This window comes from Eulemur rufifrons, chromosome 7, assembly GCF_041146395.1.
Source record: "Eulemur rufifrons isolate Redbay chromosome 7, OSU_ERuf_1, whole genome shotgun sequence".
Lineage (NCBI taxonomy): Eukaryota > Metazoa > Chordata > Mammalia > Primates > Lemuridae > Eulemur > Eulemur rufifrons.
In genome coordinates this window covers 114,849,890-115,358,457 of record NC_090989.1, presented here as the reverse complement: position 1 = coordinate 115,358,457, position 508,568 = coordinate 114,849,890, and the positions used below count along the sequence as shown (strand labels likewise).

The following is a 508,568-nucleotide window of genomic DNA, read 5'->3' as shown; positions in this document are numbered from 1 at the left end:
ACATACAGAACAGACCCTGCAACGAAGTGTCGGGTCCACAATGTCGGTGGTGCCAAGTGTATCCAACAGCTAACAGCACAGGCCTGAGGGACAGGCCTGGTGCCACTGACCAACTGAGCAGCCTTGGCCCGTTCCCTACCCTCTGCAAAGCAGTTTCCAGCATGAAATGGGGAAGATCACGACATCTGACTGGCAGGGTTGGTGTGTGGAACACAGAGTCACACAGCTCAAGACCTCGAGCGTACGAGTGGGTGCTCAGGGAGCGCCAGGCCTCGTTTTCAGGCCTGTCCACGCTTCCCTCTGAAAGGAGAGCGCTGCTTCCTTCTGCCTCAGCTACAGAGACCCAGTTTTAACAGGCCAGGGCACCGGGACGCCCGGTTCTCCTCTTGGCTCTGGCCCTGACTTCTCTCTAGTATCTTCGGTCAGCACTGGGATACTCATGCCAGGGTGCAGGTGGAAGGCCACCAGGGGTGCAAAGTACTGTGGAAATCTCCCCTATGCAGAGAAACCCTGCTTTCCTTAGAGCTGCTGGCTCAGCGGAGCAAAAGTGACTTTGTGGGACTCTGTGCTGGTTGAACTGGCCTTACCTGTGATATTGAGAGCCGTGCTGTCCCCCAGCAGGAGGGCCGAGGCCCTGGTGGCCAGCAGGGCACAGAATGGGGGCAAGCTGTGACAGTGGCCTCATGCCAGGAGGAAATTTCTTACTGTGCTGAACAAAAACTATCTCAGGCAGGCCCTCCTCACCTCTCAGTTTCTTCCTCTGTCCTCCTTCCAAGCTTCTGGCCCTGGACCTGCCTCTTTAAGCCAGCCCCACCTGGTTCCAGAGCAATCCCAGATTGGGGCAGAAAGGGCTTTGAAGGTTTCCACTGCAGCACAGCTTCAAGAGTGGATTCCACCCAGGCTAGGGGTGCCAGATTTAGAAAATAAAACATAGGACACCCAGTTAAATCTGAGTTTCACAGAAACAACAAATAATTTATTAGCATAAGTATGTTTCATGCAGCAGTTATGTATTTTTATCTGACAACCCTCCTCTGTCTATATTCAAAGCACAGTCCCTGGGCAAGAGGGGCTCTTACAGTTCTGAAGGGCAGAAGGTGCCGGCAGGGGAGCCGCTGTTCTAGAAGTGGGGATGGGGCTGAGGCAGGGGGCATTAGTATGCATTTTATGAGCACTCTCCTACATAATCCTCACAACAGTCCTGACACTGAGGGAGATTCTGCTGCCCAAAGAGGCTGGGTGAACTTCCCAAGGGGGAGGCTGTGGCCCCAGAACCATCCAACTTGGCAGGCTTAAAAGAACTTGAAAGCAGCCTAGTGAGAGCCTCAGTGCCTCGGTGGGACCTCAACTCCCACCGGGGAGCAAGGAGCAGAGTCCCGGGATGTGGTCAGACCCACCGACCAGCCTCCAAATGGAGGGGCCCAGAGGGGAGCCTGGAGCTCCAGGAACAGGGTCGCTGGGTGAGGAAACAGGGGCCATCATGGGCAGGCCCGGGGAGGTCTGACCTGCAGCCCACCTCGAAGACACCACGTCGGACACCGGACAACCCAGGAGTGTGCTCCTCTGAGGTCCAAATGGCTCAGCAGGAAGTGTGGAGGGCTGCCATGGTAACGAATCGGCAGCCAGGGGCCCAGCCAGAGCCTGGGAGACAGGTGCATCACGGTGGTGGCGGCACCAGGCCAGGGGCCCTGAGGTCAACCCCGCGTGTACCCTGAGGCTACACAGTACTTCCAAGGGCACTGTGCCAGGATGGGGCCCGAGTTGAGTCACCCCTGCCCTCCCGGGGCCCGCCCCACCCTCACCGCCCCACACTCTGCTCAGCTCCGTCCTTAGTGCGTGTGCCAGGCAGGCCACTTGCCCCTGCGCCTCCAGGCCCAGGTCTCAGGCTGCCTGGACTCCCACAGCATCACACTTGCTTCCAACCCTCATTCACTGACAGCCGTCTGCACAGCCCGCGGATCCCACAGCCCACAGGTGTCCTCTAAGGCAGCCCAGACGGTACAGGGGCCAAGGCCCAGGCCTCAGCCTCCCTCCTCTCGCCAGGACTGGGCTCGGACACCCAAAACTCAAAGGCCCGTAAGTTCAGGCAGCCACAGGGAATCCAGAATGAACCTCTCTAAGCAGAGTCGTCTCGGGGGAACCTTCCAGGAAGTTGTCAGGTACCAGGCAGATACTCCACCCCCAAGACATCCCTGCTTCACCCAAGGCTGGGAACCAGCCAGAGTGGCCTTTCTTACCTCTCCCTATTTAAGTGCAAACCTGGGGACAGAGGGTCTCTTCTTGAGCCTCCACAAATCAACTTTCCAGCTGTGAGTTCGCATTGTAGCTTAGGAAAGAAAGAGAAACACGGTAGCAGTTCTCCAAGTGAGGCCCCGGAGCCACCGCCACCTCAGCAGCACCTGGGAACTTGATAAAACGGGAAATGTTCGGGCCCCAGCACAGACCTACTGAGTCTGCGACTCTGGGGTGGGGCTGAGCCATCTGTGCAGCACGGCCTCCACGGGACTCCGACAGCGAGGTCCGGAAGGGTCGCCAGGTGCCACAGGCTCCGCCAGTGCTCCGCCCGACGGCTGCTGGAGCGGGTGCAGAGGCAATTCCCGGAAGCACCAGGTCAGTCTGCCCGGCTCTGCTGACCGGCTGTGGGCATTAGCGTTGGGGGAAGGCCCAGAGCTCAGTGGCCCGGAGCCATCGGAGATAAAAAATTAAAGTTCCCAAAATATTATTGTTGGGAGTACTCAGGAAGGCTCTAGTGTGGTGCCTTATACACAAATATTGTGAATCACAATAACTGTGTTTATCTTCTTTTTCCTTCAGCAAATAAGGAAACATCTGTGGGGGTGCTGATATTTATTTATTTTTGAATGAGCATCGTAATAGTGGAAATATCTCGTACGTGATTATAGAAGCCTGGGGCTAAAGCACTGCCCCTGGGGAGGAGCGAGGAGTTAATTGGTAAATAATGCAGATGTTCCCTCTTCTAATCAAGAAGCCTGGACCTGTAAGGCCTTGTTTTGAAGTGACATCACTCCAGGCGTCTTGCTCCTCTACCAAAGGCCAGGGCTGGTCAGCGTGAGCAGAAGGCAGTCCTGGCAGAGGGGCTGGTCCAACAATACCAAACTACACGGCCTTTTCTGTGCCTCCGTGTCCCCTGTTTCTCTGCCTCATGGAGGAGCTGAGAAGCCTGGTGTGGCTCTGGACTGAGGCCTCTTGTCTGGAGCCGGCCCCTTGGGAAGAGTCCACAGGTGCAGATCCCTGCTGCGGCCGCCATAAGCCTCTTCCCCAAACCACATTGACTCATGCGCTTAATGCAAGAGAAAAGAAGGTGCTCCATGTCCCGTGTTGATGGAGCACGGAAAGGAGGGACAGCCCTGTTAAGAAGCTAATTAGCAAGAGCCTGACCCCAAAGCAGGGTTGTGTCCCCTGACTCTACGTTCTTGAGAAAGAGGCTGGCTGTGGCTGGCATTTGGAGTAAGCACTGGTTTTAAAAATTGGCTTAGGAGAAACAAAAACATAAATCCACACAGAGGCTTGTACACAAAGGTTTACAGCAGCTCCATTTCTAATAGCCAAAAAGTGGAAACAGCCCAAATGTCCATCAACAGGTGAATGGAAACAGACTATGGGATGCTACTCTGCAGCATAAAGGACCAGATGGCAGATACACGCAGTCGCAGGGGTGAATCCCAAGGTCATTTTGCTCAGTGACATAAGCCGGTCAAAACAGAGTATGTACTGTGTGATTTTTGTGCACAACATTCTAGAAAGTGACCAAAAACAAATCAATGGTTGTCTCAGGGAGAGGGCACAAGAGCTGGGAGGGGTGACCAGGGCACAAGGGAATCGGGAGTGGGGGTGACAGATATGCTCGCGTGTTGGTTGTGGTGGTGGTTTTCACAGGGTTCGGGACATACTTCCCCAAAATATGGCACCTTGGCGTATTGAATATTTTAAGCTGAAGGAATTCAGGAAAGGGTCACACTTACCTTCCCCACACCCTTTTCCCCTTGAGCAGTCATAAGGGCCATCTGAGAGGTGCGCCCCATGCCTGGAGGAAAGGAACATCCTTATCTCCGAAGACACAGGGTCACAGAGAAGAATCCGAGCAGACAGGCCTTGCTAAATTCCCCGCAGTTTATTGCCATTACGTCATACCTTTGTCCAGCTATGTCTCTCCATGGCTGTCCACGCTTCATCAAACTTCACACAAAAATACGCAAGGTTAACTGTTTCTTCAGGTCTTCATTTCCTTATGAAGACGCCTGTGTCATGTAAAACTTAAGTTACATAAATCTCTATGCTTTCCTCTTGTTAATCTGTCTTTGTTATGGGGCCTCAGCCATAAACCCAGGGTAGGTGAAGAAAAGACATTTTTCCCTCTACAGTTTCATGAGTGGCTCAGATGCCAAAACTTATCAAATTGTACACTCACATATGTACAGTTTATTATATGTCAGTACCTCAATAAAGCTTATAAATATATGGATTGACAATTCTCTTTCTTAGAGAAACTGGTCACATTTTTGCTAGAGTCTTCTCTTCTTCCTGACTGTGTTGGAATCATACAGATTTTTGTGGCGAGCTGTGGACACTAAGAGGGAGATAAAGGCTATTCCGGGGTGAATGATGCACGCGTTTGTGTGTTTGTGAGCATGCGGGGCAGGGAATGAAGAAATGTACCTTCTTTGTATCATCATTAATATTAGTATCAACAACTTGAACATTTGTGATCTGCCAGGCTGAGCATTTTACAAATATGATCTTATTTAATGCTCACCCAAGCTTTTGAGTGGATATCATTGGACCCATTTACAGAAAAGGAAACTGAGTCCTAGGAACATGAAGTAGCAGGCAGACCTAGGATTTGAGATGGGTTTGTAGCACTATACTCTAACATGTTAAACTGTGGCCATTTGGGGCTGATATTATTACAAGTGAATTTTATTTCACATATTTTTATTTTAATGTATTTTTAAAATTTTGTACAATGAACATGTACTATTATTACTAGAAATATTTTTAAGTCTTTATAATTATTATAACCACTTACAAAGTGGTTATATTGTTACAAACAATACTTTAAAAACTCTTCTCCCATGAAGGTAATCCACACTGCTTGTTGAACCTATCAAGTGCCATGTGCTTCATCTTTCATTTTAATCTTTTTTTTTCTTTTCTTTTTTTTTTTTTTTTTTGAGACAGAGTCTCACTCTGTTGCCCAGGCTAGAGTGAGTGCCGTGGCGTCAGCCTAGCTCACAGCAACCTCAAACTCCTGAGCTCAAGCGATCCTCCTGCCTCAGCCTCCCGAGTAGCTGGGACTACAGGCATGCACCACCATGCCCGGCTAATTTTTTCTATATATATATTTTAGTTGGCCAGATAATTTCTTTCTATTTTTAGTAGAGACGGGGGTCTTGCTCTTGCTCAGGCTGGTCTCCAACTCCTGACCTCGAGTGATCCACCCGCCTCGGCCTCCCAGAGTGCTAGGATTACAGGCATGAGCCACCTCGCCTGGCCCATTTTAGTCTTTAATTGAGAACAAGAAGCTGGGGCTCGGAGTAGGTGAGTTACGTGCCCAAACTGACCGCGCTAAGGAGAGGGAGGGGCAGGATTGGAACTCAGAGCACTTCGCTGTGGAACAACTCACCTTTTTCACGACGCCAAATCCCACCACACCCTACCGATTGCTTCACAGCCGCCTGAACTTCTCGGAGTCCCCTTCCAGGGTCAGCCCTCCCTGCACGTATTTAGCATAGCCGAAGGCACTGTGTCCATCTGTCATTGTTCTGTCCTTCTCCACTTCAGACTGTTTCAGGAATATTTTCCATGTTACTGTTGGAAGATTTTCCACTTCTCATTGGTTCTTTAAGGGGCCATGCGATATCTCGTGCAGCTGGTGTGTTATAACCACCAATCTACAATTGGTCTGCAGTGAGCTAAAAAAGCACCTGGTACCTTACATTTCTCTCCAAAAATAACAGAGAGAGCACTGGAAGAGGTAGCAACGCCCTTAGGATTAGAGGCAGGTTATTCACATTCCAAAACATGACGGGGAAAGACTCAGAAAAATTAACTCTTTTGTCCTCAAGAAGGCAGGCAGCAGGGTTTGGGGAAAAGCTCAAAAGTATTTCTCCATGTTGATGCTTGCCGAGCACTTGCCATAGTTCACTTCTACTTTTCAACAAAATCGCCCATTTTTCTTTCACACTGTAAAACAGAGAACACCCACCTAATCTCTTCCTTGGGGGAGAGCACTGATTCATTATCTTGCCACATGCAATTTTTGGCCATTTCTGAGTTAGGGAAGCGTGAACACTGATATGATCTTACAGGACGCGGATCAGCAAACTACAGCCCACGGGCCAAGTGTGGCTCGTCACCTGTTTTTGTACAGTCCACAGTCTAAGAATGGTTTTTACATTTAAAAAATTGTGGTAAAACACAAAAACATGACATTTACCATCGTAACAGTTTTTAAGCATATGGTTCAGCAGTTTTAAGTACATTCACATTGTTGTGTAACCAACTTACAGAGTTTTTTCGTTTGGCAAAACGGAAACTGTCTATACCCGTTAAACAACAACGTCCCATTTCCTCCTCCTCCCAGCCCCTGGCAACCACGGTTCCACCTTCTGTCTGGATGAATTTGACTACTTCAAGTACCTCATATAAGTGGAATCATACAGTATTTTTGTCTTTCCGTGGCTGTTTTATTTCACTTAGCATATTTTTAAGGTTCATTCATCTTGCAGCATGTGTCAAAACTCCCTTCCATTATAAGGCTGAATAATATTCCATTGTATGTCTATACCACATTTGTTTATCCACTCAGCTGTTGATAGATACTTGGGTTTACACCTTTGGCTATTGTGAATTATATTGCTATGAACAGGGGTGTACAAATATCTCTTTGAGGTCCTATTTTCAATTCTTTTGGACATATACCGAGAATGGAATTGCTGGATCGTATGGTCATTCTATTTTTAATTTTTTGAGGAACCACCATACTATTTTCCATAGTGACAGTGCCATCTTACATTGCCACCAAAAGTGCATAACTGTTCCAATTTTTCCACATCCTCATAAACACATTTTCTTTTCCTTTTATAGTAGCCATCCTACATATTTTAAGTGGTTGAAAAAAATCAAAAGAAAAATAACATCTTACAACATGTGAAAATTATAAGACATTTGAATTCCAGTGTCTGTGAATAAAGTTTTCTTGGAACACATCCAAGTTCATTCATTTACATATTGTCTACAGTTGTTGCTTTCATACTATGGTGGTTTCAACAGAGACCATATGGCCTGCAGGCCTGAAATATTTACTATCTGGCCCTTTACAGAAAATGTTTGCCAACCCTGCTCTAGGGCCTGCAGCTTCCATGACAGTGGGTCCAGTTGGGCTACACTTGAAAGCCACATAGTAACACAGAGTGGTCACACATCTTTGGAGTCTATGCAATCTGTGTGCCTCCCATCTGCCTCCTGGGCCCTCAGCTAGCTGCTCACTCAGTGAAGCCCCCAGCTCTGCACCATCAACTCATCTGAGCCTCCATCAGGACATGGGCTGTGTGCCCTTGTCACCATCCATGATGTCAGAACCCACCAAGGCACTGCACCGCCATCACCTCCAGACTCAGATGAAGCACTTGCTTCGGGACCTGTGATCTGCTTCCCCAGTGGCTGCCCTGAGAGCCAGGTGGCACAACCTGGAAGTGCAGGGGACTTAAAATTAATCCATGAAAGACAGGAATCAGGAGGCAGGGGCAGATGAATTGTTTTCTCTTCTTCCTGCTGTTCCAAAGTACAGTGGTTGCATTTAGCTTGGGCATAAACATACTCGTGAGTGTGGCCAGTGCAGGAAGTCACCACTTCGCATTTGCTCTTCGTCCTTCTGAACATTTCCCTCACACTTGCTGCCCTGGGCTTGTTAGTTCCAACTTGCTTTCTAGGGAATCCAAGCTATGACACCCATGAAAGTTTTTTGTTGATATATTAATTTCCCCAATGATTCACAAACTTTTGCTGTCATACAACCTCAAAGGCATGACTCTGTGCATATGAAACATGTATTTAATGAAATAGGAACGGTAAATGTGTTTATTGGTATATTTTAGGTTTTCTTAAAATGTACCATATCATTGACTTTGTAGGAAAAAAGCAGCAACAAACACATGACACATGTTAGTATTTGGTCACAGGCAATGCAGCAAAAAATACTTTCAAAAATTAATTTAGGACACATATGTCAAGGCTTTTGTTAATTACTTAGAATATAAATGTCCTATCTCTACTACATAAGAGCTTCTAGAAATCAATATAAAAACCAAAATAGGAAAAAAGTCAAGAAAAATAAGCAAAGAATATGTGCAGCAGGTTTACAAAAAGGGAAATACAGCTTTTTACATATAGGGAAATACTCAAACTCACATGTAATTCTTAAAAATTAAAACTACAAGATACTATTTTTCTCCCATCAGTTTTGCAAAAATAGAAAGTCTTGTACAATGTGAGCTAGGGTAGAGAGAAATAGGTATTTTTAGAAATTGTGTTAGAGATATCTCCTACAGAGAGCAATTTAGCAATATCAACCAAATTACAAATGTATATCACTACTGACTAAGCAGATCCATTCAGACATGTATCCTATGGATATACAGATAGATGTGTACAAAAATCATGTGTATAAGGTTATTCTCTGTAGCCCTGTTTGAAATGGCAAAAGACTGTAAACTTCCTAAATATCCAATAGGACTGGTTAATGAGTTGTTATATCTATACAAGAGTACAAAAGAATGAGAAAGACTTGTATGCACTAATATGAAACTAACTGTGAGATTTAATGCAAAGTTAAAAAATGGCAGAGTACAGAACAGAGGGTTCATTGTGCTACCATTTGTGTAAAAGTGTGGATTCCTTACACATAGAATATCTTTGGAAGGAAATACAAGAAAAGAATTAACATTGGTTTGAGGTAATTGGGGGATGAGGGATGAACTCACTTTTCACTCTATTCCTTTTTGTATCTTTGAATTTTGAAATGTCTGATTATATTACCTATTATTCAAAAAATTAAAAGTTTTTAAAAGATTAAAGTAGAAAACAAACTTCACACATAGAGCAATATGGTAGACTGGATATCCTAAAAACCCCTGACTATAAAACACCTAAAGTATTTTTTTAATATTTTTAAATGCATGTAAACTGACATGAAATTAAGAGAAATCTTCAGAAGCCAAAATTAGAGAGAAAGTACAAAACTAGGAAAGTCAACTAAAGCTAATGATATTGACATCAGGGCATGAGGAAAGCCCTGGAGATGAAGAGCTTAGTTTTCAAGGCTCAAGGAGGCGGAGGTGCAGAAATATTGCCCAGGGCCTAAGTAAGAAGGGAGCTGGCACACAGGTCTCAAACGCAGCTGGGGCCTTAAAGGTGACACCCAAAGAGAGGTAACAAGAAAATTTGCCAACCCCGGATGGCCTTGACTCTGGCTAGAAGGGACAAAAAGGCTTCTCTGAGAAGCCTGAACTCTCCCAACTCATTCTAAAAAGTCAATACCACCTTGATACCAGAACAGACAAAAGGCAACAGAAAAAAGGCCAATTTTGTTTAAGGACATACATGAAAAATCCTAACTAGAATATCAGCAAACCAAATCTAGCATTGAATGCAAAGTATCATGTGACCCGACCAAGTTGGATTTATCTCAGACCAGGTTAGTTTCCTATTAGAAAATCTCCAACTAATTCATCACAACCCGTTACAGATTCCTTTGTTCCTTCTCCATTCCCACTGCTTCACTTGACCAGCCTAAAATAAACAAAAAAAGAAAATCTATTCCCGCAATGGATCACACGAACAGATTAAAGAAGAAAAGTAATACCACAACAGAGAGAAAAAAAACATTAAATAATGATTAAACAAAGCTACTAGAAAACTAGGAACCAGATAAAGGATATTTTATTGCCATACAATACTATGGCAAATGTCATTCTTGATGGTGAAACATTGGAAGCTTAAAAAACGGAACAATATAAGAATGCCTGCAGCTATCATAACTCAGCATTGTACTAGAGGTCCTAGCTAGCACAAATAAAGGCATAAGATATAAAAGATGGAAAGACTGGAAAGGAAGAAGCCATTAAATCAGCTGATAGTTGTAAAAGTAGCAGATAAAAGATGAAATCCCTTTTTGTCAGCCTCAAACAAATTAGAGCTGGGAAAGCACAAAGACCTTAACGCCACAGGTTCCCCACCGCTGACCAAAGACTCTACAGCCAAATTAACAGAATTAATAAGAAATTTGATCAAGATTGTTGGACATAACATCACATGCAAACATTAATTATGTTTCTATATACTAGCAACAGTGAAAAAAAAACTTATTTTTTTTCTTTTACAAAATACCATATACAACAGCAATAAAACAGTTAATGTACCCAGGAAGAAGTTTAACAAAAGATTGGCCGAGCACGGTGGCTCACGCCTGTAATCCTAGCACTCTGGGATGCCGAGGCGGGCAGATTGTTTGAGCTCAGGAGTTCAAGACCAGCCTGAGCAAGAGCAAGATCCCGTCTCTACTAAAAATACAAAGAAATTATATGGACAACTAAAAATATAGAGAAAAAAAATTAGCCGGGCATGGTGGTACATGCCTGTAGTCCCAGCTACTCGGGAGGCTGAGGCAGGAGGATTGCTTGAGCCCAGGAGTTTGAGGTTGCTGTGAGCTAGGCTGACGCCACAGCACTTTAGCCCGGGCAACAGAGTGAGACTCTGTCTCAAAAAAAAAAAAAAAAAAAAAAGGAAGTTTAACAAAAGATGCGTAAGACATTTATGGAAAAAATTGTGAAAAGTGATTGAAAGAGGGGAAACTTTCAGTTGGGTCTTAAAGAATGAATAGGAGTTTTCCAGGTAGAGAGACATTCCACAGCAGCAGGACTAGATTTACAAAGCCAGAAGGCATAAGAGAACATCATGAGGAAATGCAAGTACTTTAACTCTCTGCTCTCACAGATGTTTCCATGCCACATTTTTATTTTTGACATTAGGCTGAAGGCAAGATGGTCTGGTCTTTCTTTTTTTCAAGCCACTCTGCCAGCACAAACAGTATAAACTAAAATTGAATCTCTGAAATAAATGAGATTCTGGTTCAAGCACGAGGCAGTTAAGTAACCATGACCAGGGTGGACTCATTCATTGTCAAGGTGGTGAAGTGGCCCAGCCAGTCAGACCGCAGGATGTGTCCTTGTGCACCTTCTTACAAAGCACATAGGGTAAGTTTGGGAAGGCCTTTGCGGAGCCCAAGGAAAATGTTGTGGTTATTCTGAGTAAACTTGAACATGGCTTTGAGGGAAAAAATAAATGTTTAATTGTGAGATCTTTCTAAATTTTTGGTACTTTATATCTAACCACATTACAGTTACAAAAAGAAGGTATCGATTTTTCTTTCCCATCAAATCTTTAACCAGTTGGATTAATTAACAAAATGAGTAATCTGGAATCCAGCCTTCCCTCCACACCCCCTTCTATTCTGTAATAGAAAAACTGAAAGCGAGAGGGGAGGGGACATATTTCTAGAAGTTAGGTGCCCTGAGAAAAGTGACTGGCCAGTATGGTGTAGAACCTGCACTATCGATCAGTCCATGTGTAACTGAACTGCAATGACATCAGGGTGGCAAGTCTGAGCCAAAGACCTGCAGCAAGAATCCCTTTAATCTTAAAAAGTATCTTCCAATATTGTTAGAAAGTCATATTACTATTACCCAAATTCTCCAATAATTGCTTTTCTTTGATCAGTCTTTTTCATATACACTGTGTTTGGTTGAAGGGTGTAGGTGTTTTAATTACATTATTACATTGACCCAATAAAACAGGCAGACATAAGCTGACATTGTTTTAACTTTTAGTTGTTTTGGTCTCTCAGCAAGAATCGGCAAAGCATCTCAAAAGAGTCTACTAATCTCTCAAACATGACAATTGGGATAAGGATGGCAGGAATCCCTCCACCAACACTTGTTCTCAGAGGATGGGGGTCTTGCGGTTCACTGACTGTTTTTTAAGTAACCTGAGTTTTGGAGGACTTTCTTTTGCTTTCACTTTTGATTTTGTAGCAAGGAAGGAGCAGGCAACTGAGAACGTGGGTTTGGAGTCAGACAGACCTTGTTGGAAGCCAGATTCTACCCTTTTCAGTTTTAGCAGTTCCCTGTTCCCCTGCTTCCTCATCCAAATAGATGTACCAAAGTGCCATTATTCCTTTTTTTTTTCTTTTTCTTTTTTTGAGACAGGGTCTTGCTATGTTGCCCAGGCTGCATTCAAACTCCTGGGCTCAACTGATCCTCCTCCCTCAGCCTTCAATGTGCCATAATTTCTTAACCACATAGTTTCCATTTCTTTATATCTATGAATAACACCACATCAAATATCTTTGTATGAAAATTTTGGTCCCCTGTGGCAGACGTTGTCGGCCGCTTATCCAAAAGCCATTCGCCCTCCCTCCCCTGGAATTCTACCCAGTGTTATTGGGGCAGCCTGGTGCCTGCAGAGCCCCTCACGGCAGCCCCACTGCTCTCACTTCAGGACATGTCTAGGGGGCAAACGGAAGTGTTTCAGACACTTCTGGGAAAGGCAATTCTTACAGAAGTTCTGTTTTGCCCCTGTTTCCTTCTTTTTTTCCTTCTTTTCTGTGTGGCCACTGTCATATGAGGACAGGATGCCGGAGCTGCAACATGCAACAGCTGATTGTGTCTCCACGAGGAGAGACAACACTGTCCTCCCCCGCAACTGTGGATGGCAGGGTGGGAGGAGAAAGATCCTGGGTCCTTCGTTATACCATGGAGACACAAACCACTTCCATGATTTGTTACTATCAAACTTAACACATGAGCAATAAACATCTAATTATTGCAGTCACGTTAATCGAGTTTTCTGTCATTGGCCGCTGAAAGCATGCCAGCTCCTACACCTAAATTTAAATTACATTCTAGACTAGGATCCCAGGTGTGGAGTTTCTAGCTCTGGATTAATGATATATACTGACAAATCTCACTCCAGAAATGCTTCCCTGTACAGCCCCATCCGCATATAGGAGACCGCCTTCTCACCACAGCCTCCGCAGTATTGAATCACTGCTGATTTGGTAAGCAAAATTTACTGTCTCAAAATCAGTGCCTGTTCATCTGCATTTGGTGAAGCGCAGTGTGACTGGACTTGTTCTAAGAGAGCCTCCTGGCATCCCGCCCAGGAACTGTGGGGATGTGGGGGGTGTGGGGGGTGACCGGAATCAGGCTTCGAGAAGCAGCGACAGCGTGGTGGCAGGATCAACAGTGGAGTCACACTGGAGGGACCAAGAACTCTTCCACGTGAGGTGAGAATGCGAAGGCAAGGGTGTCAAGCCGGCCAGAGATCACAGACTAGGGCAGGTCCCACTAGAGCGGCTCCCATGAATGCACCAAAGGCTGTGCCTTCTCAGCCAGATTGTGTGCCTCTGCCGTGTGCTTCCGCCCAGGGATTGTCCTAAAGATACTACTTAGCCCCTGAGAGTTTTTCTTGATAAAACTCAAAACACAGAAAAATGGAGGAGGCCCAAATGATCTAATATCTGCCACTATAAACTGCTCAAATTTTAAAGAGCCAAAATTAAATGTGGGAATTAAGTTTCCTTACATTCGAACTCAAAAATGGTACATATATATATGTGTGTGTATATATATGTATTATATATATGTGTTTCCTGTCTCTCACCAGTTCTTATCTGTACTTGCTAATTTGGGACCTTAGTCCCCTGAAAGTTTCTTGGAAATATTTTTGGGTGTTCCACATGTACTCAGAGAGTTGCAATGTTGTTTCTGCTTTCCTTGTCATCTGCTGGCCCCTGTCCCAACTCTGGTTGGTCACCACCACCCCTGTCAGGCACTGTCAGTGCCACTGAGCCACCTCTTCCTCCTAAGGACTGCTGCAGGGGGACATGAGGCCTTGGGATGCCAGGTGCCTGCAGTGAGGCTGGCTGGGAGCTTGGCTGGGGCACCATGCTCCCTCGTTCCCCACTGTCCACACTTCCACGGCAAATCAACCACAGAGCCATGCTTCTTAGAGCCCTTCTCCCTTCCACAAGTCAGTCTGGCTCCTCTGCCCCTTAGGAAGACTTCCTGGTCTTCTATGTCCCGTCAACTTCAGGTAAGAGCAAAAGAGCTACAGTCCCTGGCACCTTGGATAATCAAATCAAAGTTTAAAACCTTGTGACACACTATCACTTTGATCTAAATGATCCACATTCTCAGCCTTCAAAACAAACTCATACACCTGCTGGCTAGACTATGTAGACAGGTCTTTATCCTGATATATCATAAAATTGAATGGAAGCATTACCAAACTATAGACATTTTGGTTGGGATGTCAGCTCATTTAGTTAACAAGGGAAAAATAAAACTACTTGCGGGAACACAAAACACTGACAACTACAGAATCTAAAAAGTAACAAAAAGTTTACCTATTTTCAGATACGTGAGCTAATCTGATAGGAAATGCTTTCTGATGCTTGCAACCAACCACAAGGTTCCAATTAATAAACCTGGCTGTTCAAACTTAAATTTTACTTAACCAGCTGATACTCTACCTCAAGAAATTATTAATTTTACTTGATAATAGATCTATTTTCAGTATATAACTACTTAATTATTTATGGAAATATCTCTATTTTGGAAATAAAATAATTTCATGCATTAAAATGCCAGGAAGAGTTAGAAATATGTAGAATAGTGAGGACTGGATGAAACACGGAGAGTTCAAAAATGAGAATGTCATCTTCTCCATTGTGGTATCTTAGGCTTATGAAAAAGAAAGCTGTGGGAGTGAAATAAAATTTCTAAGACTAACTTTTGTACTCAGTTAATTTTTTCTGGACCTTAAGCTGGATTTTGGCTCAGCGAAAGCATCAGCTGTTTGTCTCTGCCATCCCACTCAGAGCCCACATGGTGCGCGCCTCTCCTCTCATGCTCAGCGAGCCTTCCTGTGCATTTAGACTTTCTGATCAGAAAACGTGCATTTTCTCATCTGCTGGGCTTTGCACCACTGCCACAAGGACATTTGCAACATGAGAACCTCAGTGTACAAGGGTGGTGATTACAAGTCCACAGTCAGATTCTATTCTTGAATTTTCCTCTTCTCCACCCAGGAAAGGAGACTTGGGAGGATCACTGGTATGGGTACAATTGTGGACCTTGCAGCTGGGCTCCCAAACTCAATGAGCTGTGAGCCTGTCAGCTTTCTCCATGGTGTGTGGTCCACCTTCACTTCACAAGACGGGGGAGAGATAAAAAAAAAAACACTTTGGTTTTCTTAATGCAATATTGGTGTTTTTCTTTAGGAAATTATGTCCTAGACCTTTATCATAAGCACACGGAAAGTCCAGGAGATTGTACAAAGCATCCCTGTACTTCACGGTCACATCAGTCTTTCAGCCCAGAGTCCACAGTGGTTTGGGAACGTCTCCCTTCTCTCTTGAACTCATCTTGCCCAGACTCCCCAGGAACACGGTTCTCAAATGGAGGCCCCCGGGGCTCCACAGCTGAGAGCCATCCAGATCCTGGGCCCCTCCGCAGCATCCATTCTGTCTGCACAATCACTCCGTTCCCCTCCTGATGGGGTGAGAGGAGGGCTCCAGTCCTGGAGATGAGGCATCTACAAAGCACCTAGGCCTTCACGGCCTTAAAAATGAGCTTCTCTTAGCGGTTTACTGTGTGCATTAAGCTTAAGAAGTATTATTATGCTAAAAAGTGGGGGGCCCTGCATTGCATTACTAAGCCTCTATCTGTTAACTCAACTTCAGTACGCTGCAGACCCCAGGAGAGGAGAATTGCTGGGACTGGAGGAGGATGAAAGGAAGAAAAAATTCTGTCCTACTACTAAGTAGAAAAATTGAATATTCAAATTAATTTAAGTTAATTAATTTGAATAAGAAAAAAGTTGTCAACTTCAGCAAGAAGACTTTGATGTTATAATTTTGCCGTGTTTATCAGCAACCACTAAAAGAGGTGCCTGATATCTTGCAACAGATAGCAGAGTCTGGTAAGAAGATTCAACTTTAAGAAAGGCAATGAATTTCATTCATTCTGGCTCTTCTGGTATGCTGCTCTTGCTCTGTGATCTTTAACGTGGCAGATTTTTAGATATTTTTTTCTTTCAAATACGGGACACAGAGAAGTTGACCATGAGAACGAAAAAGATGGCGAGATAATTTTTTTAAAGCGGGGACATTGGATTTGGGGAGGAGCAGAAAGGACTTCCAAACGCTAAGTGTATGAGTCAGGATTCTCTAGAGAAACAATCAACAGGATGTGTGTACAGATAGTTGGATTTCTCTGAAGAAACTGGATCACAGGACTGTGGAGGCTTGGCTAAGTCCAGAGTCTGATGTGGCAGGCCAGCAGGCTGGACACCCAGGGAAGGGTGGTAGTTTGAGTCCAAAGGCAGTCTGCTGGCAGAATTCCTCCTTTCTGGGAAGTCAGTCTGTGTTCTAGTAAGGGCTGCAGCTATTTGGATGAGACCCACTCACGTTATGGAGGGCAATCTGCTTTACTCAAAATCCACTGATTTAAATGTTAATCTCACTAAAACACACACACACACACACACACACACACCTTTGCAGAAACATACAGAATAATATTTGAACAAATATCTGGGCACTATGGCCCAGCCAGGTTGACACATAAAATTAACCATCACACTAGGCAAGCCGTGGTGGCTCCGAGTTCCCAGGAGTGGCTCCTCGGGGACGCTGGGAGGAAGCATGCAGTCATGGTCCCCCAGGGCCACCTCTGGTGTTGATGGACTTTCCGCTTGGGGTGTGGAGGGGGAGCCAGTGACTTGTGCAGCAATCAGAAAGACCAGGCACCAGAGAAACTTCGAGCCAGAGACTTTGGAATTCGCAGGTCAGCGGTCCCGAGACTGGAACATGCGTCGGAATCACCTAGAGAGCACAGAACAGATGGCTGGGTCCCACCCCGGAGCCTCAGAGTTACAGTCCAAGATTCCGCATCGCTATCAGCTTCCCAGCTGCCCCTCAGGCTGCTGGTCTGGGGGCCACAATTTGAGAGCCGCTAACCCAGGCCTTGCTATTCAAGGTACTGCCCGCAGACCGGCAGCAGCATCATTACCCAGGCGCCCCCTACAAATGCAGGGTCCCAGGTCCCTCTCTAGACCTGCTACACAGAATCTCATGTTGACAGGATGCCCATGTAATTTGTGTGCACATTAAAATTTCAGAAACATGAATCGCCAACCTCCCTCATTTTGCAGATAAGGAAAATTAGATCAGGGTGGTTGAGCACCTGGCTTGGGGAAGGGGAGAGCTGCTTCCTGACTCCTGGTCTCCACATCTTACAGCCCTGTGCCCTTCCACCCCAGCTGTGCGTTAGTCCACTTGGAGAACCAACGCTGACGCCCAGGCCCCAGAGTCCCATGTCACTGGTCTGGGGTAAGGCCCCGGGCCAAGGGCCTTCTTTTAAGACTCCTAGCTGGTCTACCGAAGCACTGACACAGCCCACATTTAAGACTTATGTTTGTAGCATCATCCCATTCACCCTGTTGAAAAACTGTCTGAGACTTGCTTTCAAATGTCCTTCTTCATAGAATCTCTTGTTGGAAACTATTCCCTGGTCCTTTTAGTTACAGTGTTCATTTGGGATTTTTTTCTGGTGAGAACCTGTTTCAAAAACACCTGCAAATGGTTTGCAAGGCCAGTCCTCACTGAGCCCACGACATCTAGGGCCTGTGAATTTCAGACACGCTCAACCCCAGGAAAGCCTCCTCCGCCCTCTAAGCACCCCCCAGAAGGAACCCCTCCTTACCTGTCTGACGCAAGGGTGTCACTATTTCCTCACTGCAGGTTCTGCTTCTACTTTGCAATGGAGACCCAGTCAGGACTGAAGGACAACTACAGGAAGAGCCAAAAGGAGAGGGGAGCGTCCTCAGAACTCTGGGGCGGCTGCCTGTCTAAGGGTCCACATCCTCCCCCTTTTTCTCCTGTCAGCGCCAGGAGAAACAGACACACAAGTGGAGGGAGAGTTATTTGAGGCCAAAGTCAAGTAAGTTAGCAACGGTCTGGTCCCAGCTGCTGCCGGTGCTGTGCTCTGTCAGACAGCTCCTTGCTCCAACTCCTGAGCCTGTTTGAGCCACTAGAGACAGGAGGGGCTGAAAGCTTTGGCTTTGACATGCTCTGTTAAAGCCTAATGACCAGAGATTACCAGAATTTCTTTGACTGCCGGTCAAAGATGTTAAGACGTTAGATTTGCCAGCCTTGCTGCAACAGGAGATAACGCCCCCAGCGAAGGCGGTGAGGAGGTCGGGCAGAGGGAGCTGGGAGGGGCTTTGCCCAGGCTGGGACCTGCCCAGGGAGGAGGGAGGAGGGAGGTGGGTGGCGGCACTCCTAGACTGCAAGCTGTGCAGAAGCACAGGCAACTTGGTAATGGAGGCGGGAGCACTAGATTTGGCTGTCCCTGGGAAGGGCGGCAGTCCTTCAGCTCCATCAGAAGAGGGGGATGTTTAGTCACTTCTGTGCTTGGAGAATGGCCTCTTCTGTCTTCTTCCACATGTGCTGTTGGGAGGCGGGGAGGCTGTCTGAGCATTGTTTATACACAGTTTGGAAACCATGGTCTGGCGGCCAGCAGGGCTGGTTTTCACTTTTTCAGTTCAAAACCCAGTGTTCTTTTTGAGAACGCAAAGTGATTGAGTCCTCGTTTCTTGCCTCTATAATCCCTGTCCTCATCAGAACAGTTACTATGAGTTTCAGAGATGGGTGAACAACACAAATCCTAAATAAAACACCAATCAAAAATGTGATCCCTAATCACCGCATACTTTTTAAATTTTGGAATTGTTTGCGCATGTCTGAGGATGCGTCAGTTAAGGGGTTCATATTTCTGTAAACCCCCATTCTGCTGTGGGTGACAGAAATCTGAGCCGTTTTCCTTAAGTAAGAGAGCCCAGAGGAGGGCGGCCCAGACCGATTCAGGGACTCCGTGATGCTGCCAGAGACCCTGGCTCCTTCCACCATCTGCTCAGCCGTCCATGGGGTGTTTGACAAAACATCTCATGATGAGTGCAGGCAGCTTCACCTTCAGTGCAATGACCATATTCCAAGCAAGAAGAAATGGGAGAACACAGACGAAAAGCTCAAGCCACCCAGGTCTGCCTCTTTTCAAAGAGCTTATGTCTCCTTGACCAAAGCCTTGCCACATGGAAACCCACAGGCAAGGAAGGCTGGGGAATGTTGTTTTCCTAGCCTGGCTCATGGGCCCACGTGCCAAAATTGAGTTCTGTCAGCAGGGTAGAGTGAAGAACGGATATCGGGGAGGTCACCAGCAGTTCAGCCATGCGCCCCCTAGGACCCTGGGAACCTTCCCTTATTGATAAAGAAGGTCCTAAGTGTGATAGTTATGTATCGGCAGTAGAACAAGTTACTCAACAACGTAATGGCTTTATCTAACAAACGCTTATTATCTCACACAATTTCTGAGAATCAGGATTCTGGGAGTGGCTTAGCTGGTTGGTTCTGGCTCTGGGTTGCTCACAGGCAACTGCAGTGACTTGAAGGCTTGACCAGGTCCTAAGCTGTCTTACCCACATGGCTGCTGGCTGGAGGCCTCTGTTCCTCACCACCTGGGCCTTTCCCGGGGCTGCTTGAGTGTCCTCAGGACCTGGGGGCGGGCTCCGCCCAGAGCACGTGAGCTGCAAGGGAGAACAAGGAGGATGTTGCCACATCTCCTTGACCTAATCTCACACTATCCCTTCCACCATGTTCTATTTGTTAGAAGCGAGTCCCTAAGTCCAGCCCACCCTCAAGGAAAAGGGAATTAAGCTCCATCTTGGAAAGGAAGAGTGGATATATTTGGGGGTACATTTTTAAACCACTGCATCAGGAGCAGACCCCCACCCCACCCTGAGCTAGTCAGCCCCTCCCACTGCATTATCCTCCTTTGTATCTCTTCTTCCTATTCCCATTTCCCCTTTCTTTCTCCTGTTCCTTTTTTTTTATCTCTTCCTGGTCTTCCTCTTCTGGCATATGGTTCCTGTATACCTAATAGCAAAACAGCCTCCCTCTGCCAAAAGTGAAACTCATCTCAAAGGCCTCCTAAGAGCTCTGGTGCTGCATGAGCAGGGAGCGAAGGCTCCGGGGGTGGGGTGGAGGGGGACGCTGATGCTGGTTCTGAGGGCCTGATCGGGTCCCTAAGCACCAGAAAGGCTGTCGCTTCTCTACGTAAATTAAAAACCAAAACAACACTACACTGCAAAATACAGATAATGAAGCCCACAAAGTTCTGACTTCTCCCAAAACTATTTTGGTAGGTTTTCCTTTATTTTCTTGTTTGCTTGAAATACAAAATAGCAAATTCTATCTCTACATGTGTTGTTGTTTTGTCTCCTTGCTTTGCAGGAGTCCTAAACACATGCTTAGCCTCTTGGGCAGTTCATCCCTGGTGAGTCATATCTAAAATTGTAACAACTGTGAAATGACAGTTCCAGGCTGCCCCTGATTTACAAATGCTCAGTGCACGAGAAATCCGTATAGTGCTGACAAACTGGCAACCATCTCACCACTGCACTGGCCATCCCTGTCACCCCAGCAGCTGACAGTTGCTGTGGTCCAGGTTACTAGTTATCTCCAGTATCTGTCTTTCCCTCCTTCTGTAACAGAAGCCTCCATTTTTAGCTGGGCACCTGTCTGCGTGGAATAAAGACTACATTTCCCAGCTTCCTTTGCAGTTAGGTATGATCACGTCCCTAAGTCTGGCCAATGGCATGTAAGCAGAAGTGTCACAGGTGGTTCCTGGAAAATGTCCTTAAAGGGAGAGCATGTGCCTGTCTTTGTCCAGTCCTTCTTTCTTCTATCTGAAATAGGGACAAAGTGGCTGGAGTTCAGCCTCTATCTGGGGCCATGAGGTGGAGGTCACACACTGAGAGCTTGTTTGGAGGTTCTAGCAGGGGAGCGCAGCTACTCGTATACTCTTAATGGAAGAATGGTCCTCCTCTATCAGGGAAGATCGTCCTCTTAGACCAAGTGTGCAGCTTTGAGAGCGGTGAGGGAGGAAGGGGACACCCGCTTAGCCAGCCAGATCAGCCAAATCAACCCTGGTGATCAATGGAGTGACAGATGTCGCAGCCAGATGGCCCTCACATCAGGAAGTCACACAGTGTGGGTAGAAGGTTAATAAAGTAAAAGTGGCTTGGGTTCTTCATGATCTTGGAGCTTCTGCAGCAGCTCCGGACTGCTCACTCCTGATCTTTATTTACATGAAAGGGACGTGAACTCCTACGTTGTTTTAGCCAGTGTAAATGGGTTTCTGTCACTAGCAGCTAAAGATAATCCTAGTGATACAGTTCCTTTAAGAACCTGCCCACTGTGCACACAGGGGACTCCCCAGCTCACCTCTGACAGTCCACCTAGTTTCTGACCCTCCCTCTGTCCCTGTCCTCCTGGGCTCTGACATTCCTTTCCGCTCTGCTCCCGAAGCATCTATCTGCTCAGAGTCCCGGTCAGTGGCCTACAGGCTCCCTCTTAACCTGCTCTAGACCTCCCCTCCCTCATTCCCTCCTCTGGTTTTGTCTTGGGAAGGCTGGACTAGTCATGTTGTAGAAAATATGGACCCTTTGAGGACAGCCATAAGGTCCAGCAGAGAGAGGAAGGGAAAAGGCAGAAAAAACCAAGGGGCACAGGCTGGCTCATGGGGCAATGCTCACTGCAAGGTCATGTGTGTCCAAATTCAGGAGCCCTCCTTGCCCTCCTCGACCTTCCTGTCTTCTTCTCTGTGAGCCAAAAATTCTTCCCATCAGAGCCATTTGGGTTTAAACGTACACTTAGAAAACTACAGCCAGCCCTGCAGGAATTAAGGGGCTATTTTCCATTTGCAGTATACTGTAAATTTGTTTAATCTGACTTCTTTTCTTATTCATTTTTTTTTCATTAAACAAGTATTCATTAAGAGCCTATTCTATATCCTAAGAGAGATATAGTAAATAGATAATTTATTATGTGCCAAGTACAGAGGTCAGAAGCCCACACGGGTCTCACTTGGCCTAACATCAAGGTGTAGGCAGGGCTGTTCTTTTATGGAGGCTTGGGGAGAATCCGTTTTTACACTTTTTCTCTCTTCTAGAAGTTTCCAGCATTCCTTGGCTCATGTCCCCCTTCCTTCATCTTTAAAGCCTACAGGAGCATGTAGACTCCTTCTCACTGCATCTCTCGGTCCTTTCTTCTCATCTCTCATTTCTGCCTGACCACAGCCTGGAAGGTTCTCAACTTCATGTTCTCAGACTCTTGTGATTGGACTGCCCCCTCCTCCAGGTCTGTAACTTTAATCAGCTGCAAAGTTGCTTTTACCTGTAAGGTCACATATTCACGTTTCCAGGCGTAGGGCATGAATATTTGGGGGGACTTTATTCTGCCCACTATATCCTCCTAATCCTTAATTTACACACCCCAAAGCCACTGCCTGCAGTAGGTTTCTTAAAATCTATTTCCTCTCCCATACACTTCTTGGAAAGCTTCAGCTGTTTTGTACCTTTCTCCTCAATATCCCCCAGAAAAGTTCCTTCACAGGCCCAGCCCCTGAGCCTCTCCCTTTATCCTGATGCCCCTTCCTCCTGGGACTGGGGAGGAAAAAACAATAGCCACAAAAGGAAACCCTTCTAGCAGGCAGGAGCAGCAGGGCAGGGATGGGTTTGTAATCTGGGTTCTGTGAGAAATCGCGGTAGGGGCTGGGGCTGGTCCACAGCGGACCTAAGACTCGGGGGGAACAGGCTGGGCATCTCCACTTTGGGGGCCTCTGTCCCCCGATGACCCACCGATGAGCGGGGACACCGGTCCTCCTTCCCCAACTTCTGTCCCCTGCCAGACCTCCTCCCCTCGCAGCTCCATTGGTGTTAGGTTGGGATAAGGAGGAAGGGGAACTGATGTTTTGGGGATTGGGTTCTAATGAGAAATAGATGATGTTAGGAGATGCTTTGTCTATAGGAGGAACAAACTGACCGGAAGGGGGGCTTCCAAGAAGGAACAGGTGATGCGTCAAGGGGTCCCCAAGGACTGACCAGATATTTGGTCTACGATAAGGGGTCTCCAAGGACGACCAACCAGATAGAGGTAGAAAGGCCACAAAGTGGAGCTAAGGCCAAGGTCACAAATGAGGGTCTCTGGAGCATGCGTACAAGTAAGGTGAGAGTAGCCTCAACTGACCTGCTCTCATTAACGTAGTAAAAACCCACCAGCGCCAGGACAGTTTACAAATACCATGGCAACCCCTGGAAATTGCCTTACAAGGTTAAAAATGGGGAGAGTTCCCAGTTCCAGGAATTCTCCACCTTTTCCCAAGAAAAACCATGAATATTCCACCCCACTTAACATATAATTAGGAAATCAGTATAAAAGGGAAAATCTTGTTAAACTCAGGGTCTCCTCCAGTCGCCCGGGTTGACCATTCCCTCTCTGGAACGAACTATACTTTAATAAACTTTGGCGCTTTGCTTGCTTGCATCTGCTTGGTCTGCTCATTTGCTCCTTGATTCGGTAACCGGGAGCCAGTCTTCGGTACTGGGAACCAAGAACCAGGGAACACGCGCCTGACATCTGGTCCCCACACCTGACATTGGCCGGGGCAGGCTTCACCCGCAGCGAAGACACCAGGATTTCTCATTTTCCCCAAGTCCGAGCCCGAGATGCGACGAGCCCTGGAGCGGTGTTTCTGCAGCCGCCTCGGCCCCCGCTCCTCTCCCTCCCGCGCCCGGGCCTGCGGCGGCCACTGTCCCTCCAGCCTCCGCCCCTCGCCGCCGTCTCCATGGCGCGGACGCGACGCGGGAAGGCGGCCGGGCGAGGGCCGCAAGGACCGGAGCGCGAGTGAGTGCGGACGCCGCGCGGGTGGGGAGCGCGCCGGACGCGGTTGCTCCGGCAGCCCGGACTGCGGGGCCGGGGGTCAAACGCTCCAGACCCGGCTGGGGCTGGGGCTCCCCGGGGATTGTGCGTGCTCGCGCGTGCCCCTTCCCTCCCGAGGCACACACCCCACCCGCGCACCCACCCGCTCATCCCCAGGGCCGCGGGGCCGGTGCGCCGCAGCTGGGCTTTCCCCAGGCTGGGCGGGCAGCGAGGATTCTCTAGGGAGTGTATTGAAATGGTTCCAGGCATCCGGAGCCTTGGAGAAGGGAGCGGAAAGCACCCCTCCTTGCTGGCCCTCTTCTTGTCTCCTGAGACTTCGAGGTGGCGCCTGCAGCTGTCCAACCTGAGCACGCAAGAAACTCGGCACGGGTCTCTTCTCCCCCTACCCCTAGGGACAGAGCGCAGGGTCCGCCCGCCCCTTCTCTCACCCCTTCAGCCACCGCTGTCCCACCTCCAAGAACCTGGGCAGCGAGAGCCCCTTTCAGATGAGTAAAACTTAGCACAGGGTAGAGCACATATGCCTCAGACCTTCAATAACTATTCGTTAATGATTCGATCAGTCAATGCTGGCTTTGAAGAGCCTAGATATTTGCTGACCTGGGCCACAACACTTACTGTATACAGAAATGGCACAACGAAATGCTTTTGATAAAATATTAAGTGAAAAACTCAAGATTCAAAAGTGTCTTAATAGAGCATTTACAGACGCTGTGAGGGTGTAGTTTGTGCATCTGTAAATACTCAGAAAAGGCAGGTGAGAAATACCGCAACTTGTAAACAGTAATACTGTATACCTGCGGTCCCCATGTCCCAGGCTGGTCCCCATGTGCCAGGCCGTGGACTGGAACCGGACTCTGGCCTGTTAGGAACCAGGCGGCACAGCAGGAGGTGAGCTGCAGGGGAGCAAGTGAAGTTTCATCTGTATTTACAGAGACTCCCCATCTCACATCGCTGCATAAGCTGCGCCCCCTGTCCCATCAGCAGCGGCATTAGGTTCTCATAGCAGCGCAGACCCGTGCACCTCATGAGAATCTCATGCCTGATGAGCTGAGGCGGTGATGATACCGCTGGGGAGCGGCTGCAAAAACAGATTATCATTACCAGAGAGGTTTGACTGCACGATTAATGTAATGCGCTTGAATCGGCTCAAACCCCGCCCACCCCGCCAAATTTGTGGAAAAATTGTCTTCCATGAAAACGGTCCCTGGTACCAAAGAGGCTGGGGACTGCTGCTGTATACTGTCTTAGTCAGCTGGGCTGCCATAACAAAATACTATAGACTGGGTGGTTTAAAGAACACAAATGTATTTCTCCCAGTTCCAGAGGCTGGAAGTCTGAGGTCAAGGTGCCAGCAAGGTAGGTTTCATGCTGAGGCCTCTCCTCTTGGCTTATGGGGGTTCACCGTGTGGCTGTGTGCTCTGTGGCCCTCTTTGTGCCTGAGACAGTCTTGGGAGGCAGGAGTCCCGATCTGCTCTCACCTGGAGCAAGCCCCGTCTTTCTGTACCTGGGCCTCCCTTTTGTCACACGTGAAATGAAAGTTTTACCAAGCCCAAGAGGGCAAACAGGCTCCAGGTAGCTGCCAAGTCTGGTTGCTCTGTTGCAGCTGCCTAGAGCACGGCCTGGAGTAGAGTTCGGAGGTGACATCCGGATGAAGGCCATGAGTGGGAGAGTGGCGGGGTGAACAGTCATCCTGGTTTGCCCAGTACTTTTCAAGTTTTAGAACTCAAAGTCTTTGATTAGACGATCTGTAAAGTCCTAGTCAGAGCTACAATACTGTGATTGTCCCTTACTACAGTACCTGACTGTCTCTACATTCTGCCGGGTTCGTTCCCCCTTTCCAGGTTGTGTTTCACTCATGGTGGGCTCATCAGCAGTAAAATACTAATACAAGTGTCTAATTTGAAATTGTGAATGACCTCCAGCTAATAAGTCACATGGCACCTAACAGATGTTGCTGGCTTTCTCTTGTCAATTTAAAATCTCCCATAGTGCCCTGTAAATCTGTGGCAGTGCCTCTCTGTACAGTGTACAGTTTGGGGACCATGGTTCTAAGGCATAAAGCATTGCTACAGATAAAGAGAGGTAATAAATAAAAACAAAAGAGTAGACCTCCCAGGAAGATTTATCAGGTCCAAATTTATAGGCACCTAATAACATAGCTTCAAAATATAAAAAACAAAAATTGGCAGAATCGATAGCAGAAGTAGTCATTCCCATCCATATACCTGTCTCAATAACTGATAGAATGGACACATAAAAACTTTAGCGAAGATAAATGTAACGGGAAATCACTGGAGAGGTTTAAGCAGAAGAGTCTCACGATCTGATTTATATTTCAAAAACGTCACTCTGGTTACTGGGAGGGAAACGGACCTAAGTGGGGCCAGGCGGTTGCTGCAGTCAGGCAGGTAGGAAAGCACTGGAGGTGGTTGCACAGCCAGGTTCCTTTTGAGGTTTGCTTTCCTTGACAGCCCTGTCTCTTCCCAGTGTCTTTCGGATGCTCTACCAGGCCTGGATCCAACAAGAAGAGCCCCTTTAGATGTAAGACAATAAGCACATTTTTGGACAGCCTCTAGCCGGAAACTTTCCTATGTGGGAAAACGCCAATAACGCCCATAAACCTTTGTCTCTGTGAATCCAGGTTGGAGACCCCATCATTCCCTTAAGTCATAACATGGAGGGACCTTTCTGGACTGGATAATTTAAAGGAAAAAATCAGTCCCGATTGGGTGGCTTCCTGTGCCCAGAAGAATAATAATAACAACATCAATAGTAATAATCAAGTTTATTGAGCACTTCCACTCTGTGTCAGGCATTGTGCTAAGTGCTTTATAAACTTATCTCACTCAATCCTTATAACAACCATAATCCATTTCACAGAGGTTTGAAAAGTCTTCATAATTTACCTAAGACCACCCAGTGAGTTAAGTGGTAGCAACAAGACTAAAATCCAGACCTGCTCGCCTCCAAAGTCCACGTTCTTAACCACTATGATATACTGCCTGGCAAGAATTGTGTCTATGAAGAGAATTATACTGTTTTTAGATCAGCATGCTCTTGATAATATTTAGTACCCAGTATTAATGTTAATTACATTCCTCTGTAACTGAGTTTCATGGATACTACTACCATTTTAAAGAATCTAAAAAAAAGAACATGGTCCCACGGAAATGGAAACTGACAGTTCATTTCAACTGTCTCTATCTTGACTCACTAGTCACATTTTAAGATAAATGAAGTCTTTAGATGTTCCAAGAAGGTCATGCAAAAATATTTGTCCATTTTTAGTTGGCGAGGTGTGTTCTGCTCCTTAAAAAGACATCTGTGTGTTGGGTTTCAGGGCCAGTTGCTGATTTCCGAATCCAAGTGAGATCTAACACTATAAAACAATGTCAAGAGTAAAGGAAGGAAAACGAAAAATTAAAGGGGCGCCCCTGCCCATTGTTCCGATTCTTCAAAAATTCCTGAAAACGTATGAGAAGCATTGTGCGCAGTCTCAGACGTCCGTGTGTCCAGCCATCAAAAGGGACTTGAAAAGCAGCATTGACAGTGACCGGGTTCTCAAGAAGGTGAGTGTATGGTCTAGTTTCCTTATTCTCTGAAATGAACTGGCCAGGGTTTACTCCCAAGGAGCATGGTTCCTCAGTGCCCTCAAGCCCAAAGCTGGCTGTGTCACTCTCTCTGCATTCCTGACCAAACGGAATCCAAAGCCACCCATGGCCTGCTTGCACTTCTACCTTCCTGCTCCTCCCTCCCAGCTGTCCCTTCCACCCCTTCCAGCCCACCTGCCTGTTCTCACACCACTTCCCCGGAAAGGACTCCCCCATGGCCCCCGGCTCCCCTTCTATGCCACATCTGGAAGGCCCAACTCGAAGGTCACCTTTTTGGTCACCATTGCAGGACCTCCCCTCCCAGCACTCCTGCCACCCACCTGACCTCTTCAAGTGACTGTCTCTCTCCCTAGGCGATGGGTGTGTCCCTGTCATCAGGCCAGACCTCCCCTTGCCCACGCCTGCCATCCTGAGGCCTGGCTCACTTGGAGTGAGGTCAGCACACACAGAACTCTGACTCCAAAAGCACTAGGTTTCAGAAAAAATTCTGATGTCATTTCTTTCTAAGATTAAATCCAGGGCTTGGGTGTGAGGGGAAAAGAGGAGAGGAGAGGTCAGCACTGAAACAAAATGGGCAACTTTCGAAAAGGGGGCACCTCAGAGACTAGAAGGGAGAGCCTAGCACCCCAAAGACAGACAAGCCAGCCTCACAACTTTTCTACACCAGCCCAGAAGGCATGATCAAATACCCACCGATTTCCTAAAATGCTGAGTGCTGAAACAAGGCACCAAACTAAATGAAATTATTAGATAGAGGTGGGCGCATTAAAAAAAAAGACAGACCATTATTCTAAGATGACTTTGGCCCAAATACCTCTCACCATATTTTTCCTGAATGTGTTTTGGAGGTGGGAAGGTTACATTGCACCTCTCGCCAAAAGAACCTCCTGAAGTTCCTCTCTCATCTTCCCTCTGTCCTCTGAACTTCCTGCCCCTCTCCCTCCCCTGAGCCTCTCCCCACCCCACTCTGCCCTGCTCCCTCCGCCCTCCCAGTTCTCTCTGATCCCTTCTTCCTAGTTTCTTCCCTAGGATCCACCACAAGTCTCCTTGATCATCCCAATGGACGATATTCCCAGAGCTGCCAGCCTTTTTGTAGTAAAATAGTTACTAATTAACTGTTTTCTACTGCAGTTCTTATAATTAGCCCCCACTTCTTAATCATAAGGGTTAATCATAAATCTTGTTCACATTAGTCACTTCAGCAATGTTTTCCAAACTTTTAAAAAATTACAATCACCATTAGACATACAATTAACATCCTGACCCCATATGTAAGTACCAGCGCACCAGGGCAACCATACGGGCTGTTTATGGTGGGCGGGTTGCTTAGGTGGGGTCTCCATTTTGATTTTGAATGTCACTAAAATAAAAGTCTCATGAGACAATCATTATTATCCTTACTCCATGAGATGCGCTCAGATAATTTCCCTTCTTTTCTATCTCATTAAAGGAGAAAAAAGAAAAAGCTGGTGGCAACCCTCTAAATTGATTTCCTGACCCAATTTACCTGCTAGAAAAGTCTGTGCCCTATAGGACTTTTCACGGAGCTTTGCACATGGCAGGAACTTCCTAAGTTTGTATTGAATTACCACCCCAGTGCACACCAAATCAGATGTTAATAATTATTTTAAATGTTGTCTAATGACAATATTCCTTTTCCACATCTTCAGACGCATGGACTACTTTTTATGATATCCAAGATGACGTAGTTTTTTTCTTATACTCCAGTTTACATTTGTAAGACCTGATGACTCCCCACCAACCACCCTACCAGTTTCCTTGGAACCTTTGCTCATGACAATTCGAGACGAGTTTTACACGCTGGGGAAAGAGATCTGCATCTGGGGCCTTCAACTGAGCAACCCAGAGATTGCCAGACTCGTGAGTCATGGTTTTAAAAATATTCCCTCAAACCTTAAAATTGAATGTAAGCATATTACATCATGTGCTGTGGCTAGAGTTCATTTGGTTGCCAACTGATATGCTGCAGGGCTTTATTTGTTTTTAAAAAACTGTATTTTCAATGAAATAGCTCAAACATGAAAATGGAGAAAATATTAGAACTGACATCTATGGACCCACCACCCAGATGTAATACACTTTTCTTAAGAAATAAAATTTGCAGATATTTACAAATACAATAACTAAAGCTTTGTTTAACTTCTTTTCCCACATCTACTTTCCAGAGGTACCATTAGCCTAAAGTTGATGTGTATAACTCCATGCATATTTTATACTTTTATTACATATGCATGTATGTGTTTATTTGCATAAATGGAATTGCACTGTGTGTATGATTTTATGACTTACTTTTTTACTCATGTTATGTTGTCAAGATTTCTCCATGTACATTAATTTTGACTGCTATCATATCACAGGTAACCTTCATTTTTGAAAGATAGTTTTGCCAGATATGCAATTGTATTTTATTTTTTTAAATTGAACTTCCATTACTGCTAATGAGAGATCCTATCAAGGACTCTGCTTCTGGAAAGGGTAAATCAGATAATTCAGACCAACTCTTTCACTGAAAACAAGATAAGCTAACACACACACACACACACACACACATACACACTTCTTAGGTAAATAACGGATCCAGGATGAGAGATCAACAATGATACCCAGGGAGAAGAACATCACAGGGATAATTATCTGTGAGGGCATTTGAGTTTTAAAACAGCAGTTGAGAATCTGAAAAGCTACACTGTGCTTTTGACAATCTTGTCAATGCTGGGAGACACTACCTTTCTGGGGAAGCCCTAATGAACTCGCTCTTGCTTTGGGTTGAGACTATGCAGGGCTACAGTCTAGGAACAAAGCTAAGCCACAGGTAGACAGGTCCTTAAGGGACTATAGATTAGCTTCTGATCAAGTCCTGAAACTAGATTGAGGGATCCTGGATTGCTGGTGCCCTCATGGGTACAGAAGCATATGAAAATACTCCCTGGAAGATAATTATGACATCTTAGGCCTCAAATTATGCCTATAAACAATTCTGTAAAGATAAAGTCCAACATGCCACAAAAAAGTTACTTGAAGAGGCAAGACAACATGAACAAAAACTATGCAGACTGTAGAAACAATAGACTATATAAACAGGCCCACAGGGACTCAGATATAAGATTCTAAGTTATCAGACATTTATTTCTAAAGATCTATGTTTAAAATGTTCAAGGAAATATAAGACAAAAATCAAGATTTTTGGCAAAAAAAAACTTATAAACTAAAAATAAAAAATGGGTTTAACAGCGTTTTTAACAAAAGAAAGAAAAGTCAGAAGAGAAGGTGAGAGATGTAGCAAATAACTGAGATAATCCACATACGTGTAATTGGAGCCGCAGGGGGAGAGAAGAGTGAGAATGGGGCAAAAGCAACACTTGAAAAGATAATAGCTAAGAAATTTCTCAAACTAGTGAAAGACATAAGCTACAGATGCAAGTATTAACTATCAATCCCAAACATGTAGGAACATAATAGTAACACTATGAAAGACCAAAGACAAAGAGAAAACCTTTAAAATTAGTCAAGGGGCAAAAATAAAACTGTTATCTGACTTTTCAACAGAAACAAAGGAAGCCAGTAACTAATTGAATATGTTTAAAACGCTGAAGGGAAAATGCTTACTAAGAGTTCTATACCCCACAAAAATATTTTTCAAAAATGAAAGTGAAATAAAGACATTGTCAGACCGACAGAAACTAGTAGAATTTGTCACCAGTGGAGCTTCCCTAAAAGAAATACTACAGCATATTCTTCAAACATATTTACAAATAAAACAGCTATTGCGTTGTTTCACTTCTTTCCTGCATCTACTTCCCAGAGGTACCATTAGCCTAAAGTTGATGTGTATCAACCCCATGCATATGTTATACTTCTATTACATATGCATGTATGTGTTTATTCTTCAGAGAAAAATGATCCCAGATAAAAGGTCAAAGATGCAGGAAGAATCAAACAGCCATGAAAATGGTTTTCTTACAGAAGTTGAAAAACTGATAGTAAATTTTACATGGAGATGTAAATGGCCAAGAATAAGTAAGACAATGTTGAACAAGAAGAAGATAGTGGGAGAATTTGCTCTAACAGGTATCAAAACTTCTTATAAAGCTATAGAAATTAAGATCGTGTAAATATTGCTACAAGGATAGATAAGTAAACCAATGGGAAAGAATAGAAAGTCTAGAACAGACCCATACTTATATGGACATTTAGTTCTTTTTTTTTTTTTTTTGAGACAGAGTCTCGCTCTGTTGCCCAGGCTAGAGTGCCATGGCATCAGCCTAGCTCACAGCAACCTCAAACTCCTGGGCTCAAGCAATCCTTCTGCCTCAGCCTCCCGAGTAGCTGGGACCACAGGCATGTGCCACCATGCCCAGCTCATTTTTCTATATATATTTTTAGCTGTCCATAAGATTTCTTTCTATTTTTAGTAGAGATGGGGGTCTCGCTCTTGCTCAGGCTGGTGTTGAACTCCTGAGCTCAAACAATCCGCCCACCTCAGCCTCCCAGAGTGCTAGGATTACAGGCGTAAGCCACCGCGACTGGCCTAGTTCTTGATGAAGATGACAATATTTGGCATTGAGGAATAGATGGTCGTTTAATCAATGATGGTGAGACAATGTGATTTAAGTATGAGGGATGAAGAAGCTTGATTCCTACTTCACATCATACTCCCAAATCAATGCCAGGTGGATTACAGATTTTTTAAAGCAAAACAGTGCAGTTTCTAGAAGATAATATAAGAAAATATCATCATGATTTTGAGGGTGTAGAAATACTTTAACAGGACACAAAAAGCAGCAACCATAAAAGAAAAGATTAAGTTGGAATCCATTAAAACTAATAACCTTTGTTCATCAAGAATCACCATTAAGGCCGGGCGCGGTGGCTCACGCCTGTAATCCTAGCACTCTGGGAGGCCGAGGTGGGCGGATCGTTTGAGCTCAGGAGTTCGAGACCAGCCTGAGCAAGAGCGAGACCCCACCTCTACTAAAAATAGAAAGAAATTATATGGACAGCTAAAAATATATATATAGAAAAAATTAGCCGGGCATGGTGGCGCATGCCTGTAGTCCCAGCTACTCGGGAGGCTGAGACAGGAGGATCGCTTGAGCTCAGGAGTTTGAGGTTGCTGTGAGCTAGGCTGACACCACGGCACTCACTCTAGCCTGGGCAACAGAGTGAGACTCTGTCTCAAAAAAAAAAAAAAAAAAAGAATCACCATTAAGAGGGTAAAAAGGCAAGCCACAGATCTAGAAAAGATATTTGCTACATATATAATCAAAAAACGTTCTTGGGCACCACATATAAATAACTCCAACACATCATTAAGAAAAAGACAAATAATCCAATAGAAGTATGGTCAAAACTTGAATAGACACTTCACAAAAGAAGACATCAAATAGCCTATAAAAATATTAAGAGGTGCTCAACCTAGTTAGGAATCAGGGGAATCCAAAATAAAAAAAAATGAAAAAATACCACTCTACAACCAATAGAACAGTGAAAATAAATGCATATTACCAATTGCAAATGAAGATTTGGAGCAACTGAGATTTTCATACACTGCTGTGGGAGTGTGTATCGGTACAATCACTTTGGAAAACCATACTGTATTACCTACTGATTACAAAGTCTGTGATCCAGCAATTCCACTCTATAGGTATATATCCAACATAAACGTACCTACATAGGCACCAGGAGACATATGCAAATATGTTCACAGAAGCCAAGAACTGCAAGCAACTCAAATTTCCATCCACAGTAGAATGAACAAATAAATGGTGCTGTATTCATATAGCAGAACACTATGTAGCAATGAAAATGAGCTGACTGCAGCTATACAAAAGTAAAATATGATGACTCACACAAACACAGTCTTGTACAAACGAAGAGAGGCACAAAAGAATGCATATTGTATGCTTGAATTTATGTAAAATTCACCAAATAGGTAAAATTATAATGTTTGGTTATCATAAAATTATGTTTTAGGGAGGAAAGAGGGAGTAGAGACTGGGAGACGTCATTAGTGGCCATTTTCCTAGTCTCTTGCTTTTTTCTCTTTTTGAGGATAATCTCATGTTTTATTTCTTTGAATGTATTGAAGTTATTTCATATTCTGTGTCTAATAGTTTCAATAATCTGAATTCTTTGGGGATCTGATATTGTTATCTCTTGCTTCTACTTGCTCTTACTCATGGTTACATTCCTGTGTGTGTTTTTGTGATTTCTTTTTACCATGAACTCTTATTTCCAGAAAAAAATCCTTGTGGCAATTCCTCTCTTCTGAAGACAGCTTCCTCCAGACCCAGAGAGTATTTGCATTTGCGTCTGCCATGCACTCAGGGTGCCACCATCCCAGGGTTACACCAAATCCTTGAGCTAGGTTTCTTCGAACCATCCCAGTGCTATTAATTCAGGGTGCAAAGCTGTATTCAGACTAGTTTGTGAGTTCTCAGGGGATATATTTTTTCCCTGTAATTATCAGTTTGAGAAAGGCAATTTTCCCTGGGATTCATTAGGGGAAAGGAGAGTTGGGTTTATTTCTAGTTCATCCTTACTCGAAGGGCATAACGCTGTGGCCCACTTTGTGTTTTGGGCCACAACTTCATGCAGAACTTTCTACTGAACTCCTCACCTTCAGTGGCCATGGTTTTACCTCCTATTCCCTGGATTCCATGATCCATAAAAACCAACACTCATTTCCACTGCTTCAGTGATGCTTTCCAAGGGAAAGCTGGCGTCAGTGCTCTGCGCACCCTACCAGGCTCCCATTCTCCCTCATCCATTGACCACTGGGTATTCCTCACCAACCCACTAGCCAATTACAACATTTTTTAAAAGTATTTTTAAAATTCTTAGAAGAAAGCGTGGAGAAAAAGCTTCTTGTCATTGGGTTTGGCAATGATTTCTTGGCTATGACGCTAAAAGCACAGGCAATAAAAGAAAAAATAGGTGAATTGGACTACATCAAAATGGAAAACTTCTATGCACCAAAGGACATAATTATCAGCGAAAAGGCAACCCATGGAATGAGAGAAAATAATTGTAAATCATATATCTAATAAGGGATTAACATCCAGAATATATAAAAAACTGCTATACCTCAACAACAACAACAAAAAAAAAAAACAAGCAACTTAATTTAAAGTGGACAAAGAACTTGAATAGACATTCTTCAAAAAAGATATACAAATGGCCAATAAGTACATGAAAAGATGTTCAACGTCACTGATCACTAAGGAAATGCGAATCAAAAGCACAGTGACATATCGCCTCACACCCATTAGGAGGGCTACTACCAAGAAACAGAAAATAACAAGTGTTGGTGAGGATGTGGAAAAATTGGAAGGCTTGTGCACTGTTGGTGGCACTGTAAAGTAGTGCAGCCACTATGGAAAACTGTGTGACGGTTCCTCAAAAAATTAAAAATAGAATGACCATATGATCCAGCAATTCCACTTTTGAGTATATGCCCAAAAGAATTGAAAGCAGGGTCTCAAAGAGATATTTGCACACCCACGTTCATAGCAGCATTATTCACAATGACTGAAGGGTGGAAGCAATGCAAGTGCCCATCCACAGATGAGCAGATAAATAAAATGTGGTGTATACAATGGAATATCATCCAGCATTAAAAAGGAAGGAAATTCTGACACATGCTACAACATGGATGAACCTTGAGGACACTATGCTAAGTGAATAAGCCAGACACAAAAGAACAAATATGGCATGATTCCCCTTCTATGAGGTACCTATCATCATCAGTTTCATAGAGACAGAAAGCAGAATGGTGGTTGCCAAGGTCTGGCAGGGGGTACTGAGGAGCTATTGTTCAATGAGTATACAGTTGCAGTTTTACAAGATGGAAAAAAAGAGTTCTGGAGATGGGTGGCTGGTTAGGATTGCACAAAAATGTGAATGCTTAATGCCACTGAACTGTACATTCAAAACTGGTTACGATGGTAAATGTTATGTGTATTTTACCATAGCTTAAAAATAAATTTAAAAAGGATATTTTAAATATGTAGCCAGCATTTTTAGTTGCTTTTATTCAGAGGGTCAATCAGGGTACCCAGTCCACCCAAGCGGGAAATAGAATGCTGTCCACTCATGTTAAAAGTGATCCTTTGCAGTTCCTTAAAATGCCACCCTCGTGCTGAGCCCGGGGCTGCTGAGGAACTCTATCCTGCATGGCCGTGGTCCTGCCCACAGCAGTGCCGATGCCCAAGAGTGACGGCACAAACTCTGGGTGGGAGCTTCAGGACCCGGTCAAGGGTCTGTTCGGCCCAGATGAATGTTAACACAGGCCTCGACATGCCGCATGGGCTCCTCTGTCAGGAACACGGCTCGAGAAACCCAATCCAGCACTCAAACTAGGCGTCTGTCATTAAAGACGTCTTAGCACCAGCTCTGTAGTTAAGGTTGCAAGTGCCTTTTTAATCTCGGCCAAGATATAATTTGGAATCCTACATCTGACCAACGTGTCATTACCTCAAAAAAAACCCTAAATCCTCCAACTCCACCAAAGCCTCCCCTGGGCTTAAACTCTGAACTGAAGGAATCCTCAGGCTCTGGAGGTTTTAATTGCTAAAAGGTGGCCTTCACGACATTGTCATGATTGGTATTTTTACATATCCTCTCCTCTCAGGTAGGGATTTAAGTGTCATCGGTATCCTTTGTTACCACAAGGAATGACCTTGCCATGACCCTGCATTCAGGACACTGTGGGAACATGCGATGGTGCCAGTCCGGATGCTTCCATGTGAGAAGCACCTGGTTACTGAATTTGCACAGTCCCGTTCTAAGCAGACCTCCAAATCCTAATATTCATGGCTATGAATGACAGCTAATTTTTTATTTAGTTATAAGAAGATTGGCATATCTGCACCTCTCTACTAAAAATAACACAACCGTAGGAGGATAAATTTGTTGATTAGAACATCAACAACTGTCTTAGCTCAGGCTGCCATATCAAAGTACCACAGACTTGGTGGCTTCAACAACAGAAATTTATCTTCTCACAGTTCTGGAGGCTGGAAGTCCACATCAAGGTGGAGGCTGGGTTGATTTCTTCTGAGGACTCTTTCCTTGGCTTGTAGATGGCTGTCTTCTCCCTATGTCTCCACATAGTCTTCCCTCTCTGTCCATCTGTGTCCAAATTTCCTCTTCTGATAAGAGAACAAGTCATATTGGGTAAAGCTTTTACCCTAATGACCTCACTTAACTTAATTACCTCTTTAGTTACCTCATCTCCAAATACAGCCACACGCTGAGGTACTGGGGGTTAGGAATTCAACATAGGATTTGGGAGGACGCGCAATTCAGCCCATACCAACATCTAAGATAATATCCTCCAATATAACTTATCTCATCATAAAGTTTGGTGTTTCCCATATCGTTCTTCAAGGAATTTTTGTTTTAAAGGGAAATTATTTTATTTTCGTGCCACCTTTTCCTTAGGTAATTATTAGCAGAAAGTTAATTGAAGTAATTAATACAATTGACTTGGTAAATGAGGTAATTAACACAATTGACTTGTGAGCAACATAGTAAAGCAAAAGGCTTGTTTGTCATCGTCATGTAAGTGTCCTTACACCTTGCATTCTAGGCTTTGTTTCTGGAACTGAAGGGGCGCGCCACCTGCCCATTCACCACCTTAGAAATCGTTGATTGCAAGATGGATCTGTGGTCCCTAGGGCGCCTTGGGAAGGCTCTGCAGTTCAGCAGTTTGCATTCTCTTGTCCTGGACTACTGCAAGTAAGGCTGGAATGTGGAGTCCCCGTGGGGCTCTTACTGCCACTAGGGAAGCAAAGGCAGGGAGGGCCACGTCTGGGTTCCTCGTACCTCATAAGGCATGGCTGAAAGAGAATCCTCTTACACCTCCTTAGAGTTAATGTTTCTGCGTAAGTGTGAGGGTTCCCCAAAAGACTCTCTTTTCTTTCATTTATTGCTTCAACAAATATTGGTTTACGCAGGACACCATGCTCATTGCTAGGGAAGATATGAACGTATGCAAGGGAGAAAGTCTAAAAGTCACAAAAGATGTCCATGTCCATTGTTATGGTAGTTCAGCTAAGGGCACCCACAGTTTCCTAGGCGGTGGGCCAGTGTTCACTAGGAGAGGAGGTGGGGGGAAGGTGGGGTGGGGGCAGAGCAGGTCCCTCAGGGGCAGGGATGCCCAGCATGTTTGGGGAGGGTCCAGGAGGAGAATTATAATGATAACACCAGCTAAAGGTTATTGAGGGTGTTATTTACTGTGTGCCAAGCACACTGCATGGATTATTCATTCTCCAACAACCATATGAGAGATGTACCTTTTCTATTCCCAGACTACAGATGAGCTAAGACTTATTCAAGGCCATTCAGCTCTTGGGGATGGACCCTTGATGTGAACCCAGGTTGTCTGAATCACAGCCCACCTCCGATCCATGGCACTAGATTTCCTGGGGTCTATAATTTACCATCCACAAATAATTTCAAACAGCTTGTACAATCTGGAGAAAGTCACAGAACCTTTTTGATCTATAATGAAAATATCTCTCCACCTTAGAAGGGTATGATTCTGTGACTCTTCCCGTGCAGTCAGATGGGAAGAACCTTATACCCAAAATGCCAGTGGGCTGTGAGGAGGGCAAGAGACTCATGCTGGAGAAGTGATACCACAGGGGCGCCAAGACCCCTTAAAGAACTAGGATCCTGTCAAGCCCCGGTGGTAACAGTGGACAAGTTCATTAGCAAAAGCTGAGCAGAGGAAGGTCTCTGCGGAGGTTCTCCAGGGGTCTGAATGCTGGGTGGGGCCGTGGGCAGGGCAGCAGAAGGCGAGGTGCTCAGGACCCTGTGCAGTGACTGCAGGACCTGCTTGGGAGTCGCCCCAGCTTCCCGCACTCTGCTGGGAAGAGCCCACTGCTAAGAGACCCCTGTAGACCCCATATCCTTGGAGGGACACCCAGAGACTTGCGCTGGTGGGAAGAGGAGAGAAGGAATTCCATGTTCAGGAAACAGCTTGTTTTAATTGTCCTTTGAAATAGTGCTGCTGATGCGAAGACGCCTAGTGTCGTCAGGGTTGCATCGCTGGGAATCACCACCGGAGCCCTCAGCCCTGGTAGAGTTGCAGGTGACCGGACCTGGGAATTGCAGGTCCTTCCTTCCCCTGGCAGTGTGAGGCCCACCAGGCAGGACGCCCTCCTCTCTCCTCTGCATCCCCACAGCCACCTCGGTAGCTGGCACATTGTGGGCCCTCAACAGTACTTGTTAATGAATTAATAAATTTAGAAGTTATTTCTGTTTAGACTACCCACCTCATCTTAAAGTTCAAGCCTTGACATTCCAAATTCCTTGAAGATGTTGCTTTACTTCGCCAAACCTCAGTTTCCTGACCCATAAAATGTTACCATCACCTTCCCCCGGAGGCTGCTGAGGATGCATGTGGGTTCACTTTGCAAAGCAGAGACGGCAGTACAGGAAGAGGGAACAGCATAGGGCCGTGAAGGGAGGGACGAGAGGTGGAACTTTCCTGACCCTGTTCTGGACACACTGTAAAAGGCCCCTCCTTACAGCAGTCTTCCCAGGCTCCTCCCATCTCTGCCCCCTGGGCCATCTCGCCTCTCCCCAGAGTGGCCAGCTTTGGCCTTCAGAGCTTGTTCTCGCTCTGCTCCCTTGAATGGGCGGCTCCAGCATCTTCTGCTCCCTTTACCAGGAGGCAGACTTCGGGTCTCCTTCCCTCCACACCCAGGCTGCCCCCGAAGTCCAACCCAGCCTACCCCCACAGCCCGCTCTGGCCCTGGAAGTTCAAATTAAGGATCAGCAGAAATGCCTCTAACTACCCCAGGGAGGGCATCAAAATTAATAATCTAGTGCGTGACATAGGTTTTAAAAGTCACTAATTTATTCCTGTTGTGAACATTGTCAGAATTAAAACGGAGTCATTTGTGTTTAAAAAAAAAACAACAAAAAACCTGACCAGTAGAGCTGGGGAAGGCCAAGTGGGGAGGGAGGGTTCTCATGCATAAATGCCTGGGAAAAACAACTATCACAAAAGACTGCAAAAGCCACAATCTTGCACAAAGGCCATTACAAATGCTTCTGTGAGGACATCCGCCCACCAATTGCCTATTCAGCCTTAGACTGGCGCCACCCTTGTTATTGATCCCTGTAGCCAAGGATAATTATTTCAAAACAATTATGTAACCTCCTCATTTTTCCTTTAAAAACCCTTGTCTTCCTTTACCTCCCTGAGCACCCACACAGTTTACTATGGCCGTGTATTCCCATTGTGATGCTGATCCCCAAATAAGTACCATTTGCTTTCAGAGAGCCCCTCTCTCTGTTTAGGTTGACACCTTCCTTTCTTTTTAGATTTGGAAATGAAGAAATTGAGAGCATTTTCGCAGGCCTGGAGAACAACCGAAGGCTTCAAGGCCTCAGTCTGCGTTACTGTGGTCTGCGGCCCCAGAGTGGGCCCCGGCTGGCCTCGGTCATCAGCCAGAGCGCCATTTGGTGAGATGAGTCCCCCGGCCGCCCCCTGCGCACCCTGGCACCGTTCTGTCTTGAGTTATACAACCCACTATGATTTTAATCATCTTTTTCTCCCCTCTAGTTGTTGTTTTTTTTTTTTTTTTTTTTGGGACAGAGTCTCGCTCTGTTGCCCGGGCTAGAGTGAGTGCCGTGGCGTCAGCCTAGCTCACAGCAACCTCAAACTCCTGGGCTTAAGCGATCCTCCTGCCTCAGCCTCCCGAGTAGCTGGGACTACAGGCATGTGCCACCATGCCCGGCTAATTTTTTCTATATATATTTTTGGTTGTCCATATAATTTCTTTCTATTTTTAGTAGAGACAGGGTCTCACTCTTGCTCAGGCTGGTCTCGAACTCCTGACCTTGAGCAATCCACCCGCCTCAGCCTCCCAGAGTGCTAGGATTACAGGCATGAGCCACCACGCCCGGCCGCCTCTAGTTGTTTTTGTTTGCTTTTGCTTTTTCTTTTTTTTTTTTTTTTTTTTTTGAGACAGAGTCTCACTCTGTTGCCCAGGCTAGAGTGAGTGCCGTGGCGTCAGCCTAGCTCACAGCAACCTCAAACTCCTGAGCTCAAGCAATCCTCCTGTCTCAGCCTCCCGAGTAGCTGGGACTACAGGCATGCGCCACCATGCCCGGCTAATTTTTTCTATATATATATTTTTAGCTGTCCATATAATTTCTTTCTATTTTTAGTAGAGATGGGGTCTCGCTCTTGCTCAGGCTGGTCTCGAACTCCTGAGCTCAAACGATCCGCCCACCTCGGCCTCCCAGAGTGCTAGGATTACAGGCGTGAGCCACCGCGCCCGGCCTGTTTGCTTTTTCTTAATGCTAAGAGAAAGATCCTTTAGTCAAGTTTGAGAATCAAGGATGTCATGCTGAAAGACATGTCATGTTTTTGGCCAGCTGACATGGTCACTAAGTCTATTTTTTATGGTATAGCCTATTAATTAATTATTATGATTATTTATTTATTATTTCATCACAAGGTATATCATTTCATTAGATGAAGACCTCAAATCCAAACCTGAGGAAGTGGAACTAACATCACATAAGCAATGTATTTTACCCCCTTCCCCAGTGAGCTGCACCTTGATGGCAATTACTTGCAATGTTCCGGAGCTCTGGCTCTCCTCAAACCCCTGGCAGAGCATGCAGAGATGCAGGGGAAAGGCCAGCAGGCCACAGCCTCACCAGACACCCAAAAGGCCCCTCAGCTGCTCCCAGGTGAGTGCTGGGGAACTTGGCACCAAGCTCCTGCTGGGGCCACCTGAAAGGAGGAAACTGGCTTTGTGATTAAAAGCGACCTTCTCAGCAGTCAGCTGGGATTCTTTTCCTGAGTATGTGCCAGAGACAAAATGATGGTCCCCATAGATGCCTTTGTCCTCATCTTCAGAACCTGTGCATATGTCACTTCACGTGGCAAAAGAGCCTTTACAGATGAGATTAAGTTAAGGATCTTGGGATAGGGAGATCGTCCTGGATTATCCTGGTGGGTCCAATGTAATCACAGGGATCTTAATAAGAGGGAGGTGGGAGAGTCAGAGAGGACACGTGACAGTGGAAGCAGAGGGTGGGGTGATGTGAAGAAGTGGCAAGGAGCCAGGGAGTGCAGGAGGCCTCTAGCAGCTGGAAAAGGCAGGCGAACTAATTTCCCCCAGAGCCTCCAAAGGAACGCAGCTCTGCTGACACCTTGACTTTGGCCTGTAAGACCATTTCAGGCCTTGCACCTCCAGAACTGTAAGATAATAAACCTGCATTGTTTTAGGGCACTAAGTTTGTGGTCACTTGTTACAGCTGTAGGAAACTAGCACAGCATGTTAATCAGACTCTTTAGGTTAAAAGTGAAAGCAACCCAAACAGGATTAAAGAACAAGATTGTTTTATTGGCTCACATGAGTGAGATGTCCGTGGGTACGACTGTCTTCAGAGATGGCCGAATTCAGTGGCTCACACCATGTCATTGGGAGACCCAGGGCTTGTTGCTCTTGGCTCTACTTCTCTTCAGAGGGGCAGCCTTCTTCCTCCCCAGTCAACCGGGCCTCCTCCAAGCAGGAAAAGGCAGTTGGTGTGCCTGTCAGCAGTCCCAGGGCCGTATACTCAGGAATCAGCCAGAAAGCGTGAGCTCCTTTCCTCCAGTGACTATGGAACAAATCCCACAGGAAGGTTCTCATTGGCCCTCCTTGGGTCACAGACCTACCCTTGGCCCAGTCTCTGTGGCCCAGGCCATGGTGAACCATGACTGGCCGGAAATGATCACACACCTGTCCTGTGGGGCAGCTGGGATGCTGGGACAGCAGCCCTGCCAGCATCCCATAATTCACAGGGGGCTGTGGCAGCCCCCCAAAGAGCAGACAGAGGGAAGGACAAATGCAGGACAGACAAGAATAACAGCTGCTTACTCCCCTATAAATGGCATTTTGTGGCTGACATTTGACTTCAGCTGAGAGTCCTATACTGGGCAGGGGTCAGGGGTATATAGGAGAGGGAGATTGAATCTGGCAACCCTATTCCTCCATTCCCAACTTGTGTGAGCAACATTTCTCAGCACTGAAACTATAACAGTGAAAAATAGAAATGAATTGGCGCGGAACTCTGCCTCATGCTAGTAGTAATATTCTGCAATGAATACATGAATTAATTATAAAAACAAATGAATAAAGCAGCACCATCCATCCCACTGAGCAATGTATTCATTATAATTTTATTTTTATATTTAATTAGGATTTATCAGTATGTGTAAAATACATTGTATGAGCAATTATATATTCCTAACTGCAGAAGATAATATATAATAACTGCAGAAGAAATATTAATACTTTAGAGCCCTATGATACCAAGAAATTTTTAAATTTAAATAGTTGTATATGTAGCCTCTTTATTACAGAGAAGTATCACAGTATGATCTATAAAAGACTCTCACATATAAAACTCTACAGAGTAAGTAAATGGAAATACAAGTAGAAGCACAAGAAGAAAAGGGAATAATGTAAAATTTTCAATTGCTAAAGAAAAGTTTGCTCGTGTTTTTGTTGTTTGGGGTGTTCTAATGAATGATGATGAGTATCAAATTGCTAGGAGTTTAGATTCCATTCAATCCACTTAAGAGAGTGATATAACAGATTTTATTTTTAAATGTCAATATTTGCCATTCTCTTTTGAGGAGAAATCTCATCCTTTGAAACTTTAAAACTTACGATGAAAAATGTAGATGCCAACCTAACAATGTGCAAGATAGCACACGAGCTTTTCCGTATTCCTCTAGGATGTACTAACAGCAAAAATCTTTTGAGAACACTGCTTCGTAAGACCCAAGTGTTTGGTTTTCTCTCCTGTTCTGTGAGCTACACCCAGGCCTCCCTGTAACTTCTCCTTCCTGCCGGAGTCAGGCACAGGGGCTTTCTGTTGCTGACAAACAAAGGGTCCAATGGCCTCATCACCCAATGACAAGTTTGTTTTCTTAATTACTTGCTGTAATGTATAAATGCCATCTTAATGATGCTCCTTCCTTCATCGTGTGTGTGTGTGTGTGTGTGTGTGTCCATGTGTGTGTGCCCTAATATGCGCCAAATACTCGTCTAGGTGCTTGGGATATTTTAGTCCATAAAACAGACAAAGCTCTCAGCTCTTGCAGAGGGGCTGGGCACTCAGTGTGCGTGTGCACATGGGGTGGAGGGGGCGCAGGGGGATCAGAGCATTTTTTAAAGTTGTAATAAATATAGTCATGCTATAGTTTGTTAGAAGGTGATAATTGCCATGGAAAAAGAAAAATCAAAGCGAGGTGAGTGAATGTGGGAACCTGGAGAAGGAAGATGGATGGGATGTGATTGTAAGTAGACGGTTGAGCACAGACATCCTTGAACAGGTGGCATCTGGGTACAGACACAGAAGGTGAGGGAGTGAGCCCCGCCGATAAGTGAGGAAGAACATTCCAGGCAGAAGGAACTGCCTGTCCCAAGAGAGGGAACCGCCTGTCCCAAGGCCCTAAGGCCTGCTCAGGAGCAGCAGGAGGGTGCCTGCCTGTGCAGAGGGTAAGGCCAGACCGTGAGGGGCCTGTTAGCTAGTGAGGAGCAGAGGAGTGACTGATGGGCCTCAGGTTTGAGAAGAGCCCCCCAGTCATCGTGGCAAACAGCCCTGCGTGGGGTGAGGGTGGAGGGAGACCTGCTGGGAGGCTGTTGTCATCCAGGCAAGAGGTGTCTACCCAGGTGAGACTGGGTGGTAGCAAGGAGGTGTGAGAAGTGGTCAGATGCTGCACTATTCTGTCTCCTACACATTGGGTGTAGGGTGCAAGAGAAAGGAAGAGTCCAGAATGACTCCAGAGTGATAATATCCTAATATATTGCTTTACACATGCCAAAAGGTATTCTTGCCTGCTCACTGATCTTAGGGATTGGAGCCACTTTTACAGAGGGCCACGTATGTCTGTAAAGAAGAATTAACAGGAGGCCTGGTGGGATGGTTCTTGGGCCCTACTTGATTGTGTGTTCACCTCAAGTCTTCAGGAGAGAAACACGAAAACACAGGCCTGAACTGGAGTGAATAAGATCTTGAGTGGGTCAGATAATTCTCCCTTGTGAGAAGTATCTCTGCCCGAAGTGTATATAAAATAAAAACAATAGCCAGGATCAAAGTATGTCAAAAACCCATTCATTTGACTTTGAATAGGCTGGTTTTTTTTTTTTTAATGTTTTTTTTTTTTTTTTCAACAAGCTGGAGAGAGAAGAAGTTCAACTTTTAACCAGATTACAAAATCATCTGAAGCTGTAACAGTGAAAACTACTTCAGGGAAGAAAAAGAGAAAAAAAGGTATTTTTGTGTGTTGTTTCAACTATTCGTTCCACTTCCTTCATCTTCTAAATGACTTTTCTCCTTTCTTGGGCTGTGTATTCTCACTGCTAATTAATTGCCCCAAACAGAGACAAAAACTCAAGTGGAGAAAAAAGAAAACTCAATGTCTCGTGACCTCGTGTAAACCAAGCGTAGAACAGCTTTGCTATGGCCACCAGAGGAATTCGTCTTTGGCACGTTCAGCATTCCAAAAAAAGATGGTGGGGCCTAGGCTAGTTTGGGAGTATTATATCTGCAACAAACAACCAGCAGGACCTGATACATTCAGCTCGGAGCTTCCTTCCTATGATTGTTACTTAGACTCAGAAACTGAGTCATTCAGAAGGAATTTTAAGAAATCACTAACTCCATAACCGCTGAGCAGGGTTACGCTAAGTAAGAAGCTGTCCGAGTGTTAAAGGTTCGCAGCTAAGTGTTAGGGACCGGAAGTCTATTCTGACACTCCCACTCATGCCTGGCTCCCAGCACCCTGCTCTGCAAAATGAGGACGCGGTGCTCACAAGGCTCCTAAATCCCACGCCAGCGTCACTACTCAGAAATTCTAAAGAGACAGCACAAGATTATCACTGGGTGTGTCACCAGCAGTTTTTGGAAAGCTCCTCATGGAAGCTAAACTAAATTTGTGTTGCTCTGTTTTAGTCCATTTCATGTTGTTTTATACCATTAGTTTGGGGAAAGGCAACTGGCCCTTACAGTCAAGCTTGGCACCCTTGGCTTTCTCTTCTTCAGTTTTAATCTGTTCCTGTGTGGTCTTTTTTCTGTCCTGGAATTATCCTTGTATCTCCTCTATGAAATCTCACTGAATTAAAAAATTACAAATTTGGCTGGGCACAGTGGTTCACACCTGTAATCCTAGCACTCTGGGAGGCTGAAGCGGGAGGATCGCTTGAGCCTAGGAGTTTGAGGTTGCAGTGAGCTATGATGAGGCCACAGCACTCTAGCTGGGGCAACAGAGTGAGATTCTGTCTGAAAAGGAAAGAAAGAAAGAAAGAAAGAAAGAAAGAAAGAAAGAAAGAAAGAAAGAAAGAAAGAGAGAGAGAGAAAGAAAGAAAATTACAAATTCTTATTTTTTTTTTATTTTTATTTATTTTTTTTTTTTGTTGAGACAGAGTCTCACTTTGTTGCCCAGGCTAGAGTGAGTGCCGTGGCGTCAGCTTAGCTCACAGCAACCTCAGACTCCTCGGCTTAAGCGATCCTACTGCCTCAGCCTCCCGAGTAGCTGGGACTACAGGCATGCGCCACTATGCCCGGCTAATTTTTTCTATATAGATTTTTAGTTGTCCATATAATGTCTTTCTATTTTTAGTAGAGACGGGGTCTCGCTCAGGCTGGTCTCGAACTCCTGACCTTGAGCAATCCACCCGCCTCGGCCTCCCAGAGTGCTAGGATTACAGGCGTGAGCCACCGCGCCCGGCCTGAAAATTACAAATTCTTATGATCTAAAATGCCAAATGAAAATTCAAAGTGAGAAAATTTATCATACCCTGTCTCTGTTGTCAATGTAAATATTGTCTTTCCACTGGATAGTGCTGGTAGATTTTAGAAAACCTACTAAAAGGAAAAAAAGAGAGAAAAGAACCATGCTAGGTTCTCATTTGTTTTAGGTGGTGTCTTAATCAGCTTGGGCTGCTATCTAACAGAATACAACAGACAGGGTAGCTTAAGTAGCAAACATTTATTTCTCACAGCTCTGGAGGCTGATTCGAGTGGAGTGCCAAGACTAAGGCCCTGGACGATTGAATGTCTGGTGAGGGCCTGCTTCATAGACAGCCACCTTTTATCAGTGTTCTCCCATGGCAGAGGGAGGGCTAGAGAGCTCCCTGGTGGCTCCTTTATAGGAGCACAAATTCCATCCACGAGGGATACTCCCTCATGACCTCATCAGCTCCCAAAGGCCCCACTTCCTAATACTGTCACGTTGGGGTTTAGGATTTCAACATATGAATTTTAGGGGGACACAAACATTCAGTCTATAACAGACAGTTACCATTTGGGGATATTTTCAACCAAAAATCCTTTCAGAGGAATTGGCTGGGGTTCCTATGAGGATAAAGATGATCACCACTCTGAGGACAGGTGGCCCTACAGAGGACCGACCCTGCACTGGCTAGATGACACCTGAGGGCAGAGCAGTGCTGGGTCACCAATTCTAACTCTTCATCCAGACGTAAGAGAAAGTGGTGAAAGAACAAAGATGGAGTGTCTGACTGCGTCACACTGCAAGTTAACTCGGCGTTGCAGAAAGACCAAAAGGAAAACTTTATTTGGGAGCTTCAGTGCTTCTGAAGGCTGGACACAGGCCCTGATCACTTCTATTTGTTAAGCCTTCCTGATTTATTTTTTAAAAAAACTAATTAATGGCAAATGTTAAAATAAATTGCACAATATCTGAAGTCTTTACATTTAACAAGATAACCCTTCTAACACATAAAAGCGCAGCGAATCCAAGCATGACATCATTAGGCCATGACACCAGGGTCTGACTGTGAGGCCCTCTGTGAATGTGACTCTTCCTATGTGCCACCCCCACCCAGGCCCTCACTCTTCATCTATGTAGGCCCTGCAGGTGTTAAACCCACTTAGAAGGCGCATGGTTCGAGAGAAAAGTCAAAAAAAGAGCAATATGACAACTCATCCTTCAGCTTTTAAATAATAGTTATGTTGAGGCCCAAGTTACACCAATGCCTTTCAGCTACTCAAACCTGGCACAAAGGCACCAGACTTTCTTCTTTTGACCTTTGTGAGCCATACGGACCCTCCTGCCATGCCCCCTGGGGAGTCCAGTGCCTTACAGTTTTCCAGGGAAAAGGTTAGAGGCCGTGAAGAACCGCAGGTGGCCTGTGGCCATTCTTTCAGTCGGCATTGATGGGGTAAAATTTCCTCAAGGCCTGTTCTGGGCTGGTGTGTGCGGGCTGTAGCCGAATAGCCCCAGTCCCTGCCCCAAAGACTTACCTTCTGGTCACTGCAGCTGCCTCAACAGAAAATGGTCATCGAGGGCCAGTTCTGTGTGGGGCACAAGGTGTATTCTTGCCTTCAAGTGTTGTATTAGTCTGTTCTGGCTGCCGTAAAGCAAAGTAGCATAGGCTGGGTGGCTTACACAACAGAAATTCACTGCCTCACAGTTCCGGAGGCTGGAAGTCATGATCAAGGTGTTGGCAGGGTTGGTTCCTCCAGAGGGCTGTGAGGAAGAGTCTGGTCATGCCTCTCTAATACCTTCTGGTGGTTTGCAGGCCATCTTTGGTGTTCCTTGGCTTGTAGATGCATCACCCCAAACTTTGCCTTTGTGTTCACATGGCATTCTCCCCGTGTGTGTCTCTGTGTCCATATTTCTCCTTTTTATAAGGACACCAGTCATATTGGATTGGGAGCCCACCCTATTCTGGGATGACCGCATCTTGACTAACTACATCTACAACAACCTCACTTCCACATAAGCTCACATTCTGGCTACTGGGGTTAGGACTTCAACATACGAATTTTCCGAAGGGGGCACAGTTGAACCCATGACAAGGAGCCTCTGAATGTAATTTAGAGATGGGCTGCACACCTGTGAAACAAACAACCACACAAGGTAGCACCTGCAAGGACCAAACGTGGACACTGGGTTCAGAGAAGGGCATTCTCCCCCAGGGTGGAACTGGGGAGAAGGCTTTGTGAACGATCCGATCTGGCATGGAGAGAAAGGAAGGACTTAGGTGAGGAAGATAGACGTTAACTAGGCAAGCCATGAACCCGCAGGTTCGCATAGAACAAGAGGATGTGGGGAGGGTGGCCCTGGCAAGACGGAAAGAGGACTTTGCATGTCAGGCCAAGAGTCTAGACTGAACCCAGTCGACAATGGGAGCCATGAAGGTCTTTTGTCTCCCAAGGAATCCTTTGCCTCAAACAATAGAAACAACTTTGCATCTAATACATATTTATTGCATAGTTTCCTGTCATGCTTTCCAGAATTCACAAAGGAAATTAAAAACCAGCTTCCCACATTGGACAATTGCTTTTGCAGTCATTAAGGTGTTTGTTTGGGGAGTGAGTTTGGTCTTGGTAGAAGAGTTCTATTTGTTTAAAAATAAAGGGTCAGATTGAGCTGATTTACATCAACCTCCTGGGTGAGCAGTCCAGATGGTTTCCATCTGGTCCTAATTGGAAACAGCCAAACTATTTTTATGCACGTCCCTTTGTGGACAGGAGGCTTTTGGCCTGCTGCTTGGAAAGTTGTCCCCACAATGCCATATGAGTCAAATGCCCATTCAGAAGCCTGACACCCCCTTATTACTCCTCTCATTTGGAGTAATAATTACAAGACCTTGACAGCTTTACATTGAGCAACCATTGTGAAGTTGAGAGAAGCAGAAAGTATTCCATTTCTATGCCTGGACATGTTTGTTCAAACCAGTCTAGCCCAGAGCACTGCTGAACATGCAGAATCATGAGACCAGGGGTTCTCAAACCCGAGCAGCTTCAGGGGCACCATGGGAGCTTGTTAGAAGACAAATCACTGGGCACACCCCCCCCCACCCCAGGTCCTGGACAGTAGGTCTGAGGTAAGGCTAAAAACTGTGCATTTCTTTCAAGTTCCCAGCGGCTGATGCTGCTGGTCCAGGAATCATACTTTGAGAACCATTATTTTACACTTTAAAAAAATCACACTGGCTGGTCTCGATTTATTTTGCTCATTGAAGAAAATCAGAGGGCATGTTGAGGCTCCTAGATGCCTCTTCTCTGCCCTGGAAACCACAGAACAAACAGGACCCAGACCCATTTCTGGTTGGGCTTCTCTGTCTCCTCGGTGCTCAGCTGGGCCCACTCTGAACCCCAGGGCTCTCTGAACCCTGGGGATCTAGGAACTGGGGAACGCTTGGCCTGGAGCTCCATCAGCCCTCAAGTGCATGATGTCGGCTTGGCCTAGTCACAAACCTGTGAGGTCCAGAAAGAACCGGAAGATGGCAGAAGACCAAAAGCCACTGAAAGGTCATCAGGAGTGGCCATCTGCAGATCAGATGGTTTCCCTGAGCCCAATTTAGCCAGTCCTGCCTGCTGCCTCAGGCCCCAAAAGTTCCCAAAAGACCCAGTGAGGACTCAGGGGTACCCTATCACCTGGGCCTGTTCCACTCCCACTCCAAACCCCATATTATAATTTCCAGGGCTGTTTCACTTCTGGAGGATTTTGGACAGGGAGGGCAAGTACGTGACTTAGGCATGTACAGGGGCAAAATCCAACCATAAAATGGTCCATCCACAAGCTTGCGCTGGGTCAGACCTTTACAACAGTATCATGCCACCCAAGTGGTAAATACACTTCCCCAAATAAGGCTTTGTTGCTTATATCTTAGCCATAGTCCACAGAAATGCCAGCAGCAGTAAGGAATGCAAGGGCCAAGTTCAAAAGTCAAGATGTAATCTTCAAAACGGCTTTATTAATTCCAAAACAGGAAGTCACCAGTTAAAATCCTGAAATTATTTTATTGGGGTTTCATCCTGGGGTAATGGCTAAACAATGGAAATCTTTATAGAAGGGTTCCAAGGTCCAAGGTGTGAATCATCCAACATTAAGTACATTTTGCTTAAGTCCTATAATCGAGCAAACAGACTTTATGTTCTGTTTATAAAACTGCAAATTACACAGGAAATTACACATGTTCCTTGTCAATGGAAAGATGCTATTTTTAACAAGCTTAAAAAAAAAATTCAACCACAAAGAGAAGGTCCTACCAGGGCCTGGCATCCACAGATGAACATGTGAGTAGTGGTCAAGCAGAACACTCTGATGTCCACCAGAATGTAGGAGGCCCACCTGCTCCAGTGGTCCCAGGAAGGGGCAGAGAGGGAGAGAGGTGAGAACCTCTCTGGGGGAATGTTGTTTCCATGAAAATTTACACTTGACCTTTTGGAAAGAGAGCTCTCTCTGGAAGGAATGAGAAGAGGTTCGTCAGCTGGGTAAGAGAAGGCTCAGGGGAGGAAGGTGCCTGGCGTGTTAGGCAAATGGGAAGTCTGATGTTCACCACAGAGCAGTAGGCGGGAAAGTGGCTGGAGATGTGGCTCAAGAGGCCAGCGGACCCACGCGGCCAAAAGCCATCAATGCTAAGTTAGGGAGTTAGACTTTCTCCTCTGTACACAGGGTGAGCCTTGATGGTTTTGAAGCAGGACAGTGACACAGTGAGAGCTGGGTTTTTCAAAAGTATCTTGGGCAGCTTTGCAGAATATGCTTTAGAGAAAGAAACATCTGGACAATGTGAGACTAGGAGGGTTTTGGTTTTTTTTTAGTTTAAATTCATTTTATTTTTGGACAACCTACATGCCATGTTTTTTCTTAAAAAACAATGTCTCTGCTCCAAATACATCACAGTCAAAATAAGTGAAGAGCTCAAGATGACACTAGTCCTATTTGTCTTAAGTCTGGGTGTATGTGGATGACAAGCAGTAGCAGTTATCATGGTGGGTAATAGGTCCAAAGTAACTGCTGACTTTGTTAACAGCTTTCCATTTCTAAGCCACCCTTAAGGAAAATCACATATGGGGTCGCACCATCCTCTTGGTAGTCCAGTAGGGCAGCCACACCACCCGGATTGTGTTTTCACCAATAAAGAATGGGTAGGTTTTGAAATTAACAAGGATGTGGTTGATGTGTTCTACAGCCCCTGTCATTAAAGGTTTTACTCTTTCTGGTCTCTGTTACTCAAATTTGCCTTTGATTGATTTCATGTGTTCTTTGACATGCTCCTTGTAGGCTTCTTTTGTGTTGCTGATTTCCTGCAAGGGATGGTTCATGACAATATCAACACCAGTGATTACTGCGCTTTGGTACCTTCGCCCTGGGGGCCCTCAGCAGTGGCATTTCCACCAGTGAGCGGGTTATCAATGTTACCCTCTGTCCAACAGACCATCTTCCCCTCCACCCCCAGACACAGCCCATTTGCAATCTCCCAGATCATGTAAATGTCGCAGAACATTTTGTCATGGCTGATGAGACATGATAGATAGATAGATAGATAGGTCCCGATAGATAATCATGATGGCAGCCGCAGGGAGCCGGCACAGGAGCCTAGAGTGGTGCTGGGGGTGGGGGCGGAGAGCATGGAGCAGGGAGCCGGTGGCAAAGCAGGATTCTTTTACTCTAGTTCAAGTAAGAGAAGATGAAGTGGAGACCTGAGGCTGCGGTGATGGAAAGATAGAGTATAAATATATTTAGGAGGGAGAATTGACAGGATCTAGCAGCCAGATCAATGGGAGTGGTAGGAAAGATTCTGAAGTCAGGGACACCTGAGGAAGTTTGGTAATCAACTAGAGAGAAAACAGAAGGAAGTACAGGGTTGGTGGGTCCATACTGGATCTGTGGAGTGGTTTCCAGGCAAGGCTTGCCGGCGTCAGAAATATATGTCTGCTCATCGGGGAGGCAGTGGTGGAAGGGAGGACGCCTTGCACATGGACGCACTCCGTCAGGTTCCTCCTAGTCTGGTGTTGCAGGACTTGTGAAATCCAGAGGTGACGCTGGGAAGCAAGCCACTAATACTGTGTACTAAGTGCCACTTACACTGTTATTTCACAGTGCTTCCCAGTCAGTCCTCACAGTGCTTCTAGGAGATAGGTATTATGATCTTTCTTTTACCAACAAGGAAATTTGGGTTCAGGGAAGTTAAGTGACCGTCCAAGGAGTTGCACAGCACTTTCCAGAGGGAGGTTTTAAACCTGGGGATTTTATGAATTTTACTACATCACCCTGCCTCTTAGGCACATCTAGGCATAGCCATGTCACTGCTAAGTTCTCTGAGACAGAGAGTAAATTAAAGTGGTTATTGTTGGTGAGCATGTTTTTGTTTTAGTAAACATTTGTAAAGAAATGTAAGATTAGGTAAAAAATGGGTTGAGGTGAATACAGCTGGAGTGGGTCAGGTACTACCAGGGCCTGAGCACATACTCAGCCTTATACCAAGGAATTTGTTCTCAACCTAGAGAGAAGAATTTAGTTCTGCTTGAACTTTGGTTAAAGTCCTGGAGCAGAAAAGCCCTGTGCTGAGCAGCGTCAGCCTTCCTGCCTTCCAACAGGGGCTTTAGGACTCGCTAGAGGGCCACACTCTGGAGAGTTGTTTACACGGGCATTTTCCAAACTGGATATTTTTCATGGGCAAAGATGAAATTGTCACCTCTCTTACCATCAGCTGGAGGGAGATTTGGGGTGTTTTTCCCGAGGGTGTGCAAGTTGTACCAGGCCAATCACAGGCCCGGAAGCACCCTTCCTCGCCAAGGACCATTTGAGCCACGCTGGCTCAGCTAGGGGTGTAGATTGGCTGAGAAGGTTTCTTTCTTTGCAACGCTGAGCAGCAGTAAAGGAATTTAGCCTTTGGCCTTCAGCCTTGCCCCCGTTGGCCACTGCTGCTTTCTGGCATGCCAGAAGGGGGCAAAAAGAAATCAGTGCCACATGTGATCAGTATCCACATCATTAATCATTCTGGGCAGTCAACTCAACTTTCCAAAGGCATTTATGTCTGTGGAGAGATTTTATAAATAGAAAAATTATATTCCATTCATGTTCATGAGTCATGGCATTATTAGCGACACTGTACTTGGAAAAACAATGAACAGTGAGATAACAGTTTCTACAATACAATTGCACTTTGCACTCTACTAGTCATTGATTCATTAATTCATTCATTTAACAAACAATTATTAAATACCCACCACGTGCCAGATGCTGTTCTAGTGTGAATAGTATAACACTGTTTCATCATTCATGACAGCTGACATTTGCTATCACTCCCATGCCCTGGGTGTAAGGACAAACGGGATTGAGAAAAGTTAGGCTTATCCCCAGTAAAACCAAAGGCTGGGCCAGTTTTCATCCCTTCACCTGTGTTCTGAAGGAAATAAATCCTGTCTATCTCATCCAACAATCCAGTAGATTAGATTCATATCCAAAAAAACCAATGGAACACTTTTTTTTTTTTTAAAGCATACTTTTTCCTTTTTTTCAACTGTTAACCTAGCATGGCCCAATGTCCAAATTTACCTTCTGTCCCTAAAAAGTCAGTTTTCTTTTAAGGATTGGAAACTTTATACATGATTGTCATTGACTCTTCTTTCTTCCTTGCTCTTCCTACACACTGGTTGACATTCCCTTAACATCAGCTTCATAAGGGCAGGATTTTTGTCCCTTTTGTTCTCTCTTGGAGCCCCAGTGCCCCGACCAGTGCCCGACACATCATAGGAGTTCAAAAATATTTGTTGAATGCTGAATGAATTCAAGTCTTGTCTAGCCCTGGGGTTAGGCTCTCAAGTCATCACGTTAGTGTATAATTAGTTAAATTTAGTTAAATGGGCCTTTAAAATCCCTTAAATTGTCCACACAATGCAATGTATGGACATATTATCTCTAAGCTTCACACAGTTTCTTCCCCAGCTTTGGAACAGATCACCTGCTCTTTCTTCAGCTGGGGACCGAACGAAGTGGCTGGCTAGTGTTCAGGGTGTGCATTTAACTATAAACATTTGGAAGCTCCAGAAAGTGATTTGGCTTTGGGGCTGGAGCTCGAGATCTCCCATCTCACATTTACGGAGTGGATGAGCCCGCATTATGGCCACAGCGATTTCTCTTCCTCCATCCCCTTCCTGTTTTTCTCTTTGCCAAACTCCTACGCTCAAACTGGTGTACATTAAATGTGTACGTGATGCTGCTGCACGGCAGCGACAATGGACTTTATAAAAGCTGCGTAGACTGACAAGGGTGAACCAGACCCCAGGACCCCTGACCTCAGTCATGAAGTCTACGAAGGCAAGACGGTCCTTTCTCCTTCAAACTCTAGAGCTCACTTTTCAGGCTCCTTTAAAGGACTGAATCCCCTTATACAGCCTGTCGCCTCCCCAAGATCAGCAGACAACTCGTTCATCTTCTACCAAGAAATTTCTAAGAGACATCAGTTTTCCTTTTTAGTAAAAGTAAAGGCGACAGTCTAAATCTTAGATGGAATTTCCTTTCATGCAGAGCAATGTTGGGCTTCCTGTTGTAAAGAACAAAGAATGTACTGAGCACAAAACGAGGATTTTTAAATCACTTAGGCAGTATGTCCTTGACTACGTTGCAGAATGCATCTGCTCACACAAGTCCAATAAACACCGTCTTAAAAAAATAAAATCAGCTTAGCTGGTGATAAACAGGGGAATGCTTCTCTAAAAATAACAGAGTTCTCTGATTCTCTTGTAGGAATCAAGAAGAAAAGTGAAAGTTTGACTGAAGCTGGTCCTTGGTTGGTGAAGTTGCACTTGGCAGATAACGGCATAGATGGAAAAGGAAGAGGAGAAAATGACTTGTTGGAATTCACTCAAATTTTAACACGGTGAGTAGCAGATTAAGAGGTTTTATTTATTCACCGTCCAAAAGTAAGTGTTTGAATTAAATCATGGGGACAATGATGTAATCACAGCTCTTTAGCAGTTTCCAGTGAGGTTTTTCAGCCTTGAGAGGGAAGCAGTGATTCACCTTAGTCTTGGTACCTGACGTGGGAAACAGTTGTGTGTGAACCCGTAACGGGGTCTCAAAGACCGCACTAGAAGCCACATTTTAAGAAGTCTGCAACTGAGGAAAGACAGGCGGTATGACCTCCAGATTCTTCTTCCCTAAAGTCAGGACATAATGTAAAATATAAGCGAGGTGACCTGAGGAAGAAAGGCAGCCTACTGGGGAGTAAACACTGTCCCGTGTTTGATTACAAAGTTGTCCCAACCTCCTCAGGCAGAAAGATGCAGCTGTTCTCGAAAACATCTGGAAAGTAGAATATTTCCTTGCCATGTTTATCCTGACAACCTTAGGCATCTCCCTGTCCAGCTCTACTGAATCTATATCCCCAGTGGGCCAAGCCACAAGTCAGGGTTTGCAGCTACTGTAGGAAAAACTTTCTGGGTGGAGATGGCTCCAGACTATACCGTCTCAGGCAGTCGGTAGTGACAGCACCCCGTGACAATCAAGAGTAACAGAACACAGCCAGGGCTTGCAGCTGGAGGATGGATGGCTGTTTATTATTCTAGAAGAAAAAGATCCCCTCTTTAATGTACATTACTTCCTTATTCAGGAAGGATGGGAAGATTTCCAACTTGGATAGTTTTGCTGCTTTTTCTATAACAATTTTATTAATAAACTTCATTTTATTACCTTTTAATACATTGCTAAATGTAATATATTGCTGATATATTCTCCTTTTAGTATATTGCTAACATTTTGTTAAGGAGTTTTGCATCTACATTCATGAAGTATATTAGTCTACCCTTTTCTTGTAATGTCTTTGTCTGGTATTAGGATCAGGGAATTCTGGCCTTACAGAATGAGTTTGCTAGGAAGTGTTACCTCTTCTACTTTGTGAAATAATTTGTGTAGCATTGGCATTATTTCATCCTCAAATATTCAGTAGATATATCAGTGATAAGATCGGAACCTGGAGCTTTATGGAAAGATTTGTAACTACAAATTTGTTTTCTTTAATTGATATAGGGATATTCTGGATATTTTATCTTGGATAAAGCTTTAGTAGTTTGTGTCTTTTAAGGAATTTGTTTCAACTAAGTTGTCAGATTTATAGGCATAAAGTTATTCATAATATTTCCTTATGATCCTTTTATATCAGATCTATAGTGATGTCTCCTTTTTCACTCCTGATATTGATAATTTGTTATTGATAATTTCCAGACCAGCCTGAGCAAGAGCAAGACCCATCTCTACTAAAAGTAAAAAAATTAGCTGGGTGTCGTGGCATGCACCTGTAGTCCCAGCTACTCGGGAGGCTGAGGCAGGAGGATTACTTGAGCCCAGGACTTTGAGGTTGCAGTGAGCTACAAAGATGCCATGGCACTCTACCCAGGGCAACAGAGCAAGACTGTCTCAAAAAAAAATATATATATATATATATATATTAGCATAATATATATGTCTTCATCCTTTTATTTTTAGCCTGTGTTTTTATATTCAAATTGGGTTTCTTGTAGACAGCATATAGTTGAGACCTCTATTTTATCCATTTGACAAACCTGTCTTTTAATTGTTTAGACCATAACATGCAATGTGATTATCAGTGTGGTTGGGTTTTTAATTTACTACCTTGCCATTTTTTTCTATTGTTATTATCTGGTTTTTGTTCCTTTTTAAAGTAGTCTTCTGCCTGTTTTTGGATTGAGTAATGTTTATAATTTCATTTTTATCTCCTTTATTGACTCATTACCTATATCTCTGTCTTTTTATTTTAGTGGATGCCCTAGTGTTTACAGCATTCATTTTTAACTTATTATAGTCTACCTTCAAATAATATTACACTACTTCATTTATGGTATAAAAATCTTATAAGTAGTATACTTTCATTTCCTTCCCTTTCTTTGTGCTTTTGTTGTAATATATTTAACTTTTACAAATGTTATAAATCCCATAATACATTATTATATTTGTTTTAAGCAGTTATTTTTTAATAAGGTGGTAGTATTTTATATTTATTCACATATTTCCCATTTCTAGCATTCTTCCTTCTTTTGGATATATTCACATTTCTGTCTGGTATCATATCCTTCTGTCTGAAAGACTTACTTTTTACGTTTCTTATAGTCCTGATCTGCTAGCAATAAATTCTCCAAGCTTTTGTATATCTAACAAGTCTGTTTTGCCTTCATTTTTAAAGATTTTTTTTGCTAGGTATAGATTTCTTGGTTGAAAGTTAATACTTTTAAGAAGTTGCTCCACTGTCTTCTTGGGTTGCTTCTGAGGAGACATCATTTTATGTCTGTTCTTTTGTATATAATTTGTCTTTTTTTTTCTCTGACTGCTTTTAAAACTTTCTTTTTATCACTGGTTTTCAGCAATTTAATTAGGACCTGCCTTAGTATGATTTTCTTCTTGTTTCTTCTGATTGGGGTTTGTTGAACTTCCTGAATCTACGCATTTACAGTTTTTATCAAATTTAGAAAATTTTGACCACGATTTTTCAGGTATTTTTCTATCACTCCTGATCACTCCTGTCTTTTTCTTTCTGAAATTCTAATTACATGTATGTTAGGCTGCTTGATTTTGTTCCACAGGTAAATAATTCATTTTTTTCAGTCCATTTTTCCCCTGCATTTCATTTTGAATAGTTTCTATTGCTATGTCTTCACATTCACTAATCTTTTCTCCTGCAATGCTGTTAATTCCATCCAATATTTTTTATCTCAGACATTGTACTTTTTAATCTCTACAAGTTCAACTTGAGCCTCTTTTATAGCTTCCATTTCAGTCTTCATACTTTCCCCACTTTCTTGAATATAGAGAGTATACTTAAAATAAATCTTTTAATGACTGTGACTACTAATTCTATTATAAGTGTCATTTTTGGGTGTTTTCATTGATTAATTTTTCTTCTGGGTCAAATTTTCCTGCTTCAGTAATTTTTTTATTGGAGGCTAGACACGATGAATTTATGTTGCTGGGTGATGAATTTTTTTAAACTCCTTTTTTATTCTTTTTAATATTTGGAGGCTTTTTTCTCTGATGCAGTTAAGTTCCTTGGCAAGAGTTGGAGTCCTTTGAGGTTTGCTTTAAAGTTTTGTTAGAACATATCCAGAAGAGCTTTTATTCTAGGATGAATTCAGTCCCACTACTGAGGTAATACCCTTTTTAGGACTCTACTTGATGCCCTCTGTATTAGGAGGTTTTTATGCTCCGGGTGGTGGCAATTTTAACTGTTTCCAGCCCTGCATGAACTTCAGAGATTGTTCTACCTGCTCCCGTCCTGTGATTCTTCCCTAGCCTTAGTAACTTCCTCAAAAGTGTATGTTGAGTAGCACTCAACCAAAGATTTGGGGTAAACCCTCTGCAGAAAGCACAGAGCTCTCTCTTTCTGTAAAGGCCTCTCCTCTCCAATATTCTATCGTATAAATTCGAGCTGTCTCTACCCAAACTCTTCAGAACACACTGAACATGATAGCAGAACTGGCTACATAGTTTGTGGGCACCCAGTGCAAAATGGAAACTCCGTGAACCCAACAGAATCTGATTGCCCGCCTCCTCCCAATGCTGCACTCTGGAAACTCTCTTCGGTTAGTAAGCTGGCACACTCACAGGGCTCACTTGGTATGTTCCCCCTTTTCAGGGATCATCGTTCTATGCTGCCTGTTTTCCAATGTCTGAAAACCACTGTTCAATATATTTTCTCTGTTTTCTTAAACTGGTTTTGGGGGGAGGGTAAATCCAGTCCCTGTTACTCCATCATGGCCAAAAGCAGAAGTCCTGCTTCATTTTATAGAGCAACTATTATGCAATAGATGCTAAGAATATAGTTTTATTACTCCTCACATCAACCCTAAGTCATAAATGTTATTTTTCATACTTTACAGACGAGTAAACTAAGGTTCAAAGAGAGTAAATCAGTTGCCCAGAATGTCAAAGTTGTAACTGTAAAGTTGAGTTTCAAACTTGGGTCCTACTGGCTCAAAGTCTAAGCCCGTTTCCTTGTTTGAAGCACCCCCGCCCTCACAGATCCCTGGAGTATGCCCTGTTCCCCTCTCCACTGAACTCACCTGCTTCACCCTGACTCTTCCTGCACCACTTTTGGCTCTCACCCATGATGACTACAACCTACCTCTGCTGACCACTTTTTAGCCACTGTCCTTGATTTTGCATTTCCTTTCAACTATTCTTACTTTAGTGACCTAACCAACTTGAACTCGTAATGACAGCTTAATGCAAATTTAACATCCATAGTTTTTGAACCATTTAACTATTCTGTGTCTTTTCAGCCTCACCTCATCTCATGGGCAGTTGGTGACTTTCTGATGTGACTTGTGCAGTGAGTTGCATGCTCACCTCAAGCACAGCTACTCCTCTCCATTTCCACCTTCACAGATGCATCGCTCATTCTCCCTCCGCACTCCTCTGCAGTGCCTACAGCTGTGCCCTGGAAGTGGAAACACTGTCTTTGCAGCCCCAACCCACCCTGTCAGATCCGCTTCTGAGCCAGCTGTAGAGAGAGTTGGTGGCCGATCAAACAGACTCCAGGAGTATTTCAAGGAACACCTTTGTGGCTCATCACCTTTTATCATTTGGGTCCTAAATATCTAGGAAAGAGGAGCTCAGTGGATGCAAGGGGAGTTAGGGGAATAATTGTCTGGGAGCCTGTTAGCATAGTCAGCTCATGGGACTTGCTTAATTGAATATGCTTGGAATGGCTTATGTATATACATTTATGTTGGGGTAACATTTGGTGATGGAGAATATGAGACACAAATCACTTGCCTACCTGCTGGCTCTAGTCACCCTTGTGATACCGACCAGGTTCATTCTGCCCATGAGCAGTAAACCAATCACTGTGACAATGGGCTTTGCAAAAGAAAAAAGATTTATTCACAGGACAGCCCAGCAAGGAGGAGGAAGAACAGCTCTCAAATCCGCCTCCCCAAAGATAAAGTTTAGGGATATTTACGGGTTAGAGAAATGGGTGGTCTAAGCGTGGGAAAAGGTGATTGGCAGTGGGGAAAAATGAAGTAATCGGTGATCTGTACAGGCATGGTTGGGGCTCCCGGCTCTTCATAGGATGCAAGTTCATGAAATGGTGGTGTTAGCATGATCTGAGGGTGGGGGGTTTGGCCCTCTGATGTCCAGCACTGGCACAGGCCCAGTTGGAGGGCCAGTGGTCCCAACCAATTTGAACTGGACAGTTCCTGAAAAACAACTTAAGTGACCATTACCACGGTGACATACAGAATTGTCATTTTTAAGGAAGCAATGGGAGGTTAAATTATAGTGTTTAACAGCATGGCTTTTAGCTACATGGGAAAAAAAATAACAAAAGCCAAGTGACCAAAAGCAAACAGAGCAGGTTAAGTTTGGCAGACCTAACCAGATTAGCCCCTCGGTTTCACCTGGTACCACCCGGGTCTATCCCCACCTTCAGGTTAACTAGTCTGGGGACAAGGGATGCCAGGCCTTTGTTTGTGATGAGGCCTGCCCCCAGCTTTGCTGCATTAGTCTCCAGCCAGTGCCAGTGGCTTCCTTGAGCTTAACGGAGGAGCCAAATGGCCCGACTGCTTGCCCTGGTCGTGAACCAGGCCTCGCTCTGGTCAGGACTCATGAAGCCGCGGTCCATGGGCTGGCAGAGCAGAGCGACGACTGCAGGCTGGCCCTTCGTCAGATGCTTTCGGCTCTGAACACACGCATCACGATGGCAGAACTGGCTACATAGTTTGTGGGCACCCAGTGCAAAATGGAAACTCATGAGCCCTTATCCAAATATCATGGATAATTTCAAGATGACAGTAGCGGAGCGCTAGGCCAAGCGAGGGGACCTTCAGGGGGTGGGGCTCTGTGACAGGGCGCATGAACACGCTGTCCATGTGCACCAGTGCGGGGGATTCCTTTCCCCTGTGGTTTCTGTTCTGACATGAACTATTTAAATCATTTTGTTTTCTTTTTTCTAAAGTGTAAGAATTAAGAACTACTGGAAGGCAACGTATATTTTCTTGGTATATTTGAATCAAGCAGTTTGCCTGGCCTCACGGCCCTGCCCCGTGATTTACTAGCAGTTTAATCCTAGGAAAGTTAAATAGCTTCCCTTTACCTCAGTTTCCTCATTTGTAAAGATGGAGATAATAATAGCGTCTAACTCAAGTGATTGTTATAGGGTTAAATGTATGTAAGGAGCTAACTATAGGGCCCAGGGCACCAACTATGAATAGCACCTTTGTACAATTAGAAAAAGAGCCCCTCCAGACGGATGAATCATAAAGATACCACCTCTGAGCCAGAGGGGGTTCCCTTTTGAGGTCCGTGCTTCAGGGCCCAGAGCTGGGCTGGATTTCAGCCCCACTCACCCCCTTGGAAGGCACCTTTCTGCAGGGCACAAGTGCTTACTCATGTCGGTGGCCTTGGTCACAGCTGGTACAGAGTGAACGCTCCATCAAACCTTAGCTCCTGTGAGGCGCATGATGCAGTGGCTAAATCCATGGCCTCTGGAGTTGATATAGATGCAGAATTGTTGAATTATGAAGTTTGTCTTCCACACTCCCTGCCTTCCGTGTGTGGACCCCCTGTTCCCCTCTCACCCATCTTGTCCATACAAATTAGACACAGCCAGGCAGTTAAGGAAGCCAAAGCTGGTCAAGTCCTGACCAGACAGACTTTCCCTGGGAGCAAGACCTTCAAGAGGGAGAGTCTGGCAGGGCCATCCAGCCCCAGCCTTGAATTCTGGCTGCTGAATCAGTGGAAAGTATGTACAGCAAGGCAGAGAGTGATGTCATATTCAATGCTGACCCCAGCTGAAGTTTCATATCCCCAGCACATGGTAAGAGCTCAAAACTGTTTTATTGATTGATTGATTGAGACAGGGTTCAGTAGCCGGATCATAGTTCACTTGGAATCTCAAACTCCTGGGCTCAAGTGATCCTCTTAGCTCACCCTCTCAAGTAGCTGGAACTACAGGTGTGCACCACTGTGCCTGGTTAATTTTTTAAATTTTTTACAGAGATGGGCTCTTGCTATGTTGCTCAGGCTGGTTTCTAACTCCTGTCCTCAAGTGATCCTCCTGCCTCGGCCTCACCAAGTGCTGAGACTATAGACATGAGCCACCACACCCAGCCTCAAATTGTTTTATTGATAATCATATGATAGTTTGTTTCAGAGCAGAGTCCATGTGTTAAATGCTCTTAATCCTTCCAGTGCTGGCCAGACACGGTGGCTCACACCTGTAATCCTAGCACTCTGGGAGGCCGAGGCAAGAGGATCGTTTGAGCTCAGGAGTTCAAGACCAGCCCGAGCAAGAGCAAGACCCCGTCTCTACTAAAAATAGAAAGAAATTAGCTGGACAACTAAAAATATATAGAAAAAAATAGCCAGGCATAGTGGCACATGCCTGCAGTTCCAGCTACTTGGGAGGCTGAGGCAGGAGGATTGCTTGAGCCCAGGAGTTTGAGGTTGCTGTAAGCTAGGCTGATGCCATGGTACTCTAGCTCAGGCAACAGAGTGAGGCTCTGTCTCAAAAAAAAATAAATAAATAAATCCTTGCAGTGCTAAGCACATAATATGCATTTAATAAGTATGCACTCAATACGCATCATTGGTATTGTGTTTGCAAGATGCTTTCATATAAACCATTATTCTGATTTCACCACAAACTTGTGAAACAGGCAGAATAGCCCTTTTCAGGCCAGTTTTACAGATGAGAAAGGTGAGACCTTTCTCACATGGCCTGCCCATGACTACATGATTTGACAAAGGGTCAAATCCGACCGGAAGCCGAGGCCTTCACCCAGATTTCCCGTCCACTCCTTATGCCAGAGATTCACAAAGACCAGTCAGAAGGCCAGTGCCAGGCCTACACTTTAAAGAATTTTCAACAGTCCTCAAAGAAAATAGAAAAATAAAGACAATGCAGTTTATTTTTCATAAAGCTAAACTTATCTGATTTAAAGAGCTATCCTTTATTTTCAGACTATACCCTTCCCCATTTTATGTAAAGATATTTCTTCTTTTATAGTGTTGCTAGGTGAGAGTTGTTATTTATTTGATGTACTAAAAGTTGCCAAAGCTTTGCCAGTCCCTCCAAATTTTTGGACATTTTGCTGGTGTGTAAAATCTAAGCAACTTGGAAGTCCTGCACAATATCACACCATGTCTTTTGAATAAGTAAATGAATGGTGGATTTAAGGCAACTAAAAATCCTCATTCTACCAATTTACCTAAGAGAAGCATCCAAACTAGAGAGACTAAATTGGGAAAAAGTGGCTTCAGGATGTCTTCGGTCTCAAATTGGGTCAGTGTATCATCTTGGGGTTGGGGTGGGAGGGTGATGGAGAGAATCTAAAAAGAAAGATCATTCTCTAAAATAACTGTACAGAGTTTCTTTGCTTGGCACAATGCCATTTTTTTTTTTTTTTGTCATTTTCTTTAAGCAGTGTGATCAAATATTCTGCCCACTTAAGGGAAATTGACCTTGGAAACAATGTCCTGGGAGAAATGGCTGCTGCTGACATACTTGAAGCACTGAGAGCCAGAAAGACAGGTAGAGTGCTTTCGGTTTATGTGTTTCTCTCTGCCGACACCCACTCATTGCCAAACACTGTAATACAACTTGATCCACTTTTTTCATTTAAATAACTGGCCCGGACTATGTGATGACCAGGAACACAGTCACAGTCTGTCCACCATTGTGTCAACTGGTCCAGTGATTTGCAGAGTTCAAGAAATTTCATGATATCACATGCAGCCTTCAAACTAAGTAATGAACGCTTTAAAAGTGAAATTTTCTCTATTGCTCTTTTCCTCTCTCTCTCGTCTCCCACCCTCACCTATTCTCCAAGAAACTCTTCTCCCATACTCTATTCTCCCCCCGGCCCAACCTGCAAGGATTTCTCCAGATATCAGTTGGGAAACTCCAGTAACAGCCCCTGTAAGGTTATGATGTGCTCTCTGGATCATCAAAGAATGGTTAAATTGTGATTGGCATAGGGAGAACATTCTGATCCTGCAACTCCTTGAAGAGGAGAGAATCACATTTGAAATGAATTGGTTCAGGTTGGTCACCCCTGGTCTCCATCACCAATATGCACGACCAGAATTAATGATGGCTACTCTCACAGCTGATAGAGGGGAGGCGAAGAAATGTCATTTTCAATGAAGCTCAACAAACCACTTCATAAACAGATTTGAAAATACAAATTCAATGTTGTGAAAAGTGGGGAGCACTCTTGGTATGTTACCAGGCACGTCAAGAAGAGAGAATTAAGTAGCACAAGCATCCAGTCTTTATATTTCCCTAGTGAAATGCTCTAAGAGATGTGACATGATCATATACTGCATTTCTCTTTTAATGCTGGCAGGGTTTTTGAGAGAAGAATTATAATGATATCACTATCTATCATATTGCCATTTTTTCAAACTAAAACTATAGCATTTTTTAACAGCCAATCGAGTGATTCCAAGATTTTTAAATTATCCCTTTGTTTTAGAGAATTAGAACATCTACTTCCTATTCCATCAGAGTTAAATTCAAATTCAACAGAATTATCCTGCTAAATTTAATTCAAATTTAGTTTCGATTTAAGCTCAATAAACTGAAGGCAGGTTAATGCTTTCATTTTGTTTTTCCTGGCACTGCAGTAATTTTTTCATTATACACTGCAGACAGAGACATTACGAGACTGCAGGCAGCTTTCTGACCACTGCTGTAGTGAATGTTAATGATGTTCGGTCTCAAAGGACTTGATGGAAAATGATTATCACTGAGTGTGTATTTGGAGCTGGAAAACATCACGCTTGCTTAGTAAATGTTTTAATTTGCATAAATGAGAAGATAATTGTGAAATACCCACCTAGAAATACAAGTACTCATTTTAAAAGCATTAAAAAGTAATTTATAGTTCAAGAAATTATTTTGTCAAATATAATAGTACATATCATGAGTAGCCTTAATGCATCCAGAGCACTTAAATCAGATTGTTCATTTGAACGCCAAGGAAGAATTGTCAAAACAAGGTTCACTGGTTGGATTCTGTAGGGAAAATCTCTTGCCACTTAGCCCTAATGGCATCATTTTAAACATTAAAAGCAGTTAGTAGTATCACTGATTATAGAACTAATGATCTTCTATTAATTGCTTCTTTGTTCTTACCACTTGCATGTTAACAAGATAATTTCTAATTCTAATTCTAATTCTAATTTGTTCATGAAATCCAAACGAACAGCCTGAGGTCACTTATTTGCCTACCAAGAAGTTCTTAATGACCTACCATTGATGATGGAATACTCACCATGAAACCTTGCTCAGAAACATCAGCAACCTCATTAAAAAAAAGATAACAAAAAGACAAGCTGTTGTGCACATCTTGCAGGGTTGTTTTTCCACTAAAAAGGAAACAGAATACTTCAGGACCATTTCATTTATTCATTCTTTACTTATTTCTTTCCGTATACTCTATCATCCAGGTAAAAGATATGACAATGAGAATGGAAAAGAAATGACAAGTATGGGAAGGTATTTCAGAGGTAAAGTAATTGTTGTGATCCCTCACATCAAGGAGACATAGAGAAGGGTATCAGGTGAAAGTTGCCCAGCTAGGAAGAATGTGGGGAATGCTTCCCTTAGACGCCGGAGACCCAGTCCGTCCAATGGAGCTGTGAAATATCCTACCCATTTATGAGTATGTTCTTCCCCCATGCAGGTAAACTACCAATCTTAAAAATCACAGTCACTCCCCAGATCTCTTCAGACACCTTCAGATCTATTTGGGAAAATAGCAAGAAATCTGGTATTACCCGTAAAAAGAAGAAAAAGGTATGTTCTTGGGTGTCTGTGTCGGTGAGTAGTGGCCACCAGGGGGAGCTGTATGGAGCCTGGGCACTCAGGCTGGGGTAGACCTTGCCGTCAGCTGCAGGTGCATGAGGACTTAGGTTCCAGGTCACATTCCCCCAAACTATCGTTCGATTCTGATGGATGATGATTGTACCAAGAGACAAGCAGTAAGAGAACAGCACAGTTGTCAGTGCAGACCCTACCTCCCTTCAACTCCCAGCCCCACCCAAATCCTAGTTGCTGCTGGCCTACTCTATATGAAGCCTGTGCTACTTCTTAGGAGGGAATGCTTTACCTCTGTTTATTCTATATTGTATGAAGCTGAACTTCCCCCCACCTTTTTTCTTTTTTCAATGTACTATTTCCTGTTCTTTATTTCACAGGCTAAAAACTGAATATGGATGCCATGGACACCATCTATTTCCACAGCCAAGCAGCACACCTGTAAAAATATTGCTTGTTCTGGAATGATATTTTTTACTGTAAACAAGCCCCTTTCATGTTTTAAAATTTGATAAGACTATTTTATGAAGGTTCAGAGTAGCATTAATCCTATCACACTTGTCATTTTCTAAAATGTGGGTTTTACAAGTAGGCCTTAGTAAAAAGAGGTGCAGTTCTTCTCTGGGGCTTCTCTCCTGCATGTGAAATTTATAATTTGAAGGAAGTCATATTCTTTATATAAAAAGGGAAGAAAGTCTGCACTCGAATGTTTATAGCAGCACAATTCACAATTGCAAAGATGTGGAAACAACCCAAGTGCCCATCAATCCATGAGTGGATTGATAAAATGTGGTGTATGTGTACCATGGAGTACTACTAGCCATAAAAAAAATGGTGAACTAATACCTCCTGTATTATCCTGGGTGGAGCTGGAGCCCATTCTTCTAAGGGAAGTATCACAAAAATGGAAAAACAAACACCACATGTACTAATTAATTGGTACTAATTGATCAACACTAATGCTCACATACAGGAAGTAACATTCAATAGGGTGTCAGGCAGGTGGGAGAGGGGAGAAGGGGGTGGGTAAATCCACACCTAATGGATGCGATGCACGCTGTCTGGGGGATGGGCCTGCTTGTAGGGCACTGCAAAGGCAATTTACGTAACCAAACCGTTTGTACCCCATAATGCTCTGAAATAAAAAAAAATTAAAAATTAAAAATTAAAAAAGAAAGTATTTTCTTTCATAAATAAACCTAGAGTTAGGAACAATAAGAAAGTTTGGAAATAATAACGTCCTAAAAGATAACAAGATAACATTCCTAAAAGCAAGGATTTTCCCCAAATGAAGAAACTTCTTATCACTCTGCCACACTGTGAAGATGCCAGACAACCCCATGGGAGGTGGAAGAGGTGTATGTATGGATGACAAGTTGGACGAGTGGAGTTTTATATGCCTTGATGGTGTGGTGCAGGGACGAAGAGCATGCCAGGGAGTTAGATGAACTAGAATTCTCTGTGGAGCACCTGCTGCTGTCCAAGCAGGTAACCTTGGGCAAATCAGTTCACGTTATACACCTCAGTTTTCCCTTATGTAAAATATAGTTACGAATAGCACCTATTTCATGTGGTGAGGATTGAATGAGACAGCACATGTCAAGGTCAAGCATTTTGGAACAATGCCACATTCATAGTATGCACTTAAAAATACATATAAGTGGCTGTTGTTACTATCGTGGATGTTAGAATTGAGTGGCTTCAGTTATTTCACCTATGACAGCTACTCAAGAAAAATAGAAAAGAAAAAAAAAGACAACTCAAGACCTATTCATTTTGATGTAAAAACAAAAAATTTCATTCATTCTATGTACAAATTTAACAAGTGCTGGGCAAGTTCATGGAACCAAACTAGCTGTGGAGGTAGGTATGGGGTATTGTAAATTATCTCTACTCTCGAGGATGTTAGGATCTAGCTAAGAAGACAAGAGCCTCATACATTAAAAGTGAACAACAATACAAGAGTCAGAATAATATAAGTCATTAGGCAGGATAAGAAAGGCTATAGAGTAATGAGATCAATTTAACAAATTAACCAGAATTTCTATATCTAATTTACAAGACTTCATGAGAAATTGTTCCTGCTTTAACAACAACAAAAAAAGGCCTTTTTGAAATTTGAAATTTGCCACTCATAGCCACTGGGTGGGAGTATAAAATCAACGTGCCTCTTTAAGAGGTCTTTTGGCAATGTCTATTCAAATGAAAAAATGCATAGCCTTTGACCTAGCCATTCTGTAATACTTTTAGAAATTTGTTTACTCTCAGATGTGCAAGGAAGTATGTATGAGGAACTTCAGCACTGTTTATTTTACATTGGAAATAGCTAAATGTCTCTCAAAGAGTTCCCAGAGAAATAAATCCCAGTAAATGTATGTGATGGAATACTATTCAGCCATAAAAAGAATAATGTGGATATGTAAGTGCTCATGTGGAAAGGTTTCCAACTGATACTATTTTAAAAAGCAGGCCAGAGAATAGTATATCTGAAAATTTTGTATTAAAAATGAGTTGATATAGTATGATTCAGAAATTTCACATGTGGGTGTATATCCTAAAGAACTGAAAGCAGGACCATGAAGAAATATTTGTACACCATGTTCATAGCAGCATTATTCACAATAACCCAAAGGTGGAAGCAGCCCAAATGTCTTTGACAGATGAATGGATAAACAAAATGTGGTATATACAGAACACGGAATGTTATGCAGCCTTGAAAAGGAAGGAAATTCTGACACATGCTACAACACGGATGAACCTTGAGGACATTATGCTAAGTGAAATAAACCAGTCAAAAAAAGACAAATACTTGTATGCTTCCACTTATGTGAAATACTTAGAGTAGTCAAAATCATAGAGACAGAAAATAGAATGTTGGTTACCAGGACTCAGGGGAGGGGGAAATGGGAGTTGTTGTTTAGTGGATACAGAGTGTTGTGTTTGCAAAACGAAAAAGTTCTGAAGATTGGTTGCACAACAGTGTGAATACATGTAACACTACTGAACTATACACTTAAAAATGGTTAAGGGGGTAAGTTTAATGTGTATTTTACCACAATTTAAAATTTTTTAAAGGAATTAATGTACTGTGTGACTGCTTGTACAAATATAGGAATTTCTGGAGAGTCTATTTGCAGTACTTGAGTTTTTTAATTGTATACCTGTCTTGCTATTTTAATGTTTTCATCATTTACAAGCTGTCAATTTTTAAAAACTTAAAATTGTTTGATAAATTATGATGAACTTGTTAAACATCAGGAACAGTACTCTTTGGTCGCTACATGACCTGGTGCAAGAGTAGAAGAAGAGTAGAAGAAACACAATAAACTCGATGATTTCCTGGAAGGACAAAAATATGTGGTAGCAAAGAATGATCAGTGAGGACACAAAGATGAGTACATTTTTCCTAAGGACAGAGGGGAATCCAGCTGAAGCAGGTATGGTAAATTCTGTCCAATTTCCGAGATGTTAAAATGTGAAAAAAAGAAGGCCGGGCACAGTAGCTCACACTTGTAATCTTAGCACTCTGGGAGGCCAAGGCTGGAGGATCGCTTGAGGTCAGGAGTTCGAGACCAGCCTGGAGCAAGAGCGAGACCCAGCCTCTACCAAAAATACAAAAAATTAGCCGGGCATGGTGGTGCATGCCTGTAGTCCCAGCTACTCAGGAGGCTGAGGCAGGAGGATTGCTTGAGCCCAGGAGTTTGAGGTTGCTGTGAACTACGCTGACACCATGGCACTCTAGCCCAGGCAACAGAGCAAGACTTTGTCTTTAAAAAAAAAAAAAAAAAAGTGAAAAAAAGACAGCCCAGGGTGTGTTTGGATGACTGTGCAGACCAATCTGGCAAGGGTCCTAGAGAAGAGAGCCAGGGATGGTTGAGGGCATATTGTGGCAGGGCTTAAATGACCAATTGGGACATTTAGATTTTGTTCTGATGATATTGTGGAGCTGAGGAACATTTTGAGTAGGAGAGTGCCAGGTGGAAAAGTAGATGTAGGAAAATGAACCAGGCACGTTAGATTGAGTGCCAGTTAGATTGGGGAGGAAAGGCAGGAAAGAAGCCAGGACACAATCCAGTGGTAGGGGGATGAGGTTCAGATTCCACAATGGGAATGGAAAGTTGAGTTAATTCTAGAAACTTCTAAAGAAAGAATGAACAGATAATTATACCTGAAGGGTGAGGAAAGGGGAAGAGTCAACAGTGACTGGTTTCAGACCAGAACAATTATACCTAGGAGAGAATTATACTTCAAGCAGAGAAAGGGAACTCTTGAAGGGAAGCTAAATTTTGCAAGAAAGGTCATGAACTCCTTTTTCGCCTGCTGAGTTGGAAGCAACAATGAGCCATTCAAGCAGACATGACTGATATCTAGCAGAAAAAACTCCAGCAGAATTCGGAAGAGAGTTGTAAAAGCATGCACACAGTGTTATACACATCCACACCTATGATTCAAGAAGATCCAATATAAAGCAATTTTAGACAGATTGATCAAAATGGATCCTGAAAACTCTACTTTCTTAGGACAGTCTTAAGTTTTCTAAAGAAAGCATCATGAGATTTAGGCATGGGTTTTTCAATTGTATTTTTCATCTATTCTGAAATATTCTACATATCTCTTTTTGTTTACCTCTGAAATTGATCTATGTCATACAATTGATGATTGATGTCTTATATTGAATGAAATATGGTAGTTTGGGGGATTTAAGGAATTCTCCAAAGACAGCCAAATGAACTGAAGGGTTCCATCTGATCAAAGAAGACTAGCAAATGCCCACACACAATTATTTCCAAGAAAGAAGATGAGCCATAGCTCTTGTCTGACAAGTGTGATGGAGAGTGGACTTGCTTAGAAGGGCATTCCCAGGAGGATGTAGCATATACATTTTGGGCTGGCTTTGATCTCTAGCTTCTAGGAACAGTTTTCTTGCCTTGTCTTTATAATTTCAAACATTTGTCCCTTTGGGGAAACCAAGACAGTTTAATAGGCAAATTTCACCAGGTTTGGGCTTTTTTCTGCTAATACAATAAAGGAGTTCAGAATATGCCACCGTGGCAGAAAGGTTATTTTAAGCTGAAGGCATTTGAGAATTAACAGATGCAGGATGAGTTGTTTTATTTTGTTTTTCTGAACTCTCTTGTCTTCCTAAAAGTGGTGCCTCCAAAAGAATTCAACTACCATAAATTCCCACCCAGCAGTTTCAAAACCAGGGAAGATTGACTCCCATTACCAAAGACAAGATGTCAGCACTGGGACAATAAATCACCTAAATAGACATGTCACAAAACTGTCACATTTCCATCTATTCTCCTAAAAGCCTATTTACCTTTTCTAAATGTTATTTCCCATAAGTGCCCTTTCTCCCACTCCCTTACCCTTATTCAGACAGTATGTGAGCAGCAAATTCTAATTGCCTCTTTGAGTCAAACTTTTCTATGAACTCTGACTACTTCGGTGAATTAAAATGTCTTTTCTCTTGCTAATCTGTTGGTTTAATTTGCAATCCCCCAAGGACTGAACATAAGAGGGCAGCAGAAAAGTTTTCCTCCCTGACAACAGGCAAATTTATTTTAGTAAAGATGAATGGCATAAAAGAAGGGGGAAATGGGTGAGAACCAAATAAACAACAAAAATGTCCACTTGCACCGAGAGACACGTTTTTCTTAAAGGACTAAAATATTTTGCTGAAGGAAAATCCCAAAATGAAAGCAACTATACCTTCAACATACTGAGCATAAGGAATGGGGACTGCGCAGCTGAGGAAATGGGTCCCAAAATTTAGAGCTTGAGTCTGGGTTTGTTCACACACCCCTGAGGTAGAACAGGAGCTGAGCAAGCATGAGGCAGGCAGATATTTGTTTTATTGCCTTCTTCTCCAAGGCCCTCTATAGTTGCTACCCTTTGGGTGCTTATGATTTGAGACAAACCCACTTGGGGGTGAACCAAAGGGAGCAAATCACAGGAGTCCACTCGAGTTGGCCCAGGCCATGTCTGCATGCCCCACAGCAACCTGAATTTCCTGCCTTTGTTCTTGCTCCCTCTTCTCCCCAGTGCATGCTTGCTTGTTGCACTGAACTCTCACACATGGAGTCCTTCCTATTCTCTTTGTCATCTGAAAAAGTCCTCCTGATATGCAGTGTGTCAAAATTGTACTCCTTATCCACCTTCCCACTTCCCACCCCATGCTCCTTCCTCACTTCTGTTCACAAATTTCACCATGGTAAAGACGGCTCTGTCTCCGGATTTCACACCTCAGCACAGGCATGTACATTCCTCAAGCTGAACCATCCTTCTGCCTTTCGGCACCTTCATCTGAGTTTCCTTCCTTTTCTCTTTCAAACTTCCCAGTTCTCACCAACTGGGTGCATTTTATTCCCATCTGGTCCCAGCCTTACTTCTCTATTAGAGATCTAGTATTTGCAGCCATCTCTAGTCAGATATGCAGTTTTTTAATATGTACAGAACATGCGTTTTGTGTGGTTCCTCTGGTTTGTGTTTGGCTCATAAAGTTGGTGTGGCCAGATTCATGTCTGCACCACCATCAGTCGTCCGCTGTGGCCACAGCTCAGAGAGGTTTGCTCTCTTCACTCTTTTCCTGCCCATGATTCAAACTTCTGCTCTCCGCTTTCCCTCACTACATCTGTCCTCAGGATATCTCTGTACCCTCAAAGCACTTAACACACCATTCAACAAACAGCACATGTTTCCATCTAACCAAATGTGACACTGTGTCCATATTTATGTTTCTATACATTTATGCATTTGTTTCCCCTGCCAGACTCCTTGAGTCTGGTTAGCTTCCACGCAGGCACAAGGCTTGAGATCTGGAGATGAGGGGATGGTGAGAGGCTCTGACTCCCCAACCTGACACAGCAGGTGTCCACCACTAGGTGGTGGTGGGAATCAAGCATTCCTTAGGCTCTCTGTGCTTCTGCTTCCTTATCTTTCAACATAGATGTCCAGTCGGCTTTGCTTGTGAAAACATAGATTATGACCCTGGGCTATCAGTAGAAGAACCCCTGTAATAGGAGTGTGATCTTTGTTACTTCCTTTCTGTGGACCTCATTACTCCTACATATAAAAAGAGGAGGTTAAACTAGCTTTAAGTGTGGTCCCCAGGGTTCCTGGGATCCCTTTCAGGGATGAAAGTGGCCAAACTATTTGCATAACAGTATTCAGAACTATTTCTCTTTTCACTCTCATTCTCTTGTCAATGTACACTAGAGTTTTCCAGAAACTACAGCATAAGTGATGTCACTCCTCTAATGACTCTAAAGGGATTATTACTGTTATTTTTAAATGAGTACATTTTCATTTTTTTTTCCAATTTCTTAAAAAGGAAACATCGATATATCTCATATGTCTCCTAAACAAAAGGTCTTTAAGGTCCTAATAATTCATAAGTGTAAAGGAGTCCTGAGACCAAATAGTTTGAGAAGCACTGAACCAGATTTCTAGATCTTCAAGGGCATTCATTTACTCACAACAAATAACTGGGCCTCCTAGGCCAGGCATTTTTTAGATACCAAAGATAAGGTGGCGATATGAACATGGTCCCTGTTCTGATAGTTTTACATTCTGGGAGGAAAGAGACAAATGAATAAATTAACAAGATAATTTTTCAGAATGGCAAGTTTAATAAAGGCATAAAGGAGGACACGTGTGCACACTCTGTACGCCTGTTCAGACGTGAGTAACACTCTACTCTGCAGCGGCCACATTTAAGCCCAGAGGCCCCAAAGCCCCTAGCCCTTCCGGCTGCCCCAGTGCGGGGACTGCCGGGTCTCAGTCCCCGCCCCCTTGGCGCTGGCGTAGGGTGACGTCACTTAACCGCGTCAGCCAATCGCGGGCGCACCGGGTCCAGGCACGGAGGTGGCACGCGGCCTGCGGGCGGCGCTGTGGCCCGTCGGGCGGCCCCACAGAGCCGCCATAGCCACCCGCCTCCCCCGACCCAGCGTCTCCGCCGCTGGCCCCGCGCCGCCGCCATGGCCGACGTGGAAGACGGCGAGGAGCCCTGCACCCTGGCCTCTCACTCCGGGAGCTCAGGCTCTAAGTCAGGAGGCGACAAAATGTTCTCTCTCAAGAAGTGGAACGCGGTGGCCATGTGGAGCTGGGACGTGGAGTGCGATACGTGCGCCATCTGCAGGGTCCAGGTGATGGGTAAGCGTTGCACGCCAGGCCGGGGCCGAGCTGCGGCCTCCGCGGGGCTGGCTCCAGGGGCGTGAGTGACGGGCGGGCGCGCCCGAAACCTCGGAGAGCCCCTGCCTGGGGGGGTGGGCGGGGGTCGCCATGCCTGGGCGTGGGCGACGTGGGGCCACGCCAGTGCTACGGCTGGTCTGAGGGCTGCGGCCGCCGCCTGGGCCGTGGGGTAGTTCAGCTGGCGCCCAGCGCCTCGTAGCTGGTGTTCTAGGGATAGAAACGGGCAATGAACGAAGGAATTAAGGTAATTTCAGATATTGATGGGTGTGACCAAGAGAATAAAACTGGGTGATTTGATAGAAGCTGGGAGGAGCCACTTCGGTTTTTGTAGCCAGTCCACTCTAAAAGCATACCGCAAAGGCGTCAGGGTAAAGGCCGTCATTCAGCAGTGCACTTAATGGTTTTGGCCAAAACGCTAAAGTGATGCGCAGGAGTCATCTTCCACAAAAAAAAAAAAAAAAAAAACGATACCCTCAGGTCTGCTCGAGAGGCGCCGGGGAGAGGAGGGTTCACCGCCATTGCATTTCCGTATTAGCTACTGCTGCTGTTCGGCTGGCTTTTAAATCTCGATTGATCTAAGACGGGTCAAATGGCACCAGCTTGGCTTGAAGGGTCTATAGTGTGGTTCAAGAATATTTAAGTTTCATGGGAATTGAATAACGTAAGCCCTGTATTAAGAAACATAACACTTCATCTCCATTTTGCCCCCCTCCCCATCATAGGATGACATTTCCTGGAGAAGATACTGCCCTGCTCTGAGTCATGTGTTTGTAGAGAACCCTCTTTTACAAATATGTCTTCTCTTTATAATATTTTGAATTAAAATATAGGACCGAATGAAACATTTTAGAACAGCTTAATTTCGTTATGTTTTATATGGTTCTGTTTTAAGATCTCAGACCTCTTTGAAAAAGAGGTGTTATTTAAATACAAATTAGGGGCCGGGCGCGGTGGCTCACGCCTGTAATCCTAGCACTCTGGGAGGCCGAGGTGGGCGGATCGTTTGAGCTCAGGAGTTCGAGACCAGCCTGAGCAAGAGCGAGACCCCATCTCTACTAAAAATAGAAAGAAATTATATGGACAGCTAAAAATATATATAGAAAAAATTAGCCGGGCATAGTGGCGCATGCCTGTAGTCCCAGCTACTCGGGAGGCTGAGACAGGAGGATCGCTTGAGCTCAGGAGTTTGAGGTTGCTGTGAGCTAGGCTGACGCCACGGCACTCACTCTAGCCTGGGCAACAGAGAGAGACTCTGTCTCAAAAAAAAAAATAAATAAATAAATAAATAAATACAAATTAGGTTTTTTAATAGGGCATTTTAAATTACATTGAGAGCATCTTAAATTGAGTTGTTCCTTGAAGGAAATTGAAGAAAACTGAGCTTTCTGTAGTTTGAAAACTTTGTGATTTGTCCTGAAAAATGAGAGAATTGGAGAACATAAAAATAATTGCTTCTTTCTTAGGAGATGAGACTTTAAAACTACCAGAATCAACAGATTTTGCAGTTTATGCTCTCTTTCTTTTTTCCATAAGGGCTTGTTTCAAAGAGGATTTACAACAACGAGATTCAATTTTTTTTCTTTTGAAACACCTTGATTTTAGACATGCTCCACTTATTTTACATATTAGGTTTTAAAAGTATCTAATTTATTTGCCTGCAGTACAGCTCCCCTACAGCCCTACCCCTTCCTTAAGAACTAGAATCATAATTTTCCATTTGGGAGGCATTTTCAACTGATCCAAGAGTACTGATCTTTTTATTCTTTTGCAAGACAAGCTTTGCTAAAAAATTTATCCCCTAAATTTCCTTCAATATAAAGGAAAATAAACTTCCTTTTAGTTCCTTCTTAGTTTAAAAAGAATGTTCCCAAAGGACATTATTAAAGAATTTCTCTCTTAAAAAATCTATTTTCTCCCCAAAGAAAAAAAATTTAGTAAGAAGTGCAGAACCTAAAATAATGACTGAAAAATTGCAACAAATAAACTTTACTGAGATATTTAAAAGTAGGTCAAAGTATGTGCTATAAATGACACCTTAACTTTCTAATTATAGTAAGTATTCTGCTACTACAGATTAATGTTACACATTTACAACAGCTGTACTTTGGGTTCAGGAAAAGTATTCTGGACTAGACCTTTGTATTTTATTTATAAGGTTTTAAAACTCACATAGTGGTCAAGTGACGGCAGAAGGATATTTGCTTTTCAGACTTCCCAGTCCTTATATTAATATTATACTTCTTAGAAATATGCTGTTTTAGATGCTAGGAATGTCATTAAAATAATTTTTTTTTTATCTGAAATTTTAGGATAATTTGTATTTGGCTCTGTTTGATAATGAATCTAAATCAAAGCTGTGAGTATAATTCAGAGACTTCTAGATTCTGCAGTATGAACCCACTTAGTTCCTATTCCTTAATATTTGGAATTTATGTTACACACTTGAATGATTTATTATACTTTTTGCTCCAAGATTTGCCTATCAGTCCATTCCAATGTGGGTAATACTCTTGGTTTCCACTCTCCTCCTTTCATTCTGAAAGGAGCACATGGCACAGGAGCCGTTGAGGAAGAAAAGAGGTTTGCTAGTATAGCCGAGTTTTAGCCAGCATGACTGTATGTTAGTTATACAGCCTGCATGGCTGTATGTTAACTTGGACATTTCACATAACCTTTTGGAGCCTTAATTTTCTAATTTGTAAAAGAGGCAGTTAGGATCACCAACCCCTAACATTCTAAAGATTCTGTGATTGCACAGAGCTAGTGCCAGGTACGGGTAGCATGTCTTCACTGTTACATCACAATCCTTAGGATATGTATTAGATTATTAAGTGTGAAATGTCCGATTTCCTTAAGAACTAAGTTTGACAGTTGATGTCTCTGACATTTCCCTTTGACACTTCTTGTTTTATTTTTATTGTGAAAGTACATCCTCATGCTTTCAAACGCATGGTTGGGCTTGTGATTATCTTTCAGGTTTTTTAGAGCAATTTTTGTGAAACCATGAATAAGTCACAAATTCACATTATTTTCAAACATGAGTTCCATCATGGAACCAGTGTGGCACAGACAGCTCAAAATACCAACGAACTGTTTAGGAAGGTTGTGGCTAATGAATGCACAGTATGTCAATGGTTTGAGAAGTTCCGCTCTGGTGATTTTAATCTTGAAAATGAGCCATGTCAGTGACCTGAGACCAAGGTGGATAATGATGAGTTGAAAGCTGTAGTGGAAGTGAATCCATCTCAACCTACACGTGAATTTAGCAGCAATGTCTGATGTTGCTATTCCAACAATATTGGACCATTTGAAACAAATGGGCAAGGTAGAGAAGCTGGATAGATGGGTACCGCATGAATTAAATGAGCATCAGAACAAAAATCGTCTGGAAGCTTGCCTTTCTTTGCTGTCGTGAGATAAAGGTGAAACATTTCCACACTATATTGTTAAAAAATGTATTCTTTTTGACAATCACAAGCCTTTGGCACAGTGGTTTGATAAAGATGAAGTGCTGAAAAGAAACACAGTCCAAAACTGAATAATCAGCAAAAAAAGCTAATGGTGTCTGGTGGTCCATCACTGGTATTATCCACTACAGCTTCATGAAACCTGATCAGGCAGTTACAGCAGATGTCTACTGCAGTCAGTTGGACAAAATGATGAGGATGCTTGGGGTTAAGCAGCCAGGATTGGTCAATAGAAACACACCAATCCTCTTGCAAGACAATGCTCAACTACTTTTCACACAAACAACACTGGACTTGGAAACTCTCTGTCATCCACCATATTCACCAGACTTTGCACCAACGGACTACCACTCCTAAGCTTTGGACCACTTCTTGCAAGAAAAAAATATTCAATTCTTGACAAGCTGTGGAAAACGTGTTTCGAGATTTCATCGCCACTCGTTCTCCAGGCTTCTTCGCTGCTGGCATAAACAAGCTACTGTTAAGATAGCAAAAATGTGTCAATAATTTAGGTGCATACTTTGATTAATTTTACTGCTTCTTGTTTGAGATACAGTAAGCTTAACTTTTGATGGAAAATCGAACATTTCCTACTTAATGACCTAATAGTTGTTTGCTTGTCTACCTCCCCATTTGCTGGTGAACTAGTTGGGATCCAGCCTTGGTCATTTTGGTGTCCCCAGTGCATAACTCCATGCACAGAGTAGATACTCAGTAATTGTGGAATTGAAGAAAGCCACAGGAGACAGTGGTTGTTTTAAATCCACACTGAAGAGACCAGAGCAGTGGTGTTTTTTTAAAGGTAAGAGCATGGGGAGAGGAGCAAACAAATGCCTGAGCATAATCCAGTGTAAGAAGAGAAGCAGGCAGGCTTCAACTCCACCATGTTTCTATTTTTACAGAATTATTTTTCTTCTATTAATGTTAAAGGCTGTTTTTGTTTTTTTTTTTTCCTGTTGGTTAGAATTTCCTTTTACCTAACCCTGACTTGTCTTCCAGCTAGTGAATGAATCCATTTTTGGTCCCTAAAATATTCTATATCACCTCCTTCATCAAGCTAACAGAACTACAGATTGAATTTTGAAAACTTCTCATATACCCTTTAGGTTCCCATTCTTAGTATTTACACCCAAGTAATTTATTAAAATACTTTGCCATTGTTGAGTAGATGCTTTGGGCTCAGACTTACCTGTAAAGGGAGGATTTTCTTAAAAAGGAAAAAAACCTAATATTTTGGGGTACCTAGTATTTATTTTATCTATAAATTCTCACAAGTATGTATCATCCTCACTTAATATATAAATACCTCATGATAGTATTCTTTTTTTTTTTTTTTTAAACAAATGAGGGAATTGAGGTTCATAATTGGTCCAAGGCCATGGAACTAGTAAATGCCAGTGAAGTGAGTCTTGACTGTAGCTCTCCTTGGCTCCAGAGCCCTGCTTTCCCTTCTATTAATACATCTCTCTGCCTTTCACCAGTCTTGTTGGGATAACTGTCAGTAGTGACCTATTGGGACCATACAAAATTGTTTATTTTAAAGGAACTGTCAAGTGTCTTAGGGAAGAAAGAAAGTAAGAGGTTACTTTGTATGAGTTGCTGAAGGAAAACTTCTTTGTCAGTAAGTATGAGTGACTCAAGAAAACTTGTTTATGAAAGAATCAGAAATTTTTTCAATTTAATTTTTGTATAGGCTATACAGTCACATAATTAAAAAAATTTAAGAAGGTATATGGCAAAAACTTGCCTTCCCATTCCAACTCTGCCCAGTAAACTTTATTATTGGTTTCTTGGGTATTCTAGATTTTCTTTATGTGTATATAAACAAATACCAATATATGTGCATGATATATTTAAAAGAGTGTCTTGAAAATAAACTGCCTCTGAGCATGCCCAGTGATCTCACAGTAACTTCCAATGTAGTGGAGGATGGCATGTTTTTCTCCGGTGGTTTTCTCTGCTGGCACTGTCAAGGCATCTTTTCATCAGAGCTTGTAAAAATAGAGTGTTTGTTAACCCTTGTGAAATTGCTCCTGGTCATAAGTAAATCAGTAGAATGCCTTGTATTTTATTCATCTTTAAATAGTTAATGTTCAGATGAGAAATTAATTGTGTGAATCTTTTATCTCCATCTCTAACCCTTAAGGGCTTTTATTTGACTTTGAAGTGTCTGAATTTTAAAAATTGCATTCTGAGCATCAGAATGAGAATTGCTATTTGTTTACTTTTAGATGCCTGTCTTAGATGTCAAGCTGAAAACAAACAAGAGGATTGTGTTGGTATGTTGTAATTTTGTTCTCTTGCTTTTTCAACTGAAGGTTTTCTCTCAGTGGGGTTGTTTGAATTTGCAGTTAAGATTGACTTTATCAATACACAAAAATAAACTGTAAAGCAATGATCCATTATTAATATAAAATGTGTTGTTTCTCAAACAGCTTTAATGGAATGAATCTGTAAGACGTTTTATAGCTGTAATCAAAATGAACTGGATATATATTACAGACATGGTCATAATAAATATTTTGGTAATCAGAAAAGTAATTATCTTCTGTTAAGAAAATTATAAAATGAGGAATTTGTCAAAACATTATTTGACAAAACATTTGGCTGTGTTATAGGTCAGTTTTGGTTCTAATAAAGCATTTCAGTTTTCAATACTCTTATGATACACCATTTAACTTTTCAATTAAGGTAGGAAAAACTCTAAGTCTCAAGTCTTTTTGGAATGTGGTTTGTGTATTGAAATAAATTAAATTTTCTTTATAGTCTTAGACTAAAAAGTTGTCTTAGACTAAATATTTTAAGCAATTTAAGGTTTTTATGTCCTAGTTCTTGAGGTGATCACTTCTAGATTGCTATATAAAAGTTTTTATAGATTTTTCTAAAATAAAAAATTAACTTTTTACTTGTTTTTGCATGGTTTCTATGCAGCTTCTTGATGATTTATGCAGTTTTGATCAAATCCCGTTTCTTCCTCCTGAAACACTTAGAATTTTTTCCCATTGCCTCCCATATTCTATAGCCAATTTTCAAAGGAAGTATTTTTTCTCCCCCCCCCCACCCCTTATTTCTTTCATTTAATCTTGTCAAGCAAGGAGCAAATGAAGCCCAAGTTTGAGATTGTATTCCAGATTGTGGGTGATTTCCCTTGGTTTAAAATTTTTCTTTCATGCTTCTTGTTGAAAAAATACTAATTTGGGTTTTGTGAGGGGCAGGCCACTTTGATCACAAAGAGACCTTTCTCTGGCCAGTCACTCTGAAAATTTCATTGTCACATGAGGAATTGCACTGCTCATTTGTGATTTAACACAACTTACCACTTCTGGAAAACAGCTCGGTAGGTGTACAACTGGTAATGTTTAGAAGCATGTCATATGTTTATAATAGCCTACTATGAACTGAGAACATTTAAAACTCATTGTATCTTGATAAATTAAAATCAGGAGGACATTTTTCAATAAAATAAAGCCCAGAGATCTCTAAGGTCAGTGCATGACTGACAAGGTCTGGGATCTACGGAAGGTTCAAGTCCTTTAGCCTCCACACTTCAAGAAGACAGCATGTGGTGCTATGTGGGAACCAAGGGTCATCACATCACCCACATGTTGTAGAACAGGGATGGAAAGTCCCCTAAACAGTGACTTATCTCATATCTTAAATGTAACTTACACATTTATTAATAAGTTTCTTGGTCTTTGTAGATAGTAAAAAATTACTTTGGCCAACTAACCATATTTTTTCAAGATTATGAATCTTTTTTTTTTTTTTTTTTTTTTAGTATATTTTTTAATTTTCTTTGTAAAGACAAGGTCTCACTCTGTCGCCCAGGCTGGAGTACAGTGGCACGTTCATAGCTCACTGCAACCTCAAACTCCTGGGCTCAAGCAAGCCTCCCACCGCATCCTCCAGAGTAGCTGGGACTATAGGCTTGCGCCATTACATGCAGCTCCATGAGTATTATTATTAATATAAAATAAGCTAAAATTTTTAGTTTAGTAATTTAAATTGAAATATGTAACATCAACTCTTCTTTTTCTTTCAGTGGTCTGGGGAGAATGTAATCATTCCTTCCACAACTGCTGCATGTCCCTGTGGGTGAAACAGAACAATCGCTGCCCTCTCTGCCAGCAGGACTGGGTGGTCCAAAGAATCGGCAAATGAGAGCGGTAGAAGGCTTGCTTAGTGCAGTTGTGCGGAGCGCTGGTGGATCTTGTTACCAAGTGCCCTACAAAAGCTCGAACACTCCGGGGGATTAATTCTTCGAATAAGGAGCCAATGGATCTGTGGTCCTTTGAGACTCATCAGGGGCATGGTTTAGCATTTTGACAGTTTTCTTTTCAGGAATTCTCCACAATTAAGAAGATAATTTATTAAAGATGGTCTTTCCTACCTCTGTGGTGTGTGTCACACACACTGCTTAGAAGTGCTATAAAAAAGGAGAGAGCTCCAAATTGAGTGACTTTTATTATTTTCCTGTTGATATACAATGAGTTGTGGAAGCAGTTCCTTTCAGAGAACTTGTTGCATGCTTGTGGTTGATCAGTTAAAAAGTCAGCGTATTATAGTGGCAAATAAAGTGCAGTTTAAAACCCAACTCTTATCCTTAATTTGTTCCTAACACTTATTTGTGGCAGGGAAGAGGGGTAATCTATGAAAGCTTTATTTGATAGGAGGATTTTAAGTTTGGGCCAGTGAACAGGGTAAATAAAATTTAACTTTTGGGTGTATGGAATGTTGATTGTCTTTTATCATTCTCGATCATTGACTCATCAAGAAAACCTAGATCTGCAGTTACCTCACTGTTCAATTATTGAGTGGTAAATGACAGAATTATTTTCTGGTTCTGGTCAGGTGATGTTGTAATTTAACTGTTTTAGGTGTAATGTTGAAGAAGAAAAGTTTACCAGTGTAGCATTGGACCAAAAGTTTATTTTATCACACAATGTTTTCATAAATGGTTTATTCTCTTTACCTTATTTGAATTGTCATTATTATAATTTTATGGTCAACCTTAAACTTAATGTTCATAAATTAATTCGTCAAGTAAATGCTTTCATTTAATTTGAAAAAATCCATATACTCTTTCATTTGGCAATAATAAAATTTAAGGTTTATTACCTGGAAACACAGAAATGCAAGAAAATACTTTTAAGTTTTGTCAAACTCATTCACATTCAGGGTAGGTTATTTTATAACAAATTATGACTACAAGTTCATTTTGAGTTCTTACGTAATAGAGGCCACTGATAAGAATTTAAAAGATAAAAACCTTAAAATCTTAACTATTCACATGTGATTAAATTTGCCATTCTGGATCCTTCTAAATCTAAAGGATATGGATACATAAAAGAATGTTAAAGGTAACAATTAAAATTCTGTATACTTTCTTATTGGCTACTTTTTATTTATCAGATTTCTCTGGAAATGTTTGCTCTATTGTATGTTTTTTTCATAGTTGTCTTTGTAGGTGCTAAGAAGATTAATTATACAAATATGTTTGGCCATTTGAATGTGTTTATCATTGTGCAATAAACTGTGTTAGTAGCTCTTTGACCTTTTTAAAAGGTTGTGTCCATAAGATGTGAACCAAATATTTGACTTTGTAGTGAAGAGGGAAGTAGTAAGAGTGTCGGGTTACTGTCAGTATGAAGGCAGGTAAATGCAGTGTGGAGAATGGTGGTAATAATTAGATTTTCCACACAGCAAAACAACAGTCCCACCACCTAACAAAGCTCTGTTTATGTTCTACATCAGCATCTGAGGGTAGAAGAGGAGGAGGGACTGGGACAAAGCAGCACTGATCCTACTCATCGTGGGGTGATTGATAGCAACTCATCTACATAGCCGTCTGAAAGTTTAGTACATGCTGTTTCATCAGAAAGGACGTACTGTGACATTTAATTATGGGTTCCAACACAAAAGTTAAGCATTGAAGAGGTTTTTCTTTCCATTTGATTAAATGATGTTTATTTTACTAGTGTATTGGAAACAAACGGTAGTCATCTCTAGCTATTTTTTTTCCATCTATGCAAATTGTATTCCTGTATTACAGCTGACATCTAATTCAGTAAATCTTACCCTGTCAGTCCCATTGCTTCCTTTTTATAGAGAATATTGTGTCCCCTTTACAATGAAATAAAATTCATAAGTATATTTCCTACACACGTAATTCAAATATACATAATTATATAAAATAGAAATGAAAGGCATTTATAATTCAATTGTATTTCACTATGTAAATACTTGCCCAGAAAACAATGAAGCAGGCCGATATGTGTGTGTGTGTGTGCAAGCAATCATGACATGGACAGCAATCATGTAGACTGATGTAGTGACTCAGAAACGGGCATTTTGATAGATAAGACTTTTTTCCTCCAAAATGATGGATTGTGCTGAACAAGAGTGTACAATTTTCACTTACACATTAATTCCATATTCAGAAACTTCAGTGAATTTTAAAACCATGCAAAAAAATACTTCCTGTTTATATATAAAAAGTTGGGTTCTAAACTCAGATCATTGTAAACAGATTTTTCTACTCCATGAATGGACTAAAAAAGTCATGCAGGATGCTGATCTATCTTTCATCACGTGGGACTGTCCCATACATGTCAAGACATCTAACTAACTGCCCCCCCACCCATTAAAAGCAAGTGTTGCCATCAATCTTGGTGCCATTTCAAAACTCACATTTCCAAAACATCCCCTTTAGAGGTAGTACTGGCTTTGGAGCACTGGTCTAAGTGCCTGTATGAGCACTTAACTGTGTATCCTTAGATGCCACAGTCTCCCAGAAACATACTAAAATGACCCATACATAAAATAACTTCTTTAAAAGGCATAAGAGGCCGGGCGCGGTGGCTCACGCCTGTAATCCTAGCACTCTGGGAGGCCGAGGTGGGCGGATCGTTTGAGCTCAGGAGTTCGAGACCAGCCTGAGCAAGAGCGAGACCCCATCTCTACTAAAAATAGAAAGAAATTATATGGACAGCTAAAAATATATATAGAAAAAATTAGCCGGGCATGGTGGTGCATGCCTGTAGTCCCAGCTACTCGGGAGGCTGAGACAGTAGGATCGCTTGAGCTCAGGCGTTTGAGGTTGCTGTGAGCTAGGCTGAAGCCACGGCACTCACTCTAGCCTGGGCAACAGAGTGAGACTCTGTCTCAAAAAAAAAAAAATAAAAATAAAAAAAAAATAAAAGGCATAAGAGTTCAGATTTCTGAATGACTGCTATCTTAAAAAGAGTACATAGAGCCAAACCTTGCTGATCAGTGTGTATGTATTCTAGAGGTGTGAACAACTCTTGAATTAGTGCTTAATACCTAAAACACGCATGGAGTTTGTGAATACTCACTTGGTAAAGGCTTTTAGACCTAAAGAATAAGCTCAAAATTGTTTTAACCAAAGCTAGTGTAGGAGCCTTTAGGATCAGAAAAAAAAATTTGTTCGTGTTCTTTTAAAGTTGAATAGACAAAAAAAGTAACTAGGCCAGGCACAGGGGCTTACACCTGTAATTCTAGCACTTTGGGAGGCCAAGGTGGGAGGATTTCTTAAAGCCAGGAGTTCTAGACCAGCAAGAGCTAGATCCCTGTCTCTACAAACAATAGAAACATTAGCCAGGTGTGGTGGCACACACCTGTAGTCCCAGCTACTCAAGAGGCTGAGGCAGGAGAATAGCTTGAGCCCAGTAATCTGAAGTTGCAGTGAGCTGTAATGATGCCACTGCACTCTAGCACAGGCAACAAAGCAAGACCCTGTCTCAAAATAATAATAATAATAATTACTAAATAAATAGAAAAGAAAAGTAACTGTAAGAAGAACAAAGCACTTTGTTATTTTTAAAGATATTGTCAAGGATCCAGGCTCAGTGGCCTGTAGTCCTAGCTACTCAGGAGACTGAGGAGGATCACTTGAACCTAGGAGTTCAAGGTTGTAGTGTGTTATGATTGCACCTGTGAATAGCTACTGCACTCCAGCCTGGGCAACATCGAGACACCATCTCTAAAAAGATAAATAAGAAATAAGTTGTTGCCAAGGGCAAATCTGGGTAAGGAACATTTTATGCTCTGAAATGAAAATTAGGAAATTTCAGTGTTAGTAAACCCTTGTTTAAAAAAAAATTTAAAGAATAAAGTATTACCGATACGGATATAAGGAAAATTGAATGAGAGTACAAATATATTTAAAAATTTTTATAGTGAACATTTGAATGATAAAATAATGAAAAATGTTTGCATGGGAATTCTTTTTTTGCCATCTTTCTATCCTTCCACTTCTGCCACGGTTAGGTTTTGTTCAACAAAATAAGTCTTACAGGGGAAGTATTTTCTCTATATTTTGATACTCTTACTTAGTGGCTATAGAGCCAGGATACCTAGATTGGAATCCCAGCCCCACCATTTACTTGCATGATTTTAGGCAAAGTACTTCACTTCTTTATACCTTAGTTTCCTCAAGTACAATGTAGATAATAATAATATCATCCATCTCCTTAGATTGTTTTGAGGATTGAGGACTAAATGGATAAACTCAGAACTGTGTCTGGCACATGGTAAGTGCTACTGTTGGTGTTTCATTTTAGTCACTTTTAGAAGCTCCTTTAAGAGAAGCGTTAATTTAAAAATAATATGTTTTCAGTTATGGGGCAAAGCACTCCTAACTGTTCTCAATAAAAAATTTATAAGAAAAAGTTCATTGTTGTCGACTTGTTTATATTACTTGTAGCACTGTGAGTTTTTGTGAAGAATAGTACTGAGGCCTTAATGACTTCCCTGTTATATTTTGCCAATAATTCAGTCAACATGATTTCCAGATTTTATATTAAGAAAAGGTTTTTTAAATGTTGAGCTCTCATTTTAATTTTAGGTTTTCCATCACGATAAAAATATTTCATTGGAATCTTACAAATATGAATATAGGAGTATTTTTTTTACCACTTGATTGATTTGGGGGATATTAAGATGCTTTAGAAAATTGACCTTTTTCTACAACCCTCAATTTTCATTTTCATAGTCTTTCAGAGCTGGAGTAAGCTTTCTCTTGTCTATACACTTGGTGAACCTGAGTCAGTGGTTAGAACAGAATCTGCTTTTCCTAGGTTGGCTGCAAGGAAGCACTTTTCCTGGGTGAGTGCAGCTACAGGATAACATAGTAGTGAGGCTGCAATTTTAGAGTCAGCCCAGCTTGGAATCTTGGCTCTATTGTTTACTAGCTGTGTGATTTTGCACAAAATCCTTAACTTCTCTGTGCCTATTTCCTCAACTAAAATAAGAATAACAATGTTATCTACCTCACAGAATTCTTATGAAGAGTAAATAAATTAATACATTTTAACTGCTAGAATAGTGCCTGAAACATAGTAAGCACTCAATAAATGTTAGCCATTATTGTAGATCGCTATTGACACTGCCAGTTTCTTTGCCTTAATTACAGAATGGCCTTACAGAAAGGAATATTGTTTGCAGTGATTCTTCTTGTGAGAATTATAATGTCTGTGTGTAGCCACAGCCTGTGAAAAATAGCTAACAAGAATTTTTAGATAGTGGTTTTTAACCTTTTTTTTTAAACCACCCCAATACATTCCCACAGTGGTTCCCAGAGAAGTATGTGTGTGTGCATGTGTGTGTGTAACAAACAGGGTAGGGAGGAGAGTTAGAAAAAACTGCCCAGATGAAAATCTTGGTTAAAAACTCTTGAAACTGGCCGGACACTGTGGCTCACACCTGTAATTCTAGCACTTTGGGAGGATCGCTTGAGGTCAAGACCAGCCTGAGCAAGACTGAGACCTTGTCTCTACTAAAAACAGAAAAATTATCTGGGTGTGGTGGTGCACGGGAGGCTGAGGTAGGAGGATCGCTTGAGCCCAGGAGTTTGAATTTGCAGTGAGCTATGAGGATGCCACTGCACTCTAGCCTGGATGACAGAGTGAGACCCTGTCTCAAAAAAAAAAAAAAAAAAAAAAAAAAACCTCTTGAAACTTTCTCAACATAGGTGAAATGTTCTATGCCGTTTGCATTTTATCCTAACCTCTAAGGAGATGCCTGCCAACTATGTACATTTATCGGGACTTAAACTCTTTAGTGGTGATTCTTATTTTATACCTTCATGGTAGGTTAACCTCTGCCATCCTAACTCTAGCTCTGCTTTTTCTACTCTTACAGAAATTATGTATGTTTAATATTATATGTTTATGTAATAGTAAAAATTTATTATTTATTACATGCCTACTGTATATGAGGCTTTGCCATAATGCTAGAAAGAATTTTAATAAAAATAACTCTTTTATCTTCAGAGACTGTAGGATCTGTTAGGAAATGTTAGTTAGCTTTACAACAGAATTGTAAAGTACTGAAGCTTCTGAGAAGACACAGTGCTCTGGGAAATGCCACATTCACCTGCAGCATATGCAGTATTTGACTACGAGGACCATGTCTTGTGTGGACTACGAAAACCTGTTTCTATTTTACCTGACAATATGTGGTAAGTGGTATGTATGTGCCCTCTATGTAGGACAAGCGGGGGTTGGGGGGCGTCTGCCCACTGACAAAAAGATCTTACTGAGGAAGAAAATGACGATCAATTCTTTCTTAAAGGGTATAGATCTGTGCTGTCCAGTAATGTAGCCACTAGTCACACGTGGCTATTTAAAAATACATCTCAATTAATTAAAATTAAATTTGAAATTTAGTCCCTTGGTTCTACTGGCCACATTTCAAGTGCTCAATAGTCACGTGTGGTAGTGGCTCCCATATTGCATATTACAGAATGGAACATTTCCATTATTGATCCAAAATTATAGGAAACACCTCAATTTGCTATAAAAAGGATTGTTGACATAGTTTCCTATTCCTTAAGTTTTATAAGAATTTCTTGAATATTCAAAATGACTTACTATTGGAAACTATAAATTTATGTGGCTGCTTTTGTGTCTGTGATAGATTTATTGTAATGGTTCTCAACCAGGGGTGACTTTGCTTCACAGAGGACATTTGACATTCATGGTTGTCACAACTGGGGGTGGAGATGCCACTAGGATCTGGTGGGTAGAGGCCAGGGATGCAGCTAAATATCTACTCTGCACAGGACAGCCCCCACAACAAAGAATTATCAGGCCCCAAAATGTCAATAGTAGTGAGGTTGAAAAACCCTAATTAATAGTAATTTATAAACATATTTTTGAAAAGTTAGAATTCCCTATAGAAACTCGCTAAAATATGGTCAATAATAATCAAACTTGTGTACCACTTACTATGCGTCAAGTTCTCTTCTAAGGGTTTTTCGTATATCAACTCATTTAATCCTCACAAAAACCCTTTTCCATTATTAATATTATCAACTTTTTACAGCTAAGGAAATGTAGGCACTGGGAGGTTAAGTAACCTGCTGCTATGGACTGAATTGTGTCTTCCAACATTCACATGTTGAAGCACGAACCTCTGATGTGATTATATTTGGGGGTAGCTGGCGGCCTTATAAAGGAGGATGAGCGAGATCTCGTGCTCGCACCCAAGAAAGCCACGTGAGGGCACAGTGAGAAGGCTGCCACCTGCAGCCCCAGGAGAGAGTCCTCGCCAGCCACCGACCCTTTTCCGGCACCTTGATCTTAGACTTGCCAGCCTCGGAACTGTAGGAAAATAAATTTCCGATGTTTAAGTCACCCAGTCTAAGGCATTTTGTTTGGCAATCTGAGCTGACTGCTACCCGCCTACGGTTCCAAACCCAGTGCAAGGAAAGCAGGCTGTGAACACAGGCAGTCTGGCCTTAGACTCCCTGTCCTTCACCACTGCCTTATACTATGCAATAGAACAGTATGTTCTCTGAACATAGTTTCCTCCAAAATTGCTTTTCCAAAATTTGTCCGCATTTTCAGCTTTTAGTTCTGCAAAGCTACACACAAACTTCTTCATTTATGGAGCTATTTTAGAGCTGTATATTCCGTGTTTTCCACTACTGACCAAACCATTTCATCGTGCTTTATACCATTTTATTGTGCTCTAGTGTATACTGTCATATCTCATCTAAATGCAGACATTCATACACTGAACGGGAGTTTTTGTGTTTGTTTTAAAAAAATAAGAGCATATGAAGAGAACATTGGTAAAAAAAATAGCATATTAAAATGTTTGGTACATTTTCCATAAATGCTAAAACAATACTGGAGCAGGTTATTACTAGCACTTATCAATGGTTTTTAATTTGGTTCCTAGAGGAGATAATGTAGTGACAATGTTAAGCCCTTCTGCTAATGCAAAAGTATAATTATGTCTCAATATTTGGGGTTCCTTGAAAAGTCAATTATATTCTTGATAAAGCCAAGCTCAATAAAGAGATAATGGCGCATCGTGTAAACAGTTAATTTCGTGATTGCCATGGTATATTAAACACTAGAGAATCAGCTGGCAATACACTTGGCAGCAATATCGGAAAGCCTGACTGCACTGGCTTAAACAGATAGGGGTCTTGTGTCTCACACACTAAGAAGCGCACGGGTGAAGGCCAGGGCTGGTACAGCGGCCAGCGGTGCCATCAGGAACCAGGCTGCCTGCTGTCTACCGTCTCCTGTCTGCTCTTGACTTCATCAGCGTGAAGGCTCATCCTCGTGTCCTCTCCCTCATGGTCTCAAGATGACCGCTGTCCTTTCAGGCAGGCCTCAGATTCATGTTCTTGGGGAAAAATGAAAATCAAAAGGACCTTTCTTTCTTTAGCAAGACTTCGACTCGTACCTGGGGAGGGCTGCCCTCTCCAGTGTCTTCAGTCTGTAGCTCACTGGCCAGAATTACTTCGTTGTTGGCCACTTCTAGATGCAAAGGAAAAGCAGAGATGAAGGTTTTGGCTCTTCAGCTCTCACAGTAGAGGAAGAAAAGGGGAAGAGTCATTGGGAAGGAGTGATGAACAATCAACCTACATCATCTGCCACAATTAGTGTTAGCAATTAACACTTGCTAATATTTGGGTAGTTGCTGCTACAAGTACTTTCTTTTCACAGACTCTTAGAATTGAAAAGGACCTTAGACATTATTTTATCTCTAAAATGACATCTTTGTGTTTATATTTTTAATATGCCAACTTATAAAGCCAATTTTTTAAATGGGCCTTTAGCCCATTATGACACAAATTTAGCTATTTCTTGAATAAAAGTAAATGTCTCAAAATATAACTCCATGTAGAACAAATATGACGTTACATAGTCTGTAACACCACTTTTAGATAGTTTCCCAAACTAATTTTCTGCAGAGGTTCTAGAGTAACTATTCTTTGTATTTTGAAACTTTGAACTAAAATAGCTTATGGAGCTTTTTACAAATAAAATAGTTGTTTCTACAATTGTCCTGAGACTTGTAAACTGTTTGGAAAGATCTAAGTCTAATGCTTTTACCTAGCAATCTTATTTCTACCTCTGCTCCCTCAATGCCTGAACAACAGTTAGCTTCTCTATTAAAGAACATGGTCAGTCAACAGAACACTGCCTGCTAGGGCCATAGCCTCAGCAAACTATATTAAAGAGCTGGATATTGGGCAGAAAAAAAGAAAAGATACTTCACAGAAACAGACATACAAATAGACAGTTAGTACATGAAAAGGTGCCCAACATTACCCATCAGAAAATCAAGTTAAAATCACAATGAACTATCACTACCTACCACCCTAGAATAGCTCAAGCTAAAAAGACTGTTAACACTAAGTCTTGGGAGGATGTAGAGGAACGAGAATGCTTCCATTTATTGCCAGTGGACATCGAAAATGGAATAGCCACTCTGGAAAATAATAAGGCAATATTTCAAAAAGTTGAATATATACCTACCCTATGAGCCAGCAATTCTATTCCTAGATATATGCTCATGAGAAGTGAAAACATATGCCTACAAAAAGACTTATAAAATAACACTCAAAGCTACTTTTTTTCTCATATTTATAATAATAGCTCCAAACTGGAAACAACCCGACATCCATGAACAGAAGAATAGTATTAATAGTATATTCTTAGAACACTACTCAGCAGTAAGAAAAAAAAAAAAAAAAAAGGAACAAACCACTGATACACTGATACAGATGACAACATGGATGAATCTCAAAATTTTATGTTGTGCAAAAGAATCTGGGCAAAAAGGAGTACTGAATTGTATGATTTTGTTTTTGCATGAAGTTCAAGAACAGGCAAAATAATTTATAGGAACTGAAATCAGAAGAAGGGTTGCCTCTCAGTGGGGGTATTGACTGGGAAAGGACACAGAAAAGCTTTCAGTGGTGACGGAAATGTTCTCTATTTTGATTTGGGTGGTGGCTATGTGAGTGTATACATTTGTCTTCACTCATCAAACCGTACATTTAAGACCTGTACATTTTACTCTATGTACAATTGACCTGAATGTTTTTAAAAAGAGAGAGATGGCTATTATGCTTTAAAGGCCGGGCGCGGTGGCTCACGCCTGTAATCCTAGCACTCTGGGAGGCCGAGGCGGGTGGATCGCTCGAGGTCAAGAGTTCGAGACCAGCCTGAGCAAGAGCGAGACCCCGTCTCTACTAAAAATAGAAAGAAATTATATGGCCAACTAAAAATATATAGAGAAAAAATTAGCCGGGCATGGTGGTGCATGTCTGTAGTCCCAGCCACTCGGGAGGCTGAGGCAGTAGGATCGCTTAAGCCCAGGAGTTTGAGGTTGCTGTGAGCTAGGCTGACACCACGGCACTCACTCTAGCCAGGGCAACAAAGTGAGACTCTGTCTCAAAAAAAAAAAAAAAAAAAGACCATAACCAACACCCTTTTACATTTGCTACCAAATGGGAAAATATAAGAAAATACATTAATGGTGTTCCATTTATCTTATTGTTCAACTCTTCAAGAAAGCACTCAAATCAAAATAATTGTGTTTCTCATCTTGTTCTGGTCCCCCGTGGAGGTAATCTGAGAAAGCTCCTTGGAGTTACTTAGAAGCGCTACACTTTCAAGAAGTTTACCAAAATGCAGAAGAAGTAAGTAGTGGAAGAAGTGATTTTTTAAAGGAAAAATGTTTTATTCATCCCATCTCTCTTCGAGCACATTTTTCAGGATTTTAAATATACAAAATCTTGGAGCTGCCCCCAATTATAAGATGGAAATTTTAATGTAGCCTGAAATTCCTCTCTGAACTCAGAACTCTCACTCTTCTAACAACAAGCTTAGATCTTCTTAAGGATAAAAAATATGTGCTTGGAACCTTCCCATACCTTACGCTTCAAATAGCCCTGATGGCCCCGATGCTGAGGTGCTGGGATTCCATGGGACTGGTGGCACTGAGGCTTTGTGAGTGCATACAGACACTCTGAAAGAGCTTAGGAGTGTTGGAGTCCTCCCAACTCCACCACTCCCTGCTGTTAGGTCCTTAGGGTGGATGCAAAGTAAAAGGAGCTACTCCGAAGTCTTTGCAGCAGTCTCCACCTCAGCTCTCAAACCCACCAACTAACTAAGCAAACACCCGGATCCTCAGATCAGCCCAACAAGTGCCCAGGGAGTTACGTGTGGATTTTAGTTGACATGACTCAGTACTCAATCCTGCTTTATCAATTCCCTTTTATACATCAGAGTCATTATTTGCAATGTGATGTCAGGTATGAGGTGTTTAAATGTCTCCAGATGAATCTGGGGTTGGATTTTCTTTAGCATAGCACATGTCAAGAGTCTGGCCTGCTATTACGGTCCCTGCTACATACAGAAATAAGGCTTTCGTCTCATTTGCTATTACCAAATGACTCCAATGTTACTGTTATTTATTAAACTTGGGTGTTGGTCTTTAAAATATTTTCAACATAACTCCCCCCGGTTATGCCCAGCAATGGACATTTCACTGGAGTCTACATGCTTAACTTGTTAATTTTTTCATATAATTCCCTTATTTGCTCAACTCTCAATTATGTTTATTCTCCACTGAATGTGAAAAAAAACTTTTTAGAAGTAGATTCACTCAAATTTGTAGCAAAAACTTAATACTTCTTCATTCAAGAGTACAAATTCTTTTATATTCTACTAAAAATAACTTTGACTGTTATCCCCTTGTTTCATTCTTCATTATAACCATGAAACATTTTTTCCAGATAATTTCCACATTTTCCCCATGCATCAAATATATGGTTTGTGGAATTTACTTTGCTTTTTTTTGAGGCAGGTTCTTGCTCTGTTACCCAGGCTAGAGTGCTGTGGCGTCATCATAGCCCACTGCAATCTCAAACTCCTGGGCTCAAGGTCTACAGGCGCATGCCACCACCCCCAGCTAATTTTTCTATTTTTTGTGGAGATGGGGTCTTGCGCTTGCTTAGGCTGATCTTGAACTCCTGACCTTACGCAACCCACCTGCCTCGGCCTCCCAAAGTGCTAGGATTAAAGGCGGGAGCTACCGTGCCTGGCTTATTTTCTTTTTGTTTGCTAACATTGTATTGTTTTGTCTTCTCTGTTAGTCTCCTCTAATAAAATCTCTTACTTTCCTGGCAATTGTTTAATAGATTTTTAAAATCTCATTGTGCAAACATATGCAGTTCATTTTTTTCATTATATCTGACATAATTCATTTCCAAATTGAATCTTTATCAGGAAGTATTTTCTATGTTCTTCAAATATACCAATTACTTAATTTTCTCTCTCAGCTGCTGTGGTTCTTTGTTCAAGAATATCCTCTGTTATTGGCCGGGCGCGGTGGCTCACGCCTGTAATCCTAGCACTCTGGGAGGCCGAGGTGGGCGGATTGTTTGAGCTCAGGAGTTCGAGACCAGCTCTGAGCAAGAGCGAGACCCCACCTCTACTAAAAATAGAAAGAAATTATATGGACAGCTAAAAATATATATAGAAAAAATTAGCCGGGCATGGTGGCGCATGCCTGTAGTCCCAGCTACTCGGGAGGCTGAGACAGGAGGATCTCTTGAGCTCAGGAGTTTGAGGTTGCTGTGAGCTAGGCTGACGCCACGGCACTCACTCTAGCCTGGGCAACAGAGTGAGACTGTCTCAAAAAAAAAAAAAAAAAAAAAAAAAAAAAGAATATCCTCTGTTATGAGTATGTTGTTATCATTAAAACAATTAGAGTCTTGCTTAAGAGAGGAAGATGTTTGTGTTATGCCAGATTATGGATCTTAAGTTTCAATATTTATGAATTTAATTTATGATAGAAACAAGAAACTTTAAACAGATCTAAAGATTCTTTCCCCCCTATTAAAGCATGTGCAAGTTTTTCTATCATATGTAGCCTCAAAAGCAAAATTTCTCACCATCTGTTCTTAGTATGATGTGTAAGGAAGGTCAGGCTTCCTGTTGATACATGGATTTTTCCTTCAGATGCACACTAATTATTTCACTATCAATCAGAATAGATGCTTGGTTTTATACCATGATACCATGCAAGCCTTATAAATAGGAAACCGAGCACAAGAATCATTTGTAAACACAAACCTAGCTTTCTTCTTTGTGTGTCAGACTGCATTTTTTTGACCCCCAAGCTTCTCTGTGCCACAGGAACAGTGCAGAGTGAAAAGAGCCCTGGAATGCAATGTGAGACCCCAAGTTCCTTGTCCAAGTCTAGCACTTTTTTCCCCTAGCCTCAGTCTTCTCCATGTACAGGAAGAGCTTAGACCAGGTCAACACTAAGATTATATGCGTTATATTTAACTCTGTGATTGTTGGTAATGTTTGGAGGTAATAGGAAAATGATTGGCTTTAAACTGACATTTCCTGAAGTCCAGAAAAGGAATTGCTCCCTCCTCTATGGTCCCTTTGGATGTGCTGCCTACCTCTAGTATGGCCTTTAACCACACTGTACCATGGCTATTATGTTAAATCGAGTTACCAAACATAAAGGCCTCGCAACCAGACCCACCCGCCTTCTCTCTTGTTCTGACTGCGGAGCTGCTCTTCTCCCTGCGGCCAATCCATCACCTGTGCTTTGAACACCCCTCCTCTGCATTCTCAGGAAACTTACATGTTTTTCTTTTTTCCTTTTTTTTTTCTTTCTTTCTTTTTTTTTATTTCAGCTTATTATGGGGGGTACAAAAGTTCAGGTTACATACGTTGCCCCATGTTTTTCTTATATTTTAACCTTGCCCTCTATCCTGAATCCTTTGTCAGCTTTTAACATGCATAAGACACTACCATGGGCCGGGCGCGGTGTCTCCTGCCTGTAATCCTAATACTCTGGGAGGCCGAGGTGGGAGGATCGTCCGAGGTCAGGAGTTTGAGACCAGCCTGAGCAAGAGCAAGACCCCGTCTCTACTAAAAATAGAAAGAAATTAGCCAGACAACTAAAAATATATAGAAAAAATTAGCCGGGCATGGTGGCGCATACCTGTAGTCCCAACTACTTGGGAGCCCGAGGCAATAGGATTGCTTGAGCCCAGGAGTTTGAGGTTGCTGTGAGCTAGGCTGATGCCATGGCACTCGCCCAGGCAACAGAGTGAGACTCTGTCTCGAAAAAGAAAAAAACACTACTATGAATTTTTGTCTCCCTCCAGCTTCCCATCATATATCTCTCCTCCTCTTCACGGCCAAAGTTTTGCTGTTGCAACCTCTACTTTTTCATCCTCCTCCATTTCCGCTCCCCAACCCACTCCAGTCAGGCTTGCAATTTCATTGGGCCACCGAGCATTCTGCTGCAGAACCCCATGATTTCCATCTCACCTGATCAATTGTCATGTCTTTGTCCTCATCTTCTCAGCCTCTCAGCAGCATTCGAAGCCATTGGCCACTCTCTCCTTGGCTTTTGTGGTGTCACACTTCCCAGGCTCATCCTCCTCTCCCTGACTGATAAAGGTCGAAGATTCTCAAGGCTTAGTCCCAGTCCCTCTTCAGTCTTGCTTAGCACTCTCTCCCCTGACGATTCTTCAATGCCTACATCAATTATCACCTACACCCCGATGACTCGCAAATGTGCCTCTCCCCAAGACCTCTCCTCTGAACTCCAGACCCTTGAATCCAACTGCCCACCTAACATCCCCACTTGGATGTGTCACAGGCACCCCAAACGCTACATGTCCCAAACTGAACGTAAACCACACCTTCTTCCAGGTTTTCCGTATCTTGGTGAACTTCATCTCCTTCTTCCCGACCCTCCATAATCACCAACTCCTGTCCATTTTGCCTTCTGAATAGCTTACGACTCCTTCTGCTTATTTGCCATCTACTGCCACCATCATTGCTCATCTGGGCTGCTGCTCCCCTCTGTTTATCACGCAGCAGCCAGCGAGATCTTTGAAACACAAATATAACCATGTTATATGTCTAAACACTCTAGTTGTCTACCATCATTCTTAGGAGAGAGTGCAAATCCTTAACAGGATGGCTTGATTGACAATGGCGTGGGAGTCGTGCTGGTGACCATCCTGTTTGTTCTCAGATACTTTCCCTGACTCTGCCCTTCTCTGATCTGTATCACTAGGGTGAGGGGCTCGCCCCAGGCAGGCTCTGCAAGCTTCATTTCCCAGCCTCCTTTGCCCTCTGGCTTGTGGCCAGATTCTGCCAATGCAGAGGGATGCCAGGGCATCTCTCCCCCTCTCTCGGCCTCATGTAGGATCCCTTCTCTGGCTGTGGCTGCATCTCCTCCAATATTTCAGCTCCCACTGGACAGACTCTCCTTCTGTGGTCCCAGCTCCTACCAGACATCCCCTGTAATACTTTTCTGTGGTTACTGTATGAATTACCACAAGGTATTTTTTTAAAAACCAACAAGGACACTACAAGGAACACCGTACATTACTACAGCTGGAAAGAAATTTGGCAGCATGTACTAGCAGCTTTTAAAAAATAAATAAATAAAATAAAAACCAACAAGGTATTTTTGGTTACTTCAAATTATAAAAATATACAGTGTGGCCAGCTGTTGTTAGGAAGCTGAAGATCTCATTGCTTTACCTTCCAGTAGAGGGTTTCTACTGAGGAAAAATAGCAAAAAACATTTACTATGGAAGGATTCAAGTCAGAAGTCGAAAAATAATCTGGAGTATCTTAATGCTAACACATTAGAGTTCTGTTTCAGAACTTAAACTGCTCAAAATAATCTTCTATTTGTTTCTGAGACCATATAATATCACATTATGTTACTTCATAATTCTTGATCCTCAAATAGATGTCCTGTTGGACCATGAAGAGAATTGCACATTTTAAAGGATGGTCACATTCTTACCGGGAACCTAACTTTACTGTTTACTGTTTTCCTTGAACAGTTAACCTTAGGATATATTTTCAACATTAAAAATCTTTAAAAAGAAGCAAACCAAGCATACCTTACTGCTAACCATTAACCTAAAACTTTTTTTTATGTTCTTTGTGTTTCAAATGTTGTATGACATTAGAGCATTTTACAATGGCGAACACGCACACCATAAATAATGCTTTCAATCTGCAGTCCCCAACCCCCTGGGCCGTGGCCTGGTGCTGGTGTGTGGAAAAACTGTCTTCTATGAAACTGATCCCTGGTGCCAAAAAGGTTGGGGACCGCTGCTGTAAATGATACAAAAGGTAATGAAAGACCTAGGCAGAGGGCATTGTTTTTTTCTTTTCTCTGGGTTACAAAATTGGTCATAAAAATTGCTAAAATATTTTGGTTGCTTTCTACTATCATAAAAGTTATGATTTTTCATTCAAAATGAAATATCTCCTCTTTTCATATGACAGAGTTTAGTCTTCTTTTTATGGTAGAATATAGCAAGTCATTTAGTTGCAATAGTTTTTTGTCAGAAATCTTGCATGTCATTTAATGACTCTGATCTCCATGTCTTCCAGCTCCATGGAGCACCACAGCTTTCCAAGGTCACATGCCAACCCAGAGTAGCTGCTCTACACTGGGTGCATATTAGACACAGGAACCCATCTTCTACATCGCATAGGTCTCTCCCCACTCCAATCTGCACATTAGAAAAACATAATTTTGGACCAAATTTTGATGATTGATGGTCATCATTTAAAAGCTAATATTTTTTTTTTTTTTTTTTTGAGACAGAGTGTCGCTTTGTTGCCCTGGCTAGAGTGAGTGCCGTGGCATCAGTCTAGCTCACAGCAACCTCAAACTCCTGGGCTTAAGCGATCCTACTGCCTCAGCCTCCCGAGTAGCTGGGACTACAGGCATGCGCCACCATGCCCGGCTAATTTTTTCTATATATATTTTAGTTGTCCATATAATTTCTTTCTATTTTTAGTAGAGACGGGGTCTCGCTCTTGCTCAGGCTGGTCTCGAACTCCTGACCTTGAGCGATCCACCCGCCTCGGCCTCCCAGAGTGCTAGGATTACAGGCGTGAGCCACCGCGCCCGGCCGAAAAGCTAATATTTTTTGATCACTTCTTTGTGCCAGGCACTAATTGGCATTAGAGCTTACCCAAGGATCAGCGTTTATTATCTCTGTTTTATAGATGATGAGACTGAGGCTCAGAGAAGTTAAGTAACTTGCTGAAGGTCACACAGCTGGGACCTTCTAAAGCTGGGATTCAGAGCTCCCAAGTAGTGCTGGACTTAGTTCTCATAACTGTGGGGCCACACCTCCAATTCAAGATTTCAGGTACTTTTCCCCACTTGGCGTAGGGGATCCTGACTGTGCCCAGCACTTGGCTCCACTTCTAAGGCAAAGATTCAGTGCTGTTCTTTAATTGGACCTACAATTACTATTTCTTTGAGAAAAGCTCCAGATCCTATTGTTAGCAATCACATAAACTATCATGTTTTAAATAGACCTCTCTATATTATCAGGTGGGTAAAACTTTAAAAATAACAGTTTACTCTGTTTAAAATTGCCAGTAGACATAATATTATCACTTTATTACTTCTAAATTTTTTGTCAAATATTATTTAAGTTCTGTTCTCATAATTCTGTCAGATGATTTTTAATTAATAAGAGAATGACATTTTTACCCAGATGGTCTATGGTATTTCTTATTAGAAAACAAATGATAAAAAAACTTCCTCTATTTTGTGAATGACGAAGTTGCATAAATAAAGGCTAGTTCTGTGTTGTCTAATTAGTAGCTACATGTGACCGCTTAGCATGTGAAATGTGGCTAGCTGGAATTGTGATGTGCCCTAAATGTAAAATATAAACCAGATTCTGAAGACTTGGGACACCAGAAAGCATGTAAAAAATACCCCTTTAGCAACTTTTGTAACAATTACATGTTGAAATAATGTTTTAGATATATTGAGCTAACTAAAATAAAATTATTACAGTTAATTTCCCCTGTTTCTTTTATCATTTTAATGTGGCTACTAGAAACATTTAAATTATATGTGTGGCTTCACATATTTCTATTGGACGGCAGTAGGTTAAGTGGCTGCTCAGAGAAGAAAGAAAGTGTTAGTGTGGGTGGAAGCAAACAGTTCATAGCATGCGATTTATCAGGGAAAGCATTTTTCTCCAGTAATAAGGTGATGACAATTCTACCATTTTCTCCAAGTTCAACCCTGTTCGATGGCCACTACATTCATAAGAAGCACAGGAAAAGGCAATTCCTCATCCGAAGAAATTCTTGGACTGATTTTTAACTACTCAGAAATGTGGACCCGGGGTATCAAGAACAAGAAAGTACCAACACTTCCTGTTTCCAAGCAGATGGCATGATTCCGAGCAGTGGTCACCCGTGCAGATCGCCCGTCTCTGCGACGGAGGTGATCGTTCACAGCGCAGCAGTGCAAAGCCAAAGGGCACCCACGAGTTCATTACATAATTCTCGGTAGCGTGAGGCCACGTGTGTCTCTGTTCTGGGGGAATGGTCGGAGCCCTGACAGGCAGACCACGGCGGTCATGGCGATGTTTTGACAAAGTGTGCACTAGAGCTTGTTTGTTTGGAAAAAGACTGGCTAGCTCTTCCCTCCTCCTTTCCCTTTTCTGTTTCTCTCTCTCTCTCTCTTTTTTCCTTTTAAACACTCTGGCATAATACTGAATGACTTTGTTTTTAAGCTGCCTTAGCCTTGCTTTGTGAAGAAAAAGCCTGAGTATTCTTTCCCTGTAGGACACAAGTTGTTATTTTTGGAGCAGAGGTTCTTAGCCTGATCTCTGTCTAAATCAATTTCTGTCTTGGTGAGGTCGTGATCTGTGACAGCTCTGGGTGTCCTCCACGGAGGGAAGCTTCTTTGCTTTGTGAGGAGAGTGAGCAAAGACGTCAAGGGGCCACGCCTCAGCCTCACTGCTCTTGGTCTCAACATGAAGGCTCCTTGGCATTCGGGGATCACTCATTAGATTGTGCCTTGGAACAGTTGCGACCACATGCTGTGGGGTGGCGTGCTTTCTGTCTTTGGGGTCATGGAAAATTCTTGTCTCGTTCAGAGCCCAGACTCCAGGCTGACTCCCTTCATCTCTCTGTTTCAGGCATACGGCTTTTTCTGCTTATTTCACTTCATGGCATGTTTTGGGTTGAGAGGACCCCTTTCTCCTTTTTAAACCCAAGGTACTTCTGGTCACAGATGACTCGGAGCCAGGAAAGGCACAGCCAGAGGATTGCTGCAGGCCAGTCAGCGAGCCTCTGGCATGGCAGAGCCACTCCCGGGCCTCGGGGAGCACCTCTCGGGACCCAGAGTTCAGAGCACGCCCTCTGTCACCTGCTCTTTGTGTCAGGCTACTAGACGCAAGGAGGAAACCTCTCCAACTTCTCACAGCCCCTTTTTCTGACCTTTATTCCTAGGCATTTGTATAGCTTGAGCCTGGCAGGAAACATGTAAAATTAGAAACAGTTTAAAATACTGCTGTCAGCCACAAATAAGATGACAACTTATTATTATGCCTTTTGAACACTGGCATAGCTGAATATTCAGGGAACAGGTGTGCGTGGAGAAAGGCCCACGACGACAGGGCTGAGTGGGGGAGGTGGCCCCGGGCAGGTGTCCCATTCGCTGGTGCGGGTGGGAGCGTGACCTGGCAGGTGCCCGTTCCTGGCCGGCTATACATAGCCAGCCAAAGCTTCTTACAAGAGAAACCTCTGTCCGTACCCTCCGCCGCTCCCAGCCGCAGACTGGAAGACTCGCTGTAAATCCCCTGTTAGTGATTGAACCTGAGACAGAAAACCAGCCCGCTGGCCGCCAGACCTGACGGGCCGGCCGCAGCCCTCCATCCTTCCCTGGCTCTCCCTGGGAGCGCGCCCTGAGCTCAGCCATGGTGGACATGGGGGCCCTGGACAACCTGATCGCCAACACGGCCTACCTGCAGGCCCGGAAGGCCTCGGACAGCGACAGCAAGGAGCTGCAGCGGCGGCGCCGGAGCCTGGCACTGCCCGGGCCGCAGTGCTGCGCCGAGCTCCGCCGCGGGCTGTCCCCGCACTTCCACAGCCTGTGCGAGCAGCAGCCCATCGGCCGCCGCCTCTTCCGTGACTTCCTCGCCACGGTGCCCTCGTACCAAGAGGCTGTGGCCTTCCTGGAGGAGGTGCAGAGCTGGGAGCTCGCTGAGGAGGGGCCCACCAAGGACAGCGCGCTGCAGGCGCTGGTGGCCGCGTGTGCGCACAGCCCTGCCCCGGAGCACCCGCACCCCTTCCTCAGCCCGGCTCTGGCCACCAGGTGCCAAGCGGCCACCACCAAGGAAGAGCGAGTGGCCGTGGTGGAGCTGGCCAAGGCCGAAGTCATGGCCTTCTTGCAGGAGCAGCCCTTCAGGGATTTCCTGGCCAGCCCCTTCTATGACAAGTTTCTGCAGTGGAAACTCTTTGAGATGCAACCAGTGTCAGACAATTACTTCACTGAGTTCCGAGTGCTGGGGAAAGGTGGTTTTGGGGAGGTAAGTGTCTGAATAACCAGGCTGGGAGGTGAAATACAGAGCATAAAATGGGGTTATGTTGCCTTTTTTTTAATCTCAAGGGAGCTTACTTAGAACTAATTTCAGTGCCATGTGTGGAGAATTCCTAGTCCACTCCCTCCTCCCTTCCTTCTGGTCACCATGGCAAATAAAACAAGAGGCCTAAGAGAGACAAGCAAAACGTGGACTTGGCCAAGAATCTTTCATGGGGTTTACATCAGGAACATGCCGACGAGCCCTGGACACTTTGGAGAACGATAACAACATGTGATGGAAGAGCTCCCTTGCGCCTCAGTTGGGGTGATGGAGGTAATTTGAGAAAAATGGATATCTAAGAAAACATCCATCTTGAAGTAAAGTTGAGAACCTGTTTTGTACCACTGCTTTGCCCAGTTCTTTCTTTAAGTAATAAAAAATTTTTTAGGTAAAATTTACATAACATAAAACTAACCATTAACTGCTTAAATACGTATAATTCAGTGGCGTTTTGCACATTTGCAATGTTATGTAACCATCACCTCTGTCTAGATCCAAGACATTTCATCACCCCTGTGCCCACTAACAGTCCCTCCTTATGCCCCCTCCTCCAGCCCTGGCAACCACGAGTCTTTTTTCTGTCTGTATGGATTTGCCTCTTCTGAATGTTTCGTACACCATGACCTTTTGTGTCTAGCTTCTTTCACTCAGCATAATGTTATGGAGGTTCACTCATATTATAGGATGTATCAGTACTTCACTCCCTTTTATGGCTGTATAGTATTCTACTGTGTGGCTACACTACATTTTGTTTACTCATCTGTTGATGGACACAGGCTGTTTCCACCTTTTGGCTATTATGCATAGTGCTGCTATGAACATTTATGTACAAGTATTTGTTTAAATAATTGTTTTCATTTCTCTTGGATACATGCCAAGAGTAGAATTGCTGGGTCATATGGCGATTCTATGTTTAACTTTTCGAGAAGCCGCCAAACTCTTTTCCTCATTTTACATTCCCAGCAGCAAAGTAGGAGGATTCCAGTTTCTCCACATCCTTGCCAACATTTGTTATTTTCCCATATTTTTTTATTATGGCCAACCTAGGGGGGGTGAAGTGGTATCTCATTGTAGTCCCCGCTCTTTCTTGAGAACCCTCCTTACTTACAGCTTCTCCTTTCTCAGAAGCCTGCCCTCTTTTCACCTTGGCTGATTTCCGCCCCCTCCTCCTTTATTCTCCCCTCTCCCATCCCTCTACAGGCCCATCTACTTCTATCTCCTTCTCTCCTTCAAGGTATGTGCCGTCCAGGTGAAAAACACTGGTAAGATGTATGCCTGTAAGAAACTAGACAAGAAACGACTGAAGAAAAAAAATGGTGAGAAGATGGCTCTCTTGGAAAAGGAAATCTTGGAGAAGGTGAGCAGCCCTTTCATCGTCTCTCTGGCCTACGCCTTTGAGAGCAAGTCCCATCTCTGCCTGGTCATGAGCCTGATGAATGGCGGAGACCTCAAGTTCCACATCTACAGCGTGGGCGTGCGGGGCCTGGCCATGAGCCGCGTGGTCTTCTACGCAGCCCAGATGGCCTGCGGAGTGCTGCACCTCCATGACCTCGGCATTGTCTACCGGGACATGAAGCCTGAGAACGTGCTTCTGGACGACCTCGGCAACTGCAGGCTCTCCGACCTGGGGCTGGCCGTGCAGATCCAGGATGGCAAGCCCGTCACCCAGAGGGTGAGTGGCTCTCCACTTGCCCCAAGTGCAGGGCACAGAGTCAGAAAGGAGGGGAGAGGGCTGTTCTGTTCCTGGGGCAAACAGAGCCTTGGACTTAATTCTCCTGATTTTTCTTTTCCTAAATCTCTTATGTTGTCATCTTGCCTTAAGTGGAATAGTGTGAGAGGATTAGCCTAAATGGCTGTTTGGGGATTGCATCGCTCTCTTCTCCCAGCAGACAGGGTAGGGGAGCCTTCTTTGTGAGATGGGGGTGGTCTGTGCCTTCATGGTGAGACGGAGAGAGCTGAATCCATAGTCAGGGGCTAAGTGTGTTCCACCAATAACCACCTCCGTGGCGCTGTGTTCCAGCATCAAAAATCTTGGTTTCCTCTTCTTGAAAATGAGGGAGCTGGACCCTAAAATTCTGTGACCCTAGAAGGTAAACTTTAATAGGATAAGAAAAAGAAGGATCCCCTAACACCTAGCACATTAAAAGTAAAATATCTCCTTTCCTGTTGAGTGTAGAATGAGGGATGTTTTACATTGGATGAAGGTGAAATTTTAAATGAAAATATATAGAAGAAAACAAAGGCAACTGGTGTTTATTTGGATCCAAGCAACTTGCTGAAAATTCTTTCATTAAAAGGGGGATTATAATTGAGCAATTATGTTAAATGAACAATACAAAAATGTTTGGAATTCTAATATGTCTTTACTACTGAGTTTCTCTGCACAAAGATGGGAGATTCCCCAGGAAGACAAGGGCCCAGACCATCTTAAATGTTCTCTTAAAACTTTATTTTTGTACAGTTTTCAGCTTACAAAGCACAAAGAATGAGTCAAAGAAATGAGAAAAATCCTGGCAAGTTTGGGAAACCACTGGTGATTTTATGAGACCATAATCGAAGGGGCGTGGACAAGCTATGTAGGGCTCAGCTCATGCACAGGTGGAGTTCTGGAATGCCTTCTGGTGGGGGCCCAGGAGCTATTGAAGAGGAATGGCATGACTAGATTTGCATCTTAAAAAGACCAGTCCAGCAACAATTTGGAAGGTAGATGGGAGGCTGGGAAGCTAGTTAGGAGGTGAATGTAGTGGCCCAGGCAAGAGATGGTAGGAGTCTGTACAGGACAGTGGGATTGAAGAAGTGGGAGCAAACTGGAGCTCCTGGAAAGAAATCTGATGGGATTTGGGGGCCAGCTAGGTATGGGGGTGAGGGAAGGTGAGGAAGGTGAGGGTTTCTAGCTCCGGGGGCTAGAGGAAGAACAGAATGGTTGGAAAGCTGGCAAGCGTAATTGTAACCACATTGTCTATGAGGCTCCTGTAGAAGAGGCAGGCAGAGATGTTCACTGGGCAGACAGAGGGATTTGGAGTCATCGTGGCTTGGGAAGCAGAAGGCATAGCTGAGTCATTTGGGAAAGAGTCGGGGAAGAGGACCAGGGACAGAAACTAAAAAATACCAACATGTGGAGGATATAGAAAAAGAGGGGACCTGAAGAGGTTTAAGAAGTAGGAGAGGCAGGAGTGGTATGGTCATGGGAACTGTATCAATTAGGGATGGATTTCAGTTGCACATCATAGAAAACCCAGATAACAATGGATTAAACAGGAGAGGAATTTATTTTTCTTAGTAACAAAGTGTGGAAATAAGCAGTTGTTGGCATTAGTTCAGCAACTGCAGAATGGTGGGATCCACATCTCTATAATTTTATCCTTTTCCATATGTTGCAAGATGGCTGCTCTAGCCCCAGCCATGTTCCAGGCAGGAAAAAGAAGGAAGGGTCGGGAGTAAATGGGCATGCATGCGGTAGCTGAGTGTGCTCCCCTTTAAGGAGCTTTCCTTGATGCCCCAACCAACAGCTTCCACTTAGATCTCATTGGCTAGAACTGTTATCCGGCCACCTCCTAGCCACAGAGGGAGCTGATAAATGACATGCTTTGGGGGTGAGGAAAAGGAGGAGGTTCTAATTAGTAAGGAGGAAGAAAGTCTGGATATTGAACAGGTAACTAGCAGCCTCTGCCACGGGAGCCCAAGGAGAAGAGGATTTTAGGGAGGAGAGAGTGGGCAGCAGTGTGAGTGCTGCGAAGAGGTTATGCAGCACTGGGATGTGGCAATTAAGAAAGCACGGTGTCCTCAGTAAGAGCAACTCTCAAGGGCTGGTGAGGTCTCAACTCAGACTGTGGCAGTTGGCTTGATCTGGAGTAGGGAGTGAGGCTAGGGAAGGAGGGACGGAGGGAAGCTGGTCCCTAGAGGAGAAGCAGGGAGGAGAACGGCGTTTCTCCTCAAGGTGGGGAGGGGGGAGCAAGTTTAGATGCTGAGGCAAGAGCCAGCAGAGAAAGTGCTGGTTCTACGGGAAGGAAAGGTGAACCCTGGAGGAGAACCTGAGGACGAACTTAAGCAACACTGTCTCCCAAGTGGGCAGGAAGGAGGGACAGCTAGGGGAGCGGCAGAGTGTTTGCCTCCTTGGGACCTTTCTATGGAAACAGAATGTCATGAATTCGTGTCTGCCTATGCTCGAAAAAACTGAAACGCATTACTTCATGGTTTTGCATTTGTATTGTCCATTATGCAGAGGAGAAATGTTCCTTCTGTGTTTCCCATATGCATGCATTGTGCGAATTGTTGATATATCTCCACCTCTCTGGAGGCTTAGAGGATACACACAGCTTTGTCACTTTCCAGTCTCCCTTCTCAGCCTTCCTCTGGCTCTGTTCCTGGACCAAGAGAATTTTCTTGGACAGTTCCTCCAGAGGCTTCTGCGTGCAGCACTCCAGCTCTTTGGAACCTGCAAGAAACTTTCTGTGCCTCCCCGAAATTGTCCGCTATAACAGATGCACTTAGTGGAGACGTTTATTGCTTAGAGACCTTTGGCTCTTTTTCCTTGGCGTTCCTCTGTGCCCATGAGACCAAACTTCAGGGTTTAGACCACTTGCCCCATCCAAGGAGTTTCATGTCCCTGTCCCCAGGCCTGTCCCTGAAGTCCAGGGGACCACCAGGAATGGGGAGAAGGAGATAGAGAGCAAGATTGGAAGCCATTAAGTAAGAGAGAAGAAAGGAAAGCTCCCCTCTTCACTGCTTACCCCTCTACATAGCTAAGTAACCCCCTTAGGTTCCTATTTATTGCAGCTCCCCCATATAATTGGGCCCCCAAGTGGATTTTAAGGTCATTGTATTCACATCTCACAGAAGAAATGGAAAATGACATGTTTAGAGGCTTCTGTAACCACAAACATTCAGTTGTGATGTCAAGATAGTATATAAAAATATTACTGTGAACATTAGAGAGAAGGTGCTATGGTTTGAACGTGAACCCCACATTTCGTGTGTTGGGAATGGGTTAGATTATTGGGCTAATGGGTCATCACGGGAGTGGAACTGGTGGCTTTATTTTTTTTTAATTATGTGTGTGTGTATGTGTGCACTACTATAATCCTGGAAGGAGATGCATCAGATAGAGATAAATATTCCAATGCATAACATATTTTTGCCTGTATCTCAATAAAACGGAAGGAATCACGATCTAGTAGAAATGGGCTCCAGAGTCAGATCTGAGTTCAAATCCCAGATAAACTACTTAAGAGCCCTGTCACCTTGGGCAATCTATACAACCTCTTTGAACATCTATTTCTTCAGCAATAAAATGCAGATTTTTTTTTATTTCACAGTATTATGGGGTACAAACACTTTGGTTACATAAATTGCCTTTGCACCACTGGAGTCAAAGCTTCAAGCATGCCCATCCCCCAGACAGTGCGCACTGGACCTGTTAGGTGTGAATTTATCCATCGCCTCCTCCCCCCTCCCACCTGCCGACACCCAATGAATGTTACTTCCGTGTGTGCACATAAGTGTTGATCAATTATGGTGAGTACATGTGGTGCTTGTTTTTCCATTTTTGTGATACTTCACTTAGTAGAATGTAATGCAAGAGGTGCTAGTTCACCATTTTTTATGGCCGATTAGTACTCCATGGTATACACATACCACCTTTTATTAATCCATTCATGGATTGTTGGGCACTTGGGTTGTTTCTACATCTTTACAATTGTGAATTGTGCTGCTATAAACATTCTAGTTCAGATGTCTTTTTTATAGAATGTCTTTTTTTTCCTTTGAGTAATCCAGTACTAAGATTGCTGGATCAAATGGTAGTTCTACTTTTACTTCTTGGAGGTATCTCCATATTACTTTCCATAGAGGTTGTACTAGTTTGCAGTCCCGCCAGCAGTGCATGAGTGTTCCCATCTCTCCACATCCATGCCAACGTTTGCTGTTTTGCAACTTTTTGATAAAAGCCATTCTCACTGGAGTTAAGTGATATCTCATTGTGGTTTTGATTTGCATTCCCCTGATGATTAGAGATGTTGAGCATCTTTTCATATGTTTGTTGTCCATTAGTCTATCTTCTTTTGAAAAGTTTCTTAAGCAAAAAGAACAAATTGGGAAGCACCAATTTGCCAGACTTCAAGTTATAGTACAAGGCTATAGTAACCAAAAAAGCATGATACTGGCACAAGAACGGGAGACATAGACCAATGGCACAGGACTGAGAACCCGGATATAAAACCATCCTCTTATAGCCATCTTATCTTTGAGAAAGCACATAAAAGCATACACTGGGGAAAAGAATCCCTATTCGATAAATGGTGCTGGGAAAATTAGCTAGCCACATGTAGAAGATTGAAACAGGATCCACACCTCTCACCACTCACAAAAATCAACTCACAATGGATAACAGACTTAAACCTAAGGCATGAAACCATAATATAATAATTCTAAAAGAAAATGTTGGAAAAACTCGTATAGACATTGGCCTGAGGAAAGAATTCATGAAGAAGACCCCAAAAGCAATCACAGCAACAACAAAAATAAATAAATGGGATCTGATCAAATTAAAGAGCTTCTGCACAGCCAAGAAAACTATGATTAGAGCAAAAAGACAACCTACAGAATGGGAGAAAATATTCACATGCTACACATCCGATAAAGGGCTGATAACTAGAAACTATATAGAACTCAGGAAAATCAGCAAGAAAAAAATCAAACCCCATCAAAAAGTGGGCAAAGGAACTGGTGACTTTATAAGAACAGGAGAGAGACCTGAGCTAGCGTGTTAGCACAGCCAGCCCCCTCACCATGTGATACCTTGTGTAGCCTTGGGACTCTTCAGAGAGTCCTCACCAGCAAGGAGGCCCTCACCAGATGCAACCCCTCCACCTGGGGTTTCTCAGCCTCCATAATTGTAAGAAAAAAAATTCCTTTCCTTATAAAACACCCAGTTTTAGATATACTGTTATAAACAACAGAAAATGGACTAGAAAAGAAGGTGAGAAGGAAAAAATCACCCTGATTATGGAGTTATTAACTCCATAGTATTGACTCTGTGCTATTCCTCCAGAAAAGTTAAAGCATCGTGACTTTGGAAATTTGGCTAGTATCTTCTCATTCAGCAACTCATTGTCTTGTATAAATTGGGATTGCTTTCTGCTACATATAATAGATACCAGATGCTGGTATGAATTTGGCAGTTCAACAATTTCAAGAACAAGATCTCTGTAAAAATCTCTTGGCCTTTTCCTCCTTGTCACAAGATGGCTGTTGCAACTCCACACATTAAGCCTGCATTCCAGGAAAGAGAAAGGCAGAGAAAGGAAGAATATCCACAGACTTCTGCTTACAGCCCATTAACCAGGACCATGTCACATGTTCACCTCTAGCAGCAAAGGAACTGAAAAATAGAGTATTTCATTTTCCGGCCTCTGTTTTAGGAGATGTTAAGAGAGAAGAGGAGTAAGATTAGGTGTTGGGTGAGCTGACAGCATCTGGCATACCGGCCCCTGGGAAAAAAAAATATTAATGAGGATTAGGAAATCTGATTCAGCTTCTTTACTCATACAGATATTAAACTGGAAAATAATTGTTACAATGGTGAAGTAGACAGAATTCTAAGATGACTCTCTCCCGGCACCCTTGCCTTTGTATAATCCCCTCTCCTTGAGCATAGGCAGGGCCTGTGAATATTATGAAATATCACTCCCATGATTATGTTACATTATAGGGCAGAAGGGATTTTGAAGATGTAAATACTAGTCAGTTGACTTTGAGCTGATAAAAAGAGAAATTATCTAGGTGGGCCTGACCTAATCACAAAAGCCCTTTTAATATGGCTGTCGAGGTCAGCAGAAGTCAGAAATTTAACATACAATAGTGCACCACTACTGGCTTTGAAGATGGAGGGGACGGTGGGGCAAGGAATGTAGGTGGTCTCTAGGAGCTGAGAGCTACCTCTGACTGACAGCCAGAGAAGAAGCAGGGACCTCCTTCCTACAACCACAGTGAACTGAATTCCGCCATCAGCACATGAGTTTGGAAGAGGACTTGAGCTGCAGGTCAGCTCAGCCTCTTGATTTTAGCCTTGTGAGACCCTGACCAAAGAGCCCTGCCTTGCTGTGCCCAAGCTTCTGACCTACAGAACTTTGAGTTATGAGTGGGTGTTGTCTTATGCAGCTAAGTTTGGGGGTAATTTGTTACACAGCAGTTGAAAGCTCATACAAATAGTTAAAGGAAGGTAGCCAGAGGAAAGATTGTTTGTACGAAAGCATCAAAATTAATGGAGAAGATACCAAGGTGCTGGACATTGCTAGAGGGATAATATAATATTTTCCTTTCCCACCGGAATCAGAATAATAGAACCAGAGGCTGTAATTGAATTTAGAACTCTGGACGTGATTCTTCCACGTGGGTAGCTCTTTCCTAGGTACGAGCTGGGCCTCCCTGGAGGGATACAGGCCTTCCATGCTGCTCAGGGACTCTGGGTGAAGCACTTTGGATGTTGCTCTATAGGCAGTAGGGAGCTATTGAAGGTTTTTGCATAGGAAAGTGCTATGACCAGAGTGATGCTTTAGGAAGATGATTCTGACACTGTTTAAGATGGCTTGAAGGGGAAACAGACTGGGGTTGGGGAGAAAGGGGGACCAGCAAAGAGCTACCGTAATGAACCATATGAGATAACATGGGCCTGAGGTTGGGCCCGGGCTCTGAACAGTCTGTGTCCAGAGCTCAGCCCCCTGGCCTCATACCTGGGCTCCATCAAGACCCAGATCTTTACTTACTTCTCTTAAGTGTGGCTATCTTCAGTGGAGGGCTGGGGGGCACAGCACCCCTGCTAGAACATGGTGACTTCTGCCCCCCGGGATCTCCTGCCTGCTGGTAGCTGGGCAGTGAATCAGGGAGGCACTTCAGGGGAAGAAAGGGCAGGGTGGCTCTGCCTCAGTTTGAAAAAGACTGGGGCAAACAGCCATGGAGGGCTTAAGGGCACTGGCCTGGGAGGCCAAGAAGCTGAGTTGTTGTCCAGCTTAATCACCGATTCCCTGGGTTGCCAGGGGACAGGCCTCAAGGTGTCTTTTAATCTCTACCACTTTATGAGTCTTGAGATAGTCTTTGAATTATTTAGAGGAAAAGACTTTTAAACTCAAAAGATTAACATAGAATAAGTTACTGTGATTCACTGGACCATCAGAGTTCTCATGGGACAAAGCTATGTTGGTTACTTAAGACCTGACACAGGTGTCTGAGCAGTGTCCCCTGGGATCCCTCGCTCTGTTCCCAGCTGCACTGCTCTCCGTGCTGCCCTCCCCCTCAGTGTGTGCTCCCCACACGGCCGGGCCGCCAGTAGTAGCCCCACGCCCATCCTACCAACGGCCCAACCTCCCTGGAGAGAAAACACTTCTTTACAAATAGCTTCTTCACAATTCCCAGGACAACTCAGGTCACGTGCCCAAACACAACCAATTCCCCTGGCTGGACTAGATCACGGCCTGTCCCAGGACCCAGAGGGAGGGTCTGTCCCACCTAAATCTCATAGACTGGGAACAGAGGAATGTGTTCTCCAAAGGAAAGTCAAGATGCAAAAGACAGGGAATGGATGCCGAACAGGCAAAAAACAGCAGGTGTCTCTAAGAACTGCTGTTACCTCAATGGTTTGAAAAGTTTAGAAACTTTCTGACTCCTTAATCAAGGGATGATAGAATCTAGACCCTTTGCAAAAAGACTCTGTGAATTAGGTGCTATTTTTAGCCCCATTTTACTAATAGGGAAATTGAGACCCAGGTTAAGTTGCCTACCCAAAGTTACACTGCTAGGATGTGATATGAACCCAGGTCCTTCAGATTCAAAAGCACTTACAGTTTCGACTCCACTTTGTTGAGCTCATGCACAAGGCAGCACATGGTCTATGGTTTTTAATTCTATAAAAGGCTCTTCATTTAGTAAAACTCAGAATAAGTGCATGTGATGACATTAGCATATCTGCCCAGTCTAGTCTGATATGGACACCACCCGCAAGCCTAGTTGAACCTCTGACAGAGGAAGACTTCAGAAAATGCTCACCCCACCTACACAGGGAATGACAGTGACTAATGTTTCAGAGCCAGCCTCCCACACATAGGTACAATATAATTAAATGTGGTTCCAGCCACTGTCTACATTCACTTACAATGTAATAAGTACTTCTGCCTGTGCTCAGCTGGCATCTATAATACATGCACACAATGAAACGAATTTATATCATTTTTTAGACTCCAGGTAAATATAATAGGAATATTGGGCAGGGGGCGGGGGCAGGTGGGCAGGTGGGCGGGCAGTCATGTTGGGACTTTTCAAATTCAACGTTCTATTCGAAGTCCAGTTACCTTCAGATTTTACACAACATGAGCCTTTATTTTTTTATTTATTTTTTTTTTTTTGAGACAGAGTCTCTCTCTGTTGCCCAGGCTAGAGTGAGTGCCGTGGCGTCAGCCTAGCTCACAGCAACCTCAAACTCCTGAGCTCAAGGGATCCTCCTGTCTCAGCCTCCCGAGTAGCTGGGACTACAGGCATGCACCACCATGCCCGGCTAATTTTTTCTATATATATATTTTAGCTGTCCATATAGTTTCTTTCTATTTTTAGTAGAGATGGGGTCTCGCTCTTGCTCAGGCTGGTCTCGAACTCCTGAGCTCAAACGATCCGCCCACCTCGGCCTCCCAGAGTGCTAGGATTACAGGCGTGAGCCACCGCGCCCGGCCAACATGAGCCTTTAAAACTTGCTATTTTGTCAGGAACGGGAATGAAGTTAGAACAGTGACCCAAAGCTTGTTACATGTTTAGTTACCTCGTCCTGCCTTGAAGCCTTCGACTCAATGTTAATGATGGCTGGCAGCCCCTAGGTAGTGTCAGGATGGGGGCGGGTCACCGGGAAAACCAAGGCAGGATTAGAGAGTTGGGACTTTCAACCCACCCCCAAACCTCAAGAGGGGAGAAGGGCTGAAGGTTAGGTTGATCAACAGCAGCCAATGATTTAATCAATCATGCCCAAGTAATGAGGCCTCAATAAAAACCCAAAGGACGGGGTTCAGACACCTTCCAGATAGCCAAGCGCGTGGAGGCTTTCTGGAAGGTGAACAAGAACACATCCACATGCAGGGAGGGTGGTACACCCCACTCCACGGGGAAGGAGGCTCCTGCTAAGACCCTTCCACCCTGCCCTAAGTATCCCTTCATCTGGCTGTTTGTATCCTTTAAAGTGTCCTTTATAATAAATAGGTAAACATATGTGTTTCCCTGAGTTCTGTGAGCTGCTCTAGCAAATAAACTGAACCAAGGAGGAGGTTTTGGGAACCCCGCCTCACGGCTGGCCAGTCAGAAGCTCCAGAGGCTTGGACTTGCGACTGGCGTCTGAAGTGGGGGACAGTCTGGGGCACTGAGCCCTCAACCTGTGGGACCTGAGGCTGTCTCCAGGTAGATAGTGTCATAATTGATTTGAATTAGAAGACACCCAGCTGGTATCTGCTGCAGAATCTATTGCTTGCTTGACGTGTGGAGAAAAAGCCCCACACATGTGGCGTTAGAAGCGTGTTGTGAGAGCGTAGTGGGAGAAACTGAGTTTGTTTTCTACTCCGGAGCATTCTCACAAGACGCCGCCATGAGGAAGGCAAGACCGGGCAGGGAGAGGTGGGACTAAGACCTCAGCCAGTCCTTCGGGAGCTCTGGAGTTGGGATGGCCCTTCTGAGTTATTCCAAATTGAGGTGGGGGCCAGGCTTGTGGATCCCTACAGGAGCCAGCCTAACTGTGAGCAGCTGCCCAAAGAGGGCGGAAGCGTGGGAGGCAGTCCCCTGCTGCAGAGGGCAGTTCCCAGGGAGGGTGCAGCTGGGAGCCATGGTGCTCACCGCCCTAGCCAGGCCTAGCTACATAATTTGCAAAGCTCAGTGCAGAATGAAAACGTGGGGACCCCTATTCAAATACCAGGAAAAAGCTTTCTCCTTCCATGCTCTATTTTTCAACCAGTCATGGTAGTGTTATTTGTGAATGTCACACTCCCTCAGGCTCTGGGATACTCCGAGGGGAGAGTGGGGACCCTCACAGGCACCCAGGGCCCCACCCCATAACTGGACCTGAGGAAGCACTTGCTGACCCCACCCCTCCCTGCACCCAAGTCCAGGCTCCCACCAGCCCAGGTGGCAGCAGTGGCTGGGCAGGGGCGGGGCTGGGGGTGGGGGAGCAGACAGCCAAGAGCCCACCCCTGGGAGGCAAGGGGGTGGCGAGAGGCGGGACTATGAGCTCAGGCTCCAAGCCTCCATGGGCTCATTGGCTTTCACTTAAAAACACAAATTCAAAGATAAATTATTACAAATGTCAAGACAGTCACTGCATAGCATTTAAACCCAGCATAGAGATGCTTCTGAGCACAAGGTCCTGTTTGAGGGCACTGGAAGCTGGGCTGGTCCCAGCAGCGGGGAATGGGGGCCAAGAACCACAGTAGCCACTGCAGCTGGGGAAGAGCATTTCAGGCCATGGGAATAGCCAGGGCAAGTGGCTTTGGGGGAAATGAAAAGTAGCCAGGAAGTGGCAAGCACATAGCAAGAGGGAACGTGGTTCAAATGAAGACAGAGAGGTGGCAGTCCTGGCATTAAGGACTTTGGGTTATTGCCTAAGGGCCCTGAAAGCCTTTGAAAGGATTTAACCAAGGGGACATTTTTAGAATTTTGTTTTGAAAAGATTACCCCAGCTGAAGTGAGAACAGATTAGAGGGGATTCAGGTGGATTGTGGTCATTTGTAATCAAGGTGAGACGTAATGGGGCTTGGACCACAGAGAGGCGTTTGGAGACAGAGCAAGCACAGTGGATGAATTTGGGAGAGATTTCAGAATGAATAGGTCTCAGTGATGGTTTGGATATGGGGTTGAGGGAGAGGGGGATGTGAAGGATGATTTATTAGGTAAGATTATGTCACAGGCACAGACTTAGGCCCTAAGTACACAACAGGGAACCAGAAAGACAAATGCCTGCCTTCATGAAGCCCCAGGAGAGGCAAGAGATCGACAAGTAAATGGGCAGTGACAATACAGTGTGATCAGGGTTGCTGGACACCCAGCCCAACATGGGGCCTGAGGTCACAGGGTCAGGAAGGGCTTCCAAGAGGAAATGACAACCAAGTTGAGACTTGAAAGGCAAGCAGAAGCTGGACAGGTGAAGAGGAAGGAGAGTGGGCTAGGCAGATGGGCCATATAGCTCAGTGGGCCTCGACTGAGGGCAACTTTGCCAAATCTCCAGGGGATACTTGGCAATGTCTGGGGACATTTTTAGTTGTCATAAATAGGGAAGTGCTACTGGCATCTAGTGGGTAGAGGCCAGGGATGCTGCTAAACATCTTACAAAGCCCCCAGCGACAAAGTTACACAATGTCTATAGTGCCACAGTGGAAAAACCCTGGCATACATAAGGGCCTGGGGCACTGTCACAGAACTGAGTGGCTCTACAGTGCCTGGAGGGTGGGGTCACAAGGTGGCAGGGGTGATAAAGGATGCAAATGGAAAGTCTAGCAGATGCCAGGCTCTAGGGGGCTGGAGCAGTTAGATAAGTGCATTTGAACCCATCGCCAAGGTTGCTGGGGAGCCAATGAAGGCTTCTAAACAGGAAAGTGAAAAAATCAGCCTTGGAAGGACAATCAGGAAGAGGGTATTGGGGTAAGGGTAAAAATAGGGAGTGGGTCAGACGAGGTGGCACATACCTGTAGTCCCAGCTACTGGGGAGGCTGAGGCAGGAAGATCACTTGAGCCCAGAAGTTCAAGGCTAGCCTGAGCAACGCAGCAAGACCCCATCTCTAAAAAAGTTTTTGTTTTTTGTTTTTTTTTTTTTTAATAGAGGAGTAAAGCAGAGGGTCAGGGTCCTGGGTGGCTAGGCATTGTCTAGTGGAGTTGTGGGAGTAGAGAGAGATTAAGACAGGGGGGCCTACAGGGTGCAGCAGGAGTGGGCTGTCATGTGAAATGACATGGTCCAGGGACCAAAAGGTTGCTGCATCACCTAATTTGTTATAGACACATGTTAGAAGTTCAGAGTATCCATTTAGATCATATGCAGCTAATGAAGTACAGTCTTCTGGGTCAATGAGATAGAAAGATCTTGAGCTTTCAAATCCTGGTTCTGTCACTTACTGTGGCTGCTGTGTACAGATGCACAGGCTGACCCCTCATGTGGGGCACCAGACTACAGGACACATGGCTGACATCTCTGTGGGGGGCTGGCTGGCTCCACAGACCAAGCCATTCTGAGTGTTTTCTTCTCCCTAATTGGCACAGACATGCCATGTAGGCTGGCCATAGACCTGCACATGACCCCAGGCAAGTCAGGTCTCTTCTCTGAGCCCAGTTAATACCATCTGCTTTAGGGTTGATGAGAGGATTAAGAAACAAGGTAGATAAATGCCTCGCAGAGGGTCAGCCACTTGGTAGGCACTCAGGAAATGATTGTACTAGAAGCCCAGCACCAGACCCTCAGTCACAATCCTCACTGTTGCAATTGTTTCTGCTTCACCTGACAGGTACCATAGCCACTCAGGTGACCTTTGCTGCTGTGCTTTGTTCTCTGCAAGGCACAGGGAACCAGCAGGACCCCAAGGCCCACAGCTGAGGGGCAGCGGGCAAGGGAGCAGCTTGCCTAGAGGCTAAGCCGAGCAGGCATGCACAGTTGTCTTGCTTCCTCACAGCCATGTGGGGTTTCATTTGTGGTTTATTCTGAGCACCTTAGAGGCACGGTGAAAAGTGTGCCTCAACCTGCTGCTGGATAGATTCACAGAACATGACACCACTGAAGGGCACACTCAAGTGAAAGAACCGTAACCACTGATCTCTGACAACGTGCCAGGCTCTGTCTTTCAATCTGATGGAGTCTTAAAGGCTTCTGAGTTTCTCTTCTGTCGCTGTCCTGCCTGAGACAACCAGAACCCAGGCATGGTGACAATAGTCACTGACACCCATTGTGCTAGCAAGCCTGCCATGTGCCAGGCCGCTTTCATCTTCATCTCAGTCCTATGAGGTAAGAACTGTTGAGGCTCAGAGAAGTTGAATAACCGGCTGGGGGTGACCGGCTAATAATTAGCAGAGCTGGGATTGAAACCACAGCAAACTGACGTCATGTGGGAGCATTTCACCCCAGACTGTATCCCAGCCAAAAGCATTCTAGCAGGGACCCTTCCTTTGGAGCCCCCGTGGGGGCTCTCTGAAACGGGTGTCCTTGCAGGGGTGTCAGGGAGGGCAGGACGCCTACCCAGGCGCGCAGGAGGTGGCGGCAGATCGCGCCAGGCGGGAGCCCTCCGTGCGCGCTCACACTGGCACTCCTGAGGCTGGGCCCCCGCCGAGCACGTGGGCGGGCGGAGCCTCGGAGCTGAGTCCCCTGGGGTCCCAGGGCCGCATTCCTCCGAGGTCTGCAAAGGCCACTGCTTAAAGGCGCAGAGGAGCAGCTGGGAACGAGAACAAAGCGGCCAGGCCCCCCTCGGAGGAAGGAAGGAGCGAGCCCCAGGAAACAGCTGATAGCGCTAAGCTCAGCTTGTTTTTTTCCTCTGCTCAACAGTTCTCCTGCCACGGCAAACAAAAGATGTACATTCTGATTCCCTCTTCTGTTTGGATTGTGCTGTCGACTGGATCTGGTTTGTGATGAGCTGGGGGGAAGAGGCATCCGCGGGCGGTTTCTTGCTCCGCTTGCCAGTTTGCTGGGCCGCCGCCGGGAATCGCAGAGCTTCCCTTTCTGCTTCCTTCTCCCGCCGGCCTCTGGCCTGGCCACACGGGGGGCCCCGACAGGGGCATTTCTTTTAATGGCGGAATTTAAGTTTGCCAATTTAGTAGGCGCTGGAGGCTTAACCCATGACCTCGACAGCCCCGCACCACACACGCGCGTGCACACACATATACTTTTTCCTGAGCATATAAAACTGTTAAGACGTGAACTGTGCCCTCTGGGCCCCACTAAAAGACCCCTCCCTGTTCTTTGCACTGCGAAGGTCACAGTCTACTATTGTCCGGAGCCACACTGGTACTGCTCAGAGTGCAGAATCAAGCCAGCCTTGGCCTGCCACTTAGCTCCCACGGCCCAGGGCTGAGAGTGACAACTGCAGGGTCCAGCATCCAACAGCAAGAGCACTGCAGGGGGAATCTGACAGGTGCCGACAGGCTTGGGATCTTACTTCCACCCTAGGGTGTCCACCTTCCCAAAGTCTGGACACCTGTAGGTGACAGGTGGCCCTGATGGGACTAAGCAATCCTCTTGAAGTTACTGTACTAGATGAACTTCTTGCTGGCCCGTGGGGGTGTTGGGGGAGGAGCACAGGCACTGCCAGGCTTCCTAAACCCCGTGCTGGCTGATTCTTGATGTCCTGCAACGCTGGGTCCACTTTGTTTTGCCTGACCAGGTGTTGACTATGTGGTTCTGCCAAAGAGCACTATAAAACCAAAAGCAAAATAAAACAAACCAAAAAAAAAAAAAAGATAAACCACGTGAAAAAAAAACCTGCACTAAGAGGTCTGTTACTGCTGACATCCGGGTGGTTCCTACAGCCCTGTTGATGGCAGTTCTGGTCACATGGACTGAAAGAGACTCTTCGGATGCCATCGAGACTGAGGTGCAGGGCCCTCTGTGACTGCAGGAGTTAAACTGAGCTGTGAGAGGTCAGCGTGGCTGGACCCTGCCCCATGCTGCTTGGCGCGGTCTCCTCCCACCCCACTCTGAGGAGGCAGTTCACATGCAGAAGACAAATGGCATAAAGGGCAGGCAATTAATTTTTTCAGCTGGAGGCTGCGATGGAATGTGGGTGCTTAGAGTCTGGCGTGCGCCTCTGATTCCATTCTCCTCAGTGAACTACCTCCGCTCTTCAGGGAGGCGGTGCCCTTCAAAAGTCCATGGCGGACATTTTCTGTCTTTAGGACCAAGAGGAGAATTTAGTCCTGAAAATTATTCGGAAGGAATCTGAGGCTACCCTGCTCGCTGTCTCGCGTGTTTTCCTCTACACCAGGGGGCTACAGAGCTGTGACGATGGCGAGCCAATTCTTCACTTATTTTTGGAGGATGGGAGAAAGGTGGTCCCAGAGCATGGTTTCAGGTCTGGTCCCCACCCGGCAGAACCTCTGTTGTGTGGAGCGGCCCAGCCGGTCTGATGAACAGAGATACAGGCAGAGAATGGAGAATTCATTGGGATGAGGGGAAGGGAAGCATCTTAAGCAAGAATGGATCAAGAGCAAGAACTTAGCATTGGCACATGGGGAGAGGAAATAAGAGGACTATAAGAGGGAGAGGCAAAAGCCTGAAGGGAACCTGGGGGCGTGGGGAGCATAAGGAAAAGCCACTTCACCTCCTTCCACAGAGGCAATATAATGTAGTGGCTAAAAGTGCAGACCTGTGTATGAATCTTAGGTGAGTGACCCTGGGCAAGATTTAACCTCTCTGTGGTTCAGTTTTCTAATCTGTAAAATGGGGGACAAAATAGTCACTATCTCATAGGTTATAATGAACATTAAATGAGACATTCACATAAAGCACTTAAGAAAATATATAGCATGTAATAAGCACTCAGTAATGTTCTCCACTATGATTTCCAGTTTTGCTCCTAACATATGTTTCACAATCCATTGTTCACGACAAGGTACATTGTCCACTTTCACCCTACACCTTCTACTGAGCAACGTAGGTTTATCCGGTGTCTTCATTAGTGATTTTAATCCTTAATATCATTCACCTTTGAAAAGTGCTCTCTGGAAGGGTCCACACAAGAGCAAACTTACAATAAATGTTGCTGAGTAGAACTTAACTGATCGGCACTGTCTTAACTTCATGCACATGTTCTTTACGGTCTTTCTTCGTGCCTCTCCCACCTCAGAAGAGGTTGAACCGGAGAGAAGCAGGACCCAAGAACGTGAGGCCCAACTGAGAGTTGTGGGAGCGAAATAGCATGTCCAGGGAGAACCTCAGCTCCTTCCCCGACTCAGTTCCCTGAATGAGGGCACACAGGCTGATACCGCTCAGGAGGGGTGTTGGAGGGTCCCTCACTGGGCAAACTGACCAGACTAACAGAAGAGGTGGACAGATCATCACAGGTGGGGTCCCCGGTGAAACAACTTGGCAGGCTCACCCAACGGTGAAGCCCATCCGTTGACACGCTGGGCTCCCGCCTGACTTCTAGTCAGATTGTGCTGTTTCACTCTCAAATATGAACAAATAGCCAAAGCTCATTTGTCATTTGAAAAAAAAACCTTGAAAATGAAACAGTACCAAAATAAACAGAAGAAAGAAACTTGCAGAAAACAAGAACAATGCAGGAAGTAGAAGAAAACATTTTTTAAAACCCATAATTATATCTTTGGAGATTTTAAGGAAAGATATGGCATTTATGAAAGAAGAACAAATGCTGTAAAACAAGGAACATTCAGAGAACGACAAGGACATTTGGGAATAAAAAATACATAAATACATTTGCAGAACAACACGGCCAAATCTCAAAAATATGTTAAAATAAATCAGACACAAAAGATTCCCCACCATACAATTCCATTTATGTGAAATGCACGAACAGACAAAACTAATCTATGGTAACAAAAATCAGAAAGTGGTTGCCTGAGAAGTGGGGAGGAGAATTGATTAGAAAGGGACACAAGGGGACTCTCTGGGTGGATGGAAATGTTTTATATCTTGTTTGAGTGGTATTTATGTGGGTGAATTCAATTATCAAAATTTGTTGTACTGAATATCTAACACCTTAACACATTATTGTATATTAATTATATATTAATAAAACCATATTGGCAAAAATGAAAAGTTCAGTGGAAAGATTAAGCCTCTAGGTCTAGCCATCAATTTGCAGGAAATGCAAAGAACAGAAGAATATGTCAAATGACACCACAGGGAGGCAGTCAGCAAAATCTGACTGAGGGAAATGCCATCGTTTCATCAGTTTTTTTTTTTTTTTTTTTTTCCCAACAACTTGCCAGGGTGGAGAAAAAAAGAGAGGAGGAACATGTAAAAGGGATTTATGAAACATACCAATTAGTCACTTTGTATGAACCATATTTGACCCAAATTTAAACAAACTCATTTAAAAGTTTATAGGACAACTGGAGAAGTATAAACATCCAGATATTTGATTATATTAAATAATTGTTATTTTTTTAAATGAGATAATGGTATTGTAGTGCTTTGCTTTGTTTCATTTTGTTTTTAAGTGGCCTCTAGAGAGTCATAGTGAAAAACAAGTGATGTGATGGCTAGGACAGTCAAGGACAGGGGAGTGGCAGGAACATGGATGAGATAAGATTGGCCCTGTACTGGTGATAACATTGGGTTTATTACTCTAGTCTCTCTTCTTCTGTGTATGTTTGAAATTTCCCATAATAAAATACTTTTAAAAAAAAATAGACAAGTCAGAGAAAAAATAAAGGAAATCTTCCTCCACCCACACTCCCCCCAAAGAAATATAAAAGACAGAGGTAGAAAATAAGAGCCAAAGATAAGAGAAATAAAGGATACATTCAGGATTTCCAAAAAATGAGAAGAGACAAAATGGAAGGGAGAAAATGATCAAAGAAATAATATGAGAAAATTTCCCAGTACAGACAGCCACTGGTTTCTGGATTGAGGGGCCAGCCAGTAGCCAGCACCATGGGTGAGAAAAGCCCCACACCAAAGTACGTCATTGAGAAATTCATAACGTTGGTGGACTGGGCCACAGACCTCACCACCTTCCTACACTCCTCTACTGCTCGCCTTTCTCCCTGTCGGCAGCACAGCTAGGCTGAGTTGCAGAACTGGATGAAAGATCATACAGCGGAGTGCGGAAGCTTATTCCCTGAGCAGCTGCTCGTGGTCTGGATGACATACCTGGCAATATAGTCAAATTAGCTCTTTGGGTCATCTTTGACCAGTGGAAACGGCAGATGGGAGGGACTGGGCAGCTGGATCCCCCTCCCCCATTCTGTCCTGCGGCTCCTCCTTGGGCCTCTTCCAGAAAAGCCCCTCGTGCCTGATGAGCCAGCAGCCAGGCCGGCATCACATCCCCCCTCCTGCACTCCTTCTTGCCTCCGCATTCTATTATAAGCAAAGCCAAAAGAATTTCACAGCGAGCACCTGTGAAATACCCACTACCTAGAGTTTACCATATACATTTTAAACAGCTTTATTGAGGTATAATTTAAATACCATAAAATCCACCCATTTAAAGTGTACTGGGTTTTAGTATATTTACAGAGGTGTGAGAACATTACCCCAATCAATTGTAGAACATTTTGTTCACCCCCTAAAGAAACTCCATACCCTTTAGCAGTCACTCCCATTGCCCTGCTCTCCCAGCCCTAAGCAACCACTAATCTATTTTCTGTCTCTATGGAAGTGCCTACTTTGGACATTTTATAGGAATGGAATCATATTGTCCTTTGTGACTGGCTTCTTCTATTTAGCATAATGTTTTCAAGTTCCATGCCGTAGAATGTATCAGTGTCATCCATGTCGTAGAATGTATCAGTGCTCCATTCCTTTTTGTGGCAGAACAATATTCCCTTGTATACCATTAATATCTCACAGATTTGTTTTATCTCATGTCTATCCACCTATCCACTCTCTATGCATCTATTTAGTCCATCCTGTATCTTTTATGTATTTCCAAATAAGCTCACTCCCTCTTTCCCAACCTTCAGCATCTTCAGCTTGCTCACCTCTCAAATAAAGCTCACATCACTGCCCTGTGTGCAAAGGAGGCTGGAGATGGTGCCTTTAGTCATCTGTCCTCTACAGTAGAAAGAGGCAAGGGAAAGGGGAGACTGGGAGTGGATTTTGGCATACAGAGTTTCTCAATCTCATTTACATCTCTCCCTCCAGCCCCCTCCCACCATGGTCTCCCGCAGATCCTATATTCCAGAAATGCCAAATTCCTTACAGTTCTCTGAACACCCCACATTTTTCCTGTCTCCATCTCTTGGACATCCTCATTGCCCACATACCCTTCTAGGTATGACAGATTCTTCCCTCGTGATTCTGCTCAGCCGTGGCTCTCCGTGAATATGCCCAGCAAGCACACACCTTGGGCCCCCTTGCTTCACACTCCCGTTATGACATTTACTCTACTTTATTGAATTAACCTTCTGACCTCTCTGTCTCTACCAGTCTCCAAATCCTCAAGAGCAGGATCCAGGCCTTATATGTCTTGGTATTCCTGGAACTCACTGCAGGGCATGACTCAATAAATGTTTGCTGCATAATGAATGGAAAACATCTAGTCACCATCTTTACTTTACTGTTGTTTATTTAACAAAAGTTTTGTTGGGCATGCACCAAAGGAGACTCTGTGATGAGTGCCTGAATTTGGATACAAAGATGAGTAAGACTATACCCTGGGCCTCAGAGGCGCCTACAGGATCCTTTTGTCTGGACAAATGCAAAACTGGACAAGATGCCAGGACAACAGATGTAAACCAGGACTGTCCTGGGCACACCGGAATATGTGGTCACCCAAATTACATACCAGCTTCTCTGAAAGCAGCAGTGCCATGCTGACTCATGCCCAGCCCGTTAGACCAGAGTCACTTCCAGAATTTCCTTGTACAGGCCAATTTTCTTCCTTCATTAGTACTTGGATCATATATGTTTTTTTCGTTGTTGTCATCCATGTAGAAATCATCTACAAAATGTCATATTCCTAAATCATTACATACACAGTGCACCTAAAAAACACCTCATGGACAGCTAAATACTTTCCAAATTTTTTTTAAAGAGGTCTTGCTATGTCACCCAGGCTGGAGTGCAGTGGCTGTTCTACCACAGCACAGCTTCACACTCCTGGGCTCAAGCAATCCTCCCACCTCAATCTCCCGAGGAGCTGGGACTACAGGCACACACTGCCTTGCCTGGTTTTTCCAAACTTTTTTTATGTACTGAAATGCACAGCTGTAATCAGTGCATGACAGACATTACATATATAGATTTCTTGGTATTAACAATGAACTCTGGTATGTTGTCTTTATTGATGGGACTTTGGGTGTTTCCAGCTTGTGATGATTATGAATAACAAAACTACAAACATTTCAATATAGATTCCTTTTTCTTTCTTCTGAGTTATTTCTTTGAGGTACATACTCCAAAGTTAAACAATCTGGTTAAAGGACAAGTACCATTTGATACCTTTTATTTTCCATCGTTCTCTGTCATATTGCTCTCTTGAAAGTCTGAATCAATTTACAGAGCACATTGATCTGTTTTCCAATATGCCAATAATTTAAATTATCATTTTTATGTAATAACAGAAGCTATGGTCATTTTAGGGTGTTCTTTATTTATATTTTTAACTGCTGCAGAGGTTATTCTTTGTGTTATACTTTATCTGAAAGCAGCCATATAGTTTTTGTGAAAATATATTCTAATGTAAATATATACTTTATAATTACAAGGTATGTTGTAGGTGTTCATTAAATATTTGTTGAATAAATAAATGTACTAAAATTACACGTAGTCATAAAAAGACAAAAACTGCATGATTCCACTTATCTGAGGTACCCAGAGTAGTCAAATATGTAGAGACAGAAAGTAGGATGGTGGTTGTCAAGGGTTGGGGGGAGGGGAAATGAGAAGATGTTGTTTAATGAGTATAGAATTTCAGTTTTGCAAGATGAAAAGTTCTGGAGATTGATTGTACTTAACACTACCGAACTTACACTAACAAATGGTTAAGATGGTAAATTTTGTGTGTGTTTTACCATTCACATCGCAAGTATACTACCATAAGTATATATATACATGCATATATATTTTTAGCCCAATGATCATTTGGCATATATAGTCAGTAGAAGTGTGCTTACAATAGATAGGAATGCATGTTAAATAAAATTTCATGTGTGGAACATTCTCACTTAAAATGACAATGTTAATTTTTCAATGCAGAGCCAGACAGGCAGAGATGTGTGATATTAATATCATTACACAGCAAATAGAGTAAGAAATGTCACAGACTAGATAATACTATATGAACATTCAATATTAGTAATAAAGTGCTCAAGCTTAAAAAATGCATATTATCTGTAAATTTAAAAAAAAAGAAGCAGAGCTTAGGGGATGTTAGAGATATCCACTTGAATTTTTCATCTTAAAGATGAGATGAGGAGACTAAGAGGCTAAGTGATTTTCCCACTTCAAGGGCAGCCACATCTCTTCCTTTTATAATGACCTCAGCCAACAATTCTTTGTCTCGTTGGCCAGAATAGATCACATGGCCTCCCTGGCTGCACCAGAGGCTGCTGGGAAACCAGGGAAAGAATAGGATAGATACATTGTCACCCCAAACAAATTAGGGTTCCCTAAACAAAGAAAAACAAGGAGAATGAGTATTGAGTAGGCAACCAGCAGTTTCTGCTACACTCACCTTAGTGTCTTTATTTTGTTTTGTCTTGTTTTTTTGTTTGGGATGTCATAGGCTGGAACCAATGGTTACATGGCTCCTGAAATCCTAATGGAAAAGGTGAGTTATTCCTATCCCGTGGACTGGTTTGCGTTGGGATGCAGTATTTATGAAATGGTTGCTGGACGAACACCATTCAAAGATTACAAGGAAAAAGTCAATAAAGAGGATCTAAAGGAAAGAACTCTGAAAGAGGAGGTCAGATTCCAACATGATAACTTCACAGAGGAAGCTAAAGATATTTGCAGACTCTTCCTGGCTAAGAAACCAGAGCAACGCTTAGGAAGCAGGTAAACTACCATATAACAGAGATGGTTGCTAATGTCAGCATTGCCCACAGTGATTTGGAGATTATTTTAGATTTGTGGCAAAGTCTGGGAATTAAGTATTATTATTTTCCTTTTATTATTTGCATAGTATATGACTAAGTATTTCTGGTATTTTCAAACATGTTGAGCGCTTGATATAGAACAATATCCAAGATATATTTTATTTATTTATTTATTTATTTATTTTTTGAGATAGAGTCTCACTCTGTTGGCCAGGCTGGAGTGCCGTGGCATCAGCTTAGCTCACAGCAACCTCAAACTCCTGGGCTCAAGCAATCCTGCTGCCTCAGCCTCCTGAGTAGCTGGAACTACAGGCATGCACCACCATGCCCAGCTAATTTTTATATATATATATTTTTAGTTGTCCAGCTAATTTCTTTCTATTTTTAGTAGAGACGGGGTCTCACTCTTGCTCAGGCTGGTCTTGAACTCCTGACCTTGAGTAGTCCTCCTGCCTCAGCTCCCAGGGTCCTAGGATTACAGGTGTGAGCCACCACGTCCGGCCAACCAAGATATATTTTAAAGCAAAAAAAAAAAGGAGGTGCAAACAGCTAGCATTTAAAGAAAGAGAAAAAGAATACATAATTCAAATAGTTGTATAGAATATTTAAGGGGAGTATACAAGGATTGGTTACTTTTGATGAAGGGAAATTGGGGGCTGGTGACAGGGATGCAATTAAGGAGTTTCAATGTATACCCCTATTGTCTTTTGAATTTTGAGCCAGGTGAATCCATTATCTATTCAAAAATGATTAAAATGAAAACTTTAAAGCAGTACTGATAGTCATAGGTCTGGAACATTGTGCCCCTTTCAAATGTCTCCCATAAAATGTCATCAGTCATTCAACAGGTATTTATTGAGTACATATGATGTTACCAGCTGTTAAGTACTGTTAAAATTTGTTTTGAGGAAAACCAGGTTTTATTGCTTTTGATAGAATAACAAGATCAAGATATCCTATTGCCAAGAAAAAAATAAGTTAAAGCTGACCTGTGAAAAGACCCTTGGCAGTGGGTGACAGTGTTCTATAGGGAGAAAATTGAGAGCTTTAGATTTACAAACATAAATTCATGTCCCAGCTCTGCTATATGCTGATCTTTTTACCTCAAGCAATTGAATTACTTTCCCTGAGTCTCAATATCCTTGTATATAAAATGGAGGGAGGTTATGGGTATAATGGTTAATTTTATATGTCAACTTGGCTAGGCCACAGTACCCAAATATTTGGTCAAACATTATTCTAGATGCTTCTGTGTGGATTTTCAGATGAGATTAACATTTAAATCAGTAGACTTTGAGTAAAGTAGATTACCCTCTATAACGTGTGTAAGCTTTATCCAATCAGTTGAAAGCCTTAATAGAAAAAGACTGATCTCCCCAGAGGAAATGGGAATTCTGCCAGCAGACCACCGTTGGGCCCTCGGGTTCAAATTGCAACTCTGCCCTGGGTTTCCAGCCTGCTGGGCTACCCTGCAGACTTTGGACTTGCCAAGCCTCAGCAATTATGTGAGCCAGTTTCTTAAAATAAATTCTCTCTCTCTCTCTTTCTCACCTCTCACACATTGCCAGGGAGGAAACACTTTCCCTCTTATGTTCAGATCTTGGGGACATGCAAATTAAACTGACAAAAGACAGATTAGCAAGGGAAAAAATAGATTTGTATTCACCTACCTAGGTGGGAGTTCACAGCAAAATGTGACTAGAAGAGAGAATATATACTGTCTTAATAGAGGAAGGGGATGGGGAGAAGGACACTTAAGGGAAAACAAATGACTTCTTGGGGGCAGGGGAAAGAGAAAGGACACTTAATTTTTGTTATTAATTTTTGACCTGATTTTTAAAAAATAGCCAAACAAAATTCATCTGTTAGTAACTTTCAATTTACTTCATCTCAAAATAATTTTTTTTCACAGTGGTGCACCGGGACCCCTTCAACACCGTGTGGCTTCTGTTTCTCACTACCACCCTGACAAATACATACAGTGGGATGTTTTGAGGTTTAGATATATATGTAAAGGTAGATAAAATGTGTGTTGGGAATTAGTCAATAAATGATAGCAACAATTATTAATCTGTTCTAATGGAGATATCAGATAATATTTTGACTAAACTATGAGCTCGAATGTCTTAAATTACTTGGATTGAATTGTTAAAATCTAAAACATATATATTTAACAAATATAAAATCTACAACCATAAAGTACTATAACTGATTTTGAACATAACTCTAGGACATAGACAGCCAAATTATTCTAAATCTTCCAAGTAATTGCCATTGGAGGTTTTAGAAGAAGACTATAGAAGAGCCTTAGCTCAAAATGTTCAAGCATGCAGGCAAACTATTAATTTTTTATCTGATTTTTTAAAAATAGCCAAACAAAATTCATTTGTTAATAACTTTCAAAGCTTGACAGATAGCCAAACTAACTAGTGAGTATTTTGAAATTAGATAGAACTCTACATTATATGGAAGTCAATATGGAAAAAATTTTCCTGCATAGATTCCAACATGGTATTAGTAAGGTCAGAACAGGCTATGTTGTGATACAAAGCAAACCCCAAAATCTCAGCAGCTTAAAATTTTTTTTTTAAATTGCTTTTCATTCATACAAAATCCATTGTGGGCCCAATGGCTCTCTGGGCCATCTGTCTTCCAAGCAAAGACTCGGGGATCCAGGCTGTTTCCATCTACACTACACTGGGACTTCTGGCCACAAACGGTGGTGGCAGAAGAGAGAACATAGAGAACTTATGGAGATTTTTACTGCCTCAGCCAGGAAGTGACACACTTTACACGTCACTTCACACACACTTCTATCAACTAGAACTAGTCCTCAGGTTTGCCTAAGAGCGAAGGAGCTGGTAAGTGTAGTCTTCTGTGTGCCCAGGAAGGAGAGGCAAACAGGATACGGTGACCACGATGATCACTGCAATCTCCATCCTCTTGGACGTCGAGTTCGGGGAGTATCAGCAGGCACACGCGCAGTGGCAGTCAGTAGGGACACAAACGGTCTCTTTAGATGACGCCCCTGAAGGGAACACCACCCACTCGGATGCCACAATTCATGTTTGAAAATCCATCTCAATACTGTATAAGCAACCTTGGGTTTATAAAATGAAATATTGACAAACTTCTTCAGGAAAATGCCACCTTAAACCACTGGATCATTGCCTGAATCTGCTTCATCAAGCAAAGCCTTTCTAATAAAGCATCTGTTGTTGTGACTATTTTGAATAAGACTGTTTACAACATTAGAGAAAAGGCATATAAAAAAACAGCTGTCGGCCAAGCACGGTGACTCACGCCTATAATCCTAGCACTTTGGGAGGCCAAAGTGGGAGGATTGCTTGAGGCCAGGGGTTCGACACCAGCCTGAGCACTATATTGAGATCTTGTCTCTACAAAAAATAGAAAAATGAGCTGGAAGTGGTGGTACATACCTGTAGTCCCAGCTACCCAGGAGGCTGAGGTGGGAAGATCCCTTGAGCCCAGGAGTTTGAGGTTGCAGTGAGCTCTGATCACACTACTGCACTCTAGCACTGCTCTGAGTAAGACCTTATCTCAAAAACAAACAAACAAACAAACAAAAAACACACAAAAAGCCCAACCTTAAGTGAAAGAGAAAAGCTCCCAACATTTTTATTCCAACTCTTGGTATTTTTTTTAAAAATTTATTCAACTGAGACAGTGTTGGATTAAGGTGGTAGGCATCCTGAAAAGCCAAGGCCTAGACAGCATGTTACACAGCATTTAAAATGAGTTAAAAACCATTCTCCTTCTTCAGACGCCATTGAAGAGGATCACTGTCTTTGCCTTTATGGGTCTGGGAGTTAATTTTGCAGAGAAGCCAAAAGCTTTTCTGAGCATTTTACAGAGATCCAGACAGGGTCAACTATAATGTGTTCCAAAATAAATATATATTCTTTTAAAATAAAAGATAAAGACCACTTAAGTTTTTTATAGATTTGATTCTGATCAATCAACACAGCAGAGCAAGAGCAAATAACTATGCAAGTCTGTGACTTAAATGCTTCTCTGACACACAATTTCATGCCAGTACCCATTGTTCTTGACAGACCAAATCCTAGAGTGTGGTCTTCGTGTATGGGCAGGTGGCATCTTGGCTTCATTGGCTATTATAAGAAAATCTATCATAATCTCTGTGTGGGGTTGATAACAGAAGAGCCTCTGTTAATGCTTGGAAATATATTCCTCTCCAGCAAGCAGAAGTCTTCCTCGCAGCTGCCAGTTTGGCTATTACAATAGATGCTGCCTCCCTCAACAGCCTCTCCTATTTGTCTAAAGTGCACTGCACAAAGCTGCCAGGAGAAGAGTCAAGAGTAAAGTAATCCTCATGCTATTTTAATGACAGAACTGTGATGACACTTGCTACTGCCAAAGATCAAAGTGATAAGCTTTGTGGTAGCCCAGACACAAGAGGGAGGAATAGAGATCAGAAAGCCTGGTCTTCATTGGTAGCATCCCCAACCACAGACATTTCTTGGCACGAGGTAGAAGATATGGGTCCTGCTCTCCAGGCGCATCTAGTGGGGTTGCTGAAAAACATAAAGGAAACCTCGAAGTGGTCCATGGTTCCCTGGTCTTCCGTGATTAGTGGCAAAAGGGCTGCAGTCAGCCAACTCTGATGGACAAACCAAGAACACCTGCACCTGGCGTGCTTGAGACACATTTGAAAATTGCTTATCCTGATGACTCCCAAGGTTGCCAAGCTCCTGGGCACTCTCCATGTTAAAGCTGTTGCGAGTGAGTTTTAAGGGCCCCTTTGACACCTGGATCAGCGTGTTCCTGCCAGCGGTCATGGAAGTGATACAAGCTCCTTCCCTGTGGCACCTGGTCCTGTTTCAGCTCCTTCATTCTCTTTGAGACATACAGGTGTAGGGTTCATTCCTGATCTACCTGGATGGAATTCTAGCTCTATCCTTCTTCTGCAACATTTAAAATCCATCTGACACCTTAGAAAGGTGAATGTTTCTTTACAAATTATACCTCAATAAACCTGACTTTTTAAAAAATCTATCTTTGAAGCTTCAATCTATCTCAGTAACCCTCCCTCAAGGCTCCTAATCTACAAGATGTAAAACCACACAGAAATGGGGCAGGAGGTTCTGGGAGCTGGCAAGCCTGCATTTTCCTTTCATTCAGTGGATGGGAACGTGGTGGCTTTTGGAAGAAAGGAGACACTTTGTAGCACCTCTTGATGCAGCTCCCCATACACAGAGGGGAAAGTCCAAGAAGTTCTAGGTGGACCGTTCTGGATGGGGCTAGGCCTAAGTCACAGAACAACAACCTGATGGTGGCCGGACATCAGATGCTTCCAACTGTTTCTCTTTTCCATAATAACATTTGATTACAATTTTTCCTTTGAAACAGTCATCTATTTTCTCTGGCTTCCTCAGATGCCCAGCTACTTATAAATGCAGAAACAAGCAGAGAAGTTAAAAATATTTCGTCAGCACTCGCTCTCCAGGCTTCTTCACTGCTGGCATAAACAAGCCACGGTTTAGATGGCCAAAGTGTGTTGCTAGTTGAGGCACATGCTTGGATTAATTGTACTGCTTCTTGTTCAAGCTACAATAAACTACACTTTTGATTTGAAATCGGACATTTCACATTGAATGACCTAATACAGGCATTAGAGAGGGTTGCTGTGCTAGTTAAAAGTAATAATGTAAGTGAAGAGCTGAACGTTCTGTTAGCTGAGAATAGGCCCTAAATAAATGTTAGTTATCCTTATTTCTGTCATCAGTTGTGTCATTATTGTGTTTAGCCTTTAGTCATCCTACCGGGCAGAGTCTGTCCTAGTTATCACCCGGCACGGGAGTCTCTGAAGAGGATATGTGGGGGAAGCTCTCAATCCTTTTCCAAAAAGCTTTTTGGCATCTGGAATGAAAAACATAAAGGAGAGACTATGAACGTGATTAACGTGTGTTAAGGTTGATTTATGACAGAAATTGATTTCTTTCAAAAGGAAGACATTTCTTAATCAGACCAGGAAATCTATTCACGTTTTTAAAAAAGAAAAATTCACCTTGAATCTGATACCACAAAACAACCCCCTCTTTATTTTGTTAAAGCCTAGCTTTAAAAGGAACCAAAAGAAGTATGTTAGGCAGCCTCTAAGGTGGTTCCCAGTAGTCCCTGTCGCCTGGCATTCACACCCACGTGTAATCCCTTTGCCTTTCATGTGGGCTGCACCTATTGACTTGCTTCTAGCAAACAGAATGTGGCAGAAATAATGAGATGTCACGTCCAAGTTTAGGTTATAAAAAGACTGTGGCTTTTTTCTTGGGTGCATGAGAGCTTGGTTTCTCTCTCTCTCTCATCATTTGCCTTGGGAAAGTCACCTGCAATGTTATAAAGCCGTCCTGTGGAGAGGCTCGTGTGATGAGGCAGGAAGGCTTGACAATAACCACATGAGTAAGCTTGGAAACAGATCCCCCAACCTCAGCTGAACCTTCAGACGAGACCACAACCCTGGCCAACAGCTTTACTGCAACTCCACAAGAGACTTTGAGCCAGAGACACCCAGTTAGGCCATGACCAGATTCTTGACCCACAGAAGCTATAAGATAATAAATTGCTTGTTGTTTAAAGCCACTAAATTTGGGGGCAATTTGTTACATGGCAATAGATGACTAGTATGAGAGATTACAGAGTAACATACTTTTTTCTCTTATTCTAAAGCAGATACTGTAATAATTTCTATCATAGGGAAGAAGGGTTTGATAATAATAACCATAGTCTTGAGCACCAAATGTATGCTCATTTATACTACTGCAAACTACTAATGGTTTTTTTTTTTTTTAAAAGTCTTTAAAGAAATACCACCCAGATTATTGTGGCAGTTGGGGAGGTGGGTGTGGCTTCTAGAAATCATATCATGCTATGAATGAGGAATATGAGTGTTGTCTTTTAAAATGTGAGTGGTGGCCAGACACGGTGGCTCACGCCTGTAATCCTAGCATTCTGGGAGGCCGAGGTGGGTGGATCATTTGAGCTCAGGAGTTCGAGACCAGCCTGAGCAAGAGCGAGACTCCATCTCTACTAAAAAAACAGAAAGAAATTAGCTGGAAAACTAAAAATATATGGAAAAAATCAGCCAGGCATGGTGGCGCATGCCTGTAGTCCCAGCTACTTGGGAGGCTGAGGCAGTAGGATCGCTTAAGCCCAGGAGTTTGAGGTTGCTGTGAGCTAGGCTGATGCCACGGCACTCTAGCCCAGGCAACAGAGTGAGATTTTGTCTCAAAAAAAAAAAAAAGAAAGAAAGAAAAAGAAAGAAAGAAAAGAAAAGAAAAGAAAAGAAAAAATGAGAGTGGTGGGGAGGGGGGAGGATGTGAGGCCAGAGAAAAATGTTTTAAATAGGAAAAAAATGTGTGTGGAACAAAGATATACTTAACTTGTTCTGTGAAGAGGCAACAACTAGAAGCTGCTGCAAGCAGGTCTGGCTCCATGGAACTTTCCTGGTATTTCCACGAAACACCAAGGTAAAAGTCATGTCAAGTGTTTGACTTTAAAAATTACATGTATATGTGAAAGCTGTCTGCAAAGAAAATGCTACAGTTTACGTATAATGGAATTTGAGGTGATTTTAAAAGTTATTGTTTTTCAAAGTTATTCTTTATGTCATTGTATTGTCTTTGTCATTAAAATGTAATGTATTCTAAGAAAAGACTGCTGCACACTTTGTATTGTTAGAACATTTCCTATTTTGGTTTGGTAACTATGTCTGAGGCTGATCATCTCCTTTCTTCACAGAGACAAGTCTGATGATCCCAGGAAACACCCTTTCTTTAATACCATCAACTTTGCTCGCCTGGAAGCCGGCTTAATTGAACCCCCATTCGTGCCAGACCCTTCGGTGGTGTATGCCAAAGACATCGCTGAAATCGACGATTTCTCCGAGGTTCGAGGGGTGGAATTTGATGACAAAGATAAGACGTTCTTCCAGAGATTTGCAACAGGTGCTGTCCCCATAGCGTGGCAGGAAGAAATTATAGAAACAGGACTTTTTGAGGAACTGAATGACCCCAACAGGCACACAGGTTGTGGAGAGGGTAATTCCTCCAGGTCTGGTGTGTGTCTGTTATTATAAATTGTTTTCTCCACCAGGCAGGCAGCAGAAGTCTCGCTGACATAATCCTCAAATGTTCCTAACCCACGGAAATCGGCTGAAGGTGGGCTGATCAGTTAGGAGGGACCTTGCAACCACAGAACAGTTCAGAGAGCAGGAGAGCTGACATGTTTTCTTTTCTTTTTCTTTCTTTCTTTTTTTTCATAAAGATGAGTAAAATCTCAGTTTTCACTAAAGGCTGGCAAAAGGCACACTCAGGTTTATTTTGATAAATTAAGAGCATGAGCCCTCCACTATCACTTCCCTGGGAATTACGCAAAGTCCTAGGAACAGAGAATGGAACTTTGTGGTGTACCCAGAAAATAAGCATTTGCAATTCTTAGTAAATAATCATTTTAGGTTTTTCTTTGTTTATATCCTTTCTTCCCTTCGTCTTTTGGTATTTCTTTTACTTCTGTACTTATAAAAAGGATTTTGAAGCTGGAAATAAACATTCCTGATGTTGTCCCCTTAAAAAGGAGTGGATTGCAATATTTTATATTACAGAATAATTTTCAGTTTCACTCATAGTTTCTTTTTCATGTTTTTGAAATGATTTGCTATCATAATGTTGAAGCATTTTAGATGTAAACGTCCATGAAGTCTGTGAATTAAAGTATTTGGTAAGTTTAGTTGAGTCCTCTAAGTATTATAATATGCTACAAATTGCTTATGCTTGCAATACCATATGCCATTGGTTCCTAAACTTTGCTGAATTTTGGGATCCCCTAGGAATCTTTTAAAATACTAATGCAGGGCTCCCACTCCTAGACATTCTGATCCCCACCCTCAAGTGTGGCATACAGCTTGGGTGCTTCGAGTTTCAGAAGCTCCCCAGGTGATTCTAATGTGCAGCAAAATTTGGTAGACACCGCCATGTATTAAATACATTTAAATGTTACTATACATGGGTCCTTATTTTGGTTGCTCAAAACTTCAATCATACATTTTGGTGGTAACTATTCAAATATCCCCAAAGCATGTAATTTTAGCAATTGCAGGGTAAATGAAACTGAAGACAATCTGTATTCATCTTGTAGATTCCTCTTGTCCTTGCATACTTTAGTTCCTCACACATCTTGGGATCTAGATTTCCTGGCTACTTCAAGCCCTGAAGGAGACATTTGGGCTTAGAAATTGAGTTGAACAAATCGTAGGCCCCATTTCAAGAGGCTGCCCAGCCAGCACTGTACTGTAGAATACTTCTCAAAAGCACAGCTACAGTGAGAATGCTGTCTGCAAAAAATATTTGGGACACAAATATAAATCTGGGTGATATATTTAAAAAGAAAGGATATCTGTGTGCATAATGAAATTTCATTTGTCCCATTGGTGAAAAACCTGGCTGAAGTCATTTTAAAAGTCTTGTTCCTTGAATAAGGGATGCAAGAGTTGCAAATATACTGGCCAAGGAACTTTTAGTTAACTAGAATCCAACTAACAGAAGTACCCGCCTACAAGACAGTATTAACCATATCTGGCCGAGTGAGAAGAACCCCTCTGGGAGTTGAGGCCAGGCCTGGTGCACATGCCGCTCACTCTCTCACTCCTGGCCCATTCTCAGCATGCTCCCTGGTGCTCCAAATCCTAACCTGGAGAGCTGCACAGTCCTCACCAAAGCAGGATACAGTTATTTTGTGCCCAGTAGATTCTTTTTCCTAAGATAAGAAAGTAGATTGAAAGTTGGTAAAATCTTGGTAAAATTTCTAACAAGTCCATTTTAACAAAAAAACTGATTAACAGTGAGCAAAACTCCAGTTAACCAGAGCATTTCAATAGTAGAGTTCTCAGGATTTGGCTTCATAGGCATTAGAAATAAAAATAACATCTTGCCAGGATCCAGTGGCTCACGCCTGTAATCCTAGCACTCTGGGAGGCTAAGGCGGGAGGATCACTCAAGGTCAGGAGTTCGAGACCAGCCCGAGCAAGAGTGAGATCCCGTCTTCTTCTAAAAAATGGACAGAAATTAGCTGGACAACTAAAAATATATAGAAAAAATTAGCCGGGCATGGTGGCACATGCCTGTAGTCCCAGCTACTTGGGAGGCTGAGGCAGAAGGATTGCTTGAGCCCAGAAGTTTGAGGTTGCTGTGAGCTAGGCTGATGCCACGGCACTCTAGCCCAGGCAACAGAGCAAGACTCTGTCTCCAAAAAAAGAAAAAAAATCACCAAGTAAGTATGTATTGAAGCCTAATTACACAAAGAGCTTCCTGCTAGGTGGTGTTGGGGTCACCATAAAGAAATAAGACAGCTATGTAAGAAAGGCAGTATGGTATAGAAGTGAATGCAGACTCCTGGTGGTGTTACTATTCACATTTTAAAAGAGGAAACCAAGGCTCATAGAGGTTTTGTAACTTGTGCAAGTCCCACAGCTTTGCAGTGTTGTTGTGAAGACTGGAAGTAATGTGTATGAAGCACATAGCACGTGACTCGCATGTAGTAGGGGCATTAACCAATTGAAGACTCTGACCAGTAAGTAATGATGAGTTGAGAGGAAATGATTCTAGGTCAGGGAACAAAACGAGTAAGGGCTGAACCAGGCCACCTTAACGAAAAGTTACAGAGGAAGTGAGAGAAGGAAGAGAGCTGGGTCCCAGGAAGTGGTTGAAAAGGAAAATTTTCACGCACAATTAAAGAAAAAGCTAATTAGAAAAAGTGGGGACGTCAGGGCCAGAGGTGACACCCAGGCCTCTTTGTCATATGCCAGGTGGGGAACCACATGGGCCGAGTCAAAGTGAAGGAAGCTCATCTGGAACTTGGGCAGGGCCGGGACAGGCCGGACAGATTGGGGAGACTAAACACTGGAGATGGAGAGACATGCAGAGGGACAGGTGCAGGTTGTGGTGGGATTTAAGGAAAGACGTAAATAAGAACACAGGAAAGGAAGGAAGTGATTTTTGAAAAGAAATGATGCTTGCTTATTTTTAAAAAGTTAAAATGAGCTTATGTTTTTATAGAAAAGTTCAATAAACGTAACAAAACGTCAGGGGAAACAAAGACATATAGGAGTTAAACATTTAGACAAAGAAGAACCAGGGACAAGTCACTTTTATTCTTTCAGTTTGTCAGGGATTATTTTGAATGTTTGTTTCTCAAAGGAGTAGATAGATTCCATAATCTATCTGCAAAGCAGAAGATATAGATGATGTTTTTGTAGGATATAGTGATGATGAGTTATTGACTTTAAGATTGTAAGCCACAAAGTGTTAAAAAATTATTCTCAATTTTTGTTTTAAATATGAATTTTATTTTATTTTATTTTTTTGAGGCAGGGTCTCACTATATTGCTCAGGCTGGTCTCGAACTCCTGGCCTCAAGCAATTCTCCTGTCTCAGCTTCCCCACGTGCTAGGGTTACAGGTGTGAGCCACCACGCCCAGCCCCTGAATATGAATTTTAGTATGTTTCTCATTTAGGTGACCAGACGTGAATGTGAAATAATTCAATAATTTAAACCTTGCTCCTTAGAAATTGCTAGAGCATGTCTTTTGAAATCATGACAGTCTACCAGATCAATTTTTAAAGATCATTATATTGTATATATCATTAGGGCAGTTCAGTAATAAAACTTATGTCAATTGTTTAGACAGTAAAATGTGATGAAAACTAGTGAAAATAAATAATCCTTGCTTCTTAAATGGTTGTTTTTATAGTTATAAACCTTAAAATGGGGAAAAATGACACAAGAAATATAAGGAAAAAAGCTAAGTACAAAAAATGTTTTTTGTCTGGAAGATCTACTATATTAGCCATTTTGATTATCAAAAATAAACGGGCCGGGCGCGGTGGCTCACGCCTGTAATCCTAGCACTCTGGGAGGCCAAGGTGGGCGGATCGTTTGAGCTCAGGAGTTCGAGACCAGCCTGAGCAAGAGCGAGACCCCATCTCTACTAAAAATAGAAAGAAATTATATGGACAGCTAAAAATATACATAGAAAAAATTAGCCGGGCATGGTGGTGCATGCCTGTAGTCCCAGCTACTCGGGAGGCTGAGACAGGAGGATCGCTCGAGCTCAGGAGTTTGAGGTTGCTGTGAGCTAGGCTGATGCCACGGCACTCACTCTAGCCTGGGCAACAGAGTGAGACTCTGTCTCAAAATAAATAAATAAATAAATAAATAAACGTAAAGACTTGCAGAATTTTCTTGGGTCATCCAGGAAAAATCATTGCAATTATTTAGATTTAGTTAGTCTTTCAATATGTATTGGTGCCTGTCATGTGCCAGGCTCCATTCTGGTTTGGGGAGATATACTAGTTTTGTCTCTTTAGGATTTTCGGTTTGGAAAGTGTGTTTATTGCCACTGGGTATCAGTAAATCTTTATGTCTCTCTGGGTGGAGATGAATTTTGTACTTTCCATTTTTTCCCAAGGTTTCTGCACTGAGCATATCATTCTTTTTAAAATCAGGAAAAAGCACACTATTTAAAGCAAGGCAAGACCTGTCATAACTGGAGGCAGGTCTGGGGCACATGCGCAGGCAATAATTAGCCCCCAAGGAACCATCCCCTTCCCTGCAAGGGCATCAGCCTGGGCACTGGGAGGAAGGCCGGGCTCTACAACCAGGCCAGCGGTCTCCCTGGATAGAGCCAACAGTTGGCACCTACGGCTGGGCCAGGTCAGTGGTTCCACTATCTAGACCATGAACTGTCTAGACGGGGTGAAGTTTTTACCTAATCTCAGAAAAATGAAAGAAAGGATAATGTAACAAGCTTTTCATACACTATTCTCTTTAAAATATCTTCTTTTATGAGTACTTAAAATATCATCTTTTATTAAATAGTTCATATTTGACAAAGGTAAACACTGGAGACCCCATAACTATCTCCCCAATTTTTAAAAACATTTTACTGACCCACGAGATCTCAAAATCTGGGAACCTCTGGGCTGGATAACCTTGAATGACATTCCAATTATAGGGAAATATTTGTGCTTCATTGGAAAACCATGCATTGTCTAGAGCAGATTCTGCATACTTTTCTATCAAAAATGATAGAATAGCGAATATTTTAGACTTTGCAGATGGCAACTTTTTAGTTCTGCCTTTGTCTTGTGAAAGGAATCATAGACAATGTGTAGAGGACTAAGTGTGGCTGTGTTCCAATAAAGCTTTACAAAAACTTACAAAAGCTTCCAATAAAGCTTCAGGTGTGGGGCTGGATTTGGCCACAAGCAGTAGTTTACTGATCATAGTCATAAACTCTTATTATTAAACTGGCTGGGTTATGTGATTCTAAGGGAGATATCGTACAACTCTATACATTGTAGGTAACTAATGGGAACGTAAAATAACTCTCATCTACAGACATGCAAATGAACCCTTCTCCTCTGTCCTGTCTGCTTGGGCTGCCATAGCCAAGTACCACAAACTGAATGACTTGAACAACAGAAATTTATTTTCTCGAGATTCTGAAAGCTTGAAGTCCAAGACCAAAATGTTGTCAAGGTTGATTTCTTCTGAGGCCTTGCTCCTTGGCTTGTGGATGGCTGTCCTCTCTGTGTCTTCTCATGGTCTTCCCCAGTGTGTGTCTTAGTCTCCTCTTCTTATAAGGGAACCAGCCACATTAGTTTAGGGCCCATCCTAATGATCACATTTTAACTTAATTACCTTTTTAAAGATCCTATCTCCAAATACAGTCACATTCTGAAGTACGGGGGTTAGGACTTCAACATAAGGATTTTGGGGGATGTAATTCAGCCCAAAGCACCCCCAAGCCAGTTTTATGTCCATTTGCTGATTCGTTTCAACATTGCTTTACTCCATATAAATTTATGCTTTCTTTTGACTTCTTTGAACTTATTATAACATCTTTCCTCATTACTGAGTTAAATAAAATCGTTAATATGTGTTCATTTTTATTTCTATATGACAGTCATGATTTTATCTTTTTTTGAGGAATATCCATTAACACAACCCAGAATGTCACAATGAGATCAAGGAACCTGAGGCTTGTTTTTGAAATTCTGGTTCCAAAAGCAAAGATTCTCAGCAAGAACACTCTCTCCTTTTGTTCTCTTATGAAACACACAACAGAGAGAAGAGTCCTTAAAGAGAGTAAAGAAAGGGCTGGGGCGGTGGGGGTGGGGGCGTGTTGGCGACCCCAGAAAGCAGCTAGCGTTTCCCCAGGAGTTTGGTTGGGTTTCATGGGGCCAGCTGACTATCGTATACTTGTAAAGCATTTCGCCCCACCCTGCCTCTCCCTTCTACATTGCCAGCTGTCATGTCCATTCCTGCACCCAGTCCCTGGATGCAGCAGGAGAAGTTGTGGGGGAGAGAGAGTGGGAGGAGAAAGCCAGGAGCCAAAAGAACCAAGGAAGAAGCTTCAGCAGTTCACCACCTGCTGGTTGTGCAGTGTGCGGAGCCTCCAGGGCCACCAATGCAAACGTGCGTGTTCCAGAGGCACAGCCAAGGCGGGCACCATTTCAGAGTTCCTGTACCAGCAGCTCCCCTCTGAAGGTTGCCAGATAAAATGCAGAACGTCTATTTAAGTCAGAATTGCAAATAAACAATGAATAATATTTTTCAGGTATAAATATATTCCAAATGTTGCATCGGACATAGTAAAAAATTATCTGTAGTCCGTGAGTACAGATAATTGACTAAACACAGGATGTGGTCAGAATTAACTAAAATTCAGGAAAACTCCTAGCATACACAGTTAGTGCTCCATTTGGGTTGCTTGAGTCTGAATCAAGCATGAATCTACCAGATCTGTCCTCGGATATAGCTTCTGGATGTGTTTTTATTCTTTTTCTTTCTTTCTTTCTTTTTTATTTATTTATTTATTTATTTTTTTGAGACAGAGTCTCACTCTGTTGCCCTGAGTAGAGGGGCAGGGGTGTCAGCCTAGCTCACTGCAACCTCAAACTCCTGGCTCAAGCAATCCTCCTGCCTCAGCCTCCCGAGTAGCTGGGACTACAGGTGCATCCCACAACACCCGGCTAATTTTTCTATTTTTAGTAGAGACGGGGGTCTCACTCTTGCTCAGGCTGGTCTCGAACTCCTGAGCTCAAACGATCCACCCACCTCAGCCTCCCAGAGTGCTAGGATTACAGGCGTGAGCCACCTGTAATCCTAGGCCAGTTTCAGGATACTTTTTGCAGCAAGTCCACGTGTGTGTTCTCACCTAAAGAAAGTTGGCTGATTAGTGTTGCCAACATGACCACTACTGCCACCAGTAATAACAACACAATAAAAGTTTCCATTTAATGAGCACATACTATGTGCCAACTACTGTACATGACACTTTTTGCATATTAATTCCAATGCTTACAATCATTCTGTAAAGTAGATATTAACATCTGCATTTTATAGGTGAAGAAAAGAAAGCTCTAGAAATTAACTGACCTTCCTAAGGACATAGTAAGTGCTCAGTTAACCCAGGTCTGTCTGACAACACTTGGCAATGAGGCACTAGTTTCCCAAGGTAGGAACTTCCTCTATTCCAGTTCCTTGAGTGGAGGTAGTGGACTAAGCCCAAGGAAGAAATAATTTTTGAAAAAATATTTTATAGTCCCTAAATGGACTAGCAAGGCCAGATGAGAGTGAGGCACCCAGGGCACAATATTTAAGGTGGCACTTATTTTCAGGGTCTTCCAAGTGCAGCAGTGAGACTTGCACAAACCCGACAGTGCAAGTATCCTTAAATTTTGCACCCTGGATGTCCCATTCCACTGACCCTACTTCTGATCCTATGGATTAGGTAGCTGAGATGTAGATAGAAAAATTCTTTTGAAACTAAATTTCTTAATTTCTTTGCATCCTCAGAAACAATCGTCTGTGTTCATTCATTCAGCATTGTGAATTCAGGGCTTACCATGTGGTTATAGGAATACAACCTAAGATAAACTATTCACAACCTGAATATATCCCCTCCTGGATTGTTGGATATTTTACCTTTTACCCTTTGACTGGGTATCTCTATTAACCAATATGGATCTATAATTTGTTCTGCGTCTCTTATTATCTTTTAATTGATGCCAAGGATCAAGTAGTACAACATTCCAAGGTGTTATTTAGGAATCCAAATCCAGTTTCCCCTCTTCCTTTGCTCTTTAAAAGAATTTCTCCTAGATTTATGCTTTAGAATTCTTATTTTCAAAATGCTGTGATATTAAGACTTGTAAACCCCTTATTACATCTCCCTGAAAGTGGAAAGTTACAGCCAGGCTACAGGACACATCCAGACTGGATCCTGATGAATGCTGTTTTAACAAATGCCAGTGGAACGAGGGGCGAGGGCAGATCGGGCACATGTCATAACCAGTAAGGAGGCAGACAATGGTGAAAGAGCAGCTCAACCAGACACTCACATGCCCCAGGAGCAGCGTGCCCTCCAGGCCTGGCTGTGTTTTAGGGCTAGGCCTGCTTGGCTGTGTTTTAGGGCTGGGCCTGTACAATAGCACAGCAGACACTGTGATGCAGAGCTTTGTCCAGACATGCGGATTTTTCAACATTGTTATAACTTTGTATGTCTTCGTCAGCAACATTTGCTGTCACGGTTCCATGTTTGATCAGTTCTCTCTTTGGTCTGATGTGCAGTCTGTGGACTTTCTGGTCACTTTGTCACTCTGCCTCACCAGCCCATTTCTGGTGACTTGGTGCTTCACTGTGCCCCACTCCATTGTGTGTAGGAATGAAGAAAGGAAGAGAAAGAAATGCATCCATTCAATTTTAGAATAGGAATTTAAGGTCTAAACCATTTACTGAAATCTGGATTCTCTGAGAATTTACATAACATATTCTATCTGCTCACCTTCTCCCACCCTTTTTTTTCACAGCCATAGACTAATCAGTTCAGCTAATTAGCCTCAGATGCTACTGTAAGTTGATAGTTCTCCTTGTGCCTTGCACTGAGACACACAGAAGGAGCAGATGGCCTGCATTAGCCCTTTCACACTCCCTTCGTGGTGAGTACTGGGCCAAAGTGACCATGAAGCCCCAGTGAGAAAGGACCAATAATTCCTCATACAGTTAGAGCTTAAAATTTTGTTAAAGTTGTTATCAGTTTTTTTCCCTATTAAAAAGTAACACAAGATGAAGCAAGATTTGTCATGAATTAATTGCTGAAATTCAGTGATGAGGATGTTGTGGGGGGTGGAAACTATTGCTATTTTTTCCAGTTTTGCTTATGCTTTAATTTTTCCAAAAAAAAAGTTCAGAAAATGCAAAACATATTCATTGTACAAAATTAGTAAAAAACTAAATATGAAAAAGAAAATACCAATCACCGTCTTGAGGTAAGCACTGTTTATATTTTGGTGGATATATCTGGTGGACTGGTTATGTGTTTGGTAGATTTGGTAGATTATTTGACAATCAATCTCCCTCTCTCTTTATATATGTGTATATATACATGGATATATCTCCATCAAATTGCCACAGTTATGTATCTCCTTGGTTCTTGTTTTTTTTTTTCTTTTGTTTTGGTTGAGACAGGGTCTTGCTCTGCTCCCCAGGCTAAAGTACAGTGGCACCATCATAGCTCACAGCAACCTCAAATTCCTGGACTCAAGTGATCCTCCTGCCTCGGCCTCCTGAATAGCTGGAACTACAGGTGTGAATCACCACATCCAGCCAATTTTTCTAGTTTTTTGTAGAGATGGGGGTCTCGCTCTTGCTAAGGCTGGTCTTGAACTCCTGGCCTCAAACTATCCTCCCACCTCAGCCTCTCAGAGTGCTAGGATTATAGGAATAAGCCACCACGCCCAGCCTTATTTCCTTGGTTTTTTGACCGGATTTTTTTTTTTAGAATCTGCTTTTTCACTTAACAATATGTTATAAACATCTTACCATGTCAAAAAATCCCTTGTTAATCATTTTTCATAACTGCATTCAATTCCATAGCTGCACCATAATTTAACCAACCTTCTGTTTTGATTCCCATTTTTCCTTATTATAAATAAACCTATAGTGAACATCCTTATAGCTCTCTTGCAATCCTTTATTATTATTTATCATAGGCCTAGAGTGGAATTTAGGGGTATACATTCTTTTAAGGTTTTTGATAAATATTGCCAGATTGACCTCCAGAAAGGTTGTACTGAGTTGCACTGCATGAGCGATGGGTTGTGGCCTTTTCATAAAATAATACAAGACACAAGCAGCACTGAGAGATTGGTGGCCAGTTACCTCTTTGGCCTGATTATCACTGGGTTGCAGTGTGTCAAGGACAGATACTACTTGTCTGTCTCAGTATTTCCATTAAGAAAATGCGAAGAGAGTAATTCTAGACTTTTAAGGTCAATTTATTTATTTGTTTTTGAGAGAGGGTCTTGCTCTGATGCCCAGGCTGGAGTGCAATGGTACAGTCATAGCTCATTGTAACCTCAAACTACTGGACTCAAGCGACCTTCCTGCTTCAGCCTCCCGAGTAGCTGGGACTACAGGCATGTGCCACCAAACCCGGATAATTTTTCTATTTTTTGTAGAGATGGGGGTCATATTATGGTGCTCAGGCTGGCGTCGAACTCCTAACCTTAAGTGATCCTCCCGCCTCGGCCTCCCAAACTGCTAGGATTAAAGGCGTGAGCCATTTCACCCAGGTTAAGGTCAATTTAGATCTTATCTGATCCAACTCCCTCATTTAACAGATGAGAAAATTCTGCCCCAAGATCTCACAGCTTATTAAAAATGGAACGTTCTGGTTAAATTGTGTTACAGAAAAGCTATTGTGATGTCATAGCCTTAATGACAATTAATAGTTAACACCCATTGAGTATTTGCTCCGTGCTTTCCATGAGTTAATCATTTTCTCCCATCCTAACCCCATGGTATTGGTACTGTTATATTCCCATTTTACATTTAAGTTAAGGGGGCACTAAGAGGTGAAGTAACTGGTCCAAGGACACAAGTACTTTGAGGATCCCAGGTTCAATTCCAGGCAAACAATTTCCAAAACCCAGATTTAACCATAGATTACCAGTACATCCCTCACTTTTAATTGTAGAAGGGAAGTTTTATCTATAAATTCCTTTCAGGCCAGGGTGGTCCCCACCCAATTTTCCAGTAGCACAATGGTGACTGGAATCTTGTCCCTGCTATTTTTTGCTACCACCCAGCCCCACCTCTGTCACTGTTCACCTCTCCCTAATGGAAGGATTTTTTTTTATCTAACTTCTTTTCTTCTTTTATCTAACTTCTTCTTCACATTTTTTTTAACTTCTTTTCTGATTGGTGATGGAAACTCCTATTCTTGAAGCAAACCCTCTCCAGGGATAGCCCCGGGAGGACAATGTTTGCAATTTCCCTCTCCTTAATCTGGTCACAGTTGGATGTCCAGACCTCTAACTCTTTGGCAGCACTGGAAATGACAGACACCCACCAATTGTATATTCTGAATGGTTACTAATTGGCAGCCTTTCCTGGGGTCTTCCTGTCTGAAGAAAAGAGTTCTGGCTGCACTTGGGCTATTATTGGTTAAAACAATGAAAGTGCTCACAATGGCGGTGAGGAAAGTTACTGGGCCCGAAAATAATGTAACCTGCAAATAATACCCAGGTCTCTTTGGAGCACAAGAGGGCAGATTTTTAAAAGCTCTTTCTTTCTTGTGTCCTCAAAGGTAGCAAAACATGATGAATCACGTTGCCTGGACAAGGGTAACCCTTGCCTTAATTGCAGGGCTGGCAAGGAGGCCATGTCCGCAGCCCTCACGGCAAGGGACAGCAGGGACAATGGACCCGCTTATAATAATAAAGTCCTTCCCAGGCCCAACCTACACTTAGAATTCTGAAGGAGAATGTGGTCATTAAACAACAAGACAGCCACTGGCAGATTACAATCTTATATTTTTGCCAGAAAGGAGCACCCCACCTCATGAATCATCCAGCCACTATTCTTTGTTTGGCTTTTTCTCAGCTTGTTTCCTTAGTTCTATCAATCGCCAATTTTTTTTTTCCGCTTGAGGAAAAACCTCACTTCGAGTTAATCCCCTGTCCCTGGTGCCAAAATCTGCCAGCAACACAGCCCACATGCGGTAGGGTGTGTCTTCAGCATCAGAATGAGAAGGGAGCGGAGGTGGACATGTCCTGGGATGTCTGGGGCTGCGAGCTGGGGACAGAGAGCCAAGATACCCTGACCTTCTGCCAGGCACCCGGGTCCCGCCACATGGCTCACTTGCCATGGGGTAGTCGGCCAATTCACCCACTTCTGGTTGAAGTTGAGAAGGCAATTTCAGAAGGGACATTAAGGCTGGGCGAGGTGGTTCATGCCTGTAATCCCAGCACTTTGGGAAGCTGAGGCAGGAGGACTGCTTGAGGCCAGGAGTTTGAGACCAGCCTGAGCAACATAGAGAGACCTCATCTCTACAAAAAATTAGCCAGGTATTGTGGTGCACACCTATAGTCCCAGCTACTCAGGAGGCTGAGGCAGGAGGATCACTTGAGCCCAGGAGTTTGAGGTTGCAGTGAGCTATGATGCAGCACTGCACTCTAGCCTGGGCAACAGAGCAAGACCCTGTCTCAAAAAAAAAAAAAAAAAAAGAGAGAGACAGAGAAGGGACAGAGACGTTAAGAAAGCAGAGTAAGAGACCACCCTGGACAAACCAACTCTCTATGTGTTCTAGTGGGTTGTTCAGGCAGACCTTAATGGTTACTAATGAAACATTATTATTGCTATGGCTGTGTGCAGTGCTGGTCTTCAGCATCCCGCATGAAGGGGCATTCTGCCTGTTGTTACAGCCTGTCAATTCTGTTCCTAGCTGGGGCCCACAGCTCTCTGGCTCTGAATAGTCCCCATGCTCTCCCCTTTGTTCACTCCTTCCTCTCGGTCTTTTCCACCAACACAGAGCTTCATTTCAGTCTCTGCCATTTCCTCTCTCCTCTGTGGTTTCACTGAGATTTCTCAATGTTCTTGAACATGGGTCAGCCACTTTTGTATTTTTGAAACTCTAAAAACTTTGAGAAAGTAAAGAAGCATTTAGAAACACCTCTCAGAGATACAGGTGACCCTCACAATCCATCTGCTGCATTGAATTCAAAATACATGATGAAAATTTGACTTTCAAAGTATAGAAATTCCAGGCTGAATTTCAACAAATATGTAAACTTCTTGTATATGGTCACTGTCTGGTAAATTAACCAGGCTGAAAGGCAGTAGAGGGAAATGGAAAGCATGTGATCTCCAGAATCAGACCTGTCTGAGTTCAAATCTCAGCTCTTTTTATAGGTATGGGTCCTAGGCCAAGTTACCCAAGGTCTCCCCATCTGTAAAAAACAGAAGTGAGCCTAGCACTCTGGGAGGTCGAGGAGGGAGGATTGCTTGAGCTGAGTTGGAGACTAGCCTGAGCAAGAGTGAGATCCCTGTCTCTACCAAAAAATAAAAAAAACAGCTGGGAACAGTGGTGCATACCTGTAGTCCCAGCTACTCAGGAGGCTGAGGCAGGAGGATCACTTGAGCCCAGGAGTCTGAAGTTGCTGTGAGCTATGATGGTGCCATTGCACTCTAACTCTGTCTCAAAAAAAAAAAAAAAAAAAAAGAAGAAGCAGTGAGCCAAGTAGCCCATCTCATAGGAGTGTTGTGATGATTAACAATATTTTTATAATTACTTAGTAAGAAATCACATAAATTGCACATAGTAAGCACACAGGAAATGTTAGCTATTATTTCAGAGGGTCACACGATGCCAGGAGGATATGAATGATTTGGCTAATGAAAGTCCATCCTTTGTTCATGAGCTTTTCCCAGAAGATGGGCTCATTCTTACCCTCTTATGTTTATATTTGGTGCCAACAAATCCTGGACATCCTAGAATTTGTGTTAATAATTCTATACTTATTAACAATAAATTTTGATTTTCAAAGTTTGGCCTACCATTTTATACCCTGGCTTTAACTGGATGTGCTGAGAATCTTCCAGGCCAGTATTTCCAGGAATTTCCCTTTATTTTCCTGTGCCTCAGGCTTGGGGTGTTCTGTATAGGTCAAAAGGGAAGGTCCTGATTTCCTCTTTTACCCACAGATATAAGCCAAGTTTAAGATTTTCTCTGAGGAACCTGCACATGTGTGCACACACACATACACTTTAACACTTGCATAATGCTAAACAATTTATAAAGAAATTTCAAATGTACTCTCCTGCAATCCTTGGGATAACACTCTAAAATAAGCAGAGCAGCTATTCTTACCTTCCTTCCACAGGTACGGAACCTGACACTTAGAGGACTGAAGGGACGTGATCACTCCTCCATTCCCCAAAGATGCCAGGAATTTTCACACCTGTAATGCTGGGGCTGTGCTCACGCTTCTGCCTGCATGTCTCTCCTCTTCTTCAAAGGTCAGCTCAAGTGTCACATCTTCTGCGAAACGCCTTCCCACTCAGCCCGTGTAACTGCTCACTGCTCGGACCTCCCGCCGTGCAGGCTCCTGCTAGGACACGGCTGGGGTGCCCCGCGCTCTGGGAGAGGAACACCCAGGCTTGAGTCTAGCACTCCCTTTGCTAACAGGTGACCTCAGACAAGTCCCACCCCCACCAGGGCTCTGGGTCTTCTTGAATAAAATGAGGATAACATTTCTGCCATTTATTGGGCATCCGCATATGTCAAGTGCTCTACAAGTTTGCTCATTTATTCCTCCCCAGAGCCCTAGAAAGAAGTATTATTCATACTATGCTCGGTTTTACAGATCTCTCACGAGCAAGTTTTGACCTCAGGCTATCTGATTTTAACACATGGAAATTTCTTTCTACTAGATTATCTTCTGCCTTTTAAACTGGAATGATTCTTTTGTGATCCCTGCCACCCTGAGTTTAAGTGCCCTGAGAGGGTAAATGAGATAAGTATGTGAACAGCTTTGTGACTCAGTAGTTGGGTTGATCTTCTGTCTCCGCCCTGTCACACAGTCTTGTTGATTGTCATCCCCCAGAGTGGCCTACAAAGTGCAAACTCAGAGGAGTCCGCACTATACATCCCAGATGTCGGTCACAGATACAGGATGTTTGAGTCAACCAACTTGTGACTTTCCCCAGAAAATGCTGACCCTTTATCTTTCTAAACATACACAGACACAAGAATACACAGACAATTTTTAAACTGTGAAAAACTAGACTCCGAAAAATGCACAAAACATAAGAATGCAGCTTAAAGAATGATTATAAAGAGAAAACCCACATAACTACCTACCTGCCAGGTCAGAGAGCCCATCACCAGCACCCAGAAGCCCCCCCCCCCCCGTGCCCCTCCCAATCACGACCTCTACCCTCTTTTCTACCAAGGGCAACCGCTACCCTGGCTCTGATGGGAATCACATCTTTTCTTTATAGTTTACCACCTAACAGGCATCCCTAAACACTTAGTGTCATTGAACTTCGTATGAATGGAGTCATACAACATGCACTCTTCTGTGTCAAGCTTCAGTCACCCAACGTTAGGTTCGTGAGAGCCACCTCACCCGCGTTCTGTGTGAGGGTCGTTTGGTTTTGTCCACTGCATGAATATGCCACAATTTATCTGTTCTGTTGTTGATAGATACAGAGATTGTTCCAATTTGGGGCTTTGATGAGTAACAGTGTTTTGACGACCCCCAGTATACTCAGCCCAGGGGTCTTTGTCACTAATCTACGGGGGTCTTCTCTCTCTCTACTGTCCAGAAACAGTGCTTCCCCTATACACACACACACACAGACACACACAGCCCTCCACTCTTACCACCTTGCCCGTTGTCCAGCTTGGAATGTTAAAACATGACAGTACAAGCTGGGAACCACAAGCTATTGAGGAAATTGGAGGTCAAAGACTTTCCGGAGGCCTCCTTTCCTTTCTGCCTCAGGTCTGACTTCTGATAACAATAGCAACAACAACAACAGAAGTACTTAAAAGCATGAGAAGAATTCTTACTCATTCACTCCAGGTCTGGGGGGAAATGGGAGAGAAAGTGCTGAGCTTGTTGGTGTTGCCGGTAAGCAGGGGCCCAGGCTCTTAAAGCCAAAGCAGGGAAAGGGGCTCCCCTTGCGCACAGGGGAGGGGAGAGGAGAAGTGGCTGGCAGCACCCCTGCTGTCTGGGCTTCTGCTGCTGTGCAGGGCCCAAGCCACAGGCACTTTCCAGATAATTCGGAGAGCAGGACGGCGAGGCTGGCAGCAAAGGGGCTCTGCAGCCACAGCCGGGCCGCCGGGGACTTTCAGCTTGCTCCAGCAACCCGGCTCCAGACAGGACAGCGGGCCTGGGTGGGCGGCAGGGACGGCCTCCTCTCCTGCTGTTCCAAAAGGTGTCTGAGTGAACTCTGCCCCTGTGGAGAGGGTGCATCTGATCTCATGGGCTTCTCGCTAGGGAGCCAAAAATGGAGAGTGTGAGCCAGCCCAGCGTCTCCCTCCTCAACCCAGGGCTGCCCAAGCCTCTGACAGGAACCATCGGCTGCCATGGTGTGTTTCGTATTGCCACTGTTTCACCGCGTTGCACTTATATGTTTCCAACAACATACTGTTGGCAGGGACATAGTTGGCTCCAAGTTTCTGGAGGGCACTTTGGTAATAAGAGTCAGAAGCCCGGACGATGCCTTTCTCTTTGGCCCAGGACTTGCACTTTCGGAGCTATCCCAAGGAAATGGTCACCACAGTATTGTTTACAATGTGATAAAACTGAGACAGACAGCCACAATACGGCACTGGTTAAGTAAACCTCTTATAGGAAACCTTATTCCTTATAGGAATGTTATCAAGGAATATTTTACAGCATGGAATATTTACTCTGCAATAAGAAAGAAAAAAACCGTATTACTAAATGACATTTAGTAGCATGATTCCAAAGGGGCAAAAAGATCGAAAGAATATAGTTTCGCAGAAATATGTCTCTAGATTCATATGTAGTTATAGGATCAGTACATACTATATGTAATGTTTTTAAATCTTTATTTTTTTATTACAAGAGTAATACATGTTCATGGTAAAAACTCAAAGTGAAAACACCGCTCTGTCTTTATTACAGATCACTCCTTGGAGGTAACCACTAGGAATAGTTTGATGTACTTCCTTCCAGAGCAGTTTAAGTGCTTTGCAATTTACCAAACAAACATCTCTTAATTCTCACAATAACCTCTGTGGCATAGTATTTTTATTTTACAGATTTTTATAGCTGAAGAAACAGGCTCAAAATGGTTGAATCTGGAACTCCATCACTATTTTCTGGAATACAAAATGCATGATCAGCACAAAGAGCTATGTCAGCCTTGAGTGGTAGCTCCCAGCTACTTGAGAGGTTGAGGCCAGAGGATCAGTTGAGCCCTGATGTTCAACAGGCTGCAGTGAGCTATGATCAGGCCACTGCACTTCAGCCTGGGTGACAGAGTGAGACCTCCTCTCTAAAAAAAAAAAAAAAAAAAAAAAAAATTTTAAATAAAATTTTTTTTAAAAAGTTATGTCCTTGGCTGGCCCTAGATCACTTTGTAGAGTCAGTTCTTTGTCCCCTGGGAAATTAGATTTGGAAGAAATTTTTAGGACGATGGCCTTCAATGCCCTCGAGGTGCAGGAGGTCCCTCTGCTCTGTGGCCAGAGGTGGCCCTCCAGCTGCTTTGGGCACATGCCCAGCGACAGGGTCCCTGCTTCCTTCGTGGGGCTGAAAGCTACCCATCTGCTATTTGAATTCTCTGGCCCCAGTTCTCTTCTGAGTCCAAGTCCTATTGGTGGGTCCTGGCAAACACAGCAAACCAGAGGGCTGGAAGCAACATTCTGAGGGGGGAAGTGCAGTTATGATGAAGGAAAAAGGAGTTAGACCAGAGGTTGGATTGAGAGTCAGGGCTGAAAGCCAGTTCCAGGCCTCAAACAGAAAATGAGTCAGGTGAACAGGGGCCTGAAAAAAAAAAAAAAAAAAGGCTGTAGTGTCCTGTGCGTTAGGGCAAGGATGTGACTGGACTACATCCAGCATCTAGTCCTGCATGGAGTTGGCTAGACACTCTGCAATGATGCAAAAAATCCACTTACTCTTCCACATAAGAGCATTTCAAATATTCGCAGCCCCCATCACTACTCACCTTAATCTTCTATTCTGAACATTTGTGTAAGGATCTGATGTCCTTTAGCACCCAGTTAATATTTCTTGATATAGGGTGCATTATATCTTTTCCTTGTTTTTTTTTTTTTTTGTTGTTGTTGTTCTGTGTGTTGTTGTTGTTGTTTTGTTTTGCTTTGTTTGAGACAGGGTCTCCCTCTGTTGCCCACGCTGGAGTGCAGTGGCATCATCTTAGCTCACTGCAACTTCCAACTCCTGGGCTCAAGCGATCCTCCTGCCGCAGCCTCCCAAGTAGCTGGGAATACAAGTGTACACCACCACACCTGGATAATTTTTTCTATTTTTAGTAGAGATGGGGTCTCGCTCTTGCTCAGGCTGGTCTTGAATTCCTGAGCTCAAGCGATCCTCCCACCTCAGTCTCCCAGAGTTCTAAGATTACAGGTGTGAGCCACTGAGCCTGGTGGAATCTTTTCCTTGTTAATTTGGTTTTAATTAGGCATGTTCACTGATCACTAGAAGAAAGCTCTATTCTAAACTTTTTTCATTGGGGTGGGACACAAGTGACTTCACCTCCATTAATAAGGGACAGTCGGCACATGGGCATTTGTTGTATTATTCTTTATACATTTGTGTTGTGTTAAATATTTCATTGACCAGGTCCCAAGTCTCCTTAATGGATACAGGAGCTCAGTTTCTTCCACTTACGCACAAACTACCATGTCAGCTAATGGGAGCGTGGTAAGCTTCCATCTTCTCTAGGGCTGCACAGGAATACACTTCACACTCGAGCAGAGGGGTGGCCTCCACTTCCAAGAACAGCAAACATTCTTTAATGAAATAGCTGGTTGATCTTTAAGTCTTGCTTGGGCTCCATTGCGATTCTTCCTTATTTAGTGGAATTATGAGGAGGTTAGTTGATTATGCTAAACCATGGAGTAAAATATTTGATACAGAACCCCAAGTTTTCCTTCTTCCTCTATACACACACATAGAGGAAACACACTTCTGCCTTCTCCAATTGAGATTTGAGGTCAATAATTTGGCAAGACTGATAGAAAATTCCAAGTTATATTCCTTTTACAAATGAGAAAAAAGAGTATGACATCTAATGATGTCCAGTTTAAATATTATAGTCCCTATGTTTCTGATTTAAAGCAAAACACTCTGCAGATGGGAAATGGCCCTCAACCTAGCTATTTGGTTTCTTGAAGACCAAAAGTCCCCTAAAGAGTTACTTGATTGAATTCAAACTTTTCACCTTTGCATTCAAGATTTATGCTAGTAAAAAGAGGGGGCAGGGAGAGAGAGATGTACTAGGAATTTAATACTATTGCTGTTATAAAAACATATAACTTTCAAGTATATTCATTTATTCATTTGCTCATTCATTCGGCCCTGAATGATAAGGAGCCAACCACGTACAGATCTAGGGAAGAGCATTGCAGGGAGAGGAAGCAGCAGGGCCAAAGGCTCTAAGTGCAGTTGAGCTTGGGAATTCCTGAGAAATCAAGAGACCAGCAGAGCTAGAGCACAGTCAGGTGAGGGGAAGAGAGGCAGTCACACAAGCCTGTAGGTCCGGGGAGAGGTCCAGGCTGGAGACTTAGATTTAGAAGCCGTCAGCAAACAGATGGTATTTAAAGCCTTGAGACTGGATGTGAACACCTATTGAATATATTTAGAGCTCTGGGATATGTCCGTCTTTAGAGATTCAGGAAACAAGAGGAGGCTGAGAAGGAATGGCCAGTGGAGTAGAAGGAGAACCAAGAGAGAATGGAGTCCCAGAAGTCAGATGAAGAAAGTGCTGGAGAAAGGGAGAGAGGGATCTTGTATATCAAATGCTGCTGAAAAAGTTTAGCAACAATGAGGACAGAGAAACACCCAGTAGATTTGAGAGCATACAGGCCCTGGAGACATTAAGTGCCATTTCTATAGAGTAGAAGAAATAAAACATTGGCTGGAGTGGTTTCAAGGGAGAAGAGGAGAAAAGAAATGAAGACAAGGTCGGGCGCGGTGGCTCACGCCTGTAATCCTAGCACTCTGGGAGGCCGAGGTGGGCGGATCGTTTGAGCTCAGGAGTTCGAGACCAGCCTGAGCAAGAGCGAGACCCCATCTCTACTAAAAATAGAAAGAAATTATATGGACAGCTAAAAATATATATAGAAAAAAAAATTAGCCGGGCATGATGATGCATGCCTGTAGTCCCAGCTACTCGGGAGGCTGAGACAGGAGGATTGCTTGAGCTCAGGAGTTTGAGGTTGCTGTGAGCTAGGCTGACGCCACAGCACTCACTCTATCCTGGGCAACAGAGTGAGACTCTGTCTCAAAAAAAAAAAAAAAAAGAAATGAAGACAGATAACTGAAGAAGTTTTGCTGCAAAGGGAGCAAAGAAATGGAGAAGTAGATGGGGGTCAAGAAAAGTTTTCTTTTTTTAAGATGGGAGGAATTGCGGCATGCTTGCATACTAATGGGAATGGTCGGGAAGAGAGGAAAAAACTGGTGGTGGAGCATATACCCAATAGAAATGAGGGCTGATGTCTACTAAAGATGCACAAGAATTTTCATAGCCACTTATTTGTAATAGCCGAAAGCACAACCCAAATAACCATGGGTAGTGTTCTGGTTATCTGTTACTGTGTAACAAATAATTTCAAAATTTAGAAGCTTAAAACAACAATATGTCAGTATCAAATCTCATGATTCTGTGGGTCAGGAAACCACACTGAGCACCACAGAGACAGCTCATTTTGCTCTGTGATCTCTGGGATTTTGGCTGAGATGACTTGAATGGCTGAGGGGTGGTAGGCCATCTCTTTTTCTACCCTCGGCCTCTGCAGGTGGATAATTTGGGCTTCCTTGCAGCATGCTGCCTTCAGGGTAGTCAGACTTCTCATATATATTGATTCAGGGCTCTAAGAGGAAAGAAGCAGAAGCTACCCATTCTCTTAAAAACCATGCCTAGAATTAGCATAGGATCACATCTACCGCACTCTACTGGCCAGCCCAGTTCAAGAGGACACAGACCCCACTCTCAATGGGAGGAATGTCAAAGAATTTGCAGCCATCCTAAATATGCCAAAATTAGTATAATAATTTGATGTACACTCATATGATGATATACTTCATAGCAGTAAAAAAAGAATGAACTCCTACTACTTGCAAAGAGTGAATCTCAAAGACAATGCTAAATGAAATGTCAGACACAAAAGAATACATTCTTTAAAATTCCATTTATATGAAGCTTTGTTTGCACAATCTAGGATGACAGAGGTCAGAATGGTGGATACCCTTGAGAGGTACTGACTTGGATGGGACATGGGGGGAGCCATCAGGGGTGCCAGAAAGCTCTATATCTTGATCTGGGTGGCAATAACACAGGCATATATATGCAAAATTCATCAAACAACACACTTAAGATTAATGTTCTTCCCTGTATTTAAGGTATCAACTAAAAAAATCTAAAACATAACAAAAATGATGCAGGAAAGAGAGGAGACAGTTGCTGGGAGGGTGTGTGGGAGGGGAGAGGGGGTGGGATCCAGTGCATGGGCTGCAGGAATGCCTGGAATTGCTCTTCTGACTGCTGACATTTCTCACTGGAAACAGGTAGCTCAGGCAGAAGCTGGTAAGGAGGAGGAGAAGTGGAGGATTGAAGAGAAGAGAGGTCAGGAAAGAGCAGTCTAGAAGGGACACATCAGAGGATTTCCGGCAGTACTAAAAAAAGGCAGGATTGAAGTATTTGGTCATTAATGTAAAGTGAGGCAAGCCGGCGTGGCTCTGTGTGTCCACATTCAGCTGATTGCAGGCAGAGAAGTGAACTTCACCACAGCTGTGGTTTTGCCAGGAGATGCAGTGGAGGGAGGCAGGGCAAGGAATTGCTGGCATATGCAAGGGAGTAAAACGAGATGATGACGGCCCATGGGCAAGAAGGAGCATGGGGCCAACAAACTGCTAGAGGTGCAGTATTGGAGGAAGGGAACTGAAAATATAGCAGGTGAGGGGAGGAGGACGATTGAATGGAGGTTATGGAGGAGGTAGAGCTATTGGTAATAACAACGTCTGACCGTGGGGCCAGGTGGCTGAGTTTGTGTACTGGCACAAGCTAACTCCTCAGTCTCAGTGGCTCAGCACGTCAAGCTTTACTTCTGGTTTGCATCACAACCCAATGCTTGTTGATGGGGTGGGGCTGAGGATCTGCTCCCTGCAGTCATTTGGTGTCCTGGGCTCTTTCCATGGCTGCTCAGACTGTAGGGCTGCACTGTCTAGTACAGCAGCCACTAGTCACCTGTGGTTACTGATCACTTGAAATGTAACTTGTGCAGCTAAGAAACTGAGTGTTAAGTTTTATTTATGTTTCATTAATTAAAATTTTTGAAAATATGTTTGGAACAATTTTGGTACGTGCAACTACTTTATAAAATTAAGAGCCTGGTGCGGTGGCTCATGCCTGTAATCCTAGCACTTTGGGAGGCCGAGGTGGGAGGATGGCTTGAGGCCAGGTGTTCCAGACCAGTCTGGGCAACATAGCAAGACCCTGCCTCTAAAAAAAATTAAAAAATTAGCTGAGCATGGTAGTGCACACTGGTAGTCCCAGATACTCAAGAGGCTGAGGCAGGAGGATCCCTTGAGCCCAGGGGTTTGCGGCTGCAGTGAGCTATGATGATGCCACTGCACTCTAGACAGGGTGACAGAGTCAGACCCTGTCTCAAAAAAAGAAAATAAAATCACGTATGGGCCTCCCCCGACGGGGTAGCACTGTTCTAGGGCCTGGAACGCTCTGTGGGATCCTCTCCAGCTGACTGGCAGATAATGAAAGAGCAAGCAGAGGACTGCACAGGTGGTTTCCAGTTCCTTTGTCCAGAACACAGTCATGAAGCCACACCCACAGGGAGGAGGGGAGAGGAAACAGATTTGGTGAGCAATGAGCTGGCCTCTGGCACAGGCAGCGTGGAAGGACAAGAGCACTGGAGAGAAGCAGGCAAGGCACCGGCAGACTGTCCGTGAAATCACCATGAGTGTGAAGAGTGACAGGGAATGAAACCCTTCAAGGAATTCAAAGAAGTGACCCTAGAGTCTACAGTGGGTTCAACAGAGAGAAATATTTAGTAAAGGGTCAGAAGATGTGCTTCAAGGCTGAGAGCTTTTGAGGAGAGAGGGATTGTGGTCTTGAAGCAGCAGTCCAGAGAAGTGGCTGGTGGACACAGGTGTGGAGGGGAGAGAATAAAGGCCCTGCCTGGAAGAGTTTCTGGGGAAGTAGTTCCTTACACAGAACAGGTTTCGGTGTGGGACCTTAAGCAAGTTATTTAACCATTCTGTTTGAGATTTCTTTGCCTTAAAATAGGGATAATAGTACTTATCTGATGACGTTGTTGTATTAAATACTGAAATACAGATGCTCCTTGACTTATGATGGGGTTACATCACAGTAAACTCATCGTTAAGTTGAAAATGTCTTAAATCAAAAATGCATTTACTGGCCGGGCGCGGTGGCTCACGCCTGTAATCCTAGCTCTCTGGGAGGCCGAGGTGGGCGGATCGTTTGAGCTCAGGAGTTCGAGACCAGCCTGAGCAAGAGCGAGACCCCACCTCTACTAAAAATAGAAAGAAATTATATGGACAGCTAAAAATATATATAGAAAAAATTAGCCGGGCATGGTGGCGCATGCCTGTAGTCCCAGCTACTCGGGAGGCTGAGACAGGAGGATCACTTGAGCTCAGGAGTTTGAGGTTGCTGTGAGCTAGGCTGAAGCCACGGCACTCACTCTAGCCTGGGCAACAGAGTGAGACTCTGTCTCAAAAAAAAAAAAAAAAAAAAAAAAAAAATGCATTTACTTAACTTTACAGTGGTTGAGTTAAAAAAAAAAAAAAAAGAAGAAGAAAAAGAAAAATGCATTTACCACACCTAACCTCCTGAACATCATAGTGTTAGAACCGGTTTCCCTCCGCTCCAGGAACGGAGAGGCAGAGTCACCGAGGCTGCAAAAGGCAAAGGAGTTTATTGGTTAGCTCAAGCTAGGGTCCAAGGCCCAGAGCACCAACGCAGTGGCCTCTCTACGAACCAGGACCCTGCCCTGGGGTAAAAATTAAGCTTTTATACTTTTCAGTAGGTTACATACGCTGGGCACACCATCCCCCTCCCTCCCTTAGTTCATTTGCTCCTTCAAGAGTGGCTGGTCGTGTTGGCTCCTGATTGGTTGGCTCCAAGGTCGTGTTGGCTTCTGATTGGTTGGTTCCAACACTCGGGACCTTTTAGTTGTTATCAGGGTCATTTCGGGGAAGGGGAGGACCCGTGTTGGGGTAAACCGAAATTTAAGCCTAATCCAGGAGGTCCAGCCTGTCATGGAGTCACTCCTGCTCTTTTTCCTGTTTTACAATAGCTTAGCCTCATTCACATTAAACGTGCTCAGAATAGTTCCATTAGTTTATAGTTGGGCACAATCGTCTGGCAACAGATTATACTGCAGAATATCAGTTGTCTACCCTTGTGATCGCGTCGCTGCCTGGCAGCTGTGGCTGACTGCCTCCCCCCAGCATCTAAAGAGAGAGTCATATTGCTTTCTGCTGAATGCGTATCACTTTCACAATCATAAAGTCAAAAAATTGTAAGTTGAACCATCATAAATCAGGGACCATCTCTAACTGCAAAGTGTTTAGCGTGTAGAAATGGCCATATGAAATAATTTCCTGGCTGGGAATGGTGGCCCACGCTTGTAATCCTGGCACTCTGGGAGGCCGAGGCGAGAGGATCACTTCAGGTCAGGAGTTAGAGACCAGCCTAAGCAGACCCCGTCTCTACAAAAAACAGAAAAATCAGCTGGGTGTCCTGGCGCTCACCTGTAGTCCCAGCTACTCAGGAGGCTGAGACAGGAGGATCGCTTGAGCCCAAGAGTTGGAGGTTGCAGTGAGCTATGATGACACCACTGCATTCTACCCAGGGTGACAGAGTGATACTCTGTTTCAAAAAAAAAAAAAAAAAAGCAAGAAAGAATTTCCTAACATTGTACTACAAGTACTAGTTTCTCCTTTGTATTTTCTTCATGCATTTACTCTCCTTTATGTGTGCCCTCAATCTGGCCTTGCGCTCAGATACATGAAAGCAGTCTGTGAGCTCTGCCCTTGTTCTAGGACATGATTCGCTGGTCCATGTAATTTGTGTTGCCACTCAGAAGAAAGGGTCAGCTTTGATGTGATGTCAACTTGACTTAATCTTAGACTATAGTTTGAAAAGGAACACACATTTCTTCTATAAATAGAATTTAAATTTCATTTTCAAAAGGAAAAATTTTGTGTGAAGAGGGAAGTTCTGGGAGGAGGGTGTGGCTACTTTCCAGACTACAGTTGACGAAATTGCACAGACTTTTATCCTATTGCCTAATATGGACTCGTGTATGAATTGCAAAATGAAGAATGATATTGGGTATTTCCTCCAATAATCCATTCTTTACACCATTTCCAGAGCAGTAGAATCGACAGCTTCCACGGATGCCTGTAGTAAGATATCTAAGCAGAACTTCCTAGGCATAATAATTAAATCAGCGTTCTGTATTACAGTTTGCTTTTGAGTGGACATATCCCACACATCACTCTCCAAATCCCACACCAGAAACTGAAGAGCTCATCAGACCTTCCTCGGAAGTGTGACTGCTGCTGGTCAAAGTTCAGGCAGAAAAGAGGTAGGTGAATTCATCTGTTCCCCAGGACTAGAAAAGAACAGCAAAACCCAGCTTGTCAGTTAGAAAGCTCCATCCTGTGCATAACTTTTAAAAATCTCTTAGCTACTTGGCCTTGGAGAGGGGGAATCTGATCCTTTGCATTGGTTTTGTGAGTTTCCATCCACCACGTCTGCATGCCAAGAACTCTGCTGGGTCTGCCCTGTCAAACCTCGCCGGCTCTGCATGTCCCCATTTTAAACCTTGGAACTGAATCTAGAGTTCAAGACTTCTCCAGAACACAAAACATTTTTAACTTATTAATTTTTAAAGTTTTATTTGTGTGGCGCTTTATAGCACCTTCCTGTAGGTTCTCGGCAAACCCCAGTAAGGAAGATTTTCTTGTCCTTATTTTACAAATGAGGGAGTTGAGTCTTGCAGCGGTTGTGTCTCCCTAGGTCACACAGCTACAGGAAGGTAGCAGAGGCTGGGTCACAGGGTTCCCTGATGCCAAGCCCTGTGCTTTTGTGCAACACCCACCCTTTCTTGTGATTAAAAACTAAACCAAACCAAAATGAAATGAAATACTGCTTCCTCACCTAGCTAATTTTGTCACAGAATCACTGTGACCAGTGATTTGAGTACATGGCACCCAGCTTCTCTACCAGTGGCTCACATGTTCTCCCAGAGATATTCTCAGGGTGTAAAATTTTAGGCTTGCAAGTCTAATGGAAATTGAGGCAAACCACTCTGCATGTGGCTTTTTCACTTAATGTTTTCTAAATGATCCTTCCTTGTTAGTTATCAATAACTTAGAAGGGGTAGGCAGATTTCTGAGCCTGATCATTACAAATCAAATTCAAGAACCTGGCCATCATTCCCTCCCCTGATGCTGAAAACCCCACAGTAGTTCCTTATTACTTACAAAATCCAATCTAAATGTTTTTCTTTTCAAGGGTTAGGGGAACTGAGGTTCAATTTCTTTTCCTTTTCTTTCTTTCTTTCTTTTTTTTTTTTTTTTTTTGGAGACAGAGGCTTACTCTGTCACCATGGGTAGAGTGCAGTGTCATCATTATAGCTCACTATAACCTCAAATTCCTGGGCTCAAGTGATCCTCCTGCCTCAGCCTCCTGAGCTGGGATTACAGGCGCGCTCTACAACACTGGGCTAATTTTTCTATTTTTAGTAGAGACGGGGTCTGGCTCTTGCTCAGGCTGGTCTTGAATTCCTGAGCTCAAGTGATCCTCCCGCCTCAGCCTCCCAGAGTGCTGGGGTTACAGGCATGAGTCACCGGGCCAACCCCATCTAAATGTTTAGCCAGGAATTCAAAGGCTTCCACAACCTGGCCCTAAACCACCATTCAAAGTTTACATCCCTATAATCCTATATAAAACTCTCTGCCCTCCCCTGCTGGTTTCCCTGCCCTGTGGGTTATAAACCTTTCATAACATATAATTTTTCCCATTCTCTTTCTTTCCCTAACTTTCTATGTCCATTCAGTTTTATCTATCATTCTTTTTTTATCCTTGAACTTAAAACAACCTTTAAAACCCCCTAGACAGGCCATGCACAGTGGTTCGTGTCTGTAATCCTAGCACTTTGAAAGGCCAAGGCAGGAGGATTACTTGAGGCTAGAAGTTCTAGACCAGCCTGAGGAAGAGCGAGACCCCATCTCTACAAAAACAGAAATAATAGTTGGGTGTGGTGGCACATGCCTATGGCCCTAGCTACTCAGGAGGCTGAGGCAGGAGGATAGCTTGAGCCCAGGAGTTTGAGGTTGCCGTGAGCTATGATGACACCACTGCACTCTAGCCCGGGTGACAGAGTGAGACTCTGTCTCAAAAGTAAATAAATAAATAAAACCCCTAGAAAAAATTACTTTTCCTTTAACAAAAACCATATTCTCATGACTTCTTTAACAAAAAAAATCCTATTTTTCTTACACACTCTGTACACAGATTTGTTTCTCTAATATCTAGTAGGGTTTTTTTCACTTTCATTTTTTTTCCAAGGTGATTGTGAAACAAAGTTAATTGAGGAAGGACAACATAGGTTTACAGAGCACAAGCAAGATATAGGTTTACAGAGTAAGAGTAAGATATGTTCGCCACAGATAATGAACAGACGCCCTGTCGTAACAAGAGGACCCGGCCCATGATATTGACAGTAAATGTTTGTTAACTGAATGATTATTCCCAAATGGATTGTCAATCACTAGAGCTGTGTAACTAGTTCTTTATCTCACCTACAGAGTCTTGAAAGGGACATTATGGATGATTGATTGACTGATTTTCCCTCTGGTGTTTGATGTTTATGTTCCAGAGATTAACCCATTACCCCTGCCTCAGGGGCATGAGCTGGTGAGCTGGTTTGGCCTTTTTAGTACATTTGATGAACACTGGTGATTCTCAGGTGATTCTTTCTAAGAGCTCAGGTTGGCTGTGGCCCCCTATCCTTTGGATTGCCATAAAAAGGGACAAATCAGATCCTCTTGTACAAAGAGATATACCGTGCACCTCTCTCTCACAAATGAGATCTGTGACTGTCGTCCTGCCTATCTGTTCTCTGTTTTCCCCCGTTTCAGCCTTTCCAGGGACTGACTGACTTTGGCTTCTGTGCTTTTGTTTCCCCATGTGAAGGATTCTACTAGAATCAATAATTTCATTAGGGATTGAATAAGAAATAATTTGAATACCAAAAAAGAAAAATTCTTGTAGTTGATTGAAACACGTCAAATCTCTGACAATCCAGAAGTCCATAATGACAAAAGAAAGCCAGGGACAAATCTCATGTGTCCTCATTTGAACCAGCTCTTTACTTTCAAAGTGGATAACTGACAGGGAAGAAGTCAGCATTCATTTTGCCTTTCCAGTAGCAACTCAACTGCTGAAACCAAATGGCCCGAGTGGAGAAGGGAAAGCTCTACTTTACACTTACAGATGTATAGATTACATTTACATGTGTGCAGTTACTTCACAGTGCAAGAGTCATCTCACAGTCCCTAATGAAATTATTGATTTAGGCAAGGATTATCAATTGATATTAAAACCTCCAGGAATGAGGAACTGGTTACTCATGTGGTACCAAAGTTATAGCACTTGGGTTAGTTTCTGGTCACAAGAGATTAAAAAACATAACTATATCATGGAGGGATCAGGCTCTTCCCAACTTAACCTAGTGATCATTTATGCCATTAGCATCACTACTGGTGAGATAACTGAGCTAGTTTGTAGTATCTGATGTGATACAATATTAAGTATACAACATCACGTATATTATATTCTAGCCAAGAATGTTTAACTTGAATCTAACCAAACATTTATAACTAACCTATTTAGATGAAATATAGGGAACATGGGAACAAGCTGAGCATCAATATGGTGATGCAAACAAATGTAAAAGAAAGCACATTCTTTAGGACAATCGGCCTGGGCTCTCCACAAATCAGTGTAATAAGAAAAGGGACTGTTCTAGCCTCAAAGACAGTTTAAAAACATAATTAAATGGAATGTGTGGATCTGGATTGGTTCATGCTTTGTACAAACCAGTTATAAAGCACATTTGGGGATCAAATGGAGAAATTCGAATACATATAAAGTATTAGATAATATTAAGAAATCAATGTTAATTTTGTTAGATGTGAAAATGTTATTTTGTCGATATAGGAAGATGTTCTCATTCTCTAGAAATGCATATCGGAGTATTTAAGGCTGTATCAGGAGATTACAACAACAGAGATTTATTTCTCATTCGTTCCGTCACCATCGCGGGTCAGCTGCCACCCTCCTTGTCAGCTGCAGTCTAGTGTGTAGGCAGAAGGAGCAGCCCTGTCTGGGACACTGCTGGGCTTGTGGCAGAAGGAAAAGACAATGGAACCACACCATGACTCCTGGATCACGTGGGCTGCACTTCCACTCACGTTTTATTGGGTAAAGCAAGTCACACGGTCAAGTCTGGTATGAATGGGGTAAGGAGGTGTAATTTTCCTACAGGGTGGGCAGTAGAATTATTTAGAAATCAGTGACAAGGAGAAAACAGCATCTCAAACCCTGAGACATAACAAAATTGTTTCTCAGGGGGAAAATTATAATGTAAAATCCAGATGTTAGAAAGCAAGAACGGCTGACAATAAATGAACTTAGCTTTCAACTCTAGAAACTAGAAAAGAAATAACAAACAAACCGGAGAAGGTAGAAGGAAGGAATTAATAAAGATAAAATAGATAATATGAAATAGAAAACGAAAAACAATAGACTTAAGTTCTATGTTTTGACAAGATCAAAACATAGAAAGCCTTTGGCAAGTGTGAGCCAGAAAAAAGAAGAAAAGGAAGAAAATAGACACAATAACATTAGGAATAAAAACAGAACACAGAGATTATAAAATTTTTTAAAATGCTGTGTACAACTTTATTCCAATGAATTTGAAAATCCAGACCATGGGAAATGACTTTGTAGAAAAATGTAAAATGTCCCAAATGTACCAATGTACCACAACTGACTCAAAAAACAGAAAGCCTGAACTTACCAAGAATAATGTAAGAAATAGGTAGTCAAAGATCTACCTTCAAAAAAGAACAAGTCCACATGGCCCATGAGGTAAGGATCTACTAAGACTTCAAGCAGGAGATACCCCCATGTAATATGAAATGTGTCTCATGGGTTTGTAAAAGGTGGAGAATTTATTAGCAGCAGATTATCACTTTTCAGCTAGACATGGCATATGGCCAAGGTCTGGTCAATGAGATGAAAGAATAAGAGAGGGATATGTGCTTCTGGGAAAGGTTTTCTTATCCAGTGAGAGGAGCCAGGATGATGAGGACCCCCTGCTGCCCCCTCCCTGCTTTGGGATGTTGCCCTGTGGATCTGTTGCAGTCATCCTGGGACTCTGAGTACACACGGCCAACCCACTGAGGATGAGATGGAAAGAATCCAGATTCTCCATGATGTTGCTGAGCACTGAACTAACCCTACATGAGAAAAATATATTCCTGTTATATAAACCACTTTCATTTGGTTTTTCTGTTATTGGCAGCTGAAAGCATCCTAACTGAAATATATGAGCTCTACCAAACTTTTATGGCATAACTATACCCCAGATAAAATCAATGGTTTCAGAGCCCAGAAAAAGTTCAAGTGCTTTCCAGGTCATTTTGCATGTGTTGGTCTTACATAATCCTAATACTACAACTAGGCATTCTCATATACTATTTCTAAAAGGATTTTTTCTTTTAAATCCAATATAGTACTGCAGTCAGTCTACTGAGTGGTTTCAATGACAAAATAGAGACAGAAACTTCTGTCTAGTCTTGAAAAAAAGATGCTCCAAACAAGTTCTTATGTGAGTAAAGTACATTTTATTTTTTCTGTCAAGATAACTTAGAGACAAAACAGAATATAGCAATGTTTTTTTTCCTCCTGTTTTTTGTTTTTTTTGCCCACCAGGGGTTGAATGCCGGATTTTCTTCCTGTTTTAAACGGCAAGATCATTATGGCAATTGTTATGAGTACAATTCATAATTGTTAAGCTTTTGATCTCTTAAAAACTAAAATGGGATCCTTGACCAGACGGTTGTTAGAACGGTTCACACTTTATTGAAATATTTGCACCGGTTGTTGTCCATATCACATTGATGTTTAAGAAGCTTCTTATGGCTTATGTTATGAGGTATTAGGTGACAGTCCAATGTATTTTGCCCATCTTGTGTTCCAGTCAGCGGATACAATTCAATGTTAACAAGTTAATGAGTTGTTTTCAGTGAGATTCAGGGCAGTCAATGAATGAATAACTCAGGTATAAAATTTTCTGCTTTTTAAAAATTTAAAAATTAAGGCAAAATTAAATATGTGCCCAAAATGAAAAGAGTAACACTCTTATACTTCTGTTAGGTGAGTGGCCAAGTGATTCCACGCCAAGGAGCTGTGACATACACGGGGCTGATTCAGGTGAATCTAGTTACCGGAGGGAACAGAGAACAACCTTATTGAGGAACTGGGAGGGGAATGTAATTACCAGGGACTCGGGAACATAGCAAGGGTCAACCAGGAACAGGAAGGCAAGGCAGATACCCAGTTACTAGAAACGTGGAAACCAAGGTCAAGGCAGTGTCGGGGTGGAGTAAAACCAACCCTACCCTAAGCATTGTCCCTAGAGTTGGAGGCAGTGCTTAGCCTGGAGGCAGGAGGTTATGGGTAGTTAAGAGCGGAACCAAAGTTCCAAGAAAAGTTTATCACACCAGACATATTAACTGCTTCCTTAGAATTTCAGTTGCTGTTAGAAAAGCCTGATAAACTACTGTGATGAAAAGAAGATCCCTTTATTTCCTGGGTCTAAGAGAGGCCGACCTTGGGAAAAATTATGAAGACAACAAGCCTTGTGTTTAGTGTGTGCACGTCCCTTTTCCAACCTTCAAGTTAACTCCAGAAACCAAAACACATTCACTCTAGAAGGCTGGCTCATCCGAGAGGTCCAAGTGTCTGTAGGACATCACGTAATTAAGCCCCTTCCGCAAAGACTTGGCAAGTAAACATTTGGCTCTAACTTCCAAAGTAACTGTTTGAGGATCAGCTCTATTTGTAAATCTGGGGACCACTAAAGGAAGTTAATTCTGCTGGTACTCGCCTGTTTGAAAGAGTCCATCCTTAAAGGCCACAGGCAGCCAGTGGCTGTGTCAGCCCAGAAGCTGTGCTCTTGGGGGCTGTCCAGCGGAACACAACACAAGGCCACGATGGAGAAATGGAGACTAAAGCTTGGATTTCAGTTTCTTTTTGGCCAATGTGTTTTTGTCAGAAATAAGATCCGATCTTTCTACTGTACTGTCATTTTTATCCCTCAACATCACCCAAAGGACTTCCATTAAAATGTTTACTATGCAATAGAGTCGAATGCTGGTAAGACTCAAAGGATATTTTACTTCCTACCATTTTGTCAAGTTGGATCCCAAGGCCTGCTGTTGTCTTTTTCTACTTTTCCATTTTGTCTTCCCTTTTTCATTTCCTCTCCCACCTTCCAACTTTACTTTAGGTGTGACTGTCTCAAACCAGGGTACTGGAACAAGTACCACAGTGTGCACTAAGAAGATTCCGGCGTCCTGTTAAACACCAAAACATTTCTTCCCTGAAGAAAAGGAAATACAAATTGATTCATTCTCAGGATCCACAGATTAAGCAAGCTTTAAAAAAAAAAAAAAAAAAAGCTGTGCTTAACACCATACCGTGGTACAATCACCAGGACCTTCCTCTTTTTATGATGTCCTGGGTATGTGGCAACGTCATTGGGTTATTTCAGAATGCTTTGTAAACAGGGCAGGCACAGTCCAATACAGTTGAAACATTTCAGTTGTACTTGTTTCTCATTTTCAACATGTGTTTTCCCAAAGGCTACTTTCCCAAAGGGAGCCCGAGGAGAGGCTTAATCATCTGTTATCTCTCTTGCAGCTTCCTGCTCAGTCAGTGGGAACATCCAAAATATATGAACACTTCCTATCCCTTCCCATTTTGTATAACCCACATGCTAGAGAGATCAAGTTTTCTGATCTAACTCCACGTAGGCTTAGGTGGCACATGGGAGCATAAGTCCAACCACTAAATGCTATGATGACCCTTCTCCTCATCCTAGGTAAGGGTGATCTCCCAAGAAGTAGAATGAGTTTATCTTTCCTTAGTCATTCGAAAAAACAGAAGTCTGTTTTCAAATGCCAATGTCCAGTTACAACATCATTATAAATCTTGTATCCACAAAAGATCTTAGTGAACATATAGCCCAAGAGTTCTTAAGCTGGTGCTGTGAATATACTTGGAGGAGTCTATAACCGCCCCCAGCATATTGTGAATGATACAGTGGAAGTTGTGCCTGGGTAGGGTGTGTGGGTAGCTGTTTCTCTTCCTTTCCCAGAAACCTGAAAATATAAGGAACTAGCCTTAAAATATGGAAGTTCTTGGGAAACCAGTTTCCCTAATCTCATAATTTTATCCCCAGTCTGAGGTCCAGTTCTTGCAGCTTATTCTGAAAGAAGAGTCTGGAAATGGAGTGGAAAAGAAAGGAGTCAAGGCCTTGCACATAGTGAGCCTTGAAGAAACGTTTGTTGAATGAATCAACAAATGCGTGAATGACTCTAGGTTGAGAGGCTAGTTTTTTCCTTTTTTTTTGAGACAAGGTATCACTCTGTCACTCTGGCTAGAGTGCAGTGGCATCATAATAGCTCACTGTAACCTCAAACTCCTGGGCTCAAGTAATCTTCCTGCCTCAATCTCCTGAGTAGCTAAAACCACAGGTGTGCACTGCCACACCGGGCTAATTTTTCTTTTCTTTTCTTTTCTTTTCTTTTCTTTTTTTTTTTTGGTAGAGAGAGGATTCTGCTCTTACTCAGGCTGGTCTCCAACTCCTGAGCTCAAGTAATCCTCCCGCCTCGGCCTCCGAAAGTGCTACGATTATAGGCATGAGTCATGCACCCAGCTGAGATGCTAGTTTTTTAAGGTATTTAAATAGAAGATTGTAGGATTTCTCTCTTCTTTCCTCTTCCTAATAACATTCTAAGTCTCTGAATCATGTATTTGAGGGGGATCGACCCCACCTCTAGGTCAAGAGTAAACCCTGTTGGGCTTCCCTCAATCAGCATATCCCATCTCCCAGGCCTCTGTGATTGGTTTAGGATGAACATATACCCAAATCAGGGCAGCAGGGGGCAATGAGACAATATTTGAGAGTTTTGATCAGGCTACTAATGATGCAGAGTTTCTCTTTTCTGCTGGATTTGAACCTGAAAGCATGTAGGCCCAGAAGCTTCTGGAAACTAACCCCAAGGTAATGGAATCAACAAATGGAAGTCAAGAATTCAGAATTTGTTTGTATCATTTCGGCCCTGGATCAAAACTTTCCTGAAGCAAATAACCTGTAGAATTTTCAGCAATGTTCACTTGTAAATTTCCTTTGTTGTTTAAGTCAATTTAATTTTGCTTTCTGTTCTCTGCTATGGAAAGATCATACATACAAGCTTATGTGATTTGCAGGAAGTTGAAACACGACATGTGTTTATAGAGATTTCCTAACTCCCAAACCAACATTTAACCAAAAGACAATTTTACTCATAATATTCCTGGTAAGATAGAGTTATGTACTTGCATACAGTGCATTAGAGATAAGGAATTTGTATAAAAGTAATCAAGCTATAGTCTTACAGTGAGTTGCTTGAGACACAATAGTTAGAATCAAGGAACTTGAATTCCCACGCCCCTAGAAACATTATCAAGTCTCTTAGGAAATAATGTTCAGATATTGCCTAGACATTTAAATTTTCCCTCATGTGCCTCTTAGATTGTGACAATTTCTGCTTAAAAGGACATAGTCACCTCTCTGATGCAATTATTTTCCACTAAAAACAAAATGTCAAACTGAAAGGAAAAGGAATTGTTTAAATAATATTAAGTCAATTATTTCTTTTTATTTATTTTTCAGACAGGGATTTGCTGTGTTGCCCAGGCTGGAGTGCAGTAGCACAATCACAGCTCACTCTTGGGCTCAAGTGATCCTTTCACCTTGGTTTCTCAAAGTATTGGGATTACAGGCATGAGCCATTGCACACTGCCTAAATCAGTTATCTCTTAATAAAATCAGATAACACAATCCTGGCAACTAGGAAATTGGATTCAACTTTTGAATTACTCCAACTTTGCCCTAGGAGTTGTCTAACACACATACTAGAAACCCCTGGCTTATTTAAATAGAAGGAAATAATAGAAGGAAATAAGTCCTGATCATTATTTGTGGGGTATCTTTGTTCAAATAAAGATGGAATATGAAAAGATAGGTCTCACTCTTCTTTTAGCCCACATATCCTTATTTATAGAAAGATGCCCTAGACTTCAAGATATAGGAAGTATTTTGTTTGCCTTCATTATTCATGACCTCTGAGGGGCAACATTTTTTATTTATACAATTTCTAGAGAATCATGATTTTTCAGGTTTACAAAACTGTATTTTATTTTATTATTATTTTTTTAGGGACAGGTTCTTGCTCTGTAGCCCAGACTGGAGTGCAGTAGCCTGATCAGAGCTCACTGCAACCTTGAACTCCTGGCCCCAGGCAATCCTCCCACGTCAGCCTCCCAAAGTGCCGGATAACAGGTGTGAGCCCCTGCACCTGGCCAAAACTGTGTTTTAGATTAATTTTTTTTAAGCACATATTTTTGATGGTGAGTTTCTGAGTTAAGGAAGCAACACAATATGATAGAAAGAAGGCCTTACCAGGAGCAGAACACTCTTAGGTCTCACTTTATGTGTCTCATTAACTTTCTGTATTCAGTAAATTTCTCATTCTCTCTAGGCCTGTTTCCTAATCTATGAACAGAGAGGCTCAGATCAGCTGGTCTGGAGGGTCCCTTCCCTGGTAATCTCGGAGTCTATGAGATATGCTTATCCTACTACAACGCCAAGAACCATAACTTGAAACTATACAGCCTCTGTAGATTTTAGTCCTTGGCAGTGACAATCAGAAATAAATTGTCAAGTTTAGAATGACAATAGTTATGAAGGATTCTTGAGTAGGGAATCAAATGACTCAAATTTGGCAGGAGCATTTGAGTTTTATACAGAAACATAAAAGGCCTAGGCTAACTTTTGAGATTCAAATACTTTCAAGGTTTGTTGTAAAACAGTGATAAAGCATAAGATAGCATTCTTCAGTCTGCTGTGCCCTTGTACAAGGAAATTCTTTCTGGCCCTCTTGAGTCAGTGCTCTTCGTAAAAGAAGTAAATAGAAAGACTGTAGTGTGCATTATCTCAGCACATTACATGTCCAAGGGGCCTGATTATTTCACAGATATCTTCATGTGACATCCTTATAATTTCAAATTTGAGTTAAATTTACAGGTTGCTCTGTAACTGACATATCAAATCAAAGTAAATCAAAACTTATTGGAGACTGATGTCTTAACCCCTTCTACGACTAAAAATAGTTTTGTGTTTTAACAGACCTCTGTGGAGTTTAAAAACTGTATTTTTAGTTAGGTGGAAAAATCAATGTAAAAAACTAAATGTATGGTATATAACAATCCATGACTGTCTTGGCTTCATTTGCACTTTTTTTTAGTGAAAAGAGCATATAGTAAGTTGAATCATATGAAATTGCTATCTTCATAGGCCAAAATTGCATTTGGTTTCACCTAATACCTAGTAACTCAATGTATTTCAATGTTAGGTCTTACTCTGTTACTAAAGAAATTAAATCTTCCTTTAAGGAGAAAAACAAGTTTGCAGGTAGGAGTTGTGAGTCTCAGAGTCTGTAATGGGAGGAGCCAGTTACACTAAAGCACATTTTTTCCAACCATTTAATATAAACTGTCAAAGTAATACAACATGTACACAATTTTTAAAAAACCAGAAAGTACAAAAGGACTAAAACTGAAAAGTACATGTATCCTGCCTCCATCCCACTGGAAAAACACCTAGGACCTTCAGTCTTTTCTAGTTTTATTTCATCTGGTCACTCTCTCTTTAGCTGTAACATGTTTATAGACTTATTTTTTTATTAGTCAACTTTAAACACTATTAACTCTCAGCCACAATCAATGAGCTATTTACAACCTGTCCTCCTTTGCTCTCCATTTCATGTTTTGTTGGTCATAGTATTATTTTGTTATTCTATTGGTTACATTTACTATATTAAGAAACATAAACTCCTACTTCCAGCTCTACCATCTTTAAACAATATCTCTTAACTGTATGAAAAAGAGATGAATTTTCCTTAATTTTCTTCCTTCAACTCTCTGTCTTCTCTGTAGACCACTTGACTTTTGTCAGCTCCAGTATTACTTTTATATCGTCAGAGTTTATAACATTTACATTGTGTTCTACGACTGGTCATTCAGATGACCCTAGGTATTGAAAGTCAATAAACTGCAATTACACTATTTTAATTATGTAAATAGTATTCACTGCAGAACAAAGCACAGCAATTAGAAGAGAAACTGGAAAGAGGATGGTGGGCCACTAGAAATAGGATCCTCCAAACATCAGGGTCAAATAATCAACATCCTCAAACACTCTATTAATTGCTCCAAACAAGCAATATTACTTTTAATTTGCTTTATATTTGGAACACAGTTTTCTGCTCTTTTTAAATTGCTTTTAATTTTCCTTCTTAACAAAAGAAGCACATGCCTTCACAACATGACTAAATTTTTCCAGGATCTTAATCCTACTCTCTGTGGCATGCAATCCACTTTCTGCTTGCAGACAGACATTCTTCTCTGTTGGGAACCAGTTGCTCACTTGGCCTAGTACAGCTGTCATTCTAGGCCTGCCCTTCAGTGCACTCCTGGGTTAGTACTAGTATTTCTTGAATCCCAAGTTTTTCTCATTCTTGGGTTCCTTTTTCTTTTTACTGGCCTATCCTGAATTGGTTTTTTTCAGAAAGGCTTAGTGAGAAGTGGACTTTCTAAGTTCTGAATGTCTGCACATGTCTTTATTTTACCCTCACAGCTGATCAGCATCTTGGCTGGGTATGATGAGCCTCAGTGCTCCACTGTCTTCTGGCCCTTGTGTGTTAGTGATGGGAAGACTTGTGCTGATCAGACTTGTATTCTGTTGTAGTTGAACTGTCGTTTGTTCTCTGAAAGGTTTTAGATCCTTAGTGCTTTATGTACCTTAAAATGTCACAAGGTTATGGTTGAATACGTGTCTATTTTTATTTCTTTTGCTTAGTACTCAGTGTACTTTTTCAGTCTGAAGACTTCTGTCCTTGCCTTAACTATAGGAAATTTTCTTCTATTATTTCTCTCATTATATTCTCTCCTATATTTTCTTATCTTCTTCTGGAACTCTTAGTTGAATAGCATCCTTCCTGAATTGACCCAATATGTGTTTGGACTTCTAAAACTATTTCTTTCCCTTTGTCTTTTTGCTTTACAGTTTGAAAGATTCCACTGATCTTTCCTTTTAGCTATTATGCTGAGTTTTTAAATTTTAGCAATTATATTTTTAATTTCCAATAATTACTTCATGTCTCTGAATGCTAATATATATGTATAGGTGCGAGTGTGTGTGTGTGTGTGTGTGTGTATATATAATCAACTTCTTGTCTTATGGATACAACAGTTTCTCAAATTTTCCTAAGATCACTAATTAGAACACAAAAAAATTCTCTTAATGAATTATTTTTTTCCTATAAGGTCAGCTTTTTTTTTTTTAATAGACCTTTGAAAACTGTTAAATCTGTACCTTCTTTTATTTATTTTTCAACTATCTGAACCAGAAAAATGTGTATCAAGAAAATAGGTTATCCTTTGCCCCCAGTTTTTAAAAACATTCTATTAAAAAAACTTTATACATGAAGTAAACAAAATCTAATGAATCCTATCATTTGTCAACCTAAAAGAAAGAAGCTGAGGCAAAATCAATATACAGAGTTTATTTGGACCAAGGCTGAAGACATACTTCCAGGGAACAAAGGAGAGGCTGAAGTGTTTAAGAAAAAAGAATGAATCAGGAGAGGGGGGCAATCACAAAAGTTGTTCATCAGAAATTTTTATTGGTTTACAAAAATAACCTTGGTTAGTGATTGGCCATATATTGTTGAACTATAGGGCATATGGCATTTTACAGCTACTTGGCAGTCAGTTTGTCTAGTGCCCCACAAGCATAGCAAGTGGCTTCAAGAGGTGATTGCTTCGCTAAAAGGGGAGTGAAGTGACTGTGACTGTTATTTCATTCCAGTGCCTCTGTGGGCCTGGTAATTTAACAGGGGATGTATTCTCAGATAAAAAGTCTCTTCTCCCCCACACACCCAGCTTCAATAAACCAACATTCTGCCATTCTTGTTGCACCTATACCTCCACTCACTCCTGCAAATTTTTATAACCAAATTATTAAGTTTATTAGATTAGATTAGATTGATTATTAAATAATCTTTCACACTGAGTTGGTCATTTGAATTTATTTTTCATGAATGAAATTATCATATTAGATCATATCGTGAATTTTTTTGTAAAATACCTAACATAGCAGTTGACAGTATTTAAAATTATAATGACAACAACCCAACAACCACCATTTACAGAGGAGTTTATGTGCCAGAGACTGTGTTCATGCTTCACAAACACTGGTTCAGATGATCAATAAATGCAAGTGTTCTGCCCTTTAATTTTCAAAGGACATAGAAATGCTGTTTGTTAACAGATTATTAAAAGCATTCAGTATTAAAACCAGTTATGTGGAAAAGGACATTGCTTTGTGAAGAGGGGTATGTATTCATGACTGGGTTTCTCAGATATAATAAAATGCCAACACAATTATATCTGCTGCTTGTGGGAAGAACTAATTCTAAAGAAATCTTAATATCTATTCTCTGAGGGACAAATAATGGCTTTTCAGTGATTCAGTACCACAGTCACATCAGCTATAACATCAAGTTATAAATAAGATACGGCTGGAAGAACTCAACACTTTTTCTGTACACAAAATTCTAAAATTTAGAAATGAAACTAAGGGTTGTAGTAAACTATCTTGTTTATGCCTATAGAAGGTAGGAGATGGATTCTGCTGTCTGGAGAGCATATTCAGTAAGTGGACCACAAGTGTTTCTCTCATTCTGCCTCACTCAGCTTTGTTAAGTTTCCCCAGAGTTCTGTTATTGTCCACTGGGGAGGTAATATTGGGTGGTGGTGGAGAGATGGGTATTTGAATCCAGGTGCTGTCATTTGATAGCTTTTTGACCATGGGTGAGTTACTTAATTTCTCTAAACATCAGTTTCCTCATTTATAAAAATAGGGAAGCAGTTATCTCTCAATTAGGGTATTTGTGAAGATTAAGAAATAAATCATACTAAGCAAGCAGTAGTATAGGGCCTAGGACTTAGTTAATAAATGATCATTATTATTACTATGGGAATTATAAGTCTCCTACTGGTAGGGCTGTCAGATTTAGCAAATAAAAATACAGGATATTCAGTTAAACTTGAATTTCAGAAAGACAAAAATAATTTTTTAGAGTAGCTACATCCCAAATATTTCATGGAACATATTATACTAAAAAAATTATCCATCATCTAGCCAAAATTCAACTTTAAGTGAGCAAAGTAACTTCTCCTTTAAAAGAGAAACTTGGGGGTGAGGGGAAAGAGAGAGAAACTTAGGTCCAGGTGCCCAGGTTCACACTTGTAACCCCAGCACTTTGGGAGGCAAAGATGGGAGCATCATTTGAGCCCAGGAGTTCCAGACCAGCCTGGCAATAGCAAGACCCCATTTCCACAAAAATTAAAAAAAAAAAAAAAAATTAGCCAGGCATGGTGGTTTACACTTACAGTCCCAGCTATTTGGGAGGCTGAGGCAGGAGGATCTCTTGAGCCCAGGAGTTTGAGGTTGCAGTGAGCTATGAGGAAGCCACTGCACTCTAGCCTGGGCAACAGAGGAGACCCTGTCTCAAAAAAAAAAAAAAAAAAAAAAAAGGAGAAACTTACTTAGGTGTAGTAAAATAAACCTACAGGGAATACAACTGTGATTAACTTTGATATTTCATCTGTTCATACTTGGTAGGCCAATATTTCCCAATACACTCAGTATTTTCTCTTTCAGGTAATGCTCAAGTATCACACATATCAGAGCAGCAACTAGTTTCCGTGTTTTGAAGTAGGATGGAAAAATTTTGTGAAACTGAAATCTGTTGGATTACTATACTGAACTAGTCATGGGTGTTAAAATTGCTTACTGAATTATATTTGTATTTACATTCTCATTTGGAAAACCACAAAGCTCTAAGTATAATATGAAAGTCATACTAAAAATATACAAACTACAAATCTTTGACAGCACCAATATCTTTGAAAGACTATTTCATAACGTCTTTGTTTACTATGTTTTCTTTGTGTGTGCTAGGTAATTATTTCGCAAACTGTGCTTGTTATTGGTGCGCACACACACACACAATAAAGCAGATGGGTTTTATACTGCATTCCAGACATATCTTCCCTTTTACCCAAACTAAAAAGCCTGTTATCAACTCTACCAGTCCTTCAGCTCTCCTCTAACTTGCCGTTATGTTATTAATGAGATAAAAATAGTTAACTACTTCCATTCCTTAGTTCTATTTCAACGTTGCCTATGATCGAAAGAAATGCATTCTAGTCTGCTTGCATGGTATCTTGCTATTTCTAATATTAATTTCATGCCAAACTCTCCAAAACACTTCTACAAATCTTTCGGTGTCATTAGCTCAAAAAGTAACTGGATTTTGGTTATCATTTCCAAGGTCATAACTACAAAGTTAGCTGCCTTAAGCACACAAAAAATTACTTCATAAGAATATAGTCTACCTCTTTTCCTTTCGTGGAAGGCATAATTCATAATTTCTTGCTTTGATAATAAGCAAGGAAAAAAGATGAATTTCTTTAACCATTTACTCCCTATAAAAGCATTTGCGAGCTGTGTTTAAACTTCCAGAAGGATCATTCCAAACAATAAGGTGTGTGTTACATTTCTCCATTCATAATTTTCATATGCTAATAAAACAGAAAAGTGCTCCATTTCTTTTTTCTAAAAAACGCACCTTCTGCCCAAACGCCTATTTAAGTCTTTTTCTCCCGCCGCTCCAGTCCGAGAGCACCGTACTCTTGAGCGCCATCTCGCGTAAGAAAACGCTGACTGCACCCTCAGCTGCGCCCAAGGGCAGAGTCCACTCCAGCGGAAAAGATGAAAATCCGGTAACGTTACTTAGGCATTAACACTAAATGAAGTATTGATTTCCTGCAGATTAAGAATTGGAGTGTCTGAGTAGGAGCAGACATCTTTCGGTTCACGGGGACCCTAGGAAAGCATGTATATTGATAAATTCAACTGAATCTGGAAAAAATTATACTCCATTTCATTAACACTGGCATGTTTAGAATGAAATTTCCATTGACCCGAGATTCCCGGTTAAATACTTTAAAAGAGCCAAGTAAGGACACTCTCTGAGCAGCAGCGTGTAATTAATACCCTCCCGAGATCCTACGGCAGAGTGTCTTTTTGAAACGTCATATGGGGAGGCATGGGCAATGTATATAGCCTGATCTTTTGTACCCCCTTGATGAGCTGAAAAACAAACAAAAAATAAAAAAATAAAAAAATAAAAAAAAAAATAAAAAAAAAAAGAAACGTCATAGAGCTCAAAGGAGAACTCCTGGAAACGGTTTGGGAGGCAGTTCGGGGATGGGGTGGGTAAGTCCCCTCCTCGACGAGGATGACTCGGGCCAACTGGAGTCGTTTCCGTGCTCTCCGCGTCCGTGCCGCCGCAGGCAGCCCCTCCCCATGGCCTGGGCGCCTGGGCGCGCCCGGGAAACCCGGCCCTCCTGAGAAACGCGCGGGCCGGGACGCCCACCTTTCGCTTATTATTACGATGTGCTTGCTGTCAAGCCTTTATGACTCCTAAGCGTGTTGCTACACGTAGTTCGGGCTGCCTCCGACCAGGGCCGAGCGAACCCGAGGCTCCGGCGGGCCGGGCCGGGGCGGGGCGTCTTGGAGGCCTCGGGCTGCGCCCCAGCCGCGGGCGGGAGGCGGTAGCGGCGGCGGCGCGGGCCGAGCGGCGCGGGGATTGGCTGCGGCGGGCGGAGACGTCAGGCTCCCGCGGCCCGAGCGGCTGCCCGGCGCGGCGCGGCGCAGTCGGCTCGAGTACTCCCGGTAACGAGGAGTTGTCCTCGGCCGTCCCACCCTCCGCTGCTGTCGCCGGGCTGCGCCGCTAGCCGGGACGCGCCTCCGCGCTCCTCGCCGTCCGCACACACACCATGACGAAGAAAGAGAAGAAGTCCTTCAACCAGAGCCTGGCCGAGTGGAAGCTCTTCCTTTACAACCCGACCACCGGAGAGTTCCTGGGGCGCACTGCCAAGAGCTGGGGTGAGCGGGCGGCGGTTGGGCGCCCGGGGCCGGCCGCGGTCTTGGGGGCGTCGGGCGGGGTGGGGTGGGAAAGGAAAGGCGGGAGGCGGCTCCCCACGCCGCGGCCCCAGGAGCAGCCACGGCCTCCGCCGCCCGCAGGGCTTTGGCTCCGGACCTCCCGACTCTAACGCGGGCGGCGGAGTGCGGCCCCATTCATTTCTTGCCGGGCCGGCAGACTGGCAGCCGCTCGCTCCCGAGGCAGTGGGGCCCGCGGGCATCCCCGGCCGGACCGCGCCGGTTCCTTCCTCCCGGCCTGGAGCAAGGCGCACGTGCTGCCCGGGCCTCTAGCCCGGAGCGGCGCCGGAAGCCGGGGGGACCCCTGCCCGGAGCCGGGCCCGGAGCGTGCGGGGGCCGATCGCCCAGGCCTCCTTTGTACGGAGCGCGCCGGCCGGGGGAGGCCCTGGCGGAGGCGTCCAGCCCGCCGAGCGGTTCGGGGAAGCCAGACCCTGCCCCACGCCTGGGGAGAGGAAATTTCCACTCCCGCCGCTATCTTGTGACTCGTCCACGCTGCCACCCCGACTGGTCGGAAGAGTGCGAGTGAGTGTTAAGTGTGGGTGTGGGTTGCATGAATGTGTAGCGGTGAGTTAATCACAGAGGTACATTGTACATGAAAACGCACTTGAATTTGGACAGTAAAAGGCCCTTAAAAAGGTTGGTTCCTCCCTAATTCCTTTTTAATTACAGAGGTTTTCTTTTCAAATTTGCTTCTTTGGGGGAAAGTAAATCCTATCTGAGCAGCACAGTGTTTTTCTGTGCCTTCAAAACATGTGAGTGTTGGTTGTATGTTAGCAGCTTTTTTCTGTTCGTGAACTCTTTGTTTTAAAAGAAATATTTAAACCATATACCAGTGTAGTGCTGCTTTAGGATGCTTTTTTTGAAAAGTGTTAATGTCTTAATACGGACTAGAGCCTTGTTTTTTTTTTTTTGTCTTTATACTTAAGTAAACTAATTTTACGTTTTTAAAATCTTTTGGAAAATATTTTATTGCTGGGTCTTGACAGACCTTTTTTTCTGAGTGGGAATAAGTTTCTAGAGTTTAGAACTCTTTGGCCACGACATTTTTAAGAGAAGCATGAAGCGAGTAAATCAGCTATGACTCAGAAAATAAACTGTTGCTGCTGACTGAGATGGGCTCCTCCAGAGTGGGAGGGCGACTTGAAGTTCTATCACAAGCTGAAAGGAACTTTGGAGGTTTTTTAGCCCCACCCCCATTTTAGAGATGAGAAAAATGAGACCCAGAGAGGTTGTGATTTTTGCCTTGTGTAAAATTACATATTCCACTGAGCCAAGAAAAGAACCCAGTTCTTTAATCCTGCTCCAGCGGTTGTATTATTTTACAGATGTCTTGCCTACCCCCAAGTGCGGCCCCTTGACCGAATCCAGACTTCTCCGAATTTGTTCTGTAAAATTTGGATTCAATCAAAAGGCCGAACTCAAGGATACAGAAGGCCACATGTGGCCCCAAGGCCACAGGTTCCCCACCCCTGTGTAGATGTTGCATCCAGAGTTAAATGGAACAAAATGGTGAACAATCATAAATCTTAACTGCTTGTTTCTAGAATGTACCAACTTTTTGCTGAAGACATTTCTGAGTGGTGGAGAGGAATTAATTTTTATAGCTAGACCTACCTTCCTTTCTCCCTTTTTCAGTGCTTCCTCATTTCCTGTACTGAGTAGCTTCACCTTGTGTTAGAATGACATTTCTTACTGTAGATAATGCTCTTTAACTTTTGTATTATATGATCTTAGGTAGAGATTTTATTGGTTATATGCATTTGTATAGATAACGTGTGCAAATGAGAAAGTGTAGAGCAGTGTTTAAGGGCTGTAAAAGTAGTACAAGTAGGCCCAGTGCAGTGATCCTGTGATCACGTGATTACAGGTGATGCTTGTAATCCTAGCATTCTGGGAGGCCAAGGCTAGAGGATTGCTTGAGCTTGGGAGTTCCAGACCAGCCTGAGGAAGAGCCAGAGCCCCTCCTCTATTAAAAATACAAAAATTAGCCAGGCATGGTGGCATACGCCTGTAGTCCCAGCTACTCGGGAGGCTGAAGCAGGAGGATGGCTTGAACCCAGGAGTGTGAGGTTTCAGTGAGCCATGATGATGCCACTGCACTCTACCTGGGGTAACAGAGCAAGACTCTGTTTCAAAAAAAAAAAAGTAGTACAAGTACAGTTGGGATTAGTTTTGGAAGGCTAGAGGCAAGATCTCTTTTCAACATTGATTATAAGTATTGATCTTATCAGTGAATAATAAATCTCTATGTTTATCCTAATAATAGTAAGCCAGTGCAGAATGGCATAAAATAGGTGGAAATTATCCATAATTTTATCCCAACACAAGGGCATCCCTCTAAGAATTTGTGAGGGAGTGGTGAGAGGGGCTGAAATCCGTACTCACCTCATGAGGCTGTGTACTCTACAGCATGGCTGGGTCTGCCTAGAGAAGGGCACCTTGTTCTGATTCTCCAAAGGCAAGATCAGTTTGGAGAGCTATGTGCCTGTGAGGATATGTCTGCCAGGAGAGTTACCTTTTTTCTAATTCTCATGAAGTCACTGTATAGGCTAGCTGCTTGATCTCATCACCTCAGAAATACTATTAACATTTCATACATATCTTTCTGAAATATGTATAAAATTTGATTTCATTGTTTTATAAAAAGATCATACAGTAAGTGTTTTATAATTATCTGAGTATATTGTGAGTATCCTCTCATGTTAATAAAGATCTATATCACCATTTTTTTTCAATTAAAAAAATTTTTTTGAGAGACAGAATCTCACTATGTCCCAGGCTAGACTTGAACTCCTGGGCTCAAGCAATCCTCCCACTTCAGCCTCCTGAGTAGCTAGCTGGGACTATAGGTGGGCACTGAGCCTGCCTAATGTCACCATTTTAATAGTTGACTAGTGTTCCATTGTATAGTTAGATGTGCTGTGATTTTTTTTTTCTTCATTATTTGTATGTATTAGTCCTCCTTCCATTCTCTTCATTCGTGCATATACATTTTTGCAAACTTATTTCCTTGGGATATGTTTGTACTAGTGGAATTTCCAGGCCATTTCATATATACCTTTTACATTTTGAAAACATATTGTCATAGTGCCTTCTGGAAAGTTTCTGTAAATTTATACTCCCACCAACAGTGTATAGTGATGTCTCCTACCTTCATCCACACTGAAGCTATTCTTGCCTGTGTTATCTCTTAAAATTTACATTTGTTGGTAGCAGCTTTTTTTAAAAAGAAAAAAAGCCCTTTGTCATTTGTGAAAATGTTTTTTTCCAGTTGTCTTTTTTACTTTTTTAAATCATAAATGTAATGTAGGTGGTGGTAGAAAAAAATTGTATCTTTTTTTTTTTGACATTGTAGTGTTGCTGGATCTGCTGATATGTAGAGAAAGGTTTTCTAACTCACAAGATTTTATAAAGACTGTCGTTTAAGATGTTTTCTGGTTTTATTTTTTACATTTAAGTCTTTAGTATGTTTGTCCCATTTTGGCTGAGGTTCTTCTCCAAGGACATTAAATACATTAAGAAGCACATATATTTAAAAAGCAATTTTGCTCTTTACATTTGGGATAAAGTGAAAGTATTGCATGTTACCTCACATTGCCTTATTTGAAACAGCTATGTAAAGATTTTGAGTAACTACTTCACTGTATATTTGGCTAGTACCTTATACCTGGCTACAGCAGTTTCAAAATGCTTACATACACACAAGTTACCTCATTGGATTTTCACAACAACCTTCTACAATAGACTAGGTAGGTTATCCAAGTGTACCTAGAGCTGATTTCTCAAACTGAACAGTAAGTACACATCAGTAATAAGTAGTTGCTGTTTATGAAAACACAGGACAAAAGAAACTTAGCACCTAGTGGCTGATGTTACAAATATTAAATAACTTAAGTGCATTAAGTATAATTAGAGTCAAAGTAATAAGCTTGGAGATCATTTGCTGTTATTTAAACTATAGATAGTGGACCATTAACATTTTTAAATAATGAAATAGAATAGTAGATATATAAATTTCTTCTACCTAAGGAAAAGTGTTGTTTCAGGAAAGTTTTGTGTATTTTGTATATATAGATACCCTCATATAAAATGTATTTCGTACTGTGGTCATAAATTTAAAAATCTTGAAAGGCACCTAATTTAGCCCAACGTCCTCATTTCATAGGTGAAAAAATTGAACCTACAAATTGTCCGATTTCCAAAATTCACTCTGTGAGTGGGCCAGGAGTGGGGAACCTTTTCATGGTGGAAGGCTGCATTAATTTAGGTATAATCAAATAAGGTGGCATTCAGGAAACTTCAATTAGATTTACTTAAAAATGTACGTTATTTTGTAAAAAATCTAACTACTGTGTACTTAATAATTTCAAAAAATGAGAACTATTTGTTAATCTGAAAGTCAGCTAACCTTTTAATGACTGTTGTGTCTGCTTTTTGTTGGAAAGCATATGAATACTTGGTTGCAGCATCAAGGTCAGCAGTTTCAGTTGATCCTCTTAGATGGGTATCAGTCATTTGTGACCTTAATATGTCTTGATATGGGTTGGGTAGTAGAATGTAGATTCTCAGCAGTAAGTGGTTGAAAAGCAAGAAAGCATTTTCCGGGCATGTTGCTGAAGGCATGGATGTTCTACTTCATTTTTCCATATTTTAATTGGATCTTTTTTAGCCAATCATCTACTGAGAGCTCAATCAATGCCATCTGTAGTTCTTTAGGTGTGGCTTGGTGATATCAGCTAGGTGAGGCTGAAATGCTAATTTGAGTGTGATATCAAGATTCTCAAAGTCAGTGAACTGTTCATTGTATTCTCCAATTAATAGGTCTATAACATCTGTGTATTCTTCAAATGATTCGCATATATCATCCTGCTCATCTCCTGACCTTTGCTAACTGGGGAAAATGTTCATCTGAAATTTCCTTTTGAAGAAGAAGTGTTTTTAAAAAAGATAGATTTTTTCAAAATGCTTGGATTTTTTGCCACATATCGTGACTTAGTTTTTACCTTGCCAAGAAATACTCAGGTCATTTTGATTTGATGTGATACAATAGCACACAGAAATTCTGCATTCCTATAGAAATCCTCTTTCAATAATTCACATTATTGATTGTGTTCTTCATAAAATTTAACTATCTGTTCTCATAGAGATAAAATCTTGGCTAACACCTGTCCTTGCAATAGCCAATGCGCTTTAGAATGATATGGCAAATTTACGCTGAATACCTCAAAGGTCAACTTTAGCATGTTAACAAAACTGGCAGAAACTGAGGATGCCTTGTTGCATTTGCATGAATATTGTTAACAATGCTTATAACTTATTGCAAAGTGTCACTTAAAATTGTAGCTTTAGCAGAGATTTTGCTGATGCAAAATACAATGAAAAGAAATGACAGCATCTGGATCTGTTAATACTTTTTTTTATCTGTGCAATAGAACCTTCATGTTTTCCTGTCTTGGAAGGTACACCGTCTGTACGTACACTCACTAAATTTACCAAATTCAGTCCAACTTCATGACATTTATCTTGAAAGTCGTCAAAGATACCTATTACCCATGTTCTGTTTGCATGAGTACCCAAAGTGAGTGACTCTTTGTAGCAAAGAAAATCTGCTGTTATGACCTGAAATATTAATATAAAAACCACACCATTGAATAATATATATTTTCCTTTTGAAGTATTGTGTGAAGTTGTTCTTTTTTTTTTTTTCTTTGAAACAGAGTCTTGCTCTGTTGCCCAGGCTAGAGTGCCATGGCGTCAGCCTCGCTCACAGCAACCTCAAACTCCTGGGCTCAAGTGATCCTCCTGCCTCAGCCTCCCGAGTAGGTGGGACTATAGGTGCGTGCCACCACACCTGGCTAATTTTTTCCATATTTTAGTTGTCCAGATAATTTCTTTCTATTTTTTAGTAGAGACGGGGGTCTCGCTCTTGCTCAGGCTGGTTTTGAACTCCTGAGCTCAAACGATCCGCCCACCTAGGCCTCCCAGAGTGCTAGGATTACAGGCATGAGCCACCAGGCCCAGCCAACAATGCATTCTTTCACAATTTCTACACCACTGAATGGCCTCCCTTCAATGGGGGCCTCCCCCCCCCAGTATACAGGTTCCTTTCAAGTTGCTTCAGTGGCATTATTTCCCAGGCTTGCTGCTTAAAAGAATTGTCTTTGCTTTTGCTTTTCATCTTTTAATTTTTGCAGTGCAATCTTTTGCACCTCTCCAATTTAAAATATTTGTAGTCCTTATGAGCATTATAATATTGATGAGCATTGAATTTCTTTAATGTTATTGCAGTGTCACAAAGCAAGCAAATCATCTTATCTTTAGCAGAAACAAGATAATGTTGCAGTTCCCAATTCCTCATTAAAAATTTGTTTCCTTCATTGTTCTTTTGGTCTTCTTTGACACAATGGGCTGTTAAGCAGACAGAATTAAAAAATACTGTCGAGATGTGCAACTATTCACAAATTCCACTTCAAACAGAAACACAGTGCACTGTTGTCAAAAGCTGATAACAGACTGGTATACTTGACTGGTATACCCCTAAACTCTTGCCAGCCAGCCTTATGTGGTAGTGGTGCCAGTCAGGTGGAGGAAGTTAGAACTAAATCATTGGCCGGGTGTGGTGGCTCACGCCTGTAATCCTAGCACTCTGGGAGGCCGAGGCGGGTGGATCGCTCGAGGTCAGGAGTTCGAGACCAGCCTGAGCAAGAGTGAGACCCCCGTCTCTACTAAAAATAGAAAGAAATTATATGGACAACTAAAATATATATATACAAAAAAATTAGCCGGGCATGGTGGCTCATGCCTGTAGTCCCAGCTACTCGGGAGGCTGAGGCAGTAGGATCGCTTAAGCCCAGGAGTTTGAGGTTGCTGTGAGCTAGGCTGATGCCACGGCACTCACTCTAGCCCGGGCAACAGAGTGAGACTCTGTCTCAAAAAAAAAAAAAAAGAACTAAATCATGAGCATAGCAGCCATCAACTTAGCCTTTATGGGAGGATTATTTCGTTGAAACTTACTTGATTCTTTAGAATTTTAAATATGTTCATTTTAAAAATAAAATAAAAATATAAAAGAACAAAAATATATTAATAAAAATAAAAGGATTTGTTCTGTAATTTGAATTCAGTCAAAAGTCTGCACATAAGGACTTCAAAAGCTACATGTGGCCTTAAGTCTGCAGGTTCCCCACCCTTCAGATTCCAAGGCCAGAATTTTTTTTTTCTCCTTAAAACTATGTCATGATGTGTTGTCATTTAATAATATATACTTGTGAGCTTCTTTGCAGTTCATTTTCTGTCAATAAATACTTTATATTAAGATTAACATAAAACTCGAATTACTGATTTCCAAGTATAGTTAGAATTCTGGTCCAAAACTGTTAGCACATATATTTTGTTCATGTCCTTTTTCTTTTGTTGTAAGTCCATGAAGTGCCATTTTCTCACTCACTTTCTGGGTCATGTCTCAGTAAATGCTGTGTTTTGGAGACCAGACTGCATCCCATCTTGGGTGTCTGACTATGGGGGAGAAGGCAAGTGTGTGTATTTTCCCAGTATCACACAATTTTTTACAGTGGTGTTCTTTGTTTTGTGGAGTGTGACATTAAAGAAACTTACAAACCTTACAAAAATGTGTACCTGTTGGGAAAGTAACAGGACTTGCCTGACCCTGTGTGCCGGCTATAAGTGCAGGTCAGTGGTGGATGTGGTGGCGGTAGCCGCAGAGCAGGGCAGGTACATAGCCATCACCCAGCAGGACAGACAGCACTTCCTGGACTGTCCAGGAAGCAATCCTGTAGTGGAAGGGAGGGAAGGGGATACATTTATTTGTTATGTTACAGATACCACGGTAATTATGGTAGCATGTGCTTTAATATTAAAGAGTAACTTCTCCCCGTCCCCAAATTAATTTGATTTCTTTGAAATTGACTTTTTTTTTTTGAGACAGAGTCTCGCTTTGTTGCCCAGGCTAGAGTGAGTGCCGTAGCATCAGCCTAGCTCACAGCAACCTCAAACTCCTGGGCTTAAGCAATCCTACTGCCTCAGCCTCTCGGGTAGCTGGGAGTACAGGCATGCGCCACCATGCCCGGCTAATTTTTTATATATATATATTAGTTGGCCAGATAATTTCTTTCTATTTTTAGTAGAAACGGGGTCTCGCTCTTGCTCAGGCTGGTCTCTAACTCCTGACTTTGAGCAATCCACCCGCCTTGGCCTCCCAGAGTGCTAGGATTACAGGCGTGAGCTACCGCGCCCTGCCTGAAATTGACTTTTTATTTCTCTAGAATTAAACTAGTTGTATTAAGAGAAGTTTTAAAACTCGCATCTATATAGTAACAATTTTTCCATGATTTTATCATCATGTTTAGGGACCAGTTATTTAACAATGATTATGTAATAGAAGAAAAACACCTGTTTAACTCTGAAAGGTAAATATTATTATTTTCTAATTGTGCATTTATTATGTAGATTTTGAAGTAAAATCACCTGTAATGTTTAACCACTTAGAATAGCCACTGCTAACATTTCAAGAGTCTTTTTCCTATGTGTAAATAAGTTTTTTAAACATACAAAGAAAGTTTTTAAATATACAGTTGGATACCTGGTTCTATCACATACCATTTAGGGAGAATGTCTTTACTCCTCTGCCTTTTTCCTGGAGGTTGATGTGTTGGGGGTATCCTGGGCTCTCTTCCTTACCTGTGTGGTGACTCTCCACACCTCCTGCTTGAATTGATCTAATCCAGCAGCTATAGTTATTATCTCTGTTGGACTCCCAAATCTGCATGTCCAATCATATGGCTGCCTATCAGAAAATCTTCAGTCATGGATACCTCTTCATGTAAATCTACGTTGGTCTCAGGGCTCATGATCATGACATACAAATTCTTTATAATCTCGCTGGTTTATTTCTCTCCTGTCATCTCTCTCTGCCATTCCAGATAGTTGTTTCCCGCCCTTTCTGGGCCTGTCTTTCCCGTATTCCACTTTAGCCTGGCTACTTAGATGTCAGATAGCCTGAGCTCTGGAAAACATTTTGAACTCCTCTTTGCCTTAAGACTGGATTAAGTGCTCCTGTGTATCCCATGGCACCATTTTCTATTATAGCATTTATGACTTTATATATATTGTTCTTGCCTGTTTACTGTAAACTTCTTATTCATGTCTTATGCTCATCTTTGATTCTCTAACATCTCACCCATCCTTGCACTTAATAGGAATATAATAAAAGTTGGTTGAATGAATGAGCAGAATTATGAAATGTTCCCAGGTAGTTAATCTTCTGCAACATTGTTTATGATGTCTTCACAGTGTTTGGTATCATAGTATAATCCTTCCCCTGATGTTTGGACATTTTCCTTTTAGGGGGCCGGGGAGGCTACAGTACTGATGGATTTTCATAGAAGTTCAGTGTTCAAAAGAAGCTTAGAGGTTATTCCACTTAACTTTCTTTTTAGAGACTCAACTGGGTTTGTGATGTGCCTGGGTCCTGCATCTAGTAAAAGTAACAGAACCAGGGTTATTATTTAAGTCTTCTGCTTCCTACTTTATTGCTCTTTTTAGCTTTTACTACTTTTATGTGGACCTCATGAAATCTCTTTTTTTTTTTTTTTTTACCTGCTCTCAGATTTAATGGGGGTTTATTTAAGCGTGTCCTTCTCTCCCCTACAGGGTGCTGTTACAAATAATATTTATCTTCTTTCCTAGCATTCTCATAAAACAAATTGCACAAACTGTCCACAAATTGTAATTCTTGGTTAACATTTCTCTGATTCCAGGTCCCTGTTTGTTCCCAGTTGCTTTCTGTATATCCCACAAACCTGAGAGAGTAAGGCTTAGATGTCTTAACTTTTTTTTTTTTTTTTAATTCCCGTACAAAATACATCGCCAGGTAGGCAGCTTATTTCCCTTCCTCCATTGAAGTTCTGTCTTGCTCCGTCCTCTAGGCTCTAAACCTGGCCAAACTGTGCTGGTTCTACTTCCGTTGACATCTCTTGAATCTGTGTAACCCACACTCCCATTACTACTACTGCACTTAATTCAGGAACTAACTGTCTCTGATGTAATCACCACTTCCTCCTTCCCCACATCTTGCGAAAGCATACATTCAGAGGACACCTGGGATGCTCATTTTTCCTAGCCATCATTCATTTTCATAGCCCTTAACATTTCCACTAACCCTGTGCTCACTTTATCAGGATCTGGTAGTTCCTTTTCTTGTAAACTCTCTGATTAAAAACTTAAAGCACCAGATGAAGATCTTTGGTAATGGTTTCAAAGTTGTTCCGAGTTCACATAGATCATTGGCTTTCCACCTTTCATCCACTGCTTTAAAAAAGTGTAGTATTGTTGACTCTGGGGAAAGTGGGCTCTTAACTCCTGATGCATCTCCAGAAAGATCCAAGGAATCAGTTGGAATTGTGTGGCCTAAACCAGTGTGACCCCACTGCTCTCAGGTTATTTCTAAGGCTGTATCTTTGATCATGTTACTCTCCATACCCCAAAACTGTTTGGGTCCCCACTGCTTTCAGAAAGTTTAAGTTCTTGACAGCCTGGTGTTCCAGGCTATCATATATTGGCTTGGAGCTGAGTTTCTAGCCTATAACCTGTCGTTTGCCACCTTACACCCTCCCCATCACACTCCATGTTGTAGCCACATTGGTGTATCTGCTGCCCCTTGGTCTAGAATGACTGCGTATTCCCTCTCTCCTCTCTTCATTTTCTGCATATTCTTCCCTACTTTGCAGACCTAGCTTGGGTACCAGCTCTGCCATGAACCTTCTCTGAAATATGTAGGCAGAAATAATACCACTTATTTCCTATAAGACCTAAAACTTTGTATTCTGGATTATAGTTGTTTAGGTAATATATATATTGCTTCTACTAACTGGATGTTCTCAGAAGGCAAGGTTTATATGTGCATTTTATATCTGTACAGCATCTAGCACATAGTAAGCATTTACTTTTTTTTGATGAGCAAATTGTCATTTTATCAGTTTCAGCTTTGAAAGATTGTCTATTACTTGGACTAAAGTTGAGAATTTAGTGGGTTAATTGGTATGGCTCCACATTGTGAAAGTCTTATTTGTGGAGAAAATTGTACATAAAAGTGTAATTTTTTTTTTTTTTTTTTTTTTGAGACAGAGTCTTACTGTGTTGCCCTGGCTAGAGTGCAATGATGTCATCATAGCTCACTGCAGCCTCAAACTCCTGGGCTCAAGCAGTGTTCCTGCCTCAGCCTCCTGTAGCTGAGACTACAGGCGTGCACCACCATGCCCGGCTAATTTTTCTATATAAAGGTATAATTCTATCACTTAGCTCACTATGACTCTGCTCTACTAAATTTGTGAATCATTTTGATGTTTCCAAATAGGGCATCATAGTAACAGTGAGCCTGGGGGGCATATATTTTTCTACTCGATGCATCTTAGAAGTACACCAGTATACTGAAAAGATGACCAGACTGGGACTCAGAATATAGACCTAAATTCTAGTTCCACATTTCCATCTAAGCTTAGATAACTCAAAATCTCTTGGCCTTAGTTTCCTCTATATAAGAAAAGTTGTATGAGATAGTTTCAAATGTGACTTTGAAATTAAAAACAAAGCTTATATAAATGCTTTAGAATAGGAGGCAGCAAACTTAAAGTACCAGATAATAAATATTTTAGACTTTGCCAACCATATGGTGTCTGTTGCAATTACTTAACTCTGCTGTTATAGCTTGAAGGTAGCCATAGGCAATATGTAAACTAATGGGCCTGGCTATGTTTCAATATTTTATTTACAAAAAAGGCAGTAGCCGTGGTTTGCTTTAGAAGTTAGTGTTAGGGGTCAGTGTAGGCTGACTGAAGAAATCTGAATTGGTCTTAAGTGGGATGCGGACTCTTGACTTTGTTCTTTTTTCTTTTGACATAACAAAAGTAACATCATTGTTTGAATTTTTACAATACAGATGTGAAGGATAATAAGTCTACCGTTATCCTCAGCTTCTTCCCTGAATAACTCCTGTTAACTGTGTAATGCTTTTTTAAAATGTAGTATGTGGTATGTCCACTTGTGGATAAAGGTCTGGCAGTTTCTTGTAAAAGTAAATATACACATACCCCCTGAGCCAGCAGTTCTACTCCTAAGTGTTTACCCAAGAGAAATGAAAACATATGTTCACAAAAACACTTGTACAAGAATGTTCCTAGTAGCTCTATTCATAATAATTCCAAACTGGAAACAGTTCAGTCTTCCATCCGCAGAAGAATGGATAAACAAATTGGTATGTCTGCATAGTGAAATACTACTCAACAGTAAAAAGGAATGAACTGCAGATATACAAAACATGGATGACTCTCACAACTAAGCTGAAGGGGAAAGAAAGCTTTATCAAAGAGAGGATATACTATATGATTTTATTTTTATGAAATTCTAAAACAATTACCTATACTGGAAAAGAGTCCAGAATGGTGACTGCATTGGGGCAATGGGCATGGGGATTGACTGGGAAGGGAAGGGGCCTGAGCGAACTTTCAGGGTGATGATAATGTTCTCTGCCTTAAATGAGGCTTTGGATCATATGGTAAATGTATTTGTCAAAACCCACTTAATGGTACATTGGAAACTTGTATATTTCACTAAGTATAATTTTTCCCTCAATTTTAGTTAATATGCATGCTGAATTATTTTGCGGTAAAGTATACTGATGTTTGCAACTTGAAATGCATCTAAAAATGAGATATAGTAAAATGTTAATTGTAGAATCTAGGTAGGTTTAAGGGTGTTCACTGTTACAGTTCATTCAACTTTTCTGTGCATTTGTAAATATTCCTAATTGAATATTGGAGCAAAAAGAATGTATGAATACATTTGTGTGTTTCTCTGGACCACCTTCACCAGTTTCAGTCTTTCCTACAGATGGTTATCAGTTTTCTGATCAGTCCTTTTTTCAGTGCATTTATGTATATGTATATAAATACATATGTGGAATATGTAGGAACAAGGTAGTTTTATCTTCCTTTTACATGAGCAATAGGAAAATCGTTTGTTCCAGAACTTGATATTTTCACTTAATATGTCTTGGCTGTGTTTCCATGTTAGTATTTATAGCTTTGTGTCATTCCTTTGAATCATTGCAGAATATTCCACAGTTTGCAGGTAACACTATGGAATGTGTATATTTCTTTTTATGAATATTTAAATTGTTTATAGTTTTTCTCTTAAAAATTACTGCAGTGATTATATGCAACTATTTATCTGGAATAGATAAACTGAGAAATGGAATTGCCAATTTATAATACATGTTTATTTTTATTATTAAAAGATTGTCCTCCAAAAATGCTATACCAGTTTATACTTCCACCAGCAGTGGATAGAAGTATCTGTTTCCATACAACTTTTTGAGCACTGGATATTGTCACTCTTTAAAATTCTTTCCATTTTGATTGGATGCTAGTATCTGGTTGGTTTCATTTGCAGTTTTTCCATTAACTACTACTGAGTATATTTTTATGTTTGCTCATTTTCCTTTTTTTTTTTGAAATGCATGCAATCTTTTGCTTATGTTTTCTTTTGTGTTGTATTCTTACTGGTTAAAGGAAATTTTTGATACACCTTGAATGTTAAGCATTTATTGTACTAGCAAATACTCTTTACAATCTCTTGCTCATCTTTTTGCTTTCTTATTTTTTTCTTTCATTTTAAAAATTGTAGGCCAGGCACAGTGGCTGACGCCTATAATCCTAGCACTCTGGGAGGCCAAGGCAGGACGATTGCTTGAGCTCAGGAGTTTGAGATCAGCCTGAGCAAGAGTGACACCAGGTCTCTACAAAAAATAGAAAAAATTAGCTGGTTGTGGTGGTGCACATCTGTAGTCCTAGCTACTCAGGAGGCTGAGGCAGGAGGATCGCTTGAGCCCAGGAGTTTGAGGTTGCTGTGAGCTAGGCTGATGCCACGGCACTCTAGCCCAGGCAACAGAGCCAGACTCTGACTCAGGAAAAAAAAAAATTATAATGGTTTTAAATTAACATTATCACAAGTTTAACAACATTTTCCAGGCTTTTCTTAATCAGTTATCTCAGTTTATATAACCTGTCATTTCCTCACTGATTTGAATTGGCAACTTCTTACATGAAAAAAATTCCATTTTATGTGGATTTTTTGGGTATTATGGTTTTGTTGATCTGTATCTCCTGTGTCATTATCACACTATAGTATTTAGGTTCTATATAAGTGTAAAGTAAAATAAATGTGTAAATTTTGTGTCAGTAGTATCTGTCCAGTTTTGGTGTCGAGGTAGTATTAGCCTTATAAAAACCATTAAGATAACCTATGGGGCATACAAAAAGTATAGTTTATATGTGGAGAAATAGTCTAGTCCTTGAATATTGGGAGATTTACTAATTGAAAACATTTTATTGATCAAATTGTTTGATTTGATATTTAAATCTATTGAATGTTGTTGGGTTTTTTTGTACAGACTGGGTCTCACTATGTTGCTCAGCCTGATCTTGAACTCCTGGCCTCAAGTGATCCTCCCACCTCCCAAAGTGCTAGGGTTACAGGTATGAACCACAGGGCCTGGCCTAAATCTATTGAATGTTTTGGTGGGGCATCTTTTTTGGGTTTTTGTGGGGTGTTTTTTTGAGACAGGGTCTTCTGTTGCCTGGGCTAGAGTGCAGTGGTGTAATCATATCTCACTGCAACCTCAAACTTGTGGGTTCAAGTGATCCTCCTGCCTCAGCCTCCCAAAGTGCTAGGATTACAAGTGTGAGCCACTGCTCCTGGCCCGTGGAGTTTTTTAAATTGCATTTTTTATCTATTAATTTGTGTTTTTATCTTAAATCTCCCCTACTTTATTTGAATTTATTTTGGTCTTGAACTAAAAACCTGTCTATTTTGTTAGTGTGCATGCATTTAAGGCTGTGGATTTTACTTTGAGTTCTGCTCTGACTACATTATTGTTTTGATTTTTGAGTATTTCCATTTTGCCTTTTTAATCTTAGGGTTAAGATACCATTTTCTAGATTTTTGTCATTTCTAATGTATTTATTTTTATTTTAGATAATTTGGCCTTGACTTTTTAAGTTTTTTAATTTAATTTTGTTTTGTTTTCATTTTTTGTAATTTAAGTCATGGTCAGTTTGGGGACTATGTCCCAATTTTGTAAAAAGTATATTTTCTGGTGACTGCAAAGTTTTACGTATGTTAGATAATTGTTAGTTGTGCTTTTAAAAATACATACTGTCCTTTTCTGTTATTCTGCTCAATCTGTGGATTTCAGAGAGAGGTATGTTGAAATCTCTATCACGGTTGTGGTAAATTTTGTAATTCTGCTTTTGCTTTATATATCTGAAGCTACTTAGCATCACGAAGGGTCATGGTTGTTATGCTGAATCTTCTTGATGTGTTTTCATTTACCTTTATTAATATAAAATGTCTTCATTCCTACTCATGCTTTTTGACTTGAATTCTAGATTGTTTACAATAATAATGCCACGTCTGCATTTCTTTTTGTTGGCCAAGACCTTTATTTTCCTGTTTATTTGTAACCATTGGTGTTTTAATTTTAGGTTTTCTTTTATAAACAGCATTTAGTGCATTTTAAAACCCACTTTGAGAATATCTTTTATTATTTGACTACTTTTACATCATGCCTTCCATAGTATTGGGGTTTTAATTCCCCATTGTTATTGAATATAAACAAATTTGAAATTTCAGCCTTATATAAAATATAAACTAATACAGTGACAAGGAGATCATTGGCTGCCTAGTGAAGGACAGGTGAATTGCTGAGAGGCACAAGGAACCTTTTGGAGATGATAGAAATTTTCTCTGTCTTTGACATAGTGGAGTTTTACTCATTGGAATCATACTTGAAGTGGATGAAATTTATTGTATGCAAATTATTCCTCAGATTTAATAAGGAAAAACAATTAAAATCAACATTTACTTTGATGTTACCAGTGAGTTTTGATTGGTTTCTTTGTTCACTATTGCTTTATGTATTTTTCCTGTTTGTCTTAGATTTTTAAAGAAAATCTTAAAAAATGAAAAATATACAATTATAACTCTTTTTGAAATTTGGTCTATGAGCTTTTTTTTTCCTTTAAAAATTGAACAGATACATAATTTTTTCTTCAAAAATGGAGGGGATTAAGGCAGTGTAGCTAAAACTCAAGTCTTCCTTGACTACATCACCCATCTGCATCCCTTCCTCCCCTATTCAGAGGTTACTACTATTTATGGATTTGATTTGTAAGTGTCTGGTCCATTAACTAACACTCATGTACATATATTAATAAAATTCTGTAACTCTCTTGAGTGTTTTAAATTTAAGCATATGCTGTATATCAATCAGAGGTTGCTTTTTTCCACTTGGGGTTTTTGAGATCTATTTCATTCCTTTTTAACTGCTGTTTATAGTTTTCCATTATGTATTTCATTTCGCCTTTGCCTTGTTTGTGGACACTTAGGTTGTTAGCATTTTTTTTCCTGTTGCTTTCAATTTGTTTATTGCTTGAACAATTCTTCAGGTAGAATTTGAGGGTAGTACATTTTCTATGTCCTTGTATGTGTGGAAATGTCTTTAATTTGTTTTCTCGATTTGTTTGTTCGTTTTAGTTGACTGTCATTTTTCCCCAGTTTAGAATATATTGTTTCATTTTTGGCCAGTGAGATGTCTGATGTCAGTCATATTTCTCTGCCTTAGGTAATCTGTTTTATCTTTTAAGAAGCTATAAGGAATTTTCTCTTTATTTTTGGTGTTCTAAAATTTTACCTATTTGTGTCTAGGTATAAGATGTTTTCCCATATTTTTCAACTTTTCCAATCTAAGCACAAGACTCGTTTCTTATTTCTGTAAGCATCCTCTCACCACTCCCCTTTTCTTGTGCGATTCCAATTAGATTTGCTGATACTTCTGGTTCTGTCCCCCATATCTCAACAATTGTTCATACATTTCCTGTCTGTCTTTTTGCCCAGTTTTGTAGAATACCTTGGCTTGATCTTTCAGCTCACTGAATTTTTCTTTAGCTTGACCATTTCTCTTTAGGTCAGCCCATCTACCATGTTTTCACTTTGTTTATTAACATCTTCATTGATGTGTAATTGACATATAGTAGACTGCACATACTTAACGTGTACAACTTGAGTTTTGACAGACACATATATGTGTATATGAATACCATACTCATGAAACTATCACTCTAATGAAGATAATGAACATATTCATCACCCCCAAAATTTCCTCTTGCCCCTCTTTGTAATCCATCTCTCTTCACCTTGCCAGACACCAGACAAAAATAGATCTGCTTTTTGACATTTCATATTAAATACAGTCAAGTGTTCTGAGAAATGTGCTTGGGAGATTTTGTTGTTGTGTGAACATCACAGAGTGCACTTACACAAACCTAGATGGTATAGCCTACTGCACACCCAGGCTGTGTGGTGTAGCCTGTCACTCCTGTGCTATAAACCTGGACAGCATGGTACTGTGCTGAACACCGTAGACAATTGTAACACAATGATAAATATTTGTGTATCTAAACATAGAAAAGGTACAGTAAAAATACTATGTAAAGACTTCTAAAAAGGTACACCTGTATAGGGCACTTAACCCTGAGTGGAGCTTGCAGGACTGGAAGTTTCTCTGGGTGAGTGAGTGTGAAGGCTAGAATGTTGCCGTTATGCTCTATAGACCTGGTAACACTGATCACTTAGGCTACACTAAATTTATAAAAGAAATATTTTTCTTTCTTCAATACTAAATTAACCTCAGCTCATTGTAACTTTTATACTTAATTTTTAAACCTTTATTCTTCTGTAGTAACACTTAGCTTAAAACACAGTGTATAGCTGCACAAAAATATTTTCTTAATCTTATATCCTTATTCTGTAAGCTTTTTTCTGTTTTTAATTAATTAATTTATTTTTTTTTTACTTTTTTTTACTTTTTTTTTTACATTTTGGACTTTTTTGTTAAAAACTAAGACTCAAATACACACATAAGCCTAGGCCTACACAGAATCAGGACCATCATCATCAATATCACCGTCTTCCACCTCCGTATCTTGTCCCATTGGAAGGTCTTCCAGGGGCAATAACACACACAGAGCTGTCATCTCCTATAACAATGCCTTCTTCTGGAATACCTCCTGAAGGACCTGCCTGAGGCTGCTTTACAGTTAACTTTTTTTAATAAGTAGAAAGAATATACTCTAAAATAACAAAAATTATAGTATAGTAAATACATAAACCAGTAACATAGTTGCTTATTATCATTATCAAGTGTTATATACGATACATAAATATATAGTATCCTTTTATCTGACTGGCAGCACTGTTGGTTTGTTTACACCAGCATCACCACAAACACTTGAGTAATGCATCATGCTACAACACTTTTACAGGTAATAGGAATTTTTCAGCTCCCTTATAATATTATGGGACCACTGTTGTTATGCAGTGCATATCTGTATGTGAAATTACACGGTATGTATTGTTTTTTGGGGGGGGGTCTGATTTGTTTTACTCAGCATAATTATTTTGAGACCCATTTAGGTTTTTATGTGTATCCATAGTTCATTCTTTTTTATTGCTCATAGTAGTCCATTGTATGAATATACCTGAATTTATTTATTAATGCATTTGTTGATGTGCATTTGGGTTGTTTGCAGTTTTTAGTGACAAAGTGTCTGAACATTCGTATACCTTTCCCTGCTGTGTGAACATGTGCTTTCATTTTTCTTGGGTAAATATCTAGGAATAGATTGACTGGACCCTGTGTTGGGTGTGTATTGATAATTTTTTTTTGAATGGTCAAACTTTACCCCCCCCCCCTTTTTTTTTTTTTAAATACATTCCACCAGCAGGGTATTAGAGTTTCTGTGACACCACTTTTGGGCCATACTTGGTATGTTCATTCTTTAAAATTTCTAGCATTCTGGTGGGTATGTAGTGGTAGCTCATTGTAGTTTTGATTTACCCTTGCCTGTTGACTAATGATGAACTTTTTTTATGAGGTTATTTTTGTGATCCTTATATCTTTGGTGAAGTTTCTATTCAAATCTTTTGCCCATGTAAAAAAATGTATTTTGTTGTGAGAGTTCTTTATATATTCTAGGTGCCAGTAAGTCCTTTTGTTGGTTATGTTTTGCAAATATTTTCTCCTAGTCTTTGTTTTTTCATTTTCTTAAGTGTGTGGGTTTTCTTTAGTTTGATTCTTCTCCAGTTCAACTTATTTGTCTATTAAGTTTCTTATTTCAATAACCAGAATATGAAATCTGATTTGTAAAAATTATCCTTTTACTTTCTTACTCTATATTTTAACTATGCTTATTTTTCCTTGTTCTGTTTGCTTTTCTAACTCAGTTTTTTCCACAAGGTGTTACTTTCTTTGTTTTGGTGCTTTGCTGAATTAGTTTTATCTTGAATGTTTGATGATTATTGGTTCTGTGCTCCTCCTCTTTGTGTTTAGACTTACTTGTCACTGTATTCAGGCATGTAGGTAGCCTGTGTAGCCAAGAGCAGTGTGGGTATGGAGGCTCTCTCTGCTCCTTTAGATTCTCACCAACCCTTGCAGGACATTGCCTACTTTTCCAGCCCAAGCACCCAAGCTCCCCGTTCCCACTTCAAGCAGATGCTATTGCTAGTTGCTTGGCATGGGGGCATGTGTGGACTGTGGGGAGGAGCAAGGTTACACTCAACCCGGCTGCTCTGCCTGTGCTACTACATCTAGTCACCTAGTCTTTGACCCAGAGCTCACTCCTGCTCTCCATCTTTGGTGAACAAACTCACTTATTTCTGGGAGGCCTTCTCTGATGCCCTTTTTCTTCCTCTCCCTACTGGAGACACTTCTTTCTCTGTTTGTTTCCTTTGTCACTTGTGGTGACTGAAATCTTAAAAGGAACAGATCTTATTCACATGTAAATTTCTATTGCCTGGAGTAACACAGAATGCTAGAATGATATTATTTTTTCAGAGAATGGGAGTTTTGATTAGAAAAAATAACAGAGCTGGAGGCTCCCTGGTAAAGCAGGCCACGTAAGTTACTAGTCTGACTGTTTCTCTTACTGGTAGGTTAATATTAGGTTATTTAATCTTGTTTGGTGTTTCTATATTATAATTTTAATAAATATATAAAATGTGAGAGTATATACTTATGCATATATATCTATATATATTTTATTATAAAAATATGTGCTCATTGGTTTTTTTTTTTTTAAATTCTTTCTTTCAATGGGGAACAAATGGTTTTTTAAAGAAATAGTGCTGGGACAACCACATACAAAACAATGAAAGTGGACCTCTACCTCAAACCATATACAAAAATTAACTCAAAATGGATCAGAGACCCAAACTTAAGAGCTAAACTGTAAAATTCTTAGAAGTAAACATAGATGCAAGTCTTCATGACCTCAGATTAGGCAGTGGTGATTTATGTGACACCAAAAGCACAAGCAACTAAAGAGAAAATAGGTAAATTGGACTTTATCAAAATTAAGAACTTTTTTGCTTAAAGGACACTATCATTAAAGTGAAAAGACAACTCACAGAATGGGAGAAAGAAATTGTACATCATATGTCTAATAAGGGGCTTATATCTTTTGTATGTAAAGAACTTTTAGAATTCAGTAAACCAAAAAAAAAAAAACCCAACTTAAAAATGGGCAAAGGATCTGAATAGACAGTTCTTTAAAGATGTACAAATAGCCAGTGAGTTCTTGAAAAGATGCTCAGCATCATTCACAATTAGAGAAATGCAAATTAAACCCACAAAGAGATACCACTTCACACTGGCTGTATAAAAAGACAATATGAAGTGTTAATGAGGCTGTAGAGAAATTAGAACCCTGCTGGTGGGAGTGTAAAATGGTACAACTGTTTTGGAAGACAGTCTGGCAGTTACTTAAAAGGCTAAATCTAGAGTTACCACGTGACCTGGCAGTTCCACTCACAGGTGTTTACCCAAGAGAAATGAAAGCATATGTACACACAAAAACTTGTGCATGAATGTTCATAGCATTATTCACAATGGCCAAAAGGTCTAAACTCAAATGCACATCAACTGATGAGTGGATCAATAAAATATTATATGTCCATACAGTGGAATATTATTCAGCCATTTAAAAGGAATGGAAACATGCTACATGCTGGGCATGGTGGCTCATACCTGTAATCTCAGCAACTTGGGAGGCTGAGATGGGAGGATTGCTTAAGCCCAAGAGTTTGAGAGCTGCAGTGAGCTTTGATCACGTCACTGCACTCACTCCAGCCTGGGTGACAGAGCAAGACCCTGTCTCTAAAATTAAAAAAACAGCAACATTATGCTACATGAAAGAAGCCAGTTACAAAAGCCCACATATTATTATGTAATTCCATTTATATGAATTGACTAGAGTATAGGCATATCTATAGAGACAAGGTAAATTAGTGATTGCCAGGGGCCTGTGGGTTTGGGGAACAGGGAGGAATGGGGATGGGGATGAATATGGAGGGTTTTTTTGAGGGAGGGTTGAAAATATCCTAAAATTTATTGTGGTGGTGGTTGGAATATACTAAACGTGATTAAACTACACTTTAAATAGGTGAATGGTATGTGAATTATACCTCAATAGCATTGATTTTTAAAATTCAAATATACCAAGGATTTCTAACCTGTCAATATAATTGAGTTTTAAAAAATTATACCTGCCTCTGCTTTAAAAAATTTTAAACTAGAAACAGACTGCTAATTTATTTACCAAGTGGAAATAGTTTCTCGTCATCGGCATCCTCTGAGGATAGGCACAATCTTTCTCTTACAGTATCCAGGTACCTGAAGGTAACTAGAAAGTTCATATTAGGAGGTAATGAGACTACAGATCTAGCCATACATTCAGGGACACACATCCAGGCCTTGAGGAAGCTTAGTGACTTCTCCCTATTCCCAGATTATATGTGCTGCTGTTGTGTAATAAAGAATTTGTCTGGTCTTTGTCCCAGGTTCCTGGCACAGAGATTCTAAAGACCCTTGGAATTTCCTGAGTAATAGGAGTGTCTTTATTATGTTAATGAGGTGGCTCTAGGTGGGCCCCTAGATAGCTTCCGTATGGGAGCTGTACCCCAGAAAGAGGAACCAAGTCCCAAGATGGTTGGAACTTTGAGCCAGCGGAACCTCTGGGGAGGGAAGGAGTAGGGACTGGAAATCAAGCTTAATCGTGCAGACTGGTTTCATCAGTCATACCTATATAGGAAACTCCAGTAAAAATTCTGGACACCGAAGCTTAGTGGAGCTGCCTGGCTGGGGAACAGATGTGCTGGGAGATGTGCCCTGACTGCATGAGGAGAAGGCACAGAAGCTGCACTCCCTCCCAGACCCCGCTCTGTATATAGCCATATAATAAAACTAGAATCCTAAATAGAGTGCTTTCCTGAGTTCTGAGAGTCATCCTAGTGAATGATCAAACTCGAAGGGCAGTGGGAACTCCCAGATTGGTAGCTACTTGGTCAGAAGTGTAGGGCACCCCTGCAGGGGGGCATTCTTGTGGAGACTGTACCCTTCGCTCATGGTAGTTAGTGCCAGAATTGAACTGTACACCCAGTTGGGGTTAAAACAGTAGCTGGACAGGGCCCGTAGCAAACCGATCACTTCTTTGAGTTTGGTCTTCTTTTCTTTTTCTGCAACAGGATCGCAGTATGTGGTAGGGAAGTGATGCTGTCTGAAGGTGACATCCTGTTGTCTCTTCCTTCTGTCCTCTCGCTCCTTATTTTGGCCTCCTGGTAATTGGGGGGAAGGGTGGAATGCTAGTGTAAATTAAAATGAAATTGCTTTAACTGTTTCCCCTTTACTTGAAAAAGGGGTGGAGGATGGTTTCCTGGCTTGCAATTGAAAAATAAAAGTTACCTAGTTTTCAGCACAATCTGTTTTGGGGTTGTGGGGTCTTTTGAGAATCAGAGGAAAGTTGTGGAGCCACTCCCTAGCAGAAAAAAAAATATATTCAGAAATATATTATTATAGAAATCTTAAAAAGCCCTCTGAAGTTACTCCTTGTGGGGGCAGTGGGAATCCAAAGATTCCATATTAGGAACCCGTGCTACGGCCCCTCTGCTAAGAATAGGGTCAGGCAAACAAAAAAGTAGATTTCTTAAGACTAGGAAATAAAGCTGATGTGATTTCAACTCTGTGGAGTTAATTATTTTTCACTATTGCTATATCTGGGGATTTGTTTAATATTCTTTGATGAAATTTTAAGCATTTAAATATAAATGAGTGACTTTAACAATACATTCTAATACGTAATCCTGATGGCAGCCACTTTCTGATGTTAGAACTTTGAATATAGACATCTGAGAAAACTAACTGATTTTAGGTGTTCCCCAAATAAATCATTGGCTCAGGGTAGGTATATCTGAGTTTTTCCAAATTGTGAAGGGAAGGTTAAGCCCTGGATGTTGAAACGTGCATCTGCCAAATCTTGCTTTGTGCTTAGTGGTGGAGCAGTGAAGTTCCATTGATCAGAGGGCTTGTTTCTGGTCTTGTCCTTTTTCACTTTTGCCTGGGCCCTTCCACTTGACCAATGTTTCCTAAATTTATTCTTTGAGAACCATCTTTATGATTTCACCTTTTCTGCACATTTCCTAGTTATTATTCTTTAAATCACCTCACTTTTTAAAACTTAATGTGATTAATTACTATCTGTAGAATATAGGTTTAATGTACTAATACATTTCTATTTGCCACTTAAAGGAACATATAAATATTGGGAATTTTGTCCTACCTAAAATCACCTTTTTATGTCTTTAGAGGGCATCAAGTTCATTTTGGGAAACACTCCCCTCTGTGCTGGAATTATAAAGCATCATTTTGAACCAGAGTATAAGCTGTAGAAGCTACTTTAACTTGGAAGAACCAGAGGAACCTAGGAGGGATGAGGGTTGGGTGGGTTCGGGCTGCTGAAATATCGCTTGCTTGGGCAAATTTGTGTCTTGAATATGGAGATACTTGGCTATGTGCATGGCAAAGCTTGGGATCATAGCCTTGCAATGAACCATTGGTTTGTTTTTTAACCTGGCCAACATACATACATACACGTGTGCACATATGTGTGTATCTTCACATTTCATAAGTTTTATTTTCTTTCACAGGTTTGATCTTGCTCTTCTACCTAGTTTTTTATGGGTTCCTGGCTGCACTCTTCTCATTCACAATGTGGGTTATGCTTCAGACTCTGAACGATGAGATTCCAAAATATCGTGACCAAATTCCTAGTCCAGGTAAATAGGTTGCAGTTACCATGGCTTTTAACAAAATTGAGCTATAGTTGATTTTCACCATAAATCTGTTTTATGTAGGATATAAAATATAGTTAAACCTTGGAATTGGGTAATGTGAAGGTTTTGATTGTTGTTTAATATTTACATACTCATTTAAAGACCTTCACATTCATGTATTGGTAAATCTTGAGGTTTTTGTCAGGAATAAACAGAAATGAATATTGAGAATTCTAATGAAGCCAAGTTTGAACAGTATGGTTATAGTTATGAATGACTTTTATGAATATTGTGTAGTTTCACTTTGGCTTGTGTAATTTACTTATAAATTATATACTTCAGCTCTAGCTTGGGTTAAAGCATTGGTCTTATAAAATACATGCTTCTAGGCTAGACGAGGTGGCTCACACCTGTAATCCTAGCACTCTGGGAGGCCAAGGCAGGAGGAGGATCCCTTGAGCTCAGGAGTTCGAGACCAGCCTGAGCAAGAGTGAGACCCATCTCTACCAAAAATAAAAAAAAATTAGCTGGGCATGGTGGTGCATGCCTGTAGTCCCAGCTACTTGGGAGGCTGAGGCAGGAGGATCCCTTGAGCCCAGGAGTTTGAGGTTGCTGTGAGCTAGGCTGACACCATGGTACTCTAGTCCAGGTGACAGAGCAAGACTGTGTTTTGAAAAGAAAAGAAAAAAGTTAGCTGTCTTTATGAATAATGTTTCCATACAGTTGTAATTTAAGTGAGAAAAGTGCTAAGATTTTGATATGCTACAATTTTTCTCCATGTATTAATGGCAAATTGACAAAACCTAAAAATACTGTTTTGATAAGAAAATAAATGTAGAAAGTTCAAAGTAAAATTACATTTTTTAAAAGTAAGAAACAGAGCTCATAATTAACTGTAGATAATGAAATTTACAAGAATTTTCTAATTGGTAATGTCTGAGATGATTTTGAAGATTTGAATTCTCTTTAATTTTAGATATCTATACCTTCATAATTGGAGATCTGTTACTGAGATCTGTTTTTTAGGGATAAGAGTAACAGGGAGAGAACAGGATTTGTTTGGTACTGTTTATTTCCACCTTTCTTCTTTTATCTCTTTATAGGACTTATGGTTTTTCCAAAACCAGTAACTGCATTGGAATATACATTCAGTGCAACTGATCCAGCTTCCTATGAAGAGTACGTTAAAGAACTTAAGAAGTTTCTAAATCGTAAGTTTTCTTAGAGTAAGGTAAAAGATTTTAGTTACAGAAACTAGCATAAATTATGATTACTTTTTGAAACATCATTCTTAGAATTTCTTTTACCTTTTTTCTCTCCTGCTAAACACAGGCAACTGAGAGGACTTGCAAGTAGGTTTTATAACTACTTATGAAATATTCTAACTTATGGAAAGACATAGGAGCCTAGGCCTAATGGGCAGTAAATTGATTTTTCTGTCTGTCCTATAGTAAATACACTAAGTTCATTGAGACATAACAAAAGTATTTTAAAATACTTTTAAAACTAAAAGTATTTGTGTAATAGAGCAAATCTGTATTATTTCATGCCTCTGAGTATTTGGACATTTTACAATGTAGTATTTGTGTGGAGAATGGAAAGTGATGTTTATCATTTTAAAAAAATATGTCTGTTTCTGATTTTTAATGTATCCATTGTATTTCAGAGTTGTCAGTTTGTAATGCTCATTAATAGCCATCCCAGCCCAATCTCTTCCGTTTTGCTCAGCCAGTGGTGTGAATGGTATTAACAGTCGCATGAGTAATGATTAGATGCTCTGGCCCGCTGGTTCTTGACCACCTCTTCTCCTCCCCTGCCACACACACCGACAGCTGCTCCCTGGATCATGTAGGACTTCATTGCCAACATCAGGCTTTCCTAACACCACCTCTGTCCAGTATTATTCTGCCTCAGTTTGCTGATTATTTTACTTTATCTCAGCTCCCCACCCCCACCTTCCCTTTTTATCTAACTTGTTAATTCCGTGGTTTTTCATTTCAGTTTTACTTTTGCCAGTACTCTAAAACTCCTAGCCTCTCAATCTATTGGTCATACACTTGTGGCAGAATTCTACTCCTAGATAAAACTGTGCAGGTCCTGGATGACTCTCCTCCTCCTTTGAGCCTGCGCGGGCAGCAGGGTGCTGCTGTAGACATTCAGCAGGACGAGTTAGCGCTGTGAATACTTGATCAACTCCCTCACGTGGACCCGCCTGAGAGTTGTATGGAATTTCTCTGAAGGGATTATTTCCAGCCTCTACTCAAGCCTCTGACCCCTTACCTGTTTCCTGTAACTCACTTTTTTCACATAACCTGGTTTCTTGCTTCAAGAGACAATAGAAGTACTCAGATAGGAACTGCCCCAGTCTGTCTGTTACCAGTAGAGGAACCTACAGTGGGGCCTTTTTGTCTGTCGCATCCTCCTGCTTTGATGGGGCAGCTGCCCTTACTCCCACGTGAGGCCACTGTACCACTCCTCCTGTGGGTCTCATCCCCCCCAGAGTGTCTCAGAAACATTACGCTATTTATTCTCAGCCTCTCTCTTTATTGGATCCTTCCTGTTAACTTGCAAAAATCTTTAACTCCCTCCTGTATTAAACCAGACAACTTTTGATTTCACATTATCTACTAGCTATCTTCCTAAGTGTCTTTCCTTTGACAATTACAAATATACTAATTATTTAAATAATTTAAAGATGTTTTTGTGAAAGTATTCTGCATGGTTGAAAAATCAAATAGTAAAGAAAGGTCCCCAGTGAAAACAGTGCTCCCTGCACTGCTCCTTTCTAGCTGCAGTCCTATTAAGTGAGTCAAGTATTTTTTGAGGACCTGCTTTGTGGCACGCACTCATCTAGGTTCCAGCAATGAACAAAAGAAAAATTCCTGTCTTCCTGGGACTTAGAGTCCAGTGGTGAATTACAAGGTACTAAGTGCCTGGGAGGAAAATAAGGCAGAGAAAGGAGATGGGAAAGTTAGGAAGGGTTGCAGTTTTACAGGGTGACCTGGGAGGCCCCGCTGAGAGGGAACCCTTGAGGGAAGACCTGAAGGAGATGAGGGAGCCAGCGGGGAATGTCTAGCAGAGGAAGCAGCAGGAGCAAAGGCCATAAGGTTTGTCATATCTGATATGTTCACGGTTTATCCAGGAAGCAAGAGGGGCTGGATCAGGTGGGGATGGGGGAAGTAGAAGGAGATTGAGGTCAGGGACTTAAAGGAAGACCAGACTGTGTAGGTCCTTAGTGACCATTGCTAAGTTCTTTGGCTTTTACAGATTGTAAGCAGGGAATAAGATATTTTAACTCACATTTTTAAAGGATCACTCAGACTGCTTTTTGAAGCTAGACTAGAGGGGGGAAATGGAGAAGCTGGTTAGGAGGCTATTGCCATAATCCAGATGACGAGATGGCGGCTTGGCGAGGGAGGGAGCAGTGGAGCTTGTGAGAAATAGTCTAATTCTGGATACATTTTCAATAGGAAGTAACTTCATGCTTTTGAACTTTTCTTATGTATCTAAATATTATACTTTTCTACTGATTCTTGATTTATCACTTTTAATTATATTAATTGGTCACTTTTATACATTGTCTTCACTTGGTTCACATGCCTCAGACCTTCCCCCTTCTCAATTCAAGAGTCATTGATTACTATTTTTAGCTTCATTATCAGTTGCCTTTTTTTTTTTTTTTTTTTTTTGAGACAGAATCTTGCTCTGTCACCTGGGCTAGAGTGCAGTAGCATTAGCCTAGCTCATAGCAACCTCAAACTCCTGGGCTCAAGCGATCCTCCTGCCTCAGCCTCCTGACTAGCTGGAACTAGAGGCACACACCACCACACCCGGCTAATTTTTTCTATTTTTAGTAGAGATGAGGTCTCGCTCTTCCTCAGCCTCGTCTTGAACTGCTGATCTCAAGCAATACCCGCACCTCAGCCTCCCAGAGTGCTAGGATTATAGGCGTGAGCCACCGTGCCTGGCCCTCTTTATCACTTTTGAATCCATCTAGTTACCTCCATCTCTGCTAAAAAAAATCCTTCTCTGAAGTATCATCTGTCAACCTGGGCTGCTTTAATATTCTCCTAACTAGTTTTCCAGGTCCTTTCTTTTTCCCTCTGGACTCCAAAAGTTAACTTCTCATAACATAAATATGGTCATATCACCCTTGCTATTTCCCCTTGTTTAAAGCATTTTAGTGGATTATCCTTGCTCTTTGGCAGAACACCCACCCACACCCCCTAAATTTCTGTAACATAGCTTTCAAGGCTCTGTATGGTCTGGCTTCTGAATTCCTTTATTAGAAGTGCTTCCTCCAAGCCTCATCACCTCACACATACCCATCTGCTTTCAGCTCAATTGCATTCCCTCTAGTATAGACTGTCATTAGCACTATATATCTTCATACCTCTGCAATTATCATTTTATACTCACTTGGTATCTCTCTTCCCTACTAGACTGTAAGCTCCATGAGGGCAACTGCCTTATATCCTCACCATTGGATCTTTGGGGCAAGCACATAGAAGGCATTCAGATCATGCTATAGCCATGCCTGGTGCCAACTAATGGTGACAAAAGAGATTGATCAATAACCCAGTTTATATAATTATTGAAATGCAGTGAACTTTAGAGCACTAGATATCTGTTAAAAGGGCAAACTTACCATGCTTTCCCTAAAGTTATCTGGTAGTTGGCATTACTGTTTTTGTTTTTGAAGAACATTTCCAAAGGGTGATATATTCCTGGTTGTATTTAATACTTTTGGCTAATCTCGTACACATATCTGTTGTTTCCTTTTTAGCATATGGTTTAGAAGAGCAGAAGAATCTCACAGCATGTACTGATGGAGCACTCTTTGAACAGAAGGGGCCGGTTTATGTTGCATGTCAGTTTCCTATTTCCTTACTTGAAGAATGCAGTGGTGGGAATGATCCTGATTTTGGCTATTCTCGAGGAAACCCTTGTATTCTTGTGAAAATGAACAGAGTATGTACATATTTTACCTCTGCTGCTGCTTTTTTCTAATATCCTGTAATATCCAGCTGGCAACTATTTTTAGATCATTTTGGTTGAGTTAATGTCCTCCTTATTAAATGTTATCTCGTGGGGTAGGTTTTTTAAAAGACTAGCAGTGACGTTTATTAATCTTTGGAAAAAAGTTTATTTAGCAAAAAAATAGATTCATAGATTTATCATGGATTAGGGAATTAAAGTAAGTTAAGCTTTTCCCTTTTGGAAACACCTACATGCATTTCACCATAGATTAATGCTTCAAGGGCACGTGTTGTGGCTGTCATGGCCAAAGCATGGTTTTGTTAAGGTGCGATGCTCATCTTTGAATCCTATGTTGTAAAATAATTTAAAATTCCATGTGACTCCATAAAGTTTTAGCTTGTTTAACTTCTAAATATTTAGTAGAAAGCATAGTTTTACAGTATGTGTATATATAATCAAATAATATAATTACAAATAAAATCACATTCTGATGAGTTCAGTGGGATGTTGCAGTTGTAGTCAAAGCAGCAGCATTTTGTTATGTTTTACAGGAGTGCCAAAACTGTATAGATATTAGCAAAGTAAGAAGCTGATGTCTGCGTGACAGTAATGACGAATTAGGGTCATTGGGCAAAGGAAGGTCCTTTCCTCGTATAATAAAGTGGCCCCTAGCCCCTGTGCCTTGCTGCTCTGTGAGCATTGTCCTTCAGAGTTGTGTTCTGTTACAGTTACCCTTTTGAGACCTACAGGGTCTCCTGTGAAGAGTGAGGTCATTCCTGGTCATTTACTCAGGAAAGCGTAGTTTCTTAAACAGGTATAGACCCCTCAAGATCATGAGTTTATGTAGCACTGAAGTCATCATTAGTAAGCAAATTGCTACCATCCCTAATAAAAGTAAAATGCAGGCTTTCTAAAGTTGGCATTGCTATAATAAATAAGGAATTTAGCAATAGGGAGAACCAACTAGAACCTGAAGTGCCCAGGCTGACACCCCTCCAACCTCTCCTTCCATCTCCTTGGGTGGCCCTGGACAATGACAGTTTCCAGGTTGTCCCATAGCACTCTAGAGATCTTCTGAAACATTGCTTGACACATAGTAGTGCTCAGTAAATGATTAGTGGGATGTTTCAACCAGACTTTATTCAGAATTAAGAATTGAGGTTAACAAAGTAAGCCAAAAGTAACGTGAAACTAGATAATGTAGTTTATAAGGTAAATTAAGTTTAACAGATGCCTCTTGTAATCCCAACCTGCTAGAAGTATCCTCACAATATCTAGATTGCTGAAAATCTGTTCCCATTATAAAGCTAGGAGAGGACCACCTTCTGAGTTTATTTTCTTTCTCAGGATGGCTTCTTTGAATGATGAGGATCTGTACCATACCGATGGTCTGCTGATGGGGGCATGGCTTTGCAGGGCTGGGCAGGAGGACAGCACGAGACACACGGATGTCACTGATGAGATGTGCTCACCTAGTGTGGCAGGGGATTTAATCCCAGTGTAGTTCCAAAGTCATTGCATAGGCACAGCTAGTTATTGCTGTGGACATTATTATTAGGTTGCAGCAATACTTGTTTTTTGAGAGGAATATTTGCATTTTACTAGCATTCACATAAACTGCATATAAATTCAGAATGCCAAAAGATCCTCTCACAAAAGAGAGGGATAAATATCTCTTACCATTCATACAGAGTTAGATCAACTACATACATTATGTAGAACTAAATAGTGCCGAGTCTTAAAATAGGGTTCTTCCCCGGTGTATGCCTTTTGTGGAACACATGGGTGTGGAATATGGTGAGGCTCAGTGGAGCCTTATGGAAACATGGTAGGGAATGCGACCTAATACATTCCTGTGAAGAACAGTTAATTATTATGTTATACCCCTGTAGTTCCTATTTACATAAATGATTTGTTCACATAAATAGGTTTAAGGGTTTCTGTTTGTTTCTTGTTTTTAAGGGTAACAAAGTACAGTACTGGTTTTTGGTCAGTTCTTTGGTAATTGATTTATTTTCTAAATTGCCCCAGTACAGTTATAAGATAGCTGATTGCCATGGTTATTATATTGAGAAGTTCATTTTAACACCCCTCCCCCCCCCCAAAAAAAAATAAAGTAAAAGGGAGCTGTAACTGGGTTAATGCACAGTTAGTGCCAGTCTCGGCCTTTCCTCCCCTGGTCCCCAGCAGCAAAGGGAGGCGGTCCTACTGCGTGCATATGTGGTGTTTACATTAATCAATGTCTCTTAACCTTAGATAATTGGATTAAAGCCTCAAGGAGTGCCAAGGATAGCTTGTGTTTCAAAGGTGAGTATTAAAAAATTAATTTCCAGTAAATCTTTGGTGATTCTTAAAATACTTGAGAAGTCTAATGAGTTTAGTTGTCTTTTCCCTGTCACATTTTTAAAGTCCTTTCTAGTGCCATTCATAGGACAAAATTCCACCAAACTTTTTTGGAGTAGCCTTTCTCCTCCCTAATGATAATTCAAAAAGACCTTTTCCATGTGTGTTTGATTTTTAACACATTGCCTTTACATTCACTTATACCATATTTCATCAATTCTAAGATTCGGTTTTTTTCCTCCAGCTTAATAACACTGAAATTGGGATTAGCCTTATAATTGATGGTGTCTTAATGCTGTGTCATGATTTTCTTTCTCAATATAGTACATTACTTGGTGCGTTAACCATGAGTGCCATCTGCGATTTAATGAAATATGGTACCTTTTCCTTAAAGTAGAAGCATTATTTATCTCCCCTTCTCTACTTGATTTTCTTCCAGAGTGCTATGCAGTTTTCATCTCATAACTTTCTTTTGTTTTCTCTCCATGCTGCAAATGCAACTAAGACAAATATGTAAAAGATGGGTAAGAGTTCTGAGGAGAAATTAAATTCTAAATTTGATTTTATCGTTGTGCTAAATATTAACATTCAACTCCAATTGTATGGCAGAAGTATTTTACTTAAAATGTTACACTGAAATCACTTTTAAAGTTGTTGGAAAAATTGTAATTCTTTTTACTGCAAAAGGATTTCTTATTTGGGCAGAAACTTTTTGCTCAGTGGTTCTCAAACATGATCACGCATCACAGTCACTTGGGCTTGTTGAGTCCCATTCCCATAGTTTGTGGCTTGGTCAGTCCAGGGTGGGGCCCACGAACTGCATTTCTGACGTTTCCAGACGATGCTGATGCTGCTGGTCTGGGGCCCACACTTCCAGAACTCCTGCTTTAGAGTATCCTTACTAATTTTTTTTTAAAGAGTATTCACTATCTAGCTTAGAAATTCATGATAGTGTATCTGTGTGTACAGGAGCTTTTGCCTTTGCATTTGAACAGGATAGGTAAGCTTGGAATGGTGGGTCTATGAAGCTACTACCACCTATAAGGAAAATACACATTCAGGCCAGAAGGGCAAAAGCTTTAAACTTTTTTCCTTAGGTTTCAGTTTTGTAAGCCTTTGGCCAGTAGAAACAACTCCATATAACTCTTCCCTTAAGATTTTAAATGTATTTTTCTTCTTGTTTATCTATTATGTATCCTTTGCTTCTAGAATAGTTGGGGGAAATGTTAATGAAAAATCCAGGTCTAATGATTCAGATTTCAGTTTGCTGTCTCTTTTGCTTTGAAGAGATGTGTGTAAAGTACATAAAATAATCAAAATAGGTGGGTTTTTGTTTTGTTTGTTTATTTAGTTGCAGAATTTTTTTGTTTTTAGGAAAACACAAAATGGGAAAAAAATGTCTCTGAAACTTTGCATTTCACTCCTAGTCTGGTACAAAGTAGTAACCAGGTGGAGCCCATAAATTTTAGAGGTGTGGCCCTGTAGACTGGATGGAAGCATTTATTGCATATCATCATAATTGCTATTTTCTATTAGATTTATCTGTATCGAGTGTTTAGTTGACATATTTATCTTTTATGTAATATATGTGTCTTTTATTTTGTCTTGTATTCTTTTTTTTTTTTTTTTTTTTAAGAAACAAAGTTTCACTCTGTCACCAAGCCTGGAGTATGGGGGTTGCAATCATAGCTTACTGTAACTTTGAACTCCTGGGCTCGGTGATTCTTCTGCCTCAGCCTCCTGAGTAGCTGGGAATACAGGTGCGCACCACCACACCTGGCTGATTATTTTTCTGTAGAGCCGAGGTCTCACTGTGTTGCCCAGTCTGGTCTCAAACTCCTGGCCTCAAACGATTGATCCCCGTCGGCCTCCCAAAGTGCTTGTCCTATATTCTATGCAAGTTGGAGTCCTGAAAATGCAAACATTGATGACAGAACATGACTTTGGAGTTGGCCTATTAATTTAAAAGATGATTCTTACAAAAGATGTAATCTTCATACTTAATGTAATTTTTTTCAGTATTACATTTTTTACAAAAATGAATCAGGTTCTTTTAGGAAAATTTAAAAAAAATGCAGAAGAGAAAAAAAATAAATGCTACTTGGAAGTAACCACTGCTTAAAACATTTGGTATGTATGTTTCAAGTCTTTAGGAAGATAATTGTGTGAAAGAAACAAATACATTAATTTTTAAACTGTTTTGTTTTCAGTGGAACTTAGTGATCATTAGCAAATTCTTAGAGTTAGTTGCTCCTGGTTTCCAATGTGATGCCATTTGTATACTTAGAAAATTGTGACAAGTATGCTTCACCCTAAGTATAGCTCACTTATCACCCAGATACTCATTTCAATATTTCACCGTCTCTACATGTTTATTTTCACAGAAGGTATAAATTACAAGTTTAAGAAAAAGCTTGCCAAGATTATGGTTTAGGCACAAACCAAGAGAATAGTTAAGAGTCTGTCACACTTTGAGATAATTAAAAAAAAAAAAAAAGTCTGTCACTCCTGGGTGATCTTGAGCACATGACCTTAACTCTGCGCCTCGGTCCCCTCTGCAGTTGATCCTGCCCGTGTAAGGGTCGTTAGGCTTAAATGAGGTAAATCTAAGTTAAGTGTGGAAACTGGCAGGAAACACGCTGAGGTGCTCAGTAAACTGTAACTCAGAGAAAACCTTTTTCATTTCGGGGAATATCTCTGTTTCTGTGAATGAAGCTCAGATATTAAGGTAAAATCTGTTCAACAAAAGCAATTAATGCAGAAAAGCACTCATCAAAGTGACTTTTTCTCTAGTATAAAATGCTATTTTTTATTTTAAACTTTTTTTAAATTGAGTACAAATGTAGGGGGGTGTTTGAATAGTGATAGAAAAAAATGGCTTCTGCAGCTTCTCTTAGCATTTCTATCTCCTGCTCTTTCCACATGTTTTTAATCTGGATCACTAGAATTTGTCCATTTGGGGTCTGGGATGTCCTTACTCTGTGCTTTGTGCTGTCTTACCCGTGCCTGTTGTCTGTGTCTCTCTCACCCCCTCCACCCCACAGACACATGCTGCTTCGTGGTAGGGAAATGAAAGAAGCAGGGGTAGGACTTCTCCTTAGAGTGGATGCTTAGTTTTGCTACATTGTTTCATGGGTGCTTTCAAAAGTAGAAATTAAACAACACCAATTGGACATCAGACTGAGGTGGGGGGTGGGGGAGGGGATGGGGGTATGCCTACACAATGAGTGCATTGCGCACCGTTTGGGGAGTGGTAACACTTGAAGGTGCTGACTCGGGAAAGGGGGGGTGGGGAAAAAATATGAAACTATTGTTTTTAACTTGCACTGTTCACTTAATAATTTATCATGAATATTTCCCATATTATTTCATATCATTGTACAAGAAATAATGTATACATTATGAGGACATACTGTATCTAACAAGATATACTGTTAGCCTCTTTGATTCTGTAAAATTAAATTGAAAAAAAAAATAAAAAAAAAAGTAGAAATTAGTTTATTCAAATCTAAATTTCAGTTATTTAATAATGTTTTATTTTCACTAGTGCTTAGTAAACCCACTGATTTTAATTATTGTGGTTTGTTATCTACTCATTGTGTGTTAAAGTTATAGTCATTAGAATTCAGCCTATTTGGAGTGTGTTACATGAGAATCTTCGTAAATAGGGAGAACATTAGAGATGACTAACAGCATGAGTGAACTGGATTATAGATATTGATTAAATTTGTATATTTATGTTTATCATTTTTTATTTGTTTTAATATGAAGGGGCAGGGGGTTTTGAGGAGGGGTGCTCTGTTGCCTTGTTTTTGTTGAGACAGAGTCTCACTCTGCCACCCTGGGTAGACTGCAGTGGTGTTATTGTAGCTCACTGCAACCTCCAACTCCTGGGCTCTAAGTGATCCTTCTGCCTCAGCCTCTGGAGTAGCTGGGACTACAGGCACGAGCAGCAACACCCAGCTGGGTTTTTTTTTTTTTTTTTTTTTTTCCTTTCTTTTTAGTAAGATGGGGTCTCACTCTTGCTCGGGCTTGTCTTGAACTCCTGAGCTCAAGGGATCCTCCCACCTTGGCCACCCAGAGTGCTAGGATTATAGGTGAGAGCCACCGTGCCCAGCCTTATCAGGTTTTTAAATACATAGAATACTGGTAGACTCATAATACTTAATGATTTACATGTGTTCATAAGTTTATTCATGGGAAATATGATACTTAAATCAGCAAAGAAGGGTTTTGCTTGCAGTACCTTAAATTTTCCCTAGTAGTTTCTGTCGGTTGCATCATGATTTCCCGTCTGGTTACAGTTAATCATAGTTATTAATCACGTACAACTTTTGCACCTGCTGCCTGAGTGCTGCATTCTAGATTGGCAACTCCTGGCAGCTATTGCGTTCCAGTCTTGTCTGGAAGCACAATATTTTTATTCATTTCAGGAAAACATCAGTCCCAAACCTCCTGGTACATTCCTGCTGTCAGTGGCCAGACAGCTGGGGTTTAGTAGTTGGAAGGCAGATGAGATTTTACAAGCAGTACATGAGTGGGACTAGCTATAAATTAAAAGGGACTCTCATAAAAAAAGAGTATACGGTGTATCAGGAAATGTAAGAACAATCAGGGTAGTTTGTGTCACAGGATTTAATGATGTAACATTTACAGTTAAGATGTGCAAGGGCTGGGTGCTGTGGCTCACACCTGTAATCCTAGCACTCTGGGAGGTCAAGGAGGGAGGATCACTTGAGCTCAGGAGTTTAAGACCAGCCTGAGCAACAGCGAGATCCTGTGTCTACTAAAATAGAAAAATTAGCCAGGCACCATGGTACGCACCTTGTAGTCCCATCTACTCAGGAGGCTGAGGCAGGAGGATTGCTTGAGCCCAGAAGATTGAGGTTGCAGTGAGCTAGGATGACGCCGCTGCACTCTACCCAGGGTGACAGATTGAGACTCTGTCTCAAAAAAAAAAAAAAAAAAAAATGAGCAAGTATCTTCTAAAAAATACACTTGTAATTCATATAGTTGGAGCAGCATTATAGTTTCCCCAAACTGTTTATAATCGACACTGCTTTAATTATAAACACGTTTTTAACAACTATTTCTTGTGATTTAAAAAGGGTTTCTTTTGCTTTCAACTTTAGGATGAGAAGATAGCAACTGTAGCAACTTATCCTCCTAATGGAATTATAGATTTAAAATATTTTCCATATTATGGGAAAAAACTGCACGTAAGTATTTAGAAGTTCTTATGTGGTACTTACCTTTTAGGAAATTAGAATATTTGTGTTGAAATATCACCTGTCCTGTGTGGGTGGACATATGCCCTGTATGATTTGTACATCGTCTGTTCAGATTTTTAAAAACAAATGATGATGGTAAATTCCACTTCTGTGATTCAGACAGAACACAAAACCCAAGCAGGTAAATTAAGAGATGATTATCTTTAAAATATCATTTTCTTTTTCATTATGAAAGTGGTAGTATATACTTATTTGGAGGAAGTAGAAAAGTACTAAACAAATGAAAAAGCTCATTACCCAGAGATACAAAATTATTATGTAATTTTTTCCTTATTTTTTCTTGAAATATGTAAGTATCATTTTATAAAATTTGGATCATACTGTGTACATACTTTTTAAACTTTCTATTTTGAAATGATTTCAGGCATAAAGTGGCTAAAATAGGAATTTCTGTAGCCCCTTTACCCAAATTTCCCAAATGTTGATATTTTACCTAATTTGTCATATCATTCTCTATTTTTTAAATACATACATTTTTCCCCCTGAATCATTTGGGACTAAGTTACAAATATATTGCCTCTTTACACTAAGTACTTGAGTGTGTATTTCCTAAAAATAAGAATGTTATTAATATCTATATAAGTGCAGTGGTTGGAATATTTGTCCCCTCCCAAGCTCATGTTGAAGCTTAATCCCCAACATGGCATTTTTGGAAGGTGGAACCTTTAAGAGGTGATTGGGCTATGAGGGTTCTGTGCTCGTGAGTGGATTAATCCATTCACGGATTGATGCGTTATCACGGGAGGGGAACTGGAGGCTTTATAGAAGAGGAGAGAGACCTGAGCTAGCGTCAGCATACTCAGGCCCTCGCCAGGTGATGCCCTCGGACTCCCCCCACCAGGAGGAAGGCCCTCACCAGATGTGACCCCTCCATCTTGGACTTCTTAGCCTCCATAACTGTAAGAAATAAATTCCTTTTCTTTATAAATTACCCAGTTTCAGGTATTTTGTCATAAGCAACAGAAAACAGACTGAGACAATAACCATAGTGCAGTTAGCAAAGAGAGTTAACACCAAAACAGTACTGTTAATCCAACCTACAATCATCAGTTGTTCCAGTAATATCCTTCCTGAAAAAGAAGAAAGTGTTTTCCTGGTCAAAGCTAGCACACTGTCAACATCTCTAGCAGCCTATAATCTGGAGTCATTCCTCAGTCTGTTTCATGCCCTTGCACTCTTCAAAAATGAGTATAGGCCTTTTTTGGTTTATTTTATGTTCCTCAATGTGGGTTTGGTGTTTTTTCATGATCAAATGTAGGTGGCATGTTTTTGGCAGGAGTACCTCAGAAGAAATGTCATTCTCAGGGTGTCTCAGGAGGATGTGGTGCCAGTGGTCCTGTTGATGGTGGTGTTAACCTTGACCCTCGGTTAGGGTGGTGTCAGCCAGGTTTCCTTTGTTATCAACAAGTATCATGCACGGGGGAGGGGCAGTCCGTTAAGAGTCTGTAAATCACCTTGTTTTTACCAAAGCTTTAGCATTTGTTGATTCTTGCCTAAATCAGTTATTAGGATTGTTCCTAAATGATGGTTTTTCTAATTTCATCTTTTTCCATTTATTAGTTGGCATTCTACTCCAAGGAGGCTTTCCTTCTCCATTAATTTATTTCTATCAGTTATAGACTTGTGGATTCTTATTTAATTCTATAATTATAGAATTTGTTATAATCTTTTTTAATCATTATTTATTTTGATGCTAAAATTGTCCCAGATTTGGCCGATAGGAGACCTTCAGGCTGGCTTCTGTGTCTTTTTATCATGTTCCCGTGATTCTGGGATCACTTCTTTATATTCTGGCATCACAAAATACCCTGGTTTCATCTGGCATGTTTCCTGCCCCAGCCTTGGAATCAGCCCTGGTTCCTTTTAGTGAAGAACTGTATTTAGAAACCATAATAAAGCTAAAACTGTTATGAGTATAATCAACACTTTTCTGATCACAGTGCAGTAAAACTAGAAATTACTGAAATAAAAAGATCTTTCCACATGGAGAGTGAAGGAGTGGAAGCCTCTTAAATAACTCTTGGATGAAAAGGAAAATTCAAACCAAGATTGTAAAATATCTAAAAAATAATGATAATGAAGGACAATATAACCACAACCTGTAGAGGGAAATCATAGCCATAAACACTTTCATTGATAAACATTAAAGTATAAAATTTCAGCTTCAAAGAAAAAAACAAAGTAAATAAGGCGGAGAACAGAAAATAACAGAGCTAGTAGTGTTCTTTTTAATTTCACAGAATAAACCACCTCCTGATAGAGAAAAATATAGATGAAGTTACCGTAGAATTTGGATTAATGTGCTTTCCTTTTTAACAGGTGGGGTATCGACAGCCACTAGTTGCTGTTCAGGTCCTGTTTGAGCCTGACAGTACTGGGAAGGAAGTGACAGTTGAGTGCAAGATTGATGGATCACCCAACCTAAAAAGCCAAGATGATCGTGACAAGTTTTTGGGACGAGTCGTGTTCAAAATCACCACACATGCATAGTATTAATAGGATATCTCCACAGAATAAATGTTGTATTGTCTGTCTTCCATTTTGTATCAGCTGGACCTGCCATTCTAGAATTACGAGACCATCTTGGAGAAAGGTGGTGTGGTACATGACACGGGGGTAGCAGCAGAACGTGCTTCCAGACCATAGTGTTCTGTGTCCTCTGAAGTAACTGCCTGTGGCCTCTGCTGCCCTGAACCAGTGTCCAGTCACCAGATAGGGACCGGTGAACACCTGATTCCGAGCATGTAGAATGGGGGTCTCTCGTCCTCTTTTTGTGTGGTTTAATTGCCAAGTGTCTAAAGCTTACTGTGCTGTGCTATGTAAATATTTTATGGATTTAACACTGGTTAACTGTCATGTTTTGATGCCAACAAAGTTTTAGCGATAAAATGGTACCTGGCCAACATCAAGTGACTTTATGGCTGCAAGAAATGTGGTGGGGGGAGTTCTGTATGTGAGGAGGAAAAAATAAAAAATAAAAGTGGATTTGAAAGTGTAATCTGGGATTTTTTGTAAAATTTATTTTTTACACGCTGAATTAGTCTGTGGGTCTTTTTGATTAAGAGCACAAACTTTTTGTTGTAAAACATGTATTAAAAAACTGATGGGATTGTTTTTAGTGCAAGAACTAAGTCTCTTACAAAGTATTTTAGACCATAGATGAAATATAGCATTTTTAGGTTAGCCAGTATGAATATGCACCTAATTTTTTATGAAATTAAATTCGTAAGACTTAAATTATATAATAGTTTGTGAAATATCTTGTTACTGCTTTTATTTAGCAGACTGTGGACTCTAATAAAAGATATAAATTATAAAAACTTGGAACTTATCCAGAGCTTCACACCGAACAACAGTTGATTTGAGCATCCTTCGGTCGGTGGCGTGGAGTGTTTCCTCCGTCAGTCTTAGGTGTGTTCTTGGTATGATTCTTTGTCGTAATTTGAGCTACTTTCTCCTCTGTTGGGGAAGGTGTACTTCCCATATGATCTGGGTTTTTTTACGCCTAGTTTTTGTTTTGTTACTCTTCTTTAAAAAAAAAGATGCAAAGCAGATATTCTTGAAGTTTTGTGTTGGTGCAAGCCAGGACGGTGGGACCCAGCACGACCGGCTCCGGAATGGCTGTTTGGAAAACCGAGAGGGCTCTGGGTGGCCTCACCGCCGCAGCTGGGCCTCAGTGGCCGGGCACAGCCTCTGTGCCTTGGCAAGTGGGCACTCAGCCCACGTGGGAGCACCTGCTGTTTGTTGCTTTGTGCCTCTGTCACTCAGATCATAGCGATAACAGATTTTCGTTTCAGAAGTCTTTGTAATTGAAGAAAATGATTCTCGGAGTTGTTAATAAAGCAAACCTTTTCTGGGCTTTGATTTTCCTCTTTATGCTATTTCTTAAGAGTGTAAAACAAGGATAAAAGAATGCTGATGCAAGCGCAATGGCATGGACTAGCTAGGACATTCACTTTAGTTGCCCAGTGTGAACAGGTCCTCAACAGCTGTCAGCTTTGGCTCATGCCAAGTTCATACTGTTTGGTTAAATTTATATTGTGTTTTTTGAGGTGTAATATGGATGACATTTCTGTTTCAAGGAGCTTAGATAAAAGCAGACTAGTTCTCAGAATGTGAAAGATGAATTGAGATGACATCCAAAATGGGGGAGTGGATTTGGGACAGAAATAAAAACAGGAACATACACCACAGAAGTCACTAAATCTTATTCGTGCCTCCCAGGTCAGAACCTTGGACTTGACTCAGCCCCTGACTGCCATGTGATCTTAGCTGATCTCCCCAACTCTTCCTGGCTGTTTTATTCTTTTGTGGAAATTAGGGGAGTTTAGCAACAATGTATCACAGTCCTGCTATGTATCAGGAAATGATCTGCTGGACTTTGACACCACAGAGGTAAAAAGACAGGGTTTCTCAAAGATCTTAAACCAGGAGGGGGGAGGCTCTGCGACACAGGGCGTGATGATGGTGGTGGTAGCTGTGTTCAGGGGCCATGGAGGTGGGGCAGGGCTAGATTATTCCAAAAGCCCCTTCCTTCCCTAAAATTTACTTTTGTGCAAAGTCCCGATAGACTACGTTTTATGGAGGAGGAAGGGTGGCCAGGAGCCAGGCAGGGAGCTGGACACCATTGGAATCTGCATTTCTGCTGCACTTCAGGTCTCCCTCAGAACCACAGGATGTGATTTGCATGCGCATCACCTGGGTGTTAACATGCAGATTCCCATTCCTAGACAGATTCTGTATGTCCAGCAACCTCCAAGGTAAGACCCGTGCTGCTCATCCACAGACCACAGTTCCAGTAACAAAGCGCTAAAGAGAACCAGCTTTGTATCCTTTGCGATGGAGCCTAGCACTAGTTTGATTTAGTAGATGGAGAAGACTGAACTGTCAGTTGACTTCAACTAATATTTAAATCTGTATTATATTCCTAACTCAAGGAAAATTGTGAGTTTCCTTAGATTTCCAAGCTCTTTCATACTTGGGACTTTTTAATACATGAAGTCTGAATATTTCATTTTGACCTCTTCAGTGTTGTAGGTGACAAATTGCAGTACAGTTGAATGTGTCCCACTTTGAACACAGGCTTTCAGCCCCATCCTGTGTCCCAGTGTATCTTGTAGACTTTCTGAGGAGATACTCTCTACCTAGCACTTGCATGGTTCGGCCTGTAACGTAAGCTCTGCTGTCCTTAGTGGCAGTTTCCCCCATGCATGCAGTGGTGAGCTAGGAAAGGACAGTTTGTCCTCCTTGCAAAGTCCAAATGTAATTGGACTGACTGTTGCTGAAGCTGCAACTTGTAAGGACTTCTCAGATTTTATAGCCTGTTGAAAGAGATCAAATTCAAGTTGAATCCATGACCTTTCATTTTGGAGGGACAGAACTGGAGGAGGGAGAACTGGCTTTAAATCCCCATTAACAGTTGATTCTTAGAAACCTTAGGCAGATCGCTTAACTCTGAGCTGCAGTTATCTGTAAAATGAAGGTAATGCCACCCTTCAGGTTGCAAGGATTAAATGAGAAAAATATATGTACGGTGCCCACATGCAGTAGATGTTTAATGTTTGTTTCTAAGTGCTCACCCTCCTTTTCAGGATACAGGTTTTCGTGGTAACTGGAAACTAACTACAGTTCTGCTGCTTATCACCCATAGAAGGGAGTGGTGAAAAAGAGGCAGAGGTTGAAAGTCTTTTCGGTGTCTGCCTACAGCCCCCTGTAACAGGCTCGTGTGCAAGGAGGGGCGCCAATGGGTGTGTTAAACAGTCCACGTGGAAGTGTTAATTTCACTTGGATTTCCTTGCCTCAATAAAGTCAAGTTGGAGTTTAATGATAGCAGTGTTTGCTGTATTGATTTCAGAATTTTCCCGATCCGTTGGTACCCACACTGAGGGGGTTGTGTTGTCTCTGAAAGTAAAATAAGCAGCCCCTGACTTTGAGCAGCAGATTTCATATGCTCCTCATGGAGGGGGCTTAGCCTCCAGCGCGCCATGCTTCTGGAGGGAGCATCCGTGTTCACAAGAAAGCTTCCTTCATGCTCTTGGTTGCAGAAACAGATCCGGCATGACTAGAAAGCAGCATGTCTGATTTTTGAACAATTTTCTCATGTCCCAATTACTCGTCCTTCATATAAGCCCCTTGATACAATGCTACCAACTTCCAACCTTCGGAACATCTCACGAGTGAGTTTTGGATCTGCTTTCAGAAACCTATAGCACAGCCTTTGACCATTATCCAAAGTGGCAAGATTTGTCCATTGAGGAAGGACTTGCATTCTAGAAACAAACCAAAATTCACTTGGGAATCTAGACTGGTAAGGGCTGGTATTTTAAGCATGAAAAACAGAAACAAAACATGAATTGATAAGGGAATGTCTGCCTCCTAAGTCAGCCTTTTCAGTTTGTGTCTGTGGTCCTTGGGGTGACACACGGGCCTTTGTGAGAACAAACTGCATTTTCCTGCGGACCAACCAGCTAGTGACTGGCCATCATTAGTTCCAGATTTGTTTGAAGGCATGACCCCTCCATCCACTCACGTACGGGTCTCTGGAGTTGGAAGAGCACAGTCCTGCTGGCTGGCCACCGGGGCGAGACAGCCCTGAGAATATGGGGCCCCAGATGCCTCCAGCCTGCCCTGCAGGTCCCTGACGCAGGCGCTGAGGTAGCGTGAGGGGTGGATGAAATGGGTCGCCACATTTCTCGCCATTGGCCTTGTTTCATTTGACCCTCCCCTGTGGGTGGCTGAGAACAACTAGGTGCAATGTGGAAAGGGACGGAGTTTCCTGCAGAATTATGTGCATCCTCAGATAAGCTCCCCTGGGGTGGGCAATTGGGATGTCCTCAGAGACCATATGGCAGGTGGGCAATGGCTCGAGGGAGTGAAACAGGCCAGGGAGGAAGGCCCGAGTGGGCTGTGGCTGGGGGAGCCCACCAAGAATCCCATCAGAGCGCCTCAGAGCACCCGTCTGAGGCAATCCACCCCAGCTTGGGCCTGTTGCCCGGGAAGCCATTGTGACAGTATTTTAGCCCCTGTGACCTTTGCTTCCTGGTGTCATGCCTGTGGTTATGTTCTGTCACCTGGCAGAAGGACTCTGTAGATGAAATTTAAGTAACCAGTGAGTTGACCTTAAAGTAGGGAGAGTGCCCTGGGTACCCAGGGGCCAGGTGGGAGCATGAGGAGGCTTGGACACCCCGTTGCTATTTGGAAGGGGCCGTGTGGGCAGCAGGAGAAGGACGCGTGTTCTGCCAGTGAGTTCAGGAGCCAGATCTTCCCCGGAGCCTCCAGATAAGAACCCAGCCCCACTCTGAGCAGAGACCCCGCAGGCCACGTTGTGCCCAGACCACTGACCTTCAGAAACAAGAAATGATGAATATTGCTTTAAGCCACTAAATCTGGTAATTTGTTATGGCAACAAATAGAAAGCTAATATGGTCATCTTCTCAGTGAAGGTTATATATTCCTGCCCAGGGCTTTTCAAACTTATGACCCACTGGAGGATCCTTTCTAAAATGTAGGTTCTAGCTGGGCAGTGTCCAGGCTGGGGCCTGACATTCTGCTTGCTAACCACGCCCAAGTGCTGCCGCTGCTGCTCTGAGGACCACATCTGAGCACAGGCTGGTCCGTGTACCGTCGTGGTCGGTGCGATGCCTGGAATTCACAGCCAGGGTGAAGGAGGGAGGGGGTTCGAGAAGAAAGGCCTAGGATAGATACTGATCAGCTATGCAGTAACAGTCACCAAGGTTGAGGTGAGGTGACCTGTGTTCCTGAGCCTGTGGCTTTCGGATCCTCAGCTGGACACAGCAGGCAAAGCCCGGGTAATGGATGGGGCATTTTCATGGCCTTTGCTTTGGTCTGTGGCCCTGTGGGAGGACAGGGACCTACAGACGTGGGTCCAACTTCCTGAGGATGGCATGGTGCAAGCCTGACCATTAACAGGGTTTTTGTCAGTGACCCCTTCCTCCCAACTGAATGGCACAAGCTTCTGGAGGCCACTGGCTTGGAGATGAAGGGACCTCACCTAGAAAATATGGGCAAAGTTGCCGTCATGTCACTTAATGAGACATTTAAAAAATTCATTTAGAGCCAGGCAAGGTGGCTCGTGCCTGTAATCGCAGTTACTCAGGAGGATCGCTAAGCCCATAAGTTTGAGTCCAGCCTGGGCAACATAGCAAGACCCTGTCTCTAATAAGAAAACATATATGTATATATATATATAACAAAACAATTCATTTGAGAAATGCTTATTGAGCACTCATGGAACTTACAGACTAGGAACTACAGCCAGGCTAAAGCTACTTCTCCCGAGTCCTCTGGGTGGTGGCTGTCCTTTTCTTGGTTCTTAATATAGGGTGATGACTTTTGGAAAAACTAAGTCCTGGTAAGTGCAGGCTCAGTGCTGAGGCCAGAGTTAGCTTGGCGTGCTCATCCACAAACTGTTCCCAGCCAGCAGGTCGTTTTGGAGCTCTTGTTACATGCCTTCAAGTCCAGTGCCGCCTGGAGGGAAGGCTGTAACCAAGCCTACACACAGCCTCCAGGGCACTTCTTTGTCTTTTATTGTTTTTTACTTTTTTTAGAGATGAGATCTCACTGTTACCCAAGCTGCTGGAGTGCAGTGACGTGATCACAGCTTGCTGTAACTTTTTTTTCCTTGAGATAAGGTCTTTTTATCTATTTAAAAAAAATTTTTTTTTTTGAGACGGAGTCTCGCTCTGTCACTCCAGGTAGAGGGCTGTGGCGTCATAGTTCACAGGAACCTTAAACTCCTGGGCTCAAGTGATCCTCCTGCCTCAATCTCCTGAGTAGCTGGGACTACAGGGGCCTACCACTGCACTCAGCTAATTTTTCTATTTTTTGTAGAGACAGGGTCTTGCTCTTGTTCAGGCTAGTCTTGAACTCCTGACCACAAGCAATCCTCCCACCTCAGCCTCCCAGAGTGCTAGGATTACAGGCGTGAGCCACGGTGCCCAGCCTACTCTTACCTTTTTTATTTTTTTTTTGAGACAGAATCTCGCTCAGTTGCCCAGGCTAGAGTGCCGTGGTGTCAGCCTAGCTCACAGCAACCTCAAACTCCTGGGTTCACGCAATCCTCCTGCCTCAGCCTCCCGAGTAGCTGGGACTACAGGCATGCGCCACCATGCCCGGCTAATTTTTCTGTATATATTTTTAGCTGTCCATATAATTTCTTTCTATTTTTAGTAGAGATGGGGTCTCACTCTTGCTCAGGCTGGTCTCGAACTCCTGAGCTCCAACAATCCGCCCACCTTGGCCTCCCAGAGTGCTAGGATTACAGGCGTGAGCCACCACACCCGGCCTACTCTTACTTTTAAAAATAGGATTGTAGAAGATTCTTTTAGAGACTTAACAAATATCTCTGATGGACAAGGTTAGCCCACGGTGGCAAGAAGATTTTAGAAATCCATATTAGTTGGAAAAGAACTGTGATGTTTACAGGTGCCGCAAGTGTAAGAAACACAGATGTTAGGGTTTAAAAGTCGCACAAGTGTTCCTTGAGAACCTGGTATCATTCTTTGACTGTAATATAAATCCCTTGGAGACGGAGCTGCTATTAATAACATAGAGTGTTGCTCCCATAGTCCACCCAAGGTAGTTTGCTCACGAGGCATGCTAAGTAAGGTGGTCCCACAACACAGACCCCAGGCATCAGCCAGATTCAGGGGGGCCCAAATCTTTGTAATAGAACCCCAACTATTGGTTTCATCCTGTATTTAGTAAACAGATGCAAACACTAGCCCCCGATCCATTTTCTCTTTAAAGTCTGATGTGTTTTCTTGGATGTGTTTTCCATGAGATCCTTCTGATTAGGCGTGGTCCGGGCCACGGAGGAGAAAGCCACAGTCTGCTCTGAATGCTCTCTGGAGGCCGAACACAGACACACCCAGGCCAGTCTTTCCTCCAATGGCCTTGCCCTCTTTTAACCCTTCTGTCCACATACTACGTTCCCATCTTTTGTGTCTGTCATACTTATAGGTGAGTACCTCTGAAATGATTTTAGCTGGGCCTCGGGAATGACTGGTCCTCCTCTCTGAGGTAGCATACCCCCCACGCTGCTGGGCTCTGACTCTCCCACCTGCCTGCCAGGAAGTCCCCTCTCTCCACCCGTGTGCACCCCTGCCTGCCCCAGGGGGCAGTGCTGCTCAAAGCTCACCCTGCCCTGTTTGGAGGCTTGCTGGGCTGTCGCCCTTTGCTGGTCAGTGTTTCTTTGTTCAGTCTAGACTTGATCATGTGGCTGTTTTCTGATGCTAAGGTATCAAGCCTCTAAATGTCTATTTTTTTTTTTTTTTTTGAGACAGAATCTCTATTGCCCAGGGTAGAGTACAGTGGCATCATCACAAGTCACTGCAACCTCAAACTGCTGGACTCAAGCGATCCTTCTGCCTCAGCCACCCGAGAAGCTGGGACCATGGGCATGTGCCACCATGTCCGGCTAATTTTTCTGTGTTTTGTAGCAATGGGGGGGGGGGGGGTTGTCTTGCTTTGTTGCTCAGGGTGGTCTCGAACTCCTGGCCTCAAGTGATTCTCCAACCTCTGCCTCCCAAAGTGCTAGGATTACAGGCATGAGCCACCACGCCCAGCCTAAATGTGTGTTTTTCTCAGCAACTCTTTGAGGGCAGGAACCTGGACTCTGGTGGCTTTGGACTCCTCCCCTCACTAGCAGTGTCTACGGTGACATACTATGATCCAAGGCACTCAGTGCACGTGCATTTGTCATGTGTTGTGTTGATTTCTGGTCATATTAACTTTGCCCTAGTTGCTTAGGGGTTTTCGTCAGAATTTAATATTCACACGTGGGCCTAAGCACTTTCACATTCCTATTTTTCCCACGAGGCAAGGAGAGTAGAGTTGACACTGCAGTTCTACAAGGATGAAAACCGAGGCCCAGCGACATGACCGCCAGGGGCCACTGGCTATCAGCAGAGCGGGCACGGGAAACCCAGGCCCCCTTCGCTCCAGACCTGCCGTCCTGGAATCCCGCCATTTCAACTCCTGGGAAGTGTGGATGTTTTTAGGAGCACTTCTCTCTCCCTACTCCCTCAGTGTTTAACTTCACTGTGCTGGGCGGTTAACTTCACAATAGCAGTCCAGGAAAATGTTGCTGCCGAATCACAAACACTTGCTTTTAAGAGGGTCTTCCCAGCACGACTGCCACTGCCGCGGTTCAAAGGGAGTGTCCACGGTTTCCGCCGGCCCTGGCCATTCCCGCCAGGCGACTGCAGCGGCTCGGCCCAGGCGGGACTCCCCTCTGACCTGTTTCTGGGGAGGAGTAGGGTGGCCCTTGCCGCGCTCATCTGCATATGTTCCTCTCAGCCACAGTGAGTGGCTTCGGGCGGGGCCTGTGACCCAGGTGGGGCTGTAGAGGGCGAATCCTGCTCAGAACCCCGGGGCAGGAAAAGCGCTCACCCTGGGCTGGGGCCCGAGGATCCTGCCACTGCGTGGTGTGGAGACAGCCTGCCTGAGAGGGACCCACCCGGTCAAGAGGTGGGTGACCTGTTGGCATCGCCACACCACCTCCAGACACCACCTATCTGCTGGGGAGCCACAAATCCACCTTCTGCAGCCGTCCAAACTGCATCGATCTTAGAGCTGGACTCGGTCCCTTCAAAACCCAAAGAACTGACCCCCTCCCACACCACCACCTACTCTGCGCCAAGTGAGGGGCGACCCATTTATCTTGGGTTTGCTTGTGTGAAACCCAAGCCGCACACTTCCCAGGGCCGCAGAGGGGCCTGGAGCTGCTCTGGAGCGTGGCCCAGCGCAGCCGCTCGGCCGTCCGGGTGTAAATCCTCTCTCTGCCCCTTGCTGAGGCTGTGGCAACTTGGGCAATAACTTAACCTCTGTTTCTCAGGATTTTTGTTTGTAAAATAGGGTTAGGTGCTTAGAATAGTGTCTGGCAATTAGAGTTACATATGGCTTAGCTATTTATTATTGTTGTTAAAGAAGATTAGTTATTTGGGAGCAAATTCTCTCTCTCCCCTCCTGGGCTTTGCGCTCTGGCCACAGGAGCCCTCATTGGCCCAGGCACACCCCTGCACTCTCACCACCTGCCAGCTTTGGAGACTTGCTCAGGGTTTGTGACAGTCCCCTGCGGGTAGTGGAGAAACATCTTGCCCAAAGATGAGTTGCTAAGTCATCTTACAAACCAATGGCTCCCTAAAGAGGCAGCAAAAAATAAAAATAAGCTGATCCAAGGGGGAAAACCGGACTCTTGGGAAGGGGGAGGGGATGCAGAACCTTACCCAGCAAGCTCCTGCCTGTAGAGTCTAGAGACCGAAGTCTACAGCCTTTTTGGGACCTCATCCTCTCATCCCTGGCCTGTGATACACCGTTGGGTACAGAGAACAGGCAGGAAACAGCCTCTGTACCCAGCACAGCTGGTCTCTTTTTTTCCAAATTTTTTTTTTTTTTTTTTTTTTTGAGACAGAGTCTCACTCTGTTGCCCGGGCTAGAGTGAGTGCCGTGGCGTCAGCCTAGCTCACAGCAACCTCAAACTCCTGGGCTCAGGCAATCCTCCTGCCTCAGCCTCCTGAGTAGCTGTGACTACAGGCATGTGCCACCATGCCTGGCTATTTTTTCTATTTATATTTTAGCTGTCCATATAATTTCTTTCTATTTTTTAGTAGAGACGGGGTCTCACTCTTGCTCAGGCTGGTCTCGAACTCCTGAGCTCCAACAATCCATCCGCCTCAGCCTCCCTGAGTGCTAGGATTACAGGTGTGAGCCACCACGCCCAGCCTCAACTGGTCTTTTTAATTGGGGTTCTGAGAGACCGTCCCTGGGCTCAGTTCACCTTTTAAGCCAGGGGTCTCAAACATGACTTCTCTGAACTTAAGAATGGAGCAGGGTAGGTGTCTGACAGCCCCTCAGGATTCATGACTGGAGCCATGGCCTGAAGCCTTGTGTTGGGCCCCCTGGCATTTAAGGGCTTTTTCTGGATGCGATGGTTGGTGGGGAGAGCACTCTGGCTGGAATTCCAGAGTTGAGATCTTCTCTTTGCAAGTGATTTGATCTTGGTGGGACCTTGGGATAGTCACTGTCTCTACTGCTCAAGCTTCAGGGGAGATATTAACAGTACAGATAAGTTCACATAGAAAGAAGCTGGCACCCCTAGTGCCTTCTTGATCTAGTTCTCAGTCATCTGTTTTTGACTATCTAGTCTCGATTTCTGGAACCAAAGAGGTTAAAAGCTCATTCTTTCCCAGGCTTGCTGGCTTATCTGGGCAAGTGTTCTCTTGTTAACAGCTGCCCACGCTCGAATGTCGAATGTCGAAAACCGCAGGGCTGCTGGGTAGGACTGGCTTGCGGTGCAGCGGAGGGCAGGCGGAGCCAGCTGGAACAGGCCGGGGCGGAGCAGGGATGAAGCAGCTGTTTAGGTATTTGAAACTAACATGGGACTTATTGAAAATATGTACCCCTCATATTTCCGTGGTCTTTTTCTGGCTTACAGAAAACCATGAACCTTTCTGGGAGGAGGAAGGATGCCGTATGCAGGAACCTGGGCTGGTTGGAAAAGCACAGTCTTAAGTCTCGAGAACTCACAGGCTGGCTGGGTGAGGTCCTGGACCCCCTCCCTCTTCCCTAGAGCCCACTTCCCTCTTGGATCATCTTGTTTTGTTGCTGCTACCAACCGTTGACTTCCAAAGTCAGAGAGCGCCACACCTTTGCAAACTCTTCGCTCCATCTCGACTCAATCCAGCAGGAACCAACCAGGACAGAGAAGAGGCCAGTTTTTCAAACTTGCCCAGGTCATCTGTGCTAAAGGTGAGAGCACTGTTTGGAATGAACCAAAAGGTCAAGTGTGTCATTCACTCATCCATTCATTCTTTCATTCAACAATGAGAACTTTTATATCAGATACTGTACCAGGCCCTGAATTTGACAAAGATGAAAGTCCATACATAACAAACAAGATCCTGATTATAAGTTATTTTTGGAGAGTTTCTAATCTCCAAGAAATGAAGATTTTCACTTGCTTCCCTTGCACTGCAAGTTAAGCTTTGAGAAGAATTCCTGAGTGGGGTGGGTGCTGGCTTGTTAAGCCTGAAGCCTGCAAGCAGCAAGCCCCTTCTTCCCTCCTCTAACAAGCACGGGTTCCAGCCTTGGTGGTCCAGAGCCCTTCCGAAAGCTCAAACCACTCCCAGGAGCATCTGGTAGGAGGGAGCAAGACAGGACAAGTGTGCAAAGAGCACTCCCTACTTTCCCCTCCTGGGGGTATTGTCTCTCTTCACACAAAAATTTGTAAAGTTAACAGACTGTCAACTGCAGAGTACGTTCTAATACTGCTTAATAATAATATGACAAAATCATAGAGAAAAACTGGAATTTTGGTAGATTATGCATAGGGATCGTCTTAGGGGATTTAGAATATATATATAATATGAAGAGATGTCAACTAAAATTTCTGAAATGGCAGCTCATATAAGATCATCAAATGAGTAGACTTGTCTTGTCAATCCATTGATTTATATCCAGTAGTACTTTAATTCATTCAGGGACTCTTAGAGCAGCAATTGGTTTTTGTTGGGTCTTGCAAACAAAAACCTAAATAAAACGAGACTGTGCTGTTTAGCCCCTCAACAGCATCTACGAACCCCTCCCTCGCACCAGGAAGGAGCAACAAGGCTGCAGCATGTTGCTGAGGGGCTACAGCATGGCCTGCATGGCTGGTAATATGTGGGTGCTGCTAACTTTCATTTCTGTGTTTATTCTGCCTGTATATTTCTCCCCCTACTTTTCCCCCATCTGCTTGTGGTCCTCTGCTTTGTCATGGCGCCTGCCTGCCCTGGCAGCACCTGCCCCCCTGGCCAACCCCCACCCTGCAGCTTGCTGGCGCTTAGCCTCCAGGATCTGAGAGCCTTATGGGGGGAAGGAAGTAGGGAGAACCCTCTCTTCTCCGCAAGCGTTTTCCTTTGGCCAGGCCTGTCTTTAACCTGCCAATCAACGTACAGGCAAGTCCCCCGGGGCAGGCCCATCAGGGCGGTAACAGTTGCCTTTGCGGTGGTGATCCTGAACCCAGCAGTTAGAAATGTTGCTTGAGAAACTGTTTCTGGAAGCCCTGGAGCCTGTGCTGTCCATTAATAATCTTTGTCTGTCTCTGAAGACAGACTCCTCCCTCCAAGAGTCTACATCCAGGAACCCAGGTGAGGACTGAAGCCAAAGTCCCGGGAGCTTGTAAGCTGCCTGCCTTCTCCGCCCTGCTGCCCGGGGCTGAGATAATGGCCACAGTGAAGGCAACAGGCACCCACAAGCCGCCGTGCCCTGGCTTGTCTGAGGGCAGGAAGGGTGGATACTAACACCCCGTATGAAATGCAGTTCGAGGATGTGCATCTTTCACATGCCTTTAATCTGATTTTAAAGAGGGCTTTGGTTTTTGTTCTTAGAAATAATTTCCAAAAGCATTTTTTGAAATAATCTGTCATTCTTCTCATCTCCAACTGTTAATAGTGATTTATAAACAGAATTTTGATACAGCTTGAGGAAACGGTTGGTGTGCTTTTTAGATGAATGTAGGGTGGGCCTGACCCTTCATGTAGAAGAGCCCACCACTGTCTTGTCTGCAAAAAGGCCTGTCTCCACTCCAGTGACCTATCACAAAAAGCAGACAAAATACCTAGATGTTTTAAAAACACACCCTGTAAAAGTACTTTTTGTTATATTCAGATTGATGATTCAGTACAAACCTTTGTTCGCTGGAAGCTTAAAAACAAGGCTGCGTGTTAGCAGAACCTGAAAATAATTCCCATGGAGATGGTACCTTTTTAGGACTGCTGTTTTTAGACTTTAGTGCACACTTTTGTCATGATTTCTCACTGAGTTCTAGCTTTGGAAAGCCATGGCCAAGTGCTCGGTCATGAGGAAAAAAACAAATCTTCCAACCTTAGTTGGAAGTGTGTCAAAGTACTCTAGGCTCCTTGGGCAAGGTGGGAGATAAGAAGGCAAGGAGTGGGTGGGTGACAGTCACTGTGCCCCAGTGGCAAGCATATCATGAAGTGACTTGCAGGATGCATGAAAGAAAGCGGTTATGACAAATGCTGCTTTGCATTAAACGAGATTGGTTTCACTCACCCTGACTATAGGACTTCTTTTACCACAGTCCATTTCATACTCAGATGATTTCCTGAAAGCAAGTTTCGGCAAGAGGCTAGAAAGGCCACTCAGAAGGAAGGCCGAGCTGGCACAGCAAGGAGGGAGCCCATGGGCACATCTGGCAGTCACCCACCTTAAGCACAGATGCAGCCTTCCTTGCTGGCAAGGAAGCTGGGGAGGCTAGAGGTGTCTTCAGGCGCAAGCAGCAGGGAGAAAAGCCAGCATCAGGAGGCACAGACATGGAAGAACAGAACTACAGAAGGGCTCCCATCAGCAGGATGGGGAAACTAGCTCTGGGAGTAGGAACAGGAGAGGTTGACTGCCAGCTGGGTTCTCTCCTGGAGGACTCTCGGGTTGAGGCTGTCTTCTGTCTGCTGCTTCATCACTGCAGAACCCAGCTCAAGCGGCTGGGCTTTGAAGTAGGCAGCTCCTGGGGCCTGCAGACACTCCCTGCTAAGCAGTGTTTGGTGGCTGTGTTGATGGCTACCAGTGACCCTCACCACAATCCTTCACAGCATCCCCCAAGTGGCCACAAGAACAAAAGCACCTTCTCATGGCCAAGTGACCCAGTGGTTACTCCCACGAGTCCTTGGGCACCTTAACCAAACAGCATTAATAAGCGGCTGCTATAGGACAGAAGGAACAGAGAAGACAGTAGCAGCCAGGGCTCACCACGCCAGGAAACCCCAGGTCAGGTGGGCGGGCACTGGCTCACCACTTCACACCACCATCCTCAGTTGGTCCACTGAACTCAAGTAAAATCTTTATGGGAAGCTGCCTGCCTTCCTGGATGTCAACATGCAAGCGAGCGCTTCCATAACCACCACCTTGTGTCTATTCTCTCGTCCCTGAACTGCTCTGTGCCCTCCTGGGCTTGTGGGTCCACGTGCTCAGCTTGTTGGAATGTGGGAGACAGTGTTATCTATGGTTCCCGCCTCTCCCTGAGGCAGGTAGACACTGCTTGAGTAGGAGGTGCGGAGGCCAGGTGACGTCCCACCAGAGGGACATGGCTGTCTGTATCGACTGCTGGAGCTGTTCTGATGCTGGTTTGGTAAAAGGAAGATAAGAGAACATCTTCTCTAAAAATTATACGCAGGTCAATTTCTCTGAGACTGTAAAGCTATTATTCTTTGTGCCACTATCTTCTGAAGTGACCTTTAAAGCAACTTAGATATCTGGCATATTTTTCCCATGGCACCGGTGCAGGTGGCGCACTCTGCAGTGCTCCTGGGAACAGCGCCCACGCCCACGCAGGGAGGGCGCAGCCCAGCCGAGACGCAGCTGGCGCAGTTGCCAGAGCCCCCCGCCCATTCCGCGGGACCTCGGAAGCTGGGGTGCCCTTCAGACACCCCGCACTGGGGTAAGGAGGCTGGGCCCTCGTGCCCCCACACGGCTGCAGGTGGGCAGCCCCTGGAGAGGCGCAGGGCGTTGGGGGAGGCATGCTCAGCTGGGGAAGGAGGGTCCCAGGCCTAAGCAGGGGCGGATCTGGGCAGACACCACAGATTCCATTACCCCCCCTTCAGCCGCTAATAATGAGACTATTATTTGAAACTATTTTTTTCCTATAGTACATTTCATTCAAATCATAAATGTCTGATACATTTTTTCCTCAGGCACAACTTACACTCATTTCAGATGCTTTGTCTTTCCTTCTTTTAATCTTACAGGATGGACAAAGATGCTCACACTTTAATGGACAAAAAACAGTTTATTAAAAATACATCTTTCCGAGCCCCACCCTCAAAGCCGCTGAGTGTCCTAGGAATGCAAAAGCCTAAAACTCCCGTCACTTCCACAGCAGGCGGTCCTTGAATTACCCTTGGTGGAACACTGCTTAGGACTTGTCCATCGACTATGGGAAGCAATTTCAGAAAATCCAGGAATAATTAAGTATACAGAAATAGCTCTTCTATAAAATTTTCATATAAAAATAATGGTATTTATTTACAAAGTTTGAGAGACTACAAAATAATATACCATATTAGGTTACGTACTTCAATCTAATAGAGGAAAGTCTACATTAGGCAACTCAGACATGGTGTTTACATTTTCCTCTTGTTTCTCTTGTTCAAACTGCTTAAAGCATGTGGCACCACGATGTATCCTTCATGCAGAAAAAAAGCAGAACTATATTTTCTGGAAATAAAACCTAGCTGCACATGATCAAATCAAAGCATCTTCAAATGAAAAGATGAACTGGTGATTTGGGCTCAACAGCCTTTTCCCCCCTTGTGTCCAAAAGCCAAGAGTGGTGGTGGCGGTGAACAAAATACCTGAAGGAACTCACAGTATTGAAACGTGGTCCCTGGAGCTCAGGCCTCCTGAGCAGCCAGTGTGCAGCTGGTTAGTTGGTGGTTCCACTCTTCCGGGACACTGAAGTTGACCCTGTTACGGCACTGCTAGGAAAACAGAACTGCAGCACGCCCGGAGAAGCCTTTTAGCAGAAAAGTAGCTGGGTTGTCAGTGACCTTTTAGTTTGAAAAAAAATCTCTGACCCCAATCTGAACAAGCAAAATTATCAGCCCATTTGTTATTATGGGATGCCTGGCATGAGGAAGGACGCTAAGTGACAAATGGTGGGTATGAAGTGAAATATGACAAAGTGATGGGTTTTTAAATCCAAACACCATCTGGGGAAGTTTCCTTGTGATGCTGAAACAGACATGGACGGAAACAAGCTAGTGTGGAACAGAGGGTCCGCGGTAACCTAACCTCTCCAGCTCCTACCGATGACCATGAGTGAGCCTGCGCCTGTGAAGGAGTGAGTTTCCTCCCCGCTGTGACTGTCTAAACCTGGGGTCTTCTGAGTTGAGAGAGGCCCACAGCTGACACCACCGCCTCATGCAGGGGCTTGGGAGAGGAGTCCCACTTCTGCTCCTCAGCTGTTCGGCACTTGCTGACAGAGCACTGACGCTAATCCAAAAGCCGTCTGGCAATGTGTAGAAGGCGTGGTTTACAGGAGGCAATGCGGCCCTCACAGGAGGAAGCCAGGGGTTTGGTGCAGACTCTACCACAGCCAGGAAGGCAGAGGGACATGAGGCAAGTCCAGTTCCCGGCTTGGTTCACGTCTCCCAACGAGCAGGGAGGAAGAGATGTTCCCTCCCATTCTGAGCCCCGTGGTGGAGAAGGGGCGAGCCTGACCCTAAGCTGCAGCTATGCTGGCTCCCAGGGCAGCTCTAGCGGTGAGGGCCAGAGTCTAAGCTGCTCGAACAGCAAGGGGTCAGGTCCGCACTGAATTCTATAGGCTTTTTTTTGTAAAGCAAAGGCTGTGTAAGAACAAGATAAGATTTTGCGTGAGAGAACAGCTGCTGCACATCATACACATAATCAATGAACATACTTTCTCCTGTCCCAACACCATGGTGAGTGGGTGTCTCCTACCAGGTAAGTTTCTGTACCTGTCAGAAACTCCCAGGGCACACACATAAGGTCAAAGTTTTGTGTCCACCCACATTTTCTTCCTTAGCATATTGTGGACATAGACAAATGTGGGAAAACTGGATCTCAGAGGTCATCTAAACGTCACTTTTCTGAGACATTTTGGTTACGTAAAGGGATTATTTCCTGAGACATGTTATAATTTATATTTTAAATATATTTAAATTTATAGTTTAGACATTTAGCTTGATTTTTTTTTAAAAGGTAAAATCTTATGCAGATATCAGGCTTTTTCCTTTTGAGTAACAGCATTTTTGGTTTGAGTGGAAGTTTAACCAAACACTGTTATCAACTGTGAATTCGAGGGCAGGGAGGCACATTTCTGAGGGTCATTCAAATGGCAGGGTGCAGGCTCCTGGCACACAATGTGGGTCTTTGAAAAATACATATTAATGGTCACCAGTGTGTGGGGACCATTGCTTTGGGTGCATGAATATGGGGAACCCATGCGGGAAAACGGTTCTGAGGCAGTCTAGTCTTCAGCTGCACTGAAGCCAGCCCATATGCAGAATAAAGACGATCTTGCACGAATCCCATACAAAAACAGATCTTTATGTCTCCAACAACTTAGGAAATGTGTAGAAAAGTTCTCCATTTCTAATCACTTTTCTACTGTGTAGGTTTAGTTGGAAGGTAATGAAGCTAATAGGAGAAGTTCATGAGTTTGTTAGTACCACTGGTAGCTAAGATTGGTATTCTTTTAGGTCTTAAAAATTCCTTAACAGACTCCAACATGTATGCTTAAAACTGGAATTGCAGGGCCTCTGGAACTTAGTAGAGATTCCATGTGCATGTTATGGCATTGAGTGGCTTGTTAAGAAGGTATAGAGACACCTGTCCTTTCACTGTCTGGCTCAGGACAAAAGTCACTTTCTCAGAGGGGCCTTCCCAGGCCACTCCCAGCCAAAGCGGCTTTTCCCCCACTGCCCACTACGCTGCTCTTGTTCCCGCAGCACTCATCAATCTGAATGTTCTCTGTCCGGGATCATGTTTCCCCAGCACAATGACAGGGCTGTCACTGTTCTCCCCCACGCCTGGCACACAGTAGGTACTCACATACTTCCTGAACGAAGGATTCAATCTTTACACTCACTGTCTAACCCTCACCCATACTTAACACTAAGGCAGCACAGTTCTGGGCAGGACCTCACAGATTTATTGGGCAGGAACAGCTCTTTTGTTAGGGGAGGGAGCTTGACAGGTATTTAAAGGGCTCTTGAAATGAATTATTTGTGAAGCTAAACAGGCTTCTCTCTCATCTCTGTGGTTATGGCAGAAATACCTGAGGCAGTTCCCATCCTCTGCTAATCTCTGCCCTCCCCCACAGTGTTCTGATCATCCCAGGGCCTAACTCACATCCATACTTGGAGCAACTCTGCTATCTCTAGTACTCAAGTAGCCAAAAAGAAGTGTGGTTTTGGCCGGGCGCAGTGACTGACGCCTGTATTCCTAGCACTCTGGGAGGCCAAGGTGGGAGGATCGCTTGAGGTTAAGAGTTTGAGACCAGCCTGAGTAAGAGCGAGACCCCGTATCTACTAAAAAATAGAAAGACATTATCTGGACAACTAAAAATCTATAGAAAAAACTAGCCGGGCATGGTGGCACATGCCTGTAGTCCCAGCGACTCGGGAGGCTGAGGCAGGAGGATCGCTTGAGCCCAGGAGTTTGAGGTTGCTGTGAACTACGCTGACACCATGGCACTCTAGCCCAGGCAACAGAGCAAGACTCTGTCTCCAAAAAAAAACACCAAAACAAAAAATCATGGCTTAGTAAATAGCCCAGTTACACATTTGCAAGGCTAAACTGAGCTACTCCTTTGTGAAAATCTCCATTAGAATTATCTGATAGGGGCTGTTTTGTTTTTGAGGACTGTGGCATTATTTTTCAAATATGCAGAGTACTGCTACAACTGTACGTTCTGCTAATGGCAGGAGGTATCCTCTTTTATCCTGCTGAAATGGCAGAAACCTCACAGAGTTTTCTCCTCATCACTTCTTTAAAGAATTAAATTGAAGGACACCAAACACGTGGCCTGCAGCCGCAGCTGTCTCAGGCAGCGGGCACAGTCGGGAGTGGAGGATCACGGTGGTGGTCCCTCCTGCCCTGCCCTCTCCCCCAGCCTTCCAGGAGCCTGAGGCACAATGTGCACACACACTGCGTGAAACTGCTTCTCACCACGTGAAAGAGCGAGTGGATGAGAGACAGACTGACAGTGGGGACCTGTGAAGGGACACCTCAGCTCTGCTGTGCGCCCTGGCGGTGCCGGCCCTCCCACTACGGGCCAGACATAGGCCCTGGTGCCACCTGCGCATGTGCTAAGTGAAGCAAGCACTTACTGAGTGACGCTACACACTGGAAGGGTAACAGCCAAACTGACCCTCGCCGGGGACAGGCCTCTCGAACTCCCCGCAAAACGCAGTGCGTGCCAGCACCCTCCGGGAAGGGGGGCGGGGTGTGTGCTACTCCGACAAAGAAGCCTGGATGTTGTGACCACAATTTCCTAACATTTTTCATTTTGATTTATGTAAGAGACGATGACTCAGTGCTGAACTTTAGACTCACGCGGAATGTTTAGAGGAGACATAGCAGAAGAATAAGCGAATTTCTCTTTCTAAACATCTCAACCTAGTTTTTTCCAGGCAAGGTTTTACACCAGCAACATGGACTGCTGACGATGGCGTCACCCTGCGAGACGTCCTCAGCAGTAACCCAAACACATCACTGAGGAACGGAGGCCACTTCCTACCAAACACCTGTGGCCAGGACGGCCAATTACGGGCCACCAACGAGGATAGGAATCTTTGGTTGCCTTATGTTTTGGGCCCATATTTTATCAATGTAAAGCACTGTAGCAGCAGAGATGGAGAGTAGAGAAAAAACGGTTTCCCAGAACTCTAACAAGGATTTTGCAACTTGATTAGAGCAACGGTTGTAATTAATGTACCTGTCTTAAATTTTGAAATGTTATCTTGGGACCTGTAGTTCAGTATTTTGAAGACTACAAAGGTAGCTGTGACCCTGGGCCTCTCCAGGTCCCTGCTGGGTCCCCCCTCAAGTAAGAAGACTGAGAAAGGTTGGGGTTAGTACAGGAGAGGGCGGCCCCATCAGGGACAGTGTGGAAGGAGATCCTGTTCTACCTGATCTGTGCAGCGGGCGGCTTTCCAGTCAGAAATGTCTCCCATAGGCCCCTGGAGACCTGCTGCAGCCTCTGCAGTGTCCCCGACTGCTCCAGTCTGACCGGTCTCAGAGCTGTGCTGCAGAACTCACGCTGAGGCACAATTCTCCAAACACTGCCTCTATCTCCCTGGCCCCCTGAACGCTCACAGTCTGCACTATGGCTTATTTCTGACAAAAAGGGAGCCTGAGCTAAAGTTGTATGTTATTGTTTATCAGTTTTTATGGCCTCAATAAAAATTTAAAGTCGGCCAAAGCTTTCGCCCCCCAGCTCACTGTAAGCATGGAGGTAGAGCTTTAAAAAGGCATCATAGGGTTGGGCAAAGTGGCTCACACCTGTAATCCCAGCACTCTGAGAGGACAAGGTGGGAGGATCGCTTGAGGTCAGGAGTTCGAGACCAGCCTGAGCAAGAGCGAGACCCCATCTCCACAAAAATAAAAATAAAAAAATTAGCCAGTTATAGTGGTGCACGCCTGTAGTCCCAGCTACTCAGGAGGTTGAGGCAGGAGGATCACTTGAGCCCAGGACTTTGAAGTTTCTGTGAGCTATGATGATACCACTGCACTCTAGCTGGGCAATAGAGCAAGACCCTGTCTCCAAAAAACCAAAAAAAAAAAAAAAAAAAAAAAGCGTCATGGGATAGAGCCTGTACTTCCCCCAAGCGATTTAGAAAAGAATCAACTTGGGCCAAGCTTGGTGCTGGACCCACAGAAGCTAGATACACAATCTTGGGACAAATCTATGTGACTCAAGTCAAAGTTTTAGAGTTAATTCTCCCATTATTATTTTTTCCTTTTTAAGGTATCCTTATGTGAAATTTAGTTGGGGGCCTGGCCAAGACATTGGATATCCCACACTCCTCTATTCAGAGGGGCAGTAATTGTGAGTACACCAGTGTGATATTTCTAACGGCACCAGTGGCTGTGAAGTAACATACTGTACACCCTACTACTACACATCCAGTCTGGGGGGTGTTCAATGTTTTCCAATATTTCTGTGAAACACCGAATATGAGGTTAGTTTGAAATACAATTTACCCAGGAATAAACCCAATAAGGTCATTTTGATTACTGAAAATGTGAAAACAGGTGACATGTACAAGAAAACATTGCTGTTCATATTCTTGAAATAGACTTTTCTTTTAAGACAAAAGTAATGACATTTGGTTCATTTTCACAAATTGCACACTAGGTGAAATCATACAATTGCTGCAGGGAACTGTAGGCAAGCAATTTGCTCATAGGAATTTGTTTCTTTGTTTCATTTTAAATGAAAAAGCTGTGTGAAATGCATAGCTTTGATTAAAACTACAGATACAGTTCCCTTCTCTGTAAAACTCCAGATTTAGAATGCTGGCAAAAGGCAGTGCTGGCAAAGTCTTTAATGCACATGGAAATGCTATTCTATTCTGGCTTCCAGAAGGAGCCCTAGTAAATTCTATGCACCAATGCATTGGCTAATAATGATAATTTCAGCTTTACTATAAATTATTCTAAATGTCACTTAAGTACTTAAGAATTATCGCTTGCTCCTTTCTAGAAGCTGTCTAAGGCAGCTGATGCGTAAAGCACCTCAACTAGACTTTCAACTAGTTCAGCAGTTCAATCTGTGCTCCCCAGGCCACAAGGATTGCCCTCCACATCCCTCGCTGCACAACTGTCCCCACTGGGGACGTTTCCTGTTCATTTCTGCCTTGTAGAAGGCAGCCCAGGCGAGGGAGAGGAACTTCGGAAGCATGATGGTCAAGGACTGTTCCTTGAAGCAACCTCAATTCTAAGAAGGATTACATGGGTGTGGGAAATACAAAGACCCACCTCACGGAAAATAAACGAGCTTCATTCACACTGCCAATTCTTCGGGGATTATTCCCCTCTATCTCCTCGGAAATCATGCTTTGTTTGCGATACGATCTACTGCTCTGTTGGTCAGAATTTTCATTCACACTACATTAACTTTCATCTCAATCATCTCAGCCTTCATGTAATTTGCTTATTGTGTTTCTCTAGTTTTCACAGAACACACAGTGCAAACAAAGGCAAAGACTGAAGCAATCATTTCAAAAACAAGAGCTCACACTAAAAACACACATGAGCATCAAACATTAAAACGTAGGCTTTCTCCTGTCTTTATTCTGGGGAGGAGGAATCCTCCTCGTCATCTTCCTCGTCTTCATCGTTGAATGAACAGGGGGTCTCACCTCGGGACTCAGAGCAGTGAGAGGCGGCACTGCTGGACTGGTGACTGTTTGGGGCCAGGAACTGCCCAGTTGCTAAGGCCACTTCAGCATCCAAGCATAACCCTTGGTTTACACTAGCAAACAATTAAAAACACATAGGCTCATCAATGTGGTATAAACATTTTTGGAAAACATAGGAATAAAAACATAGGGAGGAGGTGCCCTTGGCAAGATCTGCCACAAACCTGCTCAGGACCTGTGCTGACAGTAACTCGGCTCCTTCAGAGAGAGCCAGGGCTTTGTAGTTTGTTTTTCCAGCCTTGATAAAAATACATACCTTGATTGGGGTAAGGTGGCACCAGTGGTCAGGTCTAAATTTGAAACTGATTGGGTAGAGTTCAGAAGTAGTCCCTGATTTAACCAAGAAGGTCCTGTGGAGATATCTAAAGGAAAAAATGAAAACAGAAAATGTAGGCTCTCCCAGTTCTATGGCTCATGTTGTTACAGTCTGAAAACGGCAAAGAGAAGTAAGGGACAAGTTCTTAATTACAGCCAGACAAGTCTCCTGCCCTGAGAACCACCCAGGTTTCTTCATCTTCTTTGAATAACGAAAATTCTAGAACCTAAGAGCAGGAAAAACTACAGGAAGGCAGAAGGAATTCAAATTAAAATAATCACAGACTCTTATTTATTCTTTTCTCTTGGATAAGCCCTCGGGAGGGCAGCTCTCGGGGTCCAGTGATTAGTACTATCCTGAATGCCTACTGTTCTAAACACAAAAGACCCTGACTGTAGTGTTAACAGCCAACGCCAGGAGTGGGTAAAGAGAAAGTCACATCAGAAATATCTTAGCGGCCGGGCGCGGTGGCTCACGCCTGTAATCCTAGCACTCTGGGAGGCCGAGGTGGGCGGATCGTTTGAGCTCAGGAGTTCGAGACCAGCCTGAGCAAGAGCGAGACCCCATCTCTACTAAAAATAGAAAGAAATCATATGGACAGCTAAAAATATATATCGAAAAAATTAGCCGGGCATGGTGGTGCATGCCTGTAGTCCCAGCTACTCGGGAGGCTGAGACAGGAGGATCCCTTGAGCTCAGGAGTTTGAGGTTGCTGTGAGCTAGGCTGACGCCACGGCACTCACTCTAGCCTGGGCAACAAAGTGAGACTCTGTCTCAAAAAAAAAAAAAAAAAGAAATATCTTAGGTAAGGACATCCTGCTTATGGGACAGACAGACACATTCTTGCCCAAAACCCCCACTGCACTGTCTTTTCAAGTGCTTGCTGGTGAACTCGATTCTATTACTCATCAATTCTTTTTCCTGACAAGTTTTTCCCTGGTGTCCTCTGCTTTATAATTCAAACTAGCCCTTATTTTAAAAGGTCATGTGCGGTCATGTTTTTAATGAGGATGAGGCAGACATTACTGTTTTAGTCTACAGAAAATATTTTGGATATATCCATGCAATCTTATTTTCTATACAGATACCATATTTCTCCTGTGACAACACTGATCAATTCTTACTGCCATTTTACTCATTTAATACTGATCTCCTCATCTATGGTAGCTCAAAGAAGGCAGTAACTGGAACATATAAGATCTAAATGTTACTGAATGAATTCAGTGATTTTCCACAGTGACTGCAAAATAGGTGGTAGATACATTAAAAATATTCATAAAAAGAAATTCTTTGACTTCCACTGTAAGACCAAACGTATACTTAGAAAATATGATTTGTCAACATGAGCTTCTATTTTATTTAATCAAAATATTTTTGAAATTACTGTGTAAAAAGAAAGAAAGAAAGAAACTATGTGTACTTGGATTGGAAACTTTGGTATCCTGCCATTGTCTGACCAAGTGTGAGGCCATTCCTATGCAGGAAAAAAGTAAACTAAATGACTACATTAATTTTAGAATGGTCTTGTGAACTTTTTTCTTCATAGGCTAACCAAGGCAGCTGTGAAAAAAAAGGACTTCAATTCCAAGAAGAATAGGAGACTTTAAAAACATTAAATAAGTTTGTACAAGAAAATGAAATTAAAGCCAGAATCCCATGAACATTAATTAGTACGTAGAACTATGGAAACTATCTGTCAGAACACAGCTATTTACTTGTTTGTGAGCATAACACGTTACATTTGCTTTTTATGATGGATCTGAAAAGCTTACATTTCTTTCACATTATTGCAGAATCCACACAATGGTTCTCACACTCTTACCCAAGAGCCATTCTGTCCCTTTACACACTAAAGACACACGCTTCTTCCTTTGAACTAACTAGAAAGTCTGCATCCCAGTCTGCAAATGAGGTCACGAAGAGATCAAAACCACAGAGCCTGCCTAATCGCCCTGAGCCTTTTCACTGGGAATGAGCTAAAATAAAGTTCTGGTGATTTATTGAGTAAGCCCTTTATTCAGACCCTGCTGGCCTGCCATACAACTGGGCTGCTAATGAAACAGCAGGACATGCACCAGAGAGCTTGGGGAGAGGGGCGGGGGGGGGGGGGGGGTGGGATATGGGCCAGGTTGGCTGAGGGGCAAGGAGGAGCAGGGGTCAATCATGCAGGAGGTGGATGGTGCCAATTTAAGAACTAAGATCAAAGAGAAACCAAATCCCTGTCAACAAACTTTTCTGTTGTGTGTAAAGGGCCAAAACCATAAAACAAAACAAAATTAAAGCTACCATTTTGCTTATATTTGATGTCATATACCTTAGAACTAATAGTAAAATGCCTTTAAAAAGTGATGTGAAATTCTAGGTGGTAATACTTACAAATGAGGGAAAGCAAAGGCAAAAACACTTTTTATGTATATTCAAATATTTGGCATAATATATAACATTGTCAGGAATTAGGACAATCGTGAAGATTTCTGAGTTAATAAAAAATATTCAAATTATAGAACATGCAAGACACTATGTTTCTGTTTCCAAGTATATGCTGCATACTTTTATAATTCATAATAAAAAGACAAGTAATTCTATTAAAAAATGTACAAAGGTCCAGGTGTCGTGGCTTACGCCTGTAATCCTAGCACTTTGGAAGCCCAAAGAGGGAGGATTACTTGAGGCCAGGAGTTCTAGACCAGCCTGGGCAATACAGCAAGACCCTGTTTATAAAAAAATTAGCCAAGTGTGGTGGTGCATGCCTATAGTCCTAGTGACTTGGGAGGCTGAGGCATTAGGATTGCTTAAACCTAGGAGTTCAAGGCTGCAGTGAGCTATGATCACACCATTGCACTCTTAAAAAAAAAAGGGAAAGAAGTGAACAGACATTTCTCCAAGGAAGATATACAAATGGCCAAAAAGCACATGAAAAGATGCTGAACATCATAAGTCATTAGGGAAATGCAAATCAAAGTCACAGTGAGATACCATTTCACATCCACTAAGGTGGCTATAAGTCAAAACATGGACAATAACAAGTGCCAAAAATTATATGGAGAAATTGGAACCTTCATATGTTGCTGATAGGATTGTAAAATGGTACGACAACTTTGGAAAACAGTTTGGGATTTCCTCAAACTGTTAAACATAAAGTTGCCATATGACCCAGCAATCCCACTCCTAGATATACACTCAACAGAGATAAAGACGTATGTTCACGCAAAAACTTGTACAAGACTGTTTACAGCAGCATCATTCAAACTAGCCAAAAACTGGAAACAATCCAAACATCCGCCAACTAAAGAACGGATAAACTATGTGGTACATCCACACAATGGAATATTATTTGGCAATAAAAAGAAATGAAAGAGTGATATATGCTACAGCATGGATGATGTCTGAAAATATGCAAAGTGAAAGAAGTCACACACAAAAAGCCACATACTTTATGGTTTCATTTATATGAAATGTCCAGAATAGACATTGTGACAGAGAAGAAAGTAGCGGTTGCCAGGGGGTGGGAAATGGGGGAACAGGGAATGACTGCTAATGGGCATGGGGTATCCTTTGGGAGTTATAAAAATGTTCTGGAAACAGACAGTGGTGATGGTTACAAAACCTTGTGAATATACTAAAACACCACTGAATCATACACTTTAAAATGGTATATTTTACGGTATGTAAATTAAATCTCAATTTTACAAAACTACATTTCAGATCCACCTGATTGGGAGAACCGAAGACTTCTATTCTGCTGGTGAGAGTATAACTGGGTAAAATCAAACTGAAAAATGTTGGTATCATCTAGTAAAGCTGAAGATGCACTCAACTCCTACCCAACAATTTCAGTCTATGCATTTGCACACGGGCACTAGGATACATGTATAGGAATGTTCAATGCAACACTGTATTTTACCATCAAGAAACTGAAAACAAACTAAAGGTTTATTATCAGTAAAATGAACAAATAAACTATGATATATTCATATAATGGAATTTTACACAGAAGTAAAAATGTATAAATTACAGCTACGTTAAATTATGTGGATGAATCTAAAGAATATAATGTTGGTAAAAAAAAAAATCAAACCACCAAAGGATATATCATTATAATTATATTATATAGGGGTCAGAATAGGCAAAAGTAAATAATTAATTGTTTCCAGTTTACCATATTTGTTCCTATCTCAAAGAAAAGCAAGTGAATGATAAAAAACAAATTCAAGAGAGTGGTTCCATTTAAAGGGGTGGGAAGGGCACAGCACCGCGGGTGGGCATGCAGTAGGCTTTGATGGGACTGTTCTTTTTGCTAAGCTGGATGGTGGATTCATGGGTGTCCACTGTGTTGCGACTCTTTAGATTCTAAATATGTAAGTATTGTTTTATATCTACTTAAGATTTAATAAGAACAATTTAAGATGGGGAGAGACAAGGAAAGAACAGTAAATACAGTCAACTTGAGATATTTTACTGTAAAGAAGGAACAATGTACACAAATATGAATCCATATTTACTCTGTTCTGTCCCTTTTTTCTGACCCTTAAACTTTTACTATAATCCTCTCTGAATTCAATTTTAATTGAAGGATATTTTTGATCTTATATATAGGCAAATAATAGACACAACAAAGTTTTCCATTAGAGCTGGGTGGGGTGTACCTACTTTCTTTCGTAAACTGCCCAAAATTGCTCTTGAAGTATTCAGAAGGCACTAAAAGAGAGGATTTTTAAAAAACTCTTTCATCAGGCTTTTACTAGCTTACCCTAACTAGGCTCTAAGCTAGGTACTGGGAATTACAGATAAGAGATATCTCTGAAGAGCCAAATTCAGTGGTGAGTCAGCCTATTTACATGTATATAATGTATGCTGCATAGATGTAAGTTCACAATGTTATAAAAACAACCCTTATAATCTAATTTTTGAAAAAAACGTCCTAAATTTATTATGTAACGTGCTAAAAGTCTCAATTTGGTGATGCAAGCACAGGCTTTCTAAAATGTCATAGTTTTCTATGGGAAAGGTTTTAACATGTTAGGGTTTGACATTTAATTGTGAAAGCATCGGTTAACATACCTGTGATATAACCTTCTAAAGCCTTTGGCACCAGGGATTTAGCAAGTTTCAGATTCTCCAGAGAACACTTGCCTGACTCCAGGCCAAAGGACATTCCCATCCGCTTTAGTACTTCTATGTCATCATGGATCTCAAAAGCGTTGTCAAAATTAAAAAGATATTCAAACCTGCATCAGAAAACAAAATATGGAGTTTTCAGTGGTATTGGAGAGGTCTGAATTGTTTTGTACACTACTTTAAAAAACAGAACGAGGCCCTAATTTCAGCTATAGTTCTAGAAATTATTACCATTTAGAGCTATGAGTCATTCTGCTATATTCAGGGGAATGACATCTCAAATAAACCACGTTTCCAATTAAAACAACATTCCTGTGACAAATAGGAGTCCATAAACTGAGCTCTAATACTGTTACAAACAGGAGAAAGACATTTTGTTCTAAATCCAATACTTTTCCAAGTTGTCACAGTTTTGCCATAAAAGAAAAGCCTTTCTAGTTCAGTAATATGACATTCCTACTGTGAGTTGGTCTACTAGCTTTGAGAAAGAAAACATTTTGAATGCTTACTTCATTTTCATGAGTCAAGTCTTAGCTACTGCATACTTTATACATATATATTTTTAAGAGACATTATGTTGCCCAGACTGGACTCAAACTCCTGGCTCAAGCAATCCTCCCCACCTCAGGCTCCCAAATAGCTGAGACTACAGGTGTGAGCCACTGTGCCCAACAGCCCACTTTAGATGAGCAAAAATGGAAGACTTCAGTCCTTTGGACTCCTAGTCTAGGCCCTGGGGCACCTTCATCCATAGGCCTTGGCCCTATGGGAACAGAGTTCAGTGACAATGGTGGGTTTTACCTTGTCATGAAATTCCCTCTCTTAAAATTATGTGAGGGATATTTTTTTATGATAGATCTTAGATCAGGGCAAAAATTACAATAGGAAACAAAATGCCATATTTAAATGATCTGAAGTACATGAATGTGATTAAAGTAAATTACCAATTTATTAGAAAAAAACCAAAAAATCTGAAGTGGGTGCCTGCCACAGTGATGATTTCAGGCATCTGTTAAAAGCAGATGGTTTTGTAAATTTAATTCTCATTGTGGGAAAGCCTCCTGGCTAATTAAGGGGAAAGACTGCATCACCAAAGTAACTGAAAGACAGAGTTTTTGTACCTATCTTGAATAACGAGCTTGTACAAGCTGCTCAGAGCCTCCAGGCCTCCACTCAGAGGAGGGCCAAGAAAGGGCATGAGTCAGTGACCACCCAAGAGGTGGAAAGGTTACCAGATCCCAGTCTCGGGGGAACAGTGTCTGTAATTCCCCTCTGCCAATGGTTCCCAGATTTTCCTGTCACTCATTTTAGACTTAAAAAGATAACCTAAGAAGAGAATTTTATAATTTCCCCACACAAAATAACAGACTAACTAGCAAGTAACTAGAATGCAAAGTTTGTTTGTTTTTCTGAAGAGATGTTAACCATTTTCTAGAGTTCTGATTTTCTGAGACTATGTTAAGAGTCCTCTATGACATATGTTTTTGTAAGAAATTTGCAAGTGTGTGAAAAATAATTCAGATAGCTACCATTTACTGACCACTGGGCTGGGTCCTTTAAGAATTTATAACTTTTATAAACTGGAAAGGTAAATACTATAATTCTTATTTTTGTGGAGGAATGAATGAGATCTCTGAGAGATTAAGAAACTTAAAAGACTAAAAAACTGGATCTGGCTGACTTCACAGCCCTCTGCTATACTTACTGTGTCTATAGTCTCAGTTATCAAATAGTTTTAAAATTCCTGCCCACTGCTCTTCTTCTTTTGTACATGTGCATGTGTGAATATGTGCCTTCTTATTTAAGTGGCCCAGAATCTCCATATGCAGAGACAGACAAGGAAGCAATAGTGTAGAGAAATGAGTGGGAAAAGCAAGGGGTGGTAAAGCCCAAGGCAATGCTGTAGCTCTAAGAAGACCAGAAGTTCTGGCCTCCCTGGGACAGTTCTAGGGTATGGCTGCTGTACTGATATAATCATTAATAGAGTCCTTTGCTTTCACAGGTATCCTAATTTGGATGATAAATTATACGCTGACTTTATTTTTGAGAGGGTCTCCCTCTATTGTGTGGGCTAGAGTGTAGTGGCCTCACCATAGCTCACTGAGACCTCACCTCAAACTCCTCCTGGCTCAAGAGGTCCTCCTGCCTCACCCACCCGAGTAGCTGGGACTACAGGGGTGCACCGCCACATCCAGCTAATTTTTCTTTTTTTTTGTAGAGACAGGGTCTCCCTATTGCCCATGCTGGTCTCAAACTCCCAGCCTCAAACAACCCTCCCACCTTTGCCTCCCAAAGTGCTGGGATTACAGGTATGAGCCCCTGCACCCAGCTTGCTGACCTCTTGTAACAAAGCACTTGCCTTGGGTCAGACCCTCTATAGGCATTATCTCATTTAATTCTCACAACAGGGCTGAAAAGTGGTAGAGGCCCTAATGTCAATCCTATTTGTTCTTGACAAACAAGAGTTTGGTAGCAATTAACACATCAACTGCCACGTGAGTTATATTTAACTCATGCTAGTTTTAAGCCCAGGGCCTTGTGAAGCATATGTAATGCACACATCTCTTTACCTTGGGACCCACATGAACTATTTTTCAAGTGGCATATAACTCATGTACAGAAAACAATAAAAAATGACAAATTTTTCATTAACTTAGAAAGGATTGTTTTGTTTTTGAAGTTTTTATTCTATTTTTGTAATAAAACACCGTGGCCCCAAGGAAAAAAATTTTTTTCCTTTTTTCCTAGTATGGCAGTCAGTATGTTAAGTGAGGGAGCCATAATCCACACTTGGGTCTGTCTTACTCTGCACTTAACTCTCTCATGATACTGGTCCCAGCCTGAAGCCACTGAGAGAAACTTTTTCTTAAAGGGTAAAATAAATTACAAATTAATTCTCTATTTTGAAAAGCGCTACTTCTTACTTGTTACGATGAATAAGACCATAAATCTTAGTTAAAATGTAAAATTTTTTTTAAAAGAGAAAGAAAAAAGAAGAGAATATGCCTAGCATTTTCATGTCTATTTATTCATTCTTTAACAAACAGAAGCACATATAACTATGATACAGCAGAACAAAGAAAGAATTGCTTTAATGCCACATGCTGATCTAAAATATATCCATAATAAACCATGATAGTGAATCACCAACAAATCCACCTTGTTCCAGAGCCTCAGTGATCGTCTAACTTACTGCAGTTACTTGCTCACAGTTACCACATACATGTAGCATGTCATAGCTTGGGCCCAGGTCCTGCTACACACGTGACATAGGCAGCACAGCGCTGGCAAGGACTGGGGACTGAGGAGGGCCAGTGACAGAGCTCACACTAGTAGAAGACAGCACCTGCCTCTGAGGGCGTGTTTCATGTGCCCCAAGGAAGCCAGCATGGGGGGTGGGGCTGCAGATAATGGCGTGAATCCTTCTTCATTTTGCAAATGGCAGGAATATGTTAACAGAAGGCCAGACCTGTGCCCGTCCCCTAGTTCTCTACTCACTTGTCACTGGAGATGCTGCAATCTATGACTGTTCTTCTGCTTGTATTGATGATTATAAACGGCAGCTGAATGGTAGAGTTCAGAGCTGGAGGACCCTGATTCTGCTGTTCATTTTGTCGATTTCTCTGTACCAGGTTTTTGAAAGCGATTTGCTGTGATGGTCAATAAAAAGGAATATGAACATGTAACGTGAGTAGGTGACTTGGAATTTAAATGAATTAATACATTTAAAATGTAGTTTAAAATTAGAGAAATTAAAGAGACATGCCACCTGTACTAATGAATTAATAAAAAACTAAACATTTAGGAAAAAAGGTTAGAATGATCTAACTCAATAAATACATTTCAAAGGAAAAAACAGCCATTTAAATGGTGCCTATCATCATCCTAATGTAAATAACAGGGTCCATAGTTTCCACCATCTGTAGAAACAGGACATCACAATCTGGGGCCCAGCCTGCCTGTGGCACCTGCAACTCTTTGTTGAGTGATACAGCAAGGGTGACACCATTTATTCAGCACAGATTCCCAAGAATTTGTGGTCAAATATACCTTTTAGATCATCTTGCCCAGGGTTGTGCAAACGTGAAGCCATAGATCTCTTTCTTCAAATACAGTGTCCTGGCTATCTGCTATTAATATATAAAACAGATGGAAGGGGCACCGTTCTGGCTGGCTGCAGTGGGGCTGGGGCCCTAAGCCCTGCCAGCCCTGCTCTCATGCACAGTCGCAGGGTTTCTGAGGCACCTCCACAGACCTTCTCGTATCCTTGGGGAAACCGAGACTTAGCACTAATTGTAAGATATATCGAGGCCTGAATATACTGAATCTTGCTGCTACTTTTAGTTATAACCATTACTCAAAAGCCAAAGAAAGTGACCTCCCTTTTTCTAATAAGGCAAATGTATTCATAGAAGTTCTTAGCTAGCAAGACTTTTTGCAGTTCAAGGTTTTCCCTTATCTGCTCAAGAAACAGACAATGGTTTTAAAAGTTCCTTAAGTCAGAGCCATTCATTCTCTTTATGTCTACCAGGAGACCAGAGTTGTTTTGTTAGCCTATGGGTTTCACCTTAAAGTTTAGAGAGATCTGTTTTCTATAAATGTTGACAGTTTGCCCCCAGGTTGAAATCTGTAAATATTTGGTTGAGAAACAGTAGAGAAAAAGAAATTCAGAAGTTAAAAAATACAAGTACAATGTTCACTCCACAGAGCTAAGCAGAGAGAAAATATTCAACTTCATTCTTTGTGCTGGGCATCTAGAGATATGAAAATCCTGTGTATCGGAGGGTGATCTTGCCCAGCACCATCCTTTTTGATAAATAAACAAGTAATTGCAGGCATGCTGAGAAACAGGTTTGTTTAAAAAAAAAAAAAAAAAAATTGCCAAGAATCAAGCTCTAAAATGTTCCATGGTTTAGGAAGGCTCCAGCACAGGGCTTGGGACCATGAGCTGGTAGGGGAATACTGCAGATAACTGTGCAGGGCTGGGGGCAGAGAGGCAGCTGGGGGAAGAAGATGACAGCACAGGAGTCAGGGGAGGGTGCCTGATAGGCAGGAGCATGGGAATAAACTGCCAGCTTTCTTTTTTTTTTTTTTTTTTTTTAAAGCTGCAGAACACTCTCTTCAAACAACACCTTATGTGGAAACCCAATATGAAAAATTCACAAAATGCCTGCCCCAGTGGTAGCTCCTCAGGTAGGTCCCACGGAGTTCAGTGTGAAAATCAGACACAGGACATGGTAAGAAAGAAAGGAACAACCTAGTCAGGATGGAACGCCACCTCTGGGCCTCTCTGCGTTGGCCAAGTCTCTGCTTTGCCCGCTGCTGCTCCTCTGCCCATGCCCCGCTGCCCTTCCCCTTCCCTACACTCCGATCACCCACAGATCCGTGGATGGGCTAAGCTGTGAATTTACGCATGAAAGTGGAAAAACAAAACCCATAAGCAAATATAAGCATCAGGAAAGTGAAAAGCAAAAATCATCTGGGATATTTAAGATCACAACATATTCTAGTCATTAAACGAAGTGAGTATCAAAGGAAAAACCTGACAACACATTTGATAACTTACTGTTACCTTTATGTCTGAAAAGCGGATTATACCCCAAATTAAATAGGACCTAGAGCTGTTCAAATCAAAGTGAATCTTATGATCAGTTGTTAAGTTTTTCATGTAAAGACAATTTGCTGAGAAAAGCAAAAGTATGAAGGCTCTCTGGCTCATTTTACGGTTTATCTGATTGGATTGAAACTGGCCCAATTGTACTTACTACTTGAAGTAAATTTTTACACCAATTACAATTATCCAAAATAGAAGTTAAGAAAAAGTCCATCTACCCTGTGATTTTACAAATATAGGGATCCTCATTAAACTATAAAATGTGCTTTTCTTAAACAGAAATGCATTTTAAGTTTTGGTATTTCTATTAATCTTACTGAATCATTTCATGTCATTCTGTCATTTACTGATAAGTATTACAGGTAGATTTGATTATCTTACTTAAAGCACCTAAATTTAACTAGCCTTACTAGTTGATATTCCAAATTAGGGCTAAAATAAACAAACACAAAGAGCCTCCTGACAGTTATGATAAGTGTCAAAAGTGAACTGCGGTACAACACGAGTCACACGTGGGGCAGGTAAGCGCTGGGGGGCTAGGATGACGGTGAGAGAAGGAACCATCTTTAGGGCAGAGCAGGAGGATGGCAACGAGCCAGGAGGCGGGGAGGCTGCCCTGGTGTGGGACCACCAGACACTCCTCAGAGGCACCACAATTAGAAAACACACTTACTCTAAGAGCCAGTAAGTGGAGGAACAGGGAAGGTAGTGAAAAACATCCCAACATCTTTACCTGCAGGAGAAGTTCTTGCAGCTGGGCCCGCTTCTGCTTTATCCGTTCTATCCGCCTCTGCTTCTCTATCTTCAAAATATTGGTAACAAAATAACGTGAATATGTGTAGAGTATAAAGTATCACTCTCTTCTCAGGTCCCTATTCTGAGATATGAAGAATCTTTCTTAGAGAAACTCAACCCACTTTAACTATGGATATGAATAAAGGCAAATCACCCCTTTGGGCAGGGGCAGGGGTTGGAGGTGAGCAAGCAGGTACGACAGCAGAATTGTGGCAACTGTCATCAAAAATGAAATCCAGGCCGGGTGCGGTGGCTCACGTCTGTAATCCTAGCACTCTGGGAGGCGGAGGTGGGATGACTGCTTGAGCTCAGGAGGTCAAGACCAGCCTGAGCATGCGCCTGTAGTCCCACCTCCTCAGGAGGCAGAGGCAGGAGGATTGGTTGAGCCCAGGCATTTGAGGTTGCAGTGAGCTACAATGACACCACTGCACTCTACCCAGGGCGACAGAGCAAGACTCTGTCTCAAAAAAAAGGAAAAAAAAAAAAAAATACATCCACTTAATGAATACTTGGTCTGCAGTACCTGTGTGCTGTTATTACTCAAGTTCTAATCAAAGAACCACTTAGTTTATACTTACTCTATGTGCCAGCATTCAGCTAAGCACATTATACACATTATCTTAATTCACCTTTCACAAAAACCTCACGAGGTAAGTACTGTTGTTATCCATTCTGCATGTAAGGAAATGGAAGCATAGAGGGTTACGTAACTGCCCACGTCACATAGCTAATGAATGGTAAGAGCCAGGATTTGAACGTAAGCCACCTGGTTCCAGAGACTCTATTATTAATTACTTGCTACATTACCCGTCTAAGAATAAGGCAAGATTTATTTAAGATATCAGTTTAGCTGACTCTCAAGTAAGAGGCAGAAGAGCTGCTAATACAGATATCCCACATATTCAATATACAGTTGCTACTTGTTGTAAGAAATGTGCTTGTTGGACAAATTTTTCAGCTTCAAACAACTGCTATTTTTCTTAATCTCACAACTACCTAGAAAACAGATGAGACTGAATTTCCTTGCAGTTGAGTTCCTGCCTCCTTAGGCAAAAGTCAATGACATCTGTTAAGTAAAATGTGCGGAGGCCGCTGGTTTGGAACGAGCTCCTGCACTAGGCCCAACAGACAAACCAAAATGGAGTACTCGTGCTGAAGTTCCACACAACCAAGCCGAAACTAACCTGTACACCTGACCTTCCAAGGAATCAGGGGAGAGAGAAAGACAATAGCTAAACCCCAAAAGGTCAGTTTTAGCCAGCATGATAAGGGGGTCCCCTCTGCTTTAACTTTTACAAGGAAAGTAACTTTGAAGTGACTAATCCACTTTTTGTTTCTGCTCTTTTCAGCCCTTTTCTGCCCATAAAGCCAACATCTGCTCAGCTCATAGGAACACAAATTCTATCTATTATAATGAGGTGCTGCCCAATTCTAGAATCACAATTGCATTTGTTATTATTTTGTCTTTTGACATATCAAATAAGATATTCCTTGTTTACCCCAACAGATTATTCTTATTTGTTCCCCATCTACTCTAGTCTGCAGCAGGAGTTTCCACTCTTGGTTCCTCTAACCACTATCGCACTTTAGTCCTAAGTTACTTAAGTTGCGCTGTAAAATCTGTGTGGCTTTCTATTTATACATTTGAAAAGATGCTGTAATAGTTTCTCCTGCCTCTGAAGCTCTGACAGGCCAACCCCCTACCTGCCCGTCACACCCCACATCCAACCAGGTGAAGATGCACTGATTCTACCTCTAGAACACCTCTCCAATCTCACCACCACCACCTTAACTCAGACCATCTCCAATCCTCCTCCCTCCATCCCATTTCCTTCCCCATCTACCTGTTAATTTGACTTCCAACTGAATGATCCTTTAAAACACATCAACAACACTCCTCTATAATTTATCAATAGCTTCCCACTGTTTACAGGATCAGGTCCCCACTGCTTAGTACTTAGAAATCTCTGCCCTTTCTCCACACCTGTACTCTGGCCACAGCCTGCTCCGGGCATGCTTTCTCAGGCCTGTGTCCGCCCACGCAGTGCCTGTGCTTGGAAGGCTCTCTCTGCCCTTATCCCCTTGGCAAACCCTACTCCCTCCTTCACGACTGAGCTCAGGAATTATTTCTTTGGTAAAGCTTTCCCTTATCCCTCTTTGCAGAGGATCTGTACTACTTTTTCCATAGAAGTAATCACATTTTTGGTAACTCTTTTACATTTCTCCTGTCCCCAGTTAGTTCTGTGGGGTCAGAGATTTGTCTTGTATAACCTGTGGTTAAGCATATGGCAGACGCTAAAGGATTTTTGCTTAATGAGTCTTTGGTATCAGCTTAGTAAGCTTAGTATTACTGGGCATTAAAATGATGCTCAAATTCCACTCTATTAGAAGGAAGAAAAATGAGAAAAGGAGGATATTTCCACTCTAGCATTTGAGTAATATTATTCTACAACTTCTGATGAGTATCTGATTTCTCTCCCCATCCGCAAATATAATACTAAACAATTTCTGATTTGCTGGAGGAAAAAAAAGGGACTGAGAAAAACATGAAATCAATCTTAATTATCTCCAAAAGCCATATTTAATATCCATTTACTCCACTTATAGCCATGATAGTAAAATTATGTCAAATCAGTTGAGAAATAGCATGTCAGGGAACATGCTCGTTTAGGAAGGATTTTCTTTAATGCTGAAAGTTCACAGAATTAAAAATGTTTTTGTACACATTATCCCAAAATTCAAAGATGAACCTTCTATCTATTCTGATAGGCATGAATTAAATCCATTCTGTTGCTACTGATTCTAAAGTCAAAGGTAAAAATTTGACTTTCACAGCTGTATTTAGAATATTGTGTATGTAACCAACACAGGAAATAAACAGCCAGCTAGATCCTTCTTTTTGGGGGGGATCCATATAGCAAGCATTTCATCAAACAAGATATCATTTCTATTACATGATTCACTAAAAATTTATTAGCAGAGTGCTCAGAATTAAATTATTAATAGAATAAAATAAAGATCTTCTCCAAGAAGCCATAAAAATCAAATCAAGTCATTTAACTTTTATGTCCCTCAGTTTCATCATTTACAAAATAAACAGAAGACTATACCTCTAAAGCTCCTTTCAATTCTAAAATTCTATATACACAGTCCATTAAAAAAACGAAATAGTGTACACAATTGGAAATATTTTAATATTACATGATTATATTTTTAAATTAAAATGCCTCTGATGTAAAATAATGCAAACGACTATCCATAAACAGATTTTCTCACTTACCTCCAGGTTTTGACATTCCTGAGCAGAGTTGGTAGGTAGGCCAATCCACTTGATTTCCTTTTTTTCCTTCGAAATTATGTTCATTGCCATTAGCACATTTAAAGCATCATAAACTCTTCGCCTAATGTTCTTCTGATCATAAGCCTGCTGAAAAATATTTTTATTGAGTGATAAATTTTAAGAGTTAAGATATAGTCACATGATATTGATATATTAAATTACTATTATTTTATCTCAAAGTGCTGAAAGAATTCTATATCCAGTGAAAATCCTTCAAAATTAAAGATTAAATAAAGATACTTTCAAACAATAGAAAACACAAAACAATTTTAAAAGTAAATATGTTATCAGCGGATCTACATTAAAACATATTAAAGGGATTTCTTCAGGTACGAGAAAGATCTAAGATGGGAACTTGGAGCTATAGGAGAGAACAAAGAAAAACTCAAAAGGTAAATATGTGGGTAAATCTCAATACTCACTGTATAAAACAATAATAATGCCTTATGGAGGCTACAATACATACAGAATATATATGACAACAAATAGTGTATGTATATCGGAAATGGGTGGTACAGGTAAAGTGTTCTAAGGCCTTCATTGTTTGGTGTTTGGGAAAACTAAATCTAATAAATTGGGGGATCTAAACTAACTGAGTATAAATATTAGAAATCTTGACACTGTAGAAGTGATGATAATATAACAACAAATCAGAAGGAGGCAATACAGCACATATGCTGACGTCTTCCTTTTAATATTGGAAAGGATATGGATACTGCTTAGCACACATGAACTAAAAAATGACAGAGGTTTTAGTACAATATATTTAAAGCCATAAAACTATAATAGTATTATTCTTTTAACAACTACTAATATATTTAATCTGATTCCTGTGGTAGAGGAGAAAGACGGGAGATGGGAATAAATATAAGCATATTAATTTTTTTCCCTTCATAATCACCACATACGGTCTACAGGTGGTAACTCAAAACAAAATATTAAGTATGTCACTTAAAGTTATAAAGATAACCAGCTAAAGAACTATAGACTACAAGCCTTCTAGATTATCAGAAAAGTAACACAACAGTGAACAAACAGAAAAACATGCAATGTTTGTTTATATCCTTGTAACAGGGGTGTAACAGGGGATTAGCAAAAATGTATGTCAGATGTTGAAAAGTGCTAAGGAGAGATGCCTCATTGTGGTGACATGTGAGTGATGATCAGGAGGCAGGGAGAAGCCATATGAATATCTAGCAAACAGTGTTCTAGGTAAAGGAAACTGCAAGTGCAATGGCCTGATCAAGGATATATCTGGTATATTTACAAAAAGTGTGGCTCGAAGGTAGTGAAGGAGGGAGAGCATAGAAGATGAGATCGGTGAGGTAATAGTGACCAAGATCACAGAGAGGCTTGTAGATCACTGTGACAACTGTTGCTTTCATTCAAAATCAGACTGCTATATACTTTATTTTCAAGTGTCCAGAGAACACTTTATTATTAACGAAAACAAAACAATCAAAAACACACCATATAATAATGGCTCGCAAGGAAAATCCCAATGCAATTAAAAAAAAACACAGAAGTAGTTCAATTCATATTCTTTTATTCTCTGGTCACAGGTAATAAAAGTAAAAATTTATAGCACCAAGTAAAAATCCCTATCACCTGGAACTATAAGAATTCGTTCTGGCCAAGGTGCAGTGGCTCACCCCTGTAATCCTAGCACTCTGAGAGGCTGAAGCAGGAGGATCACTTGAGGCCAGGAGTTTGAGGATGCAGTGAGCTATGATGACGACATGGCACTCTAGCCTGGGTGACAGAGTGAGACTCTGTCTCAAAAAAAAAAAAAAAAAAAAAGAAAACCCACAAAAAACCTCTTTCTAATGCAATTCTTAGGTCAAAGAACAAATTAAACCAACAACAAATTAAAACCAAAGTTATCTTAAAATAGGTCATCTCAAAATAAAATCTTTATCACCCTGAAGTTTGAAATAGAGTATCTAAAAAATAGTGTTTCTCCAGCCTGAGCAAGAGCAAGACCCCAGCTCTATTAAAAAAATAGAAAGAAATTAACTAGACAACTAAAAATATATAGAAAAATTAGCCGGGCATGGTGGTGCATGCCTGTAGTCCCAGCTACTCAGGAGGCTGAGGCAGTAGGATTGCTTGAGCCCCGGAGTCTGAGGTTGCTGTGAGCTGATGCCACGGCACTCTAGCCTGGGCAACAGAGTGAGACTCTGTCTCAAAAAAAAAAAAAAAAAAGAGAGAGAGGAATAGTGTTTCAGAATCAATGGGATAGGGCTATATCAGTGCTCAAGAGGAAAAGTCATAGCCATAAAGACTTTTATTAATAAACAAAAATAATAAAAGTAAATAAAATATACATCATTGTCTACCAGGTGAAAAAACATCAAAAGTAACTTCAGGAAAAGGAAGAGAATATTAAATAAAGATTAAAAACAGAACTTAACTGAAAACCAGAAGGTTTTTAACTGAAAACCAGAAGGTTTTTACAAACAAAATCAAGACATCATTCTTTGGGAAATATAATTCCACATAATTTTAAGAACATGGATTAAATGGAGGATTTTCTAAGAAAACATAAAATATCAACTTGATCCTAAGGGAGACAGAAATTCTAAACAGACCAAGTACCAAAGAAGAAATGGGGAAAGCTATCTAAAATCTACCACCATCCCCCCCAACCAACAAATCACCAGGCCTAGGTGGTTTCACAGGTGATTTCTACAAAATTTCAGGGACTAGAACTAGAGACTCAATGCCATTACACCTGTAACGGAATAAAGAGAAAGAAAAAAAAAAAGTCTCTAAATTTATTTTATAAAGCCAACGTAACACTACCAACCAAAATTCTAAATGTCCAGGAAAAGATCCAGAATTTGATTAAATTTAACATCTACTTCTGACTTTTTAAATTAAAAAAAGAAGAAAGAAAAGTTCATTTAAAAAAAACAGGCTATGGTTAGGTCATCTCAAAATAAAATCTTTATCATCCTTAAGTGTGAAATACTATAAATCTTTCCATTAAAGTTCAGAAATAAAGATCCCAAATGACCAGATTACTACTATTACTTAATATTTTGTGGAGTGCATAGAATATGATTACATTTAGATAAAATGTAAACTGACCTTCAGTGTTAAAAAAATCAAATCAGTAGTTGCTTCGCAATGTAGGCAGAGGGAGGGATGGACTACAAGGGGCAAGAAGAACCTTTTAGGGGTGATAGAAAAGTTCTGTATCTTGATTGTGGTAGTAACTTCATAGATGCAGACAACTATCAAAATTCATTGAATTTTATACCTGAATACATATATTTGTATGCAAACTATTCATCAATAAATATGGGAAAAAATAAGACATATATATCTCTTTCCTTATATGCAATTTTAACTCAATTGAAAGAAAAATGAGGATGACTTTCTCTGTACTAAAATAGAATAATCTTCAAGATATATTAAGAAAATAAAATCATGAATGCAGAATGTAAAATACAATCACTTTTGTGTTTAAAATAAAAAGGAGGCTGGGCACAGTGGCTCTTCACATCTGTAATCCCAGCACTTTGGGAGGCCGAAGCAGGAGGATTGCTTGAGGTCAGGAGTTTAAGACTAGCCTGGGCAACTTAGTGAGACCCTGTATCTACAAAAAGTAAGAAAAATCGTGGTGCTGCACACCTATAGTCCTGGCTACTCAGGAGGCTGAGGCAGGAGGATCGCTTGAGCCCAGAAGTTGGAGGCTGCAATGAGCTATGATGATGCCACTGCACATTAGCCCAGGCGACAGAGTAAGACTGTCTCAAAAAAATTTTTTTTTGAGCCAGCATCTTGCTCTGTTGCCCAGGCTGGTCTCGAACTACCATGTTCAAGCAATCCTCCCACCTAAACCTCTGGAATAGATGGGATTACAGACGCATAGCACTGTGCCTGACTCAGAAATAAATTTTATTATGTGTATGCATAATTTCTGGAATGATAAGAAACTGGTAACAGAAAATATTACTTTTGGGGAAGCAGACTGGGGTCTGTGGTAGAAGGGAAATTTTCTTTATTATATATTCTTTTGGACAACTGTATTTTTTATAAACATGTTCATATATTACTTTTCCAATTAAAAATAAAATAAAATTCTCTTGTTGATTTAGATATTAAAGAAACACCAAGATTCAGAAACATATAAAAAGTTACCAAATATAAAAAATATATAAAATATAAACATGTTTAATAACCCCAAAATTACATTTAAGAACTATTCTTTGTTTAAATAAATAAAAGAATTCTTTCTAAAACAAAAACCAACAACAAAAAATCCCCCAAAATACAATATGAAATCCTCAGGTAAAGGAGTTCAGGATCCCCTAGCTTATCTGATTTCTCAAATCTATGACATAGATAACCCAAAGAGGTAGACTGTAGCATCACTCATCACAATCAATGTCAGGTTCATGATCTACCTACCGAATCAGCTGCCAAATGATTATTTGAATTGGTGAACTCTGATACCAGCTCATCAGCTACTTCATTATATGATGTTGTACCTTTTCGCTGAACTTTCTCACACACTTTCATTGAAAAATGTCTCAAGCCTTTTCCATTTTTATCTCCTTTTTTGCTTCGTTTACTAGAAGAGAAAAAAATTATAGTCCATTATACTTATTAGCGAATTTCTTTACAAATCTCTGTAAGAAGATTGTAACTTAAGTTTTGCTTTGAGTGGCAAAAACTTGAATAGAGATGAGAAAATGGTTTTAAACTTAACTTTTTCCATAAGAGCCTAATAAATTATGAAATTAGAGCGCTTTTCCATGCACATCATTTATTCAACAAGTATTTACTGACCAGTTACTAGGTTGTGCCAGATACTGTTATAGACACTGGGAATAATCAGTGAAAAAAGACAAAAACCCTGTCCTGGTAGAGCTTATTGCTCTACAAGCTTATTGCTTATATTGCCTTACTAGGCAATATTCATCTTTTTGTAGTCTATGTATATCATAGGTTTTTTCCTGAAATTAAAAGTACAGTCATGCACCGCATGATGATGTTATGGTCAATGACGGACTGCACATACAATGATGGTCCCGTAAGATTATAATGGACCTGAAAAATTCCTATCACCTAGTGATGTTGTAGCCATCAAAGCATCATAGCGCAACACATTACTCATGTGTTTCTGGTGATGCTACTATAAAAAAAATCTGCACTGCTAGCCATGTGAAAGTCTAGTATTAATACATACAATTATGTACAGCACATATTACTTGATAATGATAATACATGACTATGTTACTGCTTTCTGTACATACTGTGCTATACTTTCTATCATTATTTTAGATTGTACTTCTTCCTCTTATAAAAGAAAAGTTAACTGTAAAACAGCCTGAGGCATGTCCTTCAGGAGGCATTCCAGAAGAAGGCATTGTTACCATAGGAGATGACAGCTCCGTGTGTCACTGTCCCTGAAGACCTCCCAGGGGGACAAGATGTGGAAGTGGAAGATGATGATATTGATGATCCTGACCCTGGGTAGGCCTAGGTTAATGTGTGTGTTTAAGTCTGAGTTTTTAACAAAAAAATTAAAAACTAAAATATTTAAAAAAAAATAGAAAAAACATATAGAATAAGGATATAAAGAAAATATTTTTGTACAGCTGTAAAATGTGGTCTTTTTAATTTTTAAATTTTTATTTTTAATTATTATGGGTAGTTAACAGTTTTATATTTTTTCTTTTTATTATTACTTCAATAGATTTAGGGGAGGAATAAAAGTGGGTTTTGTCACATGGACAAGCCGTATAGTGGTGAAGTCAGGGCTTTTAGTGTGCCTGTTGCCAGAATAGTGTACACTGTACCCAGTAGGTAACTTCTGATCCCTTACCCCCACACCCAATAGTTTTATACATTTATGGGGTACATGTGATGTTTTGATATAGGTATATCAAAACATGTATGATCAAATCAGGGTAACTGAGGTATCCATCACCTAAAGCCTTTATAATTTCTTTGTGTTAGGAACAATCCAATTCCCCCTTTCTGACATTTTAAAACATACAGCAAATTACTGTTAACTATACCACCCTATTGTGCTACCAAATACTTGATCTTAATTCATTCTAACTGTATTTTTGTACTCATTAATGTGTTTGTGCTTTAAGCTGTCGTTACAAAAATGAAACAGTTTAAAAATATTAAAAACTTTATAAAGTAAAAAAGTTACAGTAAGCTATGGTTAATTTATTATTGAAGAAAGATAAATTTTAAAAATAAATTTAGTTAGCCTAAGTATACAGTGTTTATAGAGTCTACAGTAGTGTACAGTAATGTCCTAGGCCTTCACATTCACTCACCTCTCATTCATTGACTCACCCACAGCCATTTCCAGTCCTGCAAACTCCATTCATGGTAAGTATCCTATATAGATATACCACTTCTTATCTTTTACACCGTATTTTACTATAACTTTTCTATGTTTAGATACACAAATACTTATTATGTTACAATGCCTGCAGCACTCAGTACAGTAATATGCTGCACAGCTCTGTAGCCTAGGAGCAATGGGCTACACCACGTAGCCTAGGTGTGTACTAGGCTATCTAGGTTTCTGTAAGTACCTTGATGATGTTTGCACAGTGACAAAACCGCCTAATGACACCGTTCTCAGAATGTATCCCTGTCATTAAGTGAAGCATGACTGTGATTATGTTTACTGATAAATTATTTACATGTTCTGTGTTACAAGACACAGACACTAAACACGCACTTTTCTAAAGAATGAGATGAGAAAAGGATAGATATCTACTTTTTCCCCCTACATTCCCAAAGAATCATCTGTGCACCCCTTTTGTTATAGGCACCTTACTTCACAGGCTATTATTGAAATGCTGTGAAACCACTAAATGGTTTTAAGTGGAGGAGTAGCATAGTGAGATTTTCAGTTAGGCAGAGATTTTTGCTGCAAAGTAGAAGATTTCAGAATTGGAATTAAAAAGGAAAAGTGGGATTTATAGGGGGCAAAAACAGAAGACAGAAAGACCCACTGAGAAGCTACTGCAACAGCCCAGGCAAGAGGTGATGAGTCCCAAAACTGGGGGAGTGGTAGGGTAGGAGAAGAGGTGGTTTTGAAAAATTTTAAAGCATAAAAATCAACAGAACTAAGTGACTGATGTGGAGGGTAAGGAAGAGGAAAATAGTAGAATGACCCCTAGAAAGAAGGGGTCATTTACTGAGATCAAGGGACGAATAAATTTATGAGTTCCATTTTAAACCTCTTAATCTACACTGTCCAATACCCTAGGCATAACCACACGTGATTACTTAGCACTTGAAATGTAGGAAGTCTAAATTGAGATATACCGTAAGTTTAAAATACACATTGAATTTCAAAGACTTAATACAAGGAATGAATACAAAAGATCCATCCATTAGTAATTTTTATATTAATTACACATTGAAATATACTATTTTAGATATATAGATTAAAAAAAGATAAAATTAATTTCAAGTATTTCTTTTACTTTTTAAATTGGCTTTTTGAAAATTAAAAATTACATGTGGCTTGCACTGAATTTCTATTGGGCATCAATGATGTGAATGGAGTTTTATATTTACGCTAAGAATTTGATAATGGCTTGAAGTAAATAAATTTCTCAACTCAATGGTTATATACGTTTTAAAAGCCAGGAGTACCAGCCTGAGCAAGAGTGAGACCCCGCCTCTACTATAAATAGAAGGAAATTAGCCAAACAACTAAAAATAAAAAAAATTAGCCAGGCATGGTGGCGTGTGCTTGTAGTCCCAGCTACCCGGGAGGCTGAGGCAGAAGGATCGCTTGAGCCCAGGAGTTTGAGGTTGCTGTGAGCTAGGCTGACGCCACGGCACTCTAGCCCGGGCAACAGAGTGAGACTGTGTCTCAAAAAAAAAATAATAAATAAATAAATAAATAAAAATAAAAGCCAGGAGTAAAGCAGAGTTGCTGTTTTTCATCTATTTCTAGGTCTTTTTTTAAAAGGCAGCAATAAGATAGGATAGTTTCAGGCAATCACTTGGCTAATCTGACTTCTATAGTCATACATGGATAATATTTAAAGGAAGAAACTAAACATAATCCTTAAGTAGAAACAACTAGACCCGGGTTGGGGAACCTGCGGCCTTACGGCCACATGTGGCCTTCTAGGTCCTTAAGTGTGACCTTTTGACTGAATCCAAATTTTACAGAACAAATCCTTTTATTTTTATTAATACACTTGCGTTCCTCTCCTATATTTTTATTTTATTTTTAAAATAAATGTATGTAAAATACTAAAGAATAAAATAGTTTCAACAAAATGACCGGCACAATGAAAACATTAGTGAGCCATAAGGGCTAAGCTGATGGCTGCTATGCTCATGAGTTACTTCTAACTTCCCTCACCTGACTGGCGCCATTACCACAGAGGCTGGTTGGTGAGAGGTTAGCGGGATCAAGTACGCCAGTCTGTTACCAACTTTTTAGAATGGTGCACTGTGTTTCTGTTTGAAGTATAAATTGTGAATAGTTGCACAGCTTGACAGTATTTTTTAATTCTGTCTACTTAACAGCCCATCATGTCAAAGAAGACCAAGAGAATGCTGAAGAAAACGGACTTTTTAATGAGGATTGGGAACTGCAACATTATCTTGTTTCTGCTAAAAGTAAGATGATTTGCTTGCTTTGTGATACTGCAGTATCAACATTAAAGGAATTCAATGCTCATTAGTATTATAACACTCAGAAGGACCACAAATATTTTAAATTAGAGGGAGAGGCATGAAAGGTTGTATTGCAGAAATTAAAAGGTGAAAAACAAAACCAAAGACAATTCTTTCAAGCAGCAATATGACTGGGAAATAATACCACTGAAGCAACTTATAAAGCAGTTTAGATACTTGGGGAAAAAGGGAAGCCCTTCAGTGATGTAGAAATTGTGAAAGAATGTATTGTCAAAGTGGTAGCATGCTTAGACCCCAATAACGTTTCAAAGTATAAACAACTGCCTCTTTCAAGGAGAACCATAACTGACTGGCAGCATGAATTAGCCTTCAACTGAAGAGAACAACTTCATGCAATACTTCAAAAGGAAAATATATATTATTCAATCTCTTTGGATGAATCAACTGATACTACTGATCCGGCACTTTAAAACTTCATTTGGGTCATAACAGATTTTCTTTGCTACAAAGAATTACTCACTTTGGGTACTCATGCAAACAGAACACAGGGAATAGATATCTTTGATGACTTTCAAGATAAATGTCGTGAAGCTGGACTGAATTTGGTAAATTTAGTGAGTGTATGTACAGACGGTGTACCTTCCATGACAGGAAAACATGAAGGGTTTATTGCACAGATAAAAACAGTACTAACAGATCCAGATGCTCTCATTTCTTTTCATTCTATCTCGCATCAGCAAAATCTCTGTGCTAAAGCCACTATTCTAAGTGATGCTTTGCAACAAGTTGTAAGTACTGCTAACTATGTTCATGCAAATACAATAGGGCATTGTCAGTTTTGTAACATATTAAAGTTGAAGGATGAGATATTCAGTGTGGATTTGCCATATCATTCTAAAGTGTGTTGGCTATCACAAGGATGGTGTCAGCCAAAATTTTATCTCTGTGAGAACAGATAGTTAAATTTTATGAAGAACAGAAGCAGCAATGTGAATGAATTATTGAAAGATTTCTATAGGAATGCAGCATTTCTGTGTGATACCCTGTCAAATCAAAATGATTTGAATATTTCTTTGTAGGGTAAAACTAGGTGTATATAACCCCAAGCATTTTGGGAAAAAACTATCTTTTTTCAAAACACTTCTTCAAAAGGAAATTTCAGATGAACATTTTCCCCAGTTAACAAAGGTCACTGATGAGCAGGATGATATATGGGAATCATTTGAAGAATACACATAGACTTATTAATTGGAGAATACGATGAAAGGATTACTGACTTTGAGAATCATGACCTCACACTCAAATTAGCATTTCGGCTTCACCTCGTTGATATCACCAAGGCACTTAAAGAACTATAGATAGAATTGATTGAGCTCTCAGTATAGGACATTTTAAAGTCACTGTTTAATACTGAGAAAGTTCCAATTGATACATGGAAAAATGCAACATGCCCTAGAAATGCTTTCTTGTTTTTTAACTACTTATTGCTGTGAATCTATTACATTCTCCTACCAAACCCAAATCAAGAATCCTTAAGGTCACAAATGACTGATGCCCATCTAGAGGATCAACTGAAACTGCAGGTCTCCATGCTGCAACCAAATACTCAAATGCTTTCCAACAAAAAGCAGATACAACAAAGTCATTAAGGCCGGGCGCGGTGGCTCACGCCTGTAATCCTAGCACTCTGGGAGGCCGAGGCGGGTGGATCGCTCAAGGTCAGGAGTTCGAGACCAGCCTGAGCGAGACCCCGTCTCTACTAAAAATAGAAAGACATTATATGGACAACTAAAAATCTATATAGAAAAAATTAGCTGGGCATGGTGGCGCATGCCTGTAGTCCCAGCTACTCGGGAGGCTGAGGCAGTAGGATCGCTTAAGCCGAGGAGTCTGAGGTTGCTGTGAGCTAAGCTGACGCCACGGCACTCACTCTAGCCTGGGCAACAAAGTGAGACTCTGTCTCAACAAAAAAAAAAAAAAACAAAAAAAAAACAAAACAAAGTCATTAAAGGGTTAGTTAACTTTAAAATTAATAGTTTTCATTTTTTGAAATTAAGTATATAGTATTTAGATTTTTTAAACAATAGTGTACATTTTAAAGTATATCTAATTGAAGTTTCTTGAATGCAGCCTTATTTGATTACAGCTAAATTAATGTTGTCTTCCAACATGAAAAGCTTCCCCACTCTGAACTAGACTTAACAACTATTAAATGCTGATGGCTATACTCTTGAAACAGATGCAAGCCTACATGTTAGAGTTTCATAAAATTAGTTCAGTGTGTGAACTGATAATAAACTTGAAGAAAACTTGGTTAAATATCAACATTGGTAAACTATTTGTCAGCTATATATTTTGAGCAGTTTACTTCATTTAACTCTGACCCACAGTCATGCATCTGAAAAACAGGGATATAAAAATACCCATCTCACAGGTTGTTGTGAGGATTAAATGATAGAGCATGCATTAAACATATGGTACATATGGGTGATTTTATCCCCTTAAAGACTGCCTGAATTTTCATAAACAATACAAAACTGAACAGAATACTCAACAATAGCTGAATCAAGAAATTAAGCTTGTTCTTTGGAAGGCTAATAGAGAATCATGCCAAAACTCAATCAATATCTACATTAAAATTCAACAAAGGAGGCTAGAATAGTCAACATCTGCTATACACACATGGTCCTGAAACGAATCCAGTAAGCCACTTCTTTGAAGGTTAAGCAAACAATGCCTCTAGTAAAAGAACATTAAAAGGCAAAAGGATATATAAAGAATTATAACTCAACAACAAAAATAAACAACCCAATTCAAAAATGGGCAAAAGACTTGAATAGTCATTTCTCCAATGAAAATATACAAACGGCCAATAAGCACATGAAAAGATGCTCAACATCACTAATCATTAGGGAAATGTAAACCAAAACCACAGTAAGATGCCACTTCATACCAATTAGGATGGCTATTACCAAAAAAACAGAAAACAGGAAGTGTCGGTGAGGATGTGGAGAAATTGGAACCACTGTAGATTGATAGATTGATGGGAATATAAAATGGTACAGCCACTGTGAAAAACAGTATGGCAGTTCCCCAACAAATTAAATATAGAATTACCACATGACCTAGCAATTCCACTTCTGGGTATATACACAAAAGAATTAAAAGCAGAAACTCAAACAGATATTTGTACACCATGTTCACAGCAGCATTACTCACAATAGTTAAAATGTGGAAGCAACCCAAATGTCCATCAATGGATGATGAATAAATAAAATGTGGTATATATAATGGAATATTAATTAGCCTTTAAAAAAGAATGAAATTCTGATATATGCTACACCACAGATAAACTCTGAAGACATGATAAATGACATAAGCCAGATACAAAAGGATAAATGTTGTATGATTCCACTTATATGAAGTGCCTAGAATAGTCAAATTCACAGAGTCAGAAAGTAGAACGGTGGTTACTGGGATGGGAGATGAAGGGGAATGGGGAATTGTTGATTAATGGGAAGAGAGTTTCAGTATGGGACAATGAAAAAGTTCCAGAAATGGAGAGTAGTGATAATTGCACAAGTTATTATTTCTCAGTGGTTCTTTTGGCTTTGAACTTACTTATGGTTTGTTGTCTTTTATGCTTAACTTTTGATGGTTTCATGGCTTCATTAGCCAGTATAGCTCTGCAAAAAAAAATGCTGTGGTTTTAGCATTTCAACATCAATTATGTCTCAAAAAAACCAAGTCAATAAGAAGGATCATGATGTTTCTGAGCAAAACTAATACAAATTCTGTTGTTCTTCATTCTTTAAATCGCTTCCATTCTCACATTTGGTTAACTACTACTGTTGCCATAGTCAGAAAAAGTATGTCTTTTCTTGACAAAAACAGTGCAGGGATGGTTATTTCACCATTAGAAAATGAGGGTTAAAAAAAAAAAAAAATAGGCCAGGCACAGTGGCTCACGCCTATAATCCTAGCACTCTGGGAGGCCGAGGTGGGAGGATTGCTTGAGCTGAGGCATTTGAGACCAGCCTGAGGAAAAGCAAGACCCTGTCTCTACTGAATAATTAGCCCGGTGTGGTAGCACACACCTATAGTCCCAGCTACTAGGGAGGTTGAGGCAAGAGGATTGCTTGAGCCCAGGAGTTTGAGGTTGCAGTGAGCTATGATGATGCCACTGCACTCTACGAGGGTGACAGAGCAAGACTCTGTCTCAAACATAAAATAAAATAAAATAAAATATAAAAAAAAGTTTACTTTCTAATTTAGCTATCAATAATAATTTTAAATAATAAACTTACAACCAAGCTTGTTCAAAAAATTTAAATGATTGTAAAACAATGTTGTAAAAATAAATGTAAAAAATGCCTATTTTTTTCTTTATAGATTTTTTATATGCTTTCGGGTTACATTTGACAAATTAACCTTAAAATGTCACATGCTATAAAAATTAACTCAAAACAGATCAAAGACTTAAACATAAGAGTTAAAACTATAAAACTCTTAGAAGAAAACATACGTGTAAAACTTCATGACCTTCGATAAGGCAATGAAATTTTGGATATATGACATCAAAAGCATAATATAAGAAAAAAATAAACATTATCAAAATTAAAAACTTTTCGTGCCTCAAGGGACACCATCAAGTAGGTGACAGGGAGTCTGAGTGGGGCATGGGAGCTGAGTAGCGTGGTCGCATCCGAGCAACCGGCAGCACTTGCAGCATGGCTGACCAACTGGCTGAAGAGCAGACTGCAGAATTAAAAGAAGCTTTTTCACTATTTGACAAGGATGGTGATGGAACTATAACAACAAAGGCATTGGGAACTGTAATGAGGTCTCCTCAGCAGAATCCCACAGAAGCAATTACAGGACACGATTAATGAAGCAGATACTGATAATGGTAATGGCACAATTGACTTCCCTGGATTTCTGACCAGAATGGCAAGAAACATGAAAGACACAGACAGCGAAGAAGAAATTAGAGAAGCATTCGGGTGTTTGATAAGGATGGCAATGTCTATAATAGTGCAGCAGAGCTTCGCCATGTGATGACAAACCTTGGAGAGAAGTTAACAGATGAAGAGGCTGATGAAATGATCAGGGAAGCAGATATTGATGGTGATGGTCAAGTAAACTATGAAGAGTTTGTACAAATGATGACAGCAAAGTGAAGACATTGTAGAGAATGTGTTAAATTTCTTGTATAAAACTGTTTATTTGCCTTTTCTTTGTTTGTAACTTATCTGTAAAAGGTTTCTCCCTACTGTCAAAAAAATATGCATGCATAGTAAATAGGACTTCGTTCCTTCATGCTTTCTTCCCTTATCTTACTGTCATTGTCCTGAAACCTTCTTTTAGAGAATTGATCAAGAAACATGTTGCATGTGGCTTACTCTGGATATACCTAAGTCCTTCTGCAAATCTAAGCTTAGAGGAGTTGGTCAATGAGGGAACATCTGGGTTATGCCTTTTCTTAAAGTAGTTTTCTTTACGAACTGTCAGCGTGTTGTTTAAGTGTGGAGTTGTAACTCTGCATGGACTATGGACAATCAACAATATGTACTTAAAAGTTGCACTATGCAGAATGGGTGTGTTATCCAGGTACTCAACACAATTTTTTTGTACTGTTGGTCTTGTACCAGAAATATTTTCTTTTATTGTTACTTGCTTTTTAAACTTTGTTTAGCCACTTAAAAATCCATTGCAAGTAATTTACTTGTTTTCCAGTAAAAAAATCACAATGTACTTCCCCACCCAAAATACGAAGGTGAAAGGACAACCCACAGATAGAAGAAAAACTTTGCAAATCATGTATCTAATAAGGATTTATATCTAGAATATATGAAGAACTCTTATAACTCAGTAATAAAAGACAATCCATGGGATCTGAATAGACATTCTTCAAAAGAAGATACACAGATTGCCAATACGCACATGAGAAAATGCTCCAACACCATTAGCCATTAGGGAAATGCAAATTAAAACCACAATGAGATATCATTTCACAACCACAAGGATGGCTATAATAAGAAAGACAGATAAGAAGTGTTAGCGAAAATGTGGAGAAATTGGAACCCTCATACACTGCTGGTGGGAATGTAAAATTGTACAGCCACTTTGGAAAGCAGTCTGGCAATTACTCCAAAGGCTAAACAAAGAGTATCTACACGACCCTGCAATTCCACTCCCAGTACACATCCAAGAGAAATGAAACTTACACCCATGCTAAAATTTAACAAATGTTCATAGCAGTATCATTTATAATAGGCAAAAATTGGAAACAACTCAAATGTCCATCAGTTAATGAACAAATAAGTAAAATATGGTATATCTATACAATGGAATATTATTCAGGAATAAAAAGAAATGAATTACTGATACGTGCCACGACATGGATGAACCTTAAAAATATGCTAAATGAAAGAATTCAGTCACAAACTACCACATATTGTACGTTTCGTTTAAATGAAATGTCCAGAATAAGTAAATCTAGAAACAGAAAGTAGATTAGTGGTTGCCTAAGGCTGACAGGGGTGGAGATGACAGCTAAGGGATGCAGAGTTTCTTTTCAGCGTTGATAAAAATGTTCTAAAATTGACTGTGGTGACGGCTGCACAAGTTCTGTGAATACACCTACAGCCACTGAACTGTACAGTTTAAATCAATGAACTGCATGGCATGTAAATTTTATCTCAACAAAGCTGTTAATAGGTCACCATCTGGGGAACCTGTGGCCTTCCGGATCCTTGAGTGTGGCCTTTTGACCGATTTGTTCTGTAAAGTTTGGATTCTGTTGAGGGGCCACACTTGGGGATCTGAAAGGCCACAGGTTCCCCACCCTGGGGGAACCTCAATTTCTGTACTTATCGTGGACTGATAACAAAGAGCTCCGGACCAGCACTAGTGCATTGACCACACTTACGTGTTTCTGCTTAGGACTACTCTCCTTTTGTTTTTCCTTTCTCTACAGTTACAATATCAGACTTTTTAAAAAAATTTAAGTGTGTAGGTGAGTTACATTTTTATCTGTAATTTCATTTACTGGTAATAAAAGAAATATTGTAACATATTTTATATAAAAAGGGATACTGGGCCTTTATATATAAAAAGGTGTGGTAGCTCATACCTATAATCCTAGCATTCTGGAAGGCTGAGGTGGGAGGACTGCTTGAAGGTAAGAGTCTCAGACCAGCCTGAGCAAGAGCAAGATCCTGTCTCTACCAAAAATAGAAAAAATTAGCCGGGCGTGGTTGTGTGCACCTCTAGCCTCAGCTACTTGGGAGGCTGAGGCAGGAGGATCACTTGAGCCCAGGAGTTTGAGGTTGCAGTGAGCCAGGCTGACACCACGGCACTCTAGCCCAGGTGACAGACCAAGAGTCTCTCTCAAGAAAAGAACACAAAAAACAAAAACCAAATTCCCTTCCACGATAACAAGGCCATGGGTGATTTGGACTGTCTGCTCCTCTAGCCTCATCTCATCTCACACTTTTTGCATTTCTCATTATCTCCAGTCCCCAAATACATCACCCTGGTTCCTCACTTAGGAGCTTTGCATTCACCTTTCCCTCTGCCTAGAACCTCTGACTCCCTGACCTCACCCCTGGCCATTTACATACTCAGTTTCTTTGCATTCAAAAGTCACCTCCTTAGAGAGAACAAAGGCAGCAACTATCCTCCAATACTTTCTACAAATCACTCTTCTTATTTTCTTACATTACATCCACTACAATTTAAAATTATCTATTTGTTTATTGTCCCCCACTCAAAGTAAGTTCTTTAGGGGCAGAGACTTATCTTGTTTAGTATGATCTCCAATGCCTAGAACATACCAACACTTCACAGATATTCAAAATGTATTTGTTGAATGAGTAAATGACCTGATAAAACTGAAGCAGTACATAGATTTTACTTATATTGATTCTGATAACTGAAGCTTCTTATACATAAATTATATTAGTTTATTATAAATGATTAGTTTAATATACACAAACTGAGTTTTAACTGTATTCTAACAGAAATAAAAAGATACTGAGATTAAATGAGCATAAAGGAAAAATTAAATGCCACTGTGCTAAATCTTTAGGACAGGACAGGAATAAAGAAAAACACATGTAGCAAACTTTGTGGTTTGATGGGGAGAAGATACATTACAGAAAAGTCGTATTAAAAAATAAAAAAAGAACAATAAAAAGTGCTAGGGAAAAAAAGCCACTGAACCAAATGTAGAAAGAGAAAGTTGATTCAATGGCTATACCAATAAATTTAATCTAGCACTTTTATGTGTGATCTTGTGAAAGAGAGTAAAGAGCATCTTGGTTTTTTTGTACTGTTTACATACAGGTGCCACCAAACATAACTGATTAAGAGTTCCATTTTTAAGATCTTAAACGTTGCTAAATCCATCTGTAAGAACTTGTACTACTGCCCTTTCTAAGGATAAACACCAAGACAGACCAGTCTGAGAGTCAGAAAGAGGACTTTCCATTAGAGAGACAAGAACATTTCCTCATATATTTCTATGACAGAGCAGTTCCTTAGGTATGATTTTATTTGTTCAAAACAGTTAAGAACCAAGAAGTAAGCAACAAAGCCACCAAGGAACTGAAGTAGTACTAGTATCAGTGCAAAAAACTACACATCCTTTATACATAGTCCCAGGGTCCTCCCTTAGAGCCTATTCATGTTTATTTTTATTTTTAATTTTCTAAATTTTTTTAGAGACAAGGTCTCGCTCTGTCACCCAGGCTGGAGTGCAGTGGCGCTATCATAGCTCACTGAAGCCTCAAACTCCTGGGCTCGAGTAATCTTCCTACCTCAGCCTCCTGAGTAGCTGGGACTACAGGTGTGTACCTTCACACCTGGCTCACTTTCGTTTTAGATTGAATTCTAACACAGTTGACCATCTAGTTTTTCAGTGCACAGCAAATCAGAGCTAGCAAATCAAAAAATACAGAACACAGAAAATTACAATATATTAAGAGCAGATGACCTAACAGTAGGAAGGAGACTAAAACACCATAAAAAAGGAGTTAAAAAATCTTAGAATCAAAAGTAAGTTTAAAAAACATACCCGGCAAGGTTTTATTGAAAATACTACAGTAGATTCCCTTATCTGCAGTTTCAACTACCCATTGTCAACTGAAGTCCAAATGTATAAAATAGAAAATTCCAGAACAATTCATAAGTTTTTTGTTGTTAATACACAGGGTCTCGCTCTGTTGCCCAGGGCAGAGTACAGTGGCTCAGTCATAGCAGCCTCAAACTCCGGAGCTCAGACAATCCTCCAGCCTCAGCCTTCCTAGTAGCTAGAACTATAGGCCTATGCCACCATGCCTGGCTAATTGTTTTTTTTTTTTTAATTTTTTTAAGGGGTGGTGGTCTTGCTATGCTGCCCAGGCTGGTCTTGAACTCTTGGCCTCAAGCCATCCTCCTGCCTCAGCCTCCTAAGGTGCTGGGATTATAGGCATGAGATACCACGCCTGGCCTCATAAACTTTAAATAACCTTTATTATAGTATATTGCTGTAATTATTCTATTTTATTCTTATTGGTGCTAATCTCTTACTGTGCCTAATTTATAAATTAAACTTTATCACAGATATGTACATACAGGAAAAAACCATCATATATATCACATTCAGTACTATCTGCAGTTTCAGGCATCCACTGGAGGTCTTGGAACGTATCCCCCATGGATAAAGGGGCACTACTGTAGTGACAATCTTATAGAGTTCAACTGCTGCTGAGATTATGAGTCTTAGTTAACACAGTGCAATATTAACAGGCACCTAGTGTAGCGGCTTGCATGGAATAATGACCCTGAGTTGATCGCTCTGAAACCTGGAGTTTCTGAGTTAGTAGGCATTTATATTTTATTTAACAGATTACAAGTGATTGTGATATACACCCAGAATGAAGAACCACTGTCCTACTATTCTATGGGAAGGTGATATCATACACAATATATTAAGGAACGAGTGAGAGTTTACTATGATCTATAAATGCTTTCAATAAAACTTGTTTAAAAGTTTGGGCATATTAGGGTAACGTGGAGTATTCATTTTAGCAGAACACTTTATCTCCCCAAAGAAGGGAGGGGACTAAATGACATACTACCAATAACCAATCTGCTCACAGGATAATTTCTATTGAGACCATATAAATATTAAAAGTGAACTGGAATACTTGATGTAGAATGAAATAATGGCAAAAACTGAATGAAGTTAAAAGTTATGTGAAGAAAAACATCTCGTTACTTAAACTAGAGTAGACTATGGGCACCAAACCCCTCTCTATACAACAAAATCTCCCAAACAAAATATTTATACTCACCTTTCTGAAAAATCAGAGTCTATAAATTCTCTAGCCCGTTTTCTATCACTAAAAAGAAAAAAAAACAGCATAAAAACAACACATACATAAATACAACTTTATTTCGTGAGTAATTTATTATAACTTATCTAATTTTACACTGAATATATCCAAAGACAAAAACCAACAAATATAAAAGATATATACATAAAATAAAAACTTAATTTTATCATGGGACCAAGACATTCTAATATAATAATCATTGATTGAAATGAGTTCAATGAATATTTAGGGAGGAAAACATTACAGAATTACAAACAAGAAGACAGAAAAGTTTTATGCACTTTGTAATTACTGAATATAAAAACACTAGAAAATCCTGCCATCTGCAATATAAAGCACAGTTGGGGCTGAAAACATCCAAACACTGGTCATCTCCAAAGCGGGCCAACACTTAGCTTTCATGTTATCATCTTTCAAGGCCATGCAGAAACCCAAGGTAGCTTTTAGATCTACACAAACATTGTCACAAGGATTGAATAAAGGTTATGAAAATATAGGTAATTCTGTCATTTCATCTCATTTGATAATGGAAAAGTATGTATATGGAAAATGTCTTTAATGTATATATGTGTACGCATGCATGTATGTACGTACATTAATATGTATATGCCTTAAAGCACTTTGCCAGGATTGTTATTCATTAATTCACTTAATATCCTTGAAGCAAGGAGAGTCTTAACCAACTAAGATTTACTATCTGCTTGTTAAAACTCACATATGGGCCGGGCGCGGTGGATCACGCCTGTAATCCTAGCACTCTGGGAGGCCGAGGTGGGCGGATCGTTTGAGCTCAGGAGTTCGAGACCAGCCTGAGCAAGAGCGAGACCCCACCTCTACTAAAAATAGAAAGAAATTATATGGACAACTAAAAATCTATATAGAAAAAATTAGCCGGGCATGGTGGTGCATGCCTGTAGTCCCAGCTACTCGGGAGGCCGAGGCAGGAGAATCGCTTGAGCTCAGGAGTCTGAGGTTGCTGTGAGCGAGGCTGACGCCACGGCACTCACTCTAGTCTGGGCAACAGAGTGAGACTCTGTCTCAAAAAAAAAAAAAAAAAAAAGAATCAAGGGAAAATTTAATAAAAATTTTAATATATTTGGTCTCTTTTTCCTAGTTCCTTTTCTGGTTTTTAAGGAAATAAGAATTCCCAGGGGAAATTCTGAGTATAGCCAACACTTAATATGTAACTCCTTTCTTATGTGTGTTAAAACAACATAAAATAATAGTTTTTATATTTTCAAAGCAGCTAAGTGTTGTAATCATATTTCAGAGTTAAAAAAAGGTCAGAGAATAAGTTATAAGTTATTGTACTGTTTTCCCCTGTTTAAAAATGGTTGTTCCATAGGTGATTTATATCCCTAAGATGTAAAGTGAAATATGATAGGTGATTTTATAGGAAAAACATTAGTTTTTAAGAACTAGACTGAAATGAAACAAGAACAGAAGACAGTGAGAAAAAAAAAGGTCAGAACTTTTTTTTTAAGTTTTTAAAATAGTAACTTGCAACAGTCTTACCCGGGGACCCAGCCAGTAGCTTCTGCTATGTGTGTCTGAGTAACCATTGCTGGTGCAGGGGTATATGGACTCCCAATCAGAACACTTCCTGAACTGGTTAGTCTCTGTGGTGTGCTTATAATCTGTAAAGGTAGGAACAAAGAAAACCATATTCTTAATTATTAAGAAAAGAAGCCCTACAGGCAAAAAATAATGTTGAATGCTAACCACATACAATGAAGGAACCTCGCTGTATAAAAAGCACTTAACATCAATCATCTAAAATATAAGCAATACTTTTGATTTACTTATATCCTAGGATCTTAAAGCACAAGTATCCCGAATACAGACATGAGGTCACAATGCAGGTTTCAGCAAGTAAATAGCAATTTGGAAGGATTAAGCTGGTAACTGACAATGTTTTAAAAATCAGAAAAATGAAAAGCTTTCTTTGAGATTAAGGAAAAGAACTAAAGTAGAGCTTGTTTACTAGAACCAGGTTAACAGCAAATCAGATCTTCATAGTCCATCATAGAATATACATAAAGACACTATATAATTTGGATTATTATACAGATATAATTTTATCCTTTTTTTAAAGAGCATTTCCTTATGTTATTACATACTTTTTAAAGACATTGTAAGGACCATAAAACATTCTACCATGTGGACTTATTATTGCCTATTATTAGATATATATAAATTTTTAATTATTCACTATATAAATAATGATGGGATAAAAATTTTTGTACAATGATCTTGGCCTTAATTTCTATTTACTAAGGCTAGACTCCAGAAAGGGAATTAATGGAACCATGGATATGGAATTTTTTGAAAACGGTACCTTTATATCTGTTACCAAATTGCTTTCCAGGTCTTATAATTTTCACTGGTAAAAAGAAAAATTTTTTTCCAAAGATGTTTATAATAATACAAAAAAAATAGCTGTCTGGTAATAGCTTTAGAAGTATTTTCATCAAAAAACTTAATGGCTCCAGTGAGTGGGGATATTAATGAAATAAGATTGGCTCTATATGGCTAATTGTTGAAGCAGTTGCTGGATACACAGGAGTTCTGTTTTTGTAAAGTTTTGAACATTTTCATAATAGTATGGTTTTAAGTCCCAATTAAGAGATAAAAACATTTATATGGACTACATATCATTGTTAAACAAGTCCTGAAACAAAAGAAATGATTCCATTTCTACTGCCATATGCAAGACAAAATGCTAATTAATTTTTGTCTCTCTGATCAAATGAAACCTGTTTCTGTAGCTAGGTTCTAAGTTGAGTCATTAAGTTAGTTGCTAACTTGCTCCCTACAGAATCAAAGAGAAGGATTATAAGCATTTCAAGCTCTTTATTTGCATTTGAAGGGAAAAGTCAAACAGTTAGCCCCTGAAGTGTAAAAACAGTTCAGACTTAGTTATTAAAGTCTAGCCAACATTTATTCATTTATTAAGTATTTAAGAACTTTAGTTTCTGTTTATGTTGGACATTATGCCAGTTTGGGGCTAGGGAGATGTTAGTACCTACAAACCCCTAGGAAATAGTTTTAACAAGTCTATTCAATAGTTAAAAAAAAATAAAAACGAAAGATAGTAACACTGACAGATGTCTTAAGAGTTTTCATTATCTATAATATGCCAAAGGTATTAAATAAGGCATTCAGGAAAGCTTGCCTCATGAGAAAACATAAAACTAGACAATGTATTTGTACCTCTCAAACTCTTCCCTGCATTCTAAGTATGTGTGTACCTCCCACTCCTCCGCACTGCTGGTCCCGCCTCCCCACTTCCACTTCAATGTACGATCCTTAAGGGTAGAGAGTGCTGTGCTAAACTATGACCTCTGCAGGGTCTAGCACAGTGATAGGGGACACATAGGAAGGTACAATAAACATTTACTAATTGGGACAGAAGACTCAACTTTTAAAATGATGGGAAAAAAGTACTTTCATTCATTGATACATTGGAAAGGACTATATAAAAGCCAGCAATAAAATACTTTATAATATAAAGGGCATAGTTCCCACCAATCACTACATCGCATATTCGAATGTTCTCTGTCACACTGACCTTGGGTACTGACAGCTTAAGAAGGAAAATTTGAGTATTTGATTAGACCCTGTTCTTCCTAGAACAGGAGTGCCTACAAAGCCATTTAAGCATTCCAACTTCCCCTTGAAACAGACTGTATTACTTGTGCAGTATCATTACTAAGTAGTTCTTTTTCTATATGTTATTAGAGATTACATGCTTGGTTTTACCTTATTTAAAGTGCTTTGTAAAAAAAAAAAAAAAAAAAAAAGAAGAAAGGTGGAAGGGAAACAGGACAAAGAGAAAAACTGGTTATCTTTACTGAGAATGACTTTGGAAATGAATTGCTATGTTCTGGTTTACATTTTCTTCTTTTGTCCTCATTCTCAGATTATCAGTTGATACTCTTTGCTCATCTGAGAGTGATTAGCAACACTCTGCTCCTTTCTCTTAGCACAGGGCATGGAACATAGGAATTCATTAATAAACATTTCCCAAATGAACAAATTGGAAAGATGACAGACTTGAATTGGAAAGCCAAATGTGAAGTGTGTGCGAGAGGCAGTGAGTTCCTTAACTAGCATAATGACACTAAAGGAAAGTCAATAATACTTGATTAATGACGGAATATAGGAAAACTGGTTTACATGGGTGATGAGCCAGACACACTTTATAACCCTGAACCTTAATTTTGAATTCCAAATTAAAATTTAGAGATAAAAACATACTTCTAACATTCAGCTGATATAAGACAAATGAATTTCACATTTCAGAGGTCCCTTTCACCAAAAAATCCAGGCATCCTTAATTTTAAATGTTATCGTGGTTTCTCTGACAATAGGTTAGGCTGTGAAAATCAGATAGCAATTGAATATCATTCTGAAGACTTTTGTGCCCTCAATCAACATATTTTATGTACTGCTGCCATCTACAGTTAGAAAAGCCAAGAGTGTATGTATTCTGAAGGGGAAAAATCTACATGATTATAAAGGGTTATATTAAAGGATTCCATTATTGGAAAAAATTTTGGTTTTCACTACAAGAAGCATGCAGTTTTTAATCTTCTAAAATAAGATAGCCATGAGATTATCTTAAACAGCTGCCCCTTGACAAGGGTTTGAGCTGCATAGATCTGCCTATATACATGGATTTTCTTCTGCCTCTGCCACCCCTGCGACAGCAAAAACAACTCCTCTTCTTCCTTCTCTTCCTCAGCCTACTTCAATGTGAGGACGATGAAGATGAAGACGCTTATGATGATCCACTTCTACTTAATGAATAGTAAATATATTTTCTCTTCCTTGTGATTTTCTTAATAACATTTTCTTTTCTCTATCTTACTTTATTGTAAGAATACAGTATATAATACATGTAACATACAGAATGTATTTATTGTTATCAATAAGGCACCAGTCAACAGTAAGTTACTAGTAGTTAAGGTTTTCGGGAGTCAAAAGTTATACATGGGCTGGGCATGGTAGCTCAGGCCTGCAATTCTAGCACTTTGGGAGGCTGAAGCAGGAGGATCACTTGAGCCCAGGAGTTCGGGACCAACCTGGACAATAGCAAGACCCTGTCTCTACAAAAAAAAAAAAAAAAAAAAAAAATTTTTTGCCGAATGTGGTGGCATGCACCTGTATCACAGCTGCTTCGGAGTCTGAGACAGGAGGATCGCTTGAGCCCATATGTTCGAAGTTGCAGTGAGCTATGATGATGCCAGTGCACTCTACCTGGGGCAACAGAGTAAGACTCTGTCTCTCAAAAAAAAAAAAAAAAGCTATACATGGATTATCAAATTTTCAATTGCATGGGGGCTTGGTGCCCCTAACCCTACATTGTTCAAGGGTCAACTGCATATATAATAATAGGCTATATATCTACATATGATAACCTATAAGATAACTTACATAACCATAAAATAACTAGTAAGAAAAGGACAAGTATCCAACCCTAAAACAATTACTGCTAGTTTGTATAACCAGAGAAAACAAATGAAAACTTTTTTCATGAGGCCTCTTGAAATTTCTATCTACCATGTAGATTTGGCTTCCAAGAGACATGTAAAGTTCAAAGTGCAAGTAGAAAAAGAAGACTGTAAGAAACAGACAGGTGAGATTTTATCCAAGAATTCTCTAACATTCTCTAACAAAAACTTTTAAAAATTATGGATGAGGGATTGAAGGTGAGGGGACAATGTTCAAAAGAGAAGTAGAGAACCAACAAATGGTTCTAACTGGGTATCATGGTCTGTTCAGGCTACAACAACAAAATATCTTAGACAGAGTAATTCATAAGCAGCAGGAACTTACCACTCACTGTTCTGGAGACTACTAGGAAGCCCAAAGTCAAGGCATGAGCATATTCAGTGCCTGCTGAGGGCTTGTTCTCTGCTTCAAAGATGGTGCCTTCTTGCTGCATCCTAACAGAAGAGACTGGAGAGCCCCCTTCAACGTCTTTTATAAGGGCACTAATCCTATTCATGACCATGAAGTACTCATGACTTAATCACTTCCTTAAAGGCCCAAAGTCCCCACCTCTCTCTCTCTCTCTTTTTTTTTTTGGAGACAAGGTCTCCCTATGTTGCCTACTCCTGGGCCTGAGTGATCCTCCTGCCTTAGCCTCCCAAGTAGCTGGGATTACAGGCAAGAGCCCAGCAGGCCCACCTCTTAATATCACCCATTGCAGATTAGGTTTCACCATGAATTTTGGAGGGATATATTCAGATTTAGTATTAAGCCCCTGGGCCCCCCCCCCCCCAATTTATGTCTGTTTCACATGCAAAATACATTCACTCCATTCCAATAGACCATAAGTCTTAACACATTCCAGTATCAATAAAGTCCAGAGCATCATTTAAATCAGATATGGCTTTGTTAGGGGCAGCACACGCTACAGTTCACACAGGTTGGAGTCTTTTGCACATGGCTCTCCCAGGCTGGAGTTACCTGCTGGTAGCTCTACCATTCTGAGGCCTCAGGGGGTAACCCTACCTGCCATGGCTCCAGTAGGCATTGTCTCAGTCGGGGCTCCCTATGGTGCCCCTGCCCCTGTAGCAGTTTTCTGCCTGGAGCTCAAGGCTCCCTATCTGAAATAAGGTAAGAGTAGCCATGCCCCCACAGCTCATGCACTGTGCACCCTGGTGGAGATGGCACCACTTGGACACTGCCAAGGTTTACTGGCTGTGCCCTCTGAAAGAGCAGTTGGAGCCACACTTGGAATGGCTGAAGAGCACTGTGTGCTAGAATTCAGGGAGCAGAGACGTGAGGCAGTGCTAGGCAGATAAGATCCCATAAGCACTCAAAGCCCCACTATTGACATAGTTCTGTCTCCCAGGCGTAGTCCCGAGATGAAAGGGGCAGCACTGAAAAATGCCTTCAGGTTCAAACTTCCATTGTTTTCATGAATAGCACCAGGATTCCACCCATCCATACTAATCTCCTTATCAAAAGGTCACTTGGCCACACCCTTGGTGTTCTCTCCAGTATGTGCTTTTTCATTCTTCTTTTTTTTTTTTTTTTTCTTTTTTTAATTTGTTTTTTTGAGACAGAGTCCCACTCTGTTGTCCAGGCTAGAGTGCCGTGGCGTCAGCCTAGCTCACTGCAGCCTCAAACTCCTGGGCTCAAGTGATCCTCTTGCCTCAGCCTCCCAAGTAGCTGGGACTACAGGCACGCGCCAACACACCAGGCTAATTTTTCTATATTTAGTAGAGACGAGGACTTGTTCTTGCTGGTTTTGAACTCCTGAGCTCAAGCAATCCTCCCGCCTCGGCCTCCCAGAGTGCTAGGATTATAGGCGTGAGGCACCACGCCTGGCTGCTTTTTTATTCTTTACATGACCAAATTGAGAATTTTCCAAATCTTTAAGTTCTATTTCTTTTTTTTTTTTTCAGACAGGGTCTTGCTCTGTTGGCCCAGGCTGGAGTGCAGTGGCATCATCATAGCTCACTGCAACCTCAAACTCCTGGGCTCAAACGATTCTCCTGACTCAGCCTCCCTACAGGCACGTGCCACCACACCCAGCTAATTATTTCTATTTTTTGTAGAGATAGGGTCTTCGTCTCCAATTCCTTGGCCTCAAGCAATCCTCCCTTCTCCACTTCCCTAAGTGTTAGGTTCAAAGTGCTTGGTTTATAGGTGTGAGCCACCTCTCTGGGCCTCTGCTTCCCTTTTGATGATAAAGTTCATCTCTAATTCATTTCTCTCTTCTCACATTTTACTAAAAGCAGTCAAGAGAAGCCATGTTGCACCCTCAACACTTTCCTTGGAGATTTCCTCTACCAAGTACACTATTTCATGGCTCCTAAGTTCCTCCTTCCACAAAACACTAGGACATGAACCCAATTCAGGCAAGTTCTTTGCCACTTTGTAACAAGGATGGCCATTCCTCCCGTTTCCAATAACACATTCCTCACTTCTGTGGAGACCTCATCAGAATAGCCTTTACCATCCATATTTGTACCAGCATTCGATCATGACCACTTAGTAATCTCTAAGAAGATTCATGTTTCCTCTATAGCTCTCCTCTTCTGATCCCTCACCAGAATCACCATTCACGGTCCTTTCATGTCTTAGTCTGCTATAATAAAATACCTTGGGGTAGGTAGTTTATAAGTAATAGAAATTTATTTCTCACAGGTCTGGAGGTTGTGAAGTCTAAGATCAAGGCACGAGCAGATTCAGTGTCTGGTGAAGGCTCAGTCTCTGCTTTATAGATGGCACCTTCTTGCAGTGTCCTGACATGGCAGAAGAGTGACTGAGAACTCTCTTCAACTTCTTTTATAAATTCACTAATCCCATTCATGACAGCAAAGCCCTCAGGACTCGATCATTTCCTAAAAGGCCCCACCTCTTAGTATCACCACAGTGGGGATTAGGCTTCAACATGAATTCTTAAGGGACCTATTCAGACCATAGCAGTGAGGTTCTACAACAATTAGTAAACCAAAAAGAAAATTCTGATTCCTGCCCAAGAACTCAGAACTGAAAAAAAAGCACCTCAGAAGTAGGGAGATAAATTTAAGGCCTTGGGCTGACCCAGTTTAAAGGAGAGCCTCACATCTCCTCTCCTTCTGACCTTTGTTATGCTGATCCTGAGATTTACATTAACTGGGTTAGTACTACACCACACTACTGATTATGGTCAGAACTGAACTGTGTAAGGGATTACATGCGCATCAGTTCAAATTGACAACGGGAAGAAAAATTATATAAATTTCCAAAACAGGAATTCAAATTTGAGCCATAGCAGCATCAACTAAAATACCAAGAAAAAATAGTCTCTTAAAATAGAGGAGTGCTGTAAAGGCCAGACTCATAAAAGTTTGAGTATGTTTAATTTTGGTTCTTATATAATCACATTTCAAAATACAGACTTTAAGGTTCCTTATCTCATTTGCTTCTACTGTAGTGGCTGGGGAGAGACAAATGCTTAGCAAATGTTTGAAAATATACCCTGGGCTACCTTGAAACAGGAACACTTATTTGAGCTTAAGTCTCTATGAGGTTTGGAGCTCGAGTACATTCTTCACATATTTTACCAGTAAATTATGCTGTATCTTTAGCTTGAATTCTGCAGATGATTAATAGTCCCCAACTCACCAAAGAAAATGTCATGTTTAGAATGTGTCTTAAAAACTTTCTGAAACCATTAAGTATGCTAAAAGATATTACTATCCAAATAATTTTGCACTTAACATGGTCCACAGTGCTGTATGTTATGGGCAAAATTTATCCTTATTGCTCTATACACGAGAAGATGTAAACACTAACAATGAAAAGTTATTGTTTAAATGTTTAAGTATTTTTGCTGATGGTGGGTGAGGCCATTTAAATTAGGTATAATTTTAGAGTAGTCAAACACAATCTTGTTTATAAATATGCCTTTCTCAAAGTGCTCTGCACTTCAAGCTCTAACATAATTAATGAATGCCTTTAGAGAAACTGTTACATATTTACCATTTTCATTCATTATTTCTACTTCCAGAGATTGAAATAAATTGGTATATTATTTTTTCCCCAAATGTCCTTTAATGAAAAGAATTTTAAATTAATAAGCTCCACATACAGATTAACTTTAGGTTATACATTCAATTTATATGAATTCAATTTATACATAATTAAGGGCAATAAAGTTTATTTTATAAGAAAAAGAAAAAAGGAGGACAACATGAAAGCATAATAGATTTCAAATCAGTTTAAACAACTAAATACAAGAGAAGTCTCACATAGCAAAAACCTTCACATTATACATTCAGAATGCACAGATTCAAACACATAAAAATTGAATATTAAAGAACTTTCTTTTTAAGATTTAGTCAGTTACATTCAGGTAAAAGCTGAATTTTTTAAAAAAAGTGATTGACATAACTGAAATTAACTGGAATATTCGATCAAACATCTTTTGTACAATTATTTTTTAAATTAGTCTTGCCCAAGCAGTTTCAATTCTAAGATCTGATGATGTTTCTTACCATTTGGGGTCCAACATTCACATTTATTGGTCCTAAGGTTTTTGGTAAAATCTTTGTTGGTGAGTTGGTGCCGGAAACTGGAAATGCAACAAATGAAATGTTACCTGAAATGATAAAAAAACATTAAGTTAGTGTGCTGCAATATCAAGGCCACCTTCTATCTGTATACATCCACAGTTCAACTCATTGTGCTGTAGTGATTTATAATTATCTTCAGAAGTATATTATAACTAAGAGGCCCTACTGAAAACCCATACTTAACAATTCCTTTCTTGTAGTGAATACAATCAGTTCTGCTGCATAACTAATCTTATTTATATTTTATAGGAAATCTATAAAACAAATAGTTCTAGTCTATTTGAAAATTACTGAACTTTCAGTTGGTCTTTTAGAGGAAAAAATATTTAGAGAGTATGTAATGCAAATACTAGTTTATATAAGAGTTGAGAAATAGATCTTTAATAGACATCACAGAACAAATAATGTATGAAGTATAACAATGAAAAGTAAATATTCAAATTTCTTGATAGTATAAAATGTTCACATTAAAATTTAATATATTTTCAAAATGTCAAATTGGTAGTGCTTTGGGGTTTTATAATATTAGAGAAAAAACATGATGCCAACTGTAGTTACTGATGTTAGAGATCTGTACAGTGTTTTCAAGTGATTTCAACACTTTAAATTTCAAATTAACAAAGGAAGGTGCTACCAAAAAAAACTCCCCTCAAAAGGAAAAGTCAGCTAATTATTTTCTGAACTACAATATCAACTACTTAACCCCTCTAGACAAACTGTAGCTTGCCAGTGTGTCTCTCAAAAGGTAACAGTGTAACAAAATATAACAAAGGATATCACCCAGAAGTGTGTGAAAGAGGCCCAATGCTGAAACCCTGGGGAAAACCAACATTAAGAACAGGACTAGAATAACATCTCCTTCTCAGACTCCCTCCTCAGATGGCCCCGTCTTTGCTCTTCCAAAGCTTGACTACACTCCTTAATTCTCTTCTCTTACCTCTTAATTCTCAGCAGATATCCATATCTCCTGCAGTAAGGAATCAGGCCATCAGGCAAAATTGTATCTCATCCTCCTTAACCTGTGAATTTATCTGCACCTTCACATATTTTTACTTATTTCTCCCTGCATGGAAATGTCCTTCATGCTCTTTTAAATTACTTCATCTCTGTTCTGAGCTTTCTGTCTCCTTAGGAATCTCACTCATCAATTATTTATTGTCTCCTGAATTTTCAACTGTTGACTCCTTCCCTTCAGTTTCTCTCTGTCCATTTGGCATTATAGATTCCTCCTCAAATTGCACATTTTAAATTCAAATTCTTTATTTTTCTCATGCCCACTCAGCAGCATCTAGTACCCAAATCTGCTTGCCTTCATGTTCCCACTCTTGATAAATAACTGAGCTTTGGTATATTATCATCATCTACCCAGTGACCCAATCTGGAAATAATCTTCACTTAATCGCCTTTCTCATTCAACTGACTACCATATCCTACTTGTTATCTTCTTATCCTGGTTCCTTTATGCTGCTCTTTAATTTAGAACTTTATCATATCTATAGGTTTGAATACAGTTACCCTGTAACTCAGTGATTCACAATATTGACTGCAATGGCATCACCTGGCAAGCAATAATACCAATGCCTAGGTTCCACCCCCAGAGCTGATGATATAATTGATTTGTGGTGAACTTGGGCATGACACTGCTAAAAGTTTTCCAGACAGTTCCAATGTGCAGCCAGGGCTGAGCACCACTGCTCTCACTGGATATCCTACCTCCAATAGCTTACTTAGCCACTCCACACATCTATAACAAACCAGTCTTTCAACTGACAGAACTGTTCTGGACACTCCCCTAATTAAGGCCTTCAAAGACTCCATAATACTTCCTAGATGCCTTCCAGACTCCTTAATCTGGCATAAAAGCTCTGGTTTGAAGATCTCACCCCTGCTTCCCTTCCCAGCTTCATCCTCAGCTGCTCCCTCCACATGCACTCTGCACTCCAAGCAGATTAAATACCCTGCACTTCCAGAAAGCCCCCATTTCACCCACTCGCTTCGGCCTACACCTTTCCTTCTGCTGGGAGGGCCCATCCCACTGACCCAACAACTATTAGCACTTCAAAATGGATGTATTCCATACCATTTTCTGCATGATTATTATGTGCCAGAGTCTGTTCCAGAGACTTCATATATATATAAAATCTCATTAAGCTTAGGACAACAGTGTGAAATAGATTATTTATTACTGACTCAATTTTACACATGAAGAAACTGAGACTGAGGTTTAATAAATTGTGCAGGTCCCATAGCTAGTGAAGCCCATAGTTCTACCACCAAAGCCTCTGCTCTGTATGTTGTCTTCTCCTTAAAAGCTGTCTCCAGCCTCCATGGTCTAGGTCCTTGATACCCCTTGTCTGGCTTCCCATAAAACCAGTTGTTATTTGCTTGTAGTTCTATCATAAGTGGGCTATGTCTCTCAGCTTTGTATCCTAGCACTTAGTTTGTCCTTAGCACAAAGTAGGTGCACAAACTGTAAAAATCATTTGATCAGCATAGATTAAAGTTATTTCCTTTCCTAACCTGGATATCAAACTACCTGTAATGCAATTAATATCAAAAATTGCAACCTTTGTTATTTTTTCGTTGAGGATCATAACTTACACTGACTCTGAAATCAATTTAAACATCAGGTCCTTTGTTTATTTTGTGTTTCAGACATGACTGAATAACCGGTATTACCAAATAAAGCTTCCCTACCTTGTAACGGTGCAATTGATTTTTTTAAACACAAAATGTATACCTTATCAATTGCTAAAGATTGAGGTGCTATCAAAAGTCCCCAAATATGGTTATTATCTGTTTAAGAATCCACTTAAGTAGAAAATAATTATCTCAATAGTATCTATGTAATTGATAGAATGTGCCACAAACTCAACCCCAGGCAAAAGAGGAACACACCATAGATCCATGTAAGGAAGAACACAGCCCTAAAAAAGTCTGGCTCTCAGATGTTAGTTTTTAAAAATGACCTTAATGGTGCTGAATGTTTACAATGAGATCATCTCTGCTACACTATGCTAGAAGGAAAGGTAAAAAACTTGCCAAAAAACAGTGACGCAAGAAATACTAAAAAAAGATAATTAAGGTTAGGAAACAGATTGACCTTAACTTTAAATCCAACACTAAAGGAAAAATTGAGACTATAAAACTTTGGTCAAAATAAAAAGAAAAGCATTAAAGCCAGAACTGTCATGCCAATTAATACCAAAAGAATTTAGAGAGAACTTAATATATCTGACAAATTGATTCTAAAGTACATCTGGAAGAGTAAAGGCAGAAAACAACCAAGAAATTTTTTTTGGGGGAAAAAAATGATCCGGAAGAGGAGAATTTTAGCCTACCAGATTTCAAAATTATTACAAAGTTACAGGAATTGAAATAATGTGGTTTTGACCAAGAAGCAGATAAAGAAATTGACAAAACAGAAATTAAAGTCTGGAAGTTACTTTATTTATATATGAAAATTCTGTAAATGGTAAAGGTAGTATTTCAAAATAATGGGGGAAACGGGAGATTACTTAAGAAATGATGTTGGGACAAAAGACTGTCCATTTGAATTAAAGAAACTTTAGGTTTCAATTTTTTGTCTTGCACAAATATAAATTCCAGAAAAATCAAATATTTGAACATAAAATTAAAACCATAAAAGTTTGAGAGAAGGAAATGCAATAATATTTTTATAATTTGGGAATGAGAAAGGCCTTTAACCATGTTACAGCATTTAGAAATCTTAAGTGAAAAGACCGACAGACATGACTACTTAAAAATCAAAATTTTCGAGGCCGGGCGCGGTGGCTCACGCCTGTAATCCTAGCACTCTGGGAGGCCGAGGTGGGTGGATTGCTCAAGGTCAGGAGTTCGAGACCAGCCTGAGCGAGACCCCGTCTCTACTAAAAATAGAAAGACATTATACGGACAACTAAAAATCTATATAGAAAAAATTAGCCGGGCATAGTGGCGCATGCCTGTAGTCCCAGCTACTCGGGAGGCTGAGGCAGTAGGATCGCTTAAGCCGAGGAGTCTGAGGTTGCTGTGAGCTAAGCTGACGCCACGGCACTCACTCTAGCCTGGGCAACAAAGTGAGACTCTGTCTCAACAAAAAAAAAAAAAAAAAAAATCAAAATTTTCTAGATAGCAAAAGACCCGATATACTTGAAAGACAAATATCAGACTGGTAAACAAACATGCGACACACAGGTCATCAGATTACTATTCTAAAAAAAAATCTATTTACTTACCCTCCCCTTATAAATCAGGAAGAAAAAGACAATACTCAATACAAAAATAAAGTCAGCACAAAAAGAAATACAAATGCCACTGATCATATGAAAAGATGCTTGATTTTTTCTTTTTTTTGAGACAGAGTCTCACTTTGTTGCCCAGGTGACTGCCGTGGCATCAGCCTAGCTCACAGCAACCTCAAACTCCTGGGCTCAAGGGATCCTCCTACCTCAGCCTCCCGAGTAGCTGGGACTGTAGGCATGTGCCACTGTGCCTGGCTAATTTTTCCTATATATATATTTTTAGTTGTCCAGCAAATTTCTTTCTTATTTTTTTAGTAGAGACAGGGTCTTGCTCTTGCTCAGGCTAAAGATGCTTGATTTTAATAATCAAAAAATTAACTTTGTAAAAAAAGAAAACTTTTCATCCACCAGATTGATAAAAATTAAGATGTGTGACAATGCCCTGAGTTTGTGAGGATATGGCAAAATTGGCACATTTTAAAAATATTTATTTGGTACCTATTATATGCCAAGTACTAAGACTAAGCACTATGGAAATTCAGTGAACACGTGACATTGTTCCCTGCACCCAAGGGGCTAACATACTCTGTTGGTGGGGGGAGTGTTGTAGAGCCTTTCTGGAGGTCCTGACAATGTGTTGAATTACAGTTAGATAGGAATAAAGGAACTATGTGTTAAGAGCACAAAATTTCAAATAAATACTTTAAATATAGTGCTACACATTTTAAAGCCTCTTTCCACCTCAACAAATATTCTTTCAAGAACCCTCGGTTGCCTAAATGGCAAGCTCCCTAGCCTACGGCAACATCATCACAATCAACAGTGGGCATTCCTCTAGTGGAAACATATTCTAATAAACTAAGCAGGTAAAAACAATTACACACATTCTAGAATTGCAGCATTGTGGATAAAAGCAAATACAAGGAAATAATTTACATGTTTAAAGACCTTTTGGTACATGCATATGATGGAATATTATACAGTCACTAAAAATACAAGCACGCATTGCCACAGAAATAAGTTCCCATTATAAAAAAATATTACATTTACCTGAAAAACTATATATACACACACATTTACGTACTTATAAAAATATGGCAAGATAACAAATTTAATGGTGGTTAGCTCTGTTGAATAGTATGAAGGAAGCTTTTATTTTGTTTTATACTATTTATCATTTGAAAAAACGTTTTATGAACATGCATGTACTTGTTTTATAATCTATAAGCTATTGCCATTCTGAAAGACAGAGAGAATGAATCAGCCATAGCTGCTAAAACAAGATAAAGATTCATATAATAAGCAATAAGTAAAAATGAAATCTGCTTTAAAAGCAGTTAAAGGGGCTCCACTGGCATTCCAGTAATTTTAATACCCAGAAATAAAAGTAATGTGTTTAGACAAGACTTACCTTCATCAAATCAACTAAGTTCAGCAACAGAAATGTGTGTGTGTGTGTGTATTTTTTTTTACTCCATAGGACACATTTAAATAGGTTACAAATGTCTAGTCACCCAGAATTTCAGCCAGGTTAAGAGAAGCAGACAAATCAAGTCTAAACAATTTTTCCTAAGTAACCTGGACTCAATTCATAGCTCCTTGGCAACAGGAGTCTGACACTGTCCAGAGCTAATTCCTGGCACTCAGTGTATAAAAAACAAAAATTTTAAAAGTTGCCTGGATTTCAGTTCTGGCAATTCCTTCAATTGACTAAATGAGATCAATCACCTAGGAGAGTGCCTAAGAAACAGCACTAAAAACTTATGCCAAACCTTGGCCCAGGCACAAAATTTTGTCTCAAATTTTATTCTTGAGTAACTGGAGTCTTTCTGTTTTCCACTAGAATTGTCTAGACACCAAAGATTTCTTTCATTCAATTCTTTACAGGGTTTTAGTCATAGTTAATCACCTTCAATATATCCAATTAAAATTTTAAAATTCAGTCAAATAATTGTGGTTTGCCTACAAGATGCCAGTATAAATTATTTTTTTCACAGCACTGATTTTCTGGAAAAAAATTTTTTTTGCCTCAATTAGCTCTTGGAAAAACCTTCTTCACCCAAGCCTTTATCACACCCTCCTAAAAGAACTAAATTATTAGTAACTTACTATAGGAAAGAATATGCCTTTTTTATGGGTCTATAAATCTCTCAAATTAGAAAGAATGATATATCCCAAATGTACGGGGGCCAACTTCACAGGACTAGGTAACCTATAGCCCTAAATAAAAGTTTAAAAAATGACCTAGATTGTGTTGGTGTGTGTGTTTGTCAAACTCACAAAACTCTAGGCCTGAAACTGTTAGTTATACTATATGTAAATTATACCTAATAAAAAAATTACGGGAAAAAGTGACCTAGGCAAGTTCATATTAATTAGAAAGATGCTAATGATGAATTATATAATTCTCTTGCTTTTCTTCTTCTGTTACCTCAACTAACACTTTTTAAAAAAAATAGGTAGTTCATCTACTTACCTAAATTATATCTCTCCAGCTACTGTCCCTTTTAAAAAGTCTCCTGCACCATTACAATCTTTCCCTCTTTGCTGAATCATTCTCATCAGCATACAAATATGCACTGTTTTTTCCATCTTAAAAACAAAAAACAGGCCAGGTATGGTGGCTCACGCCTGTAATCCTAGCACTCTGGGAGGCAGAGGCAGGAGGATCACTTGAGCTCAGGAGTTCGAGACCAGCCTGAGCAACACAGTGAGACTCCGTCTCTACAAAAAAATGAAAAATTAGTCAAGAGTGGTGGCATGCGCCTATAGTCCCAGCTACTCGGGAAGCTGAGGCAGGAGGATCACTTGAGCCCAGGAGTTTAAGGTTAGAGTGAGCTATGATCATGCCACTGCACTCTAGCCTAGGCGACACAGAATGAGACCCTGTCCCAAAAAATAAATAAATAAATACACTGAACCTCCCATGCATATTTCTTCAGATTGAACGTCTCTCCTGAACTTCAGATTCACTATCTAGCTGTCTTCTCGTATCTCCATTTTGTTGTCTAAGAGGTATCTCAAATTTCACATATCTAAAACCTAATTCCTGACCACCCCGCCCCATCCAGAAACCTTTCTTCTACTTCTCTCTTCATCTCAGTAAATGAGAACTCTATTCTTCAACTGTTCAGACCAAAAAGATCACTGTTGACTACTTTCTTTCTCTCATATCCCACATTCAATCTATTAATAAATCCCGTTAGCTCTATCTTTAAAATATATCTTGAATACAACCACTTCTCACTTACTCCACTGCTACCACTCCCGTCCAAGCCATTACCTTTTGCTTGAAGTACTGCAGTGTCTGAGTCATCTCCCCGTTCCTGCCCACCCACCCCGTCACTCTACTTCCATGCTCTCCAACACAGCCGTCACTGTGCAGACAGCCACGGCCACTGAACACTGGAAATGTAGTTAGTGTGAACGAAGATCTAAATTTTAAATTTAATTTTAATTAATTTAAATTTAAAAACTAAAGCAGTATAAAATATTCTCCCATTAAACACAAGTTGTTTTGGTAGTCCTATATTTCAGTCAACCTTTGACAATTTAGCACCTGAATTGAGATGTGCACTAAGTGTATAAAGTGCACTTAGTATATAATATACACTTCAGATTTCGAAGACTTAGTGCAAAAAGCTATAAAATATCCGATTAATAAGGTTTATACTGATTACATGTTGAACGATAATGTTTGAATAAACGTTTTGGTAAATGTTTGGATAATGTTTTCAATAAACGTTTGGGTTCAATAAAAATCCGTCATTAATTTTACCTGTTCCTTTTTACTTTTTTAAACATGGCTACTAGAAACTTTAGAATTATGTCAGCGGGTCACATTACACTACTGAACAGCACTGGTTTATCCTCCACACAGCGGTGGAGTGATCCCGCCACGTGGAGTAATCCTCTTCAAAACTCTCCAACTGGCTGCGCATCTCAGTTAGTGCAAGTCGTTACGATGGTTTACAATGTGTCATCTGCAGCCCTCCCTTCTGACCTTGTCACCTGTCAATCTCTCCCTACTTCATTTCTCTACATTCTCACAGGTCTCTCTGCTGTTCTTCAAACCATGCCAAGCAAGTTTCTACCTCATGGCCTTTGTCTTTCAAGTTTCCTCTGCCTATAATCTTCTCCCAGATATCTATGTGCCTTATTCCCATTTCCTTGGAGTCCCTGTTCAGTTGTCAAAGCAGCAGAGATGCCTGTTCACCCTAGATCAGCACTTCCCAATTTACTATGCTTTATTTTTCACCTCAGTACTTATCTCTGTATGATACGTTACATATTTATATTTACTTGCTTACACGTTATTATCTGTCTATAGCTCATTCACTTTCATTGCTTCTACAAGGACAGAGGCTTTGTCATCTCATTCACTGCTGTGTCTCTAACAGCTAGCACAGTGCCTAGCATATAGCAGAGCTCAGTAAATATTTGTTGGATGTATGAATTAATGAATACTTGAATGTCTGCATGCAAGCATATGATATAAATTCATGAAACAAGAGTGTACAGTGAAAACCAAGTCTCCTGCCATCCCCAATCACCACCTAACCATTCCCTCTCGCAGTGACAGCTGCTGGTGCCAGTTCATAGATAACCTTCCAGAAATACTCTGGGCACATACACGTATGCAAAAACATCTTTTTTTCTTCACACACATGGCTAAATGCTATATCAGTTGGCATGCTACTTTTCTTTTTCACTTAATAATATTGTATATCCAACTTAGATGTCTTTCCATATCTACATATGTAGTGTTGCCTCAGTATTTATTTTATTAGCTACATAGTATTATTCTCTTTTATGGCTCTAGCTATTTATTTATTGAGCCCCACAGTAACATAAAAGCCTTTACTATTATTAAATAAAAATATTACTGCAATGACTACATATATGACTTTACACACATTAGCTGTACCAATTGGTTGTACCAATTTACCCTCCCTTCAGCAAGGTATGAAAGTGTCCATTTACATACATCCTCACCAATCCAGTGGGTTATTAAACTTTGTTTTTGACAACTTTTATACTAAAAAATAATAAGTATCTTATTTTGGTTTTAATTTATTGTTACGAGTAAGGTCAAACATCTTTTGTTTAAAAGACATCTAGGCCAGGCATGGTGGCTCATGCCTGTAATCCCAACACTCTCAGAGGCCAAGGCAAGAGGACTGCTTGAGGACATGAGTTCGAGACCAGCATGGGCAACATAGCGAGACCCCTCATCCCTACAAAACATTAAAAAAACATTAGTCCTAGCTACACAGGAGGCTGAGGCGGGAGGATCACACGAGCCCAGGAGTTTGAGTTTGCAGTGAGCTGTGACCTCACCACTGCACTCCAGCCTGGGTGACAGAACAAGCACCCAGCCTCTAAAAAAAAAAAAAGCCACCTAAATTTTCCTTCCTGAGAATTATGCCCACCTTTCTACTGGTTGTTAATGGTTTTTTTTTAATTGGTAGAATCTTTTTATTTTTTATTTAAAAATAGTTGCTGTTATCTTGATGCTTTTTTTTTTTTTTTTTTGAGACAGAGTCTCCCTCTGTCACCGAGGCTAAAGTGCAGTGACGTCATCACAGCTCACTGCAACCTCAAACTCCTGGGCTCAAGGAATCCTCCTGCCTCAGCCTCCCAAGTACCTGGGCCTGAGTAGTGGGATTACAGATACTTGCACAATGCCCTGCTAATTTTTCTATTTTTAGTAGAGACTAAAAATAGTCTCTACTAAATATAGTCTCTACTAAAAATAATAGAAAAATTAGTAGAGACAGGGTCTTGCTCTTGCTCAGGCTGATATCAAACTTCTGAGCTCAAGGAATCCTCCCGTGCATGCCACCATGCCCAGCTATTGGTAGAATCTTTTTAAATATGGAGGAAGTTTATTCTGTTTATACCTGCTGCAAATATTTTTCCCAGTTTGACAGTTTTTGCTTTTATATATCATTCTTTGCACATTTTTAAATTGTAGTCAACGTTATCATTTTTTCTTTCATGAATTTTGTGTCAAACTTAACAAGGCCTGTGAGTATGTTTAAATATAAAAATGAAGGAGGTCAGAGTAACTACAAGGCTTTGTTATTTACCTTTGCTCCCACCCTGGAGATGCACATTATACATGGACATGCTGTACTTTACTTATCTTACGGGTTTTATATTTCCAGTTGGATATGCTGCTCTTACAAATTAATTATCGTTAGTATGTATATTAAGATTGCATTACACATCCTTCAATATTTTCTTATACTACTTTAATGCCTTCATTTTCAATGTTAAATCCTTGACCCATGTGGAACTTATATGACATAAAAAGTGAAAGATCCAAACACTCCTGTCCCCCTCATGGCCACTTTTAATGAATAATCCACTCTGCCCCATGCTGATATGAAATGCTACCTTGACTTTACTTATTTGTGTCAACTTACTGATTTTCTATTCTGCTCCACTGATCTGCCTATTTATATGCAAGCTCCACGTGGCTTTATTTCATTCATCATTAACATTTCCACCGAAGAATAAGCTGAGTCATCAAAAGAAAGAGTTAAGCACTTCTTTCCTTCCTATGGTAACCTTTTAACTATTTGTTAATAACTATTGTAAAGGACTACCAATTAGTTTCAAATACAGTACTAAAGAGGTCAAGTCAGCCAGGCACAGTGGCTCACACCAGTAATCCTAGCACTCTGGGAGATCAAGGCAGAAGGATACCCTGAGCTCAGGAGTTCGAGACCAGCCTGAGCAAGAGTGAGACCCCATCTCTACAAATACAGCAAAATTAGCCAGGCGTGGTGGTGGTGGTGCAGGAGGATCACTTAAGCCAGGAATTTGAGGTTGTAGGTGAGGGCAAAAAAAAAAAAAGATCAAGTCTACCTTTATTTAAACAGTAACTCAGGCCTTGTAGGTCAACAGCATTACCTACATAAATAATTTAAAAAGGTAAATATATAAACTTCGCAGTTACTCCAACTTCCTTCATTTTTAAGTTTATACATACTCAGCTATCTTTTTTTCTTTTTCTTTTTTACTTCAATAAGCTGGTCTAAGATATCTTTTTCTTTTTAAGAAATAATTTTCATTCTATTTGCTAACTGCTATAGCTATAATGTACATTACCTACCTGCACATTATACCACCGTTATGTTCTATTTTGATCCATTTGTATTCAACCATGTTCACTAAAGTTCCCAAGATTAAATCCAAAGGCAATCACCATTACTAAATTTTTAACCTGAATAACCACAGCATCTCTATAATTGAGATGGGTGAGAAACACAAGATTTAAAAGTTCGGAGTATCTCCAAAGTATAATGGTTTAAGTGACCTCTGAAACTTTCCCCCTGTATTTGGTTCCAAAATGGAAATCAAGTATCCCATAGTGCACAGATAAGGACGGAGGATCTGAAATGCACATTCCTACATATCACAAGACATAGAAGCCAAAGCCTGGATGTCCTGTAGCCCTCAGAACACCCAACTTTTCGGAGTCCCCCAAATGGACCACCTAACCAGAATCTTTCCAATGAAAGGATCCTTGAAATGGCCATAAGCAGCAGCTTCTTTATAGCTCTAAGGTCCTACTCCCTAAACAGATCAATACATCTTACATGTCAGACTTCCCTATATACTTTCCCTAGCAGATTAAATCTGTTCTGTTGGCTTTGATAAGCATTTTTCCCTCCTTCTCTGCTATCTAGAACCATAAATGCCCTGAATTCAATTTGAAAAGATAAAAAAAGAATTCTTTCTCCATCTTCCTACATGTTAAGAGTTAAACAGTGTGCCTCCTCATTTCTTAAGAAAATTTCTCAATTCAAGCTTTGGTATTCGGAATATTATAATTGGTTCCATTTAGTTCACCAAACCCCAAAGCTAAAAGATCTTAGAAATCACTAGGTTACTTGCAGGGTCTTCACCTTTTGATATTTTTAAAATGTTCACCCAAAAACATCTCATCTATAGGTTGATCCTGCTGCTTTTTCGCTGGCTTCTTTATCTTTAGTTAAAACATGTATGTCATTTGTTCTTTTTCCATTAGTTTGTTCAGTTAAAGAAACCTTTTACTTCTTAATTTTCTCATTTCTCTTCCACTTGCTTAATTAAAATTTCCTGGTTTTGGACAATGTATCTTCTGATTGATAACTAAGTTTACCATATGTCCTCAAGCCACCTGGCTCTTCCAATCCTTCATAGCAGTTCTTCCCAAACATGCCTGGTCATAAGATACACGGCAAGGAGGCAGGGTCTCTCTTACAAAACACACATTCCTGGGCTCCCCGGACACGTAAAGAATCGGAAACTAGGCAGGGAGTCCGCATTTTTAACAAGCGCCTCAAATGATTCTTAGGATCAGGCAAGACTGGGAAGAAATACTCCTTCAAGTCTCCCTTTCCCCTTCGTTCAAATTGAGGAAGTAACAGAATTTAAGTAGACTCCACTACACTGAACTTATCTCTATTTTCATTTTAAGGGCTAAGTGACCCTTATTTCATCAGTCTCTGTTCTTAAGTGTTATATTTTTTTCAATGTTTAGCCCATTTTCAACCACTGTTTTTAGCACCATCACCACAGCCAACACACCCACCAGATGGCACAAAGACATTGTTTACAGGCCCAGTAAAAGAGAATGAGCAGAACGCAGCACATTTTATCTCATACTAACAGCCACTGAATGGCTAGAGTTGATCAAGGCAGCTCGGTCAACCACAAGGATCAGAATTCATGAGTACTAAAGTACCCAAGAGTACTTAATTGGAAATCATTCTCAGAAGCACCTCACAATCCCTCTGAAATGGTAACCAGACAGTGTTAACAAATAAATCACATTTAAATTTACAGTCAAGTGAGATATTTTTCTTATAAGAGATGACAATGGCTACATACCTTGAATTAAAAAATTTTCTTAAATTTACAAACTCAAACAGACCAAGGACCGCCCATGAATTAGAGTTTCAAAGTGGTTCACAAATTTTAAAAAAAGGGACCATTGTTCCATAATACTACACTAAGTAGCTCATTCAAAACTGCAGTAAGTTATTGATATTCTTATTTCAACAATATATGTCACTTGAGGACTATTATTGAAGCTACATTTAAATCAGCTTATGAAGTGTAAGAAATCTTAAAGTTAGACATCAGTGTTGACAAAACCTATTTGTATTAAAAAACTTATCCATTAAAAGAGTTTTGAAAACTTTTATAAATAATTTCTTCTATTTCTACCTGGCACCCAGTAAGTGCTCAGTTAGTGGTCTCTTCACTTTTCTGTCAGAGAAATTGCCAAGGAGAGTTGCCAAAAGTTTCACCGCAAGGGAGTCAAGTGCCAAAAACAAAGTTCCCTGCTGATAGTCTCCAGCTTTAGAGTTACCATCTAAAAATTCATTTAAAAACTGGTTGCTTGAAACTTGGTAGAAAGAAACAATGTTATGTTTACTCATACTCAAAGCAAAGTACTCATACTGTTCCACCTGCTCCTAAACAACAATGTAAAAGGTTTTCCTTTCAGAAAAATATAGGGATCAGGCAAATCTTCCCTCTTAATCCGCCCAGAGATGAGAAATGTCTAGGTAACTATTAATAATTTCTAATTGCCTTAAAAAGCAGAGAGAAAGGCTAAATCAGTTACTCTCTGGGTATCCCAACTTGGGGAACAATGAAAGGGTTAAGACAGATTCCCCTAAGACATCAGTTTTGTGCTAAAAAAGGAGTTCATATATAAGACAAGAACCACAGGTACCGCACACTGAAGTCTTTCACCGTACGTTTTAAATAGTGAAATCAATTGTGTATAGAAGTGTTTACTGGAAATTAAGGATAATTAAGGAATTATGTTTAGATGGCAGCCAACAGTTTTTTTTCTTTTTTTTAATTCAGATACTGCCAACCGATTTTTAGGTAACAAACTCAAACTGGTTTTGTTTCTTATATACAGAGTATAAATCTACAGCATAATAAAAATTGGTTTATCATATAGAGTATTTATCTACACTACAATAAAAACTAACGTGCTCTACCATAATTTACATCTACAGAGACAGTGGGAATTCATCTTAAAGTAATTCAACTGATTTACTCTTAATTTCTTAACTTGAAGGGTTAGGAGTCTCAACTATTTCTGTATTGCTATTGCTGGTGTTGTTTTCCTTGTTAAGTAACTTACTGTCATGTCTATATGTATAATTGTAAGTGATACCTATTTTTGATAACTATAATCTGTGATGCTGTGGGATCATCAACTTTTTTTTAAGGCTATCTGTTCCATCAAAATTTATATTCTTTGATCAAAGCTGTGAAAGGTCTTACTTTAGGTAAATCTATACTTTGTAAATCCATTTAAAACTCTATGTAAATTATTTTACTTATCTCAGAAAAACGGGAAAAAACACAACTGCTACATGTTGCTATTTTTTTAAAAAAGCAAAATGTACACAGATCAATTTTAGAATCTTGATTAAAATAATGATCCAATCAACTTCAAAATCTTTAAATTCTGTAGTCAATTTAGTCGAAGAAAAGAAAATCTTCAGGGAAGCCCACAGATCCTAGCTAGGAGCAAGAGAAATTTTCAGAAATCTCCTTGAATGTTGATATCTTTTCCAGTCTTCTGTTTAGACTAATATTTAGAAAATTGTATCATATTTGATCCATATACAAATTTTATACTATAGCTTAAAGAATTTCTTAGCTATTATAAATTACTAATTTTACAGTGTAGGATATGGCAAATATTTAACAAGTGCCTCAGCTGTTAAAGATCTGGTGCTTGGCACTGATTTTTCAAGAGCTAACTTTAAGAAATGCAAATGTATAAATGCATATTGCACATTATACAAGAGCACAGAACTTCTTTGTGCTACTTGTAAAGGGAAAGGTTTCAACTTTACTTATTATGAATTCCACAAATTCAACACTTTTTAAAATTTTGTTTTCATTATATGCATCTTGCTTCCAGGCTCTTCCTTCCTACTCTTTCCAGGAGACAAACATTCTCCTCTTTTCGTTAGCAACCACTCTAAGATTATTATCTTTCTTTCTAGAGGCAAACTGCAACGCATCATTTCAATTAAATCCAAAATATTTCTCCCCCATTTCTTATTCAAAGGTCTTAGGAATAAGTCTTGTGCTTCTCACAGAAGAGGAAATGATCTATCAACATATGCAACTAATGTTTCATATTTCAATTTCATTTTGAGCCTTTGTACCTATTGTACAATCACAAACTCTTGCAACCTAAGTATTTCTTCTATATATTATATAGCTTGGGGCTTTAAAAAATATTCTATAATTTAATTATCTTTTTTCCCATAATTTAAATTCACTAAAATTAGCTTTCTAATATTTTTATTAATTACAATTTTTGAAGATTAAAAAAAGCCTCTTTAAAAGTTATGTTACTCATTTTGTTACTCTATACTAATTCTCAAATCTTGAATATAAAATAAATTTTAAATGGCAAAGTTTTATTTATTCACTGATTAAGTCAGATTTATGACCTCCTCTCCCCATTTGAGCTACTGTGAGTTTTGAATGAAACAACCTCAATTGTAACAGAAGAAACATCTGTTGCTTTTTTTTCTTCATCAGGGCTTTCCTAACTGAAAGAAAGGCTCTCTGCCTGACCTCCTCTCCCACTCCCCCTCCCCACCCAGACCAAGTTTCTTAAAACTTTTTAGGTAAATGTATTATTTAAAATTTTATTATATTTATTTAAAATTTCATAGTTTACTTAGAAACATTCACTTCCTCATTGAAGTTCAAAGAATAACTAAATGCTGTATACATCAAAAAACAAGACATGTGCCTGACAGAATATAAATTGTAACTAAAATGCAAACTTCAAGGGTATACTTGAAATGATCAACCCAATTAAGTTGTCACACTTTCCGGGCTCATTAAGAATTGTTTAGGGATAAGATTTTCTTCACAGTATCCAGATTCATATAGCATCTCCTATGCTATATTTTCTTTGCCAATCCAAGGCTAACATAATGGCAGTCACTACCCCAAGAGGCAGACACCAAATGGTGCCACCCACACTCTCACACTGTGCCTCATAATAAACCATAAAGCAGTGGAATGCACTGGCCCCTTTATGAGCAAACAATGCCTAAGCTTCATTAGAATACAGCTGACATTTTCAAAGCACAAATACTTTTAAGAAAAATGTACTAGAAAAGAAAGGAATGAAACAGCTATAAAAGCTGAAATATTTTTCGAGTGTCAGGTTGATTTCTAAAGATCCTGAGGGAGCATATTTTGCTGTTGACAATTTAAAAGTTTTCATAAATGGAAAAAATGTTCAGTTAAGGGCAAAGCTTATTTTATTAACTACAAGGAAAAAAATGCAAGTAAAAACTATCATTTGAATTGCTTTCACAAGTAATAACCATGAATACCTTTTTAATTATTAATTTCCTCAACTGCTTTAGTTCTTGAATGAAGAAAACTGAGCTCCAGAATTATTTTCACATTTTAATTGATTTATATAAGTAATTGAGTGATAAACTAAGCTAACTCTACCCCTCCCCCTCTGCCCACCCCAACCCCCATACCCTGTAGTTTTTCTGTCTGCAACAAGGAAGGCCGTCTTGAAATCACCGTGCTCCTGGATATTTATCAATTTAATATTGCTGCTGTATAAAGAATATAAAATAAACGCTGTAAACACTCACCCGGCAGTAAGAAACAAACTGATCTCTCTTACCTGGTCTAAGGAAGCATGCCTCTCACTGCAGTACCAACAACACTCTACAGTCTTTGTTACCATTCACTGGAAACTTGAGACTGTGTCAGACGTAAGCAATCGAGCTCAGAAAAGCTCAATGTAAAATACTTCTCAGTAAAACTAAAAAGATGCTCAAGAAAACTGTTTAGTTAACTGGCTTTCAAAAGACATATGAATACTGTCTATAACCAAGCCACTTCAAAAGAAACTGAAAGTGTAGGTCTTAAGAGATGAAGGGGCTTTTCTGTGTAGAACCTTGCTTTCTTGTTAAATTAAAAGGATTTTTTTTTTTTGGTAAGAAAAAGGCTTGAAGTAAAAGTGGTGAAATGACAAAATGCCTAACTCTAAGTTAACATTTTTCTAAATATCACTTGAATTTTAACTAACTAAAAAATAAGATTAAACTTACGCATGAAACCTGTATAATTCGAATTATACATGTCAGGGTGTTTGCTGGCTCCAAAGCAGTCACAGAGCAGGAGACCTTAAGGCATCTTGGAAGCAGAGCAAAAGCACCACGAGCTTCAGGGGGGAAAAAGGAGGAGAAACTCCTGAAAAACTGGTCGGGGCTTTTTGAACCTGTAATAACTGTCCAGCTCTTGTGGGAGGGAAAAAACCTCCTGGTCCTGCCCCCTGAGATAGGAGGCTATGCTTCAATGCCAAAATGAATGACAGGCCCATTTCTGATATCAACAAAGAGCAGCTTAGTTGTGCTCTATTTTTGTTTCACTTTCTCACACAGAAGTTCTAAATTTTTCAGGTTAGTCCCTTTATATTTAGGGTTAAGTACCTTTCTCCGTTTTCTCAAGAGGGAACCCAATTATGCTGTCCTAGTTTTTTAAATGATTAATTAAACATATATACCTAATCATCTTACTCAGTTTTCCTAGGCAGCCAGCTGAACAAAAGATGGCCTCTTAAGTTCCTTTCCAAATCTATTCTTTGTAATATCAGATAACCATATGACTAATTATCAATATTAATAAGCTCTTCCAGCATCCTGAAGTACGGCACAAGTAGAAACAAAAAGTAGGTAACATTAAAAATAAAGCAACTGACATCAAAAAATTTTCAACTAGCTAGATATAAAAATAATTTACCGAAGTTGATGTTTATTATTATACAAATTCAAAACAATAAACACTTCAATCAATAACATGTATTTACTGAATTCTTATAATAAGCCAATCACTATTTTGGGACCTGGGGATATAGGAGTGAATACAAGAGACAAAAGCCAAATAAAAATCGCTGTCTTCATTGAGCTTATAAATTTATACCATACTTCCCTGTAAGTACAACTCTCCTAGATGACGACAGTACTTTTCCTTCTTTGATTAGTTACCACTAATCCGAAATATTCCCCTTTGAAAGTATTTCTTGACAACAGCTCCAGGAGGTGTCGCAAAGTACTCTGTGCTATGTTCAGTGTTGTATCTCCAGTGTCTAAGCAGTATCGTATAGACATGCAAATATATATTGAATGAAATAGATCACAGAGCTTTTTCTTACTCAAACTTTTCCTTTGCAAACACATGTGACACTTACATGAATACAGAGATAGGCCAACAATGACACAGAATAGGGCGTAAATTAAATTGGGTTGTAAACACGTGTTACTTTAAAGGAAATTGAAAATACAACCTCTAAGGCTCTGTTATCTTTTCAGATTCTAAAATCTGTTTTCACTATCAGATGTGAGATCAGTATAATATTTGAGTAAAAAAGTCAGATAAAATTCTATAAACTAAGTTATAGACATTCAGATTTCAGAGGAGTTTGAATTAAAAAAGAAGATACTTGGAAATTATACAGAATCTGATTAAGTTTTATATATTAAAATCTTACATCTCCATTTACATTCCCATATTGGAAATAATTTTAAACTCCCCATCCTGCTTCACACCATTCTAGATCATCTTATCCCATGACCTTTCTTACAGAGAAAATAAATGCACACCTCTAACCTGTCAGATAAGCCAGAAGTGCTCACCCACATCATCTGTGCCAGGATATTCAGTATATTCACATGTACTCTGTTACAGTCTTTAAGACAAAAACAAATTAAACTTCTAAGTACTCAGGTATATTCACCAGACCTCTAAATAGCAAAGTATATCCCCTCCCTCCAATTCATTGATTGAACAATGATTACAAGTTCAAATGTAAGCTACCTAATGTATGTTTTAACAAGAAGCCTATTGTTAAAACAATAAATACATGTTTTCACAATAAACCTCAGGTCAGGAAGACACCAACCTAAGGTCAGGAACCCAAGGTCAAGAAGACACATGTGATGACTGAGGTCAGTGATTCCACCTTTCTTGCAGGGTCAATTTTCCGTTTCCCTAACAATCATTCCTTTCTTCCTTCCTTCAAGTATTTGTTTTGCACCTACTAAGTCTCAGACACTGAGCTGGGCAACAAGCTGATCTGCTACCTACTGTTTACTCTACAGATCTGACCTTCAGCCTATCTTTATTTCTCCACAAATTTCCTTCTCCAGCTCACCTTTCTTCCCAGTGCAGCTCCTCCAGTCTCACCTTCCTCGCTCACCCTGCCCTTCAAGCTACTCCCATGCCTTTCGTGGCAGCCAGCATAATCACTATGTTCTTGCACAAAGGTATGACACAGCGTGGGGAAATTCATAGCGCTTTGCACTGGCATAATAAAATACAACTTATGTAGGTCCTCTCAAACAATTTCTCCTTAATCTTATATAGAAAATCTATTTAAGCATCTTATTAATTATAACTACTGATCACCTAGAAAACACCAAAGAGGGCTAGGCATTCTCTCTCCCAGGTTTATAAGCTGATTTATCCAGACTGGAGTTTGCTATGTTTATTGGCAATCTGACCAAATACTAACCACATTTAACAGACACATTTATGATTCTATAGGCAGAAATGACACTATGATAGCACAATGATAGTTTTTATTTGGCCAGTACATACTAGATATAACTGTCTGCCATGCCCATATAGTGAAGGAGTTGAAATTAGCTATGATATGCCTATACTTAGATTTTCAAGTAAAATGTCTAATCTTCCCGACATGTAATACACCAAAAGAAAAGGTTTATGCTACTACTTGCATGGGTTAAGTGCTGATTTCCTTCTTTCTTTTCCTTCCCTTCCTTTCTTTCCTTCTTTCCTTTTTTTTAGACAGGGTCTTGCTCTGTCACCCAGGCTGGAGTGCAGTGGCATCATAGCTCACTGCAACCTTGAACTCCTGGGTTCAAATGATCTACCTGTCTCAGCCTCCCAAGTAGCTGAGACTGCAGGCATGCTACCACACCTTGCTAATTTTGATTTTTGTTATTTTTTGTAGAGATGGGTTCTTGCTATGTTGCTCGGGCTGGTCTTGAACTCCTGGCCTCAAGCAATCCTCCTGCCTCAGCCTCCCAGAGTGCTAGGATTACAGGTGTGAGCCACTATGCCTGGCCTTATAAGTGCTCATTTCTTATAAACATTACATAGTAAGGAAACTCACCTTTGCTTGTTCCTCTTCCTCTTTCCACTTATTTTTTTTTTCTTTGAGCTAGGATCTCACTATGCCTTGAACTCCTGGGTTCAAGTAACCCTCCCATCCCAGCCTCCCAAGTAGCTGGGACTACTGGCATGCACCATGATGCCTGGCTCCTTAAATACAGACATTTTGGGGGTCCTGTTCTTCATGTTCTTTTCTTCAAGATCTACACTCCCTCTTGGAAGGACGTTACCCATTTCTATGGCTTTATCATCTCTACACAGATGACTACAAACATTTATACTTCTAGCCCTGGCTTTTTCTGGGGCTCTGCTCTAAACTTTTAAAACTGCCTATTGGACATGTTTGTCTATATATCTCATAATCTCAACTCAATTTCTGCAGTATTGAACTTCTTGTCTACCGTCCCAAACTAGCTCATCCTCCTATGTTCCCCATCCTTGTTAAAGGCATCAACATCCAGAATAAAAAGTGATTTTCTTCTTGCCTCATCCTCAGCTTCCAAATGCCCACATTGTTTCCAGTTTTTTCCTAACATATAACATTCTATTAGTTTAAAAACAAAACAGGCCAGGCAAAATGGCTCACGTCTGTAATCCTAGCACTCTGGGTGGCTGAGGTGGGAGGACTGCTTGAGGCCAGGAGTTCAAGACCTGCCTGTCCAAGAACGAGACCCCCGTATCTACAAAAATAGAAAAATCAGCTGGGTGAGGTGGCATGCACCTGCAGTCCCAGCTACTCAGGAGGCTGAGGCAGGAGAATTGCTTGAGCCCAGGAGTTTGAGGTTGTAGTGAGCTATGATGACACCACTGCACTCTAGCCAGGGCAACACAGCAAGATGACTCTGTCTCCAATAAAAAAAAAAAAAAAAAAGAGAGAGAGAGAGAAATGAGAAATACAACTTCTCATGACCTCGTCCACATGTCTAGAGCTGTGCTACCCAAAATGGTGGCTATAGCCACATTTGGCTATTTATATTTAAATTGATTAAAGTGAAATAAAATTTAAAATTCAATTTCTCTGTCATAGTAGTCACGTGACTAACAGCTATGTACTGAACAGTGCAGGTGTAAAGCATTTTCATAATTGCAGGAAGTTCTATTAAACAATTCTCATATAGACTATAACAGCAAATTGTTTAAGTTAGTTGTCCAAATTTTCCTCAATCTGGTCCCAATCTACCTTTCTACCCTTCCCTTCTACCAAAATCCCTATGCCTCTTTTAGTCACAACTGAGTTAGTGGGGCCCACAGAATTAAGTGGGAAGCTTCACAGGATGAGGGGCCGACGCAAGCAATGTGGAAAGGGAGCTATGTGAGGGAAAGGAACCAAGGATTCCAGCGAGGACGAACACAGTTCATTAAAGCCCTTATAAGTTAGGAAGGGATGGAATTTTGGACACAAGTATTCAAGTATTAGCTTAGTTATGAGGGACAGAAACCAAACTCAAACTAGTTTGACTTGAAAGGAATTAGCTGGCTCAAATGGCTCACAGAATCTAAAAAAAGGTTAGATAACCGAACTAGGAGGGTCAGGCATACAACTAGGCCTCAGGAACTCTACGGCTGCCATAACTATGACTGTGTCTGTCTGTCTGTCTCCATCTGTCTTTTGCTTCTGATTTTTTTCTCATGCCAGCATCATTCTCTCTCACTTTAGAGCAGCATTCTCCACATGGTGCAAAACATGGCCACTAATGTTTCACTAATTTTATACCTTACAGATTCACTAAACTTCTCTTTCATCCTACTCCCTAAAATACTTAGAAAGATATTCATCAGCTAAGCTGGGATCAGGTACTCATCCCTGCCCAATGAAATACTGTCAAAGTGATGAGGTACAGGGCCAATCGAATGTGACCAGAAGGACATAGTCATGTAAGATGTGGTAGCTAGGTAGATGAGGAAGAGATTGGTAGAGAAGCTTCTAGGTATCCCACAAATAGCCACCAAAATCACTGGTTGAGCTATTCTGAACAAGTTATTTAAATATAAGAGATTACATGATTTGCCACTAGTCTAGTAAGAGGTAAAGTTAAGATTCAGCCCTGGTTTCTGACTTCAACGAGCAACTATATTTTATTTTTCTTTTGAGACAGAGTCTCATTCTGATGCCTGGGCTAGAGTGCCATGGTGTCATCACAGCTCACGGCAACCTCAAACTCCTGGGCTCAAGGAATCCTCTGTCTCAGTCTCCTGAGAAGCTGGAACTACAGGCGTGCACCACCATGCCTGGCTAATTTTTTCTATTTTTAGTAGAGACAGGGTCTTGCTCTTGCTCTTGCTCAGGCTGGTCTCGAACTCCCAATCTCACACAATCCTCCTGCCTTAGCCTCCAACTACACTCTTTTTTTGTTGTTGTTGTTGTTAAATTTTTTTTTTTTTTTTTTTTTTTTTTTTTAGAGATGGGGGTCTCACTATGTTGCCTAGGCTGGTCTTGAACTCCTGGGTTCAAGTAATCCTCCCGCCTCGGCCTCCCACGGTGCTGGGATTACTCACGTGAGCCACTGTGCCCGGCCTCCAACTACATTCTTTTCATTAGAACATTCCTCAAACATCAAGGAAGTGGGACAGGGGGGAGTGTTATCTGTTCACCTCTTTAAGGCCACACTATCTACTCTGTAGTAAAGTCTTTTGCAAGTAGCGAGGGCTTTAGCTGTCAAACTTACTTCTTAGAAACTTTAATATTTCTCTCTCCACTGAGTTCATTTAAACATGAGATGTTTCCTTTCTAACTGCTACCAAACTACAAACATCTTATTTTTCATCTCTCTATAATCACCAAATTTTTTTAAAGTATGATATCTATATCTACTATCTCAGCTTTCTCACCAACTATTAATGAATTATTAATTCTTCAAAAATGCACCAAATACCTCCCACATGATAACCACTGTTAGACACTAGGGATATTAAAATAAATAAGGCCTAGTCCTTATTCTGAAAGAAACAACCCAAATTTGGCTTCTATCCAACTGGCTCAAATGAATTGCATTGTTTAAAGTAGGCAATGGGCTCTGCCTTGATAAATCTAATAATGTGTACTTATGTTCCACAAGCTTGCTATATTTGACTTAGCTGATCTTATAAACTCCACCTTCTTAATACTATTAAAACTGTCCTCTCCTCGCTTTTGTAAAGACTATTTCTTCTCTGTTTCTACCCTGACCTTTGTGGAGTGGTTCCTTTTTTTCCCCTCATTACTTATATTCTAAATGGCTCACCCATGGCCATCTCCTCTTGCTATACTTTTGCATTAGAAGGTGACCAATAATTCATTATCTAAACTGGGTTACCATTAAGAGTGAAAGAGGGCACACTATTAATAATTATGCTAGCACACAAATGAAGCTGTTTGGGAAAACCAGAACATATGGATCCTGCTTAAAAACCTTCAACAGTTCCCTTCTCTAAATCTCTAGGTATGGCATATAAAAACCTATTTAGAACTAATTGTCTATTATGGATTAAAGTTCTACCTTTTTATGGCTGACTCAAGGTCTATCTTCATTCAGTACTCAGAATTCACTCAGACTATATCGTGTCTAATGGACAGTCTCATTTGATTGTGTTCCCGTCACAGCAACCTCATTACTGCACCTTGGTCAACAGTGCCCACAAACTGCTCATAAGCCTCATCATTCAGAGGAGAAAATGGAGGCTTACCATGATCAAATAACTTGCATAAATGCCCGCAAGTGGCAGAACTGAGATTCTAATCCCATTCTGAATTTCTCTAAGTCCATATACTTAATGAATATGAATATTAATTACAGATATGAATCAGAATGAGTAGATTTTATCACAGGCTTACTGAAGCCTAATATTGTTCTCCATGGCACATGTACTCCATTATAGCCAAATAAACTATTCCAGATGGAAAAAAAATAAAGATAATTTCATTTCCCTATCTAAAAACTTTTGACGGTTACCTCATCAAATAAATCATACAAGCTCCTTAACGATCTGAAACTACTTTTCTAGGTTCATCTCCTACAACTCCAGATGCAAGAATTACTTACCATTCCCTGAACAGTCCATGACTTACTGTTAAGCTCTCAGTTTTCTTCACCTGGTAAAATAGTATTCATCCTCCAAAAAACCCATACAAAATGTCACCTCCTCCGTTATGATACTTCCAATTCCTCAGAGTAGACTTGGTCCTACTTTAAGTTCCCACAGCACTTGCATGTGCATTTATTACAACATTAATCACAGTCCTTTGTAATTTACATGCCTGACACTCCTAGTAGTCCCTGAGCTTCTCCACACTAGGTTTTTGGCTCCCCAGCCCTCCTTCTCCATCTCTGTAGGCTCCTCTCTAGAAGACCATGTAGCAGACAGTATGTACTCAACCAGTATCTATCCAACATATAACAAAGGACAAGGGCCCTTCCCTTGATCAAATACCTCAATAGCTTCCTATCTGTCACAAAAGAACTCTACTGACTACAGAAGATATTTCAACTACTTTACCCTTCTTTTCAGGCTCTTAATGATTAGACCCAGATGAAACCTTATAACTAGTAACTTTCCATTAATAATTACCAGCAACTCGTTGCCTTCTCCATTAGTAACATACAATTCTTTGTAATGTTTCCTCAAACATGCCTAAGATATTCCTGCTGTCCTGTCTTAAAAGCGCATGTGGCAGTCTTGCCCAATTTTGTCTTTCCCCCTTTTTTACCTCTTCAAATTCCATCCATTCCTTAGTATCCAATAGGAGTTACAACTCTAAGAGCTTCTATAATCTCTCTCTTTTTTTTTTTTTTTTGAGGCAAAGTCTCACTATGTTGCCTGGGCTACAGTGCCATGGTGTCAGCCTACTCACAGAAACTTCCAACTCCTGGGCTTAAGCAATCCTCCTGCCTCAGTCTCCAGAGTGGCTGGGACTACAGGCTCACGCCACCACGCCCAACTAATTATTTCTATTTTGATTTGCCTGGCTAATTTTTTCTATTTGTAGTAGAGACAGGGTCTTGCTCTTGCTCAGGCTGGTCTCTAACTCTTGAGCTCAAGTCTCAAACCCCTGAGCTCAAGCAAGCCTCCCACCTCGGCCTTCCAGAGTGCTAGGATTACAGGCACGAGCCACCGCGCCCGGCCTGCTTCTATAATCTTGAGTTTAATCTAAACTTCTTCCTCTAAATTAGTACATAAAACACATTAAATATCAAAGCCAATATAGCTAAAATAAAGCTGTGTTATAAGAATAACTTTGGTATAATCTAAATTATATTAACTTTTGTTACATGACAAATTCTTAATGAGCTGCTGTCAAAACTGCCAAACTTAGTTTGTTCATTCAATCTCCACATCTTTACTATCTTTTTACAATGTGCCACTCAATTAGGAAAGGACCTAAAAATACACTTGTGAAGATATATTCCCTAACCTTGGGAACTTACAGTCTAAGGAAGGAAACATCATAAACAAGTAAACAAATACAAAAACATCAATTGTGTTAATTGCTGCGAAAGAAACTAGTGCGCGTTAGAGAGATGGTAAGGGGTATTACATGGTACACTCTTTTAGATATGATGGTCCAAGAAGACCTCTAGGACGGGAGTGCCATTGAAGCTGTAACCTGGAAGGTGAAGAGGTCTCAACCATGGTAAAACCAAGGAAATCATTTCAGGCAGAAGAATAGAATTGTGCAAAGACTCACATAACATCCATAACTAAATGTAAAGCAAATAAATTGAAACTGAGAAGACAAAATATACACAGGGAATGGTAAAGGGGAAAAAATTAACTTACTAATTTTGTTTATTTATACAAAATAATAGAGGGAATCGACTTATTTTCTTGTCTGAGGCTACAGCAAGGAACATGGGAAAAGAATCAGCATCACTAATAGCATTCTGAGCAGAGGACTAAAAAAGGAACAAGAGGATTATCCAACATCAATAAATATTTCTTAAACACTATCATGAATGCATAGTATTCCACTATACAGTTGTGTTATATTTTATTTCCCTATAAATGGATATTTACACAGTCTCCATATTTTACAATGATAAATAACTATGTAATAAATATGTCTACACTTAAATCTTTGATTCTTTCCTGATGACAAACTCCCAGAAGAGTTTCTAATGGGTGAAAGAATATTTTAAGGGGTTTGACATATATTACCAATTTGCTTCCCAGAGTGCTTGTGCTGATTTACATCCTCAGCAGAAATAGATATAAAAAATAAGTAGGGCAGGGCAGAGTGGCTCACGCCTGTAATCCTTGCACTCTGGGAGGCCAAGGCAAGAGGATTGCTTGATGCCAGGAATTTGAGACTAGCCTGAGCAAGAGCGAGTCCCTGTCTCTACTAAAAACAGAAAAAATTAGCCGGGCGTGGTAGCACACGCCTGTAGTCCCAGCTACTAGGGAGGCTGAGGCAGGAGGATCGCTTGAGCCCAGAAGTTTGAAGTTGCAGTGAGCTATGATGAGGCCACTGTACTCCAGCCTGGGTGACAGAGGGAGATTCTGTCTAAAAAAAAAAAGGAAAGAAAAAAGTAGAAGTACTGTAGATAAGAATCATAAAAAGAAATAGAATAAGAAGTGGATATAAAATGAAGATACCAATTTCTAACATCTTTGCCAAAAAGGTCATAATTTTAAGAAAATTTTTGCTAATTTGATAGAAGAAAAAGATTTTCTTTTTACATAGCTTTTTACAGGATGTCCAAAATGTTGCACATGCACATGCTCATTGCAGAAAAATTGCAAAATATATAAAAGCAAACAGGAGAAACTAAAATCATCTATAATGCAATCATCCAGAAATAATTACAATTAATGTTTTGTGTACATACATCAAGTCTTTTTCTATGCTACATATTTTTCTTTATCCAAAAATTTGGGGATCACGCCATACATTCTGGTTTAACTTTTTGAACTTAATAAATTGTTCAGTTTTTAATATCTACAGAAATACCACCATATATGACTATCATAAGATACTGTTAATTATCATGCTGCTTCCAATTTTTCACAATTATCAACAATGCTGTGGTAAACATCCTATGCCAAAATCTTCCCACAGGTCTTTCTTTACTTCATTAGGATAAATTGACAGAAGAGAAACTGCTAAATCAAGGAGCTTATACATTTTTAAGCCTTTTGATACATACTGAGCAAATTATCCTCCAGAGAGGTTATGCCATTCTGTGCAGTTTCCGCTGTATTCTCCACAACCTCCCCCCCAAGTGAATATTAACAACAAAAAAGCCCTTTGCTAAGGTGACTGGCAAAACCCAGTTTTTGTCATTTAAATTTGCATTTTAATTACTGTGAAGTTGAATACGTATTCATATTTTTATTAGCTATATGCATTTCTTCTTCTGCAAATTACTCATTCTGCTGCCCTATTGTTTCTTATAATGCCAATATTTAGTTTATTTATGTGTATTATATTTGGTCATCATGGTTCCTCAGTCTCTGGTCTGTGAGTTTTTCAGATCTGCCTTGTTTTTGATGGCCTTGACAGTTCTGAGGAATACTGGTCATGTATTTGATAGAATGCCACTCAATCTAGATTTGCCTGATTGCTTTTTTCATGGTTAGACTAGGATTATGAATTATTGGGAGAAAGATCTCATCACATCATATCAAGGGTATATGCTGTCAACATGACTAGAGGATCAGCTGCCTAAGGTGGTGTTTCCAGGTTTCTCCATTACAAAGTTACTCCCCCACACCCACCCCGCATTTCTGCACACTACTCTTGGGAAGCACCACACTGAGTGCTGCCCATACTCAGTGAAAGAGGAGGGGTTAAGCTCTGCCTCCTTTAAGGGAGAGTATCTACATAAATTATTTGGAATTTTCTAGGGGAGATTTGTCTCCTCTCCCCTATTTATTTATTTATTCAATCACTTATTTATATGAGTATGTACTCACGTATTTTATCTTATACTTTAGTTTAAAATTCACCATTACACTATTTAAATTGTTCTAGCTTTGGCCATTGAGATTTTCAGGTTAGCTCCTGTGTTGCTTTGGCATACCCCACCGTTTTTTATTTGCTTTTAATATTTCTTTGCTTTCTGGTACTGTAAGACACTCCAAGTTCCAGGTTCACTTTATGTATTCCCTCCCTCAACCCCAGCTATTTTTCCAAGCAGTCCTGGATCCTTTTATTGGAGAATGGTATTAGAAACCAAGATCTGAGTGCTGGGGAGACTTTGCTGATTTATAAAATCTCCAATAAGATTTGAGAGAAATGGGCCCAGTCCAGTGGCTCATGCCTGTAATCCCAGCACTTTGGGAGGTCAAAGTGGAAGGATCACTTGAACCCAGGAGTTCAAGACCAGCCTGGGCACTACAACAAGCCCCTGGTACAGAAAAATTTTTTAAAAATTAGCAGGGATATGCTGGTGCACACCTGTAATCCCAGCTACTTAGGAGGCTGAGGTGGGAAGATCGCTTGAGCCCAGGAAGGAGCTCAAGGCTACAGTGAGCTATGATAGCGTCACTGCATTCTAGCCTGGGTGAGAGAGACCCTCTCTCTTAAAAAAAAAAATATTTGAGTAAAATTGTATTACATAATTTTTATTTGCTTTGGAAAGAATTGTTCACCTCTTTAAGGCCATACTTTAAAATACTTTAAAATATTTATTTTTCTCTTCTGGGAATACAGAATGATTTTCATTTATTGAGTCTTATGTTTCTTAGTACATAACTAAACAATGCTTTTTTGTATATCACTGCAATGTTAATAATTTAATGGTACTTGATATTTCCTTGATTTGCTAACACCAAATCTTTCAGACCTTAGAAAGTCTGCTCCAGCCCACAGATATTTCTGTAAGCCTTTACAGCAGTGATCCTCAGCCATGGCTGCACGTTAGAATCAACTGGGAAACTTATAAGTCTCATGCCCCAAGCCACATGGCAAACCAACTGCACCAGAATCTCTGAAGGTGGGACCAAGCAAAGTAGTGTTCTAAAGGTCTCAGGTGATTCCAGTGATTATCTAAGCTAGAGGACCACAGCCTTAGTCTTTTACATGCCTTTATTAAAAGATCATCCCGTTAAGTATTGCTGAGTAATACTGCCTCCAGTAGGCACAGATCACCTCCCCCTTCCTCTGGTGGAACACACTGGACATCCATAAAATTCCAAAGCTTCAAGCTTTACCTTTTCTGAAATAAGGAAGGATATTTGACTACTTTAGTGTTAATATATTACCTCATAAGAGACATACATAAGCAGCACCACTTGTGACTTAACAAGATAATTCTCATTAAATTATATCTTAAAAGATAACTCTTATTTGGTTGGTTGGTTTTGTTTGGAGACAGGGTCTTGCTCTGTCACCCTGGCTAGAGCACAGTGGTGTCATCATAGCTTACCATAACCTCAAACACCTGGGCTCAAGTGATCCTCTTGCCTCAGCCTCCCAAGTAGCTGGGACTATAGGCATGCACCAAGACACCCAGCTAATTTTTCTATTCTTAGTAGAGGCGGGGTCTCGCTCTTGCTCAGGCTGGTCTCGAACTCCTGAGCTCAAGTGATCCTCCTGTCTCAGCCTCCCAGAGTACTAGAGTTACAAGCGAGAGCCACTGTGCCCAGCCTTGTTTGGTTGTTTTGTTTTTTTTTTAAACTTATGCCTGCCCTGTTCTCACAGGATTCATCAAGACTTGACTAGGTACAGCTGTAAGACAAATCTGAGTGACTACTACCAGGCAATAGTCAGAATCATTTCGTCTTTCTAGAGACCAAGATTTTTCTTTAAAGGTCAACCTCCTTCTTCCCTCAAAATAGATTAACTCTCAATTCCTCAACCAAATAGGATTCCAGCAGACTGCTCTACTAGGTATGCCCAGATATAACCAAATCCTAGCTTAGGTTTAAACTGGAACTTCTGCTGCAAATATTTACATAGTGATCCAGCACCTGACTAATCTTGCTTATTAATACTATTTTTTTAGTTAATTCCTTTAGATTTTCAAGGTACACAATTACATAATATACAAATAATGATCATTTTGTCTCCTCCCTTTCAATAACTACACCTTTTATTTCTATTTTATGTTGCAGTATATTAGAATGAAAGAAGAATTGGTGCCAGAGACGTCTACTTAGGACATAGAAAGCCACAAGAGAATGTTCTCCTATCTTTACAAGGAGAAAAGGCAAGTAATGTACATAATTAAAACTTTTCTTGAGTCCATCACAGAACTAAAATTGCACAACAATCAAGTAAACGTAATTCCAAAGAGTGACAAGCCCCTTGAACAAGACACAGAACACATGGACTGCTTCCCTTTTGGCAGAGGACGAGAGAAAGCAGTAGCCACCCTACAAGTGACTAAGAAGAAATCAGCTAAAATACTAACAAATTCTTATAAGTCAAATGTGGCTTAAGATGACAATTTGGAATAGCTGGAAACCCTAGAAACAAAGGGAGTTTGCTCGAGCCTCTATCAAGTGCTCATAGATTACAAAGATTGGGGGCACAGCAGGATACTGAAGAGAGGCCCCCACAGTGGCACATATGTGGGTGAGGCTACTACCAGGTGACAGGCACAAAGCCTCACTCACTTCTGTGGATGCTGTCCTAGGAAGTAAAAGTAATAAGCCACTGGGGTGGGGGTAAGGAGCAGTGAATCATCTTACCCCTAGGGCTCAAGAAAAAAATCCATGTCTTCTGGAGTAAGGCTTAAAAGAGAACCCTTTCATTTCTGGAAATTAAAATCTCTCACACTTAATAAATGGCACATACCCCACTGCTGCCGAAGGAGGGTGGGAAAGCCTCAGGGGCCCAGGATTCTAATTGATACCAAGCAGAGGTTTGCTACTATTTAGGAAAGGGCAGATTAAGCACTACCTGAGGCTCAAGTGCACAGGGACCGCCTAAGATCGAGGCTGGGCCAGGACAATAAAGAACCACCCATGACACCACCATGAGCCTAGCACTGGTGTAGGGGCAACGACATGAAGAAAGATTCCCCCTCTGTGTTGGAGGCATGAGGAATTGAGAAAAGCCAACCGCAGAGCAGGAACACTGAGAAAGACCATCCAGCACCCCACGCTCCAAGTACAAGGTAACAGCAGCCTGAGGTACGCTGAATACGATCACAGCGACATCAAAATCCAAACCTGCTTCCACTCCAGACTACACTGGCGCAGTGCCACAGACAGTGGCCTGACAGGAGACATGTGTCTATTTCTGGACATAAATACTACCTACTTTAGTCTCTACTGTTCTTCTAAACATGATGTTTGGCATCAAATTAAAAATTATAACACACACACGAAAGGGAAAATAATCACCAAGAGATCAATTAACAGAACCAGATTTACATATGACCTAGATGTTGGAAATATCACACATACGGGCATTAAAATAACTGTTCTTTTGTTTTTTCTCATCATTTGACAGAGAGAAAATTTTTTCCTCTCTTCAATCACTTGAAAAGATAATTTAAGACTCTAAGCCAAAACACTAAAAATGTATTGTGGGGTTGGTTTATAACTCTGGTACTTTCCTAGACTATGTGCCTTTTCTTTTGACAGATTTTACTCTGTATCCTTCAGGTATAATAAACCATAACTGTGAGTATAACAGCTTTCAGTGAGTTCTGTCAGTCCTTGGAGTGAATTATCAAACCCAAGGGTAGTTCTGGACACCTCTGAACTTGCAACTGATGTCATAAGTGATAGTGGACTTTTTTACACACTGCTCTGAAACTTTGCAATTGACTAACCTCACAAAGTCCTTTCACAGAAATGTGTCTTGCAAATATTTTCTTCCAGTCTGTGGCTTCTCTTAACAGAGTCTTTCTCAGAGCAAAAAGTGTTTAATTTTAATAAACTCCAACGTAAGTTTTTCCTTTCATGAATCATTCTTTTGGTATCTAAAAAGTCATTGTCAAACCCAAGGTCACCTAGATTTTCTCCTATTTTTCTTCTAAAGTTTTGTAGTTTTATATTTTACATGTAAGTCTATGATCCATTTTGAGTTAATTTTTGCAAAAGGTATAAGATCCATGTCTAGGTGTTTTTTTTGCACATGGACTTCAATTGTTCTAGCATCCTTTTTTGAAAAAAACTGTCATTCCTCTATTAAAATGTCTTTGATCCTTTTTCAAACATCAGTTGACTGTATTTGTGTGAGTCTATTTCTGAGCATTCTATTCCAATCCATTGATCTATTTATCTATTCTTCTGCCAATAACACATTATCTTGATTACTGTAGCTTACAGTAAGTCTCCAAATCAGGTAGTATGAGTCCTAGATATGGTTTTTTTTTTTAAAAAAATCTGTGTCTCTATCGTTTAAACTTATATATTAGCATATTCATTTTTATTTTAATTACTAATAAGGTACTCTTACATTCTGTTGCTCTTTATGTTCACTGCTCTTTAACACTATCTCCAATTATTTTCTGTCTTTTGCTAATAACAGTACAGACATTTTCTTTTCTGTAACAATGTAAATATTATTTCATTGTTTTTTACCAGGTAGTAGTACAACAGAAAATCTGTGACTAATTTTATTTATAGCTCTTTGAAGCAGTCTCTATTTCACTCTTTGCCTGGAGGCTTATAGTGTATCTTTAATCCTCTTCAAAATTTTCAATTTTAATACTATATTGAATTTCAATATCTTTGTGAGTTTGGGGAGCTTTGGAGAAATTTTAAATAATGTCTTTAAAAATTCCAATGTAGAAGAGTACAAAGAATGATTCAAGATCCTGTGTAATCATCCTTATTTCCTCTAGCTCTAGGTCCCTGGAGTGAGTTTGTTTGGATTCAAATATGAGATCTACATCTTATTAGTTGTATAATCTTGGGGAAGTTATTTAACCTCTTTACTTCCATTTTCTTGGGAGTAACCACTTAATTAGATTAAATTAGCTAATTCATGAAGGTCTTAATATAGTATTTGGTACTCAATAAATATTTAGCTATTATTACTATCTTTGCTGACATCTCCGTTGGTTCCTTTCTATGTCAACCTGTTCTTTTACATACTATTTCAGATTAACTTAAAAAACTGTGAGAATAGCGAAAATACCATCTAATATTATCTGTTTCCTTTATTAATTTTTTCTAAGTATGATTTTCCTGTTTCTTTTATTTATTTATTTTGAGACCGTGTTTTGCTCTGTCACCCCACCTAGTGCAGTGCAATGATGTCATCATAGCTCACTGCAGCCTTAAACTCCCGGGTTCAAGTCATCTTCCTCTCTCAGCCTCCTGAGTAGCTGGGACTACAGGTGAGCACCACCATGCCTGGCTAATTTTTTTCTATTTTTAGTAGAGATGGGATCTTGCTCTTGCTCAGGCTGGTCTTGAAATCCTGAGCTCAAATGATCCTCCTACCTCGGCATCCCACAGTGCTAGCATTACAGGCATGAGCCACCGCGCATGGCCTTCTGAGTGTAAGATTTCCTTTTTTTATTTCGCAGAATTTCTTCATAAGCCTCATGATGACTTAAAAAATTTCCGTCAATTATTTGAAAGTTGAGAAATCTATCTAGGTTTGATGTTTGCTAAGAAAGAAGTTAGGTGAATTCTAGTTGGTCTCTCACCTTTTCTGTCCACCTGGGTATTATTTGACTTTTAACTCTTAACACTTATGTTGAAGGCAAGATTGAGTCACACAACTTCTAGCCAAACTTCTAGTGTTAAAAAGTCACATGATGCCATAGCTCTCATCTATTTTGCTCACCAATTCAGTTTGTCATTCCTTGAAGTCAATTTGTGGATTCTAGGTTATGGATCCCCTTCTTTACTATGGCTCTGATAAACTAAGGAAGACTCTCCTCATCCTGTTTTCTTGTTATATGCATATGTGATTGGTGATATAATCCTGGATACTTTGAGACACAATATGAATTCTTCCCTAGTCAAAAAGTAAGACCTAACCAAGAGTTGTTTAAGCTGGTGATTGGGGATTCATTAAATTGTTCTATTTACTCTTCTATTTACTCTATCTTGAAAATATTTGAAATTTTCCATAATAAAAAGCTTCATTTGTGTGTTTGTTTAAAGCAGGATGTGAAAAAATGCATACCACTGGCATGGATTTTTTTCTCTCTGCCCCTTCTACTACTACGTCCTTCACATCTGAAAATGCACCACAACCAATCCACTTCTGCCACTGCCTTTGCAGAACTGTGGTCACCAAGGGAAGTAGAAAGGTAATCACAAGAGAGATGGGAGGGAGGAAACAAGCCCTGGATGCTACAGATAGCAGCTGCAACACAGGGGATAGCTGCCAAGTTTCTGGTTGGAAAAGATCCCACTTAAGTTTGTAGGTATGAAGGAGAGATGGGTAGAAATCTACCTTTTTCCTTCCTGTCCCTGGCTATTCCGTCTCAGAGATCTTTCTTTACTTTTACTCATGGAAATTCCACCTGCTGCCTGGCACATTTTAATCTGTATTGAGAGTTTGTGATTGTATTTGTAATTTTGCTTCTCTGTGTATTTTCACAAATTGGAGCATGGGATAATAGAGGAGATTAAATTGGGTCCCACTAGCTAGCTGCCAGCTAAACTCGGGCTTCCCAAAGTTCAATTCTTAAGGCAAAAAGATCCTACAATAATCCAACACATATTCAACCTGGGAACAGCAGAGAGGTGGAAGAGATAGCTTCTCATCTACTCTTGCCTGCCTTAACCTTCAGCCACACTATAATCCTACATAAACAGAAATATGCTTACTGATACTATTGATTATATTAATTAGAGCACAGTAAATAAGAAAGTGATATTTTCTCTCAAGGAAGCTCTAATCCAGATTAACAATGTCAAAAGATTACCAACAGGTGTAAAGTTTGGTGGTTTTTTTTTTTCTTTTTTGGCCAGTCAAATATAGCAGTGGGGGATTGTAGGTGTAAAGTTTAAACTGAAGCATTGTTGCAACCAATTAGAAACAGTGAGGCTAATCCACAATAAAGTGTGCTCAAAAAAACTTATAAATTGGTGAGACAATATGGTAATTATCAGACACTCTCCAAATAAACTGAAAAATAAGTTATCACACAGAGAATCTCAAAACCAATTATTATAAAGAGGTGGCTTGAGATTAGAAGACCTATAGTTCTTTGAGTTCCTTATAGTTTTGTCAATAGTATTCCATATTAATGGAAGATTTGGTGATTGGCCTCTGATCTGAAAGACTTGACTTAAATTGTCTCTACCATTTGGGAAAGTTAATTACTACTATGAGCCTCAGTTTTCTCTCTAAAATGGACATGACAATAGTACCTATAATGTAAGAAGCTTATGAAATAATGAACATAAAGAATTTAGCACAGTTCCTGGCAAACAGCACTCAAAACACAACAGACTTATTATAAAAAGTATTAATCCTCTGAAAGTGGCGAGATAAGCAAGATAGCAACTAAGGTCAAAAGGTACTTCATTTTTATTTTTATTTTTATTTTTTTATTTTATTTTTTATTTATTTATTTATTTTTTTTTTTTATTTTTTGAGACAGAGTCTCACTCTGTTGCCCAGGCTAGAGTGAGTGCCCCGTGGCGTCAGCCTAGCTCACAGCAACCTCAAACTCCTGAGCTCAAGGGATCCTCCTGTCTCAGCCTCCCGAGTAGCTGGGACTACAGGCATGCACCATCATGCCCGCCTAATTTTTTCTATATATATATTTTAGCTGTCCATATAATTTCTTTCTATTTTTAGTAGAGATGGGGTCTCGCTCTTGCTCAGGCTGGTCTCGAACTCCTGAGCTCAAACGATCCACCCACCTCGGCCTCCCAAAGTGCTAGGATTACAGGCGTGAGCCACCGCGCCCGGCCCAAAAGGTACTTCAGAAAAAGAATAAAAACAAATTAAAGAAAACAGAACACAAAAAACCATTATAAGTAAAGAAAACTACAGATCAATAACCCTCACGCATAGTCAAAAATCCTAAACAAAATTTTAGCAAACTGAATCAAGCATTATAATTTCCCATATCAACAGAATAAAAAAGAAAAACTATACTATCATCTCAATAGATGCAGATAAGGCATTTGACAAAATTCAGCAACCATTCATGATAATAACTCTTAGCAGACAAGGAATAGATGGGAACCTCCTTAACATGCTAAAAGGCAACTATAAATAACCTATAGCTAAAAATCACACTATGGTAAAAAGTTGAATGCTTTCCCCCTAAAATCAGGAAAAAGACAATGATGTCCATCTTCACCACTTCAACACTCACCGAACTAGAGGTCTTGACCACAGTAATAAGTTGAGAAAAAGAAATAAAAGGTATAAAATAAAAAAGGAATAAATAAAATTATTTTTGCATACAGACGAAATACTGGTCTATGTAGAAAATCTATGAAATCTATGAAATGGAAATCTATGGAATCTATGAAAATGTACTAGTAGTGAGTTTAGCAATATAGATCAACGTAATCCCAATCAAAATCTCAGCATACATTTTAATAGAAATTTACAAGCTAATTCCAAAATTTATATTAAAATGCAAAGGACTTAGTATAGCCCAAAAAACTCTGCACAAAATTGGAGGACTTAACCTACCTGATTTCAAGACTTAATAATCATCTACAGCAGAGTTTCTTAACTTCAGCACTAATGAGGTTTTGGACTAGCTAATTCTTTGTTATAGGAGATCGGTCCTTGTGCACTGTATGATGTTAAGCATAATCCCTGCTCTCTATCCCTACCCAGGGGCAACCTCTCCACCTCACCCCTAGTTGTGAGGATCAAAAATATCTCCAGACATTGACACATGTCTCCTGGGGGACAAAACAGCCCTTCACCGAGAACCACTGAGCTACATTAACCAAAACAGTGTGGTACTGGCATGCAGACAGACCTACAGATTGATGTAATAGAAAAGAATCTAGAAATAGACCCTCATTTGTATAGTCAATTGTTATATAATAAAGGTGTAAAAAGTAAATCTATGGGAAAGGATAATCATCTTTTCAATAAATGATGCTGGAATGACTGGATATTCATCTGCAAGTAAAATAAAGCTCACCCTTTATCTCACTGCATATATAAAAATTAACTCAAAACTTATCATTGACTTAAACTTAAGAGCTCAAACTATAAAACTTCTAGGAAAGTTCTATGAAAATATAGGAATATAAGAATATGTAACTTCTAGGAAAATACAGGAGAAAGTCTTAGTATTCTTGGCTTAGGCAAAGATTTCTTAAGTAGGACACAAAGAAGCATGAACTATCTTTTTCAATTGATAAACTACACATCAAAATATAAAGCATGCTTGCTCTTCAAATTTACAGTTAAGAAAATAAAAAGACAAACTAAAGCCTGGGAGAAAATATTTGCAAAATACATGTGATAAAGGACTTGTGTCCAGAAAAATAATAAGACAAACCAGCCAGTAAAAAGAGGTCAAAAGATTTAAATTGTTATTTAACCAAAGAAGATATGCTGCAGGCAAATAAGCACATGGAAAGATTCATAACATCATTAGTCATTAAGGAAATGCAAATTAAAACCACATTAAGGCCGAGTATGCTGGCTCACGCCTATAATCCTAGCACTCTGGGAGGCCAAGGCAGGAGGATCACTTTAGGTCAGGATTTCAAGACAAGCCTGAGCAAGAGCGAGGTCCCGTCTCTACTAAAAATAGAAAAAATTAGCCAGGTGTGCTGGTGCTCGCCTGTAGTCCCATCTACTTGGGAGGCTGAGACAGGAGGATTGCTTGAGCCCAGGAGTTTGAGGTTGTTGTGAGCTAGGCTGACGTCATGGCACTCTAGCCCAAACAACAGAGTGAGACTCTGCCTCAAAAAAAAAAAAAAAAAAAAAAAAAAGACACCAAACAAACTCACTTGAATAGCTAAAATGAAAAAAGACTGACTATACCAAGTGCTGGCAAAGACACAGGGCAACTAGAACTCGTACAGATTGCTGGTGGGAATACCAATTTATACAGACACTTTGGGAAACATGTTTGGTGATTTCTTACAAAGTTAAGCATATACTTACCACATGACCCAGCAATTCCACTTCTAGGTATTTACCTTAGAGAAATGAAAACTTACATCAACACATAAGCTTATATTTGAATGTTCACAGCAGCTTTATTAATAATAGTCCACAACTGAAAACAATACAAATGCTCATCAACTCATGAATGGATAAACAAATTGTGGTACATAATACAATAGAATATTATTCAGCAATAAAAAAAGAACTGCTGATACACACAACACGAATAAATCTCAAAAGCATTATGCTAAGTATAAGGATACAGACATAAGTGACATTAATGAAATATCCAGAAATACCACATACAGCTAAAAATAATTATGATTTTCAGTAACTTGTTTTGGCTGTATGAATCATTGGTACTTACTATCTTTTGTTATTTATATATCAGTTCTCCTTAAATCAACTATAAACCTCTGCTATAGGGGTTAAAGTGTATCTCTGGGTAGCACTTCATCATATTAATCACAACACCTCACATTTGTATATCAATGCACAGGTTTCATAATTCCCATTCAATAAAACAACTGAAATGTGGTCTATATATTGTAATGGAGTCAGGATGCCTGGGTTCAAATCTCAGTGGGCTACTTGGGTAATCTGTAGTAAGTCATTTAACCTATGAGATTCACTTTCCTTATTCATGAAACAGAAAAGCATGGGGTAAAGTGGGGAGTGCTGGGGACATAGTGATGGTACAACTAGCAATCTGAATGTACATGAGGCTACTACGGACAGAAATCTCCTGAAGAGCAAAGGGCCAAAGTTATTCTTGGACTTGATTTTCCGAAGAACCACAGACTGAGAAAGCGGGATATCATGAGCCTTCTGATCTTTTAGGTTTTAAGCAGGAGATATTGGAGAAGTCACCACAGAGATAACTGGGTTGTGGCAGACAACAATCACAGAAACATCCATTTTTGATCCTACAACAGTCTCCTCCTATCATTGGGAATGGGAGTCAACAAACACTGAATTATTTACCTACATATAGGGAAAATGAGCTATTTTGGAATAGTATATAACAGGTTAATTTTACTCTACTGGTGTGTTGTTGCTATAGTAATCTATCTCAGTAAGAGAGAAATCATAGGTTCAGATATTTGGTATATGTGGTAGGCTGAGAATCTACAATTGGTGGAATTATAAATGCCTATAAATCAAAAGCCAGAATTTCTCAAAGAATTACATTATAGGAGGCCCAAGAAGCTTTATTAGGGATTTGCTGTATACCCACCATGTGCCCAAAACAGGCACTATCCTAGGCAAGATCACTTGTTTTATCATTTAATCCTCACAAGAGCCCTTATGAGATAATATGATTACTCCTGTTTTAGAGATGAGAAAAATGACAGTTTGAAACAGGACTAAGCAATTTGCCTAAGAAGTCACCTTTAGTATTTGACAAGGCTAACATTCAAAGTCAGAGTTATTTGATTCCACATCCTTACTGCTACTTAAAGCCTATTACCACTACATAAAACCCCAGCTTCCAATTATTGAAGCTGACATAGTTCCTATAAAATAGTATACTTTATAATTTCTTTGATTTCTTTTCTTTTCTTTTCTTTTTTGCTTCCAAGGTAGGAAACAGATATTACCTCCAGCTCTCAGAAGGGAAAACTGAAGCTATAGACACAGTGATAAAGCAAGTTCTTGAATCCTGGAATTCCTGGCCCTTTCTCTGCATTAACATTCTCCTGAGATTCATTATAACAACAATGATGAGAAAGAAGAGAAGCTGGAGGAGAAAAAGCATATGCAATTATAAGACCAAGTGTTTTCATTCTTTGAATAGCCCGCATGTATTTATTGAGTACCTACTAAATGTCAAGCACAGTGCTTGGCACTGAGGATACAACAGTGAATAAGAAAAAACAAGACACAGTTTATTCCCATAGGGAAGTTTCGCCCTAGTGGGAGGATAATGACAGCTGAATTGACAATTAAAATATAGTGCAGTAAATGCAGAAATGGGATAACACAAAGTGCCATAGGCTCACAGAGAAGACTAAACCCAGAAAGGGTGCAGATAGGGCTACCAGATAAATATTAATACAAGACACTCAGTAAAATTTGAATATCAGATGAACAATGAATAATTTTTTAGTAAAAGTAAGTACCAAATATTGTCCTGTATTTTTATTTGCTATATCTAGGAACCCCAGGTGGAAGTGATATTTAGAAAAGCACCTCAAAATAAATGATACCTAAGATAAAAACTGAACTACTATCACTTGTCCCCAACAAATCTGGACCCTGAAAAAGTATGTTAAGTGCTGCCCTATGCAGACAACAATGTGACAAGGATCTCTGGCCTTCTGACTGCAGCCAGCGAGAGACTGAGGGCTCCTGCCAGTAGCCATGTAAATGACCCATCTAAGAAGCAGATCTTCTAGCTATAATCCAGCCTCCAGATAACTACAACCTCATGAGGGACTTTGAGGCAGAATTAGGTAACCCATTTGCAGATTCCCCATCCTCAGAGACTGTGTGAGATAAATGTTTGTTTAAAACTCTTAAATTTTGGCCAGGTGCGGTGGCTCACGCCTGTAATCCTAGCACTCTGGGAGGCCGAGGCGGGTGGATCACTCGAGGTCAGGCGATCAGGAGTTTGATACCAGCCTGAGCAAGAACGAGACCCCCATCTCTACTAAAAATAGAAAGAAATTAGGGAGCCAACTAAAAATATATAGAAAAAATTAGCCGGGCATGGTGGCACATGCCTGTAGTCCCTGCTACTCGAGAGGCTGAGGCAGAAGGATCGCTTGAGCCCAGGAGTTTGAGGTTGCTGTGAGCTAGGCTGATGCCACGGCACTCTAGCCCAAGCAACAGAGTGAGACTCTGTCTCAAAAAAAAAAAATAAAATGAAATAAAAACAAAACTCTTAAGTTTTGAGCAATTTGTTATGCAACAGTAAGTAATGCTCTGCCCATTAAAGGGGTATTGTGTCCCTTATGAATGGAACTACACTAGTACCTCATCATGCTTATTGTTGGGCTGGGAGGAGCCACCATCAGTAACCTCAGCAAGAATGAGGTGTCAGATCCAGAGGCGCCACAGCTGGAACTGTCAGTCAACTATGCCTCCCACCAGCAGGAGATCTGAACGGTGCATTACCACGGCAACCACAGGATTATGAAATGTTTATTAGCTACAGCACATACTTTCTGAAACAAAATAATAAGATCATTTTTAAAGAAGAATATTTTTAAAATTTCTTTGAATTCAACTTAATCACTTGAGACAACTATGTGAAAATGAAATACAAGCAAAATAATAGAGAAAATTAGCAAAGCTAAGAAAACAAATCTTGGATTTGCTCTGGTTATTAGTTTGATTTCATATGTGCTAAGAATTGATACTGCTCTGCCAACCAATGAAATAATTTGTTCCTGGGTGGGTTGCTTTGTCTCTCTCTTTCAGAAAGGAATTTCTGAAACTTAAGGACAATGTGCAATGAGGAGCTATGAGCTGTGGTTAATCAGCTAATCCAGAATATCTAAGAGCACTCTGGTGAAACAATTTAAGCATTGTGAATTCCATAAACTACTGTATTCTAAAAGATAAGTTGAAGTGAATGTATTTCGAACAATCTACTGTGAACAGAAAAATGTCACAGAAAGACAGTTCCCTCTTTTTCCAAAAATACAGGCTGAGTTGAGAGGGAGTGGAAATAACTGTAGAACTAAATATGGCTACCCAGGGAGAGGCTAAGAAGTTTTCCTCTTTGACCACAGCCCCTAGATTCAATTCCTCAGCTTTGTAAAGTTTTCTATCCACACCATCACAGAGTTCATACTATTATGACATATTTTTCCCCAGGCCAGTTCAATACCAATTGTTAAGCTCAGTATATATTTACGTGGAAATCCTTTAAGGTCTATGTATCAGAGATATATCAGATGTCACTTTTCCCCTTATGGCTTCCAAAATAATCACAATTATCTTAGACAATCTCCATCTCAAATTTCATAGAAATCAAGATAAGGATATTGCCTTAAAGGTCTTACATCTGTATGAGAATATAATCCACTGATTTAAGTTGTGAAAATAAGTAATTCAAAATCTAAGTTGTTAGAACTTGAAATTACTCTGAGCCGTAGAGGAATGTGATTAGGGAGCCTGAGTCGTGTGACAGGCGGCAATAACCTAGGCAGCTGTAACCTTTGTTTCTCTGATTATAGATTAGCCATCTTCCTTACCTACATTGTTTTGTAAAATGTTGCAAATGACTAAAGGAAGCCAAGAAAGACCTCTGCCCTCTTTCCTAATTGTCTAAGATGGAACTCTAAATACACTCTCAAATTGAAAAGTAAATGAAAAAAGCTGTACAGAAAACAAACTGTAACTAATAAGATTGTTCTAACTCATAAACTAGCCCGCTATAGAAAAATATTATAATCCTATTAAATTTCTTTGTTTTCTGCTTATATAAACCAGACCTTAACTTTCACCTTTGGAGCACTGATCCCATTCCTTTGGAGTCTATGTAACCCGAATGGCTAGTCTCAGCTTTGTGCTTGAATAAACTCTTTAAAAATTGGATTCTGATACTTTCAATTATTTCAGGTTGACAAAGTAAAGCCTGATCCAACCTGTGTTTTCTAGACATTTCTATGTAAATTAATATTTTTTAGTACTTTATTCTTAAAATTTCCAATTTATTTAAAAATTACTTCGGTATTCCAACCCTAGATAGCAAAAGAAAGAACACAGTGATCAAAACAAACAAAATGTAGAGTACCTTTGAATTCAAGTACCTGATAATGAATGGCTTTTACACACAACACTTCTGACACCAAATTGTGGGTTTTTTTAAATCACACCAACCAATTCTCCCATCTTCCAGACACCAACTAGGTGTTCAACAAATCAATTCCATTCTGATAGCAACTACCTGGAGTTAGCCCAGACCGCACAGATTAAGGGGTCGGTCCTGCTCACCACTTCAGATGCCAGCCACAAACGGTGTGCCCAAGCTACTCTCATTTTTGCCACCAGACTACAAATACTAGGGTTCCCATGACCCCTCCTCAGTTTCAGTAATTCTCTACAATGACTCACAGAACTCAGGAAAGTATTTCACTTACTATTACCAGTTTGTTATAAAGGAACACACTCAGGAATCCAACAGTCAAAAGGAAGAGGCGCATGGGGAGGTGGACAGAGCTTCCATGCCCTCTCTAGACATTCCACCCTCCCAGTACCTCCATGTATTCACCAACCCGGAAATTCTCCAAACCCTGTCATTTATGGAGGTTTCTCTATGTAAGCATTTTTTAAATTTTTTTTGTGACAGAGTCTTGTTCTGTTGCCCCAGGTAGAGTGCAATGGCATCATTGTAGCTCACTGCAACCTCCAATTTCTGGGCTCAAGAGATTCTCCTGTCTCAGCCTCCTGAGTGGCTGGGACTACAGGCACAAGCCGCCAAACCTGGCTAATTTTTTTCTATTTTTAACAGAGATGGGGTCTCGATCTTGTTCAGGCTGGTTATGTAAGCATGATTGATTACATTGTTGGCCTTTGGTGATTATCTCAATTTCCAGCCCCAATCTCTCCCCGGAAGGGGAGGGGAGGGGTGGGGCGGGACAGGGCAGGGGCGGGAGGTGGGGGTGGGCAGCCCACTGAAAGTTCCAACCCTCGGTTTTTTTGGCAGCAGCCTCATCGTAAGGTATATAGGGACTCCAGCCAGTAATCTTCTCATTAGTGTACAAAAGACACTCATCACTCTAAAGATTCCAGGGATTTTAGAAACTGTGTGTGAGGTACTGGAGACAAATAACAAATATTTATTTTTTATTATACACACTGATATTACAGAATAAAGCAATAGTTATTCAGCTGCTTTTTTACAGAAATTGGTAACAGTTATAGATTTACTTTGATCCAATTATATATAAATTGATACACATATCAAACAAAATCTTGGAGTTTTAGGCCTAAGCCCCATGCACTTGTTCATGGCCACTCTACCACACTTAAGATTTTGCAATGACCCGCCAGGCACGGTGGCTCACACCTGTAATCCTAGCACTCTGGGAGGCTGAGGCAGGCAGACTGTTTGAGCTCAGGAGTTCAAACCAGCCTGAGCTAGAGCAAGACCCCATCTCTAATAAAAAAAAAAATAGAAAGAAATTATCTGGACAACTAAAATACAGAAAAAATTAGCCGGGCATGGTGGTTCATGCCTGTAGTCCCAGCTACTTGGGAGGCTGAGGCAGTAGGATTGCTTCAGCCCAGGAGTTTGAGGTTGCTGTGAGCTAGGCTGATGCCATGGCACTCTAGCCTGGGCAACAGAGTGAGACTCTGTCTCAAAAAAAAAAAAAGCTTTTGCAATGACCATATCAATGTTTCTTAACAATTGGGTTGTTTCATAGTAAGGTCTAAAGATCTGGATCCAAAAATCAAGGAGAGCTTTAAAAACTGGCCAGCAAAATAATCAATGAACAATGGTCAAAATAATATGTGACCAATTTCTAGAGGATTAGCTGTCTTGTAGCTGTCCTTTCTAACTAAACACCACATTATAAAATTTTATGATCCAGAGAAGAGAGTTCAGAAAAAAACATTCAATACAAAACTCTTTAGTGTCATCTAGGATAACAAATGCTACTCAATTTTACTTTTCCTAAACCTTCTGCCTGCCTCCAGCTTTCTTTCCTCATATTTAGAATTTCTTTTATTTTCTTCCTCTTAAAAAATAATATTTTTATAGTTCTTTTTGTTCATAAGTAACCTAATACATATTGTAGAATTTCTTATCTCACTAATACATCTTAATTATTATAAAGATAACACTTTTTTATTTTAATGGGCATTTGAATAATTACATTCTCCCAAAATAAGTACCATAAAAAATTACTAAAATACATATTTATTTGCCAGTTATTTCACAATTTTACCTTTCTCTTTTCTGCTTTGTCTATATCAAGTTAACTTGAGAGAAGTTCCCAAAAAATCTGAAAAGAGAAAAACCTAACAACGAAATGTTTTCCCTGTTTTATCCACTCAACAAATACATATCAAGCCCCTATGAGATAGGCAGTATGCTAAGTTACTTAGTCTCAAGAGCCTGCCATTACAATATAATCTTAAAAGAGCAACGAGGCTAATAACATGCTGTATTTATTTATTTAAATTATACTTAAATATAGAAAAATATGTATATTTGCATATAGACAGTTTTTAATTGTTTTGTGCCTTCCACCTTGTTCTAAAGACAAATTCTGAGAACTACATATATAGGGTTGGAATAAGGGTACCAGTGGATAAAACAGAAAGAAAACCAACAGTTAAGAACCTTTCAAAGTTATTAAAGCTCTAAAAGTAACACAATAATCTGTGTAGTGCTTTACAAATATTATATTATTTGAGTCTAGCAGTGTTCCTGATTACAACAATCAACAGAGTCTGACTATCAACTTACTTGTCATTGACAAAAATTCAACTCAGTCTACTGAAGGATTTTTATATGAGAATATATCTTCAATTTTATAGCTGAACTCAACAGGAAAATAGCATTCAATTATAAAAATATACTTGACAGGCCGGGTGCTGTGGCTCACGCCTGTAATCCTAGCACTCTGGGAGGCCGAGATGGGTGGACCATTTGAACTCAGGAGTTCAAGGCCAGCCTGAGCAAGAAAGAGACCCCATCTCTACTAAAAATAGAAAGAAATTAGCTGGACAACTAAAATATATAGAAAAAAAATTTGCCGTGCATGGTGGCGCATGCCTATAGTCTGAGCTACTTGGAAGGCTGAGGCAGAAGGATTGTTTTAGCCCAGGAGTTTGAGGTTGCTGTGAGCTAGGCTGACACCATGGCACTCACTCTAGCCCGGGCAACAGAGTGAGACTCTGTCTCAAAAAAAAAAAAAAAAAAAATATATATATATATATATATACACACACACACACACACACACATATTTGACAAACTCAAACTGAATCTCATTAGATGTCATATTATAGGATATTACATTAACACTTGAGTCTTACTTTAAATATTAAGTGTATGATATTTTTAAGATCCATAATCATAACCTTGGATCAGATCATAATATCCTTTGATACGTTTTGTAAAATCCTTCTTATAATTAAGCTCCTTAAAATGAAGGTAAAATAGGCCGGGCGCGGTGGCTCACGCCTGTAATCCTAGCACTCTGGGAGGCCGAGGTGGGCGGATCATTTTGAGCTCAGGAGTTCGAGATCAGCCTGAGCAAGAGCGAGACCCTGTCTCTACTAAAAATAGAAAGAAATTATATGGACAGCTAAAAATATATATAGAAAAAATTAGCCAGGCATGGTGGCACATGCCTGTAGTCCCAGCTACTCGGGAGGCTGAGACAGGAGGATCCCTTGAGCTCAGGAGTTTGAAGTTGCTGTGAGCTAGGCTGACGCCACGGCACTCACTCTAGCCTGGGCAACAGAGTGAGACTCTGTCTCAAAAAAAAAAAAAAAAAAAAAATGAAGGTAAAATATATTTGATACTGAGGTGCATACTATAGTAAGTTTTAGCATAATTTACAACCAAAAATATGGGAATGTTCTCAATTCATTAAGAATGTATTTGTGGCTGGGTGTGGTGGCTCACACCTATAATTCTAGCACTATGGGAGGTGGAAGGAGAAGGATTGCTTGAAGTCAGGAGTTCAAGATCAGCCTGAGCAAGAGTCAGACCTCGTCTCTACTAAAAATAGAAAAATTTAGCTGGGCGTGGTGGTGTGCGCCTACAGTCCCAGCTACTCAGGAGGCTGAGGCAGGAGGATGGCTTGAGCCCAGGAGTTTGAGGCTGCAGTGAGCTATGATGATGCACTGCACTCTATCAAGGGTGACAGAAAAAAGAAAAAAAGAATTCATTTATATCATGGAAATTAAATTAAAGCCACAATGCATTACTAGTGCATACCCACCATACTGAGTATAAGGAAAGAGATGAAAAGTACTGTGATGGTTAATTTTTAAGTGTTAACTTGACTGGGCTAACGGATGACTAGATAGTGGAAAAAAACATTATTTCTGGGTGATCTGTGAGGGTGCTTCTGGGAAAGATTAGTATTTGAATCAGAAGACTAAATAAAGAAGTTCACTCTCATCAATGTAGGAGGGCATCATCCAATTATTCAAGGCCTAGATAAAGCAAAAAGGCAAAAAAAAAAAAAAAAAAGGGAGAATATGCTTCTGTTTGAGCTTGAACATCCATCTTCTCTTGTCCTCAGACATTGGCACTCCTAGATCTTGGGCCTTTGGAGTATGATGGGATTTACAGCATCAGCCCCTCTAGTTCTTGGGCATTCAGACTTGGACTGGGATTTGTACCATTGGGTTTCCTAGTTCTGAGCCTTCAGACTTGGACTGAATTATACCACCAGCTTTCCGGGTTCTCCAGGTTGCAGATGACAGATCTTAGGACTTCTTAGCTCCATAATTGCATAAGTCAATTCCTATTGTAAATCTATTTCTCTCTATATATGTAAAAAATATATATATACACACACACATACACAGTTGACTTTTGAACAACATGAGTTTGAACTCTGTGGGTCCACTTATACACAGGTTTTCTTCTGCCTCTGTCATCCCTGAGACAGCAAAATCAATCCCTCCTTTCCTCTTCCTCCTCAGCCTGCTCAACATGAAGCCAATAAGGATGAAGACCTTTATGATAATCTACTTTCCCTTAATGAAGAGTAATATATTTTATCTTCCTTATGATTTTCTTAATAACGTTTTCTTTTTTCTAGCTTACTTTATTATAAAAATACAGTATATAATACATATAACCTACAAAATATGTGTTAATTGACTGCTTATGTCATCAGTAAGGCTTTTGGTCAATAGTGGACTATTAGTAGTTAAGTTTTTAGGGAGTCAAAGGTTTTACGCAGATTTTCAACTGTGCAGGGGGTCAGTACCCTTAACCCCCATGTTGCTCAAGGGTCAACTGCGTGTGTATGTATATGTGTGTGTATATATGCATAAATATGTACACACATATAAAATCAGCAGGAGAGATATCTTATTGGTTTTGTTTCTTTATATAACCCTGAGTAATATACATCAGGTATTGGCAAGGATGTAGAGGAACAGGAATCCTCACATACTGCCTGCTGATGGGAGTGTAAATTGGTATAGCCACTTTGGAAAAAGTCATCTGGAAGTATCTACTAGGATAGTAGTAGATATCCAAAATTGATGTTCAACTGCTGTAGCTTTATATACTTGGTTCCATGAGCCATGCCTTTTTGTATAGTAAGTGTGATAATTTTGGAATTTCTTTTGCTGTTCTTCAGTAATAGTTGTACAAAATATTCACACCTTTAATTTTTCTTTCTTTTAAGAACACTTTTTAGAAAGAATGATACTTTCTTGGCTGATTGGGCTTTTAATCCTGTGTGTGATTACTGCTAGAAACATGAGATGTGACATTGTAAATCTTGGGAGAAAAAATAACGTTAGGAAAGAATAATTACCCAGGAGTAGCACTTACTGAAAGGTTTTAAATGACTAAGTGGTATGCTTACAATTGTCATATCTAGATTTAAAAAACTGAAATCTGAGGTTTTAAATGTTCTTGACCTTAGAAAACCTAATTGGATACAAATTGGTCACTGATACCATGACATCTTGCTTATAAATATTCCATTGCTCTGTAGTCCAAATCTATTAGCTTTGTAAAATTAAAAAAAAAAAAAAAATTCCAAACCTAGGTATATGCCCTACAGAAGTGCACACATGTGTTCTCCAAAGGACATGGACTAGAATGTTTATGACATCCCTAATCACAATATCTGAAACTTAAAACTACCCAAATGCCCAAGAACATTAGAATGAATAAATAAATTATGGTTTATTCACACAATGGAATATTACATAACAATGAGAAAGGATAAGCTACAACTACATATAGCAACATGAATAAATATCACAAACTTAATATGGAGCAAGAGAAGCCAGTCACAAGTCATAAATACTATACAATTACATTTATATAAAGTATAAAAACAGGCAAAAATAATCTGCTTTTAGAAGTCATGATAGCAGCTACCCTTGAAAGGGAGCATAAGGCATGCTTCTGGGGTACTGGTAATATTCTGCTTCTAGATATATAAATGCTGGTTTATGAAACTTCACTGAGCTGTATACTTTTATTTGTATTTTTATATATATAAAAAACTTGAAATATATATATAAACACAAAATATGAATATTTTAACTATAAAAGTAATACCCTACTATGAATATATTACAAAATACAGAAAAGAATACATAGTAACAATCATAATCTCACATTCTAAAGATACCATTAATCATATGGTGAAATTTATTTTCTTAGGCTAGAAACCTAGAGGTAGAATTACAGGAGACAATGTTTTTACATTAAAATTAGTAAAAGGTAAAATATTGCTGTGGCATGAAAACAGTGGCTTGCAAGAGCAACAAAATGGATAACTTTTTCTGCTTTCTTCACTAGTCTTTTATTTTAGACAGTGCTCCTTAGTCAGTGGAGCCCCTCAATAAAGCAAAATATCTGTTTTTTTGAAAGTCTAAGACATGTAAAGCTTGGTAACATCTAAGAACTAGATATACAGCAGGTATTAAGAAAAGTTTTCTGAATTGAATGAAAAATCTTAAGCAGAAAAATCGGGCTGATCCTACCTGTTGCTCAACCCCACTTCCACATACCTTAATAGTCGTTCTTAAACTATGGTCCAAAGCTAGCAACATCAGCTTCCCCTGAGAACTTTTTAGAAATATCAGTTTTCAGGCCGGGCGTGGTGGCTCACGCCTGTAATCCTAGCACTCTGGGAGGCCGAGGCGGGTGGATCGCTCGAGGTCAGGAGTTCGAGACTAGCCTGAGCAAGAGTGAGACCCCGTCTGTACTAAAGATAGAAAGAAATTATATGGACAACTAAAATATATATATGTATAAAAAATTAGCCGGGCATGGTGGCGCATGCCTGTAGTCCCAGCTACTCGGGAGGCTGAGGCAGTAGGATCGCTTAAGTCCAGGAGTTTGAGGTTGCTGTGAGCTAGACTGACGCCACGGCACTCACTCTAGCCCGGGCAACAAAGTGAGACTCTGTCTCAAAAAAAAAAAAAAAAAAAAAAAAAAAAGAAATATCAGTTTTCAGATTCCATCCCAGACCTACTAAATCAGAAACTCTGGAGGTAAGGCCTGGTAATTTTTAGAACATGCCTTCCAGGCCAAGCGTGGTGGCTCATGCCTGTAATCACTTTGGGTGGCTGAGATGGGAAGACTGCTAGAGGCCAGGAGTTCAAGGTTGTAGTGAGCTACGATCCCCCCACTGCACTCCAGCCTGAGTGACAGAGAGAGACACTGTCTCAAAAGAAAAAACAAACAAAAAAACAAGAAAAACATAACCTCCAGGTGATTCTCATGCCTGCTAAAATTTGAGAACTATTGAGCTAGAGTATTCCCAGCCTCCAAGCATGCTAAGAAAACATCAGCTCTATTAATCAGGGAGTGAAAAAAAGATAAATTATTTTTTTCAAATTATTACGCTAATGGCTACTTTGCTTATTTGGGAGACTAAAAACCTTATTAATAAATAAATGTTTCCATCTTCTCTACTTCCTTTAGATTTGTGATTTACATGTCTACAATCATGCTGTTTTTCGTACGACAATGGTCCCAAATGGCCTCACTAAAGGATGTAAAGAATGTAAAAGATGTCATTAAAGAAAGGGATAATAAGAGAGTTCCCATCTTATTCTGTGATATGCATAAAATATTTGATTTAGTTAGTTTCAGAGGCAGAAAAATGAAATAAGTCATTTGTATTAACAATAAATTTTGGTGGCAATTTCCTTTTACTTTAAATATACTCCCTAAGAGGCAGGTATTATTAGCCCCATAACACAAATGTGAAAGTCAGACAAAGAGAAATTTAGTAAATTTTCTGTATCACCAACTGTAAACCTATTGAGTAGCAAAGCTGAAATGTGAAGTTGTGCTTCTATGGTTCCAAAACCTGTGCCTTTTCAAATATGGCAAACTTGCTTTATAGCATGAAGCAAAATACAATGCCTATTTTTTTTTTTTTTTGTGAGACAGGATCTTGCACTGTCTTCTGGGCTAGAGTGTGGTGGCATCATCATAGCTCACTGTAATCTCACACTCCTGGGCTCAAGCGATCCTACTGCCTCAGCCTCCCAAGTAGCTGGGACTACAGGTATGCACCACTGTGCCTGGCTAATTTTTCTATTTTTGGTAGAGACAGGGTCTCGCTCTTGCTCAGGATGGTCTTAAACTCGTGACCTCAAGCGATCCTCCCACCTTGCCTCCCAGAGTGCTAGGATTACAGGCATGAGCCATCATGCCCGGCCCAAATACAGTCAATGCCTTTTCATTACAGTGAATCAAAACCTACTCAAAAAAATATATGCTTAGTAAAATTTTAGCAACTTTTAATACTTTATTCAAAATTTTATATTTTTTTAAGACATACAGTTTTTAGCTGCCATTTTTAATTACCATGCAATTTTTTTTTTTAATTTACTTTTTTTTTTTTGGAGATAGAGTCTCACTCTGTCATCCTGGGTAGAGTACAGTGGCATCATCATAGCTCACTGAAACCTCAGACTCCTAGACTCACGTGATCTTCATGCCTCAGCCCTCCAAGCAACTAAGACTACCGGTGTGCACTAATTTTTTTCTATTTTTAGTAGAGATGGGGTCTTGCTCTTGCTCAGGATGGTCCTGAACTCCTGACCTGAAGTGATCCTCCTGCCTCAGCCTTCCAGAGTGCTAGGATTACAGGCATGAGCTACTGTACCCTAAAAATTTATAATATTAAAAAAACTGAAAAAAATTCAATTTTTTAGTGGTTCAGGAATAATATATTGCATCATCAAAACTACTTACAAATCTATAATACACAATCAAAAACAGAGCAAAGTTATACAACATTTGTTGCAAAAGCAGCTAACAGGAAGATAAAAAATGTGGTAACCACAGTCTCTTTAAAAACACCTCTAATTTTTTCCTTTTTTTTAAATTTTAAATCAGGTATGCCTCAGATTTTCAGTTCAAAAAGGTAATTCTTATTTAGTTCTAGTATTTAATTATTTAATATAGTAACAAACTAACCACTATTAGTTAAATAAAATTTACCTTGAAGATAAACATAGGAAAAATACTAGTGAGAAAAGGATCAGAAGGCAAAGGTCCTTCAGGAAAAGCAACCTACTGGAATGAATAGGTCAATAAATAAAACTATTTGTAGAATGTGATAGTTGTTTCTTTTCAGGTCATTAAAATATTTTTAAATATCCTGAAACCAACCCAGACTCAAAAAGCAAAGCCAGAACCATTCACTGTGTTTATTAAAATACAATCTCTTACTAAGCCTGGCACAGTAAGAGAAGCCAAACTCACCCTAATATGACCTCATATTCAGAAGCCTGCCAAAGAATTTTTATAGAAATAGAAACCAAATGTTGCTTTACCTACTACTCAAATATAAAATAAAACAGAAGCTTACGAGATATTTCAGGGCTTAAATTTATGAAGTAAAATAAAAAAAAAATATAGGCAAAAGTTAGCAGCCTAATTAAACATGGTACTCTAAAATACATATGCCACTGCACTTTTAAGATTTTGAACACTGAAATAATCTCTTTCTAAAGCCAATTCCCTACCCTTTTACCTTTCAAACTCCTTTTAACTTTGTCTCATCCTCATCAAGAAAAGTGAAGTTGTCATATTTTCATCTCAGCAGAAATGCATTATATTCCTACTGCTTTGCCCACAAAATGCTTCCTTTAATTCCCGTTCCCAGGGGATGAAGATTTGTTTAAAAATGTTGAAAAACCCGAAACAACTGGTTCCACTATAAATGTATGTATAAGGCCGGGCGCAGTGGCTCACGCCTGTAATCCCAGCACTCTGGGAGGCCGAGGCGGGTGGATCGCTCAAGGTCAGGAGTTCGAGACCAGCCTGAGCAAGAGCGAGACCCCGTCTCTACTAAAAATAGAAAGAAATTATCTGGCCAACTAAAATATATATAGAAAAAATTAGCCGGGCATGGTGGCACATGTCTGTAGTCCCAGCTACTCGGGAGGCTGAGGCAGTAGGATCGCTTAAGCCCAGGAGTCTGAGGTTGCTGTGAGCTAGGCAGACGCCACGGCACTCACTCTAGCCCGGGCAACAAAGCGAGACGCTGTCTCAAAAAAAAAAAAAAAAAAAAAATGTATGTATAGATGCTCCTTGACTTACAATGGGGTTATGTCCTGATAAACCCACTATAAATTGAAAATATTGTAAAAGTTGAAATGCATTTAATACACCTAATCTACCAAACATTACAGCTTAGCCTAGCCTCCTTAAACATGCTCAGAACACTTACATTAGCCTACAGTTGGGCAAAATAATCTAACACAAAGCCTACTTTATAATAAAGCACTGACTCACGTAATTTATTGAATACTGTACTGAAAGTGAAAACCAGAATGGTTGTATGCATACTTGAAGTATAATTCCTACTGAGTGTGTATCACTTTTACACTATTGTAAAGTCAAAAAAAATCTTAAGTCAAACCATCTTAAGTTGGGGACTGTAAGTTGGGGACTGTTAACTTCAGCTAGTTCCCTGCTGTTACTCAGGGATCCCTAGAATCATCTCTAAGGTTGTAAAGAATTAAAAATAATACAAAACAGGCTCTAATTAACAATATTCTCCAAATGGAGAATTTACGTACTTCTCTCATAACTGAGGTTTAACTAGGGCTGTGGTCCTCAACCCTGGGGTGGAGGCCCAGTACCAGTCCATGGTTTGTTAGGAAATAGGCCATGTATCAACACCTGACATCCACACCACCTCCCCCCAACCCACAGCACCCCACCCGCCGACCCTCAGTACATAGAAAAATTGTCTTCCATGAAACCAGTCCCTGGTGCCAAAAACGTTGGGGACTGCTGGGAATTCAAGGTTGATTTGACATGTAAACATCAATCAATGTAATTAACGAGCTAAAAATACTCTACCATATAATCATTGTAGCAGGTGCAGAAAAAGCACTTGATAAAATCCAACAACCATTCATGACCAAAACTCTCAGAAAACTGAGAACAGGAGGGAAACTTACTCAACCTGATAAAGGGCAGCTATGAAAAATCTACAGCTAACATCATACCTAAAAATAAAAGACTTAATGCTTTCCTCCTAATGCAAAACAAGGCAAGGATTTCTACGCTCACCACTTCTATTCAACTTTACACTAAAAGTTCTCATGAGTGACATCAGGAAAGAAAAAGAAATACAAATTGGAAAGTAAGAAGTAAAACTGTCTTTATTCACAGATCACATAATCATACACATAGAAAATCCTAAGCAATCCACAAAAAAGCTACTAGAATTAATAAATAAAGTTTGCAAGGCGGCAGGCTACAAGATCAAAATACAAAAACCAACTGTATCTCTACATGCTAGTAAAGAACTGGAAATTGATATTAAAAATACCACTTAAAATAAAAAATATTCCAGAAACTAACTTATAAGCAATTATAGCAAGATTGCAGGATATAAGGTTAATATATAAAAGTAAATTACTTTCTTATATGCCAGCAATAAACAATTGGAATTTGAAATTAAAACACAAGACCACTAGACACGGTGGCTCATGCCACAGTGGCTCCTAGCAACTGGTGAGGCTGAGGTGGGAGGATCGCTTGAGGCCAAGAGTTCAAGATCTGCTATAGTGAGACCCAATCTCTAAAAAATAAAAAAATTAGCCAGGCATGGTGGCATACACCTGTAGTCCCAGTGACTTAGGAGTATGAGGAAGGAGGATCACTTCAGCTCCAGAGTTCTAGGTTACATTGAACTATGATCACACCACTGTACTTCAGCCTAGGTGACAGAGGAAAATCTTGTGTTTTTAAAGCCACAATAATCAAGACAGTGTGTTACTGGCAAAAGAATAGAAAAATAGATAATGGAATAGAATAGACAGCCCAGAAATAGAACCATACAAACATAGTCAACTAATCTTTTCGGGCAAAGACAATTCAATGTTGTAAAGAAAGTCTTTTCAACAAATGAGGCTAAATGAACTGGGTATCTACATGTAACAAAAAGAAAGGAATCTAGACACAGATCTTACACCTGCCATAAAAATTAACTCAAAATGGATCATAGACTTAAACATAAAATGCAAAATTATAAAACTCCTAGAAGACAATAAAGAAGAAAATCTAGGTGACCTTGGATTTGGCAATGACTTTTTAGATATAAAAGCAAAAGAATGAATGATCCATGAAAAAAAAATTGGTAAGTCAGACTTCACTAAAATTAAAAACTTCTCCTCTGCGAAAGACATTGTTTCTCTATTACCAGATAGCCAATGTCATAAGATTTTGCATATCCTTACAAGAAACCTTATGTTTTTATGTTTGTATATCTGTATGGCTCATTATTCCTCACTTCTTTAAACAAATCATTATAAAGAAGAAGAAAAGAAGCACAGAATAAATGCTTACTATGTGCTAGGCATTATACTAAGTGCTTTATGTGCACTACCTCATTTAATCCGTACACTTACTCTATGAGCAACTTACTATTATTAGCTATATCATTATAGATGTGAAAATTGTGGCTTAGAGAGATCAACTTGCTTAAGTTCACACATTTGATTGGTATTAAGAAAGGGAGACCAGATTACATCCTAGACCTCCAGAGCCCTTGTTCTTAACCACTACACTGTACTACCTTCTATGAAAGACAAAGGAAGTGTGGTATCACAGATACAAAGGAGAACAGTGATTCAAAAAGAAAGGTACCACTCTCATAGCAATGAGCTCATCTAGCACTAAGACCTTGGTTTCTAATAACATTCTCCAGTAAGAGGAATCCAGATTCTGGGAAAATAACTGATCTGAGGACTAGGAATAAAATACACAAGATGAGCCTGGAGCATCTTTTAAGTGTCAGAAAGTTAGAAAGAGATATTAATCTCTTATCAGATATATGACATGCAAATATTTTCTCCCATTCAGGTTGTCTTTTCAGTTTCTTGATAGTATCCTTTGATGTACAAAAGTTCTTAATTTTGATGAAATTTTATTTATTTATTCATTTATTTTCTTGCTTTCATATCCATGAGATCATTGCCAAATCCAATGTCAGGAAGGTCTTCCTCTGTGCTTTCTTATAAGAGTTTATAGACTGGGCGTGGTGGCTCATGCCTGTAATCCTACTACTTTGGGAGGCAGGAGGATCATATGAGCCCAGGAGTTTGAGGTTGCAGTGAGCTATAATGACACCACTGTACTCTAGCCTAGGCAACAGAGATCCTGTCTCCAAAAAAAAAAAAAAAAAAAAAAAGTTTTATACTTTTAGCTCTTAAGTTTAGGTCTTTGATCCAGTTTGAGCTAATTTTTGCATATGGTGAGACATACTGGTCCAACTTATTGTTTACATGTGGAGATACAATTGTCTCAGCATCATTTCTTGAAACGACTACATTTCTCCCAGTGAATCATCTTTGTACCCTCGTCAAAAATTATTTAACCATAAATGTGAGGGTTTATTTCTGGACTCTCAATTTTATTCCATTGATATATATCCTTATAGCAGTTAACATACATTCTTTTCTTTATTATTGTACCTTTGTAGTAAGTTTCAAAATCAAAAAGTGTGTCCTCCAACTTTGATCATCTTTTTTGAGATTATTTTAGCTTTATGAGACCCTTACATTTCCTAAGAATTTTGGAATCAGCTTGTCAGTTTCTGTAAAAACAAAACAAACAAACAAACAAAAAAAAAACCAGCAGCTGGGATTTGGGTAGGGTAGGAATTGCATTGAATCTCTGGATCAGTTTGGGGAGTACTGCCACCCTAACAGTACTAAGTCTTCTAATCCATAAACATGGCATGTCTTACGTTTACTTAGGTCTTCCTTAATTTCTTTTAATAATGTTTCATAATTTTCAGTGTACAAATCTTGTACTTTTGTTGTTAAATTTATTCCGAAGTATTTTTTTGATGCTTTTTTAAGTAAATTGTTTTTTTAGTTCATTTTCAGATTGTCCATGACTAGGTACAAAAATACAATTGATTTTTGTATATTTTTGTATATTGATCTTATATCCTGCAACATGGATAAATTCATTTATCAGTTCTAATAGTTTTGTTGTGGATTCCTTTGAATTTCCTACATACAAGAACATGTCATCCACAAACAGAGATAGTTTTACTTCTTCCTTTCTGATCTAGATGCCGTTTTTTTTTTGTCTTTCCCTAATTGTCCTGGTTGTTTTTGTTTTTCACATGGAAGCGTGGAATACGTTTAAGAACTAACAGGAAGGAGGTAGTGGGAGGGTCATAATCAATGGAGTAAGGTCTCTAAGCAGTCTAAAAGAAATAAGCTTCACAATGCAGATGCAAGGATTAACCTTATTAAGAGAACTTTTACATCTTAATTAAAACAGAGGCAAAGGATGGGAATGCATAGCCAAATGATGCCTTCAATATTCTCTTTAAAAATCCATTATTTTGGGAGGTCTTAGGAGGATATGATGAGACCAAAGAAGGTTTGATACAAAGGTTGTGGAGAGAATTGGGGAGGTTAAGGAGGGAAGAGAGAGAGAGAGAGAGAGAAAGTGCAAGTAAGCACAAATGCAAGAGCATTGGCAAGGAAACTGTAGACCATCAAAGCAGCACTGAACTCAAATGAGGTTAAAGATCTTAAATGCAAGAAGTTGAATACTTTCATCCAGTAGCACACTGAACTATAAAAAAGACAGCTGACTGCTCCAAGGTTGGGATATTGCCAACCAGTACTACAGAAGGGAAAGGAATGTAGATGTGAAACACATGTATAGAAAGATGGTATTGAAGTAAGAAACAAGACTTGAGAGGCAGACAGGAACCACATTCTTTTGTTGATTCAACAAATATTTATTGAGTGCTTACTATGTGCCAAACATTTTTCTAGGTGCCAAGGATAAACAGGGAATAAAGCCAAGTCCCCCTCCTCATGGAGCTTACATTCTGGGGGAAAAGATACATCATAAACATATACATATATAATACCAGCTATGAAAAAATATATACCAGGATATAGGACCAAGAATGAACTAGCAAGGAGTTTACAACTTTAGATGAGATGGGTCAGGAAAGAATGCACTGAGGAAGTGAAAATAGAGTGATAATAGAGACCTAAATAATTAGTCATAATCTATAATGCTAATGAGACTGGGATTTATGGTTTAGCTAAAAAAGTATGTGAAATAATAAGAAATACACTATATAATGATGTTCCAGTCAATGATGGATCACATATATCATGGTGGTCCCATAAGATTTTTTTTTTTTGCTTCACAAATACAAAATATTTATCACATAAAAATTAATAACTGACAAACCACCAATTTGTTAAACTTAGAAAGTTTAGAAGTACTAACATTTCGTAACTCTAAGAAAAGCCACTTTACATTTTTGTTACTCAAGCTAACTTACCTCCAAGTTATAAAAGTTACAAAATTTTGGTTTAAGAAATGTCATTCTATGATTGTCCCAATTTATTTTGCTATGCCATGACAAAAACAAAAATCTTTGAAATGTTTTGAGTATTTAAGTGGAGTGTTTGTAACATAAACTTATTTAAATAACTTTTATATCAAAAACAGGCCAACATACATATATTACATGCCCTCTTGGCAGAAACAGGAAATACTAATGACAAAGCCTCATAAAACTTAATACCTCTCAATTCAATCACAGCACAATAATCAATCTGACTAGGCTAGTGGTATTTATGGTTAGTCACTTCCTCCTGGTATAACTGAACATGCTAACATTTTCATCAACTGAATAGCAACTTCATTATCTCATATTCTTCTTCTTTCTTTTTTTTGAGACAGAGTCTCACTTTGTTGCCTGGGCTAGAGTGCTGTGGCATCAGCCTAGCTCACAGCAACCTCAAACTCCTGGGCTCAAATGATCCTTCTGCCTCAGCCTCCTAGTAGCTGGGGCTACAGGCATGCACCACCATGCCCGGCTAATTTTTTCTATATATTTTTAGTTGTCCAGATAATTTCTTTCTATTTTTTTAGTAGAGATTGGGTCTGGCTCTTGCTCAGGGTGGTCTCAAACTCCTGAGCTCAAACGATCCACCCGCCACAGCCTCCCAGAGTGCTAGGATTACAGTCGTGAGCCACTGCGCCCGGCCTCATATTCTTCTTTATATTCCTTGTCTCCAGGTTGGAATAGCCCTATGTGGGGTGTGTAGAAGTGGTCCAGAGCCTGTTGATCCTATTTTTTGGTACCTTCTTCCCAAACTTTGGTAGGTTTGTAAAGCCTAGAGGGGTCTCTACTAACACTGTTTTCAAACTTTTCTTTTAATTTTGCCAGTCTTCTTTGTTTTTCTGCCTTTTCATCTTCCTTTGCCTATCTATCTAGAAGTTTCAACTCAAGTTTATGTAAATCTGTTTCTTGAAACCTGGAAATTTCATTATCAGCAGTTTTCCTTCTTTCTGCCTTTTCCCTTATCTCCTTTTCAAGCCTCAAAAATTCTTCCTGTTCTTTCTTCTGCTGGGTATAACTTTCTAGTAATAATTTTAGTTTAAACAGGCATTGGCACTCTTTCTGCTGTTTTTTCTCTTTCTCTTCTTTTAACTGGAAAGCATATTTCATTGACATTTCTATACTTTTCTGTTTTTTCCAAGCTTCAACTGCCAATTTCTGTTTCTTTCTTTGTTCCTCTTTTTGCTTTTGATTATTTTCTTATTTATTATGAAAAGTCATGAATATGTTGTCTGCCTTTTCCTTTAACTTGAAAATCTCCTCCTTTTTTTTGCTGCTTTTTAGTTTTCCAATTCTGAATTGATTCTGTTTTTCTTTCTTTTAGAGCCAGAAATTTTTGATACCATTTCTCATGCTGTTGAACTTCAACCTGTGTTCTTCCAGGAAGATGTTCTAGAACTTCTTCCATAAATGTTGGCTTCCTTTTATGTTTGTTTCTCACCTTGACACAGTTCTGGTGATCATAATCATCCCAGCCCCCTTGTCGCCCTCCTGTTTGCTGAAGGGATTTTTCAAAATCCAGTATTTCTTCTGGAAGTGTACTTGGTGCTACTTTGTGTACAAGAACTTTGCTTGAGATTGCTCTGAAAGCTTTCTCTGTTTCTGAATTACCCAAAACCCAGGAGTCAATTTTTCTTGATATATGGCACTCAGCTCCTTATTAGTTGTTTTCTTTAATAAGCTCTTCATATATCAACCTCTGCTCTCCTTTTAAAGTGTTAATTGCATTTTCAATTTCTTCCATGATTTCTCTGAGTTTCTCAACAAAGTCAGGTGTAGGCCTCACATCTTTTAACTGACGCTGAAATTTCTTTACATTGTTATGTATTTTGGCCAATTGTTGCTGGATTTTGGCTCTTTCTGTTTCCCTGCTGTTAATCAATTTATTTTCCAATTCTTCCAGCATACTATGCTCGATTCTGAAGTCACCTTTTTGGTTGTAGAAATGACTGTGTTTATCTTTTTCTATGTTAATAACTTGATTTTTCAACTTTTCTGCTGTGTGTATGAACTGTTACTTTCTTAGTTCGACTAACTTTCTGTTTCCAATTTTGAAGCTGAAAAGGACAAATTCCACCTGAAGTACTAATACAGCCATCATTCTCCTGCGATGCTGGCATCACTCCCACGCCACCCGTAAGATTATAATACTACAGTTTACTGTCCCTTGTCTATGTTTAGATATGTTAGATACTTCCATTGTGTTATAATTGCCTAAAGCATTCAGCATAGTGACATACTGTGCGGATTTGTAGCCTAGGAGCAACAGGATATACTATATAGCCTAGGTGTATAGTAGGGTATACCATCTAGGTCTGTGTAAGTATTCTTTACGTTGTTTGCACAACGATGAAATTGCCTAACAACTCATATCTCAGAATGTATTCCTGTCATTAATCAATGCATGGCTATACACACACACACACACACACACACACACAGATATATATATATGTATATATATATATACTGGCCTCTGCCCCCAGTCCCTGGTACAGAGCTCCTAAAACCCTTGTAATTTCCTAAGTGATAGGGGTGCTAGGACAATCACTTGTTCTAATATTCAGTCTCTGCCCTAGTTTCTGAGACAGCATTCCTAATACCTTTGTAGAGAGGAGTACTAGGAGAATCTTTTGTTGTAATATTTGGTCTTTGACTCCAGTTCCTGATATAGAACTCCTAAGACCTTTGTAATTTCCTAAGTGATAGGAGCCTCTGACATAGAGCTTCTAAATCCCTTGGAATTTCCTGGGTGATAGGACTGTCTTTTGTTCTAAAGAAATGACTCTTGGTGGGCTCCTGGATGGGGGCTGGTCACCAGAAAGATCAAACTATGACTATAAGCTTGGAGCTTTCAATCTCACCCACTGTTTATCAGAGATGGGAGAGAGGCTAGAAATGGAGTTAATAATTAATCATGCCTACACGATGAAGCCTCCATAAAAATCCCTGAACTATGGGGTTTGGAGAGCTTCCAGGTTGGTGGACACATCTGTGTGCTGGGAGGGTGGCACACCCCAACTCCATGAGAATAGAAGCTCTTGCATTCGGGACACTCCAGACTTTGCCCTATGTATCTCTTCATCTGGCTGTTCATCTATATTCTTATTATACCCTTTATTAATTAACCAATAAACAAGGTAAAGTTTTTCCTTTTTTGCTAGAGTTCTGTGAGCCGCTCTAGCAAATTAATCAAACCTGAGTAGGGAGCTGGGGGAACCCCAATTTATCGCCGCTGCTCAGAACCACAGGTCCCAACATGGGGCTTATGATTAGCATGTGAAGTGGGGGACAGTCTTGTGGATCTGAGCCCGTAACTAGTGGCATCTGATGCTACCTCCAGGTAGACAGTGTCAGAAGTGATTGCTTACTAGTAGGGAGAAATCCCCAGACATTTTGGTGACCAGAGGCCAAGTGTTTTTATGTTTAACAGTGTAGATGTTACACTGTTAGGAAAAACACTAATTTTTTCCCCATCCTTAATAAAGTGATACCATCAGAAAGAGAAATCTAGAAACAGAATGGAGACAAAACTCAAAGTAGAGGTGATCCTGAAGAGAGAGAGGCTGTAAATTCTCAGAAGTTACTATCAAATCCAGGAGAAAACGAACAAAGGCATAAGATAGTGGCAGAAGGGAGGGAAAAGAAAGGATAAACACAAATAATATTTTAAAAGCAAATTTAGTGACTGGATGTTGGTGTAAAAGGGCAGGGATTAATCAAGGTGGACTGCAGTTTGATTGATTGAGTAGCTAATGGGTAGAGGTTTCCCATCTGTTTTCTGTTTAACAGTAGAACCCTTTTCTCAAGTAAAATCTTATGTGGAATCGTAATACATCAGTTAGACAAAATGAGGCTAACCTAGGTAGAGGACCTAGAGCTCTTTGAGGTTTTAACAATAGTTCTAATAGTTCTGATGGGAAGTGGAGGGTGGAAGAGGATGCACATATGCAGGAGAGCTCTTTTTCAACATTTAACAATTTCCACCTTCCTCGTCCTTCCTCTCAGATATGAACAGTTGGCAGGAAACAGTTTTTGTTAATTTTCTCCCTTAAAAAAGAGTAACAGGTACTCATTAAAAAATTCAAAGAAAAATAAGAAAAGTACAAAGAAAAAAGATCTAGTTTTAAAGCACAAGACCAAAACAATATATTTCTTTTCATTATCTTTTTCTGTGCAGTTTTAAAAATACGGTTATAATCATATTACATTTGTCTCTAATATTTTCAAGTTTCAGAAACATTTTGTGACAATTTAAAAGAACTGCACAGAGAGCTACATGATAAGTCATAATCTTAGAATGTTGATTGAGGAAAATATGGTCAACCTAATATTTCAGTAACACTTGAAAATGAATTTGTTTTTACTAGTTACAAACTCATCTACATACATAGGTAAGATCCTTGCAATAAATCTAAGATCCAAGGTTGAAAATGACTGTCATATTATTTGTAAATTTCTATACTTTTTTTCACCTTATCTCAAACTTCAAACATTTCTACCATATTATTTATAAAGTATATCTAAATATTTTAATAGCCATATGATATTCCAAGAAGTGGAAATACTATGATTTACTTATCCATTCCTCCATTGTCAGACACTTAGGTTGTCTCCATTTTATTACTGATAAATGGTACCACAATAAGTATTCTTCTGAATTACTTTCTGGTTCTGCTTCTGGTATGGCCACTTAGCTCCTATTGGACCAAACCTACTGCAGATAACAATTAGAAATTCTGGATAAAATATTTTTTAAAAAACTATCTCAAAACAGTAGAGAGGGACCAACTGAGTCATACTTGTTTAGCCAGATGAGTTTACCATTTTTTATGAGTTTCAGCCAGAGAGCAAGCACCAGTGTGTGTTATGCAGGGTACTAAACTTGCACAGAAAAAATAGAATCTTACTGGCTTGAAGAACTAGATGACAGAGTTTGAGGCAAGCATGATTGCTAAAAAGGGACGGGAGAAATTGGAAGAAGGAGGTTTTTAGCAATAGTTCTAATAGGTCTATTAGAATTTAGAAAGAGCCCTAAATTTTGTGTATAAACTGCCCAAATCTCTAATTCCTGAACCACACATGCATGGGGTGGACTCTAAGCAGCCCAGATAAGGTTAAAAAATTTCAAAAACTCAATTAAGATGTGAGTCACCACCCACCACAGGGACAACAGAGTTTACAGTCAGAGTGCAATGAAGTTAAGTACCCACTAAAATAAAACCACGACACTCTTCAGAAGAATATAAACAAATCTAGAGTCTTTACAAATATTGACAATGTCCAGGATACATACAAAATTACCTGACATGTAAAGAAACAGAAAACATGACACATTCTCTAGGAAAAAAACAATCAATGAATTTGACCTTGAGATGGCCAAGATCTGTTGCCTAGGCTAGAGTACAGTGGCATCATTGTAGCTCACTATAGCCTCACACTCCTGGGCTGGGCTCAAGTGATCCTCCTGCCTCAGTCTTCCAAGTAACTGGTACTATAGGCGCACACCACTATACCTGGAAGATTTTTCTATTTTTTGTAGAGACAGGGTCTCACTATGTTGCACAGGCTGGTCTTGAACTCCTGGCCTCAAGCAATCCTCCTGCCTCAGCCTTCCCAAGAGCTGGGATTACAGGTTTAAGCCATTGCACCCCAGCCCAGGAAAAGATTTTAAAGCAACTATTATAACTATGCTTAGGGGCTGGGCACAGTGGCTCACGCCTGTAATCCTAGCACTCTGGGAGGCCAAGGTGGGTGGATCGTTTGAGTCAGGAGTTCCAGACCACCCTGAGCAAAAGCGAGACCCCATCTCTACTAAAAATAGAAAGAAATTAGCTGGACAACTAAAAATATTTAGAAAAAATTAGCCAGGCATGGTGGCACATGCCTGTAGTCCCAGCTACTTGGGAGGCCGAGGCAGAAGGATTGCTTGAGCCCAGGAGTTTGAGGTTGCTGTGAGCTAGGCTGATGCCACGGCACACTAGCCTGGGCAACAAAGTGAGACTCTGTCACAAAAAACAAAAACAACAACAACAAAAAAAACTATGCTTGGGATGTAAAGGAAAATCTTCCCAGGGTGAACAAAAAGAGGAATTTTCAGTAGAAATATAGAAACTATAAAGGACCAAACAGCAAACAGAAATTCTAGAACTGAAAAATGCAAGATCTGGAAAAAAAAATTCATTGGATAGGATTAACAGTAGAATGGTGATAACAGAAAAAAACAAGTTAACTTAAAGATACATTAACAGAAATTGTAAAATGTCAAGAACACTGAGGATAAATAGTAGAGAAAAAAATTGAATCTCACTTCATGACCTACAGGACAATATCAAAAGATCTAACACACATGAAATTGGAGTCCCAGAGGAGAGGAGTAGGACAACTTGAGGAAAAAAACTACAGAAATAATAGCCAAAAACATTTCAAATTTTGTGAAAGACATAAGTTTAGAAGTTCAGTGAACCCCAAGCAGAAAATACAAAGAAAACCACCTATGCACATCACAGTCAAATGCTAAAAACCAGAGGCAAAGAATTATGGTTTATCTTTTTATATTTAAGATTACTGTCTTCATATTAACCCCTTAATTACATAGCCTAAGCAAATCAACTTATTTGAACTTTCAAAATTCAAATGGCCTCCCAAAATAAACACCTGGGTGGCTGAAACATAGTGAGTATAATAAATAAGAGTGTCAGGAATAAGAATGAAGACATACGTAGAAAAGATAATGCAGAGCGTTACAGGTAAAAAATTTAGGATTCTATTTTAATTTAAATAGGAAGTTGTTAAAAAGATTTTAAGCAGGGGAGTGACCTAGTGACTGCACTTCTGAGTATCTTGAGAAAATGTATCAAAAGAAACAAAAACTTAGCTGACTAAAGATATTCATTATGATTTCCAACATATGTATATATTATATCATATATAAATATAAACACATCATATATATAAAATCAACAAAAAAGACTAAAATATCCAACAATAAGAAAATCTACACATGCTTAATAAATTATAATTTATAAACACAATGAAATATTAGAAATCTATAAGAATAGTATTTACAAAGACTGTCAAAACATGGATAGTGTTTTTTTTTAATTCGGTCAAAAAAGCAAAATAGAAAACTACACATATATATGTGTGTATATATATATATATATACATATATATATCTCTATCTCCTAGCTTTGTAACTTTAAAACATGAATATATAAATGATGAAGGAAAAACAATATACAAGGCTGGGCATGGTGGCTCACGCTTCCTAGCACTCTGGGAGGCCGAGGTGGGAGGATCGTTTGAGCTCAGGAGTTCGAGACCACCCTGATCAAGAGCAAGACTCCGTCTCTACTAAAGATAGAAAGAAATTAGCTGGACAACTAAAAATATATAGAGAAAATTAGCTGGGCATGGTGGCACATGCCTGTAGTCCCAGCTGCTTGGGAGGCTGAGGCAGAAGGATTGCTTGAACCCAGGAGTTTGAGGTTGCTGTGATCTAGGCTGACACCACGGCACTCTAGCCCAGGCAACAGAATGAGACTCTGTCTCAAAAAACAAAAAAGAAAGAAAGAAAAGAAAAACAATATACGGAAAAGAAAAGATTGTGCTAGAATGGTAGGGTTTTTTTTCTAATTTTCAAAATTTGCTATAATGTCATTGCCACATCATCATTTCAAAATACTTCCAATACAACATGTACTTCCAATACAACTCTCATCTTGGGTCTGTAATAAATATTAGCTGAATTTCACCTATTAAAAAAATTTTTTTAATTTCTTTTCCAAATTCTGTTGATTCATTTAATGTGTAGTTCCTTCTGCTGTCACAAGCCAATAACTCAAAGAAGAGTAACAATTTTCTTTCAAAACATACAGCCATTTCAGATGGGCTCAGTGGCACATGCCTGCAGCCCTAGATACTTAGAAGGCTGAGGAGGGAGGATCGCGTAAGCCCAGGAGTTTGAAATCAGCCTGGGCAACATAGTAAGACCCTGTCCCAAAAAAAAAAAAAAATGTAGATAGATATCTATTTCTAAACCTGACCTCTCTAATCCTTATCTTTTAAATGATTTTCTCTCTCTCTCTTTTTTATATGTTCTATAAAGCTAAAGAGGTTTTACTCTGTAACTAAACTTTACTGTTATTAACATATATCCAAGGCTGACCTTAACTAGCATGCTTACCCTTCAGGTGCCTATTCTACCATCAAAGACAACCTTCCTCACCCAAACCCTCATTCTCTTGTCCTCCGTCTTTTTTTTTTTTTGCATTTTATTTTATTTTTTTATTATTTCAGCATATTGTGGGGGTACAAAAGTTTAGGTTACGTATATTGCCCTTGCCCCCGCCCCCCGAGTCAAACGTGTCCATCCCCTCGACAGTGCGCATCGCACTCATTATATATGTGTACACCCATCCCCTCTTCTGTCTTTTGAAGGCATTTTTCTATGTAACCCTTCCCCTTTATGACTTGCTATCCTCTCCCTTCTTATTTTCAAGATTGTCGCATCACTTCATTAACCCCATCATACTACTCAATATCATAGTTTTCTATCTATACCAAGCTTGTGGTTCCCAACTCCTTCCTCTGACCTGAATACTACATTTTATTAGAGCAGAGATTCCCAATTATATGTTGTGAATAAGCCATGGGTATACTAAGATACTGATTCCCTTAGCCCTCGGGGCAGTCAGGAATGGCCTGAGCAGCTGGAGTTTTTAGGCAGCTTACCCCTGAGCTTAAGCAGTCCTTTTGTTTAGCCCTGGTGCATCCTATAAATGTTACCATTTTCTATGTATGCCATCATGTGAAAAAAAAAAATCTGAGAAGCATCAAGGCTTAAAGTATCTCTTAAATGGCTCCATAATACATAAACTCTCAGAATAATTCCAACACATTATTATTATTAAACTAGATATTTTTACATTGAAATATAGCTTTCTCTAGCTTTCTCACTAGAGTACATCTTCCACTTTAGACACAAACCCTTTGAAAAAGCTATTTCCCTCATAGCTATTTGTATTGTAATGGCATACAGTTTGTTCCTACCTTCTACAGTGGAAAATTTCAAACATTGTCAAAGGAAGAAAGGAACAACGAAACCTCACAGAGATATAACTCAGCTTAAACAATTAGTCAACTTATAAACAATATTGTTTTATTCTACAATGCTATCCACTTTATCCTCCTTCCCCTAGTTGATTATTTTGAGGCCAACTCCAAACAGCACATCATTTTATCTGTAAATATTAATATTTCAGCATGTATCGCTACATACTAAAAGACACTGTTCAAAGAGACATATTGAAATACACTTTTGGTCCCTGCATAAGTTCTTGTACTGATGGCCCAGATTTCTAGTACGAGCATTCCCCCAGTAAGCCATGTATTAGTCAAAGGAATTTATATGTATATAGAAAATATATAGAAAACTATATATGTGTTTTCTTAACTGTACTTGCTTATGAGTTAAACTACTTAAAAGTAGGACTCTCAACCAAGAAAATCAAGAAAAAAAGTAGTTTGAATAGTTTCAATTGTAAATAGCATCACTGATCAAAGATCTGAAAGACTTCTTAGGAAAGAGAAAAATCATAATTAAAAACCCTCTGCCTCTTAGAGGTAATTGATTTTCATACAACGGAAGTTATTTGGCATGGGATAACACTACTGTAATATAACTGTTATACAGATAACACACTAATGTCATATGACTATTATTATATATAAAGTAATCTATGCAGCTTCATATTTTACCAAAAAATACAATAAAATTAGCTTAATTCAGAAAATTTTTATTCAACAATCCTTACCTTTTGTTGGACTGAGATTCTGATCTATAAATTCTCTTAGTTCTATATTTGTGGAAGTCAAACCAACCTGAACAAAATAGTTTAAAAAGTTAAAAATAGGATCTTAAGTATTATGTAATCACTTAATATATTTTATATCTTCTACCAGATGTCCATATCAAATATAATATATAGCCACATAAAAATTAATTACATCGACCATAGGAGTATTATTAAAAATAAATGTTGCCATATTGCTTGAAATGGGAAAAATATGAATTGTCTAGTTTAAGATAAAAATTAATGAAATACTATTTCTTATGAACAGAACCAAGATCTACAGATTTTACTGACAGTTTTTTGAAAAGGAGTAATGTGGCAGCTGTGAAGTTGCCAATAGATACTTTAAAATTTCACCCTTGTTGCTGCCCTTAATTTCTATTGTTCTTAATCACTATCCACAATGCTTTCAACACTATGACATGTAAGGAATCAAATAAAGACCATTAATACCACAATGCAGAAGTGAAGTGCATTGGCCTCAAGTCCGACTGCTTGGGTTCATATTCTGGCTCATCAAGCCTACTAGGTGTGTGGCCTTGGTCAAGTCATGCAATTTCCTCATCTGTAAATTGGAGGGTGATACCAGTACTTACCAATTTAGGTTGTTATAAAGATTAAATGAGATTAATTCATGTAAAGCATACAGCACAGTACTTGGCACATACTGCTCAATCCATGTTAACAGTCATTACTTGTTAGTATTATACTTGAGGGACTACCCATAGCAAGTGTGTTTATAAATTCACCTTTGGATAATTTATTTCATTGAATGTAATGGCCACTGTATTACTTGCCATCACAGAACTGAATATGGTAGTATCATCAAACAGAATTTTAGAAATATATTAGGAAGGCTGGAGGGAAAAAAACCTCCATTTTTGAAAACTTGGCACAAAGCAAACATCTAATAAATGTCTCTGTTATTACCATTAAATTATTCCTTTAAGCATTGAAGATTTATAATCTTGAAACATAACAAGTTTGTTATATTACACAAACTTGTAACATTACATATTTGTAGTTTGTTACCTCAAACATCTTTTCAAGGTACTACCACACTGAAAGGACTTTTTAAAAACAGCTTTATTGAGATATTAATATCATTGACATATAAAAATTATATATACAACTCGATGTTTTGATATACATATATACCACAATTGTGGTGAAATATTCACCACAATCAAGCTGACATAGTCATTACTTCTACATGGCTAACATTGTGTGCGTGTGTGTGTGTCAGTGAGAAGATTCAATTTAGGATCTATCCTCTTAGCAATTTACAGGCATACAATATAGTATTGATAACTATACTCATCATGTTATATATTGGATCTCCAATAATTTGAAAAGATTGCAAAGCACACAAAGCTTTATAACTTTGTATCTGTGTACTTGTCTTATTTTTTTAAAACTACCCACTTCTTTACATTATATATTCTTCATAAGCACTCATTTGATACTTTACAATTTCATAATGTTAGGGCTAATTATTTAATTATTTTGTAATTCAAATGCTCTAATAGCTGTTTCTTTTTGTCAAAAGGTATGTTAGTAGAAATATTTCTACATATCATTCATATCATAGACAAGCAATTCTAATACAAATCTATCTCTGGCATCTAATAACATCAAATTTTTATGACATTAGCTGAGACTAAGACATCCAGAAAATAGCTACTTAATTTTATGTAGATAATGGTACAGATACTTAACTCTGTCTAGCTTCATGTAAGTATCCGTTAGAAGTAAAGTTAACCCTTTGAAACAAAATTTGCAACAAAAACCACATCATGGCTCTCCAGAGTTGCTCACAAACATTAATGTTAAACATTCAATTTGTTGAGAAGAGTGTACTGTGACATTACTAGTATGCCCCCTCTTTTAAACTCTGCTATAAAAAGAGAAAGGTAAAACTTGTTGGTGTTCTACTTTTAGGAGAAAGCAGAGAAGGCAAAGACAGCCTTTAATATAGTCCATGCTTGATACAATGCGACCATTTAATATATGTATGATAATAATTTCAAAAGGATCAGTTTATATCTTTTTATTATTATACGATAACAATGGCAAAAACCTCAACTAAAACCACATATTCAGGGTAGAGAGTTCAGTTACTGGGTTACTGTTATGCTTAAACACCTGCTCTTAATGTTCAATTTCTTCTGAGTGAAATAGCCAACGAATTCAGAAACTTTTTAAACAGCTGTACACCTGCACCTTAGTAACCAACGAATTATACTCTAAAAAGAAAAGTCGACCCTAGACAATACTGTATGATAATTTTGTTCTCATAGATGCAGGGGAGGTGTGCATTTAAAGCTTATATAAATAAATACAACCAAAATCTATTTAATTAAAACTTCAAAATATGTATTAATTTCTGCTATCATAAACACTTTGCAGTTTAAAGATTCAAAGAAAGCTACATCATTTGAAAGAAAAAGTTGGCTAGGAAAGGCATTTAAAAATATTCACTATTCTTTTCTTACTCTACCTATTTAAAAAGGACCTATCTTTCCCAAGCAAGAGAAAAAAGTGAACTCACATTTCACGTTAAATTTTTTGCCTAATCAGATCCTGAGGAAAAGTCTTCTATGTGGAGTATTCTTTTTTTTTCAATTTTTTAAAAAATAAATTGTACTGGCCGGGCGCGGTGGCTCACGCCTGTAATCCTAGCACTCTGGGAGGCCGAGGCGGGTGGATCGCTCGAGGTCAGGAGTTCGAGACCAGCCTGAGCAAGAGTGAGACCCCGTCTCTACTAAAAATAGAAAGAAATTATATGGACAACTAAAATATATATATACAAAAAATTAGCCGGGCATGGTGGCACATGCCTGTAGTCCCAGCTACTAGGGAGGCTGAGGCAGTAGGATCGCTTCAGCCCAGGAGTTTGAGGTTGCTGTGAGCTAGACTGACGCCACGGCACTCACTCTAGCCCGGGCAACAGAGTGAGACTCTGTCTCAAAAAAAAAAAAAAAAAATTGTACTATGTATATTTAAGGTATATAACATGATGTTATAAGATACATAGAGATAGTAAAATGGTTAGTATAGTGGAACAATATCTGGGTATTCTAATGCTGTGTTGCATACTGTAAATAGTCACTAAATGTCTATTAAATATCTAAGTCCAATTTTTAAGAATCAAATCATATTCTACAACATTATAATTTCATTGATATTTAATATTTCTAACTGACTGAACATAATTGAAAGAAAATAGCATTCTTTTCTTTAGAAGTGAGTGAGATGATCTGTGCTGAAAGGCTCTACCTTTTACAGGCAAGGTGATCTTGGAAGAGTCACTACAATAAGGCAATGATAAAACATACATGCACAACAAACTCAGAGAACTCCTTGGATCAAATAAAACGATTATGTGAATATGTTTGTTAATGGCAAAGCAATATTTCTAGTGCGGGTTGTTAATTCAAATGGCAATGGCTTTCAACACTTCAACCCTGACGCAGACAATTTACAAAAGAGAAATGCAAATGACCAATAAAGATAAGGAATGCTAGTTTATGCTAACTAGTAATCAGAGAAATGTCATAAATCACATACCATTTTTTGCTGATTAGATTGGCAAAGATTTAAAAAAAAGTATGTGCAATCTTTCTAAACTGCAATTCAGCAATATTAGTCAAAATCAAAAAAAAAAAAAAAAAAACCCACAAATATTTTGGCTCAGTAATTTCATAAGACTTTGCCTCACGGAAATAATATGATGAGTGAGCAAAAATAAACAAAAATGTTTCAAAAAGGGAGAGGGGAGGAAATATTAACTTAATATCTACTATTAAGGATAGTTCTAAGGAACCTGGTATAATGTCTGTATAATAGGTAACATAAAATAGTCACTTAAAATGATGTTGTAGAAGTATCCAAGATAAGAAAAGACATTCATCACAGAAATTAAGGTAAATAGTCGGTTATAAAACAGTATGACCTCATTTTTATTAGAAAAATGTAACATCTATATATTTTGGTTGCGCGCGCGCTCTCTCTCTCTCTCTCTCTCTCTCTCTCCACACACACACACACACACACACACACACACAAGTCTATGTATATACCAAATGTCCTCTTAGACAAAATTTTGCTGTTAATTACTAGGCTAGCTATTTTTGTCTTTTCTTTATCTGTATTTTCTGTAATGAGTATTACAGCTTATGTATCTTTTAATAGACTAATTGACAAGGCAAAAAATTATACCTCAAATTGTATTTCAAATTCTTAATTATATACTGGGTAAGCTTAAGTTAGAACACAACCTGCATTACTAGTCTGAAGAATATGACTGCATGCTAGGTACTATTATATTAATATCTGATAATTTTTTCTCCAGATACAATGAATATATTGCCAGCTCCTCATATCTTTCTTCTGCAAAATGATCCACCCCATGTAGTTCTGGTAGGACAGTTAATCTTAGAAGCTCAATTGTGCTGTGGCAGCAGAAGTAGGCTCATGACTCAAGGCCTGGCCACTTATTTTATCCCACTTCTTTCTCCACAGTGTTTAAGCATGTGAGCCAAGCAGGGTCAACCAAAGCTCCTCCATGGAATCTGAAACATAAATACTAAAAAAGAAAAGTTCCCTCTCTTCTTCTGAGATAAGTATTATAAGGCCAACATAGGCCAATATACCACTAGTCAAAAGATGGAAAGAGGGAGACAGGCCCCTGACATCAGCATTTATCCTCCCAAATTCAAATGTGTTTGAAGCAGAGTCTCTAAACTTTTCAGTTATGTGAGTCATTACATTGCAATTTTTGCCTTAAGCTATTTTGAGTAGGGTCTCTATCACCTGCAACCATAAGAGGCCTTATTGAGCAAATCACTATTTTATTTGGCTTGTCGCAAAAAACTTCTCATAGAGAAATGCAAAATGAGAAACAGAAATTTAAAACGTAAATATTTGGATATATGCTTAATAATGCGTCCATAAGAAGGCAATTTCTTCTACATCTATAAGACACTTCTCAACAGCATGTGACACAATTGATCACTCCCTCCTTGAAATATTTTCTACATTTGGCTTCCAGATCATCAGGGTAACATTTTTCTTCCTGTCTTTCTGGCCATTCTTTGAGTCTCCTTTGCTGTTTCTCCTCTCCACATCTTTATGTTGGAGAACCCCCGTGCTCAGGCCCTGAGCCTTATATTCCCTATCCATGCACATACTATATCATGTCATATAGTCCCAATGTTTTAAAATAATTTTAATGTGAAATGACTCCAAAATTTCTACTTCAAGCCCTAAGTTTTCCCCTAGGCTCCAGAGTCACTTATCAAACTGCCTAGCCAGTATGTCCACCTGAATGTTTTTAGGTTCAACTTTAATATGTTCAAAACAGAATTTTTGAGTTTGTCACAAAATCCTGCACTTCTCTAAGAGTTCCTCTTCCATTAAATAGCAGAGCCATTTACCCAGTTACACAAGCCAAATACTGAGAAGACTCCTTTAACTTCTTTCCTGTCCCCATATCCTAATTACTCAATAAATCCTGAAGACTGTCCCTAAATGATAATTAAGCAAAATCTGTATCTGCTTACAGCTACTAATGCATGTTAAAAGCAAGCTTCTAAATTATAACCCAAAAGAAGAAAACAGATAATGTAACAAAGGTTTGTTTGGTTGGTTGTTAATGCTATTCTGCAGCTGTATGATAGACAATATTTAGAACTATCTGTCTGACTCACAAGAAGCCCTTTATCATCTCTCCTCATACACTATGCTGGACCCTAGCAGCCATTTTATACACTAGGATACTAACTTCTCCTGGTCACAACCAAACTGCTAGCGGATATCATACTCAGGCTGTGCCAGAGATCCTTCCCAAAGAGTTTGAAATTAGAACTGACAACGGCAGGCACAATCTGTCAGGCTGCCTCCCTCCCCTTCCTTCACACTTCTCTCTGAATAGGCTGTGGTTCTGTAACATGTAGATGGAGAGGCTGAGTGGGGTCATGTTCAACCATGCTGGCTGGGGAACTGAGGAAGATGATTTACAAAGGGAAGGGGGTGCGTAAGAGAAATGAAGTAGATGCACAGTAACAACCAGAGAGAGATGAGATATGGAAACCAAATACTGCTTTCAATTCCTGGTAGATTTCCAGTTTCTGGGCCCATATGTTTTTAAGAGCCCACTAAATTCCTACTCTTGAATTTCTTGAGGCCGGACACGGTGGCTCACGCCTGTAATTCTAGCACTCTGGGAGGCCAAGGCGGGTGGATTGTTTGAGCTTAGGAGTTTCAGACCAGCCTGAGCAAGAACGAAACCCCGTCTCTACTAAAAATAGAAAGAAATTAGCTAGACAACTAAAATATGTAGAAAAAATTAGCCAGACATGGTGGCGCATGCCTGCAGTTCCAGCTACTCATGAGGCTGAGGCAGGAGGATTGCTTGAGCCCAGGAGTTTGAGGTTGCTGTGAGCTTGACGCCATGGCACTCTAGCCTGGGCAACAGAGTGAGACTGAAAAAAAAAAAAAAATTCTTGAGACATCCCTGTATCTTTATAATGAATTCTTTTTGTTTAATTCCCAAAGATTCCTCCATAATAATATGGGAACAGTAAAGCAATTATAGTACATTATTTCCCTATATGTTGTACTATTTATTTTACTATTATTATTTTTGAGACAAGGTCTATTTTATTTTTGTTTTTTGAGTCAGGGTCTTGCTCTTTTGCCCAGGCTGGAATGCAGTGGTGTGATGATAGCTCACTGCAGCCTTGAACTGCTGGGCTCAAGTGATCCTCCAACTTCAGCCTCCCAAACAGGAATGCATCACTGTGCCTGGTTAATGTCTTTATTTTTATTTTTATAGAGATAGGATCTTGCTAGGTTGCCCAGGCTGGTCTCAAACTCCTGGTCTCAAGTGGTCCTTCTGCCTTGGCCTCCCAGTGCTGGGATTATAGGCGTGAGCCATTGCACACAGCCAATTTTATGGCATAATTCTTTTTTGTTGTTGTTATTCAAATGGGAGAAGAGTTTGATAGCTATGCTAATGACTTCTATCTGTGAAAACATAACTAATATCTTGGTTTACATTTGTGTACATTTATGAGCATAATTTTAGCATGTAATTTTATTATACAATAAAACATAATGCAGTCAGTGTCATCCAAAAAAGAGATACTGTAGAGTGATCCGCATGTAAATTGTTACACTGCATTTATGAGAGTATTATTTTAAAATGTTGACCCATTTGTTTGTTTGTTTGTTTTTTGAGACAGAGTCTCACTCTGTTGCCTGGGCTAGAGTGCCATGGCATCAACCTAGCTCACAGCAACCTCAAACTCCTGGGCTCAAGTGATCCTCCTGCCTCAGCCTCACGAGTAGCAGGGACTACAGCCACACACCACCATGCCCCGCTAATTTTTTCTATATTTTTTAGTACAGAGAGGGTCTTGCTCTTGCTCAGGCTGGTCTTGAACTCCTGATCTTGAGTGATCCTCCCACCTCGGCCTCCCAGAATGCTAGGATTACATGTGTGAGCCACCACACCCCCAGCCGACCCATTTGAATTAATGAAAGAGATTCCCAGTTAACAATTAGCTGCATAAGGCCATTTCTCATGGACATAATATTTGGGAGTGATCTTCTGATTTGCTGCATAATTCATCGCAGAATTGTTAAATACTGTTTTTCAATGCTGTTATTCCCACAGCTAAATTGGATTAAATGAAGGTGATCCTTCTTACGTGGGTGCAGAAGCTTTCTTGGAGCCTCTGCAGTATGGCTCCCATCTGAGGAAGGCAGAGACACCAGCTAGGCCCAAAGGGATCCTTTGAGTTTGAGGAGAACAAGACCTTGGAGATGGCATGGGGATACTCCTTTGCACAAGAAATCTAATGAAACAGAGCTCAGAAATAAGGCTCAGGGAGCAGGGAGGGGTGAGGCCCCCAGACTAGAAGCTAGAGTTGCAAACGGTTAATATGAAACAAGGTAATAGCAAAGGTTTGGGCATTGTGAAGGAAGGAAGAAATCTGCATGACCTTGGCTGAAGGCAGAGTCAAAAGAAAGCAGGGAGGTTTGGTGTTGCCCAAGACCAAGCACAGCCCTTCTTCCTAGGTGGCCTATTGGGGAGCACTGGCTGGACTGGATGTACCAGTCAAGACTCCTGTTTGCAAATTCAGCAGCTCAAGCAAGGATGGAATTCTTAGGCTTGTGTAATGGCATAATTCTTCAACATAAGTGGAAACAAATTCATTAATATAGGACGACAATAAGAATATAACTTGAAGGAAGGTAGATTCACAAATGACAGCCTCAAGCAGAGGAAAAAAATTGAATAATTTCTCTAAAACATCTAAAGTCTAATGTTCCTTCAGGAACCATCTCGAGGAACATAGCAAGCTTCTTCTGCACAATACCTGAGCATACACATTTTCCTGAGTAAATCAAAAAGAAAAAATTATGCCAAAGAAAACAGTGATTTGCTCAGTAAGGTCAAGTAACCTTCCAGCAAGTACCAAAATAAATTTATTATAGTATCCAAAGAGAAGGGAAGGGGGAAACTTTCTGGAGATAGAATTTTGCAGCTGTTGAGAGGGATCAACTTGGTACCAATTTATAAGAATACTACCATGCCCATTAGACTACTGTATTCAGTAGCAATAAAGTTATTATTTCATACTCCATATAAACAAAAACAATTATAAACTCCACGCCAGTAAATTAAATTTGTTTAACCAGAATGGTGAGAAAATATACAGGAAAAAGCACAGCTCACTTTAAAAAAATACTTACATTTAAAAGAAAATTTACAAATACTTACATTTTTTGCCGTCATGTCAAACTGTATTCTATTTAAGATTCTGTAAAGCCATTAAAAAACAAACAAAAAGCAAAAACAAAAAAAAAAACTTCGTCTTCAATAATTCTTTAAAAGAACATCCTGTTAAAGGGAAAAAGAGGGAATAGTAATGTAATAATAATAATAGGCAACTTTTATATCATATTTACTATGTGACATGCATTGTTTTATAAGTGAATTGTCCAAATCAATCCTCACAACAAAACTATGAGATATTTTAATCTCCATTTTCCAGCTAAAAATTGAGGTTTAGAGAGATTAAGTAATTTAACCAAGTCAACTCAGCTCACAAGTGATGGAGGCTGGGCTTTGAAATAGCATTAAACTATGTTGCTTTAGATAATCCACTGAAGGAAACATCAGGGCTTAGAGAAATGGCTGATTCCAGGGCAGGGCAGCAAATGTAGTACAAGATAAACCTAGAACATCTTACTATGCTTAAAGTAAGGACGGGCCCAAAACATGACATGTCAAAAGTACACAGGAGCCAGCTTAAAGGGCCTACAACTGGACAATTTGGGACAAATGGCCACCAAAATATATGACAGCAACAGACGGACCCATTGACTAAAATAATAATCTAGGATTACTGGGGATAACAGGGAAGAAGGGAATGCTGTTCTTTGTAGTAGAATGCTAACTAATAAACATAAATGAATGATACAGTTAGTAAAACCTCTATTTTGTAACCAACATCATAACTGAAGGAAAGAATCATCAATAAATGATAAAACTAGTCAACGAAAGTATGGTGAAAAACAAGATATTTTCATAGTTTTGAAATCCCTACAAAATACATTTTAATTCAAAATTTTCCAGTGAAGAAACCTGGTATATATCACTTATAGTCAAGTGATCAAGGTTACCAAATGATTACCAACAATGGGGCAAAACAACATTATGTAATTCTTCAAGGGTACTGATATGGATACAATATCACTTCTGATGGATTTCTGCCCCAGATGCAAAATCTACGTAATCATGAGGAAATATCAGAGAAATCCAAATTGAGAGACATTCTACAAAATAATGGCCTGGATTCTTCAACCATTAGTGTCATGAAAGGCAAAGGAGGGCTCAGAAACACTCCAGATTTAAAAAGACTAAAAACACATGAAACTAAATTCAATGTGTGATAGTAGTCTGAATATTAGACCAGAAAAAAAAAAATTGCTGTGAAGATCATTATTAGGGTATTTAGAGATAATAAGGTCTACAGACCGGATAATAGTATTGCTTCATTATTATATTTCCTGATTTTGATCAATAAACTGTGGGGTTTTCTATAAGTGAAGTGTCCTTTTTCTTAGAAAAAATATACTAAAATATTTAGGAGTGGAGGGGTATGATGGCAGCAACCTACTCTCAAATGATGAAAAAAAATATACAATCTGAATATACAGAGAACGTGAGAATAATAAAGCATACATGGCTCTTCCCCCCACCACCACCTCCCAGCAAAAATAAATAAATAATAAGGCATATATGGTAAAATGTCTGCAATAGCTGAATCTGGTTAAAGAGTATTTGGGAGTTCTTTGCCCTATTTTTGCAATATTTCTCTTATTTTAAAATTGTTTCAAAATTAAAACTTTAATACAATCACGAGGAAGGATAAAATAAAGCAACTTTGAAAATATCATAAATAAAGGGGGCTTGAAGAAATCAGGGCTTCAAATGACTGCCTAACATGCTAGAATTTGAATCTATAAGTAAAATTTTGTGGAAGAGAAACAAGATGCTTTTACTTTCAATACAACACTGAGGCTGTGATTTTTCAATGATAAAAAAAAAACAAATTGTGTAGAATAGGGTCTTGCTATGCTGCCGAGGCTGGTCTCAAACTCCTGTCCTCAAGTGATCCTCTAGCCTTAGCCTCCCAAAATGCTGGGATTACTGAGCCACTGTGCCCAGTCCACAACTATAATTTTTGCCTTCCCACTGTATGTCTATCATGACCTAATCTGAATATCAAGTTCCTACACTAGATTTGTTCTACATCTATCAACTATTTCTTATGTCCTCTTCAGTGATATAAATTTAAATATGAGATAAATAATAAAGTATAAGTTCCTTATATCCCTTTCACCAAACTACCTATATATACAAATCAGGAATTTAAAGCTAAAATGTTAAGTATTGCATTTTGAAGATTACTATTTCAACCAAGCTTGATCCAACAGATCTACATAGAACTCTGTAACTAATAGATATGACACATCTCTTTAAGCACAAATTTATAAAATTTGTCCATATATATTAATATTTTCACCAAGGAAGTAACAACAAATTTCAAGGAGGAAATATTATAAAGATTATAGTTTCTGACCATAATGCAATTAAGTTAGGAATCAACTATTTTTTTAAAAACAGTTAAAAGTCATATATTTAGAAAATAAAACTATATTATTACTTAAACACCTCATGAATTTGAAATATTTAGAACCGAATGACAATGAAAATAACAAAAAAATAAAATATTTAGAACTAAAAATCAAAAGTATAAAACTTTTAAAGTCCAGCTACACTAGTATTTAGGAGTAGATTCATTTCTTTTTATTCATTAAGCCACCAATTTAAAGGCTTAAAAAGAACAGTAAGAACTCAAAGAAAGATGAAATAAAGTGCACAAATTAATGAAATAGAAAAAAAATCAATAAAGTAACAACCTGGTTCTAAGCATCCTGCTTAAAGCAGGCAACTAATAAATAAAGCAGCAAAGCAGTAGAGAGGAAAGAGCATGGACTTTGGCTCAGTCTCAGCTCTAACACTTATTAGCTGTGTGATCTTGAACAAGTAACTCAACCTCTTAGAGCTTCTGTGTCTTTGTCTGAAAAATAGATATACTGAATATTTCAGAATTATATTAGGAGTAAATTATACACAATTTGTTAAAGTGAAAATCACCAGATCTACCAAGTTAATGTGCCAAATGCCCTCTAGTTTATATATAAACCCTTTAAACATTCCCAAAGACAAAGAAGTTCAATTTTAAACATTTTAAGATTACCTTACAACCTACTGAAATACAGTTATAACAAAAAACAATGAAGTCTTTTCCATCCAAAGGATGGTTTGAACATGTTAAATTTTAGAAACTTTCTATATATCCACAACAGATACTATTGCCTACCCAACATCATTTTCCTCCTCCTCCTTGGAAATTGAAGGTGGCAATGTCCCCAGCTAAAAATACTACATTCTCAGCCTTTCTCCCAGATCATAGAACAGGTAACATAATTCTGGTCAATGAAATATAAGCAGACAGTGTTGGAGTGGGCTGCCAGATCTGGCTAGTAGGTATCCTTTTTTCCCCCTTCTCCGTATTTTTTTGTGCCTAGAGGGTGGTTGTAATGGTCAGAGCTGCTTGTCTCCACATCTGCTTCATTCCTGTATTCAGTATTCAATATGATATTATATTTCCTCAGAGCTAGGCTATTGAGTAGCACTGTGTTATTCACACAAATAAAAAGAAATTAACAGAGTGTTACCATTTCAGCACACTATAGTAAGAGGCTACCAGTAAAAATGCTACTTAGCCACATTAATGAGCTTGACAGAACAAAGTGCAATTTTGCATAGTATTCCCTTTGCATCTCCTCACCAGACCTTAGCACAAACTGGAATCTCTAGATGTTACCTAAATAATAAATGTTTGGGCAGGACGTGGACTCATGCCTATAACCCTTGCACTTTGGGAGGCAGAGGTGGGAGGATCGCCTGAGGCCAGGAATTCAAGACCAGCCTAGGCAACATAGCAGACCTCATCTCTACAAAAAATTAAAAAACTTAGTGTTACAGCTCTTTTAGAATTTGTCTAGTAGGTTTTCTGGTCCTCATCAGGAGACCCCCCCCCCCCAAAAAATTTAAAAAATTATAGAAAATAGGCCGGGCGCGGTGGCTCACGCCTATAATCCTAGCACTCTGGGAGGCCGAGGTGGGCGGATTGTTTGAGCTCAGGAGTTCGAGACCAGCCTGAGCAAGAGCAAGACCCCATCTCTATTAAAAAATAGAAAGAAATTAGCCAGATAACTAAAAATATATAGAAAAAATTAGCCCGGCATGGTGGCACATGCATGTAGTCCCAGCTACTCGGGAGGCTGAGGCAGGAGGATCACCTGAGCCCAGGAGTTTGAGGTTGCTGTGAGCTAGGCTGACGCCACGGCACTCACTCTAGCCTGGGCAACAGAGTGAGACTCTGTCTCAAAAAAAAAAAAAATTATAGAAAATAAAAAAACTTAGCTGGACTTGGTGGCCTGTCACTATAGTCCCAGCTACTCAGGCTAAGGCAGGAGGATTACTTGAGTCCAGGAGTTCCAGATTGCAGTTGTCACTGCACTCCAGCTTGGGCAACAGAGTAAGACCACCACCCCCTACTCCCTGCAACAATTTAAATAATAAATGTTTGAAATGGAGCCAAAGTACATAGATTTCTGGAGGAAATTTACCTTACTATCTCTGCCTCCATTTCTTCAACTACGAAATAGTAATAGTACATCTACTTAATTAAATGAGTTAATAAATGTAAAATTACTAAGACACTACCTAGCCCAAAGTAAGCATTCAATCAATGTTAGAGGAAAAAAATCAGTTCACTGATTTCTCATGACAAATTAAGGCTTCCTCCTCCAAAATAAATAATACATAATTCACACACAGTAAAAGTGAAAAATACCACAACATAAATCCAATTTTAAAACAGAAAAAAGGAAAATGTTTAATTGTAGTTAAGAAAAACTCTTCCAAAATTAAGAATAGGCAATAACTTCCTTCACTCATTCATTACTCATCCAGCAAATACTGAACAGCCACTATGTGCAAGGCACTAATGCAGGCACTGGAGACAGCCTGGTAAATGAGACTATAACCACTAAACCTTCAAGTGTAATTTTAATGAAATAAAATTGCATTACGATAAATGTTATAAAACAAATAGGATTGTGATCGAGACTTCAGTCAATTAAAAATTAATATGCTATGTTGGCTTTGAGTGATACTTTATAACCTTTCAATTAAAAAATATACATTTCTAAGTATTTTTAAAGCCTTTGTCTTTTCTCTGACATTGTATTTAATCTAAAAATTATTTGCATTATATGACTTAAACCTCCAAAAGTGTCCAGAAAGTAAATAAACCTGACACCAAATGTTTCAAGAAGTTGCCATCTTTGGCAGTACTGACGATCCTCAGAGATAAACCAGCTGTGTGCACTGATGCATTATGTTTTATCCAGACTCAACAATTGTACACTTCTTCCTGTCACCAAGCTTTTCTGTTAGTTAACAAATAAGTTGGATTTCTTCTTCCAGCTTCATGAACACATTATGTCAAGCTCAAAAAGTCAATCTTTTGACCTCACCATCTGCCATGATCTCTTGTCAGTTTCAGACAATGCAACTCCCACAGATGGTCTCAAAATGCAAGCGCTTTTCCATTTCAATCACAATTTAGCCTCTCTGGCCACAAAGCCTTTTTAAATGGTATATTAATCAAAATATACAGAAGAAAACAAAAATAATCATGGATAAATTTGTAGAATTAAACAGTAACATAACTTGAATTAGGGTTTTCAGACTTTCTAACACTGCCAAAAAAGATGGTACTAAAAATTACAATTGTAGGAAAGGTAGCAAGTTTAAATGGTAGATATTACCAATTTTAAATGCATGCTCATGAATCAATCTTTAGAAAATACACAAAATAATAAAGCAAGAAATAAATATCAGCCATAATTCCACCTGTCAGAGGTAACTACAACTTTTTGGCATTTTCTTCAGTGTTCTCTCTGTGCACTCAAACTTTTGACATGTGGTATTAACTAGAAGATATTTTCATAGAAAGGGGTAGCATGTAACTATTTCTTAGGTGATCAGCACAGCATATCTATGTATCCTCCCAAGTGCTTCACATGCATGATACCATATGATTCACATCACAATTCTATCAGGTAAATATTATTATTGTTCTCATTTTACAGATGACACAATAGTTTTAGAGAGTTGAAGTAATTTGCCTAGTTAACCAACTGTATACATGGCAGTGCCAGAATATGAACATAGGATTTCACACCAACAAACATGTTCTTAACTACTATACTTTATCAAATATATCTGGCTTGAGATACAATAAATCCTCAAAATATTGTAACAAAATCCCTGTATGTCACATAGATATGTCCTATATGAAACTTTGAAGGATTCTTTTGGTATAGTAAGTTATATATATAATTATTATCATTATAATAAATCCAGAGAAAAAGATATTATTATAATAAATCCAGAGAAAAAGATATTATTATAATAAATCCAGAGAAAAAGATAACTTACTATACCAAAAGAATCCTTCAAAGTTTCATATAGGACGTATCTATGTGACATACAGGGGTTTTCCCTGTTTTTAATTCTTTTTTATAAAAATTTTAGTATTAAATTGAAATTTTCTTTATTTTTTGAGTAGGCAATATGAAAGTTGATCATAAGAATTGGGTCATTCCTGTCATATCCAACTAAAACAGAGTTTGAGAAGTCAGGGGGAAAAGTATTCAGGGCACATAACGCTGCTCCAAAAATGTAATTCTCCGCAAGCCTGCCTGCTGTAAACGGAAACTAGTTTTATCTAATGGCTGCTGAAACAACCTGCTACAACTCTAAGGCTGGCTTTACCCACCGCCCTTACTCACCAATCAGAGCTTGCCAGCTCCCCAAAACTTAGTGCCCGCGAACATTCTTGAGGAACAACACGTAACATTTCTCCTTTTTCTAAAATCCCTAACCTTCTCTTTGTTCTTCAGACATACCAAGACCACCCAGTCTGCGTGTATGCCCTGAACTGCAATTCTTGCTTCCCAAATAAAATGTTTTCATTTCAGAGATTCCTCTCTGTATTTTATTTGACTTCAACACCAGTAAATTTCCTCATTCTTTTTTTTTTAAATATACTGAAAGGTAGCATTACTGATAACCTAACAGAGGAAAATAAACTGTCAAACAGAAAGTAAAAGATATAGGCCGGGTGAGGTGGCTCACACCTGTAATCCTAGCACTCTGGGAGGCCGAGGCGAGAGGATCGTTTGAGCTCAGGAGTTCGAGACCAGCCTGAGCAAGAGCGAGACCTCGTCTTTACTAAAAATAGAAAGAAATTATATGGACAGCTAAAATATATATATATATATATATATATAAAAATTAGCCGGGCATGGTGTCTCATGCCTGTAGTCCCAGCTACTTGGGAGGCTGAGACAGAAGGATCGCTTGAGCCCAGGAGTTTGAGGTTGCTGTGAGCTAGGTTGATGCCAAGGCACTCTAGCCCAGGCAACAAAGTGAGACTGTCTCAAAAAAAAAAAAAAAAAAAAAAAAAAGGTAAAAGATATAAACTCACAGCACATAATTGCCCCTTTGAAAAAGAAACTCACAACTACCCCCTTTGTTTTGTTTAATTAAAACACCTGTAGCCTAACTCATTATCTCTACGAGTTTCATTTTCTCAGTCTTGAAGAGCCCTAAGTGGACAGTAGGGATGCAAACTCCTGGATCCAACTCTGTGCCTCAGTTCCTGCTAAAACCAGATTCCAAGGACTTTGATAAAGTCAGACTGACAGAAAAAATAGAAAAAAATAAATAAATTAAGAACATCTGCAACAGCTTTGCCACCACTTCTGGTATCAGTCTGCTAAAGCAAAGGGAGAAAAAAAGCCATGTTTACCCTTTAAAAGTCCGAACAGCTTTTTCTCAGCTGCCCCGGCACTTCCTTCCTTCCTTCCTCTGTGTGCTGTGTCCATTCCCTCCTTCTCTATCTCTCTTTTTCTTTCTTTCTTGGGAAAATAAATAAACATTGTACTTCTTTCTATCCTAAACTCTGACAAATCTTTCTCCACCCACCGTGAGCACTTAGTAAATTTCCACCCTTTCTTATGGGGGCCCATTCGGGGAGGAGAAACTGAGTCACTTTTCCATCTCTGTTATAGGGAAACTGAGTCACTTCTCTATCTCCTTACAAAACAGCTCACACCCCTACTGCCCATTTAGGGCTCTTCCAAGTCTGGGAAAACAAAACTCATAGAGAGAACCAGTTAGGCCACAGGTGTTTTAATTAAACAAAACAAAGGGGATAGTTGTGTTGTGAGTTTCCTTTTCAAAGGGGCAATTATGTGCTGTGAGTTTATTTCTTTTTGATAGTTTATTTTCCTCTGTTAGATAGGTTACTATTAGTAAGGCTACCTTGCAGTTACATAGTATTCTTTTACATCATTATACTGTAATTTATTTCTCTAGCTCCTACTGATGGACATTTAGATTTCATAGGTTTTCTAAACTGGTGACAGTAATCACATTTTAATAGCTCAAATCCTTAATGTGATTTAGTGAGATGATGTGGTCTCTGCCTATCTCTCTAGCTCTACAGAACCACTTTCCCAGAACTCTGGTCCAGCTCCACCAGCCTTCTGTCAGTTCCTCAAAACCATGTTTCTTCTGCCTCAGGGCTCTGCACATGCTGTTCCTTCTGCCTGGAACTTTTACCTGGTAAACTCTTATTCCTTGAGTTAATTGCCTCAAATATCACTTCCTCAGGGAAAACCATCTCACATCTCATTTCCACTAACAGGTCAGGGTTCTCTACTTAATCATGCTCTTACTTTCTCCTTTCATAGAACACAAAAGGTTGTCACTATGTATTTATTTGTGTGAGTATCAGATTGTGGTGTGTCTCTGCCAATTAAAGTGTAAATTCCATGAGAGCAGGAACCTTGTCCATTTTGTTCCTGGCAAATGGTGGAGCTCAAGAAATATTTGTTAAATGAATTATATACTCAGTATTTTTTTTATTTATCTTCATCCTTCAATAACATGATATTCCCATTTAATACGACTTGGCAGCAGAAAACAAAAGACACATAAACATTTAACACATTCACACATCTGAAATGTCAGTAAGCTACATAGCAGTATTTTGAGTGTCATTTTCCTGTCATGAATAAAAAGTGTTTTAGAACCTGCATTGTATTTGTTCATTAATTAAAACCAAAATGTTGGGGGAGGGCTGGGCACAGTGGCTCACATCTGTAATCCCAGCAGTTTGGGAATCGGAGAAGGTAGGATCCCTTGAGGCCAGGAATTTGAGAATAGCCTGGGCAACACAGGGAGAGCTAGTTTCATAATAAACCAGGTCTAATAAAAAAAATTAACAGCTGGGCATGGTGGTGAACACCTACAGTCTCAGCTATAAGGGACGTTGAAGTGGGAAGATGGCTTGAGCTCCTGACCTCAAGTACCGTCACGCCTTGGCTTCCCAAAGTGGTAGGATTACAGGTGTGAATCAATGATATAGTTTTTTGTTTGTTTGTTTGTTTCTGGATTTTTTTTTTTTTTGAAAGAGAGTCTCTCTCTGTCACCCTGGCTAGAGTGCTGTGGCGTCAGCCTAGCTCACAGCAACCTCAAACTCTTGGGCTCAAGCAATCCTTCTGCCTCAGCCTCATGAATAGCTGGGGCTACAGGCTACATGCACCACAACACCTGGCTAATTTTTTTCTATATATTTTTAGTTGTCCAGCTAATTTTTCTATTTTTAGTAGAGATGGGGTCTCACTCTTACTCAGGCTGGTCTCAAACTCCTGAGCTCAAGTGATCCTCCCGTCTCAGCCTCCCAGAGTGCAAGTGTGAGCCACGGCACCTAGCCTTGAGAGAGATTCTTAAACTGCCTTCCACAGGTGTGGAAATTTTACTTCAATCAGTAGTACATAAATGTATTTGTTTCTTCATAGCTTTACTATCACAGTGTATTTATTTATTTATTTAATTTTTAATTTTTTGAGACAGAGTCTCACTCTGTTGCCCAGGCTAGAGTGCCGTGGCGTCAGCCTAGCTCACAGCAACCTCAAACTCCTGGGCTCAGGTGATCCTCCTGCCTCAGCCTCCCGAGTAGCTGGGACTACATGCATGTGCCACCATGCCGGGCTAATTTTTTCTATATATTTTTAGTTATCTGGCTAATTTCTTTCTATTTTTTAATAGAGATGGGGTCTTGCTCTTGCTCAGGTTGGTCTCGAACTCCTGACCTCGAGCGATCCTCCCGCCTCGGCCTCCCAGAGTGCTAGGATTACAGGCATGAGCCACCGCACCCCGGCCACAGTGTATTTATTATAGTGTGTTTCCTCAATGGCTTTTTTAAAATGGTTTTTGCTGGCTATTCCATTTTGTTCTTTTCCTAAATTTGACTATCGTTGCTTGTTTCTACTTTTCCATTTGAACTTTGCAATATTTACCTATAGTTCTGGAAGTGGGGGGAAGGCACAGAGGGAAGTCTGTCAGTATTTTTATTGGATCACATCAATCCTCTCTAAATTAATTTAATTTATAGTTCTAATATCTTCATAATGCGAATCTTATCTAAGAAAATAGTATATATGTCCATTTATTCAAACCTACTTCTGTGTCCTCCAGGGGTATTATTAAAAATTTTTCCTTATATAGGTGTTATGAATTTAACTGTGTCCACCCCAAAAAGGTATGTTCTAGTCCTAAATCCTGGTACCTGTGAATGAGATTTTATTTGGAAATAGGGGCTTTGCATATGTAATCAAGTTATGATGATGTCATACTGAATTAGAGTGGGCCCTAACCCAGTATCACTGGTGTTCTTTTTTTTAATTATTTATTTATTTATTTATTTTTGAGACAGAGTCTCGCGCTGTTGCCTGGGCTAGAGTGCCATGGCATCAGTCTAGCTCACAGCAACCTCAAACTCCTGGGCTTAAGCAATCCTTCTGCCTCAGCCTCCTGAGTAGCTTGGCACTACAGGCATGCGCCACCGTGCCCGGCTAATTTTATATATATATATATATATATATATATATTTTTAGCTGTCTAAATCATTTCTTTCTATTTTTAGTAGAGATAGGGGTCTCACTCTTCCTCAGGCTGGTCTCGAACTCCTGACCTTGAGCCATCCTCCTGCTCGGCCTCCCAGAGTGCTGGGAGTACAGGCGTGAGCCACCACACCCGGCCTGGTGTTCTTATAAGAGGAAAAAAGAAACAGAGATGCAAAGAGGGAAGAAGCCTATGTGAAGATGGAGGCAGAGTTTGGAGTTACGCTGCCACAGCCAAGGAATGCCCGGGGCTACCAGAAACTGGAAGAGGCAAGGAAAGATCCTCCCCTAGCAGCTTTGGAGGGAGCACGGCCCTGCTGGCACCTTGATTTCAGATTTGTAGCCTATGGAACTGTGAGAGAATAAATTTCTGTTGTTTGTGGTACTTTGTTATGGTAGCCCTGTGAAAGTTAACACAATAGGTTTTGCAGACTTCTTATTATAGTTACTCCTACCTATTTTATTTTTTTGTTTTGGGGTTTTGGTTTGTTTAGTTTTTGCTGGCTGTTCTTCGCATTATATGTGGGGTTCTCCCTCATGTTTTCCAAGTTGTTCGCATAAAAGAAAGTTACACTTTTCTAAATTTTATATTCCATTATATAACTGAATTATCTTACTGTTCACAGTAGTTTTACCATAAACCTAGTTGACTTGGGTTTTTCAGGTATAAAATTATACCATCTGAAAAGAGGGACTGTTGAACCTTTCCAGGTTTGTAGAACAATGGAGGCAATCTGATGCCAATTCTCCCCTCACCTTCCCTAAGTAGATATAAAATAAACAAGGAGAATAAATAAAACCACACAGAATCTATGCCTTCAACATTAGCATTACTAGGAGACCACAGCAACCTTCAAATTGCCTAAAAGCAGAGGAGAAAAAGGAAGTAAATATATAGAGAAACCCTACTTCCTAACTTCTGCAAGCCTGTGGATGTACAGGGTGAGGGAAGGGAGGTTAAAAAGACTTTGTGAGAAAGAGCAAAGGGACACAGGGGACTCTGAGGAGGCACAGAAAAAATCAGACCCAGAAAGACAGAGTAAAACAATAAACACAAAAATACTGAACAGAAGTTAGGACTTGACAGTTCATAGACCTTAGTGCATCTAGAAATTCTAGACCAGAAGCAGCAGCCTCCTAGAAACAGTGCTTCTGGGGGAGAACCAAGTGAACAGATACACAGAAACGGTGGTACCTCTTAGAGACAAAGCAGCGAATGAAAAAAAAGGCAATAAGAGGGGGAAATTAAGGATCCTGCAGAAACAAAACAGAATGAAGGAACAACTCTTCCTCTCTCCTCTCTTCCTTACCATCAACACCACAAATTCATAAACTGCACAAAAGAGGGCAAACCGGCAGAAGAGGTACTCTCAAACTAGGAACTCTGTCCAAAAAATGTGTAGAAACAAACAAAAAGGCAGACCATATGCATACAGAAGTAATACAAAAAAATCAGAAAACATAAATAAAAGCTTTTTTGCTGAAGTTAAAAAAAAATTGTAACACAACACTCTGAACTGAACAAGAATTTGAGGACATTAAAAGCAAGTCCTTGAATCATAAATACAAAAACTAACAAGATAGGCAGAAACAGAAAGAAATGAAATAAGAGTTGACTAAAGAAATAGAAGAAATGGACAAAATCATATAAGAAATGAAAATTAAATTTTAAGATACACAGGGAGAGTAGATTTAAATGAAAACTTAATAAAGAACCTTGAACAAAAAGCAAGAAAGCAATCAAGAGAATTAAATTAAATTTAAAAAAAAAAACACAAAAAGACATTAAAATGGATGATAGGAAAGAAAAGTTGAACATTAGTATTATGGTGTCCCTAATGGAAAAATTTGAAACAATGGAACAATATTAAAATTACATTCCAAGAAAACTTTCCAGAAATAAAAGACCTGAATCTATACAATGAAAGACCCTACCAGATATCAATACTTGAGCAAACTGACCCAGAATGATCAACTCTAACACCTATCCTTATAAAACTGTTTTAAAGAAAAAAATCTCTTGGGGCATCCAGGCAAAAAGATAAATAATTTGCAAAGGCAAGGGAATCAGACTAACGTCAGATTTCTCAAAAACAGCATATAAAGCAAGACAATAGTAGAGAAGCATTTTCAAGAACCTTAAGGGAGAAAATGTAAACCAAAAATACTATTAATATATCCTGTCAAGCTGTCCTTCAAGTTTCAAGGCCACCAAAAAATACTTTTGACCACTGTAGAAAATAGGTTGGCAATTCCTTAAAAAATTAAATATAGAATCATCATTTGATCATCATGGAAAATACACTGATGATATAATATTACATTTTCTTAATAAGCACAATAATTCTAACAAGAACAAGAAAAAATGAATGATTCACATTCCATCAAAGGAAGTGCTCATTAGCAATAAATATGAATACACAAATTAGATGAACATGCCATTTACCAGCCAAGTCATCAGTAAAAAATATTTCAGACGTAATAGAATTAATTTTCCTCCCTGGCTGCTTGGGGATCAACTGCAATCATGAATGACATGGTAACTATCTGGACCAGGAAGCTCACGACTAACCGACTACTTCAGAGGAAACAAATAGTCATTGATGTCCTTCACCCTGGGAAGGTGACAGTACCAAAGATAGAAATTAGGGAAAAACTAGCCAAAATATATATGACCACACTGGATGTCATCTTTGTATATGGATTCAGAACTCACTTTGGTGGTGACAAGACAACTGGTTTTGGCATGATTTATGATTCCTTCGATTATGCAAAGAAAACTGAACCCAAACATAGGCTTGCAATGGCAAGGCATGACCTGTATGAGAAGAAAAAGACATCAGGTAAGTAGTGAAAGAACACAAGAGCAAAATGAAGAAAGTCAGGAGGACTGCAAAGGCCAATGCTGGGCTGGCAAAAAGTGAGCTGGAGATTGGATAACAGCCAAAGGAGTAAAGATTCTGCAATGACATTATCTGCAGCCATTGTATGGATTTTTCACAAGAGGATTAATACACTTAAAAACTTAAAAAAAAAAAAAAAAGAAGAAGAGGAAGAAGTAATAGAATCAAGTGACTAAAATCTTTTTTTTTTTTTGTAGTTTTTTTTTTGAGACAGAATCTTCCTCTGACACCCCAGCTAGATAGTGCAGTGGTGTCATCCTAACTCACTGCAACCTCCAACTCCTGGGCTCAAATGACGCTCCTGCCTCAGCCTCCTGAGTAGCTGGGACTACAGGCGCACACCACCACGCCCAGCTAATTTTTTCCACTTTTAGTAGAGATGGGGTCTCACTCTTGCTCAGGCTGGTCTCGAATTCCTGACTTCAAAGGATCCTCCTCCTCAGCCTCCCACAGTGCTGGGATTACAGGCATCAGTCCACGAGCCCAGCCTAAATGATTAAAATCTTGTAACTACCTAGCATGTTTGTGGAGCTCTCCATATTGCTATTACATATCATCTTTGCTCACAGCTTTTTCCTTTCTAAGATATTTTACTAAAAAGATGAAAAATGGGTAGAGGTGGAGACCATGGCAGCTGAAGCAGCTGAGAAAAGCTTAATTTATAGCTAACTGCTGCAGTGTAGTGCACTTCAAAGAGTTTCCGAAGCCTCACCCAAGCAGCTGCAGTGATGTGAAGAGCCACCATTCATATATCCATTACATTTACTATTCATTCGCTGTGCATAAAACCCCTTTTTGGCATCAGAATTCTAAAGCTGCAATGACTGCTTTACCAACAGAACAGCTCAGGGGTTAAAACCGACTAATTTATTTGGATTGTAGAGCACAGAACCAAATTCTTCCATGAGCTCCTCAGACAGAGCTACCTGGAGATAATGGGGACTCAGGGAAAGAGGTAGCTGAATCAGGGGAGGGCAACAGTTTATGATGAGAGTGAACATAACTAGAATGTGTGTGTGCCAGCTTTAAGGTATGGATATTCACCAGGGAGATTTGGGAACGACTCACACTGGATGAATAAAAAAAGTCAGAACTGTCAATGAGCAAATGAGGGGAGTGGGGAGTGACAAGTGGAGTCAAGCTCATTTATTTACTCAACAAACATTTATTCAGTGCCTACAATATGCCTAGCATTGTGCTCTATTCCAAGACATACAAAGGAGTCCTAGCTTTCAAGAAGTTCACAAACAAATGAACAAGATAAATACACACAGTATAACATGCTACAATACTACAGCACTAGACAGATACACAGGGCACTATGGGAGCAGAAAGGAGGAGCCTCTAACACAGTCGAAGGGTGGGAATCAGATTCCAACTTGAGTGAGTTAGTAATAGAGATAAATAATTAGTAAAAATTATAGAGTTAAGAACTATGAGATGAAAATGCCATCATACTAGAAAGTTAAGAGGGAAACTGAAGCCCTTTATGGTCTATTCAACTATTGTGTTAAGCCTGCCAAAACGGCTTCTAGTTCTTCAGTAAGCAGGTGACCAAAGAGGAGGTCCTCCTTGATTGGCTATACAGTTTGGAAGACTCTTTCAAGGTGTAGCATATGATTAGGATATGAGCAAAAGACCTCATCTTAGAAATTTCTGGTGTTCTAGTCTGACCCAGGCAATCTAAAGAAGGCGAAAGAAAAGACCTATCAGTTATAGCTGCCTGTCTATAAGACCGATGGGAAACAAGTTCAACCTTGCCAACTTACCCTTTGGTTAATGATAGAAGAATAATATGGGAGATATTTGTACACTGTGAGGATTCTTTTAAATCTTACTTTGATAGGAGGGCAGCATAAGGGATCCCTGATCTCAAGGAACTAAAAACTAATTTATGTAAGTGAAATTAATAAAAGACATTATAGAGTGGTACAGACCAAAGTATCTTAAGCTCAAGAAAATCTGGAACTCCATAACCAGGTCAACAGACCTCAGCTTAAATAACAGTGCATAAAAAGTTTACCTAGTCACTTGGGTCCCACACAATGATAAATTCAGTGCAAACTCAAGCTATCTATACCATACCTACCACCAGTGACAGGGTCTCATTGCCAGCCAGCCAGCAAGAGATCCATCTCTAAAATCCCATTTTAGTCTGCTATCTAGGATCACTTCCAATACCAACAGTGTTAGATTCATTTCTCTGAAACATACTCTGAGAGGGAGACTAGCATGCAGGAAGTTTCCTGTGAAGTGTTTTGGGGAGATACACCTGTAACAAGTGAAGAAGGTAAAATTGGGCTTAGGGAAGAAACTGACCCAATGACATTGCAACTGGGACCCCATTTGATATAACATGGAGCACGAGAGCCCTTCAGAATTGTCCTAAATGGAGGCAAGTTGGCTTGGATCTTATATCCTGCAACACACAGTTACTGGCCATAGAACACCTCTGGGAAGAAGTATAACTTGGGCAAGACAGTGCCCTGGGCCAAGGGCACTTCCCAATAAGGGAGGCAGCCGTGAGATTTCAGCTGAACAGGTGGAGCATGAGTACTAAGATATGGAGAGGAGATCTGGGCAGAGTATCTACTAAAGTTATATAGCAATGAAAATTAATTGATTACAGGAACATGCAACAACATGGATGAAACCTGCAAATAACAGATTTTTTAAAAATAATATAATATGATTACATTTATATAAAGCTATGTCAAAATGAAATACTTAATGAAAATGATGAATACTTAATGAGATTATGTCAAGAATGTATATATAATTTTATTAAATGTCCTTTCAAGAATCTATAGATATATTTTTCATTAAGTGTCACTAAAGAAACAATCCCATTACAGAAAAAACTAAGAAACGTCTATTATCACTCATCACTACAATTTAACATTGTTCTACATGTACTAGACAATACAATTAGACAATAGATAGAAATACATAAAGTAGAACCGAAGAGGTAAAATTATCATATTTACATATAATCATGATTGTTTACAGCGAAGCCCAAGAAAATCAACTGGAGTGGGCCGATAACAATATTAATACTTAGGAATCAGTAGCTTACTTATACACAAGAAACATGTCTTCCAATAACACATATATGTATATATGAAATCATATATATGTGTAAGGATGCTCACTATGGTGTATTTTATAGCAAAAGATTAGAAAAAGCCATAACTATTTATGAGGCAGCTCACTGTGTACTGATATGGAATGACCTCCAATATAAACTGTTCAGTGAAAAAGAAACGTATAAAGAAGTATGTGTTGCACACTACCATTTGTATAAAAAGACTATCTCTGAGGCAAAGGAACTGGCTAGATGAAAGGCAAAGAGTGGAAGAAAGACATTTTAATTTTCTTTTTTCTTTTATTAAATCTTATGAAATAGTAAGATGCCTTATAGCCTTTTATACCATTGTATTTTGTACCACGAACACAAACTACCTATGCAACAAATTAACTTAATTTTAAAAATTCTATATTTTCCTTCACATAGAAACAATATTTCCATTTTCTTAATATAATTAGAAATAACCATTTGAGCTATAGAGACAGGGTGTAGGTTTTTTTTTTTTAGTATTTTAGATAGAATCCTTACTTAAGAACCTTGAAAAGACTTGTAATTATTATGTTGTAATCAAATTCTATGTCAAAAAAGCATGTTTCTACAATAGGACACAGAACAACCAAACAAGACCAAAACCACTAAGTCTGAATCAGAATGCAAGTTACTACTAGTGGGGTTCCCAGATACAATTACAGAAACAAAAATTCTTTTTAAAGTCAGAAGATGGCGATGTTACTTCATTTGTCTCACTGACACCTACATCTAAGACTAATTCTTCGTTATTAACTGTTTTCTCTTTAGGTCTCTCTCTTGTCCTTTTGGAAAATGAAATAAACATTAGTGTAAAGGAAGATAGAAGAAATTCCTGAATTTATAACAATCCTGTTTTTAAGTGAAAATAATATAATTAAAATGTATTATAAGGTTCTTGTTAAATATGAACACAGGCTTATATCCATTCTCTTGAAATTACAGTAAAATGAGGCCAAAAAGATGAAAAAAGGATAAAGCCATCAAACACACACACACATCTCTCTTAAATACATCAGAAAGGCTTAAGAATTGAAGCCATATGAAGGTAGGGGGCTCAGCTGATGCTGGAAATAGCAAAATCAGTTGAAAGTTTGAATAATGAACAGTTTTCAGCTGGGCACAGTGGCTCATACTTATAATCCCAGCACGTTGGGAGGCCAAGGCAGGAGGATCACTTGAGACCAGGAGTTTAAGATCAGCCTGGGCAACACAACAAGACTCTGTCTCTATAAGAAATTTAAAAATTAGCCAGGTGTGGTGGCACATGCCTGTAGTCCTAGCTACTCAAGACACTGAAGCAGGAAGAGGATCGCTTGAGCCCAGGAGTTCGAGGCTGCAGTGAGCTATGATCAGGTCACTGCACCCCAGCCTGGGTGACAGAGTGAGACCCCATCTCAAAAAAACAAAACAAGAATGAAAAAACTGTTTCATCCAGAAACCTTAACCCATGTAGCCAAGAAACTGTCCCTTCTGTAACCCAGCAAAGATAGAAGCAGTTTACCTTCTAAAGACATTAAACCAGATAGGATGCAGAAATCAGGTACACACAAGGTTTGTGCACCACATCATACCACAAAGAGATTAAATGAAGATTTACATGCTAACAGTGGACCTCAGCCCTCTTCCCCAAATCAGTTTCCAGAACACAGGCCAACCAGACAGGAAGCTGACCCAACAGAAGAGATCTGCAATCACTCAATAACACTGTGGCAAGACTTGCAGTTAACAACTCCTAGGAACAGAGTTTTTATTCAGCTTTTTGTTGCTTAACTACTTAATCTGAATAGGTGGCCAAAGTTTACTAAACAATTGAGAAAAATCTCTAACATGAAATAAAGAAGCCAAAGTAACAAAACAGGAGACACCAAATTAAGAAATAGAAAGAAAGAAAAGAAAAGAAAGGAAGGAAGGAGGAAGGGGAAGTAGAATAGCAGCATGGGGTTGGGGGAGGAGAAAACAAGCAAAGAAAGGTTAGGAAATCTCCCACAAAGTAGAATAAAAAGCAATAAAAAAAAAAAAAATGTAGAAAAACTTTAGAAGAGTTCTTCTTCAATCCAGGAGGTCTAACTAAAAGGAATTCCAGCTGGGCCTGGTGGCTCAAGCCTGCCTGTAATCCTGCCACTCTGGGAGGCTGAGGCAGAGGCAGCAGGATCGCCTGAGCTCAGGAGTTCAAGACCAGCCTGAGCAAGAGCCAGACCCCATCTCTACTAAAAATAGAACAATTAGCCAGGCATAGTGGCTCACACCTGTAATCCCAGCTACTCGGGAGGCTGAGGCAAGAAGATCTCTTGAGCCTAGGAGTTTGAGGTTGCAGGGGGCTATGATGATACCACTGCACTCTACCCAGGGTGAAAGAGTAAAACTCTGTCTCAAATAAATAAATAAAAGGAATTCCAAAAGGGGGGGGGGAAGTAAAGAAATTATACAAAAGAAATGCAACTTTTGTTTCTAGCAACATAGTGGACTAAATAATATGAAAACCTCACCTTAACAAAACATCTAGAAATGTTCGATAAATTAAATATTCTCTCAAATGCTGAGATCACAAAAATAAATAAATAAATAAAGCTTTCAGCCACCCTGAAGGAATTTGTTAATATGAATAATCAAGACATTTGGCTTTTAATGGCCTTAGAGTGACAGGAGACAAGGCCTTGGGAACCACATGAAGTGAAGAGTTGGAATTGGGGATCCCACCACCTTTTACACATTCTTAGTGAAAAGAATGACCAGGGTGGGGGGAAAAAATCAACCAAAAGCAAAGAAATAACAAGAAAATGTCTGTCTAGCTATAGACTGTAGACTGGAGGGAAAAGTGCCTCCTAAAAATCCTCAGATTCAGAAATCACATGACACCAATTTAAAAAAATTCTTCTAGACACAGCAAAACATTTAAAATAAAGAGATCTTAAAAACAGGCAGAGAAGAATACCAAAGGCACAGGAAACAACAGAAAAAATAGACAAAACAGACTTAATGAAAATTCAAAAATTTTGTGCAACAAAAGGCACTATCAACAGAGTAAAAATGCTACCCACAGAATGGGAGAAAATATTTACAAATCATTTATTTGATAAGGGGTTAATATCTAGGATATATCAAGAACTCCTATAATTCAACAATTTTAAAAACCTGATTAAAAAATAGGCAAAGGATTTGAACAGTCATTTCTCCAAAGGAAATATACAAATGGCCAACAGCTACATGGAAAGATGCTCAACATCACTATTCATTAGAGACATGCAAATCAAAACTACAATGAGATACCACATTACACCCATTAGTATGGCTACTATCAAAAAAACAGAAAATAACAAGTGTTGGCAAGCATGGGGTGAAACTGTGCCCTGCCAGTGGGAATGTAAAATTCCACTGTGGAAAACAGTATGGCAGTACCTCAAAATATTAAAAATATGACACAGCCAATTCTACTTCTGGGTCTACTCCAAAAAACTGAAAGCAAGGTCTAAACACGTTTGTATACACATGTTCACAATAGCATTACCCTCAATAGTTAAAATGTGGAAGCAACCCAAGTGTCCATCAATAAATGAATGAATAATCAAAATGTACCATATACATACACTGGAGTATTATTATTCAGCCTTAAAAAGGAATGAAATTCTGACATATGCTACAACATAGATGATCTGTGAGGACAGTATGCGAAGTGAAATAGGCCAGGCAAAAAAAGACAAATATTATATGGCTCCACATTTTTGAGGCACCCAGAGTAGTCTAATTCATAGAGACAAAAAAGTAGAACGGTGGTTACCAGGGCTGGGGGAAGGAGGAATGGGGAACTATTGTTTAATTGGCATAGTTTCAGTTTTACAAGATGAAAACAGTTCCGGCGATGGATGACAGTGACAGTTACAGAACAATATGAATACACTTCCTAACACTGAACTACATACTTAAAAACGGTTAAGATGGTAAATTTTTATGTAATATTTTACCACAATAAAAAAATTGGGGGGAAAACGCAAGCAGAGAGGAAATGACTATTAGACTGCAGAAGATTTCTCAACAACAGTGAAAATAAAAACAGTAAAGTAATATACTCAAGGTGTTAAGGCAAAGTAATATCAAACTAGAATTCTAAACGATCTTTCTTTTTTTTTTTTTTTTTTTATATTTGAACTTCAATTTATTTACAGGATGCAGGATCTCACCTGCAATGCAGAAAGGCCTTTGCCTTCCAGTCTAAACGATCTTTCAATAACAAGGGTGAAGTAAAAACATTTTCAGTGACTTGACCTTCAACAGACATTCAATAAAGAAACTCCAAAGGATGTACTTTAGGAAAATAAAAACCACTTAAAATTCAAAACAAATTCAAGAAAGAGGAACACAAAAATCAAAAAGATATCAGTATATATAAGCAAACGTCATTTGGAAGACAGCTATACTCACTAATGTTAGGAGATTAAAAAGGAGGAAAAATAAGAGGAATATAGCCTGGACAGCAACAACATAAGAAGGGAGAAGCTTGATCAGAATTTAAAAATTCCAAGAGCCTTGTGCTGTTGAGGAAATACTGTGTTAAATTAAATATTCTCACTAAAAAAGTCAACCACTAAAGATATGAGTACTCAAAAGCAAACAAGATTGAAGAATAGAAAAAGTACAGAAAAAGAAGTATAATTAGCCAGGCTCACACCTGTAATCCTAGCACTCTGGGAGGCCAAGGTGGGAGGATCACTTGAGCTCAAGAGTTCAAGACCAGCCTGAGCAAGAGCAAGACCCTGTCTCTACTAAAAATAGAAAAAAATTAGCTGGGCATCATGGCACGTGCCTGTAGTCCGACCTACTCGGGAGGCTGAGGCAGGAGGATTGCTTGAACCCAGGAATTTGAGGTTGCTGGGAGCTAGGCTGACACCACAGCACTCTAGCCCAGGCAACAGTCTCAAAAAAAAAAAAAAGTATAATTAAATGGTAGAAAGAAATGCAAATATACACATAAATTCATTAGTTAAAAGACATGTATTGTATTAAAATAAACAAGAAAAAGGAAAACAAAATCCAATCCCTGTTTATAAGAAACATGCCTAAAGTATACCCGCAGAAAGTAACAGAATGAAGGCTGGGCACGGTGATTCATACTTGTAATCCCTGCTTTTTGGGAGGCTGAGGCAGGGGGATCACTTGAGCCCAGGAGTTTGAGGTTGCAGTGAGCTGTAACACCACTGCACTTTACCTCCAGGCAAGAGAGAGAGACCCTGTCTCAAAAAAAAAAAAAAAAAAAAAAAAAAAAAAAAAAAAAGCAAAGAAAGTAACAGAATGGAAAAACTAAAGATGATGCAGCTCTAAAAATGGACAAATTCTAAAAATAGACAAACGGTCTCCATAGTAAGAATATTACTGAGGCGAACAAAGAGACAATGATTAAAGGTTCTGAATACAGGAAGACACAAATATTATAAATGAATACATTTCATAACATAATTTACAAACATATAAGGCAAAAATCGACCAATTTACAATGAGAAACTAAGATATCCACAATCATACAAGATGATTTTTAACACACACCTCTCAGTAACGAAGAGCCAAACCTACAAAAGTCAGTAAGAGTATATAATATTTGATCATCAACATTGTCAATAAGTTTGATTTAAAACACATGTGCAGAAACCTGCCCCCAAAATGTGTGAATACACATTCTCTTCCAAAGAATTCTCTTCCAAACAATGCCAACAAGGACCAATATGTTCAATTATAGGTGAATTTAATTTATGATTAGCAACAAAATCTATACAGAACAACACAAAATCAATGAACTCCTGGAGGATGTAATGGAAAAACCCAATAGCAACAAAGATTAAATACCTGGGAATAAATTTAATAAGAAATGCACAAAACCTGTCTGAAGGAATTTAAAATATACATCTTCCTATACACAAATGTTCATAACAGCACTACTATAAAGCCAAAAAGTATAAACAACCCAAATGGATAAATAAAATATGGTATTTATATACAATGAAATATTATTTGGCAATAAAAAGAGATGATTACTGATACAATGTACAGCACGAATAAATCTTGAAAAATGTTATGCCAAGTGAAAGAATCAGTCACAAAAAGCCACAAATTATATGATTCCATTTACATGAAATATTCAGAATAGGCAAATCCATAGAAACAGAAAGTAGATTAGTAGTTTCCAAGGGCTAGAAAAAGAAGGGGATGGGAAGTGACTACTAATGGGTATGGAGTTTCTTTTTAGAGTGATGAAAATGTTCTGAAATTAGGTAGTAGTGATGGGTGCAAATATACTAAAAACCACTAAACTGTACACTTTAAAAGGTGAATTTTATAAGACGTGAATTATTTATCAATAAAGCTATTTTTAAAAAAAACCTGTATGAGGAAAATTTTTAAATACTCCTAAAAGATGCTAAAAGAATATAAACAATGGAAGGACATAAGATATTCTTGGATAAAATAACTCAACATTATAAAAATTCTCCCTGAGTTAATTTATAAATTCAATATAATCCCAATAAAAATACTAACAAGTCATTTTATAGAGCTGGACAAGTTGATGTTAAAATTGATATAGAAAAACCAACATGCAAGAATAACTAGGAAAGTACTGAAAAAGAAAGCCTACAGAGACCAGACCTACCAGACATTAAAACATACTATTATATAAAGCCTTTATAATTAAAACATTGTGGCCTAAGTGTATGAATTGACAAAGAAACCAGTGGAATAGAAAAAAAGTCTAAAATTTCACCCAAATACATAAGGAAATTTAGTATATGACAAAAGTAGCATCTCCCATCACTGGGCAAAAATTGGACATTTTTTCCAGATGACTTTTTTTAAATTGCAGTAAAATATACATAAAATTTACCATCTTAACCATTTTTAAGTGTGTTTTTTTTTTTTTTTTCCAGGCTTCCTGGTCTTTACTGGGGGCGTGGGCTGAGGGTAGGTTGCCCATGGAGGTGGCCCCGGAGCACAGAGGTCCCAGCAACAGCCTACTCAGGGCCTTCACCAGGGCCTCGCTGGCCTCGATGAGGATCTGGATCTCCGCCCTGGCAGCCTCATCCGCTGCCCCCAACAGCTCCGCCTGCGCCTTCTCCAAGTTCGCCTTGGCTGTCCCCAGGTCTAGCATGTCCAGCGTCACTGGCTCTTCCGCCAGTAACTGCACCGAGGAGTCGGCATTCACCGTGACGGAGCCACTGCTCACGAAGTACTTGGAGGTGGTGCCATCCTTCGCGAGCACCACGACCAGCCCAGGCCGCAGGACCTGCAGAGTGGGTACGTGGGCCGCCAGGATGCCGAAGGCTCTGGTCAGCGTGGGCACATCCACCTGCAGGACGTTGGCGCAGCTGAAGAACACCTGCGTGGGGGAGGCGAAGGCGAAGGACCTCTGGCCGGGCCGGCGGCCTCGGTTAAGTGCGAGCCTGGCGGCGGAGCAGCGCAGCAGACAGCATGGCGGTGGCGGCGGCAGCGGCGGACTCCCCTTAAGTGTACATTTTTAAGTGTACAATTCAATAGTATTAACTACATTCTCACTGTTGTGCAACGAATCTCCAGAACTCTCTTCATCTTGCAAAACTGAAACTCCGTACTCACTAAACACAAACTTCCCATTCCCTCCTCCCCTCAGGTCCTGGCAACCGCCATTCTACTTTCTGTCTCTATGAATGAGACTACTCTCAGTACCTCATATATGTGGAATCATACAATATTTACCTTTTTGTGACTGACTTACTTTACTCAGCATAATGCCTTCAAGGTTAATCCATTCCTTAGCATATGTCAAAATTTCCTTCCTTTTAAAGGCTGAATAATATTCCACTGCATGTAGGTATCACATCTTGTTTATTTATTCATCTGTCAATGCACACTTAAGTTGCTTCCACATTTGAACTGAGAACATGAGCATACAAGTAGCAGTAAGAGATCTGCTTTTTTTTTTTAAATTCAGTCCCCATGGAGTCCCTCAAAAATTGCCAATGCTGACTATATTTCAAGTCATCATGGCAGGGTATTGGGAAAGGTTTTCCATTAACAATAATTGCACCTCGGATAAACCTCATTGGCTATGATACTGCCACTGCACAAAGCTAAGACAACTGCTTTAAATTCCTTTGAGTAGTTACCCAGAAATGTAAGTGGCTCAGTCACATGGTAATTCTGTTTTTAATTTTTTGAGGAACCACCATACTGTTGGCTCCAGAATGGCTCCAGAATGGCTACACCATTTTACATTCCCACAAGCAGAGCACAGGTGTTCCAAATTCGACACATCCTTGCCAACACTTGTTATTTTCTATGGTTTTACTGATAGCCATCCTAATGGGTGTAAGGTGGTATATCCCACCGTGGTTTTAATTTGCATGTTCCTAATAATTAGTGATGTTGAGCATCTTTTCATGTGCTTGTTGGCCATTTGTTTATTTCCTTTGGAGAAATGTCTATTCAAAATTTTTGCCTATTTTTAAATCAGATTCGTGATTTTTTTATTGTTGAATTGTAGGCATTCTTTATATATTCTATGATATTAACCCCTTATTAAATATATGATTTGCAAATATTTTCTCACATTCCATAGGTTGCCTTTTCACTGCTGATGGTGTCCTTTAATGCACAAATGTTTCTAATTTTGATGCAGTCCAATTTATGTTTTTTTCTTTCATGCCCTGTTGTCATATCTGAGAAATCACTGCCAAATCCAATGTGATGAAGGTTTTCCCTTATGTTTTCTTCTAAGAGTTTTACAGTTTTAGGTCTTCCATTCATTTTGAGTTAATTTTTATATGTGGTATAAGGTAAAGGTCCAACCCCATAATTTTGCATATGGATATCCAGTTTCCCCAACACCATTTGTTGAAACAACTGTCCTTTCCCCGTTTAATAGTTTTGGTACCCTTGTCAAAAATCATTTGCCATATATGTGAGGGTTTCTTTCTGTGCTCTCTATTCTATGTGTAGCTTTATGCCACTACTACAGCATTTTCATTGCTGTAGCTTTGTAGTAAGTTTTGTGTGTGTGTGGGGGGGGGTGTTTGTTTTTTACAGAAACGTTTCATGTAAAGTGTAGCATACTCCAGCATAAGGAATGGCATGGAGTCGCACCAGCAGGGATGCATAAGTGACTCCCACAAGAGCCTCCCATGCATGGCACAGAGGATGAGAAAGGAAACCATGAAACAAAAGAGCCCATGGCCTCAGACAGGGCAAAGCCCAGAATGGCACAGAAGAACTGCTGCTTGTGAGACAGGTTCCTGGCATAGCCAGTGATCAAGCAGCCAAACATTGTTCCAATGCCAGCTCCTGAACCAGCCACACCAACTGTGGCTGTCCCAGCACCAATAAATTTGGCTGCTGCATCAATGTCCTGGGAGACAACACTGGTATGGAACTCCCATCTGGCTGCCTGGAGTGGGGAGCTGCTGTAGGAGGGCTGTTTAGATGAATTCTCTGGCCTATTCAGGAAGGGGCAGACACAGGCCTGGTTAGACCCCAGGTACAACACCAGATCAGAGCCAGCAAAATGAGCAATGCCCGAGTGGTCTGCTCTTTTTCAGTCTGCATTCCCACTGCCCTGAAGCCCGTGCCTGCCCCACAACACTCAGCCTGCTCCTTGTGACTATAATAAGTTTTGAAATCGGAAAGTGTGAGACCTCCAACTTTGTTCTTTTTCAAGATTGTTTTGGCTATTCAGGGTCCCTTGAGATTCCATATGAATTTTAGAATGGGTTTTTCTATTTCTGCAAAAAAGTCACTGGGATTTTTTTTTATTGATACATAATAATTGTACATATTCATGGATTACATGTTACATCTTGAAACAAGCACACAACATACAATGATCAACTCAGGGTAACTGGAACAAGATTCACCTGAAACATTCATCATTGCTTTATGTTGGGAGCATTTGAAAACGTCTAGCTATTCTGAAATACAATAAACTATTGTCAACTATAGCTGCCCCATTGTACCACTGAACATCAGAACTTCTTCCTTCTATTAAACATAATTACCCCTTCACCAACATCTCTTCATTACCCCATCCCACCACCCTGATCAACCTCTAGTAGCCACCATTCTATTCACTACCTCCTTAAGATCAATTTTTTTTTAGGTCTCATATTTGAGTGTGAAAATGAAATATTTGTCTTTCTGTGTCTGGTTTATTTCACTTAAAATAATGTCCTGCAGATCTATCCATGTTTCTACAAATGACAACATTTCCTTCTTTTTCATGGCTAAATAATATTCCATTGTGTACATACACCACATCATTTTTATCCATTTCTCCCTTGATAAACCCTTAAGCTGGTTCCATAATTTAGCCATTGTGAATAATGCCGCAATAAACACTGAAGTGCAAATATCTTCTGGTTACATTTTATGACTTTGCCTCACCCAAGCAAGGTTTAGAGGCATGCCCTTCCCCTCTACAATGCTCACCATGTCTGTGACCCTTAGTTGTGAGTTTGTCCCCCCCAACCCCCTAATCCCTGGAGAATATTACTACCATGTGAGCTCCATAGTGTTGATCAGTTAGTAGCAATTTGATGGCGAGTATATGTGTAGACTATTCCTCCAATCTTGTGATATCTCACTGTGGATAATGGGCTCAAGCTCGATACATGAAAATATAAGCAGTGCTAGATCACTGTCATTTCTTATAATTGAGTAATATTCCATTGTAAACATATACCAAATTTTAGTAATCCACTCATGAATTGACAGGCACTTGGGTTCTTTCCAGAGCCTTGCAATAGTGAATTGTGTTGCCATAAACATTCGGGTGCAGATGTCTTTATTATAGAATGTCTTTTGATCTTTTGAGTAGATGCCCAATAGTGCTATTTTGATAGGGGTGGCATTGAATCTGTACAGGGCTTTGGGTAGTACTGACATCTTAGTAATATTAAGTTTTCCAATCTATGGAAACAGGATGTCTTTCCATTTATTGGTGTCCTCTCTAATTTCTTCCAGCAAAATTTTGTAGTTTTCAGTATTACAAGCCTTTTGTCTCCTTCATTAAGTTTATTCCTAAATACTGTGTCCTTTTTTTTGAGACAAGGTCTTGCTCTGTTACCGAGCTAGAGTACAGTGGCATCATCATACACAGCTCACTGAAACCTCAAACTCCTGGGCTCAAGTGATCCTCCTGCCTCAGCCTCCCAAGTAACTAGGACTATAGGGACACACCACAACACCCAGCTAATTTTTCTATTTTTTGTAGAGACAGGGTCTCACCATTTTGCTCAGGCTGGTCTCAAACTCCTGGCCTCAAGTGATCCTCCCACCCCAGCTTCCTCTGCAAAGTGCTAGGATTACAAGCATGTACCACCATGCCCAGCTATTTGTTCTTTTTAATGTTATCATAAGTGGAATTTTTTCTTAATTTCCTTGTCAGATTGTTCACTATTAGTGTATAGAAGTGAAATTGATGTCTGTATGTTAATTTTGTATTCTTCAACTTTGCTGAATTTGTTTATCAGACTCAGGGTTTTTTAATGGAATCTTCAGGATTTTTTCCATATAAGACCATGTCATCTATGAACAGAGATCATTTTACTGCTTCCTTTCCAGTTTGGATGCCTTCTATTTCTTTTTCTTACCTAATTGCTCGTTAGGACTCCAGTACTATGTTAAACAAAAGTGAAGAAAGTGGACATCCTTGTCTTCTTCCTGATACTACAGGAAAAACTTTCAGGCTTCCTCCATTGAGTATGATGTTATCTGTGAAATTTTCATATATGGCCCTTACTATGTTGCAGTAGCTTCCTTCTAGTCCTAGTTTGTTGAGTATTATGTATCATAAAAGAGTGTTGAATTTTGTCAATTTTTTTTGTATCAATTGAAAGATGAGCTTTCTAACAAATAAATGGTGCTGAGTAGTCATTTGAAAAATGATAAAATTATATCTATATTTCATACTATGCACAAAAATAAACTCCAGAAGAATTAAGAATCTAAATGTAAAAATTGAAAGCAGACACCAGCTTAGCCAAATGATCAAGGTAAACATCACCAATGATAAAATACATCAACATGATGAATGCTTTGATGTAATGCTCTGTGAAAGAAAGACACAATATCATTTTTGTGGTATTTTTATTAAAAATGCATAACCTCACTCCAATCATGAGAAAACACTGGACAAGCCCAAACAGAGGGACATTCTGGAAAACAACTGATCAGTACTCTTCAAAAATGTCAAAGTAATGAAAGACAAAGGAAAACTGAAGGCTGCTAAAAAAAAAGAGAAGACTAAGGAGAAATAACAATTGAATGCAGTGCAGTTCCTGGATAGGATCCTGGAACAGAAAAATGTCAGAGGAAAAAATGGTGAAATTGAAACAAAGTCTATAGTTTGGTCAATAATATTAAACTGATATTAATATTATATTACTCTTGATAATTATACTATGATTATGTAATATGTTTTCATTAGGGGAAATGGAATGAAGGATACAAGTGAATTCTACATCTTTTGCAACTTTCCTGTCAACTCTAAAGTTAGTTCAAAATAAAATGTTGTTTTAGAAAAGAAATATAGCAATTAATGGACAATTTAGAGTTATAACCATCAAAAGAACTAAAAGTAGATATGGTTAAAGGTGATTTTACCAATCTATGCTGTTAGAAGTCAGTGTAGTTCCCTTGAGGAAGACGGGGTTCATGACTGGAAAGGGGTACTAGGGTACTTGTAATAGTCTGTTTCTAGATCTACGATGCTGGTTACACAGATATATTTACTGAAAATTCATCAAGCTGTGTAATTATATTATATACAATTTTTTAATCTATCATATTTCAAATAAAGGTATCTTCCTTAACATGGTTTTATCTCTGCAGAGTGAGACTAAAAATATAAGGAAGACTTTTAAAATTTAAAAATTGAAGGCAACCAAAAATTTGGGGCTTTTTTTCTTTTTTTTTCTTTTTTTTTTCCCAGACAGGGTCTTGCCCTGTCACCCTGGCTAGAGTGCAGTGGCATCATCATAACTCACTGCAACCTCAAACTCCTGGGTTCAGGCGATCCTCCTGACTCAGCTTCCCAAGTAGCTGGGACTACAGGTGCACACCACAGTGCCTAGCTAATTTTTTTTCTATTTTTCCGTAGACACAGGGTCTTGTTCTTGCTCAGGCTGGTCCTGAACTCCTGAGCTCAAGCAATCCTCTGGCCTCGGCCTCCTAGAGTGCTAGAATTACAAGTGTGAGCCACCGTGCCCAGCCTTGAAAGCAGCCAAATATTAAAGAAAGAAGTCAGAAAGCCAAACCTGAGACCCTAGGCTCAGAAGAGTCTAGAAAGCACGTCTTTTCTCATCCTTAGCACCTGATTTCCTATCTTCTTCTTCAGGCAATATGGGATTTTGTGCAAGATAAACAACCCATAAGAATAAGGTTAGGCTGGGTGTGGTGGCTCACACCTGTAATCCTAGCACTCTGGGAAGGCAAGGTGGGAGGAGCGCTTGAGGTCAGGAGTTCGAGACCAAGCCTGAGCAAGAGTGAGGCCCTGTCTCTACCAAAAATAGAAAAAATTAGCCAGGTGTGGTGGTGCACACCTATAGTCCCAGCTACTTTGAAGGCTGGGGCAGGAGGGTCACTTAAACCCAGGAGTTTGAGGTTGCAGTGAGCTATGATGATGTCACTGCACTCTACCCAGGGTGACACAGCAAGGCAACACAGTGAGACTCTGTCTCAAAAAAAAAAAAAAAAAAGAAAAAAGAATAAGGGTAGATAAAATAGGGAGTGCTTTAATGGATAGCTATCAGACAAAAAAAATTCATACATAGTGAGTATTAGAAAATATAACTTTGAGTTTCCTATTTTGGACATACAAATTTTATCAAAAGCAGACCGGTTACTTAAGACAGATTTAGATTAATCATGCAAAATTCATCAAAGTTGCCATTAGTCACAACATGAAAAATTTCTTTACATACTGCTGTAGGAATCCTAATAAATAATTAGATGGTAAGCCGAGGATTTCTCAACTCTTGAGGTAGTTAAGATGATTTTAAAAATCAGAAAATGTTTTACATAAATTAGCAAGTCAAATTAATGTAATAGTTATCTGTTTTTCACTCAAGGCCAATTGTTTCTTTACAGGGTGAATTACCAGAGTGAATTTTACACAAACAGGAAGAGATGTCAAATAAGTAAGAAGCTTCTAATACTAACAGATCAATAGATTAGACAGACAGACAGACAGGCATACCTAGATACAGATATAGCCTATTAAGGCTTTGTTTGGAAGTTTGTCAATATAGTTAAAAGTGAAAAGAAAATAATCCTTTGGTGCTATATTTTCTACGTTGATGACAGAGACATGTACTAACACTCTTATTTCAAACACACCAATTTTCTGGTTGCATATTCAATTCAATTTACCAGACATATCCATATCCCTGTTCGTAACAGCATCATTAGCCACAACATCTTTGATTATGAAGTACAATGGTTTTTCTAGACATGGTACTCTTGCTCTGTGAATAACAACAGACTCTTCCACTACTTATTGCTATTTTTTTTTTTTTTTGGTGGTGGTGGTTGTTTTGTTTTGTTTTGTTTTAGAGATGGGGGTCTCACTATATTGCTCAGGCTAGAGTGCAGTGGCTATTCACAGGTGTGATCACAGTGTACTACAGCCTCGAACTCCTAGGCTCAAGCAATCCTCCCACCTCAGCCTCTGAGTAGCTGGGACGAGAGGTATGCATGCCCAGAACTATTATATTTTTATTCTTCCTACTTCTGGGAACCCTCGTAGCTTTTTTTCTCTTCTTTCATCACAAATTTAAGATTTTATGTCACTTCATAATATCCACATTTCCTTTAGCCTACATATATTTAATTTTTTAACAAGTCAAAAGGACATACAATATGTACCAAAGGACATATAGGGCTTGCGATAAAGTATGTTACAAACAAGTTAGTTTAACAGTATAATCTTATCTAAGTATATACTTGTTTCTATTCATAATAAAGCAGTCAGTTTAATACAGTCACACAGCTCATCATCCTAATTTAACCAATTAACTGAAATACAGCTAAACTTAAGATAGCACATAAAACATTACAAAGAAATGCTGTTTTTAAAATTACAGTAAACAGTGACATTAGTGAAAGGATAATCAATCAAAAACAATGGCTAATTTTCTCAAATATCTACAAATAGAACTAACATATGATCCAGCAATCCCACTACTGGAAATTTATCCAAAGGAAAGGAATTCACTCTATCGAAGAGATATCTGCACCCTCGTATTTAATGCAGCACTATTCACAATAGCCAAGATACAGAATCAACCTTGGTGTTGAACAGATTAATGGATAAAGAAAATGTACACACACACACACACACACACACACACACAAAATGGAATAAATTTCAGCCACAAACAATGAAACCCTGTCATTCCCAGCAACACGGATGGAATTAGAGGACATTACCTAAAGTGCAATAAGCCAAGAATAGAAAGTTAAACACCGCAGGTTCTCACTCATACGTGGAAGCTAAGAAAAACTGATCTTATAGAAGTTAAAAGTAGAACAGAAGATACTAGAGACAGGGAGAGATTGCAGCGGTCCCCAACCTTTTAGGTACCAGGGACCAGTTTCATGGAAGACAATTTCCCATGGGGGTTGGGTGCAGTGGGGCGGGGAGGCAGAGCTCAGGCGGTGATGTGAGTGAAGGGGAACGGCTGGCTATAAGTACAGATGAAGCTTCGCTCCTTCACCCACCGCTCACCTCCTGCTGTGCACCCCCCCTTTCCTAAGCAGTTTCATAGAAGACAATTTTTCCACAGATGGTGGGGCGGGGCACGGACCAGGGTTGGGGATGGCAGTGTTAAAGGGTTCTATACCACTGTTGGATGACTACAGTTAAAAATAATGTATAGTTTCAAATAGCTAGAAGGACACTGAACATTCCCAACACAAAGAAATGATAAATGTTTGAGATGATGCATATCCTACTAACTGATCACTATACATTATATGTATTGAAACATACCGTGTACCCCATGAATATGTATAATTATTATTTGTCAATTTAAAAAATTAAATTAAAAAATGGCTAATTTTCTTTTTTTTTTTTTTTTTTTTTTTTTTTTTTTGAGACAGAGTCTCACTCTGTTGCCCAGGCTAGAGTGAGTGCCGTGGCGTCAGCCTAGCTCACAGCAACCTCAAACTCCTGAGCTCAAGCGATCCTCCTGTCTCAGCCTCCCGAGTAGCTGGGACTACAGGCATGCGCCACCATGCCCGGCTAATTTTTTCTATATATATTTTTAGCTGTCCATATAATTTCTTTCTATTTTTAGTAGAGATGGGGTCTCGCTCTTGCTCAGGCTGGTCTCGAACTCCTGAGCTCAAACGATCCGCCCACCTCGGCCTCCAAGAGTGCTAGGATTACAGGCGTGAGCCACCGCGCCCGGCCTAAAAATGGCTAATTTTCAAATCACTTACTTATATTTGAATGAATTCACAATACCCTAGAAAAAACAGAAAGTATACTGGGAAGTCCCAATCAAAAAGAAGCCACAAAGATTTTTGGCTTCTCCAAACTACTTTCCCATATTCTATCTTTCCATACATTTAGAATTCTTTGAGGGCTGAGACAACGTCATGTCCCTTTGTCAACTCAGTGCCTCACACAGTGCCTATACCACAGTAAGCACTCCATATGTGCCTGCTGAGTGACTCACACGAAGACCAGCTGGTGGGGAGGTACCATCTCTCTATGCCTACCAACTGGCTGCTGTGCTGGTTCATACCATCCCCAAGAATAAGGAAGGCAAAAAAAAAGAAAAAAAAGGCTTGAATTTAAAAGGGCAGTAAACAGAAAACAGAAGAAGGGAGTTGGAAAGTATTATACTCAGAATAAAATTCTAATTAGATCACCACAGATTATTCCAATAGGGAAAAAAAGACTTTAAAAAGTTACATGTATTTTTAAAACAAAGATGACTCTGGCTGCCACGTGTAAGGACCAGAGACAGAAAAAGACTGGAGGAAGGAAGGTCAGTAGGAGGCTATTACTATAGTCCAGAGAAGAAGGAAAGGTGGCTCAGACTATGGTAATAACAGTAGGAATGGAGACAAATGGTTACGGATAAACTTTTTGCTTCAGGCAATTTCTATTAATAACAATTATCTTCAGACTGGATGAGGCAAAACAAGTATTGGTATCTTGTGCAAAATGGGCATTTAATAAATTTAATCAATGAACTGATGGAAACCAAAGCTCGATATGAATAGGAAGATTAGAGAAAGTTCCTAACTGCTCTAAGCAAACCTTCAACAAGTTATACTGCGCCAAATAAAATTCCATGCAGCTGTTGGCAATCATTCAGAAACAATGGCAAGCAAGAGAGGTTGCCAGAAGACCAAAGACAGCAAAGTATAGTGCTGGTATTCAAAAAAAGAGAAATGGCATCCTGCCAACTATGGATTATTGAAGTTAAAAGTAATTCTAGACATGATTCTAGAATCATTACTAAGAGAAATTTGTGAACACTTAGAAAAAGTAGTAATCAGTTCTGGCTTCAGCAGCATATATACTAAAATTGAAATGAAACAGAGATTAGCATGGCCCCTACACAAGGATGATTTGTAAATTCATGAAGCGTTCCATATTTTTACTTCAATTTTTAAAAAATCCTTTCCTGAAAAAAAGAAAAGAAAAAGTAGTAATCAACATATGCTACTGGAAAGTAGTAAAGTTTCATTAGAATAAGTAATGACAGACTGAAGCTCTTTTCCTGACAGTCATTAGGGTTAAAAAAATGAGGCATATAAAATCTGAGTTTTAGTAAGGCAACTAACTGTCCAAGTTCTTCATATATTCCTTGTGTGAACCTGGAAATAGTTGAGGCAGATAATGATAAATTAGCTGAACTTCTAACTGGCTGATCAACTGGAACCAAAGAATTAATAAATTTTTTATCACTCTTAAGAGGCGTCTCTAGCAAGGCAAAAGCTCTGCTCTTAGCCCTGCCTAGTCAACATTTTATTTATTTACTTACTTATCATTATTTTTTTAGAGATAGGTCTCACTCTGTCATCCAGGCTGGAGAGCAGTTGGGCAATCATAGCACACTGCAGCCTCGCACTCCCAAACTCAAGCAATCCCCTTCCTCAGCCTCCCGAGTAGCTGGGACTACATGTGCATGCCACCACACCTGGATAATTTTTTGTAGAGATGGGGTCTCACTATATCGCCCAGGCTGGTCTCGAATTTCAGAGCTCAAGCAATCCTCCCACCTCGGCCTCCCAAAGCACTGGGATTACAGGCATGACCCACAGTGCCCACCCTAGTCAACATTTTAATAAAAGATTTGCATGAAGGCAATGCCAACATTATCAAACTTATAGTTTATCAAATGTACAAATTTGACATGTATTGGATGACCAAATCAGGATTTTAAAAAATGTCAACAGACTAGAAGCAAACTGCCAAAATAAAATTTAATATGGATAAATGTGAAGTTCACCAAAAAATATTCTATTAAAGAATTGGGTATTTAACCTGCAATTCTGTATCCCCCATAACAATAAGATGAAATAAAAAAAAAAAAAAAGATAAAAAGATAAAAAGAAAAAAAAAAGAATTGGGAAAGCATGACTTTAAAAATTAGGAGAACATAGACAAAACAATTCAAAAATTTAAACTCCAAAACCAACAATAACTGGTAACATATATATCACACTTAGATGCCAGAAACCATTCTAAATGCTTTACATCTATACATTAATTTAATTCTTTCAACAACCGTGTAAGATACGTGCTATTATTAACCCTATTTTACAGATCAGGAAACTCAGGCCCAGAGCGTTTACATAATTCACTCAAGGTTTTCCAGCGAATAAACTGCAGAGCTAGGATTTAAGCCCAGGAAGGCTAGCCCCAGAGTTAATCTTCTCAACCAGTACATGAATGAATCAATGGTGTGATGTGGTTGCCAAAGAAATGAATCTACTCTTAAAGCACATGTTTTAAAGCCAGAGAGATTAACTTATGGTATTTTATACTAGTTAATACCTAATTTGGGTTAACATGCTTTTAAAAAAAACGTGGATGAACTAAAACAAATCCACAAGTAAGCCATCATGACTGTGAGGCGGTTCAAAATAAAACAATGATATAAAAGTCACTGAGAATATTTTCTCTACAGAAGAAAAGAATCAGTGGAATACAGTATCTTCAAATACCCAAAAATCCATAATACAGAAGAGATAAAACACATACAATGACTATACAACTTCCAGTTCAGTAAGAGTCTCATAAAAATGAGAGGTGTCCAAGCTAGATGTGGCATGTGCCTATAATCCCAACTACTCAGGAGGTTGAGGCAGGAAGACTGTTTGAGCCCAGGAGTTCAAGACCAGCCTGGACAACACAGCAAGACACCATCTCAAATAAAAATTAGAATTGTCTAAATATCTTTGCCACAGAGAAGACATACAAATCCAGAAAAATATACAAATGCATATAATTTTGCATAAAATTTCCAAGAGTTCACAAACCTACTTTTAAATCTATTCATGCCCCATCCCTAGAGAGTCATGTATCCCAGATTAAAATGGAAAGGATTCAACTTGAATGGTATATTAATCTTTAAAATCCATTACAACTTAAAACTCTATGATCTAAAAGAAGTCAACTTATGCTTTTTAGTTTCTTCTGAGATCCATTATGATACCTATTGCAATTAGACTTTAAAAGATGATGACCAGGACGTACATTCCATTTCAAGTTGTATTGAGAACACATAGCTCAGACAGTTAAGAATTCTGGCTGCAAGGGAAAAACTTGAATGTGCCACTTATACTACACATTCACAAGAACAGGGGTGGGTGAATTGCATGATCACAAAACGGGAATATGAAGTAATACACACTAGAAAAATTTAGTTTTCCCTCCCTCCCTCCCTCCCTTCCTCCCTCCCTCCCTTCCTTCCTTCCTTCCTTTCTTTTGAGACAGGTTCTCCCTCTGTTGCCTGGGCTAGAGTGCAGCGGCATCATCATACCTCATTGCAACCTCAAACTCCTGGTCTTGGACTCCTAGGCCTTAAGCGATCCTTCTGCCTTGGCTCCCAAAGTGTTAGGATTACAGGTATGAGCCACCAGGTCCAACCAGTTTTATTTCTTAACTAAGCATCTAGAAATGAAGATAACTAGGAAGTAAGAGTTTACTAAGTCTTGGGCCTTTATTAACAAATACAAGTGTCACACTGATGAAACTGCAACTGCACTGCCAGAACAATGCTACAGACACTACGTTTGCCATTAGACTAGACTAGCTCCAGGGACAATATGTTGTAATAAATAACAAACACATCCAAAGCCAGCACACAAGTGTGATACAATCTGGGGTCTAGGCATTTGATTTTTCTCCTAGTGTTATTTGAGAATGGACACTGCCGTTAAAAATTAATTATAGTTATATGATAGTGATAAAGCTTTAGCTAAATTACAAGCTAACCAACAAAATGGAAAAGCAAGATGCAATTAAAGATCAATTAAACTATTTTATATTTAATTTTGAACAGAGGCAGGATCATTATGCAATATGGAGAACACATTAATAACTTCAACTATATTTGTTAGGTGAAGATGATTCCCATCCGTTAAGAGAAAAGAAAATAAGTGGCCCACAAAAGATTCGGCTGTGGAAATCAAGCAAAAAAACACAAAACTAAGATTTGGGGGAGAGAGGGGAAGGAGAAGAATGAACTACTGACTTACTAAAAGCATATAAGTGGGGCAGGGAGTCTGTGCTCTCTGAGACAGAATGAGGAAAAGAGAAAAGAATGCAAAGGCTAAAGGGAGCTTCAGCAGTGACTATGGAAAAAGAATAAGCGTGATAACTGCTTCAACAGAAAAAGGGAAACAATACAGGGTACTCTTCTAAATCAGCATCCATGGTAGTCAATAACAAAAAATGCCTAACTCATGAAGGGCACTTAATACCTAGAGAGTTTTGTTACAAGTGCATTCCCTTAAATTAGTCCATGTACTCCCCAGAATACACCGAATAGACAGGTACTACTATTTTACAGATGAAGAAACTAAGATCACACAATGGAAGCTAGCACAGGCTGGTACGAGAGGCCGAGCGCTCATCCATTTCTGCTGTCTCTCAGCGAGATCCCACGAAAACCTTTATTATTTCATTGTGGAGAAGGACCATGGCTTTCCAGAATTTCTCAAAGGTGTCTGGGCCCAAGAGTGATTCTCTACTTTAGAGAAAAGTTCCCTTATATGGAGGTTCTTCCAAGCAAAAAAGCCTTGGGACTAAAAAAGACAAAATACAAACAAAAAACACACCTGGTGGAGACAGATGGAGGCGGGTGCTTCATGAAAGCAGGGGGAAAAGTCAGAAAATCAGATTTAGAAGCCATCCTTCTCTGAAGAGAACCATAAAGTGGAAAGCAGCCTTCCTCTCTTCCATGAGGAGTGACTCAGGGACGTTACCTCCCCCAATTTGCTCTGTGCGTGTAGGAGGTGACTCTCTCCAACTTCCGACTCTCGCCCAGACACTTAAGGGTTACTCCGCCAGGCCTGGGAAGCCGTGGGACTAAACAGATGGGACTCGGGGTGACAAGGGGGCACCTAAGCGCAGGGAGGGAAACCTGCCCAGGAACGCGCCAAAGGCCCTACGCACGCGGGCCCGCGCCCTCGCCCCGGACCTTACCGCGGTTCGGCTGCAGAGGACCAGGCGGCCACGCAAGGCTGTCGGGCCGAGCCTGGAGCACGTCTTCGGGCGCCGCCGCTTCTGTGGCGCCCGCACTCGGCGGAGGCCCGGTCCTCGCAGACTCACAGTCTCGGAGCCGCGGCCTGCCCGGTAGAGGCCCGGGAGTTCGAAGCCCCGGGACGCCGACCGTGCGCGCGCCCTCGAGCCTGCCAAAGAGGAAGGGTCAGGGCGCGCCCAGCGTGCCGGGCGGCGGCGCAGCCGAGCTCGCTGCAGACTTCGTCCGCCCTCACCTGGCCCAGCTACAGCCCCGCTTCCCCCGCGCTAGCTTTGGCGGCGGAGCAGCACAGTGCGCGCCGATTGGCCCTACGGCTGTGTGTCGTAGGGCGTAGATCTCCCTAGATTGGCCGGTCCGGCGGTGCGTGCAAGGAGTAAACAAACCCCGCCCCCACACTTCCCAATGAGGGACGGGGGCCCGCGAGAAGAAGGGGCGGGGCCTTCCACACTCCGTCCCTGCCCCTTGCGCCACCCTACCCCCAGGGCTTGCCAAAGAGTACCCCGCAGTTACCGGACCACCCTGCTCCCCCGCCGCTTCCGGGTGGGCTGCAGGACTGAGGCCTAACATTTTAGAAATACTTCCTTCCCACCCGCCCCCACATTCCCACCGCCCCACCCGACAAGGGTGGGAATCTCTTTTCCATCTGCCCCCGAAGGAGGAAAACTCCATCCGTCTTGGAAAGAGGGGAACTGGAGCGGTTACATCTCGGTCCCTGGGCTTTTGATGCGTCGTCCCGAGGAAGGAGCAGAAAGGGGGAATGGGGACAAGTGATGTGAGTGAGGCTATGCGTGGGGCCAAGTGTGGGACACCTTGAAATTATTCAGACAAAATGGGTTAGAGATCACAGGGGACGTGTAGGTTCTTCAATGCTCAAGCAAGCTTAAGACCCAAACCAGGCCAGATCATCATGTCACATGGAAACTGAAGAGAAAATCGCTGCACACACCCCCAAATACTGTCCACTTAGTACAATATTAAAAGATTTTGTCCATTCATTCCTGCCAATGTGAAAAATCCTTTGTGAGCAGCGCTGTGGAGTTTCAAAGAGGAGATGGAAGCTTCCACTTTAATGGAGACAGGCATGAAAGCACAACCCTAAAACGATTAGATCTGTCTCATTTCACTTCATTCAATCAAATGTTAGATTTCCTATATGCCAAACACTATTCTTGACGCTGGGGATACACCAGTGCACAAAATAAGAGACAAAAACTCCTGCCTTCATGGAGCTTACATTCTAGTGGGGTGGAAAGACAATATGCAAAACAAATAGTCAAAATAAAAACCATATTACATGCTGATACATGCTATGGGGGAAAAAATCAAGCAGAGGTGTTGGAGGGACAGCTTCAGTCTTAAATAGGATGATTAAGGAAGGTGACACTGAGAAGGTGATATTTAAGTAAATACCTAAAGGAGGTGAGGGAGGTGAGAGAGCAACTTTGGATCTTTATCTGGGGAGGGGTGGAGAGACAATTTCTGTATAATTGTACATCAGAGTCCTCAGAGTCCAAGAATGCCAAATGCAGTAGTCCACTGACTCTAAAATGCAAAAACACCAATGGTGTGATTACATTTTCCAGTAATGAATCAGTAAAATTTATTTCGTTTCCACAAGAAATTTTCTTAAGGTTATATTCAATTTAAGAAATACCATTCTAGGCACTACAAATACAAAAATGAACAAGACAGAAAAAAACTTCCACCCTCAAGGAACTCAGTGTAGCAGAGGAGATGGATTGTATTATAAACCACATCAATACAATGTGAATAACCACAATAGAAGTATATACACAAAGTGCTTGGGCTAGTGGGGAGACAAGAGGTGGGTGTTACTGCGGAGCTATAACTCTCTCAGGATCTCTTTATCTACAGAGAAAACTCAGTACTAAATTTTGGAGTAAACCTATGGCCATCGGGGATTCCCTAACATCTTTATAAGTTTCTAAGGTGACAGTTTGAAGATAACATTAGGTTAAACCATATGAAATTGCTGATATTTGGCAATTTTCATATGGCTCAACTTATACTTAATTCATGTAGTAACTGTTCAATAAATGATGGCAATTATCATCTTGTAATATTACTTTTGAAAAACTGATTTAAAAGTCAATGATTCATAACACTCTCCAACACCACAAGGTAAAATGGGCAGCGAAAGTTTCAACTTTTCCACAAACTAGTTTGATCTAGCTGTGAATTTCCATGACCTAATAAGAGTATGTTGTAAAAGACAGTAAATGTTAGTTTCACAGCAGGCCAAGAAATTCAGAATAAGGAGGAACAGCTTGGTTTTGAAGCCAAAAACTGAAAAGTCTCCAGAACAGAATAAATTGTGGAGTTGCTACAGGGAAGAAAATTCATGTAAATCAATTTTTCATTCCCACTCATAGTTTCAATTTAGCAATGTGCAGAACAGTCAGCTTTCCTTCTCATTTCCCCATTAAGGGATCTTACTTCCTTTGAAAAATAAAATAAAGTTTCCACCATCTCCATGCCAGACAGTAGACGTCTGAAATGTGACAGAATACTTACTGATTCTGCAAACACTTATTAAGCACTTATTGCATGCCGAGGACTGTGCATTGGAAATACAAACATTAATGTTCAAAGACCTCCATTAATTGGCATTCCGTATGCTTGCAACAATCCCCCAGTTCATCCACAACTCAACTGCACATGCCTTCTCATCTAAGTTTAAACACCACTTCTCCAGAAAAGCTTCACTTGAGTCCCCATGTCCAGCTCTTTTCCCATAAAATTCTGTATGTCTTTCTAACTTGTAATTATGCATTTGGTACCTGTATCCCATTAGACTGTAAACTCCTCAAGAATCAGAGCCATGTCATTCTATTCATCCTCAATGCTTACAAGAGGCTCAATATGTTTGTTTGGTCTTGAACTCCTGGGCTCAAGTGATCCTCCCGCCTTGGCCCTCCCAAGTGCTGAGATTAAAGGTGTGAACCACTGTGCTCAGCCATCAGTACATTTTTGTTGACTGGATGAGAGGAGAGAGGTATAAATAAATAAAGTCTCCCCCACTTGTAAATATGCAGGCCAAAGCATAGGCAAAAGAGAGGGCTGTGAAAAAGACAGGTAAACCTGAGGAATTCCCATGTGCTGCCCTTTCCTGGCACTGGATACTGCTTTCTGCAGGTGGAGGTGTAGGACTCCTGGACCACTGCCTCTCAGACTGTAATGTGCATAGTAACCACTTGGGGAAATCTTAAAATGCAGACTCTAAGGTTGGGCCTAGATTCTGCATTCCCAACAAGCTTCCGAATGATGCTGGTGCTTCCTCACTGGCCACTGATTACACTTTGAGTAACAAGGTCCTTAGTGATACCTTTTAGCACACAAAAAGATCTGTAGTTGTCAGCACAGTTCCAGATATGATATTGTTTTTTTTAAAAAGCGTCCACTTTTTATACCAATCCATCCAGTGAGTGAGATAAGAACACTTAAAAGTGTTAAATCTGGGTCTTATTTTCTAGAGATAGTCCTATTATGTAAGGTTTAATCATCTTAATAGGGTAGAAGAGAATCAACCTTAAAATTTCCTCAGAGAGGGACACAAGCTCCCCCCAGTTCATTTCTAGAATGACTGTTAGGACAGCAGAAAAATTTCACATTCATTCTTATAAAAGTAACCTAATAACAAACCTAAAGTCGTCTTTTTTTTTTTTGAGACAGGGTCTCACTCCGTTGCCTGAGCTAGAGTGCAGTGGCATCATCATAGCTCACTGCATCCTCAAACTCCTAGGCTCAAGCAATCATCCTGCCTCAGCCTCCCAAGTAGCTAGGACTACAGGTACATGCCACCACACCCAGCTAATTTTTTAAATTTTTTTGTAGAGACAGGGTCTCACTAGATTATATAGCTCAGGCTGATCTAGGAACTCCTGGCCTCAAGCAATCCTCCCACCTCAGCCTCCCAAAGTGCTAGGATTAATGGCCTCAAGTCTTTTTAGGATAAAATATTTTATTCATCCTAAAAAATATAAAGTAAATGTGAGGTATAAGGAATCATGGTAAGCCCTCATGTACCTGCTTAAGAAAACAACACCATTGAGCCTCATGTGCCTCTTATCAATGTGTTCCTCCACCTTTCCCTTCTCAAAATAACATCTTAGGCCAGTGCAGTGGCTCATGCCTGTAATCCCGGCACTTTGGGAGGCCAATGCAGGAGGACTGCTTGAGGCTAGGAGTTCAAGACCATTCTGTGCCACACAGTGAGACCCCTGTCTCTAAAAATAAAAAAAGTAGCTGGGTATGGTGGTGCACACCTGTAGTCCCAGCTACTTGGGAGGCTCAGCCCAGGACATCAAAGTTGCAATGAGCTGTGATTGCCCCACTGTACTCCAGCCTGGGTGACAGAGTGCGACACTCTCCATTAAAGAAAACTAAAACCAAAAAAACCCTTGAATTTTGTTTAATTTCCATGTTTTTCTTTGTAATTTTAACCCACATGTAAGTATCTCAAAATAATATTGTTTAGTTTTCCATGTTTTTGAACTTCATACATTTGGGGTCAGATTTACTGTATTATTCATCTGCAAATTATTTTTATGCTAAACATTTTGTAAGAAAGAATAATCTATCTCTATCAGTGTTTACTTATTTTCACTGATATAAAATAACATTTACATAATCCACTCTCTTATTGAAAGGCATTTGGGTTTTTTACTTTTCTACTGAACTGTGAATATTCCTGTCTCTTTTGTACATGTGAAAGTTTCCACAGGGTCATAAGTTATGTACAGGGGTGAGAGTCAAAATATTAAACTGGTAATGCACAGATCTTAGCTTGTTCTCCTTCTCCACAAACATCGTGATGCAAATTGTTATGTGCAGGTGGTTTATTTTGGGAGATGATTCCAAAGAACAGGAGTGGGAGACAGCAAGTATGAAACATGAAGGAGGAAAAGCTAACCCAAGGATGTGTTACTGAGATGATCACTGCTGGCAGCTACTGAGGCTTGAACCTGAAAGGGACTCTCCACAGAGCTGTGAAGAGCACACATCACAACTTGAAGGATGGAAGAGGAATATATTTATACACTGGCTCCCATTCCCATTGTTTAAAACTTGCCTCATCTAGTGTCAACTCACTAGTACTTCCTTGTTTGGTCACGGGTGAAAATGACTGAGTTCAGACAATTATTCTAAGCTGAGAGGCAAAGAAATCCCAGCTCACAAAACAGGAGCTATGGTAAGGCAAAATGAAGTAAGGTGCTGTCAGGTTACAACTGGGCAGCTGATTGCTGCAACAACTGGAATAAAAAGGTGGCCAAGACGATGTGAAGTGGGGCAAGAGGAGACCAATGCTGATATAAATAATTGAATAAGAAATTAATGGAGATTAAGAGACAGCTCTTCCATACAACAGAATTTCAATGAATAAATATAAAGGCATAATGGAAACAGAAGATCACCATTACTAGGCAAATACCACACGAATGATTATTGCAAGCAAGAATTATCCATGGACACTAAAACTGGTGAGTGAAAGTGTGGTGGCAAACAGGATATTTATATGGTCCTAAAGTTAGCTCCTTAGAAGATTCTTACTAACTACTAAGGGAAAAATAGTAACTTTACAGTGGAAAAACCTGGCAGACACCACCTTAATCAAGTGATCAAGGTTAACGTCATCGGTGGTAAGACACATGGATGTGTCTTCATGATAGGATGCACTGAGAAGGCCACAGTATCTCTTTGCAGTATTCTTACAAAAATGCAGGAACTCAGTCTGATCACAAGAAAATATCAGGCCAACCCAAACTGGGAGACATTCTATAAAATGGTTGCCAGTATTCTTCAAAAAATGTCAAGGCCATGAAGAAACTGCCTCAGATTGGAGGGGACTAAGGAGACATGAAAATTAAATACAGTGTAGGATCCTGGATTGAATTCTGAGCCAAAGAAAGGGCATTATTCAGAAAACTGACAAAATTCAAATAAGGTCTGGAGATTAGTTAATACTACCGTATCATTGTGAATTTCCTAGATTGAGTAATTTTACTATGGTTCTATAAGATGCTAATTAGGGGAAGCTGGGTGAAAGGGGAACTATGTGTACTATTTTTACAACTTTTCTGTACATCTAAAATTTTTTCACGATCCTTTTGTAATGCATAAGCATGATTGGCTTTTCATGCACATGTGTGTGACATGCCTCCCTCAAACCTTGTTATGACGTCAGCACATCACCCGTCTGACATGGAAAAAAAAGAAAAAGATTATTTCAAAATAAAAAGTCAAAGACTAGATATTGGGAGATCTTATTACAATATAGATTCTCATTCAGTAGATCTGGGATGAAGCCTGAAATTCTGCTTTTCTGAAAAGTACACGTGTGATTGCTGAGACTGCAGGTCCCAATGACATATTTGAGTAGCAAGATTTTGTTTCCCCAGTTGTATCGAGGTACAAGTGACCTATAATAAACTCTGCATAAATTGAACAATTTGGTAAGTTTTGACATATGTATACACCCCTGAAACCATTGCCACAATCAAGATGATGAATTTATTGTTGGGAGAAAATTTTACATAGCTCTCTCATTTCTGTTTGCCTTGTAAGCAGAGGTACTGTGGCTTTTGTTGTAAGATAGAGATGATGCCTCCCTCCAGAGCAGAGTGTAATTTTGTTCAACTTCCCAATATAATAAAAATAATTTCCTCTGAGGCAAGAATTGGGCAGGCTGACTTCCAACACACTACAAAGACTCAGGTTTCCTATGCTTGAGGTTCCTGAGCTGTAGCACAAACCACTGCGTTCACAGCATCGACCTGAGCTGCTCCACCTTAGGTCTTGGGCAACAAGGAGAAACAATGCAAATATGAAGATAATTGATGCTTGCTATGTCATAAGTAATAAAGTCTTTCATCTCTGACCCAGGAGTCTCCTAACTTTTGTTAGTAAAGGTTGAGCATCCCAAATCCAAAAACCTGAAATCTGAAATGCTCCAAAATCTGAAACTTTTTAAGTGCCAACATGACACTCAGAGGATATACTCATTGGAGCATTTTGGATTTTGGATTTTCAGATTCCAGATGCTCTACTGTTAAGTATATATAATACAAATATTCCAAAATCTGAAATACTTCCAAGCATTTTGGATAAGGTTACTCAACCTGTATCCATGAAAACTGTGGGAGACTAACTTGTTAGCTTCCAAGTAGAGCAAAATTTCAGACTTTTCAGTTCTTGACAGTGTTTGATGGTGAAGATAGGATGCTGACAGAGACATGGTTTTACGGAAGAGAAGACAAGGGCCCCTGTGGGCTGGGTTAGAGAATATGGAAACTCCCTGAGATTTGGTAGCAAATGTTGGGGAGGGGCAGAGGGAATTTGGCAAACCTACTATATTTTTTGCTTTACAATTTCCATCTCCTAATGGGTTCTGTTCTTTTTCTAAATATCAAAAAATCCACTACTACTTGTATCATCACTGTTTCTTTTTTCCTATACTTTTTAAAATAAAATCCATTCTTTAAAATTATTGCTATAAAATAACCAAATTTCAAAAAAGTCAGCTTCACATATCTCCATAATGCTCCCCATTCCTTGTCCTCTTCATTAGACTAATACTACTTTGAACAACAACAACAAAAAAAACCCCACAAAACCAACCCATTCTTTTCTTCAAATAACTCAATGTTTATCATTCTTCAAGTATCTTTTTCTTTTTTTTTTGAGACGGAGCCTTGCTCTGTCACCTGGGCTAGAGTGCCATGGTGTCAGTCTAGCTCACCTAGCAACTCAAACTCCTGGGCTCAAGCGATTCTCCTGCCTCAGTCTCCTGAGTAGCTGGGATTACAAGTGTGTACCACAACGCCTGGCTAATTTTTCTACTTTTAGTAGAGATGGGGTCTCACTCTTGCTTAGGCTGGTCTCGAACTCCTGACCTTAAGCAATCATCCCACCTTGGCCTCCCAGAGCACTAGGATTATAGGCGTGAGCCACTGCACCCAGCCTCATTCTTCAAATTTCTTACTACAAAATATAACACCATGGGCTCAGAGATAGTAAGACACTTCAATATGGTCCGGGAACAGAATCCAGATATCTAACTGAATATTCCACCATATGGATGTCACTAAATATATGTGTGAATTTGAAGCAATAAACAGAGAGACACTGAATAAAAAATGAATTTAATACACCAAGAAGTACAGAACAATCATTCACTATTTCATTGTAGTTTCCCAAATAATTTTAGATTATAACTTTCAAAAGGGATATTTAACAGCTGCTAGGCTAATTCCATCATATTAGTACATGGAATTACCTTTCCTCTAGTTATTTATAATCTTTCTAAATATTTAAAAACACAGTATATTTTTACAACCAATGATATTTTCCCCACCACAAAGAATTAACTATTTTCTCTAGTAATTTCCATTGTGCAAGAATGTAGAATATAGAATAAAGAAAGGGAAGTTTACATAAAACCCTTCTTCTCTAACCATATAAGCCCAAGTTTATCTCAAGTCATAATTGTAGTTAACATATGCTATTTCTCTGTGATTTTTTTTGAGACGGGGTCTCATTATGTTGCCCAGGCTGGCCTCGAACTCCTAGTGTCAAGCGATCTTCCTGCCTTGGTGTCCCCAGTAGCTGGGACTACAGGTGGGTGCCACAGTACCTGGTTTCTTGTGACTTTCTTAATGTGAAGAAAACAAAACAAGGAAATAGTATTAAATAAGAATGTCCAGGTAAAACTGAAAAACAAATCTAAAACTTAATGTAGATAAAAAGGTAAGGGAAAAATTCACATACATATAAAAAATATTTCCATTGCTGTGTATCCTTGATTTTATCCATAGATCTTAACAGTGGTTTATGAGGTCCTCAATGACTATTTAATAAAACTCTGGAATTCATAAAGTACATCAGAGAAATAAGATTATGAATGTAGGCCGGGCGCGGTGGCTCACGCCTGTAATCCTAGCTCTCTGGGAGGCCGAGGTGGGCTGATTGTTTGAGCTCAGGAGTTCGAGACCAGCCTGAGCAAGAGCAAGACCCCATCTCTACTAAAAATAGAAAGAAATTATATGGACAGCTAAAAATATATATAGAAAAAATTAGCCGGGCATGGTGGTGCATGCCTGTAGTCCCAGCTACTCGGGAGGCTGAGACAGGAGGATCGCTTGAGCTCAGGAGTTTGAGGTTGCTGTGAGCTAGGCTGACGCCACGGCACTCACTCTAGCCTGGGCAACAGAGTGAGACTCTGTCTCAAAAAAAAAAAAAAAAAGATTATGAATGTACTGATGCATGTGAATTGGAATCTATATTTGCCATCTTGCACAAACAGAAAAATTTCTAATTAATTTTCCACCAAAAAAATCATCCTAAAAACTTTAAACAAATCAGCTTATTTTAAATAAAAAAGGTTAGAAACATTATGATAGCTATGTACAAAGTATGTATCTGTACACTCTACTTAACATTCTAAGTAAAGGTATCTTTGAAACTTTTTTGCTATTACACAGTATTAGTACCATACTCTGTAATGAGCACAGAAGGAATATAAGAACTTTTGTGCTCAGTACATTGTAAAATCGTGTTCAAAATGCTATAAACATTTGCTTAGAAGGATTTGAAAAATCCTACTTAATGACTTTTTAAGTCATTGGACTAATTTTTTTTAAAAAAAACTTTTAGAAAGATATTTAATCACATGGCTCATTAGCCAACAACCAATTAGTAAATGGGCAAAAGATACGAACAGAAATTTCACTGAAGAGGATAAACAGATGGCAAAAAAAAGAAGCCCATAAAAATGTTCAACATCATTATTAACTAGGAAAATGTAAATTAAAACCACAGTGACATATTACTACACATCCATCAGAATGGCTAAGATAAAAAATAGTGACAACACCAAATGCTGGTGAGCATGCAGAGAAACCGGATCACTCAGACTTTGCTGGTGGGAATGTAAAATGGTACAGCTACTCTGGAAAATAGCTTGGCAGTTTCTTATAAAGATAAATTGGTATCTTTTTTCCCTAAGCAATACAGATATATGTCTAGACATAGCCATTTTATAACAGACCCAATTTACAATAAAAGGGAGAAAGACTACAGAGATAGAGCAACAGAGAAAGTTCAGAAATATCTGATTTTGCAGGCTCCTATCTCTGTCCTTCCTAGTCCCAAGATCATTCCTTATTCCTTTAGAACAAAGGTCCCATGAGAATATGGTGACGATACAGGGAGTGATTTAGAATAGATGCTGGTGACAAAATATTTATGGCTATGAGGCTATAAAATTTAAAAAACTAACATGATTTTGAATCACCTATTTACCTTTTTGAGGTTACCCATTTTGACTGGTTTTAACCAGATGACCAGGCTTTGGGTATGTGAGATGATTCTGGGACCAGGTAGGTCATAAATGTCTGAAGTGTGCTTGGGGTTTTTAACTCTTATTGAAAAAACATGATCTAAATTTCCCAAAGGGATTCAGAATCCTTTAGGATGGATTCAAGCCTTCTAGGCTATCTCTGAGATGACTCTAGAATCACTGAAAGTCAAAGAACTCCAGGGTAGCGCTACATCTCCCCTCAAAAAATTACAAAATTCTTGCCAGACTCCTGGGCTGGATTATTTTATTTTTTGTTATTATTTTTTTCTCTTACCAGGTTGTGATTTGATGGACTATTTTAAAGTAACGACTGGTCCCCAGTATAAGTCCAGAAGGGACTATTTATGAAGTTCCTACCTTACAGCACCCAGAGTGTTTGGCACTTTTAAGATTCAATCTGTTTGTCATCTGCAGTCAAATATATAAAATCTGTAAATAAAAAGTCTTCAATTGTACCTCCCAATGTAACAAGGTACATTTAAGAGGCATATCTCTACACAAATACATTTGCAAATACACAAACATATGAAGAATTTTAAATAAACAATGTGAGGATTCTAGCTCTGAAAACAAAGCAGTCCTTCTTAATTGAACAGAAACATATTTTACCTGCAACAAATACAAACTGCTCCCTATCAATAAATGTAGTAACTAACATCAAGGACAAAAATGTGTATGCAAACACTGCACTTACAAACATGAAGTAAAAATTTATCCCCAAAATATGAAAGCAAAATGTTAAGTTCTGGGGAAATAGACATGGTTTCTGCTTTCAAGGAGCTTCCAGTCTGGTAAAGGTTTGCACAGAAAGCAGATAAAAGCGAGTGATCATCTCCTTTGCTCAGAGATGAATAGGAAGCAAAGAAGCAGATCAAATCAAAGAAGATCTGTAGAATACATTAATCCTATACTGAAGTCTTGGACCTACTAAAGTAATTAAGACCACAGAAATTACAGAGGTAGAGCTGAAGGGATAAAAACAGAAGACAATTACATGAGATTTCTTTTTCCTCATTAACCGGCAAAGTATTATAGAAACTTTATTTATTTTAAGATACTACTACCTGTTTTTGATAACAACCATTTCCTAAGGTAAAATGAGGCAGAGGGAAAGGAATATGACACTGTATTCACTGAGTTTTTTATTTTCTCCTAACAGCCTCTGTCAATGCTTCTTAATTGGGGCAATTTTGCCTCCCAGGATGACAATGTTTGGAGACATTTTTGGCCTTAACAACTACGGGGATATTACTGGTAGCTAGAGGGCAGAGGTCAGGGATTTGCTCAACATCCTATAATGCACAGCATAGCACTCCAAAACAAACAATTATCCAGTTTAAAATATCAATGCTGAGGTTGTGAAACCATGTCATGGTTGGATATAAAAGATTTAAAAATCAGTAAATCTACAATATAAAAGCAATTAGTACCACTTCAAGATGGAATGTACAGAAACATTTTCCTCCTTGATGAGATAGCTGGAGACCTAGAAATATCTGATGGATCCGTAATGGAATAATAAAACATGCTGAGAAATAGCACAAATTTTTTCAAACTCCAAATATTAGCATACAACTGAAAAATAAACTTGAAAGATAGAAAGGGAATTTTTTTTGCTCAATTGATTTTGATTATCAACTGTTTCTACAACCACAAAAGCAAATGTGGTCATGTTTCTGATTTTGGTTAAATCTGACAAAAGATTTACTAAACTGTGTCACTAAAAATGTCAGATTAGATTTTAGATTCACAAAAGGAAAAAGCAGCTGATTCTCGAAGAAATGCACAATTCCAATGAGAGATATTCAAAGTTATCTTCCCTCATTATCTAAAAGATATTCTTATCCTTTATTTTGTGGTTATATGTTGGCAAAGAAGAATGTGGAAAAAAATGAAAAAATTTTTAGATATTAATAATATTATAATTCAGTATAGGCCAACACAAAAAGACAGAATTATTTCATATGAAATCAGACCCACTGAGAAGCAGAATCTATAATATAAAAACAACAAAAAAGCTTTCATATGATTTTGATAAGAAAGCTTTTAATTGGCCACCAAGCTTTGTAAAAAAGAGAAAGAATGAAAAGAATATTATCTATATATGAGATTTGATTACTACAATAAATAAAAACACTTCTATTTAACAAAAATATTTCCAACTCTTAATTAGTGGGGTTAATGATACTATATACTTTCTACAATGCCTTCATCAAAAAACTTTTAATAATTTAAGAAAACACGCTGGGCATGTTGGCTCACGCCTGTAATCCTAGCACTCTGGGAGGCTGAGGCGGGTGGATTGTTTGAGCTCAGGAGTTCGAGACCAGCCTGAGCAAGAGCGAGACCCCGTCTCTACTAAAAATAGAAAGAAATTATATGAACAGCTAAAAATATATATATAAAAAAATTAGCCAGGCATGGTGGTGCATACCTGTAGTCCCAGCTACTCGGGAGGCTGAGGCAGGAGGATCACTTGAGCCCAGGAGTTTGAGGTTGCTGTGAGCTAGGCTGACGCCACGGCACTCACTCTAGCCCGGGCAACAGAGTGAGACTCTGTCTCAAAAAAAAAAAAAAGAAAAGAAAACACTTGAAGTTCACTGAAACGGAATTTGCAGAAAGTGCAATTTAACTGTCAGGTTCTATCTTATTGGTGTCCAAAATGAACATATATGACAGCAACAACAAAATTCTCTGCAACAGTCTTTCTTTTAGTAACATTATGTCACAGCTAGTTTTATAACAGAAGGACTTTATGTGATAAATCCTGACCAAGAGGGAAATAAATTCGTTATTGCTGCAAATCCAAATGGAACTTACCCCAAATGTAGGGAGGGGCAAATAACATGGGAACAGGTCAACTGCCTTAGGACAATTCTATACGTGGCCTGAAGCTACTCAAAACTTTTACTCCTCTAAAGTGTTTCTAGGAAGAAAGTTTGAGAATGTGGGACTGTCCCTGCTCCTCTCTGTGGATCTCTGGCTCAGTGGCTTAGGGCAATCCTTAGCATGGACACACTCTCATCACTTCTAACAGCTATCCACTGCACATTATCTCAGAGAGATGTGGAGCATAGAAAAGCATCAAAAAGATACATGGGCCAGGCACAGTGGCTCACACCTCTAATCCTAGTACTCTGGGAGGCCAAGGTGGGAGGATCACTTGAGGCCAAGAGTTCAAGACCAGCCTGAGCAAGAGTGAGACCCCCATCTCTACAAAAAATAGAAAAATTAGCTGGGCATGGTGGCGTGCACCTGTGGTCCCAGGTACTCAGGAGGCTGAGGCAGGAGGATGGCTTGAGCCCAGGAGTTTGAGGTTACAGTGAGCTATGGTGATGCCACTGCACTCTAACCCAGGAAGCAGAGTGAGAGCCTGCCTAAAAAAAAAAAAAAAAAAAACCAAAGATACATGGACAACTAAAATACTCCAATGAAGGATGAAGGCAATTCTTAAGTCACTGGTAAATTTGGGCACTTTCTTCAAACTAAGCTCTATCAATTAGGCACTTAATAAAAACAAAAGACATTTATGCAAGCTTCTCAACAACTAAGAAAGGTAACAGAAAAAAGGCAAGATTTATGTTAACTGCTTGCAATTTGTAAAAAACAGAATGCTATACTTTTGCCAGAAGTTTTTGAAAGAAATGCTATTTGAGAAGGAAAATAAATGGTATTTTTCCATTCCTTAAAAATCAACATCCTTTTTAGTTCATTAACTAAAATTAGTTTTTCAACATATAAATAGTACTCAGATTTTGGTTGAACAAGAAAAAAATTAAGGCAGTGGCTTTAAGCTCAATAAAGGAAAGCACTGACTAACAAATAAGCTTATCTGAGAGGGACATACTGAGCTCATATTTGGATACAACATTGAAAAACTATGGCTTTAACTATAAAATATTAATATTTCAAAATTCCACATCTTCTCAGTTATTCTTTCTTTTTAGGACTTCAAATAGCTCACCTAATTTTAAAGAATTAAAGAAATACTTTCCACATAATTTTGGAACAAAATGTGAATGGTGCTTGACCCAGAGCTATCAGCTCAGATGGTAAACTGTTATGTTCCTACATTCCACTGACCCAGTATAAAAAGGAAAAGGACCCATACTGTCAAAATATGGTTGAAAATGGCTAATGTCCTTTGGAATTTGCTTAAGGTATTGCTGCCTTACAATCTTACCAAGGTTTGGGAAAAAAGTAATAGTTTTTTGTTTGTTTTTTTTAAAAAGCAAAGCTTTTTCTCCCAGGTTGTGAAGCTCATTTTAAATCTGTCATCGTCATATTGGTTATCCCTGAGCTTTGTCTCATCTGCACATTATATAAAACAGTCATCCCTGGTTTTGATCATTTCATTTAGTGTTACATCTTGTTATACCAATTCATGGATCGTTTCACGGCTTTGACCCAGTTTTCCATGTTCATTTCATATTCTTGACATTTCTTCTGTGGCTTGAAAACTATTTCGCTTTGCCTTAATTTCTTTAGTTCCTCCTTGTCAGTCCAAAACCCTACAGAAGAAAGAATTATTCTAAAATTTTAAAGCAAATAGTCCATAAAATTTGCCCAGAAACCTATATGAGTTGGTGGTACAAAGATAAACAATTACTACTTTAAAACGAAACCCAAAATATTTTATGGCTTTTGAATTTGTTAGATTGACCATTCCTGGAAATAAATATACTGCATTTAAAAGTCTTTTGGTTTATACCTTACAGCTTTATTTCTGTGTGGCACAGTATTATTAATATATCACTTCTAAAGCAGCCACACCCTTTCATCAATTAATCTGATGACTTGCTATTAAAAAACATGCAAGTGAGAAACAGTATATTTTCTTTTTATACAATTAAAATAAACAAAAATTAATTAAGATTTTTGTTATATATCTTGAGGTAGGTAGCAACTCCCTGGGATATGTATAAAATTCAAAGTTGGGAATTAATATAAAATTTTCGTTTTCAAATTGTAGCATTTCATACATTCATACAAGTTATTTAAATTCCAATTAAAGACAATATTGTAGTTCTAGCATATCTTTGCAAAGAGGATCATGTGATTTATAATAAAAAGCAGCAAGATAACATTTATAATAACTATGGTCATAATTAGTCTGAAATGGCCGGGCGCAGTGGCTCACGCCTGTAATCCCAGTACTCTGGGAGGCCAAGGAGGGAGGATCGCTCAAGGTCAGGAGTTCAAGACCAGCCTGAGCAAGAGCGAGACCCCGTCTCTACTAAAAATAGAAAGAAATGATTTGGGCAGCTAAAAAATATATATATAGAAAAAATTAGCCAGGCATGGTGGCACATGCCTGTAGTCCCAGCTACTTGGGAGGCTGAGGCAGGAGGATCGCTTGAGCCCAGGAGTTTGAGGTTGCTGTGAGCTAGGCAGACACAACGGCACTCCAGCCCGGGCAACAGAGTGAGACTCTGTCTCAAAAAATAAATAAATAAATAAATAAATAAATAGTCTGAAATGATACAGATGTCTTGCTAATAAGCTCAACATATCCTACCTACTTAGAGGTCCCTCTCACCTATTTTGAAGTACTAACATAGTCCACAAGTCTTCATGAAGTACATTTTCTCTTACCAATAAAGCTGATACATTAAAATTTTTTCCTAAAATTTTCTGTCAGGTCACATTCTTTTCATTTACAAAGTCACCATTTTAAACTATTAATTGATAGAAGTTTTAAAAAGACTGAAACTAATTTTCATCAGTACACTACATTAGATAAATCTAGTAATGAAAATAAATGTTTCTTAAAATCCTTATTTCCAGAATTTATTATTTACACTTTAAGGCATATATATTTTTAAAAGTCATTTTATAAAATATGTATAGAACAGATCAGTTTCTAAATTCTGAAAATACAGAGGACGTACATAGACTTCAGGTCTCACATTTCTGAGACAAAAGGAAAGGTTTGAAATTAAACATAGACACAATGAAGTAGATAAAACTCAAGCCACTATGTTATGTGTAAGAATAACCTGCATGTATTTATGTACTATATTTTAAGTGTTCAAGAGAATCTGACATATTTAGCCTTATGAGGTGAATAGTATAGAAGAATCTGATTCACCTTATAAATATTCAAAAGTAAGAACTTAGTTTATTATAATTATAGGCTTCACTTATTCAATTTGCAAGAGTTGTTTAAGTATTTGAGATTTTCCCTGTTACAATTTTAGGTTTATACAATCAGGCATTTGAAATTATTAAAAATAAAATCAACTATATTAAATTTATAGGAGTTGGAATATACGAAGGAATTTAAATTGCAAATGAGATTGATTATTTAAAGAAAAGCTTATTTTCTTCACCTTGAATTAATCAAACATTAATCAATGAATAAATGAAAATGGTAGTTTTAATTTTATTCAAAATCACAAGATTTTTAGTAGAATAAAGTTTAAGCTGAATTTACTAAAATTTCATGCTTTGTGGGTTTGTAACTATAATATGCTAAACATTAGCCTAAAACTTTTTTTTTTTTTTTTTTTTTTTTTTTGGTTGAGACAGAGTCTCACTTTGTTGCCCAGGCTAGAGTGAGTGCCGTGGCGTCAGCTTAGCTCACAGCAACCTCAGACTCCTCGGCTTAAGCGATCCTACTGCCTCAGGCTCCCGAGTAGCTGGGACTACAGGCATGCGCCACTATGCCCGGCTAATTTTTTTTCTATATAGATTTTTAGTTGTCCATATAATGTCTTTCCATTTTTAGTAGAGACGGGGTCTCGCTCAGGCTGGTCTCGAACTCCTGACCTTGAGCAATCCACCCGCCTCGGCCTCCCAGAGTGCTAGGATTACAGGCGTGAGCCACCGCGCCCGGCCATCCTAAAACTTTTAAATGTAAAATATCCTGTTTTGCACAAAACACTCTCCTCACATACAGAAACATATTAAAATATTCCCAGTGTCCCAAAGCATCATCTGCTTTCTAGGGAGCCCCCTAATTGGCATCCCCATCTCCATTTTTTATTCCTTCTCACTAATCCTTTCACTAATTGTCAAAATGATCTGTTCAAATGCAGATCTTTCTATGACTCTCACTGGCTTAAAATTCCTCAGTTGATCAAGTCCAAATTCCTTTTTTTTTTTTTGACACTTTTTTCCCTCAACTGCTTCTAACCCCAAATTCCTCTCTCTCTCTCTCTTTTTTTTTTTTTGAGACTGGGTCTCCTTCTGTTGCCCAGGTTGGAGTGCTGGAGTGCAGTGCCATCATCATAGCTCACGGCTCCAGGAATTCTCCTGCCTCGGCCTCCCAAGTAGCTCAGACTACAGGCATGCCCCACTATGCCCGGCTAATTTTTCTATTTTTCGTAGAGACAAAGTCTTGATATTTTGCTCAGGCTAGTCTCAAACTCCTGGCCTCAAGCAATCCTCCTGCCTCGGCCTCCCAAAGTGTCAGGATGACAGGCGTGAGCCACTGTGCCTGGCCCCAAATTCCTCTTTATAAGGAGTCACCACAAGTGGACCTCTATGTACCTCTCCAACCTCCCCTCTTGCTCTCACCCTTTCAGGACTTCCCATAATTGGCCAATGCCTTTGCACAAGCCACTTTTTCTATTGAACTACCCATTTCTCACCCTTCCCTCACCTGGTGTGTGCTAACCCCTTCAAAATTGAGTTAGATGTCCCCTCCTCTGGGAAGCCTACACCATTTGTTTAATATGCTATGGCTGTTCACTGGGTTTATCAAACACGTTTAATAATTGCTTGATTTACCTGTCTGCTCCCACCAGGGATCAAGGACTATGGCTTTTAACCTCTTTATTCCTAGCAGTGACTGTCATGTAACAGGTACTCAACAAACATTGTTCAATAAATAAAATAATGAAGGGGTTTCTAATGCCAAAGACAAGCCTACCGACAAAGATTCCCTCCTTGAACAAACTACTGTCTCTTATCAACTCTTTTTCAACTAGGCCTCAATTTTTGGACTTCCCTGCTCACCCCTGCATTATTTAATTTTAGCAATACTCCTACTATGTCAGTAGCCAGAATCCCCTATCCTCGATATCTGCTCACCCTCATTATTTCGTCTTCCACCATCTCCTAAAGTGGTGTCTGATCACCCTGGCCTGCCTGCAGCAAGAATCCTGTTAGGTCAATTTAGCCAGAATTTCCCCTTACCCCTATGTTTCCTCTCAGTAATTTTCCACCTACTGCCCTCATCCTGTTCCTTGGCTATAAATTCCCACTTTTCCTTGTTGTGTGGAGCCTAATCTCTCTTCCTCACTACCAGATCCCGCTGAAGCAGTCCCTATGCCCATCTTGATAGTCCCCCCAAGTAAACTCTGCCTTACTGTCCTTTAACAAGTGTTACTGAATAATTTTCTTCTTTAACAGTATCTACCCAGAAAGCTTACCCAGAGATCCTCCCTTGCTAGAGACCAAAGCAGCTGAGAGTTAATTGTCCTCATCTTGTACTTTTTCTGACTGAAGGAGTAAAAGTAAGGATGGAAGAGGTGCAACCAGACCCACCAACAAAGAAGGTCACAGGATACGTTGTGAGCAATATGTATATGTGTATGGACACCAAAGGCTTTCTAGATCTTCTCTACAATTTTGAGATTTGAGAGGAGAAATGCTATCTATAAGAAACAGTTTACAAAAATGCTCTCGTGTTTATAAAATCCACACATACCAACAGCAAGACCAGCTAAAGAAGCTGCACCAAAGCATGACATGTCAACGTGGACAGGTCTGTCTATATTCTGATTAATCAAGTCTGAAGTCATCTGCATGACAAAATCATTCTTACAAACTCCTCCATCTGCCCTGAGGGGAGAAAAATAAGAGAGATAAATTACTACAACAAAAGCATCATTAGTTCTTTTTAAGTGGGCCACATATTTTCTTAAATCCCTGTTTTTATTTTATAAGTCTAACTTTTTATTATTTTTTTTATTTTTTCTTTTTTTTTCTATTTTTTTTATTTCTTTATCTTTATTTTACACTGCTATCATAAAGCATAAAGGGTCTAACTTTTTAATGCCAAAATTTTATCACTTAGCATTGATCTAGTGACAAAGGACCTTACTGGGTAATAAACATTCTTTCTTATTCCTGCCATCAATTTTCCCACCTGCCCCATTTATCTTGGGACTACTTCAAAATAGGCCAAGTATAATAAACAAAGACAATATAAAAATTCACCTGGACATTACAGGAAAGAAAGTCAAGAAATTTGATGCTTCCTTGCCAAAAAATAGCTACACACCCCAAAAAGGGGATTTTAAAATTTTATATAATACTCATATGGGTGCCAAGATGTTTCCAACTTTCATAAATCTGTAATTAGCGTTCCTTTTCTCTCCAAATTCCTACAACCAAGAATTTTGTTGCAAAGGAGCTAGGCATAAGTTCTTTCTGAAATCCTGAATAATCACAATGATACAAATACTAATAGCAGGTACCACTTACTTCTAATTTCTAATTAAATCTGTTAGAAACAAAGTTTACATACCTAATTTTTGTTATAGGAATATGGATCTCTTTCTGCATCATCTCGTATAATTGTTTGTTTCTAATAAAGAAACAACATAACTATTTAGAAGAAATTTATATCATAATAATTCTCTATTTTACTTACTTGATATTTATAAAATATGCAAAAGAATAACATGAAAGAAAAATATCATGCCAAATGGAAGTCATCTTCCGTAGCCTCCATCTTTTTTGGTACCAGGAACCAGTTTCATGGAAGACAATTTTTCCACGTATGGGGGCAGGGGGACGGGGAGTAGGCAGAGCTCAGGCAGTTGATGCCAGTGATGGGGAGCGGCCATAAATACATACAGATGAAGCCTCATTCGCCCACCACTCACCTCCTGCTGTGTGCGTACCACCCCCCCACACACCGCCCACCATTCCCTAAGTTTCATGGAAGACAAGTTTTCCACAGACCTCGGTGGGTCGGGAGGGTGGCAGTGGAGGCTGTGGAGCTCTGTCACCCAGTCCCTAACAGGCCACGACCACTACCGGTCCATGGCCCAGGAGGTTGGGGACCGCAGATTTAACTGATACTCAGATAAGCAAGAAACTCAGATCCTTGGGTTTTTCACCTTCATACAAGAGAGTATCATTTTTATTTAACAACTAAATTTAATCTATTACCATTATATAAAGAAAAATTTAAAGCAGGTACCTATTTAATAGATAGCTTTTAGGATGACATACCATACATAACATCTAATAGAATTCAGCAAACATACAAATGACCATTTTGTAATCACAGAAAATTTTATTTTAAACATTATGAACATTCCATATTGTTCTTCTTCTTTTGTTTTTTGAGACAGAGTCTTACTCTGTCATTCTGGGTGGAGTGCAGTGGCATCATCATAGCTCACTGCAACCTCAAACTCCTGGGCTTAAGTGATCCTCCTGTCGCAGCCTCCCAAGTAGCTGAAGAATACAGGCCTACGCCACCATATCCAGTTGATTTTTTTATTTTTAGTAGAGATGGGGTCACACTCTTGCTCAGGCTGGTCTCAAACTCCTGACCTCAAGCGATCCTCCTGCCCTGGCCTCCCAGAGTATTAGAATTATAGGCTTGAGCCACTGTGCCAGGTCAACATTTCATATTAATGAGAGCTACATTTTTAATTTTAATAATCTATATTTGTTCCATTACAAAAAGACCACAGGGAACTATGCATAAAGAATAATTCTGGGCCGGGCGCGGTAGCTCACGCCTGTAATCCTAGCACTCTTGGAGGCCGAGGTGCGCGGATCGTTTGAGCTCAGGAGTTCGAGACCAGCCTGAGCAAGAGCGAGACCCCATCTCTACTAAAAATAGAAAGAAATTATATGGACAGCTAAAAATATATATAGAAAAAAAATATTTAAAAAAAAAAAAAGAATAATTCTGATCATTCAATCTTTTGAGTATAACAGAAGCATTATTTGTTTGAATTCTACTTCATAAATAAGGACACTAACCCTTTGAAAATGTAAATTTTGAGTCAAACATGCTTAAGAAGTTGGATATTTTAAAAAATTATTCAATTTTCAGATATCAAAGCTATGTGGTATTAGTACTACTAACTATGGGAAAAAAATAACAGATACCAAGAAAATTGGCAATGAGAACATATTTTTTTTTTTCTATCTATCTATTTATTTATGAGACAGAGTCTCATTCTGTTGCCTAGGCTAAAATGCCGTGGTATCGGCCTAGTTCACAGCAACCTCAAACCCTGGGCTCAAGCAATCCTCCTGCCTCAGCCTCCTGAGTACCTGGGACTACAGGCACTCACCACCACGCCTGGCTAATTTTTTGTTTCTATTTTTAGTTGCCCAGCTAATTTTTTTTCTACTTTTAGTAGAGACGGGGTCTCACTCTTGCTCAGGCTGGTCTCAAACTCCTGAGTTCAAGCGATCCTTCCGCCTTGGCCTCCCTGAGTGCTAGGATTACAGGTGTGAGCCACCATACCTGGCCAACAAAAACAAATTTTACCATACATAATATATATTAAACTAAAAGTGTAAATTAAAGAATTTAATTAAAATTTTTAAATGTTCAATTTAGCAGCAAATTAATAAAGGAAATGGCAATACTGTATGAGGAGGGGGACGTTAATGGCAGGTTTTCATACCTGAAAGCTATTGACTCCAATATTGCTCGTACGAGGTGGTATTTACTGGTAGAAGGCTTCAAACCCATGAAAGAGGCACATGCACAGGGGTCATTCAATGGAGCCTACAATAAGAGATAGTAATAATATATTATTATTTTTCCAAATTATATCTATAGACTTGAGGAAATATATGATAAAAACATACTTATGTTAGAAGAAAATAATGCATATTTATTAATAAATTTAACTAATAAATTATTAATAAATTAAATAATTTAAAAATAAATGATAGCCCAAAGGTTATATTAAATATTAGGAAAAAATTTTAACATTATTTATAAAAGGTTAAGTCACAGTTACTGCACTTAGCTAGACCTTCCATTTGAGCTCATACCAAGAAAAGGGTCTGAAGCATTTATTAACGAATTAAATGCCACTCTTTATAAATGTGGAAAATGAAAAGCAATCACTGAAATCCCCCTTTCTCCAACCGTAAAGTTTTTACACTAAAATTGTTTACTATGCAGAATGGCTGTTTGAGGATATAGGTTTAGACTTAAGATAAAAAAAAAACCAATAATGCCAAAAATTTGCTTTTCCATGTTATAACTTACACCAAATATGTTGTCAGACATTAAAACTACACTCTTTATCTTAGCTTAATAACCTTACTGCCTTATATCAGAAATCAGCCTAACACCTGTCTTTAAAAGAGCCAAAATCTTCAGCTGAAGTATGTACAGTTGACATTGAACAACATGGGTCCATTTATATGCTGATTTTCTTCTGCCTCTGCCACCCCTGCGACAGCAAGACCAACCCTTCCTCTTCCTCCTCCTCCTCAGCCTACTGAGTGTGAGGACAAGGAAGATGAAGGCCTTTATGATGTTTCACTTCCACTTAATGAATAGTAAATATATTTTCTCTTCCTTTTGATTTTCTTAATAACATTTTCTTTTCTCTATCTTACTCTATTATAAGAATACACCATGTAACACATATAAGATATGTGTTAATCGACTATGTTATCGGTAAGGCTTCCAATCAACAGAAGGCTATTAGTGATTAAGTTTTGGGGGAGTCAAAAGTTACATGCAGGCCGGGCGCAGTGGCTCACAGCTGTAATCCTAGCACTCTGGGAGGTCGAGGCAGGTGGATAGCTTGAGCTCAGGAGTTCGAGACCGGCCTGAGCAAGAGCAAGACCTTGTCTCTACTAAAAATAGAAAAAATTAGCCAGGCATCGTGGTGGACACCTGTAGTCTCACTTACTCGGGAGGCTGAAGCAGGAGGACTGCTTGAGCCCAGGAGTTTGAGGTTACAGTGACCTGTGATGACACCTCTGTACTCAAGCTGGAGTGACAGAGCAAGTCTCAAAAAAAAAAAAAGTTATATGCAGATTTTCAACTGTATGGGGTGAGCCTCCCCAGAACCATCAACCAACTAGGAACAGCAGGACTCAACAAAGTTCTGTTTGGCACCCTGGGCAAACCTAGTAGTGTCCTGCCAACGCATAGATTTAACTACCCCAGGATCCTTGTCACCACTGGGATCTCAGCCAAATCTGATAGCGATTTGTAGGATGGTTAATACCAACATGGCTCCTCTTGTCCTTATCAATCTAGACCCTGAACATGAGCTCCGCTGCCTCTTGTGCCAATTGCCATAACATTTTATGCTATACCGTGAGGCAGTATGGCAGAACGGGCCTCTTGTGCCCATTGCCATAATATTTTATGCCATACCGTGAGGCAGTATGGCAGAACAGAGTCTGCCTGGGTTCCAAAACCAGCTCTGCTACTCACTACCTGTGTGAGACTGGGCAAGAGATTTAATAGCTCTAAATCTCAGTTTCCTTAGGTTCAGAACAGGAGTGTCTTCTTCCTTGCTGAGTTACTGAGGATTAAATGAAATAATGCATGTAAAGAACTTAGGACAGTGCCTGATACAATAAGTATTCACAAGCTAGCTGCCACTACCATTATTATTTTTTTTATTATTCCTTATCCAAACCCTTCACACTACTACTGACTTTCTTCATAACCTTTTTACTGTGCCTTCTGAACTCTTCTTCTATTGTAATTAAACTTCTCTTATAACCTCTTCCAAGGAGTTCCCTCCACTCATTGTGTGGTTGTTATAGCAAACTTGACTCTGTGCTGTAAAAATGGCTTCAGTTGTAGCTATTTGGCAAAGGATTGTCATGATTCCATACCACAGGGACCAGAAGATACTGTTCTAACTTCCTGCGACCACTCTAGGCCATTATGATTCTAATGTTAGCAGACATTTTCCTTCCCCTATGTTTGCTTTAGGTCCACATCAGGAGCAGTATCACATCTCCCTTACCCTTTCCACCATACAGATGCCCAGTCACTCATAAAACTAGAGATGTCAATTATAGTATGTGATGACTTCATCCCCTTCTAAGGAAACTGCTTAACTGCTTGAATCCATCAGCTCTGTTGTCTAAAGCTACCATGTGTCATGCCCTAGACCCTCTACCACCACCCCAACTGTAGGTGGGTGAGCACAGCTAGCTCAAAGTCTGAGCAAAGCTTGAAAAGATAAGGTGGTCCAGTCAGATTACCTCCCCTTGGAAATCAAAACTAGGAAACACTAAGAAAAAGACTCCATCAATGGGGGAACTGAAGCTAAAAAGATGTGTACGGTAGAGGAAGGTTGTATGTGATATTTCTAAGTTGTGAAAAAGCAGAAAGTATAAGAAAAATAATAACAATTGGCAGAAGCTATGAGGATGAAGGGATACAGAGCAAAGCTGGTAATGAAAAGAGAAAAAGCAGAACTAGAGAGAGAAGCAAGAAACCAAAGAACCCTGTGAGCTGCTAAGTCAGTTGCTGACTCCTTTCCAATTCCAGTCCTCAGGAAAATCTGAAAAACCAGCTTCTCTCAGGTTGGCTTAAGCAAGCTTGTTCCTTGCAAACTAAAACAACTATCATTGGAACATGACTCTACATCCTCTGAAGACTTGGACTTGGCTACAGTCCTATCCATCCTACTATTGCCATCGTCACAGTAACTCTAACATCTAAGTAGATGACCACTGATTCTCTACTTTAGTATCCCACTCCCCAAACTACAAGCCTTCAACATACTGACTCCCATGATCTAAGGCTGTAACAATATTCTAAAATTAAAGACAATATCACAGATACTTGAACCTTCCTTCCTTCCATTCCCCATCCCTCATTTTCTCTAGTTGTTGACATAGGCAGCTTATAGGTGATCTTCTCCCCTATTATCCAATCAGCTTAGTATCAACACACTATTGTTTGAATTAACTTTCAGTTTCCTGTTAAGAGTTTCATTTTACGCAGGGAATGAATATCTGGCCTGCAGTCATCCCATCACCTCCTCCACCTGCCCTCAACTGCCAATATATTGCCAGGTTGCAATCATGGCAGGACAGGGACATTTTGTTATCAAAATTAAATTAAAAATCTTATCTGTGATGGTTGTATCTAAATCTGTTGGGCTTTTGCAATACTTTGCTTTTTTTTTTTTAAATCACATACTTTGTTACTTTCATAGGCACGTGAGGTGATAGAGAAAGTTAAAGACAGAGTTGCCACAACAAAGTCACTACTAAGTCTTCCAGCAAATTTTTGCAAAAGGAAAGAATCGGTAGTTACTTAATCAAACCTTACTTTTGCTGATGACAATCAGTCATCTAACCTTCCTCCTGAAACCTCAATTTTAGATAAATATTTTTCACTTTCTGTCCTATCGTGGGTGCATCTGTCCTATCATTAGATTGCCTCACGTTACTGTGAAAAGGATGCAATGCAAACTCTCTGCACAATTCATAAGCTTTCAATCCTTTAGAATAAAGTACTTAGAAGAAAAATATTACAGATATTGAAATAATCCTCATTTTTAAATCTAGTTTGGAAGTTTAGTATTTTGAAAGATTTAAAAAACACCTTGACCTAATTTTTTTCCCACCAGTTTCTACACTATGTTACCCAAACTTTCAAATTTTGGGTTTTTGTAACTGATTGCCTGAATATGGGATGGACTAGAAGGAAGAGAAAACTTAATTTTTTGAAAAGAAAAAACACTTAAAGGAGGATTAAAAGGACTAGTTTAAGCTTTCCCAAAAAAGCAATTTTGTTCATAATAATATATGTGAAAAGTTTTTTTAAAAGTCTTTGTAACAATATTCTAAAATCTAAGACAGTATCACAAATCTTTCAATTAAATACAAAGTTAAATGTTACAAAAACAAATCTTTTACTAGGTTGTCTTTTTCATTACGCAAAGGAACAAATACTCTATCACAACAATTAACAAAGAGATTTTCCTTTTAAAAAAGTTAACAAAACTTACAAATGTAACTGCAAAATACATGCGTATATATACATGTGTGCATGTATGTGGTATAATATGTACCTTGACATTATTTTTCTGATTCTCAATTGTATACTTCCTCTAAGTAAAGACTGCCAATCAACTGATATATGTCCCCTACTGGGAAATGGCTATTCTTGGTTATGATAAGGTAATCCTAGGGTCTTACATAAAAGTGCTGTGATAAACCTGCCAAATCTTAGGTTCCACAGGGATAGAGTTCTAAGCAGAAGCCAACTGAATTCTGTAAGTAAAAGCCAAACAGCAGGGTCACACTCAGTAACATGCTGCTCTCTCATGGAATTCATGCTAGGTCAGAGCGTAACTTCTCAGCCCTATGTACCTTTCATCTTAGTACCTTTCATCTTAGTTCTGTTCAGTGCCCTTAGTTCTGTTCAGTGCCCAAATTTTCAGGTTAACAGAGTGGTACATGCATAATTTTGAATATGGTAGAAGAAGAAAAATGTCTATAATTATCATTAACTTTTTTTTTAAAAAAAAATACCTGCAATCCACTAAAAGATGGAACAAAATAAACTCCTTCAGAATCTTCCAAACTTTTGGCCATTTTCTCAGTCTCAGCAGCATCTGTGAAAAGATCTATAAAAACAACACAAAAAACCCTAAAACAAAATGAAGAGGTTGGAGAGGGACAAACAGAATTATGTTATATGACTAGTACTTACCTGCATCCACATTTATTATGAATATAATATAAAAGGTCACTCACTTCAAAGGGTCAACACAAAGGCCATTCTGTTCTAGGCCATTCTGAGTTCTCACACTGTTCATAGGTTTATGAGCCCACAGAAGGGACAAGGGAGGTAGAAGCCTCTCTTGGACAGGCTCTGTATGCACCAGACTTTACTTTTTCCTTAAAGACATTGGGCAGTTTAAAAAATCAATTCTATGTATGATTTTTGGCATTAAAAAAGATAAATGTCATATTAGTTTTCTGATGAAAGTATCATCTGCCTATAAAACTCAAGAGAATCCACTGAAAAGCTATTCCATCTAGTGAGTTCAATAAGGGGCCAATAACAAATAAATACACTAAAAGTCAATTTTTAAAAAACAAAAAATCAAGACTTATGCAGTAAAGTGTTTACTGAAATATATAATATACATACATAAAAATGCATAAATCCTAAAACTATACCTAAATTTGTATAGTATGAACAAAGTTAGGGTAACCTACACCCATATCAAGATACAAACTTCTTCCATTCAACATCATGCTTGTGACATTTATTCTTACCCCTACATAGTATTCCATTATTCGACTATACACAATTTATTAATCTATTCTGCTGATATGCATTTGGGTAGTTTCTAGTGTTTGGCTGACATAAATAAGCCACATTGAAAACTGATGTACATTATTTTTGGTGGAGAGAGAGATATATACACTATACATACATATATATATATATATATATATTCCTATTTGTTAATAACAAGGGATGGAATTGCTAGTTTTAGGGTCTTCACATTTAGGACTAGCTTTAGTAGATACTGTCAAACAGTTTTTCCAAGTAGGTGTGCCAACTGAAGGCTCCTGCCAGCAGCATGAGAGTTCCAGTTATCCCATATTCTCACCAATAATTGATATTATCTATGTTTTTCATTTTAGCAATTACAATAGTATTGCATAGCAGTCTGATTTTGCATTTCCCTGTTGACTAATAAAGTTGACTTCCTTTTAATTGGCCATTTGGATGTCCTTGTTTGTGAAGTGACTCCTGAATGAGCATGTACAACTTACAGCGTAGATCAGATGACAAAGCTTAGGAATCAGTCATAATAAATATTGCTGGCTTTAGATAGCCTGAATTAAACTTGTTGTATTCATTATATGACTTGTTATAATGAACAGTTGGTAAAGAAAGATAATTAAGGAGCACCTATGTTAAAACTCATGTTAATGAGGATCATTCAATAACTACAAATTTTACTCAAATTGACTGTTATCAGATCCATGCTTCATTCATTTGTTCAAAATGTCCAGATAATACATCAAAATATCTCTAGCACTTCAAAAATACTGTTAAAAAACAAAATACTGGTTTTAAAATCTATACTTTTTAAAAAACCATGTCCAAATATCTAAATTTTTGAATCAATACAAGATATAAAAAAAATACTAGACAGATGATTGAGGACAGTTTTTGGTAACAAAGACAGAAAAAAAGAGATCTATCTTATTCACATTCTTTTTTTTTTGGACATTGGTACCACACCAAGTATTTTACTTGGCCTATCTTCTTGTTACTCACAGCCAATATTTATTGTCTGCTCTTCTGTGCCACGCACTGTGTCCTGGGCCGGGGACTGCACACACTGCCTGCCCTGGTGGAGCTTATAATCCAGTGGGTGGGGCTGACCCACACCCATGCCCACCCCAGTGCCAGCGGGGCCAGGGCAAGAGTATACACAGAGGCCTCGCACCATATGTCTGGACATTTGGAAGTTATAAATCAAGCTAACTGTTAAATAAAATATGTTCTATTCCCCTACTCTGAGAAATGCTTTGATAGTGACCTGGAAGACCAGGTTCTAATTTAAAACTTCTGTGACTTCCAAGTTCCCTGCCCCAACGTGGGCATGAGAAGAGCTGGCCTGGCCCTCAGCCTGCCCGCTTGTCTTCCCACCCCCAGCCATCTTGGCCCAAGGAGAGGTTCCCATGCACACGTGTGGACACTCTAATCCCTGTGTGCAAGCTGCCCATATCTCCTGCAATCCGCTGCCACTTGGCTACCCCACTGGTGACACAGTCCACCCTTGAGGGACATTCTGGAGTCCCTCGTATTAGGAGTGTGGTCTAAAGGGGAGGATCTGGCCTTTGAGAGGGCCCCACAGATTCCTTATCCTGTGAGGGGAGCCGCAGACAGAGAAGGTCTGGACTGGAGTCTTGCCAAGCAGGGGACCCATGGCAGGGACACCCCGCACCCGAGTCTAAGGGCAGAACTGGACAGACCTTGAGCAACTGATGACTTGCTCAACCACTGCACAAGAGCTGGGAGAAGCACAGGGTGCTCTGAAGATGTATCAAGGCAGTGACTGTTGTCCAGGGATCTGAGATGCCTCTGCAGAAGCCACATTTGTGTGAAGCAGTAAAGAATGAAGAGTCAACCAGGCCAGGGGTTAAGGGAAGGGTGTCTAGTCAGAGGGAACAGCATGTGCTAAGGCTCTGGGGCAGAAAGGCTTGTGGGGAGAACAAGGTCTGAGAGAAGACCCTCATGACTGGAGCCCAGAAAGCCAGTGGGCATGGGCACCAGCTGAGGCCAGAGAGCTGGCAGGGGACAGAGCATGTGGGGCATGTGGCCGAGAGCTTTGGGTCACCAGGACAACAAGCTGGAGGATCCTTGGGCAGAGAGGTCTTGGGAAGTGTCTGCTCCCCACCCCCGCCCCAGGCTTCTGACTCTGCCAAGGCCTCATGGGCAAATAATGTAGCAGCAGGCTGAGAAGTCCATTTATTCACATTCTTTACTGTTTGTTCCATCCCTTCCTTGAATTATTTCTCTAAATAATCTTCCACTTAAACTGTTCTCAGATGAGCTTATTGACGAAAAGTCTTTTAGAACTATGGTCCCCAAACCCTGGGCAGCAGACCCGTACCAGTTGGTGGCCTCTTAGGAACCAGAATGCACAGCAGGAGGTAAGCGGCAGGCAGGAGAGAGAGCAAAGCGTCATCTGTATTTACAGCCTTTTCCCATTGCTTGCATCACTGCCTGAGGCTCCACATCCTGTCAGATCAATGGTGGCATTAGATGCTCATAGGAGCTCGAACCCTACTGTAAACTGCGCATGTTAGGGATCTAGGTTGTGGCTCCTTATGAGAATCTAATGCCTGATGATCTGCGGTGGAGCTGAGGCAGTGATCCTAGTGCTGGAGAGCAGCTGCAAACACAGATTATTATTAGCAGAGAGGTCTGACTGCACAATAAATGTAATGCACTTGAATCATCCCAAAACCACTCACGCCCCAGATCCATGGAAAAATTGTCTTCCATGAAACCGGTCCCTGGTACCAAAAAGGTTGGGTACCACTGTTTTAGAATAAGCACACTCCACTCTGAATGCAACTAAGACTCCTGGATGGAATGCACAGAAAAGCTATCTAAGGACTCTAAAGAAAAAGCTAGCAGGCAGACAGGAGAACTCAAAGTACCACCAAATTGGCAGTGAGCTTCCTGTTTTTTATTTTCTCTGGTATCCCCTTGCTTAGACTCAGGGACAGCCTGAAACCTGAAACCTGGATCTGTACACTGGGTGCAAATATGAAGAGCGTCAAGAGAAGCCTACTCTTTCTGGTCTGGGCAGCAAGAGACAGGGGTCAGGTCTCTACAGGACAAAGCGGGGAGATTCTCATGTTTTGTTTTTTTAGATTTTTTCATTCTCTTAGCCCTTGGCTCCCAGGCAATCTCATGGTAGCAGCAACAGCAGCCCAGCAGCACAGGCACATAAAACTGCCAGCCACGAGGATAGGCAGAATCCCTGTCGCTTGCTGCTTTTTTTTTCCCTTGGTCTCTCCTCCCCCATACCCCAGGCAATCTTGTGGCTGCAGTGACAACAGAGATGGCACCAGAGGCAACGAAAACTTGAAGACAAGAACATTAAGGAATTCTCAAGAGAGTATTCCTGGCCAAAAAAAAAAAAAAAAAAGAACGTTAAGGAAATCCTTTTGCTTTTCCCCTTTCTACAGTCCTTCCTCTTCCTTCCCCTTCCTCTTTCTTTCTCTCATCCCTCTTGCCACTTGGCTGGGGAGGTATTAGCAGTAACAGAAGGTATTCAGTAGAGCAGGGAAACTAAAGCACCAGCTTTCTAGACAGAACACCAGGACTGGGCCCCCTGAGAGTCAGAAAGTACCAGGGAGATCACTGAGGAAAAGGAGTTCAAGAAAATTAACTCTTTATGAGCTCCTAGTCTCATCCCTGAGCTGTACACGTGAAGATACACCTTAAACAATAAACCAAAGGCTTTGAAAACTCATTTCTAGGTAGACCACAGCCCAGACTGACCACTGGGTGGCAAAAACAAGGAACAGATTCAAATAGCACTGCAAAAGCTTTGAAAACTGAACTGACATTGAAACTATACCCCAAAGAAGGCAGTTTGTGACCTCAACATATTCAAATTTATTGCCCACTGTAACAATTTAAAATATTAAAATTCTCCACAGGATTTAAACAAGACCCAGAGTCTCACAATATTCAAATTTTGGATACAACCTCAAATTAATACAACCCAAAATTGATCCAACAATTGAAGGACAAGGGAAATCTTAACCACTTACAAGGGAAAAAGACAACAGACACCAACCCCAAGATGACATAGATATTGGAATTATCAGACAAAAACTTTAAAACAGTTATTATAACTATACTCTGAGAAGCAAGGATGAATGCCCTTGAAACAAATGGAAAGAGAAAATCTCAGCAAAGAAATAGAAGATATGAAGAAGATTCAAATGGAAATTTTAGAAATGAAAAATACAATAATCAAAATTTTTAAGTTCACTTGTTGGGATCAATAGCTGAATGGAAATGAAAAAGGAAAAGGCAGTAAACTGGCAAACAGATCAACAGAAATTATCCTATCCTATTTCCAAGAGAGGGGAAAAAACATTGTGCAAGAAGAAGAGAGAGAAAGAATGAATGGGAACAGAGACTCCAGGACCTGTGGAACAGTAAAAAAGACCTAATGTTTTCATCATTTGAGTCCCAGGAGAATGAATGACAGAAAAACTGTGTGAAGAAAAAATGACTATAAGCTTCCCACAGTGGACAAAAGATATAAATTTATAGATGCAAGAATCTCAGTAAATCTCTAACAGAAAACAAAGAAATTCATGCCCAGACACATCATAATAAAACTGAAAGCCAAAAACTAAAGGCAAAGAAAAAATCTTGAAAGCATACCAATTACATATTGGGGAACAAACATTCAAATAACTGTGGATTTCTCATCAGAAAGTATGAGATCAAAAGGTAGTGGAATAACACCTTTAAATAATGACAGATGCTTGCATTATTTCAATCAATCAATCAATCAATCAATAAAGAAGAACTGTCAACTCAGAATTCTATATCCAGCAAAAATAACCTACAGGAATAAAGACTACTAACACAATCTTCAATGAAGGAGAATTAAGAGAATTTGTTGCCAACAGATATGCTATAAAAGAAATGTTAAAGTATCTAAGCTTCACACTTTACACAAAAATTAACTCAAAATGGATCATACATCTAAATGTAAAACATAAACTATGCAACTCTTAGAAGAAAACATGGGAGAAAAATCTGTGTGACTTTGATTTGGCAAATGAGATTTCTAGCTAGTCTCAAAGTATCTCCTCACAAATTATTTATTGCAAAAGGAAAAACAGTAATTATATAACGGAGAAATGGGAAAGCATCTTATGCACATACACACAATTAAAAGAACCAAAACAGGACTAACAGACACCTTCCATCTCCAGATACATATATTCTGAGAAGAACATGGTATCACTTACGTTTATTTCAGCCAAAACTAACTATATAACCTGGTTGTAGTCATGAGAAGCCCAAGTTGATAGACATTCTATAAAATAACTGGCCTATATTCTTCAAAAATGTCAATGCCATAAAAGGCAAAGAAAGGCTGAGGAAACTGTCCCAGATTAAATGAAATTATACAATAAGCAATCCTCGACTGGATCCTGTATTGCAAAAAAAATTGCCATGAAAAGGACATTATTGGGACATCTGACAAATTTGGAATATGGATTATAAATGTGATAAAAAAATTATACCCAATGTTAAATATCCTGAAATTAAAAACCTTACTGTAGATATGTAAGAGAACATTCTTGTTCTTAGGAAATACACAGTGACAGTGTAAGGAACATCATGCACACAATTTATTCTCAAACAGCTCAGAAAATTATATGGATATGAATATTTATCTATTCTATACCATAGAGGATGGATGGGTAGATAATGGATGGATGGATGGGTAAGTGGATGGACAGATGGATAAAGCAATTATGATGACATGTTAAAAACTGGCAAATCTGGATAAAGGGTATACAAGAGTTTTTGTACTATTTTCACAACTTTAAGTTTGAAATTATTTCCAAATAAAAAGTTAAATAGTTCTCATTTCCACCTCTCTGTAATTCTCTCCGTGTGTGTGTGTGTGTGTGTGTGTGTGTACCCAGTGAAACATATACAGGGAATCAATACTTCTGTACTTTAAAAAGAGATTTAGCTTATCAACTTTACTTTCATTTTTTCAATTTTATGATTTGTATATGCTTATATTTTTTGGCTTGGAAGTTTATTGTGCTTCTCTTTTTTTCTTCTTAACAAGCATTCATCATTTTCCTCTAAGTACTGTTTTTACAGAATTACAATCATTTTCTTTACCTTTTGGAACACTATTAAATTGTGTCTCAAAATGTTTTTCTTGGCCCTGTGCAACTTAAGACATTTCAAATTTTCATGTGGCTAATTTTCATGTACCATTTAAATACTTTTTAAAAAATTATTCAATGCTAACCATATTACATAACAAACTGAGATGTGCCACTCTTTTGCTTTCCTAAGCACTGAGAATAGGATTTGGTGGTATGAAGGGGTGTGTGTGTGTATGTTTAAAGGGATTTATATGGACAAAAACGTAAACAGAAAGAAGAATACAGAAGAGAAACAATGTACACTCTATTGTCTATTCCTGACCAGCAATTTGCCCCATAAATTACACATCATGGAATTAAAGCATTTATGGGAAGAAAAAAAAAGAATACCATTTTGACACATTTAACAAAAACACTACTTTCTTTTGTAGCACAACCACACACACAAAATCTTCAAGGCTGGATTAATAGGAGATTTTTTGAGCACTAAGAGAATTTCAGTCTTAAGGGGATATCAAAAACTATGTTCTTAATATGAGAAAATAATGTTTATATTACAGTGAGAAAACTTAAATCAGTTTAGTATAAGAGCAGTTCGAATCAACTAAAGAGAAATCTGGCCTGCTACCAGTTAAAAAAATCCTTTTAAAAATATTTTTACTTATAAAACACCTTTTTTGTATACTTTGCTTTCTAAATTTTGACGTCTTTTTTTTTTTTTTTTTTTTTTTTTTTTTTTTTTTCTGAGACAGTCTCACTCTGTTGCCCAGGCTAGAGTGCCGTGGCGTCAGCCTAGCTCACAGCAACCTCAAACTCCTGAGCTCAAGCGATCCTCCTGTCTCAGCCTCCCGAGTAGCTGGGACTACAGGCATGCGCCACCATGCCCGGCTAATTTTTTTTTTCTATATATATTTTTAGCTGTCCATATAATTTCTTTCTATTTTTAGTAGAGGTGGGGTCTCGCTCTTGCTCAGGCTGGTCTCGAACTCCTGAGCTCAAACGATCCGCCCACCTCGGCCTCCCAGAGTGCTAGGATTACAGGCGTGAGCCACCGCGCCCGGCCTAAATTTTGACGTCTTTGTTCATTTCCTTTTGGCTGAAGTATCTCCTTGGATAATATGCTCAGAAAGCATATATTGCATGACCAAGAAATGTTTTACACTTAATATGAATGATATCTTAGCCAGGAACCAGAGCATTGGCTCATTTTCCTTTTTTCTCTGTATTGTGTAGATGTTCTACTTTCCAACTGTTAGAAGTAAGGCCAGTCTGAATCTTTTTTCTTTATATTTAATAAATAAAACTGTTCTTCCTGTCTTGCAGCTTTACTTTACCCTTAGGATTCAGACAATTCATCCACATATGACTAAGTTTGTGTTTCTATTTTTTTAACTTGGTAAACCATTTCAGTCTGAAAACTCAGCTCCGGGAAGTTCATTTTTAATTATTTAGTTATTACATTTTCATCTGTTACTTTTCCTATCTCTGGAAAAGCAACATTCCAGAAAAAAGACTAGCATTCACATTTTTTGTCTCTGATCTTTCCCCTATGTCTCTTACCTTTCAGTTTTTTTTTCTTTCTTTTTTGTTTTTAAATTCTTTTTCTTTAACCCTTAATTGGGTTTTCAGCAGCATCTTATTCTACTTTTTATTATTTTTTTTACATTTTTATATAGCATGGCTTTTTTTTTTTAAGAGACAGGGTCTCACTTTACCACCCAAGCTGGGTACAGTGGTGTAATCACAGCTCACTGCAGCCTTGAACTCCTGGGCTCAAGGGATCCTCCTGTCTCAGCCTCCCAAGTTGCTGGGATTATAGCTGTGAGCCACTGTGCCCAGCCATGACTGTTGTTCTTCAAAATCCATGTTTTCCAAACATTTCTTTGCAATATTTTCTTTTGTCCCTTTAAGAATTTTCACTAAGCTTTTCTCTTATTGCAGTTTTTTAATCTTCTGTTTCTTCCATTACCTCTGCCTCTGCAGGAGCTACCTGTTTGCTGTTGGTTGAGCTTGGTCACCCTCCTTCAAGGTATGTTCTTAAATACTTTGTGCTCTTTCAGGTTGGGCTTTTGGGATTGGTAGAGAGTGAGAGTTAAGAGAATACCTTCAGCTCTCAGGTTGCTCTAGGTATGAATGTGAGAGATCAGGCCTCCTCAGCTAGGCAGCAGTTCAGAACAAACAGTACTAATGTACGATGTTAGCAGGCTCTCTCAGGGATAAGCCAGGCCAGCTCTTTCTTCTCCACATGCTAAGGGGATTTTCTCTTGCATCAGCAAGTTGTACCCCTAGAGAACATTGACAGGGTCCTCATCAGCGGCTAGTATTTTCACAATAACATTCAGATGGTGCCCTCTGCAGATCCTGGGTCTGCATAGTCTGCTTAAGAACTCAAGGCTTCATTCATGTATGGGCTCCACTCCAACTCCAGCAGCAAGCCATACTTATCTCATTGTGGCATCCCAGCAGGAAGCACAGAGGCAGGCAGGGCCAGGAACTAAGATCACCATCTTCTCTGAACCCTGCTCACTGTAAGTTACATGTACCTATTCATCATCACTTGAAATTAGTTCATATATGAGAGAATGCTTATCTCATCTGCTCATTAATGAGGGAGGCTGTAACTCTCTTCGGGAGGTACCCAGAGACAAGAAACCAGTTTCCTTTATTTTTAGTAAACAAGAGGCCTGGGTAATTTCAAATGTGTACTAGAAGTCTTTCAGGGATTTCCCAGAGCAAGCAGATGCGATACATAGCAATTAAAAGTGATACTGCTCTGAGGATAGACAAGAAAGCACATGTCCCTCCCCCGTTAGACTCTGCTTTCTTTTGGGGCCTACAAGTTGAGCTGACAGTAGATACAAGAAGGAATCCTACTTTTTCCTTTTTGTAACTAACAGCTTGTGTTAATGAAGCAGTGGATAGAGGTGTTGGTGAGTGATAAGTAAGAGATGATGCAGATGTTCAAAAGAGCCAGAGTAAAAAGCTAAAATTTTTGGTGTAACTTTAACACACACCTCATGTCACATGGAACACAAATCAAACAGGTTTGTTACGGAATAATTTCTTATTGATAAATATTAGAATGTATCAAAGGTTTCCTAACATTTTTGGGAACACTAACGAGTGTTTTGTGTCATCTCAGATAAAAAAAAAGTGATACTGCTAAAGAAAAGCTGTCCCCTGGCCCTTGATACTGGAGGACAGCAGAAATGGGAACTGCCTCAGTTTTAGAAAAGAAATAGGGCATTCTTTTGGTCCCTTAAATAGGTCATGATCCCTGCTAGGGACCTTCCACACTGGTCCTCTCTGCTTGAACCACTCCTTGACCAACTGAATCCCCCACCTGTTCAAGCACTCTTACTCTTCCTTCAGTGTTTGGCTGAAAAATCACTTCTTTTTTTAAAACACTTTTTTTAAAGAGACAAGGTTCCACTACATCGTCCATGCTGTCCTCGAACACCTGGGCTCAAGCAGTCCTCCTGCCTCAGCTTCCCGAGTAGGCTGGGACTATAGGCACATGCCACCACACCCAGCTGAAACATCACAGATGTTTTCCTGTCACGGATGAGACTGGCCTTCAGAAAGGGCTTGTTTTTATATCAAGAATCACATCACTTTTCGAGGTCAGGGTCATTTAGCCCCATCTCCCAGAGGAAGAGTTTTCACCATTTGAGAATCACGATGAATGAGCCTCAACCCAGCTAAGCAGCAGAAAAGATTCCCACCGATAACGTGCACGTGATGTCATGTGAAACTCAGGAATGATGATTTTTTTTAAACTGATGAATGTGAAATTAACTGTTGTGCTTTTTCTTTGCATCTTCTGGGAAGGAGTAAGATTAATAAAAGGTGTAACTAAAAGAGAAGAAATATGTAACCTATATATTTTATTTCTGATAATCTAGAGTTATCTAAAGATACATGTCCAGAATATTAGAACACATTTAAGAAGGAAGACACTTTTAAATGACAAAGAGCCTTGAAATTACCATTTTTTGTTATTAAGTCATCTTATGCTTATAATACAAAGTATAGGTTCAAAGAGAAAGAGAAAGAACTGATTGGCATTTTCCTCCTAGAGTGTGTTTTCCACCAAAAGAACTATCTTTATGTTTAAACAAATTAGCTCAGTTCAAATCAGCAAAGTAGCAAGTCACTGCCTGCCCCATAATTTAATTATCAGAGATAACTACTACCAATACATTGGTATATAACATTTTACACTTTATGCATGAAATATGGTTATATAATATATAGGCTATTCAATACAGCCAAAAAGTAGAAACCAGCCCAAATGTGCACCAATGGACATTTGATAAATTATGGTATATCCATATAATGGAATATCACTCAGCAATAAAAAGAAATGAGGTACTGATACATGCTACAACACGTGTAAACCTTGAAAACATTAAGCCGAATGAAAGAGGCCACATTCATCAATTAAAACAATCATTCCTGAGCTTCCAGTGATCTTCACAGAAGACCACATATTATATGATTCCATTAAAAAAAAATTTCAGAATAGGAAAATCCATAGAGACACAATGGTAGCTTAGGGCTAAGGGTAGGAGAAGGAGTAGGAAGAAAGAGGGAGTCACTGCTAATGGGTACGAGGTTTCTTTTAGAGAAAACAAAAATGCCCTAAAATTAGATTGTGGTGATGGTTACACTACTCCATGAAAATACTAAAAAACATTGAATTGTACACTTTGAATTATATGGTATTTGAATTATATCTCTATAAAGCAGTTAAAGAAAAGGCCAAAAATATTTATACGGGCTATTCTGTAACTGCTCCATCCTCTCCTTGATGTAATAATATTATAGATAATGTCCCATCTCAATAAGATATGCAGCTACACTGCTATTTTAAAGTAACTGTAAAATGTTCCACTGTCATGAACTAATGCTTTATTATTAAACAGAACTTATTTCCAATTACTGTATTAAACACTCATGTATATATATGTCTTTGTACACGTGTATGATGATTTTCATAGGAAATAAAGAACAGAACTGAGGACAGAGAGTTTGCACACTTTAAAATGATACATCGTATTCATGCTCCAGAAAGGCCATACTAATTAACACTAATCCCAGTGAAAAAGAATACTTTTTTCTTTATATTTCCACCGGCATTGATCACCATCCAATTTACTAATCTGACGACAGATTCACAATAAAGATGGGTAATATCATTTTTTAAATGTGTATCTGTTTGATTATTGAATGTGAACAGCATTTCATAATATTATTTGATTATGAAATACCTTTACTTCTGTCCTTTGCCCATTTTTTTGTCATTTTATTAATTTTTCTGACAATATGCTACAGATTTTTATTAGTTTGTCTTTTAATGTTGCTTATGGCATAGTTCTCCCTACACATTCTGACAATTCATATACTTAAACCTATTATTATTATTCTTTATGCCTTCTGGCCTTAATACTTAGCCCTATACCATCCCAATATCATAAAAATATCCTGTATTTTCTTCTAGTACATGTCATTTTATATTAATGTTTTATTTGAACAATTCATTCATTCCCTATTGATCTGCAATCCTGCGGTATTCTTGAATTCTTTAAGTTTGGCCTGTGAAATCTTTTTAAAAGATGACTTACCTAATTCTTGAGCCCATTTTATGGCAGTACCAGTGTCTCCTGCATTGCCTTCAGCTAAGCAGACAACTTCTTGCCCAATCTTCCACCCAATTAATGGATAAAAGCCTTACAAAGCAAACAAACAAATAAAGAATAAGTCATACGATAAATATATAATTCATTACAGAGACTTCTACAATGGACTAATTTGATTATTTTAAAAAAAATTATAAAGTGCCTCTGAAGTCAGACTGCCTGAGTTCAAATCCCAGCCTTATAGCATTCACTAGCTATGGTCTTCCAAGTTTCTATGGTCTTAGCCTCAGTTTCCTCAACTGTAAAATGGTTAGTACCTCACAGAGTAACTACTATAAATATAAACTAAGGCTGGGCACAATGGTTCATGCCAGCATTTTGGGAGGCTGAGGCAGGAGGATCACTTAAGGCCAAGAGTTTGAGACCATCCTTGGCAATACAGCAAGATCCCATCTCTATAAAAGATTTTTAAAAATTTAATTAGTCAGGCATGGTGGTGCATGCCTGTAGTTCTACCTACTTGGGAGGCTGAGGTGGGAGGATAGCTTGAGCCCAGGAGTTTGAGGCTGCAGTGAGCTATGACTGTGCCACTGCACGCCAGCCTAGGCAACAGAGCAAGACCTTGTTTCAAAAAAAAAAAAAAAAAAAGAATAAACTTAGTTAATACATAAAAAGAACTTCACACAGTACCTGGTATAGAATATGAACACTGAATATTACTTTTCATTAGCTATAGGCTTATCTATGTCTCCAGAAACATAGCAATAAGTATTTTAATTGAGAAATAAAAGGTTACTATGAGATTGATTCACTAGAAAACTATGCTATTGTATTTACCTGTGGTTTCCAAACAAAGTTTTTAAATAGAAATAATCTACAATACAATAATCAACATCTTCTAGCTTCCATGTTCCCAGTTAGGGGCAAAGGAAGAGCTTGATGGGGGATGTTAGGCAGGAAAAATATTTCTTAAACCACCTCTTAGTCATCATGTTAGGGCAAAAGAACCTGAACTATGAGCCCCTAGCCCACCAGGGTATCATTCCACAATCTAGATTTCTTGGTTTGCACATCCCAGGTTTCCTCCATTAGGAAGAGCAATGGAGGAAATGGAAGTTTTAACCCTAAACATGCATGGATCACTAGTTGAGGACTACCACCCAAAAAAATTCACAAAAGAATTTTCTAACACAGAGAAAAAAATTTGGAGCCCTAGTAAGAAGTTTTAAACAACTATAACGTATATTATAGATAAATATTTGGAAAGCTGACTAAAATACCCTAATCCTTCTGAATTTTTCTATAATATCTTTCTTGGTTTTTTTATGTTTTTGTTTGTTTGTTTGTTTGTTTTTGAGACAGTTTCTCTCTGTCGCCTGGGCTAGAGTGCAGTGGTGTGAGCCTAGCTCACAGCAACCTCAAACTCCTGGGCTCAAGAGATCCTCCTGCCTCAGCCTCCTGAGTAGCTGGGACTATAGGTGTACACCACCACACCCGGCTAATTTTTCTATTTTTAGTAGATATGGGGTCTTGCTCTTGCTCACATAGGTCTGAAACTCCTGAGCTCAAGAGATTCTCCCGCCTCAGCCTCCCAGAGTGCTATGATTACAGGCGTGAGCCACAGCACCCAGCCTATGCTTTTAACTTAAAGGCTAAAAAAAGGAAATGATCTTTCAGAATAATAATGAAAAAACATGTCAGAGAATATCCTTAACATAAAATGGAAAAATGGTATAAGTATCATAAAATTTAAATATGAATATATTCAAAATGATACTTTATTAATAAGATAAATTCTAACTATTTACCTCCAACAGTATGTTGAGGGTTATTTCCAGTATTAATATCCAAAAACGTTCCAGTTCCCATGGTTAATTTCACATCACCTGTCTGGAAGCAGCACTCTCCAAACATGGCTGACTGCTGGTCGGCGACCTACCAAAAATGTTCAAATGTAAGACTCACTGCTCTTAGTGATGGTCCATTTCATTACATTCCATTGCCTCACTCATTGTATTCTCATGATTAAACATATTTTTGTTTCTTAAATAAGTAAAATAAAATCCCAAAGAGAACAGACAGCAACAACTATAGGATAGGAGTTTCTCTAGGACTAATACTGTACGGATAATTAATGTGCCTGAAGAATTTTCAATGAGCAACCTACTTCATGACTTTTAAGTATCATGTGAATAATCTTAGAAATGAAGGTAAGAATAAAAATTGTACGGAAAAAAACCAACTAAGATTTTTCATTTTCAACTTACAGAGGTTTCATTCATTAGTCAAAATAACTGACCCTCACAAATTTTTATTAAGTGTGTATGTTTCATCATAAATAGATGTAAGTCAAAACCATCCATTTCCCAATCATACATTTTTGTTAAAAGAAAAATCATAATATTTTGTTAACATAGTCAAATGCAGATATACATACAACAATATTTTAAGGATCAAAACACATCGAAAGAACCCTTTCTCACTAATATATAACTCTTCCAGCCATATCTTAATCTATCCCTGAACCTATCCCTAGACTGAATAAGACTGATCCTCTCTAAATGACAATGAATGTGTAACTTGGGAATTAAATTCCCCTTCCCTTGCCAGCTCTGACAGCAATTGTGGGGACTGTCCATCTAGGGACAGGTGGTCTATACCTTCTGTTAAAGCTGTTGCAGGAGGCCGGGCATGGTGGCTCACGCCTGTAATCCCAGCACTCTGGGAGGCCATGGCGGGAGAATCACTCGAGGTCAGGAGTTTGAGAGCAGCCTGAGCAAGAGCGACATCCCATCTCTACTAAAAAATAGAAATTAATTAACCAGACAACTAATAATATATAGAAAAAGTTAGCTGGGCATGGTGGCGCATGCCTGTAGTCCCAGCTACTAGGGAGGCTGAGGGAGCAGGATTGCTTGAGCCCAGGAGTTTGAGGTTGCTGTGAGCTAGGCTGACGCCACGGCACTCTAGCCTGGGCAACCGAGTGAGACTCCGTCTCAAAAAAAAAAAAAAAAGCTGTTGCAGGAAATCAAAAGCAATGTGAAAAGACCCTTAATAATCAAAAACAGCAAATTTTTCATTTTTCCACAAGTTTCTTTACTGGCAGATGCTGGCTAAGGATTTTATTACATGTACATACAACTTTCTCCTTTAGTTTAAATTGCCCTATCACTGTTTATGGTTACACTGTATCAAATATAAACTAAGCACTGGCCCCCATCACTGTTTTTTGTTTCAGACTACCAAATATAAACTAAACATTATTCAGAATACATCTTTAAAAATGTAATCATTTTCTTAAAAACAATATATAAGTCAGAGAAGGTTATGTAGTGTTTCTATGATAAAAGCCTGGCCCAGTGGTCCCCTTTCTAAAAATATAGAGGATACTTCTGGTAATATCCAGGTTCCTTTAACTTAAAAAGAAAAAAAAAAGATATTTAAATTTTATTCTGCCAAGGACCTTTTATTTCTCTTAATGCTAGTTCCAACTAGTCATATACATTCACTTAGTTTGTACTATACAAAGAGAAATTCTCAAGTTTTCTACTTACCAAGGCAACTATTGGTATAGGCACACCAAATATCTCTTCATCCACTGATCCAAAATAGTGGCTTCAAATAAAATTTATTAAAAAGTTAGTGATAGTTGTAGAAATATTAATTCTAAAATTCAGCAAATCATTTTTAGCATAGGATAAAAAGTTACATAATAAACATATAAGCCCCTCAATCATTTAATAAAATGCTTTCCCCCACCAAAGTAAAATGAATTCAAGAATTTTGCTGGTTTCAATGTCTAATGTTCATTATTACCTCGTGTCTTTCACAGGAGGCAGGATAGAGAGTGGTATCGAAAGCACGGAGGTAAGGAGCCCACTCCAACACATCTGAGCATAGAAATATATCATCAGAATATAAATATTTACATATTTCAAATCTATAAACATTTCAAAACATCATGGTGTACATGACAAATATATAAAAGTTTTGTCAGTTAAAAATAAATTAATTAAAAAAATTTTAAATCTAGCCTGTATTATACAAAAATAGGTAACTCAAAAGGAAGAAGAAAAAATCTTTACCTCATATGGGTCAAAAAGTCCAGTTGTACTAGCATTTGAAAAATCTGTGGCATATGCAGAACCTAAATTTACATTGGAAAAATGCATTTATTATCAGATAGTATAAATCATGAATTAAAAAATAAAATCCTAAGCCCCCTGCTGGCGGATTGGACCCCTCTCTCAGCCAAGAGAACCCTAGAGAAACCTTAAAACTGAGTTCCCAGCCATGACAGGATGGGATGTAGGACATGCCTCCTTACACTTCCTCCCTTGCTAATTGCCATCAGGTTTTTTTTCCCCCCAAAGACTAAACAGAAAGCAATCTGGTGATCCAGACCAGCATTCTTTCCTGATAAGAGATAACCAAGCTGAGTGGTTTAAGCAGTGTATGGAGCATGTGCAGAGGGTTTTCGTGTCCTTGTTTCACCTTTTGACACCAGAGGGCTGCCATATTCTGAACACATACCTATAAAGGGGTGTAAAGCTTGACTGCACATGCACTTGTGTCTCTTTTCATAAATATTCATGACTCCTCCTATAGCTTATTGAATATGTATATTTTGCAATCCCACTCAGCATAAATTCCTTTTCCCATGTTCCTCCCTTAAAGTATGTATTTCTGGCTATGGCCAGGGGCTCTGCTTTCCAGCCTGCAAAAATGGCTACCCACAGACTACAACCCTTTATAAGAAATAAAGCTCTCCTTCGCAAACTATGAACTTCATTATTTCTTCAGTTAACAAAATCAACCCTGGCAATCAATGGAGAGACATATGTCACAGCCAGATTGCCCTCACATCCTGTCCTGAGTTTATAATCTATACCTTTGTCTACCTTCAAATTCATTCCAAAATATATTTTTCAATGTGAAGTTTCCAAAAGCAATTTTCTGTTTAATTTTTATGAACTTTTATAATTTACAAAAGCATTTTCATATACATAGCCACTTTATGATCCCCAGTATAAAGATGAAGAAAGAGGTTCAGAGATGCTCAGTGATCACCCATAGTTATACCCAGTTGCAACATGGCAGATTTGGTATCCAACTCAAGGCTTATCACTCTTGAAGTTCAGACTGTTCCCCAATCTTATATTTGAGGTTTATCACAATTTTAAAATTGTCCTCTTCTTATAATAAATCTAGAGTAAGTCTAGCTTTATTGCAACATGTGGTTATTATATTAGGGTATTAAAGAGCAGTATGCCTGAGATACAGAAAGGAAAAAAGTAACTTCTACTTTTTTGGCCAGGCAAAGTGGCTCACGCCTATAATCCTAGCACTCTGGGAGGCCAAGGTGGAGTATCGCTTGAGCTCAGAAGTTCAAGACCAGCCTGAGCAAGAGCAAGACCCCGTCTCTACTAAAAATAGGAAAAATTAGCCTGGCGTGGCAGCTCATGCCTGTAGTCCCAGTTTCTTGGGAGGCTGAGGCAGGAGGATTGCTTCAGCCTGGGAGTTGGAGCTTGCTGTGAGCTAAGCTGATGCCACATCACTCTAACCTGGGCAACAGAGTGAGATTCTGTTCCAGGAAAAAAAAAAAAAAAAAAAAAAACTTCTACTTTTTTAAGACACATTATTTCTCTTGGTCAAATTTCAGTTACTTGAGAAAGATCTGTCAGAACATCTTTACCTTTTGTGAGTTTATGTAACAACCAGGTATCAACAGTCCCAAAGCAACAATTTTCTTCTTCAACTGCCTTTTGCACCTTGAAAATACAACAGTACAAAAATCAATGCAAAAAGACTAAGTTATTAAGTGCATGATTAAGTGCAAATCCACTGATATGATAAATTTTTGATAAAAATTTATATAGAGAAAAACAATTTCTGGAATATATTCCAAATAGTTCTAAGTGATTATTACAGAGTATGAGATTTAGCACGGGGAAAGGGAAGAGATTTTCATTTTCTATACAGTATTTCTGAAAGGCTTTTAGTTTTATACCAAGCATGTGTTGGTTACTTTTGTGTTTTAAAAAAAAAGGGCAAAGTATACATACAAATACAATAGTATAGCCTGTAGCAGGGATGGCATGCTATGGCCCACAGGCCAAATCCAGCCCACTGCCTGTTTTGTACAGCAAGTTAAGAATGGTTTTTAATACTGAAAACAAAAAAAGGAGGAATATTTTGTGACACATGAAAACTATATGAAATTTAAATTTGTGCATACATAAAGTTTTATTAGAACACAGCTATGCCCATTTATTTATGGATTACCTATGGCTTCTTTCATACTACAATGGCAGAGTAGTTGTGACAAAAACTTTATGGCCCTCAAAGCCTAAAATACTACTATCTGGCCTTTACAGAAAAAAATTTCCAGTCCTTGGCCTAAAGCATGGCAAGGGAAAAAAAGTGTCAAAACCTCTTTAAAATAGTAAATAGCTTGCTAGGATGTTATTAACATACTGGAGAACAATTTCCTGAAATGAATTTTATCACCTCTCCAACTCTTATTTGTCCTTCAAGACTAGCACTTCCTGGCTTTGTCCAACCCGAGCCCCCACCCCACATACACACTCCTCCTAACTCAGTCTGCAGTACCCTACGGATACCTTCCATTAGCCACAGCATTACTGCTTCTCTACTGGAGGCTAAGCTCCTCAAGAGCAGGGACATTCACATTCATAATCCCAACATTAGGAGGGTTCTAGGCATGTAGCAGATGTTCAAAAAAATGCTTGTTAAATAAATAACTGAAATAAAAAGAAAAGCAAATAGAAACATTTAAAGATAAATTGTGGGGCCAGGTGCCGTGGCTCACGCCTGTAATCCTAGCCCCCTGGAGGCTGAGGCAAGAGGATCACTTGAGGTCAGGAGTTCAAGACCAACCTGAACCAAGAGGAGACGCCATCTCTACTAAAAATAGAAAAATTAGCCAGGCATAGTGGCATGTGCCTGTAATCCCAGCTACTTGGGAGACTGAGGCAGGAGAATCACTTGATCCCAGGAGTTTGAGGTTGCTGCGAGCTAGGCTGACACCATGGCATTCTAGTCCAGGTGACAGACCAAGACTCCATCTCAAAAAAAGAAAACTTAAGATAAATTATACTTTAATAGTAGAAACGATTAATAAAATGAAAAGAAATGGCATGAGTTCCAAAAAAGGATCATCTGTAGATTATTTATAACAAGTATTTTGAAGATTCCATTTAAGAGTTAGACCACTTAAGTAAGGCATGAATAATATTAAAGTAATATTATATTTCAAAATTTTCTTAAATTTAGAAAATATTTTCCTTAATTTTTTTTTTTAGAGATAGGGTCTTGCTGTGTTGCCCAGGCTAGAGTACAGTGGCTATTCACAGGCGTGATCATAGCTCACTACAGCCTCGAACTCCTAGGCTCAAGTGATCCTCCTGCCTCAACCTCCTGAGTAGCTGGGACTACAGGTGTGCACCACTGCACCCAGCTTAAATTTAGAAATTTTTACTCTAAAATTTGTTCCAGATACAACTTTTTTTAATCACCAAAAGTTAATCCGTATTTCAGTGAATAACACGATGCTTTGCAAGTAGTAAATTCACTAATTCATTCCAAAAATATTAGTCAGGCCCTCTGATAGGTGCTAGGTGCTTGCAAGGTTAGGGCAACACATTATAGACATAAAGGTTTCCTAAGGTAAGAGGACCAAGGTTAGTCCTCCTCATACTGGGATAGGACTGCAAATGGCTCCACCCTAAGAGTAAGTGTAAACTAGGACAAACCCTCATAGGAACTGCTACTCTGATTTGAATCATTTCAATTATTAAACTGAGTGTTTGTGTGTGAGCATAAATTGACAAGCTGAATCTAAAGTTTGTGTGGAGACAAAAAGGACCAAGAAGAGCTAAGACAAACCTGAAAGGAAATGTGACGCTTACCTCATACCAAATACAAAAATCAATCCCAGATGGAGTATATAGACTTATAAGAGGCAAAAAGTAGAACATAATACAGAATAATATCTTCATAAACTCAGAATGGGAATAATTTTTTCAAAAGGACACAAAAAGGCACTAAATATTAAGATTGATAAACTGTACTGCTTTAACAACCTATGTTTTCAAAAGATATAATTGAGTTAAAAGGCAAAAGCCAACTGGAGAAAATACTTGCAACACATACAAAAGTATCTTCCAGAATTATGAGAAATATGCAAGGAAAAAAGAAACACAATTTAAAAAAACAAAAAGACTCCAATTTCCTGTCTGACGTACAAAGAGTTTTGAAGTCGTTACTTCCATCATCACAAGAATGATGCTGAACAAAGTGAAAATCAGCAACTCTCCTGAGATCCATCAGAGAGGTGAGGTCACAAGGCAAACGGTCACCCTGAAAACTGGAAAGACGGTGAATACAGAGAACAACTTACCCGAAGCAGAAGCCACTGCTAGAGTCTGATAGGAACACGTAAAGAGTGATTAATTGCTAGAGACTAAATTGTGGACTAGCTTGAGAAATAAAAATTCTTAAGGGTCATCCTTAGGAGAATCCAATACTTTTATGAGTTTATCTCCACGAGCCCTGCAAAGATCTCGGGGCTTGTGCTTCTGGCAGGAAAAAGGGAAAAGTAACCATTTTGAAATAAGCTCAGAGTGCTCTATATCTGCAATAAAGGATAATCATTATGCCAGAGCCTAACTGAAGTGGGAGCAGGGCTGTGACCAATTACAGCCCCTCTAGTCTTCCTGCTCCACCTAAAAAAGCGAGAAGAACTCTGGAAGGTCATAGCCCAGGGACACAGGCTCACTAAAAGACTAAGACCTAATCATAGGATTAGAGACTGCTCCCCCTCCCCACAAACTTCACCACTACGTCAACAGGGCTCCTGAGCTATGACAGGGGATTACAGCTGAAAGAACTGCAAGCCTCAGAACCTATTTCAGAAGTCTCCAGGGAAACCCAAAGATGACAGGAAAGATAAAAACAAGGACACCAAAGGATATTTTAGCCTCTGACATCACAGCTACAACAAACAGTAAACATAGCACAGCTCCTAGTCAGATAAACATAAAACCTCACATTAAAAGCCTAATTACCTCAGTTTCTTTTACCCAGTATTTCATGCTTAGCTTTCAAGAAAAAAAATCAAAGGCAAGAAAAAACATAGTCTGCAGGGACAAAGCTGGCATAGAAAAAGATATAGCAGAGATTTTGGAATTGTAAGACAAGCAAGGAATTTAAAATACCTGTGATTAAATGCTAAGGGTTGTAATGAAAAAAGTGAACAACATGCAAGAACAGATGGGAAATGTAAGCAGAGAGATGGAGACTCTAAGAAAGAAAAAGGAAATGCTAGATATCAAAAATACTGAAACAGAAACAAAGAAAACCTTTGATGAGCTCATCAGTGGAATGATCACAGCAAAGTAAATCAGTGATCTTGAAGATAACGTTAATAGAAACTTCTCAAACCGAAAAGCAAAGAGAAAAAGAATGGAAGAGAATATTCATGAACTGTGGGAGAATTACAAGAGGTATGACATGTATAATGGGAACATAAGAAGAAGAAAGAGAAAAAGGAACAGAAATATTTTAAGTAAAAATGACTGAGAATTTTCCAAAATTAATGACAGACACCAAACCACAAATCCAGGAAGCTCAGAGAACAAGCAGAATAAATATCAAGAAGTCCATGTCTAGGCGTATCATAGTCAAATTGTAGAATACCAAAGATGGAGAAAATCTTGAAAGAAGGCAGAGGAAAAAAACATCTTACAGAGGAAATCCTATGCTGTAATTGATGGATTGCTAGAGGCTCAGTGTGGACAAAGCTGAGTGCAGAGGATTTTTAGGGCATTGAAGTTATTGGGTATGTATAATGGTAGATACGTGTCATTATATATTTGTAAAGACCCACAGGATGTACAACACAGTGAACCCTAATATAAACTATGGACTTTAGTTAATAATACATCAATATTGGTTCATCAATAGTAACAACCATATTGCACTAAAGCAAGATGCTAACAATAGGAGAAACTGGTGGTGGTGGGTGTGGGGGGTATATAAGAACTCTACTCCATTCAATTTTCCGTAAACCTAAAACTGATAAAAAAAAAATAATAAAATCTATAAATTAAAAAAATTTTAAATGGCAAAAGATCTAAACAGATACCTCACAAAAGATACACAGACGGTAAATAAGCACATGAAAATATGCTCTATGTCATATGCCATTAAGGAATTGTAAACAATGAGATACTGCTACACACCTATTAAAACAATAAGATACTATTACATACGTATCAGAATGGCTAAAATTCAAAGTACTGACAACATCAAATGTTGGAGAGTATATGGAGCAACAGAAATTCTCATTCAGTTGGTGGGAATGGAAAATGGTACAGCCACTTTGGAAGATAGTTTGGCAGTTTATCATAAAACTAAATTCAGTCTTACCATACGATCTACCAATTGCATATCTAGGTATTTACCCAAATGAGTTGAAAATTTATGTCCATATAAAAGCCAGCGCACACAAGTTTACAGCAGCTTTATTCATAATTGCCAAAAACTAGAAGCAACCAAGATGTTTTTCAATAAGTGACTGGATAAACAAGCCATGGCACATCCAGACAATGGCATATTATTCAGTAATAGAAAGAAATGAGCTATGAAGGAACAAAAAGACATGACAAAACCTTAAATGCATATTGATAAGTGAAAGAAGCCAGTCTGAAAAGGCTACATACTGTGTGATTCCATCTCTAAGGCATTCCGGAAAAAGCAGAATTACAGAGACAATAAAAACATCAGCAACAGCCTAGTTTCAAGTGTTCAGGCAAGAAGGATGGGTAGGTGAAACACAGGAAATTTTTATGGCAGTGAAACTACTGTGTATGTACTGTAATGGTCAGTACATTACGTTGATAATAATGTTTCAATATTGGTTCAACAATTTTAATAAATGTGCCACATCAATGCAAGATGCTAGTAATAGGAGAAACTATTGCGGGGTGAGGGTATATTGGGGGATGAGGATATATGGGAACTCTATGATTTCTGCTGAATGTTTGTATAAATTTAAAACTGCTCTAAAAACAAAAGTCTATTAATTTTTTAATGGACAAAAGACTTAAACAGGTATGTCACAAAAGGATATACAAATGGTCAGTAAGTGCATGAAAAGATGATCAACTTTGTTAGTAATTAGGGAAATGCAAATTAAAACTACAATGAAATTTAAAAGTGTGAACTGTTCTATTCTGTTCCTTTTTCAAGATTCTTTTTGCGATTCTGGGTTCCCCAAATTTCTACATGAATTTTAGGATCAGTTTGTGTGCTGCAAAAAAAAAAAAAAAAAAAGTGGATGGGATTTGGTAGGGATTGTGTTGAATCTGTAACTGTAGATAAATTTGGAGAGTACTATAATCTTCACAATTTAAATATTCTAATCCATGTGTATAGGATGCCTTTCCACTTATTTAGGCCTTCATTAATTGCATTCAATGTTTTGTAGTTTTCAGAGTATAAATTTTGCAGTTTTGTTAAACTTATTCCTAAGTATTTTATCTTTTTGATCTATTATAAATGGAATTGTTTTCTTAATTTCATTTTTGAATTGTTCATTGCTAGTATATAGAAATACAATTGATTTTTATATATTGTTCTTGTACCTTGCAATCTTGCTGGACTCATTTAAGTTCTAGTACTTTTTAGGGGATTCCTTAGATTTGTAATATACAAAATCACATTATCTGCCTCATAGAGATAGCTCTAGATTCCCTTCCAATCTAGTTGCCTTTTATTTCATTGTCTTGCTTTATTACTCTGGCTTACAACTTCCAGTACAATGTTAATTAGAAGTGGTAAGAGTGGACATCCTTTGTCTTGTTCCTGAGCTCAGGGGAAAAGCATTCAGTCTTTCACCATTAAATATGGTGTTAGTTGTGAGTTTTTCGTAGATCAGGTTGAAGAAGTTTCCTTCTCTTCCTGGTTTGTTGAGTGTTTTTATCATGAAGAGATGTTAGATTTTGTCAAATGTTTTTTCTATTCATACATTAACTGACATGATCATGTGGTTTTTGTCCTTTATTCTAACAATATAGTAAATTATATTAATTGATTTTTAAATGCTAAACCAACCTGATATTCTTGGGATATTCCCACTTGGTCAAGATATATAAACCTGTTATATGTTGCTAGATTTGACTTGCTAGTATTTTGTTGAGGATTTTTGCAACCATATTCATAAGAAATATTGGTCTATAGGTTCTTTTCTTGTGATGTCTTTGATTTGGGTATCAGGGTAATACTGGCCTAACAGAATGAGTTGGGAAGTGTCTCCCATTCCAATAATGAAAGTGTAACCCATTATTGAAAGTGGGCTCCTGAAGTCTCAAACTATGACTGTTCAATTGTCTTTTTTCCCCTTCTCTTCTATTTTTTGGAAGAACTTATGAAAGACTGCTATAAATTCTTCTTTAAACTTTCAGTAGAATTCACTAGTAAAGCCATCTGGTCCTGAGCTTTTCTAGGTGACAATTTGTTACTTACTAATTCAACCCCTTTATTTGTTATAGATTAATTCAGAATACTTATTTCTTCTTGAGTCATTTTCAGTACTTTATGTATTTCTGGGAAATTTTCCATTTTATCTTAGTTATATAATTTGTTGGCATACACTTGTTCATAGTATTGCCTATTAATGCTTTTTATTTCTGTTAGGTCAGTATTAACATGCCCTCTTTCATTCATAATTTTAGCTATTTGAGTCCTCTCTTTCTTTGTCAGTCTAGCCAACCTTTTCAAAGAACCAACTTTTGGTTTTGTTGATTTGCTTCATTGTTATTCTATTCTCTATTTCATTAATTTCTACTCTAACCTTTATTGTTTCTTTCCTTCTGCTAATTTGCTCATCTTTTTCCAGTGTCTTAAGGTAGAATGCTAGACTATTGATTTGATTTTTTTCTTCTTTTTAAATATAGCCTTCTATATGTAATATAGTCTGGCCATAAATTTCCCTCTAGGCACTTTTTTACCTGAATCCAGTAAGTTTTGGTATGTTGTTTCTCCATTTCATTCATCTCAAAGTATTTGCTAATTTCTGGTGATTTCTTCTTTGGGTATCTTAAAGTGTATTGTTTAATTTCCACAAATTTTTGAACTTCCCAAATTTTCTTCTGTTATCTTACTTCTAATTTCATTCCTTTTTGGTCAGAGAACATATTTCGTATGATTTCAATCCTTTGAAATTTATTGAGGCTTGTATTATGGCCTAGCATATGGTCTTTCCTCAAGAAGGTTCCATGTGTACTTGAAAAGAATGTATATTGTGCTGTTTTTGGATGGAGTTTTCTATATATGTCTGTTAGGTCTAGTTCATTTTTATTGTTATTCAAGGTTTCTATTTCCTTATTGATCTTCTGTCTAGTTGTTCTATTCATTTTTGAAAGTGGGATATTGAAGTCTCCAACTATTACTGTTTAACTATCTATTTTGCCCTTCAACTCTGTCAGTTTTTACTTCATGTATTAAGAGGCTTATGTTACTGTAAGCACAGCCCAAGGGCCACTCAGACTATAACGCTGGGGTGGCTACAGGGAAGCCATTTTGCTTCGAGTATGCCTTTGGCTTGTTCTATCTTAAAAGTTTAAAATTAACCTGCTGCTTGCTTATACAGCTGCTGGGCACAAGACTGGAAAACAATCTCCAAAATAGGCCACTCACAGACTGCTGATAACAAGATCCACCAGATGACCTACTGATTGGTGAAAACCATAGAGCAAGTAATGATTACTTGCACAAACTTTGCTTTCTGTCATCAACCATCTTCACCCCTTCCCTTTATAAGTTGCTCAGTAAGCAGAGGTGACAAGATGGTCTTTGAGACAACAGTCTGCCATCTCCTCAGGCTGCTTTCACTTGAATAAACTACCTCCCCCTCACCAGCACTCGCCTTTTATGTTTGGTTCTCAGGTGGCAGGCAGCCAAACCTGCATTCAGCAACATTATTACATACATATATATTTATAACTGTTATATATTACTGATGAATTGATCTTATCATTATAAAATTCCCTTTTTATCTTTAGTAACATTTTTTTTTGTTTCAAAGTCTACGCTGTCTGATATTAATACAGCCACTCCAGCTTTTTATGGTTGCTCTTTGCATGATACATCTTTTCCATTCATTTACTTTTAACATACTTGGGTTTTTTTTTTTTTTTGAGACAGAGTCTTGCTCTGTTGTCCAGGTTACAGTGCCATGGCGTCAGCCTAGCTCACAGCAACCTCAAATTCCTGGGCTCAGTGATCCTCCTGCCTCAGCCTCCCAAGTAGCTGGGACCATAGGTGCTCGCCACCACGCCCGGCTAATTTTTTGTTTCTATTTTTAGTTGTCCAGCTATTTTTTTCTATTTTTAGTAGAGACAGGGTCTCAGTCTTGCTCAGGTTCATCTTGAACTCCTGCCCTTAAGCAATCCTCCCGCTTCAGCCTCCCAGAGTGCTAGGATTACAGGCATGAGCCTGTATTTGTATTTGTATACACACCTGGCCCGTATTTGTATTTTTTAATTGAAAGTACATCCTTTTAGACAGCATACTTGGATCTTGTTTCTTATCCAGTCTAAAATTACAATGAGTTATTCTTACCCATGTGGCTAAAATACAAAAAACTGATAACATCCATTATGGTAATAAATGAAATCCAAAGTCCTGTCATCACTGATGATGGATGTGTAAACTGTTATATTAATAATCACTTTAGAAAAGTGTTTTGACATTATTCACTAAAGGTGAAGATATATATATATTCATGCCCTAAAAATTCATTTCTATAGACACAGTATTTACATGTACACCAAGAGATGCATTATTCACAATAGCCAAAAACTGGAAATAACTCAAATGTACATGAACAGAATAGATAAACTGTGGCAAAATCATATAGTGAATAGTACAGAGCAATGAAACTATAAGCAAATTAACTGACACATAACACGGGTATATTTCACAATGTTAAGCAAAGAAAATTTGACACAAAACATATACACTGTATAATTCAATTTATATAGGTCAAAAATATTTAGGCAAAACTAAAGTATGTTGTTGAGGAATAAACACACAAATTGTAAAAGTAGAAAGAAAATGTGATATAAAATATCACAGCGTTCTAGTTCTTGACCCAGGTGGGGTTACACTGATGTTTGTTCCACACTATCTCACTGAGTGGTATATTTTTGTTTTGTTCACCTTTCTAGATGTGCTGACAAATAAAAAGTTTTAAAAAATAAATCAATTATGCCTTTCCTTCCATTCCAATATATGGTGGACACTTAATTTTCCCTCAAATAATCAATCACTATTTTTATTCCTTGAATTTTTTTCTTCCCCATAGTCTTTATCTCATTTCTACACAATCTTTTCTTACCTCAATCAGATTCTGTAAAATCCAGGCTAATCGCACAGAAGTATGCTGGGTTGTGAAATTGAACAAACTGGCTGCAAAAAGTCGTTTACTTCTAGTGAGAAAGTGAAGCACTCGGCAGGAACTATGTAATAGCTATTTAAAAAAAGATACTGTAAGAAAATGTATTTAATGATGCTTGATGTTTCCATGTCAATTCTATTCACATGTAAACAAATTCAATAACAAACAGGTCTTTTAACTACTTATAAAAGTGTTCTAAACACTTAAGAAAATCAAATACAGCAATATTATCCTAAATAGACAATCTGTATTCAAACATATGAAATATAGCACATCTATCTTGAATTCCTTTAGCAAATACCAGTGACTTGGGTACTTATAAACATTTTTTTAAACAACTATTTTCTACCTCTATACCTATTCTTAACTATGAAAAAATGAAGTGAAGGGAGAGAATTAGGGAGGAGGCTGTATTTGCAGTACTCTTATTTCACTAGGATATGTACTCTCAAATTTTATTGTAGGCCTCTCAGATCAGTCTGCACTATTTAGTAGTAGGGTAGCATTGATTCACTGCTATTCAAATAGTAACATCATCTACATAAAGCTGTCAGCTAATCTTTGATTTTGAAGACTCATATGCCAAATATTTTCACATTATGTAAAATATTATATCTTAGCTTCAAATTGCCCCTATGAATCAAAATCTTGAGAAAACACAATCCCAGCTAGTAAAGAATGAGCTCTTATTCTGTCCTATTAGAAATCAAGTTAGTACTAACTCAGCAGGTAATATCCCAATACATTAAGTACTTAAAATTTGGGATGTGTGATTTTAATACTATCTATACTTATCTAATAATTAAAGATAAAACATATCATATAGTTTAAGATTTATTTCTTAACAAGCAAAACCTTTACTTTAAAAAAGCCTTAGGTACACAGAAAACAAGCTTCAAATTTTAAGGTTTGTAAGATATACTGAAAAAAACAAAAAACTTTATCCTGCCACACATTACAAGAACACAGATGGACAATTATATATATAAAACTGATGCTTTAACAAAATATTCACTTATAGAGAACTTATCCACTTGTTGAACTTTCCCACTTTTGTTAATCCCCACCTCATTCCCAAAATAAATTTTAAAATTTTGGTTTATTTGTGAAAAATAGTAACATAAATTTGTTCCTTTCATTTTTATTATAGTTGACAATACATCAATAAAGAAAATCTGTAGACTCAGTTATCTCTATATTTCAGTCTTATCCTTTTAACTTCCTTTTCAACCTTGTTCAGTGCTCAAATCTTTGCATTTCTTTATACTTTACATGGCATATATATTTTTTAAATTATTTATTAAAATATAAGTCTTTTTAAAACTATGCAAAGTGCCCACTCATAATTCTTCCTCTGATTTGTCATAAGAAATGATTTAAACTGAAATGGGTTCTTCCTCCATAAGCACACGATACTTCTCTCATAAAAAATTAGATTTAGGATACTTTAGGGATTTTCTGTTGAAACAAAGATACCTGGGGTGGGGTCACACAAAAATATTAATATTAAGAGCTCTAACACCTAAACTGTTAGTTAACATATCAATAATTAACATCTTTGTTCATATATCCAACAACTATTTATTGAGTACTTTCTAGTGTCATAAGGACTGTGCTAGGCCTTGAAAAAACAAATTGAACACTACAGGCAGAATCCCTGCCTTTTTAAAATTTACATTCTTGTGAAAAGAAAGACAAATAAACAATCAAGTCAATAAATAGGATAATCTAAGAAGACAGATTGTAAAATGAATCATTATTTAATATGCCACCAAGAAATGTATCCTGATTTCAGAGATGTTAAAATATGAAAAAATGTATGTCTCATGACACACACATTGCTGATGGGAAAGTAAATGGTATAGGTACTCTTAAAAAAAAAAAACAGTTTGATAGTTTCTTATAAAACAAAACATGCGGCCGGGCGCGGTGGCTCACGCCTGTAATCCTAGCACTCTGGGAGGCCGAGGTGGGCGGATCGTTTGAGCTCAGGAGTTCGAGACCAGCCTGAGCAAGAGCGAGACCCCATCTCTACTAAAAATAGAAAGAAATTATATGGACAGCTAAAAATATATATAGAAAAAATTAGCCGGGCATGGCGGTGCATGCCTGTAGTCCCAGCTACTCGGGAGGCTGAGGCAGGAGGATCGCTTGAGCTCAGGAGTTTGAGGTTGCTGTGAGCTAGGCTGACGCCACGGCACTCACTCTAGCCTGGGCAACAGAGTGAGACTCTGTCTCAAAAAAAAAAAAAAAAAAAAAAAAAAAAACATGCAATTACCATATGAACCAGTAATTGTACTCTTGGGGCATTTATCCTAGAGAAATGAAAAGTTATTTTCATACAAAATTCTGTACAAAGAATGTTCATAACAGCTTTATTTGTAATATCCAAAAACTGGAATCAGCACAGATGTCCTACAACAGGTGAATGGTTCAATAAACTGTGGTATATCTGTACTATTGAATAACTCGGCAATAAAAAGAAACAAGCTACTGATATAGGCAACAACTTGGATGAATCTCCAGGAAATCATATAAATGAAAAAAGGAACTCCTAAAAGGTTACATTTTTAAAAAAGTATGATCCTATGTACACATTTTTGATATTAAAACATTTTTTAAATGGAGGACAGGTTAGTGGCTGCCAGGAACTAGGGATGGGAGAGGGTAGGGAGGTGGATAGGAGAGAGGTGGATGTAGTTATAAAAAAGCAATGCAAGTAGTGTTGGAATTGTTCAGTATCTTGCATATGGTGATGGATACATGAATCCTATACAGATGAAAAAATTGTATAGAACTTAATACACATACACATGCACACAATAAAACTGGGGAAATCCGAATAAGATTTATGCATTATCTTAATGTCAATATCCTGTGACATTATACCATAGTTTGGCAAAATGTTACTGTTGGGAGAAACTGCAAAGTGTATAATGAATTGCTATATTATTTCTTGCAACTGCATGTGAATCGGTTAATTATCTCAATTAAAATTTCAATTTAAAAAACATATGTCTCAGAATATTTGAAATTTAATATTGCCATGAAGGAAATAAAGGACAATGTAAGAGATAGGGAGGGTTTTTTTTTTTTATTTCATCTTATTGTTATGGAGGATACAGAATTGCAGGTTACATACGTTGCCCATGTACCACCTTTCCCCCCAAGTCAGAGCTCCAGGCGTGTCTGATCCCCAGATAGTGCGCGTTGCACCCATCATGTAGGTATATATCCCTCTCTTCCCCACCCCCCCTTCCTGAGTCAGCACCTTCAAGCGTTACCATTCCCCAAACGGTGCGCAATGCACTCATTGTGTAGGCATGCACCCATCCCCTCCCCCACCCCCCACCTCAGTCTGATATCCGATTGGTGTCGTTCCCAGATGGGGAAGGGTTTTTTTTTTTTTTAAATCAGATGGCAGGGAAGGGTTCCTAGAGGTGATACATGAGCTGGACCCTAAAGGATGAGGGTCCTTTTCTGCTAAAAGGAACGAAAACTTTCATTATACACATGTTCAATATTAAGTAGATAAAGTGCTTTAAATGCTCAGTTTTGTGCTCGAGGTCACGTTTCAGTATCAAGATTTGAGATTTGGGGCTTATACTATAAAGTAAATGTTTTCATAGTCACATTTATTTGCAAAGGAATAAAAGTTTTAAAAACTTCAATGACTAACTTAAGGAATGTTTGATGAACTGACTATTAAAAACTTAAAATTATACATTAAGGTATAAAACTATACATTATAAATTCTATAATTTAAGATTATGCAGGCTGGGCACAGTGGCTCATGCCTCTAATCCTAGCACTTTGAGAGGCCAAGGACAGGAATGCTTGAGACTAGGAGCTTGAAACCAGCCTGAGCAACATAGTGAGAGCCCATCTCTACAAAAAAATAGAAAAATTAGCCAGGTGTGGTGGTGTGCACCTGTAGTCTCAGCTACTTGGGAGGCTGAGGCGGGGGATGGCTTGGGCCCAGGAGTTTGACGTTGCCGTGAGCTATGATGACACCACTGCACTCTAGCCCAGGCAACAGAGTGAGACTCTGTCTCCAAAAAAAAAAAAAAAAAGATTATACAATTCAAAAAAAAGCTCATGATATTTCCTTATAACTACTTTTAACACTCTTAATTATTGTGTCCTTCCTATAAACAGTACCTCTCAATATTCAGCCTCACAAGTTATTACAACAAGGTCCATTTTTATATATTAAACTAATAAAAAGAAAAATCAATTCAAGTGAGATTATGGCAAAATTGTTTCATTCATTCATTGTTGTTATATTCTATAATATATCTATGTTTGTTTCCATATAAAACTAATGTTTTCGAATACTTATCAAGTAAAACTGATGCTCCAGACATGCTCCTGGGCACCATCTAGTGCCAGTACACTAGCTCAGAAGGCATTTAACAGTGAGGCATTAGAAGTATTAAAATAATTAATATGGAATATTGATTATGACATCAAATATTGTAGGTCTGACCACATTTGAGGAGCTGGCAAATTGTCTTCCCCTTTGACTCAGTAATCTCACACTCGGGAGTGAGGGAGATTTAAAAGAAATAACAGAAGAGCAGCTGATGCTGATGTTGTTGCTTTTGCCACTGTCATCACCAACACCACTGTCAATTACTGACAGTCACTACGTGCCAGACGTGATGTTAAGCACTTGTGGCAGTCTGCTAATTATCTATCTCAATATTCATTCTCCACTTTTATAACAAAAGGTGATGAAATTTGGACATTTCATTCTATCTAGTCTGTATTGTTTCCATTTCTCACGGGCAGAAACACAAATTCTCACTAACATGTAAAACTCTGGTCTACCACAAACCTCCTGAGGACCCCCTGAGCTACAAGTACTTAAGTCTACCACATATACTTTTGGATAAATAAATAAGTTTAACTTATTAGTAAATTTCACTGGTGTGGGGAGTGCGTGTATGTGTATTCTCCTTTTAATGTCCTAAAATAATACAATTAAGTCTACAGTTAGGAACATTTACAGGAAAAAACAATAATATTCAAACCACAGATGATAAGAAAAAGATTACCTTCATTAGAAGAGAACTATTCCAAGATTTTACAAGTTCAACAGCTCGTAGGTCTTGCCAACTAATAAAGTTGTGAAAATGCTTTCCTGTTTTCCTAAAAAAGATGGAAATAGTATGTTAAGACTCACTATAAACCATACTATATTAAAGATCTGCCACCACAGAAACAAAATTAGAAGCCAAACTGTAATATCAAAGTATTATTTAATTAGATGGGGCTTTCTGAATGATTTCTTCTCTTTGATTTTATAAATTGAATGCACTCTGTATAACAATTATGATGTGATGTACAGAATGAAATTTTAGATGAGATTCTATCTAAAAAGACATTCTTTTTGAAATGCTACAACGTATATGCTTCCAAAAACAAACTAATGAAAAGTCCTTTGAAGACTTGCTCTACACAGGTTAAAAGATTAAAAAAGGCAATGCTTTTCCACTTTATTGTACTTATCTTTATAGACACAATCAGATAAAAACCTCTGACCTACAGAAGAGTTCAAATACTGCTTGAGCCTATTTCTACACCTCTCAACTTTAGGATTGGCTTAGCCATTGGCAACCTAAAGTTAAAATGCTTACCAAAATTTCTCCAATAAACAAAAATTCAACAAACCCTGGGTCAATGCTACAATAAAAGTACAGAGCTAAGAAATACAGAAGAAAAACTTTTTTTCCCTTTGAGACTCCTGCAAATCAACCACTGACATGTAATAATCTTCAATATCCAATGCAGGCTTGCTTTCTAACCTATCTCCAGGGCTCCTCCTGTGTGAATTTAACCATGCTCAAGGCTGTCACTCCCCACTCTACTTAAGCAGTCTACATCCATCACCTTTACACGTTCTACCTCTGAAAGTATAACACTCCAATATACTAGTCAGCACATCTTGCTACTATTTCAGTTCTCCCAGTCTTACTCTTTAAATGCTTCCCCTTCAAACTACTGCAACCTTTAATCCCTTGAACATTCCCTTTTCTTCCTACCAACCCCTTCTAGGTGCACTTACTTTCCTGGATCCCATGGTCTATCGCTTTAACTAACAACTTGCCATCACACTCTCTGACCCTTGACTTTTTCTTTTTTAAAAAATTGTGGCAAAGTAGGCCAGGCGTGGTAGCTCACGCATCTAATCCCAGAACTTTGGGAGGCTGAAGTGGTAGGATAACTTGAGGCCAGGAGTTCAAGACCAGCCTGGGCAACATAGGAAGTCGTCTCTACAAAAAAAAAAAAAAAAATTAGCTAGGTGTGGTGGCCACACCTATAGTCCCAGGTACTCGGGAGGCTGAGGCACTTGAGCCCAAGAGTTGGAGGCTATAGTGAGCTATGATCACACCACTGTACTCCAGCCTGGGTGACAGAGTGAGACTGTCTCAACAAAAAATTGTGACAAAGTATACAAAACTTGAAGTTTGCCATTTTAAGTGTACAATTTAGTAGTATTAATTATATTCACAATGTTGTATAACCATCACCACTGTTTTTAAAATTCTCTCATTACCCCAAACAGAAGCTCTGTTACAATTAAGAAATAACTTTCCATTCCCTCTTCACCCCATCCCTGGTAACTTCTATTCTAGTTTCTGTCTCTATGAATTTGCCTATTCTAGTTGCATCATATATAAGTGGAATCATACAATATTTGTCCTTTTATATTTGGCTTGTACCACTGAGTATACAATGTTTTTTAGATTTATCCATGTTGTAGCATGTATTAGAACTTTACACCTTTTTATGGCTGAATAATATTCCACTGTATTTACATACTACATTATGTTTATCCATACACACACTGATGCACACTTGGCTACTGTGAATACTGCTGCTATAAAACACTGGTGTACAACTATCTGTTTCCTTGTTTTCAATTTCTTTAGGTATACACTTAGGAGTAGAATTGCTGGGTCATATGGTAATTCTATGTTTAGCTTTTTGAGGAACTGCCAAACTGTTTTCCACAGCAGTTGCATCATTTTACTTTCCCACCAGCAATGTATGAGGGTTCCAATTTTTCCACATCCTCACCAACCTTGGTATCTTCCATTTTTTTTATTATTGGTATTCTAGTGGGTGTGAAGTGCTATCTCATTGGGGTTTTAATTTTATTTCCCTGATGATTAATGATGTTGAGCATCTTTTCATGTGCTTATTGACTATTTATGTATTATTCAAGTCCTTTGTCCCTCTGTGAATTGAGTTGTTTGGTTGTTTGTTGTTGAGTTGTAGGAAATCTTCATATATTCTGGATATTAATCCCTTATGAGACATTAGACTTGCAAATACTTTCTCCCATTCTGTGAGTTGCCTTTTCACTTTCTTTAATAGTGTCCTTTTTTCTTGTTTTTCACCTTGATTAATGGGAATAACAGCATTCATTTACATCATGAGCATGTTACTTCTTTTTCCTTTCAAAATCTAAACAGTCATGATTAGCATTAGTACAAATCAGAGAAGTGACTCACCTATTATTTTAGTCCTTAACTTAAATTATAAACCAAACATACCAAGACATATACCTTCCATATTACATGCTGCACTGGGTTTTAAGAAGTCTAACTGGAAAGGCCGGGCGCGGTGGCTCACGCCTGTAATCCTAGCACTCTGGGAGGCCGAGGTGGGCGGATCGTTTGAGCTCAGAAGTTCGAGACCAGCCTGAGCAAGAGCGAGACCCCATCTCTACTAAAAATAGAAAGAAATTATATGGACAGCTAAAAATATATATAGAAAAAAAACTAGCCGGGCATGGTGGCGCATGCCTGTAGTCCCAGCTACTCGGGAGGCTGAGACAGGAAGATCACTTGAGCTCAGGAGTTTGAGGTTGCTGTGAGCTAGGCTGACGCCACGGCACTCACTCTAGCCTGGGCAACAGAGTGAGACTCTGTCTCAAAAAAAAAAAAAAAAGAAGTCTAACTGGAGATTTAATATCAGCAACTATAAATTTTTTCAGACATTTCAAAAACACAAATTTCATACTATGTCAAAATAATTTTAACATGGTTTTATTTCATATTATGTATGATTAAACTTAGCATAATTTTTCTACTTTGGAGAGTTCCAACAGTCAAGAAACTTAAAAATTAGCCATCATAAATTCATGAAAACATAGTGTCCTTTGATCCACAAAAGTTTAAAATTTTGATGAAGTCCAGTTTATCTAGTTTTTCTTTTGTTGGCTGTGGTTTTTTTGTTTTTGTTTTCTTGTTTTTTGTTTTTGAGACAAACTCTCGCTCTGTCATACAGGCTAAAGTGCAGTAGCATCATCATAGCTTACTGCAACTCCAAACTCCCGGGCTCAAGCAATCCTTTCCGCCTTAGCCTCCCAAGTAGCTGGTACTACAGGCTCATGTCACCACACCCAGATAATTTTTATGTTTTTTGTAGAGACAGGGTCTCGTTCCAGCTCACGCTGGTCTCGAACTCTGACCTGAAGCGATCCTCCCACCTCAGCCTCCCAGAGTGCAGGGATTACAGACGTGAGCCACAGTGCCCAGCCTTGGCTGTGGTTTTTATGTCATTTGAGGAATCACTGCCAAATCCACACTTGTGAAGATCTTCCCATTTTCTTCTAAGAGTTTTTTTGTTGTAGCTTTTAAATTTAGATCTTTGATCCATTTTTTTTGTATATGGTGTCAGATAAGAGTCCAACTAAATTATTTTGCATATGAATATCCAGTTTTTCTGGCACCATTTATTGAAAAGGTTATTCTTTCTCTATCGACTAGTCTTTGTACCCTTGTCAAAAATCAGATTGTGTTTGACGAAAATGAAATCTATTGATATATAATTCTTTGGAACCATTCTATAAAGGCATATACTTACACATTTAAATCTAATATTCAATCATTGGTTTCAGCAAATATACGTAACGCTATGTGTACCAGGAGTTGGGGACAGAGCTATGAATAGAGATACATGGCACCTTTGCCCATATAAATATACTTTCTGGACTGGTGAGGTGGCTTATGCCTGTAATCCTAGCACTCTTGGAGGCCGAGGTGACAGGACTGCTCGAGACCAGGAGCTCGAGACCAGCCTGAGCAACATAGTGAAAGTCCTCTCTAAACAAAAATAGAAAAATTAGCCAGGTGTGGTGGTGCACACCTGTAGTCCCAGCTACTTGGGAGGTTCAGGCAGGAGGATCACTTGAGCCCAAGAGTTTGAGGTTGCAGTGAGCTATGATCATGCCACTGCACTCTACCTAGGGCAAGAGAGTGAGACTCTATTTCAAAAAAAAAAAAAAAAAAAAAAAAAGAAAAAGAAAAAGAAAAAGAAAAATATGTATATATACACTTTTTGCCAGGGAAATTCAAACAAATTATCAATTATTCAGTTGTTTACATACAATAGGAATAAGTCCTACAAAGGAGAAATACAGGGTGTCATAAGTCTATTTAACAGGGAGCCCCTGTCTGGAGCTCAGAAAGGGCTTTTTAAGAAGTGACAATGGAATTGAGCTCTGAAGGATGAATAGGAATAAGGGAAGTAAATATTCCTGACAAAATGTGCTATATGTTCAAAGGTCCTATCGCAGGATGAAGCATATGTTAGAGGGACTGAAAAGCTAGTGTGACTGAAGAGCAAAGAGAGGGGGAAAAATCACAAGATGAAAGTGGCATCATTAATTCATAACACAGTACAAGACAATCTAATCTCAAAGAATGCTGATCTCAAGTAGTGGCATATATTCCAATATTCACTCAGCATTGATTTAGGTTTATTTTATCTCTATCAACAATAAAAGGAGAAATAAAGGAGAAGCATAAATGATAATATTGTGAATAAATTATCTCAAACTCCTCTAATACTTTATACCATTCTGTGGCTCTTAATATATTTTGTCATAAGTAATTGGTAAGAACCACTAACATAAGTAACAAATACCACATTAAAAAATATACTTGGTGCTATGGGAACACAGAATGGTTTATATACTTGTATAAGGAGACGGGAAATTCCCTGAGGGCTAGTATTCTTACCGATCTTTATATTCAGTTCAGCAACCAGAACAGTACATCGCTTGCTGTGAGCTCTCAGTTACTGAGTGAACCCGGGTTCCTGAGACTCATAGTTTATGTTGCTAACTGGCACACACCCTGATGTGAGCTTAATTGGCAGAAATCTCCCTGAGAGACACAGTAACTGAAGAAACAAAACAGCTTATGATGTTTTAGAACAAAAGGAATTTAAAAGAACCAAAATGGAGGAGATGCCATTTAGAGTTCTTTTAGAAAGCAAGCTAAACACATCACCAATTAAATATACTGGAAAAAAAGTTAACCTAAGAATATGAAAAAAATTTGAGGGCTGAGAAAAGTTAATAAAAACTGAGTTTTTCGGTCCTGGTTTGTTGAGAGCGGAGGTACAGGTGGGGACAAAGACAGAGAGAAAAACAGAAAGTTTAAAGTTTTAGCCTTCCTGACAGTAACTGTTAAGAAAAACGACAGAAACGCACCATGGACACAAGAGGAAAAAACAATGTGCAGGGAGGAGGAGGTGCTGGCTGGGACTAGAAGGAACAATACACTGTTTCCAGAGTCCAGTCTGTTTCTCTTTTTCTCTCACAAATGAGCAGGAAGTACTTCCCACTGGCCCTGAGCTGTGCCTCCTATGTTGTGTCCCAGCTGTTTTTCCGGGAGCTTGTTGTAGAATCTGCCAGCATTAAATATACACCAAAGTGGCTCAAGTGGGCCAATGAGCGTAAGAAGGCTCCTCTATTTTAAGGTAAAAGAAGCACAAAGTCTTACATGTTTTTTCAAAAAATACCCAGTATTTCAGTTTCTACAAGCAAGGAATGCCTCCAAAACTCACGAAAGGATACAGACAGACATTTCAAAAAAGAAAAAAGGGCAGCCAAGAAAGTAAACTCACAGTTAATTGTTTGAGGAAGAAATCTTATCCCTGTACACCACGAGCAATACCAGTAAGGGAAGTGAACTGTCTTAGAATCTAACTTCTATTCCTTCTAAAAATGAGGTATGGTCCTAGTGTCACACAGAAACTTTGCTTCCTAATATTTTTACTTTCTTGTCATGAATGATATGGTAGCCAGGTCCTGATGAAAGCAATCTCTGGGGCCAATGACCTAATCTCCAGATCCAATCAAACGTGACACATCCAATCAGTTCCTTCCCTGAGAACACTCTCCTACCTCCTCTTTCACACCATCCACTTCCCAGATTCACCTTGGTCCTGTTTTGTTACCTTTTTCTTCCTTGACTCCCTTTATTTTTATTTTATTTTATTTATGTTTTGTAGAGATGGGTCTTGCTCTGTTGCCCAGGCTAGAGTGTAGTGGTGTCATCACAGCTCACTGCAGCCTTGAACTCTTGGGCTCAAACAATTCTCCTATCTCAGCCTCCCTAGTAGCTGGGACTACAGGCATGTGCCACCATGCCTGACTAACTTTTTAATTTTTTTGTAGAGATGGGGTCTTGCTATGTTGCCCAGGCTGGCCTGACTCCCTGTAAATTTATAGAGAAAAAGCCCATAGTCCAAATCTTCAGCTTGTATCTCTTCTCTCCACATAATCTCTACCAGAGAACATACCTATTTCTCAAGACTTCAACACCAATGGTTCTCAGTTGGGGGTTATTTTGACCCCAGAGGACATTTGGCAAGGTCTGGAGACATTTGTGGGGAGTACAATGGGGTGCTATTGACATCTCATGAGTAGAGACCAGGGATGCTGCTAAACATCTACAATGCCACAAGACAAAGAATTATCTGGCCGAAAATGTCAAGAGTACCATTGATTAGATACCCTGATCTACAAAGATGACTTTAATTCATTCATTCCCTTCATCTGAAAAATATATTACTATTTAAGATTTGCCATACCCTAGGCACTGGGGGTAGGTACAGGGAAACTGCAGATGCGCCTCAATCTGAGATGCATCATGCCCTGCAAAAGAGTATGTATCTGAAGGAGACAGGCTGTGCCTCAGTCTAAATTAGACCAATGTTCCAGCCACTTCTGGGATATTGCCACATTCACGAGTCCAAAACCAAACACTTTATCATCTTCCCTTCTTCCTGCTCCCACCACCACCCAACTCATTCCTCCTTATATTCTCTATAATTTCTATCATATACCCCAAATATCAAGGAATATTGGTAAATTCAAACTTCTTCCTGTAGCTTAATACTGAATTAGAAGCCAAGTCCTTGTGAATACACCCTGATTGTATTTTTCAGACTCATCCCCACTCCCTCTGCCCACTTTTCTTCCCCACTCCCTAAGCTCAAAATGTCCTTTGGAGCCCAGTGCTTAGTAACAAAGACACATTTTATAGCATTGTTTTTTTAAAAGCCAGAAATACATGCTGAAGGCAATTTGGGGGTAGTGGAAAGAACATACGCCTCGCAGTCAAAAAGATAATTTGGAATCTTGGCTCTATTTACTGAGTGACCTTGAACAACTTACTTATTTCTCCGAGCTTCAATTTCTTTCTTTGTAAAAACAGAAATGATGCCTAAGTAATAGATTTGTTGTAAGGATAATGTAACTTGGGAATGTCACAAGTGTTCACTCTATGGTATTTATTATGCCATTATAATTGTGTTTAATCTATACAGGCTTCATATGCTGCAGACAAATATTAAATGTGCAGCAAACTGCAAATATAAACCATAAGCATAGTATTATGTTTCTGAAATTTGTTAGGTTCCCCTGACTCTTTTGAGGTATAAGCTAATTGTTTAGATCTCCAATCAATGCTTATTTGAAAAGCTAACTTACCCAAAAGAAAGGAATGGAGAATTTAACGACAGCAATAGTCTTTTTATTGTTATTATTTTGTATAAGTCAAGCCCAGATGACATGCAGACGGCATATAAACCAGAAGGTAGGTTCATTTTCATCCTTTAACCAAGTAAAACTGTTCTCAGTTCACAAATTTAAAACTCCCCAAACAGGATTCATAGCACTATATTCACTGTGGCATGAGCCCAGTGGTAAAGTGCTTATTACACAATGTGCTTACTTGTTCCACGTAATAAAAGTAGCTCTCTGTGTTGAAATGCCAAGACCAACAATTTGATTCATCTGTATTCCTGCCCCTAAAATTAAACATAGATAAAACACATGTTTAAAAGCTACTGAAGTTTTTCTTTGCAATATTACAGTATGAAAAAAGTATTCAATACAATCTTTAACAAAAATATCTGGGTTTAGCATTCTAAATAAAGCAGTTGGAGCTAACAAAGCATTACTAAGATGATTCTGTATTATTTTTTTACTTAAAGGTAAAAATGGTCATATCCTAATAACAAAATGGCCCTTTTTGCTTTAAATGTTAGAAAAAAGCAACTACTACTCAAAGTATGTCAGACTGTATTTCTTCTTGATAATAAGAAAGGATTGGATCTTAATTTAAGTAATCATCAATCATAACAGAAGCTAGTTGATGGCAATAAAGGAAAACCCCCAGGAAAAGTAGTATAATTATTGAAGCTGAGATCTTATTTTCAATACAAACTGATGGCAGGACACAAATAAAAACCTGGATTTTTTTAGTCCAATTTTCTTAAAATATAGTAACTCAAGTGTTTTTTGTGATATTCTTTTAAAATCAATTTATCATACTAGGAAAATTTGGGATAACTTCAATTTAAGCACTGAAAAAAACATATCAGCCCCTATATATTATAGCATTCCTTCCAAAAATATTTAACCTGAATCTAATCACGAGGAAACACTCAGACAACTCCAAAATGAGGGACAATGTACTAAACCGGGTTTTACATTTGAAAACTGTCAATGTCATGAAGAACATGCTCTAGATGAAAGAAGCCTAAATAGACTGACGGCAAAATGCAATGCCTCATCTTTGGCTGGATTCTAGATTGAAAAAAGAAGTTACTTTTTTTGCTGAGATAAGAGGGAATATTGATGACAGCGCATTAGAAATTAGTACTATATTAATGTTAAATTTCCTGAGTGTGATAATTGCATTGTGGTTATGGAGGAAAATACTCCTTTTCTTTGGAGATAATGCTGCAGTATTTAGGGGTGACAGGTTGCTATGTCACAACTAACCCTCAAATGGTTCAGGAAAAAAAACAGGCCCAGCACAGTGGCTCATGCCTATAATCCTAGCACCCTGGGCGGCTGAGGTGGGAAGATTGCTTGAGCTCAGGAGTTCAAGACCAGCCTGAGCAACAGCGAGACCCCATCTCTGCTAAAAATAGAAAAATTAGCTGGGAACCACCGCAGTGTATCCCTACAGTCCTAGCTACTCAAGAGGCTGAGGCAGGAGGATTGCATGAGTCCAAGAGTTTAAGGTTGCAGTGAGCTAAGATGATGCCACTGCACTCTACCCAGGGTGACAGAGTGAGAGTCTGTCTCCAAAAAAAGAAAAAAAAAAAAGTCTGTAGAAAATAGGAAACATTGCAAAATATATCTGGAATCTAGAAGAAGGATATACATGAGTTCACTGTACTATTCTTGCAACTTTTTAAATAGGTTTTGAAATATTTGAAAACAAAAAGATAAGAAGCAATTTAGCCAGAAAAAAATGAAGTAAAAGACTTTTAGGATTTACATTTACAAGTCATCTTTCGCAATGTTCTTAAACAAGGCTGTATTGAAAATGTTTTTAAAGACCTAAGATTTTAGACCATGGCTGTGGCCAGGAGAGCACTTTGTATCAAGTGGCAAACAGAAAACATAAATGAATAAATAAATAAATTACATAAATACAAAAGAAAAAAAACCTTACTTTACAATAAAGGTAACTCAACTGTAAATTCATGAGAGTAGGAAGTGTATATGGTAACTTTGTTTATAACCCTCTGGCATTTTGTACCCAACAGGAAATCAAATCAGCACCAGACATAACCTAGAATAAAGGAGGGTGAGCATTTATATTATAGCTGAAAACAGACAAACCAGAGGACATAATTGCTGTTACCTTTCCTTGACAAAGGTGTTCACCATAAACCACAAATTTCCCTTGAAAAATACTGGGAAATTGTGACCCCAATAAAATATTTTATGTATAATTCTAACTTAGGGAAACCAAAACTAAAGAAGTCTGAGGAAAACTCTTAATATGAACAAAATATACTGTAAAGACTATTGTTATTTTTATAAATCCAATTACCTTTGACAGCTTCTTTTATTACAGTAACAAACTGAAGCCAAAGAACATCAGGATCAATTTCAACCCAGCCAGCTTGAGGGTAAAGATTTTTTACCTATTCAGGAAAACAGAAGATTTAGTAAAAACGTTAGATCAAGTCAATAGTATCTGGGTCTTAAGACTATTGTTAAAACAACTAACAACATGATTTCATTTATTATCTAATTTTTATTGTTAAAATTGAAAAAATACATACATGAAATTAAAAAAGATTATATATCAACACCAAAGTAGCAGTAGTTCATGAGCTCACAGAAGATTTTAGCTTCCCTTATTTTACCTTTACCTTTATTTTCCAAGTTTTCTACAATGAAGATGTGTACTTATAATAAAAAAGTCAGACTTTTACAAAATTAAAAATAAATTTTAAAACTCTGACTTCCAGTTCAGACTGTAATGGAATAAGCACATTTCACTCCACCCTGCCTCTCCTACTGAATATAAATATAAAAACTGGACAGAATGGTCAGAGCTGCTACTTGTGGATTCTAGTATATGAGGCCAGGCGTGGTAGTTCATGCCTATGATCCCAGCATTTTAGGAGGCCAAGGTGGGAGGATGCCCCAAGACCAGCCTGGGCAACATACTGAGACCCTGTCTCTTAAAAAAATAGCTGGGCATGGTGGTGCATGCCTGTAGTCCTAAGCTACTCAGGAAGCCGAGGCAGGAGGGTTGCTTGAGCCCAAGAGCTCAAGGTTGCAGTGAGTTATGATTGTGCCACTGTACCCCAGCCTAGGTGACAAAGACCGACCCCAGGTCTATGGAAGCAGATGGACTGGGGAAGTAGGATAGAATTCAAGTACCATTGAACTGGTGGTGAGTTGTCCATTTTTCTTCTGACATCCCCTAGCCTAGACTCAAGGCATCCTGAACACCAGAACTGAGTACCACAAAGGAAGCTCCAGGACAAGCTCTGCCGTTTTGGCTCAGAGAACAGGAAAGGGAACTCCTAACACTCAGAGGGAATAGGAGAGATCATCCATTTTTCTTATTTTCCCCCTGGTCTCCATACTTGCGCACACAGGCCATTGCCCAGTGGTGGCTGCAGCAGTAATAGTGGTATCAGTGGGCTTCCACAAGCACCTAAAGTACTGAGAGAGGTAAAACTTCCTCTCTAGTCAGAGGAGCTGTGGTTCCCAGAGGCTGAAGTCAACACCATAGCCTGTCTTCTCTCTCTGTGCTCCTGCTGCCTATCCCCAGATGTGCCCAGCAGAACAGGGTAACAAAAGCCCCAGCTTTCTGGCCAGGACCAAAAGGGGTGGCTCAGCGATTCAGAAAGTATCAGAAAGTTTTCAGAAAGGGAGGAGCTTGGGAAATACTACAGAAAGCTGTATATGAACTCCTAGTCTCACCCCAAAACTGCACCCGTGTGAATGTAATCCTAAACAGTATACCAAAGATGTTAAGAACAGAACTAAGGGGTAGATTACTACTCAGGTCCCAGACTGACCACCACTGGGTTGAATAAACACACAGGGCAGATCCGAATCTTAGTACTAGCAAGATTTTAAAAACAGAACTGATACTGAAACCACAGTCCACAGAAGGCTAACTTTGTAGCCAAACTGAACTGCAATAATTACCTGCTAAAAGAAAGACATCCACATTCTTCATAGGATTTATATAAGACTCAGCGTCTTTTAACATAATACTCAAAATGTGCAGGATATAATCCCAAACTACAAGGTATATGAAGAACTAGAAAAATTTTAACTCATATTAGAAAAGATAACCAATATATATCAATGCCAAGATGATAGGGATATCTGATAAAACTTTAAAGCAGCTATTATAAAAATACTCCAAGAAGTAAAAGTGAATACTCGAAATAAAAGATAAAACATCTCAGCAAACATAACTGTAGTAATCATTTCACTATATATATATCTCAAGGTAAGGATAACAAAACATCATGTTGTACACTTTAAATATATACAATTTAAAAAAAAGACTGGGAGGCCAAGGTGGGAGGATCACTTGAGGCCAGGAGTTCGAGACCAGCTTGAGCAACACAGTGTGACCCCGTCTCCACAAAAAAATTTAAAAATTATCCAGTATGGTGTAGCACACTGTAGTCTTGGCGACTCAGGAGGCTGAGGCAGGAGGATCGCTTGAGCCTAAAAGTTTGAAGTTACAGTGAGCTACGATTGCACCACTGTACTCTAGCTCTGGTGACAGAATGAGACGGAAAGAAGAAAAAAAAAAGGAAAGGGAAGAAAAAGAAGGAAGGGAAGGGAGGGAGGGAGGCAGGAAGGAAGGGAAGGGAAGGGAAGGGAAGGGAAGGGAAGGGAGGGAGGAAGGGAAGGAGGGAGGAAGGAAGAAAAAGAAAGGAAGGGAGGAAGGAAGGAGAAGGAAGGAAGGAGAAAGAGAGAGAGAAAGAAAGACAGACAGACAATAGAGAAAGCCTCAGCAAAGAAATATGAGACATAAAAAAGAAAATTTTAGAATTTAAAAATACAGTGATCAAAATTTAAAACTTACTGGATGGGCTCAATAGCAGAATACAGATAGAAGAAAATCAATAAACTTGAAGATAGATCAACAGAAATTATCTAATCTGAACTACAGAAAAAAAAAAGATTGGAAAAAAATAATCAAAGCCTCAGGGACATATGGGAGAATAGCAAAACGTATAATATTTGTGTAATCAGAGTCTCCAAAGAAGAAAATAGAGTCCAGCGCAGAACAAAATTACTTGAGGGAAGTAATAGTGCTAAAAGCTTCCCAAGTTCAGTGAAAGATTTAAAAATCCATATATTCGAGAAGCTTAGAAAACTCCTACCAGAATAAATCCAAAGCATTACATATCCAGATATACCATAATTAAAATACTAAAAGCTAAAAACAAAGAAAAAAGTTTGAAAGCAAGTCAGACATACTACATATACAGAACAATGATTCAAATGACTCTGTATTTCTCACTAAGGCCAGAAAGAAACAGCTCAACATTTTGAAAGTGCTAAAAAAAGAACTGTCATCCCAGAAATCTATATCAAAATCCCAGTAGGACTTTTTGTAGATATAGACAAGATTATTCTAAAATTTATATGATAAGGCAAAAGAAGTAAAATAGCCAAAACAATATTGAAAAAGAATAAAGTTACAGGGAAAAAAAGAATAAAATTAGAGAAATCACACTACCAAATTTTGAGACTTAGTATAAAGCAACAGTATTCAAAATAGCATGCTACTGGCATAAAAACAGACAAATAGATCAGTAGAACAGAATAAATAGTCCAGAAATAGACCCATACAAACATTAACTAATTGATTTTCAACAAAAGTACGAAGGCAATTCAATGGAGAAAAGATGGCTTTTTCAATAAATGGTGTTGGAACAATTGGACATTCATATCGAAAATAAAAAATCAACCTCAATATAAACCTCGCAACTTATACAAAAATTAACTCAAAACTGATCAAAATCTAAATGTAACACATAAAACTATAAAACAGCTAGAAGAAAACACAGGAGAGAAATCCCTGCGAACTGGAGTTAGGCAAAAAGTTCTTAGACACCAAAAGTACAATATATACAACAAAAAATTGATAAACTAGACTTAAAGTTAAAAACATTTGCTCTGTGAAAGATATTGTTAAAAAAATGGAAAGACAAAGTATAGACTGGTAGAAAATATCTGCAAATCATATATCCAATGCAGGACATATCCAAAATGTATAAAGAAATCTCAAAACTCAGCTGTAAGAAAACAACTCCATTTAAAAATGGGCAAGGCCGGGTGCAATGGCTCACGCCTGTAATCCTAACACTCTGGGAGGCCGAGGTAGGAAGATTGCTAGAGGCCAGGAGTTCAAGACCAGCCTGAGCAAGAGCGAGATCCCGTCTCTACAAAAAATAGAAAAAAAATTAGCCAGTCAACTGAAAATAGAAACAATAAATTAGCCAGGCGTGGTGGCTCTCGCCTGTAGTCACAGCTACTCGGGAGGCTGAGGCAGGAGGATAACTTGAGCCCAGGGGTTTGAGGTTGCTGTGAGCTAGGCTGATGCCACAGCACTCACTCTAGCCTGGGCAACAAAGCGAGACTGTGTCTCAAAAAAAAAATAATTAAAAATAAAAAATAAATAAAAAAATAAAAATGGGCAAAAGACTTCAAGCACTTTACCAAAGAAAATATATGGACGGCAAATATGTCCATGAAGATATTCAACATCATTAGCCATTAGGAAAATTCAAATCAAAATTGAAAACTCATTGTAGATAAGTAAAATAAAAAATACTAACAATACTGAGTACTAAAGAGGATTTGGAACAATTAGAACTCTGATACATTACTGTTGAGAATGCAAAATGGTACAGCCACTCTGAAAAAGTTTGGCAATTTCTTGTTAGGGGAAACATTTACTTACTATACAACCTAGCATTCCCATTCCTAGGTATTTACCCTAGAGAAATGAAACCTTGCATTTCCATTAAAATTTTTACACAAATGTTTATAGCAGCTTATTCATAATCACCACAAACCGGGGGTATCACTCAGTGGTAGAGCATTTGAATGCATAATCACCGGAAATGGAAACAACCTAAATGTACTTCAACAGGTGAATAAATGCGATGCATTCATATAATAGATTACTACTCAGGAATAAAAAGGAATGAACTTAATACACACATGATGAATCTCAAAGGCATTACGCTGAAAAACAGCCTATCTCAAAAGGCTACTTACTATATGATTCCACTTATATGACATCCTCAAATAGACAAAACTATATCATGGAGAACAGGTCAGTGGTTACCAGAGGTGAGGTGTGGGGAGAAGGTGTGACTACAAAAAGGTGGCATAAGGGAAGTTCATAGGTTACTGCTATACACGCACTAAAACTCATGGAACTATACACCAAAAAACAAAAAGGTAATTTTACTTTATGTTAACTTTAAAAAAGAAAGAAATGTTTCAAAAATCTGTGGCTTCAATTTAAAATGAAGACTTGAACACAGGGGTATATCTCCAATTCCTCAAGACTCCATTAAAAGAAAAAGATTAAAAAGGTTTAAATGCACAAGGACAAGGAGAAAAGCAAACAGGATCAGACTAGATTTTAACACAGTTTTCAATATGAATAGTGAGTGGACAGGTGGTATATGGCTTAGCACAAAGGAGAAAATTCTGATATCTCAACTCCCTGCTCAGATTACACCACACCTCTGCTCAACTCCTGGCCTCCATTTCACTCAGAGTAAAACCATTATTCTTCCTTAAAATGCCTATAAGACCGAAGTCGGATCCCCTTTACCCCTACCCCTCAGAATGTGAGCTCCTAGAGAGCAGGGAATGCGTCTCTTTTATTTTTTTCCCCAGCATCTAGAGTATTCCATAAATATAAGGCGAATATATGAATGAACATAGGAACAAACTATTAGAGTAATGCCCATAAGCAGAAAGCAGAGATTCTAGGGTGGAACTCTGGAAATTAGAGGTACCTCTGAAGGCTGGGATGCCAGATGGGGCTGGACATAGGAATGGTTCAAAGTCTTTATAAGGATCCCCAATTTCCCTCCTCCAGCCAGATCACTGCCCCTCCCTCACCTGGCAGAAAATAAGAGGTTTACTCTCAGGCAGGGCTGTACCAGAGTTCTGTACTTGCAAATACCAGATATAGCTAAGTGCTAGGGCAAGCCATGGTACTAAAAAAAAAATGAACAGATAACCAACCAAGACCACCATTTAAGGAAAATCTCTAACATATAAGAGAAGGCCAAAGTAAAGAAAAAAGGAACTCTGAGAAAACAGTGACAATGTGAGGAGCAATAAAGGTGACCCAAGAGCATGTGGAAAAAGAATGTTATTCCCCAGTGAGCTCATAAGAAACAAACAGATTTAACAAGTCTATTCTCCTTCCACCAATCAATATTTCTGCCCTTTCTATGCAAGACTTTTATGACTACAGACCACAATGGCTCAACCACAACAAATACTTCCTCATTGCAAAAAACTCAATGTGGACCCCACTGCTTTAAGACTTGACTGTGGGGCGGGGTACAGTGGCTCAAGCCTGTAATCCCAACACTTTGGGAGGCTGAGGAGAGAGGATTGCTTGAGGCCAGGAGTTTGAGACCAGCCAGGGCAATATCGAGACCTCAACTCTACAAAAAATATACATTAAAAAAAAAAAAAAAAAAAAGACTTGACCCTGGACCACCAGGGTAACTTCCCACCACTCCACCAACCTGGACAGCTCACACCATCTCTAAGCATGTTACAATAGTGAAATCTGTTACTCTACAGGAGGAGGACCAAACCAAAATTAGATCAAGAATATAATCAAAGTCAAGAAGAAAATTTCTTTTGTTGATTAAAAAGAAGACAACAACAAGATCATCTGTTTTTCAAGAATGTATAGAGTATACAGTATTGGACATTCCACTGTTTGCTTTAGTGACATTCCTATCCAACCAAGATGTTATCTTTTATGGTTTCTCATAAAGGCATGATGTTCTACTGGGGAACATGATCAATTTTCTCCATTTTTAAAAGCAAAATATCAAATATTCACATGTGGGGTTTCCAACAAGGAATATTCTTCTAGTATTTAATACCAATATTTAAGAGTCCATAAGAAAGACTTTTACAAATATATTCATTACAGAAAAAAGTTTAAAATGTATTTCTGCTGTTAAACATAAAAAAATGAATGCCACAAGAAATAAAATTAAAGTCTTCTCACAGCCTGTTTTGTTCTTGTTTCTAAAGGATGATCTCTTTTTTCTTTTCCTTTTTTTTTAAGCTATTTATTTGGCAGTATCAATCAAATACTACACTAAGAGGTTTTAGGTTTCTATTATACATTCTTTCTACCATAATATTAGCACAGGTGTGATTTTCACTTGAGAAAACAAACACAATCAAGTTCTGTGTCTAAGTCATAGAGCCCCATGAATTCTTAACACTTTAAGTGCAATTCAATATCTACTCTGCACCGTGGGGTAATAAACCAGGTGCTAAGTAGCAATGTAGACCAACAATACCCTCATTCCCAAAGAACTCAAGCTATCTTCAGTAAAGGACCAGTTGCTGCTCGTTTTTTTGTTTATTTTTTTAATTTCTATTCATTGTGGACCAACAATTTTTAAGACAATTAAAATAAGTTTCTAGGAAAAAAGTGACACAAAATAAAATCCCAAATGTCTTAATATTAGATTCAATAGACATAAAATTATTCTGCCAAATTGCCACATAAGTTTCTACACAGTTTTCTTTACCTTAATTCCAGCAGCCCCAGAACCACACTTTAAGAAGTACTGCTATGAACTACCACAATTTGAAAGGCATTGCTAAATCCAAGACTGTGCTTCCTTCTCGAAGGGCAGAGATTTTTCATATTTTTACTTACTCATATCTTTTTCCAGACACCTTCTTCACAGTTTAGAGTCTAAGCAAACCATCCTAGCTTCCTGCCACTCACGGCAATTGTGTTTCACCTTTGAGATTCTTAACTTCATTTTTAAAACACTAATGATTTGCCCCAAATTATATAGCAACTGTGAAACTCTGCATTTTCTAATAATTTATTTCTCTCTTTGGTTCCAAATATTCCAATTCCTTTTTTTAAAATCACCGCTTAAAACAAAAATACTTTGTGTCCAGAACTGTAAAGAAGATAGTAAAAAGTATCATTGCCTTTGGAATAAGGACTCATAAAAAGACAAGAAGCACCCAGCTGCTGAAGGACAGTGTCTGCCTTTCAGCTCCTTTCAGGTTGGGGTAGGGAGAGGACCCTACCCCTACGCCAGTGGGCAGCGTTCCCACACAGCTAGCCAGAGAAGGGACCAGGCAGCTGCTGCAGTCCCAGCTCACTGTTTTGGTCCTGAAACCTGAATGGAAATCTGATGTTTCCGCAAAACAAATGCTCAAAGCAGTCATTGCTTACTTGCACCTTAGTCTGACCTGCTCCTCTGCAGCTGCTGTGAAGAGAAACACCTCTAAGGGGTTTGAACAAAGCGACACTGAGAAAAAGGGGGGATCAGTGCTGCTGGGAATAGTTTGGGTAACTGATGGCTCCTGTCCTCCCTCTAACATAACATATCCCCCCCACTTCTAACATAAAAAGATGTTGGTACTGGAAACAGGAGTAAATAAGAACACCATATCCAATAAACGTTATTTTTGTGCGTTGACAATTGTGTAGATATCAACGCTTCATTGAAGTGAGAACAGAAAAATACCAATTTGTTGGTCGCTGACCAACATTATCAACAGTTCAATGCTTCACTAAAAATCAATTAATGACTTGGTACGTTTCTCAAACCAGAAAAAAGATACTTTTATGAATTCTCAAAGATGTAAAGAAGAAAAGATAACACAACATTCAAAACTTGCCCAATACCTCCAATATCCATAAAAATCAGGTGCTCATTTCGGGAACCAGCACTTTGAGAAGTAGTTAATAATGATGACAACTGAAGAACAGACACTAAATTTAAATTCTATCAGAACGTGAAAAATTAAAACGTAAATAAAGGGGTTGGCGGTCTATTAAGGAAGTGAAGGAAAAACTAAGCAAGTCACAAATCACGTTCTAGCTGGATACGCCCAGCCTGCTCAGTCCTGTCCTGGGAGTCACCTCAGGCCCACCCAGGTAATGTCAGAGGTGGATCCCCTGGTGAAGCAAGCAAGCGAGCGGCCCGGGCCCCGCACCGGGCCTCTGGTGCCCTCAGCCTGGGCAGGAAGGGCGCACAGGGTTCAGCCCGGGCCAGGGAAGGAGTGCAGAGCGTCTGACCCGTCCTCGCGCGCCACTCAGGACCTAGGGCTCGCCGGTGCCGCAGGTGGCCGCGCTCAAGCCGCGGGGGACGGACCGCCTGCTCGCCTCCCGCCACGGATCTCGGGTGCCCTGCGAGACCCAGACCCGCGTCCCAACCCCGCTCCCCAGTCACCTTCTGCGTGCAGGAGCCACGGATCTGCGCTTCTAGGTCATAGACGTGGCAGCGGATCACAGAGCTGCCCACGTCCAGCCCCAGCACGAAGCCAGCGCGCCTCGGGTCCCGTGCGCTCTGCTCCGGGCGCCCCTGCTCCAGGTCGGTAGGCAGCCCCGACATCCCGACCCTGCACGCCTACTGGCCGCAGCCTCGTACCGAGCCGGCGCGCTGTGAAGGCGGCCACCTCAGGTGCCCGGGGCACCTTAAGGGCCCAGCGAGCCCCGCCGGGCCGCCGCCCCTCCCCGTCCCGGAGCCTCCGCGAGATCCGGGTGCGGCCGGCCCTGCCGCGGGCCCCGCCCCGGCGCCGTGACGTCACGCAGACTGCCGCGCGGGGCGGGTGGAGCCGAGCGCGCTTAGCGGGGGTTTTCTGGGGCGCCGGTCCGCGGTTCCGCCAGGCCTGCCTAGGTCTGCAAATGCCCCTCGCGCTTAAAATTGACTTGGCCCGTAATTCTAGTTACGTCTCTCACATCTCCTAGCTTTCTGAGCGTCTGCGTTTCTTTTAACCCTGGCTACATTTTAGGGATCTCTATTAAGAAAAATAGCTACCCCATATGCTAGTTATGAGGAGAAAATGGATAGGCTAGTTTATATAAAAATCTCCAAAAGTTTAAGATCAACATAATGCACATTTATTAACTTACCTGTGATTATGACTTGAGGGCTGGAGGAATTTTTATTTAACTTCTGAGTAACTGTGGCAAACTAAGCTGTGTCTGTGCCTTCATGCAGAATCTTTCAAAGCTTAAAACATTTATAGAGGTGGCTGCCATATGTGGTTTGGTTTTTTGTTGTTTTTTGTTTTTTGTTGACATGTGGGGTGCAATTTTATTCAGTGTTGCAAAAATGCACATCCACTATGTTAGAGTGAGATGAAATAAAGCAGTATTTTTTAAAAATGAAATAAAAAGAAAATGACATGAAAAATTCAAAATTCAGCCAAGAGTATTTATTAATACACTGAGAGTTCCCAAAGACTTCTCTCTCCATAAAACCTGGCAAAGTTTGCAAATATAGTACAAATCAATATTTGCTAAATGAAATAGGACACAACCAGCAAGACCTTCACAAGGACCAAGGCCTTCCCCAACCCTCTGGTAAGAAAGAAAGGAGAAAGGTTAGGGTGGCTGTTTTGACATCACACTCCACCCCAGCAGGTGCTGTTTTGGAAATCTGAAAGCCTCACAGAGGCCCTTTACCTTTTGTTGCTGCCCACAGGGAATGGGCTCTTCCTGGCACTTGGCACAAAGGGGCAAGAAGGGGGCCTGTGGAAATTTCAAGATTCTTGTGGCTCAGGTTCACCAGCCTCTGGCTCACTGGCCTTCCCAGGGGAGGGTCCTGATCTGCAGAGAGTGAAGAGGTGGTAATGCCTGCTCCCCCCACCTCTCCACTGCCACCAGCACTAGTGTAAAGGCAGTGCCTGAAAATATTCGTTATCTTCTTTTTATAAAATTATCAAAGCAATATGGATATATGTTTTTGTGAAATGTTTAACAGTGCAAAGTAGTATATCAATTAAAAAGTAAAGGATTTTATTCATTTTGAATCAAATCATTCTTTTGGTCAAATGGTCCTGTTAACCAACTTGCTTTCAGCCAATTTGACTACATTGGTTTTTTGGCCATGTAACTTGAAGCTTGGAATATACACCTGGAAGAGTATGTTTTTTCTCTTTGTATCCCGTCCCTGTCCAGCAGTACTCATTTGTTCCAAATGGCCTCAGGACTGCCTTTGCCAGTGCTGAGCATTTTGGTCAGGTAGAGGGGTGTGTGTGTGTGTGTGTGTGTGTGTGTGTTAATTCCCATTATTGTAATTTGGAATAAATGACTAATGAGTCCCGTACTGGTCAGGGTTCTCCAGAGGAGTAGAACCAATAGGATAGAGCCAGAGAGAAAGAGATTTATTTTAAGGAATTGGTTCACATCTTTGTGGGGGATTGCAAGGCTTGGAAATTTGCAGGGAAGGGTAGTAGGCTGGAAACTCAGGCAGGGTTTCTGTGTTGCAGTTTTGAGGAGAATTCCTTCTTTGAGAAACCTTAGTCTTTGCTCTTAAGGCTTGAAACCTATTGGATGATGCTCACCCATATTTATGGAGGGTAATCTGCTTTACTCAAGCAGATTTAAATGTTAGGCACATGTAAAAAAATACCTTCACAGCAACACCTAGACCAGTGTTTGACCAAACAGCGGGGCATGCACACAATGTGCCTAACTAGCGTAGCCAAGTTGAGACATAAAAACAACCATATCGGTCCCCCATTCACAACAGAGAAAATTGTTTTACCTGATGTTAATATTTAGCATAATTTTTTTTTCCCTGCACTTGGCATGGGGTGGCTGTGGTTTCGGCTATGAGTTCCCAGAAAGACAACGTGGCTCGCTCCAGGCCTCAGAAGCACCAGAATACGTTTAGCTTCAAAAATCACAAGTTTGATAAGAGTATTCAGACCCAGAAAATTAATGCAAAACTTCCTGATGAAGTATGTCAGCACTGTAAAGTTCTTGAATGGCGTTTAAAATACAGCAAATACAAAGCATTATCAAAACCTAAAAAATATGTTAAATGTTTACAAAGGAGAGTGAAAGATTCTTATCACATAATGTGTAAACCATGTGCCTATGAACTTGAAGTTTGTGCAAAATGTGGACAGAAGACATTGTTATTCCATTTAATAAAGAACCAGAAAAAACAGAAAATATTGGAAATAAAGTTCCAACCATAGAAGAAGCTGCAGAAGGAATGAAGAAAGTGATGATGATTTAGATTTTGATATTGATTTAGAGGATACAGAACATAACAATCAAGTGAATTAATATCACTATATTAAAAGTCAGTTTCAGAATGTGAAATTCTGACCAACTTTTAACTTTGAGTGTTTCACAAAAAATACTGTGAAGTGCTAATGATCAAGTCAGAAAAAGCTATAAAAGAAGGCAAATTTATACATAAACAATATAAATTGTGCATGATATTTGAACAATTATAAAACTTTCAGCCAGAGTTTTCTTATAACAAATTTTTAAGTTGCATATGCTAGAATATCTGCCAAAATGAATATTGGGGTGTCATACTGCAGTTCATGGGAGTTATTTAGAAGAATGTATCATCTAATATCAAGCTAAACATGATTCAGAATTGATGGTTATATAAGAACTATCTCATGTAAAAGTAAGATGACATTTTTTTATTGCTAGCCTTAAAAATTGGTCCTCAGGAAGTACCTTTTGATAGAGTGTTCTCAAATAAACAACTCGCATGGCCAAAGTCCCCTTACTTACATCTGCTTGTTACAAAGCAAAAGTAGTTTAGTTTATTTTTATAATAATGTTTAACAAGTGTATAGCAATTTTTCTTTGACAGTATCATATAGCAATTTTTCTTTGAAAGTATTTTTATATACCTTATTACATTGTTTTTACCTTTTTTCTTTTGCAAAATATTCATACTGAAAAACTGCATAGAATTTATACATATAGTTTAATAAATAATGTGAAAGGAAAATTTGTCCATTTACACCCAAGTGAAGAAACTGCCAGCATCGGAAACTTCCCACAGCGCTCTCTCGGCAAAAGTTCATCCTTCTTCCCAAGTTGCCACTATTCTGAATTTTAATAATTGCATTCTTTATCTTTTTACCACCTCTGTTTGTACTACTAAATAATATAAGTTAGCTATGTCAGATTTTTGAACCCTTTCCTATTTTTTTATTTTGATAAATCTCAAACCTACAGAAAAGTAGCAAAATAGTTCAGTGAACCTTTGCAAATTCTTCACCTAGATTTTCAATTGTTAACATTTGACCACATTTTCTTTATATCTCAATAGATGGATATGCATGTATATTTTATTTGCTGAACCATTGGAAAATAAGTGACAGATACTAGTTTTGAACTTTGTATGAACAAATTTATACTGTACATGCTATTTTGTGTCTCCTTTTTTCATTATTATAAAATTTGTGGGATTAGGGAAAAAAAATATTTAGCATATTTCTCAGAGTGATATTTCTTGGGCTTCTTGAACCTGACACTTCCTTTGTTATCCTTTTTGTAAATTCAAACCAATTATCTTGAGTTTTATCAAAATCATAGAATGTGAAAACAGAGACCTTAGAAACCACTTAGTCTTGTGTTTCTTAAACTGTTTTCAGATCTTGAACAACTCTTTAGCGACCCCGTTGAATGCTATTTTCCCAAGAGGTGCTTATACACACAAAATTTTGGCATAACTTCAGGTTCTGGGTGTTGGGTAAACTAAACATGAAGATCTGAGATTTAAAATCCAGAGCTGATTTCCCTAACCCACTGGACCGTTGCCTAAGAGAGGCCTGGGGGGACAAAGGGACACTGTGTTTCTTCCACGTTCTTTGTTCTCTGCCAGCACCTTTCACCCTGCGCTGCCAGGAGGAGAGGAGTATGTGGGCAACAGGCATGGGGCTCAGAGGCTTCCAAGGCCCTTTTGTTAGTGTGTAAATCCATTGTTCTGGATTCAGAGGCCACACCCACTGTGTGCTCCATCTCTGGTGGCCTTTACCTTCACCTGTCCCGGCTGCTGCTTCTCCTCAGATTGTGGGCACCGCTGCTCTCCTAGGCGCTCGCCCCACCACTGTCACTTCTCACACGTCCTCCTCCTATAGCAGGCCCGGGATTGCACACCCTCGTACCAGCCTCCCTCACTCTCAAGATATTTGGATGCGGTTCCTCGGAGCTAGATCAGAAAGCATGTGAGGTCACCATTCTCCGTCACACCCCAAAGGGAAAATGAATGGTGCCTCGGGACTGAGCCCAGAGACCTCAGTGCACTTCTTCCTCCAGAGAAACTAGTCAGTCTCCCTCCCTCCTAGGGTGACCCACAATTCTGGATTTCCAATGACTGAGGAATTTTTTGGAACACAGGACTTTCATTGTTAACACCAGGACAGTGCAGGGCAAACTGGGACAGTTGGTCCTCCTACTCCTTTTAGAAGCTGCGTGTTTTGCAATGTGTGCTCCTGTCTTTGAGCAATTTTGCCTACCACTGCCCTAGGGTCTAATCATGTCACAGCGTTCTCCTCACTTCTCTGCCCAGGGACCCTTGGCTTCTGCAGGTAACTTCTTTTGGGGAATCTGGCTATATCATGTGTAGGTGTCGGTTGTTGCCTGTAGACAGCGAGCTCCCTGAGAGGTGGAACAGGGCTTTAGTCTTTTTTCATCAAGACACAGGAAGTAACTATTCAATGACTGAACAAAGAAAAATACACTAGGACGTGCAAATCCCTACCACACCTCATCTTTTGCCTGACTTGGACACACAGAGGGCACTGAGCCCTTCCTAATCTTGGCATTAACCTGGGCATATCATCATATGACCACCAGTGCAGTCTCGTCTCTGTGGAGGCCTGGCGTTGAGCTGGTTTCCCGAGTAACCATGAACATCAAGTTGCCTCCTTTTTCTTAACCCTGGTGTTAGGGGCCCAGCCTATTCTGGAGTGGGCTCCTGCCTCAGTTTCCTGACTTGACTATGTCTGGAGTCCTAGCCCTAACCCTACTGTGGGACAGAGGTAGCTGAACCATGAAGTTAATGACTTTTAAGCTTCATGCTCCTCACTTACATGCGACCTCCCTAGGCCCTGAGAAGAGCCTTAGCAAACTGTTTGGAGTCTGTACTTTATAGGATTTGAAAAGTAAGATATTTTTGTATTTGTTTTCTTAAAGTAGGCCTCCCAGATTTTACAAGCTTCAGGTCCCACAAAACCTTAATCTCCACACCCCATAAATGCCTCAGAAATTTCTTCTTTCCTAAGGCCTGGACTCCCTCTCCTGGACACCCAGGTGGTAGTCCAGAATGCGGCCATGCCCTCACTCTGAGTACCAGAACCCCCCACTCACCACTCTAAACCCCCTGGACTCTGACCCAGCTGAGATTGAGTCTGTCCTCCCCGGGCAGCTCTGCATTCCCTTCTCTATCCGTAGGGTGGTTCCGAAAGATCCAGCCCCTGCTCGTTCCTCCTCACTCAACAGTCCTAGCCTTGAAGCTGGCCTTGAACCCTCCCCACCATTGAAGTCCCAGCCTGCCTTGCTCTTAAGCCCATTCGCTCCCTGAAGCAGTCAAACCAGAAGGCCTGAGGACCAGAAACTTAAAATCCTCAGACCTGATGTCCATCCAGATCTGAAAATAAAAGAGAACTTTGAGTCAGACCCAAATCAAGGGGAGAATTGGAAATTGAAAAGTAAGATAACAATACTAGGAAACCCAGACTACAGGAAGTTATTTCATAAATGAAACGAACAAAAACCTAGTACCATGCTTCCTAGAAAACAAAGCGGGAAAAGAAATAAGAATTTTATGTCTGTCAGAAAGAAAGAAGTCATGTGAGTGACTGCTGTGCCCATCGCTGCAATTGTACTTCCATGTACAATCCTATGTGTTCTCTCGCTTAATTCTATCCAGAACCTGTTGAGGGTTACTGTGTTGTTACTGTAGGGAATAACTCCCTCAAGTTTGCACGGCCAGTAAGTGATGAAAGCAGGATTCTTTCCCCTATATAGTGTTCTTCAGAAGGCGTGAGACATCAATTGTTTCCAGCAGTAAACAATGAGAACTTAACCTGTCACCCAGATATGTCTGTACAAACCTGACAGCATAGATGCCACTGTGTCAGAGGTTGGCTTCTTCCAGGCTTACCAGAAAGGCGGCTGAGTAGCTACAAGGCTTGCCTAAACCTTAAAGGAGCCCTGGGGGACATGGTGGCCTCCCCTTGGCTGAGTTGCAGGGACCTTTAGGAAGCATTACCATCTAATCCAGGGAAACCCGAGTCACAAGGCCACACCTGCCCCAGGTATCTGTCCATCTCTGTTTAAGAGGCATCCAGTGTCAGAAACATGAGCAGGCTCATTCCTCCATGTTTTAGATTCTTCCCTCCTGAAGTGTATTAAGTGACAGGAAATCTTTTCATTCACTCACTTATCTGCATATGTTATGGGAGGAAGGAGCCACATAATGCACAGGTTTTGTGGACTCACTTTTTTATGTTTATGTAACATAAATTTCTGGAAATTTCTAAAGTGAGACCATTATGTAGGAGAAGCATTCCTCCTCTCCTTCTCACCTCAGTCATCACGTTTTACTCACAGTCAGAAGCGTTTAAGTGAATCAGTTTTGTGAGTTAAAATTTACACCACATTGGAGTTCGGTTGAAAACATTTTTGAGTACATGGATACAAATAAACCTTTATTTTTTGAGAAAAATGTTTAAATTTTTGTGTAAGGCAATGAAAAATTCAAAGTAGCCAGAGCAATTAGGTAAGAGAAAGAAATAAAGGGCATTTGAATTGAAAAGGAAGAAGTCAAATTAGCCTTGTTTGCAGATGACATGATCTAATACCTAGAAAAACCTAAAGATTCCACCAAAAACTGTTAGAACTAATAAAAGAATTTAGTAAAGTTGCAGGATACAAAATCAACATATAAAAATCAGTAGCATTTATATATGCCAATAGCAGACAATCTGAAAAGAAATTAAGAAAACAGTCCCATTTATAATAGCTACAAAAATTATAACACATCTAGGAATCAAACTAACTAAACAAGATCTACACAAGGAAAACTATAAAACTGTGATGGAAAAAAAATAAAAGAGGAACCCAAAAATGGAAAGATATTCTATGCTTATGGATTAGAAGAATTAATATTGTTAAAATGACAATAATACACAAAGCAATTTACAGATTCAATGCAATCCCTATCAAAATATTAATACCAATGACATTCTTCACAGAAATGTGAAAAAAAAAAAAAGCAAAATTTATATGGAACCATAAAAAACCATGAATAGCCAAAGCCATCCTGAGCAAAAAGAACAAAGCTGGAGGCATCGCACTACCTGACTTCAAAATTTATTACAAAGCTATAGTAACCAAAACAGCATTGTACTGGGATAAAAACAGACACATGGCCCAATGGAACAGAATAGAGAACCCAGATGTAAATCCACACATTTATATCCCACTCATCTTTGACAAAGGCACTAAGAACTTCTAATGATGAAACAGCAGTCTCTTCAATAAATGGTGCTGGGAAAACTGGATAACTAGACCCCTATTTCTCTCAATACACAAAAAACAAATCAAAATGGATTAAAGACTTGAATCTAAGACCCAAAACTATGAAACTACTAGAAGAAAACACCGGGGAAACACTCCGGGACATTTATCTGGGCAAAGATTTCTAGTGTAAGACCTCAAAAGCACAGGCTACCAAAGCAAGAGTGGACAATTTGGATCACATCAAGCTAAAAAGTTTCTGTTCAGCAAAGGAAGCAATCAACAAGTAACCCACAGAATGGAAGAAATATTTGCAAACTATACAACTATATATCTCACAAGAGATTAATAACCAGAATATATAAGAAGCTCAAACAAATCAATAGAAAAAAAAGAATAATCCTATTTTTAAATGGGCAAAAGGTCTGAATGACATTTCTTAAAAGAAGACATATAAATGGCCAACAGTATGTATATGATAAAATGTTCAACATCACTAATCATCAGAGAAATGCAAATCAAAACCACAATGCAATAGTGTCTTACCCCAGTTAAAATGGCTTGTATCAAAAAGACATAAGCCAGGTGTGGTGGCTCATGCCTGTAATAGTAGCACTTTGGGAAGCAAGGCAGGATGACTGCTTGAGGCCAGGAGTTCAAGACCAACCTGGGCAACACAGCAAGACCTCATCTATACGAAAAAATTAGAAATTTAACCGGGTGCGGTGGGGTACACCTATTGTCCTGGCTACTTGGGAGGCTGAGCCAGGAGGATCACTTAAGCCCAGGAGTTCAAGGTTACAGAGAACTGTGATGACACCACTGCACTGTAGCCTGGGTGATAGCATGAGACCCTGTCTCAAGTAAAAAATTAAAAATAAAAAACCAGGCAATAACAGATGCTGACAAGGATGTGGAAAAAGGGGAACTCTCATATGCTGTTAGTGGGAATGTAAATAAATCCAGCCACTATGGAGAACAGTATGGAAGTTCCTCAAAAAATTAAAAATAGAACTTCCATATGTCCCAGAAATTCCATTACTGGGTAGATATGCAAAGGAAAAGAAATTACTATATCAAGAAGATATCTGCCTCCCAATTTTATTGCAGTACTCTTCACAATAGCCAAAATATGGACTCTATCTAAGTGCCCATCAACAGAAGAATGGGTAAAGAAAATGTGGTATGTATAAAATGGAATACTATTTAGCCATTAAAAAACAGTGAAATCTCGTCATTTGCAGCAACATGGACGGAACTGGAGGCCATTATGTTAAATGAAATAAGCCAAGCACAGAAAGACAAATATTGCATGTTCTCATTCATATGCAGGAGCTAAAAAAAGTGGATCTCATGAAAATAGAGACTAGATCGTTGGTTAATAGAGGCTGGGGAAGGGGAGGGTTGAGAGAGGAAGGAGAAAAAAAAAACATAAATGTATTTATTACCACTGATCTGTACACTTAAAACTGGTAAAGATGGGCTGGAAGTGGTGGCTCACGCCTGTAATCCTAGCACTCTGGGAGGCCGAGGTGGGAGGATCGCTCGAGGTCAGGAGTTCGAGACCAGCCTGAGCAAGAGCGAGACCCCATTTCTACTAAAAATAGAAAGAAATGATCTGGACAGCTAAAATTATATATATAGAAAAAAAAATTAGCCGGGCATTGTGGTGCATGCCTGTAGTCCCAGCTACTCAGGAGGCTGAGACAGGAGGATTGCTTAAGCCCAGGAGTTTGAGGTTGCTGTGAGCTTGACGCCACGGCACTCTAGCCCAGGCAACAGAGCAAGACTCTGTCTCAAAAAAAAAAAAAAAATGGTAAAGATGGTAAATTACATATGTATATTTTACCTCAATTAAAAGTTTTTTTAAATCCAAAATAAAGAATGATAATACAGAAGAAATGGGAAAAATAAGCCAAGTTACTAGATTCAAGGTAAGTTTTGAATAGTGAAGAATACTATCTCAGACTTTTGCTTAAGAATGATCACAGGAATAAAGAAGGAAACTCTTCCTCACACATTGCTTAGCTTCTGTTGACATTATTTTCTTCCAAAATGCCATGGGAGTCTTTATGTTTTAAAGTCAGATTTGAGACCTATAGTTTGTAAGTTTTGGCAAATATATACAGCCATGTAATCACCATTTAAGATAGAGAATATTTCCATCAGTCCCCAAAGACCCCTTTGTACATAGCACTCTGAACTTTTTATGATGAGCATCTTCATATGTAACTCAGAATTTCTGAGTTGAGCAGAAGGATCTGTCATTTTAATGCAGCCCATCTGAAAAAGAAGTTGCAGTTTCCTGACTGACTTTAAATGGGCTCTCTCTCCTGATGACACAGGGGCAAGATGTGTAGACCTAGGGACTTTCACCCAAATGACCCATTTATGTAAAGCTAAGCATAATAAACTACTTGATGTGATTGTTAGCAATGAGGACATTTAGTAGGCATGTTTATATGTTAACCATCAAGGAAAATAAAAGCCTTGCTTTGAGATATACTTAGTACAGGCGATATTTCACAAACTGTAGTTCTAAAATATCATGCTTTGTTACTATAAAAGAGACTAGAACTTAGAATAAAACCTAATTATTTCAAAACACAAAAGAAAGTAGAAATAAGAATCATAAGTAATAAACACCAGGCTTCAACTGAAAAAGAACTATATAGTTGATTCTCGTTATACACAGTAATTATGTTCTGCAATGTTACTGGCAACACTGGATTAGCCAATATCGAACCATTGTTGCTAGAGGAAATGCAAGGTTAGGTTCCTCAAGCCTCTGGTCACATTTTCATCAATTGATCAAATGAATACATAATCTTGTTTTATGGGTGTTTCTCTTTAAAGACACCTTATTTAATATATAATATATTGTTGATTCATTAACACTGGACCCACCGCCAACAGCACAATCACTTACGCCTGAATAAAGCTTATCTAACACATGTTCTTTCACACATGACGCAGCCTTCTTAGGCTTACGAGCACCAGCGAACACTTTAGTGCTACACATGGGGACCATTTTAAACAGTGAAATCACCAACAAAAAGCATAAAAACATGATAAATGTGACTCTAAATAAACAGTGAGAAGGATGTCTGTTTATATTAGGAGAATTAAAAACAAGAAGACAAAGGGTCACTTATCTGAGTTCAGCTGGGAATATGCACATCAGGTGACTCAAATTTTTCACCACTGTGCACATGTCCACAATGACCACGAAAGCAGTGCAAGTATATTTTTATGTGAAATATTAATATTACGCTACTTGCAAGTACTGATTTGAGGGTTAAAAATAAATTTTAGCAAGTAGACTAATTCACAAAGTTATGTATAACCCAAGAATAATGAGGATAAACTATATCTGATATTTTCATTTTTAACATTTGGTTTTTTTCTTTTTTTTTTTTTAATAGGGACAGGGTCTCACTCTTGCTCCGGCTGGTCTCAAACTCCTGAGCTCAAGGGAGCCTCCCACCTCGGCCTCCCAGAGTGCTAGGATTATAGGTGTGAGCCACCGTGCCCAGATTTTAACATCTGGGAATTCTGTAATCATTGTCTAAAAAATCTCCCTTCTTTAGATATATTATCTCAATGTCTGTGATAAGGACAATGCTGGTTGTTGGAATAAAGAAAATTTTTAGGTTTGCTCCAGGTGGGAACCCAAAAAGTTTGTATAGGATGTAATGCGGTTAATGGAAAACTTAGTGACCATAAAGCCTGTGAAACAAAAGCTACAGGAGTCTGGAGAGTCTGGAAGTTGTAAATCTAACTCCGACCACAGATAGTTGCAGGATGCCGGCTTTCCTATACCCCCTGATAAGGGCGAAGCTACCCCCCTCCCCATCTCTGCAGCTGTTGCTCACTCCACCTGGAAAAACCCTGTGTAAAACCCAAGGCTTTCCCCTCCCTCATGGCAGACTCTTTTTTTCTTCGGCCTCCACCCATCTGTGTTGGGAAATAGGCTGAGAGATGTGGTAGATTTCAGGAGTTTTGCAAGGCTTTGCCTTGAAGGAATCTGTGGACATGTTAGTTCACAGAATAGAAGCTGCTTCCAGCAAGGGGGGCATTGTCACAGGATGTTTGCAAAACAACCTTTCTTCTTTGCTGCCGGCCATCGCCTTGAGCTTTTTTGCAAGGCAGAAGCTCAGTTTGGGTCCTTGGCAGAGAAACTGATTAAAATGCCCGCCCAGCAGATAATGTGCAGCTGGAACTATCCTAGACTTCAAGGCCATTCCTGCTTCACTCCTGACTACATGTCTCTGTGTTTAGAAGAAGGAGATTAGAGCAGTACACAGACTCAGTGTTCTCATTTTATACATTTTATCTTTAATTTGTATGCTCAGCTAGGTCTGTTTCTAACTTAGAGCTTAACATGCTTATCTTAGAAAAATTGTGTAACCATCTATTCTTGTAGACAGAATTAGGTAAGGTTCCCCTGGAAACCTCAAAAAATGAACTGTACATGTAATTGTAATTCTCTAACAAAAGACAACTATTTGCTGTAACAATAAATACTGATGCGGGACTTCATTCATGGTCTTCAGTTCACGGGAATACTGGAGACCCCTAACACCCCCATCATTTAAACTGCACTTTGTCTCCATCTCAATCATTTCTCCATCTTTATTATTTCTTTCTTTATTTCCTATTATTTCCAAATCCCTTGCGACGATCCTGCCTTGGGACCTGTTCTGCTGGAAGAGTAGCTAACTCCGGGCACATCTGCACCCAGATGCTCAAAATAAACAGCTCTTTGCTACACATGAGGCTTCGTATGTCTACCTCTTGGCTCCAGACCTAACAATAAGAAAAAAACATTTTTGGTTAAAGATAAAAAAGATCTGATTCCATTTATATGCATCCATTTCTTTCCTATATCTTCCTAAGTCACTCATGATAAATCGGGAGAACATTACCAGAGGCCATGAGAGAATCTTGAACACAAATGGCCTGACATGATTTGCTATGATTCAAATTCAATAGAGTATAACAAAGGTTGGACGCAGTGGCTCATGCCTGTAATCCTAGCACTCTAGGAGGCTGAACTGGGAGGATCGTTTGAGGTCAGAAGTTCGAGACCAGCCTGAGCAAGAGCAAGACCTTGTCTCTACTAAAAATAGAAAAAATAGCTGGGCATGGTGGTCCTTGCCTGTAGTCCCAGCTATTCAGTAGGCTGAGGCAGGAGGATCGCTTGAGCCCAGGAGTCTGAGGTTGCTGTGAGCTAAGTGACACCACAGCACTCTAGCCTGGGTGACAGAGTGAGACTCTGTCTCAAAAAAAAAAAAAAAAAGAAAAAGAAAAAAGAAAAAGAAAATAGAGTAAAACAAAGTAGTTCATATATTGGGTTTTATTTTATTTTATTTTATTTTTGAAACAGAGTCTCACTCTGTTGCCCAGGCTAGAGTGAGTGCCGTGGCGTCAGCCTAGCTCACAGCAACCTCAAACTCCTGAGCTCAAAGGATCCTCCTGTCTCAGCCTCCCGAGTAGCTGGGACTACAGGCATGCACCACCATGCCCGGCTAATTTTTTCTATATATATTTTTAGCTGTCCATATAATTTCTTTCTATTTTTAGTAGAGATGGGGTCTCGCTCTTGCTCAGGCTGGTCTCGAACTCCAGACCTCAAGCGATCCGCCCACCTTGGCCTCCCAGAGTGCTAGGATTACAGGCGTGAGCCACCGCGCCCGGCCCATATATTGGGTTTTAGATGATAGGATTGCAAGTAATTTTAAAATCGATTTGTTTTTAATTATGTATTTTATTTTAGTGAAAGAGAAATATATTTTCATGAGCTTCTTGTTCATCTAAATAACACCCTTGAGTGCTAATGATCTTGTTGTGGCTCAACTTCTTTCATCAATCCTGAGAAAAAACAATAATTGGAAATCTCAGGAAGACAGTCTAATGTATAGCTGTGAGGTAGGCAGATAATATCCTCCCCCGCCAAAGATGTCCACGTCCTAATGCCCAGAACCTGTGATGTGTTGTCTTACTTGGCAAAAGGGATTTTGTTAAAGATGTTGAGGTGGGGAGATTATCCTAGATTATGTGGATGGGCCCAGTGTTAGCATAAGGGCCCTTGTAAAGATAAGAGGGAGGCAGGAGTGTCAGAGAAGATGTGACAGTAGAAGCAGAGGTTGGAGTGAGGGCATTGTTTGAAGGGGGCCATGAACCAAGGCATGCTGGCAGTCCTTAAAAGCTGCAGAAAGTACAGAATGAATTCTACCCAAGAGCCTCCAGAAGGAACACGGATCTGCCAAGACCTTGATTTACCACCATAAATCCCATTTTCAGATTTCTGGACTTCAGACTTGTGAGATGATAAATTTGTGTTGTTTTAAGGCACAAATTGTAATCTGTTAAGCAGCAATAGGAAACTAAATACAACCTCTAAAATACTTTGGCAGGCTGAGCACAGTAGCTGATACCTGTAATTCCAACGCTTTGGGAGGCTGAGGCAGGAGAAGCACTGGAGCCCAGGAGTTCAAGGTTGCAGAGAGCTGTGATTGCACCACTGCATTCCAGCCTGGGTGACAGAGCAAGACCCTATCTCTTAAAAAAATAACTAAAATAAAATAAAATGAAATAAAATCCTTTGGCAGAGGAGATTGCCTTCTGGTGTGACTGGCATGACGGCATGAGAGGCTCCATGGACCGACCCACTCCCCAGCAAAACTGGTAAAATGATAAAAACTAAAAAACAATTTAAAGCCTCTGGAAATTGTCATAGGGCAAATAGCAAATAAGGAAACATCCACTCATGAAAATCTATTAAAATCTAGTTTAGAAAAGTGATAGTCAGACATTTCAACCAAGATGGTGTGAACTAAAATAAAATCTTAAGGCTTCCCCCTAGGGGCTGGCTGAATGCGCCCCCTCCTGGCCAAGAGGATATCCTAAAACTGAATTGCCTGCCATGAGGAGGGAGGTCAGACGTGCCTCATCAGGCCCCCCACCCTTCTTGGAGATACCCTTTGTAACTCATTGACAGGAATAAGGTTATACAAGACAGACCTGCAGGTTCTCAATTTACACAACAAATGCATGTCAGGTGGCCTGTCTCTGATTAACAGACTTCCTTATCTTATCTTAAAACATTCCAAGCCTTTAGACAAAGCTTCATGTCTTTAACCAATTACATGTCAAGGAGTCTTTAAACCCACCCCGCCACCCTTCAAGATGGCCCACCTTTTCAGGCCAAACCAATGTATGTCTTCCATGTATTGATTTATGACTTTACCTGTAATCCCTGTCTCCCTGAAATGTATAAAACCAAACTGTAACCCAACCACAGCGAGTCCACTTGCTCAAGGTTTCTTGGGTGTGGCTCTGGGTCATGGTCCTCAAATTTGATTCAGAATAAACCTCCTTAAGTTATTTTACAGAGTTTGGCTTCTTTTCTGTTGACAATGGCTTCCTCCTTCCCTTCCTCCTGGCTGGGTAAGACAAGAGCTCCACCGCCTCCAGTTTCCTGTTGCTGAGACTAAGTTTCCAGACAGCACAGTCCAGAGGTGGGGGCTCCCTTCTGCCCAGGTCCATTCTTGGAGTGGACGCTTTGTCTAAGGCATGATGCTGCCGAGCATACCGGGGCCCTGATTGTCCTTGTCCTGGCCCATAAGGTGGTGGTTCCACACCGGGAGAGTTAAGATGAAAAGACCCCAGGCTACTGCTCCCCAACCCCAGCACTTGGCTCCTAAAGCATGACATCATGGGAGTTGTCAGTAACAAAATGGAGTTACTTATGTCAAATCTTAACAAAAGGGAGCCAGGAGGCCATGAAGAAGAAGCCCTCACACACTTGCTTGTAACAAGACTTAATCACAAGAAATCCCAACGTGTGTGTCTATTACGGGAAATACACAAGGAAGTCTTCAAACATGCAGCATTCCAGATAAGTGGCTTGCACAAGGACACTTGCCCAAGAATGGCTGCCTCCACCAGCGAGCTAACACCACCTCCTGCAACAAGCCCTTATAATCAATGGTGTTTGTTTCAAAACAATTTATTTGGACTTCTCCTTCTTTTGTCTTTAAAAGCTTCCCCTAGCCCCAACCTCTTTGGATGTGCCTGTGGTTCACAACAGCATGCACACTGATGCCCTGCTAGTCCTGAACAAACTTTTTCTTTAGAGTCTCTCTCTCTCTCTCTCTCTCTTTCTCTATTGTTATATTAAATTGGCATAATCTGGTGTCAGAGGAGTGGGATCCAAAGAGGACAAGCCTTTTCCTGGGTCAGTGACCCCTATAACCATGTGTGGTACCCACTTGAGCCCACTGCACCTCCTGCTTTCATGAGTTGTCTTTCCACTGGGTTTCTTTGAATTGAACTCCCTCCTTTCTGCTGAGCTCTCTCTGACTTTACCCGGGATCTGGTTTTACATAGGCCTAAAGGACATTGTCCTCTGGGGAGTGTACTCTCTAGGATTATAAGGCTTATAAGGGGCCTTCGTGTTCTTTCTGGTGAGCATTCTTTCGGTTTCGCTTTTGTTTTGGTTGTTTGTGCACAGAATTTAAACTGGTGTCACATAGACTTCTCTGTTTCTGAACATCCTTTGAAAGCAAAATAACATTGCAAAGGTGGACATGAGTGTACCAGTTAAGAGCCACTAGGGTGGTCACCACCGTTTTATGAGAGACTCTGGGCTCCAAAGATCAAGCCTCATATGTGAGGATAAACTGGTCACAGACAGGCAAGATAACCACTAGGGTGTCTGCCAGTCTCAAGAAAATTTTCATGCAACAGGGAAACCTTGGTCATGGGTTCAACAATGAGGACAGTCCACCAAGTAAAATAAATATCCTGTGCAAGGCACATTTATAAAAATGAAACACTTTGCCCACCAACCCTAACCTCCTTACACTACTTACAGGGTTTTCCCTTTGATCTCAAGAGATCAATAAGAAACAGGATGGTATCCCCAATTTTAAGGCATGCCAGGACTACCTTCCTCCAGGAACTCCAGGCAGCTGCATGTTCAAACATTATGGCCCACTCTAGTGCATTTTTAAAATTTAATTTAATTTAATTTTTATGGGTCTTCCAGTGAGGACCGGAAAACCTGCTAGACAAATTCTAAAAGAGCTGTAACACTGCCCTAGTGCATTTTTAAACTGATGGGCAGATTACACCAAAGATAATTTTGAGCTCCAGAGGCCATTTTTAGGATCATTCCTACCTCCTCAAGCTTGTTTTCCTTAGAAATAAATAAGAAGACCACAGATATAGGGTCAAATAGTCCAAATAGGATGCATATTTCAGCAGGCATCTCATGGCTTCAAAACAAGTTCAGAACTCAAAAATTGCCATGCTGTAAAATACTGTCTCAAGGCTCGTCAAGACTCTTTCCTCTCTGGAGCTTTCCCTCCCCTCCCTACAACTCTTCTTCCTTGCTGAATTCCTTTCTCTAGCTGAATTTCTCCCCGCCTCCAATTCCTCAGCTATTAACCTCATTCTTCTCTTCACAGTTACCAACTCAGCTTTTTATATATGAAACTTCTAGGGAAGTTCCAGACAAGGAAATGAAGTGGTTAAAATATGCTACACTGGCATGTTGATTTTTTAAGTTAAAGACACTTAAAAAAGAGCAGATGCAAAAACTATCACTTTGACCTCTTAAAAACAGAAGATGAAATTCCCAGGTGAATGACACTCTCCTTATGCTAGAGGGAAAGTCTACATCCTTATCTTCAAGGACAAGAAGTTGAGACTGAGAGAATACTATACAGACCTTGTTAGAATAACTTATCTTTTACTCCTCCCCACATAATTTAGTCGTATTTTTACAGTTTGCTATTTGTTGTCCAATGTGATATATTGGTAACTGACTCTAAATGCTTCTCTGGGGTCTTCATTTCCTTGTAAGGGTTCCTGTGCTACATAAAACTTGTATTATGCTTTTCCCCTTGTAATCTATCTTATGTTTATTTAATTTTTGGAACCAGCCCAGACCCTAAGAGGATGAAAATGGATTCCCCCCCCTCTGGTTTCTGGTGATGAGTTTGGGAACCTAAAGGCTGGGACACTCCACATATTCTAGAGCCTACAGATAGGATTCTGAAAGACTTGACAAAAAGTGGCAGAAGGTAGGAATTCTCACCAAAGTCAGCTCTTCTAGATTTCCATCTGTACTGCTTGTTTGATAGAGGAAGGTAAAGATTTTTCCCTGTCACTTCTTTTATAGATTTGTATTGGCAGGATAAAAACATCTACAAGAAATGATGCTTTGAATTATGACTTTTGTGAATTTGGTTCTAGGTACCCATTGGTTATTGATCCAAAATCTCCCAAAAATAGTCCTTGTTTTCTCCATCTCTGTCTTTTGTGTGATTAGTTATAAGGAGAAAAATCATAATAACATTCTCCTTTCACCTTATTTTATGTCTTAAGAGTTTGGCTTTGTGACCAGTGAGGATATTCTCTCTGGTCTCCACCAGCCAGGGTCGGGAGTACAAGTTGTTGGGATTGGGTCAGGTTGCTAGCTAGCTGGACAAAAGCCTAAAACACAAAATGTCTCTTTGTCTAAATGAGCCAGCTCTCAAGGGAAGTTGTCTTAATTGTCTCAAGTTTTGTTTCCTTGTTAACAAGAATCTTTGCTTTCTTAGGCTATCTTTGGGAGAAACTTTTGACCTTTTGAGGGACTGCATTTTTTACACTATCTTTGGGGATACCTCTTGCATCCATGGTTAAGCTATAAAAAGATTATTGGTTTTAAGTGACAATTTAAGTGGGTATATCTTTTGAGATTTAGACTAAAAGTATTTTTTTTTAGAGAGCTCTCTTCCTAAACAACTGTTCTATTGGTACCTATGGGAAGATTTGACTTAAGGAAAGAAAACAAAATGTTTTTGAAAATTAAGCATTCTCTCAGAAAACTAGGAAATAACCCAAATATTTTTAAGTTCATATGATCTGGGATAACCTTTAGGAAATAAAAAGCTAGTTTAATTTTGTTGGTTTAATTAAAAGAGTAATGTGTTCACAGTTGTCAACATTAAATATAATGCAAGCATACAACTTCTTCTACCTAGATTTACTAATCAAAAAGTTTATGTTGTTTAAGATGGTACTATGGGGCCAGGCGTGGTGGCTTATGGCTATAATCCCAGCATGTTGGGAGGCTGAGGTAGGAGGACTGTTTGAGCCCAGGAGTTCAATGTGCTATGATCAAGCCACTGCACTCCGACCTGAGTGACAGAATGAAACTCTGTCTCCAAAACAAACAAACAAACAAACAAAAAATTCTTAACAAATATGATATAGAAGGTATGTACCTCAATACAATAAAGGCCATATATGACAAACCCACAGCTAACATCATACTGAAGAGAAAAGCTAAAAGCTTTTCCTCTGCGATCAGGAACAAGACCAGGATGCCCACTTTCAGCCCTTAGTTTAATATAGTACTGGAAATGTAGCCTAGCCAAAGCAATTAAGCAAGAGAAAGAGACAAAAGGCATCCAAATTGGAAAGGAGGGAGTCAAAGAGGGACTTTCTTTCCTTCTTTCCAGATGACATGGTCTTATATACAGAAAATCTTAAAGATGCCACAAAAAAAAAAAAAAACAACTGTTAGAACTAATATGCAAATTCAGTAAAGTAGCAGGATACAAAATCAACATACAAAAATCAGTAGCATTTCTATATGCTAATAGTGAACTATTTGAAAAAGAAATCAAGACAATGATCCCAGGGCTGCCACAGTGGCTCACACCTGTAATCCTAGCACTTTGGGAGGCCGAGGTGGGAGGATCGCTCGAGGTCACGAGTTCAAGACCAGCCTGAGCAAGAGTGAGAACCCGTCTCTACTAAAAATAGAAAGAAATGATCTGGACAGCTAAAAATCTATATAGAAGAAATTAACCGGGCATGGTGGCACATGCCTGTAGTCCCAGCTACTCGAGAGGCTGAGGCAAAAGGATCGCTTGAGCCCAGGAGTTTGAGGTTGCTGTGAGCTGGGCTGACGCCACGGCACTCTAGCCCAGGCAACAGAGTGAGACTCTGTCTCAAAAAAACAAAAAACCTAAACTATGAAAGTACTAGAAGAAAACATAGGGGAAACACTTCATGTTATTGGGCTGGGCAAAGATTTTTAAAATAAGACCTCAGCCGAGCACGGTGGCTCACGCCTGTAATCCTAGCACTGTGGGAGGCCGAGGTGGGCGCATCCTTTGAGCTCAGGAGTTAGAAACCAGCCTGAGCAAGAGTGAGACCCCATCTCTACTAAAAAATAAAAAGAAATTAGCTGGACAACTAAAAATATATAGAAAAAATTAGCCGGGCATGGTGGCGCATGCTTGTAGTCCCAGCTACTTGGGAGGCTGAGGCAGAAGGATAGTTTGAGCCCAGGAGTTTGAGGTTGCTGTGAGCTAGGCTGATGCTATGGCACTCTAGCCAGGGTGACAGAGCGGGACTCTGCCTCAGAAAAAAAATAAATTAATTAATTAATAAGACCTCAAAAGCATAGTCAACATAAACAAAAATAAAAAAATGAGATTACATCAAACTAAAAAGCTTTTGCATAGCAAAAGAGACAATTAACAGGGTGAAGAGACAACCTACAGAATGGGAGAAAATATTTGCAAACTATACATCTGACAAGGACTAATATTCAGGATGTATAAGGAACCTAAACAACTCCACAGCAAAAAAATAAAAAATAAAAAACCCCTGATTTTAAAATGGTTAAAAGATCTTAAGATTTTAATAGGCATTTCCCAAAAGAAGACATATAAATGGGCCGAAGGTATATGAAAAAATGCTCAACATCACCAATCACCAGGCAAATGCAAATTAAAACCACCAGGAGATATCACCTCATGCCAGTTGGAATGGCTACTATCAAAAAGGCAAAAGAAAACAAGTGTTGGTGAAGAAGTAGAGAAAAGGGAACACTTAAATACTGTTGGTGGGATTTTAAATGAGTACATCCATTATTGAACCCAGTATGGAGGTTCCTCAAAAAATTAAAAATAGAACTATCATATGATCCAGCAATCCCACTATTGGTTATATATTCAAAGGAAATGAAATCAGTATGTTGAAGAAATATCTTCATTCCCATGTTTATTGCAACACTTTTTACAATAGCCAAGATATAGAATCAACCTAAGTGTCTAACAATGGATGAATGCATAAAGAAATTGTGGTATATGTACACAACGAAATACTATTTGGCCACGAAAAAGAATGAAATGCTGTCATTTGAGACAATGTAATTGAACCTGGAGAACATCAAGTTAAATGAAATAACCCAGACAGACAAATACTACCTGATCTCACTCATAAGTGAAATCTAAAAAAAAAAAAAGTTGATATCCTAGAAGCAGAGAGTAGAACAGTGGTTACCAGAAACTGGGGAGGTTAAAGGGGAGGAGAGGCTGAAAAGAGGTTGATCAATGAGTATAAAGTTATGATTAGGAGGAATAAGATTCTGGTGTTCTACTACGTGAGCATGGTTAACAGTGAGGTATCTGGTGTCCTAGCAGGTGAGCATGGTTAACAGTGAGGTATCTGGTGTCCTAGCAGGTGAGTATGGTTAACAGTAAGGTATTGTATGTTATGAAACAGCTGTAAGAGAGAGGCTTTTGAATGTTCTTCCTACAAAGAAATGATACATGGTTGAGGTGATGCATATGCTAATTACCCTGAATTGATCATTATAAAACATATATGTATCAAAATGTGAAATGGTACACCATAAATATGTATAATTACCATGTGTCATTTAAAAAATTAAAATTAAAAAAACCAATACTTTTAAAAAATATTTTTAAATGATGTTAATGTACAAAATGCTGATATAAAATAGTTCAAAATTGCTTATTTTCTAGGTTTTCACTCAAATTAAGTTTACTAAAAGTTAAAAGCTATAATTAATGTACGTATTTCTACATACAAAGGGTGTAAAAAATTAAGATGTATTTTTGGTGAGAAAAGTTATAAGAAAGATATGAGGATGTTTTTTTTTTTGGTTTTTTTTTTTTATGACTCTTTTTTTTTTTTTTTGAGACAGAGTCTCACTCTGTTGCCCAGGCTAGAGTGAGTGCCGTGGCGTCAGCCTAGCTCACAGCAACCTCAAACTCCTGAGCTCAAGTGATCCTCCTGTCTCAGCCTCCCGAGTAGCTGGGACTACAGGCATGCGCCACCATGCCCGGCTAATTTTTTCTATATATATTTTAGTTGTCCATATAGTTTCTTTCTATTTTTAGTAGAGAGATGGGGTCTCACTCTTGCTCAGGCTGGTCTTGTACTACTGACCTCGAGCGATCCACCCGCCTCGGCCTCCCAGAGTGCTAGGATTACAGGCGTGAGCCACCGCGGCCGGCCGAGGATGTTTTTTTGTTTAAAAAAAGAGTAATTTGTTTGGCTTGAAGGTTATTGCAAAATAAATGAATAAAGAAAGGAGTGATATAGATAAAACTTAATGAATATAATAAGTTGGGGAAATAAATTAGAATTTTGTGTGATCAGATTAATAAGAAAAAAAGCAAGTAGTTTTTGTCCTAAAGTAAAATGACTGGATTATTTTTCCAAAATGAAAAAAAGAAAAATATAGGGCGAAAACTAACTGGGATAAAATGTTGTAAAAGATTGAAAAAGTTGTGAAAATTTTATGAATAATTAATCCTGTAAAAGGAATTGTGTGATCAAGCTAAGATTAAAAAGAAGTTGTAACTTTTTCTAAAAATTGATCATTCATCAAAGGTGCACTGATATAAAACATATAAAACTAGAATTTGGTCTCCTATGTTGAAACTACAAGGCGTTCTTAGAGTGTTGATCTTCTCTTCATAGAAAATAATGAAAAAATTTTCTTTACCTTTTAGTTAATTGGTCTAAGAAACAAAGATTTTGTGTATTATCAAATGAACCCACTAAGATGGTCATAATTAAAAAAAAAAAAGAAAGTAGCAAGTGTTGGTGAGTATATACAGAAATTTGAACCTTCCTACAGTACATTGCTAGTGGGAAAGAAAAATGGTGCAGCCACTCTGGAAATTCTTCTGTGGTACCTCAATAAGTTAAATCATATCACCCAGCAATTCCACTCCTAGGTGTATACCCTAAGAATTGAATACAGATGCTCAAATAAAAACTTGTACATGAATGTTTATAGCAGCACCAGTCACAATAGTCAAAAGGTGGAAACAACCCAAATGTCCATTAATCAGATGAATGATACACAAAATGTGACATATACATACAATAGGATATTATTCAGCCATAGAAGCAATGAAGGACTGATATAAGCTACAATGTGGATGACCCTTGAAAAGTGTCATCCATGTAGTGAAGGAAGCCAGACACAAAAGGCCACTTAATATAATATTTCACATGTGCTGTCTTTTTTTTTTTTTTTTTTTGAGACAGAGTCTCGCTCTGTTGCCCGGGCTAGAGTGAGTGCCGTGGCGTCAGCCTAGCTCACAGCAACCTCAAACTCCTGGGCTTAAGCGATCCTCCTGCCTCAGCCTCCCGAGTAGCTGGGACTACAGGCATGTGCCACCATGCCCGGCTAATTTTTTGTATATATATATTTTAGTTGTCCATATAATTTCTTTCTATTTTTAGTAGAGACGGGGTCTCGCTCTTGCTCAGGCTGGTCTTGAACTCCTGACCTCGAGCGATCCACCCGCCTCGGCCTCCCAGAGTGCTAGGATTACAGGCGTGAGCCACCGCGCCCAACCCTCATGTGCTGTCTTGACCCAGTTTTGAGGTCATGGCTGAAAGTCTCCATTCTGCTTTGTGGAAAGTTTGCTAAGGCTCCACCCCGATCTGTCAGGCTGTAGCACTCATGGGTTCCAGCACATACAAACTCAACTGCCAGAAGGCCCTACATACCCAAAGCCCCGGATGGGCTCTTCCTCCTGGAGCCCACGGAATTATTCAAAATACCCCAGCCACAGGAAGCCCACAAAAGCTAGCTAACCCCATCCTGTTTGTTATACAAAAGCTGCCTCCTGCAATTCCAGTTTGCTATAATTCTGTCCCCAAATGCAACCCAAAGTGTGGCCCTTGTGTGGCAGCCTTCTTTTGTTTAAAGTGATAAGTAAAATAAAGTTCTGAGTTTCATCTGAGTGTCTTTGCGTTGTTTCCTGCCATCCAAAGAAACTATAATCATACCTAATATCATATAATCATAAAACAGACACATATTGCATAATTCCATTTATATGAAGTATATAAAATAGTCAAATCCATACAGAAAGGAAGCAGATTTGTGTTTTCCAGGGCTGTGAGGAAGGAGAATAGGGAACGACTGCTTAATGGGTACAGAATTTCCATTTGGGGGGATAAAAATGTTCTGGAATTAGATAGTAGTGATGGTTACACATCATGAACATACTTAATACCACAGAATTGTACACTTTAAAACTGTAAAAGTGGTACATTTCATTATGTGTATTTTACCACAGTAAAAAAAACAAGGTCAAAATAAGACAGAGCTTAAAAAAAAAAAAAAAAGAGAGAGAGAGAGAGAATGCAAGTACATGTTTTAAAACATCCTAATTTCCTAAGTACACAAAAACAATGTTTTCCAGGTGTGGTGGCCCATGCCTATAATCCTAGCACTCTGGGAGGCTGAGATGGAGGATCGCTTGAGGCCAGGAGTTGGAGACCAGCCTCAGCAAAAGTGAGACCTGGTCTCTACTAAAAATAGGAAAAATTAGTCAAGCGTGCACCCCTGTAGTCCCAGCTATGCGGGAGGCTGAGACAGGAGGATGGCTTGAGCCCAGAAGTTTGAGGTTGCAGTGAGTTAGGATGACGCCACAGCCTTCTACCTGGGGAAACAGCAAGACGGTATCGAAAAAAAAAAAGAAAAAAAAGTTTTATCAATTTCACTATGTGTGCATTGTCTATTTTTCTAAAAATAGACTGAATTTGTTGTGTAAAATGGAAAAATGAAATAGATATATGTTAACGTATTTATAAAAAAATAAATATTAATGATACCCTGTATACCAATGGAACAGCCAAGATTGGAGACTGACAAGACAAATGTTCATGGGGATGGAGAGTGACCTGGGTTCTCATATGTTGCATGTAATTCCTAGGTATTTATGCAAGATGAAGGAAAACAAATGTCTAGAAAGAGACTGGCAAAAGGATGTTCATAGTAGCTTTATTCCTTAGAGCCTCAAACTGGAAGTAGCCCAGCTGTCCATCAGTTAAAGAATAAATAACAAGCTATGTTCTACACACAATGGACTGCTACTCAGAAATAGAGACAAGTGATACACACAATAACATGAATGAATCCCAAAACATTATATTGAGTAAATCAAACCTTACATAAAGAATACATACTGTATTATTCCATTGGTATAAAGTTCTAGCATCAGGAGAACTGGGAAAAATTAATCTATGGTTGAAAAATATCAGAACAATGCTTATTTCTGGAAGTGGAAAGTTACTGGATGAGTGATGGGGGAATTTTCTGTGGGTGATGGTGCTGTTCAGTGTCTTGGCAATGGTTTTAATTGCACATATGTATATATTTGTCAAATCTCATGGGATGGAACACTTAAGATTTGCGCATTTCATTTTATGCAAATTTTATCTCAAAAGAAACACAAATGAACCATTTAAAATGTTGAACTTGGTGGGGCATGGTGGCTCATGCCTATAGTCCCAGTACTATGGGTGTGACTAATCCTAACAATTTGGGAGGCTAAGGAGGGAGGATCACTTGAGGCCAGGAGTTCGAGACTAGTCTGAGCAAGAGTAAGACCCCAATCTCTACCAAAAAAAAAATATATATATAGAAAAATAAGCTGGGCATGGTGGCATGCACCTGTAGCCCTGGCTACTTAGGAGGCTGAGGCAGGAGGATCTCTTGAGCCCAGGAGTTCAAGATTGCAGTGAGCTATGATGAGGCCACTGCATTCCAGCCTGGGTGACAGAGCGAGACCCTATATAAAAAAAAAGTTGAACTCCATGTAATGGTATACATATTAAAGTATTTTGGGGAAATTATATTGACTCTACAACTTATTTTGTAGTGCATACTAAAACAAGATGGATTTTTATCTGGAAAGAAGGATGGATAGATGGGTACATGTATGTGCTAAAGTAAGAATAGTAAGATGTTAAAGAAGAATTTAGGTGGTTGTGTATATGGATGTTCACTTACATATTTTTTCACCTTTTATATGTGTTTGAAAATATAATAGACTATAGGGGGAGAGAAATAAGTTAATAAACAGCAAAATATACATCATCAAACTTTTTATTATTTGGAGTCTTAAAACTTGGTAAGGAAATTGGACAGAAATTCTTTTAAGCAAGCCAGGTACCCCAAATTGTAAGAACAATTTTCCTTTGTTTGTCTAAAAATCTCAGTGACCACCAGGAGCAAGAAGAAAGCTTCTTTGTCAGTCTTGACTGTCCTGACTTCATGGCAGCTGGACCAAATGTTGGGAGCCAAAGGCTTACAAGCTTCTTGGTATTAGTTGCTAAGCTTTAATAGCTGATTACAGTGTGAAAAGATGAAACTCTCTAACTTGGTAGAATGAATTCTTTATCACCTGGGAATATCCACTCTGCAATGTCAGTCTCAATTTCCCTTCCCGGCCAACATCCAACTATGGACTTTTTATCTCCATGTTTTTCCTTCTTTTTCCTCTCTTTTACCCACTGTTATTGGTATGTTTATTAAGAAAGAAGACAGATCAATGAGCAATTTTTTACTATGTAATAACATGAACAGGACATGAAAGATTCATGCTGTATAAAGGAAAGGTTATTGGACCAGAAATGTGGAGCTCTGGCTTCTAGACCTGGCTCTGCTGCTAAATAAGTGTGTGAACTTGGGCAAGTCACTCAACTATCCTGAGCCTCATTTTTAAAATCCATACAATAGAGGAGGCAGGCTGAGAGTTTCTCCAAGGTCAACTTCAGTCCTAAAATTCTAATGCCAAATTTTATTTTATATTTTATTTATTACTATTATTTTCTTTGAGACAGAGTCTTATTCTGTTGCCCAGGCTAGATTGCCATGGCATCAGCCTAGTTCACTCACAGCAACCTCAAACTCCTGGGCTTAAGCAATCCTTCTGCGTCAGCCTCCCAAGTAGCTGGGACTACAGGCGCGTGCCACCATTCCTGACTAAATTTTTTTCTGTTTTTAGTTACCCATCTAATTTATTTTTATTTTTAGTAGAGACAGAGTCTCACTCTTACTCAGGCTGGTCTCAAACTCCTGATCTCAAGCAATCCTCCTGCCTTGGCCTCCGAGAGTGCTGGGATTACAGGCATTAGCCACCATGCCCAGCCTCTGATGCCAAATTTTAAAAGTACTAATTTCCAAATAACTGATTTGATTGTTATACACATCTTCTCAAAATAATATTTCTCCTACCGGATTTGACATATTTTATTAGTTTTTATTTTTATCAAAGTTAAACATGTATGTAGTTTCTAGAGTCAAATGCTCAACAAGGTTTGTTATGAAAAAGGTCATCCCCCTTCAGAAGAAATCTTTTTTTTTTTTTTTTTTTTGACAGAGTCTCACTTCATTGTCCTGAGTAGGGTGCCCTGGCATCAGCCTAGCTCACTGAAACCTGAAACTCCTGGGCTCAAGAGATCCTCCTGCCTCAGCCTCCTGAGTAGCTGGGACTACAGGTGCACACCACCATGCCCGGCTAATTTTTTCTATATTTTTAGTTGGCCAGATCATTTTTTTCTATTTTTAGTAGAGACGGGGGTCTTGCTCTTGCTCAGGGTGGTCTCGAACTCCTGATCTCGAGCCATCCACCTGCCTCAGCCTCCCAGAGTGCTAGGATTACAGGCGTGAGCTACCGCGCCTGGCCTCACCTACTTGATTTTCCTTGAATTTTTACTTACATATGTGCACATAACTGTTGATTGATTAGTTTCAATTTAGTATTGAGTACAGGTGGTGTTTGTTTTTCCATTCTTGTGATACTTCACTAAGAAGCTAGTATCTTTTGTAACAACCTGGGAGAAAGTATTTCACCTCAAGAAGGTTTGAAGCTCTTGTGTTGCTTCTGGACCAAATACACCCTGAACTGCAATACACTAGAGAAGCTGTCTGGTAAAGTACTGATGGGCCAGCCTGAGAGGGTGATCCTGGAAACTCTGGTTCCACATTTCTAGTTTCACTTCAATATGCAACATAGTGAACAAGGTAAGAGTTTCTGAGAGTGCAGCCACATAATTCTTACCTGGATTACTAAACAGCTTTCTGTCTCCTTGGCTATGGTTTCCATTCTCTCTACTCTAGTCTCTACAATGCCACCAGTTTTTGTTTTAAAAACAAGTAAGACTCTTTTAAAAATAATCTAATAGTTCCTGTTGGGAGAGCATTTTTGGGATGTCTTTCATCCTGGCCCTTCTTGCTCTGAGGAGCACCACCCTGCAGGAATGGGCCACAGCAGCCACATTTACATTAGTTGACCTGATTTGACTAGGCACAGAGGGGGGACATCTGACACAAACAGCACATTTGGAGTTCAGATAGAGATGCTAGTTCTAGGCTGGTTGTTGGAACTGAGGCAATGTGCAACTGGAATATCTAATAGAGACCATGCATGTTAAATAGAAAGGCAGAGAGGAGACTAGAGAAGATAGCTATCTGGGTTCCTGATGGCTTTCTTGTTCTTCGTCCAGGCTCCTTTGAAGCCCAGTTGTGCTCCTGCCTTTAGAATACAGGTAATTTCCCTGCATCCATATGATAAATCTTCTACCCCATCCTCATTTTGTTTTTTCTCAAGTGAATTTGTGGGATTTTGTTACATCCAAACAAAAGAGCTTTGACTAACATAGCCTTTAGGATGAAATTCACTTAGAATGAAATTCACACATTTTAGCATGGTTTGCAATTCTTTATGATCTGGTGCCAGTCTTTGCCTTCATTTTACTTCTGACCTCTCTTAATCTAAACCGTACATAATCCAGCTCTGATCAATCTCCTTTAAGACTCAGCTTCTCCAGGAAAAGTCCCCGATACCTTCCCAGACTGTGAGGTATTCCTTTCTTGTGTACTTGCCCTAGTGGTATTGTGCCTGCTGGTTTCCCTGTCCTTCCTCTATTAGATTCTATGGACAGTGAAGACTAGGTGTTATTCATATTCATAACCCTCATGCTTGTACTGGGCCCTTAAGAGACAGCAATAAATAGCAAATGGATTAATGAAAGAATACACTCATAATAGAACTACACAGTGTTGATGTTAAAACATATTATAAATCCTAGACCTTATGATATAGCAGA

At 39.9% G+C, this 508,568-nt stretch overlaps 7 protein-coding genes, 6 non-coding genes and 5 pseudogenes across 19 annotated transcripts; 11 read left to right on the top strand and 7 right to left on the bottom strand.

Moving 5' to 3' along the window:
* The first annotated feature begins 27,309 nt into the window (after positions 1 to 27,309).
* On the top strand, positions 27,310 to 66,568 carry LOC138385789 (uncharacterized). Its single transcript, XM_069472010.1, has 11 exons — positions 27,310 to 27,489; positions 29,260 to 29,412; positions 37,145 to 37,293; positions 39,892 to 40,032; positions 41,126 to 41,271; positions 44,755 to 44,850; positions 55,085 to 55,217; positions 63,778 to 63,884; positions 65,807 to 65,866; positions 66,043 to 66,155; positions 66,557 to 66,568. Exons 1-11 carry the CDS (start codon positions 27,310 to 27,312, stop codon positions 66,566 to 66,568), a joined length of 1,290 nt encoding a protein of 429 aa, XP_069328111.1.
* Positions 51,359 to 51,773, bottom strand: LOC138386629 (translationally-controlled tumor protein-like; annotated as a pseudogene).
* Positions 66,569 to 74,109: 7,541 nt separating the features above from the next.
* Positions 74,110 to 82,762, top strand: RNF7 (ring finger protein 7). Of its 3 annotated transcripts, none has more exons than XM_069473149.1 (3): positions 74,110 to 74,333; positions 80,071 to 80,118; positions 81,882 to 82,762. In XM_069473149.1, the coding sequence occupies exons 1-3, from the start codon at positions 74,159 to 74,161 to the stop codon at positions 81,998 to 82,000; spliced, it is 342 nt and encodes a 113-aa protein (XP_069329250.1). In that variant the 5' UTR covers positions 74,110 to 74,158; the 3' UTR covers positions 82,001 to 82,762. The 3 variants fall into 3 exon arrangements, with proteins under 3 accessions (XP_069329250.1, XP_069329252.1, XP_069329251.1); XM_069473151.1 differs by having other exon boundaries at positions 74,110 to 74,326; positions 81,882 to 82,001; XM_069473150.1 differs by lacking the exon at positions 80,071 to 80,118.
* A 19,159-nt stretch (positions 82,763 to 101,921) lies between these two features.
* Positions 101,922 to 134,418, top strand: GRK7 (G protein-coupled receptor kinase 7). Its single transcript, XM_069473148.1, has 4 exons — positions 101,922 to 102,533; positions 103,822 to 104,259; positions 125,990 to 126,264; positions 134,082 to 134,418. The coding sequence occupies exons 1-4, from the start codon at positions 101,922 to 101,924 to the stop codon at positions 134,416 to 134,418; spliced, it is 1,662 nt and encodes a 553-aa protein (XP_069329249.1).
* Positions 134,419 to 177,660: 43,242 nt separating this feature from the next.
* On the top strand, positions 177,661 to 217,893 carry ATP1B3 (ATPase Na+/K+ transporting subunit beta 3). The gene is made up of 7 exons (XM_069473147.1): positions 177,661 to 177,870; positions 202,036 to 202,164; positions 203,265 to 203,372; positions 206,948 to 207,132; positions 209,398 to 209,448; positions 214,617 to 214,703; positions 217,095 to 217,893. Exons 1-7 carry the CDS (start codon positions 177,762 to 177,764, stop codon positions 217,263 to 217,265), a joined length of 840 nt encoding a protein of 279 aa, XP_069329248.1. The 5' UTR covers positions 177,661 to 177,761; the 3' UTR covers positions 217,266 to 217,893.
* A 20,722-nt stretch (positions 217,894 to 238,615) lies between these two features.
* Positions 238,616 to 400,521, bottom strand: TFDP2 (transcription factor Dp-2). 5 transcript variants are annotated; one of them, XM_069475382.1, is made up of 13 exons: positions 400,247 to 400,521; positions 361,643 to 361,762; positions 352,813 to 352,879; positions 283,956 to 284,059; positions 275,470 to 275,591; positions 273,913 to 273,960; positions 259,343 to 259,505; positions 254,864 to 255,010; positions 251,522 to 251,590; positions 248,673 to 248,824; positions 245,118 to 245,284; positions 239,997 to 240,102; positions 238,616 to 239,793 (listed from the first exon to the last, which is right to left on the bottom strand). In XM_069475382.1, exons 2-13 carry the CDS (start codon positions 361,655 to 361,657, stop codon positions 239,610 to 239,612), a joined length of 1,344 nt encoding a protein of 447 aa, XP_069331483.1. In that variant the 5' UTR covers positions 361,658 to 361,762; positions 400,247 to 400,521; the 3' UTR covers positions 238,616 to 239,609. The 5 variants fall into 5 exon arrangements, with proteins under 5 accessions (XP_069331483.1, XP_069331484.1, XP_069331485.1 ...); XM_069475383.1 differs by having other exon boundaries at positions 254,864 to 255,007; XM_069475384.1 differs by lacking the exons at positions 361,643 to 361,762; positions 400,247 to 400,521 and adding an exon at positions 353,305 to 353,339.
* On the top strand, positions 268,279 to 268,855 carry LOC138388037 (calmodulin-1-like; annotated as a pseudogene).
* LOC138387752 (coiled-coil domain-containing protein 112-like) lies at positions 343,641 to 346,255 on the bottom strand (annotated as a pseudogene).
* On the top strand, positions 365,472 to 365,533 carry LOC138388924 (U7 small nuclear RNA). Its single transcript, XR_011234379.1, has one exon. It is a non-coding gene; the product is annotated as a U7 small nuclear RNA (small nuclear RNA).
* LOC138385788 (small ribosomal subunit protein eS24 pseudogene) lies at positions 375,071 to 375,483 on the top strand (annotated as a pseudogene).
* LOC138385787 (uncharacterized) lies at positions 384,103 to 399,953 on the bottom strand. Its single transcript, XM_069472009.1, has 4 exons — positions 399,880 to 399,953; positions 387,740 to 388,013; positions 385,489 to 386,044; positions 384,103 to 384,122 (listed from the first exon to the last, which is right to left on the bottom strand). The coding sequence occupies exons 1-4, from the start codon at positions 399,951 to 399,953 to the stop codon at positions 384,103 to 384,105; spliced, it is 924 nt and encodes a 307-aa protein (XP_069328110.1).
* Positions 386,513 to 386,653, bottom strand: LOC138388704 (U4 spliceosomal RNA). Its single transcript, XR_011234202.1, has one exon. It is a non-coding gene; the product is annotated as a U4 spliceosomal RNA (small nuclear RNA).
* LOC138388840 (U6 spliceosomal RNA) lies at positions 396,087 to 396,190 on the top strand. The gene has a single exon (XR_011234319.1). It is a non-coding gene; the product is annotated as a U6 spliceosomal RNA (small nuclear RNA).
* A 5,902-nt stretch (positions 400,522 to 406,423) lies between the features above and the next one.
* On the top strand, positions 406,424 to 406,524 carry LOC138388623 (small nucleolar RNA U13). Its single transcript, XR_011234158.1, has one exon. It is a non-coding gene; the product is annotated as a small nucleolar RNA U13 (small nucleolar RNA).
* Positions 406,525 to 414,930: 8,406 nt separating this feature from the next.
* Positions 414,931 to 479,546, bottom strand: GK5 (glycerol kinase 5). The gene is made up of 16 exons (XM_069473146.1): positions 479,266 to 479,546; positions 470,334 to 470,427; positions 468,213 to 468,288; positions 460,230 to 460,323; positions 455,110 to 455,241; positions 445,381 to 445,456; positions 443,771 to 443,832; positions 443,502 to 443,575; positions 443,240 to 443,300; positions 441,494 to 441,620; positions 439,671 to 439,775; positions 427,147 to 427,241; positions 422,292 to 422,395; positions 420,158 to 420,217; positions 419,336 to 419,469; positions 414,931 to 415,190 (listed from the first exon to the last, which is right to left on the bottom strand). Exons 1-16 carry the CDS (start codon positions 479,425 to 479,427, stop codon positions 415,042 to 415,044), a joined length of 1,605 nt encoding a protein of 534 aa, XP_069329247.1. The 5' UTR covers positions 479,428 to 479,546; the 3' UTR covers positions 414,931 to 415,041.
* LOC138389011 (small nucleolar RNA SNORA49) lies at positions 436,766 to 436,896 on the top strand. Its single transcript, XR_011234455.1, has one exon. It is a non-coding gene; the product is annotated as a small nucleolar RNA SNORA49 (small nucleolar RNA).
* Positions 479,547 to 481,654: 2,108 nt separating the features above from the next.
* LOC138386624 (uncharacterized protein C9orf85 homolog pseudogene) lies at positions 481,655 to 482,117 on the top strand (annotated as a pseudogene).
* A 14,250-nt stretch (positions 482,118 to 496,367) lies between these two features.
* On the bottom strand, positions 496,368 to 496,429 carry LOC138388917 (U7 small nuclear RNA). Its single transcript, XR_011234372.1, has one exon. It is a non-coding gene; the product is annotated as a U7 small nuclear RNA (small nuclear RNA).
* Between the last annotated feature and the right edge of the window lie 12,139 nt (positions 496,430 to 508,568).

Coding starts and splice junctions, on each gene's coding strand:
- RNF7 (XM_069473149.1), top strand. CDS start 74,159: ATGGCCGACGTGGAAGACGGCGAGGAGCCCTGCACCCTGGCCTCTCAC. Junction 74,334..80,070: donor CTGCAGGGTCCAGGTGATGG/GTAAGCGTTGCA, acceptor GTTTACTTTTAG/ATGCCTGTCTTAGATGTCAA. Junction 80,119..81,881: donor CAAACAAGAGGATTGTGTTG/GTATGTTGTAAT, acceptor TTTTTCTTTCAG/TGGTCTGGGGAGAATGTAAT.
- ATP1B3 (XM_069473147.1), top strand. CDS start 177,762: ATGACGAAGAAAGAGAAGAAGTCCTTCAACCAGAGCCTGGCCGAGTGG. Junction 207,133..209,397: donor TTCTTGTGAAAATGAACAGA/GTATGTACATAT, acceptor TCTTAACCTTAG/ATAATTGGATTAAAGCCTCA. Junction 209,449..214,616: donor GGATAGCTTGTGTTTCAAAG/GTGAGTATTAAA, acceptor TTTCAACTTTAG/GATGAGAAGATAGCAACTGT.
- GRK7 (XM_069473148.1), top strand. CDS start 101,922: ATGGTGGACATGGGGGCCCTGGACAACCTGATCGCCAACACGGCCTAC. Junction 102,534..103,821: donor GGAAAGGTGGTTTTGGGGAG/GTAAGTGTCTGA, acceptor CTCTCCTTCAAG/GTATGTGCCGTCCAGGTGAA. Junction 104,260..125,989: donor GCAAGCCCGTCACCCAGAGG/GTGAGTGGCTCT, acceptor GGGATGTCATAG/GCTGGAACCAATGGTTACAT.
- LOC138385789 (XM_069472010.1), top strand. CDS start 27,310: ATGTCAAGAGTAAAGGAAGGAAAACGAAAAATTAAAGGGGCGCCCCTG. Junction 55,218..63,777: donor TTCACTCAAATTTTAACACG/GTGAGTAGCAGA, acceptor TTCTTTAAGCAG/TGTGATCAAATATTCTGCCC. Junction 65,867..66,042: donor TATGGGAAGGTATTTCAGAG/GTAAAGTAATTG, acceptor TCCCCCATGCAG/GTAAACTACCAATCTTAAAA.
- TFDP2 (XM_069475382.1), bottom strand. Junction 251,591..254,863: donor AGGAATGTCAAAACCTGGAG/GTAAGTGAGAAA, acceptor AATATTTTGAAG/ATAGAGAAGCAGAGGCGGAT. Junction 240,103..245,117: donor TTTAGAAGGTTATATCACAG/GTATGTTAACCG, acceptor TTTTTCCTTTAG/ATATCTCCACAGGACCTTCT.
- GK5 (XM_069473146.1), bottom strand. CDS start 479,427: ATGTCGGGGCTGCCTACCGACCTGGAGCAGGGGCGCCCGGAGCAGAGC. Junction 460,324..468,212: donor ACTTTTATTACGTGGAACAA/GTAAGCACATTG, acceptor CATCTTTTTTAG/GAAAACAGGAAAGCATTTTC. Junction 422,396..427,146: donor CATCTTTTAGTGGATTGCAG/GTATTTTTTTTT, acceptor CTCTTATTGTAG/GCTCCATTGAATGACCCCTG.
- LOC138385787 (XM_069472009.1), bottom strand. CDS start 399,953: ATGGCTTCTAAATCTGATTTTCTGACTTTTCCCCCTGCTTTCATGAAG. Junction 388,014..399,879: donor CCTCCATCTGTCTCCACCAG/GTGTGTTTTTTG, acceptor CTTCCTGAATAG/GCCAGAGAATTCATCTAAAC. Junction 384,123..385,488: donor ACCCTCAGCCCACGCCCCCA/GTAAAGACCAGG, acceptor TGACTTTTGTAG/GTTTGGCTCTTCGTTACTGA.